At 42.7% G+C, this 428569-nt stretch overlaps 3 protein-coding genes, 3 long non-coding RNA genes and 1 pseudogene across 18 annotated transcripts; 5 read left to right on the top strand and 2 right to left on the bottom strand.

The window, feature by feature from the left end:
• Positions 1–825: 825 nt before the first annotated feature.
• On the bottom strand, positions 826–255021 carry PDS5B (PDS5 cohesin associated factor B). Of its 7 annotated transcripts, none has more exons than XM_039535254.1 (36): positions 254884–255010; positions 251347–251467; positions 217813–217939; positions 205841–206044; positions 184977–185063; positions 184790–184887; positions 183539–183665; positions 153126–153206; positions 144167–144307; positions 121692–121807; positions 119109–119203; positions 117599–117744; positions 108436–108587; positions 107535–107648; positions 105217–105298; positions 99035–99083; positions 97337–97476; positions 97142–97257; positions 82805–82910; positions 80278–80438; positions 74191–74314; positions 73236–73394; positions 72431–72499; positions 65595–65731; positions 55359–55482; positions 43627–43831; positions 34462–34576; positions 33639–33771; positions 31341–31460; positions 30959–31021; positions 28114–28259; positions 25386–25485; positions 14913–15364; positions 14697–14798; positions 11167–11308; positions 826–2435 (listed from the first exon to the last, which is right to left on the bottom strand). In XM_039535254.1, the coding sequence occupies exons 3-36, from the start codon at positions 217918–217920 to the stop codon at positions 2400–2402; spliced, it is 4350 nt and encodes a 1449-aa protein (XP_039391188.1). In that variant the 5' UTR covers positions 217921–217939; positions 251347–251467; positions 254884–255010; the 3' UTR covers positions 826–2399. The 7 variants fall into 7 exon arrangements, with proteins under 7 accessions (XP_039391188.1, XP_039391181.1, XP_039391177.1 ...); XM_039535247.1 differs by lacking the exon at positions 254884–255010 and adding an exon at positions 254225–254358; XM_039535243.1 differs by lacking the exon at positions 251347–251467 and having other exon boundaries at positions 254884–255020.
• LOC120403744 lies at positions 117289–124140 on the top strand. The gene is made up of 3 exons (XR_005597711.1): positions 117289–117347; positions 117811–117896; positions 123957–124140. It is a non-coding gene; the product is annotated as an uncharacterized LOC120403744 (long non-coding RNA).
• LOC120403742 lies at positions 208332–213841 on the top strand. Its single transcript, XR_005597707.1, has 3 exons — positions 208332–208433; positions 208765–208851; positions 213281–213841. It is a non-coding gene; the product is annotated as an uncharacterized LOC120403742 (long non-coding RNA).
• Positions 240205–242376, top strand: LOC120403597 (annotated as a pseudogene).
• A 23325-nt stretch (positions 255022–278346) lies between the features above and the next one.
• LOC120396072 lies at positions 278347–389012 on the top strand. 6 transcript variants are annotated; one of them, XR_005592960.1, is made up of 12 exons: positions 278348–278596; positions 282311–283746; positions 304325–304449; positions 317028–317116; positions 317518–317594; positions 325743–325886; positions 372590–374436; positions 377126–377211; positions 379580–379625; positions 382387–382585; positions 387030–387092; positions 388824–389012. XR_005592960.1 is itself a non-coding variant. In XM_039520969.1 (11 exons), the coding sequence occupies exons 2-10, from the start codon at positions 282311–282313 to the stop codon at positions 382575–382577; spliced, it is 3711 nt and encodes a 1236-aa protein (XP_039376903.1). In that variant the 5' UTR covers positions 278348–278596; the 3' UTR covers positions 382578–382585; positions 388824–389012. The 6 variants fall into 6 exon arrangements, 4 of the variants coding, with proteins under 4 accessions (XP_039376902.1, XP_039376903.1, XP_039376899.1 ...); XM_039520969.1 differs by lacking the exon at positions 387030–387092 and having other exon boundaries at positions 372590–374106; XM_039520965.1 differs by lacking the exon at positions 387030–387092.
• A 4069-nt stretch (positions 389013–393081) lies between these two features.
• Positions 393082–396639, bottom strand: LOC120396074. Its single transcript, XR_005592962.1, has 3 exons — positions 396184–396639; positions 394277–394528; positions 393082–393436 (listed from the first exon to the last, which is right to left on the bottom strand). It is a non-coding gene; the product is annotated as an uncharacterized LOC120396074 (long non-coding RNA).
• Positions 396640–396724: 85 nt separating this feature from the next.
• Positions 396725–423949, top strand: N4BP2L1 (NEDD4 binding protein 2 like 1). 2 transcript variants are annotated; one of them, XM_039520971.1, is made up of 6 exons: positions 396943–396990; positions 409049–409190; positions 412180–412307; positions 415202–415290; positions 416339–416415; positions 419369–423949. In XM_039520971.1, exons 2-6 carry the CDS (start codon positions 409114–409116, stop codon positions 419619–419621), a joined length of 624 nt encoding a protein of 207 aa, XP_039376905.1. In that variant the 5' UTR covers positions 396943–396990; positions 409049–409113; the 3' UTR covers positions 419622–423949. The 2 variants fall into 2 exon arrangements, with proteins under 2 accessions (XP_039376904.1, XP_039376905.1); XM_039520970.1 differs by lacking the exon at positions 409049–409190 and having other exon boundaries at positions 396725–396990.
• Positions 423950–428569: the final 4620 nt, after the last annotated feature.

Here is a 428569-nt window from a genome sequence, read left to right as displayed (position 1 = left end):
TCTACTGTAGCTACTGTATGCAGATCTCAGTATTAGTACATAAAATATTCATTTTACTTATATGTGGAAATGAGGATGAACCTAGAAGAGGTTTGAATATCAGAATGTCATATCTGCTGCACCTGTTTTCCATTGTAATAATGAATTACACGCTATAACCCAAAAAATAAACATTTAAATTGCAAAACTATAGTTTAAATTTACATTAATCATATTTTATGATCGGTTGTTGTACATCTATATTCAATGAAATTTGATCTAATCATGCTTATGGACATATAACCAACAGCCCGCAGCAGTTTCAACACCAGTTTTTCATATTTTGTATAAAATGGACTTAAAGACATATCTTCCATAAATGTTTTCAGTGCAATTCTGTCAATGAAGAAAATATAAAGTTAAGTTTAAAATTTTATTTTATAGGATAAAAAACTTGCATTTGCACTGCTGAAGTGTAAATAAGCTATTCAGGTTAGTTGTGCTAATGAAAATTTCAAAGTCAGTCACTTAAACCAACTTTAACTGCCCTTACAGGCAGCAGTTCCCCCGTATTCATGGGTATAACTGTAGAATAGCTGAATACTGTGTAAAACTTAAGTAGAAGCAGAATAATCTACTTTTTGAAAATAAAGTTTTCAATCAACAGAAATTTTAAATTGAAAAAGTCAAAAGAAAACAGTCAAATTTCTTATGATGTAGTCTTGAAATCAGTAAAACCATGTTTCAACACTATCATCCTCTCTCACATCCCTATGCTCTATGTGCTATCTTGCAATATAACTTAAGAACATGTGCTTTGATGGGTTATATGAAAATGCTCCATTATTCAATGAGATAAAGATTTAATAAGTTAGAAACTGATCTTTTTCACATCAACTGCAAGGAATCAGAGGGAGAAGTGCACCTGAAATTATAAAAATGTGCTTGGCTAAGCATAAAATAACAACCTATACATTTTGGTTCAAAGACAGTTTGTAAAACTGCACACAGGATACTGCCTTACATATTTCATCTCCGTTCTTTGTAGATTACACCCAACAAACAAAAATTCAACAACTCTAAGGTAGCACTAAATAAAAGCGAGCTTCATTCAAATCTTGAATACCTGACTGCAAAGACCTACAGCTGGTCATTCAATGACAATTTAGCTCTTCATACCAAAAAAAATTTGGCTCACAAAAAAATAAGTACAATAAAACTCTTGGTAGAAGGTGCTCTCATGAAGCAACCTACCATATACTACTGCTAGATACGAGTTTCCAAAAAAAATTACATCCCATTTTCAGCACATTTTTCATAAACATGCAACTCACTATAAAATACAAAACACTTGGCTCTCAAGAACAGCTTTATAAAGACACACTGCATCAATAAAATTTTTTTTCTTTGTGATTAACTTTACATTGTAATAAGAACTGTATTTTCATAATGTTTATATATCAGATTTCATATTATAATGTAGTAATAATTTGCTCTGTGTGAACATAATGTTCAGGAGGAAATATCTATACACATTAACATACTAGACTATTAAAAACTCATTCAGTTACAGAATTTTATTGATACAGTAGATTAATAAAAACTGATAGGGGAAGATAAAATGGATAGGGTATTCAGTACATTATTTAATAACACATTTTTAAAATTAAAATATTTTAAATCCTTTCTGAATTTTCAATGCCACTAGAAGTCCAGAAAAGCCTGGCATCAATACTGAGGTGTAAAGTGAACTAGACAACTTATTTCACAATTTGAATATGTTGTATTATTCTATCGGACATCGTTCACTGGTAAAAGAAAGTAATTTAGCACTTTGATGACAAGTAGGTGCTTAAAAGTAAGCTCTAGATTAGATACACAAAGGAAACAAAGATCATTCCTTTTCTCCCCCCCCCCCCAACAAATAGTGGCAAAAGAAAATGGCACTATTTATTCAACTGATTTTTTTTCCCACAGTTAAATGTCAAGGAGAGTACAAAGATGAACACTGACAGATATTGCTTGAGATCCATTCTAACAAACTTTTTTCTTTTTTTAAATCAACAGATCTAATAAACAGTTGGGCACTGTCAGTTTAAAGCCACTGATAAAAGCTATACAAGCACTTCAGAAGTCTGAAACATTAAAAAAGGGCTATTTACACGTTTCTTCTTTAGTTCATATGTCTACAAAGGCAGCGCACATTACACTTCACAAAAATCCACAGTTAATGATATCAACATGTGTGTGGCTAAAGCTTGTGACCTAGGGACTGCAAATGTAGGGGTAGTAAATGTAAAGTAAGTTTTTGTCTTCAGCAACCCCATTTTGTGCACTAACAGCTTCATTCAGTCTCAAGCTTCAAATTATGAACATTCTTCAAAGCTTTCACCTTGGAACGTGGATAATTACATGCTTACTCATCGCCTCTCTCTTTTGGAAGTTCTGCGACGTACCTGTTATTTGAAGAGAGAGTCAAGAGATTCATTTTATAAATTATTTTTTAAAATTTAATTAATTTATTTATTTTAAAGAAAAGCTGCACATACATTATTTTGAAAAAGTTCATGTGTAAATGTATTCCATTATGGGAAAAATGTTGAGACTGACAATGAATTTACACAGTCTTCATAAGCTATGAAATAATATATTTATAGGAGCTCCCTAGGCCATCTCCTTCTAGTATTACTAAAAAAAACACCTCTTTTTGGGAGATACCAGTTACCAAAAAACTGTAGATGGGCAGTTCTTGGAATTGGCCCAAATAGTAAACTACTAGTTAAATAGTTTTTGGGGCAAGACTTTGCATTTTTTGGTTTTGATTCTTATAAACTGTGCTTTTCTGCAATTACATCTGTTCTATAGTATGGAGGCATTGTTTGCAGCTCCCCAGTTTACACAGATTTGCAATTACATGAGAGATTAAATCCTGTGGTTAGATACAAAAATGCTAGTCTATCATTCCCAAATTTAAAACAAAAAACTTTCGTGCCTATCTTAAGAATCAGATAAAGACCGAATTTTCTGAAAATTAAAAGTAAATCTTCTAAAGTTTAAAGGAACTAAAAATACCTGTTTAAAATTTAAACTTGGTATCACATATGTTCCTTGGATCTGCCAAGCCTAAAATTCATAAAAGTAACAAGCCTTAAACTTGGCACAATTACAGATACTGGTAATATCTCAGAACTTAAATTATTGGAATTATCTGTCATAGAAGTTTCAATGTATGCTGTAGAAGCAAACTGAGAAAATATTACTAACCAGCAAGAAATACTATTTTCCACATCAACTTCTAAGGCCTGTAAGGACTCTTGCAGACTTTCTAAACTCAGCAGGCAGGTACTCAGGGATTGCTTAGCAGCTCTTTGACAAATGGGAACTAGAGGGGAAAAAACAGTTACCCACCTTTTTGTAACTGTTGTTCAAGATGTGTTGCTCAGGTCCATTCCATTGTAGGTGCACATACACCCATATTCGCGGGCATCGGAGATTTTTGCCTTAGCGGTATCCATAGGGCCGGCAGTGCCACCCCCTTGAGTGCCATGCTCATGCGCTGGTGTATTGGGCGCTGCTGGCCATATGCCCGCTCCGTTCCTTCTTGCCAACAACTCCAACAGAGAGGGACTGGAGGGCGGGTAATAGAATGGACATGAGCAACACCTCTCGAATAACAAGTTACGAAAAGGTGGGTAATCGTTTTTTCTTCTTTGAGTGCTTGCTCATGCCAATTCCACTGTAGGTGACTCAAGCAGAATCTTTGGAGTGGGCTCAGAGTTCACAGCTTCGCAGATTGTAGTACACCTCTGCTAAAGCCAGCATCGTCACGAGCTTGCTGGGTCAGTGCATAATGCGACACGAACATGTGGACGGAAGACCAGGTCGCGGCCTGACAGATTTCTTGCACCAGCACCTGTACAGGGAATGCTGCCCATGATGTCTCTGACCTAGTCTAGTGAGCCATTACAATTACCAACGAGGGTATCTTAGCCAGCTCATAGCAGTAATGGATGCAGGCCGTGATCCAGGACGAGATCCTCTGGGCGGACACAGGGTGACCTTTAATCCTATCCACCACCGTGACAAACAGCTGCATTGACTTAAGGAACAGTTTTGTTCTATGTAGAAAGCCAGTGCCCACCTGACGTCCAGGGTGTGAAGCCTTCATTCCTCATCTGATGCATGGGGCTTTGGGCAGTGGACAGGTAAAAATATATCCTGGCCAATATGAAACTGGGACACAACCCTGGGCAGGAAAGCCGGGTGAGGATGCAGCTTCACCGTGTTCTTGAAAAAAAAAAAAAAAAAAAAAAATCGCACGTATAGGGTGGTTTCAAAATGAGCACCCTGATCTCTGACACCCTATGGGCCGATGTTATAGCGACCAAAAAGGAGACCTTCCAGGACAGGAGGAGGAGAGATAAGGAAGCCACGGGTTTGAAGGGAGGACCCATGGGTCTGGAAAGCACAAGGTTCAGGTCCCAGGGCGGAAACCAGCTCCTGGACACGTGGGTAGAGGCACTCCATCCCTTTCAAGGAATGCACCATCATAGGATGGGCGAAGAGGGACCCGCCCTGGACCAGGGGGTGCAGTGCTGAGATGGCCGCCAGGTGGACCTTGACGGAGGAAAAGGACAACCCTTGAAGTTTCAAATGCAACAAGTCATCCAGGATTTCCTACAGCAAAGGCTTGCTCGGCCCAGACACGCCTCTCTGAGGCCCAGCATTCAAAGCTTTTCCACTTCGCCAGGTAGGTTGCCCTGATCGAGGGTTTTGTGCTGCCGAGCAACACCTGCTGAACGCGGGCCGAACAAGCTCTTTCCTCCACATTCAGCCACCCACAGTCAGGTGCAGCGCCACCAGGTTCGGATGCAGCAGGTTGCCGTGGTTCTGCGATGGCAGATCCGGTCGAAAAGGCAACAGGAAGAGGGCTACTGTTGACAGGTACATCAGCATGCTGAACCAGTGCTGACGGGGCCACAAGGATGACTCTTGCTCTCTCCTGTTTGATCTTCACCAGGACCCTATGGATCAATAGCATTGGTGGAAAAGCATACATGAGCACCCCCCATCCACGGAATGAGGAAGGCGTCCGAGAGGGAGCCCTTGTCCAGATCTTGGAAGGAGCAGAACTGGCGGCACTTCCTGTTCATCCTGGACATGAACAAATCCACCTGGGGAGTTCCCCACTGTTGGAAAAAATCAACCTGACCATCTCCGGATGGAGGGACCACTCGTGGTGAGACGAGAAGGTCATGTTGAGATGATCTGGAAGGATGTTCCTGGAGCCAGGCAGATGGGCAGCAATCAGATGAATGGCATGCCACACACAGAAGCCCATAGGCTAAACGCCTCCTGACAGAGGACTGAGGATCTGGCTCCTCCCTGCCTGTTGATGTAGTACATCGTAGCGGTATTGTCAGTCAGGACCCTGCATTGCCTTGCCTTTCAGGTGGGGCAAGAATGCCTGGCAGGCCAGGCGAACTGCTCTGAGTTCCCTGACATTGACATGGAGGGCCAGATCATCCAGCAGCCAGCGGCTCTAGGTGCTGAGTTCGCCCAGCTGGGCTCCCCAGCCCAGATCTGCGTCTGGACCCTGAAGCACCGACTTGGGGTCCAACCACCAACTGGGACGAAAGGATGTGGCTTGGTACTGTGACCACTCTGTCCAGAGTGGCCAGCCACACCTGCAGCAGACGCAGATGAAGTCGAGCATTGCTGACCACGTACGTGCTTGCAGCCATGTGCCCCACCAGATGCAGACAGGTGTTGAGAGACATGTTGAGGAAGCATAGGTCCAGGATGGATCTGAGGCCCCCTTTCGCTTTTGGGATTATGAAGTACTGGGAGTAGAATCCCTTTCCTTTCTTGTCCCGAGGAACCTCCTCCACAGAGTCCTCAGACACAGGAGGTTCTCGACCTCCTGAACAAGGAGTTGATCATGAGAAGGGTCCCTGAAGAGGGACGGGGAAGTGGTGGGGGTGGGACAGAGGGTCGGCCAAGCTGTAGGGGAACTGGTGGTTGAGGAAGGTAGTGGACCCAGGGAATTGGCTGGGGCATCGCTCTCAATCGTGCCATCAAAACAAGTGTTTCAGCCCTGCAGAATGCTTGGTCTGGCCGGCTTGTGCAGGCGAGCGGGAAGTAGAAGGGTGGCAATGACTAAAAGCAGTGCCCCATCCCTCCTAATTGCAGGTCCGGGGCAAGACCGCCAGGACCTTGACAGCAGGGGCGGCAGGAATGGCTTATGTGCCAACTGAATTGTGTGGATATCAACAAACTGAGGGTGTCCTTGGTGTCCTTCACCCTGTGCAGCCTCACACCAATCTGCTTGGAAAAGAGACCGTTCCCATCAAAGCGACCTGAAGCCAGGAGCTGTGCTTCATAACCGGCACGGATGCCGCCACCACCCCGGCTGCTGAGTTTGCCGCGACCCATGCCATCTGAAGAGCAGGGTGGGCTGCCAAGGTGCCCTCCTGCACCAGAGTAACAAACTCCTGGGCTCAGTCCTGTGGGAGGGAGTCCTTGAGTTTATGGAGAGAGTCCCATAAACTGAAGATATAGCCGCGCAGGAGGGCCTGGTGATTCACCACCCAAAATTGTAGACTTGCAGTGGAATAAATTTTTCTTCTGGACAAGTCAAATCTTTTTACCTCCTTATTTCATGGGGTGGAGTTGGTGTGCCCCTGCTTCTCTTTTTCATTGGCCGCAGAGACCACCAGCGAGCCAGGAGGAGTGAGGGTACATAGTTATTCAAAGCTTTTGGCCAGCACGAAGTACTTTTTCTCAGTCTGCTTTGAGGTGGGAGGTGTATATACAGCACCTCTCCCCTGTACAGTGTGTCAATACGTACAGTATTTACAGGGCATCTGCCTAATGCCTTTGGCAATTTTCAAGACCCCGTTGTGCACGGGTAGTGCAATACAGATGTGGTGAAGGCTGACAGCATGCTGAAAAGTGTCCTCTTCCTCAGCCATCTCCTCCACTTGCAGGCCCAGGTTGTCAGCCAGCTGCCAGAGCAAGGCCTGGTGGTCCTTGAAGTCGTCAGGAGGGCTGGCACTGGAGGGCCCACCAACTGCTTCGTCAGGGGACGACTAGGAGTACTGAACCCGTGGATGGGGGTTTGTTCCTCCTTCTCCGCTGGGGAGGATGAGTTAGGTGTAGGTGCAGCCTCCTGAACCTCGGACACCAGGTGCGTCTTCGGCCCCGGGCCCGGTGCCGATGATCGCTGCTACACGGCTTTGACCGACGAGTAAGCCGAGGGGGACAACACCATGACTGGACTCACCCAGGTATTCCAACATGGCCACTGAGCAGGCCACTGTCCTGTTTATCACTGTCCTGATGCCACCACTGGCTCGGATGCCCAGTCTCGCCACTGAGGTTGGGGCGGCGGGCTGAAACACCCCTCAGTTCTGGATGAACCACCCTCTGGAGACCACAGTAGGGCTGTCAAGGCCCGAGTTTGCCTTAAGACCACCGACACTGGAGACCAGTGTCCTGGGGATCGGTACCAACGGCACGGCGAGCAGGTGCAGTGCCGGGGAAATTGAAAGCAGGAGGGAGATCATTCCCATGGCGGTGGTGACCGGGAACAGCGTCAGGACGAGGACCTCTGGGACTGCGGCTGACTTCGATAATAGGGGGACTGGTGGCTTTCCCTTGGCGAATAACATCGCAACAGCGGCGACCACGACGCTGGAGACCGAAGAGAAGTTTGCTATGATCTAGACGATGGTACTGGTGTCCATCGGTGTGGAAGTGGACAGCGCGCCATTGTCTCAAGGAATCGGTAGTGCTCCACCACTCTTTGGGGAACCTTATCGACTGGCTTGAGGAGCTTTAGTTGAGGCCTGCAGCACTGGTTGTGCTGTCAGCATGGGCAGAGGTTTGAGCTCCTTCAGCACCTGAGTTCATGAAGGTGTCGGTGCCGGGAGGAAAGTTGGTCCTGTACCACTCGCTGAAGTCAGAGGAGGACCTTTCCCCAGGCTAACGGCCTCAGCAGGAGATGGTCAACTGTGGGGCTCCAGTGTGGATGGGCAACTTGGGGCAGGCTCTTTGTTCACTGCCACCTTCTTTGTCGGCGAGCTGTGTTTTTTAGCCCTCTTCTTAGGAACCAGCGATGAAGAATGGTGCCGGGTGGGCAATGTGCCGGTGGTGCACTTTGCGCTGATGTCAAGGTGCTAGTCAACTTATGCCGGGCGGATTCTATAAGGAGAGCCCTGAGCCTGATATTCCTCTCCTTCTGGGTGCAAGGCCAAAAGTTCTTACAAATCTTGCACCTTTCTTTAATGTGTGCTTCCCCCAGACACTTGAGGCAGCTGCCATCGGGATTGCTAACAGGCATAGGTGTGTCACAGGTATTGTAGGGCTTAAAGCCAGGGCTGTGTGTGTGTGTGCGCGGGGGGCAGGGGGGGTGGAATTTGCCCCAGGCCCTGCTGGGGCCCCGTGAGTCCTGGCCCAGTGGCGGTCCGGGTCTTCGGCGGCATTTCAGTGGCAGGGGGCCCTTCAGTGCTGCCAAAGACACGGACTGCCACCAGGTAAGTACAAGCACCGCAGCTCCCCTGCTTTGCCCCCAGCCCCCTGAATCCTCTGGGTGGCCTTGCTTAAAGCCCGGAGACTGGGACTTGCACCACTGGGGGTGAAGTCCCCACTGGAACCCAACTCTAACTACAACACTTAATAGGTACTTAACAGTAAAGATAACGATGTACAAGCCTAAAGGCACAAAGTCCAAGATATGGAAAATCGCAAGTCCTTGTTGAGCAAGGAAAGGCACTCCAACTGACCACCACAGGCAGTAAGAAAGAACTGAGAGTGCATAGGGCCAGCAGCGCTTGATATACCAGCGCATGAGTGCTACACTCAAGGGGGTGACACAGCCGGCCCTACAGATACCGCTAAGGTAAAAATCTCCGATGACTGCGCACGTGGGTGTGTGCACACCTACAATGAAATCAACATGAGCAAGCACTCAAAGAAGAACTTCTGTTCAATTTACTGAGCTCCTTAAAGTAGCTTATATGGTTTATACCATATAAATATAGCTACATTTTACCTACAAAGAACTTTACAATGGCTGGGCAGTTGACATGTTGAGACCACTGCCTATCATGTTGACCAGTAGCATCTTTGTTTCCTTATGCTCCTGCTATCTGTACCCACCTTATTCCTCTTGTCTTATATTTAGTTTGAAGCTCTTTGGGGCAGGGAGAATTTTTTTGTTATGACTTTTTACAGTGCCTAGCACAATGGGGCCATGACTCATAACTGGGACTTCTATATGCTACCGCCGTACAGATACTAAATTATACTTTGAGTTCAACAGGCTAAGTAGACCCCAGAAACCAAATCTCTGAAGACTCGATAAACTCCTCAGGATCCAGGGGTTGTTGGCTGCATCTCTCTTTCAATCACTTCTTCCGACCTATGAGGTTCCCAATTCTGGAGATGAATGCAGTCAACCATGTACTCAAGGACATTCAGGAGCTCCCCAATACCCTGGAATTTAGGGTCATTCCAGGACTTCACTGAGCTTCTTAATATTTTCTTCTTCTACAAGCTAACTTCATTCTTACTGAGATGGTTAAGTACTTCAGTATTTTTTGCTTAAAAGCTTTAGCATTTAAAATGGTAAGTACATAAAACTAAGCCATAAGTGTTAAATTATCTTAGTTTAAAGTCTGTTTGCTTGGCACATCATAGTAGATGACACTTTCCTAACATGCAGACTTCCTCAGCTTCACAGGACAAGGAAAATGAACGTTTTTCAGATGTAGTGGGGAAAGAGCTGCCAAATTCCTTTAAAGTTTAAAAGGCAACATAGAATGTAGGTGAGGAAGGAATGGGGCTTAAAAAAAAATAAAAGGAAATACACTGAGCCAGGGAGTGCCTCCTATCTCAATTTTTATTCTGGCCACTCATTGTCCACCTTCCATAATAAATTATACAGTCCTGAAAGACCTTTATTCCAGCTCAAAAACTATCAACTCCTCTCTTTCTAGAACTCCGGAATTTAACTTGAAAAACCTCCCCATCTCCTACTGAATTTAGGAGCTGGGCACTACACAAAACTTGATGTCCCCAGTATACCTAATCTTAACTATTAAGGCTCATTTTTTTTCCTGGCAGAAAACTAGGAAATATGATTTAAAAATTGTTAATAGAGATAAGGATGCCTAAATAATATAATCCTTATGCAAATATACATGCTTTAGTGTTACCATTAAAAAAACCGAAGTTAAAAATGACTATAGCTAAATTACACAAATATTTTATCACTCTTATATTTCAGACATTCAGCTACTGACATTGATCATGAAAAGACCACCTTAAAACATCCTCTTACACACAAGGCAAACAAGCACACCCACTTAAAAATATACATCACCAATATAGGTACATATTTGAATATTTATGATGTAGAGGTTTATATTGAAGGAGTTCATACATACAGCTAATTGAAAAACAAGATTTCCACTGTATGGGAAATTCTGAATTTCAACATTTGTCTTCATCCCAAATCTGGATGTAAAGTCAAAATGTTGAAATTTATAGTGAAACAAAAAACATTCTGAATATGTTTATTCAGAAATGTCAAAATGTTTCATTTCAGGGCATTAATCTGTATATGCCCGAGCCACTGCAATACTTCATGGGAGTTATTGGTCAGATCACGTCCCCAATTTTCCCAGGGGCTAGGTTCCGCAACTGAACCACATCCTCACAATCACAGGACTCCCAGGATGTCTGACAATCTTTCCTTCCCTCTGGCCCAGGTGCATCGTAGGAATTCCATGACTGTGATGCATCACGGGAGATGCAGTTTGGCTGGGGTGTCCTGCCCATGGAGAAGAACGGAGGTAAGAAGCACATGAATTCCAACCCCCATGAGGCATCACAGCAGCTCAGGCAAATGCTGAGATTAGTAAGGTCTTGAAACAAAATTTTTGGAAATTTACGGAAAATTGAAAGTGTCTGACAAAAATCGACAATTTTCCCATACAAAATTTCAATTCTGCAGAATTCCTATTTTTCACCAAAAAACTCATGGAAAATTCTCACCAGCTCTACTTATAAATATATCTTGAGAGCTAAAGTATACACTATCAGAAACTGAAAAGTGAGTTTTTGCTCATCAACATTAGGAATAGAAGTACCACATAGATCTACAGAACACATGTATCTTACACTGATTGTCGAAACTTCCCCTTCCTCCATTACTTCTTCTTGAGAAATGTCATCACTGATAGGAGAACTACCCTGAAATATATCCATCTCTTCACTAGATTCGTTTTCTTTACTTGCTGCTTGTTTGGTGCGCACAGCACGGCTAAAATTAAAAATCGTAATAAATTAATTTTACAGCACATGGGTCTTTAAGCACACAAACTCTGCAATGGAAAAAAACTTCCAGCTAGCCTTTTAAACAGTGGTTCTTAATTTGCTTCCTGTAAAACTTATACTGTAAGTGCCCACCTACTTTTATCTGTAACCAGAGGGTAGAGATTCTATTAGGCTGAGTGATTTTGCAACCAAAATTACTCCAGGATAAAATATCAGGAGTACAAGATATTTATGAGGACAGACCATTAATACGTTTAGGACTACTTATCTTGAGCTTAAATTGGATATATTTTTCTTCCCAACACCTTAAGTCAAATTGCAGGCCAAGGGGTGGTTTTTTTTTCATATCAATAACCCTTACGAAATGATAGCTGTAGCTCAGTTATATTGTTGGGTTTCATGGTTCTCAGGTACATTGGTTTTGTGATAAAATGAAAGACAAAAGCACCATCTCTCTCATGGGAGAACACTTTTCACAAAGCAATCACTCCATATCTGATCTTTCAATACTTGTCCTCAAGGGAAACCTGCACAACACCTTCAAAAGGTATGCTTAGGAACTTTGCTAGACACCAAAAAACATGGACTTAATCACTGGTTTTGTGGCTTATTACAACATTTTGTAATATACACCTCTACCCCGATATAACGCGATCCGATATAACACAAATTTGGATATAACACGGTAAAGCAGTGCGCGTGCGTGCTCCAGCGGATCAAAGCAAGTTCGATATAACATGGTTTCACCTATAATGCAGTAAGATATTTTGGCTTCCGAGGACAGCGTTATATTGGGGTAGAGGTGTACTACGTGGTCTGCTACCCTTAATTGCCCACTTCAAACCCTTTATGCATAACACTAACCCCCAATTGCCCACATCATTTCGAGTGGTCACCTCCAAAATGCATGAACCCTTCTGCTTAGCAATCTGATCTTTTCGTTCCTAAGTGAAGTACTTTGCACTTCTCTTTATTGAATTTCATATGAATTCTCCAATTTGTCCAAGTCACTTTGAATGCTAATCCTGTCCTCCAAAGTGCTTGCAACCCATCCCAGTTTGGGGTCATCCACACATGCATGCTCTCCACTCCATTATCCAAGTCATTTTTGAAAATACTGAATAGCATCAGACCTAGGACTCAGCCCTGCAGGTCCTCACTAGATACATCCTCCCAGTTTGACAGTGAACCATAACTACTCTTTGAGTATGGTCATTCACCCACCTTAAGTAATTTCATTTCCCTACATTTACTACATTTCCCTAGTTTGCTTATGAGACTGTCATGTGGGACTGTGTCAAAAACCTTACTAAAAATCAAGATATACCATGTTTACTGTTTCTCTCCTATCCAACAGGCCAGTAAGCCTGTCAAAAAGGTTGGCTTGGCATAATTTGTTCCTGACAAATCCATACTGGCTATTCCTCATAACACTATTATTCTCTAGGTGATTATAAACTGATTGTTTAATTATTTATTCCAGTATCTTCCCAGGTATCGAAGTCAAGCTCACTGGTCTATAATTCCATGTATGCTTTCTTCCCCTTTTTAAAGATGGGCATTATGTTCGCTGCCTGCTAAACCCAGGGTTGTGAGTTCAATCCTTGAGGGGGCCATTTAGGGATCTGGGGAAAAACAAAAACCAAAAAAAAAAACCCCGTCAGGGACAGTACTTGGTTCTGCTAGTGAAGGCAGGGGACTGGACTCAATGACCTTTCAAGGTCCCTTCCAGTTCTATATCTCCATATATTTATTTATTTATATATTAACCTTTTTAGTGAAGATTGAAGCAAAACAGCCATTCTTGATGTAAGCCTTCTTGATGTCATCAGTTATTAGATCTCCTTCCCTGGTGAGTAGAGGACCTACACTTTCCTTAGTGTCTCTTGCTCCCAATGTATTTAAAGAACTTGTTCTTACTTCCTTTTATGTCCCATGCTCAAGCCTTTCTGATTTTGCCCCTACAATCTTGTGCTATTCTTTTGTACTCCTCTTTGGCAATTCATCTGTTTCCACTTTTTGTAGGATTCTTTTCTGATTTTCAGGTAATTATAGAGCTATTTATGTAGCCATATTGGCCTCTTACTATTCTTCCTATCTTTCCTTCACACTGGGATAGTTTGCAGTTATGCCTTTAACACTTTAACCTGAGAAACTGCGGAGTCTCGTGAACTACTTCATCCCTTAGATTTTCTTCCTATGGGACCTTACATTCCAGTTTGCGCCCCTCCTTCCCCCCCCTTTTTTTTTAAAGGCCATTGTTTTTATTCTGCAGCTCTTCCTTCTTTCTTTCCTTACACTCATGAAATCTATCATTTCATGATCACTTTCACCCAAATTGCCTTCCTTCTTCAAATTCGCTACCAATTCCTCCCTGTTAGTCAGAATCAAGTCTAAAATGGCTGCCCTCCTGGTTATTTCCTCCATTTTCTGGAACAAAAAGTTTCCCCCAATACATCCCAAGAACTTACTAGAAATTTTGCATTTTGCCATACAACTTTTCCAACCAATGTCTGTGTAGTTAAAGATCCGCATTAATGAAAGGTCTTACATTCTGGCTATTTCTGTTATTTGTTCTAGAAATTGCCTTATCCACCCCTCCTTGTACTGATTTGGTGGTCTACAGTAGATTTCACACCGATCTTTGATCCCTTTTAATTTTACCAATCTCACCACCTTCTGGACCTCAGACAAGTGTATACATTCTTGTTGTATGATGCAACGTGCCATCCCTTAAAAACCTCTAAGGAAGGAGATTCCACCACCTCCCTGAGCCACATATGATAATCTTCAGAACTTCAAGAGCTGGGCACACCTGCCAGTGCTCAGGACTGTTAGCCGAGGCTTGGGGCTACCCCGCAGGGCTGAAGTCCCAAGCCCCACCACCTTGCTGCATGGCAGAAGCCCTGCCAGTCTGGTAGGTGAAGAATGGTGTGGGGGGGGGGGGAGGGCATGGTGGGCTCTGCGCACCTCACTTTAACTGTTAAAGAGGCACATGTGGATCATGAGCCATGGTTTGGCCATCCCTGCTCTATACTAATATACCAGTCATTAAACTTATCCCACCTAGTCTCTGTGATGCCAATTAAACAATAATTTAGCTTATGTACGAATATTTCCAGTTCTTCCTCTTTATTCACCATACTCCTGTCATATATATTGACTGAGCTTCAGATACCTACAGTTCTACAGGTAGCTACGGAGAAGTGAGGCAAACCACGTGCCTAAGACCTTCAAGAATAGTAACTCTCTGTAGACTGTAGCACATCTTTTATAAAAAATATTAACCACTGAGATGGTCTCCAAGTGGATAAAGCCTGACCTTTCAATAGGAAGGCTAGATGAAAATTCAGAAGGTTACATTCAGAACTTACCCCTTTTTTTGCTGTGATGGTGGTGTTTTTGGTGGCCTTCCTCGTCTTTTCTGTGGTGTAGACTGTGTTGATTCAACTGCACTAGTTTCAGATGGTTCTACTCTGTTTTGAGGGAGACCCAAATTGCAAAATATCAAATTATAGTTAATATCGAAGGTGTGTGTTTTTTTGTTTTGTTTGTTTTTTAAGAATGCACTTATAAGAAAAGAGACACACCTTTGTTGCGCTCTTCTTGGTGTCCTGTATTGCCTGCCTTTTGGCTTCTGTTCCACGTTTTCACTTTGCCCTTCCTCCTCCTCCTCCTCCTCCTCTTCCTCCACTACTGATGATACAGGCACTGCTTTTTTTCTGCCCCTTTTAGATGTCTTTGCTGCTGGTTCTTCCTTTGGTGTACCACCACTAGCTGCTTTAGGAGGTCGTCCTCTTCTTCCCTTCTTTGGTGGACTATTTTGTTCATCCTCACTTTCTAATACATCTTCCTTTAGCCTCTTTTCCTCTGGCCACTGTGGTTCATCAGATTCTGAAACAACTGCAGCTCTCTTCCTCCCCCGCTGACTCCCTCTAAGTTTCTGTTCTTGCCCCAATTTACTCAGGTCATCTAATCCCAACTTCTCTTCTGAGTCTGTAATGGTTGCTTTCTTTCTACCCCTGGGCTTCTCCATCTCTGACTGAAAAGACAGATTAGGTTACTTTTTTTAATGAAACATTTTAATGATCTTATTTGACCAAAGTGATTTTCAATCCATGAAGAAGAGTAATTTATGGCAATTTTTCATCCTCAACAAATAAAGCCTTAAAGTTAAGGTATTAGAGTAAGATCTTGCACCACACTTCAAATACCTTTGCAAGGGTATATAAATAAATAAATAAACAAAGAAACACACACACACGTTGACAAGATGACAGAAAATATTCTAAAGATGCTGGCTATTAAGGCCTACCAACATGTGGGGCCTTGCTCACTTGGATTCTCAGCTGTGAAAATATGCAAGTAACTGGGTAATTAAGCCATTGCAAAAATACCCATAATCCTATTCTTTAATGGTGGTAAAGGACCAAGATATAGTATCTTGTCTGGTTTTGTATAGGAGGAACTTGCAGAAAATAGGTTACTTAAAATAATATGTAAATTATGTTCTCCAAATACAGTATTCCCAGTTTCATACTTTTGGTGTTGGGCTCAGTATAGCTGAAAAATTATAACACTTGATCTCCCTGCCTATACACAAGACTATATTATATTTAGACCCACACACACACACAAAAGGGAGAGCATTCCAAAAGGAAATTTACATCATTACATCATTTTACACCAATAATACATTTAGTAAAGCAACATCATTATATTGCAATCCAAATATAATGCTTAAATGCATACTGACATCTGCTCTGTCCCCATTTGGTTGAAAGCAGATATGTTCACCAGTATCCCATTCAAATACAGATTGGACATTTCTCCTTTCAAACTACCCTGTGAAGACTTAAATTAGTAACCAGAGTTTATGCAGAGAAGTCTCTGCTCCGGTACCCCATCTTTGCTCAAGAAAAAGGTGGAAAGCCCAGTCAGTGAGAAAAAGTTGTGAGAAAGAACAGGGAGGCCTACAGGACGAGATATTAACTAGAAGAAAATGACCTGGTTACTGTTTTGTTTTTTTTAAAGTTACTAGCCTTTGTTTAATATGGGAATGTGAGCCAGAAAGGCCGCAGAAGCTGCCTGGGACCTAGTTGAATGACCTAATGCTCTAGCTGGAGGCATCACATTAGCATAAGTGAATACAACTGGAAATCCAAGGTGAGAGCCTTTGAGTGGATAGTGGGCAGCCTTTTATTCCATATGCAAACACAATGAACAATTATGTCAAAGACCTAAAAAGGCTTGGTACAGTCCAGATAAAAAGATAAAGCTCTTCTAACATCTAGATTATGAAGCCTCTCCTCACCTTATGGCCATGAGGCTTTGAGAAAAAGGTCAGCAAGAAGATTGCTTGGTTAAATGAAACTGGAAACCACCTTAGCAAGAAACCTTGGGTGAGGATGAAGATTCTCTGTGAAGAAAACTGTATCTGATACTAAATGTCCTCAGTTCCCCCACTCTGGTGGCTTTTGTATTAGCCTAAAATGCAATCTTTATAGAAAGGTTCAAAAGAGAGCAGGTCACTACAGGTGCAAAAGGAGGACCCACTGGCTTTACTAAGACTAGGTTAAAGCTCCGTGGGGGAACAGGATGCTGCACCTGTGGAAAAAGTCTGTCCAAGCCTTTCAGAAATTTAATGGACATCAGATTTGGAAAAAAAAAAAAGTGAGTGGTTATCAATAGGCAGGAGGAAGGCTGAGACAACTGTGAGGTGCACTTGCTAACCCTTGATGCTTTAGAGACAGAAGATAGTCCAAAACATGCTGAATAAAAGCAAGGCCTGGGAAAACTGTTTTCACTCTGAACCAGCTGGAGAACCTCTTTCATTTAGCTAAGTAAATACTACTATTTAGAAGCACTTCCAGGACCACTCTGTAGATGTTAGCCATGAAGCTTCCAGACTGTCAGATGAAGGGTCTGTAGACTGGATTGAAGGAGGCAGCTGTGATTAGGCAAAATCAACTCTGTGTGTAGCAGGAGTGACAATTGGGGGTGGGGGTTGATTGACAAGTCTAACAACTACAAGAACCAGTACTGATGGGGGCATACTGTGGCGATCAGGGCCGGCGCTTCCATTAGGCGACCCTAGGCAGCTGCCTAGGGCGCCAGGATTCGGGGGGGCGGCATTTTGTGCGCTCTCCACGGGGCTCACGGAAGCTTCTGGTTTCGCTCCGGTTGCGCCGCCAAAGAAGGACCTTCTGCCGACGTGCTGCGGAAAACAGCGGCAGGCAATTGAGCAGCTCAATGACTGCCGCTGTCGCCTGCAGCATTTCGGCAGAGGGTCCTTCTTCAGCAGTGCGATGGGAGTGGAACCAGAAGCTCCCGTGCGCCCCGTGGGGAGCGCACAAAATGCCGCCCCCCGAATTCTGCCTATGGTGTCAATGAGTAAAAGATTAGCCTTGCCCTGTTTGATTTTGCACAGAACTCTGGGCAGGCGAGGGATGGGAGGAAAAGGTTACAGAAGACTGTCTAACCACACCAGTAGAAAAGTCTGTTAGTAAACCAGGGCTGGGGCCCACTTGAGAGCAAAACAGTGGCACTTTCAGTTGTGTTTTACTGCAAATAGATCCACTTGGGGAGTTCCCCAGAACTAGAAAACAGAGATGCTATATCCAGACAAAGGGACCACTCATGGTGATTGATACACAATTTGCTTAGGTCAGGGGTCCCCAATGCGGTGCCCGCGGGCGCATCTAAATGTGCCTGCGTCCTGGCCAGCGGTCGAGCATCCGCCGAAATGCTGCTGAAATCCGGCAGCATTTTGGCGGTGATGCCTCTCGATGACGAAAAGGTTGGGGGATCACTGGCTTAGGTGGTCTGCCAGGGTTTTCTGGATCCCTGGAAGGAGAGCTGCTTTCAGAAGTATAGAGTTAGCAATGCAGAAGTCCCAAAGTAGAATCGCTTCCTGACAGCTGTGAAAATTGGGCTTCTCCTTGTTTACATGAAACACAGCCATTGTATTGTCAGTCAGAACCAACAAGCCCCTTCCCCTTGATGTGTGGAAGAAACGCCATGAAAGCTAACGGGGTAGCTCTCAATTCCCTGACATTTATATGTAGCCTTAGATCTTGGGAGACCAGAGACCTTGTAGCTGTATGAGACCCAAGTGAGCCCCCCAACCTAAGTCTGAGGCCCCCCATGACTAAAGTGAGAGATTGTTGAGGCAGGGCAAAGGGAACTCCCTTACAAAACTTTGGCAGGATCTGTCCACCAATCTAGGAAGGATAAGATTTGATTCAGAATCCAAATTGTCAGGGCCATATGGTGCTTCCTTGGTGAATACACCTCAGCAGCCCTCTCACTCTCTAAAATGTAGATATTGAACTAAGTAAGTACACACTATCATGTGCCTTAGCAGCCTCAAACAGCTTCTTATTGTGATGAGGGAATAGGTCTAAGTCTAAAACAATGCCTTGCCATCATGTGAAATCTTGCCAGTGGAAGGAAGACCTTGGCCCTCATGGACTCCAGGACTGCTCCAACAAATTCTATTTTCTGTACTGGAGACAGGACAGACATCTATGTTTATCAGCAAGCCCAACACATTAAATGTAGACTGGATAACTTCTACGCTGGACAACACCTGCAACCTAGAACAGCCTCTTATTAGCCAGTCATCCAGGTAAGGGAAGACATGGACTTCTGAGCTCCACAGTTATGCTGCTACCACTGTCATGCACTGTGAATACCGGGGCAACAGACTGCAAATGAAAAAAGGGCAGGACTGTGAAGCTTAGAAACTTTCTGTGCCTCTGATAAATTGCCACAGGGAAATAAGTGTCCTTTATATCAAGGACAGCATTCCAGTCCTCAGCTCCAAGGAAGGAGTAATGGAAGCTAGAGTGACCATCCGTAATTTTCATTGCATTAGGAACTCATTTAATGCTTTCAGATCTAAAATAGGCCTGACATACCCCCTTTGCTTTCAGGATCCTGAAGTATCATGAGTAAAACCCCTTTACCCTGAGCAGTGGAGAGACCACTTCTATAGTTCCTACAAGTAGTAGTAATTGAATGTCTCACAACAACACGGCTTCCAAGAAGAAGGAGTGCTAGGCAGAGACGGGCTCCACCTCACGAAGAGAGGGAAGAGCATCTTTGCAAGCAGGCTCGTTAACCTAGTGAGGAGGGCTTTAAACTAGGTTCACGGGGGGAAGAGACCAAAGCCCCGAGGTAAGTGGGGAAGTGGGATATCGGGAGAAAGCACAAGTAGGGGAGGGCTCCTGCCCCATACTGGGACACCAGGACGATCAGTGAGTTATCTTACATGCCTATACACGAATGCAAGAAGCCTGGGGAACAAGCAGGGAGAACTAGAAGTCCTGGCACAGTCAAGGAATTATGATGTAATTGGAATAACAGAGACTTGGTGGGATAACTCACATGATTGGAGTACTGTCATGGATGGATATAAACTGTTCAGGAAGGACAGGCAGGGCAGAAAAGGTGGGGGAGTTGCATTGTATGTAAGAGAGCAGTATGACTGCTCAGAGCTCCAGTATGAAACTGCAGAAAAACCTGAGTGTCTCTGGATTAAATTTAGAAGTATGAACAACAAGGGTAATGTTGTGGTGGGAGACTGCTACAGATCACCAGACCAGGGGGATGAGGCTTTCTTCCAGCAACTAACAGAAGTTGCTAGATCACAGGCCCTGGTTCTCATGGGTGACTTTAATCACCCCGATATCTGCTGGGAGAGCAATACAGCAGTGCACAGACAATCCAGAAAGTGTAGGGGACAATTTCCTGGTGCAAGTGCTGGAGGAACCAACTAGGGAAAAAGCTCTTCTTGACCTGCTGCTCACAAACAGGGAAGAAATAGTAGAGGAAGCAATAGTGGATGGGAACCTGGGAGGCAGTGACCATGAGAGGGTCGAGTTCAGGATCCTGACACAAGGAAGAAAGGAAAGCAGTAGAACAGAGACCCTGGACTTCAGAAAAGCAGACTTCGACTCCCTCAGAGAACTGATGGGCAAGGTCCCCTGGGAGAATAACATGACGGGGAAAGGAGTCGAGGAAAGCTGGCTGTATTTTAAAGAATCCTTATTGAGGTTGCAGGAACAAACCATCCCGATGTGTAGGAAGAAAAGTAAATATGGCAGGCGACCAGCTTGGCTTAACAGTGAAATCCTTGCTCGTCTTAAACACAAAAAAACAGCTTACAAGAAGTGGAAGATTGGACAAATAACCAGGGAGGAGTATAAAAGTATTGCTCAGGCACGCAGGAGTGAAATTAGGAAGGCCAAATCACACTTGGAGTTGCAGCTCGCCAGAGATGTTAGGAGTAACAAGAAGGGTTTCTTCAGGTATGTTAGCAACAAGTCAAGGAAAGTGTGGGCCCCTTGCTGAATGAGGGAGGGAACCTAGTGACAGAGGATGAGGAGAAAGCTAGTGTACTCAATGCTTTTTTTGCCTCTGTCTTCACAGACAAGGTCAGCTCCCAGACAGCTGCACTCTGCAGCACGGTATGGGGAGGAGGTGACCAGCTCTCTGTGGAGAAAGTAGTAGTTCAGGACTATTTAGAAAAGCTGGACGAGCACAAGTCCATGGGGCCGGATGCACTGCATCCGAGGGTGCTAAAGGAGTTGGCCGATGAGATTGCAGAGCCATTGGCCATTATCTTTGAAAAACCATGGCGATCGGGGGAGGTCCCAGATGACTGGAAAAAAGCTAATGTAGTGCCGCCCATCTTTAAAAAAGGGAAGAAGGAAGATCCAGGGAACTACAGGCCAGTCAGTCTCACCTCAGTCCCTGGAAAAATCATGGAACAGGTCCTCAAGGAATCAATCCTGAACCACTTAAAGGAGGGGAAAGTGATCAGGAACAGTCAGCATGGATTCACCAAGGGCAAGTCATGCCTGACTAACCTAATTGCCTTCTATGATGAGATAACCGGCTCTGTGGATGAGGGGAACGCAGTGGATGTGCTACTTCTTGACTTTAGCAAAGCTTTTGATACAGTCTCCCACAGTATTCTTGCCAGAAAGTTAAAGAAGTATGGGATGGATGAATGGATGGTAAGGTGGATAGAAAACTGGCTAGATGGGCTCAACGGGTAGTGATCAATGGTTCCATGTCTAGTTGGCAGCCGGTATCAAGTGGAGTGCCCCCAGGGTCGGTGCTGGGGCCGGTTTTGTTCAATATCTTCATTAACGATCTGGAGGATGGTGTGGACTGCACCCTTAGCAAGTTTGCAGATGACACTAAACTGGGAGGAGTGGTTGATACGCTGGAGGGTAGGGATAGGATACAGAGGGACCTAGACAAATTAGAGGATTGGGCCAAAAGAAATCTGATGAGGTTCAACAAGGACAAGTGCAGAGTCCTGCACTTAGGACGGAAGAATCCCATGCACTGCTACAGATTAGGGACTGAATGGCTGGGCAGCAGTTCTGCAGAAAAGGACCTAGGGGTTACGGTGGACAAAAAGCTGAATATGAATCAACAGTGTGCCCTTGTTGCCAAGAAGGCTAATGGCATTTTGGGTTGTATAAGTAGGGGCATTTCCAGCAGATCGAGGGACATGATCATTCCCCTCTACTCAGCACTGGTGAGGCCTCATTTGGAGTACTGTGTCCAGTTTTGGGCCCCACACTACAAGAAGGATGTGGAAAACTTGGAGAGAGTCCAGCGGAGGGCAACGAAAACGATTAGGGGGCTGGAGCACATGACTTATGAGGAGAGGCTGAGGGAACTGAGATTGTTTAGCCTGCAGAAGAGAAGAATGAGGGGGGATTTGATAGCTGCTTTCAACTACCTGAAAGGGGGTTCCAAAGAGGATGGATCTAGACTGTTCTCAGTGGTAGAAGATGACAGAACAAGGAGTAATGGTCTCAAGTTGCAGAGGGGGAGGTTTAGGTTGGACATTAGGAAAAACTTTTTCACTAGTAGGGTGGTGAAGAACTGGAATGGGTTACACCCAGGGAGGTGGTGGAATCTCATTCCTTAGAGGTTTTTAAGGTCAGGCTTGACAAAGCCCTGGCTGGGATGATTTAGTTGGGTTTGGTCCCGCTTTGAGCAGGGGGTTGGACTAGATGACCTCCTGAGGTCCCTTCCAACCCTGAGATTCTATGATGGGATTATGTCTGTTCAGATGGCATACGGAATTAGTTCTAGCTCTGACATTGTGAGATAAAGACTCAAACTGGGTTAGAATTCAAGGTAAACGGGAAAGGCAAGATGGTTACCAGAACGACACAATCTCAAGGTCCATTATCTTGAGAGTTACCACAAGGCTTAAAAACCACTATACTCATCTGGAAATGGAAATTCCCTTTTTTTTCAGTAGCATGGTGCATTAGTTTATTTTCCTGGTGGTTCACAAATACTATAACATAAAATGGTTACTAGTGCCTCAGACCAGGCAAAATATAGGCTATTTACCTGACAGAAGCTTTCAGCATTCCAAGCAACCTGGGGCAATCCACCCCAGCAGAAGAACAGCAGGAGATGCGGGTGAGATAAAAGTAGTGGAGGGTAGGGGGGGAGCACAAGGTGACAGTGGAACAGAAGAGGTAGTGACAAAAAATAATATCTCTTGGATGTACTGCTTTCAGAGAAGTGAATTACAGTAAATGTGGTGTTATTTGGATTATGTTTTAATTTTATATTTTACTACAATGACTGACAAACTGTCAGATATTGTTAAAAAACTAACTGAGGTAGAAGAATTCTTCATGGTGGAAACGCAGAGAATTATTTTTACTGTCACTGTGAAAATTTTACTGAGCTATTTGAACTATTTTATAAACAAAAGAAAAACAGTATAATTAGTATAAAAACTGTATAATCATTACTAATGGTAATGATTTTTTCCTGCATTAATTTTCTGTGCTATATGAAAGTAAGCCATCTTTAAACTGTGGTTAAATCAGAAAAGTGAAAGCAAATATATCGAGGTTCCATTTTTATCTTGTTTCTGATCTCTATATCCAACATGCTCAGTTCATAAATATGAAAGATGTTTTCAGATCTATTAGAAGACGTTAATACCACTGACCATAAGAATGTGTGTCACCTGCAGGATTTAGTACAGACAGGCTAATCTCCATCTCAGTTCTCAGAGAGCTTTGATAAATGACTGATCATCTATCCCCAAAAGCTCTCACAAATGGGGTCCCCTTTAGGGTAATAATGCCATTCCTACAGTAGAATGTGTATCCCAGCCTAATGGCAACACTACTCTACTGTATCCTGCATTTGGCAGTGATATCACAGAGAAGTTTCATTTATATGTTGAACAACAGGCAAAAGTCTTTATTCTGGACAAACACATCAAATCCCTTGGTGATAACACGTGTTCATCACCACTGACTGACTTCCATCTTCTAGATATGATTGGAATCACTGAAAGAAAGCAATGTTTTAGTTTCCCAAGCAACAGTTAATCATATTGAAAGCTGGTGAGAGATCCAGCATGACTAAAATGGCCAACTGACTTTGATCTACAAAATCAGTGGAAGATCGTGACTCAGGCTTGAGCAGCGTCCACACCAAAGTTGGACCAGAATGCAAACTTATGTACGCTGTATGTCGATGTTCAAGTGCACATGTAATTTAATAGCCACTGCTTTCTCCCTCACTTCTATAGTAAAAGGGGTGTTCTGAAACTTGGTGGTAGTTGACAAGCACCCTATCATCAAGGTATAATTATCTGCGGAGACAGCAGACGTACATGTTTTAGCTGGCAATCTCTCCACAAAACGCAAAGTTCTGAGAATGCATGTCAATGAAAACCACAGCTATCTAACTTTTCCTTAATCAACTTAGATAGCAACAGGCATTCTCAGAGACCCAACCAAAGACAAAGAATGGATGGCAGTCAATAAGGAGCACCCAGCTTTTGCACAAAATGCTCTGGGACACAAGCCTGAAATCCAGTTCTCTCCCCAACAAAGCAAGCTGAAAAATCAGTGATCAATTAAGAAAGCAAGGCAGTCTGGAGTAATCAGATTTCATACCACATGAAAGTGTTCAGGCAGATGACTACTTGTGCTGTGTAAGGATGAGACCAAATAATATTTCTTGGCCTCAGTCATACCTCTTCTGTGCAGCAGTACAAATTATCTATACAAAAGATAATCTGACTCTCGGTGGCTCTTCAGCCAGCTCTTCTCCATTCGCAAGGCTTAGCTGTTATAACTTCCAAAATTCTGTGTTAAGTTATGGTGCCCTTTGGGCACCTGAGACAGCCAGGACACAGCAGGTACTGGAGAGTCCTATCAACTCAGTCAGTTGATAGAAGCTGTTAGCTGGAAAGGGAGGCCTGATTTGCCTCATCACCAGTGAAGAGACAACCAAAATATACAATAATAAAACATTAAGACTGTAATAAAAATCAATACCAGGAACATGGATATGAAATATCCCGCTTATTTTTTTTTTTTTTTTAAATTCAGACAAGGGATGCATTTTCAAACTTCTCAGTAGGGTTTACCCAGTATCTCTGCCACCCAAAGCCAAGTCAAACATATGGTCAACCTTACGGGAGTTCTCCTTGATCTGCAAGGTAATCAAGCTTAATCTTCCATAGCTGGACTTGTGCAGTGCTAACAATAGCTAGGGTCACCTTTAAGCACAAATTAGAGCAAGCAACTGCTAGGGATGCTGAGCAAATCTGCAATTCACATACCTTCCCAATTTCTTTCCAGCACGTTCTGAGCACAAGGCATATCATGTACTAATTCTCACTAGTCTAGCTCCTCTAAAGCCTTCAGTCCCAACTCATTGGTAATCTGCAAATCTTACTGCTAGCCTTTATGGTTTGGTTAGTAACAGAAAGCAAAGACAACTCACACACACACAAAAGAAACAACTACATTAAGTAAGGAGGTGCTTTAAAAACAAACAAACGAAAAAAAACAGTTCTATTGCACATCATAACCACATTGACCATCATGGACATTAGCTCAACTCCATGTAAAAATGGGAGTTTACAAAACTACATTAGTTAATGCTTGTTATAAGGACTGTATACGATTATTTGTTCAATGTTTAGTTAATTAACTTTAAATTTAATTGAAATAGCTCAATACATCTAAGCAGCTCATGCTTACAAGATCAGAGTCATCCCTCTTGTCAGTTTTCTTTCCTGGTAAAGGTGAAGCCATTGTGAAATCTTCATTTTCACTGTGGTCCATCTCAGTACTGTCAAGCCTATCAACGCAGACGTTTATGATTACTTAATATCAGGAATGCAGTAACAATTTTAATGTTATTACTTGGATCTAAACTGTGAAATTGGCAGCAGCTTTGTCTACATAATAAATCTAAAAAACAAACAAGAACAAACTGAGCATACCTTTAGATATTTTTCAGATCACCTGTCACTAGCAATAGCATTAACAGGTGACTTATATAACATTTTTTATGGCTTTTCCTCAGCATTTTTGCAATTACTGAAGAAATCTGTTTTAATAAGAGTCAATCACCTAGGTCATCCTCTGTCTTTGATTCAGCAGCGAAGACATAATGCTCAGTTTATGACATCCCAATCAGGCTGATGTCAAATAAATTCAATACTTCTGTGACACGTCGCAGAAAAGATTAAGCATCGTGCAGGATAAATGACCCAAATCCAACCTTTAGGGACATATTGGTAGATAATGTTTGTGTTTTTACATACATATTGTTGAGGTTAACAATGTAACCAAACGGTTCCTGCCTGTGCTGTATTCTGTTAATTAAAAGATCAACTTTTTTCCCTACGTTTTCCTCATGTTAAATTCCTCTAAAACCACACATAAAAATTCAAATTCTGGAATAAGAATTTAGCTTAATAGCTGCATAATACATTAATCAACAAGACTAGAATTCAGAAGACGATTGAGCCCTAAGCCAGAAAAGGTTTGGCAAAGTCATTCAACTTCAGTTATTGGAGCTGACACATGGCAGTACGTCACATCATAGCACATCATAGCCAAAACAAAGATGTTGATGGCAAACTGGGGGGCACTGAAACAGTGATGAGAATTTTTAAAAATAATTTCAAGATTTAAAATTTTTAATCCTGCACCATCTAAATGATGGAATAGATAATTCATTTAGCTTCACAGATGATAAACATAATGAACTTGTTAAACAATTCAATAGTAAAATAGGACAGTTCATATATCATATTATTGTGCAAAGTGAAAGAGTGAGAGACCTAGAGACAGTATTTTTACAATTACTGTGTTTGGATACTTGTTACCTGACAGTAACTTTAAAGCTGTTTTACATAGATTCTCAAGTAAGTCTGTTAAGATTGTTCCCCAGTTAAGGTGGCAATTATTTTATTATTTACATATCAGATATTGGGGCAGATTGGCTAAATCATAGGACAGGATTCTGTACCTCTTTCAAAGTCCAAGCAAAACACATGTATACAGTCCTTTTTGCAAAAATACAAGTGATATAGTGTGTATATAACTACACGCCCACGCTTTTTTTTTTTTTTTTAAACTGTGTGTGTATGTACACTATGGCCTAGTTGACAGAGCACCAGAATGGGAGCAGGAGACTTGGGTTCTATTCTCAGCTTTGCCACTGGTCTGCTGGGTGATCTTAGGCAAGTCACTTCACTGCTCTGTGACTATTTCATAATGATACTTACCTTCTTTGTAAAGCACTTTTGGATTTACTAAAGTAAAGCACTATATAAGAGCTAAGTATTATTATAGTATATGGAGGACCATTTTGTTTCATCTACCTTGGGGCTGGAATGAGGCAGGCATTTTAAGACTGAAAACATTGCACAATTACTTAGGGAGAAGTAGTGAATACTATCTTATCTAATAGAGCAAATGGATAATTTAGCTATGTGGAATATAGTTATTCCTACTCCTAGAAAAAAGTGTCAATGAGATCTTTAATGGACAGGGGTGATCAAGAGCTCAGTTTTATATTTCATCTCAAAGACTATATATATATATACTGTGTTGCAATGTCCTGCCATCATGCTGGTAGATTGGTTCAGTACTGATCGCAAAGAGGAGTGATACCTATTGAGTCATTATCATCCTTTTGTGCAGTATTTTGTTTTTTCCTTGGGGGTCTCTATTCAAGTACTGACCAAGCTTGGTCCTGTTCAACTTGTAAGATCTGATGAGATTACAGCCCAGGCTATACATTTTGTAGCATTGCAACAATGAGAAGACTGCTCAACAATCTGAATCTAGCTATATTATTAGCCTAACAGACTGAGTTTACTCACTGGAGCAGGGAAGAAACTGGCCTCCAGTCTGTCTTCAGTGAATAACTATTTCCATATACTACTTGTATTCTTTCTTAATTATTGTTCAACATGGTGCTTCCAGCAGGTGCTCCAATGTATGCAATCAATCGCCTTCATCAACCACTCACAAATTCTTTAGTTACAAACCACTGGTCACATTAAAACTAGTATTACAAATTAAAAGGTGATATATTGTCAGGTGTCCAGAGGCAACCTAATTCACAACCACAGGATATTCTACCAAAAATCTTAGATCATGAGAGAACTCATGCTTTCTTAAAATCTCAGACTCAATGGGAGATGATGATGATGAAGAAGCTGGAATTACTGTTTACTACATATTTAGTTTGCTTTCACGTAATGTGTTTGGACTGGTTTTTAAAAAACTTAACTATTTTTATTGTGGCAGTGAGCCAAATTCTGGTTTTAGTTATACTAGTGTGCTGGTTATTCTGGATGTACACCAACAGAAGATAATAGAATTCAGTCTATCACTTTTAACCAATATTACAGAAACCCTTGCAGCTTAAAAATACTTGAGCATCAAAGCTGCACTGCTGTATACCCACCTCCCTTTGATCCTTCCTGGAGAGCTTGGATTTGAACTGCTGCTGGCATTGCTTACAGTTTCCATTCGTGAAGATTTGGATTGAGACTGCTTGCCTGCTGCCGAAAGAGGCTTATTAACTGCTCCAAGAACATTGGCTGCTTTGGGCTGAAATAAAAAAAAAAAAGTTTTTTTTTATTTTAATATATAGATATTTAGTATGTTACATACCTAGTCTGAAATAACATGTACTAAGCTTAAAATATTTGCATGCAACCTGCACACATTCTACAATCACCAGTGCCTTTTTTTTTATTAGAACACAATTTACTTAAAAAGCAAAAATAAAAAGACATAAAAGTTACAACTGAAGCCAAATGGAAGGTGGCAGAGACTACAATTTCCATGAGGAAAAAATAGGTTCAGAAGCAAAACATTTGGGATGAAGTCCTGACCCCATTAAAATCGATGGGATTTTTGCTACGGACTTCAATGAGATTAAGATTTCACCTGAGGAGCCAAAATTTCCAAACATGGTTGGATCTTAGGTTAGCACTTCAATAAAGAGTGGTCTGATTTTCAGAGGGGCAGAGTACCGTCAGCTCCCACTGACTTTAATGTAAGTTTAAGTGTTAAGTCACTCTCAGTATTAAGCCACATACCTAGATGCCTAACTAGAGAGACAAATTTGAAAAGCTGCTAGAGATAATACATATAAAAGAACATAACTATTCTTACTCTCTTATGGATGACAGTATAATCCATTATTTACTTTTTCATTACAGGACTGTTTAATATTAAACCACTCCCTGACTCTAGCTGACTACACTGAATGATGAAGCTGTATAACATGCAAGCTTTACCAAAGACAGTCAGAATCAGTGATTCTGTAGATAGAATGTGTGTCTTATGGAGGTGCTCATTGTGCCTCCAAAGTTAAGGTTGAACTCACTTTTACACTTACAGAAGGGATTCACTCTGTTGTGTATGAACATAAAATATCCTTCCCACAACTGAGTTATTCTCTGTATATAGTATTAATTTTTCTCAGAATGTACAAGTAAATCTGTTACTTTATTTAACATCAATCAACAAATAGGTCCTTTAAGAAATTTAGCACCACTTCAGACCCTCTTTTGTCCTGAATGATCCTAGTAATGAGAAAAACTCTTCAAACTTCTCAGAGTTAAAACTCATTTAAATCTAGTGTATAGGCTACTTTTGAAGACACATGGTTATAATTAAGCTAAATTAACAACAATTGTTGTATCTAAGATTTGATTATAGGCAGGGCAATGCAGACAGCTCAGATCATTCTTAATTTAGTTCAGACATTAGAGATAACACAATTAAACATTGTCATTCATCTGCACCCAATTTGCACGCAACAGTTCTATCTATTGTAATAAGAGAGACGGGACTGCTGTCAGAAGTTTTTACTGGTTGGTTACTTGGCCCCAACTGTCGCTTCTATGATCACTTGCTAGTTTGGGCATTGGTGTCTTGATTCCATTGTGCAAGATGCAGCACTGCCTGGGGAACTCAGGCAGAAACACAAAGGCAGACCTTAGAGCAAGGGAGCCTTACAGGGGCTGGACTGGGCTCCAATCCAAAACTGGACTATAGATTCCTACATTATAGAATCATAGAAATGTAGGGCTGGTAGGGACCTTGAGAGGTCATCTAGTTCAACCCCCTGCACTCACACAGGACCAAATATACCTAAGACCATTCCTCAGGGGTGAAAGTAAGCCTCTCCCAGCCAGATCTTCTGTGGTGCCCAACCCGCGTCGCCAGGGGTTCCGGCTATGATTTAAAATCACTGGGCCCCAGGGCAGCTGCTCCTTTTCCCCTCCCCCCACTGGGGACAGTGTGCTGCCCCGTACTGACGGCCACTTCTTACCGGTATGCCAGACCGGCCCATTTTCAGTTCTACCATTCCTGACCATTGTATAAAGGTCAGAAGGGATGACTGTGATCATCTACTCTGACCTCCTGCATAACACAGGACATAAAATGTCCCTGAATTAATTCTTGTTTGGACTAGGGCATATCTTTTAGAAAAAAAATCCCATCTTGATTTAAAAATTCCAATGATGGAGACTCCACTACAACCCTTTGTAAATTATTCCAACGGCTAATTACCATCACTTAAAAATGTACACCTTTTTCCAATGGGAATTTGACTAGCTTCAATGTTCTGCCACTGGATCTTGTTATACCTTGCCTGCTAGAATGAAAAGCCCATTATCAAACTTTTGTTTCCCATGTAGATATTTCTAGATTGTGATCAAATTATCCTTAAACCTTCTCTTTGTTAAACTACACTGAGATTCCAAAGTCCATCACTATAAAACATGTTTTCTAATCCTTTAGTCATACTCTGAACCCTCACCAATTTATCAACATCCTTCTGGTGGAGACCAGAAATGGATACAGTATTCCAGCTGCACCAATACCAAATACAGAAGTAATATAACCTCCTTACTCCAACTTGAGATTCCCCTGTATATTTTCTTAACATTGTTGTCCTTATTTCTAGTTCATATTTCATACAGTATTAGTCTACTATAAATTTTTTTAGAAATACAATATTATTTAAAAAAATCCGAACACATTTTACAAGTTTGCTGAACTTTGTATTATCAGGAGACAACCACCTTATTGTTACATGTTTTCTCCCCCCTCTCTCTCTCCCCAGCTTCTGTCCCTGTTTTGTGGGATTTGTTTTTGTTTTTTAAAGAGTTTAAGTCCTTTGGGGCAGGGGCCATGCCTCCTTTTGTGCCTGTGCAATGGTTAGCCTATTGGGAGAGTTTAGTTGAAAAAAAAAACAAAAACAGATAGGTAATAATAAAAAAACCCCGCACCTTTCCAGGAGTGAAAAAAGATTTCATTTCCGGAGGGAGATAATTTTTGGTGTTACTGAAATTCTGCAAGCAAGGGAATAAAGAAGGAAAGCAAGGTCAATCAATAAACAAATTATAAAAAATACGTTTATGAAGTGGAACAGGCAATTTAAAAAAAAACAGCTGAATTTTTTCATACCATTTGTTTTTTAAATGCTAAATCTGAACATTTAAGATACTACACGTGCATTGACTTGAGACATTATTGGGGTCATAAGTAAAAAGAAACTATGTAAATTACAAGAGCTCTATTGTAATAAAACAGATGAAAACAACCAGTCTATTTAAATCTTTAGTGCAATTTAATTTGAAAAAAAAATCCAACCAAAAACCTAAATGATACCTTGTCAGGCTGCGTGAAATATCGAGCTGGAAGTACTGGGTCTTTAGGGGATTCCAAACTGTATGTTGTACTCTTTGACATAATGATATTCATTGCTACATCACAAACTGTGTAGAGTTTCTGTTAAAAAAAACAACTCATTTTTATTTTGTAAAACAGACTTGTCATCACCCTTCATTTTGACAGTAATAAGTATAAGTTCATTTGAAACTTTTAGCTCTGATGTGCCACTTTACAGGCATACTGGAAAATATTCAAAGTCCAAAGGGTTCCTTTGCTACCTGAATGATCAAACTATCTGGTCAAACGGAGCTGGTTCTTGTGAGGTCTCTACATTAGAAAACTGTACATTTCAAGATTAAAACAGTACAGTTAAATGTAATTTCTGAAAATATTCAGTCTGTCTACACTAATTAGTCTGGCTTGTGTAAACCAGACCAGTGCAGACCAGTACTGTTAAGTGGAATCCACTTAACAGTACTCTGTTGATGCACCCATGCACTGTAGTAACCTGGGTGGATTTTTCATGAGAACAGCAAGAGGTACTTCCTTGATACTAGGGTGTCTCAGCCAAATTCCAAGTTTCCATTTCAAAGCACGAAGCCCTAGAGCTCTTCAGAGAAATGACTGAGGGGAAAAATGCTTAACCTTATTCTCAGAAAGGGCTGAACTATTTCCACTGGAACTTCAAAAAACTTCGTATCAAGCCCATATCAATCATGCGAAATTTATAAGCAACTAAAACAGGAGTTTTTAGCTGGAAGTGTTAGGCAACCTTAACTGTAAGAATCATTACTAACTCAGCCTATAATATGTCTACAATATATTTGGTGCTACTGTAATGCTAATAATAAACACAATAATCTGGGAGATGTATGTAGTTAGTATATAATACATATATTCCCACAAACAAAAACCATGTTATTGTAATAGTTGTGAAGTACAACCTCTGCCCCCAACAAAATTCCTTACAAGTAAAGAAATGTCCTGTTAAGTGAATTATCTTTAACATACCTTATTATCCACACATCACATTAACTACTCTGTGATAGGCTCCACCTCTCCAAATTCCGACAGAAACAATACATACCAAATTCCTGCATCTCTCACTCTAAACACAAAACCTTAATAGTAACCTCACACTTTTCCCATGTACATAACACATCACACACCTAACTAGGGCATGTCTAAGCTACATAAACAGGAATACTAAAGTTTTTGCATTGTAGAAGGGGTGTCAAACTTGTACTTTGGGGAGGATTAAATTCCATTTTCAATTATGGTCCATAGGGTGCATGGGAGACATATTTAGGACTGTATACCCACTCCTCAATCCACAGATGATCTCCCACTGTGTCAATGGGAAATATTTACAAAAACAAGGGTAGATGTTGGCTTTACGTTGTGCCTAATAAATGTGAAGTACAAAGTTTATTTGTTCAGTGACACACACTGACTACATGGGGTTCATTCCTACATCCTTCCTCAATCCATCCATTAAAATGATTAGAATTGTATAGTAATACTAAAATTTAAAATGTCATTATTAGGCAAGAGTGTTAATACCCCAAATGAGATTATGGGGGTGACTGGGAGTCTGCAACTCTCAATCACTGTTTCAGGCTATCTGCAGTAAAAGAAAGACACAATCAGTTTATACTCACTTCATTTGGAAGGTGAGGTGTTGTGTGGGGTGTTTTTGTGCAACCGTGAGAGTTAAAACTTATTTAGGGAGAAAAAAAAAGCTTACATTCTTCAGAATCTGAATATATCACGTGATTTACATAAACACATGAAGCAATTCAAATATCTGACATGTTTGTGTTATTAATGCAAGTTAGAGAAATTTGGTTTGTGCATATTTTTTAAATAAATGTTCAAGAAACTGCTTACTGGTACTACACTGCAATTTTTGAATATTGTTGCAAAGTAGAAAAGCCTCACATTACAGAACTTAACCCTAACTTGCCAGAACTTAAACTTATATACCAGATATTTTATGCATATTTAAAGAAAATGGTTTACTGAAACTAATTTTTAAAAGAAAGATAAAAGGCTCCTGACAATTCCAACTAGCTTCTGAAGAATATAGGCATTTACTGAAGCCAAGTAAAGTAACAGGACACCTAACCTAAAGTAAGTCCAGAGTTTTGATTCTTGTGTACAGAAGATTATTGTGTATTGCCTTCTATATATAATTCTATTGAGAAATATACATATTTTAAATAGGTGTCTAAAAATGTCTCAGTTTCAAGATATTGGAATAAACAAACAACTTTCACTAAAGGTAAAACATACTTCATTCATTTTTGGATCATCTGGTCCTTGAGCATCTTTTGTCTGCTTAATGTTTTCCACCATTTTTCTGATAAACGCATGACTATTATTTTCATTTTTAGACATCAATATTTCCAGTATGAACCACAGGCACCTAAGGGGGAAAATGGTTTTCCTTATTAAGTATAGTAAGAAAAACAGTCAAAGAAACCTTGCAAAGATCTAGTTTAAAAGAATACCGTTTACTTTAACATGAATTCATCCACTGATCAGTTTGGCTTTTGGGAATGAATTCATCTTCAAATTTTCTAAAGATACTGGGAAGGAATAATCAAATGCAAGAACAGGAAAAATGCATTACTGACATTGAACGGTCCCCAAATGCCTGACACCATTGAGTTAAACAGCCAATATGATTTAGGAATATTTATTATTTTTATACCAATTTAAGAAAATAATTACTCTTCATAATTATGTACTGGACAATTTATCATGGTATCTGTAACTTAAAAAGCTATCATGGAATTATCTCAGAAAGTGACAAGTTAGATCTTAGGCCATGTCTACACTTACAAGCTTCCAGCAGCACAGCTGTACCGATACAGCTGTGTCACTGTAAAATCGCTTGTGTAGCAGCGTTATGCCGACAGGAGGCCGTAGCTATGTAGCTCTCCTGCTGACACAGGACTGTGCACTCAAGCATGTATGCCGCAAAATTCATGTGACTCGGGGGGTTGCTTTTTTCCACATCCATAAGCGACAAAAGATTTGCTGGCACACGTGTTAGCATAGACATGGCCTTAGAAATCCTCGGGAAAAAGAATATTAAAGGAAATAGTCTTACTCTTTAATGTCCTTAAGTTGTTCAATATCCTGGACTTTCACATAATCTGGGTCATGTGCCAGAAGGTGGATAGTATATGGAACAACATATTCTGGTAGAAGTGACAATAGTTTTTCTGAAAATATAGAATAGAATTAAAAAAAAGGAACACAGTTGTGTTAGAAATCTGTATATTAGTTCAGGATTTTTTTGTTTGGCCTTTACATAAAATTCAAAAAGCACTATATAAAGTCAGTCAGCATTAATATATAGACTAGTGCTGGTTTGGTGGACATAAAGAACAGTTATTTATCCTATAGTAACTGTGGTTCTTTGAGATATTGTAGTCCGTACGGATCCTACAATAAGTGCACTTGCGCCTCATGCTCACAAGAACTGATTTTTTGACTGTCTACTGAGGACTCACATGTGCCTTTTGCCTCCCTTGTTCTACTGCATGAGGGCATAAAGGGCAGGACAGCTGTGACCCTCCTTAAGTTCTCTCTGAGTTCAAACCCCATGTTACTGAGGACTCTGAAAAGCAGCGACAGAGGGGAAAATTGTAGTATCTACAATAACTACATCTTGAGAAACCAGTTACTGTAAGGTAATTAACTGTTCTTTCTTCTTCAAGTATATCTTGGTGTGGATTCCAGCATAAGTGGCTGGGATGCAGTAACCTCCCTGGACGGTGGGAATGAGGAGTTTCAGTTGTATCAGTCAAATGGTGATTGCATTCTGCTCTCCTAAACAGGTGTCTGACCTGGCTGCCATGTCAAGGGCATAATATTGAACAAAAGTAAGCAGGTTGCTTCATGTACTGCTACCTTGACAGGTCTCAGAAAATACCATGTTTCTGAAGCAGGTTAATGATGCCACCTGAGCCCTGGTGGAATGTGCTTTGATGTTCAGTGGGAGAGGCTTGGCAGCCCAATTGATAGCAGGTGGAAATATAGTGCGTCACGCACTGAGTATCTGAGTTAGCTTGGCCTGATATGGCTACAAAGAGGCAGAGAGAGAACCTGAAAGGCTTGGTCTTGTTAAGGTAATAAAGCAAGGCTCTGGAGACATCCAAACTATGCAGCTTCTTCTCTCCTGGTGTTGAGTGTGGATTGGGATGGAGACTGGTAAGGTGATGGATTGGTTCAGGTAGAATTCTGAGACCATTTTCGGGATGAACTTGGGATGTGGTCATCATCATCACTTTGTTCCTGTGAAAACGTGCTTAAGGTGCCAGCTGCAATGGCTTGGCGTTTGCTGACTCTCCATGCCTAGGTAATGGCCATGACAGAGACATCCTGATAGTTCAGAGGGCATGAAAGAGGAATTTCCTCTTAAGGAATTTCGATACCAGAGGATATGAACTGGAGTGTGACATGCTGATACTGTGGCAAGGTGAACCTTAAGGGAGTTAAATGCTAGCCCAGTTTGTTTCAGAAGTATTATGTAATCCAAGATTTAAGTAGGTCTTTGTGGTGCAAGGTCTCCTCCTTCGCACAAGAATTTCCTGAACTTGTAGGGCACAACCTTTTACAATAGTGCTGTCAGTCAGTCACCATCCAAGCCATCAAGTACAATGACTGCAGGTGCAGCATCTGACTGTGTTTCTGAGATATTATATCTAGGTAAGACAGGTGGAGTATGGGAGGCTGCTTGGATATCTAGAACAAGTCCGACAACCAAAACCACCTGGGCTATATCATCAGTATGGGGCTACCATGATGATCAAGGTCCTGTCATCTGATTTTAGATATTATTCATGGTCTCGGGTGAAATCAGAGGAACTGGCAGTAAAGCATACAGGAGGCCCTGAGACCACAAAAAAGATGAAGGTATCTAGCAGGAAGCCAGGGCTCTCACCTTCTCTAGGGCAGAGATTTGGACACTTGATGTTGTTCACTGTGGCAAACAAGTCTGTGGTGGGAGTTTCTCACTGACAGAATATTGAGTCTAGGATAGAATTTCTGCAGTGACCACTCATGGCTGGTTACCACATTTCTATTCGGGAAATCTACTGTTGACCCCTGACAGGTGTACAGTTAGTGGGATCATGTCCCAGAACTTGAAGGCTTCCTGGCAAAAAAGAGATGATTGAGCATCTCCTTGTTAGTTATGTAGTGCCTTATCAATGTGGTGTTCATCAAGATTTGAACCGTGGAGTTGCACGGAATGGGCAAGATGCTGTATGCTATACAGGCTAATCTGACTACTCTCGGATCCAAGACATCCATGTGTAGTTTCAAATCATCTTGAGACCATGTGCCTTGCATCTGAAGGTGCTTCAAGTAAACATCTCAGTCGGCTCTGCAGCATCCATGAGAAGAGTTACTGTTGGGGAGAGGGACAGAAGGTGTCACCCTTTCCTCAAAGCAAGCTCTCACAGGACTTGAGGTAAGATTATGATCATCCTGTTCATGTGATGTGTGAAGGGGGGAATACATGGACCTCAGCCACAGTTATAAGTGTTGAAGGTAAAATCTGGCAAGTGGTGGGATGTACTTGTATGCTGATTTACGGCTTTAAGAGTCTCAGACACACAAACACAGTCATAATCTTGCCTGTAGGTCATATACTGGTGGACTGAAGAGATTGGAACCTGTCATCTGGCAGTTAGGCTTTTTCGGATCTAGAGATGATCATAGTTCCTATAAAATCTTTTCAGTGATGGTGTGAGATTATTTCTCAGAGTTCACAAGGAGTCCCAGTTGAGATAAAAGTAAAAGGACACAATCTGAGGCTATTTAAATCACATGCTGAGTCCTGTCCCTGATGAGTCAGTTGTCCGGATACATGCCTATTTCCTTAAATGTGCTACACGACCACCAGTGAAAACTCTCAGTGCAGTGGAGAGTCTGAAGGGCAGAACCTTGTATTGTAATGATTGGGCCCACCATGAAACTTAGGTACTTCCTGTGAGCTGAGTGGAGGCTATGTAAACGTACATATAAGAACGGCCATTCAGTAGAACCTCAGAGTTATAAAGACCAGAGTTATGAATTGGCCAGTCAACCACAGACCTCATTTGGAACTGGAAGTACACAATCAGGCAGCAGCAGAGATTTAAAAAAAGCAAATACATTACTGTACTGTGTTAAATGTAAACTATAAAAAATAGGAAGGCAGCATTTTTCTTCTGCATAGTAAAAAGTTTCAAAGCTGTATACAGTTAATGTTCAGTTGTAAACTTTTGAAAGAACCATAATGTTTTGTTCAGATTTACAAATATTTCAGAGTTATGAATACCCTCCATTCCTGAGGTGTTCATAACTCTGAGGTTCTACTGTACTGGGTCAGACCAAAGGTCCATATAGCCCAGTATCCTATCTTTCAACAGTGGTTAAAGCCAGTGCTTCAGAGGGAATGAACAGAACAGGTAATCATCAAGTGATTCATGCCTCGTCATCCATTCCCAGCTTCTGGCAACCAGAGGCTAAGGACACCATCCCTGCCCATCCTGGACCTATTCTCTATGAATTTATCTAGTTCTTTTTTGAACCCTGTTGTAGTCTTGGCCTTCACATCTTCTGGCAAAGAGTTCCACAGGTTGACTCTGCACTGTGTGAAGGAATACTTCCTCTTGTTTGTTTTAAAGCTGCTGCCTGTTAATTTCATGTGGTGACCCTTAGGTCTTGTGTTATGAGAAGCAGTACACAACAACACTTCTATAAAAATCATGAAAAATAAATAAGGATCTCTATCATATCCCCCCTTAGTCATGTCTTTTCCAAACTGAAAAGTCTCTGTCTTGTTAATCTTTCCTCATATGGAAGCTATTCCATACCCCTAATCATTTTTGTTGTTTTTTTCTGTATCTTTTCCAATTTTAATACATCTTTTTTGAGATGGGATGACCACATCTGCATGCAGTATTCAAGATGTGAGCGTACATTCATTTATATAGAGGCAATATCATACTTTGTCTTATTATCTATTCCTTTCCTAATGATTCTGTTAGCTTGTTTGATTGCTAATGCACCTTAGAATCTCATAGAATCTCAGGGTTGGAAGGGACCTCAGGAGATCATCTAGTCCAACCCCCTGCTCAAAGCGGGACCAAACCCAACTAAATCATCCCAGCCAGGGCTTTGTCAAGCCTGACCTTAAAAACCTCTAAGGAAGGAGATTCCACCACCTCCCTGGGTGTAACCCATTCCAGTTCTTCACCACCCTACTAGTGAAAAAGTTTTTCCTCATGTCCAACCTAAACCTCCCCCTCTGCAACTTGAGACCATTACTCCTTGTTCTGTCATCTTCTACCACTGAGAACAGTCTAGATCCATCCTCTTTGGAACCCCCTTTCAGGTAGTTGAAAGCAGCTATCAAATCCTCCCTCATTCTTCTCTTCTGCAGGCTAAACAATCTCAGTTCCCTCAGCCTCTCCTCATAAGTCATGTGCTCCAGCCCCCTAATCGTTTTTGTTGCCCTCCGCTGGACTCTCTCCAAGTTTTCCACATCCTTCTTGTAGTGTGGGGCCCAAAACTGGACACAGTACTCCAAATGAGGCCTCACCAGTGCTGAATAGAGGGGAATGATCACGTCCCTCGATCTGCTGGAAATGCCCCTACTTATACAACCCAAAATGCCATTAGCCTTCTTGGCAACAAGGGCACACTGTTGACTCATATTCAGCTTTTCGTCCACCTTAACCCCTAGTTCCTTTTCTGCAGAACTGCTGCCCAGCCATTCGGTCCCTAGTCTGTAGCAGTGCATGGGATTCTTCCGTCCTAAGTGCAGGACTCTGCACTTGTCCTTGTTGAACCTCATCAGATTTCTTTTGGCCCAATCCTCTAATGATTCTAGGTCCCTCTGTATCCTATCCCTACCCTCCAGCGTATCAACCACTCCTCCCAGTTTAGTGTCATCTGTAAACTTGCTAAGGGTGCAGTCCACACCATCCTCCAGATCGTTAATGAAGATATTGAACAAAACCGGCCCCAGCACCAACCCTTGGGGCACTCCACTTGATACCGGCTGCCAACTAGACATGGAACCATTGATCACTATGGATAGTTGAATGGATAGTTTCAGAAAACTATCCATAATGACTTCAAGAGCTCTTTCTTAAGTGGTAACAGCTAATTTAGACCCCATCATTTCATATGTATAGTTGGGATTATGTTTTCCAATGTGAATTACTTTGCATTATCAAAATTGAATTTCATCTGCCATTTTGTTGGCCTGTTATCCAGTTTTGTGAAATCCCTTTGTAACTCTTTGCAGTCTACTATGGACTTAACTATCTTGAGTAGCTTTTTCTCATCTGTAAATTTTGCCACCTCACTTTTTGCCCCCTTTTCCAGATCATTTATGAACATGTTGAAGAGTATTGGTCCCAGTACAGACCCCTGGGGAATACCACTATTGACCTCACTCCATTCTGAAAACTGACCATTTATTCCTACCCTTTGTTTCCTATCTTTTAACCAGTTACTGATCTGTGAGAGGCCCTTCTCTCCTATCCCATGATAGCTTACTTTGCTCAAGAGTCTTTGGTGAGGGACCTTGTTAAAGGCTTTCTAAAAATCTATATCCATGAGATCACCTTTGTCCACATGTTTGTTGAACCCTTGATTACTTCCTTGATGCCTGTGCAGACAAGTCCATTACTCCCAACAAGGCCATGACACACTGTATGAGTACAGATAACCCATGCTGTTGGCTGGACCAACAGCAGGCTTGGTGGGCCAGTGGTGGCTGAGGACTGCAGGTCTCTCAATGGCACTGACTGCACACCTGAGAGGGGAAGGGTCTCTGGTTGATGACATGGAAAATAATGTCTGCCCTGGTGAAGGCTCGGAGGAGTAAAATTCCTCTAGGGATGGCATCAACGTACAACGCACTAACTCTGTACTGGTGCTGACAGTCATCTTGGTGCCAACAATGGACCTGGGTTTGCACGAGTCTTATGCTCCCAGGCCGGCATCAATACGGAGGTCACTGCGGTAGAGTCTGCTGCACTGCAGTCTGCTCCTTGACGCCATCCCTTGATGCTGTGTGGGGCTTGGACAATTTTACTCTGAAGGTTTTGCTACGTCTGTCCCCACACAGGAGCTCATTGAGTTCCTTCTTGAGCTTCTGCCTTTGTGCTCAGACTGTCCGCTTTAAGCACTTGACTTCAACACCTGAGATGTTACTACCAGGTTCAGTGTCAAAAGCTGGGGTCAGTTTTGATATTGGTGCAGGGTCTTTTCTTGGTGCCTCTTCTTCATAGTAGTCTTAAGTGCCTAGAAGCTCATAGAGTAATAAGTAATAGCCAACATAGATTGGACTAGAACAAATCATGCCAAGCCCACCTTATTTTCTTCTTTCACATGGTTACTGGCCCAGTGGATGGCGGAAAGTAGTAGACATGATATATCTTATGTTCTTATCTTGATTTTATAAGGTTTTTGACACAGTGCCACATGACATGCTTATAAATAAAATAGGAAAATGTGGCCTAGATGAAATAACTGTGGAAGTAGAGAAATAACTGACAGGGATTTGTAGGGGATCTTAATGCATGACAGTCTCTGTTAGCCAGAGTCAGGCTAGCTGTAACCCTAATAACGCGAGATTTGTAGAAGCGAGGATTGTGACAGGCAAGTGGAAAAGAACTGTGTGAGAAGTTGTTTTTCGACCTTGTGTAGATAATACAAAACGTAGACTGGAGTCTCTTAAGTAAGAAAAACAAGATATCAGAATGACCTATGTATAAACAAAATGCAGCTGTTGCTTATTATTGTCTGTAACAAAAGTATAAATGCTTGCTATAATTGTTTACCTGTTGAAAGACCTGTCTAGGAAGGGGAAACCCTATGTCCTAGTGCACTCTATCCCTGGTGTAGCTGCTAAACAGAATAAAGTATCTTACTCTGCTGCACCCAAACAAAAAGCAAGAACTGAGTTTTTCTCCAACATAACTATCGTAGAAGAGAGCATTGGGCCTGGTGCAAGACCTGAGGCCAGGTCATGTATCAGACAATGAATTTGTAAGCATCTTAGGGCAGGTCTACACTAAGAGCGGGGGTCGAACTAGGGTACGCAAGTTCAGCTACGTGAATAGCGTAGCTGAATTCGAAGTACCCTAGTTCGAACTACTCACCCATCCAGACGCCGCGGAATTGAAGTCCGCGGCTCCAAGGTCGACTCCGCCACCGCCTTTTGCAGTGGTGGAGTACCGAAGTCGACCTCGGCGCTTCCGGAGTTCGAACTATCGCGTCCAGATTAGACGCGATAGTTCGAACTCCGAGAAGTCGAACTCACCGCGTCGACCCGGCTGGTAAGTGTAGACTAGCCCTGAGTCTCTTGCAGAGGGATTAGTCCATCGTAGGATCGACAGGCTTCAAGCCCACAGGTTTCAAATCCACCATTTAAAAAGCCCTGCGATAGGGAGGGTCAGATCAAACAAAGTTTGATCCAGAAAGCTGGTTATCAGTTCATGACAGTCAAAACAGGATCTCAAAAATGGTTCTAACGATTTGAAGAATATTTCAAAGAAGTTTAGCCTGATTTCAGAACCAGCAGATTGGACATTCATAGAATATCAGGGTTGGAAGAGACCTCAGGAGGTCATCTAGTTCAATCCCCTGCTCAAAGCAGGACCAATCCCCAACTAAATCATCCCAGCCAGGGCTTTGTCAAGCTGGGCCTTAAAAAACTTCTAAGGAAGGAGATTCCACCACCTCCCTAGGTAACCCATTCCAGTGGTTCACCACCCTCCTAATGAAAAAGTTTTTCCTAATATCTAGCCTAAACCACCCCCACTAGAGTTTCATCTCACTGCCCTGGGAGGGAAAAGGTAATTGAGGGATGGTGGTGGCTGTTCTGCCTTTTATGCTCTTGTACAGAAGCATGAAGTGGTACAGGGTGCACATTGACTTTGAGTGGTGTGTGGTGGAGATATTGGCCCAACAAATGCTGTTTGGTTGAGCTTGATATTGATTTACATACTAGTACATTTTTTAAAATTATAATCTTGTCTTTGCATTTTCTAATTTCTTAACGGATTAGCTTTCATTAACTACAGACTTATTTTAACATTTTCCTCTGACATTACCGATACATATTTTCATGGCCTTAAATATACTGGTCTTAGAAATTCTTTAGGTTTCTAAAGTTATGTTTATAAAACATTCCAATGATTGCTGTGGTGCAGGAATCCATTTGTTACTAATCCCCACCCTGAAGTCTACAAAACTCAAAGAGCATAATCTGCAACCCTTTGCCCAATATAGGGTTTACAATACCTACATAGGACTCATATTTTTCATGACCTCTGTATATAATAAATTATTCATCCACCAAATTTTCCTAAATTAGTCAAATATACCAGTTGCCACTGAAACACACAGAAAAATAGATTTAGCCAATCTTACGCCAAGCCAAAAAGATTTGGCTTGTCACAGGACAATCAAAGAAACAAAGGGAAACTTTTTAAAAAAAATCTAAAATTATCCAAGTTGCCTTAAAATTTCTAAAAAGGCCCTACATTGGAAACAGATTATTATGGCCATTTTCATGTGTGTTTGTTTAATTCTGGTGAAATTAGGCATATGGGCCAAAACTGGAATTATAATGGAAAACTAGCTACAACCTTAATTAGTCTCTCTCTGTAATGATTAATAAAACATATTAAGCACTAAACTGCCATGGTGTATGGGGGAAGGACCAGTCCCTGTAATTCCCTTAGTGCTGGAGACTTCAATTGTAGGACACACAGAGGATTAGAGGGGAGGCTCTGGAACACACCAGCACAAGGGCCAGACAAATTTGACACCATGTGCTTTTAAAACATTAATCTTGTTTCCTGTTAACCAATGAACTAAAATCTAAACTAAATCTGAACTAAAATGAACATTTTGTTCATAATGCTGTCGTATGTAACAATACCTTTACATTAGCTCTTGAATTTTAATTTACAGGTTTAACTTTGAGCAAACATCTCTCAATAAAAAGGTTGTAATACTTCATTTTGTAACAGTATACTCTATTTTAACAACTTGTGTTATGCAAAATTAGTTGTAAAATGTGCATAAAATTTCATTAGCTGAGATATTTCTTACATGAAATTTATTACAAATTTAGAGTTACTTTTTATTTACTGAAAAATCAATCAATATTTTTACAGCCTAGTCAGGGTCTGCATACAAGCTAGCAGACTTGTATTTGCATTTGCTGAGAATTACTTCTATTTTTTTTTCTTACCACTCACTGCTGCATGCTGCTTCAGATATTCTCTTCTCACATTTATGTTTTTCACAAGGCACTGCCTAGCATGTGCTCTTCTTTCCTTCACTGGGTCTTTTGCACACAGTGCACAAATGGCCATATATTCCAGAGGGAGCCGTAGTCTGGAAAGGCCTTTGTGGAGTTTCTGAGCAAATATTTGTCTAACTTGGTAACACTCATCCTGTAAAAAAAAAAAAAAACCAAAAAACCAAAAAAAAACAACCAAAAACACAACACTCAGCATTTTTACATATAATACAGACTTTTAGAAGTTACACACAAAAATGAATGATGGTATGTATGAAAAAAAAATCAATCCACCCCCTTGCAGCCATAAAATTCTTCCTATTCTGTAGAAAAGGAAGATCTCTTCATCCCCCCCCCAGGAACTCACTAGGATTCAACTGAATGTATTCTGAAGGACAGAAAATCCCCTATAGAACAAGAAGAACGTTAAAGTATAGGTTTAGGTCCAACCTTGAAGCCCTTTTAAGGCCCACTTGAGAAGCATGTGCCTAACTTTTAAGCACATGAGCATTCCCTCCCATTGACTTCAAAGGGACTGCTTGCAAACTTAAACTTAAGCACGTTTAAGTACCTTGCTGAATCAGGACCTAAAATAAAGACTTCCACTGAAGTAATAAAGCCTTTATTGATAGATAAAAACAAACAATAAAACAATGTGGAACTGTAAAGTGGTAAAATCAAAATAGATTTTCAGGCCACTGAAAAGCAACTGACAAACTCCATCTCTCTGCTTAACTTAAGCTTTCTACCTCTCCTGCTTAGTCAAGAGATGTCCAACAAAAGTTTACAAATATTTTTATAATGGCAAAAGATATCCTCCCCTTTAGTCCTGGTTCCTGAAAATTCACTATACGATAATGTAGTTCCAATTATTAGAACTATAACATGAAAAGTCATATATTATCTGTTAAACAGTGCAAAATTAATTCAGCAATAGACAACAAAAGGTGCGTAATTAGACCACCAAATGCAGAGAGCACACCAGTAATCTGAACAAGTTATTATAACATGGTACAGTTTCAAAATATACCCAACCAGCACAGGAGCACAGTGAGTGTCTGAAGTACTGCTAGGAGAAAGACCATAGATCAGAAAGTAGACCAAAACAAAAGGGGAAAAAATAATCTTTCCACTTTTAGAATATTCCCTGCAAAATAATCTATGAAACAACACTGGGCTTTGGCTTTGTCAGCTGGCATCCTAACCTGTGACCAGAATCAACTGATGCCACTAAGAAGAGGATGAGAAATAAAGAGGGCTGGGACTGAATGCCTAACATTAAGAAATGGGCTCCAATACCAAAGGGTTACTCTAAACATGTGTGTAGAAAGTCTGAACTGAAATATTTGACACCCAGGTATAGCTTTTTATTCCACCTAGGTGATACAGATTGCTGTTCCATTGAGCATCCATAGTAGGACCTCCTGGAAACACAAGTCATTGAACTATATTAGCTGCTCTAGCACCAGGCACAGAAAGAAAGGCTATTTACTTTACAGTAACTAGAGTTCTTCAAGATGTGTGGTACCTATCTGTATTAGACTGCAGGAATGCATGCTCCCCACATCTGACACCAGAAGATTCTTGCAAGCAGTGTCTGTTGGAGTGCACCTGTGCCCCTTATCCTCCCTATGCTCCAAACCAAGGGCATAAGAGACAGTGTGGACCAACCGACTGCCTCTCCAGTACCTTTCTACCATGAAAAACCTTAGACAATACTCTGCATCAGAGGGAAAAGAGGGCGTATAGTGGAAGGGACCACACACCTTACAGTAACTGGAGTTCTTAAAGACAAGCAACCTTTCTTTCTCTGAGTGAGGGCCCCTATGTGTATTACACCATGGGTGATTCACAAGCAGTATTCATAGAGGAAAAGCATGCAAGGACCTCTGCTCTACCACTAATTGGAGGACTGCTCTGCCAAAAGCTGCATCAGCTGTAGAAGTCTGCACGCACCAGGGCATAATGTCTTGTGAAAGTGTGAACAGAGCTCCATGTTGCCACTTTACAAATTTACAGGAAAGGAACCTCTTGGAGCAAGGCTACTGATATAGTCTGTGTTCTAGTCAAGTGGTCCCTTACTCCTCATGGGAGAGCGGTTGCCGTTAACTCATAACAGAGTACGATGCAATCTGAAATCCATTTGGATAGGCTTTGGGATGAATCACTCACAAGTTCCAAAAAGATATGAACAATCTAGGTGATTTCCTAAAAGACTTATTCCTTTTCAGGTAGAATGTCAAGGGTTGATGGACACCCAGAGTGATGCCACTTCTCCTCACTGGAGGCTTGCGGCTTTGGGAAGAACACCGGTAAAAAAATAATCTGATTTAGATGGAATTCTGAGATCATCTTGGGGGTGAAATTTGGGTGTAATCTCAGGGAGACACTGCCCCTATGGAAGACTCTGCAAGGCAGATCAGTCTTAAGGACCTCCAGCTCACCTACTCTTCTGGCTAAAATAATGGCCATCAGAAAGACAAGCTTTACTGATAGGTGGACAAAGGAGCATTTGGGTAAGGGTTCAAAGGAAGTCTTTGTTAACGCTGAGAAGACTCAACTGGGGTCCTAAATCAGGGTAAAATTTCAGTATCGTAAGAAAGGTTCTAATGATAAGTCCTTTAGAAAACGTACTATAACAGGATGGCTGAAGATTAAGTGGTTGTCAACTGCACAGTGACAGATGCTGATAGCAGTTAAGTGCATCCGTAGGGAGCTAAGAAATAGACCAATGACTTTAAGGAGAGGAGATATTCCAAGATGATAGGGATGTCAGAATCCTCTGGTGTTACCCAACAATGTTGACACCAGATACAAAATCTTTTCCATTTTGCCATGTAGCATTTTTTTGTGGACTCCTTCCCTACAACTGTTATGGCCAGAAGCAGTTCAATCAATCTATGTCTTTTCTAGGTTTGTTGCCCACACGAATGAATACCGGGCATTTAGGTGTATGGATGCAGGACTGGAATGACTGATCTTGCCTTTGTCTTGGATCAACAGGTCTGGGAAGAGCTGGATATGGATGCATGAATGTGCTGACATCTGGAGAATGATGGGAAACCAGAATTGTCTATGCCACCTGGGAACAAATTAGGGTCACCAATGCTCCCTCTTGCTTGTTCTCTCTTAGAATCTAAAGTAAAAGTGGAATAGGTGGGAAGGCTTATGTTAGTTGCCCTGACAATAGAACCAGACATGTGTCTCCTCTACAGCCCTGACCTTGAGATCCCCTGGAACAGAAGGCTGGACATTTCTTGTTCTCCTGAGATGCAAACAAGACCCAAGATGGGAACCTCCATTGTCCAAGTACATTCTGAACCACCAAATTGCGTATTTCCCATTCGTGGTCCCAGGCAAGTGCCTGCTGAGGCTGTCTGATAACTTATATATCCCTGTTAGATGCATTGCTGAGATGACCATCTGGTGATAAATATATCAGTTCGAAAGACTGACTGCTTGTAAACAAAGATGGGTGAACCTTGCTTCCCCTTGTTTGTTCATGTAGAACACTGTCGTCACATTGTTTGACTTGACTTGGATATTCAGGATTCAAATGAACAGAAGAAATCATCTGTAGGCCTTGTGAACTGCTATAGCTCCAGGAGATTTATGTACAATTGGGACTCTTGTGGGGGAGAGATTCATGTAACTTGGGCTACATGTTCATCTAGGTAGGCTTTCCATACTACTAAAGAAGCATCTATGATCAGTCTCTTTGCAGGTGGAGGAGGTACAAAGGGCTCCCACAAGCACACACAGCCTCCTTGTACTCTTGGGGGGAGCAAGACTAATTTGTCTAGAATGTGTTTGCTCAGCATACAGAATGCCCTTAACCAAGGCTGCAGACATCGATGGTGAAGTCTCATGAAGGATATCACATAAGTAACTGAAGCCATATGTCTTAGACAGATGAGGCACGTGCAAACTGATGTCTATGGACTCAGCTGAAGCTGAGTGACTAGATCCTTTATGGACTAGAGTCTGTCCTGAAGTAGGTAAATTTTGGCATTGAGAGTCCAGCATCATCCTGATAAAAATCTATATAGTCTATGTTGGAACTAAAATGGACTCTTCAATATTTACTTTAGGTCCCAATGAACACAGAAGATTAAGTATCATGTTGCTGAGACAGGGAAAAAGCTGATGAGTCCCGGTGGCAGAAGTGGGCTACCACTTTCAACAACACTTTTGTGAATAAACGTGCAACTGTCACAAAGCCAAAGGGGAGCACTCTGTATTGATTATGATCTACAGTGAATCTCAGGAGTCTTCTGTGTGCAAGATGGATGTAGGCATCCTTTAAATTGACAACTGAGAACTAACTGCCATTGTTCAGTGAGGGAGTTATTGAGGCCAGGGTGACCATCCTGAACTTCAATCGTTGGATGAAAACATTCAACCATATGAGATTTAAGGTGAGTTTCCATCCTCCTTTCTTTTTGGGGATGAGGAAGTATTTTGAGTAAAATACCTTCCCCCTGTGTTCAGGCCAGTTCTATTGTTCCCAGATGGTGCAGGGAGTGTTCTTCTAGACTGAGAATCCTCTCCTGAGACGAGTCCCTGAAGAGAGACGGGGAAGAAAGTTTGGAGGGGAAAAGGAAAAATTCTATAGTGTTGCCAATATAGATGATCTCCAGCACTCATTTGTCTGCCATTAAAAGATGCCAAGCTTAGCAAAAATGAGGTAGGCAGCTACCAAATTGGGTGCTGGAGTCCTGAACAGATAGATCTGGTAGATAGATTGATTTGAAGCTCTCAAAGATCTTGTCATAAGTGCTTTCTAATGGGAGGTTGGGGTTGGAAGGAGGGTGAAGTGGGAACATCATGCGTGCTCCACTGCACCCTCTGCCCCTTCCTGGGTGGCTTGTAACCCTTTTGATGGTAAAAGAGTTGAGGAGCTGGTCACTGCTTGTATGGTTCCAAACTGGTATGGTATTTCTCCATGGCTCTGGAGTGTAGTTAGCCAGTGAGTGACGGACTGCCCTTTAATCCTTTAGGGAATATAACAACTCATCTGTCTTTTCATTGAACAAACTGTTTCCCTCAAAGGGCAGATTTTCCATCATGGATTGGACTTCTTTGGGAAATCTGCAGGATAAGGCCACAATGCCCGAAAGATGACTATAAATATAGATGCCAGCCAGTGGGAGGCTGTATCCACTGTATTGCCTGAGGCCTGAAGAGAAGATCTAGCCAGCAGTTTGCCCTCTGTGATGAGCACTTTGAACTGCAGACTATCCTCCAGGGAAGTGCGTCAGTGAAGTCTCAAGCTTAGTATAATTAATGTGGTGATACTCTGACATTAGTGTCTGACAGGATTTTACTTCAACCAGCTTCCCATTCCACATAGACCTCTCGGAGAAAATTTGCTAACTGTTTAACTTTTCTACTAGGAGGAGTGGATCTCAGCTGACACTGCCTGCCTCTTTCAGTGAAGCTTGAATTACTAATGAATTTAGAGCAGGGTGCATAAATAAAATTCTGCTCCTGTAGCTGGCATGAAGTACCTCTCCATTTTTTCCCCCCAGGAGTAGAGTTACACACTGCCAGGGTGTTGCAGACAATCTTGGCCAGTTCTAAGACTGCTTCCTTAACGGGAAATGCCACCTTGCTGGGGCCAACACTTTGGGGAACATCCAGAAGTTTAAGAAGAGAGTGTCCAATACTTTCTCTACAGGGATCCGGAATGTGTTTGTGATCCTCCTTAGTAGGTCTTGAAATTCTCTTTAGTCATCAGCTGGCAAAGGCAAGACTGGTGCAACCACTTTGTCTGGGGATGATGACGATAACACCAACAGAGCTGGTGGTTTTCTTGGATCTAGTTCTTCCTCTTCCTCCATTAATTCCTGAGGCGGTTCAGGCTCCTCTCTGGGAGGGGCGAGTTGTCTGGATTCATGATAGGATCATAAAGACTTGCGATATAATGTGAATGGGTCTCACAAACCTCAAGGTCAGTGCAAGGGGTCAAAAGGAAATTGAGGTGGTCCCCAGGGACTAGTGTACCGCTAGTACTGAGGTGCATGATTTCTCCTATGCAACGAGGATGGTGTCCAAGAGGCCTAGATCAGGGTTGCCAACCTGTGGCTCTTGAGCCACATGCGGCTCTTCAGAAGTTAATATGCAGCTCCTTGTATAGGCACTGACTCCAGGACTGGAGCTACAGGCACTAACTTTCCAATGTGCCGGGGGTGTTCACTGTTCAACCCCTGGCTCCGTCATTGGCCCTGCCCCCACTCCACCCCTTCCTGAGCCTGACATGTCCTCACTCTCCCCCCGGAGCCTCCTGCATGCCACGAAACAGCTGATCAGGAGGTGTGGGGAGGGAGGGGGAGGCGCTGATCGGCAGGGCTGCTGGTGGGCAGGAGGCACTGGGAGCAGGGGGAGCAGCTGATGGGGGGCTGCTGACATATTAATGTGGCTCTCTGGCAATGTACATTTGTACATTTTGGCTCCTTCTCAGACTCAGGTTGGCCACCCCTGCTCTAGATCCTCTGTCTGGACTGATCCCATGACCCAGTGGGAGTGGACATGCTCTCTCACTAACACCTGACTTGCCAGAGAAAAAGGCACTTCTGACTCCAAGGGCAATGCTGTCAGTACCAGGGTATTGTTATGCCCCAGCTAGTAGAGGTTATCAGTGAGCAACTAACCCTTGCATGTATGCATTAGATAAATAGTATGGGGACTTCCCTTGTCATGATCAGTTCTGACAGGATTGGAGATTCCAGGTCCAAAAGGACAGCAATGCCCTTAGGGATGATGTAACTATCCCAGATGGAAGTGGGTGGAATGGACACCTTTATTTCCAAAGGACTGGCAGTATTGGCCTTGTGCCTGTCTTACCATGGTGTAATGGTACCACTGATGTAGGAGGCATCCACTTCTGTTTCTCTCTTACCGGTACCAAGGATGGTCCTGCTCCTGCAGTTAGTGAAGTTTCAGGCACTCTTGCTCTTCAGAACTGGGAGACTTGTACCATGTTCCTTGTGCACTCCTGACATGTCTGCACCAGGATGAGTCGTCTCATCCAACATGGAAGATGGCAGAGAAGAAGCCCTCTTCTTGGATGAGGACCTGGAGGGGGATTTCTCTCGTTTCTTGTGAAAGTGTTTCCTCTCTCTCATGCCATTGTTTGGAGAAGTCCTTACCTCTGCTCCCACTGACCTCAGAGTCTGATATCACCATGCTTGGAGATGTGCTTCTCGGTGCTTCTGCCCAATGTACAGGAGCATATGCCAGGCCAGAGATGGAACCATATAGCACAGTTCATCAAGAATTTCCAAAGCCTATATTCATCGGCTTGACAGGCTCAGCTTGGGAAGGGCTGACTAATAGTGCACTTCAAGGGGATGTGAGCTTCTCTGAGGCACCTGATGTGGGCGTCACTGACTGCGAAGGCCAGAAGGCAGGAAATGCAGTTCTTAAACCCTGGGATCTTGGACATACTAGTCATCCCATATGAGCCTGGCCAGGGGCATATCGGGGGAGAACCCCAAGACCCTATTTACTAAAAACTATGCTTATTTAACTATAAAAATTATCTAAAAAACTATTCAGAAATATTTACAGTTCAACACAGAAGAAGCTAGCAAACACTGCAGATACTGAAGAGGTTCTACCTCAGACCATGGGCTGTAGAAAGGAACTGAAGAGGCAGTTGGTGTAGGCCACCCCTTCTACTTTCAGTTTGGTGCATGAGTAGTGCAGGCACGAACCAACAAACTACCAGCAAGAATCTTCCAGTTTCTGGCATGTGGAACGCATGTGCACCCACAGTGGAGTTCATATAGGGACCATCAATCAAAAAAAGAATTGCTGTTAGATGTGCTGGGAGGAGAAGGAAAGCAGGAAGTGCCAAAAAGGGTGGAGGAAAATGACAAGGTAAAGCGTGGGGTTTATTTATTATTTTCAAACCTCAGAAGTAGATTAGATGCCTAAGGGGAAAAAATGAAAGCCACAGTCCTGCCTCAAAAGAGTTTACACTCTACAGGATACTATATGAGAAGGTCATGAACAGACAAAAAAGCAGGGGAGGAAAAGTGATAGAGGGGCCAAAAGTGACAAAAGAAAGACTGTTGTTACTAAGGAATTTTTCAATTTTGATGGTTCCATTAACTTTTAAATCCCACCCTCTTTTTTAAACTCGCATCTTGTCGGAAATGAAGTAGAATTGAGTTTTTAGGACAGATCTGAAAGCAAGGAATGTGACTTGGTTAACAAGTTTGCAGAACAATTCTATGCAAAGGGGAACATGCACAGAAGGCACAGTTTATTTAGTTGGGTGTTGGACTAGATGGCCTCCTGAGGTCCCTTCCAGCCCTGATATTCTATGATTCTATGACACAGAGGTGGGAATGTGAGAAAAATAAAGGTGACAGCAAGTGAGAGAATGGAAGTGGTGAGGTAAGAATGCAGAAGGCCTATCGCAGGGGTGGGCAAACTTTTTGGCCCGAGGGCCACATCTGGGAATAGAAATTGTATGGTATGTCATGAATGCTCATAAAATTGGGGTTGCGATGTGGGAGAGGGTGAGGGCTCTGGTTGGAAGTGTGTGCTCTGGGGTGGGGCCAGAAATGAGGAATTCAGGGTGCAGGAGTGGGCTCTGGGTGGGTTTGGGCTCTGGGGTGGGGATGGGGATGAGGAGTTTGGGGTGCAGGAGGGTGCTGTGGGCTGGGACCAAAGGGTTTGGAGGGTGGGAGGGGGATCAGGGCTGGGGCTTGGGGTGCGGGAAAGGGTGCAGGCTCCAGCTTGGGGTGCAGCTCTGGGATGGGGCTGGGAATGAGGGGTTTGGAGTGCAGGAGGGTGCTCCAGGCTAGGATCGAGGAGGATCAGGGCTGGGGCAGGAGGTTGGGACGTTGTGAGCGGGTGTGTGGCTCAGGGGTGCAGGCTCTGGGAAGCGCTTACCTCAAATGGCTCACAGAAATGGCGGCCATGTCCCCACTCTGGCTCCTACGCGGAACCACAGCCAGGCAGCTCTGCACGCTGCCCCGTCCGCAGGCACTGCCCCTGCAGCTCCCATTGGCTGCAGTTCCTGGCCAATGGGAGCTGCAGGGGCTGCATTTGGGGCAGGGGCAGCGTGGAGAGCAAAGTCCCGTCTGCCTCTACATGTAGGAGTGGGGCCATGCTGCTGCTTCCGGGAGCGGCCCCTGACCCTGCTGGAGCGATGGACTGGGGCCATGCCGCTGCATATCTAACCAAAAAAGTCTTCCCAAATCCCCTTCCTGAACAAGGTTTATAGCAATGAAGATCATGATGTATTTTTGTTTTATATACAACTTGGTTTTTTGTTCTATTTTTTAAAAATTAGAATATTAAACTTTAGTTAGGTCCTTAGTTGTGTATTCTTTGTTTGTTCTCATTCCAATTAGTGCCATTGCTACTTTCCTTTTAGTGCTTTAGTAGATTTTAAATATTAACTTTGCGCTGAGGACTCATACATACATCTCAACTTGCACACCTCTCATGGCTGTCTCTCTCATATAGATATATATAGATAGATATATAGATATTTCATCTTGGATTGTTTGCCACTCTCAGGCTCAGTATAGCCAAAACTAAGTGCATAATATTATGTCCCCGACTCTCTCCACTACCTCCATTCTGTGGCCTGACTATCCTCCCTGTTACACAGACTTAATGACCATGGGGTTGTGTGGGTGTGGATGTGTTTTTGACTCTCCTCTCCTCTTTTCCCTGTGTCTGTTATGTAACCAAAGCCTATCACTTTGCCCTCTACACATTTTGAAGTCCTCAAGACAGTGTTGAAAACAGGATACTGGACTTGATGCACCAGGATGGCTTTTCTCATGTTTCCCCCTTCCTTCCAGTGCCAGTTGCCAAAATTTATTTGTTCATGCCTTAATCATCTTCCTCCTTGACTAAAGTTCCTCCAGTCTTCTAGATACTCATTGTCCCCAATCTATCAAAACTCCTGGTTGTTGGTTTGACGCTCATTTCATTGTGTATACCTCCTTTTCCTTGCTTTTAAAATCCTACATCATTCACCACCTACCTCCTGATAGGTCGTGGTGGGCAAACTATGGCTCCACGGGCTGGATCTGGCCCACCAGCCATTTTAATCCAGCCCCTGAGCTCCCGCTGGGGAGCAGGGTCTGGGGCTTGCCCCACTCCGGAGCTCCAGCTGGGGAGCAGGAGCCGATGCTGCTCTACACAGCTCTAGGAATGCCATATTATGTCCAATTCAGACTATAAACTCACAGAGGCAGAAAGCACTACATTTTAACTGTGAAGAGCCATGAACATATACAGCACTCTATAAGTCAGGCCTGCACAACATGTGGCCCCTGGGCCACATGCAGCCCACATGGGCTCACTGTGCGGCCCACAGGCAAGCGGCAAAGTGGGGCTGCTGGGTTCGCCCCTGCCCGGGGGGGGGGGGGGCCCTCACAGCCCACTCCAACCGCCCTAACGGCCAGATCCGCACATGTCTCCGGCTCCCGCTCCCCCCGCCTGGACTAAAGCAGGTGCGTCACTTCTGGGGCCCGCCAAGGTGGGAAGCGTTGGGCACAAGGCAGAGCCATAAGTGCTGAGCGAGGGGAGGGGCGCCCGGCCTGGGCTTGAGCCGCAGCTCGGGGGAGGGGACTGGGCCAAGACCCCCCCCTTCCGTTGGGGGCAGGGCGGCCACTGCGCTGGTAGGTCCCAGGGTGGCCTCTGTAGTGATGGGGGCGGGGGGTTGAACTGTCTGTGGGCAGCCAGGAAATCCCCAGAGGAGGGAGGGAGGGAGCGAGCAAGGGAGGGAGGGAGGTGTGTGGGGGAGGAGGGCACCTGCCCTGCCCCAACTGTTGCCCCCTTCCCTGGTCCAGGGACCTTCCCCCTCCCCAGCCCCTATCACACTGCCCGCCCCCGGCTCCCTGCAGCCCCTGTGTTTGGGGTGGGTGGATGTTTCGGCGGGGCCAGGGGTTTTGACCCTCAGCTTTTTTTTTTTTTTTTTGGAGTAATATGGCCCTCGCCGCTTTACGAGTTGTGCAGGCCTGCTGTAAGTACTAGAAAACTAAAAGCAGGGGAGGTAGAGTTGAGAAATCATACGCTCTAGCTCGAGACTGAACGTTTACATTACAATTAAACAGCCCTGTAGCCTGAGTCCCATGAGCCCGAGTCAGCTGATGGAGGCCAGCAGCAGTTGTTTAACTGCAATGTACATATACCCTTAAGGTCTGCAGGGTGAGAGCTTTTTTCCGCAGACCTCAAAACAAGTCAATATCACAAAGTGAATTTTGCATGGCTCGTAAGAACCAAAGATCTCTCTAATAATCATCATACCCCAGTGTATCTTTCTACGTTACTACTTCAGCATTAAAATAAATTTGTTATCTAGCTGAAGTATGGCAAATAGATTCTAGAAGAATCTTTTAGTTGCAATGAATACCAATTTTCTAATGCTCGGTCCACTGCTCTTACTATTAGACTACACTCCTTTATTGCTTTTAGTTCCTAGTAGTATTCATCATTTCAACATAATAAAAAAAAATACTTGAATTTTCAGGATCATGAGACAAATTTAAAATTGAGGACAAGTTAGAATTGCAATCTGAATATTGAGAATGACTCTTCAAATGAATATTCTTAGTGATCTGAAGCCATAGATTATTAGCATACATATTAGCTGATACAGACACACACACACATACTCTTCTCTTCCCTCCACCCCATTTCCTTACATTAACGGCTAATGCACACAGCTGGTATTGTTCTAATGTGATGATTTCATGGTAACAAGGTTCCTGTGCCAGCTTCACAATAGCACTAGCAGCAGCCAGCCTCAGACGAGACATATCGGGTTTACTGAAAAACAAGCACAGAGGTAGATGGGTTAAATTAGTGCAAGATTATTTAAGTATCTGAGGCATGGAATCAAGTTCCTCAAGTCTGAAACAATTTTTCTCCATCATGCTGAAAAATGGCTCAGGTGGAACAGTGAGGAATTTGAATGGCCTTTGCTTTCTGTACACAATAATTATGTAAGTAACTGAAAAGTAAAATTAGAACCTTGTAAATTAATACTTCTCACAGAATCTCTACCCATCTAGAGGTTTGCATAGTACCTCTGCTATACCTTGTGTTATTTGCTGTATGAAAGGGATTAGTTTCCAGATTCAGGACAGCATAATCACAACCTACTTAGGGTACACCTATACACTTGGGCACATTTTCCCCCAAGGGAATTAATGTCCTTTGTGATTTCCTCAAAAAGTTTCACGAGGAAATGGTTCCAGTTTGCCTTATCATAATGCCTATGTATTAGCGAATGCTAGCACAATATGCATCATGTCCTTATGTATACTAGGGCTTATGAAATCTCAGTATAATGGCTAAAGCATTCCCTCTCCTATGAAGCCAGATAAAGGGATCTGGTGAGTCAAACCAATTATCTCTCAATGTTTTAGGAGTACCAGTAATTGGTTTACATGCTGCCCTAATCAGGCATTTGCTATTTTACAAATATGGTTGGATTTTTGGTACATTGAGTAATACTATATTGACAAAGAGATCATAAGAGTATAAAATAGTTTCCTCAACTTATTTCTGCAAATTGGTATTGACCCAGTCTGTATAAACTTAATCAGTTTATTGCTAGCCTTCAGGGACTTTCAAAACTGTCTCATTTTTGGGAAATTAGCATTTCTTTTGGCCTTCTGTGCATCTAAATTGTCAAAAAAAATAGATCTCAAAGAGTCCCATGTCTCACACAGGCTCTGGCTTGGGCCTGGGCTCTAGTGTTGACTGCAATAACAAGCAAAGCTTTTCCCCCGGCAACTTGTAGTAAAAAACCGATCTAATTAATGAGGGGATAAAATTACTGATATATGAAAGATGACAAATATTGAATGCCTTAATCTTTCTCTCAGGTATTTATGGAGCAACAGCTACCAGACTATTTTAAATCCATCTTTATCATAAAATATATATTTAAAAGTTGGGGTGATTAGGAAGGAAAAGATTGTAACTATACTTAATAAACAGAACATGACAGAATACTTGGAGATTTTGAACATACTCAAATTGTCTAGTCGTGTACCTTAAAGTTTTAAGGGGGTTAGCTAACAATTTTTTTTGAAGTCATGTAGAAATGGACTACTACTACAACAAAAAAAGCGCATGAAGAATGATCCTGGAATTTTCTAGTGCACAGTGGCTTCTAACTAAAATAGAACAGAAAAAAATTAGAAGAAAAAAACAAGTATGCTAATTGAGTCACATGCAATAAGTAGTATGGGTTTATAACAGGGGTTGGCAACCTGTGGCATGCGTGCCAAAACACGGCACGCGAGCCGATTTTGAGTGGCACGCAGCCGCCTGCCGCAGTCCTGGCCCCCAGCCCCACTCAGCACCCCCGCCCACCGCTCTCCCCTGCAGGGTCAGGAAGCAGAAGCTTGGTTCTGCGGCAACCAAGCTTCCTTCTCCCCTGCTTCTTCCCCAAGCATGGTGCTTTCCTGCCCCGCCCCCTCTCCTTCCCTGCGCCAATCAGCTGATGGCCCTTGTGAGGGGGAGGGGGGAAGAGCAGCAGTGTGCAGGCAGCTCCATAGAGGAGACAGAGAGAGGTAGGGAGGGGGCCTTGGAGAAGGGGGTGGAACAGGGCATATCCCCTTCCAGCCCCCTGCCCTGAGCCATTCAGGGCAGGGGGCTGGGAGCACCCCTACGAGCTGAGCACCCCAGCCCTCTGCCCTGATCCCCCCCCCCCCACACACACAGCATTCTGCCCTGCAGCCCCCAACCCTCCAGCCCTCTGCCCTGAATCCCCCCACCCCAACACACACCCAGCCTTCTGCCCTGCATTCCCACAGCCCCCATCCCTCTGCCCTGACCCCCCCACACAGCCCCATCCCTCTGCCCTGACCCTTGACCCCACACACACCCAGCCCTTTGCCCTACACTCCCCCTCATCCCTGAACCCCCTCCCCCAGCCCTCTGCTCTGACCCCTGAAACCTCCCCACCCAGGTCTGGGGTCCTGGCCGCAGGCCCTGCTCAGCCCGCTGCCGGCCTAGGTGAACAGAACCCCAGGCTGGCAGTGAGCTGAGCGGTCTGGCGGCATAAGATCAGCATTTTAATTTAGTTTTAAATGACGCTTCTTAAACATTTTGAAAACCTTGTTTACTTTACATACAATAGTTTAGTTATATAATATAGACTTCTAGAAAGAGACCTTCTAAAAATGTTAAAATGTATTACCGGCACGCAAAACCTTAAATTAGAGTGAATAAATGAAGACTTGGCACACCGCTGCTGAAAGGTTGCCGACCCCCGGTTTATAAAGAATAAACTAAGTGCGCTTTTCTTTGTGGTAGAAATTTGTTGGTGAAAAGAAAGGATAAGCTTAAAAGCTCTCAATTTTACTCGGCCATTTGACAGTATCACAAAATCTTATTTTCAAAATTAATTCAAGTCAGATTTTTACATGTAAACTGGCTAAATTATTACATAGTTCAAATTATTCATATTAAATATTATTTGTATTATAGCACTGCACAGAAGCCAGAATAAGATCAGGGCCTAACTGTGTTAGAGATTATACAAACACATAAGAGACAGTCCCAGCCCTTAAGCGTTTACAATCTGAATTAAAACAAGCCACAAGTGGTTGTAATAAGCAAATGAATTAAGAATGTGGTGGGGGGGAAGGCCAGAGGGATGAGGCTAACAGCAATCACACATGGTGTATTGTATAGCAGAAGGCATTGTAAACAGAAATATGAGGATTTAAGAAAGGGGTTATGATATAAGCCATATATTTGAAACTGCAGCAAAGTGAGACCAAACGGGTAGATAAATTGTGGGACTGGAGTACTCAGTCTTAATTTTGTGAAGTTCTGTTGTACATAATCTAAAGACATGTCTTGAAAGCACTTGTAAAAATCAATGGCTTATAAACTTCAATGTGAACTGACATTTTCTCTCACTCCACAGACTAATACTTAGGTATGTCGGAAAGAAATCCTCTTCTGAATGCACAGCATGTAAATGAAAGTTGTCTAACCCTCTAAATTTCTTCCAAGTTGCATGGAGCTAAAGGATTCCTCTGAACAAAACTAAACCTTTGGCAATATTGGGTATCAAGCTGGAGCCTGGAGGCAGCATTATGCCTGAATCTATAAAGCAATGGCAGCCACTGAAACGGTATATTTTTCTTTCATCCAACTCTTGGTTTTTCCCTGCTAGTTTCATTTTTCTGTAGGCCTTCATTCTAGATCAATGTGGAAGGCATGGCCCTTCAATATTCTTATTTCCAAAATGCAGTTTTATGAGGGATGACTTTTGGGACTTACTGCCAGTCAGTACTTCAGTGGGGCTGAAGATCTCTTCAAATATATTCTTGCCCTAGTATCCACGTTCTTGCCCTAGTATCAGAATTTTAACAGCTATTTGCAGCAGCTAGTGTCCTGTGATATTGCAGTATCCTAGTGCTCTTCTCACAAATACTTAAGCAATACTGTATTTTTACATTTAATGCTTTATTTAGGTCAAATAAAAAACAATATTAAAACAGCATGGTGTGGCAACTTTAACTTAAATTGTTTTAGTTTAGCCTATTTCAATTAAGTCTCAAGCTTTTCTAAAGTAGTATTTAAATTTAAAGGGTATTATCAAGGTGAATAAGCCAAAAATATTTCATCTGTACACGTGCTAACATTGTATGCATAAAGGAGTATAGTTGCTATGTAGAAGAATTACCTGGAAGCTAAAAAATAAAGCATTGAAGCCAACTATCCAAAGAAACTGTATCTCTGAGAAATATATTACCAGTTGCAGTCTACCAAGTTTCCTCAGCCATCTGCCCCATGGTTTAAATAGGAAGTGGCTAGTGTCAAAGTGTTTTCCATGTGGTGCTCAGACTGGAACCAAGTTCCTACCTACATATGACAAAGTCTGGACTTGGCGACTTTCAGAGCATGCTGCAAGGCCCATTTCCCTATACTGTCCGTAAAGAAGTGGGGCTGTATAAGTGTGTAAGTGAGAAGAGAGGGGTTAGAATCTTATTTATGGGGGATGGGAGATTCTCTTGCCAAGATAGGGACATTCTTGAGGAGGCGACTGAGGAAGAAACCGACCTTAGTCACAGAGTGTGTTCATATCCTGGATGGATACTGTGATAGCAGTGTTTGATACAGTTCAAGACCCATCTGGAGAGCCTTTAGACCTATTTGCAATGGAAAGAACAAACTTAGGAGATTTCCTAAAAGCCTTTATCCTGTCCAGGTAGAAGGCCAGAGCTCTCTTAACATCTAGCATGTGAAGTATGGCCTTTCTGTTATTGAGGTGAGGCTTAACATAAAATGTTTTGAGGTGAACTGGTTGGTTTATGTGAAAAGATGAGGTCACCTTGGACATGACCTTTGGGTGTGGCCTCAGAGTAACCTTGTTGTGAAAGAAGACTGTAAAAGGGTGGTGCATCCATAAGCTGGGTTATCTCCCCTATTCTCCTTGCCGAGGTGAGGGCAACTAGAAATGCAGTCTTCACTGATAGGTTTGTGGCCATAGGTTCAAAGGGCAGTCCAGGCTCTTTAACTGAGTTCAGGTCCCATGTTGAGATGGGATGTATGGATTGGGGAAAAGAGGTTCGCTATGCCCTTCAGGAACCTCATTGTTTGAAGTGTGAGAAAACTGAGTATCAATCTGTTTGTTGATGGAAAGTCACTAGGGCCGCCAGGTTTACTTTGAGTGAACTGAGAGAGAGCCCTGACTTATCGAGAGTCTGTATGTAGTCTAACACTGCAAGGAAAGTAGCAGATGCCAGGGTAATTTGCCTGGAATTGCACCAAACTTGAAACTTGGTCCACTTTTCTAGGTAATTACGACAGGGTAGCCGATTTCCTACTGTTTATTAACACTTCCTGTACCTCCAGAACAGGAGCTCTCTATGTGTTGGAACCATGAAGGAGCCAGGCTTTGAGCCGGAGTATCCACAGGTTCAGATGGAGAGTGCGTCATTTGTTCTGCAACAGAAGGTAAGGACTGAGTTCAAGAGGGATCGGTGGACAAGCCACCAGCTGTGACAGGTACGGATACCACGTCTGTTTTGACCAGGTGGGAGCAATCAGTATGTTGTTTGCTTTTTCTCTTTTTATTTTTAACAGGACCTTCAACAGCAGAGGGAACGGTCGAAGCCGTATAGAAAACCCTCATCCCATGGAAGGAAGAGAGCATCCCGTAACGAGTGCTGGCCAAGGCCTGTCCTGGAGCAGTAGCATGGGCATTTCTTGTTCAGGTCAGTGTCAAAGAAGTCTATCATCAGTGTCCCTCACTGACAGAATATGCTGTGAAATACTACTTGGCTCATTTCCCTCTCGTGGTCATATGAAAACTTGCACCCGAGACAGCCTACTGTTGTGTTCTGTGCTCCCGGTAGACAGGCCGCTGATATTACAAAATTGTGGGAAATGCACCAATTCCACAGCTTTAGTGCTTCTGCGCAGAGGGCAGATGATCTGGCATCCCACTGGAAGATTTATGCAGTACATGTACGCAATGTTGTCTGTCATGACTTTCATATGTGTACCTTTGACCGGTGGAAGAAAGTAAGCACAAGCATTCCTGACTGCTCTGAGTTCAAGGAGGTTGATGTGGAGAGTCGCCTGTGCAAGTGACCATTTGCTGTGAGTCATGAGGTTGTTGAGATGGGCACCCTCTGAGGGACATGTCCATAGTGAGAAGTGTCCGGGGGGGGGGGGGGGGGGGAGGATGGAGAAATGTGTGAACAGGAGCCCTGTGCAAATGTTTGCTGGGTCTTTCCACCAATCCAGGGAGTGTTTGACCCTAGAAGGCATCGAGTGAGGTGTGTGTAAACTGTCTTTGTTTGGCTTGAAAGACGAGCACCACGTCTACAGGCACCTCATGTGAAGTCTGACACGAGATATTACGAACACGTCAGCCACCATGTGCCCCAGAAGCTGGAGGTAATGTCTGGTCTGTGTTTGAGAGCTGGTTTGCACTGTCTTTAAAAGCAAGGACAGGCTGTGAAATCTGTGCTGTGGAAGGAGCGCCTTTGCTTGCAGTGAGTAGAGATCGGCCGCTACAAATTCCAAGCATTGTATTTAAGTTAGGGTCGATTTTTGGACATTGATTTGTAGACCCAGTTTCATAAATATGTCCATAGTTCCATGGGTGGCCTGTAGAGCTTCGAAGGCGTGGGCCCTGAGGAGACAGTTGTCTAAGTATGGGTAAATGATGATCCCAAGTATGTAGGTGGGACAGCATTACACAGAGGACCTTGGAGAATACTCTGGGAGCCAATGAGAGGCCAAAAGGGACTGATACAGCAGTCCGTTCCATCTTAAGTGCTGTCTGGAGCACTGTTTTGGCCACTAACTATCCCTCGTTGATAATGGCCCAGAATTGTTCCCACTGTGATTCCACTAGATGATCAATAAAGGCACTGAATTTAGCATAGTTCATGTTGTAGTATTTTGCTGTTAGGGCTTGGTAGTTTGCAATTCTGAATTGCAAAGTAGCAGAAGAGTAGGCCTTCCTCCCAAATAAATCAAGGCGCCTTCAATCCCAATCATAGGGAGTGGATTTGGAATGATGTTAGCAACCACAGAAATTCACTGCATCAATCACAATGGAATTAGGCAGAGGGTGGGAGAAAATAAATTCCGTATCCCAGGGGAGGGGAAGATAGTACTTTTTATCAGTCTGGCGGTGTGGCCGATGATGACATTTGCCATATGAGCTTAGCTGGATCCAAAAGGGCCTGGTTGATAGGGAGGGCTAGCCTCCAGGAGGAGGATGTATGTAAAATACCTTGCAGCTTATAGTGAGTGTATTACTTCCTCTAGAGGTATTTGTATGGTATTTGCCACCCTCTTCATAAGATCTTGGAAGAGCTTAAAATTGTCTGTCAGACGATGAAGGGGGCATAATCATCTCTTCTGGAGGGGAGGAAGAGATGCAAGAATGTGGTATAACATCCTCCTCTAGTCCCACTTCCTGCTCCTCCAGGATCTCCTCAGGAGGTTCCGAGGCTCTAGATGCAGTGGTTGTGGGAGAATGCCTCAGAGTCTTTCAGCATGTGACACCAGACACCCAACAAGGCATGATGCCTATAGGCCAACCATGGATCCCATTTGGTCACCCCTGGATCCCAGTAGGGCTACTGGGGCAATGGGAAAGGCATGGGAGGCTGAGCCCATGGCTGGTCATGGTAGGAAGTAGGAGCACAGTAGGAGTGATGAAAGAGAACCTCCTCCTGGTCACTGTCCAAATCTCCACTGAAAAGTGGTGGAGCTGACATGGAAACTGGAGGTGCACAGCTCGGTGCCAGTGGTGAGCCCTAGGCCTGAGATTTGCTCAGTACCAGGGCCCTGGTACCAAGTACAGGAGACTCTGGTGCCTCAGGTACCATAAGGTCCTTAGAAAATCTAAACTCCTGTGGTGCCGCAGTAATATCTACTGTCAGTGGCTGCTGGTGTTGAGTTGATGGTGCCGAATGGACTGGAGACCTTGGCCGCAGCAAACAGTCTGATGATGGCTGTCTCGCAGTTGCCTGTGCTGGGGGCTTCTGTACTGGAGCCATCTGCCCAGAGGTGGTACAGTCTACGCCCCTGTCCCTGACCGGCAGTACCGCTCCTTTGATGCCTGTGCCCACAGGGTCCTCAGGCTTACCAAGGGTGTCTATTGCACCCTATGCCACCCAATCTGTGAGTACTGTGTTTACACGCCTTTGATACCAAGGAGACTGAATGTGCTGGATGGCAGCTGGACTCCCAACGGGGAGCTGAGAGCCCAGGTTGCAGCCTGGCTCCCAGCAGGGAGCTCAGTGCTGAGCGAGAGCCCGGGCTCTCAGCCCCCCACACTGCCCTGTTAAGTCGATGCAAGCACTCCTAGTGAAGACACAGACAGAAGGAGGGTAGTGGGGACATGGAAAACCACAGTAATTACTGCAGTGGCTGTTTGTCGACTTAAGTCTACTTAAATTTGTAGTGTAGACGTGCCCTAAGAATAAAAGCACTAAAAATCAGCTAACACCACATTTCTAAAGAAATAAAGTATCTGTAAATGGACTGCTAATCACTCCATCTTTAGCCAGGGGCGGATGAAAAGGAACTGAGCGTGAGTCTCCCCTCAAGGCAGAGCACGAGGACGTGAGCATGCATGTGCAGGCCGAATGGACACTGCTACAAAGATTTCCGATCAGAAGCGCAAGAACGCACATACGCCTAAAGTGGAACTCCCATAGGGATACTACTTGAAGAATTATTACTAAATTCCTTCACAGACTTCTATATATGGGTCATATGATGGTATTTTAAATTTAAGAGTGTTATGATTATTTACAAGTTATACTGAAATGGAATTCTCAGCTTGAGTGCAGTGACTAAAGTTAATGTACAACTACAAAATGCTCTATTTTGCAATTCTCTACCCTCTGGACTGGTCTGGTGTTTGATTTGCATAATCATTGTACAGTCATTTAACTATATACCAAACATGCAAATCTCTTTATTTTGACTACTGTAATCCCTCTCTGCTCTCCATTGGTTTCTGTAAACAGAATTTTCAACGTTTGCCAAGAACAATGATGGTGAACTCGGCTCCTCATTTGTGCTTGAAGAAAGATTAAAAAGTTTACACAAAAATAAACATTAGCAGTCAAAGCAAATGGGCTAACAACCAGATGAAACAAATTGTTAAAAAGCTAATCTTCTTTACTTATGTCCCTCCTCCTCTTCATCCTTATCTCCCTTCCTAAAAGCAGAGTGCCTTCAACTACGCATAAAGTGCACCACAAGGTAAGATTTTTTTAATTTTGTTTAAAGTCAGTTTAGAAGGAGAAAAAGGAGAAATTGCGCAATTTTTCCTTCCGGTATGAAAAGTAGTTCAGAGTAGAAGGATGAGAGAAAAAGTAGAGGAAAAAAGCACAACAACTCTTTACTATGATTTTGGATTATATTTATAGTAGCAAAATAAATTTGAAGTTGACTGGACTTTTTATCTGGGAATTCAGCCTACAGTACCATTACCTCATAAAAAGGTAAATTTTATAAATAAAGTACACATCTCTACCCCAATATAACGTGACCCAATATAACACGGTAAAGCACAGCTCTGAGGGGTGGGCGTGGGGGCTTGCTGCTCAGAGCACACCGCTCTGAGCGGCGTGTTAAGGATCGTAGGCAAGTGGGCAAACGGGGTGAGGAGGCAAATGAGGAGGTGAGCAGCAGGCAAGAGGGGGATGAAGAGGCAGGCAGGCGGGAAGACGGCAAGCAGGAGAGTGGCGGTCAGGCGGACGCGGGGAGGTGCGCCAGACGGACGGTGAGGAGACTAGCAGGGAGGCGAGCGGCAGCTGGGAGCGCTGGGCGGACAGTGAGGAGACTAGAGGGGAGGCTGATTTGGGCCCCACGCCCCTCTAGGGACAGTTCCGACACGCTGCTCTGAGTGGCATGTTAAGGGTGCCAGGCTGGGGCTGAGGGGTTGGATAAGGGGCAGAGGGTCTCGGGGGGCAGTCAGGGGACAAGGAGCAGGAGGCTGGATGGGTCCGAGGTTATGAGGGGTCAGTCAGGGGGCGGGAAGCAGGTGGGGTTGGATAGGGGGCCGGGCCAGGCTGTTTGGGGAGGCACAGCCTTCCCTACCCGATACAACACGGTTTCACCTATAACGCAGTAAGATTTTTTGGCTCTGGAGGACCGCGTTATATCAGGGTAGAGGTGTATAACATGTATCCATACATCCCAAGTGCCTTTAAATTCTTCTACTCTATACAGTGCGCATTGCCCCTTCTAAGTACTTGGTCCTGCTAGTGAAGGCAGGGGGCTGGACTTGATGACCCTTCAGGGTCCCTTCCAGTTCTAGGAGATAGGTATATCTCCATTATTTAAAAAAAAAAAAAATTAAGTTACTGAAACTGTTGAGGAATTATATTGTCCAAATAGATGGTTTCACTTAATTGCCGATGGTATACCTAATTTTTCCCTGTTCTGTCAAGTCTCCATCACTGTGCAATATTGTTGTTAGCAATCTCAGAGTAGAGGTTCCTGATTTACTGTGGTTATTCTTCATTCCTAGCAACCATCGAACCATCATCTTAATGGCCTGGATCTGAAAGAAATGTTCACAAGTAGTATGTTAATTACGCTCTGCAAACAAAATTTTAAAATAATCTCTATAGTAGCCTAATCACTTAGCAATATAATCTTCTCAAACGCTTTAATTAGGTAGAGAACATATTCCTCACAAGCATGTGAAACACGCATTCATCATCATTGCAACATGCAGAGTTTCTAAATTTTCTTTTAATCTAGTTTAAAGCCCTCATCTCTAGGTTGGTGAGTCAGTGTGTGAAGATATTCTTCCCCTTCTTGGTCAGATGGACCCCATCTCTTCCCAGCAGTCGTCCTGTTCAGAACAGCATCCCATGGTTAAGGAAGCCAAAGCCCTTCTGTAGACAAGATCTGTGCAGCCATGCATTTATCTGCAGGATGCACGTGTCCCTGCCTTGGTCCTTACCCTCAACTGGGAGGATGGACTGGACTGCCACCTTTGCTCCAAACTCCTTCACCCTCACTCCCAGAGCCCTGTACTCACTGCTGATCTGCTCAGGGTCAGACACAGCAGTATAATCAGCACTCATGTGGGTGAACAGCACGGAGTAGTGATCAGAGGGACAGATGAACCTCAGCATCCTTTCTGTAACGTCTTCAATTAGGGCTCTAGGCAGACAGTACACCTCCCGGGATATCATGCTACTGTCTGAGATGGCAAGCAGACAGCCTCCTCCCTACAGAGCAGCCAGTTCTCCTCCTTCCTCCTGTGCTCCTGTAGTGACCTGTAGCTCGCTAGCATTCTCCATCTTGGATGTCTCCATGTGGATCCTGTCAATGAAGTCCTTATGCTCCTGATACATTTGCAGATGAGACACCTCCTCCTGCAGCTCTCTTACATGCTTCCTAAGGGGCTACACTAGTGGTTCTCAAACTTTTGTACTGGTGACCCCTTTCACACAGCAAGCCTCTGAGTGCGACCCCCCCCATATAAATAAAAAAAATGTTTTTATATATTTAACACCATTATAAATGCTGGATGCAAAGCAGGGTTTGAGGTGGAAACTAAAAGCTCATGACCCCCCATGTAACAACCTCACCTTTGAGAACCCCTGGGCTACACAAACAGATATCTCTCTCTGAAATAAATTTAAATAAACGGAGTGGAGTCTCTCATCCTCACTACTATTGTGAAGTTTTGGGTAAAATACAGATAGGTGGGCTGTTTGGTTCAAGTGAAATTGGAAAGAACCTTGGGAAGAAGCCTGGGATGTAATCTCAGGTAAACTGTCTCTGTGAGAGATCATATAAGGTGGGGGAACTATGAGGTCCCCAAGCTCACCCACTCTCCTGGCCAATGTACTAACAGTTAGGAAAGCTACCTTCACTGTTAAGTGTAAGAGGTAGCAGGAAGCCAAGGACTTGAATGGCAGGTTTATAAGTGCCAATAGCACAGAGTTCAGGTCCCATGCAGGCACAGGTTTTAATACCAGCAGGAATGTTCTGATAATGCCTTTTAGAAACTTTACTGTTGTGGGGTGGCTGAAAACTTAGCAGTTCTCCATGGGAAGATAAAAGATATTTATAGCTGTTAAATATACCTGTAGTGAACTGACAGATAGATCTGATGAGTTCAAGTAGAGTAGTTACTCCAGGATAAGAGGAATCCTGGATTCCTCCAGAATCCTGCTGACACCACAAAGAAAATCCCTTCCACTTGGCAGTATAGTATCTTCATGTAGATGATTTCCTGCTATAGAGAAAGACTGGCCCTCCTCTGACCAAGACTCCTCTAGGTCTGTTGCCCTTCCAAAAAGCAGGCCACCAGATGGATGGATACAGGGTTGGGGTGGCTGGTGCTGCCTCTGTTTTGCAACACTAAACCCAGAAATGGCTGTAGGTAAATGCAAGGGTCAGAGGCCATCCGCAGGATCATCATGAACCAGAACTGCCTCAGCCCCCATAGTGCTATTAGAATTACTGCTGCCTTGTTCTTCTTGATCTTCTGGAGGATGCAAAGGAGCAAGGGGGATAGGAGGGAAGGCATACAACAGTAGCTCTGACCGCTACACTATGAAAACATCCCCTCTGGAATTACGTCCTGGGCATCCCAAGTGCAGTAGCCCAGGTATTTCCTGTTTTTCTGGCTTTCAGAGAGAGATCCCAATATAGAAATCTGCATTGCCAAAATATGTGCTGGATCACTGAAATGTGGAGCTCTCACTTGTGATCCTTGTGAAAATGCCTGCTAAGGCTGTCTGCTAGGGAGTTCATTTCTCCCAGTAATTGCACATCAGAGAGGGCGATCAGATACTGGATGCACTGGTTCCAGATTTTGATCCCTTGAACCCTGAGCTGAATGGTCATCCAGGTGCATTCCCTATCCCAGTAATGGGGTATCTATCATAAGTGTCTTCCTAGGTGGGGCTGGAACAAAGGAAATGTCTACGCCAGGGGCGGGCAAACTTTTTGGCCTGAGGGCCGCATCGGGTTTCGTAAATTGTATGGAGGGCCGGTTAGGGGAGGGGGTCATGGCCCAGCCCCCACCTCCTATCTACCACCCCCCCCCCGGCCAGGACTCCTGCCCCATCCAACTGCCCCATTCCCTGATGGTCCCTCTGGGACCCCTGCCCCATCCACACACACCTGCTCCCTGTCCCCTGACTGCCCCTGCCGCCCCATCCAACCCCTCCTCTCATTCCTGACGGCCCTCCCGGGACCCCTGCCCCATCCACACCCCTTCTCCCTGTCCCCGACTACCCCCCGGGACCCCTGCCCCTCACTGCCCCCTGCCACCCCACCCAACCCCCCCCTTCCTGACTACCCCCCGGGACCCCTGCCCCATCCACCCACCCCTTCTCCCTGTCCCCGACTGCCCCCATAACCCATGCCCCTCACTGCCCCCTGCCACCCCATCCAACCCCCCTCCTTCCTGACTATCCCCCGGGACCCCTGCCCCCATTCAACCCCTGTTCCCCAACCCCTATCCACACCCCGCCCCTGACCACCACCCGGACTCTCCTGCCCTCTATCCAACCCACCCTGCTCCCTGCCTCCTTACCGTGCTGCCTGGAGCACCAGTGGCTGGCAGTGTTACAGCCGCGCCACCCGGCTGGAGCCGGGACATGCCACCACCGCCACCGCGCAGCTCAGAGCACTGGGTCAGGCCGGGCTCTGCAGCTGCACTGCCCAAGGAGCTCACAGCAGAGCCTTGTGCCGGCTCTGGCTGTGGTGCGAGCGAGCGAGCTGAGGCTGTGGGCGAGGGGGAACAGTGTGGGAGGGGCCGGGGCGGCGTCGGGCTAGAAGCTCGGGGCTCAGCAGGACGGTCCCGCGGGTCGGATGTGGCCTGCAGGCCGTAGTTTGCCCACCCCTGTTCTACACTCACTTGCTATCTTGCGTTTCTTCGGTGCTGCCATTTCTGGTGACTCGTGGTAACTATTTTTCTTTGCTTAATTTTGTTTAGTGGAGAAGCACCTTTTCTGTGACTGGCTCCATCTAGTGTTGAAACTGAGAAGTGCAACAGAGTTGAGCTCAAGCGCCATGTGCGGGCCATATTCAATTATATTTTCAGAATTTGCTGCGGGCCAATAAAAACTGACCCGCGGGCCGCAGTTGGCCCACGGGCCGTAGTTTGGACACCCCTGGTCTACGCAGACATTGGCATTTGTCTCCCAGCAGGTGAGTTTTGTCAGAACACCGTGAGGAAGTGAGAACCATTTGTCCAGGGAGTCTGTGCTCAGAGCTACACATTCCTCAGTCATGCCTGGAGGCACCGACAGGTGAAACCTTGTGAAGGGGGTCACATAGGTGCAAGAGGCCAGGGGGGCTAGCATGACCAGACTGTCATTGGGGCTATGTCTAAGCTAAGAAATTAAGACTCATCATGAGGAATCTGTCCTGAGATAACTATGCCCTGTCTGCAATCGAGTCCAGATTCATTCCAATAAATTATATCACTTTTGTGAGGGTTAAAGTGGACTATTCTTGATTTACATGAAGTCCCAAGGAATGACGCAGGTCAAGTAAGGAGGTGATGGCTGCCTGTACCTTCTGATACGACTGTCCCAAGAGCAGCCAGTATAAGTAGGGCAATATTAGTCTGCCCTGTAAGTGCAAGTAGACTGCTTACCACAGCCATCACTTTTGTAAAGGCCCTCTGGGGTGTCAAGAAGCCGAAGAGCACTCTCTATAGTGTGCGGCCCACCATAAAGGAAATGCTGTGTGAAAATACGTGAATCATATCAAGAACTACAAGCCACACTTTCACTGAGGGAGAGGATTACTTCAGCCAGGGTAATCATCCTGAATCTTCAATGGCGAATGAAGACATTCATCTGTCTGAGGTCCAGGATGGGTCTCCAGGACCTTTCTTTTGGGGGATTAGAAAGTATTTGGAGTAAAGACCCTTCTCCCTCTGTTGGAGAGGTATGGGCTTCTATTGTCTCTAGCTGGACCAGGGAATCCAGTTCTTGTCTGAGAATTCTCTTCTGAGAGGGGTCCCTGAACAGGGAGAGAAAAAGGGTGATTTGGAGAAGGGGCAGAAAGTACTCTGTGTAGCCACTTGAGATGATGTCTAGGACCCATTTGTCCGATATGACGTGCTGCCACATTGGGATGAAATGAGCAAGGTGGCCAATGAATGGGGTGGGGAAAACTGATTCTGGATGGACTGGTTGACAGCTCTTGACTGACCCATTAAAACGTCTACTTGGTAGATGACTGGGTCTGATGAAGACATTATATATATGGAGATATACCTATCTCATAGAACTGGAAGGGACCCCGAAAGGTCATCGAGTCCAGCCCCCTGCCTTCACTAGCAGGACCAAGTACTGATTTTGCCCCAGATCCCTAAGTGGCCCCCTCAAGGATTGAACTCACAACCCTGGGTTTAGCAGGCCAATGCTCAAACCACTGAGCAATCCCTCCCCCATAGTGGTGTTGCAGTGTGTCTGTCGTCCTGTATCCCCTGGCATCTCCTCGGAGGTTCACAGAAAGGCTAAGGGGTCAGTCAGCATCTATGAGACAGTGGCTTAGAAAATTTTCTCCAAGATGCTGGGGAGAACAAGTCCAAGGAGCAGAAGGTGTCACAAGAATTCTTGAGGGAATGAAGCAATTCATCAATCCTCAAGGCCTTCACTTCTATCTCCTTTATTTTAGGGGATGGGATGACAATCAGCAATGGAATAGTTAATGTTGGCATAGTAGTGTCATCACTGTCCCTTGGAGAGATCACACTCCAATGAGATTAAAAGGTAACAGGGGAGTTCACCTCTCCCAGTCATTGCTTCAGTTTGCCTGACAAACCTGACATTGGTTTACACTCAGTTCATGTTTGAAAGGTTCTATCTGTAGTTATGGGGCCTACAAATCTCATTTTTTAAAAATGAAAGCTTACATTCTGCACACATTTCAATTAGTCAGAAGAGCCATAGAAATATATCATGCAGGCCAGATATATCCTGTGAGACATGTTTGACACCTCTAGTGTAGAGGATGCAGCACAATACACTGAAACAGTGGGTTACATATGCACGTATATTTCACAAATAAGCATAGAAAGGACAAAAGATATAGCAGGTTATTTCTGAGAGGCAGTGTGGCTAAGTAGATGGGATTTTAACCTGCCATAGTAGAGAACTAGGTTCTATTCCCAGAATATGCAAACTGTCGCAACGAGGCATTGCTTAATAATAAAAGATGTGAAAAATGAGATGTCTTAAAATGTTAAAGGTTTTAGGTGAGCCGACATCATCAAGCAGGGAACCAGGAACACAAGCCACAGGAGTGAAATGGCACTAAAAAGCAAACAAAAATGTTAGGATACATAAGAAATGGCAAAGCAAATACTACTGAAGATATTAAAATACCATTATAAAAATGTATGTCCAGCTTAATAAAATGATTCCACCTCATAGTTAGTACTGCACTACAGCGTTGTGTAAAAATGCTTACAATTTGGTGGTTGCATTAATACTGTTTAGCTCAAGCATTCCCAAATTGCAGTATGTGTACCACTGGGGTACATGAGCTTGGTGGAATGGTATTCTGTAACAGGGTAGTCTGTCCCCTTTAAGGGGCAGTGGGGCCTGGGGCTAGTCAACTTTTATTCTATGACATGACCCATTTAGGGAAACAGGTATTCAAGACAATAGAAGACTAGTTGGGGAATAAGAGCCAGGGTGTTAATGAAGTAGCTACCTCCTTAACATGATAAACCCCAGCTGCTAAGTGACTCCCAGTACAGGAGATAGGGCAGACAGCCAGGAGAGCAGAACTCCAGAGAAGTATCAAGTCAGGAGAATAGGATGGGATGGGAACAAGAATCAGAAGGGAGACAGGTGAGCTAGGGAAGCCAGTCTGAATCACAGGCCTGCCTCAAGAAGGATGTATGTGGGGCCCCTGAACCAAGGTAAAAAGTGTGAAAAACCAAGAGATGTTTCATGGAGCAAGACTGGAACCTGGATACTGGTGGGCTGGGAAAGCCCGCCTGGATGGATCATGGCAGAGCCCCATGAACGAGACCTGTGGAATCCCAAGAGGAAAGAGTTGCGAGTCCAAGCCTATTCTGACAAAATCCTTATTTTACTTAAACCAGACATTTTTAGTTTTAGAAAGATCACGGGGCGGATAGATGTGAAGGAAACATACAGAAAAGAATGACAATTATTAATGGTAGCTTTAGGTATACAGACATTAATTCACAATTATTATGACAGTAAATATACACCAAGAAAAAGTTTTAAGAGCTACTTACTTTGACAAGCGTTTCAGGAGAAACTTCCTCATCTGGAACCCAAAGTTTAGTTGTCTTTTTCCCAGGAAGCTAAATCAAATTTTACATCTTGTTACGTTTAGTTTATTATTCTATTATTAATAGGATACTATACTATTAGTAAAGCCTACTATAATATTTGCTTCTGCTTGCTTTTAAAGACAAACAGCAGCATTCTTTGGTTAACTATTTTGGAACACTAGGACATGTATTCACTATTGAAACAGCCAGTTTAATCATACTGAAAAAGTGTTTTTTTTTTTAAACTTATTTCATTTTTCTATTTCCTAAGAGAAAGCAATTGCTTTAAAGTATAAGCGAAACTGAAGGTTAAATTCTTGTGTTTACAGATCTGCTAATTATTTCAAAATTGGAATAAAACCTTCTTAAAATGTCAAGTTGTTGGCCCAAGCACAATGGAGGAAATCCTGACCCAGCTTGAAATCAACCACAAAAATCCCATTGACTAAAATGGAGCTAGGATTTCACCAAGCGGGTTTAATATTTTTAAGAATTAGACAGTCACTTGCTGTGATCCATGAAAGGAAAAATGATTCTACAGTATATTTGGGGGGCGGGGGGGGGGAAGGAAGAGAGAGAAGAAAGCCCTCTTAGCCCTCATTACTGCATACATTTCCAGTCAAGTTAAAAAAATACATGCCAAAACACCAAAATATCTCACTAATTTTTATAACTAATTTTCTATTTCCTGAATATCTTACCAAAGGAAAAAGTCAATTTCTCAAAAAAGACACAAATAGTTAAAAAAAAAAAAAAAAGTACTTACCCTGTCATTCATTAGCAAATCTTTAACAATAAAGGTGGCTACCAAGGATTTCAAAGGGGCAGCAAATTGGTCTGGGGCCAGCATGGCTATATGACCAATAGAAACCAATGGTGTAATGAGATGTTCAAGGTTGCTTGGATCAAGGCTCTTATGCAGTGGCTAAAAGATAAATATAGGCAACAAATTCAGATCATACTAATCTAATCAGTTTAGCTATACTAGAATAGTACTTATTATTGAACACTAAATTCCATTCAATGAAAAGTTTCAGCTGCTACTTCAACAATGTGTTCTCTCTCTCCCTCCCTCCCTCATTCACACACAACTTCCCCCCCAACCCCAAGCCTTACAGGAATTATGAATTCATTAGATTAATAGATATATTTTTGTGTGTTAAATTGATGTCATATTCCAGCCCTCAAAATTATTTTTCAGTAGTGGACTAAGTGATTCTTCTTTGAAAAGTGATTTAAGATCCTTCGAGATGAAAGGTACTATAAATGTTAATTATAAAGGATGCTGAACACAAACTTCCATCAGTCCCATTTAATCCCATTTACCCTGAGCTTCCAATGAAAGCGAATGATATACACTGTTCCCTTTCCAAATACAAACTGAACCATCAAGGACTGCTTGCTCGAGCCAGTAATCTCTACAAGGTAAGCATAGATCCTCTACCAGAATCTAATCAACCAGCAAGATTGGAACCCTTTGATACGACCTCCACTGCACCAACAAGAACTATTGATTTGAGATTGAAGGAAGAAAGGAAAAAAGTTCATTTCCTAGTTCTCTGTCTTGGGTACTGGGGAAGGACTGATAGTGGTAACTAATCTTGAAACACAAGTTATTCTAACACTTTTTATTTTAACAAAATAATAAAAATACAGAGGCATAAATATGAATACGCAATATGAATATTAAAAGAAAAATAATTAAAACCTTTTCTTCTTACCTCAAATATCTGTGCAAACTGTGTTTCTTTGCTGGAAAATATTGCATGGATGCAGTGAATGGCATACTTGGCCTGACGAGGGGGGCCTTTTTTAGCTTTGTGATGCAAGACTGGGAGCAAAGCACTAAAAATAAAAAGTGAATACCTTTTAAAAATTGTAAGTTTGCTACTTTACGTGCTTTCACAATACAGCTATACAAAAGAACTTTCTTATCTGTACAAATGACAGGGGGACTCCTTGGGAAATTCAGTTTTTTCCCTGTCCTTCATCTGGCTCTACCAATGTTCTACAAATGTTAAATATGAAAGAACATCTTTCCAGCATTACAAAAGTGATTTAACTTAGGAAACAGGCTGTGGTAACTGAAGTACAGTAATATGGATTTAGTTTTCAGACATGCACACTATGTATCCATAGCCAGAGAATTTGAAAGTACACCTTTACCTCGATATAACGCTGTCCTTGGGAGCCAAAAAATCTTACCGTGTTATAGTGATCCCCCCCAGATCACTGCCTTACCGCATTATATCCAAATTTGTGTTATATCGAGTGGTGTTATATCGAGGTAGCAGTGTAGTAATGTCCGTTGGTCTGCACACGCACCCTTGGTTCACCTCATGGTTTTCTGAGGTGATAAAGAGATGGGCGGACCAACTGCCTCTCCAGTTCCTTCTCTACCACAAATCCAACAGATCCAAAGCAAAGGGGAAGGAAAGTGGGAAGTGGAATACAAATAGGCGCTATACATCTCAAAGAACCTCCAGTTACAGCCAAGTAACTTCCTCTTCTTTTTCAAGTGATTGTCCCCATTGTATACCACTGAGGGTGATTAACAAGCAGTACCTCAGCCGGAAGAGGGTGCAAGGATGAAGATGGAATGGTTAAGTGAAAGACAGATGTGCTGAAGGAAGAATCTGCCACTGCATCCTGCACCAAGGTGTAAATCGTAGCAAAGTTGTGTACTGAACTCCACAAGGCTGCTCTACATATGTCCCCAAGAGGCATGCCATTGAGGGAGGCCATGGTTGAAGCCTGGGCTCTCATGGAATGGACCCACACCCAAGGGTGTGGAGTAAGTCCTGATAACTGATAGAGCATACTGCACCCTGAAATCCACTTGGAGATCCTGTGTATGGAGACTGTCACAATAGCTGAAAGAGCTACAGGTCAGGCAAACAGTCTAGGAGATTTCCTGATCGGTCTTGTCCTCTGCAGGAAGAAGGCCAAGGCTCAGACAGAAGGAGTAGAGATGTAGTTCCTCTACTGAAGTGTGAGGGTTCAGAAAGAAAGCTGGTAAGAAAGTGAATGGGTTGATTAAGATGAAATTGAGAGACGACCTTTGGAAGAAGTGTAAGATGCAAGCACAGGAAGATTTTATCTTTATGGAAAGTGGTAAAAGGAGGAGCCGTCATCAAGGCCCCAAGTTCACTAACCCTTCTCACCGAAATGATAGCAACAAGGGGACTCTCACAGAAAGGAGGGACATAGAGCTCGCTGCCAGCAGTTTGAAAGGCAGTTTCATTAATGTGGACAGAACTAGGTTGAGGTCCCACTGGGGAGTGATGGGTTGAACAGGCGGGAAGGTTCTACAGGGTGTGTAAAGAGTGCCCTTCCACCGGGGGGAGGGAAGGGGAGGGAAGGAGTGGAAGGAGTCAATTGCTGCTAAGTGAACATTGAGAGAGTTGTCAGCAAGACCTGATGCCTTCAATGACAGGAGGAAGTCCAGAAGGAGAGGAATCCTCACCTTTTCTGGGGAAAGCCCCTTCCATTGGGCCCAGGAGTTGAAGTATTTCCACTTGGCCTGGTAGGAATGCCTAGTGGACTCTTTCCTGCTGCTGGAGAGGATGTTTTGCACCTCTGATGAACACTCCCATTCTAGAAATTATGCCCATAAAAAATGATGCCCATGCTTTGAGGTGAGGTGTTTGTAGACTGGGATGTCTGATCCTGCCATTGTGCTGCATCAGTAGAACAGGGAAAGAGGGGATGGGAATTAAGCGATGGAAGGACATACGGAGGAGGGTGGGAAACCATAACTGTCTGGGCCAGCAGGGGTGATTAGACTGACTGTTGCCCGATCTTGTGGAGTAATCGTGGCAGGAGTGGAAGAGGACAGAGGGCGTAGTTGAGCTGACCAGTGAAGTATGAGAGCATCGTCCCAAGAGTCAGGATCAAGATCCCCCTGAAGCAGTATGTGTTCCATTTGTCGATGGGGAAAGCAAAGAGGTCTCTGATCGGAGTCGCTCCACTGGTTGAAGATGTTGTGCACTATAGTGTAGTGTAGTTCCCACTTGTGGTCAAACACAAACCATCTGCCGAGCAAGTCTGCAATCACATTCTGAGTCCCCAGGAGATAGGCTGCACATAACACAGAGTAGCGACTTCGTGCCTTGTTTGTTGATGTAGTAAACGGTGGTACTGTTCAATATAAGAACATGATGGGAACGATGAACGGCAGAAATGCCCAGAGTTCCAGAATGTTGATGTGTATCCTAGATTACCAAGTATCAGGGGGTAGCCATGTTAGTCTGTATTCACAAAAACAACAAAGAGTCTGGTGGCACCTTAAAGACTAACAGATTTATTTGGGCATAAGCTTTCGTGCATGCAGATGCATGGCCATGCATCTGAAGAAGTGAGGTTTTTTTACCCATGAAAACTTATGCTCAAATAAATCTGTTAGTCTTTAAGGTGTCACCGGACTCCTTGTTGTTTTTCTAGATTCCCAAGGAATCCATGTTCCCTATGTCATGTGATATCACACATGCGCTCCCATCCTACAAGGGACGTGTCGGTGATGATTGTCCTGTCCAGGGAGGAGGGAAGAAAGGGAACCTCTATGCAAACCTGCCATGGGTTCATCCACCAGTGGAGGGAAAAGAGTACTGGGGGTCGGAGAGACTGTCAGCACAAGTTCCATGGTATGACATGTGGGTGAGTAAACTCTTTGGAGACATCCAGATGCAGCAAAGGTGGAGGCAAGCAAAGGTGGTAACATATGTGCAGGAGGCCATGTAGCCGAGAAGAAATAGGCAAGTTCTGGCCATGACAGAAGGACTGTTGACTATGGGGGCTATGAGTTCTTGCAGAGTCTGGAACCTGTTCCTTGGTAGGTATGCTCATGCTGTGACAATCTAGGGATTGTGTGGGGTCCAAAGCTGATTTTTCAATGTTGATGCTGACTCCAAGGCAGGAAAGGAGTCCGAGCAACATGGAGCTCGAAAGTTGAGCTTTGTATCTGAACCTCACCACCTAGGAGCGAATCGCCGAGATAGGGAAATACAAGGACCCCATAATGCCTGACGTAGGCTACCATGATGGAGAAAATCTTGGTGAAGTCCATGGCAACAGCGGTAAGTCCAAATGGAAGGACCCTGTACAGAAAATGGTGCAAGCCAACAGTGAACCTCAGGAACTGTCTGTGGATGGATGAATGTCTATGTGAAAATAAGGATCCTACATATCAAGAGCTGTAAACCACATGCCTTCTTCTAATACACATGTGGCCAGCATATGGCAAACTGTTCTAGCTGACTCAAAGATGGCATCATTGATTGGCAAAGCAACTCTAATTGGCACTGATGAGTGAACTAGGTCACACAGCTTATGCTGAGTGTCTTGGATCTCCTCCAGGGGAATGTGCAGCTCTCCTGCCACTCTACATAGGAGATCCTGGAATTGGAGATAGCCTCTTTCTATGATGGTATATCAGGTGCTGCCAGCCCTACACCTTCTCTGTTCCTTCTTGCCAACAACTCCAATTTTTTTCTCAGCCTGTTTCAAGATGGGCGAGATGGAGGAGGTGGTCTGCCACAGGACCTTGGCTATCTTGAAGACCCCCTCATACATGGGCAGGGCAACCCGAGCGGATGTAGCGGTTGAGAGAAGGTTGAAGAGGACGTCCTCCTGCTTCACCATCTCTTGCACTTCAAGCCACAAGTTCTAAGCCACACACAGGGGAAGGGCTTGATCCCAAAAGCCATCCGGTGGGCCAGCTCTAGAAGGTCCTGCGATTGCCCCATCTGGGGAAAAAAAGAGGAAGACTCAACCGCTGGTGGGGGTTCTGCAGTCTTGACCACTGTCATAGAAAGAGGCTTTGGGGTGGGCACAGGTTCCACCGCCCCGACCTCAGAACGGGCTTCTGGTACTAGGTCCGGAGCAGGTGGGGCCGCTGCCAGGTGTTCCGTCGTGGCAACTGAGGAGTGCTGTGAAGGAGGCATTGTCACAACCTGCACAGCCCTCCCGCTCCATTAAGGCCACTGTGCTGGCCACTGGCAGTGCAGTGATTGAGGTACCACTGAAGAGGGAGTGGGCTCCAGTGCCTAGTGATGCCGATGAGACCGTGGTGACGGGCTGAACCGGCCCTCCATACTGAAGGAACCCCCTTTTGGTGACCAAGGAGGAGCAGTCGACTCCTGGTCATGGCTACTGGTGAACATTGACCAGGAATAACTGAACGGTAACTGTAGCATGGAGGGGAGGACCGGTACTGGGAACATTCCCACCATGCTGGTGATCAGGACTGATCCCTAGACGACGATGGCTAAGAAAGCAAACAGTGCCAGGAATAGTAAGGGGAGTGTCGCCCCCGTGCCAGAGAGTAGCACCGTGGAGATCTCGGAGCTTGCCTGGGCAACCAACGATGCGATTGGGATCTGCCCTGGGATTCCCAACGCAGCAGCGAAGATCAATGCCTTTTCTCCAGCAACCAGCATTGTTCCCCTGTCTCCTGAGGGGGTCTTTAATGGCAGGCTTGCCCTCTTGGGGAGCCTTAGCTGGGTCCTGCGGCACTGGGGTCATCATCAGAGCAGGTGGAGATCTGTGCTCTCTCTGCACCATGGGAGCCTGGGATGATGAAGGTGCAAGCAGGAGTGTGGATCCCCTACTGCTCCCAAGAGTCGGTGGCAGACCTTTAAGGGGGCTGGGCGCCCCAGCCAGGGATGCACGATCGTGTGGCTCCGGAGCAGTCTGGTGGGCAGGCCTGCATCCCTTGATAGATGACCCCTGGGCGTTCTTGCTCGGCACCGTGGTGTGCTTCTTTCCCTTCTTCTTCAGCACCAGCCATGGCAAACAGTGCCAGGAGAAGTCGGGTGCAGGCAATGCGCTACACATGGAGGCCGAAGCACTTGGCACAAGCTGCCTGGATAGCTTGGAAGCTAGGCAGAGGGCAGACTCCATCAAGGGAGTCCTGAGGCCGATGTCCCACTCCTTCTGGGAGCGGGGCTGAAAGTTTTTGTAGATCTGGCACTGCTCCTTAACGTTACACGCCCCCAGACACTTAAGGCAGCTACTATGGCGGTCACTACTACGGAGGCATACACCTGCTGCAGTCAGAGCAGGGCTTGAACCCGGGAGACCGGGGCATGCCCGGCCTGGGGAAAAGTCCTGTTGAGACCCTAACCCTAACCAACTAACACTTAATTACTTAAGATCTACTTAACAACTACTTTAGACTAGTAAAGCGAACTATATACAACGGCCTTAAATCACGAAGTTCAGAATGGTAAACAACCACTAGCTCTTTCTAAGCAAGAAAGGCAATCCGACTGAGCACCATGGGCAATCAGAAGGAACTGTGAGGGCATAGGGCTGGTGGCACCTGACATACCATGGCATGAGCACAGCACTCCAGAGGGCGCCACAGATGGCCCTACGGTTACTGCTAAAGCTCTCCAACTGCCATGCACATGGGTGCATGCACACCTAGAATTCAATCGACATGAGCAAGCACTCAAAGAAGAACTAATGTACATTACTGCTTCCAAATTCTCCAATTCCAGACACATGGTGCGCATGCATAAACACTCAGTGGAATACAATAGGGACCATCACTCGAAGAAACATTGCTTTTCACATATTACTTGTACTTCTACCTTTCATCAGTTAATTCATTTAAGGTTATTTAAACCGCACTACTATTCTTATTAAAAGCCCGAGTGCTCCAAACTTTTCTTTGGAGTAACATTTTCCTTCAAAAAAAATGAAGGATGTTAAATATGGCACTTCCATATGAATAAAATATAGCACTTCTAGAATTCCATTTAATAAAGAACTTTACTCAAATAGAACAGTATAATCTAACTCACGATCTGATATGAGGAAAGTCCTCTTCAATTTTACTTCCTGTGTTTTTGAAAATTTGTAATGCAGCTTCTGCCACCTTTTCATCATCCATTTTCAGGCAAGCCAGAAGGGATTCAAAAGTTTCAGCTGAATGGAATGAGATAGGGTGTGTAAATGACAGGACCTGCAAAAAGAAAGTGACAAGTCACATGTTATCTAAAAAAAAACCCCACCCACACAATTGTTTAAATGATCAAATGTTATTATCTGCCATATTTTGAACCCTTAGAATACACTGCAGTTTTTGGAAAAGCAATCCTACCTCTCATCTCTCTGTTGAAGACCTTCTTTCCCTCCATTTCAGCTCACCCATCTCCCTCTGCCCATGGTCTTAATAATGGTTATTTGCTTTCCCCATCTTCAGCCTCCCTTCACAATCCTTTGATTATGTTTTTTTTTTCCTGTGTCCAACAGTGAGGTCTCCGAAAACATTTATCCCTAAAACCCTTTACACTGCCAATCCCATCCTATTCCATCCTGCCTTGCTACCTCCTTTTCTCTTTCCTGGCTCTTTCCCTTTTAGCTCAAAAAACAGACTATCCCCGACAGTAAAGAAACACACTACTTGATCCTACTTCATTCTCTAACGCCTCTTCTTCCCTTCATCGACTTGAGTAGGCTGTTGATTTTTCAGAGCTTCAACTTCATTCCCTTCACACCTGATTATGTCCTCTCCACTTTGCTAAAACGGTCTTCATGAAAAATCACTAATGACATCTTTTTCAAAACTGTGCTTTTTCTCCATACTTCATAATTTCTTTGCTGCGTTTCACATTGCTGACTATCCCTCTCTTCCTTGGGCTTCTGTGGACTCTATGCTTTTCTAGCTCTCCTTCAGCCTTGCTCACCACTTCATCAGCATTAATTTCAGTGGATTCTCTTCCTTCTCCCTCTCTTTGTTGATATTCACACAGTTCAATTCTGTCTTAGATCCATCTTTCTCCATTTTCTTCCTCAGCGACATCATGGCTCCTATGGTTTCTTACCACCTCTGACGACAAGTCAAACCTACCCTTTCACTCCTGACTTCTTCCAACTTTGTCCAGACATGGACAGATCTTCAACTAGGGATGTTAAACACCTACACTCACCCTTCTGCATCCTCAAATTCCCATATTGTTAAACCAGCTGGCCTCAAATCTCTGCATAATCTGGGCTGTATGTTCTGCAGATTTCGCATCTTTAACTGTTGGAAACCAACTGTCAATTTTTGGTGACCCAGACGACCTTCATAAACTTGAGACTGTACTCTACAGCATTAATGTATTTGATGCCATAAACATAAGAATAGTCATACTGGGTCAGACCAAAGATCCATCCAGCCCAGTATCCTGTCTGCTGACAGTGGCCAATGTCAGGTGCCCCAGAGGGAGTGAACCTAACAGATCAAGTGATCTCTCTCCTGCAATCCATCTCCACCCTCTGACAAACAGAGGCTAGGGACACCATTCCTTACCCATCACGGCTAATAGCCATTAATGGACTTAACCTCCATGAATTTATCTAGTTCTCTTTTAAACCCTGTTATAGTCCTAGCCTTCACAACCTCCTAGGGCAAGGAGTTCCACAGGTTGACTGTGCACTTTGTGAAGAAGAATTCCAGGAAATGCTACAAAGACACACTGAAAGCATGTCTTAATAAAACTGATGTGGACATCACAAGCTGGGAAGAGCAAGTGACCATCTGATCCCAATGGCACCATATCCTCTATCAGGCAGTGACCTGCTTTGAGAAGCGCCTTGCCCTCGAAGCTGAAAGGGGAGAGAGGAGGAAGGAAAAAGAAATAACTTCTTCCTAGCAGGCTGCTGGCCTGCCACAAAATGTCTGTAGCTACTGTGGGCGGATTTGTGGTTCCAGGATCAGACTCCTGAGTCATCTCAGGACACATATGTAAATCCATGGTAGAAATCATCCTCAAATTCAGGGATCGCCAATCCAGTCAGTCAGTCAACAGTACCCTGATCGCAAAGTTATGCAGCAACACAAGACAATACATATGATAAAGGTGAAAACGGTTACACTAGTGTGTGTGTACGTACAATGAACAGGACAAAGGAATAAGACCAAACGAAGAACTAAGTAAAGCAGAGGTCAGGGGTGGAAGTGCACGCAAATGCGCACTCCGATAGCTATAGCTCGGACTCAATCCTCCAAAAGAGAATACTTTCAATTTTAAAATAAAATTTAAAAGAATATATAGCATGGTATATAAATATCCTCGCTACCTTGTTATTTACATCGTGCATGAAAAAGGGACACAGTAATGTTTGAGAATAGCTGTGAAAATATATTGAGTTTGCAATTATAGTTTCCATTGCTCTATCACACTGATTAAATGTGAAGAGTACGGAAAACATTTTCTTCTGGATAACTGCTGAAAAGCCTATAGTAGTTTAAGATACTGAGAATTAATAATATATTTTAACAAAGTTACTTTAGAGAATTTTAACAAAGCTATCTTAATGTTCACTGAACAAGAGAATATTTACCTTAAGCAATTCAAGACCTGCTCTGATTGCTTGATCAGTAGGTACACCCTCATCTTCATCATCTGCTGTTCCATCTATAGACTTGTTTACTTGCTTGATAAGGGCACTGAGAAATGGAAAAACAATGTTGACTCAAATTTACAAATAACTGCAGATTTCAGCTAACATGTCCAGTTTTAAAACATTAAGTTCAAATCTATTAGGAAGGCACTGTTAATCAGCCTCACACAAATATCTGATTGCTCTTCCCTAATATATAATTTGATATGATGGCTCTTATGTAATATTTACGCTTACAAAAATGCCTTGTTTACAGTAATGAATAAATAAGCTGTAAATAAATTACTCTGTTGAAGGGGGACCAATGTGAAATAAGTGAATAGTTTAAGTGCTACTAGGAAATTAAGATAGTTAAAATATTTTTCCACTTGAGATTACTGGCTATCATGGTTTCTTAGAACTGATAAACTCAGAGGTTGCTCATTATTTAGTCTAAAGCGAGAATTTTAGGAGTTGAGTGGTGAAATAGAAAGAAAAAAGTATAGATTTTAAGTGTACGTTAAAGATGACAGATATTGTAAAGCTGGAGGTAAAGCTTGATTGCTCTTCCTTGTATTACACTCGAAGGGAAGCTGTGATTGTCAGACTAGATATGTTTGGCAATATTCCTGAAAAATATCTCCCGTAATCCCTGGGTTTGCTCTGGCAGAAATGGAGTGAAATTTTTTCAAAAAATTCAAAATTTTCCCAGGACAGAAATTCTGTTTCCTGACTGGGCCTAGTCAGAACACATTCACATACATTACTTCTGGTCGCTCTTAAAAACATGTTTGAATTGAAGATGGACCTGGCAGCAACTGCTATAGTTAAGCAGCAACAGCTTCACATTGCTAAGATGTAGCCATGGTGGTGTGCAAAATGGACTTCCATCTTGAACGATCCCTTGCAAATACTTCTTCCTTCAGCAAGAGTTAGTACGGAAGAGTTTAGGCTTAAATCCCTAATTGCATCTTCCAACATCATTTGTGGTTGGCTTTGTACTCTACTTCTGTCGAACTTAGCTCTAGAAACCTTCTGTAAAAGTGTACCTTCTTCTACGCGTTCGATGTGACCCCACCACTGCAGTTGTCTTTTTCTCAACTGGTTCAAGACAGCAACTTGTCGGCATCACCTAAGTATCTACTCGTTTATGATTAAATCGAACCAATGGATGTTAATCATAGAATCATAGGACTGGAAGGGACCTCGAGAGGTCATCTAGTCCACTCCTCTGCATTCATGGCAGGACTAAGTACATCTCTACCTCGATATAACACTGTCCTTGGGAGCCAAAAAATCTTACTGTGTTATAAGTGCGCAGCCCCCCCTCCCCCCGGAGCACTACTTTAGCGCGTTCTATTCAAATTTGTGTTATATCGGGTGGCGTTATAGTGAGGTAGCAGTGTATTATCTAGACCATCCCTGACAGGTGTTTGTCTAACTTGCTCATAAAAATCCCCAATGACGGAGATTCCACAACCTCTCTAGGCAATTTATTCTAGTGCTTAACCACCCGACAGGAAGTTTTTCCTGATGCCCGATCTAAACCTCCCTTGCTGTAATTTAAGCCCATTGCTTCTTGTCCTACCCTCAGAGGTTAAGAGCAATTCTTCTCCCTCCTCCTTGTAACCTTTTATGTACTTGAAAATTATGTCCCCTCTCAGTCTTCTCTTTTCCAGACTAAACAAACAAAATGTTTTCAATATCCCATCATAGGTCATGTTCTCTAACCTTGAATCATTTTTGTTGCTCTTCTCTGGACTTTCTCCAATTTGTCCATGTCTTTCCTGAAATGTGGCGCCCAGAACTGGACACAATACTCCAGTTGAGGCCTAATCAGCGTGGAGTAGAGCGTGGAGTAGAGCGGAAGAATTACTTCTCATGTCTTGCTTACAACAGTCCTGCTAATACACCCCAGAATGATGTTCTCTCTTTTTGCAACAGCGTTACAACTGTTGACTCATATTTAGCTGGTGATCCACTATGACCCCCAGATCCCTTTCCGTTGTGCTCCTTTCTAGGCAGTCATTTCCCATTCTGTACGTGTACAACTGATTGTTCCTTCTTAAGTGGAGTACTCTGCATTGGTGCCCATTGGATTTCATCCTATTTAATTCAGACCATTTCTCAAGTTTGTCCAGATCATTTTGAATTTTAATCCTATCCTACAAAGCACTTGCAACCCCTCCCAGCTTGGTATTGTCCGCCAACTTTATAAGTGTACTCTCTGTGCCATTATCTAAATCACTGATGAAGATATTGAACAAAACCGGACACAGAACTGATCGCTGCGGGGCCCCACTCATTATGCCCTTCCAACATGACTGTGAACCACTGATGACTAGCCTCTGGGAACGGTTTTCCAACCAGTTATGCACCCACCTTACAATAGCTCCATCTAGGTTGCATTTCCCTAGTTTGTTTATGAGAAGGTCATGCGAGACAGTATCAAAAGTTTTACTAAAGTCAAGATATACCACGTCTACTGCTTCCCCCCATCCACGAGGCTTGTTACGCTGTCAAAGAAAGCTGTCCGGTTGGTTTGTTCTTGAAAAATCCATGCTGACTGTTACTTATCACCTTATCTTCTAGATGTTTGAAAATTGTTTGAAAATTGATTGCTTAATTATTTGCTCCAGAAGTTAAGCTGACTGGTTTGTAATTCCCTGGGTTGTCCTTATTTCCCTTTGCATAGATTGACATTAAATTTGCCCTTTTCCAGTCTTCTGGAATCTCACCTGTCTTCCATGACTTTTCAAATATAATCGCTAATAGCTCAGATCTCTCTTCAGTCAGCTCCTTGAATATTCTAGGATGCAATTAATCAGGCCCCAGTGACTTGAAGACATCTAACTTGTCTAAGTAATTTTTAGCTTGTTCTTCCCCTATTTTTGCTTCTGATACTACCTCATTTTCATTGGCATTCACAATGTTAGATATCCAATCATCACCAACCTTCTTGATCAAAATCGAAACACGGAAGTCATTAAGCACCTCTACCATTTCCACATTTTGTGTTAGTTTCCCCCTCCCCCATTGAGTAATGGGCCTAACCTGTCCTTGAGCTTCCTCTTGTTTCTAACGTATTTGTAGATTCTTGCTACTCTTTATGTCTCTAGCTAGTTTGATCTCATTTTGTGCCTTGGTCTTTCTAATTTTGTCCCTACATACTTGTATTTGTTTATATTCAGCCTTTGTCATTTGACCTGTGCCCTGCTGTGTTATTTTCCCAACAGATGTCTGAGTAGTTTAAGTCCCCTATCATGACCAAGTCCTGTGCTTCGGATGATTTCTTTAGTTGTTTAAAAAAGCTTCCTCCACCTCTTTGTCCTGGTTAGGTAACCTGTAGTAGATGCCCAACATGAGATCACCCTTGCTTTTTACTCATTTTCTCTTTACCCAGAGACTTTAAACAAGTCTGTCTTCTATTTCCATCTCAACCTCAGTCCAAGCGTATACATTTTTAATATATAAGGCAACACCTCCCTTTTTTCCCTGCTTGTCCTTCCTGAGCAAGTTGTACCCTTTATACCAATAGTCATGCATATTATCCCACCAAGTCAATATGTGATGCTAACTATATCATAGTTTATTTACTAGCATTTTGAGTTCTTCCTGCTTATTCCCCATACTTCTCACATTAGTATACAGATATCTAAGATACTGATTTGATTCCCCCCCTGCCCAAGTTCTGTCTTGTCTCTCCCTTATCCCTGCTATAACAGCCCATGCTTCCCCCAAATTCCGAACCTTCTCTCAAGTATCCATATTTTTTACTTATCTATGGCCTTTGGTCACCTGACCCTTTTGAACCTAGTTTAAAACCCTCCTCAGGAGGTTAGCCAGCCTATATCCAAATATGCTCCTCCCCTTCCTCAATAGGTGGGCCCCATCTCTGCTTAGCAGTCCTTCCTGGAACAGCATTCCGCTGACAAGAAAGCTGAAGCCTTCCTAGTGACACCATCCTTGCAGCCAGGCATTCACCTCTAGGATGCATCTGTCTCCACCAGGGCCCCAACCCTTGACTGGAAAGATCAAAGAGATGACCACCTGCGCTCCCAACTCCTTCACCCTTACTCCCAGAGCCCTGTAGTCACCTCTGATCTGCTGAGGATCATACCTTGTAGTATCATTAGTGCCCACACGGATGAGTACCATGGGGTAGTAGTCAGAGGGCCGGATGATCCTCTACAATCCCTCCGTAAATGGCTCGGATATGGGTCCCTTGCAGGCAGTATACCTCCCACAACGCAATGTCAGGACTACAGATGAGTGCCTCCATCCCCCTCAGAAGAGAGTCACCAACCACCACTACCCGATGTTTCCTCCTGGGAGTGGTAGCCGCAATTCTCCCAGCCTTGGGGGTACATGGCTTCTCCTCCCGCACCTTTGGGGGCGATTCCTCATCACTCATTGCCACGGCAGCATACTGGTTTTCCATCACCATGGTGAGTGGGTTGAGAGTAGGGGGTGGAGCACTGCCTGCTGCCAGAAGTAACCAGCAGCCAGTGTCCTGTGACAAGAGCCATATCCTCCTCCCCTGGTGGTGTGACAGCAGTTCTCTGTAGCTGCATAGCTTCCTCAGCCTTGGATATCTCCATATGAATACTCTCCTCCTGTAGCATGTCCACCTGCTTCCTGAGAGATTCCACCAGCAGACACCTTTCACACTGGATGGTCCCCCCAGCCTGGCTCTCTGTCAGTGGGAAATGCAGGCCACAGTCTCTGCAAGTCCACACCAGGATCTAGGTAGAGGCATCCATGGTTAGATTGTCCATGTGGATACAGGCACAGGTGGAGGAGACAGGAGCAGGGTTGGCACTGGCGATGCAGTCCTTCCTAACCATAGCAATATTATGTCTTCCTCCCATAACTCCCTCTCAAACTTCCCAAACACTAACTTTTAACAAAGAAAACTTTTGAGTTTCCTCACCTCAGTTGTTTTTAACAGCCATGTTTCTGCTCCATATAACAGCTCTCAGCACTAACATGTTGAACACCTATATTTTAGTTGTCACCCAGACATCCCACAATCCAAATGGAAGCCTTTGAAGACACTGAAAGAGGAGGTTACTTCCTGTAATTGGAGGTTCTTTGAGCTGTGCACTCTCTATTTGGATTCCAAATGTGAGTGAGCATGTGCGCCATGCACCAGTGCTGCAACTGTTTGTAGTAGTGCCCGCTGACCCGCACATTCATCGTGAGTTGGCTGCGTGGTGCGTTGATGCTGCTCCAAGTCCCTTTTACCAGCAAGCAATAGGACCTGCAATAGAGGGGATGGAGGGTGGATATTGCAATCCAAATAGGGACCACACATCTTGAAGAACCTCCAATTATAGCAAGTAACCTCCTCTTTGTATTCGAGTGATGGTCCCTATTTGGATTCCAGACGTGGGTGAGTAGCGAGCAGTGCTCAGAATGGAGGTAGGTGCGAGGACTCGCAAGAAGTCATAGGTTGTAAGACAGTGCAGCTGTCACATCTGCCACCACTGCTGGGATGATGGCGTAGTGAACAGTAAAGGTGTGAATTGAGGACCACATGGCTGCTTTCCAAATGTCCTGACACAGCATCTCTGCGAGGAAGGCCAACATGGTGGCATTCACCCACTGCACGTGGGCCATGACTCCCATTGATCTCAAGTCTCACAGATTCTGCACTTTTTCACAACTCTTCCAGCATTAGCTGCAGTTGGTCAGTAGGCTCTCCAAATAAGGAAATATAATTTGCATACTCTAGATCCGCTAAAGATGAATTTTTAATTTCACACCTGCTACTTTGGCCTCAATCAGCTTTGCCATCACATGGTCTATCAGAACATTAAACAACAGTCAAAAACACATCCCCAAGGTGTACTCCTGGTTCTACTGAAAATCAGCCTAATACAAACACTTAGCTGTGTGAGGGTCAATGGATCACTATATAGTTTCTCCACTAGGGATAGTAAGTCCTCAGATACTCCATACTGGCGTAGCAGTATCCATGGTGCTGACTGATGCAGCAAAAGCGGCTGCAAAGTCTACAAATGTGATGCCAATTTCCTGTTGTCACTCTAGTTGTTTTTCAATTACATTCTGCAAAACATATATAGCATAGATTGTTGATTGACCTGTATGGAAACCACACTGGTTGTCCCTCATTTTTGGGTTAAGAGACTATTCCAGTCAGTTTAGTAGACACCTTCAGGGTATCGGAAGGGTATCAGAAGATGCATGTTGTTGGAAAGCGTAATGCTGGGTAAATGTGTGGGGTGTGGCCCACGTTGTGGCACTACAGATTTCCGTGATGGGAACATTGTTAAAAAACGCTATAGAGGCTGATAGGGCTCTGGTAAAATGACTGCAGATCCCCATAGGGGGTTGTTGGTCATGCCAGAGATAAAGTTTTATGTAGTCTGATATCCATTTGGATAGCCATTGTTTGGATATGCAGCAAAGAATCCTGTGGCACCTTATAGACTAACAGATGTTTTGCAGCATGAGCTTTTGATGACTTGAATACCCACTTCTTCAGTGCCACTGCTTGCCACTGCTGCATCCTATTCACCACATGCCATGCTGCTGCACATCATAAAATTCTCTTAGTCTAGATGCTCCACTTTATTGCTTTACAGAAGACTAACAAGACTACCCTCTGATGTTTGGATATGGTGTTTCCTTTTCATCGTTTGGTGATTGAGACGAACAATTTTGGAGACTTGCAAAAAGATTTTGTTCTATCAATGTAGAAGGCTATAGCCCTGCGGACATCCAAGAAGTGTAATCTGGACTGTAACCTATCCACATGTGGTTTGGAGAAAAAGTGTTAAGTGGATTGTTTGGTTAAGGTAAAGCATGAGGCAACTTTAAGTGGAAACTTGGGATGTAGTCTGAGGGATACTTTATCCTTGAAAAATATTATGTAAGGTGGGCCAGCCATAAGAGCTCCCAATTCTCCCACCCTCCTGGTGGATGTAATGGCCACTAGGAATGCAACCTTCATGGAAAGGTGTAGCAAGGAGCTTGTAGTCATGGGCTAAAATGGAGGGTGGTGACAGTACGGAGGATTCAGTTGAGGTCCCATGGTGGGTTAGGATTTCGAACTTCCAGGTAGGAATTAGAGAGGCCCTTAAGAAAGCATTTAGTAAGTGAGTGTGTAAAAAGTAGAGAACCCATCTACTTTGTGATTGAATGCTGTGACAGCTGATAGATGTACTCATATCGAACTCATGGAAAGGCCCATCTGCTTTAGTTCTAGCAAGTAGTCTAGAATGAGAGATAAGGGGGCTGACTTAAGTGTGGCCTGTTTGCATTGGCACCATGAGTTGAATCGCCTCCTCTTATGTATGTATGAGAGTCAGGTAGTTGTCCTCCATTTGTTTAACAAGATGTTTTGTAAATCTGTGGAACATGTCATTTCAGATCCCAAAAGCCATGCAGTAACCACGCTTTGAGATGGGAGTATTTGGGGATCCAGATGGGTGACATGTCTTGCGATGGCAGCCAAGGTAGAAGTGGGTGTGTACATGGTGGACAGACTTCCATGTGGAGAAGGTAAGAATATCATGTTTGTTGCAACCATGTGGGGGGCTACCAAGATCACTCTGGACCTGTCTTGTCTGATCTTGTGAAGCACATGGACTAGGAGGGGGATGGGAGGCAAGGCATCTAGGAGGTGAGTGTTCCACTTGATGAGGAAGGCATCACCCAGAGCATGTGGACAGAGTCTTGCCCTGGAGCAAAACTGGGGGCACTTGGTATTTTGTGCAGTTGCAAAAAGATCTATTGTTGGAAACCCCCAGTCCAGGGTTTAGGAGTACATGTACATTCAACTCCCACTTGTGGTCCTGACAGAAGTTCCTGCTCAGGGTATCCGCTGTGGTATTCTGGCAACCAGGTAGGTATGATGCTGTAATATGGACATTGTGCTTGATGCACCATTGCCAATGTTGCATGGCTTCCACACAGAGGGAGTGTGATTGCGCTCCTCCTTGTCTGCTTATGTAAAACATACACGCCAGATTCTCTGCGAAGATCTGCACTGTCTTGTCTTTGATTATTGGTAAGTGGGAGCAAGTGTTCCAAACCGCTCGCAGTTCTAGCAGGTTTATATGAAGATGGGACTCCTTTGCAGACCATTGGCCCTGTATGGAGTGTGGTTTCAGGTGTGCTCCCCAACCTAAAAGGGATACACAAAAGGGAGTCTTATTGCATCCAGCATAGTGAGACACTTTATACTATGCCCATGTGGGGCATAATATGTCTGGAGCCAGGCTTGTAGACACTGCATATGTAGTCTTGCAGGTCTGACGATGAAGGTCATGGCGGCCATGTGGCCTACAATTTGTAGGCAAGTTCTTGCAGACACTTGTGAGCTGTTTTGCGCCATGGAGATCAAGTTGGTTAAAGTCAGAAATTGTTTTGTTGGTAGGGAGCCAGCTGCCTTGAGAGAGTTGAGGTCTGTCCCAATAAATTCCAGGTGTAGAACTGGTGTCAGAGTAGATTTTTGTATGTTTACCTGAACACCTAACCTTGTAATTAGAGTATCGTGCGTTCGGTGGACTCTCTCAATGCCTGAAGTGTTGGTGCTTTCAGCAGACAATCATCCAAGTAGGGAAATAGCATGATTTTCTCCCTGTGTAGGTAGGCAACTACTACGTCTAGTACCTTTGAGTGTGCCTGAGGGGCAGTAGAAAGGCTCAAGGGTAGAACTTTGTATAGGCTGTTCCCTTGTCCTATTGCAAATCGTAGACATTTTCAATGTGAGGGATGGATGAATATATGAAAACATGTCCTGAAGGTTGAGGGCTAAAAATTAGTCAGCCCTTTCTAACACTGGGATTATGGTGCCTAGTGTGACCATTTTGAATCATTGTGTTTTCACAAATTTGTTGAGTCGCCATAGATAGAGGATGGGTCTCCAGCTTACTGTTTTTTTCTGAGAGAGAAAATAGCGGGAATAGAACCCCTTCCCTCTATACTCGGATGGTATGGGTTCTACTGCTCCTAAAGATAGGAGGTGGGTTACCTCTTCTCACAGTAAATGCTCGTGAGAGGGGTCCCTGAAGAAGGACAGGGAAGGGGAGTGGGTAGGGGGTTTGGGAGGTAAGGGGGATGGAGTAACCAGTTTTGATAATTTCTAATACCCATCTGTCTGTTGTAATACTCTATCAGATTGGGTAAAATGGAATCAGGTGATTTCCTAAGGTCTTGCAAGTGGTAGATGGTTCTAGCATTGAAAGAGATGGTGTTCTCGGGCCTTTGCCCAGGGATTCAAATTTGTTGTCTGGAAGTTGAGGGTGGAGATGTAGTATTCAAGGGAGCATATTGTCTTCTCCTCAAGGTTTTCTGTTTCTGCCCCGATGGCCATAGTATCTATGGTGTTGTGCATACAGAGGGGGGCAGGATGTTTGAGGGGCTTGATAACTTCCCTGTCTTCTTTTGATCTTATGTGTGTAAATTTCCAGAGATTGCAATGTTGCTCTCAAGTTCTTCAGTGTGTGTAAGGACTCATCTGTTTTGTCCACAAAGAGTTTGGATCCCTCGAATGGTAAGTCTCCTACAGTTACTGTACTGTCTTTGGAAATCTCAATATATGGAGCCAGGAAGCCCTCCACATAATGGCAGTTGCTATGGATCTCACTCCTGAATCTGCTGAGTCAAGAGCAGCCGTAATGTTGTTCTGGTTATGAACTGACCGTCTGTGATGCTAGATTGTACTGTTCTTTTTTGTCATCTAGAATAAGTTCAGAAAGACCTGCATAGTTAGAGTGGGCATACTTTCCCAGTAAGGCTTCATAGTTGGCTTTTCTTAATTGTAAGGTTGCAACCGAGTATGCTTTGCAGCCGGAAAGGTCAAGCCATTTCCAGTCTTTGTCATAAGGGGTGTTGCTGGGGTATTGCTGTCTACCTCGTTCATAGACTGTGTCAATCAGAAATGAGTTTGGTGTTGGACACGAAAAGAGAAATTCAGTGCCCTATGCAGACATGTAGTACTTTTTTTTTAATCAGACCTCTTACAGGTAGGTGGAATTGTTGCAGGGGTTTGCCAGAGTAACTTAACAGGGTCCATAATCACATCATGTATCGGAAGGGCAATTTTAGATGAGGTTGATGTGTGCAGTATATCTACTAATTTATGTCAAGACACCTGGACTTCTTCCAGTGAAATGTCCAGAGAAGTGACAACTCTCTCTATTGAGGTCTTGGACTTGTTTGAAATCATCACCTGTGTTGGAAGGTGGGGGAATAATAGTGTCGTCAGGTGAGGATGAAAAGAAGTGGACTTCAGGTGGATTGTCCTGGTCAGAGAATTCGTCCTCCTCTTCAGCCCCCTGTTCTGAGGTGTCAGGCGGTCCCTGTGGTGTTAATAAAGATGACTGATATGTGCCAGCTCTGGGAAGACTGGTAGATACACACAGCTGTTGTTGTGGATATGCTGCCCATGGGTTCCAAAATGACCACTGTGGCAGGAAGGGCGTGCCCGTACCAGGATTGGTTCAGAGAGTTTGCTGGGTAGCACTTGCATCGAGGAGCATGTATGATGGGAGGAATGTTGTAGAGAGTGCCCAACATCCTCGTCTCCATCTTCATCCTCACTCGAGAATTGTGGAGCAGAAAGAAGTGGAGAGCTCGTTTGACTAGATACCGCAAGGACTGAGGTACTCTGGGTGCAGAGGATGGGGGACTCTAGTACAGAAGAGACGATGAAGCCTTTTTGGTGCAGGAATTGCTGCGAAGCACATGGCATCATTACAGTCAGTGTGGTAGGAATCGGTACCATATGCTGAAACCTGCCTGTCGGTACCGGTGTGTGACTGTACACAATGTCCACAGTAGGTGGCATCATTAGCAAAAGGGGTGCCAAGGTGCTCAGTACTGAGTGTTTAGTCATGTCCGGCGATACCACGGCATGGGGTTTCATTTTCCCCTTGGTGCCTGTGTCTGAGCTCGATTGTTTGGCAGCTTTTGTTTTCTTGGTACTGACGGTGCCGGAAGGTCCCGCTGTTTTGGCGGCTGACGTGGCAGGTGTGGTCGGTACTATGAATGTTTGCCCATTAGCGGAGTGCCTTTTCTTGGCCAACTCCAAGGTCAGGGATGTGGTACCCTGTTTTTTTGCCGCCTTCTTGGCAGGCTGATTGGAAGCCCGGGCCATGGAAGAAGGGTCCTTGTCCGAGGCTACGTTTGGCAATTTCTGGCCAGGTGGGGTGTGTACCTCAGGCTCAGACGCTGGGCAGAGAGACTTCTCCATGAAGAGAAGTTTAAGTTGGAGATCTCATCTTTCTGGTGCTTTCAGATTGTGACAGTGTGAGCACTTCTGTGGTATATGTGTCTTGCCAAGACACCAGACATACTGAGAGTGCCCATCTGAGAGAGTGAGAGAGAGACAACCTGCAGCTACTGCAGCATTTGAACCCTGGAGAGCCAGACATGCCCCTCAAGGAGCGTACTCTCCCCGTAAGGAGGCAGGGTATAAATACTGTGCTGCAGTGGTGGAAAAAAACCGGAAGCTTACAGCCCTCCCTATGAGGAGAAAATAAAAAAAATTTGAACAACCAAAAGGATGGGGATAAAGTACTAACACTAACTATTCTAATTGAAAACTATGCCAGTTATTCTCACCAGGCTTTTATTGAAAGACCCTGAAAATCGATCAGAAGTTTCAGGAAATGAAGCACAGCAAAACAATGTATTTTCCCCCATATCAAAAAATTCTTACAACTGTGCAGTAAGATGAAGCCCTGAAACATAACCTCTTGTGTCAGAGGCCTAGTCTGAGGCCTGCAGCCTGAACCAAAGTACTTCCAGGCATTGCTAAGCAAAAGCTGGGCTGTGAGCCAGAGGCAGGCCTCACTCACAGAAGTGGCGAGAAGCGGAACTTGTGCCAAGATGACATCAGGACACTCCGCAGACATAACAAGGAACAGGCAGGTGCATCTTAAAGACAGGACAGCATAATGGATAGATCTGTTTGTCTGGAACAACACGATCAAAGGGGAGACAGCACCCTAATCAGCCAAGGGGCTGTACCTCAATACGTCAGTAGGGATGAGTAATCTGTCCTGTAACTGTATAAAAATAGGCCCCGGAGCGCACATCTTTGTCCAGCCTACGGGGCAGTGGAAAGTCCCGCCACTGACTGAGCTGTGTCCATTGCCAGGGGGCACATATTCGTAGTATGTCCTGTAGAGTCTATAGGAAACTATTACTGTGCTTTGATTGACAATAAACCTGGCTCGGGTTCCTTTGTACCTTACTAGAGTCTGTGGTCTTTGGGGATTCTCTTGGTGTTTGCTGTGTCAGCTATCTGCGCGGAGCCGGGGCAGCACACAGAGGGAACACGCACGCAGCCGACTGTTATCATCGAACAAAAGCAGAGCATCACACCGGTAGCTACTGACAACAAACAGTTTCTTTGAAAAAACTCTAGCCTGCATGTTTTGGAACAGGCAATCTGAAGTTTGGCAAGAGAGTCACTCTGGAGTCAGTGAACTGCTTTTATGCGGACTCTGAAAATTTGAAGAAACCCATCTAAGTCATAAGCCTCTGAGAACTGCCACTTCGACATGCTCAGAGGATTGCAGCTAAATTCTCTGAACATTCTGCAGGCACCAAGCATGCTTCACACCAGGGTTGCAGAGACTGCTAGGCTGGCCTACACTAAAGCTGTAAGTTGACCTAAGAGACACTACTTCAGTTACAAAAGTTACGTAACTGAAGTCAACGTAACTTAGGTTGACTTACAGCGGTGTCTACACTGCACTATGTTGACAGGAGACGCTCTCCCACCAACTTACCTTCTGCCTCCCGGGGACGTGGAGTACAGACGTTGATGGGAGAGCGCTCTGCCATCGACTTAGCTTGTCTTCACCAGACCCACTAAATTGACACCGCTGCATCGATCACAGCAGTGCTGATTTAGCCATAAGTATAGACAAGCCCTGAGAAAGGCTTTTCCTGCAATTACTTACCAAGCACCAACATTGACAGCAGGGCTCTCAATACCCTGTGCTAGCCCCCAGACAGCATGAAGGAGGAAGAGAAAGCAATCTGACTCAAATGAAGGGGGGTGGGGAGCAGAGAGAGAGGTTATGATGGAGAATGCACACTCCCCTGCAGAACCTAGATTAGAATCCAACACTTCCAAATCCAGGCTGTCTTGCAAATAGCTGTGCCTTCTGCTGACAAAGCCTATTACTGTGACCAGTTATTTCATTAGGACAAGTAGTAAAGGTCTGTGATGTGACTCTAAAGGCCTGCTAATGACCCACATATAGGTTAATATGGTTACCAATTCTAGAATTTCTGTTTTTTTCATGTTGCTTTCTAAAAAGTTAGGAAATTGCATACAAAAACCAACTACTTCAAAACACTGTTAAGGTTGAAAAGTCAAACACTGAAAAGTTAAGAATTGAGAGAATAGACACAGTCTGTATAATCTTAGTTCTGCATTTCTTTGTGCCTAGATTATGACAGATTTCAACTACATGATCATATACCGATATTTCCATGGGACCGACCCCTGTCTTATTAAGTGCACAAGATAGATGGTGATCAGGGAATGAATGAGGGTTGTGTAGTGACTGAGGCTGCAGGACTCCTACTTCCTTTGTTGCAGAAGTTGGAAAGTATGTACAGAATGAGGTAGGTGACTGTGGGAAAAGGAAAGCTGGTTTTGTGGCAAAGCTGTACACTTCTGCACTCTTATCACATATATACTTTTTTCCTTCCACCACTTAGAAGTATTTAATTGTATAGAGTTCAACTGATATGTCTACAGTGATATAAATATTACTGTTTGTAATGAACTACATGATTATTATTACAGTTAATTAAAATGTGAATGTTTTCTATTGCTTTTATGATTGCTCATACTTACAATATGACCAGTTTTTTTGGAATGGAGATACAATTAACTGGTTCTAATAATTAAAAAGAAAACAAGAAATCCAATCCAACTTTTCAATGTAGGTTAATTCATGTAGGTTTTCATATAGATTAATTTTAAAATAATATTTTCATGACCTGACCAGAGACTGAGATAAAACCATGTGGGGAACAAAGATTTTCGTGTAGATTTTTAAATGGAATAATCTCAGTGGTTCAGCTATTTTCTATGTTTAATGAAATGGGAAAAATAAGTAACAGTACAAATGTTGAAAAATTAAATTTAAAACTGTTTTAATCTATGATGTTACTAATAACAGATACAATAATACAACATCTAAAAATATTTTAATCTGATTGTGTTTTTTTGACACGCCACTATTTACATCTCAAAGCTTCCATTTAGTTTATCTGCAACCCAATCAAAATACATACCTGATTGATTCTGTATCAATGTGCACAGGGGCTATCCTCTCCAGAAGAAACTTAATCATTTCCAGGAAAGGGTTTGTAGGTTGTTTGGGATTGCCCAACTTCTTTGTAATTTCTCGCTGCAATATATATTTGAAATAGGTTAAAACCCAATTCAGTTACCAAAATATCATCAAATATTCTGAAAGCTATTCTTACCACACAGCCTTCAGCCTGTTTGCAAGAACATGATGGGCTAACAAGCATTTCTAACTGGTTTCTTATTTTCTCATCGTCTTCCAGAACTTGAGTGAACTTCTTCATGAAATCCTGAGCCTTACCAGGATCTGGCAAGTTTCCTTTAAATATTAAAAATCTTCAAATTAGTATCAATTTGGCAAATTTTAATTTTTAAGCAAAATGTTTACTTGCTTAATAAAAGCACTGAAGAGGAAAAACAGAATGAAGCCTCATATTTCATACTGCTGCAGATTTTAACTAACATGTCCATTTCTAAATCTCTTCCCCCTGTGCTCTCAGCCTCCTCTCTTTGCTTCCCCTGTAGAACCCAGGCCAGACAGCTCTCTCTCCTTGCTGCTGCCTGAGGCTCTCCTATTCTGCTGGCAATACAAAGAGCTAGGGCAGAAATGGTTATGGGCCAGCATTTGACCTATAAAAACTTTATTACTAGGGAGATGTAGATCAGAAACAACACAGCAAGGCTGATACTTACTAAACATACAAAATATGTTTACACAAACTGATCTTTATCCAATTTACATATCACTTGCATATAAACATGGAGCCTCTCACTGCCATTTTAACAAAATTACTTTTCCACTAGTCCTATACTTTGTGACGAGATCTATAATGTAAAAAAAGCTTGAGAAGCCCTTCCTTAAACAGTAAATAGAAGATTACTGAATTAAAAAAACAAACCAAAAAAAAAAAGTCTTTTAGCAATGGTAGCATTTAATGCTAATCAGCATACTTTTTCTGCTGGTACATTAAGAAATGGGGTGACGACGACAACACGCCTGTTAAAGCTAATGAAAAGCAATCTTTCTTCGACAATGTCATACCAAAATATTTATTTTGAAAATTATGTAGCCTAGAACTGAAGGAAACAAGACGTTAGAAGCTGACCATCCCTCCTACTATGGAGGGGAAAAAAGATTCAGGAGAAGGCTAAAGGCAAACAGGAACTTCTATCATGTGCTAAACTCTTCCACAAACGTCACACTTTATGTGAAGTCTTTGTTATTTGAACATGACTGGATAAAAATAATTCATGATTTTTAAGATAAATTAAAAAAATAATTTTAAACTAAGATTTTTATTTTTTAATGTTCTCCAGTTCTTTACTTTCTTATCATGTTTCTTTAATTAGTTTCTTGTTGGAAGAATTGAAGATTTTACATAAAGGTTCTCTCTCGTACGAAGTCTCACATTTAAAATGATCATCTACACCAAAAGACAAGTCCCTTGGGTTCATGAACATCTGTCACTGTGGGAACACACACTCAATACAAATCTTAAGCAAACAGCCTGTATTAAATCTGCAGCCAACATCACCTTCTAATATATTGTGTGCTACTGTAAATGCTGAAGGACAAGTTGTTTACTTGTGTCATCCATATTCATCTGACTATTTTACTGTAATCTCTAGAAATGCTGTCAAAGTGTGAGAAAGAATATCAGTACCATGAAACTAGTTCTGTGATTTGAGACTGTGGACTATTTTATAAGTAATAGTGTTTTTACAGTTGCCTTGATGATCCCCCGCATTAAAAGACAAAGTTAAACACAAAGTTTGCTGCAATACTTTACAGGCTAATGTACAAAATATTTGAAAAACAGTATTGAAATATGATACTTCCTAATTTTTAACAGCATAAAATATTTAATCAGACTTACTTGTAATGACCATCACTTTTGAGAATATAGCTTTACTGCTGGCATCTGTCTAAAAATCACAAAATAAGAAAAATCTGTTTAAAAGTGAAGACTTGACATTATATGCTAGCAAATGCATATAGTGTGAGCACAATTCTGTAAAGCTGTATAATCAGAACCAGACTTATTACTAACGCTGGGTAAAACCCAAGTACATTACATGCAAAAAAAAAATGACATCAGTATTAGATGTTTAATCACAAAGTCAAAGTTTAAAGTTTTCATTTACAGTACTACATCCTCATGGCGTATTATGGATATATTTAGACAATCATTTAATAGTTCAACTATTTAAAAATATTTTATGCACAATGAAGATGAGCTGTTTCTATGAGAAACATTGCATTTAATGACCTTTTGTATTTAAATCTAATCATAACACTGCATGCACAGTTTTTTGCATTTTATTATCTTAGGGATTTTGTTTGTTTTTAACTGCTTCTAAAAGTTAGTATATAAATAACCCCAGCTGACGTTTGTTTCTCACTACAATGAATGAAGCAAGTTCATACCATGGCTGTCACTACTGTTCAACTGAAGGGTTTTTTTGTTTTGTTTTGGGGGGGTTTTTTGTGCTTGTTTTTGAGAGACGGAGGAACAAGAGTGACTAACAGTACAGCAACACAACTATAAAAGCAACCATCAACACCTGCAATAGCAAGGAGCAGAAATGCATTTCTGGAGGACCATCCTATTTGTATTTTACTGAGACATTTACAATCTCCTTCATACTAAACATCCCAATAACTACAAATGAGTATGTCATACCTAGCACAAAAAAATGTGCATGTGATGTCAGAAAAGGAGAAGGCAGTTTTTTGTTCACTAATGACTCAAATGTTGGAGAAGGACTTTAAACTCCACATGCAGGTATTTCACACTAAGAACTAGGCTCCCTTTGCTAGGTATGAGGCGTGAGGGAGAGAAAGGAGAATGTTTCAGAAATTCAGAGCATATAAAGCTACCAGACAACTGCTATTAGTTATTCCAATAAGGACATTTTTCTTTTTCTGTAATTCTGATTTCCGGAACATTAAAAAATGTATCTATTGGCTTCTTCCTGTAGGTATCACTCCTGTAGGCAGTTAAACCAATTACTAAACCATCTCTTACAAGAAAAAATTCCCCAAACACTTAACTACAGGATGAGACAAAGGCCTCAGCCTTATCCTTAATAGGTTCTAGTCAAGAAATTATGTTTAAAAAGGTACTAAGGGAAAGACCAAGTTCCAGACCTGCATTTTTGGGGGATAGAAGGAGAACTGGAGGCAAAGGAGGAAAATCATGCCCAGGCAAATTTCACTTTTTTGCATTCTTTTAGGGGAAATCTTTCCTAATACCAAACAAAGCCAGGCAACCAAGCTATATAGGCCTTGGGATGACAAGATATCTACCTAATAGGGCAATTTTGACCATTGTGTGTCTATGGCAATCTAACTCCAGAAGGGAGTGACTTTGAACCTTTGAGTTCCCAGCACGTGTGTCATACTTTGGTGATTGACTAGGCCCTGTGACAGAAGGTATGGGAATCCTAAATTCTGAGTGAATGTCAGATTTTTGGAGCAGGACAGAAATATGAAAGTGAATAGTGTTGCATTAATGTTAACTTTAACATATATGGAAACACAGGCAGTAGCGTGAAATTATATATTGTCTGATAGAGAAGGCTTCCACAGAAAACATTCCTTTGTATAAATCTTTTGCACAATTTAACTACTTTCCTACTCAAATCAGAGAACAAACTGATCGTTTGGTATCTGCCCCAAGAATGCAGATTTCCTGAAACAATGAGTTCCCATTCCATGGGTGGGAATAAAGATTCTCTCAACTTGGACACTGAGGACTCTTGCTAGATAGATTACTCAGGTAGACTGAAAATACAGTTCTGCTTAGTGTAATAGAGCATCGGTGTCCACAACGGCTTTATTTTTCATCATCCTTTCCTATATTTACAGTAAATATGCTATTACTGAAGTACTGTCTGTTTGAATAATCTCTTGGTGATCAATCATCTCATTTTGAACATAAATTTGCCAGCCAGTAGGGATGCCATTTCTTTCCTCCTGGAAGTCTAATTTCTTTAGTCAATCAACTGTTCAGTGTGGCTATCCAGCTTTTCATGAGGACATCAGAGGCAACCAATACCCCACAACTGATGGCAATCCTCCTACCCCTGAAAGGAGGCTCAGAATTCTACAGGAAGATGACCAGGTAATGAGAAAAGCTGGAACCACTGATCTCAGTAAGAAATTAAGTGAAGCGGCAGACTCCTGGAACAGGCTCATGGAACAAGCTTAAATATTGAAGTCAGACTCAGAGCCTCCAGGACTTCCAGATTTCAGATGTGTTAAAAGATGAGATAGAGGACACAAGATCTGACTGGTTTGACCTTGCAGCACCGAACAGGGCTCTCATATGGGGCAATCTTTGGAATCAGAAAGCATTTTATCAGAAAATGCAGGCAGACTAAGGCATTGATAACTTGGGACACTATGTCTCAGGTAACCAGCTTAAAAGCCCAGATTTGAAATTACTCGAATCACAAGACTCCCTCACAGATACCACCACTACCAAAACTTTGTTTTGCCTATAACAGGCTGAAGGAAATCAAGACACTTACCTTTCTGGAAAGCTTACTGTAACATTCTATCTATTTAATCAAGTTTTGAATTCATCCTAGAGAAGCTGTATACTAGGAAGAATTGGGAATTAAACTATGGCTCTTCAGGGAAGCTATAAATGTTGTCAAAAACTGTGGAACACACATTCCGAATCCAGCTCATTTCAGGTCTACAAGATCCACTTTCTCCAAGTTCTCTCTATTTTTGCTTTTTGGCTTTTTTTTTTTTTTTTTGTTTCTTAGAGAAATTACTTCTTTTCTCTAATTCTTTGGATTCTTCCAAATGTCTGAGTACAGGCCTTATACAGACGAACAAATCATCAAATGGTACTTCGGTGTAATGTCTTTTTGCAAGGCAAGATCCAGACACTTTTTATGTGCCTGTCCAAACTAGGAGAAGAAAGGAGATTCACCACACAGAGGTATAGAATCAGTAACCTGAAGGACAGGTCAGCCTTTCATCCCCACATCCTTGCAGGAGACAGAACATTCTGAAGACATACTGACAGAAACAGATGGAGTCTGCTCATCTTCATGAGCAGGAGCCTAGGGCAAAGAAGAATAAAAGCTGATCTGCTAGAGGCAGGAGACCCTTCTCTGTTTAACTCTATAGTATCAAAGGTTCAACTGTCTGACCCGAGAGAGGAGAGGAACCCAAATCAAGGAGAATCACCTACTGGACCAGTACGGGAAAGGAAGAGAAGAAGCAGCAGCAAAGACCCTGCACCATGTTCCTGCTACAGATAACATGGTATCACCTGCAATGGGGGCATGATCACCCAAGGGAAATAAGCGCATCTATCTTGGAGCAAGGAAAAACTGAAGAGCCTCCTTAAGTACCACCACATGAGAAATCTCCATTTGAAAAAGTCAAAAGGTCTGGTGATCAGTTCACATGTCTTCAAGAGCAACACCTGCCAGGGACAGACCATTTATTTAGGCTTGAGAATGTAGATTAGCAGAAATTAACCCATTCTGAGATAAGCACTTATTGTTTAACATTTTAAACTCAAATACTTCACCAATTCAATGACACAACATCCCCCTTAAAGCAACTATCTACATCTGTTTCATGCCAAGACAATTTATTTTTGCTGATAATTTGGCTTCCTAATAGCTTTTAAAGAAAGGCTTTGTGATTTTTCTATATACCCTACTATTTTAGTGAAGGAATATGTCTAATGAGATCAACAGCACCTTCACAACAGCAACTTCTCCTTGCTACTGCAGACAAACACAAGTTAATGACACTATAGATTGTGATATCAAATTCCATATGGTGATAACTGAAAAGTTAAGTATGCAGAGAAGGGCAATCAGGGAATAGCCAATAAGGAGAAATACTTGATCATTAACAAAGAGAATTTATGAGTACTACTTGATAGTTGAATGGATTAAGAATTGCTTATTTGGAAGTTTTTCCTAGTATGAAATTCTTTTTCCAGCACTTTTTCCAGAGACTGACTAAGCCTACAGCACTCCAGTACTAAATATTTCTTACATCAGAAGAGTATGAAACTGATGAAAACACCACATATGAACACAAATATTTCAGCAGCATAACAAAACTATTTTTAAAATACAATATTCATGGAACCCTTGACTGAAACTTCAGTTTTAATATTATGGTGTTATGTCACACCAGTCTGATGCTAAAATTGATGACAAAGCACTCATTTTCAGGTAGATATAAATTTCCAAAATAACAGTCTTTCAACTGAAATTTCTCAGGCATTGAGGATATTTGAAAGTTTGACAAAATTCAGGTTATTTTTTAGAAAGATTACAATGAATAAAATAAATCATGTTTTTCACCAGTCAGGAAATTTTACAAAATTTCTTTTTGCATTCTACAAAATGATCCAAAACCAAAGTTTATTTTTCAAACTTGTAACGGTCTTATTTCAAAAAGTACTAGTCCTCAATGAAAAATAACTGAAAGATTAAGAAACAAGCATGCAAAAATTATAGTGTGCATGAATGTACTAATAAATAATTGAATTTACAACTGGAATGTAACTAATATTTTTTTTTTAAATAAAGCAACTTAAAATGGAGAATTTTTTTATATTTAACTGTACATACTATACAATTATTGCATCATAATCCTTTAATGCTGTGTTATGGTTGAGATATTAAATGCATTGAATTAGAATGATTCCCCCTGCAAATATAACTTGGCTCCTGCCACCTATAACATCATAGTTGTAAGAAACAGGAAAGACCTATTGGATCATAATGTTCATTTATTTGCAAGAGCAGGGCACAGCACTGCAAAGGACATATTAGATAATATACTGATACATGCAGAAATACATGAGCAACAGGGAAAGAATGCAATTATAGTTTCAGTGAAAATAGTAACTGGATCTCGTTATGTCTTCAGAATCTCAAACATAACACTGCATATTAACATTTTTGCTTTCAATTGTAGATACTATGTACACTTATTGCACTGTAATACCTAAATGTTGTAATCGCTCATGTTTCCTCAACACTACATACCATTTGTTTAAAAATTAATGGGAAACATAAGATTTACTTTGTGACACAGATGTCACCCCAAATCAGAAATATTTTCAAAGCTTTAACAGAAAAATCTTGTAACAAATTCACATATTTCAACATATGCTGGGACTGGACAACAGGGGATGAATCTTTAGATAACTGCCCTGTTCATACCCTCTGAAGCACCTGGCATTGACCCCTTCGGATGACAGGATACTGGGCTTCTATACACACACTCACACGTGTACGTGTGTGGGTGTGTAAAATTCTGCTATACTGTTAGGTGTCAAGCAAAACACTGATTTTACAGAATTTTACACTAAGTTGTAGAAATAATATTTATTATTCAATATTTATATGCAACACACTTACCTCCAAATAAATGTTTATTTTTTTCTATCATTGTCATATAAATTTTTAACTGTAACTAAATTCTCTGTGTTTGGAATAACCAAATGAATTTCTAACAACTTTCAGAAAGAAAACATAAAATGAACACTGTCAGGATAATTAATATACTTTTTTTTTAAACACACTGTTGTGGTGGAAAATAATTGAATTTATTGTTATATTAAATAATTTAATGATGAAAAATAAGTTTTCAATGTTTGTTTACTTCCTTGTACTTTACTCAGTTTGGCCATCAGAAATAGATTGGTCAGTTTCAATTTCTAATTCTCCAGCCCGAATACATTCCTGCAAGATGTGGCTTTTAAATACTAGTATTTAAATCCAAACAAAATCTCTCTTTAACCCTATTTCATATTTTTAAAAATTTTCCAAGTAGCTACAAAAAACACACCTCCTACCATAAACACACACACACTTTGCTATCTCATATATAGTCTGTCAGAATTTTATTTGGGTTTCCAAAAGATTTCACATCTGTCAGAGTAAGCATGGCAAATTTTAGCTCACAGGTAATAGGTTCTGGACATCAATTAATAGTGTGTCCCTTTAAGTAAAGCCATAAGGGATATACACACAAAATAATTCAAGAAGGAACTTAACTTACTTTGGGCTGTTTAATTAAGTCGACCAAGTCCTTTACCTGGTGTCGTAGCAGATTTTGACATTTCCACATCTCATTCAATGCTCTGAAGTGAAAAAAAAATTAACTGATAGAAGCTGCTACTTATTAACATGCCTGTAAACCTATAATATACCAAGTAACTTCAACTCCCATTGACTTCAATGAAATTTGAGGTGCTGAGCATTTTCCAGGGTTTGCTCAACTAGTCACAAGTTCAAAGTATAAATAAAATTGTTTCCCCTGTGGTATGACGTTTAATTGCTTGTCTTTTATTTTAAAGGTTCTGCTAGTATACCTGTACTATTACTATTATTAACAACTTCTGATTATTTCACCTTTAAAAACGGTGGTGCAAGTCATATGTCTCCTCTACAAAGAGTTCTTATTTGAACAAGTCTGAGCTCGGTGTCCTAAATACTTTGAAACATGGTATGTTACACCAGATAACACTTAACAGTCCATTGGTTTAAAGCAGTATCTTTCAACCAGCTGCCTTTTTTTATTTGCAGGAGCAGCAACTTGACAAAGAAGAGACCAGACTGGACTTGTAAGAATAATCTTAGGAACATTATATAAAGGAACAAAATCAAACCCCTCCCCCAAAGGCAAATAACTTACATTTTTAAAAATCCTCTAATCTCAGAATCATTTTGAAAAACAAAAATCACCAAATTTTACAGTCCATTGTTGATAAAAATGCGTTTTTTAAACTTTTAAAATGTATTAAGGTATAGTTTTTAAAATATGTATTGCTACAGCTTTATGAACCTTTACAGAAAAACAACAGTAGCAAAAGCAGAATGAAGATTTTTTTGTCATTTGTTATTTTGCCCAAAATAAATCCTGGAAAGGGAAAGCAATTCCTTCTACTCTTAAGATAGCTATTTATTTATTTCACTGCAACAGTTTTAAGGACATCTATGCCACAATTTTTCAACTTAAACCATGTAACAGTTCTTACAGTAATGCTAAAGAAATAACTTTTTTTTTTTTTTTAAAGCAGCAAAGAATCCTGTGGCACCTTATAGACTAACAGACGTTTTGCAGCATGAGCTTTCGTGGGTGAATACCCACTTCGTCAGATGCAAGTGGGTATTCACCCACTTCGTCTTGCATCCGATGAAGTGGGTATTCACCCACGAAAGCTCATGCTCCAAAACGTCTGTTAGTCTATAAGGTGCCAAAGGATTCTTTGCTGCTTTTACAGATCCAGACTAACACGGCTACCCCTCTGATACTTTTTTTTAAATTGTTCTTGACCAAGTTAAATACATGCTACAGCAATGCAGCACTATTAAAAGATCAAGACAAAATGGCATGTGTGGAGGCCTTAGGCAACAACTTACGCAGCACTTAAAAGCTTTCATTCGGAAATAATTATGTTTCTGTCCCTTAGAGTGGCTAAAATAATCTACCAAATGTAAACCAAATAGAATATATATTTTTCCTGAGTTTGCAGGCATAGAGCTCCACGGTTACTGTAATGCTCATAGCACTGTCAAATAGGAGCACAGTGAAATTAACAACACTCTTGGTCAGCTTCTGAACCCTGGAGGCAGCAGTAAAACTATCAATAATCAAGTCAAATTCATGCTTCTGCTTGGGAGAGCGATGAACAGCAGCAGACGCAAGCTCTGCAGTTACCAAAAACAGGTGCTATGGGGAAAGGGTTGAACAACAGACTACTTTCGTCGCTCTCCCCTTTGAGCAAGCCAGAATACTGAAGGTAGGGTAGAATAATGGAGACCAAGCTGCCAAATATGATCCAGAAACAGCACCCCTACTTCCCCATTTCCAGCAGCTATAAAAGGATATGGTGCTCTTGCTTCTCACCAGGGATTTGCTCCTGGGCACACCTTTCATATCTATTTATGATTAGTGGGTTTAGTCATCTGATTAGTAGGTGTTTGATAAATTTTTCAAGCCCTGAGTTAAAAGAGATTATATATAAACATTTTAGCACTGTATGTTTATTGATAATTTATTAAAAGGATTTGTCCACTATGGCCTGAACCATCTACAGTTTTTCCAACATTTATGCAAAGCAGTGCTAATACTTTGTACAAATACAGTACTTTACAAAGGAATATAATTTTTACAAATGAAGCAGCTCTGGCACAGAGATGTTAGATGACTTGCCTAAGATCACTTAGTTGGAGGCCCAAGACAGACCTATGCAGCTCCATCCAGGTTTATTAGGATCTCTACATTAAATATTCTCTATAAAGTAACCCTGTCAAACCTCTTAGTGCTGCAAAGGTAAAATATATTCAAATTCACAATTATTATACGAAACATACTTCACAGCATTTGAGTCCAGTGTTGCATAAAGGTAATATAAACATTTCATTCGTTCATTTGTTTCCAAATTGTGAGGGACCATATATTGAGCAAAGATGCGTTCAACAAGCAATCTGAAAGAGAATATTAAGAAGGAACATTAGCTATAAAGCAGCAAGGTGGTTCTAAATTCAAATTACTAAAACATTCATTTAAAAATTCTCAGACCAACAGAGTCTGTGGTAGGTTTACACAAGAAGATGGATGCTGCTGAGAAATCTGAAAGCAAGCCACTTAATTCCCATTAATGGTCTCAAGTAGAACTTGATCAGAACAGAGCTAAAAGTTATAATAATCCTACCACCAGAGTCTGACACAAAAAAGACTATGCTTACTAGACTCAAGCGTATTGGAATTTGGGTATGAATCAAAGTATGTAGAGATTATTTTAGATCAGAACACTGGAATTAGTAGGCTTTTTCCAAGTGAGGGAGTTTAGAGGATGGAAGCTTTTACCTCATGGGTAAGGGGTCATCTGACATTGCATGTGTTTGATTCTACTGTATTTATTCTTAAAGTTTATATGTCCCTACATATTTGCTGATATGTGCAATGCATAAATCAAAAGAATAAATTAATAAAGCAAACAACTTTTTGAACACTAACATGGGATGAGTGAAAAACACAGAAAAGAGAACTAGAGTAATTCTACTCCACTGAAGCAATACTTCTGAGTTTAAAAAAAAAATGGAACACAACTTGGCAGTGTCCAAGTAAGAACACAAGTTGACCTATATAAATATTATATTTATTTTTTCCTTTTATCATCATTTAACAATCAGAAAATAAATTCAAGTTAGAAAGCTAGGCAACCTCCATATAACAAGTCTCTAATCCTCAAAACCTAGTAAACTGACCTACCGGTCATCAATACTGTTTTGATAATATATATGCAGCAGTTTGTCCTTGATCCATGAAATTTGTTTTGCAGCTTCTTTTCCCGCCTCTGACTGTAATGAATATTTCTTGTATATCTGGGCAAGTCCCATCATAGCTTCTTTTCTCACTCTCCACTAAAAAATAATATCGCAGTTTTAAAACTCAAAACAAACAATTTTTAAAAAATATTTTAAAAGAAAATATCTCTTGGCAAAGAAATATTTGCTTTTTCCTTAAAAAACCAAAATAGTGATTCTAATTTGTTTAAAAAAAGTTTACTGCATTTTATTAAATTTACTAAAAAGTTTTATATTTATCATTATATCTGCAACTACCAACATTTTCATCACCATTCATAGCTAGCATGTGAATAAAACGAATATCTGAGTAAGCAACAAACCCTCTGGACTTTAATGGGTAATATTTCTAATATCAAAATATTTTTTTCCTTCAGGGAACTATGCTGAATACCTACCATTATTTTATGGCTGCATAAGGGGAAAGCATGTCATCAAATGAGAAAAATAAAATCAGAAAATGACAATGATTGGTAAAGTTTTCCCTCAGTTTGCTTGCTATTAATGTTATTTAGAATACATGAAAACAGTTTTAAAGTTTACTGAATAATGAAATATGGTTAACTGGAATTTAAAAAACGCACAAGTTTGGAAGTTAGTGAATTTGATCACAGTCTTCCAAGGTTCTAATTAAAAGTGAGCAACTTGACAAGCTGAGGATGATTGAATATTTTTCACTTTAATCCACAATAAATTTTGAATTCTGTGTTCCACATTTTTCAAAAAATATTTCAATATCTTGGAAGGATTTCATTTTTATTTACAAATACTAATATAACAAAGACAACAAATGATACAGAAAATACCATTAAAATAGTTATAAGACCTACACTGAACACAATCCACAGTACTACAATGCAAGACTATGGTTTGATTTTTGTTCTCTAGGTATGAGCTGACAGGGACAGAGCATTACAGAAACAGGATATTCAGGCCCTAGAGCAAGAGAATGCCTCAGTGTTTAGCAGTGACTATTCCATCTAAGTATAAAGGACCACCAATAATTTCTCCATATTAGAGAAGACAAAATATTAGACAGGGCACCAGGTGAAGATAGAATAACCGCAGAAATGCTAAAAGCCGACCTGAATACGAGTGCCGGGATTTTAAAGGAGCTATTCAACAAGGTGTGGGAAGAAGAGAAGGTACCTGAAGCATGGAAGAAAGGTATCATTGTGAAATTACCAAAGAAGGGTGATTTGTCTTTGTGTGGTAATTGGAGAGGTATAAACTTGCTATCAGTGCTCGGGAAGGTTTTCTGCAGAGTTCTGTTACAGAGAATAAGACAAGCAGTAGAATAGATCCTGAGGGAAGAACAAACAGGATTTAGGAGTGGGAGAGGATGCGTTGATCAGATATTTGCACTACGTAAGATAATGGAACAATCTCTTGAATGGAACTCGCCACTGTTTATTAATTACCTCGACTTTAAGAAGGCATTTGATAGCGTCCACCATCCATCTCTTTGGAATATCTTAAAAATATATGGATTCCCTCCGAAAGTGATTAACATCTTCAAAGATATGTATGCCGGCAATAAGTGTTGTGTTCGCCATGAAGGACAGCAGAGCGAGTAGTTCCATGTGAGAACGGGAGTTAGACAAGGGTGCGTTATTTCGCCCATCCTATTTCTTGTGGTCATAGATTGGGTGATGCGGAAAGCCACTGAAGATAGGCCAAGAGGGATCGCATGGGGACCCTCTGGTCATATTGAAGACTGTGACTTTGTGGATGATATCGCCCTGATTTCGAGCTCTCAGACGGACCGCCAATCTCCTTTTTGTTCACTTTTCACCCTTCTCCTTCCAGAGTAGGTAGAGTAGCAAGGTGCGTAGGACTTAATATCCATGCCGGTAAGAGCAAAATAATGAAAGTAAAAACAGCCAGCTCGACAAAGACAGTGTTATGTGATGTAGAATTGGAGGAGGTGAACGACTTCAAATATCTTGGTAGTTACATATCGGCTGATGGCAATATTCAGTAGGAGATATCTACCAGAATCGGTCTTGCAGCAAATGCATTCTATAGACTTCAGAATATTTGGAGGTCAACCATCTTGCAAATGAAAACCAAGGTAGAGATCTATAGGTCAAACGTCCGCTCTGTGTTGCTCTATGCGGCGGAAACATGGAGGACCAGAAAGAAAATAGAAAGTCAGCTTCGGGGCTTTGAAGGAAGTTGTCTTAGGCGAATTTTTAACATACATTGGCCGCAGCGTATCACCAATGTTGAAGTGAGCCGATTAACGGGCATCAACAATATAGTGGATGAAGCCAAACAACGAAGATGGAGGTGGCTGGGGCATGTATTGAGAATGGGTGCTGATAGACACCCTCGTATTGCCCTACGATGGACACCACAAGGAAGGAGGAGGAAAGGTAGACCATTGGGGACGTGGCGAAGGACCATTGAAGAGGAAATGAAAGGTATGGGAATAAAGTGGGATGAACTCTGCTGTCTCGCTCAAGAACAAAATGAATGGAGGAAAGTGGTTGGCGCCTTATGCTCCACAGGGAGCGAATAAGAAGAAGAAGAAGAAGAAGAATTTCTCCAAAGGGAATCCTGCCAAGTTTTCTTCAGCTGGAAGGATAATGATTACACAATGGTAACATGATATTTAAAATAGGACAGTTACCTGTTCCATAACTGGCATTCTTTGAGATGTGTTGCTCAGGTGTATTCCACAGTAGGTGTGCGTGCTCACCACGTGCACCGGTGCCGGAAGTTTTTCCCTTAGCAGTACCCGTAAGGGGGAGGACCGCTGTGACCCCAGGAGTGGTGCCTCTATATCACGTTATAAGGGGAAATGCGCACTCCCCTCACTATCGGTCCCTTCTTGCCAGACAACTCCAACAGAGGGGAAGGAGGGTGGGATGTGGAATACACCTTAAAGGTTTCCAGTAGGGAGTACCGCTCTACCAAACCCGGCGTCATCCTGTGCTTAGGAAACGATCGCATAGTGCGAGGAAAAAGTGTGGACAGAGGACCATGTGGCAGCGCTACATATGTCCTGGATAGGGACGTGGGCTACATAGGCGGCCGACGAGGCTTGAGCTCTCATAGAATGCGCCTTCATGATAGGCGGCGGGGGAACCCTTACCAAGTCGTAACACGTGTGCATGCACGAGGTGATCCAGCAGGAAAGCCGCTGGGTGGAAACTGGCTGTCCCCTCATACGCTTGGCCGACACAACGAACAGCTGTGAGGATTTCCTGAATGGCCTGGTTCGGTCCAAGTAAAAGGCCAGCGCTCTACGTACGTCTAGCATTGGAGAAATGGTGCTTAGGACTGAGTACTGGTAGGAAAATGTCCTGATCCATATGGAAGGTGGGGACCACCTTCAGGAGAAATGCAGGGTGTGGGCAAAGCTGGACATTATCCCTGTGGAAGACCGTATATGGGGGTTCCGATGTCAAGGCCCTAAGCTCCGAGACACGACAGGATGAGGTGAGAGCCACCAAAAATGCCACTTTCCATGACAGGTGGGACCAGGAACAATGGCCAAGGGTTCAAAAGGAGGACCCATTAGGCAGGATAGCACTAGATTTAGATCCCATTGCAGGACCGGGGCCCTGGCATGCGGGAATGCACAATCTAGGCCCTTTAAAAAGCGGGAGGTCATCTGATGGGAGAAAACCAAGTGACCCTGCACCGGAGGGTGGAAGGCTGAAATGGCCACTAAATGTACCCTGACGGAGGCAGGAGCTAGTCCTTAGGTCCTAAGGGACAGGAGATCATTGAGAATGAGCTGGAGGGATGTGGATGATGGGGAGGCGCCCCAATCCCCCACCCACCTAGAGAACCTAGACCATTTGGCAAGGTACATCCGTCACGTGGACGGCTTTCTGCTCTCCAGCAGAATTCGTCTGACATCCTCCAAAAACCTTCCCTCCTCCTTGTTTAACCATGGGGCAACCACACTGTCAGGTGAAGCGTGGCCAGGTTGGGGTGGAAAAGCATCCCCTCTTCTGAGAGAGGAGATCCGGGCGGAGCGGCAGCCTCCGCGGGGGGGCTGCTAGAAGTTGCAGGAGGGTCCCGTACCAACGTTGGCAGGCCCAATCCGGGGCTATGAGGATAACCCTCGACCTGTCTTGTCTGTCTTTACTTTTTGCAGGACCTTGCCTATCAGTGGGAACAGTGAAAAGGCATAGAACAGTTGGCCTGACCACCAGAGGAATGCAGCTGAGATCGCCCCCGTTTCTGCCCCTGCCCTGGAGCAGAACTGGGGACAGCATCAGTTCTCAGCAGTAGCAAAGAGGTCGACACAGGGAGCTCCCTACTCTCAGAAAAGCTGTCGGGCAACCTCCCAGTGGAGTGACCACTCGTATTGGTGGGAAAACACCCTGCTGAGGTGATTGGCTCACACATTGTGCGCGCCGGGTAAGTGGAAGGACTGCAAAACTCCCATAGGTCCAGGGCTTCCTGGCACAGGGCTGAGGAACGTGTGCCCCCCTGCCTGTTGATGTAATACACTGCAGCCATGTTGTTCGTGAGGACTCTGACCGCCTTCCCGCAAAGGTGCAAACTGAACGCTATACCTGCCAGGCATACTGCCCTGAACTCCCTGACGTTTATGTGGAGGGACAATTCCAAGGTCGACCATCTGCCTTGGGTTTGAATGTTCCCTATATGGGCTCCGCAGCCCAGATCTGAGGCATCCGACACCAGGTCTAGTGAGGGAGGGGCTTCTCGGAAGGGAATCCTGTTCAGCATATTGCTTGGGAGGGACCACCACTGCAGAGCGGCCGCTATGTTGGGTGGTATTGGGACAACCTTGTCTAGGCTGTCCCTGGACTGGGAATACTGGAAGGTTAACCAGAGCAGGAGGGGCCTCATTCTGAGTCGGGCATGCCGCACCATGGAAGTGCATGCTCCCATGTGACGTAGGATTTGAAGGCACACTCTTGCCGTGGTCACAGAGAAGGTCATGACCGACGCTATGAGACTTTTGAGTGTCTCAAACCTGTCCCAGGGAAGAGAGGCTGTGGCCTCTAGGGAGTGTAGCAGAGCCCCTATGAAGTGTATGCACTGGACTAGTACTAACATGGACATGGCCTCGTTCACCACTAGGCCCAGACCTGTGTATGTGGACAGCAAGTATTGCATCTGGGCCTGTACCTGAGACCGGGAGTTGCCCTTGAGGAGCCAATCATCTAAGTAAGGAAAATCTGCAGCCCATTCCTCCGGAGGTGGGCTGCCACCACTGCCATGTATTAGGTAAAAACCCTGGGGGCCGTGGAAAGGCCAAAAGGAAGGACCGTGAACTGGTAATGGTCCCGCCATACCAGGAAGCGGAGGAAGCACCTGTGATCCTCGAAAATATGGATGTGGAAATACGCATCCTGGAGGTCCAGGGACACAAACCAATCCCCCGGGTCTAGGGACGGAATGATGGATGTCAGGGATACCATGTGGAACTTGTAACGGACCATAAACCTGTTGAGATTCCATAGGTCCAGGATGGGCCAGAACCTGCCTTTTGCCTTCGGGATCATGAAATATCAGGAGTAAAACCCATTGCCCTGGAATTCTACCGGTACCCTCTCCACCGCGCCCGAGGACGTGTGCCACCTCCTGGCTTAGAAGGGGGGCATGTTCCGGTTCCCCGAGGTCCTCCCGGGGCGGAGGGTGGTGGAGTGGGGGTGAGGCGAACTGCAACATGTAGCCCCTGGAAATAGTGCTTAGGACCCACTGGTCTGACATTATATGGGACCACTTCACTCGGAATGCAGATAAATGGTTGCAGAATACAAACTTTAACAACTGGGAGGCTTCCGTGGCAACAGGCCCAGTTGCCCCCCGCAAAGAGTCAAAACTGACTCTTGCCATTCGCAGGGCCGAGCAGGACGACGCTGGGACCTGTATCTGCTCCCTCGGTCTCTTAGGCGGGGGCTCATATCTGCCCCTAGCGGGAGGCGCTGAGATCTGCGGCCTAGGTTTGTCCTTTGCTGGTGAGACATATAGACCCAGAGTTTGCAGGGTGGTGCGGGAATCTTTCATTCCATGCAGGCGGACGTTGGTTTGGTCCGCAAACAGCGCTTTCCCATCGAAGGGAAGATCCTGCATCAAGGACCGGGACGCTGCAGACAGACCAGACAGCAGAAGCCAGGACGCCCTACGCATAGATATGGCCGAGGCCATCGAATGGGGCTGCCATGTCAGCTGTGTCCAAGGAGGCCTGGAGGGCTGCTTTTGCTGCTGCTGCCCCTTCCTCAACCAGAGAGCCTTGAACTCTTCTGTCCCGCTCCAGGAGAAGAGGCTCGAACTTCAGTAGAGACCCCCATAAGTTAAAATCATAGTGGCTCAACAGGGCTTGGTGGTTGGCCACCCTGAGCTGGAAGCTCGAGGAAGAATAAACCTTCCTGCCAAAAGAAACCAGTCTCCTGGTGTCTTTGTCCTTGGGGGTAGGCACAGGCTGACCGTGGCATTCCCGGTGGTTGACTGACTCCATCATCACGGAGTTGGGTGCTGGGTGGGAGTACAGGTACTCGTGTCCCTTAGCCGGGACAAAGTATTTTCTCTCTGCTTTTTTGGAGATAAACCCCAGCTTCCCTGGCACCTGTCATAGAGCAGTCAATATGTTGGCTACTCCTTGGTGGAGAGGTAGGGCCACACGGCCTAGTGCCGAGGAGGACAGCACGTTGAAAAGGGTGTCTGCCGGCTCCTCAGCCTGGAGTTGGAGATTTGAGGCCACCCGCTTTAGGAGCTCTTGAAGAGCCTTAAAAGTCCTCCTGTAGAATGGGTGGAGGGGCCACTATGGTCTCCTCCGGCAAGGGGGCCGGTCTGGCTCCCAGGGCATCGGGAGGTGCCAGTGGTTCGATCCCCAAGACCAAATCCAGGCCCGGTACTGCCTGCTCGGTACCCATCGACTTTAGACTCTGTTGCAGCAGACACACCGAATGGGCGTGGGGTGCCCATTGATACCATTGCCCCTGCCACGGTGCCCCTTGCCACTGACCGGCTTGGGTACTGGGCAGTGCAAACTGCTCTTGAGGGGCAGTGCAGCTCGGGGACGGGCAGCTGGGTGCTGAAGCAGAAGTCACCATTGACCGCACGGTGTCGTAAGAGCGGCGGGAGCGTCTATGGTCGTGTCGGTGCTGACCTTGAGATCTGGACCTCGACGACGAGGAGCGGTACTTGTCGGAAGTGCTGCTCTCGTAGTCATCCCGCGCGGGCGAGTCAGCCAATCTGAGCAGAGTGGAGGGCGGACACGAGCTAAGTGAAGACCTCGTCGAACAGGGCAGCACGCGGTCCTCGGAACGGGGACTGTGTCCTGCCAGGGAGGGCTTGTGTGCTCCCAACAGCAGCTTCCCTCGGGGCCAGGTACCTGTCTCAAGCGGCACACCCGGCACCAGAAGGGAGAGGATGTCACATGTGGCCTGTGCAGCCTCCGGCCATGATGGCATTCTCACCGCGGGAGAGACATGCGCAGACAGGACCAGGCTACTCCACTCAGCGCGAGTCGGAGGTCTGGGTCCCCAAGGGGATTGTGGGCTGCCCAACTCCGGTCCAGCCTCACCCCTGTCTTTTTGTCAGCGCCGCTGAGTCTTTCCCTGTTTCTTAGCGGGTTAGCGGTGCCGGCTGGTGGAGGGAGCCTCACTCCGCACCAAGGACACGGTGCCCGGTGCCGTGTGCGGATGGCATGCCGGTGCCAGGGCCAACGCAGACTCCATTAGCAAGGCCTGGAGCCGGAAATCCCACTCTTGTTTAGTTCAAGGCTTGAACGATCTACAGATTTTACAGCGGTCTGTAACATGGGTCTTGCCCAAGCAGCGGAGACACTGAGTGTGCAAGTCGCTTCTTGGCATATAACTGCGACAGGAGTCAGATGAATTGAAGCCTGGGGCATGCCCTGCACCAGGCAACTAACTAAAGAAGTTATCCAACTACTGGAAAAGACAAGTACTACTTAGGCTAATAGGAGAGCTACAGCAAAGCTGGAGCGTAACATTCCGACTACCTTCACCAGCAGCAAGAAGGAACTGAGGGTGGGGAGAGTGCGCAGCTCCTGTTACAGCGCAATACAGAGGCGCCATTCTAGGGGTCGCAGCGGTGCTCCCCCCTACGGGTACTGCTAAGGGAAAAACTTCCGGCACCGGTGCACGTGGCAAGCACGCACACCTACTGTGGTGTGGAATACACATAAGCATTCACTTGAAGAAGGGATATTTCTCAGAGCTGAATGGGTGACACCCATTCTCCCATGCTCTAGGACAGGAGTGGCCAACCTGTGGCTCCGGAGCCACATGCAACTCTTCAGAAGTTAATATGCGGTACCTTGTTTAAGCACCAACTCCAGGGCCGGAGCTACAGGAACCAACTTTCCAATGTGCCAGGGTGTGCTCACTGCTCAACCCTTGGCTCTGCCACAGGCCCTGCCCCCACTCCACCCCTTCCCACTCCCCTCCCCTGAGCCTGCCATGCCCTTACTTCTCCCCCTCCCCAGAGCCTCCTGCATGCCACAAAACAGCTGATCGGGAGGTGCAGGGAAGGAGGGGGAGGTGCTGATCAGCAGGGCTGCTGGTGGGTGGGAGGCGCTGGGAGCGGGGGGAGCTGATATGGGGCTGATGACATATTACTGAGACTCTTTGGCAATGTACATTGGTAAATTCTGGCTCCTTCGCAGGTTCAGGTTGGCCACCCCTGCCCTAGGAGGAAGAGAAGAAAGTGGACTCAAGTGAACACTCTATTACTCTATGATGCAATACAACAAACAATGTAGTTTGTCGTCTACCTGTCTTTGACAAAGACACATGATGGTGTTACCAGATATTTCACCAATAATCTTTCAATGACAAGTTATTTTTCTCTTTAATGGTAAAAAATGTTAAAACCAGACTTCAAAATACTTTAAAAACTGGAAATTTGAGATGAATAACTTTAAACTATCAACAGCAAATGTTTTTGTATTATTTAATAGTTTTTATAATCTGTTCAAATTAAAGTTTTTAATTTGGGTGTTTTTAAAAAGGAAGGTTATTTCTTATCTAAAAACAAAACGCTAAATTTATTACAAGGTATTTGAGACGAACACGATTAATCACTATTAGAACTAATCTACGTCTTACCCGTTTGTCCAGTGTTCTCTCTCTTACAAAATTAAGTAGGTGATCATTGACAAGCAAAAGATCTTTTTTAGCAGCAGTAACTATGGATACAATAACATCATGCCTAATGGCTTCTTCAGGGTCATGTGACCTTACTTTAAGGTATTCTGAAAGAAAAATACTATAATTAAAATGAAATATTTATGCAGCGTTAACTGTGTTTAATTCCCTAGAGACTGATTAAAGAAATATGACTAAAGTCAGCCACATTTTACACTATTTCAAACATCAAGTATAAAGTCTCTGAATTCATCATAAGGTAAGATGAACTGCCACTTATTTAGCAAACTTTATTCCACTATTAATCTCTCAGCTCTCATCTATAATTAGAAGTTTTTTATTTTTGTTAATAGTTAATTCATTCAGATATAGAGATTAAGATTTTCTTTCCCAGACTACAGGGTATCCCTAACTGGTAACTATTTCCTCTGGTTGATCACCAATATTTAAAAAACAATACAGGGGGTGGGGGAGAAAGCTCAGAATCAGTAATAAAAATACATAACCTTTTTGCCAGTACAGTCATTTAATCAAATTTGTACAAAACTGATAGGTGACGAGAAGTCATTGCACCTTGATCATTGTTCAGTGATGAAAGAAAAATGAGTTGATCATCGCAAACAATAACTATTAATGCTACTGGCAGCAAGCCACAGTGCAACAGACAACATCCAGAAATAATGAAGTCCTGACTTGCATTTAAAGAGGCTTTGAAATTTGAAAGCTATTCCTACCAGAGTGTGTGTGTGGTTTTGCCCCCCCCCCCTTTTTTTTTTTTAAGTATAATTTGCCTAAAACAATAGAATTCACCTAGAGGACACAATAATGAAAACGGTTTTAAAGTTTACTGAATAATGACACAGTAGTCAAAAAAGTTCTGATCCATAGTTATAAAGGTTGGAACTTAAATATATTTTTCAATGACACAAACTTAATTCCAGGGGGAAAAAAGGCAATACAAATCCACTATTCTCCTCCATATCTCAAAGCGTTCCACAGTGTAATCCAGAAACTCTAGTATCAGACATGAAAGCAGGCAAAAGTCAACTCAACCACACTTCAAGGACAACAGAAGAAATACAATTAACCTTTTGTTTAGTAAAAGATTGAAAATAATGCCCTGAAAGTTTAGTTGAAAGATTTCCTCAGCTATGTCTGTGTTATTTTGCTCTGCTTATCTGAAACACTTCATACTATATTCTGTGAAGATCATGGAGGCAGTGGTGATTAGGTAGTTATTAATACTGAAAATACAAGAATAATCTGGTCTAAAATCTTAAATTCATCTTTGCTCATATTTATCAGCTTTTTCATATTTCATTCACTGTAAAAATCCACTTAACCAGCACATTTCAAAACCTCATTTTTCAGAAATGTTGCAAAGCCACAATAGTAACCAGATACCTAATTCTACTATTACCCCTGAGAACAAGATAAAAAATCTTGAAGAATATTAATAAAAAACAGGTACCTGTTAAATCTTTTGCTAGATCTGGATGGTTCATAAGGCAGTGGCTAGCAAATTTCACACATTCAAGCCGGATAGGTACATGGATATCATTAAACCTGTTTTAGGAACAAACACTGTATTTAATAAATCAAGATGTATGTGTAACAACATTTTATTTCATTTCCATCAAAGCACTGTGCCTATTTCTATATACAAAGCACTGAAATAGTGATAGTCCAAGATTCATCTTAAACTCTGAGAGAGACTCTTAAGTGAAAATGTGAGAGTGTAACACCTTCCCATTTCCTGTCCTTTTGTATCATGCAACCTTGTATACATACAATTAAGTTCTATGTCTTTGATTTGATTTCTAAGGGCTGCAGATTCAGTTGATAAACTGATAACTAGGATTAGACTAGAAAGTTTTGGGACATAGGGCAAAGTGCTCCAGGAACCACTATCTGCTTTTACATTTAGCTTAGGCAGCATGAAGCAATCTAACTTAAGTGAACACAAAATAGATGTAGCTGTTTTCTAGCCCTTTTTTCTTTTCCAACTGTGTCTATGCTTCTCATATATGGATGCATGAATAAAATGGACATCCTTAACTTTACACCGATAATTTGATTGGTCTTGCAAAGTCTTATTTAAAAAGGAAACTTGGAAATATTTCCTATATATGAAGTTAATTTATTTGCCCTTTACTAATGGAAATATCTTCCTCAATGAACACAAAAAACTCCCACAAACACAAATGACATTTACTTATGGGTAACAGACATTGGTTTAAAAAAATATATAGATGGTCCACTGTCCACCATTTCCATAAACATCAAGTATTTAAATAGTAATATGAAGAATCACATGGGTTTCACTAAAAAAATTAGTTTCCTAAATTGTCAATCCCAAACAAACTATTATTCTTTGAACTGAATAATGTAAGGCAACATTATTAGGCTTCTATATGCATCAAATGTAACCTAAAAGGAATCTGTTTAAAGATGGACCACTTTAAAAGTACAGATGCTACCCGAGTTACGTAAACCTGACATACGCAAATCCAAGCTTACAGGAAAAGTTCCGTAAGGTAGAAATAGGAGGAGGGGTTTTTTTTGTTTTTTTGGGTTTTTTTGGTGTAATGGTCGGAGATACGTTTCTGACTTACGCAAAATTCGAGTTATGCAAGGCGTTCCGGAACGGAATGCCTGTGTAAGTCGGGTAGCGTCTGTAGTTAAAACTTTCAAAACAGTCTCAGCAGAAGTGTATGGACATCTGAAAATACAAAATCTAGTCTCATGTTTGATTTTGATTGGAACTGTCCTATAGAACTATCCAACTCTAAATTATTTTGTAATATGATCAAATACAAATTTAATAAGATACTATACAAAAGGAAACCTTTTGAAAAAAATCAAATGCCTTTCAAAAAGGGAATTCTTTGGAAAAAATCAAATCTCTAAATTTTCAAAATCTCTAAACTACAATTATCTAAATTAAATAAATTTAAATGTCCAAATCTTTAAAAATATAAATTCAAGATTGTGACAACAGCTCTAATGTCATTTAACAGCATATATGAAAAACTTTTGGTACAATAAAGATGACATTTGAATGAAATAAAGCTATACAATAAAAAGATTTAGCACAATTTAGAAAATAGAAATCTACAATACACTATATTTTAATGGATTTATTGCAACGGATTTATTACAAAATGTAACTTTACTGGTTACTTATTTTTTCAAATGTTTAAAAGATGCTATAAAACAAATATTGAGTCTTCAAATTTGTAACCTTCTTAAAACAGCCTCTGTGATTAGTTGATGACAGAGAAATAAAACATCTTCATTACTATTTTATTTTACAATGAAGTATTTTTTGCTAGGCCCAATTAGCATCTAGTATTTTTTAAAATATAGTATGAAAACATGTTTGATAGTGTCTTCAAAGACAATTTCAGGCAAAACAACACTTCTATATTTAAATTTTCTAAAATTTTTATCTATAGAAAATTTCCCTTAATACTGATATTTTATCATTTTAATATGATGTAATATTATTTGCAGTATAAACTATTGCCCACTTGCATTAATCTACAGGGATTAGCACTGACCCAACATCAAGTACGCTTTCACTACAGTCTTTATACCAATATTTTTAAACACAGCAATTATTATTCAGTAAGATACATTGTATTTTAAGCATACAGTATATAAAGTCTCAGGATCTCTTAAAACTCTCAGATATTACCAATGCCATCTGATGTTATTTTAAAAGTTATAAACTCATTTCATAGTTTTATATATAATAAATATATAATATAATATTTACAATATTAAAATTATACATGTGTAATTATATACAATATATAATTTTAATATTGTAAATATAAGTAAAGGAACAGGCTGGTTTATAATTATTAGCTCTATAGAATCACAGATGTAATATCTTTAATATTATCTGTGTCATATTTCAGAGCAAGCAGCAGAATAAAATTCTTACTTATCCATAGATTATACTTATTTTAAATATAGGAAATTTGTAAAATGTTGAATTATACTTCATTGTTCATCCCTGTGGGAAGGGAACTAAAACAGTGTATACCTCCCCAAGTAGCACTGCCAAAGTGGTTTGTTTTGAGATGCCAACTCTGAATCCTTTGCCCCAAACATTTTTGCTAGTAGTTTTACAACCTGCAGACGTTCTTCATTGTCATTGCTCTGGAAAATGAACACATTTTTCAAAAATAAAAACTGTATAAATGACTTTTACATATTTATCTTACATTACATACATTTATCTTCAGACAAATTAAAATGCAGATTAAGATATACAGTTCTGGTATACAGCAATCTGTGTTTCAAAGAGATAAAATACTATTAATCATGGAGATGAAGAAATTAGTATGGAAATTAAGGAAGTTAAAATAAAGATGCAATGTAGAGTGCCCCAATAATACAAATCTGTTAAAAGAATACCAGGCTTATGTACATTATTTCAACCCTCATTAACAGTTTGCTAATATTTTTTTATCTGTATTTGTTAAAAACAGTAAAAGAGTTAGGCATACTTATACAACCAAACTTAGGCAGATAACGAATGAGATAAAACGCAACATTAAAACAATTTAGAATACGGTCCACAAGTATACTATAAAAATGCTCTGCATATCTCCTACTGTTGATATGAGAACCTCAGCAAGGAGTAAGGTTCACTGCCCCTACGATTTTATGGAGCTGTCACTGAAAGCTCTTCAGCATAAATTTTCAAAAGAAACTAGTGATAAGATGCCTCAAATTTTTGGGTGCCCAACTTTGGACATCTTGAGGCCTCATGTTCAGAAAGTGATGAACAACAAACTTTAAAAAAATCAGGCCGCTTTAAAATGATCTCAAAACTTGGGTCTCCCAACTGAGGCACCCAAACACACTGGTTACTTTTGAAAATGTAGGCTTTCATAATTCAGCACTTCCCAAAACTACAACACTTCCTAAAACTACGCTTTGAGCTGGAAATTAAATGTGCTCCTACACAGTTCAAAATGATATTCTAGCTAAATATTCTATTATTAATTTTCATTTCCACCTGCTTGAAGTACAGAACATATCCTTTCAGTTTAAAATATACTGTAGAGATGTTGTCACATTTGTTAGCTTTCCATACATTTACAATTCACCACACAATATGCGTTTATTTTTGCATAAACTAAGAAAACATGAAAAGGTTATCCCATGGCTACACTTGCAGTTAAATGCTGCTTCTTTGCCCCTCCACAGTCATTAGCTGGGCACTCCTGGCTCCTCCCACTCTCCAGTCTCCTTCCTGCTGGTATAATACAAGGGGAGTGTTGAGGCAGGAAGGTACTGTTCTACTATCATAGACATCCTTACCATATCGGTCCAACCGTTTGCCTCCTTTGGAGTTAGATTCTATCATCAAGAAATGAGGGCAAGGTGGTCTTCGTTAGCATTGCCTAATCTGACTTGGTGCCCTGCTGTGGCTGGTTCGATATATTCTACATACCAATGGTTATTGTGTGGGGAAAGCACAGAAAGTTGGGCTTGCCCCAAGTTGGATGGTGTCTCCTACTTCCAGCAATACCATTTTAAAGGAGTTCTGGCCACTACAAAATGTCCCAATCTGTAGGTAGGCACCACTACACTCTCCAGCAGTGGCCACTAATGTCACCCCCAGCTACTCAGGAACAGGTTGAAAATGTTTGCTGTACATTTTCACAGAATTTCCAAAATCTGAAAATATTTCACATATTTACAGTGAACATGCTCAGCTCTGCAATGTAACTGTAGTTCTAAGAAATAGCCATATCAAAAATATGTTGCTCATATAAATACTGGGAATTTCACATGAGAATGGAGACAACCCTTAGGCTTGAATACCGTATTTATTTGGTAACAGAATAATTAAATATATTTTACTTCTGAAATTAACAAATACATTCCCTGGTTATGACTCTGCTTTAGTATTAGCAAGAACTGGCAACAACAGTATGATTTTATTCTGTTACAACTGTGTATTTATCTGTCCATTTTTTCAGCTGAGTGTTCCAGTTCCAAATCTGCCATTCTATTATGTGGTAATAAGGGAGGTGCTGGCAATATTTTCAAAAACACTATTTTTCAGCTTTTGCTCTTTTAATCAGTTTATAGGATTATTTGTCTGTCATTGGCTTCAACAAGTTCCAAGACTACAGCATCTTTTCCAAACTCATGGCAAGAATTTGTCTACTTGTGCGATTTCCTGCCTAACCACCTGGATAAAACAAATAAAAATCCAAAGGTCTGCACAGACTAGCACTATGTGATACTTACAACCTATCTATTCTTATGTGTATATCTACTTTCCTTACAGGGAGAAAAGTCATGCATACCACCATACACGGAAGCATCACTCCTAATTATGTCATATAAATTTCAGAATCTGACTGACACTGGCAAGCCAGATGCCAGCTCGTACCAAGACTGGAGGCATTAGCTAAGAACTAACAAATTCATATCTAGAGACCAGACCAGTTCAGCTGTATGTTAGTTTTACTCAAAACAGGTATTAGTTTTATAAGAATGTACTTAGTGTTTAAACTATATGAAATGCCTATAAATTGCTACATGCTTCAGTCTCACGTTTAATGTCAGTATTCCATGCTATAAGAAAATATGCAAGTTTTGCCTTATAACTCTGAAAATGTTTGCTATTAACTTATAAACTCAGGTACAGGAATCATCTCTCTCCCCCACTTATCCAGAAGGGCTATCAAAATCAAATGGGCCATCAAGGAACATCATAATACAAAAGATTGATTAATGGCCCTATTGCACCTTGGAAATGCTACATGCAAGGAAGCAACTCCTGTGGGCTTGGAAGCTGAGTGAAGGAAATAAAACAAAGGCTATGGTTACAGTTGAGAACTTACAGTGGCACAGCTGTAACCAATACAGCTATGCCACTGTAAGGTCTCTAGTGTAGCTGCTCTAAGGCTTTTGTCACTTGTCAGTGTAACTTTGTCACTTTTGTCAGTGTAAAGAACGGTTACTCACCTTCTCGTAACTGTTGTTCTTCAAAATGTGTCGTTCACGTCCATTCCAATCAGGTGAGTATGCGCGCATGTGCACAGTAATCGGCCTAGGCGCCCCCTGGAGTCGCACCTTCATGGGGCCCAAATAGAGCCACCCCATCAGTTCCTTCTTGCCAGCTACTCTGACAGAGGGGTAGGAGGGTGGGTATTGCAATGGACATGAACACCACATCTCGAAGAACAGTTACAAGGTGAGTAACCATTCTTTCTTCGAGTGCTTGTTCATGTGGATTCCAATCAGGTGACTCACAAGCCCAAGTTCAAGAGGCGGGGTCAGAGTCGTCCAATGACTGGAGCACTGCTCGTTCAAAAGCCACATCATCTCTGGCCTGCTGAGTAATCGCATAGTGCATGGTGAAAGTGTGGCTAGAGGACCACGTCACTGCTCTACAGATTTCCTGAACCTGTGCCCGGAATACTGTTGACAAAGCCTGTGCCCCGGTGGACTGCGCAGCAAGCAGGAGTGCGAGAACCCCCTCCAGGTTGTAGCATTCCCAGATGCAAGATGTGATCCGTGACAAAATGCATTGTGATGACACAGGGGCAGACCTTTCATTCTGTCTGCAATTGCTACGAATAACTGGGCTGATTTTCTGACGGCTTTGTTCTCTCAATATAAAAGGCTAGCGCCCTGTGGACATCCACAGTGGAGTGTCTTCTCCCTGCCGCTGGAATGCAGCTTAGGTAGAATATCGGGAGAAAGATGTCCTGTTTGATGTGAAACTGCAACACCACCTTTGGAAGAAAAGCAGGATGAGGTCTAAGCTGCACCTTGTCCTTATAGAACACAGTATAAGGTGGCTCTGAGGTTAGGGCCCTGAATTCAGACACCCTCCTGGCCGAGGTTATCACCGCCAGGAACACCATCTTCTGAGAGAGAGAGAGGAGGGAGCACGTTGCCAAGGAGTCAAAGGGTGGTCCCATTAGTCTATAAAGGACCAGGTTGAGGTGCCAGGCTGGGGCAGGTTGTCAGACATGAGGATATAGCCTGTCGAGCCCTTTTAAAAACCAGCTGACCATAGGGTTAGCAAACATCGAGCGGCCCTCCTCACCCAGGTGAAAGGCCTACATGGTGGCTAAATGCACCCTTATTTATGACAATAAAAGCCCCTGCTGCTTCAGACGGAGAAGGTAGTCCAGAATAAGTGGCACCGGAGCCAGCGTCGGGGACGAATGGTGCTGCGCTGACCAGATTGAAAACGTCTTCCACTTGGCAACATAGGTGGCTCTCATGGAAGAGGACTGCCAAGGAGGACTTGTCTAGCCTGTTCTGAACAGGACAGCTCCATCAGGTTCACCCATGGAGCTTCCACGCCATGAGTTGAAGCAAACTGAGGTTCGGATGTTAAAGATGACCATGATCTTGCGTCAGAAGGTCCGGGAAGAGCGGCAGGGTGACTGGGGCTTCCACGGACATGTCTAGGACAAATGTGTACCGGTGAGGTTAGGGCCATGCTGGAGCTATCAATATAACCTAAGCTTGTTCCCTCCAGATCTTAAGGAGCACCTTGTGAACAAGTGACATGGGCAGAAAGACATATAGGAGACAATCTCCCCAGTAGAGGAGGAACGCGTCCGCTCTGGAGCCTGGGCTGTGGTTCTGGAAGGAGCAGAACTGTTGGCGCTTCCTGCTGTGTCGCGTGGCGAATAGGTCTATATGGGGAAAGCCCCACCTGTGGAAGATTGAATTCGTGACATCTGGACGAATGGACCACTCGTGGTCGTGAAATGACCCGCTGAGGTAACCCACCAGCTTGTTCTGTACCCCGGGGAGGTGCGACACTTGCAGGTGTATTGAATGTTCTACACAGAAGTCTCGCAGCACGAGGGCTTCCTCACACAGCAGAGAGGACTGTGCATCCCCCTTTGCTGATGTAGAACACAGCAGTGGTGTTGTCCATCATGACTGATACACATTGTCCCACTAAGTATGCCCAGAAGGCCTGGCACACCAGGTGCACCACTCTCAGCTCTCTGACAATGTGGAGAGCCAGATCTGGTGGCGGACTGGCGAAGGGAACCCCTGAGCATACCTCCTGAGGGTTGAGCCACCGCAGGAGGGAGTCGAGGACTGGGCAAGGTAGGGTCACTATCCTGTCCAGGCTGTCTCTGGCTGGGCCATATACTGATGCCAGCCAGGACTGAAGAGGTCGTAGTTTGAGCCCGGCATGCTGTACCGGATAGGTACAAGCCACCATGTGTCCCAGAAGCTTCAGGAAGTTTCTTGCTGTTGTGGTGGGAAACTTATCAGTGAGGGCCTGAAACCTCCCTTGTGGCAGGTATGCCTTGGCCTGGGTCAAGTCCAATATTGCCCCTATAAACTCTATCCTCTGGACGGAGGACAGAGTGCACTTTGCTTCATTTAAAAGGAGGCCCAGGTTGAAGAAGGTGGCTTTGATAAACTTGACTTGAGCCTCCACTTGGGTCTTCGAGCGAAGCCAGTTGTCAAGGTAAGGAAACATATGAACATGGTGCCTGCGCAGAAACATGGCAACAACTGCCATGCACTTGTGAAAACTCAAGGTGCTGCTGACAGGCCTAACAGGAGGACTGTGAATTGGTAGTGGGTGTTGTTCACCACGAACCTGAGGTACTTCCTGTGGGGATGAGTAATCACAATATGAAAGTACATGTCCTTCAAGTCAAGGGCGGCATACCAGTCTGCTGGATCCAATGAGGGAATGACGGAGGCCAGAGAGACCATGCAGAACTTGATTTTCTTTATAAACTTGTTGAGTTCCTGCAGGTCCAGGATGGGCCTGAGGCCGCCTTTGGCTTTTGGTATTAGGAAATACCGGGAATAAAAATCCTTGGCCCTGTGCTCCTGAGGAACCTCCTCCACTGCCCCTAAAGATAGGAACAACTGCACCTCTTGGATAAGGAGTTGCTTGTGAGAAGGGTACCTGAAAAGGGACAGGGAAGGGGGGTGGAAGGGCTGGAGAGCACAGAATTGGATGGAATATCCCCTCTCTACCATGTGGAGCAGCCATTAGTCCGAGGTTATACGGGACTATGCATGGTAGAAAGGGGATAGTCAGGATGAGAAAGTAAGGCGGGGTGGATCCATTGCCAGGTGTGGCACACTGTCTTTGACCATGCCTTCAAAAGGCATGCTTGGGGCCCAAAGACAGCTTCGGATTTCCCGAGCTCTGGCCAGAAGGTTGACGTGACCTTCTCCTGCCACTTCTGTTATGCCTTCTGAAGCCATCTTGGTGGTTCTGCTGACCGAACGTCTGGGTAGGCTGCGGGAAGATGTCTCTCTGCTGATTGGAGATACAGACCCTCCCCATGACCTGAGGGTGGCTCTGGAGTCCTTCAGACAATTTAGCCTTTTGTCTGTTTTCTCAGAAAATAGTGTCTCACACTCGAAAGGCAGGTCCTTTATCGTTTGTTGGACTTCAAAGGGGAGACCCGATACCTGGAGCCATGAGCCCCTTCTCATGGTTACACCCTGGAGATCAACCTCCCCTTCTCGAGAACTCGGCCCAGGAGTCCAAGGGGAGCAACTGCATAAACTTAGCCACTACTGAACAAGTATTGTAGGCCTACCTGCTAACGATGGCCTGTTGGTTGGAAATGCAGAGTTGTAGTCCCCCCGTGGAGCTGAACCTCTGCCCGAATAGCTCAAGCTTTTTTGCATCCCTGTTCTTGGGGGGAAGGGCCTTGGAAACCCTGCCTCTTTCTCTCCGGTTTGCAGCGTCCACCAGAGAGTCAGCTTGTGGGTTGGTGTATAAGTTTTCATAGCTCTTGGGGGGCACAATGTACCGCCACTCATTGCGCTTGGCAGTATTATAGGGAGACCAGGATCTGCCACAGGGTCTTGGTCATGTCCATGATGGTTTTAATTAGCGGTAAGGGACCAGAATAGCATCTGCATTGTCCATAACTTCTTCCGTCTTAATACCCAGACCCTGTGCAACCTGGCACAGCAACTGCCGCAACACCCTGGAGTCTTCCAGGGCTGGGGCAATGGTAGCACCCATGAGCGCCTCATCCGGGGAAGATGAGGATGAAGCCACTAAGGGAGGTGGTTGTTCTCTTCCGTCCGCACTAGAAGGATCATGTGAGCCAGTGGGGACAGTGATGGGCTGGGCGGCGCTGGTGTTGGTGCTGAGAAGAGCACTGGAATCAACGTCGCACCCCACGTTGGTGCTGGAGGCGCTCTCAGGTGGTGTGTCTGCACCGTGGTCATCGACTTCAGTGCAAGCAGTGTTGATGACGGCATCAGTGCTGGTGCCATCACAGGAGCCGGAGTTGGTGCCTAGGGCACCACTGGCACAATGATTTGAGCCACTTAGACCTTTGGTGCCGAGGGCACTGCCAAAGGGGACACTGCCGTTGGTACCGATGCCAGAGGTAGCTGCTCGGCAGCTGGACGTGGTGGAACAAAGGTAGCAGACACGACTGAAGCGGCACCTGAGCGAGAGCATTGGCTCCAACCCTGGGCTTGGTGGAAAGCCCATGGAGTCCAGAAGGGTCACTGAGCTGGGTTCTGCCATTGAAGGGCCCACTGCCTCGGTCAGCACCTCCTATGGTGCCTGAAGGATGGCCTTCTGCTCCTGCTATAATCAGAGTGGTACGAGTCCAACTCCAACTCGGAATACAAGGACTAAGGCAGCACTGCACCTCTTGATGTGGACAAATTAGATGTCTTTAAGTAACCAGGGCCTGATGAAATGCATGCTAGAATACACAAGAAGCTGACTGAGGAGATATCTGAGCCATTAGCATTTATCTTTGTAAAGTTATTGGAAAACGGGTAAGATTCCAGAAGACTGGAAAAGTGCAAATATAGTGCCAATCAATAAAAAGGGAAATAAAGACAACCTGGAGAATTACAGACCAGTCAGCTTAATTTCTGTACCCAGAAAGATAATAGAGCAAATAATTAAGCAATCAGTTTGCAGACACATAGAAGATAATAAGGTGATAAGTAACAGTCAACATGGATTTGTCAAGAATAAATCGTGTCAAACCAACCTGATAGCTGTCTTTGACAGGGTAACAAGCCTTGTAGATGGGGGGGAGGAAGTAGTACACATAGTATAGCTTGATTTTAGTAAAGCTTTTGATACTGTCTCGCATGACCACCTCAAACAAACTAGGGAAATGCAACCTAGATGGAGGTACTATAAGATGGGTGCAAAACTGGTTGAAAAATCATTCCCAGAGACTCACAGTCATGCTGGAAAAGCATAACGAGGGGTCCTACAGGGATCAGTTCTGGGTCTGGTTCTGCTCAATATCTTCATCAATGATTTAGATAATGGCAGAGAGTACACTTATAGTTCATAGAAAATACCAAGCTGGGAGGAGTTGCAAGTGCTTTGGAGAATAAGATTAAAATTCAAAATGACCTGGACAAACTGGAGAAATGGTCTGAAGAAAACAGCATGAAATTCAATAAGGACAAATGCAAAGTACTCCACTTAGGAAGGAGCAATCACTTGCACACATACAAAATGGGAAATGACTGCTTCGGAAGGGGTACTATGGAAAGGGATCTGGGGGTCATAGTGGACCACAAACTAAATATGAGTCAACAGTGTAGCACTGTTGCAAAAAAGCGATCATTATTCTGGGATGTATTAGCAGAAATGTTGCAAGCAAGTCATGAAAAGTATTTCTTCCGCTCTACTCCGCTCTGATTAGGCCTCAACTGGAGTACTGTGGCGAGTTCTGGGTGCCCATGCCACATTTAAGGAAAGATGTGGACAAATTAGAGGAAGAGCAACAAAAATTATTAAAAGGTCTAGAAAACATGACCTATGAGGGAAGATTGAAAAAATTGGGTATGTTTAGTCTGGGAAAGAGAAGACTGAGGAGACATGATAACAGTTTTCAAGTACATAAAAGGTTGTTATAATGAGTAGGGAAAAGAATTGTTCTTAACCTCTTAGGTTAAGACAAGAAGCAATGGGCTTAAATTGCAGCAAGGGACATTTAGGTTGGACATTAGGAATAACTTAACTGTCAGGGTGGTTAGGCACTAGAATAAATTGCCTACGGAGATTGTGGAATCCCCATCATTGGAGATTTTTATGAACAGGTTAGACAAACACCTGTTGGGGGTGGTGTAGAGAATACTTAGTCCTGCCTTGAATGCAGGGGACTGGACTAGATGACCTCTCAAGGTCACTTCCAGTGCTATGATTCTATGATGCTAACTGAGTCTGGCCCATCACTCTTGCTGAAGCACAAGGATTCCTAAAAAATATCAGAACAACCTGTGAAACAGACGCCAAACTGGAAGAAGAAAAACAACAAAAAAAACCTACTGATTAATAACTATCCCCACTACTAATGAAATTGTTAATGCTTCCTTCAGAGAAACATGCCTGCCAAAGTCATTGAAAAAAAGCAATAGCTCACCAGTCCTCAGAAAACCACGCTGTCCTTGACGCTAGCAAATTATGAAATCTCATTTGGGAGCAATTCCTCCACATTAGTGAGGAGTGTAGTCAGTGCTACAAGTGATTGGATGGAGTGCTTCATAATCAGTATAAGGGACCCTGGTACCCCCTCTGAGTCTTTCAGTGCCAAGCGTTTCTGAAGATGAACAAAAAGGCACAGATGTTGGCACTAGGTGCTTTATTGGTGGATACTTCAATGCTGATGGGAGATGAGTTGCTTGTGTAAGTGGCGCTGAGATTGTTCAAATATCAATTGGCACCAATCCGGCCCTGGAACTGCCTCCTGGCTTGGACCTACTCCGTGTCAGTGAGGGAGATCTACATCTTCCAATCACCCTGGGAAGAATGCTCTTTTCCCCCCTTTCATCTGACAACTGAGCAAAGAAGAATTTGGAGGCTCTTGCTGACTCCACAATTGAGTAGTAAGACTTTTTCACCAATCAGTGGCTGTGGAGCTTAGGGTGGACCTATGGCTTACCACCACTACCACCAACATTATCTGGTCCAGTCTCCTTCCCCTAGAGCTCAGGAGAGGCTCTCATCGATCTTTCCACAAGGAAGAATTTAAGAGCTGATTCCCTTGCTTTGTGTCCTCTTTTGAAACAAGTGGCATATTGAGCACTTGTCCAGCATATTTACTTCACAAAGGCAGAAGAGGCACTTAGTTTCCATAGTTAATGGGGACAGCTGTCTTGTAGGTTGGACAGGATTTAAATCCTGGAGACTTTGACTCTGCTGTATCAATTCTATATAGAGGTTTATATTGTACTCATCACCATAGTATCAGCACCTTCCAGTAGTACATTAAGCAATGTGACTTCACATCTGTCACATATTGTTTGTTCTCTCATCCTCTCCTCTCGACCTCTGGTTTATGACTCCGGTTGACCTTCCAAGTTCTGGCATTCAGCTTCTGTCTGTCCGGTACTGACCCTCAGCTCGTTTCCTGGACTCTACACATTGTGGCCCCAAACTCTAACGGATAGGCCAAATTCTCACTTTCCCCATTAGGCCTGACCATCAACAGCATGGACAGCAACAGGATAGTGGTGAGGTTTGTAATGGTTCTTAGTTCCTGAGAAAGATCATTCCCAGTCTCAACTTTCCCTGAGGGCAGTCTCTGTCTCACACACATACAAGCTATGCTCTTTATTGTTGAGCGTTCCATTCTATCAGAGGAGCATAGTTATTAACCACTTTCTTAGTCCCAGAGTTTTAAATGATCTTTTAGATAGTTACAGAGTGATTCAAAAATAAGGACTGAGACCTGAAATCCTATGGGAAGCCAGAGTAGAGAGCAGAGGACAATTCTGATATGTTTGTAGTAGACTGTGTTGCTGCACCATTTTGAACAAGTTGGTTTTTCCTAAGTGCTGAAGGCTTCATGCCTAGGTATACTATAATCCAGGCAAGAGGTGACAAAGGCATAAACAGAGACCAGATCCTCATCCACCAGAATGGGATGGAGATTCCTAGCCAAGCAAGCATGGTAGAAAGTGTTACATGGTGGGGGGAGGTCACCATCAGCAGGGAATACAAGAGTACCCTTAGATTATGGGTGTGTATCTTCAACCAATGGAGACTGCACCATCGCTGCAAGTTCTTCAAAAGTACCTTCCCCTCTATTCACCAACATCATCTCTGTCTTGCTTGGGTTCTCCTTCAGCCAGTTCTTCATACAAGATCAAATCTCATGCAAGCACTATAATTTATTCATATCATATGCAACATCAATTAGTATGCCACTACACAAACTATCTGCGATCACCACTGGTGAGGCACCAGCAATGATGGGCAGCACCAATGGATTCATCGTACTCTGCAAGAAAAATGAATCCTTTCCAAACTTTGTCTTATCATTGCATTATCCACCAGGAAGCTTTGTGCATCAAAGTTCTTTCTTTTCAACACATTATGAATGTCATTATTAAAATAATTAACTATTCGAGTGAAACCTTTGCAACACAGACCATTTAAGGCCCTGTTGGAAGATGATGATAAACAATCTGATCTTATCTTGCACACAGAAGTACGATGGCTGAGCAAAGGTAAAGTTCTTGCACGTTTTTTAAGCCTAACTGAAGAGATCAAATAATTTCTGAAGTCCACAAATCAGAACTTCGAGCAACTAGAAGACTCCAGCTGGTTAATGGACTTGGCTTTTCTTGCCGACATCACTGACAAATTGAACATTTTAAATCTTGAGTTCCAGGGAAAAGACAAACATGTGGCTCAAAAGACAAACATAGGTTCCGTAAAATCATTCAAAGCAAAACTGATCTTGTGGATGGCACATATGAAGACGAAGTCTCTCGTACATTTCCCAAGTATGTAGAAAATGGTATGTGAAAGTGATTTTAACCCATCACCATCTGTTATCCACATTCAAACAATTTGAAAAGAGATTTCAACAGTTCACAATCATTGAGCCTGTAGTTGCCTTTCCTGTGAATCCTTTTACTTGCGAAATAGAGGTAACAGAAATGGCTACATCAATTGCGAGTCTCATTCAAGAAAGAACAAAAGACATGGAACTAGAGATCTTGGACCTTCAAAATGATATCATTCTAAAATCCTGTGCAACAGATGAAAACTTTTGGAATGTGGCTGACCGAAATGTTTCCTGCCTTAAAAAATGTAGCATACAAAATAAAATCTTATTTCGGTTCCACTTATCTATGCAAAGTTCTGTTTTCAACAATGAACATCATAAAATCAAAATACAAATCTCAGCTTACAGATGCCCATCTTAACAATTGCTTATGAATGGGAATATCATCCTATTCTCCCAACTACGAAAAACTGGCTGAAGAAATGCAGTGCCAAAAATCACACTGACTTTATTAGAAAAACCATGTGAATTAATTATACCTATTTTCCAGTAAGTGCTGATGAGAGCATATGATTAACTTGTGTTTAACTTTTTTTCATATTTGTTTATTGAAATCCAGATACAAGTAACTATACAAAGAATATTTTTAATTAACCATAACTAGCTATCAATGTTAAAGTAAGAATAATATATATATTTGGACCAGCAGTTCAACGTTCTACTTTTTTAAATAAATAAGATGAAAACTGTTTATGATATTTATTTTGTAAAAACTCCTTAATTTTTCTTACAGGTAGATTAAAAAAAGCAAATTCACATGGTAAAGTGAAAGGGTCACTGCGAATAATTTAATTAATACCTTTTACATGCAAAATTACCATTTTTTATCTTATGGACTCATGTATTATGTAATGGTAAATATGATGGTTTTCATATTATTTAAATGTACAAATGCAAAATAAGTCTTGAAAAATTGTTGGCTCCCACCACACTTTTCTGAAAACATGAATGTGCTATTGGCCACAAAAAGGTTGGGGACCACTGACATAGCAACTATTCAATGCTATCAAAACAGTCAATTTCACAGTAATCAAACTGCACACTGGGGACCACTGTCGAACACCAACTATTTCCAGGTGACCCTCAGAGGTGCATCTATGAGTGTCTGTATCTGTCAAACAGTGAATCTACCTGCTAACTGTAGCCCAGTACAGTCACCTCAGCCTCCTTCATGACTTTCATGCCCTACTTTGTTGGGAGTTATTTTTAATGTAAATTCAGCCATGACCAAATTTGAAAATGACAGCAACACTGGAAACGTGCAAACATAGCAAAGGACAAAACCAATTTGCAAATTACCTTGGACAAATTAAAGCAGTATGGGCTGTAAACTAGGAAAGATGCAGTGATAATGAATACAAAGGAAAACACTCAGATACAAAATTGGGCACTAGAGAGGAGTAGGATGTAAGAGGAAAAAATCAAATGAACAAATATAAAATGGGGAATAACTGAGCAGGCAGTGGCACTACCTAAAAGGATCTGGGGTTATAGTGGATCATAAACCGAGTGAGTCAACAATGTGATGCTATTGCAAAAAAGACAAATGTCATTTCAGGATGTATTCACAGAAGAGTCATATGTAAAACCTGGGAGGCGATTGGTCTGCTCTACTTGATACTAACAAAGCTTCAGCTGGAGTACTGTCTCCAGTTTTGGGCACTACTCTAAGAAAGAAGTGACCAAATTAGAGAGGGGGCAAAGAGAGCAACAAACACGATAAAAGATTTAGAAAACCTGACCTATGAGGAAAAATTGAAATAACTGGGCATGTTTAGACTAGATAAGAGAAGATGGGGGACATTTCATAGTTTTTACATATTTAAATAGTTGTTATAAGGAGGATGGTTATCAATTGTTTTCCAAGGATAGGACAAGTAGGGAGATTTAGGCTAGATATTAGGAAAAGCTTTCTAACTACACCTCTACCCCAATAGAACGCGACCCGATATAACATGGGTTCACATACAATGCAGTAAAGCTCTGACATGCTGCTCTGAGCAGCGTGTTAAGGGTGCCGGGCCAGGCCGGGGTCGAGGGGTTCAATAAGGGGCAGAGGCTCTCGGGAGCAGTCAGGGGCTCCCCCCGCCCAGGGTCTGGGAGGCAGGAGCTGTGGGAGGGCACTTTTGGGGGCCCGCAGTCCCAGAGTGGCCCGGGGGGATTAGCGGGGGGCCGGGAGCAGCCCGCTCTGCTTCCTCCCTCCTTCCCTGCAATCACCAGTGGCAGAAGCGGAGCAGCCTGGCCCAGCCCGCTCCGCTCTGTCAGCTCCCAGCCGCAGCGCTCCGCTTCCCGCCACAGGTAGGTGCGGAGGGCATCCTTTCCCCAACCTCCCCACACTCACCGGCGGCAGGAAGCGGAGCAGCCCAGCCTCAGCCAGCTCCACTCTGCCAGCTCCCAGCCATGGTGCTCCACTTCCCGCCGCAGGTGAGTGCAGGATCTCCCCCCCTCCCCCCCCCCCAGCGACATGGCTGGGGCTGGGGCAAGGAAAGCAGAGTTGGCTGGGGCCACGTTGCTTTGCTTTCCGCCACAGGTGAAAGCGGGGGGCATCCGTTCCCCAACCTCCCCACACTCACCAACGGCGGGCAGCAGAGTGCTGCAGCTGGGAGCTGACAGAGCGGAGCAGGCTGGGCCAGGCTGCTCTGCTTCCCACCGCTGTGTGCCTGTCAGAGGGTGGGGGGGGTGGATAGGGGTCGGAGCAGTCAGGAGACAGGGGGGTTGGGTAGGGGATGGGTTCCTGGGGGTGATTAGGGATGGGGGTCCCTGGAGGCGGTGGTCAGGGAACAAGGAACAGGGGGGGCAAAGCAAGTTTTATATAATGCGGTCTCACCCATAACACGGTGAGATTTTTTGTCTCCCGAGGACCGTGTTATATCAGGGTAGAGGTGTATATGGACAGTTAAGCACTGGAACAGTTTACATGAGGAGGCTGTGGAATCCCCATCAATGGAGATTTTTAAGACCAGATTAGACAAAAACCTATGCTCTAGATTCTAGATATATTAAACCTGCCTCAGTGCTGGGAGGCTGACATGATGATCTCTTGAGGTCCCTTCTAACCCTACATTTCTATGATAAGTGAAGCAGCAACACATTGTACTGAAGCCAGTTTATTTACAGTTAGTTATTTGATGTTCATCTTATTTTCCTAATTTTTTCTTATATTACTTACTTTATTAAACATAACATTTACATTGTGGTAATACCCAAAGGTCCTAATCAAGATTAAGCCTCCATTCTGCTAGGTACTGTACAAATACTGATAGGAAGATGATTCTGGCCCTGTAGGGTTTACATAAGGCATAAAAGATGAAAAGCAGGATATAAAATACAACCAAATATAATGATGAGTTACCATTACTGTACTGTTGGGTTTGTTTTTATTTTTATATGGGGCAGGAATGCGGGCATTAGTAAGAATCATGAAGGAAATGTGATATGATATAGTGAGAGGAAGGAAAAGAAGAACAAGTCTCTGCTGTGTGGACAACTGTCCCATAAGCGACAACAACAACTGCCACACAGAAGGTAGGGAATCAAGATTGAGGAGAAATTGTTTATCTTAAGAAGTGGGCAATCATAAGAAAAATTTGAAATCTAATGCTTTAGAAAAGTGAATGGAAGAGTGCATATATCTTCAAAAACAGTGGATGAACCTGATATCAAGCATTCTAGTGTGCTTGCTCAATAAACATCAATATGTATGAACAAACCATCATAGTACAGATTTTGTATACTTTCTCTCTCTATATATATATAGCAAATTTGTTCAAAGATTTAGACACCTAAAGTTTTTGAAGTAATCATGTTAATCAAAATTTGACTGATTTTAAAATCAATCACCTAACAGTATCTCTTAAAATCAGTAATACAAACCAGTGTATAAGCACAACATACACAAACACCTCCACTTTCTTAAAAATCCTAGAGACTAACCAAACAACATTTAATGCTACAGAAAAAGTTTCAAGGGAATGTGAAGGCTTTTAGAAATTACATATCTGAATACAGATATTTACATGGGGGTGGTTTGCAGCGTTAGAGAAAAAAGCTAGAAAGAAGGGCCCATTAATAAATGAGGATGATGATTTATATGCAGCTAAGATATTTAACTCCCTTTCAAACAGAAAAAATTTTGCAAAATTGGTAAACCATGAAACCAAACCCCAAAATGATCTATGGACATATATTTTGGAGTCCTGAGCTCAATTTTCAGCTCCACCAAAAGCTTGTGTGTGACCACGTCATTCAGTGTATTAACATTCTCCATCAACAATGGGTCAAGTTCTTCCCAGCTGGGTTTCACCAGCCTGGAAAGACATATGTCCAAAGCACACAGTTTGTAGCTCAAAATATTTCCAATATCACTTAACACTCCTCACAAGGAGCAACACCGACTGAAGTAGAGAAGACAAAGGGCCGGAGTCTTCAGTCGACTAAGTTCACTTTTCTCCATGAAAGCAGTGCAAGGAGAACTTAAGCCAACCAGAACTCCCACAGAATTCTCCTGAGTAGAGGGAATCTCCGCTAGCATAAAGGTGGAATAAGTAGCATAGCCACCTGTACGCCAGCTGCCATCACCCATAACCACGGAGAGGAGTGGGTGCTGAAGGCAGGTGGTAATGTGAAGGAGGCACAGCCCACTACACACAGTTGTCCAAAGGTATAAGTTAGAGAAGGCCCCCTATTGCTCTGTCACCAGTGCTGGGCCTCTGACAGGAGCTGCAAATGGCTCCCTGTGGCTGCCCCTTCTCCACTACATCCAAGCACAGCCGCAGAAACAGTGAAGTCCAGATCTTTCTGATTTTATCTACAAGTGAACATGACATTTCCTCACAAAACGATGCAGAGGAGGGAAGTTGTATTACTTCAGTTTTTATTAACCACACTATCTACTAAATGAAACATACAGAAGTCTACATGAGACTTGTCTACATGAGAAAGTTGTATGGTCTAACCTAAGGTGTGATTTAAATTTACTTTAGTTACACTGGTATCAAAGGCTGCATGGCCACTTATTTCAGTTTAAACCAGACTTATGTCAATTTAGCTTAAGTTTACTGGGAACAGGTTTAAGCTAACCTGAAAACCACTCTTAAATCAAAATAAGTGTGTCCACACGGGGTTTACACCAGTATAATAAAATCAATTTTAAAAAAACATGAACTAAATGTTACAGTAATAGGTAAAAAAACATACATAGGTGATTTTTAAGTTGGTGTGCTTTTAAGTCTTAAAGAGGAATGCAACTTTTAAATTTTGTGTAGGTCGTCTGGGTGCACATCCATATGGTTAATTCATCTGGACTAATTCCTTCCTGGCCATACTTAAAGCATGGGACTTGTTGCTTTGTACACATCAATAACACTCCAAATTAGCCTTCTTAGGATCCATTCCAAGGCTCACTATATACTGGGTGATAAGGTACAAATAAAGTTTTATTTTAGAAGGCCTGATGATCTATGTAATTTCATCTTAAACTGAGGGTATGCCATTGCTTTCCTCCAGAGAATGAAAAGATCTTAGAAAAGAGAACTTCCTTCAATCTGTAAAACTGGATATTCAATTTTAGGAATAAACTCCACATTAATTAAAAGAACCACCTTCTACTTGCAAAGTATACAATGTTAAGGTTCAACAGATAATGCCCTTAGTTCAGATATCCTCCTTGACAATATGAGGACTAAAAAAAAATTATTTTCATTGACAATTCAGAGGTTCTAAATTGGTGCTTAGTGAGAGTATTCAGGAAAACGTTCACCTATGGCTGTGTTCTATGATTTGAGTAATAATTGGACATGCTCACTACACAATTTTCTGATACATGGGTGAAAGCCTGTTGACACACAAATGCTGAAATATAGCCTCCAGCTGAACTTAAATTTGGGGTTTTAAAATGCCTAGTGAGCCCATTTTGCAGAAATTAAAACAAGCGTTGACCTTGGCGCTTATAGGAAAAAATATCCTGGCCTTTACACCAAAATTTGAATTGAGACCAAGTTATAGAATATGTTGATGCATTCCTTGATACTAGTAATTTGGCAAGACTAACATGTTAATAGCCTCTATTTTTTAACTCTCTCCTTTTAAAATTGAAGCAGCTACATTTACGGTTGGTGTACACACAGACTAGCCCCCAAATCATGAAATGTCTCCTAAAACTGATTTATTTACTTGGGTACAAGTCTTTCTTTGACACATTTTGGAATATATGTGGATTAGCTAAATTGATTTTAGCTACTTTTATTCCAAATAAGTGTCCATGGACAAACTTGCACTGAAAATAATTAATCTGGTTTTAATTCACACCTTGTTATTTCAGTGCAAGTTTGTACACAGCCCCTTTGCATCTTGATGTAGAATGAGTCCACGTGACAACAGGTATTTTCTGCAATGGAAATAGACGAGCAGGCCAGCTGACATATTGCCTACATCACAGAAATGAGGTTGCCTTGAACAGGGAGGGGCAATTAGAAGCATAATTGATTTCTCCTTCCTGATCTTCTGAATCAGACTGGACTGACATAGCATTAACACAGACCGGGACACAAAACTGCCCATAAACTCTTCCTTGACACATGGGAGTCTGAATGGAAAATCTAAGCCCAGTCTTCTGGCCAACACTACAGGACCAAGACCTGGTGAGTGGATCCAAGCCACCTGGAGAGAACAGCAAAACAACCTCATCCTCAAAAATAATTAAATTTCTGAACTTTACATCAATAACTATGAGCCATAATTGTGCATGTTCTTGAGGGCTGCAAGGAATGGCAACAAAGGGAACTTCTTGAAGAGAAAATGAATTAATTTGCATCAGCATTTAGTGGTTGTTGCAATGGAGCACATGACCCTCTGCTCTGATCGATAATATAAACTCTTTAGCAAGGTTCTCCAACAAGTTAGGTTTGGCATAGTATGCCCATTCCTCTTGGATAACATTCTCTACAGACAGCTGTGGGACACGGGTGTTTTAGATGCAGATGAAAAATACTTTGAGTTGTCTGAGCATTTTATATTTTCCTCCTCTCATTTCTCTTCCTTTGTCAAACTGTTATGGGAAAAGATCTAGACTGGTAATTAACCATGTGAGTAGAGTTTTAAAAACATTTTTAACTGAAGATGTCTTACCCTCTCTCCTCCCAAGGTTTCTGCCCAGCATAAGATCACTGGCCTTCCAGAAGGAGAGGAAAGTATTCTTTCCCTTTTTAGGTCTCAATGACTTTTTCTTAGAATTTGATGACCTATAAAATTTCAGTTTTTGTCATTGGCTATTTAAATATGAAGAACAGGATAAGGGAGAAGCTCTGGTGTTTTCTTTTTGATCTGCAGAATACCACATTTCATCAATGTATCTGGGGGCTAGTTCCTCCTCTAATATGGAATTAAAACTAGAGGAAAAGATAACTAGTCTATAGTTTTAATGGAATCTTGGATATCTTTGCTTTTTCTCAAAAGCAGTCTTCCTGGTCTTGGATTTCTTTTTCTTCAAATCAGCATCTGCCTGCGGGTATGTCTACACTGTAATTAAAAAACACACAGCTGGCCCGTGCCAGCAGACTCAGACTTGCAGGGCCCAGGCTAAGGGGCTGTTGAACTGCAGTGTAGACTTTCAGGCTCAGGCTGGAGCCTGGGCTCTAGGACCCTCAGAGGTGGGAGGATCCCAGAGCTCAGGATACAGCCCGAGCCCAAATGACTACACCAGGGGTAGACAACCTATGGCACGGGTGCCAAAGGCAGCACGCAAGCTGCTTTTCAGTGGCACTCACACTGCCCGGGTCCTGGCCACCGGCCCAGGGGGCTCTACATTTTAATTTAATTTTAAATGACACTTAAACATTTTAAAAACCTTATTTACTTTACATACAATAGTTTAATTATATATTATAGAGACTTATAGAAAGAGACCTTCTAAAAACGTTAAAATGTATTGCTGGCATGCGAAATCTTAAAATTGGAGTGAATAAATGAAGACTCAGCACACCACTTCTGAACGGTTGCCGACCCCTGGACTACAGCGTAATTAAACAGTGGTATCGCACTCACCTCTCACAAGCGCCCCCTGTCCAAGTGTGTGTGCTTACACTTTGTTTGTGGTGGGTCCTCAGTGGCTCAGCCTTCCAGCCAGAGTTACACACTGTTCATATGTAAAATAGGGGAAACAGTCCAAAAGAGGGGCCTATCCGAGTACCTTCAGTTGGCCTTTATTTCCCTGTCACCCTCCCTGGGCTCCGGCCCTTAATTAGTCCAGCAGTCTTCAAAATGGCTTTGGCCCTGGCATTGAGCTATCCTCCAGGGCTCCCTCCCTAGAGACAATGTCCTCACCCCCTTTGGGCCTTTTGGGCTCAGCACTCCTGCTGGGCCACTAAAAGAGTTCAGTTCCCTTTTGGGGTGCACAGTTCAAGCCACTTTCCCAGTGCCTGGTGTGGGGAACCAAAGCCCACCCTCTACTCTGGGTCCCAGCCCAGGGGCCCTAAAGATAGCAGCTGTCCACCATGTCCCTTTAACTGAGATGCATTGCTACTATGATTCCCTCGGCCACTTCCCTGTGGCTCCAGTACTTTCTTCACCCTTATCTCAGGGCCTTGTCTTGGTTGAGTCCCAGCCGCCACCCAGAGCTCCTTCTCACTCCTCGAGGTCCCTGCCAGCACTGCTCTGTCCAAGGTCCTGTAGCTCCCTCAGCCAGCTAGGCACACCAGCTACACTCCAACTCCAGCAAGGAACTGATCTCACTCTGCCTCTGCAGCTCTTCTTATACTAGCCTGGTGGGCCCTGATTGGCAATATCACACACAACCACTCTAAGCAGCTTGAAGGATCCTCTCCACTGCCTTTTTCTGGGGCCTGCTCTGGCAAGGCCACAAGGCCTCCAGCATGGGGCCTCGGAGCCTGGTCCACCCCACTCACACAGCCCCTTAGCCAGAGTCAGCTGGCACAGCCTACCACAGCTGTCTAATTGCATTGTACACATATCGTCAAAGGTGACAAAGAAAGGGCTTTCCATATTTACTGGGGACAGAGGAGATTCCTTACGCTCACACTCTCAGTTTCATTTTTTTTGAAGGACACAAAGCGTGGTCTTTGGTGATCTAGCTCCTGGGAGATGAAAGTTCGTGATTCAGGAAGGCAGGGAAGGAATAGGCAATGACAAAAGGTCAACATAGCCGCCAGCTGTGGCTGGGAAGGCAAGTCCAATCATTTTCCTGCCCTTTGGGATATATCTTTGGCTAATGCTACTTTGGCAGGACTCCCTCTCAGTTAAGGTATATTACCACTAGCTTCCCCCATCAGTCTGAGTTTCTGGTCCAGGGTGGCTTCTTTCTTGTTTTGTCAGCTCATTGCTTTGAGGATGGGTGTGACTGTTCCTTTCAGACACTCCCATCAGAAGAGAAGAATAAGAATAGCAGCTTTAACCTTTGCTTCTCCATAAGCTCATCAGACATTACCAGGCTCTCATATTTAACACATTGCAATGGGAAGACCTGATTAGCCTACCTACAGCTGTGGATTGTGGGCTTGTCAGGGACAGAGACACTCCTATTCTGTTCTGGTCTGTTTCCTAAGCTAAGAATTGGTTGAAGACCCATTATTTAGGATCTGTGGACCCTATTATGCAGAAGAATAGAGAAAAGCACTGGTGAAAGACAAGATCAGAAATGGATAGGCAAGACACAGTATTATGAGAAGCAGCAAGGAAAAAAACATTATACCCCAAGCCCACAATGAGAGTGCCTTTTTATTCAGAGCTTAAACATTTCTTCCAGGACTTTCCCAATTCAAGCATGAGAAAGTAGAATGAGTAATACAGAACACTTGACCCATGGTAAAAAATACTGACCATAAGCCTCATTTTTAAAATTATAAGGCCTATTTTCCCCCCCATTCATGAGACATTTGACACATTTTTAAAATAAAATAAAACCTGAAAAAAGATGGGCTGCTTACTCAAGCAAGATTGGGGGAGAGTGGGACGAAGAGAGGGACGAACAGCTCGGCACCCACATCCCCTTCTAATATAAATTTCAGAAGACTGACAGTGAGGCAAAAAGTAACCCAGAGAGGGAGAGCATAATGCTCAGGGATGACCACACCAATGAAAATGCAGTAAAATGGACATTAATTCTTAATTTTCCAGAAAGTTACAGTAAAGAAGTTGCTGTTTTCCAACCACAAAGGATAACAAATGTTTCCCAAACTAGTCACAGCTATACAGTATTTTAATGTTGGCCAGACATATGCCCAGAAACTCCACCCTTCTCCACTCAAATTTTTTAATTACTACATACAAGGGCATAGTATGCCATTAAGTGGCATGTGATTTTCAATCTATTAAAATTTGTGAATCACTGCGTAAGCATTTAAATAAATAGTAGTTTGCAATGCCAATGACAAAAAACTGGAAATAAGTTATTTTTGTATGAAACATGTGAATCACACTTACAAATGTAGTATTTTCTAATTACTCTGTGAAATAACTTCTGAAAGTTGTAGAAAAAATGTAATTACAGATTAGACTTCTTATATATTTACTCTTATGCACTGGTTGTTTTGAGTTTTTTAGATGCGACCGTAATAAAAACATTTAATTCAAAATTAGACATGGTGAGCTTATCAAATATTACATAGCCCATATTCAGAGCAAAAAAATTCCATTTTAAGACTGTCTAAAACAAACGTAGTATGATATTTACCTTAAGTTTGAATTCAAGCTGTGGTAAAACAGAGAGCAAGAGATGACTGTCAATATTGTATAACTCCAGAATTAAGTCAAAGACATGCTCTGACAGATCACTGATAGAAGTTTTCCCAAGCATAAGCACCTGATTAAAGAACTGGAAAGGAAAACAAAGAACATTACATCAGTAACAGAATACAAGTAAAACAGTATACATCTGTGTCTTTTCTAAAATCCTAACTTCGCCTACCACGGAATCAGCTTATAATATCTTAACTAATTCTGAGTAAGGATACAAATTTCTACCTATTAAAATGATAAAAGTGGGGGGAAATGAGTTTATGGAAAGATAACCCTTAAGATACAATACTTTTTCCTCTCGATTTATATTCGTAAACCAGAGATGAAAAGCAACACTACAAAAAGGTGCTATGCAATGTTTAGTTTATCACAGCAAGTCTAGAAACAACTTTAACAGAAACAAATAATTCCTCTACCAGTTTCAATTATATCAGATCTTTTGTAGTGTGACTAAATTTAGAGTTATTTAACCACTAGCGACACCAAAAGCATTTCATCCTTTTGCCTAAATGGGACCAATATGGAGAAATAGCTAGGGAATTACCACACTACTGTAAAAAATAATTTATAAAGTGTAGTTGTAGTCGTGTTAGTCACAGGATATTAGAGAGAAGGTGGGTGAGATAATATCTTTCATTGGACCAACTTCTGTTCATGATATGAGAGAGAGATTTTGAGCCACACAGAGCTCTTCTTCAGATCACACAGCTTTGTGTGGCTCAAAAGCCTGTCTCTCATCATGAACAGAAGTTGGTCCAATGAAAGATATTACCTCACCCATCTTCTCTCTCTAATGCATAAAGCTATTAAATGGGAATTTAGACATACAAAGTTATTGTGAGTTCATAAGAATTTATATCCGCAAAGCTGCATTTTTGTACACTGCAGTTATAAAGCAAACATATTGACTTAGGTGGACATGACAATAAATCTGTACTTTCAACTATAAAAGAAGATCTGATAAAATTCTACATTAATATTAAATGTAAACAAATTAAACATTGCTTTACTTTTTAATCACTCTGTTATTTACTATGTACTGAAATATGTACTGTGTGGGAGGAAGGAAGGAAAATGATCATGCCTACCTCATTTTAGACCACAGAACTGTTTCTCAAACTCCTTTTTTAATCTACCGAAGAACCCCATGCCCAAAGTATGCAACACTGTTCATGCTACTCCAAAACCACCAAGTCCACTGATGGAGCACATTTAATTGGTGCTCACTGCTGTCTCTGCCTCGACTAGGGCACAGCATCAACCACAAAGCTTGTTACCCACTCTACCTGATGAACGTACATCAGATCAGAGCAAATACCAGGCACTAGATCTAAATTTTCAGAAGTATCCACTTTTAGGTACCCAACCTGAGAAATCTTGAGTCTGATTTTCATAAGTATTAAGCACCTACAACTCATCTGAAGTCAAGAGGAGCTCTAGGTGCTCAGTAACTCAGAAAATCAGGCACAATTGTTTTCAAATGGGCACCAAAAAGTTGAGGCACCCAAAAATCGATGGCTACCTTTGAAAATTTGACAACAAGTATTGTGTCAAACACTTGATATTGTGCCATGCAACAGGCAAGCCAGGATAGAGGAGACCCCTCTCCTTCCCAATAGTCAAAAGGAAAAAGAGCACCCTTAACAATAACTGAAAGGCTGTATTAACCTGATAGGGAATTTCTTTTTGGATCCTTTGAGAGAAACAGGTGTGATTTGAGGTGAGAGGAAGAACACAAATCTTATGTACTGCACCTTTTAGATGGGTAAAAATGAACTTGACTTCTTTGAAATAAAAAAAAAATTAACCAAATATGCCCTTTTCACCTTTGTCAAATTAATTTTTTCACCCGTATGTTTCTAAAACAACATATCATAGAACGCTTTTGTGCATCAGCATGATCAATTTGCAAGGAAATGTACAGACCTTGGTAAAGCATTTGAACGATTAACTACAAAGCCAGCAGAGGGAGTTCACATGTTCAATGTGCTATTGTAACATGAATCAAGCCAAATAGGAAAAAAGGGGGGCTTCTTTCATAAGGTGAGAAGCATAAAAAGAAAAATGAGAAACTATTAACTGACCAGGAAAGGATGCACCATATTTACAAACCAAAAAACTGTGTGCTACCCAAAAAACACTAAGTGTGTGAACTGGCCTCATGAGGGGTTTTGTTCCGCTGCTCCCCCTCCCCCCTTTAAAAAAAAAAACAAGCAGCTTCTACTGGAAGATGTACATTCCTGATTCAATAGTTGTGTGTCCTCTATTGTGTTTCTTTATTTACCCTACCAAAGAAAATAGTTCTTTAATGCTATAGAATGTACTGAGTGTATCATTCCCCACTTGTGGGGTGTATTTTCAGAACCAGAGAGCTGTGAATGCAAACATTTTTCCCCATGAGGGAGGATTTTTATTGCAGTAGCACCTAGAGGCCCCAGTCAGGATTCACGGATCCTCTGTGCTAGATGCTATATCTACCACAAACAGCTTACAATCTTTGCATGTGACAAAGATAGGTGGCTACAAACAGCAAATTGGAAGGTTGTGGAGAGAGAATCAGTGGGACATGGTAACAGTGAAATAATCACATTAAGTATAATAAGCAGCCACAGTACACCAACTGCCTTGCATCAAGACTAGGTTTGCCACATTTCCAAAAAACAAAAATTAAATCAAGGTCCATTCTTGTCTTTCCTTCCTATCTTCTTATCCATGTTAATTAACATGGATCGAGCGACCATGAATTATGGTGGAGTAGCAGCAACAACTGAGTTGAGCTTAAGCCCAAGTTTTGCTTAAGCAAGGATGTTAAACTTTAAAAGTTATCTGCTTTATTAACATCAATATGAATTGCTAGATGTCCTTTGCATAATTTTTACGCACACCCTTAACAACAACCTCTCCAATCTTAAGGTTGTAAAACACATTTAATATTATATCAGATGTAACGGTTTCTAGTTTCAAGAGTATGAGGTCAGAGTTGCAAAACCTTGTAAGTGTACGTTTGATAAAGTTGGAGTGCCTATTGCTTTAATCTGTCACAGCTGGAAGTAAATGCAGTGTGGTATTGAGAGCATTGAAGGCTACATGAAGGTGGTAAGGAATACTGAATATTTCCCCTAAGTTTATTTCCATGCTCTTAAGGTTTAGGGTGGTTGAGGTATGCCCTTCTGCAACCTTAAATGTAATAAACAAAATCTGTGTTACTTATAGCAGAACTCACATTTTTCTTATGCTGGATCATTCTTCCTTCTCATCTCTTATTTCTCTCCCTCATCATCCATCTCTTCTCTGAGGTCTTCCCTCTCTATTCAACTCTTAACTATTCTTTCCAATCCACCTATAGTTTTTCTTTGTCCTCCCATCCTTCCTGTCTATTCCTTCCTCTTTAACTCCCTGTCCCCCCTTCTTTCCCATGTGACAAGATAGGTAGTTACAAACAGCAAATTGAAAGGTTGTGGCATAAGACAGTGGTGTACGAAATCTATTCATGCTCCCGTAGTCCGATCACTTTCTCCATACTTGTAACAAACAGTAGTACATTGCCTACTTTCTTAAGTACTTTAGGCAGAGCAACACAGATGTAGAAAAATCAAACAGATATGGTAAGGACTGCATAAATACTGCTCTCAATTCTGTGAATCATGCCAAGAATTTAAGAAGCAGTTTAGAAATGGAGGAGAATGAAAAACATGCAGGTAACACCCCTTTTCAAGCCAAAAGCTTCAACAACATAAGCAATAGGCCTAGGTAATACAGATAGAAAATAATAATATATCCAGAATAGGGCTGTCAAGCAATTAAAACAAAGTAATAGTGCAGTTAAACAAATTAATACAATTTATTTAAATATTTTTGGATGTTTTCTACATTTTCAAATATATTGATTTCAATTATAATACAGAATACAAAGTATACGGTGCTCACATTATATTTATTTTTATTACAAATATTTGCACTGTAAAAATAACCAAAAGAAATAGTATTTTTCAATTCACCTAATACAAGTCCTGTAGTGCAATATCTACCATGAAAGTTGAACTTACAAATACAGAATTATGTACAAAAAAAACTACATTCAAAAATAAAACAAATGTAAAAGTTTAGATCCTGCAAGTCCACTCAGTCCTATTTCTTGTTCAGCCAATCACTCAGACAAACAAGCTTGTTTACATTTACAGGAGATAATGCTGACCGCTTCTTGTTCACAATGTAACCTGAAAGTAAGAACAGGTATTCGCATAGCACTGTTGTAGCTGGCGTCACAAGATATTTACATGCCAGATGCGATAAAGATTTATATGTCCCTTCATGCTTCAACCACCATTCCAGAAGACATGCGTCCATACTGATGACGGGTTCTGCTCAATAACAGTGCAGACCAATACATGTTTATTTTCATTATCTGAGTCAGATGCCACCAGCAGAAGGCTGACTTTCTTTTTTGGTGGTTTGGGTTCTGTAGTTTCCATATTGAAGTGTTGCTCTTTTAAGACTTCTGAAAGCATGCTCCACACCTCGTCCCTCTCAAATTTTGGAAGGCACTTCAGATTTTTTAACCTGAGTTCAAGTACTGTAGCTATCTTTAGAAATCTCACATTGGTATCTTCTTTGAGTTTTGTGAAATCTGCAGTGAAAGTATTCTTAAGAAGAACATGTGCTGGGTCATCATCCACAACTGCTGTTACATGAAATGTAAGGCAGAATGCGGGCAAAACAAAGCAGGAGACGTACAATTCTCCCCCAAGGTGTTCAGTCTCAAATTTAATTAACGCATTTATTTGTTTACTTACTTCCTGTGGCCACCAAACTCCCCTCACCCGCTTCCCTCCTCTCTCCTCTCCCGCAGCACGCCGCTCCCTGCTCCTCTGCCTACCTCCAGGTGCTTTCCAGGAGGGAAGGGAGAGGAGTGAGAAGTCGCGTGCTCAGAGGAGGAGGGGGAGAAGAGACGGGGCAGGGCAAGGATTTGGGGAAGGGGTTGGAATGGGGCAGGGAGGGGGGGGGAGAAGAGGCAGGGCAGGGGTTGGGACTCATGGAAGGGGTGGAGTGGGGGCAGGGCCTGGGGTGGGAGGGCTTCAACAGAAGTAATTCTAAAACTAAGTGTGTGTTTTGTCCTTTGAGTGAGGTGCATTATTGAGTGTATATATTTTATTAAAACAGCTCGGAAATGACTTAGTCGAAAAAAAGGAAACTCATGGAAGAGAAGAGGTTTTCAAAGACAAATGGGAGAATTTATTTTTTTCAACAGAGGTAAAAGATAAAATACAATGCCTTGTCAGCCAACAATTGCGGTTCCCAAGGAGCATAATGTGCGTCAGCACCACGACACGATGTACTGTGAAAAATATGATGCATTCACCGGAAAAATCTGAGAGGAAAAAGTTTGACAACTTAAAGCAGCATTTGCCAACCAAAGAAATTTCTTTTTGGAGACTAACAAGTCTAGCAAAGGTTCAGTAAGAGCAAGTTTTGTGATAATTGAAATGACAGCTAAAAATCATTGCGACCTTTTACAGAAGGCCTATTTGTAAAAGAATGTCTTGTGAAGCGAAATTATATCCTGATAGGAAGGAAGTTTTTGAAGGCATAAGCTTGTCTGCCAATACAGTTGCCTGCAGGATAACGGATTTAGCAGATAATGTGAAAAAACAATTGAGTCAAATGGCAAAAAAGACTTTGAAGCATTTTCAGTTGCTCTTGATGAGAGTAAGATGTATCAGATACTGCACAGTGTGCAGTGTTCATTAGAAGTATGGATTGCAATTTGAATATAACTGAAGAATTGCTAGACTTAATGCCACTGAAGGGTACCACAACGAGACGTAACATTTTTCAAGGACTGGAAGAGTGCATTGAAAAAGCTGTGCTGCCATGGAACAAACTCGTATCTTTGGCTACGGACGGTGCGTCATCAATGTGCTCTGAAAACGTTGGTGTGGTTGGATTATTGAAGACCGAACTGAACAGCCTCAATATACCAGGAATTAGCTTCACCAGTATACATTGCATTTTGCACCAAGAAGCACTGTGTAGTAAAAGTCTACAAATGAAGGAAGTTATGGATGTAGTTGTTAAAACGGTCAATTTTATACGTGCACGAGGGCTGAATCACAGACACTTCACTTCTTTTCTAGCAAGTATGGACAGCGAATACAGGGAACTCCTGTATCACACTCAAGTTAGATGGCTGAGTCATGGAAATGTTTTGAAGCATTTTTTTGTACTTAGAGAGGACATTGATTCCTTCATGAAAATGAAAAACAAGGAGGTTCCACAGCTTGCAGATTCCACTTTTATCTGCAACCTTGCTTTTCTAACAGATGTAACTGACCACCCGAATGCACTGAACTTGAAGCCTCAGGGTAGAAAACAGGTGATAACACAGGTGTATGACAGTGTTAAGTCACTTAAGCTTACTTTGTGGGGGAAACAGCTGACTGCTGGCAATTTGGTCCATTTCTCAACTCTGAACTCCTTCGGAAAAGTTGAACCCAAATCCTTGAAAGAATATGCAGATATCATTTCGAACTTATACAAACAGTCTGATGTGCGGTTTAAAGATTTCAAGGCACTTGAACCACATTTTCAACTTTTCCCCCCTACACCATTTGCTGTGGAAATTGACAATGTTGCAGAGGAAATGCAGGTGGAGTTAGTGGAGCTTCAGTGATATACCATTTTGAAGCAGAAGTATACAGATATTGGAATTCCAAATTCTACAGGTTTCTTTCACAAGAAAGATTTTCCATGTTATTCTCTGCTTCCGCAAGGATAATGGCAATGTGTGCATTTGAGATTATATATGTATATATAAACAGTTTTTCTCTTCCATGAAGGTAAACAAATCTGTGTTAAGGTCAAGGCTCACTGATGAACATTTGAAAGCAGCACAGGTTGGTTTAGTCTCAGGATATCAAACCTAATATTGATGCTCTGGTTAGTTAAGTGGCCAAAAATGGAATGGACTGTCAAAATTAGCACAGACTTTTCACATTACAGTATTAAAAAAAGTTAATAAATAGACTTTTAATAGCATATTACTAATTTTTTACTATACTTTTGTATCGTCGTATGAAAAGGTTTCAGTGATGTGGCCCTAGGGCCAATGTACTAGTCGTCATGTGGCCCTTGTGGTGATGAGTTTGAGATCCCTGGATTACCATATCTGGCACGTAAATAGCTTCCAGTGCCAACTACAAAAGTGCCATGCAAATGCCTGTTCTAACTTTCAGGTGACATTGTAAATAAGAAGAAGGCAGCATTATCTCCTGTAAATGTAAACAAACTTGTTTGTCTTAGCGATTGGCTGAACAAGAAGTAGGACTGAGTGGACTTGTAGGTTCTGAAGTTTTACATTGTTTTGGTTTTGAGTGTAGTTATGTAACCAAAAAAAAAAAAAATCTACATTTGTAAGTTGCACTTTCATGACAAAGATTGCGCTACAGTATTTGTCTGAGGTGAACTGAAAAATACTATTTCTTTTACTTATTTTTACAGTGTAAATATTTGTAATAAAAATAATATGCACTTCAATTACAATACAGAATACAATATATATGAAAATGTAGAAAAACATCTAAAATATACAATAAATGTCCATTGGTATTCTATTGTTTAAAAGAGCGATTAAAACTGTTGATTAATTGTTTTGAGTTAATCACGTGAGTTAAATTCGATTAATCAACAGCCCTAATCCAGAACCAATTTTTTTTTCCCCCTAGCAGGAGCTTCCTGGAATGTATTCAACTGAAAGGCCAGAGAGACTGGTCTGAAGATGCAATTTGCATACACCTACATGCCAGTGGTTGAGGGTGCACAAATGAGCAACTGAGAAAGAAGATGTTCAGTCCTATTAGGAACTGTATGCAGTACCACAACCTTTAGTCTTTCCAGAAATCAAGAGGGATCCAGGAAGTTTTCTAAGAGGAGCCTAAGTTATCATCTGACTGTCTCAGATGAAGGGACAGTTCCATTTTAATCATGATTATGGATCAGATTAGACCAGTGAAGAAATTATGCAAGAAGCTGCTATACTTGCTGACACTGACTACATATCAATGCTAGTTTGTTTAGATTTTATTTTCCCCATATCTTATGTTAATTACCATCCCCCCTGTTTGACAGGGATAAGTTCCTGACACCAGATCACTATAAAAAAACTTTCATTCCATTCTCTCTCTCTCTCACACACACACACACCCCTTCCTTTTATTTCCATTTTAGAACACTGAACCTAAAAGAAATACAGATCATCAACTCCCTAGTTACTGGTATTAGATCCTGTCTACACCAACTTGCAACTAAGTCCCACAGTATGATAGAACACCTCTCCAACAATGCAGTGTAATCTAATGGGCAAGACACCAGACTGGAAGTCAGAGACCTCGGTTCTATTCCCAGCTCTGCCACTGACCTGCGGTGCCACCTTGGGCATGTTACTTCATTTCTCTGGGCCTCTATTATCCCTCCCACACTTTGTCATGTCGAGTTAGATTGTTAGCTCTTTGTGACAGCGACTGTCTCTCACTACGTATCAGTACAGAACCTAACTGAATGTGACTAACATGAATGGAACCTCTAGGTGCTATCCTAATACAAAATGATGATGATAAACGCACACTTTGGTTTTGCAACCGGGTCAGGAAATTGTAACAGTACCTCAAATTTGGTAATGGCTTTGGTAATTTCCAAACAATTGAGTATTAGATTTTAAGGGCAATATGATATGGTATTTTTAATGCAGCAGATCTTCACCACCATATAACGGTTCCAAATTATTAATCGTAAAAACTACCTAACCTACAACAAAATTAATAACTACCAATAAATTACTCAGCTCTTTTAAAGATTTTATTTTCACCCACGGGTTTAATCACTTGCAAATCTTGACTTACGTTAGTAATGTACGGTTCAATAGCTTGAGCTGTCCTCTTTAGTAAAGCCTTTGCCAAGTCATATGCTTGCTTGTTTAAATTCTGAAAAACATAAATAGCAAACTTTGATCCACACAATCTTAAATATAGAATTTAAGAATCTTGACATTAACATGTACTAATAAATAATAAACCCTCTTGAATCCCTCGGTAGTTAAAGGGATGCTGTCAGATCAACGTTGGTCCAAAATTTAGGTTTTGTAAAACACAGCTTGGAAACTTAAGGCACCTAATAGACAGTGGTGAATGGGGCATTTTCCCAGAGAAATTCAGAAGCATGAACAATCAATTCTCACAGAAACTAAAATTTAATATTTTTAAATTAAGTTTATTGCCATTATGGTTGTGAAGATAACCTTCCAAATATGACCCAATGTAGATGGAATCAGTGCTGCCTGTCTTCCTGATCTGTAAACCAGCAGCCAAAGTGCCTGCATCTGCTGCTGTTCCTCACAGCTCTTTTGCTGCTTAGGGAAAGCTGTGTGCCACAACATACACTGGCACTGTAGTTAGTCTTGTGAGTGAGACCCAAAAATGGAAGCTGGTGAGAGGCAGAACAGCAGATACCGTCTACCCTTGCAGCCACCAGGCATCTATGTGGGAGGGGTATATAGCAAAGAGATCACAGCCTCACTCTCCTACAGATGCACAGTCTGGATGACTAGAGAGAAAATAAAACAAAACAAAATCTTTCTTCCCCTCTACAACCAGAAGAGGTTGGTGAATACAAACATTCCAAGAAGCACTTTGGTAGGGATCTTGGCACACTTTCCTCTTCTGTGATCCAAAAGTTGGGTTTTGTTTCTCACTATGGTATTGCCCATAAAAACATCAATGGTGGGCTTCCCCTGCCTTTCCCACCACTTATTTCTTGTATCAATCTCTAACTAGTACGTAAATTTTTCAATCCCTGTTGCAAAATTTTACAATAATTTCAGGAGCAGCAAACCAATTAAAACATTCTCCTGCAGCATTTGCAACACCAAAATTGCAGTAGTGTTTTAATGCAATGAATTTTTTTTAAATTACCCTTTAAGGTTAAGCAAACAAATATGAAACTGAAAACTTCAACTGTAAAAAAATCAAATGCTCAGTTCTGATAATCTAGTGTTATTTGTAATAAGAAAAAACTGAATAATTTTTAACCTGAAAGAATATAAGATAATATGCAGTTGTTTTTATACTCCATTTAAAAGAAAAAAATTGTTGCAAAGTATCATCTGTATAGAAATCATAGAACCATTGGGTAAGAATGGACCACAAAGGTCATCTAGTCTAAGCCCCTGCCAAGATACAGGATTTGTTGTTTCTCAACCATCCAAGACATAGCTATCCAGCCTCTTTTTGAAAACCTCTACTGAAGGAGATTCCATGATTTCCCTAGGTAGTTTGTGCAATATAGTAACATTGCAACATATGAAAGGATATTTTTCATTTTACTCTAAATGTTGTTTTCTGAATTATTCCTAAACAGCATGCATCATCAGAAACAACAAGAACTTACCTGAAAATGGTTTGCTTAATTTCTACGTGGCTATTTTAATGCACACAGGGAGAAATATATCCTTAAATTTGTAATACCAATCTACCCTTAAACTTTCCAACCCTAAAAATTAGTATATTTGACCAGAAGGTTCCAATCTCAGAGATGGGAGAAAAGAAAGACATTTTTAGTTGTAATGGCACAAGAAACACACACCATTGGTAAGTAAAAATATTAAAACAGTGAACACCAAGGAAAAATCTGAAGACTGAAATTTTTTTTATTTTTTGAGTCACTGCCTAAGTTCCCTCTAAGCTGTGTGGCCACGCAGCAGTCTATTAAGCGCCTCTACCCCAGCCCTGGACCTACCACAGCAGTGAGAGGTGCCCCTCCCCCAGCCCCAACCCAGCCCAGCCAGTACCAGGTTTATAATGGTGCCAGGCTCACAATCAGCAGGGGCCCTGCCAGCCTGGTGTTCCACCTTCACTTGCGCTATGTCCCAGCAGCCACTGCACTGGCTCCGTTCTCTCTGGCCCCTCCCTGGCGCTCCTCTAGGACCGCAGGCGTCACTCAATCTCCCTCCCCCCACTCTCCACTCGCTCCTGAGGGCTCCTCTCTCTGCCCTTCACTGCTGCCTACCAGTGACCCAGGGTGTCTGTGGGGAGAGGAGGAAGGAGAACAGGGACACAGCAGCCACAGAAAGGAGCCCACAGCTGCTGCTGCGCCGCCAGTGATGGACAGTCCACTGCTTTGGGTTCCATGGGGAGCCCAAAGCCAAGGACCAACGCCAGTGGTCCGGACCGCAAACAGACCTGCTGTGGCTGGGGGAGAGGAGCCCCTCCCCTTCCCCCAACCCAGCCCAGGACCTGCCCAGGCCAAGGGAGAAGCACCTATCCTGCGGCTCCAGCCGCAGAGCTGCCACAGCAGAGAGAGGCACCTCTCTCCATCCCAGCCCAGGTGCTGCTGCAGGGAGAGAGAGCTGGGAGGAATCCTCTCCCCCTCTGTAGCCATGGGGCAAACTGCACCCCAAGACCCTCATCTCCAGCCCCACCTCAGAGCCCCCTCCTGCACCCCAACCTTCTGCCCCAGCCCTGAGCCCCCTCCTACACTCCGAACCCCTTGGCTCCACCCCCACCACATTAATTTTCTTATGTGACCAATATGGAGGTGATGTGAGATACATCACCTCCATATTGGTCACATAACAAAATTAATTCTGCACGTGCGTGGGAAAAATTAGAGGGAACACTGGCCACTAGAAGCAAATAAAAATTCTCAACCTGAACAACTATTCGGTGTTTTCATAAAACCTGATCATGGAAAAGACTTGAAACAATAACTGATCTACAACTGTCTTCACTTTCTTTCCTTGAGAGATAGGGGCATAAAACTGAGCCACATTTAGCACCTGAAGCCAGTCAGCAAGGGGAAATATACTACATACAATGAACAAAATCAATCACTGGAGACACAAAGTCATAGTTAGCAAACAAAACCCAGAATGAGCAGATGAAGTCAAGATATGATGATTTAATATGCTCTTGAAGATTCTAAAACAATTAAAAAGAGTATAGTAACTCAATTCTCTTGTTTTTAAAGGAGGACTTGGGTAATTAAAAAAAATCAAGATTTTATTTTTAAAAAACCACCTACTGTTGTCAAACAGTTATCTCACTAATGTCACAATGAAGAGACAAGTCACTCCTCAAGAGATGTTCATTTAGCAGTAATGGGGAGGAAACTAAACTGTATTCAAGAATTGCAGGTCATACAATTTTCCACTTTCCAAAAACAAATTTATTAAAAAAACTTGACAAGTATTTTTTGAAAGACATAATAACTTGCATTTTTTATATTTAATGGACGTGAGATATAAAGAAAGCCATTAACCCCCCAAAGAGACATAGCAGTAATAATGGACAGCAAATTACATTATAGTCTGCAAAATGATGTGGAAGCAATTAAAGTAATAACAGTAGTAATACAAGACTGCAGGCAGCATACATAGAAACCTGACATCATGGAGCAAGTTACATCTTCTGTCCAGTGAAAACAAACATGGAACACTGCTTTCAAGCTCTGGACACCTTTACCCAAAACGATCAACACAAATAAGAGGGAGTTCAGGAAAAAAGCAACAAAAACAGCTAAATATGTATAGTTTGACAAAGCAAGTGTTTAATAGGGCTGTGCTAACTGACTATGAACATTTGAAAGGTATAAAACAAATAAAAGGAGAAATTATTTAGGGTGGTACAAGAAGGAACAGCCGTAAGTGACAGAAGGAAGTTAAGAAAGGAATGATAGTGAGATCATCAGGTTGTGGAAATAATGTCCCAAAAGGTAATGGAAATCCTACTACTTGAAGCATTTAAAACTAGACTTCACAAAGAGTAGCGCAAGTGTACTGTTGGGAGCAAGCATGCTCTAGCAACAGGACAGACTAACACTAATAAGGCCTTACGTTCTTAATTTCCATGATTTGATGCATGGTTCTAATATTATGAAAGTTATTTTACAGAATAATCTAAACACTCTGAAGTGGGTAATTATATCAATTTCTTCCCCATCTATAATGAAATGCAACAGAACTCTATAGTATGATCCTTTATGCACTACAGCAGAGATCGGCAACCTTTGGCCATACATTACAATGGTATTTACATGCCAGATGCGCTAAACATTTGTATGCCCCTTCATGCTTTGGCTACCATTCCAAAGGACATCCTTAAATTTGTGACTGAACTCCTTGAGCATAAAATCTTAGAAATCTTGCCATGTTCTTTTTCTGCAAGTGCTGAAAGAGAAAAACTGAAGCATGTCTACCACATAAAAGCACTTTTTTCTTGCATTGATTGATACAAGCCTAGTGGGAATGCTGTAGAATGGAGACAGTTCTCTCTGGAATTCTATAATTTAATATTAGTAGAAGATAAAATTGCACACTCTTATTCACACACTATTTCACTAAAGAGAACCAATACCTTATAGTACACTAAGGACTAGCATTTGAAGGCATTGTTCATGTCACATCTCTTAATTTCCCCTACAATTTTAGTGAAATTGTATCCATGAGAAACTTCTTCATAATCTATATGTTGCAAAAGCCACCAAGAGATTTAATAATTCAAAAGCTAGTGCGAAGATTAGGAGGCATACTAAAAATGCAGGAAAGCCACTAGATACCGAGAACATTGCTGACTCTGCCTGATCTGCTTTTTTAAACATATTAGTGAGCTTTAGATTTTCAGGAATCAGCTTACTTTCAAAATCCCTGACAAATATATCCTGAGAACTGACATTTCTGAAAACTGAGCACTTGATAAAAAAACAGTAGAATTTATTTTTAAAGATGTTTATCTTACTGAGCAGCTATTTGCCAGCTTTATGACCATCACTTGTCATGTCATGTTTAAATATGAACTGTGTTCTATGTGGGGCAGGGAAGAGGTTTACAATTTAGTGAGGCACTTAGCACATTGCTAGGTGTTTTAAAAGATTATGTATAAATAAATTTGTTTTCACCTCTTCTCCACTGCTTGGTCAGAAAAGATCATATGGTTGCCCCTCTCAATGATGTCTCGGACACACACACACAATTTTGTGCCACTTGTGGGTCCTCCTATGATTCTCCTTGATTTTCCCCACTTTGATTTCTCCCAAGATGAAATAAATTAGCTTTACCCCATTTAAGAGGTTTGTGTTGTTTTCCTGTAAAAACAGCTTTGCTCCTGGATGGGTGTTTGTACCAACTGACAAAATTACAGAACACAGCCAAATAGCTGCCTCTCACCCTGTACGGGTACATAATCTTAAAATACCAATTAATGCTAAAATACTAACAAAGGATTAAATCTGAAGCTAACTGAGTAACGTAAACTATTTACAACAGACTAAACAACCAGAGTTTAAAACAGAAATAAAGGATCACTAAAATATTCTGACTCTAGCCTAAGGTTATGGTTGAAGGAAGAACTGAGTGGCAGTTGGTTCACTATGCCCCTTTACGCCCTCGGGGGAGAGGGAGATGGCCTGAGAGCATGTGCAGACCATCAGGAGACTGCTAGCAAGAAGAAAGTTCCGATCTTCAGTGCTAGGAAGCATATAATATGATTGGAAGACAGACAACCACACGAAGAACTAAACTGCAGAGACAGTCAAAACAGGGCAATTAGCTCCCTTATTCTTTAGACTGAGGTACCATCTACCAAAAAAGCTTGCTTTAAAATGTGCCCCTAGACTAAAAATGAGACCAAACTTATTACAGACTTGCTATCTATGTGTACCTGTAATGGTTCTCACTCAGGGTTTGGTATGGAAGCATGGCCTAGTGGTCAAAGCTGCAACTTGTGACCAGCAGGGGGGTTGTGGGGAGGGGAGGCCTGGGCCCTCCCACTCCACTGAGCTCTGACCCAGGGCCCTCTGAGCTACCGGTAGTCTGGCAACCAGGGCCACAAAGGCTGCCCTCCCTGGGCCACTTCCTCTCTTCATCCCACCACCCAGGTCAGCTTAGTTCACCACTTTCTCCTGTTGGAGAAATCCAAATCAAACAAACGGGGATTACCCGTGTCCAGAGTCCACAGGCAGGGGGTACTTCTCTGATTGTTGCTGAGGTGGGTCCTTCCTTTCCTCAGGCAGGGCCCTTTTTGGGCAGCTGTGTCAGGGACTCTAAGCTTCCCTGGGCTCTATGCTGCTGGAGCTGTGGGCTGCCAGTCTGCTCCCTTTCAGCTCTGCCACCCAAATGAGCTGTTTAACTGTCTTAATTGCTCCATCAGATGGAGCATGTGCAGCAGGTGTAGTGGGGCTGGCTGGGCCCAAAATAATCCCTTAACCCCTTGTTGCCCACTGTGGGGTTTGTACACTCCAAACCCTTATGGAAATACCTGGTATCTCCACTTAGTCTTTGGGGGGAGCGGCGGGGGGAGGAAGCAAGGCTGGAAAAGAAATGGACATGAACCACAGATTTTTTTATGCCTACCCTAGCAGCCCATGAGCTTCCCCTGAACTAATTAGAGCACATGATCCATGGTCTCAATGATCCCAAAAGCCCTTGAAAGCTTTTTAAGTTATCAGGTGGGAAGGTTGCTACAGGAACCACATAATTATGTCTTATTTCCCCTCAAAGTGTATTCAAACAGGGACTGACAGGAGCAGGACAAACTTAAGTGAAGATATTGTGAAACTGACTGGTCAAATAGTGTCAACTGACCACCTATTATTTTACTGTGGTCAAATATCCCTGATGTAAGCACTAGCCTTCCTTTTTGATTGCATCATGATGCCACTGTTAACAAGGCTACTTAAATGTCTTTATCACAGACTTTACTACACACTAATGTCACCTGTTGGGAAAAAGGTGACCTAACTGAAAGTTGAGTATCTCAATTGGCTAGAATCTTCTAGAACAAACACTGTATGTATAATACATCTTTATTTGTATACCGAGCCATCAATTTACATCATGGTTCACAAAGCACATTAAACAAGTTAAAAGACATGATCCCTGCCCCTCAGAGCTTACAAAACTGGCAAAACAAACATACAGAAATTAACACAGAAGGGAACTAGAGAAAGGAGATGAGAGTTCAGTCATTAAACCTTCTCCCACAACACAAAGGGAACAGATTCACAGCTATTAACCCTCTCCCTTAAACAAAAGTATCACAGCTGTTCACCCCTCAACACTTCCCATTCTCAAAAACAACCCACATTAAATGCACATAAATAAGCTTCCACTTCTCCCTTCAACAAAAATCCCCTTCATAACTCCCACCTATTCCCAGTGAAACCTTGCAGATATGAAGTGTTCTATGCTAATGAGAGGGGTGACATCAAATGTCTGTAGAAGTCCTTCCCTTCATGCTCCATTTCCCCTTCTGCTGCTGAGCCCATTTTTCTGAATTAAAATAACTCAGCTCAATAACTTGTTTTTTTTTTTTAATTAGACATAAGTATCTAAGGCTAAGCCTAACCCTACTGGAGACCATAAATTCTTCACTTTTTTTGTCACTCTTGTTACTGTTCTGATAAATTAGTGGTTTAAAATATTTGACCATTTGTGACATTATTTGACTGGCCAATTGACTAATTATTTTTGGACCATCCTAACATATTCCCTCTCCCGCTGAGAAATCTAAAGGTGCAATGTAGGTCTTCTGTGAGATGGGTCCAAGTTCTCTCTCTAGAAAGTTATAGGTGAGGCCCATTCTAAAATAGCTCTTCTAACTCACGTTGATGCTGGAGAAGCTACAGAGATGCAGAAGACACCTCAATTTTGTCTTAATTTTTAAATAGCCTATCTGTAGCTCTACTGGAGAGAAAAAGCTCTCTAGGATAGCAACCAACCTATTCTTCATTGGCAAGACAAATCAGTACTGACCTTTGAATAAAAACATTCTACATGGAGCCAGCCAAAAATCTGGAGTCTTCTCTCATGTGAGCATTCCCCCTTACTTCCTCTGACCGCTTGAAATACTGAACATAAATACCAAAGCTTTTTATTATTATTATTTTAAGAAATATTTTTGCTGTCTCAATTTTCATTTCCCCCTTTATTTGCTCCTTCTTAGGATGAACTACCTGGCATTTTAAAACAGTTCAAAACACTTAGGGAGAAATAACCTGCTAAATACTTTGCCCTCCAATGATCAGGAGCAAATTCAGAACCTTCTCTTTTTGCAAATAACAAATAGAGGGCAAGCATTGATCTCTCTTTTTTTAATAAAATTGGATTTCTTTACTTTTGGGTGTTTAGAGAGAGATGTAAATAACTAAAATTAACTCTCTTACTGTCTACCTGGATCAAATATTCTTCCAAATAAAATAGTCTGATTTTCATTTTGGCCTTTTAGTTTCTAACTTTTGGAAGGAGCTGCAATTTTACTCTGATAATCAAGGATAGGGTCACCCCCCAACAGTGATAGCTCAGTGGTTTGCGCACTGGCCTGCTAAACCCAGGGTTGTGAGTTCAATCCTTGAGGGGGCCATTTAGGGATTTGGGGATGATTGGTCCTGCTTTAAGCAGGGGGTTGGACTAGATGATCTCGAGGTCCCTTCCAAACCTAATATTCTATTATTCTTATAATTACAAAGCACTAAGTTAAAATATTCCATAATCCTGTCTTATTGCAGACATTAAGAGCCTGCCTGATTTAAAAAAAAAAAAAAATCTTGCTAAGGTGCCTCCAAGGGAAGAGCTAATTATGAGTCAACTCCCGACAAAGAGCCAATTTAGGAATTTAAATAAATTGCCAACATTGCTGTCTTTTTGGAAGTAAATGTGCTTACGCTCTACAATATGAGATCCCAGTAATCACAGTTATTGCTGATGGAGACAAAATAATCTGGCAAGTGCTTGAGGAAATGAAGATATGATTGTTTAGGTTCTGCCCCTGCTCAGTCTGGCTAAAGACAAATATTACCTACAGGTAGGAATGGAAAACTCAGATGAGATTGAGAAAAGGGGTTTTTTTTATTATGCTTTTGCACTGCAGTGCCAGAAATGGGGCAGACCTGGTTTATGTTCTGGCTCCCATACAACAGAACCATCCTCTAAATTCCAATTGTACAATCATTCTAACTGATTGTGTCAGAGCAAGATAGAACAGATTAAATTTTAAATTCCAATCTGAGTTTTCAGTACTAGCAGTTTAAAAATGTTACTTACCCCAAAACTTTTATTTATTATGATAATGCCTATGAAGGAGTGTACTACCCTTTAACGGTTAACCAGGAGCTCACACCCTGGATATAATTAGACTCCCTGCTCCCTTTAAGACTGCCTTATTTAAACAGTAAGAGGTAGCTGGATGGGTTTGGGGAGGGAGACTGGAAGATCCACAGCTAGCATGGGGCGGTCATCTCTGACCAGCTACCTGAAGGCTGGCCTGACCAGACGAAGACTTTTGGTTTTGTATTCTTAAGTTTTGGAGTTCTGAACATGGGCCTTGTGGTAAGGGTCTGTTGAGATATCGGACTCTACAAATTTACCTTAATTCTAAAAACTGTAAAAAGTGAAAGTTAGTTCATAAACTGTCACAATGACCTGTTATATAAAATTGTTTAAGAACAGCTGTAAGGAGGAGACTGACAATTTAAATAGAAAGGGTTTTACTGATACCACTCATGGACTGTGTTAAAATTATGACTGGTAAACAAGAGAAGCAGAGGACCACAAATCAATGAACCAAAATTGGTGTGATGGAAATTAGGCCTATTGAGATATGTTTACACTGAAATTAAACACTGGAGGCTGGCCTGTCTCAGCTGACTCAGGCTCACTGGGCTCAGGCCACAGGTGTGTTTAACTGCAGTTTAGACATTCGGGCTTGGGCTGGAGCCCAAGCTGTGGGACACCACAAGAAGGGAGGATCCTAGAGCCTGGGCTCCAGCCAAAACCCAAACATCTGCACTGCAAGTAAACTCCCCCATAGCCCAAGCTCCGTGAGCCCTAGTCAGTTGATATGGGTCAGTCACGGGTGTTTAACTGCAGTGCAGACATACCCTCAGTGAACAATTAGAGGACTATTCCACTCAACTCTCTTTTTGGGTTCTTAACAGAAAAAGCAGCAGTTTGCCAACAACTACTGCAACAAGCTTCAGCATCATGGTTAGAGGCCTGCTTGGATACAAAACTTATCTGTGGATGTGGATATCCACGCAGCTGCAAGGAACTACAGTGGCGAAAGCAGCAGGATGTTGAGCCACCGCTCGTGGGAGCCAGTGCCCTACGCTGGCAGCTTCTCCAGCGTGGCTGTACCACGCCCAGGCCCACCCACTGGGGCAAGCACCAGGTCACCAGCAGCTATCCCTGGTCGCACTGCTGTGTGCAACAGGATGAGATGCACACCATTGCGTGGAAGGGACTCTAGTTCTAATCCCAAGAGATGTCCTTACCAGAGTGGACCAGAGAGAGGAATCCCCCCCATGAGCTAAATCCTGAACACTAATCGATATGTTTCAGAGTAGCAGCCGTGTTAGTCTGTATCCGCAAAAAGAACAGGAGTACTTGTGGCACCTTAGAGACTAACAAACATGAAACAATGGGTGTTACCATACACACTCTAACCAAACTGATCAGTTAAGGTGAGCTATTACCAGCGGGAGAGAAAAAAAACTTTTCGTAGTGGTAATCAAAATGGTCCATTTGCAGCAGTTGACAAGAAGATGTGAGGAACACGTACGTTGGCCAAACCGGACAGTCACTACGTAAAAGAATAAATGGACACAAATCAGACGTCAAGAATTATAACATTCAAAAACCAGTCAGAGAACACTTCAATCTTTTTGATTACCACTACAAAAAGCTTTTTTCCTCTCCTGCTGGTAATAGCTCACCTTAACTGATCACTCTCGTTAGAGTGTGTATGGTAACACCCATTGTTTCATGTTCTCTGTGGATATATCTATCTTCCTACTGTATTTTCCACTGCATGCATCCGATGAAGTGGGAAGTAGCCCACAAAAGCTTATGCTCAAATAAATGTTAGTCTTTAAGGTGCCACAAGTACTTCTGTTCTTTTTACCAATTGGTATGTGAGACTTCACTTCCCTCTCCCGCTCAGTGTCCTTTTCCTTCCTCAACTTATTTCTTTTCTTTCCCTCCCCCCTCTCTCCTCTTTTGCCTTCTGTTTAACAAGAGTCTGGCTTAACTAGCCATGACTGCCTATTTTGCAACAGTGCTGTGAATCAGTGACTAGGGTGTTAACCAAAAGCAATGTCCTAAACAGCCCATTTCTTGTACAAGTTTGCCAGGTCTCAGAGTGATAAGACCATGTGCTAAGCCTGGGTTTTTCCAGCAGTGAGGCTGCATGTCGAAGTCCACAACAAAGATAGAAGCTGAATTTTCTAACTTTGTTCTTCTTTTCTCTCCCCTTATGGCTGTGTTTGTCTTGTTTTGTCTTCTGAGGAAATGGGATCAGACTTAAACAGAAACAGCTCAATTAACCTGCCTCAATTAACTTCTTTTCCCCAAAATGATACAACTGTCAAAAAGGGGGGGTGTTGTCAAAAGAGTTTTTTTCTCCCTTCTAATAGCTTTTTCCAGATAAAGGGAAAGGGAACAAAGGATGCTGTTAAAACAAAAGCCTTATTTAATACTTATTTCAAATTCTCTGTTTTTTTTTTTTTTAATTCTTTTATGCATCTTCAAGCACATTTGTTGGCAACCAGTTGGGAAAAACAAGGCATAACCTCAATGCCACATCTGGCCACAAGGAGGCACAAGGGGTGGCCCAGTCATTTACAGGGCCTATGGGTCAACCAAGAACTAGGCCACAGCGACACATTGTGCTAGGTACTATATAAACATGGAATAAGTCATAACCCCTGTCCAGATGAGTTCACAATCAAAACAGACAAGACAAAGGGGTGGGGAATGTATAACATACAAGCAGAGTGAACCAGCATGATGTGTCAAATGTCATGTTAGCTCTTATGTATTTATTTCTTTAAATCCTTTCAATGGGATGTTAGGAGGAGATTAGCTAGATCATGGAAAGGAAGGGAGCGCAAGGGGATGGAGCACACAGCTAACCTGCAGTGAGGAAAACATTCATTGTGAAAATTGCAGAAAGTACTTGGACGACATCATCAGTTTCAATCCCTATGCCTGAACTACCTGAGGGCAGCTGCTCTACTGGCATCAAACATTCATTTTTTATAAGGCTAGAAGGGACCATTGTGATCATCTAGTCTGGCCTCCTGCATAACTCAGGCCACAGAATTTCTCTGAATTAATTCGTGTTTGAACTAAAGCACATCTTTTTGAAAGACAACCAGTCTTGATTTTAAATTTGCCAGTAATCGAGAATCCATGACCACCCTTTGTAAACTGTCTCAATGGTTAATTAATCTCACTTTTAAAAAAAATATATGCCTTATTTCTAGGGCTGTTGATTAATTGCAGTTAACTCACGTGATTAACTCAAAAAATTAATTGCAATTAATCGCAGTTTTAATCACACTACCAATTGAAATGTATTAAATACTTTTGGATGTTTTTCTACATTTTCACATCTATTGATTTCAATTACAACACAGAATACGAAGTGTACAGTGCTAACTTTTATTTTTTTAACAAATATTTGCACTGTAAAAATGATAAGCAGAAGAAATAGTATTTTTCAATTCACCTAATACAAGTCCTGTAATGCAATCTCTTTATCATGAAAGTGCAACTTAAAAATGTAGATTTTTTGTTGTTGTTACATAACTACACTCAAAAACAAACAATGCAAAACCTTACAGCCTACAAGTCCACTCAGTCCTATTTCTTGTTCAGCAAATCACTCAGACAAACAAGTTTGTTTACATTTGCAGGAGATAATGCTGACCACTTCTTGTTTACGTCTCCTGAAAGTGAGAACATATGTTTGCATGTTGTAAACATGCACTGTTGTAGCTGGCATCAAAATATTAACATGCCAGATGCACTAAAGATTCATATATCCCTTCATGCTTCAACCACCATTCCAGAGGCCATGCACCCATGCTGATGACAGATTCTGTTCGATAACTATCCAAAGCAGTGCAGACCGACACATGTCCATTTTCATCAGCTGAGTCAGATGCCACCAGCAGAAGGTTGATTTTCTTGTTTGGTGGTTTGAATATAGAATATATAGAATATAGAATATCAGGGTTGGAAGGGACCTCAGCAGGTCATCTAGTCCAACCCCCTGCTCAAAGCAGGACCAATTCCCAACTAAATCATCCCAGCCATGGCTTTGTCAAGCCTGACCTTAAAAACCTCTAAGGAAGGAGATTCCACCACCTCCCTAGGTAACCCATTCCAGTGCTTCACCACTCTGAGTGAAAAAGTTTTTCCTAATATCCAACCTAAACCTCCCCCACTGCAACTTGAGACCATTACTCCTTGTTCTGTCATCTGCTACCACTGAAAATAGTCTAGATCCATCGTCTTTGGAACCCCCTTTCAGGTAGTCGAAAGCAGCTATCAAATCCCCCCTCATCCTTCTCTTCTGCAGGCTAAACAATCTCAGTTCCCTCAGCCTCTCCTCATAAGTCATGTGCTCCAGCCCCCTAATCATTTTTGTTGCCCGCCCCTGGACTCTTTCCAATTTTTCCACATCCTTCTTGTAGTGTGGGGCCCAAAACTAGACACAGTACTCCAAATGAGGCCTCACCAGTGCTGAATAGAGGGGAATGGTCACGTCCCTCGATCTGCTGGAAATGCCCCTACTTATACAACCCAAAATGCCATTAGCCTTCTTGGCAACAAGGGCACACTGTTGACTCATATCCAGCTTCTCGTCCACTGTAACCCCTAGGTCCTTTTCTGCAAAACTGCTTCCTAGCCATTCGGTCCCTAGTCTTTAACAGTGCAGTTTGCGTTCTGTTGTTTCTGCATCAGAGTGTTGCTCTTTTAAGACTTCTGAAAGCATGCTCCACACCTCGTCCCTCTCAGATTTTGAAAGGCACTTCAGAATCTTGGGTCAAGTGCTGTAGCTATTTTTAGAAATCTCACACTGGTAGCTTCTTTGCATTTTGTCAAATCTGCAGTGAAAGTGTTCTTAAAATGAACAACATGCTAGGTCATCATCAGAGACTGCTATAACATGAAATATAAGGCAGAATGCAGGTAAAACAGAGCAAGGGACGTACAATTCTCCCTCAAGGAGTTTAGTCACAAATTTAATTAACACATTTTTTTAACAAGTGTCATCAGCATGGAAGCATGTCCTTTGGAATGGTAGCCAAAGCATGAAGGGGTATACAAATGTTTAGCGCATCTGGCATGTAAATACCTTATAAAGCAAGCAACAACAGTGCCATGTAAACACCCGTTCTCACTGTCAAGTGGCACTGTGAACAAGAAGAGGGCAGCATTATCTCCTGCAAAGGTAAACAAACTTGTTTCTCTGAGCGATTGTCTGAACAAGAAGTAGGACTGAGTGGACCTATAGGCTCTAAAGTTTTACATGGTTTTGTTTTTGAATGCCGTTATTTTGTACATAATTCTACATTTGTAAGTTCAACTTTCATGATAAAGAGATTGTACTACAGCAGTGGGTCTCAAACTCCCCCCCCCCCCCACTGGTGACCCCTTTCACACAGCAAGCCTCTGAGTGCAAACCTCCCCCAATAAATTAAACACACTTTTTAATATATTTAACACCATTATAAATGCTAGAGGCAAGCGGGGCTGGGGGGGAAGCTGACAGTTCGTGACCCCCCATGTAATAACCTCGTGACCCCAAGGGGGCCTGACCCCAGTTTGAGAACCCCGTACTACAGTACTTGCATTGGGCAAATTGAAAAAAACTATTTTGTTTTTTTACAGTGCAAATATTTGTAATAAAAAATAAATAAAGTGAGCACTGTATACTTTGTATTCTGTTATAATTGAAATCAATTTGAAAATGTAAAAAACATCCACAAATATTTAAATAGATGGTATTGTATTGTTTAATAGTGCAATTAATCACGCAATTGAGATTTTTTTAATCGCGTAATTGAGATTAATTTTTAATCACTTGACAGCCCTACTTACTTCCAGTCTTAATTTGTCTAGCTTCAACTTCCAGCCACTGGATCATGTTATACCTTCCTCTGCTACACTGAAGAATCTTCTATCAAAATATCATTCCCTGTGTGGGTATTTCTAGAGCTTGTCTCACACTATGAGGCATGTTTTCCAATCCTTTAATCATTTTCTTGCTTCTTGTCTGAACCCTTTCCAATTTAGCAACATCCTTCTTGAACTGTGGACATCAGACCTGAACACATTATTCTAACACTAGTCACACAAGTGCCAAACACAAAGGTAATATAATCTTTCTATGCCTACTCGAGAGTCCGCTGTTTATGCATCTAAGGATCCCACTAGCACTTCTGGTCAGACCATTGCACTGGAAGCTCATGTTAAACTGATTATAGACCATGATGTCCAAATCGTTTTCACAGTCACTGCTTCCCAGGGTAGAGGCCTCCATTCTGTAAGTAAGCCCAACATTCTTTGTTCCTAGATATGAGAGTTTATATTTGGCCATATTAAAACACACATTGTTTGCTTGCACCCAGCTTACAGAACAATCAGGATGACTTGGTAACAGTGAACTATCCTCTTCATTATCTATCATGTCCCCAACCTTTGGCTCTTCTGCAAACTTTATCAGTAGTTATTTTATATTTTCTTCCAGGTTACTGATGTATTGAATTTTATTGGGCCAAGAGCCAATCCCTGCAGGACCCCACAAGAAATAACTGCTCCATGAGTCCCTATTTAGTTATATTTTGAGACATATAAATTAATCAGTTTTTAATCCCGTCAGTCTCTGGCTGAGGACCTTATAGTTTCTTTGCCAAAATCCACATGGCTAGGTGGCCAGGTGGGAGGGAAGGAGCATGCCACATGGTCATAGTGCCCACAGAGGAGTGTTTCCATTGTACAGTTCTTGGGGTGCTGGGAGAGGGTAACCCCCAGCTAGGCTCCATTTTCCCCTAGTGCAGCAGAGCCTGTTTGCACCATTGTTTGCAGCTGCTGTGCCTGCTTTTAAGCTAAGCTGAGCAAGTAAATTCTGGATGTCACAGACACTGATGCTTGAGAAACTCCACTGTGCCATTGTACAGCGTCAGTTTCTCAGAGGCCAACAACCCTAATATGGTGGTGTGTGAACCTTCCTGACCTGGTGTTTCTTTCAGGTTTAAATTTTAGTTCTGCAAACATACTGTTAATGGTTATTAGTAGACATGAGCAGTAATAATATTTTCTGTTTTGCAAAACAATTAAGTTTTTGAAAAAAAATTATTCTGTAGAAGAACAACAATGAGAAATTTCTTATCTGAGAATTTTCTCTTTTATGTAGCTTCTCTCCAAATTCATTACTAATACGTTAATGCCCCCCCACCCTGCGGAATTGGGAGTGGTACAGTATTGTTGCTGCGGGATCTAAGACTAAGCTTCACCCTTCAGCTCAGGCCACCAGAAAAGTTTTCAATAGCAGTAGAAACACTCCAACTTATTAACATTAAGACAACGTGATATAATGTATTAAACATATATTGCCTTAAGGTTAATTTAAGTCTCACTCTAGAGAAAAATTTCAAATTTATATTCTCGTCATTTACCAGACTATCAGCATGGGCTGAATTTGGAGAGAAGCTACTGACAAAGTTATCAGGTAAGAAATTTCTGAATCTGTTGCACAGTTTCTATAATCATTCATTACTCATGGGAAGTAACTAGAAATGAATCCCAGAAGTAGCAGTGGAAAGGATAAGCAGAGTTTAATTATTACAGTAGAATAGGCAGGAACAGAAATTCCCCCTACGTAAAGCAAGAACTTTTTAAACTTATAAGTTTAAACTGCAGAGAGATGGCAACTTACTTTGCAAATCTTCCTCTAATGACGCTCATACACTTTTCCCCCCAAGTGCCTCCTGGGCCTTCTGTGAATATTTTCCCCATATGCCTGGCATGCCAACTCGTGCCAGATTTTTACATTTTGCCTGCAGCAACTTTGAGGCCCTGAGGCCTTGGCAGGTTGGATACAATAAGATGAACAGAGTAAAATTGGCATATATACTCAATAAGCTCAAGATGCATCTTCAGAGCTCTAGGAATGCCAATTAATGCCACAACCTTCCAAGGTTAGAAAAAACTGATGGGAGAATTATTTCCCAAGAACAGTGAAAAAAGAAACTTTGCTTGAACAGAAAGGTTTCTGGAGCTAGAAGAATAAGCTATTACTCATGATAAAAGCAGTGTAGTCCTTGTATGAACTAATTCCAAAACTTGCCTTTCGGAGGTCATGGCAAATAGAAAGGCCAGCCACAGGCTCATGTAAAAATCAATCATTCTGATTAAATTTCAGACTTGGAGAATGGAGAATACAATGTGCCTGTCTACAAAATACCGGTATGTTTGGTAACCACTTTTCTAAAGTACTTGTTTGCTGGACTCCAAACAAACCTTCTGGAGAAACTAGCATAGGTGAAATCACCAGAAAAAATAGCTACTGAACTATATAGTAACTGATGTTCTTAGACATTTTGTGTACACATACACTTACAGTGGAATGTATAAGTGCCCAATTCATTCAAGTCAGACTTTTGCCAGCAGTACCACTAGGTGGCAGATGCAACTCTGCCCTCTTTGTGAAAAGGGGCATGGCTACCTCCCTCTCTACTGCTTCATTCTGAAATCTAATACACAAAGTAGCAGGAAAGGTGGGAGGATTGTAGAATGTATATGTGAACAATACATCTAAAACACAATTATGTAGGTAAATAACCATTTTTTTTCCCATTGAGTGATTGGGCACATATACATTTCACTGTAGGTGACTCCCCAGCAGTCGGCTTACAAGTGACTTCTGATTACTTGAAAAGAGACTGCAGCATTGACTTGCCAAAATTGGCATCATCCCAGGAAGTTTGAGTGATAGCATAGCATCTGACAACCATTTTGCTGGCTTGCAAACATCCACTGTAAGTATATTACTCAAGAGAACTGATGAAGTGGTATGAGCCAGCCCTAGTAGAATGGACCATTATTTTCAGAGGAGAAACCTCTTCTAGATTATAGCAGATTTTGATACAGTCAGAAATTCAGTGAAATATATGCTGACTGCCCTTTATCCTTTCAGCAAAGGGTACAAAAGTCTAGCATACAATCTGAAAATTTTCATGTGGTCAAGGTAAAAGGAGAGAGCCTTCCGAATGTCCAAAGTTTGAAGCCTCTACATCTTTGCTAGAATGAGGTTTCAAAAATAATATTCGGAGATGAAAGGTCTGATTGAGGTAGAATGCAGATACAACGTTCAGCATACACTATGGGAAACCATGTCTTTGTTAAATGTCATAAAAGGGGGTCAGCTTATGGTGCCTGCAGCTCCACCACCCTTCTCGCTGAGTAATCGCACATGAAACAGTTTTTATTTACAGCAATGATAGGGAAATTATTGCTAAAGGCTCAAAGGCAGAATCAATTAAACCAGACAATACTTCAGGTCCTTGAGGATATGTATGAAAGACCATTTAAAAATCTATATCCAAGTTACCTGAAAAACTGAAAACTCATCTATGGTAGATGTAGCTTCCAATTCCAAGATACATGTTCCTAGAACTCAGCACTGGCTCAGCACCAGAGTCCAGATCGGGTGCTGTCCAATGAGGTGGCCAATCCCTTCTCTCAGAGGACATAGAATAAGAGCATCTTGAGTGGGGTCCCAGGATTGTAGGAAACCCCCACAGGTTCCAAAAGGGCTGCTGCATTGGCATAGGCCCAGTGACCACTAAGCCAAGCACTCGATGGCACTCCAGTGCCTGAATCAATGGCAAGGTAGGGATGACTGGAGGAGTGGTAGGACTGATTCCTCAGAGGAGAAGTCAGTCTGATGACCACGAAAAAGTAATTCCCACCAATGCCACATGTCGGTGCTGAGGCGTGGAAGCCTGCATCAGGGCCAACATGGTTGGTTTCCCCTTAGACAGTACCACAGAGCCCGGTACAGGACAATAACTGGTGGCCACACATTCTCTCCTGCCTGCTGGCACCGATACCACCAACTCCTGTACTGCGAGTGATAGCAGGTCCCAGGCAGCAGCAATGCCTCTGGTGTGGACAGCACCCCAAAAGCGCTGGTACTACACTGTCCCTCAGGCTAAGTTCCCTCTAAGCTGCATTGCCACAGTCGCACAGCAGCCTATTAAGTGCCATGCAGACACACAGGGCTGCGGCGGGGAGAGGAACCCCTCCCCTCAGCCCCAACCCAGCCCTGGCCTGCTGGGCCAAGGGAGAGTCGCCTATCCTGTGGCCCAACCCAGCCCTGGAGCTGCCATGGAGAAAAGAGGTGTCTCTCCCCTCCAGCCCAGGTGCTGTTGCAGGGGGAGAGCGCTGGGGGGAGTTCTCTCTCGCTGCTGTAGCCCCGAAAGCAGCCTGCACCCCAAACCCCTCATTCCCCAGTCCCACCCCAGAGCCCCTCAAACTCGGGCCCACCCCGGAGCCTGCACCCCCACCTGGAGTCCTTGCCCCCACGCACACTCCAACCCTCTGCCCCAGCCCTGAACTCCCTCCCACACTCTGAACCCCTCGGCCCCTCCCCCGCCACATTAATTTTGTTATGTGCACCAATATGGAGGTGATGTGTCATACATCACCTCCATATTTGTGCTCAAAACAAAATTCATTCCACACATGCATGAGAAAAATTAGAGGGAACGCTGCCCTCCGGTGCCAAAGATTCAGCCCGTGTCTCAACAGTGTCTGCATAGGGACTGGGGGTCAACAACACCAACTGCTGCGATGCTGGGGCAAAGGAATGGCCTGACTTAGGTTGCACTCCTCTCTGCTCCACTGGCCAGGCCTTCTTTGGTGTCAGGGCACAACCCTTCTTGGCCGGCTGTTTCTTATGCCTCTTCCCTCGGCACTGGGGATGGTGAACGATGCCATGACTCTCGCCCGGCGGGGGGAGTGCACCTCACAAATGCCGAGGTGCTTGGTGCCAAGTCCAACCAGCTCACCTCAGAGGAAGTTCTCAGTGCCGCTTCCATAAGTATCATCTTCAACCTGGCCTCCCAGTCCTTCTTCGTACGGGGTTTAAGGTCTCTGCAAATCTGACAATGATCCCCGATGTTAGTCTCATCCAAGCACTTGAGGCAACTAGAGTGCAGGTCACTCAGGGGCATAGCCTTGTTGCAGAAGACAGAGCTTGAAGCCAAGTAACTGAGGCATGCCTCAGTACCAGGTATGGACAAAACTCCACTAACGAATAGAGAAAAACAAACTATACTAATGAAGATTAACTATATACAACTATCAGAAAAACAAAGACCACAGAGAAAGCTTACCGTAGCAAGGAGAACAGTTTTAGAGACCATCACGTGCAGTAAAAAGGAACTGAGGGGACACGGGGTGGGCTGGGCCCTTTATATCAGTGCTATAAGCATGTGACACCAGAGGGCGCCTGAGCTGCTCTGATGGATTCCGCTGAGGGGGAGATTTCCGGCAACTGTACTCAAGGCGCCCACGCACCTACAGTGGAGTAGGCATGTACAAGCACTCAAAGAAAAACTAAGACAGAAATCACTATTTCTTTGTCCTCATGGGGAATGAGATATAAATAGGACATTTATCTCTTACAAGGCCCTTGCCTAAACAAAGTAGGTAACTTTTGTGCCTATTGGGGACAGGAAAAGCAGCCATGAATGTGACACACTGCTTACATCAAGGGAATTTCTACAAGCAAAAAAACCTTCAAACAACTATTAACTAACTAAACTATAACTATACTAAAGTGACCTATAACTATATACAAAGCAGAAACCAGTTTCTAAGCTAACTAAAGTTCAAGAGCAACAGGGAGCTCCAATTCCTGCCATGGGCAGAAAGAAGGAACTGAAATGGAGCAGATGGCCATGCCTGTTTTATTCTGTTAGCTCTGTGCAGGAGGAGCGCATAGGCACATGCACTGCCTAGTGGTACTACTGGCAAGTCTTCAACAAGAGGGCATTGAGTACATACACCTATAGCAGAAAGTATACATGCACAACCACCTGAAGGAGAATTTTGGATTATATTTGCATTACAATTACATCTAGAGGTTACAGCCCCATTGTGATGAGCTCTGCACAGACACAGAAGCAGTCCCTGCCCCATAGAGCGTTCTGTCTCCTCTTGAACTGTAATGTAGACAAATGAATGAAATATCCAAGTTATGTCTGGATGCCACATTTTATTGGACGTTAATCTAGAATCCATGCCCAACTACACTTTTCTTCCAATACCCAAACTTTTAACTGTACGTGTTCCAAAACTGAATGAAGAGGTCCCTGCTTCTAGAGGTCTGGTGTTTTGTGTAAATACAATGTGGGGTCATTGGCTATCTAGCAAGTCCAAAGTGCCTTCAGGTCCAGTGGAAGACTATGAAGAGGACTTCAACTCTCCTTTTTCTCTATCTTTTACGTGAACTGTCTTGAAGGTAGCAGATAGTGTCCTGGATAGACCAACTGTTTCCCATTGTCATAAAAAAGTTCTGCTCTCTGGTTACTCCCTGGTTTTGGAAAGGATATAAACACTCATGCCTCAATCATAAGTCAACCTCAAATGGTAGACAACTTCCTCTGAATACCATAATTGTTCATTGTGTGGCTTCTTGCACCTTCTACTGATGCTGCCGATACTGGTCACTGCCACAGACGGGGTACTGGAATCAACTGGCCACTGGTCCAATCCCATATGGCCACGTCCGTGGAGTCTGGGGGAAAAAACATCACCCCCCTACTAGAGATGTCAAAATGAACTAAAAGAATGCATTTTATGAGATTTCGGAAATCAACTCTCCATAAACAGTAAACAAGGGTCCAGAATGAAAGTTGGATTGACTTTCGGCTTCTTGTTTGTACTTACCTGCCCACTAAGGGGCAGTTGGATGCGATCTGAAACCACCACCTAATATTGCATTGCATCAAATGCATGGTTCTAGGTCCTCACCAGGAATTTCTGCAGGTGCATTGAGAAACCCACTCAAGGGATGAAACTAATGCATGGCACAAGCAATCCTAACCATTGAAGATAACTGACTATCCCTCAGGAAAAAAATTGATGCAATGAAGTTTGCATCTCTGCAAATCTCACCATTAGGGCAACAGCCATGTCTGTTTTGACCGCTGGGTGAGCAATTCTCTGCATTGCGATCAAAAGATGTTCTTTATTTTGAAGACTTGGTGGCTCTGAATCCTTTCCAGCTGTTGTCCATTTATGAACGGGTCTGTTTCAATGAACAGGGTACTGATTAGCATGCTGTCTATGAATGGGTATAGGGTGCATAACATGCAACTTGTGCCTTGCTGTGACTAATCACCAGTCACCTACGACTCTGGGTGCAGGGAGTGAGAAGAAGAAAGGGAGAGTCTTGTACAGGCTATACTGGGTCACACCAAAGGTCCATCTAGCTTGTATCCTGTCTCCCAACAGTGGCCAATTCCAGGTGCCCCAGAGGGAATGAACAGAACATGTAATCATCAAGTGATCCATCGCCTGTTGCCCATTCTCACCTTCTGGCAAACAGAGACTAGGAACACCATCCCTGCCCATCCTGGCTAATAGTCATTGATGGACCTATCCTCTGTGAATTTATCTAGTTCTTTTTTGAACCCCATTATAGTCTTGGCCTTCACAGCATCCTCTGGCAAGAAGTTTCACAGGTTGACTGTGTGTTGTGTGAAAAAATACTTCCTTTTGTTTTAAACCAGCTGCCTATTAATTTCATTTGCTGATCCCTAGTTCTTGTGTTATGAGAAGGAGTAAATAACACTTACTTATTTACTTTCTCCATACCAGTCATGATTTTATAGACCTCTATCATATCCTCCCTTAGTTGTCTCTTTTCCAAGCTGAAAAGTCCCAGTCTTATTAATCTCTCCTCATACGGAAGCCCTAATAATTTTGTTGCTTTTCTGAACCTTTTCCAGTTCCAATATATCTTTTTTGAGATGGGGCGACCACATCTGCACACAGTATTCAAAAGGTGAGCATACCATGGATTTATATAGAGGCAATATAATATTTTCTGCCTTATTTTCTATCCCTTCCTTAATGATTCCCAGCATGCTGTTCGCTTGTTTGACTGCCGCTGCACATTGAGTGGATGTTTTCAGAAAACTATCCACTATGACTCCAAGACTTCCTCCTTGAGTGGTAACAGCTAATTTAGACTGTGTCATTTGGGATTATGTTTTCCAATGTGCATTACTTTGCATTCATCAACCATGAATTTCATCTGCCATTTTGTTGCCAAGTCACCCAGTTTTGAGAGATCCTTTTGTAGCTCTTCGCAGCCTGCCCGGGACTTAACTATCTTGAGTAGTTTTGTTTCATCTGCAATTTTGCCACCTCACTGTTCACCCCTTTTTCCAGATCATTTATGAATATGTTGAATAGTACTGGTCCTGGTACAGACCCCTGGAGAATACCACTATTTCTCTCTCCATTCTGAAAACTGACCATTCATGCCTACCCTTTGTTTCTTATCTTTTAAACAGTTACCAATCCATGAGAGGACCTTCCCTCATATCCCATGACAGCTTACTTGCGCTTCAGGGCCTTTGTCAAAGTCTTTCTGAAAAATCTTGTCTATATGTTTGTTGACCCCCCTCAAAGAATTCTAGTAGATTGGTGAGGCGTGATTTCCCATTACAAAAGCCAAGTTGACACTTCCCCAACAAATTATATTAATCTATGATAGCCTGTCTTGGAAAGGTCCTGCATGTGGTTTGTTTTTGTGATGCATGTATGGTACTTCTTCCCCTTAAATGGGAGTGGTAGTATGCTATTCATCCTGGCATAGGGACCACACAACAGAGATGGGGTACTGGTACACATATCTTGATTGTGGAAACAGCTTGTTAAAATATCCTTAGAGAGCTTAACAGGCCACCTCTATCTGCACCCCAGGCTGCTTGGCACCCAAGTAAGTACTGTAGGAGCAATCAGAGCTCTACCTAGTAAATCAGGATTTACTGCACACAGGAAGAGATTTCTCACCCCTCTATAATCCATGGGTTGTACAGCTTTGTGGGGAGTGGAATCCTCATGTGCCTCTGTTCTGGTCACAGATTGCCTGAAGTGCTCCTGAGGCTTTAATGTGGAGTAAGCCTGTGGAACAGGGAAGGGGTGGTGAGCAAGACTCTTTCCCTAGCAGAGCAAAGGTTTATGGCTGATGATGATAAGTCACAACTCCATTCCACTCTTGCCTCAAACGTGACACTCTTTCCCTCGCAGAGAGGGGGTCCTTGAGTTGAAAGCCAGGCAGGAACAATTCCCTTTAGGCTGCAGCAGCCTGAGGCAGGACTGCACAGGAGGGAGAAGATTCTCTACATGCCCAGACATGCTGCAAGGTCGGGGAAGGATGGTGAGCATGATACAAAGGACTGCAAGACGTAATATACAGGAGAAAAACTCCAGCAAACACTCACTCAGGAGGAGAAGAGGTTTAACCTTTGATTTTCATCCTACTTGTTGATTAATATTAATCCCTACCTTGCAAAGGACACACCTGTTTTTGCTTTCTTGGGAGTTTGCAAGACTTATCCCTGAGACAGTCATGAAAATCTCTTAATTCACAATAGGAAGAAGGGGAGTTGCATAGAAGCCCTGATTCTTTTCCCAGGGAGCTGACAACCCACTTAAGCATATGAGGGACACTGGATCCTTTTGGAAACTTTCACCCCATCTCCCTACCTCCAACCTGGGTCTGTTGTAGGACTTACCCTTGAGCCAACCGGATAATTTCCTTCTCAACCTAAGACTCCCTCCTCGCCCCAAAAAAAGCTTAGAAGCTCCTAGTAAGGCTTTTCTGTGTTGCAGTCCTGGCTCCTCAGGGAATGGGGAAAGACCCAATAGGTCAGTCTGACTCTGAGCCCCATACCCTGGCAGTGCAAGAGTTGTCTGGCTGGGAACAGGCAGGGCATAATTCACATACTGTAGAGCCTGTAACTACCTCCTCACATATGAAACACTGTTTAAATTTAGATAGGTATTTGCAGGGCAGCTCTGCCATGGCTGAGTGGGGACAGAGTACTCCAATAGGCAGCAGCAGATGGTGGTAGAAACCAGAACACTACCATGTACCCAATCTGGGAGGGAGGAAGGGAGGGAGAAGGAAGACAACTAAGTCACAACTGCATGAAAACTATTAAATAAAATATTTTAAAACAAAATGGTTGGAAGAAACTGAACCACAAAATGTATTCCACTGCTAGAGGCAGAAAATCTGGTAGGTTGAGCTGAGGGCAGAGATTAGGCCTGAAGCCTCAGGCAGTCACATTGGACTGCCTCTGAATTCCACAAGTTGGAGGCAGTAGGCCATTTATAATGAATGGTGACAGAAGCTGTGCAACAGAAAGTCTCTGAATTTTTTTGTAAAACAGCTGCCAGGCCTCCGGAAGGACAGCCTGGGAAGCTGGCCAGGCAGGAAGTGGGCACCCAGAAAACTGCTCAGGAGCCTGGGACCCTAGAAGCCTGGTCTCCCAAGACATCCAGACTCTTGCTTCCCCATCAATCCGCCTGTTTTCCATGAGAATTTTATTGAAATCGGCACGTTATGAAGAATGTTTAATTCAGAGTCAGTATTTTCCAACAGGGGAAGAAAAAAAGTCAGAAAATTTCAAATTTCAGTTAATTTTCCCAGATAGGGAACATCTATAGTTCCCTCAGGAATGTTGTTCAGCAATCAGTAGGAAGAGAGATGATCTGTACAATCTTGAATAGAAAGGCTAAAAAAGCACTCACTCTCTATTATGAACAATTCTGACAACTCCTGCACTACTTCACTTAACTTTGTCTCATACACCCAAATAAACGCAGGACAGAAAGCTATGCTGTATATATATACAGAGAGAAAGGGAGAGAGAGAGATGGGGGGCGAGGGGGGGGAGAGAGAGAGAGAGAGATCACTAAACCCCTCCCCACCTCTAAAATAACTATCCTGTAAATTTGACACTACAGTGCTCTCCACCCTGCCCAGCTTGAGTAACACCCACCACTTGTAGTTCCTCCTAGCTGATGATAGACAATATAAAACAAAGAAATAAAGTGTGATTGTACTGACCCTCTTAAAAAAAAATTCTATAGTCAAGCTGATTAAAAGTACAATTCTAACTCTTTAAAGGAAACGGTAAGCATGTAAGCTATGTACATATGTAGGAGAAAAGGGTTGGGGGTTTTTTGTTTGTTTGTTTTTTTAAATATTATGTGGCCTATAACTAACCCTTTTTTCTTTCTGATGGCAGGCAAAAGCCCAGCCCAGGTAGACTCCTATATCATCAGAGGCAAGCACATCTGTCTGAAGAGACGTGAGGGACTGCTGCAGGCCCTAAGAGACATAAGAAGGTGGAGGCACCCCTGTAAACAATCTGTAGCAGTGGGGAGCTAATTTCCTCCCAATAGGAAGTGAGAGCTGGGAACTGTAAAGAGCAGATATTCTCACCATACTTACCAGGGGGAGGGGAGGGGAAGAGAATGTATATGCAATGTTACAGGGACCCACTTGCAACTGATAGGAGAAAAGAGATGAGAGAAACCACCTGTTTCCCCTCCAACACCTTTAGCAAGAATACAAGCGAGAAGGGCAGCATTCCACAATTTCCCCCATCCCATACTGAAGGAAGGGGCAATGTGGGGGAGGCATGGAAGATCACCTTGTTTGCACCCCAAAAAATGTAATACTCTGAGCAGATTTGGCAGGGAAGAACACCCCTCACTCAAAGATGAAGAGGAAGAAAACACTGTGGAGTACTCAATAGCCTAGTTACATTGATCCTGGCCCCAAGCACTAAGCCTCTGGCTCCTCCCACTGTTCCTGAAGAGCCACAAACTGACCCTTTTTAAGGGACTGTCTTCACTGTGGGCTAAATCAGCACTGCTGCAATCAATGCAGTGGTGTTGATTTAGTGGGTCTGGTGAAGATGCAGTAAGTTGAAGGGAGAGCGCTCTCCTTTTAACTTCAGTGCTCTACCTCACTGAGAGGCAGAAGCTATGTCGATAGGATAGAGTGTCCCGACTACATAGCGCGGTGCAGACACTGTGGTAATTCAATGTAAACTATGTCGACTTAAGTTACGTAACACAAGCTGCGTAACTTACATCGACCTACCTTGCAGTGTAGACACGGCCTAATTCTCCTAGTGGCCTTTTGATTTCTTCTAGAGGTATATGAGAGCTAGGTACCATTAACCTCTCATGGAGGGAGGTGGGCTTTTTGGAATAATGTGACCTCAAGTTTGCATTTCTTGGTTTTCTATCATTTGAGGAATTTTGCTTTTTTTTTTTTTTTTTTTTAAAGCAAACATTTTTGTAAAGTAATATACATTTAAACCATTGATATGCGCCTTCAATCTCAGGCTTCACCGTAACTAAGTTTTTGTGTTGAAATATAAATATAACTTGTATTCACTATGAAGCCTAAAATCTGTATAAATTTTTTTCACAATACTGGCTGAATAACCAAATGTAAAGTACAGACCTCATTAATGACTATACAAAGAGAAAGCCCCCAAAAAACCCAATTCTTGGATTCCTACTACTGAAAATTTGATAAAATAAACCTCAAAAAAACAAAATTAATAAACCCCAAAACACAGAAGACCTGTATATAATTAACATTAGTTTAGTTAAAAAGGCAACCTTTTATTAGCAAGAAGAGGAAGAAAAGCCAGAGTTGAAGTATTACACAATTTGGGGGTTTTCCTGCCACTACCTGTTTTTATCCACTATAAATTTTCAAAATGCCCATCTGAAATCCTACTATTCAAACCAGCCTGCACAGTGCTCAATACTACATCCAATCTTCCCTGAATATTTTAACTTTTATCCTATAATAAGAGTCAAACTACTGTACTTTTATTCAAAAGAAATTTAGAACGGTCATGGAAACACACATTGAATCATCTCACTAAAGATGCAGGAACAACTTTCCACAAAATGATAGAGAACAATTTGTAAAGTCTAAAGATCAATGTGCACAAAAACACCAAATAAAAGACAGATGTTCAAAAAACAGAAATTCCAAATTGAAGAAACTGTCTGTAGTCTTGCTTTTACATTTTTCATACCCTGAGGTCTCCTCTAATAAATCTGAAACTTGGGCTCATTTTTTTTTTTGTCACAGATAAGTACAAATTACATACAATATAGCTGTGTGTAAGAATGCAATCTGAATAAATTTTCAGGAAAAAGATCTTGGAGTCATCGTGGATAGTTCTCTGAAAATGTCCACGCAGTGTGCAGAGGCGGTCAAAAAAGCAAACAGGATGTTAGGAATCATTAAAAAGGGGATAGAGAATAAGACTAAGAATATATTATTGCCCTTATATAAATCCATGGTACGCCCACATCTCGAATACTGTGTACAGATGTGGTCTCCTCACCTCAAAAAAGATATTCTAGCACTAGAAAAGGTTCAGAAAAGGGCAACTAAAATGATTAGAGGTTTGGAGAGGGTCCCATACGAGGAAAGATTAAAGAGGCTAGGACTCTTCAGCTTGGAAAAGAGAAGACTAAGGGGGGACATGATAGAGGTATATAAAATCATGAGTGATGTTGAGAAAGTGGATAAGGAAAAGTTATTTACTTATTCCCATAATACAAGGACATGGGGTCACCAAATGAAATTAATAGGCAGCAGGTTTAAAACAAATAAAAGGAAGTTCTTCATGCAGCGCACAGTCAACTTGTGGAACTCCTTACCTGAGGAGGTTGTGAAGGCTAGGACTATAACAATGTTTAAAAGGGAACTGGATAAATTCATGGTGGCTAAGTCCATAAATGGCTATTAGCCAGGATGGGTAAGAATGGTGTCCCTAGCCTCTGTTCGTCAGAGGATGGAGATGGATGGCAGGAGAGAGATCACTTGATCATTGCCTGTTAGCTTCACTCCCTCTGGGGCACCTGGCATTGGCCACTGTCGGTAGACAGATACTGGGCTAGATGGACCTTTGGTCTGACCCGGTACAGCCATTCTTATGTTATGTAATATTTTTTTAAAAGACTGATAAAACAATTTAGGTACTCTCTCTATGTGCTTTGAATAGTAAGATTGTCAATAAAAAACAGAAGCTTTTCACCCAATTAAACTCTGCTTCCCATTAATCCCGGTAGCGCTCCGTCTACAAGGGGACCATATCCCTTTGAGGTTTGCCATGATGATAATAATGAAATTCTGCTCCTATTAATTAATTTTCTATGTTGAATACATAGAAGTAAGATGTACACAGAACATTGTACTACCTTGCTTTATTCTGTCAAAGAGCACCTCTTTCAAAAGTCTAACTACATTCCTTCCAGTGAACCATGCTCTCTTACATACTGTTCTGAAGTTGCTGCAATCAATTTACCCATAACAAAATATAAAATCACTTTTTACAAAAAAAAAATTTTGTTTAACCAAGCAGCATTGGGAAGTGACAATCAAAATCTTTCACATATCCATCTACTGTAGCCTGTCTGTAGCAGTATAACATTTAAAAAAAAACACTGAGGCCTCTTCTTGAATATATATAGTTTAGTTTCAATAGACTCTTCTCCACTGAGTACATCCAAAGCTGTCCAAAATTTAAGCAGTAACACTTCCAAAACTATCTTACAAAATTCAGTTCTCTCCATGTAACATATAACTTTGCATCATCTTATCTATGTTACATCTTGTATCCAAAGTTCCATGAGATAACATCCCGCATTTGTTTATACCTCAGAACAAATCAGGCTTTCCTCCTTTTTTTAAAAATTCAAGGATGATAATGTATACCAAAGATAATAGTCTAAAACAGTCATTTCCCAGTTTGCCTAGTAATAACTGCATGATTGCATGTAAGCTCTCAAAGTAAAGCATCCATCCTTTTAGTACTTCATGTTCCACCATTTTCCCAACGTTTTCATTAATGTCAAAATAATGTTGAGAATACATTATGATGCACGTAGTCACTGACAATTGTTAATTCAAGGACAAAAAAGTACGGTACTTGGGCCTGTTCACACATGTACAACTATAAAATCATAAACATAATTAAAAATAAAACTAACAGTATTAACCTTGGTTTCAAAGGAAACAATACACTTATGCAAGGTTCTTACTACCCACATACCACTTAAAAAAAGATGTCACTCACAATTAACTTTCAAATGAGTCACAATACAAATAACATTTACAAAGAAAAATATTTACATCAGGCTACTGTTAACTAAGATGAAACATTTTCACTTCATGACAACCCAATGAAAGCAATGAAATCTCCATGAGTTTTACATAAAATTGTGTCATGAAGGCTAGACCAAGCAAATTTAATGGATTAATTCATCTCACAATTTGCCCTGTTAATTGGATCAAGTTTCAACACAACCAAGCTGTAAAATTCAACAGCTATTGAGGCTTACCTTATGTGCTGGCACTAGATTAACTAAAACTGTATCCAAAAGCTCCTGAGACACAGTATCTCCTTCACAAATGATAGAGCTCATCAAATCCACCATGTGCATGTGTACTTTTTGATTATGACCATTGCTGAAAAAAAAAAAGTTCTCCTAGTGTTACAATATGAAAGTCTCATAACTGTGATGTCATTAGTTCAATGTTCAGCTTGAAATTCTAAATAAATATTATAAAAATATGGAACAAATCAACAAAAATGTTAAGTAATGCACATGTACCGGTGGCACAAAAATAAGCAAGGGAAAGTTCAGGTAAAATGTGTTCGTTTACACCAGTAGTGTGAACACTAGTGTAAGTAAACCAAACAGATCCTATCTAACCACAAAACTCAAATTTGGGAAAATGAAACGCATAAATAATACTGTCAACTCAGTGCAGACAGTAAATTCTTATTAACAGTAAAAAAATCTACATAAGTGACCACTGACCAAAAAAACAAGGTACTAAAATAGAGAAGAACAGAAAAATACAGAAAGACCAAGTCTGGGTCATGACTGGAGATGTGATATGAGAATACGTACTTCCAAAGTAGGGACTAAATGCATTTAATCTATTGTCTACATCCTTTTTTTAAAATTTTTATTTGAGTTAAGTTTCAAAGATAAGATGAATACAAACAAATAGGCAGTAAATACAAAAACAGTGCCTTTTTTAAAAAGGAACATTTCCTAAAGAAGTCGTTTTTAAATTTTGGGCTAGAAAGTTTGTTTCTGTTTCATTTGTTTTAAGGATATTATACAGACAAAAACCCAAAAAAGAGTAGAGCTAGAGTGAGCTCTCATTTTCTACACTCTCAGACACTATCTTGGAAATATTTCCCACACTTCTGACCTAAGATAATATCTAAATAAAACATGCAACTACATTTTTAAAGCTTTTGTATATTCACTAGTTATTCTCCAAACACTAATACATTTTGATATCAGCAAGATTTTTGGAAAGAGGAGGTGGGTAACTGAATCCTCCCACAAAGTATTATCTGAAAAACGAGGCAGAACATATACTTTTTTAATCCTAGGCAGAAACATAAGTATACTAAACGGAATTCTTAAAACAGAAATGTTAAGCTTTGATTACTACAATAGGAAGACTAAAAGCTTTAATGAGCAAGCAGAATATATACAGATCCAATGTTTAAATCAGAATAGTTTTCCTGAAATATATAATTAAAACTATATCAATCAGAATATACTTACTTTATTACGGAAAACAGCGTTCTGTACAACTGTGTGAAAATTTCATTGCTGTCTTCTAGCTCAAAGCATATATTATATGATTTGACCCAAGCAATATTCTATGTTGGGAGGGGAAAGAAAAGGGTACAGTAGTTATTACAAGAACTTGAAAAAGTAATAATAATAAATACTAATACTTTTAACTTACCTCAAGTAAATAAAAATATCTATTGAATTGTGGGCTTTTTGTATCTTCTAATCCTTTCAGTTGCCTTGTTATAAACATAAATATATCCTAGAAAGAACAAACAGAAAAGTAATTTGTTTAATCACATCACTTATGACTATTTAACTAAATTGTCTAAATATTCTTTTTGAACTGTTCACCACATTCCCCACTACAGAATTCCCACAAAAGCCAGAGAAACCAATCCTCACTGACCCTGGAAACTAGGACAATAAATAAATCTACACAGACTTATGTGAGCGATAGTAATCCTTAGAAAGTTTCACCTTGGTAACAAGGTCAGGAAGGAGTTAATGTTGGTTAAGTTTCACATGAAAACATTCAGCTTGATCGACAGAAGGAAGCCTAGAGAAAGTTCCATTCTGCACTTGGCAGACATGACCCATGGGGTCAATGGAAACATTATGCATCCTCTTGCAAGCTGGATTTTCATTTCACAGTGCAACAGTTTTATCTGTTTGATTTTGGGGAGAGAGGTAGCCTTTTTTTTAAAATAGAATTTTAACCTGTACACAGTGTTTGTCCATCTCTGTTAGCATTCAAAACTAGCATACTGAGCAATGTTCCCTCTAATTTTTTATATTCATATGCAGAATGAAGTTTGTGTGTACCAATATGGAGGTGACGTTTGGCGGGTGTTCCGAGGGGTTCAGAGTGTGGGAGGGGGTTTAGGGCTGGGGCAGAGGGTTGAGGTGTGGGAGGGGTTAGGGCTCTGGGATAGGGCCAGGGCTGAGGGATTCAGCGGTGGGGCGCTCAGGGCTGGGGCAGAGGGTTGGGGTGCAGGGCTGAGGGCTCCAGCTGGGGGGTGAGGGTTCTGGGGCAGGGCTGAGGAGTTTGGGGTGCAGGCTGCCCCGGGGCTGGGGCCAGAGGACTCTCCCCAGCCCTCTCCCCACCAGCAGCAGCTCCCGGGACCGAGGGATAGGTGCCTATCCCCGCAGCAGCCCTACACACCCCAACTTGCTCCCCTCCCCGCCTACCTCTCTCATCTCCCCAGACCCCTTTGGCTGCCTGCCTGCACAGCCCTTTATAGCCTGCTCCATGGTCGCGCAGCTTAGAGGGAACTTAGATATTGAGCCCTCCCTTGACAGACAAAAAGCAACCAACAAGAAAGGGTTATGGATGCCTCTCTCAAGCTTCAGTTTGTCAAATGAAATTTCCATAGCAACATCTCTTATGAAACAGAAAACTCAAATAGGTAACATTAAACTACAGCATCAGAAAAACAATTATGTACAGACTCTCTGGATTAGTAAGTGACAAACATAGTTATCTTTTAAAACTATTTCATGCACTCAAATCACCAATACATACAGGATAATTATCCCAATCAACTCAAAATTCAAAAGCAAGCGCAACCACCACATGAAGGCAACATCCACAAACTTGACAATTTCCAGACTTCAATGCCTAAAAAGAATCCAGGGATAACCAGTTTGCTACCTTGCGATTCTCTTCTAAGATTTTTCTCACTGAACAAGCCACGGCTCTGGTAGAATAAGAGCATAAGAACAGCCATACTGGGTCAGACCAAAGGTCCATCTAGCCCAGTATTCTGTCTGACAGTGGCCAATGCCAGGTGCCAGGGAATAAACAGAACAAGTTATGAACAAGTGATCCATGCCCTGTCATCTGGCAAATAGAGGCTAGGGATACCTCTAATAGCCATTGATGGGCCTGTCCTCCATGAATTTATCTAGCTTTTTTTTAGAACCATTATAGTCTTGGCCTTCACAACATTCTCTGGCAAAGGGTTCCACAAGTTGACTGTGCACAAGTTGAACGTGCTACCTATTAATTTCATTTGGTGACCCCTAGTTCCGGAAGGAGAAAATAATTCCTTATTTACTTCTTCCACTCCAAGCATGATTTTATAGACCTGTCACATTTCCCCACCCCCTAAGTTGTCTCTTTTCCAAGATGAGAAGTCCCAGTCTTATTAATCTCTCCTCATATGGAAGCTATTCTATACCCCTAAACATTTTTGTAGCCCTTTTCTGAAATGTCTCCAAATCCAATATATCTTTTTGAGATGGGGCAATCACATCTGCACGCAGTATTCAAGAGGTGAGCATACGATGGATTTATATAGAGACAATTTTATATTTTATGTCTTATCTATCCCTTTCTTAATGATTCCCAACATTTTTAGCCTTTTTGACTGCCACTGCACATTGAATGGATGTTTTCAGATCACTATCCACAATGACTCCAAGACATCGTTCTTGAGTGGGAAAAGCTAATTTAGACCCCATCATTTTATATGTGTAGTTGGGATTATGTTTTCCAATGTGCATTACTTTGCATTTATCAACCATGAATTTCATCTGCCATTTTGTTGCCTAGTCCCACAGTTTTGAGAGATCTTTTTGTAGTCCTTCGCAGTCTGCTTTGGACTTCACTATCTTGAGTAGTTTTGTATCATCTGCAAATCTGGCACCTCACCATTAACCCCTTTTTCCAGATCATTTATAAATATGCTGAAGGGATCTGTGATGGGGTTCACTCACCACTGTGGCTTTCCTGCGTGTTAGTGCGCCCCCCCTGGGGTGATGCCTCGCCGCCATCACTCCTGCTCTAGGACTCATGTCTCTCCAAGGACTGCAGCATCCTCTTCAGCAACACAGCCCTCCAGCCATGCCACAGACTGTGCTCTCCCCTTCCTGGGGACCTACAGTGCACTGTTCAGCCACTTACCTTAGTAGCTACTGCAGCAAATTCTCTGGCCACTTCCTTGTGGCCCCAGTAACCTCTTTGCCCTTGTTTCAGGGCCTCAGCCTGCAAAGCCCAGCAACCAGCTAGGAACTGTCTCTCATTCCCCCAGCCCTGCTAGCAGCACTTCTCTGTCCAGGGTGCTGGCAATTCTCTCAACCCTCCAGAGACACAGTCCTTCCTCCCTCAGTTTCTAGCAGAGAACTGCCCTCTTCTGCCCTGCAGCTCCCTTTTTATACGGCTATACCTGGAACCAGCTAGAGCGAATGGCCCAGGATAGAAGACTATGGAGATCTGTTGTTGGCGGCCCATACCCCGGTTGGGGTGACGGGCATGAATGAATGAATGATGAATGACTGGTTGCTCCCTTCAGCACTTTTCTGATTGGCTGCCTCCTGCGCAGTCTCCCAAGGGCTCTATTAACCCCTTAGAGCCCAGTGTGCAGGTGCCCCGTCACAGGATCCTTATTTTGTGTTGGGGAAACAATACACTTATCTTTTCAAAAATACCAACACAGAACCAAAGTCACCTACTGAAGATTTAGAAACCCTACAGTCCTCTTTGGACCCATAGAAAAAAAGATTTCCCATTTTTTAAAGAGGGACAAAAACTTTCCACCACCTTCAAGAAAGTGGTGGAAAGGGAAGAGTGTCAGGATGGGGCAGCCAACTTATTTCTTCTCAGAGGCTAAGGGCACAAAAATCCAACCCTAACAGACAGGCTGACGTATTTAAAATGGTTCAGGGTAAAGCCATGACAGAAGCCAATTCAGACTAAATAAAACTAGTCTCGTGGTAGAGGATGCAGAAGGAACACTCTTCATCATTCTCAAGGCAAATACCAAAGGGACATGGCCATCATGCAGATCAAATGGCATCCAAACTGACTTTTATCTAGGTCTTAAAATGGTCTGGCTGCATACTCCATCTGTCCATCACTCACTCACTATCTCATCGCACCATCAAAGCTTTTGATGACATGATCACCAACCACAAAGTAGCATACCTTGATAAACATGCTTTGTAATTTGTTGGTCTTCATTCCTAGCATATCCATATAGAGAAAGCTGCCAAAAATCAAACCAGTAAAAATGGAAACTGTTGCTGTGTTTGGCTATGAATATTCTCATTGCTGATCTCATCCTACTACATAATATGGAGCAGCTGACGAAGACGAGAATCAGAAAAAAGTCAATTTATCGCTCTTCAACCTTCCCCAGTGCTTCTTCCATATCTCACAGCTATACAATAGTGGTTCTATAGATCTGCAACTTCGTGGTAAGCTTTGATATTACAGTGTCTTCACAGAAGCCACTAAAGGGTTTGGAACTCAGAAATTGTTGCTGCAACAAGAACATCCACATCTTTTGAGCAGTATTGTCTATGATACTTACCTAGTATTTGACAGTTCCCATCTGCTCAATATACTATCCAAACAAGTCAAGAATGACCTGTTGTAATCTAGAATTAGAGGCTACTTGATAGTAACAGGCCAGGAACTTGGTTTCATCCAGACTGATAATCAGACCAGCACACTCTGCTTCTTACCCAATCAGACTGGTCCCCAGCTGCAATGATTCACCATAGTGAGTGAACAAGGCAACATCACTGGCACATTCAACGTCTCAAAGCAAAATGGTATGTTCAGCTAAACACCACTGACATCTGCCTCCTCAAGCTTATCCATTAATCAATGTTTATACTGAACAATGGAGAAAGGACACAGCCTCGCTAAACTCTTATAGGAAACCATGCTATGTATCTACCATTAACTGGAATGCAGCTTACTGTTCCATTATAGAGCTTTTTTATCATAGAATCATAGAATCTCAGGGTTGGAAGGGACCTCAGGAGGTCATCTAGTCCAACCCCCTGCTCAAAGCAGGACCAAACCCAACTAAATCATCCCAGCCAGGGCTTTGTCAAGCCTGACCTTAAAAACCTCTAAGGAAGGAGATTCCACTACCTCCCTAGGTAACCCATTCCAGTTCTTCACCACCCTACTAGTGAAAAAGTTTTTTCTAATGTCCAACCTAAACCTCCCCCTCTGCAACTTGAGACCATTACTCCTTGTTCTGTCATCTTCTACTACTGAGAACAGTCTAGATCCATCCTCTTGGGAACCCCCTTTCAGGTAGTTGAAAGCAGCTATCAAATCCCCCCTCATTCTTTTCTTCTGCAGACTAAACAATCCCAGTTCCCTCAGCCTCTCCTCATAAGTCATGTGCTCCAGCCCCCTAATCATTTTTGTTGCCCTCCGCTGGACTCTCTCCAATTTATCCACATCCTTCTTGTAGCGTGGGGCCCAAAACTGGACACAGTACTCCAAATGAGGCCTCACCAGTGCTGAATAGAGGGGAATGATCACATCCCTCGATCTGCTGGAAATGCCCCTACTTATACAACCCAAAATGCCATTAGCCTTCTTGGCAACAAGGGCACACTGTTGATTCATATTCAGCTTTTCGTCCACCATAACCCCTAGGTCCTTTTCTGCAGAACTGCTGCCCAGCCATTTGGTCCCTAGTCTGTAACAGTGCATGGGATTCTTCCGTCCTAAGTGCAGGACTCTGCACTTGTCCTTGTTGAACCTCATCATATTTCTTTTGGCCCAATCCTCTAATTTGTCTAGGTCCCTCTGTATCCTATCCCTACCCTACCTATCAATAACACTATTTTCCAAGAAGTGCCAAGTCACCTCACCGGAGAGCTTGCAATCTTGCTCAATGCACTGAATCATAGGCCCAATGGAAGTCTACAAGTGCTACACACAGTTTATTAAATTCAGTCATCTTGCCATAGCGGTCTCAAACTAAAAATCTCATCGACAGTGCAGCAACTTGGTCCTAAAGCCACAATGAATAGCCACATGAGTTTAGTCACAAAGTGCATCACTGATTTCTGACATTAATACAGAAGAAAAGATTTTCTCTGGGATCAAGAACATCATAGTACCTCCATAGTTGCTACACTTGGCCTTCTCAAGATCAAGAGCAGTGATGTGATCACAGTAATACCTACGTGCAGAACAAATATTTGATAATGGACTCTTCAATCTAACAGCCAAAGGCAGAAAATGATTTAAGGGTTGGAAGTTGAAGCTAGACAAATTCAGAATAGAAATGGGGCTCAAATTTTTAAACAGTAAAGCAAATTAGCAAGAGTTGCAGAGGATTCTCCATCACTGGCAATTTTTAAATCACAGAAATGTATGACTACAAAGGACCTCGATAGGTCATCTAGCCCAGTCTCCTGTACTGAGGCAGGACTAAATATTATCTAGACCAGTTCTGACAGGTGATTGTCTAACCTGTTCTTAAAAACCTCCAATGACGGAGATTCCACTACCTCCCTAGGTAATTTGTTCCAGTGCTTAGCTACACTTTCAGTTAGGAAGTTTTTCTTAACATCTAACCTAAATCTCCCTTGCTGCAATTTAGGCCCATTACTTCTCTTCCTGTCCTCAGTGGATGAGGAGAACAATTTTTCTCTCTCCTCTTTATAAGAAATGGTTACTTACCTTTCATAACTGTTGTTCTTCCAAGATATGCTGCTCATGTCCATTCCATATTAGGTGTGTGTATGCCCATGTGCACAGCTGCCACAGATTTTTCCCTTTGTGGTATCTGGAGGGCTGGCTCTGGTGCCCTCTGGAGTCCCGTACTCTGTGCATGGGTACATGGGGCACTACCAGCCCCGCACCCTCTCAGTTCCTTCTTGATATGAACTCCAACTGCAAGGAAGGAGGGCGGGTCATGGAATGGACATGAGCAACACATCTCAAAGAACCACCATTTCAAAAGGTAGGTAACCATTTTTTCTTGAGTGCTTGTTCATGTCGATTCCATGTGACTCACAAGCAGCATCCCTGGAGGTGAGCTCTGAGTTCACAGATGTGCTATTTGCAACACTGCTCTGCCGAAGCTGGCATTGTCCTGGGCTTGCTGGGTGATGGCATAACTGAACATGAAGGTATGGACTGAAGACCTGGTAGCAGCTCTGTAGGTGTCTTGGATCAGTACCTGTGCAAGTAAGGCTGCTGATGAAGCTTGTGCTCTGGTGAAATGGGCAGTCACGATAACTGGTGGTGACACCCCTGCCTGTTCATAGCAGAATTTGATGCATGTGGTTTTCCACAAAGAGATTCTCTGAGAGGAAACCAGTAGACCTTTCATCCCGTCCACCACTGCGACAGAGCTGTGTCGACTTAGGGAAGGGTTTGGTTCTCTCAGTGTAGAAGACTAAGGCCCACCTAACATCCAAAGAGGGTAAGCAACGCTCCTTGTTAGTCCTGTGAGGCTTTAGAAAAAAAGACCGGTAGGAAGATATCCTGATATTATGGAACTGTGACACCACCTATGGTAAGCTGTAGGGGCACAGCTGGACCTTTTCCTTATAGAACACCAATGTTCTTATGTCACAGGTTCCAATGTCAATGCTTCCATCCCGGAGATCCTTCAGGCTCAAGTTACTGCTACCAAGAAAGAGACCTTCCACAAGAGGAGCAGCAGGCGACAAATGGCTCCAAAAGAGCCGGGAGAGCTCGAGATAAGTCCCACAGAGGGATTGGGTCATGAACCTGGGGGTAAACTCTCTCCAACCCTTTCAGGAACCTGATCATCATTTCATGGTAGAAGGCTGATCTGCCCTGACTCAGAGGATGGGGAAGGCCCAGATAGCTGCCAAGTGCACCTTTATCGACAAAAGGGCCAGGCCTTGACGCTTGAGATGGAGCAGGTAGTCCAAGATAGAGTGTACTGAGGATTCCGTTCCAAGGCCCAACATGTAAACTGCCTCCTCTTAACCAAGTAAGCCACTCTGGTAGAAGGTTCTCTCTTACCCAACAAGATTTGCTGGACTTGCACAGAGCAGACTTGTTCCTCTATATTCAGCCATGCAGAAGCAACACTGTCAAGTGCAGGGACGGTTGGTTTGGATGAAGCAGCTAGCCCTGATTCTGCAAGAGCATGTCCGGACATAAACGGGACCTCCAATGGCGCCACAGACAAGAGATCCAGCAGCATGCTGAACCAGTGTTGGCACGGCCATGCAGGGACTACCAGGATGACCTTCGCATTGTCCTTCTTGACCTTTAGGAGGACCCTTGTGAACTAGGGATATCAGTAGGAAAGCATACAGTATCCTCCACATCCATGGAAGCAGGAAGGTGTCAGACAGGGAACTTCTGTTAAGCCCGCACATCAAGCGGAACTGCTTCCAGACAGAACAGAAAGTGCCAGCAAACAGGTCCACCTGGGGAGTCCCCCACCTCTGGAAGATGATACTGACCACCTCCGGGTGGAGTGACCACGTATTGCGAGAGAAGGACCCGCTGAGGCAATCTGCCAGTGCATTCCGGGCACCCAGGAGGTGCGACACGTCGAGGTGGATGACATGCTACATGCAGAAATCTCACAGACGAAGAGCCTTTTCAGCCTTCGAAAGTGGGTCCAGCCCTGCTTGCTGACGTAGAATATTGAGCTGTATTGTCTATCATGATCTTCACCACCTCACCCCTCAGTTAGGGCAGGAACACCTGGTAGGCCAAGCATATCACTATGAGTTCCTTCACATTTATACAAAGGGAGCAGTCCTCCTGGGACCAGAAGCCCTTAGTGCTGAGGTCGTCACAGTGGGCTCCCCACCCCAGATCCAAAATGTCAGTGACCAGTGTCACTGAAGAGTATGGGGCTATGAAAGGGATCCCATTCAACACCAACCATGGATCCATCCACCAGTCCAGGGATAAGACGTAGAACGGGACTGTGACAAACAGGTTCAAGTCATGCCTGCCGGGGGCGAAGACTGACAGCAATTACAGCTGCAGGTGTCTGAGGCACAGCCACGCATGCTGTACCACGTAAGTAAACACTACCTTGTGGTCTAGTAGCCTGAGGCATACTCTGGTGCTTGTGAGTGGGTGCACTGTGATATATACAATAAAGTTCCAACATTACTCGGGACCGGAAATCCGGTAGGAAGGCTCTGACCTGAGTGGAGTCAAGCACTGCCCCTATAAACTCTGTTCTCCAAAGTGACGTCAGAATTGATTTCTGTTCATTTATAAGCAGGCCCAGCTTTTAACAGGTGGCCCATAACAAACTGATGCTGTGCTGAACCTGGGATCACAAACGGCCCTTGATTAGCCAGTCATTGAGGTATGGATAGATCTGCACACCTGGACATTGCAGGTAAGTTGCCACGACTGCCATGCACTTTGAAAACTCTCAGAGCCGACGATAGACCAAAGGTCAATGCTGTGAATTGCTAAGAGTGTTGACCCACCACAAACCAGAAGAATCTCCTATGCCCACAGGAAATAGGTGTCTTAAGTTGAGGGCAGCGTACCACTCTCCCAGATCCAAGGAGGGGATGATGGAGGCCAGGGACACCATGCAGAATTTTAATTTTTTTAGATATTTGTTGAATCAACGCAGGTCCAAGATGGACCTGAGGCCCCCTTTCAGGATTAGGAAATATTGGGAATAAAACCTCTTTCCCCCTCAGCTCTCAAGGAAATTCCTCTACAGCCCCCACACGCAGGTGGGCTCCTCCTGGACAAGAAGTTGCTCATGAGAAGGGTCCCCGAAAAGGGATGAGGAAGGGGGGGTGGGAGCAAGGAGTGGAGGAGAACTGTAGGGTATATCCAATCGCTCCTGTGTTGAGCACCCAACAGTCCGAGGTAACATGGGACCATGCAGTAAGAAGGAGACAAACAGTCCAGAAACAGATAGGGGGGATGGATCCTGAGGCAAGTCCGGTACGCCATTCTCAGGTACACCCTGAAAATCCCTGACGCAAGCCACCAGGATGTCTTGCGGAGTCCGACTGGGAAGTCGGGGCAAACAGAGCGAGTTGATGACACTTATAATCTCTATCCCTTTTCTTATAGGGACCTTGGCGAGGTGGGCCCAAGAACCTAGGAGGAGGTGGTGCAGGCCCAAGGAGAACTGAGTGACTCAAATCTTTCAGTCCATGCAACCTGGAGTCAGTTTGTTCTGAGAACAGCCCTCAAAAAGAAGGTCCTGGAACAGCTGCTGCAGCTCGCAGGAGATTCCCAAGGATTGTAGCTACGAACTGTGCCACATAGACACTGCCAACCAAATTGGCCACGTCCAGGGCAGCCTGGAGAGAGGCTACTTCCTTGCCCTCTACCATAATGGCCAAGAACTCCAGTCTCACCTCCTGAGACAGGAAGTACTTAAATTTGGCCACTGAGTTCCAGATATTGAAGTCATAGCTCCTCAACAATGCTTGCTGGTGGGAGATATGCAGTTGCAGGCTAGCCGTCAAACCTTTCTCTCAAATAAGTCCAGATTTTTAACATCTTTATTTTTATGGAATTCGCTAGTTGGCCACTAACGAACAATACAGGCAGGGGCAAAGACCACTAGTGACCCTTGAGGGAGGGTGTGAGTACATGTACTCATAGCCCTTGGCAAGGACATAGTACTTCTCTGCCCTTTAGATGTTGGGGACAGAGAAAACGGGGTTTGCCACAGTGCCTTGACCAGCTTGAGTACCCCATCATACTGGGAGTGTCACCTCAGAGGGAACAGGCTGTTCACAGGTTCCTTAATCTCCTCAGCCTCCAACTCCAAGTTTGAAGCAACACATTTGAACAGCTCCTGTGTGGCACTGCTGGTGGGCTCAAAAAACATCCAGTGGCAGCAAGTTGGTGGGGCCCGTGACTGACTCATCCAGAGAGCATGAGGAAAAGGTCGTTACCACAGAAGGGGATGACTCCTCCTCCACAGTCAGGGCCAATGGCACCGGGGCTGTTGGGGTTTCGGTACTGGCTTCCAGATCCGAGTTCGTCTCCAGTGGTGGTAGCCGGGTTGGCACCTGAGTCCGCCTCTGGGAGACTAAATGGCAGGGAATATAGTCCCTGTATCAATGGGAACCCCCACGGGGTCCAATAAGGCCATTGCACTGGCCACTGCCCTGGCAGCCAAAACATCAACAGACCTGCAGCAGAGTCCGGTGTGTACGGCTGATGTCAGTGCCGCAATGTGGGAGAGGTAGCTTCCTCCTCAGACTCTAATGAGCACTCCTCCCTCAGTGACCAGGGAGGAGCTGTCGCTACCATCTCCTGCCAGCTGTGATGCAGAGAGCAGTGCCACACCTGGGACTCGTGGCAGGGAGCGATAACCACTGCCACAGTGCTGGAGAGGTATGACATGGCGATGGGGAGCAGTGCTGAGGGGCTGGTGACTGAGAAGCCAGTGATTGGTGCCGTGACACCAGAGATCAACGTCATGGATCTGGCGACCGGTGACAGTACAAGGACCTGCGCTGGGTCAAGGCCGACTGGGGCAGCCCCATCAAGGGCTTCTATCTTGAGGTGACCACCTTTGCTAATGGGTGACAGTCTCTAAGCATGGGCAGCACCAGGAGCGATAGGAGGTCTTTTGCCACCTGAAGAGCCTTGAGGGAGCTCGAAGATGTAGAGGTCCCTGACTGCTTTCAGGAGTCGGCAGTGGGTCCTGAACAGGGCTGAGTGTCCTAGGAGGCATATCTGCTGCCAACTGTAGATCTTGAAGAGATGAGCAACCTGGCATGGGTGTCACTTTGTTAGGAGTTCGCTGCCTGTCTCTCTTACAGCCCCTGGGAGCAGCCCGTTGCCACGCTGTTTTTTGTGCCCCTTCTTCAGCACGGGCGGGGAAGGAGAACGGTGCCGGGAAGAGCCCGGTGTCAACAGAGCGGCCCCAGTGCAGAGTGATGTGCTCACTGCTAAGTCAGCAGCACGGCTCCAAAGCCAGACCAACAGCAGCTTCCATTAACAGGCTCTTCAAAATAATGTCCCTGTCATTAAGAGGGTATGGCCTGAAGCCCTTGCAGATCCTTTTTGAACCTTGCTATAATTTTGGCCTTTGCAACATCCCCTGACAAAGAGTTCCAGAGCTTGACTGGGCATTATGTGAAGAAGTATTTCCTTGTGTTTGTTTTAAACCTGCTATTAATTTCACTGGGTGATGTGAAGGAGTAAACAACATTTCCTTATTCACTTTCGCTAAACCATTACTGATTTTTATAGACCACTATCACATCCCTTCTTACTTATCTCTTCTCCAAGCTGAAAAGTCCCAGTCTTATTAATCTCTCTTTGCATGGAAGCTGTTGCATACCCTTAATCATTTTTAATGCCCTTCTCTGTACCTTTTCCAATTCTAACATGTTTTTTTGAGACGCGGTGATCCAAACTGCACATAGTATTCAAGATGCGGGCATACCCTGGATTTATACAGCAGCATTATGATATTTTCTGTCATATTGATTCCTTTCTCAATGGTTCCTATCATGGTTAGCTTTTTTTGACTGCAGTTGCACACTGAGGAGATGTTTTCAGAGAACTATCCACTATGACTCCAAGATCTCTTTCTTGAGCAGTAACAGCTAATTTAAATCCCATCATTTTGTATGTATAGTTGGGATTATGTTTTCCGGTGTGCATTACTTTACATTCAACAACATTGAATTTCATCTGCCATTTCTGTTGCCTACTCACCCTTTGTAATTCTTCACAGTCTCCTTTGGACTTCACTACCTTGAATAATTTTCTATCATCTGCAAATTTTGCTACCTCACTGTTTACCTCTTTTTCCAGATCATTTATTAGTATGCTCAACAGTAGTGGTACAGATCCCTGGGGGATGCTGTTTTTCTCTTGCTTCATTCTTAAAACTGACCATTTACTCCTTTGTTTCCTATCCTTTAACCAGTTACTGATCTTTGAGAGGACCTTCCTTCTTATCCCATGACTGCTGACTTTGCTTAAGAGAGAACCTTCGATGAGGGATCTTGCCAAAGGCTTTCAGAAAGTCCAACGACATTATATCCATTGGATCACCTTTGTCCACATGTTGGTTGACTCCCCTCAAAGAATTCTAGTAGATTGGTGAGGCATGATTTCCCCTTACAAATGCCATGTTGACTCTTCCCCAACAGTCATGTTCATCTGTGTTTTGATAATTCTGTTCTTAACTATAGTTTCAACTCATTTGCCTGGTACTGAAGTTAGGCTTACTGGCTTGTAATTTCCAGAATCCTCTATAGAGCCTTTTTTTAAAAAGTGGTGTCATATTAGCTATTCTTCAGTCATCAGGTACAGAAGCTGATTTAAATTCTAGGTTACGTACCACAGTTAGTAGTACTGCAATTTCATATTTGAGTTCCTTCACAACTCTTGGGTGAATACCATCTGGTTCTGGTGACTTAGTACTATTAAATTTATCAGTTTGTTTCAAAACCTCCTTTATTGACACCTCAATCTGGGACCGTTCCTCAGATCGGACCCTAAGAAGAATGGCTCGGGTATGGTAATCTCTCTCATACTCTGCAGTGAAGACCGATGCAAGGAATTCATTTAGCTTCTCCTTATTCTCCATTTTATAAATGCAGTAGAACCTCAGAGTTACGAACACCAGAGTTACAAACTGACCAGTCAATCACACAGATGCATCTGACGAAGTGGGTATTCACCCACGAAAGCTTATGCTCCAATACGTCTTTTAGTCTATAAGGTGCCACAGGACTCTTTGTACCCTATTGTAGACAGTTACAGAACAACCTGTCCATAGAAGCGTCTTCATTAAGCCAGTCGGATTTCTGTATCCTATCTAACCTAAATATTCTCAGAATCCACATAACTTGATGTTCCCCCCATTTTACTGAGTTCTTGGGCTCGAATACAGCATCTCTCTTGTACACCTCTATTACACCCAGCACACTCCCCTCTATTTAGAAAAGAGATGAATAGTCACAAGTCTTTTCAATATATCTTCCTATGGGATTCTCTCCAGCAGAGCACACATTCTCGTTGATCCTGACACCCTGAACTAGTCATACACATTGCTGAGTTCTAAATTAATTATTTAGAAAACCTCTGGGCACCACTGTGGACAGTTCATTGAAAACTTCAGTGCAGTGTGTAGTGACAACCAAAAACACAAAACAAAAAACAAGTTTAGAGACTATATTACACAAACTATATTAAAACATTAAGGTTACAAAGAAAAGCATTCAAGAGTTAAGGTTCCACAGGCATTTCCTAACATATAACAGTAAATATGCATTATGATACGGTCTTTAATTATATGATCACGTTATATGTTTTCTACAGGCCGCTGATTCATTCAGTTCACAAGATGGACAGAACTCATTTAATGAGCTGCTACTCAGTTTTTTTTCCCCCTCATTGTTCAGTGCATGTACACAGACCTTGTTTACTACACCCTCTTCAAATCCTGCTCTGAAGACAAAACTATTAATTTCTTCACGGGCTTTTCTATGAAACTCATCACAATAATATTTGAATGCTTCACAAACAGTCACAACCTCCCTGTGAAGTGAAGCAGAAATATTACTCCCATTTCACAAACAGGGAGGTGAGGCACAGACAGAAGATCAAAAATATCCATTAACTTTGAGTGCCCAGTTTGAGACCTAGAATCTGATTTTTTCAGAGTACTTAGCATTGTATATGTTCAAGTCATATCTTCCATTGACTTCAGCTGCAGCTGAGTCCTCAGCACTTAAGCAAAATCAGACCCCAAAGTCTCAAGGGAAATGAGAAAAAACACAATTGCTGATGACCTCCAACAAATGGTAAATGACTTGCCCATCATCACACAGGAACAGAATTAAATTATCTTGAGCAGCATCCAACTAGCCTTAACCATAAGACCTTAACCTTCCACAATCCCTAGGCTCATTCATTATAGACCTTCCAACTTCTGCAACAAATGAGACAGGTCCCTACAGACAATAGCCTCCTTAACTACACAACCCTGATTCACCTCCAGAACTGGTCCATCCTGCATATTGAAGGAGTCCCATGGAAAAAAATAGTATATGATCATGTAATTAAGGACTATCATAATGCAGATGAACTGGCAATCTTAACTCTACCATTTCCTGATTTTGACTGCTCGACTTTGGAACCTCAGTAATGTTCTTTTAACGCAGAGAGAGAGAATGTAATTCACCAGACTTTAAAAAAGCTAACACATTCCATCATGTGGTACAGTAACTCCTCACTTAATGTTGTAGTTATGTCCCCTTCCCTCCCCTGCCTCCTGAACAATGAAAACCAGCTGATTGCCCTGGGCAGGAGGCATGGCAGGAGCCTACTTGCCAAGTCTTCACTCCTCCCTCCTGCCTGCACAGGGGGGAGACAGGGGAGCCTGCGTGTCAAGTCCTCGCTCCTCCCCCCTACCTTCTGCCCGCGGAAATCAGCTGGTTTGCAGCGTTCAGAAGGGAGGGGGGGAGGAGCCAAGATGCAGCATGTGAAGTGAGGGCCGAGGAGGTGGGGGGGGCAGAAGAGATGGGTCAAAGGTGGGGGCTTGGGGAAAGGGGTGGAGTGGATGGGCCGAAGGTTGAGCTCCCTGCCCCCGGCAAAGTCAGTGCCTGTGCTTGCAAGAAAAGCAAGAGGAGCAGCCGGACAATCCATCCTCTTCCACTCTGACTCCACCACCTCAACCAAGCTTCATACTCAGCAGTGATGATTGCAGTATTAAATTGTTTCTTTAAAATTGTTTAAAACTTATACCTGTATTAAACTGCTTGTTTAAAAAACATATATAATGCCTTTTGTCTGGCAAAAAAATAAATTCCCTGGAACCTAACCCCCCCTTATTTACATTAATTCTTATGGGGAAATTGGATTTGCTTAACATCGTTTCGCTTAAAGTCACGTTTTTCAGGAACATAACTACAATGTTAAGTGAGGAATTACTGTACTCAGTTCTGGCACCTAATCACCACGCCATTCTGCAGCAGCTGAGTAGCTATTACAGGTAAGCTCTGGGCTGGAGCATATTCAGTCACTATTATGTGCACGTGCACCATCTCTGAAAAGATCTGTGAGAAGACTAATGATATTCTCTCCCTCTGAGGGGATGACACATTTGCAGCCTCCACTAGCAATTGTGAGGGGATGGAGCATGGTCAGTGAAGACAATCTTTGGAGATTTTAGCTGCTGAACTCTATATCACTCTCTACTAAACAGGTAAGAATTGAGATTTTTCCAAGTCCTATCATTTAGCCAAATTAGGGCAGATTTTCACAGGAACAGCAAAGACAAAGGTCACCTGTCTGCCACATTTCAAGTCCCTGCTCCCAAGTATAGGGACACTAGAGCGTCTCAAAGAAAATGTCACCAGTATTTTTTAAAATGACAAAGCAATGTATTTTTCTCTAGCTTCATTCTCAGAAACAGCTGAACCATTTTGGATGGAGTTTTCACACAATAACTTCAGCCTGAGTCAGACACCCAGCATGGAAAATTTCAGACCAAATCATCAAAGTTCATCGAAATTATAAGGCTCTGAAAATAGTGATACTTACAATGGCAAGTATCAGACAATTTTAATAGGTGGATTACTGACTCCACCTATACCAAGGAATAGGATAGAAAATATTGATTTACATAATGGCATTATAATTCCAATTATATGCCCTAACTGTGCTCATATATTTTAAAGGCCAAAAAGAATCATAGGATTTTAATGCCAGAAGGCACAACTATTAACATTTAAGTCTGATTTTCTTATCTCAAAACACAGAATTTCACCAAGTGATTCTTAGATTGAACCCATAGCTTCTGGTTGAGCTAGAACATATCTGTTAGAAAGATGTTGAATTTTTATTTAATTTGGGGCCAGTCACGTTCTCAAAAAAACATATAGCAGAAACAGAGTTTCTGAGATGGGTGACAAAAAAGTTAGATTGGAGATCTAGATTTCAATTTTTGTTGCCTAACACGAGACAGTTTAAAATGGCCTAGTTTTTACAGTGCAGGGATCACTCCTCAGATCAATCTCCCCCTTCCTCAAGAGAAGTTGTGCACAACCTTCTAATTGCAGGATATTCTATGTGGATCCTGAGGACAACACTGTATTAATTGCACTATCAGATTATTTCATGGGAGACTCAAGGGAACAGAGCAACAAACCTTTGAGTGGGCCTTAGAGGCTGAAGCCCAACCTCAATTTCAGACTAAAACAATATATGCCTGATTAAAAAGCCAGAAAGATTTAGAAGGAAAATAGCAGAGTAAAATCTGGGAAAACAAAACACTGGCCCAGAAAGAGGCATTCTTCCTCTTACCTTTATTCCCACATGAATATGAAGAAATTATCGTCATTCTTTGTATCAAAAAGTCTTTAGTCCTGCAAACAGGACACCTGTGAACTCATTTCATGAATATAAACTGTCTCAGCGTGACACACTATACCCCATATTTACTATTTTTACAAGACTACAATAAATTTTGTACAAAGTATGCCTTGTGAGATACCATATGAAAACTCTATCTACTGAACATTACTGTCCTGGTAAAATGTGTATATCAACATTGCATATAAAGTTATAAGATTCTACATGCTCCAAGTTTAAGAAAACCAGGCACAAACTAGTTTTTCCAGAGACAAAGACACATGGGAGCCTCAGCCAGGTATCAGCATAATCAGACAAACTATTACAGACTATCACCTAGGCAAGTGACCATTCTTTGGCAAGAAGAAGGGTGTGAGGGAGAACTTTACATATTGACAGTGGAACACCTGGGAGTTTGTGTGTAAACAGATTGGTTGTCGCCTGAACCCCAGCTGGAGATAATCCTCAAAGAGAGGAGGAGAGCATAAGAAGGAGAAACAGTGGCCTCCAAATTACCTAGGCTCCTCCCCGCCCTGTCTCTACTGATGGCAGCTACAATGCTTGCAAAACAAAGGAAGCAACATTGAATTGAGGGAGGGATCCTGGCTGGGAGCCTTTTCAGTCACTACAGACTGCTGTAAGCATATTGTGAGATAAAAATCTTTGCTTTGAATCCATTTAGCTTGTTAAATTAAGTATTACCTTGCATATCATTTATTTGCTTCTTAACCAATTCTGCCTTTATGCCTCATTACTTGTAATCACTTACAAACTATCTTTCTGTAGTTAAAAAACTTGTTTTATCTAAACCTGTTTGTTTGGGTTGAAGAGTTGGGGAACCTTCACTTGAAATAACAAAGTTAGTGTGTATCCTATAATAGGGAGTTTGTACATATCTCGATAATACTTAGTCCTGCCATGAGTGCAGGAGACTGGACTAGATGACCTCTCAAGAACCCTTCACCAGCGCTGCAATTAGTAAGTGGCCAAACCTGCAGGGCACTTCCAGCGCTGCAACTCCCTGGCTGCAGCGCTGGCCGTACACCTCACTCAGCATGGGTAATAAGGATTCCAGCGCTGGTGCTGCAGCACTGGTCATCAAGTGTGGCCACACACCAGCGCTGTGATTGGCCTCCAGGGTATAAGGTGCATCCCAGAATGCTTTTATAAATTACTCTCTTTGTTTTGTTATGCAGCCTCTCTTTGTTTTGTTGTGAAGGAGCTCCGTTGCCTTGCAGTTGCCGCTTATCTAAAAAACAAACAGAACTCCTGTTTGCTGTGATCATCTGTACCTGGCTGTAAACAATCACATGAGATTGCAGGCAGGGAGGAAATGAAACAGCGGGGAGTCGTGTTGGCTGCAGGCTGTTTGCAATTAAGAGTTAAGACTAAGGGGTTGGAAACATGAAAAATCAGAACAAGTCAGGAAGCTAAACACACAGTGTTGGCTCCAAAAATCCCCTCTCTCTCTTCCCCCGCTCCCTGTCACACTAGACCCCACTCCACCCCCCTCTTTTGAAAAGCACGTTGTGGCCACTTGAATGCTGGGATAGCTGCCCATAATGCATCACTCCCAGCAGCGCTGCTAATGCTGCAAATGTGGCCACACACCAGCACTGGTAGCTGTGAGTGTGGCCACACACCAGCGCTGCTCCTACACAGCTGGATGACCAGCACTGCAAACTACCAGCGCTGCAAACCGTAAGTGTAGCCATACCCTAGGAGTGGTAGTTCTCACAGAAAAGCAAAGCAGTGTAAAAGGTACCCCAGGATTGGTAAATTGAGGGGACACGGATTTTCAACAGCTCAGACTGTACCCTGTGTAATGTCATACTCAGTCTGCTGCACCACTATTTTACAAGAAAGCGACTCCACTATTTGCCCTTTTTTTCACGTCTTTGATGCACTTACAAATTTCTCTCTGAAAGGCACAACTCTGAAACCTGCAGACAAAGAAAGACTAGAGAAGTGAAAGCCAAGGGCAAAGAGCAGGAGACAATGAACAAAAAGACACCACTATTTTTTAAATATTAATTTTCACTGCTATTAAAAAAAAAAGAGAGAGACAGAGACCAACCCATCACTCAAGATTCAGACAATGTAGTGAAAAGTTGTTTTTGGTGGGGGGTCGGAGAGGAAGGAAAGAAGGTAGGACTGGTGTTCAGTGTTCCCTATAATTTTTTGCGTGCATGTGCGGAATGAATTTTGTTATGTGCACCACTATGGAGGTGATGTGTGGCAGGGGTGGGGCCGAGGGGTTCAGAGTGTGGGAGGGGGCTGAGGGCTCTGGCTGGGGGTGTGGGTTCTGGGGTGGAGCCAGGGATGAGGGGTTTGGAGTGCGGGAGGAAGCTCAGGGCTGGGGCAGGGAGAGGGGGTTCCCCCCAGCCCTCCCTCTCTCCGCAGCATCTTGGGGACAGGCCATGGGAGAGGCACCTCTTCCTGGCCGCCTCTCTCCCCTGTGCTGTGGGAGGGCCACCTATTCCCAGCTGCCTCTCCTCACCTGCGCCACCCTTAATAGCTTGCTGCGCACCTTAGAAGGCATTTAGCTGGTATTGATTCCCCCCCACCACCCTCCATTACAAAAAGAGTAAAGCCATCTAAACTGCCATAACAGGAAAGTTTCTGTAACAAAAAGATACCTTTGCAGCTGCTTAAACTGTCATTTTCCCAATCAACCATCTCCATCTAGTTGGGCTATGGGTATTACACGTAATGTAGAGTAAGCGCACTCTTAAAACTGCAACTTTCAAATTCTCAGCAGAAATTATCACTGTCAGTTGGGTGGAGAGTAACACTATAATCTGAACTATTTTCAAACATATCTTTCTTCAATAAAATATTCTCTGCCCTCCAAGGGCATTTCTACACTACACACTAAACTTGGTCTCTGACTCTGGTTTGAGCCCAAGCCTCCCCATCAGTCCAGCTCAGTCAGCAAGCACTCAGGACCCAGGTACTAGAACCTAGATAGAGGAGTGGATCAGACTCAGAGTCCTGCTGCAGCTCAGGTCCAAGCCCTGTTACTTTGCAGTGTGGACACACTTCAAGTAATGGACAAGACTCAGAAGGTCTGCATAGTGCAGTGTAGACATGTTAGTACAGCTGAGACCTAGGTCCAGCAACTGTAAACTCAGGTTTACAATGCAGCAGGGCACACAAGTGCAGGCTTGGAAACACCATGTCAACAAGCATGGGTCCCACAGAGCCCAAGAGAAATACCCCAAAATGCTAACTGAAAGCACTAGTGATCACTACCTTAAAAGTACTGGCAGAGGATTTTGCTCCTCTCTCACAGAAGTATCCTGTGGAAGCTATAGACCTGCCAACACCACTAAAAGGACAGAGGGTAGATATTCTAGTTAATCTCATATTGAAAACAGATATAAAAGTTAATTCCAAAAGCCTTTAAATATTATATATGGAAACAGAGGCTGCCTGAGATATAAAGTGGGTGAGGTATTATCTTTTATTGAACCAACTTCCGCTGGTGGAAGGTACAAGCTTTCAAGATACACAGAGACTCAGCAGTTCAAAATCTTATAACTTCCACCAACAGAAGTGAGTTCAATAAAAGATATTACTTTACCTATCTTGCCTCTTTCATAGGTTGGGACCACAGTTACAACAGTTATGCTTCTCGTCAGTTATATTTGTTACATCTACAATATAACTGAGTGAGAAGATTTAATAACATGTTTGTCTCCCGACTTGTATAGCAGTTAAAATTTACAGTGCAGACAGAACCTGTGTCCCCATAACCAGGTTAAACCCTTGGATTTCTCAGGTAAGTTATTTATTTTGATTTACACAATAACTAGTAACCTGGTGGAACCAGAAATTGGTAAAATCATTCTGCTTGGGATGCAATGGGTAAAATATATTCGTTCTGCCTTACTCCCCCACCACCTTCTTTTTTTCCCCTTCATACATTTTCTGCATGCATGCTTACTTCAACTTACTTTCAGTTTATCTGGTGAGGTGTATGGAGCTTCAGGAGCATAAATTCTGAAAATATCAGCAAGGCAACATGCTACCAGCAAGCGCACATCTTTATCAGGGTGTTTGAGAAAAAAATCTGAAGCAAGATGTAATGCAAGATTTAGATACAGCTCCTTTTCTTCTTCCGAGTCCTGGTCCATATCCATGAATGTTTTCACAACCATCTACAAAAAAAATTAGATCAATATATAAGTGAAACTCTCTAGATAAACAGGTCTTCGTTCAAAATAAGACAAGAGCTCATGCAATTCTACCCTTTCTCCATCCTCCCAACACTCAGCTTTTGCACAGTTGCTGAAAGCCAAAATAACATTTAATATACCTCTAAAGCAGCAGTTCTCAAACTGTGGGTCTGGGGCCCAAAGTGAGTCCGGATTCTATTTTAATGGGGTTGCCAGAGCTGGCGGTGTATTTGCTGGGGCCTGAGGCCGAAGCTAAAGCCCAAGCCCCACTGCCTGGGGCTGAAGCTGAAGCATGAAGGCTTCAGCCTTGCTCCCCATCCGGGGCGGGGGGACTTGGGCTGTGGCCTTCCCGACCAGGGCAGTGGGGCTTGGGAGGGCTCAGTCTTCAGTCCCCCCCTCAGGAGGTTGGCTAGTAATTTTTGTTGTCAGAAGGGGAGCGCAGTGCAACTAAGTTTGAGAACCACTGCTCTAAAAAGACAATTCACTGATTCGACTGAGATAAGAGACTGTGTTTACCTTTGCATTAGCCATGCACAGGTAAACCCAGAAAACAAAAGCAGTCAACTTTTATTAGGAAGCTTAAAATATCTGCTTAAAACACTGTCACTCTAAAAGCTGACAAACCCCAATCTGAATCTTCCCTCCCTCCCCTTTATTTTCCTTTTGGTATTTTAAGTTTCTGTCCTCTAAAACAAAGGCTGAAACAAGCTTCTCACCAGGACAACCCACCAACCAAAGCAGAGTGCACTGGGTTTCAATGCAATCATACATTAACCAAGGATTTTATGCAAATTAATGCTATTTTTATTACAGTAGCACTAAGCAATCCCAATCAAAATCAGGGCCCAATTGGGCCAAGTCCTGTATAACCACAGAGTAAAAATGATCCATGCCCAGTCTAAATGGACAAGACAGACCGACAGAAAGAAAAACTAATAGCCCAGTAAAATATGTTGAAGATGACATTCAGTCACTAGCACAATTTAAATAAAATGCTTGTTTGAAGGGGATAAAAAGATTTATTATGTTTGGCCCTTTGATTATTTAGCATGAAATTCCAATACCCACTTTCCATATGATACAATTTACTTTATGGGCTATTTTTAAACTAAAGAATCTAAGTCATTATATAAGAATTTCTTATTTGAATCCCAGAGGTGTAACTATTTTAATTAGTGCAACTGCCATTGGATGTAGCAAAATGGCAATTAACGCTCAATCCTTCACCCACTGAAGTTAGTGGCAAAATTCCCATTGATTTGAGTGCTACAAGATTAAGGCTTTAAGATATAGAAGATTACTTGTTAAGTGGCTCACTTTGCACTTCCTGATAAAATACTTCAAAACAACTATGATATTTTATAATATTTTTAGACATGGCAAAATCAGAAGTCTCTTCTGGCTGGCCAGATACCAAATCAAACTCATTTATGGCAATTCTCCTGCATGTTTGAAGGACCTTCAGAGATGTTAAACTTCAAGCCACATTAGAAACAGAAGATTAGAATCACACAGCAGCCGAGCACTCCTGCTCCTCCGCACTTAACCATGCAGCAGCCAAGAAGTCAGGTGCAGTGCCTCCAGGTTCAGATGCAGAAGACTGCCAGATCCGGCCTGAGTGGTAGCTGCACTGGAGCAGCCACCCGAGAGGTTCAGAAGCATACAGAACCAGTGCTGGCACAGCCAAGCCATCACTACGAGGATCCCCGTCACCCTGTCCCGCTTGATCTTCATGAGAACCCTGTGAATCAATGGCACTGGGGGGAGAAGGTGTACGACAGAGCCCCAGACCACAGGAGCATAAAAGGAGCCCCTGTCAATCCCCCAAATCAAGAAGAAAACAGAGCATATCCTGTTCTGACTGGATGCAAACAGGTCCACCTGGGGAGTCCCCCACCTCTGGAGGATGAAGGTGACCACTTCTGGATGGAGAGACCATTAGTGGTGAGACAAGATGGTCCCTGTTGAGGTGATCTGCCAAAGCGTTCCTGGCTAGGAGAGGTGCCTGGCTAAGAGACAGATGTCGTGTTGGAGACAGAAGTCCCAGAGTCTGAGGGCTTCGCGGCAAAGGGCAGACAATCTGGCTCCGCCCTGCTTGTTGATATAGAACATAGCCGCTATAGTGTCTGTCAGGACCTGGACCACCCTCCTTTTTATGTGAGGTAGGAAGGCTTGGCAGGCCAGGCAAACCATTCTGAGCTTCCTGACGACGTTTAGGAAACGATTGTGACTCAATCAATGACCTTGCGTGCTGAGATCACCAAGGTGGGCTCCCCACCCTAGGTCCAAGGCATCGGACATGAGGGTCACTGACGGGGATGGAGCTGCAAAGGGAACTCCCTCCAACCTCAATGCAGGACTCTGCCACCAGGTGAGTGATGACAGTACATGGTTCGGGACCTTGACCTCCTGCTCCAATCTGCGTCTGTTGGAGACATAGACTGACACCAGCCAGACCTGCAGGGGTCTGTTGCGGAGCCACACATGCCAGACCATATAAGTACAGGCCGCCCACGTGGCCCAATAATTGCAGGCATGTGTGAGCAGTAAGAGGGTGGACTCGCATGCACAAGATGAGGTCTGCCATGACTTGGAACCGAACCTCAGGGAGGAAGGCTCTGGCTTGAGCAGAGTCAATGACTGCTCCAATTAACTCTATGCATTGAAGTAGAATTAAGGTCAACTTTCTCATTTATTAACAGCCCCAGGTCATGACAGGTGGAACAAACCATATCAAGATGCTGCCACAGATGATCCCGGGACTGGCCCTTTATTAGCCAGTCGTCAAGGTATGGGTAAATTTGAACACCGTGGCACCTCAGGTAAGCGTCCCCTTGTGCTATGCACTTTATGAACATTCTTGGGGACGAAGCGAGACCGAATGGCACTGCTGTGAACTGGAAACGGCACTGGCCCAGCATAAAACAAAGGAAGCACCTGTGCTCTGCAAAAATGGAAATGTGTGTCTTTCAAGGATAATTGGCGGCATGTGACTTCCAGAAGAGGAAAGAGTACCAGAAATGTCCATGTACCAGTAACACGGATACAGGTGAGCAACGGTTTTCATGTTCTCTCCGCAGGTACTAGTGCAGAGAGTGGAGTGGATGATACATCTGACGGAACAGAGCAGAAGAAGACTCCACTGATTGGAAGGCATGAGATGCACTGTCCTAGGGATGGGGTTCCACGACCACCACTCCCAAGAGGAGGAGGAGGAGGAGGGTGGTAGTGGTCGGGGACTCTCTCCTCAGGGGGACTGAGTCATCTATCTGCCGCCCTGACCGGGAAAACTGAGAGGTGTGCTGCTTGCCAGGGGCTAGGATTCACGATGTGACGGAGAGACTGCCGAGACTCATCAAGCGCTCGGATCGCTACCCCTTCCTGCTTCTCCACGTGGACACCAATGATACTGCCAAGAATGACCTTGAGCATATCACTGCAGACTACGTGGCTCTGGGAAGAAGGATAAAGGAGTTTGAGGCGCAAGTGGTGTTCTCGTCTATCCTCCCTGTGGCAGGAAAAGGCCAGGGTAGAGACCGTTGAATCGTGGAAATCAACGAATGGCTACGCAGATAGTGTCGGAGAGAAGGTTTTGGATTCTTTGACAATGGGATGGTCTTCCAAGAAGAAGGATTGCTAGGCAGAGACGGGCTCCACCTCACGAAGAGAGGGAAGAGCATCTTTGCAAACAGGCTGGCTAACCTAGTGAGGAGGGCTTTAAACTAGGTTCACCGGGGGAAGGAGACCAAAGCCCCAAGGTAAGTGGGGAAGTGGGATACCGGGAGGAAGCACAAGCAGAAGACTGCAAGAGGGGAGGACTCCTGTCTCAGACCGAGAAAGCGGGACAATCAGCGAGTTATCTTAAGTGCCTATACACAAATGCAAGAAGCCTGGGGAACAAGCAGGGAGAACTAGAAGTCCTGGCACAGTCAAGGAATTATGATGTAATTGGAATAACAGAGACTTGGTGGGATAACTCACATGATTGGAGTACTGTCATGGATGGATATAAACTGTTCAGGAAGGACAGGCAGGGCAGAAAAGGTGGGGGAGTTGCGTTGTATGTAAGAGAGCAGTATGACTGCTCAGAGCTCCAGTATGAAACTGCAGAAAAACCTGAGTGTCTCTGGATTAAATTTAGAAGTATGAACAACAAGGGTAATGTCGTGGTGGGTGTCTGCTACAGACCACCAGACCAGGGGGATGAGGTGGACGAGGCTTCCTTCCAGCAACTAACAGAAGTTGCTAGATCACAGGCCCTGGTTCTCATGGGTGACTTTAATCACCCCAATATCTGCTGGGAGAGCAATACAGCAGTGCACAGACAATCCAGAAAGTGTAGGGGACAGTTTCCTGGTGCAAGTGCTGGAGGAACCAACTAGCTCACAAACAGGGAAGAAATAGTAGAGGAAGCAATAGTGAATGGGAACCTGGGAGGCAGTGACCATGAGATGGCTGAGTTCAGGATCCTGACACAAGGAAAAAAGGAAAGCAGTAGAACAGAGACCCTGGACTTCAGAAAAGCAAAGCAGACTTCGACTCCCTCAGGGAACTGACGGGCAAGGTCCCCTGGGAGAATAACATGACGGGGAAAGGAGTCGAGGAAAGCTGGCTATATTTTAAAGCAACCTTATTGAGGTTGCAGGAACAAACCATCCCGATGTGTAGGAAGAAAAGTAAATATGGCAGGCGACCAGCTTGGCTTAACAGTGAAATCCTTGCTCGTCTTAAACACAAAAAAACAGCTTACAAGAAGTGGAAGATTGGACAAATAACCAGGGAGGAGTATAAAAGTATTGCTCAGGCATGCAGGTGTGAAATTAGGAAGGCCAAATCACACTTGGAGTTGCAACTAGCCGGAGATGTTAGGAGTAACAAGAAGGATTTCTTTAGGTATATTAGCAACAGGAAGAAAGTCAAGGAAAGTGTGGGCCCCTTGCTGAATGAGGGAGGGAACCTAGTGACAGAGGATGTGGAGAAAGCTAGTGTACTCAATGCTTTTTTTGCCTCTGTCTTCACAGACAAGGTCAGCTCCCAGACAGCTGCACTCTGCAGCACGGTATGGGGAGGAGGTGACCAGCTCTCTGTGGAGAAAGTAGTAGTTCAGGACTATTTAGAAAAGCTGGATAAGCACAGGTCCATGGGGCCGGATGCGCTGCATCCGAGGGTGCTAAAGGAGTTGGCCAATGAGATTGCAGAGCCATTGGCCATTATCTTTGAAAAATCATGGCTATCGGGGGAGGTCCCGGATGACTGGAAAAAAGCTAATGTAGTGCCCATCTTTAAAAAAGGGAAGAAGGAAGATCCAGGGAACTACAGGCCAGTCAGTCTCACCTCAGTCCCTGGAAAAATCATGGAACAGATCCTCAAGGAATCAATCCTGAACCACGTAAAGGAGGGGAAAGTGATCAGGAACAGTCAGCATGGATTCATCAAGGGCAAGTCATGCCTGACTAACCTAATTGCCTTCTATGATGAGATAACCGGCTCTGTGGATGAGGGGAAAGCAGTGGATGTGCTATTTCTGGACTTTAGCAAAGCTTTTGATACAGTCTCCCACAGTATTCTTGCCAGAAAGTTAAAGAAGTATGGGCTGGATGAATGGGACGGTAAGGTGGATAGAAAACTGGCTAGATAGTCGGGCTCAATGGGTAGTGATCAATGGTTCCATGTCTAGTTGGCAGCCGGTATCAAGTGGAGTGCCCCAAGGGTCGGTTTTATTCAATATCTTCATTAACGATCTGGAGGATGGTGTGGACTGCACCCTTAGCAAGTTTGCAGATGACACTAAACTGGGAGGAGTGGTTGATACGCTGGAGGGTAGGGATAGGATACAGAGGGACCTAGACAAATTAGAGGATTGGGCCAAAAGAAATATAATGAGGTTCAACAAGGACAAGTGCAGAGTCCTGCACTTAGGATGGAAGAATCCCATTCACTGCTACAGACTAGGGACCGAATGGCTGGGCAGCAGTTCTGCAGAAAAGGACCTAGGGGTTATGGTGGACAAAAAGCTAAATATGAGTCAACAGTGTGCCCTTGTTGCCAAGAAGGCTAATGGCATTTTGGGTTGTATAAGTAGGGGCATTTCCAGCAGATCGAGGGACGTGATCATTCCCCTCTACTCAGCACTGGTGAGGCCTCATTTGGAGTACTGTGTCCAGTTTTGGGCCCCACACTACAAGAAGGATGTGGAAAAATTGGAGAGAGTCCAGCGGAGGGCAACAAAAATGATTAGGGGGCTGGAGCACATGACTTATGAGGAGAGGCTGAGGCAACTGGGATTGTTTAGTCTGCAGAAGAGAAGAATGAGGGGGGATTTGATAGCTGCTTTCAACTACCTGAAAGGGAGTTCCCAAGAGGATGGATCTAGACTGTTCTCAGTGGTAGAAGATGACAGAACAAGGAGTAATGGTCTCAAGTTGCTGAGGGGGAGGTTTAGGTTGGACATTAGGAAAAACTTTTTCACTAGTAGGGTGGTGAAGAACTGGAATGGGTTACCTAGGGAGGTAGTGGAATCTCCTTCCTTAGAGGTTTAAGGTCAGGCTTGACAAAGCCCTGGCTTGGATGATTTAGTTGGGAATCGGTCCTGCTTTGAGCAGGGGGTTGGACTAGATGACCTCCTGAGGTCCCTTCCAACCCTGAGATTCTATGATTCTATGAAGTGGAAGATGGCGTACCAGTCTCTCGGATCCAGGGAGGAAATGATGGGAGGGTAAGGGAGACCATGTGAAACTTCAACTATTTGAGAGACTTATTGAAGCAATTCAGGTCCAAAATGGGTCTGAGGTCCCCTTTTGCTTTCAGGATTAGAAAGTGGCAGGAGTAGAACCCCTTTCCTTTCACATCCCAAGGGACTTCCTCCACTGCTCCCAGGTGCAGGAGGTTCTCTGCCTCTTAGACAAGGCATTGCTCATGAGAAGGGTCCCTAAAGAGGGATGGAGAAGAAGGGTGGGGCGGAGGATCGGCCACAAACAGCCAGGTGTAACCTGAGGATATTACTTTGAGCACCCTATGGTCCAAAGTTAGTCAAGACCAGGCCAATAGGAAGAGGCGGAGGCGGCCCAGGAAAGAGGGGGAGGGTGGATCCTGGGAAGTGAATGGGACATTGTCTGCTTCTGGTCTCTTTGGTTCCTGGAAAGGCCAGGCTGAGCAGACGAACAGGAAGATCACGGGTGTCACCGCTTAGGGTAGAAACAAGAGGTCTTTCTCCTGTAGGTGCTCAGCCGAAGAGTCCCCCAGGACCGAGACTGTGGAGGCGGAGGGCGGAACGGCTTCCTGGCCTATTGAGGAGTATGGAGGCCCAAGCAGCAGAGACTGGCACAGGAGTCTTTAAGGCTGTGGACTCAAGTCCATGAGCTCAGAGAAGAGCCCCACCCCCTCAAATGGGAGGTCCTGAAAAGTGGACTTCATCTCCTGGGACAGCCCAGAGGACTGCAACTAGGAGCTGTGCCTCATGGCCAGTGCAGAGGCGACCACAGTGGCCGCTGAATCAATAGTGTCCCAGGCCATCTGGAGGGCCCCCCTTGCCACAACTGTGCCTTCGTTGACTAGAGCAGCGAACTCCTGGGCTGCTCCTGAATTTGTTAAGGGAGTCCCGCAGGTTAAAACTGTACCTGTTTAACAGGGCCTGGTGGTTAGACACCCGAAATTGCAGGCTGGCCGTCGAATAATCATCCTGCCAAATAAGTCCAGTCTCTTGGTGTCTGTTTTTCAGCATGCCACTGACCTGGTCCTGCCTGCCCCTTTCATTAACAGCGGACATGACCAGTGATGCTGCTGGAGAGTGTGTATACAGCTATTCAAACCCTTTTACAGGGACATAATACTTCTTTTCTGACATCTTAGATGTAGGTGGAATGGAAGAGAGGGTCTGTCACAGCCATTTGGCAATCTTAAGGAACCCTGAGTGGACAGATAGTGCGACTCAGGCTGGGGTGGAGGAGGATATAACATTAAAGAGGTCATCAGTTTCCTCTGTGGCCTCCTCAATTTTTAAGTTCAAGTTGGTAGCCACCCTTTTAAGGAGAGCCTGGTGTTCTCCTTGAAGTCATCAGGGGACTGCCCGTGTGGACGGGACCTGCCACTGCTTTGTCTGGAGATTACAACAATGACTGCCCCGCCGGGGGAGGGGCAGGTTCCCCTTCCTTCTCTGGGGATGGCTCCTTAGGTGCTGGAGTCCAAGGCACTACCCCCGCGTCTGATTCGGCACCACGTTCCGACTCTAGTGCCGGCAATGCTGAGGACAGTTTGTCTGAGGCAGCCAGGGAGGACTGGTGGGAATATGGGACTGGTATTACAGGCACACCCCACAAGTTCCAGTATAGCCACTGAGCAGGCCACTGTCCCTGCTGCCACGCCGGAGTTGCAGATACCACCATCTGGTCCCAATCCAATTCCAATCATTGCCATTCCAGCATCCAGGGAAGAGCCGTAGAGGCCTGAGTTTGCCAACTTACCTTGGTCGGCAACCAGCAAGGATTGGTGCCTGCCCAATGAGCAGTACCAGGAAGATGGAGACCGGTGCCACGAAAGGGAGCGATCCTGCCCAGGTGGAGACCAACATCTGGGAGACAGTTTCGGCAAACGTGACCTAGGCCGTGACAATCTTTGCCAGGAAGCTCGCCTGTACTGGTGGCACGGGGACCGGTGCCTCAACTCCAGTGTCCCATGTCTTGTAGGGGAAGAGCGCAGTGTCAGGGACCTGGGTCTTCTGACTGAAGATGAGGTGCGGGGGTCCTAGACCACAGAGATGGGGATCTCCGCCTGCGGTCCAGGGACCGAGGATGCTCCATTGCCCTATGGGGCGGTCCCATGATCGGCTTGCCCTTAGGTGTTGGGGCCTTAGCCAAGTCTGGACCAGTATCTGCCGTGCGGTCGGCCTGCTTTTTCTTTGGCCAATAGGGCCCTCATTGCCCAAAGTTGCCTAAGAAAAGCCGGGCTCCCCTGCCACTCTCAAGAGCCACAGACAGGAGGCTGCAGTTCCTGGAGCGAGAGGGGCTGCAGGGCATGATGACAGTAGAGACACCACCAGATGAGGGCAGAGCCTGGCAAGAGCTAATTCCCAGAGCCACCAGGAGGCAGCGCCACGTGCCGTGAGTGGACCCCATGACACTGCCCTTAAAGCTTCAAGATGGCTAATAGGTATATCTCCATATATTATCTCACAGAGCTGTAAGGGACCCTGAAAGGTCACTGAGTCCAGCAGCCTACCTTCACTAGCAGGACCAAAGTACTGATTTTGCCCCAGATCCCTAAGTGGCCCCTCACTTCAATCCTAAATCCAAGATTGAATTCACAACCCTGGATTTAGCAGGCCAACGCTCAAACCACTGAGCTATCCCTCCCCCATGGATGAAGAGACACTGTTCGGATCTGAAGGGGAGATAACCCTAATTTTTTCCTAATGTTATACTGCACTAAGATTCTTGGATACAGGAGACTCCAAACAACTTTGACTGTATAAAGTCATCTTGAATTCTGAAGGATACATTAGATGTATGCAGTACACCCATGCTATAACACCTTTCACAATAATGAACCTTGGGCTGTAACAACCACCCCCCCTCCCCCTCCCCCCAAAAAAAACAACCCTCTGCAGATCTCTGTTATACAAACACCTCGTTATAACAAATAAATGGCTTGGATCCAGAGGGGTTTGTTATAGCGAGGGTAAACTGTACTTTTAAAGAATAAAGGAAAACTCTTCCCAACTCATGAAAGAATCTGAAGGATCCTATGTATGGATGTGCATATCAAGAAAAATGTTAGAAAAACAGGAACTGAACTAAATGCTCCATATTTGGAACTTGAAAAGGGACTACTCATTACTCAGGTTCCTGATCTTGAAAATCTGATACCTGTCAGCAGTCTATAAAAATTCAACTGCAATATAGAAACATGTACCTGTCTGCCATAAGATTTACTGTGTAGCAAAGTCTCTTGAGAACCTTTTCTAACAGCAGATCTCCATCAAATGGCATTCTAATGAAATGAGTTTTCAATACCATATTTTCCTTCTATAGATTGGACTAACTTGTTTTTTGGATGTCATTTGCCATCATACCTCCAAGACACTGACAAAGAACTCAAGGTGTGGTCAGTTAACCATTCTGCTGCCTTAGTCAAAGCAAATGTTTTATTTAAAACAAATGGATAGGAATTCACCCTTAGCTCTTGCCACTATAAAAATGATTCTGGAAATCAATCCAGCACACATTGGTGCCTGCACCCCAGTTTCTACTACTGTATCTCCAATGCCTGGTTTAAGGGCAACATCTGCTACTGACAGATCTTTAACGCCTGGAGTAACCTCGAACTGGAATGACATTTTCCTTCCCATGTTAGAAATGCTACTGAAATATTTGTTCTAATTCTAAAACTCAAGAGCATTATTACAACTTATCAGAGTTGTAGCCACCCAAGAAACTGTTGCCCATATGGTTTCTGTGATACAAGTTGAAACATCTTAGAAACATCTGGTTGAGATTTTCAGAGCAATCTAGAGTTTTTGGTAACAAATTTTAATGGAAACCATTTCTAAATCCCCTGTTCTTCTTCAAAAATTTCAACTATCTTTATCTAGGAACTCCTGATGCTGATCCACCAACTTTGTCGTATCATTATGGGCAGGGGAAACTTTGTGGAGCTTTGCACTTAGAAAAGTATTACATCTCCATCTGTTTTCCCTAGTTCCATAATATCTACTCATCTTGTTCAGAAAGGTTTTCATATCCAAACATGTCAAATGGTCCACTTTAAACATGTTATTCAAGACTAACCTCAACTAATAATTCTCACATTGCAGCCTGGCACAAACAGAAGTACTTATAGGAAGTAATTATCTCTTACTTGCAATCTGCTGTCCTCAGCCACATTAAGACAGTGCACTAGAATATAGCAACTAACAACTGGGATTAACCCTACAACATATTCATGAGATATCAGACAGCCTCCTACTGCAAGGGCACCAATCAAGCTAATCAAAAGGGACATCTTATTTCTCTCTCTCTTTCTAGATTTTATATGAAAATGAACCACAACATAACCGTTCTAAAGAGAAATTCAAAATAAAAAAAAACCAGGAGAAAAGATAAGGTATCAAATAAAAATTTTAATGCATTTCCATGTGCTGATCAAAAAACTTAACATACTAGTTCTGGACTGGCTCTGCTCTATGTGACACCTCAGCACCACTATAGTGGAAATATATCAACCACAGATTCCTAATAGAGCACAGAGAACCTACAGGAGAAGACAAATTATTTTTAAAAAGCAATCACACCTCTTTCCAGAATAAAGCACCTGGCACCACCACCCTCCTGAGATATGTGAAAGGGATACTGAAAGTGACAGAAAAAGATTTCATCCAAACTTCTCCCATAAAGATCTCACACACTCACCCAGGGCAATTCTATTTAAGGAGATCCTTCCATATACATAGCCTTGTTTTTAAAGAAGAAATAATTATTTTAAATAGTATGTCATAGAAATCATAATACGTCATTTATTTCCACTATTCATTGCCACTTTGTGCTTCCAATTTTATTCAAATATTTTTGGATGGACTAGTCTGAGGCAGTGGAAATACACAAACAGAAAGCAGCCAATAGTTATTCCGAGAGTTAACACGAGTAAAAAAACACAAATTTAATACGTATAATATATATTACGCAAAGTCTCATTTCATATTGAAAGTAATTTCAAGATACCCCAAATGAACCTCCAAACTTAGCAGGCTGTTTACTAACCTTTAATCGCCTCACCATCTCTTCTTTAGATATTTTATCAGAGATTTCTTTGACTCCTGGAGGATACGTAATTTTTCCATCATTGGCTCGTGTCTTTGAATGAGCCATGATTTCACTGTTTTAAAACCTGTAAAGAGAAAATTAGTTAATACTTTCACAAATAGTTTTTTAATCTATCTTGATATAACTTGCAATACAATAGACGGGGTGAATACATAAGCCATCTGCCCCACTGGGATATTATTTTATAGGTAGTGAGATAAATATGAAGGGCCCTAAATTTACCCTTCAAATAAACACTTGCAAGTCCAACTGAAGCCAATAGGAGTGATAACCTTATTATTGAGGGTAAAGTTGGCCTTGTTTGTCTTTCAGTAATCAACGGTGTGACTATACAGACCCTAAGGTTTCTTCTCACATAATGGCACCCTAAAGAAAGGAACCAAGAGCAACTGTTTTCTTGAGATATTTTAAGCCACCAAGACAGTCTAACTGAACAGGACCTCCAGAAGTAGAACATAAACAGCAATATAACAATCCCTCATACTTACTTATAATTTGACCATTATACTTAAGGTGCAGATAATGCTGCCTTTAGTTACCATGCTGACTTGATAAATCAAAACAATAACATGCTCCCTAGATCCTATGGGCTTCTAGGCTCTCACAGTAGAGCTCTCTTAAAAGGAACTAAAGAAACAGTCAGAAAAACAGAAGTAAACAAGTTAAAGATGTTGGGTAAAATTTTCCCAAGCACTCAAGTGATTTAGGAGACTAACTCACTTAGGTACTTTTTGAAAATTTTACTTTTAATTTGCCACTGATATGTAATAATCTCCTTCTCCCATCCTAGAAGAGATGTGGAAAAACTGAAATGTAGCAGGAGCATGGGTAGTAGCAATGGCAGGAGAAGGGAAGAGGAGCGGGCCTATTGGGAGCTTTCTCCCATGCCCCTGCTCCAAACTTTCAGGCAACAGGCCCAAGGTTCCCATTTAGCCCCCAGGAACATGTTGACTAGAACACTCCAGTAGCACTTCCAGGAAACCACCTATAAGAAGCCTAGGGAAAACAGGAGAGGGGCTACACATCAGCAGATTTTTACAATCTTTAATATCTGGAGGGAGGTGATGCTCATCTTTATTATTTGTATTGCCACAGCCCATAAAAGCTTTACTCATGGACCAGAACCCCACTGTGTTAGCCGCTGTACAAACACTGAACAAAAAAATCCCTGCCCCAAGGAGTTTACAATCTAAGCACATGCAAGAGACAACAGGAGGAGTTTAAGGAAACAATGAGACATTTGTTACAGGCAGTGGTCACAGCACATCGGCAGCCCAACCATCCTCAAGATTTTTGTAGACATCATAGCTAAGGAGTTTTGAGGAGGGATTTCAAGGAGAATGAGATAGTGGATGTTTACAGGGACTACCTCCCCAGCGTGACAGGCAGCATGGGAGGGGGAAAAAAAAAGATGCTTGTTTGAAAATGTAACAAGTGGGCAATGGAGACTAACCTCATGCGGGAACGAGAGGCAGGCATCAACAGCTTGATGCAAATGAGAGATGATAGGTAGGGTGGGGGAAGGGCCCTGAAAGTGAAGATAAGCATCTTATACTTGATGTAATAAACAAGGGGGAGCCACTGGAGGGTTGCAAAGAGAGGGATGACAAGGTCAAAGCAATGGGCTAGGGCAATTATCTTTGCAGCGGCACTCTGAATAATTATGAGCAAGGAAGACTGCCAAACTCCAAGACAAGTATATTGCAGTAATCAAAATGTAAGATGAAAGTGTCGTCAAGTTTTAATGTGCGGATGGGTAAGAAGGGCCATATCTTAAAGATGTTATGCAGGAAGAATCAGCAAGATTTAAACATAGCCTGGATATGAGGACCTAGATAGAGGTCCACGTAAAAGATGAGGGCCAGATTACAGATCTGAGTGACAGGCAGGATTGTGATGTTGTCCTCAGAGATCAAAAAAAGAGGTAGTGGGGAGGGCTTGAGGGGGAAGATTGGGAGCTCTGTTTTTAGTCATGTTTAGTTGGAGCTGACAGCAAGACATTTATAGGGAGCCGTCAGTGAAAGAGGCTGAGATTTCAGTCTGGACAGAAGGAGACAGGTATGGAGTAGAGAGGTAGATCTGAGAGTCATCAGCATAGAAATGGTAGCTGAATTTGTGTCTGCATATCAGATTATCCAGAGAGGGTATAGAGGAAGAAGAAAAGAGGACAAGGACAGAGACCTGAGTAGCATCTACTGAAAGCTGGAGATGTATGAGCAGAATCGTCTAAAGGATAACCATTCTCCCCACCACCACTGACAAGTGGTCTATGTGAATATCTATTTTCCCCTTTCTCCCCATACAAGGGTTCCCCTATCTCCACCCCACCAGGGGTTCTGTGTCCCACAACTCCAAGGTCTCCATTCTCTCTCCTCCCATGGCAGAGGATCTGTACAAGCTCATTCCATACTAGTGTCCCCCTTCCATTCTAGTGTCCCTCATTCTCTCCCTCTCCCCCCTTGCCAGAAGCTGTGTGCACACTCCCATCCCCCTTCTTACTCTCTTCCCCCCCAGCTCCCAATTATTCTTCTGTCTGGCTGTTACCTCATTCAGAAAGTCAATATGTTAACTCTATTGACAGGATAAGCAAGGATACTGTTATGCAGAAAGCATTAATGGATGCCATCAACCAACTGTTTGATCTATAGATAATTGTAGAGGTGCTTGAAGTCACTATGGCTATGTTAATCAGATGGAAGGGGCTCCATTGGTCCTGCATTTTTCTCCTTTGTTTTCCCAAGATCAAAAGAGTTCTGGTCAGTGGCCACTGATGCCTAGTACATTTCATGGAATGTTGGAATTATGGGATGCAGCATTCAAAAGTTAATGCATTAAGTGTGGAAAAAGGTTGTGGAGTTGACTGTAAGGCCTTCATAAGCGGCCAAAAATTTTCTATTGTCTGGAACCAGGTTACGCAAGAGCTCACCTCTTTCCCCAGGCCATGCTGTCACCCCTGAGATCAAAAGAAGCATTCATATTGGAGCCCCCTCGATATAAAGTGAGAATGAGCTGCTGAAAGGTATTCACCATTGGGGTCCTTGACATTGGAATTTGCTCTCACCACCATTGGTTCCACAGACCCCAGATGTTAACTTTCTTGACACACAGAAAAGCTCACCTCCTCCTCCACACACACACACACACACACACCCACCCCTCAGTCTTGAGAAGAGAATAAGCTAAGGGCTTGGCTACACTTACAAATTTGCAGCGCTGCAGCAGGGTGTGAAAACACACCCTCTCCAGCGCTGCAAATTGCGGCGCTGAAAAGCGCCAGTGTGGTCAAAGCCCCAGCGCTGGGAGCGCGGCTCCCAGCGCTGTCCGTTATTCCCCACAGGGAGGTGGAGTACGGACAGCGCTGGGAGAGCTCTCTCCCAGTGCTGGCGCTTTGACTACACTTAGCGCTTCAAAGCGCTGCTGCGGCAGCGCTACCGCGGCAGCGCTTTGAAGTGCTAAGTGTAGCCACAGCCTAAGAGTTGGAGGCGTTTGGTGGATATTTGTGTATGGGTCTTATAGAAGTGTTAGTCAGGATTCCACAGTTAAGGCTGAGTTTTTCACCTAAGCAGAGATTCTCTCTCACACACACACAGTATGAAACAAACAGTGTGTCCTCCCGAAAATTACAGCATTTTTGAATTTTTTAGAATGCACAAGTACATGTTAGCTGATGAATTAAGATAAATTTTAACTATATGGGAAGTTAAAATGTCCAACACTGACCCATAGTTAAAATTCGCTGAAACTTTGTAATCATAGGCTACATATTAATTGTTTTAGTGTTAACGGTGTTTTTTTGGTTGGGTTTTTTTTTTTTTTTTGCCGTTCTTCATAACAGAAGTTTCTTCTTTAGTAGAGGCTAAAGAATATTGTTCTACACCAGAGAATTCTACGACAGACTACCCTCTTTCATGGCTGACATTGGCTGCTATTTATCTAAATGGCAATGAGGCCACAGGCTAGGCTACTATAAACGAAGAAGGCCATTCCCTTCATTCACCTGCACCACACAGAGTACAGTCTAAGGGCTTGTCTACACTGGCACTTTACAGCGCTGCAACTCTCTCGTTCAGGGGTGGGGTGGGGGGAACACATCCCTGAGTGCTGCAAGCTTCAGTGCTGTAAAGTGACAGTGTAGACACTGCACCAGCACTTGTAGCTATTCCCTCATGGAGGTGGCTTTTTTTAAGAGCGCTGAGAGATCTCTCTCCCTACACAAGCCAAGTTAAAGCGCTGCCGGTGAAGACGTGCCCTAAAGCTTCAGTCCCACTGAAAACAATGAAGACAGAAGACATTTTTAAAGAGCAAATTTTTGCGAGTTTCTCTGAGAGAAGATTTTATACATCAGAACCTCCTGACGGATACATTTCCAGATATGAAAAAGCAAATGGCCAAAGACCACCACTCAATAGGAGGCCAGGAGGGAGGTAAAACAAGCAACATGTGTGGACTTACGGGGAATGTGGAGGATAGATGAAAGGGGAACATAGGGTATCCATCCTGGCTGATTTCCACTACTCTGCTGATACAAAGCAGCTCTAAACTCTAATGGCGTAAAACAGCCAGAGTATACCAGTGAATTGGGCTTTCAAAATTAAAATAGGATATGCACCCATAGCACAAGATATGCTCCTATTGATTTTTTTAAAAATAAATATGAAAAAAAAACAATGGTTCAGCCATGACTTAGGTGTATATCTTCATATATCTTCCCTCAAATCACCTACCCTATAATCCTAGATTAAAAATACAATTGCAAGTATGGCATACTTTTACATGTGTCAGAAACTTGGGATAGGTTCCATTTTTTTCAAGTTCATGAGCTCTTAAACTAGCCTAGAAAAATCATCATCTACATGGTAAATTAAAAGAATGAGGAGTACTTGTGGCACCTTAGAGACTAACAAATTTATTTGGGCATAAGCTTTCATTGGCTAAAGTCCACTTCATCAGATGTATGCAGCGGAAAATACAGTAGGAAGATTTTTTTTACACACACACACCATGAAAAAATGGGTGTTGCCATACCAACTCTAACGGACTAATCAGTTAAAGTGGACTATTAGCAGGAGAAAAAAAAAACTTTTGTAGTGATAATCAGGATGACCCATTTCAAACAGTTGATAAGAAGGTGTGAGTAACAGTAGGGGGGAAATTAGCATGGGGAAATAGTTTTTACTTTGTGTAATGACCCATCCACTCCCAGTCCTTATTCAAGCCTAATTTAATGGTGTCCAGTTTGCAAATTAATTCCAGTTCTGCAGTTTCTCATTGGAGTCTGTTTTTGAAGGCTTTTTGTTGAAGAATTACCACTTTTAGGTCTGTAATTGAGTGACCAGGGAGGTTGAAGTGTTCTCCAACTGGTTTTTGAATGTTATAATTCTTGACGTCTGATTTGTGTCCCTTTATTCTTTTGCATAGAATATCAGAGTTGGAAGGGACCTCAGAAGATCATCTAGTCCAACCCCCTGCTCAAAGCAGGCCCAATCCCCAGACACATTTTTGCCCCAATCCCTAAATGGCCCCCTCAAGGATTGAACTCACAACCCTGGGTTTAGCAGGCCAATGCTCAAACCACTGAGTTATCCCTTCCCCCCCCATAGAGACTGCCCAGTTTGGCCAATGTACATGGCAGAGGGGCATTGCTGGCACATGATGGCATATATTACATTGGCAGATGTGCAGGTGAACAAGCCTCTGATGGTGTGGCTGATGTGATTATCTATTCAGGGGACACTATCATAGGACCTAAACGCTCAAGACAGCAAAGTCAGCCCTGGCAAATTCAACATCAATTTAGATATGAATTATGTTACGGAGAGGGTGGAAGATGGGAAGAGGGTCCAGATGCTGTGTCTCTTCCCATGCAAGTCAAAGGCAGGTAGCACAGAGTCCTTGCTGTTTTAAATTGGAGGATATAGGGAACCAGATGTGAGCCTGTGGGTATATGAGAGAAAATTGGTAGGTATAGGTAGGTGAAGTATCCAAGAGAAGAAGAGATTAAAAAAAAAATAATAATATTTCAAAGTATGGTACAGACTTTGGGGGAAGAAATGGGAGAGACAGTAAACAGAGGAAAATGAGAAAAAAACAACAGTGTAGGAAAAGAGAAGGGAATTATAAAGAATGAAGAGAGGGAACACATCCAGAACAATGATAATATGAAGATAAAAGTGGAGTTAAGCCAGAGAGGATAGAAAACGTGAAAAGCAAGGAGAGAGTGTAAGCTACATTTTTAGTTTATTAAACAGAAGGTGATTAACACTGCTACAATTAAATACAGTACAAAGTACACAATTGTTTTATTCCTTTACATTGCAAAAGTGCAGCAGAGCAGGTATTTTTCACTTAAACTAGCAGACTGTATCATAATTACAAAGACCAGAGAGTCATCGAATTATGTTAAAAAAACCCACATGGCCATTTTAAAATAGCCAAGTTACCAAAAGGTAAAAGGTGCCTTACACATACACTATTTTTATGAAGATTTTTAGAATATTGTTCCTTGCTCTTACACATGTAAGAGTATAGAACACCGATTCTGCTGTGTGCTTAAGTGTAAATAAAGCACGGACTATGGGTCACATTACTAAATACTGACATGATAGATTTAATGGATTAGTAAGTACCATTACTGTATCTCAAGTCAGTGATCCATGGCCTACAGACAGGTCTTAAAACACAATTCAGTGAGATGCAGTTTATTATTTCTGTTTGGATGGCAATTTACATGGCTCAACATTCTTCACTTTAGTAAGTTTAAGACAGACCCATCACATGGTGCTTCAATTGTGATTGATATTGTGGCAATATTAAAAATAGGAACATCTCCCAATATATATGAAGCCAACTAATGAGAGCACTGTTTCAAAGATTCAGTACATATTTCACTGTAATATAAACCCTGAAGACAAATGAAGCTCTCCTCCCTTCTGCTATTCTTGTATGAAACTTTCCCAAGAGATAAAAGAAACTCAAACTTCAAAACAACAATGATCAATTTTATATTTCATGCAAGTTTATCTTTCTATTTCTGTTGACTGACTTTAAATCACGTATTATTTAAAATCCCAAATCTAAAAACTACCAATACAAAAAATTCACCCAATTAAAAAAAACACCTGTATTTTTACAACTATTTCACTTAAGATGTTTATAACGCACGGTATGGTTACCGCTCAACATTTTATAAGTTTATAAAGGAGAGTAATTTTAAGGGCTTGTCTACAAAGGGATATGATTTGTAAAGCGCTCTAATGTGCTGCTCTCACTACCTCATGCAGACCAGAATTTAGCACTCTAAAAAGGTACCTAGTTCATGTTCTTCAGTTAATAGTAAATTACTTGCAATGAATTTCCGATATGAAGCACATACAACCTTCTTTCTAACACTTACACTTCATCTTTACAACACAGATTGCTCAAACAAACCGGGCATGCAGTAGACAAGACTCTTGCCAAATGTTCTCTGCTGTCCATAAGTCAATAGCATATGCCATGGAAGTCTTCCCTCTTCAAAGCAAGCACTCTTAGGGACAGTGTCGGCTCCAGTTTTTTTGCCGCCCCAAGCGGCAAAAAAAAATAAACAAACAACAAACAACCCGATTGAGCTGCTGCCAAAGTGCCAGCGAAGAGGAAGATGGCTAGAGAAGGACTCGCCGCCGAATTGCCACCGATCCGGAGTGAGCCGATTGAGCTGCTGCCACCGAACCAGACGTGCAGCCCCGACAACAGACACACTGCCGCCCCTTTCTATTGGCTGACCCAGGCACCTGCTTCCTTTGCTGGTGCCAGACCTGCTTAAGGAGATGGCGGATACAGTTTAGAAGACAAGTCTTAAGAAAAATGGCCATACATTAGGGTTGGGCATTTGACTAATCCAAAAATGACTGGTCAACTGACTGGTCATATACCATCAAATAATGTCAAAAATGGTCAAATATTTTAAAGCATTAATTTATTATAACAGTAACAGTAACAAAATAGAATAAGACTTTATGGTCTCCAATAGGCTTACCCTTAAATACTGACAACTAATTACAAAAACAAATTTTTAGCTGAGTTATTTTAACTCAAAAAAAGGTGAAACAATTAAATGAAACTAACAAAAAAAATGACATCATGTAATTCAAAGGTGAGCAGCTGCCTACATCAAGGTATTTTTTCTGGAATATCTGACTGTGGACAAATAGGTGATCAACTCACCTGACATTATTTGACAGATCAATTGACCAGCTTGCCAAGCCTACCATAAACTACCCTGCTTCAACAAATGCTGGGAAAAAGCATATTCACTCCAACAAACTCTCTGAAGCATTCCTGGTCCATTCGAATGTGACTTCAATCCCCTCCGTAGCTGAAGACTATTCTATCATCCTTTACCTCACTGTTATGTTTAACAGTGTAGTTTTAAAAGACTTTGCTATCAGTAGTCTCTTTTTTGGACTCTTGAGGACAGGTGCACCTCAGACACTAGATCAATCATTAGAGCACAAGGTTCAACTCTCTTCCTGCTTTACTAATTCCATCCTTAAAAAGGGAGCTCAGAACTCATTTCTTCTGTGCTGCTTCCAATATGAAGTCCTCAACCAGTTGACCAACACTTTATGCCTTTCCTACTATCCACACAAACTGACAAAATAAGTTTCAGGGCTGTGGTTCTCAACCTTTACCATACATTACAACAGTTTTAAGCTCCTCCCTTAAAGAATGGAAAGGTAATTGCCATCTCCTCTGGGCTCTCTCACAACCCCTATGTTAACATGCTGATGGTCGAGGGAATACTCACTCTCAAGTGAACAAGTGATTTTAGTTCTTAGTTCTGCACTGAATATAAATTTCACTGGCTCAGGGGCTGCCACACTGAAGGGCAACAGAAGGCAGATTTTTAGTGATCACAACTCTGACTCAAGTTGCACAGGGAAGGCGCTATCTTTTGGACTTTGTCAGTGGAATCCAGAACCAGAAATAGCTTAAAATAATAATTAGAAAAAAAATTAAAAGAAGTTTAAGCATCATTGTATAGCATTCTTATTTACCAATATTTGAACAAGGGAGATGTGCTTAAATATACAAAGTACTTGCAGCACATAACTGTGCACATATGTTCAAAATGTATTAAGATTAGTAGTACATAGAACTGCAAATGCTGCATAAAAAAAAAGAAGCTATAAGACATGGGGGAGGAAAGAATGTCAGAACAGATTTGCATGTAATTCTCCAACCCAGGGTACGGATCAGTAGAGGGAGGCACTTTAAAGCTACTACTCCAGCCTTGGAGCTTCAGATAACCCTGGAACATTTATCTTCCCCAAAAGGGATAGGTGGTAGATCTGGAGATCCATTGGCCATGCTTCAATTTCTACAATGTGGTATGGGAAGCCACTGCAATCCACAGTACACAGGAGGTGCTGAATCTCTGACTGGGTTCTCCAAATCCTGATACCTCTATTTGCAAGACGACCACATGGGTTCCACAGTGGTTACCTATTGTGCCAACAGATGAAAAAGCAAGTATTTAGACCAAGAGAAAATTTTAGTTTCATTTCTGCTAGATGAATTTCACTTTCAGATTTGATTTGGAGTGTAGTAGAACCCTTATTTTACGAACTAATTGGGGACTTAGACATTAAAAAAATCATAAAATTGAACACCACATTACAAAAGATATGGTGCATAAGTTGCAGTATGGTCACTGCATCTTTTTTGTCTTGTCTTTTAGAGTATTGGAAATTGCTTTGCAATAAGGTTTGACGGCACTGGAACGTGAAGGGATGTCAATTTGTTTTTCATCAACATCACCTGCATTATGTGATTTTCCCCCACATACACCCACCCCCCCAAAAATCAGGAAAAATGGTTCATATAGCTGGTCATATATAAAACAATTTTTGTAAAATCAGGATTCTATTGTAGTTCAAAACAAAGGGTTTTACACACATTTATTTTGGTTTACCAATCCACCCCAAACAATTCATTGAATTGGTGACTGAGAAACTACAGAAATCCTCTTCCTCCTCTCCTTCCCCAAAATCATGTGGAACTATAAATCTCTCTTTAAAAATAATATCACTTGCTTTCTCATTTACTGTAATAATTTGAGGACTCTATGTACAATTTATTAATTCTGTTTTAGGTTGTGTTTTCCATGTTTAAGCCCTTATGACTATACAGCAGTCAGATCACTAGACAGAGAACTGGACCAAGACACCAGAGACCTGGGTTCAATTCCTGGCTCTGACAATGGTTACTGGGTGACCTTGGGCAAGTCACTTCCTTCCCTGCACCTCACTTTCCCAATCTGTAAAATGGGTATAATGATCCTTACCACCTTTGTAACGCACTCTAAGATCTACTGACAAAAACTGCTGTACAAGAGCTAGGTTTTATCATCTGCACCATATCCCTGCCTGAGTGTCTGTCTCTGAATAGGATGGTTGTAAAAGATCATCAAAACCTAAACCTGAATAGATTTTCCCAAACAAATGAGAAGGCTGAAACCTAAAAGAACCTAAACCTAGCTTGTCTGGAGGGAAGGAAAGGAGTAGTAGAACTTCTCCAGGATAGGAACAAAGACTGAGGTACAGCCCTTTAAAAACAGAGGCTGGGAACCAGAATGGATAAAAACCAGTATTTTTTTCTTTAAATTAAAAACTTAAATAGTTACTTTAAAAAAATGGTAATTGACTGCATATGTTAAGGCCAGAACTTGTTAAAATCATTTAAATTAAATACAAAAAATAGAAAGCAATACATGTTTGCTGCCAAGTTTTAAAGTCAAACCACTGAAAAGGTGGAAGTCATTGGCCAATCCCCTGTAACCTGAGTTTGCTGAAGTGCTATACCAGCTTTTGATAGCAGCCTCTTCTGCAGGTGCAGAAAGAATATTTTCTTAATTTCAGTGTATTCAGCTACTTCAACTCAATGACTGATTAATGCAAAGTTAAACTGGGAGTTGAAAAAAAGCAGGGAAGTTTTTTTTCCATTTCTAATCTATGATTGCAAACTATGAGCAAGGGGATGTGACCTACTAGTTTTAAAACACTGAAAGATATGGTCATCAGAAATCAGTTCCATTAACTACTAAATACTTCCTTTAATAAATGTTATAAATGCAAAACATGTTTTGATCAACTTTTTTTTTTCTTATGTAGCAAGCACATTTAAGGTAGTTTAATTTAATTAAAAAACGAAACGCTGTTCTGGTGAATTGAATTTCGATCCATATCTGGCACAATCTGACACAAATCACAAGTAAAAAATTAATCTAGTAAGTAAGAAATGCATCAATTATTTTCTAACATGACAAACAACAGTTAATCTGAATAAATATAAATTAAACTGAAGGAAGCAGATGATTTTGGAGGAGAAGGTCTGAGCTGAAGGAGTGTGCTCCAACAGAGGGGATTTGGAACCCTGAAAGGACACTGACCCAAATCCCAAAGAATGCTCAAGAGCGATGAGGAAACTGAGGAAGAAATGCTGTACAAGAGTTTCTTATTTTGCATGGATCTTTATCTCTTGTGCTGTCTAAAGTGAAGAAAAGTTATTTTAGAAATTATTTTCCAAAGCCTGTATCTATTTGCTTCAACTATCACATGTACATGAAGCTGTTATAAACCACAGTGCCCAGAAGGGTGGAGTTCTGGGAAAGGGTGTGCTTAAGCTACTGGGATGTCTTGGTAGGTGATCACTGATCTTGGATTCCCACTTCCAAAAGGGGTACCAGACAGAGTCCATGCCCAGAGAGCATGCTGGACAGGCCGGTGCCAAAGACAGACTGTCTACACTACGAGCCAGGGGTGTAATTCCCAGCTGACATACACATACTCATCTGAGCTAGCATGCTAAAAACAGTAGTATAGCTGCAGTAGCACAGGAAGCAACGACCCAGGCTCGCCACCCCGAGCACATACTTGCATAGTTCAGGTGGCTTTTTACTCAGGGCAGCCAGCCCATGCCACCGCTGCCTATTGTACCACAGCTACGCTACTATTTTTAGTGTGCTAGCTCAGATGAAAGCTAGTGCAGAATAGGACTATATAAGCCAGGAATCCCATCCCTAACTAGCAGCGTTGCTGTAGCCTCAGTGGCTGAAGCCTACCAGTGACTAAGAGGAGCTTAAAAGCCCACAGATCCGCTGTTTGGATGCAAATATAGCAGCCTGGTGAGTGTCCAGCAAGGGGACCTCAACCAAGTCCGTAACATTTATTATCCAGTTCCTTCTCAACCCCATATATTTTTCTGCCAGTCTCTTCTGCTACCTCAATCCAAAATTTCCTCCCTCCTTCTCTGATTCCCCATTCTTTTTATTTCCTCTTCTTCAAAGAATGCACAGCCCTTTGGCAACTTTATAGATGTGGGGAAGAGAGAGATGGACCATTCAGGTCCGAAGCAATATCATTAACCAAAGCCAAACAACTTTATAACTCAGTCTTTCAAGGAAATCTTACTTTGAGTCTGGTTAAACTCCTACTTGGTTTAGCTGGTGATCAACAGTGCTTAGGTCTGATATGGCTTAAAGTTTCCCACTAAAAGATGAAACTTTTTTTAAAAAAAATAAAAAAAAAAATCAAATCACTCCAGGTTGAAACTTGGCAGACAAGTTCCCAGATCTAGACCAATACAGAAAACTTTACAAAAGCTGAACCAGTATGATTTAGTGGGTAAATATAGATATGTTTCATATTGTTTCAGACAGAATATTTAGATAAAAGAGTGCATTTTCCTTCCTCATTAAAACGTCTTTAGATGTGACACTGCTTCAACTGAAGAACTGCTGTTCAAACAGTAAAGGTATATAGTATTATCCACAGCGGGCATCACCAAAAGAGGAACTATAAACCTTAAGGGGTTTTATCCTCCTCTCTCTGTAGGACAGCATTATACCCAGTAAGGATTGGTGTAAGTAGTATTTACAGAAACTGCTATCTGCTTAATCAATGATCTTCCTGAACTGAAGAATCTTTCCAGAAAGGCAAAATTAACACTTCACCACAGACAAGTGATATGAAAAGCAGTGGGCTTCACCACAGAAAGAGTCATTAATGGCAGTAATCCATTGAGAGTCACTGTGTCAGGCAACTAAATGTTTCTGCTTAAGTCAAGAAACCTCTTGTATCCTTTTAGCCTTGTATTACAAAATATGGGGGAGAGAGGAACTATGAAAAGTTGAAACAACGGGGAGTCCTTGTGGCACCTTAGAGACTAACAAATTAATTTCGGCATAAGCTTTCGTGGGCTAGAAGACACTTTATCAGATGCATAAGTGAAAAATATAGGAGCAGGTATACGTACATAAAAGGATGCGGGCTGCTTTACCAAGTGTGAGGTCAGTCTAACGAGATAAATCAATTAACAACAGGATACCAAGGGAGGAAAAATAACTTTTGAAGTGGTAAGAGAGTGGCTCATTACAGACAGTTGACAAGAAGGTGTTAGTAACAGTAGGGAGAAATTAGTATTGGGGAAATTAAATTTAGGTTTTGTAATGACCCAACCACTCCCAGTCTTTATTCAGGCTTCATCTGATGGTATTCAGTTTGCAAATTAATTCCCGTTCTCTAGCTTCACGTTGGAGTCTGTTTTTGAAGTTTTTTTGTTGAAGAATTGCCACTTTTAGGTCTGTTAATGAGTGACTAGAGAGATTCAAGTGATCTCCTACTGGTTTTTGAATGTTATGATTCCTGATCTCAGATTTGTGTCCATTTATTCTTCTGCATAGAGACGGTACAGTTTGGCCAATGTACATGACAGAGGGTCATTGCTGGCATATGATGGCATATATCACATTGATAGATGTGCAGATGAATGAGCCCCGGATGGTGTGGCTGATGTAGTTAGGTCCTAAGACGGTGTTGCTGTAAATTAATATCTCAATAAAACAAATTAAATAATTAAACATTCTGTGGAGAGTGTGAAGGCATAAGGGCAAGAACTAGACCAAAGTACAGATGTTTATATGGCGGACTGGATGCAGCTAGAGGAGAGAGACAGGCTTTTTTGTAGAACTTGTGGCTAAAGAAAACTTTCCAAAGACAAAGCAAATGTAATTGATTTACTGCTGTCTTCTTAAGTCTTCAGATGCACCACTCCAGTGCAGCTGCAACAGGTTCACAAGCTGCAATGAAGTGAAAACTAACTAAACTCTTGTCAGTTCTCAGTGGGCACAGTAAAAGTGACAAGAATGGAGTCACTTTCATTCATTTGCCACTTAGGAAAGCTAGCACCACCATTCAGTGGGGTGGGAAGAACTAAAAAATGAAGGCTGCGAGGAACTGGTATAGCAGCAGAAATACAACCACTACAGCAGTCAAAAACCTGAGGGAAGAAGAGTTCCTCTGAATGGTGGGGTCTCTGAAGCTTTCATATCCACCTGCAACTGATCTATCTAGTTCTGAATGCCTGATACCTACCTTCTTTAAAAAAGCACTCCGAGAACTACTGATGAAAACACAAATTAGTATTATTAGTAAACTGCATGAATGGAAATGGGCAGGAGTGACTAATTAATTTAAATAACTACAGTAGAAAGGTTAAAGGAGAAGAATAAAAGAAAATATGGGAAAGGAAAGGCTTGAGAACATAATGTAGAGAAAGATGAGAGGAAAAAAGAAAAAAAAGATTCACTTTTTAAAAAATCATGGTGCAAGGAAGTAGCAGATTTCTTCAGGAAGAAATAGAAAAAAAAGATGTCAAGATGAAACAGGTATGGTTCCTGAAACAACTCAAATGTTTTGTTTAATTTTACCAATTAATAATTATTTCTGTTAATACATTTTTGTGATATTTGATGAACTCATTAGCTTTATTAAGTGCTATATTAAATAGATTTTTCTTCTGACCTAGTAGTAAGTTAAATGTTTTAAAATATTTATTCATATATTCCAAGGCAAGAAGGGATCATTGTGATCACCTAGTCCGACCTCCTGCATAACACAGATCACGGAACCTCTCCAAAATAATTTCTAGAGCACATCTTTTAGAAAACAGGCAATGCTGGTTTGAAAGTTGCCAGTGAACATAAGAACGGCTGTACCGGGTCAGACCAAAGGTCCATCTAGCCCAGTATCTGTCTACCGACAGTGGCCAATGCCAGGTGCCCCAGAGGGAGTGAACCTAACAGGCAATGATCACGTGATCTCTCTACTGCCATCCATCTCCATCCTCTTGGCAAACAGAGGCTAGGGACACCATTCCTTACCGGTTCTGGCTAATAGCCATTTATGGACTTAACACCATGAATTTATCCAGTTCTCTTTTAAACACTGCAATAATCCTAGCCTTCACAATCTCCTCAGGTAAGGAGTTCCACAAGTTGACTGTGCGCTGCCTGAAGAAGAACTTCCTTTTATTTGTTTTAAACCTGCTGCCTATTAGTGACTGAGAATCCACCATGATCCTTTGTAAATTGTATACTGGTAAAAATGTACACCTCCTCTCCTCACTTCCCCTCATGCAGAAGATAATATTTATTGAACAGGTCTGCTTCTTTTGCATCAATACTGATTATTAATAAATGGAAATGGTAGAATTGACAAACTATTGTTAGAATTCTTTTTGTTCCTAATTCACAAACATTTTATTGTCCTTAACTCTGCTGGCCACAGATTTCTCCTTGTGTCCCTTTGCTTCCCTTATTTTTCTACAATTCCTAGCTTCTGATTTACATTCATTATTATCAACCTCCCCTTTCTTCAATTTCTTATATATATTTATTATATCTGCTTTCACAGTCCCCTAAAGAAAATATTTTTAAACTAATACAGCCTTCTCCCTTGATAGTGGGTTTGTGGCTTTTGGGGCATCTTGTAAAGTTCTTAAACAGTGCAATTGTTATTTACATTATTCTGATTAAATTCTTCCTCCCAACTGATCTGGCTCAATTGTTTTTCTGCTTTGTGAGACTGGCCCTTTTAAAGCACCGTTTTTTTATTTATTTATTTTTTCTAGTCTGGCCTTTATTCTTCTTGCACATTATAAAGTTGACCAAGTCATGAACATCTGTACCTAAGCTGCCATTAATTTTTAGTTGTGACAAGATCTGTCAAGACAAAGTCAAGATCATTTTCTTCTGAGTCAGTGACTCAGAAACAGGTAAATCCATTTTTGCCACTTAATTGTTTGGGCTGACATTTTCCCTGATGGGTGTCCACCTAAGAGTGAATTTTGTTGGAAGATTTCAGCCAGAATGATTCTGCCATTTTTGAGAATATGGCTATGGGGAAGAAGAAAAAAAAAAGAGACATCTTGCTCAGGTTAAATTACGGAGAGCTTTTCTTTGCACAGTTGTAGTGACCCTATGTTTTAGGGCAGAAACTTGAAATTTGGCAAGAGGTAGCATGTATGTCAGGGATGTACTTTTGGTTCTCTCTGAAAATCCACACAAATTTGGCCAAGATATACATCTTTGAAAAAGCTCAGTTTCAACATGCTTCAGAAAGATTGATTTTAACTGCCAAAATCACCAAAGATTTCATCCATACTAAGCCTCTCACAGCAACAACGGCTAACAAGACAGCACATGCACTATCCCCACGAAGCAAGTGAGCATACTCCGGCTCAGGGCTTCATGGATGAAGCTGGACTTTCTCTGTAAAAGCTGCTCCAGTTCAGGGTGAGGTCAGCACTGGAACTGAAAACAGGAATCTGCCTCTTCTGTCCTCTCAACGATACCCCTGCGGGCATTCAGGCAACATGGACAAAAGCCATCTGATCCAAATGCAGAAGGAACAAAACTGGACTATGAGGACAACCAAGAGTAGATTGGGACAAGGAGTCTGGTGAGATTGGGACTGAGGGAGTGGAGAGAAAACCTAGGATGGAGCCAGGTGGGAAAGGATACAGAGTCAGGAAGGGGGCACAGAGGAGGGGGCAGAGGAGACTGGGAGCCAGTGGGAGGAGAAGCAAGGACTTGTTGGGCAAGACGACAAACTAGATGTCTAGACAAACTAGGGGGAGGGGAATAATGAGACTGAACAAGGTACATGAGGAGGGGGTAAGCCAGGACAAAGAACCAGCGTGAGGGGAACGGAAATCAGAGGAGACTGACTGACAAGGAGCTGATATGCAGAAAATAACTGGACTGGCTGGAAAAAGAGACTGGAGCAAGGAGCTGGGGGACGAGCGTCAGCGCAGGGGAAGACTAGGACAAAGAATCAGTGTGATGGGGAAAAACGAGAGAGAGCTTGGACAAAGAGCTGGGAGAGAGAACTGGGGTTGACTGGGTATGGGTGTGGGGGGAGGCAGGGGTGGAGAGAGACTGGGCATGGGTTGGAATTTGGGAGCTGGACATCAAATCAGGGTGGATAAAAATCAATGATGTTTTTATTTAAAACTGATTTTTTTGATAAAGTTTTTTTCCTCAAAAAGCAATCTAGTTTTAATTAAGATACATTATAGCTCAGATATTTCATCATGGAATAGAGATTATGCATTCTAATTCTATAGTATGAGACAATATATTCATGTAATGTTTAAGAAAAGTTTTGTAAATGAGAACCAATAGCTCATGGATTAGGGACCTAATTTTCATAGAATTCCAGGGTTGGAAGGGATCTCAGGAGGCTTTGAACAGGGGGTTGGACTAGATGACCTCCTAAGGTCCCTTCCAACCCTGATATTCTATGATCTAGTCCAACCCCCTGCTCAAAACAGGACCAATCCCCAACTAAATCATCCCAGCCACGGCTTTGTCAAGCCTGACCTTAAAAACCTCTAAGGAAGGAGATTCCACCACCTCCCTAGGTATCCCATTCCAGTGCTTCACCACTCTCCTAGTAAAAAAGGTTTCCCTAATATTCAACCTAAGCCACCCGCACTGCAACTTGAGACCATTACTCCTTGTTTGGTCATCTGCTACCACTGAAAACAGTCTAGAACCATCCTCTTTGGAACCCCCTTTCAGGCAGTTGAAAGCAGCTATCAATTCCCCCCTCATTCTTCTCTTCTGCAGGCTAAACAATCCCAGTTCCCTCAGCCGCTACTCATAAGTCATGTACTCCAGCCCCCTAATCATTTTTGTTGCCCTCCGCTGGACTCTACAATTTTTCCACATCCTTCTTGTAGTGTGGGGCCCAAAACTGGACACAGTACTCCAGATGAGGCCTCACCAATGTCGAATAGAGGGGAATGATCACTCCCTCCATCTGCGAGCAATTCCCTACTTATGCAGCCCAAAATGCCATTAGCCTTCTTGGCAACAAAGGCACACTGTCGACTCATATCCAACTTCTCGTCCACTGTAACCCCTAGGTCCTTTTCTGCAAAACTGCTGCCTAGTCATTCGGTGCCTAGTCTGTAGCCGTGCCTGGGATTCTTCCATCCTAAGTGAAGGACTCTGCACTTGTCCTTGTTGAACCTCACCAGATTTCTTTTGGCCCAATCCTCTAATTTGTCTAGGTGCCTCTGCATGCTATCCCTACCCTCCAGCGTATCTACCAGTCCTCCCAGTTTAGTGTCATCGGCAAACTTGCTAGGGGTGCAATCCACGCCATCCTCCAGATCATTAATGAAGATATTGAACAAAACTGGCCCCAGGACCGACCCTTGGGGCACTCCGCTTGATACCGGCTGCCAACTAGACATGGAGCCACTGATCACTACCTGTTGAGCCCGATGATCTAGCCAGCTTTCTATCCACCTTATAGTCCATTCTTCTTTAACTTGCTGGCAAGAATACTGTGGGAGACCATATCAAACGCTTTGCTAAAGTCAAGGAATAACATCCACTGCTTCCCCTCATCCACAGAGCCAGATTTTATGGGGTCCCAGGGGCTTCTGTATAGCTTTAGGTTAATCTTTCTATCTTCCCAATGGGACTCAGTGCTCAGTCTAGAAGATACCAGGAGAGATGCTTAGTTTTGCAGTTCTCAAACTGTGGATTTGTGTCTCCACAGATAACATGCTTGTTAACAGCAAAAATATTTTTAAATAACTAAATATATAGAGGCGAGAAATAACAGGCCTCAACTCTATTGTCCCTCTGCAAATTTGTGTACACAGAGTCAATCCCTTACCTCTCTCTGAAAGTGCAAAGTTTCAAAAAGATCAATGGATAGAAGACTGTTAGGGGCGGAATAGATCTGGACAAGGAGAAGTAGTATGGAGATAAATGTACGAAGGGAGGGACAGGCAGTAGAAACAAAAGTGAAACTGTTTGAGCAGCATATTCCAAAAGTCTTGAGGGTCTTTCTGAGTGTAGCCTTCATTGAAGAAATAAATGTTTGCTGATGATGTTTTAAAGAAAGTCACACCACTGAACTGGAGCAAGTCATTTAAGCACTTGGATTCAGAGACTATTGAAGTGATAATCTCACTTTTAATAGCAGTAGCTTCTTCTGCCGGTGTAAAAAGAATATTTTCTTCCTTTGGACTAATTCATTCCAAATCATTTGGGACCTGAAAAAGCAGGAAACCTTGTTTTTCTTTTCCAGATTATGAACAAACAGGAAAATAAAGGTGAAGATGACTGAGTTAGATGCAGAAGCCAATATTTTACGTTTCTCATGTCAACCTGGCTGACACAGTCAATTTAATTTTTGTTTTTTTAAATATTTCATTTAACTATTTTAGTTAAACAATTTAACAATTGAAAAAAATCCAGAATACATAACGTTGTTGTTTTAGTTAAATAAAACAATTTAAATGTCTGTCTGGTGATGTTCTCCTCCTAATACAGCATAGCAAGAAAATCCTCCAAATATTAATGATTAACCTCCCAATGACTTCATAAATATCTGCTTCAATTACCTTTTGGGAAATTAAATAACCAAACAATCATTCATTTTCTGATTTAGCTGTAAACCTAATCTGAAAAGTTTTCAAAATAAATGACTTTAAAAATGTATAGTGTGTACCTTCTAAAAATGAAACCTACATCTATCTGAGTTGTGAAGAATATGTATTAAGGTTATAACAACCAACAAGAATGCACTTTTATGTAGAAATCCATGATTAAATTGAGTCTTCCTGACTAGTGATTTAAATCTATTTGATTTAAACCAAATCCACCCTGCATCAAACCTAGAGGGGGGGGACTACACCTGGCTGAAAAAGAAGCCTGATGAGAGGCAACTGGGACAGCAAAGAGACAGGGACCGGGGAAAAGGAGTCGGGGGTGAGGGGGAGAGTAGAAGAGAACTGGGACAGGGCAGAAGGGGTCAAACTTGGAGGCGAAGAGACAGAAAAGCAATCTCACAAATACACATTCCCCTCCAGAGTCTGGAATGAAATCCAAGATTTCTGAGTATCACCATTCCTCTACCGAGAGCAAATAACCATGAGACCCACTGACAGTGTCTCATATCACTCTGCTGCTGTCAACACAGCAGCAAAAGTCTGTGTTGTGGCTCTAAAGGTTCCAACCCTGCTGATGATCCATGTGGATGTCAATATGACTCCACATGGTGGAATGTCTACTTGTTAAGTTTGCCTTTTTTTTTTTTTTTTTTAAATTAGACTATTAGGTACATTAAGGTTGTGAAGTCAAACATTCAGAAGTTAGGAAATGCCAATACGATTCCTATGTGCATCTTTATTTTAGCTCCCTTGTGCATATGCATTATTACACAATCATATAGCATTTATTCTACAGGACCCCTGCCTCATTCCGTGCACAAAATGGATCATGCTCTGGGGATCAATCGGGGTTGTGTAGTAAAAGAGGCTGTTGCTTATAGGACCCCCTACCTCATTTGTTGCAGAAGTGAGAAGGTGTGTAATGAAGGAGGAAGGGGATCATAAAAGAGAAAGGATGGTCTCGTGGTTAAGGCAGCTGAATTCTGTCCTAGAAAAGTGGTGTCTGTCCCTGTCACTGCCACAAAATTGCTATGCAATGCTAGGAAAGTCATGTAAACCAAACTTTTCAGAGGTGGTCACTATGTGTTTCTCATTTTCTGGGTATCCAACTTGATACTCCAGGGTCTAACTTACATGAGTGCTGAGCACTCACAGCTGCAGCTGAAATCAATGGGAGCTCTGCCTGAATATATAAAAATGATATATAATGCCAAGTACTCTGAAAAATCTGGTCCTAGGTATCCAAATTGGGTACCCATAATCAGTGGAAACATTTGACCTTAACCTCTCTCAGCTCTCCACCTGTAAAATGCAGACAATATAGCAACCTCTCAATTCCTGGGGTGTTGTGAAGATAAATTAATTAATATTTGTGAAGCGATCAGATATTATAAACACCACAGAAAAGCCCATGATGAACTTAACCATCTCAGAGCAGGGGCTTCCTTAATTCTGGTATTTACTAATTTTTGAATGCTTGACTTTGCAGCTTTAACAATGTTTTTTAATGTAGTTTTGTGGGGGTAATGTATAGCATGTACAAATAAACCAACACAAATACTATGGCTCTGATGTTAGGAAGTATAGTGCATGGGCAGGCAGCTAACTCTCCATACTACATTTTCCAGGATTAGGCCTATAATTAATCTTTTTTATTGGATCAAATTTAAAAAAAAAAAAACACACACTAGAAATTGTTACAGAAGCCTTGTTGCATTAAATTATACTTTGAGATTTATTCCTTCAGCAGAACTTATTTTGTGATAACTATTTATTAGTCACATTAATGTATTACCGCATATACTCAATCATAAGCCGGTTCATTTATAAGCCCACGCGTGCGCGCAAACACACACACACACACACACCACCCCCAAGATGGGTAAGTAAAAAAATTTTTATGACCCATTCATAAGCCAACCCTATAATTCAGGGGCAGGCAAACTTTGGCTCCCAGGCCATCAGGATAAGCCGCTGGTGGGCCGAGACCGTTTGTTTACCTCAAGCATCTTCAGGCATAGAGGTTAACCTAAGTCAGCATTTCTCAAACTGTGCTCCACAGAACACTGGTGATGTGAATAGGTGTTCCGTGAAAGAATCGTAATTAAAAAAAGTCTTAATTTTTTTTAATTTTAAATTTGGCATATTTGTAGCATAATTTACAACTCTTTTTGAATGACTATAATTTAACATAAAACTTTTTCTGGTTATTGATAGATCTCGTATTGAATATCACGGCGTAAAGAGAACGAGGCACACAAGCATGTTGACGTCTACCCCTTTCGGGCACATTTTAGTTAGTGATGTCATACCCCTTCCACTTGAGGCTGCACAAACTGCAGCGGTATGCACACCATTCTCTTTATGCCATGTTGAATACAACATATTCACTCAATACATTCAAGCCTGCGGGTCTTTACCGTGTGTGTGATAAGCACAACTAAACTAGCTTCACTCGAAACAATATAAATATTTTGATAAACAACATTTGACAAAAATCAGTATTTCTAAATATTGTTACTAAACCTAATCACCATGGATTTGTGGCTAAAAGAAGCAACTTTGAAACGAAAAGCAAGCTCTTCTGGTACTCCAACTGTGGCTCAAATAAACAAGCAAAAATACTGTGACACTTCAAAGTGAGGATGAACAATCGCAGTCTTTTGTTGCCGAAAAAATCTGTTAGTACCAGCAAGTTATCTAAGGTGAAAGCATTTCCACCAAAGTATATCAAACAAACAAGAAGCAGCAGGTGTTAAAAGACCGAAATGAAAGTATGATTAAAGTTATTTGTCTTTTGGATTTACGTGTGTTGGAAATAAAGATGTTCCTGATGCACAGTGCGTCGTGCGCAACAAAATACTAGCAAACAGTTCATTGGCTCCTGCTAAACTTCGTAGGCATTTGGAAACCAAACATGCTGAATACAAAGACAAAGATATACGTTTTTTCAAGAGGCAGCGTGACTTACTTGGAAATTGTAAACTTTCGATGATTAAAATTGCTAAAACAGACAATGAAAGTGCAACAGAGGCATCTTACCGAGTAAGTTACCATATAGCCCTCGCCGGAGAAGCTCACACTATTGGAGAAACGCTTATCAAGCCTTACGCAAAAGATATTGTAACGTGCATGTTGAGAGAGCAGTCTTGTAAAAAAAATTGATGCTGTACAGTTGTCAAATAATACTGTTGCATGCTGTATTAAAGATCTTGTCGATGACATAGGGAAAAAAGAGCTAGTTTGCCGACTGAAAATTTGTCATGAGTATTCATTGCAGCTAGATGAGCCCACTGATGTTTCAGGACTCTCTGTATGTATAAATATCCCCTGTCTGTGTGTTCCATTCTATGCATCCGAAGAAGTGAGCTTTAGCTCACGAAAGCTCATGCTACAATAAATTTGTTAGTCTTTAAGGTGCCACAAGTACTCCTGTTTTTTTTTGCGGATACAGACTAACACGGCTGCTACTCTGAAATCTGTGCTACTAGTATTTGTCCAATACAGATTTAATAATATTATTGAAGAGTACCTACTCTTATGTGAATCTCTGCAAAGCAACATGATCGGAGAAGAAATATTCAACTGCATCAACAATTTTATCAGAAAGCATGAAATTAGTTGGGGGAAACGTATTGATGTATGTACTGACGGTGCTAGGGCAATGATCAGGAAGATGAAGGGAGCTGTAACCCAAATCATAAGTGTGGCACCAGAAAGCACTAAGAGCCATTGTGTTCGACACAGACAAGCACTCGCAGTTAAAAAAATACCAGCATATCTGAAAATTGTGCTTGATGAAGCAGTACAAATTACCAATTTTGTCAAATCTTGACCACTTCAGGTTACTTAGAATTGTGTGTGAGGAAATGGGTAGTCAGCACAAAAAGTTTTTTTTTACATACGGAAGTGAGGTGGCTATCCAGAGGAAAAGTGCCTCTGAGGCTTTTTGAGCTTTGTAGTGAACTACTGGTATTCTTCACTTCAGATAATTCAGGATGAAAATTTAATGACTGTCTGACAAATTCCGCGTGACTAATGAGACTTGCATATCTTGCACATATTTTTGCAAAATTAAAATGAAATTAATCTGTTGTTGCAAGGAAAGAATGTGACCATTTTTACTACAATGGATAAAATTTCGTCGTTAAAAAATAAACTGGAATTCTGGGCATCTTGTGTAGAACAGAATAACTTCGACTGCTTCCCTACAGTCTATGAATTTCTGACTGAAAAAATTCTACAGTCCATGAAGAAGTTTCTAGCACCATGTTACAGCACTTACTTGACTTGCAGGCCTCTTTATTAGAATATTTTCGTACAACTACTGATGATAATTCTTAGGTTCAAAATCCGTTTGTAATTACAGCCAAACCAGTCAGTTTTACTGCGCATGATTATGAAGGCCTAACTGACTTAATTTCTGACTCTGACTTGAAACAAAAGTTTAAGGATCTTCCACTGAATCATTTTTGGAGCAGCCTAGTAGAAGAGTACCCTAATGGGGCTAAGCATGCAGTTTGAGTGCTCCTTCCTTTTGTTACAACTTATTTGTGTGAGACGGGATTTTCGTATTATACTGCAACGAAAACCAAATATAGGAATAGACTTGATGCTGCGCCTGACATAAGGATTCAACTTTCCAGCATTATTCCTAATATTAAGCAAATTTGTGATAGAAAAATGCAGAAACACCAACCCCATTAAATCAAAATTTGTATTTCTGTTTATAAATAGATTTTCCTAGTAAAAATCTACTTTGGTGTCTGTGTATATATAAAAAACAGGATTTTTTAAGTAGAACACTGTTTTTAATTTTGACTCTTGCACTTGATTTTTGTACTACTTTATACATGCTTTCCCATTAGAAATTGTTAGTTCAAGTTATTTAAAATTTGTATTTTTTGCTTTGTTTTATAAAATATATTTGAGCATAAATAATGCATTTTTTTATTTGACAACCAAACAACTATAAAATAATATTATAAGTGTTCTTTAATAGGCTAAAAAGTGTTCCATGGCCAAAAAAGTTTGGGAAACGCTGACTTAAGTAAACTAAGTGTCCCGGCCCGACAGAGGCTTACCTTGACAGGCCAGGACAGCAACTCATCGGGAATTTTTTTTTGGGGGGGGGGGGGGGGGGGGGAAGAGTAGAGAAGAGAAGCTGGGGGGCAGGGGAATAACCCCTTTGACCACCCTCCACATGACCCCCATCCTAGCCTGGGGGCCCCCCATACTCTCCCCACCTCATCCCTTCCCATCTTAGCTGGTGTGGGCCAGGAAAGGATGTCTCTGGACTGGCCGCAGCCTGCTCCGGCGGGCCAGGGTGGGCAGAGCGGCTGCAGCCTGCCAGCCCCAGAGCTGCAGCTGCTTCGGAGGCTGGGGGGAGAGCAGCACGGCCAGAAGCAGAGAAACTCGGGCCCCACCTCTTCCCTTCTGGTTCTGCTGGCTGTGCTGCCTCTCCTTGCCCGCTCTGATGGGAGGAAGGGGCTGTGTCCCACCTCTCTCTCGATACCCGTTCATAAGCCGACCCCCTTCTCTGATGCTTCCCTTTTTTACTAAAAAAATTCAGCTTATGAACAAGTATATACGGTAATTACATTGCATTTTCCACCTTGGTATACGAGTAGTTTTATTTCTTCAAACTGCATTTGAAACAGGTCATGTACTTCTTTTTAATTACTAGGGTATAAAAACAGACAGACAGTGGTTCATTCAGTTTACGCATGCAAAATTTAAGGCTACAAGATCAAATTCCATCCACAGGTAATATTTTGCAGGATGTACTAAAGGCACCAGTAAAAATAAACATGTTCAAAGTTTTAAGAGTTTAAAATCTCAACTCTTAAATAAGAAACTTGCATCATCAAGATTGGAAGAGTGATGGTATTATGAGGAGTGCAAAATTCATAGTTTAATTAAAGGAAAAGTCAGATCAAAGAAGATTTTAAGTTGTTTGTCAAGGGAATTTAAGAGAAGATATACTTTTATGGTTTAAAACCATTTAAAAATTTACTCCACTACATGGGACTTACAAAGAACCAATTTGTAAAAATTCATGAAGGAATTATTTAGTAGCAAGCTGGCCGGAGGCAGAAACCATAATTTTTATTTAAAAAGTGTCAGATTTTGCTATAAGTACAGCCATGATAAATACATAGTTGTAATAGTCATCATGTATAGTATTCAACTTTCCTTCTTGGTCCTTGGAAGACAAATAAAACAAATCCTATTTCAATCCATAATGACTAAGCTTGGCAGGATTCAATATATTACAATTCAGTAACAACTGTAATGAAATCTAGATTCAATAACTTACTTCATCTGAGATACTTCAGCGATGCATTTGTTTTTATGAAGTCGCCTCTGCAGATCCCTACTGTATCACTAAAAGAATGATGAACTGTGCTTCCTGATCTCAGGACAATTCTATAGCAGTTTAAATTATTATGGATATATATGCTTCAAGCAGTGAACTGGGAGTTCCATTCAGTTATAAAGCCCAGGCCCCTAATAAATCTGTTTTCTTTTCATTTGTGAATGTGGTCTTAAAATAGTCTCTTTTACTGTATAATTTGTTTAGCTTTACATTTTTATTAATCAGTATGTTTAAGTAGTTTAAATGTAGATGTAAATTACAGCAGTAATAGCTGATAGCATTGGCCTGAAATGAGGGATTGGATAAGAGTGTTCTGGCTTTAGGCAATGTGATTAATAAGATTACGTACTGGTCTATGATGGGAATTTAAAGAGCTTGAAATGCCTGACAGGAAGGCATTTCCTTGTTCAGCTTTTATTCCCAGAGCAAGCAACACCTCATGTTTATACTTTTAGAGACAGAAGGCAAAGCAAACAAGGCTATTTCTAAAGGCTCAGAGTTTTGTATCTGAAACTGTCAAAAGAAATAGTTCCAGAAGCTCATTTTAACCACATAACGTCCTTGGTACCACTACCATCCTCTTCTCAAAAAGCTGCATTCCAAGGCCTCAAGATGCTGTGACAAATGTCTCCAAGAAGAATTCCAAGTTCATTAAACCAAAAGAGATGCTCACCTATTTGAATGTGCCCTGGCGCAATCTAACTTTTCTGATTAATAAAGACTCACTGATTAATATACTCAGTCCATCTCTTTGGCTGAAGGTGGAAATGGGTGGGAAGAGAAGGCCATTTGAATTCTGCAATGTCCTCTCCTGAAAAGTTCATCTGGGCAACACCTCAGAAATAATTACTCCTAAAACAGAGTCCAATAAAACTGCACCAGAATTCACCTCCTTTAAAAACTCTTCACTCCATAACCCTGTATCAGAGAGATTACAATTTTCAATAAAAGCAGAGAACTATCAGATCCAGAATGAATTTTCACGATATCAGATTCTAATCAGGTCAGGTGCCCACCTAAACACCTCAGCTAGCCTAACACAAATACTATCAAGCCAGACCACCCATCAGTATCCTAGAGACGAGGGCAGGAGAATACTACAAAAACTTCAAACCTTCCATGCTAGGGAATGAAAAGTCCTGATACTGTCAGACAATGCTACAGTTTTAGATGGGCAGCAAGCAAAGATTAGTACTAAACTTTTGGAACTTGATTCTGCAATAAGGATAACTACCTTAACCAACAGTCTCACACAGAAAAATTCACCCCATCTCTCAATCTTTCAGATTCTGGTAAAGCGGAGGGAAAAAAAATGGGGGATCACTATACATACTTCTGTGTCAACCAAAAACTTCGTAATCCAAATAGGCTACAGCCATAAACTTAAAACCAAAGACATAATCCTCCCTGTGCAGTCAGGAAACTATTTTGGGGTGCAGTGAGGAGTGGAGCACAACTGTTTGCCTCTTTTTCCAGCCTTGAAATATCATCCTTTTCTTTACATTGTCAACTGAAAATAGTGCATAATTATGTCATTTTAATGAGTTAAACACAAGCACAATCTTTGTTTCAATATACAAGTCTCAGACATATTTACATTATTCTGCATTTCACTTTTTTGAAGGTCGATCTTTGTAGTACTTATGTACACATTTAGCATTATAGACAACAGTAGTATCAAGTTTGAGACCACAGGAAAGGAAAGAAAAATCTCAAGGAACAAAGGACCAAATAAAATTGGGAAAAGAAAAATAGTGAGGGAAACAACTGAAGCAGAGAAGGTAACATACAAATAGAAAGGAGAAGATTGCCTAGTACTTGTGATCTACTGACAGCAGACCTTATCCTCTGAACTGTCCCTGGGGAGGAAGAGTGATGGTTAAGCAATTTTAACAGCCCAACCAGTTGACAAAGAACAGCAATGAAAAGGTACAAAAGGAAGCTGTGTGAAATCCCATCCTGGGTTGAAATTTTAAACTGTCTAAGGTGGACAATAGATGCCAGGATGGTTGTTTTAAATCTATAACATGAATTTTTTTTAAAGTAAAGCATAAAACAGAACCAAATGAATTTGTAAACTAAGTTTAGAAAAACTTATTAGGGGTTTTCAAGGCTTTGGATAATTTTTAAAAATAATTTGAGTAACAGACCAGAGGAAATGCAAGTAAATGCACTATCAAGGAATTTGTGCTGATTGGTTGAGTTTAAGACAACAAAGTTGCCTTCTCTTTGAGGGATTTTTTTTTCCTGGGGAGCATGGCAATTTACTCAATGTCACAGTGAACTGAGAGCTTTCTATGTTTTTACACTAACTTGCACAATAATAGCCTCTTGATACTACTATAAAATCAATAAATCTTCTCTCCTTGTGTGTGTACATCTTGACTGGTCTTTTAAGAAACAAACAGAATCTGTCTTTAACAACAGAACATAAGAACTGAGAGCTACCACCTAAAACTCCTCAACAATGACATTTAATACCATTTGAGAAACTCAAGAGTTTTCCCCCTTTAAAATCCCTATACAAATAAGAGGGAATAAAGGAGACAAGGTGGTTGAGGTAATAGCTTTCACTGGACCAGTATCTGTTTGTCTCTTTCACTAACTTTCAAGCTTACACAGAACTCTTCTTCAGATCTATGGAGTAAGGGAGATTATGTAAAATACAGGATTGAGTAAAAATTCATTTTAACGTTTTGTTTTTTCCTTCCTTCCTTCCTTGGTTCAGGACACACCAGTACAACCAAACCCTAAACACCAAGTTATTAGCAATAATGGTGTGTTAGTAAAGTTAATAAATAGGGTAGCAAAAATCAGAAAGTCTTAAAACTCCTATCCTAACACCATAGACACATACACTGGGATAGGATAGAAGGAAAGGAAAAAGGTAGATCCTAGAAACTCCTCCATCCTCCCACACATAAGGGAAGGTTAAATCTGCTTAAAAGTGATGAGAGAAAAGAAGTGCAAAAAAAAAAAAAAAAAAACCCAGGAGAGGTGGAGAAGAAAAAAAACTAAAAATTTTAAATTGCAGGACCCAGGATAGTGCCTGAATATTGATCTCTCCTCCAACTTCACAAACAAAAATCTAGGCTTTAGAAGTATTTACTTGAGTAATAAGGTACCACTGGAAAGGGCCCAGTTAAGTAGTTATATGTCCTCTGGCCATACAGCTGAGAGCATATAAAATTTTAATTGAATGTACAATTGAACACATCCAGATTAACACATCTGGGATGGTGGTGTGCATGGCTGGAGGTGTTTGGCAAAGATGGCAGCAGAGTCAAGGGATGTTGAAGATGACACTGTAATGCTTTAAAAAAAAATGACACTGATTAAAATATGCCACTCAGGTAAAACTAAACTGGTTCATATTATGCCTAAACTTTTACTTAAATTGTATGATGCCCAAAATACTTGTATTCCTATGCTTATTAAAATCTTGCACCTTCCTAAATTGTACAGTGGTTTTTTTTTCTATTTTTAACATGTACCATATACTACTATGTTTTCTAACTTAGGTATATTTGAAGAAAAATAATCAAGACACTTCTCAATTTTTATTAATAAACATTTATATATGAATACCTAAAGACCCCAGTTACTACAGTCCTTTTACTGGGCACTGTACAAATAGAACTGACTTACACAGATGGGGTGTATATTTAGCTTAATTTGCTAATTAAAATTTAAACAATTTTAGATTAAACCAATACAAGTTGTGTGCATATAGACAAAGACACAGAGGAAAGCACAATCCCTGTCCTGAAGACACGGACAAAAGGTTGACAAATGGAATATAACAAAAATCAATAAGGTGAACACTCAGCACAGATTTATCGGTTAAATGTTTTGTCGGTTTTTGTTTTAAATTTTTTTTAATGGGATGGGGAAAGGGGGGGGCGGTAGTTAGGGCAAGGAATGGGCAAGTTAGTAAGTGAAGAGGAAGGACAGACAATTTGTCACCTACTTAGCCATGATCAGCAGGTAGAGTTTTGTAGGCAAGCAGAGATGAGTCTTAAGGAGGTATATGAAACAGAATGAGGTAATGAACCAATGAGAATTACAAACTTAGTATAAAGGTGCTTTTATAAAACCATACAAGTTATATAATTATACATAGAACTTCCAAAAATTTCTCTGTTTAGGAAAAACACCTGTAAAATGTTTTGAATTCTCAAAACAGCCAAACAGAATTCTATCAAGCTTTAAAAAAGGGAAAAAAAGGGATGGATTGAGACTATACATGAACTTCAAGCAAACAGGTAATTTTTTCAGTAAGTTATATGAACATGAAAACATGGAACTTAAAATTATATCTTCAACCTTAGCTACAGAAACACTAATAGGATAGGTTTCAGAATAGTAGCCGTGTTTGTCTGTACCCGCAAAAAGAACGGGAGTACTGTGGCACCTTAGAGACTAACAAATTTATTTCAGCATGAGCTTTCGTGACTGTAGGATGCACATTGTCCCCACTGTATCAGGCAACCTGCACCTCATAAAGGACAATATACCTCTGACCTGCTGACTCTTTCAAATTAATTCCACCAAAACCCTGGTGGGATGCCATAGGGTTCCAGCTCAACTGGAGGTGAAAAGTTTGGGCTGGAGTAAAGAAGTGGTCATCTGGGGACCTCCAAATTCTCCCTTCTACCCCCAGCCAGTAATATAGCACCACATGTTAATAAATCTCACTTATCTTATATTAGTTCCCCAACACATTGTAGAACAGTGGTTCTCAAACTTCTGTACTGGTGACCCCTTTCACATAGCAAACCTTTGAGGGTGATCCTCTCCCTCCCCCTTAAATATATTTAAAGGTGTTTTTAATTTATAACACCATTATAAATGCTGGAGGCAAAGCAGGGTTTAGGGTGGAGGCTGACAGCTCGCAACCCCCAATGTAATAACCTCGTGACCCCCTGAGGGGTCCTGACCCCCAGTCTGAGAACTCCTGTTGTAAAAGCTGCCCAGATGTGAGGGAAGCCACAGAAAAACAGTACAAGTATCAGGCAGCAGGATGGAAAAAAGGGCAATCCATCCAAACGCCCTTTGCCTCTTCAGATTAAACAATGGGAGAACACAAATCACACTCCCTATAAAGAAATTCCACAAATTGATGCCAGCAAAATTTATTCTCTTTAGAATAGATTACTCCTATACGTAGGAAAACAGGGTCCCTAAATGCTTAGCCATAAGAAAGCTTCACACTCATCTCAACCAGTAAAATAGAATCATAGATTAGGGTTGGAAGGGACCTCAAGAGATCATCTAGTCCAACCCCCTGCTCAAAGCAGGACCAATCCTCAAATCCCTAAATGGCCCCCTCAAGGATTGAACTCACAACCCTGGGTTTAGCAGGCCAATGCTCAAAAATAATTACCAATGTCTTGCAGGGTGCTGAGTGCAAAATCATGTTTGTGTATCAGTGAATTAAAAAAAATGAATAAATAAAATTTTAAAAAAATGCTATTTTTTCAAGACAAAAAAAGGATTTTATTTAAATCAGATTTTTTTTTATTTAAGTTATAATATGGTTTTCTTTTAAAAAAATAAACCTGTTTAAAATTACATCTGAATATAATACAAAATAAGTTAAGGCCTAAATTTATTATAATCTGTCAAAACATTTAAATAAAAAATAAACATGCTTAATCCATGTGTCTATCACTTTTCTATATAAAGAAAGAATTGGGGGAAAAACATCTAACTTGTGAGGTCAAGCTTTATGAATATGGAACAGTAGGTCATGTAGTGTATTGTGGGCTTGTTTTGATTTAATAAAAATACATTTTATTTGCTGTTCTGTGTTTAATCAAATTCCAGCTACTATCCTAATGTAGCTTGACACAAATCATGAGCAAAAAGTTAATTATCTAGTAAATAAGCAATAAATCATTTTCTAACATACTACAAATATACAATTAATATGAAAATATTAAGCTAAAAAATTGCTTAAATAATTATATAGTGTATCCTCATAGGCAGAAAAAAAGACCTACCAGATCTAACGTAAAGGCTCTATTTAGTTGATTAATCAACGTTTTAATGGTTATGTCAACCAACGTAAATGCACCTTTCTTTAGAAAAAAACTGAAGTACAACAAGAAAAATTGATTATTTAAATTGGGGCTTTCCACTTGGTCATTCGAATCATTATTTAAATCACCTTGATTTAAATCAATCCACCCTAAGCCACTTAAAATCTTCACATTGTCACATAACAGATATGCTTAACATTAAAAAAAATCCAACAGCAGAAAAACTTCAGCTTGTTTGTTCACAATGTTTTAAGCATCCTGGTGAACTAAGTGTCTTCCACAAGGTGCACTTTTGCCCCATATTCTCAACTTACAACTTCTGTCCATTTTGTTTTTATCAAAACGGAGTTGTATGGGATACACTTTGCCAAATCTATGGAAAACAAAGTTCTTCATTTGCAATATCCACAAAAATATATACAGAAGCAGCTTAGAGACATTAAGGGCATGTCTACACTTACAGTGATGCAGCTGCACTGTAGTGAAGATGCTACCTACACTGACGGGAAAGCGTAGATCGATACAGCACTCTCTACTCCAGGAGGTAGGTCAGTATAACGGCATCACTAAGAGCGGTTTTCTTCACACCCTGAGCAACACATTATACTGATATAAGTTTGTAGTGTAGACCAGGGCTAAGAAAAGTGAAGCAAATAGGTTAAATTCAAAGGGGTTTTAGAACTGGATATGGAAAGTTTGTGTATTTAAAGAGATGTTTGGACACTTCCTACAAATTACAGTACTTGCATCCACTGAGTGCCACAAGAGTTGAAATGTCTCAATTTTGGAACAATTAAGTGTCAATTTTTTTCTTTTCTAGTTTAACTTCTCTCAGAAATTGATATTAGGCTTAACTGTATTATACTCATCTCCCATGTGAATAAACTGGGTTTGACGGACAGAGAAGCAAAGGCTGGGACTGCTTTGAAAGCAACAGACTACACTAACTCTTACTACAATGGGAGAGGAGCCCCATTCAATAGTTGCCCTTCCAAAGCCAGTGATACCCTAGGCCTTTAGTTCACAAGTGAGAGCCTAGTCCTCTTTACATGGAAAGATATAAGTGATAATTTAGGCAACCAGAGCATTGGGGGATTAAGAGAAGGATGATCTGGGTTCTGGACTTAAAGGACACTTGTGTTTAGTTTTTCATTAAAAAGTGCATCAGCAGATGTGGCACAAGTGTAAGAAAATGGCACTCGAGGAAAATCTGCAGTAGGACTCAAGAGTTTCTCCAAGCAGTTGACTACTTACTTCTAAATTCTAAAGATGGGTCATCAGATTCTTACATCTGCACAGAGTGGCACATATCCAACCCTTCCGTGCCCCTCCCCACCAACTACCGCCCAAGTGACAGCTGCATATCTTATGAGACCTGCAATTAAAAGGGAGAAGAGGAGAGTATAAATTAAAACAAAGTTGAGAGCAACACACACTAAATTTATATTTTCCTGCTTGAAGGACTCAATTTCATTTACAAATTCTGATAGAAGGAACGGGAACCCAGGAGGTTTTATTCTTCACTTCCATTTCACACTTTCTATTAAAGTTAGTAAGAACACCAAACTTTAGTGGTAAACGCTGACATTACCAAAAAAAACGTCTGTGTGGGATAGATATGTATAATTTCTGTGACAATAAAATGCAATTTACTGTAAAAAAAATCTGTACTCTATGCCTCAATCTCTGTCACACATAGTATTTACAATGGTATAAGACATTAAACTACTTAGTGAACCAGTGTCAGCTCTTGGAATGGACAGTTTTTTTCTGTTTATTTAATCCACAAACACAAAAAGACTGCATTCTCAGGTACTGCTTACAGCCCCAATTCTGTATTGGTTATGTTAAAACTGACCCATGTCTGTCAATAGTCCTAGTGATCCCAATGGAAGATCACTCTGATTCAGAAGTCTGCATTAGAGGATCCTGAGGGAGGATAAGGGCCTAACTTAGAAAATCTCAGATAAAATAAAAACATTTAACACCAACATAACCCATCTAATTTTGATGGGGAGTCGCTGTTTTATCATCTCTCACCATGAAGGTGAACAAAGAAGAGATTATGAATTTTCTCTCATTTTTCCAACTATACTTTTCCTGTACCTAAAAATCACCTTCCTAATCTCCCACTTCGGATCCTCCTTCCATTCATTTTCATGCCTTCTTCCAAGTTGTTCCTTTGAAAATACTCCTTCTGTGCAACAAGTGGAGTATGCTGACTCCTCCAAATCCAACCTTAGAAAACACTTCCTCCAAGAAACTTTTCAGTGATTATCACAACTAGACTTAACACTTTCACATTATAATCATTTTACGTGTATGAATTGTGCGCTCTGTCTGAATGAAGCTATTTTTTTTCATATGCTTGTACAGCATGAAGTACAATATCAGTGCTCAACAAATAAAAATAGGACACAGAAAGGGAGACCAGAGAAAGGAGAAAAACAAAGATAAAACGAGAGAGACAGAAACTACATCTCACCAGAAAAACCTATCAGTCAGACATGCAGCACTGCCTCTAGAAAATATGTACACATGAGAGAGACAAGAGTAAAGAATTACACCTTTCCTTTTCAAAACATTAAATTTCAGCAATTGTCACTTATCTAAACCTTAATGATTTCACTTAACTGTCCAACTTAAATCTCTACTTTGAATCAGACTGATTTTTTCAAAATGTGTTTTAGCATGCGAACTTGCTACATAAGTAACATTCACATTTCTACAACTTTAGTTTTTCCAGCTTCTTCTCAGACAAGACACACAGAACTACTTTGGTATACCAACCAACTGGTATAATAGTAAAATGTGCAAATGAAGTATTACCTATTACCATTGACCTATAAGAATAAGAAACATGGGCACAAGGGAAAACAGATTGAATACATAGGCATAAGGTGTTGGGCTAACGATTGTTTTCTCTTGTACATGCTTTCAGATGTAGGTGGTGAGCACGTGTCACATTTCAGTCAAAAAAAGAGAGCATAATTTCTTGATTCTCTAACAATAGCATATTTTTCTTAGGTGTTTCGTGCATAATATATATTCAAATGTTTCACAGAATCAGAGAAGATTAGGGTTGGAAGAAACCTCAGGAGGTCATCTAGGCCAACCATCTGCTCAAAGCAGGACCAGCCCCAACTAAATCATCCCAGCCAAGGCTTTGTCAAGCTGGGTCTTAAAAACCTCTAAGGATGGAGATTCCACCACCTCCCTAGGTAACCCATTCCAGTGCTTCACCACCCTCCTAGTGAAAGAGATTTTCCTAATTCTACTTTGAATCCTAATTCTACCTTGATTAAACTAATCACATTTAGTGCTGTTCAAAAAAAAAATTAAAAAGGTTTTTCACCTGTTCTCCACAGTAATTTAAAATAGAATACACAGAACTTGCATATTATTTGACACATGAAATGCACTATACCAACTTTGATCAAATAAATTATAACCTACTGTTGTTTTCGAGAAGATAACTACAACTTAATTTGTTTTGAGGGAGGGAATGTGAAAATGTATGTCACTACATACCCCTCCTGAAGTCAAAGATTTGAGATGTATTCCACTTTAAATATCCTCACTGTTTAGAATTTCTACCTTGTTTGTTATCTATGTCACTGTTAATGAAGAGATGCTGAACATGGCTAAAGTGCCTCCCCATCACTTCATAAAGTCTTGAAATCAAATAAAAGATTGAGTGGCATTCAATAACTGCGTTAAACCAAACTTAGTACAACACAATTGACAAGAAATAGTTATCAATAGGTAACCATTTAAAAATCAAAACTCACACAACTTGGAATCTCATTATTTCTTTTAGAGTAAAATCCTGTCCTGCAAGAGCTCAGCTACTGCAGTTGAATTTTCAGGTTTATACACCATCATTTACTGTTGATTTGTTTTGAAGAACAGATAGCGACTTATTTGCAGCAGCATGAAGTTACAGAGCTAGATTCCTCCACCAGAGACTCAAACAATACATATTCTACACACAAAATGTCCTTCACCTGGTAATTCAAGTGTAAAATTTCAAATTTATTAACCTAACATCCATATTCTCCCCCCCCCCCAACAGAACGTGGTAAAAAAAGACAACATGGGGGAAACGAGCTTGCTGCAAACAGTGACCCACCAAATCCAGGTCCTCCTCAGTCACCACCTCCCCCTAGCTAAGCAGCCTCCGATCACTGGATAGTGGAGAGTGTTGAAGGGAGCGAGCTGGGGTCTTCCCCCGCCCTTCTCGACCCCGAGCAGCAGCACGACGGGGCTGCGGAAGCCCGGGGTGCCGCTAAGCGGGGGCTAGGCCAGCTGCCCGAGGCAGCAGCCAGCGCCAGGAGAATCACAATCGTTAACCCCCTCGGCACGGCTCCGCCACAAGGAGCCACCAGCCAGCCGCACGTTGAGGGAGCGACGCCGCCCGCCAGGGGAACAGCAAGAGCCCAGGCCACCCGGGGAAGGGGAGGGGGGCGACCCACAGCACCAGCTTCCAACTCTGGGCGAGGGGAGCAAAGCCCCGCCAAGGTCACCCCCTGGCCACGGCCCCCGCGCTGCGACCCCCCCCCCCGAGCCAGGAAGGGGAGGGGGCGCCAAGTTTAGTGTGTAGAGGCTGGAGATCGCGAAGGGGCGGCGGCGGGGGGATGGGGCGCGGACTCGACTCCGGCCCGGGCGCCCCCACACACTGGCCGTGCAGCATGGTCCGGGCTGGCGCCGCTCCGGCCCGGCTGCAGCGGGGGAGAAAGGGAAATGAAACAGCGCGGGGGGCGGTGGGGGGCGCCCGGCCGCGCTCCTTACCTCCCCTGCAGCCGCCGCCTTTCCTTGCTGCCAGGCGGGTCCGCTCCGCGCTGCCGCTGCTCTGGGCTCGGAAAGGAGCCGCCGCCGTAGCCGCAACCAATCGCCTCTAGCCCCCTCCCCTTCCGCAGCTCGCCCCGCTCTGCCTGTCGGCTTCAAAATGGCGCCAAGTTGTCTCCGGCTGTTCCAATGGAACCGCCGAGAGAGGCGAGCAGGCAGCAGGGCGGAGCAGCAGCGCCCCCTGCCGGCCGGCGCGGGCAGGCGGCGCGAGAGCGAGCCAGACTCGCACAGAAACAACTTCCACAGCCGAGCAGTTACCCCCTCGTGGGGCGAGACCCCGCACCTCGCTCTGCAAGCCCGGACCGGCGGCTGCAGACTCAGAGCAACTCAGCCACAAAGGCTGCGGCACGGAGCGGAGCCGGCTCGGATTCCCCCCACCTAAGCAACGTACAGAAAACTAAACTCCTGCTGCCATCACAGCAAACCCTGCTTCCCCTGCCAAGCACAAGAGGGCCAAAAAGTAAACCCGAACGAAAGCGTGATCCATCTCTATAATACGTATTCATTGCCTGGGCGCAATAACGCTAACTTCCCGCAAGGGAAGCAAAACACCCACCCCCTAACGAAAAAGCAATGGAGATGGTAGCCCAACAGCCAGGACACCAATCACTAGGAAAAACAACAAGTGAAACTGATCCTAGCATGGAATTTTTGAACTAGCAGAATACCTCACTATAGTGACTTGGATGCTCACCAAATACAGAAAGCAAGGACCATAAGCAAGAGGTGGAAACAGAGGGACAATGCACAATCCAAATGCAGAGAGAACTGTGCAATCAATGTGACAAATTAGAGAGAGCGATACAGTCTATTTCACCGTGCAAAAGAAATATTTCCTATTATTAGCTGGAATTATAAACTACTTCTAGTAGAGCAATCATGAATAAATGTGTTTAACCTTGGGAGAGGGCGAAAAGGAGAGCTGAGCAGCTCCAATAAATGCATCATTTTATTGGGATGAAAGTGAGCACAAATGTGATTTATTTTCATCTCCCCAGGTAAACACTATGGAAGAGGGGAGCCAGGATATCAGAAGACAAAACTAAGCAGTTTAAACTGCAGTTATGTTTTTTAAAAAGTGATGACACTTGATTCAACAAGTCTGCTAATACAAGGGGCTTTGTCTAGACTAAAAATAACGAGGTTTTTTTCCATTAGTTAACATGTTACCCTAGTGTAGACAGGTTTCCTAGGACTCTCCTCAGCTATATGTGTGATCTTCACTCAAGTTTTAAAATATTTTAAAATATGCTAGCTAACAAAAACATCTTTTATTATAGTCTAGATAAAGCCTTGAAGAGTAAACTGGATCCTTCATTGCCAGAATTGTTAGTTTAATCTAGTTGCCAGGGCCAGGCCAAATCCTGGCCTTTTTTACATCTTTGCAACTCTGTCTGCCCTGGGTTATGCCTGTTCCACCATTCTTGAAAACAAAAGCATCACTGCACAAGTATAAAAGAGGGCAACATTTTGCCTGACAAATCTTTATTGCGGGCGATAATCTACCAAAAATAAAGAACCCAGCTCAACTTTCAGGGCTCAGAGGAAATTTGTTGCACTGGCAGTTCAGGGAAACATTTTTACTTGCAAGCTGAACACATATGATATGTCAATAATAATTAAAATAAATTTCCCATGTGACCATGTAAGATTATTTTCCTTTTCTGCCCCTTTCCCAGTCCTCTTCCTATTGTGGTGGTCTTTCATTCATTCATTCATTCATGCCCGTCACCCCAACCGGGGTATGGGCCGCCAACCACAGATCTCCATAGTCTTCTATCCTGGGCCATTCGCTCTAGCTGGTTCCAGGTATAGCCCATTTTTTTTCTATCAACCTGAAGGTCGCGTCACCAGGTATTTCTTGGGCGGCCTCTTTTCCGCTTGCCTTGGGGGTTCCACTGCAGTGCCTGTCTGGTGATGTTGGTTGGCTGCTTGCGTAGTGTATGTCCTATCCAGCCCCACCTTCTCCTTCTAATTTCTTCCTCTGCTGGGAGTTGATGGGTCCTCTCCAAGAGGTGGATGTTACTGATGGTGTCTGGCCAGCGGATCTGGAGAATCCTTCTGAGGCAGCTATTAATGAAGGTCTGGATCTTCCTGGTGGTCGTCTCTGTCCAGCTTGCGTCCATCTTGTCTTGCTAATGCCTAGTAGGGTCAGGTTGTTGCTCCTCATCTCTGCTGCAACCTGCGCCGTCTTTCCTGACTCGTACATGGTCCTCACGTTCCATGTGCCGATGGTAATCCTCCTGGCTGCAAGAAGGGTGATCGGCTTAGTGGCTTCCTCACGGCTTTCACCACCCAGCGTCATGCATCTTCGAGTTGAAGACCCTTCTTTTTCTAGGCTAAAAGTCTCTGTTAACTCTATTGTTGGCGTTTCTGTAGCAAGCTGATTTTTACAGGGTGGAGTTGCTAGCCCCACGCCCAACCCTCCTCCTTTACCCTGACTTGGGACAGGCAGATGGCCCCAAAGGACCTCTCTGGTGGAGTTGTGGTGGTCTTTACCTAGATTATAAGATTTTATGGTCAGGGAGTCTGTCTTTATCTTTATTTGGTGTGTGAAGTGCTAGACACATATATAAATCTCTATACGTATCTCTTGCTCCTCATTCCTGGGACAGGGAAGGGTACTTATCCCCTCCATCTGATGTCAGGATGCCTGTCAGCTATGGACAGACATTTGGAGACTGAAAAATGGTGAGGTGGATGCTGTGAGGAAGCCTAAGACTTGATTCCAAGTCACCAGAAGGTCTTCATAAATGCCCACACATTTGAATGTATCTGCACTTAGTCATTCAGTCATTTCAGAAGTTAACGCTTTTAAAGAAATCCCTTTATTTTTTCTCCCCTCCTCTACCAGTGTTAATTTTCTTGTAGGGGTTAACACACAAACAAAATAAAACACCCACCACTAGTTTACAAACTATAGTACTTCGCTACTTCTTACTGCTTGATAACTCAACAGTAGTACCTTTCATGTTCCTCCAGAGGGGGCCCTTACAGCACCTCTTTTCATGAGGGTTAGCTGCTGTTTCCTCCTCAACTGTCACAGAGGGGTGATAGAACTTGGGTGCTAGGAGTGTGGCTGCACCTCCAGGCTTAAAATAATAATAGCAGCTGAATGCACGGCTTTCAACACATTCAGGGTTTACAATTCTGTTCAATGGCTTTCAGCATCCCCTCTATACAAATTGTTCCAGTGCCCCTGCTGTTATTCCCAACTGCCAGAGATCGTTCCGATTCTAACATCCCCTCTTCTTCTTGTAAAGGGACATGACTCAAAACATTCAAACACTGAAGTTTGAAAAGAGGAAAATAATCACTCCATACACACACACCCTACTGTACATGCATCAATTTTTCTGCTCCCTTTGCTCCAGCACCACCCCTGGAGTTAACTTATGGCAGAAAACAGCTCCTGATGCTACAACTTCAGAGAAACGGACGAGTAAACTACTGTAAATTGGATACTTGCCCTGGGTGATGATAATCAGCAGTACTGCCCTGCCCACATAAGCTGCAGGAGGCAGCAAGGAGCTGCTGTTACCCAAACACCAGACAAATCCAGGTGCATACTGACTGAGGCCAGTGATGAGGCTTTGCAGAACACTCTCATATGTTGCATTAAATTTCTATTAAAATTACGGGGTTATGCTGCTATAGTCCCTGTAGTATAAGCATGAGTTGTGTCTCAGCTCTCCATCTGTAAAAATGAGATTATAGTACTTTCCTACCTCACAGGACTACTCTGAGAATAAATACTTTAAAGACTGCAAGGTTTTCATATACTATGGCAATGATCCTATATAAGTACCTTAGATAGAGAGAGGCACATGAAGAAACAGAATTCAGTACACATTCCCTTGTTCTGGCTTTTCAGTGCAAATAAGAGTAAAAAGCAGTAATAATGGCCATAGGCAAAATTGGCCCCTTTTCCTACTTACTGTAAAAGATAACAGTATCCCAGAGAAAACCTGGAAGAACACTGATTCAATTTTTCCACATCATTCTCCAGACTCTTTCCTCACTGAAATAACCCTGAACTCAGAGGACAAAGTTGTGTGTGTATATACAGCTGGAAAAAGTTTTCAGGTGAATAGTTTATTCCCTCCAAAAAATGCAGTTTTAGTCAACCTGAAACTGTTATGAATTGATCTAATTAGTTTCAGGTGAGAAAAAGATTTTCAGGGCCATCTTCAGAAAAGAAAGTAAGTGTGAGTGTGTCTGGCCATCTGATAACACTAGCCTAATGGTTAGGGCTCTCGCCCGGGATATTAGAGACATAGGCAAGAATGAATCCCCATTCTATAGCAGGGATATCCCTCTGCTAACCACCAAGCTATAGGCTATTCTATTCTCAGTCACTCCTGTTTAAGTTGTTCCACTTTGTATAAATACATAAATATTAATTGGGCCAAAGAGATAGAGAGAGCAAGAGAATGAGAATGACTCCATAGCCTGGTGATTAAGACATTCACCTCAGAGGTAGGAGATGTGGATTCAAATCTTCTCTCTCTGATTTAGGGGAGGGATCTGAATCCACATCTCCTACCTCTCTCTTTGGGCCAATTAAATAAGTATATATACAAAGTGGAATAGCTTCTCTAGGAGATGCTGAGAGCAACCCACCTCAAAATAGCTGATAGCCTGATGATGAGGATGATTACCTGAGGGAGGGAGATATACATACAACCTGAAACATACTTCTCTGATTTTCTGACAGATTCCAAATATTTTGTGAACTGAACCTAATATTTTTTCTGATTTTTCAGTTTGCTGGCTGAACTGAGAAATCAATTATTTCCCCCAGCTCTATGTATATTGATCTCCTTACCATCTTCTCCTTGAAGGCCCTACTATTCTCATTCTCTGATTTAGTTCCTGGCCTCCGAAGTCTCCTTCACTACACCCATGGTGACAATCTCACCATTCTATTTGTTTCCCTCTCCCACCTTCATGACTTCTTCAAAGTTGTCCCTTACATAAAATGACACCCCAACTTCAATACAGCAGACCCTACAGTCTCCTCATTTCAAATCACTTCTAAAAACTCATTTTGTTTTATCTTATCCAGCATTCAGGGCATAGATTATTATTCTTTCTATAAATCCAACACATTACCAACATTGATTATACATAATACATATGTGGTCATAGTATCTATGAAATAATTATTTTATTTCTGCTACCATGAAGTAAACTGCATTTATTCTGGACCTTCTGCACTCTGTCCTTTGATTCATATTCAATAGGGTAAGGGCTAGCCTTATTTGTAGGGCCCTAACTTGCTGGAGGGACGTAACAGGCTATGAAATGCCCCATTCTCTAGTTCAGTGGTTTTCAACCTATGGTCTATGGTCTAAAATTTCCAAAGGGGTCTGCACCTCCATCTGAAATGTATTAGGGATCTGCAAATGAAAAAAGGTTGAAAACCACTGCTCTAGTTCCACAACCAGATGAAGAGAAAGGGCCAGTCTGAGAGTATAGAATTGGAACAAAACAGAAGCTTAAGCAGCCAATTGCTTTGCTTGTGCTTGAAAGCACCCCAGTCCAAATTACTTGCTTCCAAAAGTCCAAACCTCTATCATTCCAGAACAAAATGTTTAATAGAACCTACCAAGTATGTTTTCCTCTCTCTATGGATCAGGTAATTACTCAACAGGTTACTAACAGTAATTACTCATCTGTACATTTGATTGAAAATGTTAAAAAGGGAGAAGTGTAAAAATTATTTATTTGCATTTTTGCCCTAGAATCGAGACATTGGAAATTGACTGCTCATTCTGATACTATACTATGGGCAAGAGTGGTCACATTTGTTTTAATTGATGCAATGTGGTATTTAGTACAGGTGAGAGAACAGTGGAGGGAAAATTTTGCAAATAGTTGTTTTAATTATAAATAATATTTTGATTTGATCATGTTTTTTTAATATCCAGCAGACACTTTAAAAAAATTTCACATTTATGTACAAAAGTAACCATACAACATTAGTTTTTACTTTTTTAGGGAGGAAATACTCCAGCATGTAAAATATAGTATCAGTGCTAAAATAAATCACCAGTTAACAATAAAAATATTTAACAATTATGTCACAATGGAGGCAAGTTAGCTTAGGGAACCAGAAAAGTAGGATTCCTGAGTTCTATTCCCAGTTCATAAACTAGCTTGTTTTGTGACTCTGGGCACATCACTTAGACTCTTTGTGCTTCATTTTCTCTGTCTGGAGAAGCTAATATCTTCTCATCTTTGTAAAGCATTTTGAGATCCTTGAGATACTATAGAAGAGGAATACAACATTTATTTGTAAATGTTTATTAATGCATGTTTCAATAGATGGGTTGTCGGCCTGAGAAACTGCTTTAGTCCAGATATGCATACTGTTTTACATAGAATAGTGTGCATATGAATAGATGTTCCAAAGTATTAATCTAAACAAAATCTGTATTTTCATTTCTCATTAATGATAATCATATTAAGGAAGATAAACTAACATGTTAACTGCAAATACCCTTTATCTCCGGATGACGTATGATTCATGATTTATCTCCTTAAATGTAGAAAATCATTCAATATTGTAAACGTGCCCAGAGGCTTGGGCAATGGGAATATGTGGTGGTTTTTTTTTATAAATCTAAATAAATTAGCACAGCAGCAACATTTGTGCCAGGCAGAAAAATTGCTTCTACTGTGCTGGGAGACCCAGACATCATTATTTGGTTCTGTTTGTATATATATTGGGACTTCTAGTTCCTAGTTTGGGTTACCTCTTACACCTTTGACCTATGTTAATATTTGTTATATTTTGCAGTACTGTAGTTGTGCATAAAAGGAACATATAAAAAGACAGATCCCTATTCAGTGAATTTACCATCTAACAGTATGTCTATATTTCAAATGAAGTTTACTCATGAGGGCATTCCACGCCAAAAAATTTAAAATTCTGCATACAATATTTTTAAATTCTGCAAAATTCTGCACGTTTTATTTGTCAATAAATAAATGCAGAGGCTCCAGCATTGCAGTGGGGAGCATAGTCCACTGGCTGCACAAAGGTGGGAGATCTCCCTGCAGACCCCCCATCCCCACCCTTGGGACACGATTTAGTGGTGAGGCTGCACCTGACCCTAACACAGCACAAGGCCTGGACCTGCCCCTCTGCGCCAGGCGCACTAGGTGTGTGGCAGGCAGGCTCAACCAGGCAGGATCCAAATGTGAAGGGGCTTAGTGTGGGGGGATACAGGTGTGGGGTGAGAGGGTTCTGTGTGGGACAATCTAGGTGCAGGCAGTTCATTGGTGGGCCTAGGTGTGGGGGAATCTGGATGCACAGAGGCTTGTTCAGGGGGGTCCAGGTGCAGGGGCAATGGGACTCTGCAGGGACTTCCAGGTGAAGGTGGTTGGGGCTCAGCAGAGGGATCTGGGTGCTGGGGGAGTGGGGATTGGTGAGGTGGAGGTCTGGGTACAGCTAGTTGGGGGTCAGTGGTGTGGGTATGGGGGCTCAGGGTGGTGTGGGAGGGATGGGAATCATCAGGGTTGGGGTTTGAGTGCAGGGAGCTCAGTGGGGGGAGGTCTGTCGTGCAGGGGTGGGGGTCCAGAGTCAGAAGGTCTGTGTGCAGGGGGGCTGCAGATGCAGGAGTTGAGATTCAGTCAGGTGGGGTTCAGGTATGGAGTGCCAGGGGGGTTCTGGGTGTACAGAGTGAGGCTTGGCAGGGGTGTCTGGGTATGAAAGGTCTGGATGGATGGGGGTTGGGAAGATGGGGGAGCAGCTCCCCACACAATGACCCTTCCCCCCTAGAACTGAAGAGTGATGGAGGCAGGAAGGGAAGGGGAGGATGCTGAGCTTCCTGCAGGTGTGGGACGTTTCTGGATGAGTGTCTGACACAGCCCCAGCCACTCCTTGCAGGGGAAGAGGAGGTCCCATCCTCTCCTGCCTCCAGCCCAGCCGGGACTAGCAGCTGATCCCAGATCAGGGTAGGAGCAGCTGGCTTAGTTGTCCCCAGCCCCGCGGTGATTTACCTGTCTGCCAGCTGTTCCAGATGCCTGAAATGATGTACTTGTGCTGCTAGGGAGTGGTGCGTGACTGCTCTTGTAGCTTCCCTTTGCTTCCCTGTCAGAAAGTCATTTTTCTGTGGGGAAGCAAAGAAATCTGCAGGGGACATAAATTCTGCACATGTGCAGTGGCGCAGAATTCCCCCAGGAGTAGGAATTCCCCCAGAAAGTTAGACATACCCATGCTAACTTGAATCTAGCTAGCACAGTTAACATTAGTGAAGATGCAGCAGCACAGGCTTCAGCATAGGTTAGCTGTCTCCATACAAGCCCAGCAGGTGGGTACTTGGGTTGCTGGCCCTTACTGGCCACTGAGTCTTCACTACTATTATTATCCACACTAGTTAGATTAAAGTTAGTGTTGCTATATCTGTGTGCTACAATTACACCTTAATTTGCAGCGCAGACATACCTGAAGACCTCAGTCCTGTTAAGCCTTACAAATATATTAACCAGGGGCAACCCTGCCCCCCTGCCTGCTGGAACCCCGAGCATTCCCCCCCATGGCCAAAGGAGCCTCTGCCCACCTGCCCCTGCCAGCCCCCCCAGCACCGGGCCAAGCTGCCAGCCCCCCGCCCTTCCCAGTGCCAGACTGCACCGCTGGGCCAACTCCCTCCCTCTGCTGGCCCCAGCACTGCCCCAGGCCACTGGTGGGCCCAAACTTGGGGCCGTCAGCTGGAGCTGAGCCCCTGGTGCCCTGAAAGCTTCAGGTAGAGAGGGAGAGTGGGGCCTCAGAGTGCAACATGAGCAGGGCCACATCCTGCGTCAGGTAGGGTTGCCAATTTTCTAATCACACAATACTGAATACCCCTTCCCTGCCCCTTCTCTGAGGCCCCGCCCATCCCCTGCTCCTTCTCCAAGGCCCCACTCCCTAGATCCCTCCTCCCTCTGTCGCTTGCTCTTCCCCACCCTCACTCACTCTCACCGGGCTAGGGCAGGGGGTTGCGGTGCGGGAGGGAATGTGGGCTCTGGCTGGGGGTGTGGGCTCTGGGGTAGGGCTGGGAATGAGGAATTTGGGCTGTGGGAGGGAGGTCCAGGCTGGGGCAGGTGGTTGAGGTGCGGCGGGGTGAGGGTTTCATCTGATGATGGGGCTGGGGGATGAGGGCTTTGGAGTGAAGGAGGGGAATCCGGGCTGGGACCAAGGGGTTCAGAGTGTGGGAGGGTTGGGGGGCTCTGGCTGTGTGCTCTGGGGTGGGGCCAAGGATGAGGGGTTTGGAGTGTGGGAGGGGACTATGGGCTGGGGCAGGGGGTTGGAGTGTGGCGGAGGGTTGAGAGCTCTGGGTGGGGGTGGGGCCAGGGAGGAGGGGTGCAGGAGGGGGCTCTGGGCTGGTCCAGGGGGTTGGGGTGCAGGCTCCAGCTGTGGGTGTGAGTTCTGGGGTGGGGCCAGGGATGAGTGGTTTGGGTTGCAGAAGGGGGATCTGGGCTGGGCTAGGAGGTTAGGTGCAGGGGGTGGGGTGAAAGCTCTGGCTGGGGGTGCAGGCTCTGGGTGGGGCCGGGAATGAGGGGCTTGGGGCATAGGAGGGGGCTCCAGGCTGGGCCGGGAGATGGGGGAGTGTGCAGGCTCCGGTTGTGGATGCAGATTCTGGCTGGAGGTGTGGGCTCTGGGTTGGGGTGAGGGATGAGGGATTTGGGGTGCAGGAGGGGACTCCAGGCTGGGCCAGGGGGTTGGGGTGTGGAAGGGGGTGCAGAGTCCCAACAGTTCTTATTGCGGCTCCGAGGAAGCAGCTGCCAAGTCCCTGCAGCCTCTAGGCACATGGGTGTCCAGGTGGCTCTGTGTGGTGCATGCTGCCTTTGTGCCTGCAGGCACCACCCCATGCAGATCCCATTGGTCATGGTTCCCAGCCAATGGGAGCTGCAAAATCGGCACTTGGGCAAGGGCAGCACGCGGAGCCTCCCAGACAGGGGCGGCTCCAGGCACCAGCACGCCAAGCGCGTGCCTGGGGCGGCAAGCCACGGGGGGCGCTCTGCCGGTCACCGCAAGGGCGGCAGGCAGGCTGCCTTCGGCGGCATGCCTGCGGAGGGTCCGCTGGTCCTGTGGCTTCGGTGAACCTCCCGCAGGCGTGCTGCCGAATCCACGGGACCGGGGACCTCCCTCAGGCAAGCCGCCGAAGGCAGCCTGCCTGCTGTGCTTGGGGCGGCAAAATACCTAGAGCTGCCCCTGCTCCCAGACCCCAGCCACCCCAGCACCTAGGGCTGTGGGGACCTGGTGGCCACTTCTGGGAGCCACACAGAGCTAGGGTAGGCAGGGAACCTGCCTTAGCCTAGCGCCTCTGCTGCATCATCAACCAGACTTTTAACGGCCTGGTCGGCAGTGCCAACAAGAGCCACCAGGGTCCCTTTTTGACTGGGCGTTCCAGTCAAAAACCAGACGCCTGGCAACCCTAAGGTCAGGGGAGGTTTAGCCTGCCCTGGCCTATGACACCCGCTATCCATGATATTAATTTTATGCATTGTAAGTAGTCTCATTACAGTACATGCAAAAGTCTTTGCAGGATCAAGATCTTAGTAAACTTTGAAAAGTATTTTAATTTGTAACTTTTCAGGGTTTTACAGAAGAACTACTAGCACAGTGTTTCCCAAGCTGGGGGGTGGGGCAAGACTTGGGGTAAATGACAAGAGCAGCAAGGGCCAGGGAAAGTTGGCTGATTCCAGATTTAACCTTGCACAGTTGCACTCCTTCTCTTCTCCTCTCCTTTCCTTCCCCAATTCCCCTATTGCAAACATGCTTCTAGCCACCTACCAACTTACCCACCCACTGTGCTCCTACAGGAGCTTCTAATGCAGCTGGGAGAGAGCTTGGAGATAAGTTCATTCTACTATGGCTTGGGGAGGCATATTCCAGGAAGACTATTTTTATCTATATAATAACCAGATACAGCAGTTTCCCATGTGGGAGCTGTAGCAACTGTAGTCATATCATCAGGGAAAATGTATTTTATCACCTTAATTGAGGTTAAAAAAATTAACATTGGGGTATTGTCAATTTTACAGTTATGTGGTTTATTTAATCAGGTACACGAATACTGAGAGAATTCCCAAAATGAAATATATCGGAAACAGGAAATGATTGTTGTTATAACAAGAGGCACTTGAGATTTTTCATCTCCAGATACTGACTGCAAAAGACACAAATGAGGAAGCAAAATACAGTATATTGTTTTCCTATCTAAAAGGTTAATTTTGATGTTTCATGATTTACCTTGTCTAGGGACCTGAGCAGCGATGATTTAGGATAGGATATCTTGAGCGGGGGTGGGGAGGTCTTTAGGAGCAAATAATCAACAGTACCAGTATTCTAAGGGGATTTTTTTTGCCATCAGAATCAGGAACACCTTGTGCCCAAAATCTTCTTACATTTGAAAAATCAGGAGCAACTCCAATGATTTCAGTAGACTTAAACTAGTGAAAAGCTGATGTGAGTGAAAAGAAATGGATTTGTCTCCATTTTGAAAATGGACATTCTAATGCCCTTTTCAAGTTAAAGTAATAGTCCTGCTTTCGTGCATAATAAATAAATGAGTTTGTATCACTCTCCCAGCATCCAGCCCTCTTGTTTTAGTTTTTCCACTGGAAAAGGACAATTCTTTAAACCATTTCTATTTTCCTTCTCAGGAGAGTTCCTGTACGTTTAAATTATACAAGCTTCTTTAAACATTCTTTTGCTGTGGGCTCCGAAAAATTATTAGAGCAGTCAGATTTCATGTCTCCAGGCAGTGATGTTATTGAAGAAAACACTGTTCCAGCCCAGGCAATTGGAAGAGGTCCCGCCCTATTTCCTGGCCTGGAGTGCAGTGGAGACTGTGCCAGCTCTGCTCCCTTGGAAGAAGCTATACACTGGTATCTCAGAGTATATCTACACTGGCAGAGTTAAATCACCGGCAGTTACATAGCCACTCAGAGAGCGCTGAAGGGAAACCGCTGTTGTGTGTTCACACTGTCAGCTCCCTGAGCAATAGCGTGTTCACACTTGCAGCACTTGCATCGGTATTCAGAGCGGTGCACTCTGGGCAGCAATCCCTAAGAGCATTTCTTCCTCTTCTGCCGCTAAGGGTTGTGGGAAGGTGGAGGGGGTCACAGGGCATCCTGGGTCCTGTCCCAATGCCCCATGATGCATTGCTTCGCATCCCAGCAATCCCTGTGCTTCCGTCCACATTTGGCGCAATCTTTCAATGGTTTGTGTACTCTGTGCTCTGTCTCTTCGATCTGCAGGAATGGAACCCGTACTGTTGACCAATATGCTGCTCACTGTCACTAACATGTCTCATGAGTGGCAGTGGAGTTGTTCCTTAAACTGCAAAGGCAAGAGGACCACGCCATGCATAGTAGCTATGACATGAGATTGCTTTTGGCATTCACGCAGGTGCTGACCACAGTGGCACGCTTCTTTGGGTCTCGGGAAACAAACACTGAGTTGTGGGATCACATCATCATGCACGTCTGGGATGACGAGCAGTGGCTGCAGAACTTTTGGATGAGGAAAGCTACATTCATGAGACTGTGTGATGAGCTCACCCCAGCCCTGCAGCGCAAGGACATGAGAATTAGAACTGCCCTGTTATTGGAGAAGTGCGTGGCAATTGCACTGTGGAAGCTGGCTAGTCTAGACTGCTACTGATTGGTTACTGACCAGTTTTGAAGTGGGACAGTTGACCATTGGACTTGGGTTGATAGAAGTGTGTAGGGCTATTAATCGCATCCAGCTCTGAAAGACTGTGACTCTAGACAACATGCGTGACATTGTGGATGGCTTTGAACAAATGGGCTTCCCTAACTGTGGAGGGGTGATAGATGGCATGCGTATTCCAATTCTGGCACTAGACCACCTAACCACTGAGTTCATTAATCGAAAGATGTATTTCTCTATGGTTCTCCAGGTGCTTGTGGATCACCAGGAGCATTTCATGGACATTAACGCAGGCTGGTCCAGAAAGGTGCATGACTCATGCATCTTTTGGAACACTGCCCTGTTCAGGAAGCTGCGAGCAGAGACTTTCTTCCTGGACCAGAAGATCACAGTAGGGGAAGTCAAAATGCTCATTGTGATCCTGGGAGACCCTGCCTACCCCTTAATGCCATGGCTTATGAAGCCATACACAGGAAACCTTGACAGCAGCAAGGAGCACTTCAACAACAGACTGAGCAAGTGAAAAATGACTGTTGAATGTGCTTTGAGCCATTGAAAGGTCCGCTGGTGCTGCCTATATGGGAGACTGGACCTGGCTGATGACAGTATTCCTATGCTTATAGCCATGTGCTTTACTCTCCATAATATTTGTGAAGGGAAGGCTGAAAGCTTCACTCAGGGCTGGACCGCTGGGGCTCAGCACCTGGAGGCTGAATTTCACCAGCCAGCGACCAGAGCTATTAGAGGGGTGCAGCATAGGGCCATAAGGATCAGGGATGCCTTGAGGCACCAATTTGAAGCTGAAAACCACTAATATTTGTTGCTATATTTGGTAATGCAGTGCTTGTAATGCTAGGAGGTGATTGTGATTGGTGCAGACAATATACTATGAAGGTTTAAGAAAATTGCCTGTTGCTTTGCAGGGCTCTGTTTGCTTTCAATTAATGGAATAAAGATTGCTTTCAAACCAAAACAATTCTTTTATTAAAAAACAACAACCAGAGGAGAGAGACAAACAAAAAACCACATCAGCACTGTGCGGGATGGGAGAAGGAAGAGTCCCAGGAGGAGGTGGAGTCCTGGGATGGTTAAAGATTTGTGTATGTCCAGGTATCATATGCAACTGTGTCCTTTGGAGTACAGTGCAGCGGGTACTGTTCTTCAGCAGGCCTAAAGAGCAGAGGGATGGGTATTGAGTGCAGTGGGTATTGGGAGTCCGCAAGGCTGGACTGTGACAGGGCCGGAGTGGAATCCAGTGGGTACAGACTGGAGCCAGGAGTCTGATAAGAGTGTGTTGGCAGTGTCTCGGGGGGCGCATGGGAAAGAGTTTTGCGACAGTGGCTGCAGGGAAGGGTGGGTGTGGAGCTGCTCAGTTTGCAATGATAGTAGCGCCTAGAGCATGTCTGCTTTGCGCTCCATAATATTTAAGAACTGCTCCGTGGCTTTGTTCTGGTGTGCCACATTCTCCTTTCGGTCCCTCTTCTCGCTGTCCTGCCACTCCTTCAATTCTTGTTTTTTAGCCACAGAGTGCATCATGACATCATGCAGAAAGTCCTCTTTAGTTTTTCATGGCCACTTTCTAATTCTGCGCAGCTGTTCAGCCGGCGATAACAAAGAGGGAGGCGGGGCTCCTAAGGCCATATCTGTAAAGCCAAAATGCAACATTTTACAGAAGCAGTATTGTTTGCAACACACAGACCACTGATTCAATGATTTAAAACACAGCCACTATTCACATACCTGTCACTAACTGGCTGACCCCAGGCAAGCACACATGAGCCACAAGACCCCCAAAATGGTGAGTAACCACAGGGGAAATCGGTGTTCCAGGACCGTCCTGTACACTGGGCACATGGCTCCTGGGGAAAACCAGCACTGTATGGGGGGCCTTATAATCATTACTGTCCACACATTTTCCACAGGCTGTGTTCATTATGGAAGATATCTCACTGCTTAGGGTGAGCAGGGAATCAAGGGAGGGTCTTCTCCAAAACTGTGGCTTCAGCCCTGGCCCGTATGCAGCTCAACTCTGTGCAGCAATGCCCCCTCCCCCCCATGATGGCAGAGTGGTGGAGGAAAGTTACCCTTAATGGGGCAAGAAACAAAGCAGCTCTGTGTACGCGGGCGGTACTCACCCCTGCCGCACCCCCTGCTGGTTGGCCGCAGAATGTCCCTCGGTCCAGCCCTGGAGCACCCTCAGCAGGCTGGTGACCCGCCTGTTCTCTGGCCCCGGCGTCCCTCCCTGGACCCGGTGCCCCCTATTATCTGGGTCTCCCCCCCCCCCCACACCCCCCACTACTACCCTTGCCTCAGTAGTGGCTACTGACAGTCATGGTCTAGCCCCACACCCTGGGGCAGACTGCAGTATCAGCCTACTCATCACAGGCAATAGGGGGTTTGGACCTGCTGCCTTGTCCTACCCCTGGGCTGCCTCCCCCTCCCCCCCCCCCAGTTAGCCAAAAGCAAAGCCGCCTGGGGCTTTCCAGCTGGGCTTCCCAGCTCCTCCTCAGCCTGTTCCCAGCCCTGCTTCCCCCAGATACTCTAGCCTCAGCCTCTAGGCAGCCAGCCCCATCTCTCTCTGGCTCCAGAGAGAGACTCTCTGTGCTCCTAGCTTCCCTGCCTTTTATAAGGCCCTGCTCCTCAGTTTGGGGCGTGGCTCCCAGCTGCAGCCACTTCCCTAATCAGCTCAGCTCTGTCAGGCCACATTTTAAACCCCTTAAAACCCCGGAGCAGGGTCCACCCTGCTACACTCTGCCAAAGAATCTACGGCAGCGGATTGCCCAGTATCTCCATAAGAGTTTTGTAGAGATCTCTGAGGCAAATTCCCATGAAGTGAGGAAGTCAATCAACACCCTGTGCCGCTGCCCAGACTAGGCATGTGGTGGTACGTGCATCATACAGACAAAAGCCTGCTTTCTGCAACCCTCCTGCCCCCAAGAACTCGTTTCAGTGATTCTCAAAATCAAAGCTGCTTACCAGGGCCTCTTCTGTTTGCGCTTCGCCAAGCTCCGACTGCTGTGACTGGCTAGACTCCTCCGGGGTAGAGAAGAGCTCCTGGCTGCATGCATCTCTGACCTCCAAGTCATCCTCTGCCTCTGGATCTCCCTCCCCTTCATATCCTCCTTCTGGCTTGGTCCACTCTTGACTGGCACATGAGCCATCGAAGTATCCACAGTGGCCTTCGCAGTGGAGGTGGGGTCGCCACCGAGTATCGTGTCCAGCTCTTTGTAGAACCAGCAGCTTGTGGGTGCAGCACATAGCGGTGCTTTGCCTCCTGCACCTTGTAGTAGGCGTTCTGCAGCGCCTTCACTTTGACTCTGCACTGCAGTGTGTCCCAGTCATGGCTCCTTTCTGTCATGCATCGTGAAATCTGTCCATAGGTATAATTCCTACGGCTGGAGCACAGCTGGGACTGGACAGCTCCCTCCCCAAATGCTGATGAGGTCCAGCAGGTCGGCATTGTTCCAAGAGGGGATCGCCTGGTGTGTGGAGCAGGTGTGGTCACCTGGAAAGTTGCGCTGAGACCACTGCACACATCACTGAACAAACAGGAAGGGGACTTTCAAAATTCCCCAGGAATTTAAGGGGTAGGGCTCATGGTTGGTCACCTGAGGGCAGGGTGACCAGATGTCCTGATTTTAAAGGGACAGTCCCAATTTTTGGGTCTTTTTCTTATATAGGTTCCTATTACCCCCCACCCCCATCCCGATTTTTTACATTTGCTGTCTGGTCACCCTACCTGAAGGCAATAGAGTTCAAACTGATGACCAGAGAGGTAAGAACAGGCATTGTGGGACAACTCCCAGAGGCCAATTCCAGTGCTGTAATCAACCAGGGTGTCTACACTGGCAGCACAGTGTTGTAACCCTGGCGCAGAAAGCTGTATGCCTCTCGTCGGGGTGTTTTTTTACAGTGCTGCAACTGCGCAGTTTCTGTGCACTACGTGGCTTGGCAGTACACCTTGGGAGTTACACCGCAGAAAGCTGCTTTACTGCGCAGAAACTTGCCAGTGTAGACGAGGCCTCAGGCTTGGTTGTAGTGAAGAGGAAAGTTAGCCATGGAAGATAACACACAGCAACCACACCCGAGTTGTCTCCATTAGAGCAATGCTACCATGACATAAGAGGTAAAGCTATACCCTGCTCACTGGGACTAATATATAAATAGGGAATGACTGGCATAGAAGTAACAAACACTGTGAAGTGCTTGCTGCATATACTAACTGAACTGGTGTCATTGAGACCTTTTTCCCGTCTTACAAATGACCATTTATGCAACAGAGTGATATGAAAGTTTAAATGTTTGTTTTTTTAATACAAGTGGTTTTAATACAGTGGTTCTTGTAAGTAATTTGCCAGTATTAATTTTACATAATTTTACATGGTCTTGTATAAAAGACCATGCTAGAGAAGAGTACAAAAGAACACTTTTTGGGGGCAGGATAGCTCAGTGGTTTGTGCATTGGCCTACTAAACCCAGGGTTGTGAGTTCAAGCCTTGAGGGGGCCACTCAAGGATCTGGGGCAAAATCAGTACTTGGTCCTGCTAGTGAAGGCAGGGGGCTGGACTTAATGACCTTTCAAGGTCCCGTCCAGCTCTATGAGATAGGTATATCTCCATATATTATATTATTATTAACACCACAGGCATGTAGGGACTAAATCAGAAAGGCAGGAAGGATGGGCTCCACCTAAATCAAAACAGAACCAGATTGCTGGCATGTAAAATTAAAAAGGTCCTAGAGGAGTTTTTAAACTAAGGGCTGGAGGAAAGCCAACAGGTATGGAGGAGCACACTGTTCAGACAGAGACATCCACTAGGTGAGGATCTATTAATGGGGAGTCTCTGTAAGCTAGTGTAGGCCTTGCTGGTGCCCTAAGCATAAGTAACAGTATGAATCAAAGGCTGTGAACCAGACTAAGCCTGGCTTTGTCAAAATAGTGATGTACCAAGGTGTCAGCTAACCGAGTAAGCGCATTCCTGACTGGAGAAGATGGTTCAAAAACACACATATCTCTCAAGTAACCAGGGGCGGCTCTACGTTTTTGGCCGCCCCAAGCAGTCATGCGCGGGAGGCGCCCCGGAGCCGCGGGAGCAGCGGACCTCCCGCGGGCATGACTGCAGAGGGTCCGCTGGTCCCGCGTGGCTCGGCTGGACCTCCCACGGCTGCGGACGGTTCACGGGTCCGGCGGTTCCGCTTGAGCTGCTGCAGTCATGCCTGCGGGAGGTCCAGCCGAGCCGCGGGACGAGCGCCCCCTCCGCAGTCATGCCTGCGGCAGGTCCGGTCGTCCCGGGGCTCAGGTGGACCTCCCGCAGGCATGACTGCGGCAGGTCCACCGGCCCAGCCTGCCGCCCCCCACCCGGCTGCAGGGGACGGGCCGCTCCTCGCCTCGCAGCGGCAGGATGAGCTGGGGCCCAGCCTTTTGCCACCCCCTAGATTTCGCTGCCCTAGGCACCAGCTTGTTTTGCTGGTGCCTAGAGCCGCCCCTGCAAGTAACTGTAAACAGGTTCTGAAGAGATACAATGTTCATTCCCTCCGAAGCATCTGGCATTGGTCACTGTCGACACGATACTGGGTTAGATGGACCACTGGATTGACCCAGTATGGCTGTTCTTATCTTAAAATCCGTGAATGCTTTTTTCTTATATCTAAAGGAAAATTAATAAAGGGGACCAGTTTCTTGGAAGTAGTGTGGCTGCTTTGTTCCACATCCCTAGTAGCATCCGGCCACAGGAGTACCATCCACAGGAGTAGGGTATTCTCTGGTATATTTGGGACTGGACCACCACACAGCCAGCCCAAAATCAGGGGAGTGCAAAGGTGAGCTTTACATCCCGCTCTCCCAATGCTGCATATAGTGTGCTCCTTAAAGGCAGTTGAGAATGTGGCCAATTACCCTTTTTCCTTAAAAGATTGCTAACTATTATTGTTTAAATGACCTTGATGCTAAGCAAGCTTTTTCACAGATTCACAGAGTTTAAGACCAGAAAGGACCATTAAATGATCTAGTCTGACCTCCTGTCTATCACAGGCCATTACATCTCACCCAGTTACTGCTGTATTGTGCCCAATAACTTATGTTTGACTAAAGCATGTGGAAGTAGAGCAAGAACTGACAGGGATTTGAAGGGGATTTCAATGCAGTCTCTTCTGCGAGTAAGAGTCAGGCTAGCTGTTAGCCTAATAATGCGAGATTTGTAGAAGTGAGGATCGTGTGAGGAGAATGGGAAAGAACTGTGTGAGACATTGTTGCAACCTTGTGTAGACAGAGCCGGCTTTAGGAAGTGTGGGGCCCAATTCGAACATTTTCGGCGGGGCCCCGGCAGGGATGACTTAAAAAAAAAAGCCTTTAATTTCTTAGCAACCAGTTCCCTATAAAAAGTTCTGATTTAAGGGATGTGCCACAGTATGTATTTTTTGTACCAATAGAGTTACCATACGTCCGTATTTTTCTCCCGGATGGCGATTTAAGAACCAAAAAGCCTGACATGTCTGGGAAAATACGGATGTATGTTAACCCTACCTAAAGTTCTTTTTTAAAAAGATGGGCCTGAACTAGAAATGAGCTCCATTTTACATGTGTGGGTCCCCGCCACTCCCTGGGGGTGTGCTAGAGTGACCAGATGTCCCAATTTTATAGGGACAGTCCCGATTTTTGGGTCTTTTTCTTATATAGGATCCTATTACCCCCCACCCCCTGTCCTGATTTTTCACACTTGCTGTCTGGTCACGCTAAGTGTGCACATGTGTAGGTCCCAGCTGCTCCCTGCCCCCCACATTGAAGCAGGTGTGCAGGGTTACTGCCCTGGGAACTGTAGGACACCAGTGGACATGGGGCTGGCTGGAGGCAGGGCAGGGGCTGACTGGAGGTAGGGTCTGGCTGCAGGCAGGGCAAGGGGTGCAGGGCTGGCTGGAGACAGGGGTGTGTGGGGTGGGCTGGCTGGCTTTAGGCAGGGCCGCAGGGGGTGTGGCATGGGTTGGCAGGGCTGGAGACAGAGGAGTGTGGGATTGGCTGGCTTCAGGCAGGGGGATGCGGCAGGGGTTGGCGGGAGACAGGGCAGGGGGTGCGGAGCTGGTGCGGGCAGTGGGTGCGGGGCTGGCTGCAGACAGGAGCTGGCGCAAGCAGGGCAGGGGGTGCGGGGATGGTGCGGGCAGGGAGTGCAGCAGGGGCTGGCTGCGGGCAGGAGGTGCAACTACAGGGGGTACAGCCCACCCTGTACGGTGAGTGCCCCGTCCTCTCTCCCCCACCAGGGTAGCAGCAGCAGCCCGGGGTTTGGGGGCTATTAAAAGGGCCCGGGGCTCCCCTGCTTCTACTGCCCTGGCCCTTTAAATAGCTGCGGGAGCTCAGGGGAAGTGGTGGGGCTCCAGGGGCTATTTAAAGGACCGAGGCGGCAGAGGCAGCTGGAGCCCCCTGCTACCCTAGGGCTCTGGGGGCTATTAAAAGGGCTCGGGGCTCCCCTGCTTCCACCGCCCTGGCCCTTTAAATAGCCATGGGAGCCCTGGGCTTTAGAAGCAATGGGAGCCCCGGACTTTTTAAATAGCTCCCAGACAGGGCCGGCTCTACATATTCGGCCGCCCCAAGCAGTCATGTGCGGGAGACGCCCCGGAGCCCCGGGAGCAGCGGACCTCCCGCTGGCTTGACTGGTGAGGGTCCGCTAGTCGCGCGGCTCGGCTGGACCTCCCGCAGCTGCGGACGGTTGGCTGGTCCGGCGGCTCCGGTTGAGCTGCCGCAGTCATGCCTGCGGGAGGTCCAGCCGAGCCGCGCGACCAGCGAACTGTCCGCAGTCATGCCTGCGGCAGGTCCGGTCGTCCCGGGGCTCCGGTGGACCTCCCGCAGGCATGACTGCGGCAGGTCCGCCGGCCCAATTTGCCGCCCCTGACGACAACTGCCGCCCCACGCGCGTGCTTGTCGCGCTGGGGTCTGGAGCTGGCCCTGCTCCCAGAGCCCCGCAGCCCTACCCCAGGGCTCCAGCAGTGGGGCTCTGGTGGCAATTTAAAGGGTCTGGGGCTCCAGCCCCTGCTGGGAGCCCCAGGCCCTTTAAATTGCCCCCTAGGGAAGCCGGGCCACCCCGGTACAGTGCACCGGCTCTTGCCGGTACGCCGTACTGGGGCTTGGGCGCATGGCCCTCTTAGGGGCAGGGCCCGATTCAGGGGAATTGGTTGAATTGGCCTAAAGCCGGCCCTGTGTGTAGATAAGTATGGAATGTAGACTAGAGTCTAAATAGATGTGAAAAATAAGGTATCAGGATGAGCTATGTATGAACAAAATGCAGCTGTTGCTCATTATTGTATGTAACAAAAGGTATAAATGCTTGCTGTAATTGTTTACCTGTAGAGAGACCTGCCTAGAAGGGGGAAACTCTGTGTCCTAGTGCACTCTCTCCCTCTATGCAAGTGCTGGAGAATAAAGTATCTGATCTTGCTTCACTCAACAAGAGAGTGAGAACTCTGTTTTTCTCCAACAAGTGTATCTTCCAGAAAGGCAACGACTCTTGATAGGAAGACATTCAGATATGGAGAATCCAATGCTTACCTTCGTAATTTGTCCCACTCATTAATCATCCTCATTGTTAAAAATGTGTGCCTTCTTTAAATTTACCTGGCTTCATTTTCGTCAGCGGTTATGCCTTTCTCCACTAGCTTAAAGAGTCCTGGAGTACCAGTATTATCTCCCCTTATCAACTGTAATCAGTGTATATGACTATGTGTTATGACAGTTATTATTTTTGCCATTATCAGTAAAGCATTGCTCTTGTGTGTTTGACTTTCCCAGTCCCTATGATCCAAAATGATCTGTTCTCAGGAGAAATTCTGCTGTCAGCTATGCTGATGTAAATCTGGAATCACTGAATCTCTGGAAAGCTTGCTTCTTGGTTAGGTAAAAAAAGAGCTTCTGTTTCTATAAATGTATCTTTCATCATATCTGCATCTTTAAAATGGATATATGGAATCCTTTCTACTTTAGTGCCAAATCTAAGTCCTCTGAAATTAATAGCAAGACTCCAGTTTAAGTAAATGGGACCAGTATTTGGTCAGTAATTTTTATAAACTCATTATTTATAATTGTTTAGTTGACCCTTATTTATTTCAACTGGCTTAACACAATAGAAATTATCTACACATTTTGCTGAAAATTTAAAATAAATGTCTGAATTAAAAAATTAACCCATGTTTAGGACTTGGATAAACCTGGGGTTTAGTAATACAATTTGTCACCTTTCACAGCCAAGTTAGCAGTTAAAATCCAACCTAGGTTGGCAATGACCACAATTTGCTATATTTAATAGTTTAATAATTTGGTGATTCATTTCTTAGAAGAGTCAGTTTTAGGATTTTTGGGTGGGTCAGAACAGTATTTTTGGTCACATATTCAAATATAACTGTCACCATGCTCAAATCATTATGAACAGTAAGCCTGAGGATTTGAGGGAGGTATGCTACATCCCATTACTTATCAAAATAGTTTATTTGTAGAGATGATCTTTGTGTTTCCTACTGCTGCAGAAGTGAATCCCAGCTGTATGTGCTGGGATCTGTACGTAGCTGTGAACATTTTAAAAAAAATGCATGCAGCTTTTGCTCAGATGAGCTGGAGATATGGGATGGCTGTACATTTATTGAAAAAGAAGTGTTGATCATTCTAGTAACTGACCTCTAGTAACCCATTGTTAGGGAACAGTGAGAGACTAGAAGACTTGTTACAGACTGGTTGTTCTAAAAATTTTAGGAGTGTGGCAAGAGACTAGAATCAGAAAATCAGTCTTTTCATGAACAGTTGGGGAAAGAGGAACAATTCTGAAAAATATGTAAGAGGCAATATACTGTAATCTGTTTTAGTACAAGACAAATGCAAGCCAAAGAAAAACGATTTCTCTACATCTCAGAACTCTCTACAAAAGAAAATTGATTATGTCGTTTCTTTGCATAGTAAAAGGAAGTTAGTCTGCTGAGATACAAACAGCCATGGGGGATGGGGGAAGAGAATTATACTGTATTCAAATTCATATTGACAGAGCAGTTACTAGCCAGGATCTACCACTGTAGTTATTTTTAAGAAAAATAATCCACTATTAAAGAGTTCTAGGAAGTAAAACCAAACTGCAGCAACCACAAATCGGAAACGGGTTTCAAAATGTGATTGTAGGTCTAGTTTGCAACCTTCAGCAAGTGGCCACTGAGAAGAAACCACAAACCATCAGTCATGCCCCATGTTTTCAACAGCATCCGAAGAGGTTTTCTTTGTCTTTTAAAGCTTTAATACTTATAATTTAAAGAGATCACACTTTTTACGTCTGCAGTCCCACTCTGTAAAACTAACACTGAAGTTCTCCCCTCATTCCCCAGCACTCAGGGAGAGGGGGCAAGAAACTGTAACACATGCAGACCCCCCACAAACAGATCATTCACAGAGAGGGAGACTGGAAACAGGGGACCTAAAAACCAAGCCCCAAACAGGAAATATCCCATCCCCTCCGGAACAAGGGGAGCTGTCAGCCTCCCAGTTAAGGACTCCCCCAAAAGGGGGTCCGGACCCTAGTAATAATGTCCCTTGCATATTCCCGCCTGTCATGTCATCCCCAATGCAGGGGTCTCCTTGTGACTCATCAACGTACAAGGAATCACCACGTAAGAGTCACCCCACCCCACGAGAGACCTTCTCCCCAGCCTGCCCTGGTTCCCCACGTTCAAGCAGCCTTTGCCTGCGCTTCTCTACAGACCTTCCCCTGCCCTGAGCAGCCCCGCGCCTAAGCTGTGGCGGAAGGGCTGCCCGCGGGGCATTCTGGGAGTTGTAGTTCTAAGGCCGAGCCAGGCTGCACTACAAGCCCCACAACAGGCCGCGTTCGCCCCGGCGCGGATGCTGAGGTTGCTAACGCCATCTTGAGAGCGAAGAGCCGCAGGAACTCCCCTCCCCCAACCGCTCGGGACTGCGCTGCTGCGAGCCGGAGGCCAGGCTAGGCCGCGGAAGGCTGTTGCTGTCTCTGCCCGGAGGTTGGTCCCTTCATCCAGCTGCGGTTGTGATGAGAGGGGGGCGGGCGGTGCCGGGCGCCTCTCCCGCGTGTGAGAGGGCGCTCGAAGGGGGAGGGGGGTCCCCCGAGAGTCCTGCCGGGTGGGGAGTGGGAGCGGAGTGGGCCGCGCAGTGCTGGCCGGGGCCCAGTGTGAGAGAAACCGAGTCAGCAGCAACACCCCCCACCCAGAGAGAGCCTGCTGACACACACACACACACACAGCACCACCCCCCCCCCGCCCAGAGAGAGCCTGCTGACACACTCACACAGCAACCCCCCCCGGCCCAGAGAGAGCCTGCTGACACACTCACACACACAGCAACACCCTCCTGCCCAGAGAGAGCCTGCTGTCACACACACACAGCAACACCCCCCCGCCCAGAGAGAGCCTGCTGTCACACTCTCACACACAGCAACACCCCCCCGGCCAGAGGGAGCCTGCTGTCACACTCACACACACACAGCAACACCCCCCCGCCCAGAGAGAGCCTGCTGTCATGCTGTCTTACACACACACACACACACAGCAACACCCCCAGCCCAGAGAGAGCCTGCTGTCACACTCACACAGCAACACCCACCGCCCAGAGAGAGCCTGCTGTCACACACACACACACAGAGCAACACCCCCAGCCCAGACAGAGCCTGCTGACACAGACACACACACACACACACACAGCAACACCCCTAGCCCAGACAGAGCCTGCTCACACACACACACACAGCAACACCCCTAGCCCAGAGAGAGCCTGCTGTCACACACACACACAGCAACACCCCCTGCCCAGAGAGAGTCTGCTGTCACACACACACACAGCAACACCCCCAGCCCAGACAGAGCCTGCTGACACACACACACACAGCAACACCTCTAGCCCAGACAGAGCGTGCTGACACACACACACACACCCCAACACCCCCAGCCTAGAGAGAGCTTGTGTGACACACGCACACACAGCAACACCCCCAGCTTAGAGAGAGCCTGTTGTTGCGCGCGTACACACACACACACACAGAGCAACACCCCCAGCCCAGACAGAGCCTGCTGTCTGTCTGTCTGTCTCTCTCTCTCACATACACCCCCAGCCCAGAGAGAGCCTGCTGTCACACGCACAGCAACACGCCCAGCCTGGAGAGAGCTTGCTGTCACACATGCACACACAGCAACACCCCCAGCCTGGAGAGAGCTTGCTGTCGCACATGCACACCAACACCTCCAGCCCAGACGGAGCCTGCTGTCACACACACACACACACAGCAACACCCCTACAGCCCAGACAGAGCCTGCTGTCACATGCACAGAAACAACCCCCCCATCCCTGAGAGAGGTTGTCACTTGGACAGCAACATCTGCCCAGCCCAGAAAGGTTGTCTCACACACAGCAACACCCCAGACCAGAGGTAGTCTGTCACAGTCATGCATACACAGCTACACCCCCCAGACCAGAGGGAGAGTCTGTCACGCACACACAGCAACTCCCCCAGACCAGAGGGAGACAGACACATATAGCAACACCCTCCTGACCAGAGAGAGGTTGTCTCACACACAACATCTCCCCCAACCCAGAGAGAGTCTGTCTTTCACACACAGGAACACCCCTCCAGCCCAGAGAGTGTCACACGCACAGCAACACCTTTCAGCCCAGAGGAAGAGAGACAGTCACACACACACAACACCCCTAACTCTCAGAGAGAGCATGTGATGGACACACACAACAACATGCATACCTTTACAGAGGGAGAGACTGTGTCACACAAACAGCAACACCCCCTACAACCCAGCCCAGAGAGAGGGGAGAGACTGCAACACACGTCATTATCCCCAACTCACTGCAGAGAGAGAAACCCTCTGGTGTGCACAGCAGCACTTCCCACCCCAGAGAGAGGGGCAAGACTGACACCAACACACAGTAACACTTCCCACCCAGTCCTGCCCGGAGAGAGGGGAGAGACTGATACACACAGCAACACCCCCCAACCACTTCAGATAGATGGGAGAGACTGTGACACACACACAGCAATAGCCTGCACTCTATCCTGGAGGGAGTAACATCCTCCACTCTAGTCCTAGAGACAAGGGGAGGTAGTTTATAACACATAGCAACATTCCCCATATCATTCTTGAAGTTGAGGGTTGCGGCCCGGATGACAGTTGGGGAGACAAAGGTGTGTGTGTGTGTATATATATACACACACACACACGCCTATATACATATACACACTAACAATATCTGCATCCCAAGAGAGGAAAGACATTTCTTCCCTTCCTAGTCCAGTCTTATCCCCAGAGTAACTCACAACACAGAAAACAGCAAAGTTCTCTTCCCACCCCTTGAGATGGAAGAGATTAATATGTGCATAGCAAAATTATTCTTGTTTCCATATTGGGGCGGGAGGGTAGAGGCTAACCTTCCTCACATAAAGCAAAACTTTTTTCTGTAAATGGAAGAAGGGAATCTCACTCTCACTGCAAATTGGAGAGTTCTCTTTTAATTTTATTATAGTTCAGTTATTGGATGCCTGTCACTTTCCAGAGTTCAGAAGTTTAATAGGTTACAGACACTAGTAGAATTAACCCTCTAGTAGGAACTTTAAACTGGAAATTGTCTGTTATCAACCATCTTGTCTGATGCATTTCTCACATTATTTCATGCCAAAAAATATCATATGTCTTGTCTTTTGAAAGGCAGTTGATATTGCATTCCATCTACTTTATACACGTCTCTGGAATGCCATGAAAGACCATGTATTTTTGAGTTAGGTAACTTAATATGTAGGTGACTGGATGACACTCGGAGAAGTGATAATGGTGGCATTTGGAAACTACTGCCTGTCATGCTGACCAATATTATGTCACTGTTTCCTTATACCCTTCCATCTGTTTGTATCCATATGTTGTCTCTTGTCTTGTACTTAGACTGTAAGCTCTTTGAGGAAGGGTCAATCTTTTTGTTCTCCATTTGTACAGTGGCCTTTTACAGTGAGGTCCTGATCCTTGGCTGGGGCTCGTAGGTGCTATGGTAATACAACTAATAATAGATCACAGCTTTAATTTTTAAATCTGATCTAGTTTATTATTGATTAATAACTGGCATCTAACAGGTGTTCGGTGGGCTATGAGTTGGATTAGTCCAGTGCATATAGAAATTACATCACAGTGGCTCTAGGTAACATTTTGTTGGCAGTCTGAGTAGAAAGGTCAAGCATTAACTGAGCACAGACATTTGGTTATCTAATTCTTAGGGGTGATCCCAGTAGAAAAAAGATTGAAGCTTGTTGGCAATGATGTAAGTAATTGCATTGCTAATGCCCATACTGAACCTGTACGGTGGATAACTAGAGAATTCCAGTGTTCAGGCTACTGATCTAATTTATTTCTGAAGCACTAAATTCACTTTTAAAAAATAATTTAGCACAGATAGTAAATTGCTAATATTGTCACTGAAATACGAGAAAAGCTCTGCACCAAAATAGTTTTTATTATAAACCTACTGAAATAGGTAACTTTTATTTAAAACCAAAACTACATTAGCCTATAGTGGATGCTGTCTTTGATTAAATGAATAACTAACTTATTTTAGTTGTGAATGTAGATAAACTCTGATGTTACAAATTATAGCTTAGAATAACTTCTAATTTTTCATAATGTATTCTAAAAGTGTATGTATTGTTAATATTCTTGCTTTTTTTCTTGAAGATGCTTCATGCTGAATGTAAAGTAAGGCCTTTGGAATGTGAAGATGAAATAACAATTGAACCGTGTTCTAAAAAAATTAAATCAACAGAAGAAGCTCATGATAAATCCTGTGATGATGGTTTCCAGGGATCTTTTATGAAAACAGACACTGAGAGAATAAACAAAGAATGGATACCTTTATACATCTCTGATGACCAAGGAAAACAGGAAGTGCAGCAGAAAGAGAATGAAAATACAGATGTCTTGGAAACATCCAATGAAGAATTCCCTGGTAATAGGCCAGGGATTATTGAGTCTACTCGTTCAACGATCATGCAGAGTGTAAATCTTCCAATAAAAGACACTGAGGTTACAGAAAATAAATGCCCATTCATTACTGAAAAAGTAGATGAAGCTAATATTAAAGAAATTAGCAATAAATCGTTCACAGTAAATGGAGGTGAAGTAGAGGCTGAAGAACATAGTACAAGCAAAGTATTTATTGGGCCTGTTTACAGACCTGTGGAGGAGAACAAACAGGATGAAACCAGGAATTTTACTAAATTTAGCACAGGCAAAGAGAAACAAAATACTGTACTTGACAACAAAATTGACAAAGAGGAAGCAAAGAAAATACAGACTCTCTCTTGTGATGTATCAGAAATAGATGATGAATTGTGCCAATTTTATAAAGAAATTCAGCAGCTTGAAAGCGATAAAGATGAGTTAGAAGGTCACCTACAGGAAAAAGAAACTGAATCATCTCAGGAACGATTTATACCATCTCATGAGGATGAACAAGATACCTGTTACAGTAGAACACAATCATATTACGACCATGAACAATGTTTCTATAATGAACCAAGTGGCCAGAAGACAGGCAGTGAACCAAAATGTTTTGACAGTGAAACAAATGGCTGGAGAAGTGAGAATCATTTTAATTGGCAAGTGGATTCTAAATTCTGGAACCATTCAGTCCCTCAGTTTAGGCCTGGATGGCAGCCAACACAATCTTTCATAATACCTCAGGGTCCTCTTCCTCCTAGGTTCAACCATCATTTAGATGTTCAAACTCTTAATTCCACACCACATCAACCAAATACTCTCCATTCTCAGAATGATGGACTTCCTCACAAGAATTATGCAGGTTACCATGGAAATAGTGGCAGTACTAATAGGAGCTGTCCATTGTTTGATCAGAATAATAGTCATGCTGGTCATAGTGGTATCCATAGTATGCAAGTCTCCAGAAATGGATATAGCAACCAGGATGGATGCATGAATAATGGTTTCTGTGAAACCAGAGAAGTGTGTTGGAAAGATCCTAGAACTTACCAGATAGAGGGAATACACAATTTTAACTTTCAGCAGTTTTCAGAAGACAAGTTATGTAGGTCACAGAAATTACTTCTAATTTTAAGAGGTCTGCCTGGCTCAGGAAAAACAACACTGTCTCAGTAAGTATATGTTGAAATAATTAAAAAAAAAAAAAGTCTGCTAGATTGTTCTTGTTGTCCTGATCCTGTAAAGATTTACACAAGTAGTATTCTTGAAGTCAATGGGACTACTCATATGTATAAGTCTTTGCAGAATTGAGGTCCTAATTGTTACATAGTGAAGGAGTATAGTAGTGAATATTGGAAATATTAGTCACTTCATTGTTAGCTGTTCTTTTGGTCTTTTTCAGTAAGAATGCTGATGATCACAGAAACCTGTTTTATATTTGTTTTAAAAATATTTTTTTTCTTCTATCCAGTGGCTCATGCATTCTGCCATGCTGACTCCTGAAACTCCAAATGCTTCTAATATGAAAGTTAGCCACTCTCTGGTCTTTCAAATTCCTTCCTTAAAATGTCTTCTTCCAAGTCTACTAACATTAATTCATCTAAATTAAAGTGCTCTTATATGCCATTAAAATAAACTTTAATGGGACATTATCAACTTGAAAAATCTCATATGAATGTTTTATATTTTCTATTATTTAATTTTACAAATAACACTTAAAATTATTAGAAGTGAAAGAGACTAGAGAGAGAGAGAGTGCCTCTTGTTTTTGGTATGTTTCATTTGTGCATAATTAATTTAATAAAACTTTGTTTATAGTCACTTCCACTGTTTATCCAGTGTAGTCAGTTGTTGTCAGAGTGGTACCGGTATGGTGCTCTGCTTTCTCCTTGTTGATATCACTCGGCTGCTTGCGTGAGTTCCCTCTGTTTGCTGCCCCAGCTCTGCGCAGATAGCTGACACAGCAGACCCGACGAGAACCCCCAATAACCACAGAGTCCAGTAAGATGCAAAGCCACGTCGGCTAGGTTTATTGCGACCTCGGACACCCGTGCAGGGTCCCTGTAGATTACTTAGTCTACCGGGCGTACTGCGAGAGAGTGCCTCTTGGCAATGGACCCGGCTCAGTGGCGGGACTTTCCACTCCCCCTTCGGCCGGACAAAGACACCGCCCCAAGGATGCATTCTTATACACAGATACAAACAAGTTACACATCACACCTGACGTATTGAGGTGCAACCCCTCTACGTAGCAAGGTACAATCCCTCTACGTATTAAGGTGCCGCCTTCTACCTTGTACATGTTGGTTCGATCAAAACAACTCTATCCATCATTTTACCCTTTTGCCCCTGTCATTGGGATTGGCCAGCCTGTTCTTTGTTATCTGTGTGGAATGTGCAAGTATGTGAATGTTCTGATATCTAGTGTTCAGTACCTTTTTAGGTACGTATCTTCTTGCAGCATCAGCCCTTTCCTTGCCAGCTTTTGTGAGCAGGGCCTGCCTCTGGCTCACAGCTTAACTTTGCTTTATGTTAGCAAAGTCTTGATCATTACTTTAGTTTAGGCCTCAGGCCTCATACCAGGCCTCTGATACCAAGGTTTATATCTTAGGGCCTCCTCTTACTACATCAGTCAGTTTCCACATTTGTTGGTGAAGACCTTTCCCACAACAAAAGGGGATAGAAAAGTTTTTTAAAGGAAGATATGCTAGTTAAACTATAGAAATTCTCAGGGACTCAAGTCTGGTAGGAACTGACTCCACTTTAAATTTTTTAAAAATTATTTTAATTGACTAGTTTTCAAGTTCATAGTGTCTTACAACATTCTGTGACAATGTGCCTATCATCACGGAGCATAGTTTATGTATCTGTCACATCTTAAAAACCTACATTAAGAGAACTTTGAGTCAGTAGTTTCACTCAATTTAATAAAATCACTAGAAACAACACTTCCCAGATGATTTAAAGGTGCTTACCCTGTTAAGTAGAGAGATCTGATGATCATATTACTGCATATTATTTCTCGGAACAAAAAAACGGTCACTGTTGTTGTAATTAGTTTTTTATTTTGATTTGTAAATCTGCTAAAACTTCCTTAAAAAAGAAAAAGTTATTAAAGGGGAGAAGAATATTAAGCATGCTAAGTCAAGCACTCAAAAGTTAGGAAATGCCAGAATTAAGTTTGTCTTAATTTGAGCCCCCTTGTACATATGCATTATGATATGGCCTTTATTTATGTGTTGAAATATTGTTTTTTCCACAGGACCTTGCCTTATTCAGGGCATAGAATAGACAGTCCTCACTTAATGAGCAGCTATTTGATATTTTGTTTCCTATGCTTTTCTTACTGTATTTTATTCAAACCTGCTCCAAAGACAGAATTGTTAATTTCTTAATACAGGTCTGTCTCATCTTACGCTGGGGTTACGTTCCGCAGTCAGCGCGTAAAGCGAAAATCGCGTATAGTCAAACTTACATTGAGTGTAATGGCGGGCGGAATCGCCCACACTACAGAAACAGTATTTAAATTGTTGTTTTTCTCGTTTTTTTTCTTGTTTTTGCCGACCGCGTAAAGCTGAAATCGCACATGTTAAATGCGCCTAAGATGCGACAGACCTGTAGGCTTTTTATGGAATTTGATGCTGTAGTATATGATGCTTCACAAACATTAATTTGTTTTCACAACACCTCTATTACATGATCTGGTTTTATTATCCCAATGTTACATATGAGGAGCTGAGACACAGACGCTCTAAAGTCAAAAGTATCCACTAGCTTTGGGTGCCCAACTTGAGACACCTAGGACCTGATTATTTCAGAGCACTTAACTTATATATAACTTTGTATGTTTGAAAGACAGCTCCCAGTGATTTCATTTGCAGTTGGGAGTGCTCCGTACTTCTGTAAATTAGACCCCAGGGTCTCAAGTCAGGCATCTATAAAATGGACACTCAATTAGTGACCACCTGTAAAAAAGTTTGGTTTATGTGATGCTTGGCAAATCACATAGGAACTTGTTGGCAGAGGCAGGGATAGAATCCAGTTCTCCAAGGCAGCATTCAGCTGCCTTAACTATGCTACAGTTCTTTCTCTTCTTGCAGTTCCGTCTCATTCACTACACACCTTTCAATTTCTGCAACAGAGTTAGGGCAGACAACAGCTCTTTTAGTTCACAACCTTAATTCATTCCCAGAACAAGTCCATCCTGTGCGCTGAAAGGGGCATGGAAAAAATAGTCTGTGATCATGTAATTAAAGACTGAATCCTTAATAACATTTTAAATGTAGATTTTTGTGTGTAATTTCCTAGCTTTTTTGAAAAACAAAGTGAACAAACCAAAATTCTATCGTGACATCATATTAACAGCCACCTGATTCATCAGCAGGGATGGAACCTTTAGATCTACTACACAGATCTATGCCACTTGAGCTAATGGAGTAACTGGTAGAAATAGTAGGTTGTCATCTTCTTTGAAGACCAGCACTATAGGGCACTGAGACACACACTTTGCCCAGGGGATTTCATAGATATGTACTGCCATCAGAGAAATGTCTGGAGGGGAATGTGGTCTAGTAGGCAAGGACTTTTCTGCTCATTCCCTCAAAGTTTGACCCCTTCTGGCTCATCCCCTTCAAGCTGACCCAGGCCTATCTATTTCCCACCCCATTCCCCTCATCCAAGTCCCAGTCTCTACTCCTCAATCTCTAATCCCAAGCCAAGTTTCCTTGTCCAGCCAGTCCTGGTCACCACCTCCTGACTCCCTATCCCAATTTTCCCCTCCTAGTCTCTTTGTCCACCCATTTCCAGTTCCCTCAAGCCCCTTCAGCTCCTTGTTGCCAGTTTCCTTGCCTGGCCATTCCCATTCCTCTTCCTTCCCCTCTACTCCTTGTTTGATATGTCTTCCTCCCCACCCACTTTTCCCATCTCCACTGGGTCCCGGTCCCAGTTTACCTCCCCGGTCTCCTTATCCAATCTAATTTCCCACCCCCTGCTTCTGGCTCTTTGCCCAACCAGTCCCAATTCTCTCCCCATGCCCTGTCTCCTCATCAAATCTTTCCCCTGGACCTCCTTTTGCCCTTTCTAATGGTTCCAAGTCATGTTGCCCAGCTAGTCCCAATTCCTGCGCCTCACTTCCTGCCTGGTCCACATCTAATTTAAGTTTTCTCCCCTACCCCCCTGTAAACTGGCTCCCAGACCCAACCCCACATTTCCCACCTTGGCTCCCATTCCTAAGCCCTTTGCCCAGCCAGTCTCTTCCCCTCCTTCCTGCTACTTGTCCCAGTTTTCTCCCTAATCCCCCCCCCCTCAACTCTTGTCCCCTCTGCATCTGAATCAGGCAGCTTCCTCTTCTATGCTGCCTGGGACCAAAAGCACAGGATTGACATGCTTCCTTCTCTTGCTGGCAGCAGCTCAGAGAATTTTCAGAGATTTTAGCTTTGCTAGCAAGTATCTGCTGAATATATGTGAACTGACATTTTTTTCAAAGGTTTATAACTTGGCCAAATTTGGGTTTTTATGGGGATGGCCTATGGCCCACCTTTGGCATTAAGGTTACCCCCTGCCAAATTTTAAGTCCCCGCTTCAAAGCGTGGGGGCACTAGAACTTCTCAGAGAAAAGGTTGCCAGAATTGAACATGTGCAAAATGCTGTATTTTTCCGTAGCGTAGTTCTCAGAATTTAGCATGACAGACACCTCTCATAGAAAATTTCTGCTCAAAGTTATAAGCAACTGAAAACAAGGTTTTATAGGTCATGTAGATAGTCTGGTGAAACGCAATTGAACTGTGGTCTCATGAGTCGAAGGCTAGCATCCTAACCACTGATCAGTCCTTCTTTTATAGATTCATAGATTTTAAATCCAGAAGGGGCCATTAGGTAATCTACTCTGACCTGTATAACAAAGGCCATAGAACTTCACCCAGTTGCTCTTGCATTGTACTGTTAGTTTCATCTGTTAATGTGAGTCTTCAACATAGCAGCAACAGGGGGAGAAAGAGACATTTTTTAAAATAGGAAAATGTAGATTTTTTTTGATAAATTTGTAAACAAGGGATTAGGAGTCAGGCCACCTAGGTTCTAGTTACAGCTGTTCTGCTGACATGATATATGATCTTCTCTGTCTTCCATGGGTATTCCATGGATGTAATCTTTGTAAAGAGCTTTGAGAGTTTTGAATGAATTATTAACCATTAACGTCCAATTCCTCCAGGACTTGCTCTGTGGAAGTATATGTTCAAATAATGTGTTTTATAAAGAATATCCATTATATTGTGACATGGATCTATGTATAAATCCAAGAATTTAATATATATCTATGAAAAATTACTTTTCCAATGACCTGGACCTTCAATTCTTAATAACATATGAATACAAGAGTGCATATACAAACTGTCAAAATTAGTCCTGTTACTCTTTAAAGGTACTAAATGTCAAGACAGATGTCATGAGGTTAAATTTGGCTTAATCTAGATTTTGTGAAAACAAGCTTTTACAAATCATTTGAACTGTTTAAATGCATTTTTAATTGTAGTTTAAAGATGTTTTTGTTGTTTATAAGGTGCTGTGAGAATGAAAAATGTTACATCTGGATAGGCAACCTATGGCCCGGGTGCCGAAGGTGGCACGCAAGCTGATTTTCAGTGGCACTCACACTGCCTGGGTCCTGGCCACCAGTCCGGAGGGCTCTGCATTTTAATTTAATTTTAAATGAAGCTTCTTAAACTTTTAAAAAGCCTTATTTACTTTACATACAACAATAGTTTAATTCTATATTATAGACTTACAGAAAGAGACCTTCTAAAAATGTTAAAATGTATTACCGGCACGCAAAACCGTAAATTAGAGTGAATAAATGAAGATTCGGCACACCACTTCTGAAAGGTTGCCGATCCCTGTGTTACATAAATGCTAAATGTTATTAATATATTTAGATATTTAGTAGTGTTTGCAACCCAAACAGTGCAACCTTTTATTCCTTCATGAGATCCTGCAGGTGGAATTGACTAGAAACTATGAAGTTTTATGAGCAAGTTTAATTAGCAGGGAAATTTAGGATGCAGATTCTGACCTGAAACCTTTCTTGGGGACCATCCTTTTTTTAAAGTGAGGTCTCTGGGTCCCCCAAGTGTAATATGGAGCTGAGTGTTTTGCCTATAAAAGGTCTCAGTTATTCCTCAGAGATGGTGGAAACCTATTTAAGTCAAACTGCATATTTAACTCCATGGGCTACTGACACTGGTGGCATCTTCAGATATCTAGACTGAAGCCTTGTTTCTGCACTGCAGGATTTTGTGAACACAAGTTATGCAGATGATCAAAAACTGCTATAATTACATTGTTTTTGCATGTTGACACAACGCTCTTTCTGTCGGCAGAGCACATCCAAAGTTGATGCTCTAGCATCGACAGTGAGAGCAGTGCTGTGGGGTAGCTATCTCACTGTGCTACTCACCACATTCTGCAGCTAGGAGTTGTGGGAATGTGGAGTGGATCACAGTGCATCATGAGAGTGGGGTCAGTGTCCCATGATGCAGTTTTTTCTGTCCCATCATTCCATGAGCTTCCGACTGCATTTTGCATCATTTTTCAACAGTCCCTGTTTACTGCGCAACTGCCATCTCTGCCTGAAAGGATGGATCCTGCACTGCTCTCTTCTGTTGTGGTTACAGTTAATGAAAACATCACGGCTAGTTATGCAGTATATCATGAGTTTCCAATCCGAATAGGAATCCTGATCTGACCTGCTATATGTCGTGAAAAGAAACAATGCCAGATTACTTTTGGCGTTCATGGGGCAGATGCATACAGTGGACCATCACTATGGGGCTCAGGAAACAAGCACTGAGTGGTGTGATCACATCATTATATAGGTCTGGAATGACGAGCAGTGGCTGCAGAACTTTTGGATGTGGAAAGACACCTTCCTGGAACTGTGTGCGGTGCTCACCCCAGCACTGTGACGCAAGGACACCAAAATGAGAGCTGTTCTCTGAATGAAAATGCACGTGGCAATTGCTGTGTGGAAGTTGGCAACTCCAGACTGCTACCAGTCAGTCACAAATCAGTTTGAAGTCGGGAAGCCCACTGTTGGGGCTGTGTTAAGACAAGTGTGTAGGGCCATTGATTGCATCCTTCTAAGAAGGACTGTGACTTTTGGAAATGGGCATGAAATAGTGAATGGCTTTGCGACAATGGGATTCCCTAGCTGAGGTTGGGTGATAGAACATAAGAATGGCCATATTGGATTGGACCAATGGTCCATCTAGCCCAGTATCCTGTCTTCTGACAGTGGCCAATGCCAGGTGCTTCAGAGGGAATGAACAGAACAGGTAATCATGAAGTGATCCCATACCCTTTTGCCCATTCCCAGCTTCTAGCAATCAGAGGCTAGGGTTTTGCATCCCTGCCCGTCCTGGCTAATAGGTGAGTGACCCCTAGTTCTTGTGTTATGAGAAGGAGTAAATAACACTTCCTTATTTACTTTCTCCATCTCCATCATTTACTTTCTCCATCTCCATCATTTACTAGTCATGATTTTATAGACCTCTATTGTATCCCCCCTTAGTCGTCTCTTTTTCAAGTGGAGAAGTCCCAATCTTATTCATCCTGATACGGATGCCATTCGATACCTCTAATAATTTTTGTTGCCCTTTTCTGAACCTTTTCCAAGTCCAATATATCTTTTTTGAGATGGGGCGACCACATCTGCACACAATATTCAAGATACGGATGTGCCATGGATTTATATAGAGGCAATATGATATTTTCTGTCTTATTAGCTATCCCTTTCTTAATGATTCCCAACATTCTGGTCACTTTTTTGACTGCCACTTTATATTGAGTGGATGTTTTCAGAGAACTATCCACAATAACTCCAAGATCTCTTTCTTGAGTGGTAACAGCTAATTTAGACCCCATCATTTTATATGTATAGTTGGGATTATGTTTTCAGTGTGCATTACTTTGTATTTATCAGCCATAAACTTCATCTGCCATTTTGTTGCCCAGTCACCCAGTGAAGGGCAGTCTCCTGATGTAGGTTCTTACAGTTGTGTGTAACTCCAGATGTCATTTTGGAAGCTGTCCGAATGGGTAGAGTGAATGCAGTACTGTGATGGGCCAGGAAGATGCAAGGAATGTGTGAGAGGAGTTTGGGCAGGGCATGGAAAGCAGTTCTGTATGGGCTGTAGGGGTGGGGCTGAACACTCATGTATTCTGCCTGCAGTGCGATTAGGGACTTCAATATTTCCGTTTGCTCCTCCACCACTTTTATCATCTGCTTCTGGCCCACTAAAATTCGTTCCTGGCTCTCCTTCCTCTCCTACCTATCTATTTTATTATTTTAATTTACAGTCTCTCTCCATGCCCTGTGTTCTTGTTTTTTGGCATCTGAGGATTGGAGCACCTCTTGGAACATGTCTTCCTTGCTCCACCTTGGTTGTTTCCTTATCTGGCAGAGGCATTTCACTGATGTGTAGGGGGTTCCCCTGAAAGCCACATCTGCAGAAGCACAAGAAACAGTAAATTATAGCATGATTGTTAGTGCATTTAGAGCATCAAATCATTATAATAAAATATACCTCTTTCTCGCTGTCCTTTGGCAAGCATGCAGCTTGGCGAAAGCCCTAAAGATGGTGAGTTTGGCCTAGGGTGTGTGTGCACAAGATGGGGAAAAGGGTCTTGGTGGTTTTCTAAGGGGATCACTGCAAGTGACTAGAGACAAAACTGTAAATTAAGCTACCGTTTTCCACAGGCATGGGTCATTGAAGCCGATATCTCACTCTGAGGGTATGCTAGAGATGCACCCTTGCATTCTTGCTCGTGTGCGGCCTCTGACTGGGTCCCTCTGCTGCTCATCTGTGTGCTGCTTGGGTCCCTGTACAAGTGATTAGTGATAAACGTGGGAAAGTTTCCTACAATGGGGGAAAGAACAAAGCAGTTCTGCCAAGGAGCCTTCAGCAAAGGATTGGCGAGTACCTCCAGGAAAGTTTCCTAGAGATCTCTCTGGAGGATTCCTGTGAAATCTCAGCATGCATTAACACACCATTCCGCCCCACAGCATAGCTGCACAGGGGAATGTGAAGCATACGCAAACACAGCTAGTCTTCTACATTTCTATCCCTTAACCCACTTCTAGCATATAACAAAGCAAAGGACAGTTCTACTTCATATGAGCAAGCAACATCAACTCAAAAAGATCACTCTCCTGTGTCTTGTGTGCCAGAGAGAGAGTGCTGGACTGGCTTGAACCCTCCTGGGTTGAGAAGAGGTCCTGGCTCACCACGTACTGGATGACCCTGTCGTCTGTCCCATCTTATCCTCCAACTCAACCTTTTCGTCCACCACTTCATCCTCGGGGTTCATTCCATTGTCCACTGTCTCCACCCTACCCCTGAAGTATCCACAGGGCTCTTGGTGGTGGAGATGGGGTCACTGCCAAGGATAGCGTCCAGCTCCTTATGGAATTGGCAGGTCTTCGGCGCAGCGACAGTTTGATCCCTTGTCTACTGGTATGCCTGCTTCAGCTCCTTTATATTCGCACAGCATTGATGCGTGTCCCATTTGTACCCCCTATCCAACATGCCACAAGAAATCTGACCATAGGTTTCAAAGCTCCTACAGGTGGAGCGGAGCTGGGACTGCACAGCCTCCTTTTTCAACAGAGCCAGCAGATCCAACAACTCAGGTGTGTGCCAAGCAGGGGAGCATTTGCTGCATAGAGCTGCCATGGTCAGCTGGGAAGATGCGATGTGACTCTCCATGCCAAGCAAATGGGAAGTGGAATTTCAAAAATTCCTGGGCCTTTAAAGGGGGAGGGTCTGATGCCTGGTCTGGTGCAGGGAAGCAGAGTTCTAACTGCTCCTGGAGGTTTATTTACAGCGACATAACCAAGCACAGTGTCTACAATGACACTTTGTCAATCTGCCGCAAAAAGCTCTACGTCTCTCGCCAAGGTAGTTTTATTTTGTCAGCAAAGCAGGAGAGTTTTGTCAGCAGAAGGAGCATTGTAGTATGTACACCTCCACTGTTTTCCTGACGAAAGCTGACTTTTGTCAACAGAAGTCTGTAGTGTAGACAATTCCTGAGAGTAGCAGTAAGATAATGAAAGGATAAGAATGAGGGACAAGGAAGTAGCTAAAATTTGTAGCTCAATTTTAAGTACATTTTGTTTTGCTTCTGTTTCTATTTAAGCGTTGGCTCTTTAATATTTGTTTTGTTGTTTCATGCCTGTTGCAAGTTACATATTTCTATTTTTATATCCCTTTACTTACCTTAGTAATAGTTTAGTTTATTACTAAATGTTATCTTTAATCCCACACCTGAGCCATTCTTTTTAGGTGACACAGCTGAGGAACTGTCCCAGATTGAGGTGTCAGTTGAGGAGTTTTTGGAACAAATTGATAAATTAAACAGTAATAAGTCACCAGGATCAGATGGTATTCACCAAGAGTTTTGAAGGAACTCAGATGTGAAATCGCAGGACTATTAACTGTGGTATGAAACCTACATTTAAAACATCTTCTGTACCTGATGACTGGAGGATAGCTAATGTGATGCCAATTTTTAAAAAAAAAGGCTCCAGAGTCGATCCTGGGATTACAGATCAGTAACCCTAATTTCAGAACTAGGCAAATTAGTTGAAACTTTACTAAAGAACAGAATTATTAGACACATAGATGAACACAGATTGTTGGCAAAGAGTCAACATGGCCTTTGTAAAGGGGAAATCATGCTTCATCAGTCTACTAGAATTCTTTGAGGGGGTTAAGAAGCATGTGGACACTGGTGACCCAGTGGATATAGTGTACTTAGACTCTCAGAAACCGTTTGATAAGGTCCCTCACCAAAGGCTCTTAAGCAAAGTAAGCTGTCATGGCATAAGAGAGAAGGTGGTCTCATGGATCACTAACTGGTTAAAAGATAGGGAACAAAGGGCAGAAATAAATGGTCAGTTTTCAGAATTGGGAGAGGTAAAAAGTGGTGTCCCCCAGGGGTCTGTACTGAGAGCAGTGCTATTCAACATATTAATAAATTATCTGAAAAAAAGGATAAACCATGAGATGGAGAAATTTGCAGATGAAACAAAATTACTTAAGATCATTAAGTCCAAACAGACTGAAAAGTAATGTATATTGGAAAACATAATCCCAACTATACATACAAAATGATGGGGTCAAAATTAGCCCTTAACACTCAAAAAAGAGATGTTGGAGTCATTGTGGATAGTTCTCTGAAAACATCTGCTCAATGTGGAACGGCAGTCAAAAAAGCCAACAGAACGTTAGGAACCATTAGGAAATGGATAGAAAATAAGACAGAAAATATCATAGTTCCTCTGTAAGAAACCATGATATGCCCACATCTTGAATACTGCGTGCAGAAGTGGTCACTCCATCTCAAAAAAGATATATGGGAATTGGAAAAGGTACAGAAAAGGGCCACAAAAATTATTAGGGGGTATGGAACAGCTTCCATATGAGGAAAGATTAAAAAGATTGGGACTTTTCAGCTTGGAAAAAAGATGAGTAAGAGGGGATATGATAGAGGTTTATAAAATATTGATTGGTGTGGAGAAAATGAATAAGGAAATATTTACTCCTTCACATAACACAAGAACTAGGGGTCACCCAATGAAATTAATAGGCAGCAGGTATAAAACTAACATAATGAAGTTGATGTTCGTCCATCGTTGTCGATGAAGACCTCAACAACTCATTCGTTCGATGACCGGACTCTGTGCGTCCGAAGATGACTGATCAGTCCGATTCGGGCATGGAACATCCTGTCACACGTCGGGCAGACGTGATGGCACTGTCAATGATGTGTGGGCAGCTCTGGACTTGCGCAGCTCACGCTTTCTTTCAGCCTCAGCAGTACGCCTCGCCTCAGAGGTATTACTGCCTGTGTGAATGAGGCTGCGCCATGCTGCACGGTTCAGTGCGAGGGTTTCCCATGTGGCGGTGTTAATCTCAAGGAAGAATGTATAGCCTCCGCCTGACTCGGACAGCTTCATTAGCAAGGCGAGTTTCGCTAAGGGCTGCAATGTCAATGTTGTAGCGTGCGAGCTCTCTGGTGACAAGTGCTGTTCTTCTCTCTGGTCTGTCTGCTGTGATGTTGTTCAGTAGCGTGCGCACATTCCATGTGCCAATGGTGATCGGTGTCACTCTAAGTTTTGTTTTTGTTCGACCGCTTTTATGGGATCCCCGCCAGCCGCGGTATGCTGGCCAGGGTAAGGTGAATCAGGCAATGTTTAGGGCACCTTTTCTAGCCCCCTCCTCGTTCTACGGAGGTGAGCAGTGCAATCCTGAATAGGACTGCTCAGTCGCTCAAGAAGATGCCGAGCTCCACCGCTGCTTCGGTCAGTGAGGAATGACCATTATACCTGAGCCGCCTGTGTGCAGGTCTGCGGCTACAGCTCCCAGTGTAGCCACACCTGCTGCTTCGTCGCTCGCCCATCGCCACAGGACTTGATATGATGTGATATGATATGATGTCGAGACTTGTGCGTGAATTGGATTAAAGTGAGGGAGAGTTGCGCAACGTCAACCTCACTCTCTCTTCCCAATTCCTATCTGTATCCAGTGGCAGGACAAGAGTCGAGACTGCTGGAGATAGGGCAGGGCGCAGTGGATGACCAGGACGCCTATGTGTCTTGTCGCGCTCTTGAGCGTTCCACAACACTTGCTGTCACCACCTTCCTGACCATTGAACCAGGTTTCCTCAGTCAGCCGGATCCAGCCTTCGCATGCATTGGGTAGACAGGCCCTAACTCACCGAGGGTCTTAGACTCATCGGCTACCCTCACCTGGTTTAGCCCGCCAGTCGAGACAGTTTCCGGGGTGTGGCCGCTGTCGCATGCTGACAGCTGCTTGGAGCCATAGGTGAGAGCTGGGTGTCAAGTGGGGACCAAAGTGGATGAGCTACTCCTAGGAGTACGACTGCTCCCCTGTCAGAGGTACTACCCCTCCCTGACAACCCCATACACCCCAACATAATGAAGTATTTCTTCACACAACACACAGTCGACATGTGGAACTCATTGCCAGGGAATGTTATGAAGGCCAAAACTATAACGGTAAAAAAACAACCTGGATAAATTCATGGAGGATAGGTTCATAAGTGGCTATTAGCTAAGATGGTCAGGGATTCAACTCCATACTCTAGATGTCCCTAGCCCCTGATTGCTAGAAACTGGGAATGGATGACAGGAGATGGATCACTTGATGATAACCTGTTCTGCTCATTCACTCTGAAGTACCTGGCATTGGCCATTGTCAGGACAGGATACTGGGGTAGATGGACCATTGATTAGATCCAGTATAGCCATTCTGATGTTCTTAGGTCTCCAAGGTTATGTAAGTCAGTCCCCTTGCAAATGCATCTTTCAGTATTTTAAACCTACTTTAATATTATACAAAGTTTTAATTAAATATTTTAATTAGGGCTGTGAAGTGATTAATCGCACGATTAAAAAAATTGCGCTGTTAAACAGTAATAATATACCATTTATTTAAATATTTTTTGATGTTTTCTACATTTTCAAATATTGATTTCTATTTACAACACAGAATACAAAGTGTATAATGCTCACCTTATTTTTATTACAAATATTTGCACTGTAAAAAACAAAAGAAATAGTATTTTTCAGTTCACCTAATACAAGTCCTGTAGTGCAGTCTCTTTATCATGAAAGTTGAACTTGCAAATGTAGAAAAAAATACATTAAAAATAAAACAATGTAAAATTTTAGAGCCTACAAGTCCTATCAGTCCTACTTCTTGTTCAGCCAATTGCTCAGACAAACAAGTTTGTTTACATTTGCAGAAGATAATGTCTCCTACTTCTTGTTTACAATGTCACCTGAAATTGAGAACAGGTATTTGCATGGCACTGTTGTAGATGGTGTCACAAGATATTTACGTGCCAGATATTTACGTGCTAAAGATTTCTATGTTCCTTCATGCTTCAACCACCTTTCCAGAGGACTTGCATCCATGCTGATGATGGGTTCTGCTCGATAACAACGATCCAAAGCAGTGTGGACTGAAGCATATTCATTTTCATCATTTGAATCAGATGCCATCAGCAGACGATTGATTTTCTTTTTTGGTGGTTTGGGTTCTGTAGTTTCCACATCAGAATGTTGATCTTTTAAGACTTCTGAAAGCATGTTCCACACCTCATTTCTCTCAGATTCTTTTCTTAAATTTCACACTAGTACCTTCTTTGTAGTCTGTCAGATTTGCAGTGAAAGTGTTCTTAAAATGAGCAACATGTGCTGGGTCATCATCCGAGACTGGTGTAACATGAAATATATGGCAGAATGCGGGTAAAACAGAGCAGGCGACATAAGTTCAATCATAGATGTAATTAACACATTGTTTTTTTTAACAAGCATCATTAGCATGGAAGCATGTCCTCTGGAAAGGTGGCCGAAGCATGAAGAGGCATATGAATGTTTAGTGCACCTTGCATGTAAAGACCTTGCGATGCTGGCTACAACAATGCTATGCGAACGCCTGTTTTCACTTTCAGGTGACATTGCAATTAAGAAGTGGGCAGCATTATCTCTCATAAATGTAAGAAAACTTGTTTCTCTTAGCGATTGGCTGAACAAGAAGTAGGACTGAGTGGACTTGTAGGCTGTAAAGTTTTACATTGTTTTGTTTTTTAGTGCAATTATGTAAAAAAAAAATCTACATTTGTAGTTGCACTTTCATGACAAAGATATCGCACTACAGTACTTGTATGAGGTGAATTGAAAATTGACCAGGACAGTGATATTGACAATGAAATTCTAAGGGAGATTAGAGAGGCTATCAAAATAAATAACTCAATAATATTGGAGGATTTCAGTTATCCCCATATTGACTGGGTATATGTCACCTCAGGATGAAATGCAGAGACAACATTTCTTGACACTTTAAATGACTGCTTCTTGGAGCAGCTGGTACAGATTCCACAAAGGGAGAGGCAATTCTCAATTTAGTCCTGAGTGGAGCGCAGTATCTGGTCCAAGAGATAACTATAACAGGACCGCTTGGAAATAGTGACCATAATATAACAACATTTAATATCCTGTGGTGGGAGGAACATCTCAACAGACCAACACTGGCATTAATTTCAGAAAGGGGGAACTATGCAAAAATGAGGAGATTAGCTAAACAGAAATTAAAAGGTACAGTGACTAGAGTGAAATCCCTGCAAGCTGCATGGACACTTTTCAAAGACACCATAATAGAGGCCTAACTTCAATGTGTACCCCAAATTAAAAAACACAGTAAAAGAACTAAAAAAGAGCCACCGTGTCTTAACAACTGTGTAAAAGAAGCAGTGAGAGATAAAAAGGCATCTTTTAAAAAGTAACACCAATATTTAAAAAGGGCTCTAGAGGTGATCCCGGCAGTTACAGACCGGTAAGTTTAACATCAGTAGCGGGCAAATTAGTTGAAACTGTAGTAAAGAGTAAAATTGTCTGACACCTAGAAGAACCTAAATTGTTGGGCAAAGGTCAACATGGTTTCTGTAAAGGGAAATCATGTCTAATCTATTAGAGTTCTTTGAAGGGGTCAACAATCATGGACAAGGGGGATCCAGTGGACATAGTATACTTAGATTTCCAGAAAGCCTTTGACAAGGTCCCTCACCAAAGGCTCTTACATAAATTCAGTTGTCATGGGATAAGATCCTTTCATGGATTGAGAACTGGTTAAAAGACAGGGAACAAAGAGTAGGAATAAATGGTAAATTTTCAGAATGGAGAGGGGGAAGCTAGTGGTGTTCCCCAAGGGTCAGTCCTAAGACCAATCCTATTAAACTTATTCATAAATTATCTGGAGAAAGGGGTAAACAGTGAGGTGGCAAAGTGTGCAGATGATACTAAATGGCTCAAGATAGTTAAGACCAAAGTAGACTATGAAGAACTTCAAAAAGATCTCGCAAAACTAAGTGATTGGGCAACAAAATGGCAAATGAAATTTAATGTGGATAAATGTAAAGTAATGCACGTTGGAAAAAATAACCCCAACTATACATACAATATGATGGGGGCTAATTTAGCTACAACTAATCTGGAAAGAGATCTTGGAGTCATCGTGAATAGTTCTCTGAAGACGTCCACACAGTGTGCAGCGGCAGTCAAAAAAGCAAACAGGATGTTAGGAATCATTAAAAAAGGGATAGAGAATAAGACTGAGAATATCTTATTGTCCTTATATGAATCCATGGTACGCCCACATCTTGAATACTGCGTACAGATGTGGTCTCCTCATCTCAAAAAAGATATACTGGCATTGGAAAAGGTTCAGAGAAGGGCAACTAAAATGATTAGGGGTTGTTTAACAGTGCGATTAAAACTGCGATTAATCACAATTAATTTTTTTGAGTTAATTGCATGAGTTACCTGTAATTAATCAACAGCCCTAATTTTAATCTTTTTGTTATGACAGTTTTAATTGTGCTGTAGTCAGAGTTTTGGCTGGGGGTAACCAATATATGGAAAATAAAATAATTTTATTGTGTTTCTGAGATTGCAGGACTTTCGTGCCATTGTCAGTGTTGACTTTAGCAAATAGGAGAACACAGTAGAATTTGCTCGATATGTGCCAGTACAACATAAAATGCTATGTCAATTGTACATAACGACACTGTAAAATTTAAAATAAAAATGAAGGTCCCACATTTAGCCTTGCAGAGAGACTTGTTGAAGTCACTGGGGCTCCACAGAGGTGCATGAATATGGGTGTATGCAGCCAGTTGGTGGATTGTGGCCTAGCTATCTACTAGCTGTTTCATTAAGGTAGGTACTTTCTCTTAAGATAGGAGATATTTTTGTTTATAAAAATCTACTGAATTATCAGTTATTGCTTGGGGATAATAGCTACACCTGAAGTATATGTGTTTTATACAGTAAGTAAATAATATGGAAGCCAGATTTCATTTCCAAATGCAGAATTATCTTCAGCTGAATAAGAAGATCAGCTGCTTGTCTGAAATCATGGCTTCCTGACTTGGAATGTAGTATCTATAAAAGAAATGTTTTGTGGGGGGGGGAATGAAGTGTTGTCAGGCATGGGCAAAACTCACGATTTACCTCAAAGTTGTTAAAAAGGCATCAGTACTATGAGCTTTATTTGTCCAGGAGGAAACTTGTGTTCAAATTCTTATGTTATATCCCAAACCAGCCCAACAAATCTTTTGCTAAAGGAAAAAAATATTCCACTCAGTTTACTGTTGAACAATTTGAACAAAAAGTATATGTAATTATACATTTAAAATGTAATGTCATAAATTGTATTACATATGTTGATTAAGATGTTTATGTAACCCTATCTCTAGGGGTGGGGGAAGAAAAAAATTGTTCTTAGCACAATCTTGATCGTACTACTTGGAACTTGGATCATTAGTAAATTTTGGACTTCATTATTCTTAATGCCATTATAAATTGCTGAGTTAGGACACTATAAATGCATAGGTAATATAAATTATACACAGATTAGGTACTGTGTTATGAGCTTTATCTTCATGATTGATCTGGCAGAGTAGGGTGTCAGATTCCTTCTGTTGAATTTTTAATTAAGATGTGTGGCTTTGTGACTGGTCTACAATGTTAGTTTATATACTACTTATGATCCATAACGAGTCTCTTGCCAGTGGGTTGTGTGCACAAAGTTAGAGAACAGAATTGTGTAATAACAAAACTTTTAACTGGTAAAGTTATTGCAAATTTTTATGGACAGGTATGGTAATTGAAAGTGCAAATGAACACACTTATGCTTCTACGATATTTGTGATTTGGCCTGTTCTCCTCCTTTCCTGATCTCTAAGCTGTAGGACATCCCAGAGTACAAGGCCACACATGCTGCTCTATTTCTTCTCCTCTGGCTATTCAGTCTCCTTTTGAGGCAATATAGCATAGCTGCCTAGATTTCCCAGAATGCACTGATACAGATATCAGTGTGATAGTTGTGGACATGTGTTGGTAGTGGCAGAAAGACTGTTGTGTACATACAAATTTAACCATGTTTTCTTGAAACCTGTTAAAGTAATAGTGGGTCTAAGAATTGGCAGATAAATATGAATATATTAAGAAGTCTCATTCTGCCCAGGGGTTGAGATTTTGATTGTGCTGGTGAGCTAGCAGATAATTCTGTTCCTGTAACTGAGCTGTAATAAATCAACCTTGCTCGTTCACAAATATGTTTTGGCATGACTAGGCAATATTTAAATGAATTTTGGATAAAACAAAAGTTTGTTAACTTTAGTTCTATTCAGAATTTAAAAATTGAAAAGAATAAAATCATTCATATAAAAATTGAGACCGCTTCTGTAATGGCTTATTTATCATGCTAGTTGATGACAACATTAGATTAAAAATACAGAATTATAAAAATGTGTGTATAGTAGATTTTGGTGACACTGAGTGATATGTTTTCCCAAGACAGAACTGCTTTTGCGTTACTGATTTGTATATTTGAGATTGCAGTAGCATTGCCAGTGAAAAATAAAATGCATATTCATGATGGTCCCATTCCCTTAAAAAGAACTGCACAGACAGACCTCCTATGGCTTCAGTGGGACTACATAGTGTTACATTGGCAGATTGTGGCCTTAATTATGTACATAGTGTTCTTCTGATGGGTCCTACAGGAGTTGCAGAGAGCACTTGATGGATTTGTTTTGGGGATGATATGGCTTTTATAAAAATAATAATTTCCTGGCTCTGTAAATTTGAAATCTAAAAACACTTGATTGGTTAAATAAGTAATAATTGTTAGGATGTCTGAATGAAAAATTAGTAGTATTAAATGGATCCAATCCATGATATAATACCAAACTGGCATTGACAAATTTTAAAAGAAAATGTTTAAAGTGGAGAGGTAGGTGAGGTGGTTTAGGAGAATAGATTAGTAAGAGAAAAGGTAAAGAAAGGAAGAGCAACAAAAGGAGAATTATTTATGTTATATGAATTTCTGCCCTTTTCTCTTTTTCTTCACCATTTCTTTAATGCTTTTTAAGAAACTATTGTCAACCAAGATTGTTTAATGCATAGATGTGTTGGCAAAGGTTTTATTTTAAATTAAAAAATACTGTGCATCAAATAATTATGAAATGTAAATGCTTAAAATTAAAATTAAGATATTTAATTTTTTGGCATTAGGGAGTGATAGTGTGGTGATTAGATTTAGTATTACATTGATGGAGGAATGACTGCTTTTTTTTTTTTTCTTTTCCCCCTGGTTGAGCTAAGAGTGCATGTAATGACACTAAAACAGTGTTTTCCACTGAAAATTTAGGAAAGATGGAGGGTAGAAGGAATCATTAAATGATTTCTCTGTGTGACCAAAAGTGGGAGAAGTTAAATTGGGTGGGGAGAATCAAATTGCTCGTCTTATTTTAAATTAAGTTAAAAGTGAGGGTTGCTTTTAGGGAAAGGCATATGCTCTGTTGCAGTTCTGACTTTCCTCAAAAGAACAGCCCTGCAGGATTATTACATTGGTGCTGCTGCCACTGCCTGTTTTTCTTTCGTGTGTAGCAGCAATAGAGTAATTGACGTGTAAGTCTTGTTAGTTTTATTGTGCTGCTCCAGCTAGGCATGTACAGTACTATGTGCTAGAGCAAGGGTTCTCAGGACAAATTTTTTAGTGGCCTCAGAGTATGGCTACCAACTTTTGCTGGTGGCTGCTTTCACACTTTTCCCTAAAATACTTTAGGAAAAAACAAATAAATATGCACATAGACAGGTCCAAAACATTGTTATTTATTTATTGCTAGCCAGAAAGTCTGTTGTGAAAAGTGATATTAACAAACATGCCAGTATCACTTTTCACTGCAGACTTACTCACAGCCCGGCCCTGCCAAGCTCTGGATGGGAGGCTGGAACAGGCAGTGTGGGGCTGGAGCCTGAAGCCTTGGTGCCTGGGGTCTACTGCTTCATAGCCAGAGCCCGGGGCTGGAGTCCAAAGTTCCTCAGCCAGAACCTGCCACCCCAGGGCTAAAAGCCAAAGCCTGTGCCCCACTGCCCTGGGAAGGTGGGGAACTCACTGGCTGCCTGATCCTCCAGTGTTGTGCCTCAGGTGTCTCCAGAGGGGGGCAGAGCCCAACTGCTGCTGGCAGCCCCAGCAATCAACACTATCATGGTGCATCCAGGAGCAACAGGGAGGGGGAGAGGCTGCTATTTTGCCACTTACCGCCACCCCATCACAGCGCAGGAGGGTGTGGCCACTAGAAAAGCCCCTGGCAGCTGCATGCGTCCATGGTGGCCACATTTGAGAAACGCTGTGCTAGAGTTGCACAGGTTCAAATGAGAGAAAGGATGGTCTAGTGGTTAGGGCACTGTTCTCTGACTCAGGAGACCCAATTCAGTTCTGAACCCTGCCACAAACACCTTGTGTGATTGTATCCCATACTACCCACCTGCAAGATGGGAATAATACTTCCCAGGAGTGTTGTGAAAATATATACATTAAAAGATTTGGAATGTGCTAAGTTGCTACTGTCATGGAAAGTAGGCACAAATGTGCCTCCTGTGAGGAAGGGAGAAAAAACAGCAAATAAGGAAAAAGCGGAGAGAAAAGAAAATGCTTAATTTTGGGTTGGAAATTGTTGGGTTTCTTTTAGCGACAAAACTGAAGGTATCGAAGATCAAAAATAGTACAACATTAAACTTCCCTATGTCACTTTATTGTTTACCCTTTAAAGAATAAGATTTGGCTAATTTGTAATGGTTTTGCTTTTTCCTTTGTTTGACAGTATTCTACTCGGTCAAAATCGTGATGGCGTGGTGTTCAGCACCGATGATTATTTTCGTCAGCAAGATGGATATACATATAACGTTGCTCAGCTTGGTGATGCTCATGACTGGAACCAGAAGAGAGGTGTGAACACAGTAGAGGAATTCTTTTAGATCTCGAATGGTTAGAATATGCATGTATATACAAGTGTCAGTGGTCAGTTTACATGGAATTCACAAATGCATAACTTCTGTACCCTTCTTTAAAACTAAAGATTCAGATGTGAGAAGACCATAGACAAAAATCCTTTTTCTTCTTTGTGCAAAATCCACAGATCTATTACAGTGGGTACTTCAGCCTGCTTGCAGATTCAGGGCAGAACCAGATCTGTTAGTCACTGGTAGCAGGGGAACACCTGTGTCCTGAAGTTCCCTCCAGTGACCAGCATCTCTGCCACCCCTCCCTGCCACAGAACTTTTCTGTGGGAAATTCCTGACTTTTATTTCAAAATTTTAGACTAACACCTGGCTTCATTTATGTTTCTGTCTAATTCCAAGTCATGTCCCATGGCCGCACTTGCTTTTGGGGGCAATTGTCCCCTCAGCTCTCATTCCCTTTCTGAGGTGTTTGCAGTGGATGGTGCCTCTGCAGGCTTCAGGGTCCAAGCTAGGTCAAGAAAAGCTAGAGGCAAAAGGAAGGCCCTTTTGTCTTCTGCTCCCCCACTTACTTAGTGTCTCACTGGGTATCTCAGCTGGCTCTGCAAGCAGCAGGGCCGGCTCCAGACCCCAGTGCGCCAAGCGCGCGCTTGGGGCGGCATTTTGCCGGGAGGGCGGCAGGCGGCTCCGGTGGACCTCCCACAGGCATGACTGCGGAGTGTCCGCTGGTCCCGCGGCTCCGGTGGACCTCCCGCAGGCATGTCTGCAAGAGGTCCCCCAGAGCCGCGGGACCGGCAACCGCCAGCGCGCCCCCCGTGGCGTGACACCGTGCTTGGGGCGGCGGAATTCCTAGAGCCGCCCCTGGCAGGCAGGACACAGTTTCCCTCTCAGCCCAGGCATGGCAGGGTTGGCTTGTTCCCTCATCCGTTCCTGGGAAGAAAAGGAACCAGACAGTATTGGGGAAGCCAGCTTTGCTGGGCAAGATGCAGCTCAGGCTTGGTGACATTGCTTCAGACCCTCTTTGTCCAGTAGGAAAGGAGTCAGGTAGGATTGGAATGAAACTGGCTCTAGGGCAGGCAGCTGCTCCCTTTTCCCTTCCCATGAGGGGAGTGAAGCCAGAAGAGCAGCACACTAGATGGAAGATTACAGCTGAGTTCCTATAGCCTGCACCAGCAGCTGTGCCTCTGACTGAGGAGCTCAACTGCCTCCTCCCTGTTCCCTTCCACTTTTCTGTAGGTCACAACTGGAGGGAATTGGACACAGCATGGATGCTGCCAATACCACAGTCAGTGGTAAAGGGCCTTAGGACCCAGCTCCCTCCCCATCCTCTCATCTCTAGAATTGCCTCCTCTAAGAGTCCCGAGTCCCTACTCCTATTCCAGGCTGAGTCCTTCAGGGAAACACTGACCTATCTGGACCATGTGGATCCCAGGCAGTAGAGAGGGGTGGAGCTTCTGGGGAAGCCCATCTTTGAGCACCAGGACAGGGCCTTCCTGAACCCGAAAGGAAAACAAATACATCCAGCCTCATTGATGACAGAGATATCGGTAGTCACTTGGAATATTTCTGGAGCAATTTGGGACCAGTTTCACTCCCCCTTCTGAAGCAGGATTATGAGGACAAACTCCCAAAGAGGGAATAAATGAATATTAAAATTGGCGCTGTTTCCCCTGCTGACCTTCACAAAGTGCAGCAGGGCAGATAATCCTCAGTGAGAGTTCCTCTGCTCATCTTCAAAGTGCAGCAGGGCAGATCAGTGCAGAAAAGACTAGGCCATAGATATGTGTGGATTCCTCTAGGCGTGCACCTCCTCCCACTTAACACACATGCAAAGGGAATTCTTCCTGCTTGCAGGAGGAAGGCCAGCAGATGAAATCAGAGTTAAAAAATCAAATATAAAATACATTTAAACAAATAACACAGCAGAGGATAGACACTGTTAGACAATAGAGTACTGAGTATTGTGAAACAACATATAGGAGGTCTGAAGCTTCTTACCCAAGAAAGGTTGTAGCCATATACTTTTCCTTATGCACTCTGGGAAGATGTACTAAAGCAGGGGTAGGCAACCTATGGCACGCGTGCCGAAGGCGGCACGTGAAATGATTTTCAGTGGCACTCACACTGCCCAGGTCCTGGCCACTGGTCCAGAGGGTTCTGCATTTTAATTTAATTTGAAATGAAGCTTCTTAAACATTTTAAAACCCTTATTTACTTTACATACAACAATAGTTTAGTTATATATTATAGACATAAAAAGAGACCTTGTAAAAATGTTAAAATGTATTACTGGCACGCGAAACCTTAAATTAGAGTGAATAAATGAAGACTCAGCACGCCACTTCTGAAAGATTGCCGACTCCTGTACTAAAGGGATAGGGATTTCTGGCCACACCAAAAAGCCTGGGAGAGTATCATGCTGTCATTCCCAGCTGCTATTGTGCATCACCATGCCCTAATATCCAGGTTATTGTTTCCAACCTCTGTTGCCGGTTGCCATGTTTCTCGTCATCACTTCCATCCCTTCCCATCAGACAAATGGTTATGGGGTAATGAAAGAGACAGCGGCAGTGTGGGGCCTCTTGACTCACCATTTATTTATTTCTGCACTGGCCTCCATTTTATAAGGGCAAAAGATTCCTCCGTGTTCACTAGTCAATATTTAACATGGGATTGGTGTCATAGATAAATGTGGCTGTTTTCCCTTGTGGTCAGTGATTCAGTGTTTTGAACTCAGGGAGATTTTTACTTGAAAGAATGGCCTCTTCATTGTACAGACCCTTTACAGCCAGCCAAGTTCAGTCATGCATCATCTCATTGCAGCCTTCTCCTTTGGGCATGGAAACTTTTAGGTGGCATCAGATGAACAAAAATAAACAAATATGAACTTTCATCTGACATGCTGAGGGTCTCCCCATGCTTTCACAGCAGCACTAACATAAGTGGAGATTATTGCAGCCTAAAGATTGCATGACCTAAGGACATCTCCCTGGAAAGAAGAAAAAGGGTGAGAAAAGGCATTTGTTTCATGCATGTATATGGGGCTTTGGACCTTGGGATTAAATGCTCAGACAAATCAGTTCCCAGCTATTTTAGTGATACAATGGGAAACTTTATAGAAAGCTGAGGCTGCTCATGATCAACAGAAGAGTCTTTACAGTCCTGAGTCCTGCCAGACATCATCAAAAAGAATACAGGTCGTATAGCAAATTGAAGCAGTTTGTGAAGTGTAGCCGACAAAAATACATCTTTACAAGTGGTAGCTAGAACAAGTGCCAAGTCAGTAACTGTCCTCTGTTGCCTCAGAGGTATCTGCGGGTCTCACAACCAGCCCTAACTGGAGGTAGACACCTAATTGGTGACAGGCTCTCTTATTTTGGGGACAGAAGGTCTTACCTGTAACTTTGGTCAAATGGAGTCACTGGACATTGTCCAGAGTGGATTACCTATGGAGTTTTGGAAGAATTTCAGAAATATCTTTGTCCCATTCCCAGTCCCAGCTACTCACAATCATAGCATTGTACTGCTCCTATTTCTAGACACACAAAATTGGGGTCAGGCAGAGCAATGTCCTGTCTGAAACATCTAAATAAATTCCTAATGGAGGCTTGTCATCAAAGCCTTCCCATTTTACCATCATCAGGCAATTCTTATGTTTTCTAATTTCTCTCTTTACTGTATGATCTTACGTGTGCTCCAAGGGTCTCTCACCACGATCGGGGTAGCAATAATATTCTCTTTAGGGGAGAAGGAAATTCACTCATCTCTTGTCCAACTATTTGTCTTATTGGGTTTCTGTACAGATAGAAAGCTGAATCATAGAATCTCAGGTTGGAAGGGACCTCAGGAGGTCATCTAGTCCAACCTCCTGCTCAAAGCAGGACCAAACCCAACTAAATCATCCCAGCCAGGGCTTTGTCAAGCCTGACCTTAAAAACCTCTAAGGAGGGAGATTCCACCACCTCCCTAGGTAACCTATTCCAGTTCTTCACCACCCTACTAGTGAAAAAGTTTTTCCTAATGTCCAACCTAAACCTCCCCCTCTGCAACTTGAGACCATTACTCCTTGTTCTGTCATCTTCTACCACTGAGAACAGTCTAGATCCATCCTCTTTGGAACCCCCTTTCAGGTAGTTGAAAGCAGCTATCAAATCCCCCCTCATTCTTCTCTTCTGCAGGCTAAACAATCCCAGTTCCCTCAGCCTCTCCTCATAAGTCATGTGCTCCACCCCCCTAATCATTTTTGTTGCCCTCCGCTGGACTCCCTCCAATTTATCCACATCCTTCTTGTAGTGTGGGGCCCAAAACTGGACACAGTACTCCAAATGAGGCCTCACCAGTGCTGAGTAGAGGGGAATGATCACATCCCTCGATCTGCTGGAAATGCCCCTACTTATACAACCCAAAATGCCATTAGCCTTCTTGGCAACAAGGGCACACTGTTGACTCATATTCAGCTTTTCATCCACCGTAACCCCTAGGTCCTTTTCTGCAGAACTGCTGCCCAGCCATTCGGTCCCTGGTCTGTAGCAGTGCATGGGATTCTTCCGTCCTAAGTGCAGGACTCTGCACTTGTCCTTGTTGAACCTCATCATATTTCTTTTGGCCCAATCCTCTAATTTGTCTAGGTCTCTCTGTATCCTATCCCTACCCTCCAGCGTATCAACCACTCCTCCCAGTTTAGTGTCATCTGCAAACTTGCTAAGGGTGCAGTCCACACCATCCTCCAGATCGTTAATGAAGATATTGAACAAAAACGCAACCACACCCAGAGTGATGCAGTTCCTGGAGTTCCTTTGGATTCAGGACAAACACAGTTCCAAGGAATTCAGTCATAGGCCTGTGACGAGAATTAATACCATTAGGTACAAAGGAACATTCATCTCAGAAAAATGTTAACAGAAGATGAAGATGGCCATAAGGGAAAACAAGTGATGTTACAGAAATAAAAATCCAATTCTTTTTGGAGCCTTTTAGGAATTCTGATATCGTACACAGGCATGTTTCAATGATCTAGAGTTAATACGATACTTATACAGTAGATTTGGGTATCCCCTCCGTATCTTGCCCTGTCTTACCTGTTGACAGAGAACAAGCTCCATGTTCTGTGCTCCTATAACTGGTGTATGTAGAAAATCAGATATTTTGAAGGGTTCCTCCAGATCAGGGTACCAAAAAAGGGAGATCATAGCATCCACTAGCTAGAACACAATGAATTGAACTGAGAGATCAGAGCATTGCTCCTTTTATGGATAACAGATCTGTTTGGATCATGATAGTCAATGTGACTGACAGGTTTTCATAATATGTGGGAAGAAGACGATCTGCTCTATCCCAGAGAGAAATTCTGTCTTGGGTGGAGCAGAGTTTCCTCTCTCTGTGTGCACTGCCCATCAAGGAGGCGATGGACATCAGGATTTACACGTGGCAAAAGTCAGATGAGCAGAGTGACTTCTACACCCAGAAATAACTTGTTAATTTTAAATCAATTTGGTCGGGTGATGATTGACCTCTTTGCATCTGAAAACAGTAAATAAGTGCTCTGAGGCCTCTTTGTGTGTAAGGACCCAGGAAGTAAGGTGGTGAGTGACATTTTGCTAAGTTGTGCAGGGTCCCTCCTATATGTCTTCCCACCTTTTCCACTGTTCCCCAGAACAATACAAAATATAGGAATGAGAAAATAGTAAAATATCATATAAGCCTTTCTGGAAGAAGGTGCTGTGGTTCTCAGGTCTGGTTAACACAGCAATGGATCTTTAGATGTCCCTATCTCACAGAAGAGATCTGCTATTGCAAAACCAATCTTTCCTCTGCGACCGGACAGGTTTAAAATGAATATTTGGATGAGATGACTTATTGCTGTCATGGACTCCAGAAGAGAAGGAAACGAATAGAACTTAAACTGTGGACTGTGCACCAGCCAGTAGAATAACTACCATGTTAAATCAGTGAAACATATCCTTGAGTGGCCATAGCCTGGAGCGCATTATTGAGAGTGTGTGAGTGTCCCAGCAAAAAGGTCAAGGGTCTGTAGTATAATGTTCTCAGCATATTCAATAAAACACAGTTTTTTACACATCCCAACATTAAATATCTCTTTAGGGCATCAATCTTACCTAACCTCATGTAGTCAGAGTACAACCTTGGCATGTTGTCTGTCCTGCTCCTTACAGCATTGCCTGGATTGAAACCTTGCAGGAAGGGTTGTTATACTTCCTGTCCATTAGGGTAGACCTCCAGATAGCTACTATCTTCAATCAGATGAGTTTCTTGTTTTTTTGTTTTTAAATAAATTGAGAGCTTTTTAACTGAGATTTAGTATTGTACTTTTAATTCAGACAGCTGTCATAGCATCCATTCTTTAAATAAATTCAAGAAATATTCCTCCTTCAGTTAAGCATCAAAGTCCAGTCCTTAGGGGCATTGACAATGTCAGGACAGAGTAGTCATGTCTCTGCTATTGAGATCTGCTAGACTTCACTATATTCTGAATATTTGCTCATCCAGTCTTAGAAAATGCCATTTCCTTTCTTTGGGCAGAAATTTTATCCACACGTTAGCACCCAAGGAAAGATGGAGGCAATATTTATATAATTTACCTTGTTTTGGATGTCCATTTTAAAAGCATATTCCTGCTTCCCATTGTGGTAGGACACTGTTATGAAAATCCCATTGTAATGGATCTGTGGATCTATGCACCAAAAATAAGAAAATTTATCTATGCTTACTTGAAATTTTTCTTTCTTTAAGTAATAAAGTCCGCAGATCTGGCCCACCATGGAGACAAATGGATCATAAAGAATAGAGATGGAAATTGACATCCAAGGATTTGGGTTTGTTGCTGTTAGTTAGAATTTACCTTGCTTTGCAGTAGGAGAAATAGTAGTGTTTTTCCTCAAAGTGTATTTAGCACAATCTGTACATTTAAGTAGATGTGAATTATCCTAGCTGTGGAAGTTATCTGAACTGGAGGGAACTTCAGGAAGTGGGGCATTCCCAGGCTGCTAATGATTGATAGGTCTGGTTCTACCCCCAAGCAGGCTGAAGTACCCATTGTAAAGGATCTGTGGATCTTATTTAAAAAAAGGAAATTTTCAAGTAAGCACAGATACATTTTCGTATTCTATCGAAATAGTGGAACAGCAACAGTGTAGGCTTCATCCATTGCTTCTCAATAGAGTTATAGAGGGACCAGCTTCAGGAGTAGAGAGTAGGTTAATTGATTCATTGGCCGTTTGTTTAAAACTGCCAACTATGGTAATTGTGGTGGATTTTCTCATATAGACACTTGTTCACTTGGAATGAGACTGTAACTCATTTGGTGGCTAATCTCTTCCTGGTAATGGACAATAGTTTGATTATTCGGATCCTTTTAAATCTGTCAGCAATTTTTGATAGTGAGGTTTTGTTAACCTACCTGTGGCCACTAGTTGAAAGTTTTCTCTCCAAGGCTTTGTATAGAGTAAGGGAAAAGGTGCTTATTTTCAATCAAATTAACTCAACTCAATTTAAAACCTAATTTAGCACCAGTATAGACTTAGTTTTATATCCTTTGCTAATTTTTAGTATGCCAAGGCTATAATTCACCTGGTAAAATTGAGCTAATGTTGTTAATTCCATTTAGCACCAATATACATAGTTAAACTCAATTTGAAAATAAGCACCTTTTTCCTTCTCTAGACAAGGCCCAAGAGGTATTGGAGAGTGGTTCTGAACAATTGCTTATCTGCTCTGAAGAACCTCTTATAAATGGCGTGAAATTTTGGGTCATCATTATGCTCTATCAGACCTGGATGATGTGTCTGTGCTTTCTCAGCACCTGGCCAAGACTGGGACTTGGATGAGAATGATCTTTCTGTGTAAACCAGACAAAATAGAAGTGGCTGATGGGTTAAAGGAAACAATTATTTCTACTCCTTTTATTTGCTCGTCTTTTGTCCAAGGAATTTAAACGTGGGAATGCTCTTGGACCCCTGTAAACCTGGGTGGTGGTCATGGACGTGGTGAAGAGAGGATTTTGTTTTGTTTGTGGTTTTTTTTACATCTGTCCGGCAAGTTTAAAAAAGAACTAGATAAATTCATGGAGAATAGGCCAATCAATGGCTATTAGCCAGGATGGGCAGGGATGGTGTCCTAGCCTCTGTTTGCCAGAAGCTGGGAATGGGCGACAGGGGATGGTTCACTTTATGATTACCTGTTCTGTTCATTCCCTTTGGGGCGCCAGCCATTGGCCACTGTCAGAAGACAGGATACTGGGCTAGATGAACCTTTGGTCTGACCCAATATGGCAGTTGTTATGTTCTTAAGTTATTTACAACATTTTCTTACACATACAGACCTCATCACAGTTATCCATGCCACTGTGTTTTCTGGATGTGATTACTGCAAAATGCTCTGATTTGGGCCACACTGAAGAAGTCTTGGGTACTCCAACTATTGCAAAATATGGTTTCCTGCATGCAGGAAATGTATTACAGAAGTCTTCATAGTTTTCCAGTTAATTTCTCGATATAGAACAGAGCTTGACTTTAATCTTGAAAAGCTTTACTTGTTCTAGATCTTAGCTATAGAAAAGACCACTTTTCTCCCAGTGAGCCAGCATGGTGAATCAGGTCAGCTGAAGTGCTTGAGTGAATAGATTCTAGATTTAAATGTTCAGTAACAGAATAATCTCAGTTCAAATTTTTTTTCCTGTGTTGGTCAGCAATAATCTGGTATGTTGACCTTATGACACAGTGTTTGATAAGAGATTGTTTTGGAAGGGAATTTTGTTTTGGAGAACTGTAATTTTTTTCTTCTTCTGGTAGAGGGCAAAAAATGTACATTCTTAAGTGTTTTTTGTCCCTGAGACATGTTAGAGGGCATTTTATAAATAAAGGCCAACAAACAATCATTTCATAATGATTTGTAGTCATTTGATAATGATTTGTAGTCATTTCTGATCTGAGACTAGCTCAAACTAGTGACCTAGAGGTGAAAAGCTCTATATCTCCTTATCCATTTATCTAAGTTATCCAATATTTCTGTATTTCAATATTTAATAGGAACATTGTTCCTATTTTTTGAAGCTGGGGTGTGTCTGTGCAGTACCAGAACAGTTGATATAGCTTCAGTTTTAGCTTGCAATGAATGCCTTTGTACAGCTTTGGGTGCAAGCAGCTATTAATTACATCATTATGTATGTGGTGGGGAGGTGCATACATTTATTCATAGACTTGCTAAAGTGCTTGAAGACCTACACATGTATATAAGCCTTGAATACTACTTATACGAGGATCATGGTGAAGAAAGCAAAAATGAAAGTACACTTCCCAAATGAGGAAATTAGTCAGTCAATGATAATTTATGAAATTTTTGTAAAGCTGGAAAGGTAATTTGTTATCCATGTCAGAACACTTGAGAGTTACCTGATACCTATTTTACAAAACTACTGATTAGATTTTAGCTCAGAGTGAAATTTTAGACTCCAAAATATTAATTTGAAAATTAAATGTACAGATTGTAACTGATACTAAAGCAATTTGTATATTATTATATATTGCATTTAAAAAACTGTTAAAAAAAAGTAAGGTTGCAAAGTCTAATAGTCAAACATTAGGAAATACCAGAATTATGGTTGCTTGTGCAACTTTAATTTGAACTCCTTGTGCATATGCATTATGCTACTGTCTTTAATTACATGATCACTATCACAGTTACAGGGTGACCTGTACCTGAGTCCCTCTAGTTCACCCTTCCAGTGATAGACTTCACTACTACAACTTAAATAGTAAAATGCCCTCTTCTCTAATAAGGTACTGCTTACCCAAAATGCTTTTCGTGGTGTTTTCAACCTGAATGGCTGAGACCTTCCTTTCATGAGACCAAAGGTCTGCTGTCACCTTGTCTCCAAGATGAAGGATGCCAGGGTATCTCTGATATATATTGATATATTAGACCAGTCCTTTATTCTTCACCTGTAAATAGGGTTTTCTTCTCTCCTCCCCCTACCCCCATGCTGTTCACATCTTCCTCTTGATTTTTTCTCCTGAAGTTCCCACAATCTCTTCATTGGTATTTGACTCAGTATGCAAATAGATTTCCATTGTAAGATATACAATACACAATGGTCAGCCAAGGAGATAAATGTCTCCTACCTCATATCTGATGTAACCTTTCTTAAGGTATGTCACCTCCAGGTGATCTGTCTTTAACTTCAAGGCATAATTCACAGTTACTTATATAGTACATAGCTCCTTACATATTATTCACACATACATTTCACAAAGATTATGATGATCGGTGTGACACAGGCTTTCAGTAGAAACCTGGGATGACAGTCTTTGGTGAATGTAAATACCAGAACCAGGGGATCCTGTAATGCTTATGCACCCCTGTGTTCTCTGCCAGTTGGCATCAAGAGGTCCTTGGGTCACACACAGTTAGTGGCAGCGTCTGAAAAGTTTCATTTAAAATCTTACATAGTATCACATAGGAACTTTGTGGGAGAAGCAGTGATAGAATCCAGTTCTCCAAGACGACATTCAAGTGCTTTTAAGTATGAGATTATCCTCTTTCCCTGCAATCTCCGGCTTTAATAACTATATACCTTCCAACTTCTGAATCAAGTTGGGGATGCATGGTTCTTATAGACAGTAGTCTCATTCATTACACACTGTGATTCATCCCCAGAGCAGGCCTAGCCTGCTCACTAAATGAGGTTTAGAAGTTTATATGGAAAAAAATAGTGTATGATCATATAATTAAAGGCTGTATCTTAATGCATATGCACAAGGGGAATTGAATTAAGGTTGCACAGGCAACCTTAGTTCTGTCATTACCTAATTTTGTGCACTTGACTTTGCAGATTTGACACACTTAACATAGGTTGTTTGGGCTTTTTGCTTTTAACTTCTTCAGGTTTTAAAAACATTAAACTGAAACCCACCCACATTCCATCATGTGGAACCCTGCTGACTCTTGCGTGGGTCATCAGCAGGATTTAGATCTTAAACCTATCAGAAACGCTTCTACAACTTGACCTAAACAGATAACTGGTATCTGTCTTGCCCTCCATTACTCTAATATATGATTGCCTTACAATCTTTTTATCTGGAAACCTGGGCCCAATTCCAGCTTCTGAAGGGAAATGTGCTCTAGAGATTATAGGCCCTTTTGTCCCTGCCTCTCTCTGCTCCTACTCCTTTCCCCCAACTACTTCTCCCATTTCTCTGTTTCTGTTCAGCACCACACCATATTCTGGGCCATTTACTCTTATCCCTGCTTCCACTCAGTCATTACCAGTCTACTCCTTCCAATTTCCTTCTTACCCCTTTTTTGCATTTGAGTCAGTCTTGCCTCCTCCTTACCACCTCATGTTGCCTAGTGGCTAGTCCTTCCTGGAATACTGCATTCCGCTTTGGTTTCCACATTTAAAAATGGACTTTGACAAATTGGAAAGGATTTAGAAAAGAGCTACCAGAATGATTTGAGGTCTTACAGTGAGACTAAAACTCCATTCAGCAAAGAAAGTTGACTGGTGATACTTGATCCGTCTATAAGTATCTATATGGGGAAAATATTTCTGGTGGTAGAGGCCTTTTCAGTTTAATACACAAAGCCATAAAAAGATGGAGTGACTAGAACAAAGGTTCTCAAACTTTTGTATTGGTGACCTCTTTCACACAGCCAGCCTCTGAGTGTGACCCGCCCTTATAAATTAGAAACTCTTTTTTACATTTAACACTATTATAAATGCTGGAAGTGAGTGGAGTTTGAGGGTGGAGGCTGACAGCTCATGACCTCTCATGTAATAATCTTACGACCCTCTGAGGGGTCACGATCCCCAGTTTGAGAACCCCTGAGCCAGAAGGTGAAGCTAGAATAAATTAAGATCAGAAACAGGGTGCAGATTTTTTTACAGAAAGGTTAATTAGCTATTAGAACAATTTACCTAGAAATGTGGTGGTTGAAGTCTTTAAATCAAGATTGAAGGTCTTTCTAAAAGATATGCTCTAGCTCAGCCAAAAGTTCTGGGCTTGATAGTTTGCAGTTATTCATATGGGATTTTATGAGTGGAAATATTAGTTTCTTAAAGCAATAAAGTATCTTAAGCATAAGTTTTTCTAGAAGCATTTTCATGCCATCTCTGTCACAATAAATGTGTATTCCATGTAATGTGGCCCTTGTAATTATTATTCTAGGAATTAACTGTAAAAGTAATTATAAACGTTGTTTAGCCAACAACTCTTCTTGTCTTGTTCCCCACAACAAATGCCTCCATAGCTTCTTATTAGGAATCAAGAAGGCAATAGGCAGTTTTCTCTGTTAACTATATAGCTCTGTTAGCACTTGTCTCTGTCAAGTAGATTACTGTTTGTTGGTTTACCCTGAAGCTGTGGCCTTCTTATTTAAGTGGAATCTAATTAAATAGAAATCCAGTTTAGATTGCTTAATTAATCACATGACATACTAATGCAAACCCCTTATAGAACAAAAATGCTTGTCATCATTTTACTTGAAGTAGAATTTCATTCCAATTTTTCACTCATATATTGAGGGTTGTATTGTAATCTTTATTTACTGCAGCAAAACAAGCAATGGATCAGGGAAGATCTCCAATTATAATAGACAACACTAATACTCAAGCCTGGGAAATGAAGCCGTATGTGGAAATGGTAAATATAACTACTGTGTAATTAAATCCATTGTTGTTATACTGCGGTGTGTTTTTTGGGTTTTTTTTGCAAATCTACCTTCACAAAGCACGAATGCAACACTTTGTCTAGTAATGGGTCTTCCTTGTTGACATTCCTTTCTCTCCTGGAACAGGATATTTCTTTGACATAGCCACTAATAGGTAGTCTAGTTTGAATTGACTTGACCTAATGTTTTTAGCCTAAGATGAAACCTAGAGGTTGTGGGGTAAGTGATCTAAATTTCAGTGGGCTAAGACTGCTTCGTATTTAATTTTAATAACAATCTGGTTTTCATTAATATTTTTTCTATTTGTTGCAGCATAAACTAGTATAATAATGTTACACCTATCATGCATACTGTATTTCTTTGTTTGCTGTAGGCTCTAGGGAAAGGCTACAGAGTGGAATTCCATGAGCCAGACACATGGTGGAAGTTTGATCCAGAGGAGTTAGAAAAGTAAGACTTGTGTTATAGTAGCCATCATAGTTATTTTCTTTTTTCGTTTGTATTGTGGTTTAATTTAAATTTTTCTCAGTACTTCATCAGTTGCTTAAGTGCTTTACTGCTAACATTTGTTTCCTAGTATGTACTGACTTCTGTTAATATTTATGTAAATACACTGCTTACATAAATATCAGCTCAGGAATACACAGAGGACCCTGCGTCCTGGTCCCTTTGATATCAACAGCAAAATTTCTATGGACTTAAGTGGAAAAATAATCAGGCCCATAGGACTCACTTCCTTACAGAGTGGATGATTAAATTAACCTGGGAAGTCATTGCTACAAGATGTGACTGAGGCCATGAGCATTTATGTAGATTAGACATTTATATAGATAAGAACACCCACAGTTTAATTAGGTAAGATAAAAGATTTTATAAGGAATATAAATCCTCATGCCTAAGGGTGTAACTCCACTCTTAATAGTGTGGATTAGGAAGAAAATTCCCATATAAGCAGGCTATTCCATAATTGTCCATCACAAATCATCTGGTATTAAGTACTGTTGGAAATGTGATACTGGATTAGATAGACATTTGATCTGATCTGTTATGGCGGTGCCCATTTAATTTTGTTTGTTAATTCCTGATGTTTGTCATCCACTCTAGATCCTTTTGAAATTATGGGATGACAGTGCATGCCAGGCAAACTTGGGAGAAGTCAAATGTATAAAGATTTTTACTGTTTCTTCCCCGTCTCTTGTTGATATGGTATCATTCTAAGGTTACCGACAAAGTGATTGGGTTGAGTTAGCCTTGCAATGGTATGTTAACAGGGGATAAGGAAATAATAGTAAGAACATTCATCTTCTAACTAGATAGTCAAAAGAGCATTGTTTTGGTAACTAAAAATATTAAAATAGTGTATATAAAAAGAAAAATAATTACTAAACACTAAGAAATTGCATGAATAATCTCACTCAAATTAAACTAAACTCTTTATGACCAAGTATCTGAACTCTTTCAAAATGTAGGTTATAATGAAAACTTACATAAAGAAGTGTAATGGCTCTAATATAATACTGGAGCGAAACAAAAGTAGGCATACCAATTCAGTATCTCATCAGCTCTTAATAACTAAGCAGGGGAAGGTCTAATTAGTACTTGTGTAGAAGGTCATCAAGGAAAATGCAGGATTGCTTAGGAAGTGGTGTTTGGTGGTTCAGTAAGACATTCTGTCCTCAAAGTCAGTATTGAACAGGTGTTGCACATGTCAGAGACACTGCTGTGAGAATCAATATCGTACCAATTAGTTCTGACCACATGTAATTATGAAATAGTCCATGAAATTATTTTGCAAGAGTTAGGGAAGTTAACACTGGTGACCTGGCCAGATTCCTCTCTTGGTAATTGCATTTTACATTTCTCCTGCAATTGGGTATAGTATTGGTGTGGAGTGTTGCTCTCCTCTGTTAAACAGTTGCTGTTTCTTCCTCCATAGAGGCATTCATTCATCTATATAGGTCTAAAGTGAATTGTCTGTGGAGGTACAAAACTGCACTTCCTTGTGCTGGAGAGGTTCATTGTGCTTTGGGAGAATTTACAATAGAGTAATGGCAAGTGGTGGTTCTACTATCCCGCTTCTTCAGGTTTTATGCCATTGGAGAGCAGCCTTACGTGGGGATGTACTGAATGAATGCATTAGTAACTGTGGCCATGCCCCCTCCACTGTCACCACTGTGCACCTTTGTGGCCTTAATGGCTCTCTGCAGATGCCTTCCTCAGTGCAAATTCTTTGCATCTGCCTGTGTCACTGGACATTGCCCTTCCTCCCCACATCCCTTACCAATTCATACAAAGGAAGACTTAAAATAGGAGTGACCACATACTAATTCTGTGCTAAGGGCTGAATTATGGCATTGAGAATCAGTGAGTTGGGAGTAGAAGATTGACAGGCAAAATCAGAAATGTCAGCCTCCATTGTCAACAAAAGTGGTCTAGATGGACAAGGTTTGGAGCAGAAATGAAAGCCTCTTTTAGCTGATTGAATACATGTTGAATCTCTGCAGACCAGACAAACCAGGCTGCCTTTTTGAGAAGGGCCATTGGGGGGCTACTGGGTATCGAAATCTCACATGAAACACTGGTAGAAGTTAGCAAACCCTAAGAATCATTATATGCCCCAGACATCCCTCGGAGCAGCCCACTCTGGGATGGTAGAGACCTTATGTGGGCCCACAGCCCCTCTGGGGAGACAGTGTAACCCAGAAGCTCAACTATGTTCCAATCAAATTCATGTTTTTCTAATTTAGTGTATAAGTCATCTGACGTATTCTTTCTAGAACATGGTGTACATGCTGGTCATTCTGGTTCTTGTTTTCAGAGAAGATCAGGATGTCATCTAAATAAATTACTACAAAATGGTCCAACATATTTTTGAAAATGTCATTTATAAAATGTTGAAAAGTAGCAGGGGCATTGTGTAGTCAGAACAGCATCACAGTGTATTCAAAATGTCTATAACAGGTGCAGAATGTAATAGTCAACCCACAGGTGTAGGAAACCATCCTTCTTGGAGACAAATAAAATTGGAGCCCTGGCCGAGGACTTGGAGGGACAGATGAATCCCTTGCACAGACTCTCTTGTAGGTAGCTTCTAAGGGCCTGCAGCTTGGGTTTTGAAAGGGAATAAATATGCCCAAAAGGGATTTCCACTCCAGCCTGGATATGTATAGAGCAATTATAGGGCTGATGAGGCAGCAAAATATTGGTCCTCCCTTTGTCAAAAATATCAAACAGGTCCTGGTACTTTGCAGTTATAGCCATAGTAGTTGGGGGCTGGCTGTATCTAGTGTGGCCCCTCCTAACTTGCCTTAGCCTGGCTTGGAGAGAGACAGCTTCAACAAGTATAAGATGGGAGCTGCCTCTTTCCCTGACTGAGGTTGAGAAGGCAGATCTGACATCATTGCAGAGAGGTGAACTTGAACATGCTAGAGCTCCAGCAGTTGTGGGGGTCATGGGTGGTTTGCCAGGTGATGCCAGAAATAACTACGAAGGGGGGAAACAGATTAGGCCAAACTGTAAGGTCTCCTGGTGGTCCTGGATAGTGGCGACTTCTGAAGGAACTGTTTCTCATGTAACTGGGCTGAAGGAAAATAGAGATCCATTGACCACTTCAGCGAGGTCTGGGATGGAATTGACTCATGTTGATATCTGGTGGTGTGAGATGCTCCTGTGTCCAAGAGGGTTTCCAGGTGGATGTCTGCCATGGCCAAATGTCTTAAGCACAGTGGGAGCTGAAGGTGAGTAAGGTGGAGCACCGCCACTAACAGGGAACCTGTGAAGTGGTACTGGTATATCAAGCTAGATCCAGGGGAATTACACCATCCCCAACCAGGATTCTCATAGAAGGTTGAGGCCTGGTATTTTCTTGTTGGGAGACGGACCGACCTTTAGCTGGGCAACTTGAGCCGTAATGTCTAGTTCTGCCACAGTAAAGGCATAGGCCTTCCAAGTGGCACTGGTTCTTTTCACCATCAGAAAGGCAGGACCAGACAGTGCCAAGTTGCATAGGCTCTGGTTGCGGCAGAAGGTGAGTGGGGAGCTGAGTCTGGCCATGAGTGACTGAGACTAGTGTATGGTCAGGGCACGTTGCCTTTTCCTGGCAACGTTCCAATAGCCATCTATCAATTCTTAACGTTCAGGTTGATCAGAGGTGCCAGTCTGGCCAAGATTTCTGCCCAGGCCACTTCGTCCTTCTCTTCATCATTCAGACCATGACAGAAGTGGTGGTGCTGTATGGCCTTGCTCCATTCCGTGTCAGCTGCGAGGCAGCAGAATTTTGTGGCATAGCTAGTGACCAGCTTGTGGCCTTGTCTCAGGACTTGAAGTGCTGATTCTGCCGTATGTGTCCGGTTCGGGTAATTGAAATATGTTGTCATGGCCTAGATAAAGTTCTTGAACTCCCCCAAGAAGGGACTGGCTTACTCCAGAGAGAGGGAAGCCCAGGCAAGCACCTTCCAATCAGGAGACTGATGATGAGCCCCACCTTGGCTCTACTGGTGAATAGGTCTGTGGTCTTGTGTGGAACAGGAGTGGCATTGGTTCAGAAACCCATGAGAAGCCATGTGATCCCCATTGAACTTGTCTGGGTGGGGAATCATAGGACTGGAAGGGACCTCGAGAGGTCATCTAGTCCAGTCCCCTGCACTTATGGCAGGATTAAGTATTACCTAGTCCATTCCTGGCAGGTGTTTGTCTAACCTGCTCTTAAAAATCTCCAATGATGGAGATTCCACAACCTCCCTAGGCAATTTATTCCAGTGCTTAACCACCCTCACAGAAAGTTTTTCCTAATGTCCAACCTAAACCGCCTTTGCTGCAATTTAAGCCCATTGCTTCTTGTCCTATCCTCAAAGGTTAAGAACAACAATTTTTCTCCCTCCTCCTTGTAACAACCTTTTATGTGCTTGAAAACTGTTATCATGTCCCCTCTCAGTCTTCTCTTTTCCAGACTAAACAAATCCACTTTTTTCAGTCTTCCCTCATAGGTCATGTTTTCTAGACCTTTAATCATTTTTGTTGCTCTTCTCTAGACTTTCTCCAATTTGCCCACATCTTTCCTGAAATGTGGCGCCCAGAACTGGACACAATACTCCAACTAAAGCCTAATCAGCGCAGAGTAGAGCGGAAGAATTACTTTTGGTGTCTTGCTTACAGTGTTCCTGCTAATACATCCCAGAACAGGGGTGGGCAAACTACAGGCTGCATCTGGCCCGTCAGAACTTTTAATCCAGCCCTCGAAGTCCCGCCGAGGAGTAGGATTGGGGGCTTTCCATGCAGCTCCCAGAATCAGTGGCATGTCCCCCTTCTGGTTCCTACATGTAGGGGCAGCCAGGGGGTTCCACATGCTGCCCCCTTCTCCTCCCGCAGCTTCTACTGTCCAGGAACTGTGGCCAATGGGAGCTGTCTGTGGATGGGACAGTGTGCAGAGCCGCCTGGCCAGCACTGCGCCTCTGCATAGGAGCCAGAGGGAGGATGTGCTGCTGCTTCCGGGAGCTGCTTTAGGTAAGCGCCACCCAGGCCTGCACCTCTGAGCCCCTTGCGGCCCAACCTCCTGCCCCAGCCATGATCCCCCTCCTGCCCTCAGAACCCCTTGGTCCCAGCCTGGAGCACTCTACTGCACCCCAAACCCCTCATCCCCAGCCCCACCCCTGAGCCTGCACCCCCCAGCTGGAGCCCTCACCCCCCCCTCACATCCCAACCCTGTGCCCTAGCCTAGAGGCCCCCCCACACGCTAAACTCCTCATTTCTGGGCCTACCCCAGAGCCCGCATTCTCAGCAGGAGCCCTCACCCCAACCCCCAAGTTTGTGAGCATTCATGGCCCGCCATACAATTTCTATACCCAGATTTGGCCCTCAGGCCAAAAAGTTTGCCCACCCTGTCCCAGAATGGGATTTGCTTTTTTTGCAACACTGTTACACTGTTGACTCATATTAAGCTTGTGGTCCACTGTGACCCCCAGATCTCTTTCTGCAGTACTCCTTCTTAGGCAGTCATCTCCCATTTTGTGTGTGCAACTGATTGTTCCGTCCTAAATGAAGTACTTTGCATTTATCCTTATTGAATTTCATCCTATTCATGCTGACCATTTCTCCAGTCTGTCCTGATCATTTTGAATTTTAATCCTATTCTCCAAAGCACTTTGAACCCTTCCCAGTTTAGTATCATCTGCAGACTTTATAACTGTACTCTCTATGCCATTATCTAAATCATTGATGAAGATATTGAATAGAACCGGACCAAAAACTGATCCCTGTGGGACCCCACTCATTATGCCCTTCCAGCATGACTGTGAACCATTGATTACTCTATGGGAATGGTCATGTGAGACAGTAAAAAAAGCTTTGATACTGTCAATAGGAATTAAAAGGAATCTTTGGTTCTGTTACTGTATACTTCACCTGCAGAGTGCTATTCTGCGCCTCTGTAGGGAACCCAGAGGTCAGCTAAGGAAGGACTCCCTGTGCAGAATCCATCCCTATCAGTGTCTCTTTTCACTGCCCCTCTTTGAGCCTTCTCAGAGTTTTGTGGGCTGCTCAAACTATAATGAACAAGCCATGGGCAGCCTTGCCTATTGGTCAGGGTGGGAGGCTGGCTTAATGGTTGGAACAGAGGTAACTAGGCTTAGTGGCCAGATTTGGAGCCAAATTATCACGTTTGGGGGGCTAGCTGAGAGCCAGAGACCAGGAGCCAGGGGCAGAACAGTGATCATAAACTGAATGTTAAGTCCAGGGAGTGAGCCAGGAGCTACGGGTCAGAGCTGTGGTCAGAAGATGAATACCAAGTCCAGCAAGCAAGTTGGAGCCAGGAATTAGGAGTCAAGGGTCAGAGCCAGATTGTAGGCTGGAGCCAAGAGCAGGGGCTAGGAACTGAAAACCAGGATTAGGAATCCAGGAACAGAACCAGAGACAAGGAACAGGAAGCAGGAGTGGGGATTCAGAGTAAGGACTAGGAGCAAAAAGGGAGCTGAGAGCAGGACCAAAAATGCAGCTGTGGAATGCTGTGGAGCAGCCAGGAACCCAGGGCTGCTGCAGTGTGTGTTTGAGACTGAGAGTGCTGAAGTCTTCAGCCAATCTGGGTTCATTAGCTGAGTCAGCCAAGTGCAATGAGCAGGGTCTGTGTTCAACTGGGGTCCCTGATATGGCCCCCATCACGGTTGTATCTAACAGCACCATAGTATCTGATAGGTAAATAGAAAGAAGAGTCATCTTAGAACACCGTACACATATTATTCATATTAACAGTGTGTATGATTGTGTTCTATTCCATGAGGGAGGATTACCACAGCTCCTCTGGGAATTAAAAACAGTGGGTGGTGACCAGGGCCGGCTCCAGACCCCAGCGCGCCAAGCGCGCGCTTGGGGCGGCATTTTGCCGGCAGGGCGGCAGGCGGCTCCGGTGGACCTTCCGCAGTCATGCCTGCAGGAGGTCCACCGGAGCCGCGGGACCAGCGCGCCCTCCGCAGGCACGTCTGCAAGAGGTCCCCCGGAGCCGTGGGACCGGCGACCGGCAGCGCGCCCCCCGCGGCGTGCTGCCCTGCTTGGGGCGGCCAAATTCCTAGAGCCGCCCCTGGTGGTGACTAAGGTAAATCAGCCTGGTTGTAACCTTCCCAGAGAGGTACCACTTCCCGGAGAGGCTCACATGCACTATTTCTAAGCAGATTCTCCAAAGACCAATAGACAAAGAAAGGACTTTTGGATAAATAGCCTGAGTTTAAACTGACTCAGGGTCTTGTTCCTGGTCTAGCAAACGGACAGGAGCTGCTGTCCAAGGGAGGCCCTATCCCTTGCAGAAGAATTGGAAGGACTTTGGCCTACTGGGGCCCCATAAGACTAATGGGTGACTTCTGGTAGGCTGTTTGTTTTTACGTGTTTGTTTACCTGATGAACAAATGTGCTTGCTTAGAAAAAGCTGTGTGGTAACCTGTAACTGCTGGCATTCACACTACTCATAGCCCTTGGAGAGAAAGCAAAGCACAGGTCTTGTTTTTTTTAGGCAGACTGGTTTGCTGCTGTTATTGCAGAAGAAGACAGGGAGCTGTGCAGCCTTAAAACCGCTGGTTGGGGGGAGTGAGATGCAGGTCTCTGCCCAAGAGAGGTGATGACTGGGAGCCAGAAACCTTGAATTGGGTGCCCTCAAGGGACCACAGAGGGGGAAATACAGGTGCAGTTGTGCTGAAACTGTGACAAACAGTACCACATTTCTGTATAAAGGAAAATACTTTTGTTTTATATTTTTGAATGTATCGTATATACAATGAATTGTGTTAAAAAGATGTAATACAATTTGGATATTATAAGATGGTAAATATTGGGTAATTAAATCTGAACTTCCAGCCACTACAGCATATTGTTTTTCAGAAGTATGTAGTCAGTTGTAGTGAATTCATCTACTTCAACTATATTTAAGCTTACTGTTTTGTAGTGTTGGAAAAGCCTATTTGATTCTGGATTTTGAAAGTGGGCAGAAGATTAGATGATGGCATTTGACAGTCTGGATAGATGGAGAAGATAAAACACAAGATACTCTTTAAAAGTTTAAGAAAGACTGAAAACATATAAAAAGTACCAAACAGTTTATTTAAATTATTATTTTTGTAGGAGGAATAAACATGGGGTCCCTCGTGAGAAGATTGCTCAGATGTTGGAACGATATGAATATCAAATGTCCATCTCTGTTGTAATGAATTCAGTGGACCCTCCTCACAAAAACACACAAAGGCCACCTCCACAGCGAAGACAGAGGTGGGGAAGCTGTATAGACTCTTGGAATTCTTTCAGTGTTTCAAATAACCGATAACTCAGGTTATATTCAACTAACACCAGCTTTTTGATCACTCTTTTTAAAATATTGAACAGTGGACTTTCTCCTGAGGTTTAAATAGGCTTAATGCAATTAAAGGACCATTCTCTCTTGGAGATTGTTCCATTAAACAAAGTTTTGGAGGCTTAAATGTAAATAAAATTTAATATAAAAATGTACGTTAAATGTTTTTACAATCTCTATTTATTACATTTGTACTAACTTTGGTTTTGGATAGTGTGACGTAAACAAGTTTTCCTTTATAGTTGGGTCTCAAATAATGTTGTCTACAGAGGATACCGTTGAACAGTTTTTTGTTTTTGTTCTTTTTTTGAGGAAGTCCTAACAAAACTGTTTTTTAAATAGAACTCAGAAAAGCCTTGAGGAATAGGATATGTGTGTGGTTATTGCATTTTAACTATTTCCTCTGCTTTTTAATATTATTCAACTTTTACCAGGTTTTTATACTGAACAATTATGTTTTCTATTTCTTGCTGGATGCTTGTTCATTTTAATTGGTATCCAAAATGTTGTCACACTTATAGCCCAGATTCCCTTCTCTCTTCCCTTTGTTTCCATCTTCATTTTTGGCCCAGAGTCTCATCTGGCAGCTAAACCAATGTGCTGCAATTGCAGTGTTCACCAGCTTGAAATTACAAACCGTGATTTGTCTTGAATTTGTTTGCTATCTACTGAAATACCAAATGTAATTGTGCCTAGAAACTATCTAAATTTATTTTTTGAGATTTTTATTGGCATGAAAATGTACATCTGCGTTTAAGTTTACAGCATTAAGATGCTTAATTAGAACTGAGTCTTTTGGGGCTGTGTGTTCTAACTGGGCAAAGAAAGCAGAATACTTAAAATATTAGTCTCTTAGGGCCCATCTGCAGTTGGAGTGTGTGCAATTCCACCAAGTACCGGTAGGTACAAGTGGACAGTGGTCTCAGTTCTGTAAAACCACATTACATTCTTTTCAGGATTTGGCACAGGTAATATTCTCTTCTTAGCAGATACCTAAAACTGAGCCAGCATGGAGATTGATCATTTTATTGCCATAGATCCTTTTTACCTTAGGCTTAAACACTGGTATGGTAGTAAGTTTTAAATTTAATGCTTGCATTTGTCCTGGTCCCTGGACTAATAAAGTATCTCTCTGTCTATTATTGCTGCCATTGTTTTAGTAGTCCAATGTAAGTCTGACAAAATTAATATTTTGTTCTTATGTTTTATGGTTTTATATTAATGATATTACTTAAACAGCAGTTGATATAGTGCATCTTTGGACTCTTCCAGATTGGATTTTCTGTTGTGTGTTAAGAAATGTGGGGGAGATCTTGATGGCAAATTTGTTCAGGAATATTTGTCCATTGCATAAATAGATCTTCATTTAATATTTAATTCTGTTCTTCAAAGACAATTGTAAAGAACTTGGTTGTGTGCGGTACTATCAGCATAAGATAGCAATTATATTGCAGACACCAAGATGCATTTTTTACTTTTGTGCAATGAATGGATACGTTTATTATGCCTCATTGAACATGTTTATACTGTAGTGATACAATGGCAGAAAAAAGAATCAGCATATTTACAATGGTTGCTCAAGTAAACTGCCTAAAGCAAACCTCATTAATTTCAAAGAATGTAATATGGTATCAATTTGTATCTCTACAATAAGGGGGTATTCATACAAGAGATCTACAGGGAATGGGATGAATTTAGTGATCTTTAGATACTTGTAAGGTGAGAACAAAGGTCATTGGCTGTCTATATGCTGTCTGACTGATGAGAACCACAAAACAAGTTTTTAAATCTGAGGCTCTTACTTGAAAAGTGGTTGATGCAATTAAGACTTCTGTAATTGTGTAGGAAACTATAACAAAACAACTCCAATAACAATAAAAAGTATTTATATGAAAATTTGCATTTAAGACATACCTCAGTCTTCCATTTTTACGGGTTAGGTATGAAATTACAGTGTATTAAGTCTGCTATAATAGATCTTGAAAGGGGGAAATGAGACTTTAAATAGGTATGTACTGTTAAAATACACATCCTATGGGTTCCTGTTATGTTTTGTATGGTGTAATCATGATATTTGAAAGTTGGCCCTAGTTCATTTTTAAATACTGGAAAGTCTTATGGTCAGTATGCTTTGTTGTATTAAATAAAAATATGAAAATAAAAATGTCAGCAATCACTGGGTAGAACTCTAAAAGGTGGAGCCCTTTTGCTCTATAGGATTTATAATGTATAAACATTTAATCACATTTTCTTATTATATGTTTAAACCTGATTACATGATTAAAGGGACACTCGGGTTAAAAATGACAATTTAAAAAACAATAAGTTCCCCTGTGTGGGTTATGAGTAAATTTGATGATTAAAGCTGAAATACTTTGATAAATTTAATTTTTTTTTTAATTTTTGTATTTCCTTTACTTGGAGGATAAAACTAGATTGTTCAGTCATTGTTCATGGTCAGTTTTCATATTGATCAAACACTGCAGGAGGATGTTTAAAAATCAAATGAAGTTTTTATTAACACTTAAAAGGGAAAAAAATCATTTACATTTTCTATTCTATTAACAAGGAGGGTTTTTTCAATTTTTAAATAAAATCTAAATCTTGGGTCTAAAAGTACCTGACTTTGTCCTTCCATGGCACAAAGTGTATTTGTCCAAGTCACCATTGGGAGTCCAGATATGCAATGCAAACTTTTAGGACTTTATACCGCTGTCATTCTAGTATTCTAAGAGTATATGATCAGGCCCCATTATAGTGGTTTTGAAGGGGAACATTTGAACCTGTAATGGGGTCAGATTGAATAAACCATAAAATCATTATTTCGTTTTTGAGAAAGGGAAGAACAGAAAAGTTATGGGGAAGTTGTAGATGCCTTTGAAGGATGGCTTCATATAAAAATACATGTCATATCACTAGGCCTCTCGATTAATCACAGTTAACTCATGCAATTAACTAAAACAATTTAATCAAGATTTAAAATATTAATCGTGATTAATCACAGTTTTAATTGCATTGTTAAACAATAGAATACTAATTGACATTTATTAAATATTTTTGGATGCTTTTCTACATTTTCAAATATACTGATTTCAGTTACAACACAGAATACAAAGTGTACACTGCTCACTTAATATTACTTTTTACTGCAAATATTTTCACTGTCAAAATGATAAACAAAAGAAACAGTATTTTTCAGTTCACTTCATACAAGTACTGCAGTGCAGTCTCTTTATTGTGAAAGTGCAACTTACAAATGTAGATTTTTTTTTGTTACATAACTGCACTCAAAAACAAAACAATGGAAAATATTAGAGCCTGAAAGTCCACTCAGTCCTACTTCTCGTTCAGCCAGTTGCTAAGACAAACAAGTTTGTTTACATTTACGGGAGATAATGCTGCCCACTTATTTACAATGTCACCTGAAAGTGAGAACAGGTGTTGGCATGGGACTTTTGTAGCCCTTGCAAGGTATTTATGTGCCAGATATGCTAAATATTCGTATACCCCTTCATGCTTTGGCCACCATTCCAGAGGACATGCTTCAATGCTGATGATGCTTGTTTAAAAAAAAAATGCATTAATTAAATTTAGACTGAACTCCTTGGGAGAGAATAGTATGTCTCCAGCTGTATTTTAGCCGCATTCTCTCATATATTTCATATTATAGCAGTCTCAGATGATGACTCACTACATGTTCATTTTAAGAACACTGTAGCTGCAAATTTGACAAAACGCAAAGAATGTACCATTATGAGATTTCTAAAGATAGCTACAGCTAAACCAAGGTTTAAGAATCTGAAGTGCCTTCCAAAATCTGAGCAAGATGAGGCATGGAGCATGCTTTCAGAAGTCTTAAAAGAGCAACAATCTGTTGCAGAAACTACACCAAAAAAGAAAATCAGCCTTCTGCTGATGGCATCTGACTCAGATGATGAAAATGAGCATGCGTTGGTCTGCACTGCTTTGGATTGTTATCGAGCGGAACCCATCATCAGCATGGATGCATGTCCCCTGGAATGGTGGTCGATGCATGAAGGGACATATGAATCTTTAGCACATCTGGCATGTAAATATCTTGTGACGCCAGCTACAAAGTGCCATGAGAACACCTGTTCTCACTTTCAGGTGACATTGTGAACAAGAAGCGGGCAGCATTATCTCCTGCAAATGTAAACAAACTTGTTTGTCTGAGCGATTGGCTGAACAAGAAGTAGGACTGAGTGGACTTTCAGGCTCTAAAATTTTCCATTGTTTTATTTTTGAATGCAGGTTTTTTGTACATAATTCTATATTTGTAAGTTCAACTTTCATGATAAAGAGATTGCACTACAGTACTTGGTATTAGGTGAATTGAAAAACATTATTTCTTTTTTTAAAGTGCGAATATTTGTAATAAAAATAAATATAAAGTGAGCGCTGTACACTCTGTAGTCTGTATTGTAATTGAAATCAATATATTTGAAAATGTAGAAAACATCCAAAAATATTTAAATAAATGGTATTCTATTATTGTTTAACAGTGTGATTAATCACGATTAATTTTTTTAATTGCTTGACAGCCCTACATAGAACTAGAGAGTAACAATGTCCATTGCACAACATAGTAGAGCAGTGATTTAAGATATTGGTTTTAAAAGAATCATCTGCATTTAAAAAAAAATCAGGATTTGGTAGTTAAGAAAAAATGTTTGAAATTTGCTAAGATTTTTAAGATGGTTTTTCATATAAACATATTAGGCAATAAATAGAAATATTTGATGTTGAACTAATGTTTGAAATACACTTTTTGGTTTAGTGGGGTTTAGTTTTGAAGACTTGCGTCAGCATGCTTTTGTTTTATTATGAAGCAATTGTGAAAACAGTATTTTAAATTAGAGTCTGAGACACATCAAGGTTGAAATTCCAGACATTTAATGCAGTCTCTTTCTGTGGTTCTGTACACCTATTGTGCAATTTTAAATTTGTACAATGTGATGTATATCTAACATAGTGTTTTGATAAGAAATTTTATTAAAACTAAAAGTTGACATACTATTTTGTTTTCTTTTTAGTAATGGTTTTAATCATTTGCAAGTTATTGTATAGTGTATTTCATAAGTTAACATGCTATTAAATACATCCCCTTATTGTATCTTATTCACAGCCACTTGTATTACTTTTTCTTCAGTTTTCATGTCATTTCAACATAAATATACTTAAAGAAGACATGGAAATCATAGGAAAAAGTTTCAATTATTTTCTGTATCCCAAATCTTTGTACATTTAAACATAAAAATACATTACTACTTTAAGAAAAAAAAAAGTTTTTGGAAGCCTCATTTCACTTACCATTGTGATTCTGTCAGTTTCTCTAGCCCATAATTAGGTTAGTAAATTGCTTGGTTTGGTCTTCAGTTTACATCAAGATATTATAGAAAAAATAGCCAATGACTGGAATCTGATGCATTTTTGTAAGGATTTTGCAATAACGTAACCTTCAGCTTTTAAAGGAAGTTTGGAAGTTGACACTGAGTTTTAGTTTTCACTTGAAAATTTTTGTTTTAAATTGTGAGGTTTAATTCTTGTCTAAAAGGTTAAAAAACAATGTACAGGCATCTTTTATGTTTTTGGCCTGTCTAGAATTATAATTCATGAGTTGTGGTTATGTTTTTGGTATAAAAAGCACACAGATGAAAGTAGGCTAGTATGTATGAAGAATATATTACTTTTTACAACTTGGCATGTTACCAGCATTTTCTGTAAACCTGTATTCTATCTCATTTGTAAATCTGTATTCTAGGGTAAGTGCAAAGGTGTGGTAAGTGTAAACAAAATGAAAATGCTCTGCTGATTGTATAGTATGTGTCCTTTAATTTATTTTACTATGTTTTATTTCCTTGTGTTTTTTATATCTGTACCTGCTGGGGGTATGAAAAGTCATTGTAATGAGCACTAATTTATAAATAATATCAGAATGTTAAGCCCTTCATGGCAGAAACTTTGCCCCCCCTCCTTTTTTTTTTTTGAGTCTATGTCCTTAGGGGTGCTTCACCATAGGATGTACATGTGCCTGTGTGCTCTCAGTCGGAGACTGCAAGTTAATGTCCTTAGACCTGCACAGAGTAGCACCTCGTGTGCTAAACAAGGGCATATAGGGAGGCATGAGCCCACCGCCACTCAGTTCCTTCTCATCTGCCTGCAGCTCAAGATAGAGAGTTCTGCTGTCTTCTGTATTCACTTCCCGCCTTCACTTTGTGAATTCTTTATTTTGTTTATTTGTTTTAATAGTTTCTTTTCATTATCTATTTTCATTTGATATCTTTATTTTATTTAGTACTCTTGTATTGGTTGAGAGGTAGGGGGCTCTTTCCTCTTCTTTTTTTTGGTCTTTTGTTTATGTCAGAGCACAATTTGTTATGCCCAAGACCCCACAGCTTAGGACCTGAGAGACTTTTCACATGTCATTTCCCCATAGTGAGGAACACTCTAGCTACCTGTGGTGTTTGGGGACCCCTCACAACACTTCTAAATGCAAGGGCTGTCTGGCTTTGAAAGGAAGATGCAAGAAAGTCAAGGAGAATAGACTTAACTCCTATTAATAGAATGTGCTCTAGTTCTGGAGGGGTCCGCTTCCCCTCCCTGTACATTGGCCTCTACATCTCAAGCTGCCTCAGTCTCAGTTGCTGCCTTGTCTGCAGCCATGGACAATAAGACTCTGAAAAGAAAACATAGGTCTCAAAGCAAGGAAATGGAGAAAAGGGGCAGGTCACCCCATGAGACTTGCTGTCGGAAGACCTCTCATTCCTCTAAGGATACAGGAGATGCTCTGACTGAGTCTAATACCAAAGCAGAAACCCAGTTTTGACATACCTACCATCAGAGCAACTACCATGGCAGCACCATCTGATACACAGGACTATTAGCCGTGCCCTGGTATCGGTATTTCACTGTGCCTCTGAAAGGGGAGATGACTCTACAGTTTACCTCAGTACCACAATAGCTTCCATCTCACCAGCCAGTAACAATCCAAACTTTATGTGAAAGCCCTCCATCTCCTTCCAGGTTCCTTTCTTTAGAGGATCTCAGTATCTCTGATGCACCTGTGTCGCCAATGCTAGCAAGATCTACCAGTACCACTACCTTGGTACCACTGCAAAAGCAGCAGATTGAGACTTGTTTATGTCTCAAGGCTTCAGTACTGGTTAGAACACCAGAGTGCAGCTCCCTCCTCCTTAGTTCAGGGGAAGTTTCCTCTGATTCAGAGATCTTGGTACAGGGATACATACCAGTACTGTATTACCCTACCCTCATGAGTCCCTTTCATGAAGAGGATCCTAGAGAACCTACCAGACATCATAGACTCAGAGATTATGATTATCATTGAAGTCTCTTCTCTTATCCCTTTCCCCACTGGGGTTACTGGGAGCCATGGTGTACTACAGCAACCAACTCCATCAGGTGCCTAAGAGAAAGCACTGGCACCCATCAGTACCCTACCAGCCACTGGCACCTACAAATCATCCTATAGTAGTGTGTGCATCTGTACCACACACCTCAGTACCACACAATTCTCCAGTGTCGGACAATATACAGGAAGAGCAAGAATAGCAGGCTGAGGAGATCTCCCCTTTATTTCCAGACAAGGCAGTAATGCTACCACCTCAATCTTACACTGATGATTTTAAGATCTTCCAGGACCTCCTGAAAAGACTAGTGGACTTACTTCAGATCCCACTAGAGAAAGCTCAAGAGTCAAAACATTACTTGATGGACATCCTGAACATTAGTCCCCAGAGAAAGGTTGCCCTACCCATCAATGAGGCTTTATTATCTGCTGCACGTACCCTTTGGGAAATACTTACCACAATCCCACCAACCTGTAAGTGGACAGATAAGAAATACTACATCCTACCAAAAGCAGTGAAGTACTACTTCCACTCTAACCACATTTTCCTTGTAGTGGATGCAACCAGTGTAAGGAACTGTCAAGCTTACTGTAGATTCCCTGTCAGATGGAGAGGCCTAAACAGCTGGACTTGCCAGGAAGGAAGAGCTACTCATCAGCCACTCTCCAGTGTTATATTACCAGCTACTAGGCCTTGGCAGAATATGATTTTTAACACACACTACAAATTTACTCATTATATTGAGCACGTGCCACAAGACCAGAAAGATCAATTTTAGTCTGTCATCACTGAAGGGAAGTTGGTTGCAAAAGCCTCCCTGTAAGATGATGTAGATGCTGCTGACACAGCTTCCAGGTCCATGGCCATGGCAGTAGTTATGAGAAGAGTATTCTGGTTCCAGTCTTCAGGCGTTGCAAGGGATGTACAAAACGCAATGAAAAATGTCTCACTTGAAGGGCCCATGTTCTTCAGTGAACATACAGACTCCTTGTCACGTTATTGATTTGAACTGAGACCATATAGATCATTGTTGCAACCAAGGTCCTGTAGTGGCACCAAATCTGGTATAAAGGACGTCTAATAAGGTGTCTAAGACAAGGTTATGGTTTGCTGGTTATGATTATGCTGTCTATATGTGTGTATCATTTTTGTAGTTGAAGTTATGAATATTGGCTCTATACTGTCTGTATTTCAAACTTATGCTATGCTTCTGGGTGACACCCCAGACAAGTTGGTGTCAGCTCTGCCTAGCCTGCTTGATGGCCCATTAAGGACCATCAGCTATACAGTTGACCCATTGAGAGAAGGCAGATATGCTTTGAGACTCAGCAAAGTATGCAAGGACTTGCCCATGTGACTCCAGACTCCATTTTGCTGTAATTTTCCACAGTAAGAACAAAGAGGTGTTCTTACACCTGAAAAAGACTATAAAAGGCTGATGCCTCATCTCCATCTTGTCTTCAATCCTGCTTCTTACCTCTGGAGGGACTTTGCTACGAATGGAAGCTCTACATGAAGGACTAATGACCCATCCCAGCGGGGGATGTACTCCAGAGACTTGATTTGAACCCGCAGTTTATTCTATCACTGCTACAAGCCTGAACCAAGAACTTTGCCATTACTGTATGTAATTGACTCCATTTAACCAATTCTGGCTCTCATCTATATTTCTTCCTTTTATGAATAAACCTTTAGATTTTAAATTCTAAAGGATTAGCAACAGCGTGATTTGTGGGTAAGATCTGATTTGTATATTGAACTGGGCCTGAGGCTTGGTCCTTTGGGATTGAGAGAACCTTTTTTATTTTACTGGGGCGTTGGTTTTCATAACCATTCGTCCCCATAACGAATGGCACTGGTGGTGATACTGGGAAACTGGAGAGTCTAAGGGAATTGCTTGTGTGACTTGTGGTTAGCCAGTGGGGTGAGACCAAAGTCCTCTTTGTCTGGCTGGTTTGGTTTGCCTTAGAGGTGGAAAAACCCCAGCCTTGGGCTGTAACTGCCCTGCTTTAAGCAATTTGTCCTGAATTGGCACTCTCAGTTGGGTCCTGCCAGAACCAGCATCGTTACACTCCTCTCTTCACATGCTCAGGGATTCCAGAGCAATGTTGCAGTCATTGGAAATGTATGTGCCTGCAACAAAAAGGCCTTTAAGTAGATTCCAAACCACTCAAAGATCAAAACCATTCCAGTACCATCAGCACACTTTCCCTAAGCCTCAGGAGCCCTTCAGGAGAAAGGCCAGGATACAGAAACTGGGGCATCCAATCCCTACTTCTGCCCAATCAGCCCCTCCCTCTAAGAAGCACTTTTGACACCTTGGTCTAGAGCATCAACCAATTCAGTCCACTGGATCAGATGATGTGTGGCTATCCCTCCTTGGGAGATTATCACGCTACCTACTTGTCTGGAGTACCTTATCTCAGATAAATGGATAGTGGAGGTTGTCAAAATGGGCTACTCTATACAGTGGGTTCTTTTCCTCCTTTCTACCCCCTTTCCATCCCTCTTCAGGGATTCTTCTCATGAGCAACTCTTAAAAGAAGAATTTCATTCTCACCTCCTCCTAGAAGCAGTAGAACCAGTCCAACTAGGGTTCATCGGAAGATGCTTCTATTCCAGTTACTTGTTCCCAAGAAAGGTGAACAGTGGACACCAATCCTTGACCTCGGGAACTTTGAACAGCACTTGAGAATGGTGTCATAATTCCATCCCTAAGCCTATAGGATGCCTACTTTCATATAGCCATCCACCTCTTCCCACAAGCATTTCCTAAGATTTGTGATGGGGCACACTGTCAATACTGAGTTCTCCCCTTCAGACTCTCCATGTCCCCAACAGTGTTCACAAACATTCTCTCAGTGGTAGCGGCTCACAATGTTCCCATATTTGGATGACTTGCTTCTCAGAGGCCGGTCACCACAAGATGTCCAGTCAGCAATGTCCAGAGCAAGAACACTATTCCAATTTCTGGGCCTCCACATCAACCACAAAAAATCCATATTAACTCAAGTACAGAAGATACTCTGGACTCTGCAATAGCAAGAGCTACTTCCCCAAGGAGAGATTCTTCACCCTGTCCAACCTAATCTCAACATTACAATGCAGCCCGAAAACTGTGATGACTTGTCTGCAGGCCTTGGGCCACATGTCGGCCTCCACATATGTGACTCCTCACAAGGATGCCTCCAGACATGGATAAGAACAGTGCATACCCCAAACCCAACCTCTCCAAATGTGTTACAGTGCCTCAGAAGGTGTTGGACTCTCCTACTTGGTGAAAGGACTCAAGGAAGGTCTGTGTAGGAACCGCAGTCTTAAATCAAGCACCTTCGAAGACCCTCACAACATGCATCTGTTAGGATGGGGGAGTTCAGCATAGGGAGACCGCAAAGGCAAATGGTTGTCACAGGAATTGGTGTTCCATATCAATATCTTGGAGCTAAGACTGGTACATTATTCTTGCCAACACTTCCTTCATGCCATATGAGGTCACTTAGTCAGAGTAATGCTGGACAATAGGGCAGTGATGTATTACATCAACCTCCAGGGCAGAGCAAGATCCCAGTCCTTATGTGCAGAGTCGTTAAGGCTGTGCAACTGGTGTATCTACCAGCAGATAGAGATATCAGCAGTCTGTCTACCAGGGCTCCAGAAAACAGTCACACAATCCCTGAGTAAACACTTATAGTAAGATCAGAAATGGGAGCTCAAAGACTTTTTTCCGCAGCATCTACTACACATAATGTAGTCTGTTCTACTCCAAGGGAGGTTACAGCCACAACACTCTGGGGGATGTATTGACAACACCATGCTCCCATACCCTTCTTTGTACTTACACCTATACCATTATTCACAAGACTGTTCTCAAGCTGCCCCAAGAAGGAGCGAGAGCTATCCTCATAACACCTGCTTGTCTGAGACAGATGAGGCACTCAAACTTCATCCACCTCTCAGAGGTAATACCCCTCAGACTTCCTGTGTTTTATTGACACAGAACTCAGAGTCCCTCATGCATCCCAACCCCTCCTCCCTGAATTTGAGAACAGGGCTCCTCAATGGCATTCAAGCATGGAAATGACCATTTTGGATAGAGATCAGTCAGTTCTCTTATCTGGCAGAAAGCCTGGTACTTACAAGACTTACCTCCAAAAGTGGAAGCACTTCCAATCCTGGGGCTCCCTTCCATCTTCTCAAGCTTCTGAAGTTCCACTTTCCAAGATTCTGGACTACCTGTTAGAATGGAAAGCACAGGATCTCTCAGTGAGTTCTGTCATAGTCAGAGTCTGACAACCTTCCACTCATCTATCAAGGCATCTCAGTCTTTGCCCACCATACAGCAGCCAGATTTCTTAAAAGCCTATACAACTTGTTTCCTGCCATTCAACAACTGGCCCCCCAATGGGACCTCAGTCTGGTTTTAAACACTCTAAGGAAACCCCACCTTCAAACTAATGGTGACCTGCTCCTTCCTCCACCTTTTCCTCAAAATTGTGTTCCTAATTGCCATCACTTCAGCAAGGAGAATGGGGGAGCTAGGAGTGCTCATGATGGACCCAGCATACACCACCTTCTACAAATAGTTATATTGCATCCCCATCCTTGCTTCCTCCCAAAGATCTAATCCTAACATCACATTAACCAAGAAATTCCCCAAGTTTTCTAACTGGAACCTCATACCTCCAGAGAAGAATCAAGCCTTCTGTCAGGACGGCCCTTGCATTCTATCTGGACAGGACTAAACTATTCTGGGCCTCTTCCAGGCTGTTTGTATAGGATGAAGGGCCAACTGATTTCCACACACAAATTAAGTGGATTTTTGGTTACATCTTGAGCTGCTATGAAAATGCCGGGGTGCAGTCCCCTCACAGAGTAACAGCACATTCCATTAGAGCTCAATCCACAGCTATAGCTCTGCTGAAAAACATTCCCATAGCAGAAATCTGCAGGACTGCTACTTTTCTTCTGTTTATACTTTTACCAAACATTACCCCATCTTACCAAAAGAGACAACCTTTGGTGATGCACCTTTGAACTGTCCTGGACTTACCTCTTCAGCACCCACCTCCCCATTGAGTTACTGCTTGGGAGTCATCTCTGGTAGTGCACCCACAGGAACATATACTTGAAGAAGGAGAGGTTACTTACTTGACAGTAACTTGAGTTATTTGAGATGTTTTGTCCCTATGGGTGCTGCTCCACCTCCCACCCTCCTCCTCCTCTGCTTTGGAGTTTGGCTTCACAGTTGAGAAGGAAACAAGTGGCAACCAGCTTGCACTTCCCTATATGCCCTTGTTGAGAGCACAAGGCTCTTCTCTGTGCAGGTGCAGTCCCGCAGATGTTACTTTGCAGTCTCCGATCAAGAGCATTGGGCGCGCACACATCCTGTGGTGAAGCACCCATAGGGATAAAATATTTTGAAGAACTCAAGTGACTGTAAAGTATATAACCTCCCCTTCTTGCCTATTTGAAGATCATATAGCACACTGAGTGCTATATAAATAACAAGAGGTAATGAGTAATAATAGAGGAAGTGAAACTGAAGGGAATTTCAGGGGAATTTCCCTTTGTATCCTTAAAAGTAAGGAAAACCACCAATTTTGTCAACAAGGAATACTCCTTGAGGAACAGACTCAAGTGTGGGGCCTAATCCTTTTAATGCTGTCAAGCATAGTGTTTAATACTGTGAATAGTCTTTTTTTTTCTCAATGCAGTAAACTCTATGTCCAATAGTACCGTATATACTCATTCATCAGCCTAATTTCTTTAGTAAAAAAGGGAAGCACCAGAGAAGGGGGTTGGCTTATGAACGGGTATAGAGAGGGGGAGGTGGGACATAGTCCCTCCCCCAATAGAGGGAGCAAGGAGAGGCAGCACAGCCAGCGGAGCCAGAAGGGATGAGGCGGGGCCAGAGTCTCTCCGCTTCTGACCACGCTGCTCTCCTCCCAGCCTCCGCAGCAGCTGCAGCTTCGGGGCTGGCAGGCTGCAGCCTTGCCACTCGGCCCCGCCCCCCAGAGCAGGCTGCGGCCGTGCTGCCCAGCCTGCCGGAGTAGCTCCAGCCAGGCCAGAGACATCCTCCCCTGACCCTCCCCAAATAAGGTGGAAAGGGATGGGATGGGGAGAGTGTGGGTGTCCTGGGCTACGGTTGGGGTCATGTGGAGGGTGGTCCCCGGGGTTACTCCCCTGACTCCCAGCTTCTCCCCCCAAAAAATTTCCCCACCAGTTGCTGTCCTGGCCTATCAGGGTAAGCAGCTGACGTGCCGGGACTCTTTGTTTACTTAGGTTTACCTCCATGCCCGCGGACGCTCGAGGTAAACAAAACATCTTGGCCCACCAGCGGCTTATCCTAATGGCCTGGGAGCCAAAGTTTGCTGACCCCTGAATTACAGGGTTGGCTTATGAATGGGTCATAAAAAAATTCCGTTTTTACTTATCCATCTTGGGGGTTCGGCTTATAAACGAACCGGCTTATGATTGAGTATATACGATATATATATCCAGAATCAGGACCTCTTTGAATATTTAAGTAACCAACTTGTAAAGTAAACTGCCAGTTCCTTGTATTTTATGAATTAGTGGAACAAGAATTTGCTTTCTCAGTAGTTAATATACAGAATTTCTCAGTTTTCTAACCTAAATAATAGTCATCAAAGTAGGAATACTCTTTAATGCTAATATAATGGCATACAACAGAACTTTGCTAATCTACATTTTGCTAATACTTTTCATAATCTACCCAAAACTATCCATATTATCCTTACCTCTCAGCAAAGATTTAATAAGTGCTATTGTATGATATTACAAGAAGTTCTTGGAATGTATTGGAGAAAAAATTTTATTTCAGAAGATGGAGAAAGCTACTAGGAAAGAGGTTGTTCTAGATTTGATTTTGACAAATAGGGAGGAACTGAGAATTTAACAGTGAAAGTCAGTTTGGGTGAAAGTGATCATGAAATGATAGAGTTCATGATTCTAAGGAATAGTAGGTGGGGGGAACAGCACAATAAAGATAATGGATTTCAAGAAGGCAGACTCTAGCAAATTCAGGGAGTTGGTAGGTAAGATACCGTGGGTGGGAAGTCTAAGGAGAAAAACAGTCCAAGAGACTTGGCACTTTTTCAAAGAGACATTAAGTGCACAAGAGTAAACTATCCCACTGTGTAGGAAAGACAGGAAGTACAGCAGGAGACCACCCTGGCTTAACCAGGAGCTCTTCAGTGATCTGAAACTAAAAAAAGAGTCCTACAAAAATTACAAAGGATTAGTATAAATAAATAACACAAGTATGTAGGGACAAAATTAGAAAGGCCAAGGCACAAAACGATATTAACTAGAGACATAAAGGGTCACAAAAACACATTCTATAAATACATTAGAAGTAAGAGGAAGACCAAGGACAGGGTAGGCCCATTATTCAAAAAGGGGGGAAACAACAGAAAATTTAGAAATGGCAGAAATGCTAAATGACTTTTTTTGTTTCCGTTTTTACCAAAAAGTTGAGTAGCAATTGGACATCTAATTTAATGAATGCCAGTGAAAATAAGGTAGGATCGGAGGCTAAAGTAGGTAAAGAACAAGTTAAAAATTATTTCAACAAATTAGATGTCTTCAAATCACCAGAGCCTGATGAAATACATACTAGAATATCAAGGAGCTGAGAGAGAAGATATCTGAGCCATTAGCACTTATCTTCAAAAAGTCATGGAAGATGGGAGAGATTCCGGAGGACTGGAAAGGGGCAATTATAGTGCCCATCTATAAAAAGAGCAATAAGGACAACCCAGGGAATTACAGACCAGTCAGCTTAACTTTCAATACCTAGAAAGATAGTGGAGCAAATAATTAAGCAATCAGTTTGCAGACTCCTAGAAGATAATAAGGTGATAAGTAACAGTCAACATGGATTTGTCAAGAACAAATCGTGTCAAAGCAACCTAATAGCTTTCTTTGACAGGGTAACAAGCCGTGTGGATGGAGGGAAGCGGTAGATGTGGTATATCTTGACTTTAGTAAGGCTTTTGATACTATCTCACATGACCTTCTCACAAACAAAGTAGGGAAATACAACCTAGATGGAGCTACTATAAGGTGGGTTCATAACTGGTTGGAAAGCCATTCCCAGAGAGTACAGTAGAACCTGAGATACGAACACCTCGGCAGTGGAGGTTGTTCATAACTCTGTAATGTTCGTAACTGTGAACAAAATGTTATGGTTGTTCTTTCAAAAGTTTACAACTGAATATTGATTGAATGCCGCTTTGAAACTTTACTATGCCAAAGAAAAATGCTGGTTTCCCTTTATTTTTTGTAGTAGTTTACATTTAACACAGTACTGTACTGTATTTGTTTGGGGTGGGGGCAAGGGGGTGTGTCTGCTGCTGCCTGACTGTACTTCCAGTTCCAAATGAGGGGTTATGTTGACTCATCAATTCGTCACTCAGAAGTTCTACTGTAGTTATTAGTGATTCATAGTCAAGCTGGAAGGGCATATCAAATGGGATCCTACAGGGATCTGTCCTGGCTCTGGTTCTGTTCAATATCTTCATCAATGATTTAGATAATGGTATAGAGAGTACACTTATGAAGTTTGCGGATGATACCAAGCTGGGAAGGGTTGCAAGTGCTTTGGAGGATAGGATTAAAATTCAAAATGATCTGGAGAAATGGTCTGAAGTAAGTAGGATGAAATTCAATAAGGACAAATGCAGAGTACGCCACTTAGGAAGGGATGTTGCACACATACAAAATGGGAAATGATTGCCTAGGAAGGACAACTGCGGAAAGAGATCTGAGGGTCATAGTGGATCACAGGATAAATGAGAGTCAACAATGTTGCAAAAAAAAGTAAATCTCATTCTAGGATGTATTAGCAGGAGTGTTGTAAACAAGACATGAGAAGTAGTTCTTGTGCTTTGTTCTGTGCTGATTAGGCCTCAATGGGAGTATTGTTTAAAGGTCTAGAAAACATGATTTATGAGGGGAGATTGAAAAAAATTAGGGGGGACATAACATAACATAAAAGGTTGTTAAAAGGAGGAGGGAGAAAAATTGTTCTCTTTAACCTCTGAGAATAGGACAAGAAGCAATGGGCTTAAATTGCAGCAAGGGTGGTTTAGGTTGGACATTAGGAAAACCTTTCTAACTGTCATGGTAGTTAAGCACTGGAATAAATTGCCTAGGGAGGTTGTGGAATCTCTGTCATTGGAGATTTTTAAGAGCAGGTTAGACCACTGCCTGTCAACCTTTCCAGACTGCTTACTCCTGGGGGAATTCTGCACTACTGCGTACATGTATAATTAATGAGATGCACAGATTTTTAATTTTTTGCACAGAAAAAGCTTCTGCCAAAATGTTGCTGCAGTTCCGCCTTTTGCGCACCAGACAGTGCTGTGTTAATAGCCTCTTTGTGGCCATGTCTGGGGATTAGCTCCATTTAGATCTGACACCCCGGCTCTTATGATGGATTGCTCACACCACATCTCTCCTTGCTCTCCAGGACTTGCAATGCTTCCGTTTTATGGCTCAGTCCTCCAGCCAGGTCACTGTGTAGACTCCCCTTCCTGGGTATCAAAGTCCCACTGGGTCAGCTGTCTGCATGCCGTTCCAGTCTTCTGCTTCAAGGCTGGGTCTTATGCCACTTCCCCCTGTGGTTGGCTGGGGAATCCAGGCCCACCCACTACTCTGAGTTCCAGTCCAGGGACCCTGTGTCTAGCAACTATGCTCTACTTGCTCCCAGACTCTGTAGCTATTTGCCTGGACTCCTTCCTACATCCTTGCTCTGTCTTCTGCCCCCTTCTTCCCTGGGGTTACTAGCCCAAATTCCCTCCTTTCCCTTTGTGCCTTGGCCTTTTTAATTTCAGGGAGTACCTATAGGCCACTTCCCTCCTGGACTTCTTGCCAGATTCTGTAGCCCTAAACACCCCTCTCTTTTCCCAGGGAGTGACTCCAGATTACTTCCTCTGTGGCTCCCTGTTCTCAGCTTCCTAGCTTTCTACAAGCTCAGCTGAACTTCAGTATCAATTAGCCTTTCAGTTGTGGCTCTCCCCCAGGTGCAACGTACCAGGTTAATTGGCCTGATAACCTGCTCTGCCTTGTGTGGGAAAGCACACTCTCCACCCTATCACAGAAATACTTTATTTTGGGTTGTTTCATCCCAAATGGGAATACTATGTTTTTTTAACTGACCAGGAACATTTCATTTCAAATGAGTTTTTAAAAAAAATTTAAACTGTATTTACATTTGGTGCATTGCTGTAGGGGTATTGTAGTTATTATTAATTTGTATTACCAAATCATCTAGGAGCCCTACTTAGGGACTAGGATCCCACAGTGCTAGGTGCTGTCCAAACACAACAAAAAGAAGGTCTTTGCCCCAAAGTTCCAGCCTCCTGTTCCTGTCTATGCGCTAGGTTTCCTGGAAGACTACATTACATAATGCAGTACATTCCCCATAATGCTTGTCCTCTGTATGGTATCAGAGGGGTAGCCGTGTTAGTCTGGATCTGTAAAAGCAGCAAAGAATCCTGTGGCACCTTATAGATTAACAGACGCTCCTGTGGCAATGCTCCAAAACGTCTGTTAGTCTGTAAGGTGCCACAGGATTCTTTGCTGCTTCCTCTGTATGATGCATCATGGCTGTCACATGAGTCTGGTGCATTATGGAAGATCTGTTTTGGCCAAGAAGCCTAGCCCATAGGAAAGAATGGGGGTCTGAACTACAACTCTCATAAGGGAATAGGGAAATGCAGTTTAATGTTTAATGCAGTTCAACAAACTGAGACATTTCTATTTAGGGAATATTTTGATAAAAAATGTCAAAATAAGTAGTTTAGACATTTCTGAATCAAAATATCTTTGAATTTGTCAATTCTGCAAAAAAATTTGAACCTTCAACTTTTTGTCCTATTTCAGGAAGAAAACAGATTTTGAAATATCAGAATTTGTCATGAAATAGAAATTAATTTTGCTTGGCTCTCGTTAAATATTAGTACCTTATTTCTCTTTTTAATTTGTCAGGTTTAAACTACTAGACATTTGATTCTTGTTATGCCTTTCTCCACTGGATTAAAGAGCCCTGTAGTACCTGGTATTTTCTCCCCAGGAAGAGACTTACTGTATATACTCGTTCATAAGCTGAATATTTTTGGTAAAAAAGTGACGCATCAAAGAGCAGGGATCGGCTTATAAACGGATCTACACCAAAATTTGATGATTTTAAACTCTATAGAATCATTGAATTGAATATCTAATACATTGTCATTTTGTTTACCTGGAGCATCTCCAGGCATGGAGCCCCTCAGCTCCCTGGGGCCATGGTTCACCATTCCCAGCCAATGGCGTGCCACTTCCCACACCTCCCATTGGCTGGGAACGGCAAACCGCGGCCACTGAGAGCTGAGGGGCTCCATGCCTGTGAATGCTCCAGGTAAACAAAACGTCCAGGCCCGCTAGAGGCTTACCCTAATGGGCTGGGAGTCAGAGTTTGCCAATCCCTGAAATATAGTGTCGGCTTATGAAAAGGTCATACAATTTTTGCTATTTTTACCTAACCGTCTTGGGGAGTTGGCTTATAAATGAACGGGCTAATGAACGAGTATATATGGCACTCATCAAGTCATCTCTTGCTCTTCCTTTTTGATAATCTAAACAGATTGAGCTTTTTCAAGTCTTTCACTGTAAAGCATTTTCTCCAGCCTTTGAATAGTTTTTTGGTTCTTCTCTGCACCTTCTCTAATTTTTCAACATCCTTTTAAAAATGTGGACACCAGAACTGGATGTAGTATTCTGAAATTGGTTTCTCCAGTATTGTATACAGAGGTAAAATCACCTCCCTACATCTATTTGCTTTTTATACATTCAAGAATTGCACTGGATGCACATGTTAAGTTGTTTGTACACTGTGACCCCTAAATTCTTTTCAGAGTCAATTTTTGAGAATACAATCCCTCATTCTGTAGGTGTGGTCTGCATTGTTTGTTCCTACATTTATGATTTTGCATTTGACTGTATTAAAATGCTTTTTGTTTGAATGGGCCCAGCTTATCAAGTGATCCAGATCTCTCAGTATAAATGCCCTAACTTCTTCATTATTTACCATTCTGCCAATCTTTGTGTCATCTGCAAATTTTATCAGCAGTGATTATCTGTTTACTTCCTGATCATTGATGAAAACATTGACTAGCAGTGGGCCTAGATCCAACCCCTGAAGCACCCCACTTGAAACACCCCTATTTGATGATGATTTGATAACTACTTTTTGAGATCTGTCAACCAGTTCTTAATCCATTTAACATGTACTTTATCAATATTGTGTAGTGCTAATTTTGTAATCAGAATGACAGTTATTACTAAATTAAAATACGCAGTTAGCTTTATCAACCAAACTTCATCAATCTCATAAAAAACAAAGTCAGGTTTGATTGGCATTAATTGTATTCCCATTCTTTTAATTCTTTATAAATAGAATTCTGCATCAGCTTTTCCATTATTTTGTCTGAAACTGATGTCAGGCTAACTGGTCTATAATTACCTGGGTCATGCTGCTTGTGCTTTTTGAATATTAGCACATAAATACTCTTCTAATCTCCTGGAATTTTCTATTACCCCTCTACCCCGATAGAACGCTGTCCTCGGGAGCCAAAAAATCTTACCGCATTATAGGTGAAACCACGTTATATCGAACTTGGTTTGATCTGCTGGAGTGTGCAGCCCAGTCCCCCCTGAGCACTGCTTGACCGCATTATATCCGAATTCATGTTATATTGGGTCACGTTATATCGGGGTAGAGGTGTATTAACAATTAACATCAGTGAGCCAGAGATCTCCTGAGCCAACTCTTTTATGACTCATAACCTGGGTGCATATTACCTGAGCCTGCTGAAAATATTTATCCCTAGTAGATGCACTATAACGTAGAATCATAGAATATTAGGGTTGGAAGAGACCTCAGGAGGTCATCTAGTCCAATCCCCTGCTCAAAGCAGGACCAACACCAACTAAATCATCCCAGCCAAGGCTTATTTACTAATAGACTAAAAAGTTCTTCATCGTCTTCCTGTGATCTGAGTACATCATTCTTCTTTCCAAATAAAGAACAGAAATATTTATTGAATACTTCTGCCTCTTCTTATTTATTATTAGAAATTTGACCATCTCCATTTAGTAATGGCCGTATATCATTGTTAGGTTTTCTGTTCCTGATAGATTTTAAAAACTATTGTCCTTAGCGCAGCAAACCATGGATTTTTTCCTTGATGCCTTTAGATTCCCATATCAGTTTTCTACACCACATGACTTTCATTTTTGTACTGTATATTAGTTATAGTGTGCCTTTGTTTTTAAGTGAGTTAACTATGTGAAAAGTTTGAATGAGTATTAGGGTGTTTTACAGCTAACGAGGCACAAATGTTTGAAAAGTAAATTTTGAATCAGGCTAATTTTACTTACATTTAACTCAAACTTTGACCAAATTTTCTTCACACTTTACAGAAAAATTCTATCCAGCCTTTAGATTAAACCTGGCAATTTTTAGGACAAACCAGTTTTACTATTCAAAGATATAAAGGGACTAAATATAGGACTGCTTAAGAACCTTGTTGTAGCCTTTATTGTGAAGAGCTATATTCTCTCAATAATAGATGACTGAACTGCTTTCAGACAGGGATGACTTTTTTTCCCTACCACCTGATCTGGAATCAGATTGCTGGCCTAGAGTGGGAAAGCTCTGTGGTATTGTCTGCACTAGCCTTTTTTTTCTGGAGACTTTCTCATTACTGCTAACACTAGTGCAGTTTCACCGGATTGGAGTGCTAGTGTAAACAAGGCTCCAGGCTGTTGGCATTTTAACTACTGTCGCTTTTAAACTTTCTCAAAACAGGTCTACACAAGATGGAGGTTAAAACACCCATAGCCCCCTGGAGCTTTGTCCAGATTAGCACTGAGCAGAACTGATGATAGAGTTAATGTGGAATTTTTTCAGAAAATAGATTAGCACAGACAGGACACTATAGCTTGAAAATCTTCACTTTCTAATGCTGCAAAGGTACAATTAACAGGGCCTGGGTCTAGTAGTCACTGAATGGCTAGTTCTCCCACTGACTCTGTGCATCTCATCTGGGCCTCAGTTGCCCTTTTCTGTAAAATGATAAAATATTTACTTTTTAGAGGATGACAGATGAAAACACTAAGTGCTTATTATTATTAATTTTCTTCAACATAATTATTATATGGAGAAGTGAAGATCCTATTAAGCATTAGCGTATCATCTCCACAAGAAAAGAGAAACTTTTCCCTTTAAATCAAAAATGATGGAAAGTAAAACATCTGGAATTGGGTAAGTCAGAAGGTCCTAAAAATCCTAACCTTCTGTACTTTAGATTACTTTAGACTTTAGTAAATGCTTACTCTGGACCTGATTTAGGTTCAATTTACAGATTATATAGCAGATTACTGCCTGGTATATGCTCAGAATATTCAGATAAGTATGAAGAAATTCCAGATTTTTTTTTTTTAATCTCATGATGACTACAGTTAGAAGAGGGTTTGCTTTTGGCCACATAGGAAAAGTTTAAAAAAAAAATATTTTGTTCCATTTTAATATTCTCATTCATCTTCCACTTTCAAAAAAAAAAGGGCGGGGAGTTCCGATTTTCAGCATCTTAAAGTTTAAATGATGAGACTATCTTTCACCAAAAGTATGAGGGGAAAAACCCTTTCTGTTTATTTTTCTGGATTTTCACCAAGGAATTACTTATAAAACACATTCAATGAGAGATTGAATAGACAAAACATAAAGAGCTAGGGGCTAGGAGACAAAAAGTAGAGGAAAAATGTTCAAATATTGGGAAAAGTAGAAGGAAAGAGACTTTTTACTGTAAAACTATTTTAAACATAATTCTAGAAGCTCCATTTCATGTAATATGCAGGCCCAAAAGTTACTTGATTTTGTTTTTCAGCAATCCATACTAAGCATACCAGTTTCTGACACTATGTTCAGGTTACTCCACTAGAATGTATCTATAATGTTGTCTTTGGACACTGCAAATTAAGGGCAAGATCATGAGGAAATGATCTCCCATGAACAAAGGCAATGCTCCCTCCTGGTTCCCCGCTGCCCTGAGAGGGAGCAAATAGGATGCAGGATGGTCCTGTGGGTAGGGCACTAGTCCAGGGCTTGAAAGTCCTGAGTTAATTCCCTGTTCCACCACAGATTTCCTGTGTGACCTTGGCAAATATCTTGCCTTTCTGTGCCTCAGTCCCCTCTGTGTAAAATAGGGATTATACCTGTGAGGATAAATACATGAAAAATTGTGAGGAGCTCAGATGTTTTGGTGATACGAGGTCTACACCGTGGGGATCTACACCCCCAGTTGTGGGGAGACAAGGCTTTCCCCATTCCTCACGCCATTCCACCCCCTCCCACCCACTTGTTCCAGATGAGGGGGAAGTAGCAGCTCTGTAGAGCCTGCTTTCACACTCATGCTATGATTTGTGAGGTGCCCCCTTTTTGCCCACTTGCAGCTGTGTTAGCTAGGCCATAATTGGGACCATAGTAAGTGCAAGAGTTGCACCGTCCTCAGGTTTCATTTTCAGAAATCAGGACTACATTCTCTAATAGAATAATACTTTATACTTAAAATACTGTACAGAAGTGAGCACTATGAAGTTAATTTATAGATGAAGTAATTAAAGTTGTATCAAGTCAACAGCAGCATTGGATAAAGCTGCCAGATCCAATTCCTGGCTCTGTTCTCTAATTATCAGACAATAGCTGCCCCCCTCTAACCTTAGGTTATTGTAAGGACAGATTTCCCAGTTCACTTTTCTTCCTGTATAAGTGCTACAGTAAATTTTTCCTCTCAGTAGACAGGTAAAATATCTTTCCACAGTCTTAGTCCCTTTATTCCTCTTCCTTGGCATAGCTGTCTTGGAAAAATGATCTTCCCATTTGAATTGTTGCCATTTAACTAACAAAAGTAGCATTTTCTAATCTTCATAGGAAACCTAAATACATGTATTAGTAGAGCCCTACAAATTCACAGATATCCACTTTATATCTGCAGACCATTTTTGCAGATCACGGATCCGATGTGGATAGAAATTTTGTATTCTAGGTTTTAGTATCTATCTGTTCTGTTAGAGGAAAGTGATTAATTGAAAGGTGTACTTCTCCTGACTGACTCCAGAAACTACCCATCCATGCCCAAAGTGTTACATTTGGAAAGAGAAATTTGGGCTCCTACATAAAAGGTAACTTCAGCCTCATAGTTTTTCTTTGTATAACTTCTTCTCTCCCCTTTATACTTTGGTTTCTTTTTAATGGTGCTTAAGCATTGGTGAAAGGTATTGAATTGACAGATGTTACCTGAGGTCCTTTATCTAGCCACAGAATTGGAATAATGGGTATGTATGCTTCTTCATGCAGTGCATGTTCCTTTGTTTCAAACGTGTCTTGGAGGGACCTCATCAAAAAGTAAAACGGCAGCTGACCACATGCCCATTGAGTCTTTGGTGCCTCCGCTGAGAGCACCAACAAGGATGCTGAGGAGCAGTATTGAGACAATCAAATGATTTACATATAGGCCTCAGATGTTAAGAATTTGAAATCATTATCAGATCTGCTACAAGAATTTACAGGGCATCAGAAGTAGGCGGGGTGAAAGTAATTTAAAGGATTTACCGGTACACCGGAGTCCTCAGTGGGGCGTGGCCTCAACCGGAAAAGGCGTGGCCATTCAAGATTTAAAAGCTCTGGGGCTCCGGCTGTGGCTGGGAGCTCCAGGGCCTTTAAATCACCCCAGAGCTACTAGCTGCAGAGGCGGCTAGGAGCCTCGGGGTTCAGGCTACGGTTGGGGTAGCGGCGGCAGGGCTCCGGAGGCGATTTAAAGGGCCCGGGACTCCAGCCACTGTGGGGAGCCCCAGGCCCTTTAAATCCCCTCTAGAGCCCGGCTCCCTTGAAATTGCTGCCGGACCCCTGCCACCGCTGGGGTAGCGGCGGCAGGGCCCCAGCGGTGATTTAACGGGCCAGAGGCTCCGGCTGTTGCGGGGAGCCCCGGGCCCTTTAAAGTGCCACTGGAGCTGTGGCAGCGGGGCTTTAAAGGGCCCGGGGCTCCCTGCAGGGGCCGGAGCTCCAGGATCTTTAAATCCCCGCTCGAACCCAGCTGCCGGAGCTCTGGTGGTGATTTAAAGGGCCCAGGGCTCCCTGCAGCAGCTGGAGCCCTGGGCCCTTTAAATCACTGCCAAAGAAGCCAGTCTAGTCCGGCACCATACTGGATGGTACCGGCTTACTTTCACCTCTGGAAGTAGGGTTCTACTGGTGCACTTTGCGCCCTCACCCTGGTGAGAAACCTATTGTCTCATGGTTCTACCTCCTCTCCCAGAGCAGCAGCTGAAGGCACCAGCCACACCTTCTGCTGCATTTACTTGAACTGATTATTCTGTTCTTCAGATGCATTCATGAAATGCCATCAACCCAAGCACAACTACCTTGGCTGATCTCTCTTTTCCATCAAAGAGTGGCCATGACTATACAATCTTGTGTCAGATTCATAGTTGTCACCTAGACATGCAAAACTTCTGTATTCTATTACTTATACCTTAAATAGTTCTGATTCTAAATTCACTGACAACAGTGTCTGTTGATGACCATCAAATTACCGGATGGGGACATACATGATTGTATGGCAACATAAAACAATTCTATATCCAAACCACTTAATTTTATCAGAATAAAAAAGTAGTACCTATAGTTGTACATTTCTCCAGACAATAAGAAGAGTATGCAACAGTTCTTTGAGTGCATGCTCGTGTCCATTCCATATTAGGGGTGTGTGTGTGTGCTTGCCACATGCACCGGTGCTGGACATTTTTCCCTCACCGGTATCTATAGGGGACCAGCTCTGGCGCTTTCTGGAGTGGCGCCTGCTTGACTCAGTATAAGGGGGTGCCGCTGGCTCCCCTCACCCTCAGTTCCTTCTTGCCATCAGTGATGGTGCTGGAATGTCTGCTGTGTCAGCTAGCATTGATTCCTTCTCGGTTCTTGCAAACTTTAAAATCCTGTAAAATAGTTAGTAGTTTTCTTAGCTACCCTTAGTAGTAGTTCTCAAACTCTCCATTAGTCCCGAACAGGCATGCCCTGGTCCCCAGGCTTTAAACCCTGTGATCACTGCAAACGGCCTATGCCTGTCAGCAAAGGGCACATAAGAGAGAAGTGCGGTATCTGCAAGTCCTTCAAACCTAGGACAAAGAAGGAGCGCTCCTAATGGAGTTGGCACTCACTCCGGAACTGGAGCAGCGGTTTGACTCCACACTGAGCACCATGGCCTCCACGTGCAGTGCTCCCCTAGCACCGTCCATGAGCCGGCACTGGTCTACCTCCATGGCTCCGGTCAAGAAGCCAAAAAAGACTGTGAGGAGAAGATCTCCTACCTCCCATAAGGGAAAGGAGAGGGCAGAGGGTTAGTCAAGACCCATGTCGGGCAGCTCAACGTCCCCCTCAGGAAGTCCGTCCCCAGCTCAAGTTGAGCAGTGCAGCCTATCCCATGCTTTGCCTGCGACTCCAGATAGCAGTGCAGGCCTCAGCCAGCTTCAGGTGCCGTTGACTCCCAAAGCCCTTCAAGCAGCTCAGGAGATCCTGACACTCCTGGTGCCACCCTCACCGGCTCCCACGGTACCCCGGTCTCGGGGAAAACCCGCGTCGGGACCTATGCATGTGTCCCCGCCTCAGCAGTACCATTCCCCAACGTCCCACCAGCGTTCACCCACCTGCAGCCGTCTCTCCCATCCTGAGGTGTGGCAGGCTCAGCGGAGCCCTCTTTGGTCCCCGCACCGGGGGCATCGATTGAGGGACGTGAGGCATACCTTGCCAGTAGATTGGTGCAGACCCTCTGAGGCACATAGCACCCAGCGAGAACTCTGGGACTGGCCCCGTCCATCTTCAAGGGCCCGGGACCAATCAGGCACCAGAGACGACCGATTGCCGGGCCGTCATCGCTGTCTCCAAAAGGAAGGTCACCCTACTCAGGACGATCCTCCTGGCATCCGGCTCGTAGTAACTCCTGTCCCATTTGAAGTCCCGGTACTGGTCGAGTAGTATGAGGCATGGTTCACTGGGTATCTGATGCAGATCAGCCGAACACCGTCAGTCCCCAAGAGCCCAACCAAGACACTCCTGCTCGGACAGGTCGGCTTCAGGACGCAGCAGCCAGTACCGGTCGAAGAAGAGCCACCGCTCAGCCTGATCCTGCTCGTCTGGCACTGACTGCTCCGCTGGTAGCTCTGGCTTGGAGTGAGGTTCCCTGACTGTGGGACAAGCCCCAGTACCGACGGTGCCAACTACATTATCAGCCCTGAAACCTGTTCCATGGCCCCAAGCGCGGTACAGGTGGAACCCTTGGGGGTTCACCCAACCTTCCCAGGCTGCCTGATTGGTGTCGGGAGCCTCGGTATCCCATCCCCCTCCGGTACAGGAGACCTCGGGGGGTAAGACCCCGGAGGTCAAGGAGGAACCAGGAGCGCAAGCTGCTAGACCACCAGTGGACGTGGAGGTCCCCATGGCATTGTCCTTGTCATCACCAGACAAGGCTATCTCAGAGCCCTCTCACCCAGTTCCTCAGGATGATGCCAAGGTGCATCAGGAACTTTTGAAGAGAGTCGCTTCTAACCTGGGCCTTCAGGCAGAGGAATTGGAAGAGCCCTTGGACTCTCTATTTGACATCCTCTGCTCCTGCCAGGGTGGCTTTACCCCTTCATGAAGCCCCCAATTCCTTCATGGTAGAGGTAGTTAACCACAAGGAGAGGCAAGGACAACCTGGGGGCACCCTCAAAAATAAAGACTTGAGGAGACTGGATCTTTTTGGATGTAAGGTTTATTCATCTTCCAGTCTTCAGCTGAGAGTGGCCAACCACCAGGGCCTCTTTGGCCGATATGACTTCAATATGTGGCAAGCCATGGCAAGTTTGAAGGGTTGCTCCCTCAGGCTTCCAAGAAGGAGTTCTGAGCAATTCTCGATGAGGGCACGACTGCGGCCAGGGCGGCCCTCCAGGTGGAATCAGATGCTGCGGACGCTGCTGCCCATACCATGGCTTCTGTTATCTCCATGTGGCGAGCCTCTTGGCTGCTCCCCTCTGGGTTGTCCACCAAGGCTCAGAAGTCAATGCAGGATCTGCCCTTCGATGCCTGGGCCCTATTTGCAGAGCAAACAGACAGCAATTGCATGGTCTGCACCATCCTAAAAACCCTGGGTGTCTGTGTCCCAGCACTGGCATGTAAGCTGTTCAAACCACAGCAACCGCAGGGCCAAGGGTGTCAGCCTCGGCAGGACCAGCTCTACAAGCAAGCCAGGTGCTACAAGTGCTGCCTGAGCCACCTGCTTCCACCCTCTGCCTAGTCAGGCTCGACCCGTAATAAGCAGGGGTCCAAACAGTCATTTTGAGGGTGCACCTGAGGGCGACCTACCAGACTATTCCCTGGATCCATCCTTCCCTGTGTTCTCCAACCACCTCTCGCTCTTTCTCCCTGCCTGGAGGGCTATAACCTCAGACTGATGGGTCCTCAGCACAGTGAAACAGGGTTATACCCTCCAGTTCCTTTCTTCCCCCCCCCCTTTCCCACCCGCCTTCTCCATCCATCTTCAGGGACCTCTCTCACGAGAGTCTCCTCACGCAGGAGGTAAAGGTGTTGCTACAGCTGGGTGTGATCTGCCACGCCAGGCTCCGAATATGGCCCCTGCAACAATGGCTGGGGATGGTCTTTTCCCAGTCCAGAGACCCACTGGAAAAGAACGTTACAATTCCCCAGGCGATACTTACCTCACTGCGATGGTGGACTGACTGCAAGACAGTCCTGGAGTGGGTTCCATTCAACAACCCCCCTCACTCCATCGAATTGGTGTCGGACGCCTCGGACTTCATCTGGGGTGCACATCTCAGTGACCTCCAGACACGGGATGTGGTCCCTGGCAGAGGTGATGTTGCACAGAAACATCAAAGAGCTCGGAGAAGTCCGGCTGGTGTGCGGAGTCTTCTTGACACACCTGTTGGATAAGGTGGTATGAGTCCTATGGACAACACAGCCTTGATGTTCTACATCAACAGGCAAGGGGGAGCGCGCTCTTCAACTCTCTGTCAAGAGGCACTCCGTCTATGGGACTTCTGCATCAACCATTAAATCCACCTGGAAGCTTGTCACCTTCCCGGTGTCAAGAATATGCTGGTGGACTAGCTCAGCCTGGACTTCTCTCACCATGAGTGGTTGCTCCATCCAGAGGCAGCCACTATGATCTTCCAAAGGTGGGGAACTCCCCGAGTGGACCTGTTTGCTACCAGACAGAACAGGAAATGCTCCGGTTTTGCTCTCGGCAAGGTCCGAGAAAGGGCTCCCTCTCCAATTCCTTCCTGCTGTCATGATCAGAGAGCCTGATGTATGTGTTCACTCTGATTCCACTCATTGGCAGGGTCCTGGCAAAGATCAAGAGAGACAAAGCGCCGGTTGTCATGATTGCCCTGACATGGCCTCACCAACATTGGTTCGGCACGCTTATGAACTTGTCAGAGGCCCCTCCCTGGCGCCGACAAACCGCCTGGACTTGCTGTCACAGGACCACGGCCAGCTCCTACACCCCAACCTTGAGTCCCTCCACCTCTTGGCGTGGATGCTGTGTGGCTGAACCCGGAGGTTCAGAAGGAGTCCAGCAGGTCCTCTTGGGGAGTAGGAAGCCCTCAACCAGACTGACTTACCTGGCCAAGTGGACGAGGTTTTCCCGCTGGGTGTCCGAGTGTGGCACCTGTCCCTCACATTCCTCCATGCAAGCTGTCCTGGAGTACCTGCTCCATTTGAGGAACCAGGGCCTGGCACACTCTTCCATTGGAGTGCATCTAGTAGCCATCTCCACTTTTCACCTCTGATCCAAGGACAAGAAGGTGTTTTCTCGTGACATGACCATCAGATCTTGAGAGGGCTCGAGAGACTCTTCCCACAGGTACGGACTTGTGTCTCGCAGTGGGATCTTAATTTGGTCCTCTGTAGGGTCACCAGCCCGTCCTTTGAGCTGCTGGGCTCCTGCTCCCTTTCCCATCTGTCATGGAAGGTCACGTTCCTGGTGGTGGCGATGTTGGCAAGACAGGTCTCTGAAATTAAAGCCTTGACCTCAGAACCTCTGTACACGGTCTTCCACAAAGATAAGGTTCAGTTGCGGACCCACTTGGCCTTCCTGCCAGAGGTGGTCTCTGCCTTCCATATGAGCCAGCACATCTTCCTCCTGGTGTTCTGTCCCAAACCGCACAAGACCAGTGAGGAGAGGCATCTTCACACCCTGGATGTCCAGAGGGCCTTGGTTTTCTACCAAGCCTTTCTGAAAATCAAGTCAACTCTTCATCATTACAGCAGATAGTATGAAGGGTCACCTGGTGTCCTCGCAGAGGATTTCCAATTGATTATTTTGTGCACAAGGAATGTTACAACCTAGCAGGGGTTTTGTCACCACCAGTTGTCAGAGCCCACTCAACGAGAGCACAGGTGTCTTCGGCCTTCCTGGCACACTTCCCTATCCAGGACATCTGTAGAGCTGCAAAGTGGTCCTCTGTCCACACGTTTATGGCTCATTATGGCTCATACCACTCATTATGCCATCACTCAGCAGGCCAGAGACGATGCTGGGTTTGGCGCTGTGTTGCAATCTACATGTCTGTGAACTCCTACCCGCCTCCAGGGGTACTGCTTGAGAGTCACCTAATATGGAAGGGATATGAGCAAGCACTCAAAGAAGAAAAGACAGTTATCTTTTCTGTAACTAGTGTTCTTTGAAATGTGTTGCTTATGTCTATTCCACAACCCACCCTCCTTCCCCACTGTTGGAGTTTCCGTGCCATGTGGGTGCCACTCCGGAGGGCACCAGAGCCAGTCCCCTACAGATACTGCTGAGGGAAAAACTTCCAGCACCGGTGAATGTGGATAGCACACACACCTAATATGGAATGGACATGAGCAACGCATCTCGAAGAACACCAGTTACTGAAAAGGTAACTCTCTTTTTCTTAATCACCAAAGGTATTTTTGCTTCATTAGGCTTTAAGAAAGTAAATCCTTTTTAAATTATCTTCTTTGATCCTAGAGTTAAATCGTACAGCAGAAAGATTGTGATGCTGAAGTGAAGTTAGGTTGTAAAGGAGAACATTTTTGTTCAAACATACATTTGGAATAATAGAAGGGAGGATTATTCAAGTAAATATCTTTTTATATAAATATTGCTCTTATTTGAGTCAAGTGACAATAAAATAATTTCTCTAAATAGTATATATCCTAGTGTTGTGCCAAATTCATGGGCCCAGAGTTATCTTTGATTTAACAATTCATTTACATTCTATTTCAGGAACAAGTACAGCCATTCTCAGATATTATAATCAAGAAATGTTAGCTTTTGGGATGTGGTAAACTTGAGGCTTCTAAAGTTGCAAAGCTGTCTTTGGTTAAACTGACTGTTTTGAATCTGGCATATTTCAGAGAGATCTGCCATACTTTTTCTGTCTATTTTTCTCTCTGTACTGTACTTCAGTCAGAAGTGCATTTGGTGTTCCAGTGGACAGCCTATGTTGAACATAAATTGTCAATCAAGCTGGACATTAATTATTTTGGGCATTAGTGCATACCACAAAATCATAAGTATCAGAGTAACTGCTCTAAAACCAAGTCAGTGATATTTCATGCTTCTTTATCAGTGGTAGAACAAAAGGATGCAAAATATCAGCAAATAAGCAATAAGACTCTTATATCATAAAGACAAGTGTCACCTTTCAGGTTTACTTATGAAGAAACATTGTTTTTATATTTACTGTACAGCAATATTTAAATAACAAAACTGAAACAACAACTTGGTTTATTTTCTTGGTATTCTTTGGGTTTTTTGTTTTTTTTTTACACAGCCCTACTAAAAAACTCCACTTTGTAAACAACTATCTCCATGTATCAGAGGGGTAGCCGTGTTAGTATGGATCTGTAAAAGCAGCAAAGAGTCCTGTGGCACCTTATAGACTAACAGACGTATTGGAGCATGAGCTTTCGTGGGTGAATTCCCACTTCGTTGGATGTAACTATCTCCATGCTGGTTCTCAAATTTCCTCAGTGTTTCAATGTACCTTATTATGTGTGTGGTTTTATCATACGGAAAACTCTCCATCATGGATTTAGGAGTGGTCAAAAAGAGAATGAAAGAAGCAAATGTTTCTACTCATTTTCTTTTATTTTTATTAAATTCTAAAATCTTAATATATGGTATAGAATACACACCAGGCAGAAATATCATTCCTAGTGTTGCTAGCACAATGAAACATTGACAAATACATGCCTTATCAACCTGACTTAGGATAGAATCTGTTGCATGAAGTGCATCTGTCTGGGCAAAGGAGAGGTCAAGAATGAGGTCAGATGTTTGATCTAGAGTGTAGCACCAATGCTTGTTTTTTTTTTCACCCAGAGTTTTTTGCTAAACTGGCTGAATGTGTCTCGTCCTACTAATACTTCTCTTCTTCCAAACCAAAAGTCATTCACGTGGTCTTATGAACGTGGAATGATATAGCTTCATCTTTGCTAAATCCATCAGTCCAGATTGATGGGTTGCACTTCGTACTGAGTTTGACAGGCAGCAATTTCAATGAAATAATAGCTGTTGGTTCCACTGGATCCTTCAGATTCCTGTTTCCACAGTCTCTGGTGCCAGTAGTTGCTCCAACTGTGAAAATACAGTTAATGGATATAGAATCATAGAAATGTAGGGCTGGAAGGGATCTCAAGAAGTCATCAAGTCTAGCCCCCTGCTCTGAGGCAGGACCAAGTAAACATAGATCATCCAATGATGGGGATTCCATAACCTCTTTTGGAAGCCTATTCCAGTAGTTTAACTACCCCTATCATGGGCGGTGAGTATCATAGACTGGGGGAGGCTATTCCTCCCCAAACACCCTAGCGTGGTCCCGCCCCCAGGGCCAGGTCCCCCTCCTGCAGTTCCCCCCAGCACTCTGCCCTGGCCCAGGATGGCTGGGGCTGACTGGCCGGTCTCTTGCAGGGACTCAGGGCGGTTGGCGCTGAGGTCATGCTGCCCACCCAGTGCTCGGACCGTGCCACTTAGTGCTCTGGGACTGGCCGCCCAGTGCACCAGGGCTGGGGGTGCTGCGGCCACGCCACCCAGTGCACCGGGGCTGGCGCCTCAACCCCCATCCACCCAGCACTGGGGTGAGGGCCACAGTGAGGGTGCTCTGGACTTCTGTGGGGAAGGGAGGGCAGAAGGGGAGGGTGAGGGGCGTGGCCCCGGGTACAAGGGGAGGGGGTGAGGTTTAGCCTCCCCCACTGGCCATGTCACTGTCCGCCCATGATCTTTATAGTAAGAAAGTTTTTTCTACTATCTTACCTAAATCTCCCTTGCTGCAGATTAAGCCTATTACTTCTTGTCCTACCTTCTGTGGACATGGAGAACAATTGATCACAGTCCTTTTTATAACATCCCTTAACATATTTGAAGACTGTTAGCCGGTCCCCCCTCAGCCTTCTTTTCTCAAGGCTAATCATGCACAGTTTTTTTAACCTTCCCTCAAAGGTCATAACCTTTCCCCATGTACTTCTGCTCTTCTTGTCCTGCAAGTTGAATCCTGTCAGGATGTTTTTCTGCTACCTATTTCAAAATGATAATTGGGGAAGGGAGGAAGACTAACTGTGTTCATCTTGTGAGTTTTTCCTTGCACTTTTGTAAACCTCTACAATACTTTAGGAAACCACCCTCCATTGTAGGCCACAAGAGAGCTGGGCTCTCATGTGGAATGGATTGAGAGAAGTGGCCCAGTATATCAGGACGAGGTGATTGAGTACTCCAATTTTTGTCTGATTTTTTTTAAGCCCATGGGGAAGGTACAGAGAACCTGCTTTAATCAGTACTTGTAATGTTCCCTTCACTTGGGCCTCAGCAGGCTGCAAAGTCACATCTGGGAGAGGAGAATGGTAACAAGGGATAGGGCTAACCCAGCAACCATAAGAGAAGTAAATGATGACTCTATACCTTTGCCTCTGGATTTCAATTATGCCTATTCCTGCTAACAACATTGGTAATATGTCTGTCAGATCTCTCTAGTTGTTCAAGCACGTTTGTACTGTAATAGCGTAATACTTTGGTTCCTTGCTATTACAAAAGAACTGTTACTGCAGATACACAAGGCAGCTCCTTTTGTGAAGTTGGGACATCTCTGTCTTTGTCTCATTGCAAGAGACCTTTAAGGAAGAAGTTTGCATCAGTTCTAGAGAAGTCTTCTAGCATCCCTGTAAATCTTCCATATAGAAATGTATGGCTGGAAGGGATCTTGAGAAGTCATCTAGTCCAACCCCCTGTGCTGTGGCAGGACCAAGTAAACCAGCCATCTCTGACAGATGTTTGTCCAACCTGTTCTTAAAAATGTCCAATGTTGGGGATTCCACAACCTCCCTTGGAAGCCTATTCCAGTACTTAACTATCCTTATAATTAGAAAGTTGTTCCTACTATTTTACTTAATCTCCCTTGCTTTAGATTAGGCCCATTTCTTCTTGTCATACCTTCAGTGAATATGGAGAGCATTTGATAACCATCCTCTATAACAGCCCTTGACATATTTGAAGACTGTTATTAGGTCTCCCTTCAGTCTTACTTTCGCAAGACTAAACATGCCCAGTTTTTTTTAACCTTTCCTCATAGGTCATGTTTTCTAAACCATTTATCATTTTTGTTGCTCTCCTCTGGACTCACTTCCATTTATCCACATTTTTCCTGGACACAGTATTCCAGCTGAGGCCTCACCAGTGCTGAGTAGAGTAGGATAATTACCTCCTGTGTCTTACATACTAAACTGCTGTTAATACCCTCCTGAATGATATTAGCTTTATTCTCAACTGCATCACATTTATGACTTACATTTGATTTGTGGTCCATTATAACCCCCAGATCCTTTTCAGCAGTATTACCATGCAGTCTGTTGTTTACCTGTTTTGAAGTTGTGCATTTGATTTTTCCTTCCAAAGTGAAGTATGTTTATAGATTCACAGATTCTAAGGAGCTGAAGGGACCATTGTAATTATCTAGTCTGCTCTGCTGTATAACACAGGCCATAAAACTTCCCCAAAATAAGTCCTAGAGCATATATTTTAGAAAAACATCCAATCTTGATTTTAAGACTGTCAGTGATGGAGAAGTCGCCATGACCATTGGTAAATTGTTCCAGTGATTAATTACTCTCACTGTTTAAAAAAAAATTACACCTTATTTCCAGTCTGAATTTGTCTAGCTTCAACTTCCGCCAATTGGTTCATGTTATACCTTTCTCTGTTAGGTTGAAGAGCAAATTATTAAACATTTGTTCCCATGTAGATAGATTATAATCAAGTCACCCCTTAACCTTCCCTTTAGACTCAAAGAGTTCAATCTAGTTAGCTTATCACTATAAGGCATGTTTTCTAACTCTTTAATGATTCCTGTGACTCTTCCACCCTCTACAATTTATCAACATCTTTCTTGAATTGTGGGCACCAGAACTAGACACAGTATCCTGCTTCCCGGGATAGAGTCCCCCATCCTGTAAATATGGCCTACATGCTTTGTTTCTAGATGTATATAACACCAACAGACCCTGGTCAGCAGCGGGCGGTATTGAACCTGGGACCTCTGAAGCTTACTGCATGAGCCAAAAGCCAACTGCCGGCTAGCTAAGGCTGTAGAGCAGACTCAGTCATCTCTCTCTCTGTCTTAAGTGGTCTTGGTGCCACTAGTTGGGACAGAACACCACACCCAGCAAGTGTATGTGTTACATATACATTTAGCCATATTAAAACACAAATTGTTTGCTTGTGCCCAGTTTACCAAAGGATCCAGATCACAGTGAATCAGTGACCTGTGCTCTTCATTATTTACCATTCCTCCAATTTTTGTGTCTTCTACAAACTTTATCTGTGATGATTTTTTGTTTTTCCCAGGTCATTGATAAAAATATTAAATAGCATAGGGCCAAGAACTGATCACTGTGAAACACTAGAAACACAGTCACTTGATGACGATTCCCCATTAACAGTTATATTTTGAAACTTATCAGTTAGCCAGTTTTTAAACCATTTAATGTGTGCCATGTTAATTCTATATTGTTTTAGTGTTTTCATCAAAATGTCCTGCGGTACCAAGTTAAACGTCTTATAGAAGTCTAAATATATTATGTCAATACTATCTTTTTCAACCAAACTTTTAATCTCATTTAAAAAATAGTTTAGTTTGACAGTTTCTATTTTCTGTAAACCAATGCTGATTTGAATTAAATAATGAAAGGAGGGTAATGTAATTATTAATCAAGTCCCATATCAGCCACTCCATTATCTTGCCTGGGATCAATGTCAGATGATAAGCCTATAATTATTCAGGTCATCCTGTATACCGTTTTTAAAAATTCTGACAACACTAGCCTTCTTCCAGTCTCCTGGAAGTTCCCCAGTGCTTCAGGGCTTATTGAAAATCAGACTCATGATCTAGTAAGATCCTTAGCCAGTACTTTTAAAACTCTTGGATGGAAGTTATGTGGACCTCATTTTAAAATGTCCAACATTAATAGCTTCTGTTTATCATCATCCAGAGATACTAGAGGAATGGAAAGAGTTATCGTCACAAAATGATTAGACTATATCTTTTTCCCCTTTCAAATAGAGAACAGAAATATTTATTGAACACTTCTGCCTTTTTTAAATTATTATTGATAATATTACCATTTCCATCTAGTAATAGACCAATATCATTGTCAGGATTCTTTTTATTCTGAATAGATTAAAAAAACCTCCTTATTGTCCTGAACTCTACTAACCATAAATTTCTCCTAGTGTCCCTTTGCTTCTCTTATCAATTTTATACAGTTCCTAACTTCTGATTTATATTCATTACTATCTAATTTCCTTTTCTTCCATTTGATATCTGTTGTTTTTATAGCTGCCTTCACTTCCCTTCCTCTGTAAACTTTTCACTTGAATTACATCTTGTTGATTTCAGACCAATTCTCTAATTTATCAAAGTCATTTTCAATTCTAGTACTGTCTCCAAAGTGATTGCAACCCTTCCCAACTCGGCGTAATCCACAAATTTTATAAGCATTCTTTCCACTCTATTATCTAAGTCATTCATGAAAATATTGAATAGTACCAGACCCAGGCTGACCCTTGTTGGACTCTGGTAGATACGCCCTTCCTATTTGACAGTGAACAGTGATAGTGAACCACTGATAACAACTCTTTGAGTATGGTCTTTCAACCAGTTCTGCACTCACTTTATAGTAGTTTATCCAGGCCACATTTCTGTAGTTTGCTTATGAGAATTTTGGATATCTGAAGAGGAAGAATTAATCAGCTCTGTATCAGGGTAAAAGGGATTTATTCTGTTTTTCCTACATACTTACCCTAGAAATTTTTTTTCCTCTCTCTCTCTATAGATATATATATCAAACTTTCTACCCAACTGCTAAAGCAAGGTGAATAATTTTTATATCAGAGTGTTGTCAAAGTGTTAAATATGGCCCACTCATCTTTAAAATTCATTTCAACACCCTATGTCTTTAATTTATTGTAAATTTCATTCATAGTTAGATCTAAAAGATGCCATATTTTTAATAGGGAGTAGTTGAATGCAGACACTCAGGCTATGTACACACTACAGCTTATGTTGGTATGAGTTATGTCACTTAAGGGTATGAATAAGCCACTTCCTTGAGCAACATAAGTTACACCAACCTAAGTGCCAGTGTGGACAGCGCTATGTCAGTGGGAGAGTTCTCCCGCTGTTACAGCTACTGCTGCTCCCAGGGGCTGGAGTAATTCAGTTGAGGGGAGAGCTCTCTCCCGTTAGCATAGAGTATCTGCACTAGCAGCGCTACAGTGGTGCAGCTGCATTGGTACAGCTGCACCACTGTAAGCTCTGTAGTGTAGCTATAGCCTCAGCTACTACAACATTGTGCATAATATAAATGCTCAGCTATGTAAATGGGGTGGCATAGGTGATCTCTCTCAAAAAATTGTGTCTCCGTTTAATGTGTTCAGGTTTATTATTACCAGGAAAGCTTTTTGACCCTTTGGAAAAGTAGAGCCATATCCTGAACTTTGAGGATACTTCTGTAACAATGTACTTCAAGAAATAGGAAAGGATGGGTTGGAGGAGGAGAGTCAGTTTCCTTTTACCTAAGTGGAGGCATCCCCTTGCCTTAAGAGCCTGCCGTCTATTAAGGAAGACTAATCTCTTAGTAGAATTCCTCAGCTGGCTGTCAGTTCAGGGGAAGCTAATGTGCACCCAAGCATGTTTGATCTCAGACGCCAATGAGAACTCCCAAGACCTTTTTTGCTGCTTTGAGTAATACTGAGCTGTCCACTTCTGCAGCTGTTGTCAGATAACATGGCGATTTTCATCGTCACTTTTTTCCACTATTGCCGTGGTTCCAGAATTTTATGGCATATCATTCATGCTCCAAAATAATTCAGAAAAATGGAACATCAGGCAGAAGACCCCAACATATCTTAGTAGTTCTTGTCGTGGACACTTGGGCTCTGATTTGTCAATATGGTTCCCTCATTCTGTTTTGAATTCTTAACTGCTTATCTGTCCCCTCAAATACTCATGGATTGATCTGTGAGAGTGTGCATCTTCAGAGACACCTGTGCACCATTAGGTTATCAAAGGTGAGTCAAAAGTGACTGGTTACTTTTAGCGAGAGTTCCCTTTTTGAACAGTTGTTCATCCTTGGAGCCTTAATGTGCTTAATTAAACTGTTGTCTTTGGCCACTCATGTTCTTGAGCATTAAGTGTTCTTTTAGGCCTGTTGTACATTACAAAAAATAGCATTCATTTTAATACAATTGCCAGCATTGGTAAGACTGCAGTGATGGTAGTAATCAGATACGTGCTAATGTAGAACAGCCTCAGGCATTTTTACTAGTGTTATTCTAGTAACTGAGCACAGGTACAGCTGCCCTGTTGTTGTGGGCTGCTGTAACACTTTTTCTAGTGTGTGCACATACATTGGTGACCACGGAGTGACAACCTGGCAAATTGTCTTGTATTCTAGTTTTTGTTTTATATAAGGAAAGTCTTTTGTGTTTAGGACCATTTTCTACTTCCTTTTTCTGTTTATCTCAAGGTTTATTTTGAATTAAAAATGCACTTTTTTGTCCCATTCTATATCCAACAAAGAGCACTTTTTGGTGCTTCTTTAATTGAGGAGTCTTCTGTGATCATCTGGAAAGAATTCGGCATGTTTCTGCTAATGGAGGGTCTCAAGTATGTTCACAGCTTAGATACCAGGTTAATTGATGCCTTTTTTAAAAACTGTAATATAAAAGGGAATCAACACTTTCAAATCCACTATAGCTTGATGAATTTGTCTGAGACCTACCTAGAAGACTGAGACCTATCTTTAGCTGAGACCTACCTACCATGTCCACTGAGAGTCAAGGTGCCTCTTCTTTGATTGATGGTCCCAATGTGTATTCCATTCAAGGTGTGCATGCGCTCCATGCATCTGAGACCAGAAGATTTTTGCTAGCAGTGTCAGTTGGTCCACACCAGTGCCCTTCTGCTCCTTATACTCTGAAGTGAGGGCATAAAGGGTGGTCTAGACCAATGGCCTCTCCAGTTCCTTTCTACCACCTATGGTCTGAGATGGACTTCTCTAGTGTCCGTAGCTTTAGCTAGCATTCCTGTTTAAAAATAAATAAATTAGATACTGTTAATAGTTTTACCAGTTTAGATAGTGTCATTTCAGTAGTTCAGGAGTACAAGGGGCACCCTCACCCTGATACCCGCCTATGCAGATGCCTAGGATGCCCAAGTCACACAGATCTTGAATCTCAGGGGCTTGTCCCCAGGCTTTCCCAGTCAGTGACAACACTGATACATGCCTCTATTGCCTTGGGAAAGCTCATATCCTCTCTCAGTACAGTGTCCTCTCTAAGTACAGTGTTGGTCCTCTCCTCACCAAACTAATCAACCCTGTGAGTTCAGGCTTAGAAGATTCCTGATGGATCATTCTGTGAGACCTCATCCAGTTCTGGACCATCAGACACTCCTGTACATCAGAGAGAGGCACTGAGAAGCTCCCCCTTGAGCATAGTGGTCTCTGGCTCTGAGACTGTTCAAAGTGGAGTTAAAGACTCTTCCAAACAGAGACAACAGGAGGGTAAAAGCAAACACTCTCATAAGAAAAGTGAGACATCTCCCTCCAAGACCTCATCCAAAAGAGGACTTCCTCTCAGACACCCTTTAAGTCAGGTGTCACTTTGCACATATGGGTGTGGTATGGAGCTCACAAGGACCACAGTATTGATTCCTCAGCACTGAGAACCAAGAGTGCCCCAAAACTGTTGACAGCCGCAGGGCTGGAAACATCCTCAGTACTGATGAGGGAAAGAAGACAGTGGACGCCTCCTACACCGATGATACTGATGTGCAGAGAAAAGGAATTGTCGGTACCAAAAACTGCTGTCCATCTGAAGCTGGCACCGCCAAGGTACAGGAGCCTGATCCACTGTCCAGCAGCTGGGGCTGCCACTAGATACGCTATACTGGAGGACCTTATGATCTGTGCAGACCCAGAATCACCCATATTTTCAGATCCAGTCCTAACCAAGCAGGTTCCTACACCAACAGTTTGCCACTTTCCAGTATTGTCAACCAGCTGAATCATAATGAGACCATGGGTACTGACAGCATCTCCTATTGTCACAGAGACCTCATTCTCCTCCAATAAGTCTGGAATGAGTGGGAGAGCTTCACCACCCTTATCAAAGTGGGAAGTGAGCCCGAAGAGAGGCTCCAGGATCTCCAGGGTACCTTCCAAATCTCACAGGAAGGAATACCCAACTTGGAACCAATGGTGTCTTCCTCCATGGGGACCACCCTGTTACCCCTATGATTAAGGTTAAGATTTTATCATGGTTATTTTTAGTAAAAGTCATGGACAAGTCACAGGCAATAAACAAAAATCCACAGAAACCCGGGACCTGTTGATGACTTTTACTAAAACTACTTTTTTTTGGTGGAGGGAGAGAGACTACAGGGGGAGACTAAAGGACTAAAGCCTGAGTTCCATGGTGGGGGGGACACTGACAGCTCCAGTCCCCACCACTGGCTGAAGCCAAAGAAATCATGGAGGTTTGTTGGAGTCATGGAATTCCATGATTAAATCATATCCTTACCTATGATCCCTCACACTGGCCTTATTGGGGTCTCTGGAATCCACATATGAGGCATACCAAATAGGCAAGGTTTCAAGGGGAGTCGAGACAGGCTTCCCCCATCTGGGGAAGAGCCTTAACCTGCTCAGGGACACTGAGAAAGAGGAGCAACCTGAACAGGTGGAACCACTTGTTGCTGAAGAATTATCAACATCCTCACCGGATGAAGCAGTCATAGCAGCCTCGCCATCACCACCTGATAACTACAAGCAATTCCAGGGCCTCCTGAAGAGAATTGCAGACACACACCAGATCCCACTGGAGGAAGTATATGACACCCCTCATAAGATACTGGATATCCTCCAGAGCGCTAGTCCCAGTATAGTGGCACTGCCTGTTAATGAGGCTATTTTAGAACTGGCCAAAATAGCTGACATATTCCAGCCACTTACACTCCCACTCCCAAATGAATGGAGAAGAAATACTTTGTATCGTTAAAGGGTGCAGAAAAGTTACTTTCACACTGTGCTCCAAACTCTTTAGTGGTGCAGGCAGTCACCAGAAGGAACAAGCAACAGCCAAGCTGGATCTACACACACAAACAAGAAGACCAAATGTGTAGCCCTCTTTGGAAGAATGAATTTCACATCAACAAGTTTGTAGTTCTACATAGTAAACTACCAAGCATTGATTACACTAAACTGGGAGGAGTGGTTGATATGCTGGAGGGTAGGGATAGGATACAGAGGGACCTAGACAAATTAGAGGATTGGGCCAAAAGAAATCTGATGAGGTTCAACAAGGACAAGTGCAGAGTCCTGCACTTAGGATGGAAGAATCCCATGCACTGCTACAGACTAGGGACTGAATGGCTTGGCAGCAGTTCTGCAGAAAAGGACCTAGGGGTTACGGTGGACAAGAAGCTGGATATAAGTCAACAGTGTGCCCTTGTTGCCAAGACAGCTAATGGCATTTTGACCTCTATAAGTAGGGGCATTGCCAGCAGATCAAGAGACGAGATCATTCCCCTCTATTCAACATTGGTGAGGCCTCATCTGGAGTACTGTGTCCAGTTTTAGGCCCCACACTACAAGAAGGATGTGGAAAACTTGTAGAGTCCAGCGGAGGGCAACAAAAATGATTAGGGGGCTGGAGCACATGACTTATGAGGAGAGGCTCTGGGAGCTGTGATTGTTTAGTCTGCAGAAGAGAAGAATGAGGAGGGATTTGATAGCTGCTTTCAACTACCTGAAAGGGGGTTCCAAAGACGATGGATCTAGACTGTTTTCAGTGGTAGCAGATGACAGAACAAGGAGTAATGGTCTCAAGTTGCAGTGCGGGAAGTTTAGGTTGGATATTAGGGAAAACTTTTTCACTAGGAGAATGGTTAAGCACTGGAATGGATAACCTAGGGAGGTGGTGGAATCTCTTTCCTTAGAGGTTTTTAAGGTCAGGCTTGACAAAGCCCTGGCTGGTATGATTTAGTTGGGGATTGGTCTTGCTTTGAGCAGGGGGTTGGACTAGATGACCTCCTGAGGTCCCTTCCAACTCTGATATTCTATGATGTCTAAGTAAGTACGATTTTATTAATTACAGTAAGCTCTCTGAATTCACTAACAAACTACCTCAAAAGGATCGATTTCAGTTCCAAGCAATCACTGATGAAGGTAAATTGCTAGCTAGACTGGCCCTTCCTGGCTTCGGTGGACGCAGCAGGTACAGCCTCCCTGCTCGATGGAAACATCTCATAGTTATGAGATGAGCTTTGTGATACCAGTCCTCCAGATTTTCAAAATAAGTTCAGTCCACTACAGAGGATCTGCCTTTCATGGGAAATAATGTATTCAGTGAGAAAACAGAGGAATTGTTACATATCCTCAAAGACTCAAGAGCAACTCTTTGTATTCTGGGTACCTGCACTCCAGCACCAAGGAGGATATATATCCTAAGGCATAATCTTACATGCAATAACCATCTCCTCAGTCATTACCATCAAAGAGCTTTCAAACCTTGTAGAAAACACCAAAGAATGCAGTATAGTAAACAGAATGTTCCTTCTTCATTATCCTTCTAGCCCCAGCCTCCCACCAAGAAATCTTTTTGATGGGACTTTTGCGTCCCCCTACCACATCAACACATACAGAGATTCTATACCCCAGTCCAAAGAGTGTATTCCAACAGTGGGGATTCCCATTGTGGGATCTCTTTGCATCCCAAGAAAACAAGAAAAGCTGGCATATTGCTCCAGAGTGGCTCGGGCCTCAACTCCAGAGGGGATATGTTTCTAGTACAATGGCCAGAAACACTGATGTATGCATTCCCACTCATCCCTCTCTTACGTTGAATCTTGAATAAAATCATACAGGACAAAGCATTGGTGATCTTAGTTTTTCCTCAGTGGTCGAGATAGTTTTAGTTCACCAGCCTTCTCCAGGTGGCCTCACACCTGTTTTTCTGTATTCAGCTCTTCCCAGACCTTTTGACCTAGGACAAAGGCAAGATCCTCCACCCCAACTCAGCATCTCTCCCTTTAACAGGTTATTATGATGGATGGCAAACATAGAATGATCATGCTCAGAGATAGTACAATCCATTCTTAGCTACAGCCGAAAAGACTCCATGAGAAAATGCTATACAGCTAAATGAAAAAGATTTTCTACCCTGTGCCAGAATCATCATAGACCATCAGAGGATGCTGAGATTCCTACTATTCTGGACTACTTCCTCTCCTCTCTAAAAACATGGAGATTATCCATCATCTCCTTGCAAGTGTTCTTGAGAGTAACTTGTGCCTTTCACTCTCCAGTGGACTGACATTTGGTCTTTGCCCATCCTTCTACAGAACAGTTTCTGAAGGGACTTGTCAGAAACTTTCTTCTGGTATTGAAAACTACCCCAGTATGGGATCTCAGTTTAGCCCTAATAGCATTAATGAATGTTCCATTTGAACCATTAGCTCCATTTCCTTTGCTTATCTAGCTATGAAGGTTACCTTTCTGGTTGCAATTACCTCAGCAAGAAAAGTAGGTGAGCAATGGGTCATTATGGTGTACCTGCCTTATATGGTCTTCCAGAAGGACAAGGTTTCCTTGAGGTTATAGCCTAAATTCCTCCCCAGAGTAATCTCAGAATTCCATCTGAACAAGGTCATCCACTCACCTGTCTTGTGTGTGAAGCCACATGCCACCAGACTTCAAAAGCAGCTACACTCTCTGGATGTTTGTTGAGTCTTGACATTACACCTACAAAAGGACAAAACCCTTCAGGAAATCCCCTAAACCAGTGGCTCCCAAAATTTTGTACTGGTGACTCCTTTCACATAGCAAACCTCTGAGTACAACCCCCCCTTGTAAATTAAAAACACTTGTTTATATATTTAACACCATTATAAATGCTGGAGGCAAAGCACGGTTTGGGATGGAGGGTGACAGCTTGTGATCCCCCATGTAAAAATCTCATGAACTCTGAGGGGTCCCGACCCCCAGTTTGAGAACCTCTGCCCCAAACTGTTTGTCCCCTTTGCCAAATGCACAAGTTGGGAGGCAGTCTCCTCACAGAAACTTTGCAAAGGGATTTCAGGCTGAATCTTGCTTTGCGATGAACTAACTGTGACCTCTCCCCCACAAGTGTGAGGGCCCACTTGAGCAGAACCCAGGCTATGTCAGTAGTTTTGCTTTGGAGTGTCCCTCTTGTGGAAATCTGTAAAGCAGCAAGGTGGGACCCTGTGCACACCTTTGTGAGACATTACACGCTAGTACAAGCCTCTACAGCAGATGCAGCCTTTGGCAGAGCAGTCTTCCAATCTGTGGTAGAGGAAGGTTCCTCACCCCCCTCCCCTTCTCAATGAATACTGCATGTAAGCCACCTCAAGTGGAATGCACATAGGGACCATCACTCCAAGAAAGTACGGTTACTTCTATTGTGCAGTTACTGGAGTTATTTGAGATGTGTAGTCCCTATGTATATTCCACTACCCACCCTCCTCCTGTGGATCCTTCTGGTAATTCACTATAGAGAAAGAACTGGAGAAGTTGTCAGTGTACAGTGCCACTGATGCACTCAGTTCAGAACACAAGGAGGAGAAGGGTGCAGGCATGGATCAGTGGAGAAGGGGGTTGGACTAGATGACCTCCTGAGGTCCCTTCAAACCTTGATATTCTATGATACTGCTAACAAAAATCTTTTGGTCTCAGACACATGGAATACGTGCACATCTCAAGTGGAATCCACATAGGGACCAAACATCTTGAAGAATTCCAGTTACTGTACAATATAAATAACAATACTTTTTCCAGTAAAGAAATGGAAAATGACATTTGTAAGATGACAGTCATCCTTGCACTCGTTTACCGGGTATTACTGGGAGGAAACAAATCTCTGTGATCTCCCATGTAAGGTATGGATGTGGTACTCTACTGGTGGTGTCAACTTTTCCCTTATTTTTCATTTCTATAGAATCACTTCTCAAATTGTATCAGTCTGTTCTGGTGTAGATGAAGGTACAAAAATAAATCTATTTTACCTTTATAGGTCATCAACCTCTTAGATTTGTTTATTTGGAATTACCTTCCCTTCATTGTTTTGCTCTATAAATAAAAGTATATCTATAGACTATATTAAATTCCTGTAATAGGTTTCCCTAGTTATCTTTATTTTCTTTATTTGGGGCTTAGTTTGGTTAGAAACCTGTAATTGGGAAGTGTGATGCCAAAAAGTTTAGTTGCCATTTTTATTTGTACTGCTGCCTGTTAATCTTGATGAGAAGTGTAGCCCAACAATTCATATTTATAGACCTGAGATTCATAAGTAATCTTACACAATTGCCTACTACTAAATTAATTTGTCTCTAGTAGACTTAGGTCATTGGATTGAGGTTCACTTGCTCAACAGATGGGTCTAACAAATATTTATTAAGGCAAAACACTCAGCAAGTAGTGATCAGTTACTTATAAGTAGGAAGCTCATTAGAACAATCTCATCACAGTCACCTCCAGCACCAGACTCTACAGCTTTAACCTCCCTTTGTTACACAAACATATATATTATTCTCATTTCCATGTTAACACTCCTTCCCCATCACTTTGGGTTTAGTATTAGTTCAAACTAATCTTTTCTAGCTTTTTAATTAGTTTAGCTCTTCTTGTTCTCACAAACATGATTACTCTGCAATTTCTTACGCATGTGCAGCAATAAACATAATTATTCTGCAATTTGTTACACATACAGTTCTACTTAAGCTTAAACTATTGAACATTATCAGAACAGACTCTTAAAATCCACAGCAGGCTTCGGGAAAGCCGAAATATGCCTTCCCTTCTGACAGTCATGAGGTACCACTTTGTTCCAAATTAAATAAGTAGAGGTACTATACTCCCCTGATAAACTGTATGTGTACACATGCTAAACATGGTACCTTGAGCGGTAGGTCTGAGGGAATGGTAATAATTATTAAACTTGTATGTCAATCAGGATTTTTTGTAGTTAGTATCTTCTGAATTATTGAGTCCATCTAATCTATTTTGTCCAATAGAAGAACACTCTGATATCAGTGGGATATTCTAACAGAAGGAAAACAGATCATGTTACTCTCCACCCATTTTCCGCCATTCTGAATATTGCACAAGGTGGAACTTCACAAAATTACAGAACATGGGCAAACCCTAGATGCTGAACAACTAGTGGGGATCAATCATTCATAATTTTGAAAGATGCCTGAAAATGCTGCTTTACCTACTGCTTTGTTTTAAGTTGGAAGTTCTTGAAATGAGATTCAAACTAAAATTCAGTGTGTGTATGTTAAACAGTTAAAGATGCTTTGTGAATGGTAAGATACATTTACATCATGTTTTTGAAATACAGAAATGGTACTTTTTAAATGAAGTATCAGGATTTAAAAAAACAAAAAATTCAGTTGTGAAGGGATCAAAACTTGATTACCCAAGTAGCTAAATAAATATTTTTTCCTAAAGCTGCATATTATGAGTAGGTTATTACTGCTATGGATTTTCTTTCATATTTAGTTTTTTATTCTACATTTAGGGTAACAGACATTAAGAAGAAACCTGGGCACAGACTGAGCAAAGCTAAACAGAGGAAAAAGAGAAAAAGAAACAGAAAAATGAAGCATGATCATGTTAAAATCACAGAGAAAAAATCAGATGGAGCCCCTTGTCATCTAATTCCTGATGACCAGGAAACATCAGACAGTGAAGAGGAAGATTCAGAAGAAGAAAACAGAAAATCAGTATTTACATTTAATGGAGATCCAGGAGACGAAGGTTGTGAAGATCGTTCCAATGGTGATTGTAATGAAAGCCCCAAATCTACAAAGCATCAAACAGAAAGTTTACCTATTGCTGTGTCTGAGACTTCAGCAACATTAGCTAGTCCAGTGAAAAGTGACTTGTTTACAGAAGATGATGGTCCATTTCTAATAAATTTGACATCTGCTCCTAATAAAAACTTAACTGAATTTAAACACACACTTGATGATCAGGAGGTTGATCATAACCAAAATAAAAACCTTATGGTAAATGAGAGCAATTCCTTAGATACAAATGATCACAGTTTTGTTCTAGACACAGAATATAACAGTAAAGAAAATAGTTCTATGATGTTAAACAATCAAGATGAACTTACATTAGATCAAATTGCAAGTGAACCTGACCTAAAAAGTAAATTGTTAAATGTAAGTAATGGAAAAAAAGAAACCCTGTCTCTCCAGCATGATTTGAAAACATCTGAAATTTGTGTTGTCTTGCCTGATAAAACCACGAAAGACAGACAGACATCAAAAAGGAATGAGAGAAATCCTTGGGCTTTTTTTTCAATTGATTTAACTGATATACAATTCCAGCTTGTCTCTGATAGGTTGGGTTCTTGTTCTTGGCCTGAGGGTGCCCATAAATTCATATGTGAGCAAAGACCAAAAAGAGGGAGGCGGCCTAAACAGACCTATCCTGACAGCACAGTAGAACAAACTCATGAATCTAATGAAGAATTAGAAAAAGAAACCAGTCTGCAAACATTAACTGAAGAGGGTGGCAGTGTAACACATGGTGGTCTACAGTCATCGCTGATTGACAAAGTACATAATATTTCATTTATAGAGTCAGGAGTCACTGTCACAAACTGCTTAGCTGAAGCCAATGTTCCAAGCAATGTAGGTACACCAGTTCCATCGAAGAAAAAAGGAAGATGCAAAAGGATTTTCAACTTGGCACCAAACTTTCATCTACCAAGGCAGATTGCTGTTAGTACAAAGGAGGGACAGAAGGATGTTCTTTTGATGGATGATAACCTATCAGAAAATGTTTTGAAAACAGAAAAAGAGAGAATTTCAAATAAGGACAATGGAAAGAAGAGTGAACAAAACCTTGAATTTCAAGAATATCTAACACCTTCTAATAATGATGTGACAGATTCTTCACTTAACCATGGTGTGGGATCTCTCTTACATAGTAGTCAGTGGGGACAATCTCTGTGTCTTTCAAAGAAAGCTGTTTTTTCTTCAGCTCAGAAGTTTCCCTCTAGTTTTTGTACAGTTTCTTCAACAAGTAAGGAACAAATTACAACTTTTAAACAAGAAAAAATACTTGATAAAAAAGAGGGTGAGAGAGAACAGTTCTCTTCAGAGCTTACAAATAGTCAACCAGATATTTTGTGTTCTGTTAAAGTAACATCTGACAGTCCTACATACCCTAATGTATTTGAAAGCAGTGGTGAAGATATGCACAAAGCAGATGAAAGTAAGCCATCACAGTCCTCACAAATTGAAGCTAATCAAGATACTTTAAATACTAAATCCAATTTTTTGGGTCTTCCCTTATCATTGGAATTTGCATTTCAACTTGTAGACCTTTTTGGTTCTCCTGGATTTCCACTGGGTAATATTTATTATTATTTATTTTTAACAGTGCCTAATGATATGTCTGTTTCTTATTGCAACTAGCAATTATACAAATGTGATAATATACTGTAGCTGATCACTGCTTGCCAATATAGATACTTTTGATGGCATTCACTTAGTGTCTTGCAAATGGTACTTTGCACCAAGATTTTGCTTTTCAGCTCTGTAGATTATCTATTATGCAATGATCATTGTTTTCTTTTGTTAGCAGTTTACCCTCATTGCATGATCTTGAGTAATGCTGGTATTTACTAACTTTAAATCCAAGGAATGATGTCCTTGTAGCTGTGTTGCAATTTCAGCTGCACAAATGCATCATACTGAGTGAATTTTTAACCTGTCATTTAGGAAACTGCATGAAAACACGTGCTATTTGGATTTGTATTTCTTTGCTGGTAAATGTTTGTTTCACCTTTGTAATACAGTAGTATCCCTTTACTAATAATGTAAAGTTATAGGGTAAAATTTTCAAAAGTACTTACATTACATTTTCAAATGTGCCATAGGCATTTTGGAGTCTTAATCCCACTGACTTTCAAACAGACATACTCTCTTAAATCACTTCAGCAATATGAAAATTTTACCCCAATCAAATTTAATTTGAAATTGAAATAAAAAAACATAAAGTATATTTTCTAGTACTGAACATATTCTTTTAATCATGCAGTCCACACCTTCAGATGTCATGGTTAGACGGTAAATGAACAGAGCTTGAATTTTCACATTCTAGTGTCATTAAATGTATACTAAGTCATGTAGTGTAAACCCTTTCAGAAAGATCAAAAAAGAATGAACTGCTTAAGCCATAATTCTTCAGACTTAGGCACATGATTAATTTTACAATGGGACTATTCACTTGTATATATTTGAGTGTGCATAAATCTTTAGAGCCCTGCGCAGATTCAAAATATATATTCTCATCGAATCCACGATCAGAAAAAATGGTCTGTGGACATAAAGCAGATATCCACAGATTTGCAGGGCTCTACAAATCTTCACAGAATTGATGTCACTTAGGCTCCTGTTCAGCAAGGAACTTGTGAACCTTCTAATTCTCTAATTGTAGTCTCTCCTTAATGAAAACATTAACAATTGCACCAGTGCAGCTACGCTGCTATAAGTTCTCTGTGTAGCTGTTCTAACCCGATGGGAGAGAGCTCTCCTGTCGGCTTAATTACTCCAGTCCCCACGACAGGGGGCAGCGGAACCTTCCGAAAAGTGTGTGGGGGGGTGGCCCTGCCCCTTCTGCCCAAGGCCCCATCCCTGGACAAGCCAGAAGTTGGAGCAGGCCAGGAGCCGCAGGTCCTCCACCTACCTGGTGCGGGGGGGCCAAGAGAAGGTCCCGGCCGTGTCCGTGTCTTGCAGGCCCCCCATCCAGGCCAGGAGGGTCTGCAGCTCCCCACAGCTGCCCGTGCAGTTTTTACCCTGACCTGACTCTGGCCAGGGGATGGGGACTTCGAGTCACAGCCCAGCCATGGTAAGAACCATGCACCCTCCATCTGACCTGGGTGGGGGACTTAGTGGGGGTGGGGACACGGGATGGAGGCTGCTCTCCGCCCCTCAGCTGCTGGAGGGTCTGGCTGGGGCCTCAGGTAGAAGAGGAGGGGTAGGGGTGGGGCCTATGGCAAAAGAAGTAGGAGAACCATGGCCTCTAGGCCCCCCTATTCCAGTGCCCCAACCCCACGAGTGGCGGTAGCTATGTTGGGGAGAAAAGCTCTTCTGCCAACATAGTGCTGTCCACACCGGTGCTTAAGTCGGCATAAGTTATGTTGCTCAGGAGAGCAACTGGCCACTTGTGATCATTAAAGAACCCATAGCATTTTTCTCAGAATTATAGGTGTTAATTCCACTTTCCTAGCCATATTCTGATTTGAGTATCAATATTATTTCTTTTGAAATGTCTGCTGCAATTTCAGTCATACATATTTTTCCCCATTGCCTGTCCTAAACTGTTATGTACTGCTGCGTATGTTAAGGCAACTGCAATGAATTTGTGGGTGAATGGTTTCATAAAGCATTTAGGAATATTCCTAAATGAAAGGTACTATAAATGTTGTTAGTTGTTCTATGGGAAGGTAAATAGCTTTTTAGTTAACAAATTTATTTGTCACTTATTTACAGTTAACTCATAGAACATATATTCCATAAACATTTTACACTGTTATTCTACAAAGCATTTCTTTTCAACTTTAATTATTGAGGAACTCTATCAGGTTAAAATATGACATATTTATAGAACAATTTCCATATACTATGTTAAAATATCCTCTTATAAATTGTTAAAACTGGTAAAATTTTAAAAACTAAATTTACTTTTCATTTAAGATGTTTGTTTACTTTTTGCATTTTACTCAATTTAGAGAATGAAGTTTCACTTTTGTTTTTAGTGATTTTCCTAGTAAATTTCACTTTCCAGTTCCCATGCACTTGGACAAAGCAACAATTTTGGGTGTGTAAATACTGCAGGAAAATCTTTGGTTTAAAAAATTTTTTACATTGGCACTAAACAAAAATATAGAATTTTTCTTAATGGGCCTTAGGTTCTGTAGAAACGTATTTGTATAAAACCTAAATTCTGGGCTTTGTTTGAGCTGGCAGTATCTCCTTCAGATATGCATGAAACCTGACAAAATATAATGCCATGAAAATGTCTTGTTCTTTTTCAGAGTCTTTATTGCCAGATGATTACATAGTTCCTCTTGATTGGAAAACATCAAAGAAGATCCATTTACTATGGAAGACATCTGTGGAGGTATGGGCTTTAGTTCTCTGCAAGGCTTTCCTGTATTTTAGGAATAAAGAGGCACCATTTACTCTAGGGTGCAACCAGAATTTTCCGAAGTAGTGGGCCCAGGTCACCTGCCACGTCCTCACTGAGCCATCATCTCTCCTTCCAGAGACCGACCATGAGTGGAAGAGACGGTGTGAGGAGATGGCATCCTGGGGTTCTGGGAAGCAGGGAGCTGGGTCAAGGGGGTGCTGGGAGCCAGAGCCACAGGAGAAGCTGCCACCCCATGTCCCTGCCCTCCCCTCCCACAGGACCAGCTGGGACCTCCCCTTCTCTTGGAGAGACCAGGGGAGACTGTGAATTTGTGTTAGCATCTATGCCCCTCCTGTTACACCCCCCCCATCATTGTGCTTCTGTATTCAGTTCATTTGGAGAAAGAGTATTTCTTGCTGATAGATCCATGTTTTATGTAAGTGAACTCAAACAGTGAAGGAAGAGACATTATATAGATCCTGTCCTGCAAGCCCTGTGCAAGGGAGAGCTCTAACCTTATAGCAGGATTGAGGGTTTAGGTGGACAGAGCAGAAAAATATATGAACCAGTCAACAAAAATAAAACCTCTCCCCATTGCTCAGGGTCCTTCTTTTTACCCTGCAGATACTGTCCTCCACCTTCCTTTTCCTCCTCCTGTTCTTCTACCACCCTCTAAGCAGACTCAGCCCTCTGGTATCTGCAGTTCCTTACCCATCAATTCTAGCAAAAATGCTCTGAGTATGTGCTGAGAGGCTGACTGGGACTTAGCTTACTTTGTCTGGTCAGAAACGGTAACTGTTTTACACTCTGTCAATGCACTCTATTCTGAGACCCAGCTCAGTGCCACTCCCCTCTGTTGGTGAAGAGAAAAAAAGGAGCCTTTCTCCAAACCTTGTGGGGATAGATAAGAAGAAATCACCCTAAGTGTGTTGAGGGGAGGAGGTGAATGAGCTTAGAATCATAGAAATGTAGGCTGGAAGGGACCTCAAGGAGGCAGAACCAAGTGAACCTAGATCTAGCTTATATGTCTGATGAGGGCATGTATCTTATGTGTGTATGTATATATATATAATATGTATCTTATGACTTTAAAAACAAACTTTGTATTTGTGGATAATCTAAGCACTATATCCAGATGTACAGACACTCTTTTCTCAACCTATGTATTATATAATTTTATTAACATTAGCTTTAATAAAATGTAAGTGCTTGGAAGGTATATAAGGGAGAATTCGATTGATGGGATAATGTATAAGGTGTGTCTGAATGGTGGAGGAATGAATTAAGGGAGACAAAGGAAATCAGAAAAATTATACTCTAAAAATAAGTTTAAGGGGAAAACAGAAGAAAAAAGAAAAGTTATACCAAGATAGATAGGCAATGGAAAGGAAAAAGTAGGGAAGGGAAAAGAGAATGGACAGGGAACACAGTACATTTTTAAAAAGTTTAATGCCAGTGTTATTTTAAATAATTTTAAAATGGGATAGACTAGCTGGATGGGTTGGGGAAAGTAGTGCACAAATTGAAATTTCCTTAGAGGAGCAAATTGCCTAGGGATGTGTCAGATCTCCGTGCATACTTAGAACCCCTCTCATTTAAACAGGAGTTTGGGTGAAGACGACTTTTATATACCGTTTCCAAACTTTCAGAAAATAGCCTCTGCATGCATGGATATCTATATCCATACATCGAGTATTTCACTGGCACTTACAGTTGATAGAATTTACATATGCAAAACCCATCACTTGCATGCACAAGTGATAGACTATGTCACATGTGCCTTCACATATGTGTGATTCAATAATATGCATGCAAAACAGAGGCTGGGTTTGGCCCTCTTAGAATATTTGTCCCACTATATACATATACATATCTGAATATGCAGGCGTTCTCTACTGGTTGAGGGTACAGTATAATTTCACATGTTAGGAAATATCCCATTATTGACAAAGTAGGACAATGCAGAGCTGTAAGTAGATATTCTAAAGCTCTGAATATAAGCATAGTTTCATATTTCATTATTACATATTTATATACTATTTATACCAGAGTAGTTTAGTCAATAGTTGGACTGACTCATATTTCTGAAATAATTTTTATATTTCTTAACCTTTTTTTTGTCACTTCTCAATGAAAGGACAACCTATTACTAGGGCTGTTGTTTTATGATGGCAGTTTTTAGGAGATAGTACAGGATAGTGTGGTGAAAAGGACAAAAGCCTTGTAAATACAGTTTAAAAACTTATGTAATGTAATATGGACTTTGTTCTGTACACCGATTACCCAACCTCCAGACCATCATATATATTTCCTTTTTCTTCTTCTCTCCTTTATTATTGCTTATTTTATTTGTTTTTAGAGGAAACAGAAAAAGAATGGATTAGAAAATGGGAGTTCTTTGGCTGGTAAGCATAACTTTGTAAAACAAAATGAATGTAAATGTTATTTATTCAGTGCAACAATCAGTTAATGTAGAAGTAAGTAAGTTGAAAGTTACTGTGTCCATAGTATCTGTAACTACTTCTTGTGCAAGTGTATGGTATTAAATGTATGCCTCCATATACAGTATACATACAATGTGGCAGAGTTACAGCTGCTGTGGAACACAATTTTGAATTTCCTGACTTGTGATTTGAAATTCTCAACCTTAACAATTTTTATTAAATGAATCAAATAATTTTACTTTGCGTTTACTTGAATCCAATTCAGATGGAGCTTAAAGTTGTAGTGTATAGGCTTGCCTTTACTATATTCACTGCATTGCCTTAATTATATTTAGCTGCTTTCATTATATTCAGCTCTAATGGAAGAAGCCTACCGTATCCTATATCTTGTAAGACATTAACTGAAGCATAAGCTTGCATAAGTGTGGTTAAGTAGGCTGTAACTCTTGGCATAGATCAACGGTTACCTTTAGATTTTAGGAACTAAGAATAGCTTGCTCAGTGGTAGGAGGTAGAATGTTCCAGTAAGTGCTACCACAAGGAATATGGAAGTAATAACCCCAAATCTGCTTAAGCAAGCGATGGCAGATATGATCATGAGTTGAAATTGTAGTTACATGTATCACTATACTAACCTAAAGAAAGAGGGGACACCTCAACATTAGTAGGATGAGGAAATACACATAAGGAAAAGGGGAAAACCCCCTACTGACTATGCATTAGATATAGTGGCATCAGCGTAATGTATTATAGAAGTTGCATGCCAGTCTTTGGGCAATAGGAGAGAGAGAGCAGTAGCCCTTGGAAGGGACCAGAATGATGGCCACTGGTGGTGAGGAGGAAGGTGATGGTGATGAGGAAGATAATGGCTAACATTTCAGGTCATCCTGCAAGAGATGGTGTGAGTATATGGGTGCTCAGATGTACATTCCGTAGTCTCTCTATCTGAGAGTTAGAGTGTTTGTGACTTTGCTAAATGTATTAATAAACTATTTGGAAACATAGAAGAATTCTGATACTGTGAGTGTTGCAGTTGTGCATGTTGGGGTTCCCAACTATATAGTAATTTTAATGATACTGGGCCTGATCTTGGACAAGAACCTGTCAACCCTCAAAGTGATAATTGGGAATTCTTAAGTAAACAATAGAATTAATACATAATCTATAGATTGGGCTACAAAGTTAAAAAACATGTTGTCTTAGATTTTATCTGTGAAGTGTTGAGGGTCATCAACTCTCACTGAATTCAGTGGGTATTGAAAGTTATCAACACCTCAATGGATCAGGCTCCTAAGCAGCAGAGGAAAGAGGCTTGATGAGAAACATCAAGAGCCTGGTGTTAGGCAAAGGAATCCTGTAGTGTTCAGGTGGCAGGAGCATGTTTCCAGTTGCCTCACATTCTGATTTTCACTTCTTAGGATGGGTGGGTCACCACTGGCTTCCACTCAATGTCTTACTACTTTGGGGATTGGGAGCATCAAAAGCATCCATCCCACAATTCTGCTGTCTTCAGTGGGAGAGCTAGCTTCCAGCAGCCTCTCTCTGTAATCACCAACTGCATCTATCCTCTCACTCTAGCCCATAAGGTCTCTGAAGCCACCTGGAGAATACCCTGCTGGCAGCCTTTTTCTAAAGGTATCTGCTGCAGCTGTCTGGTAATGCACGGTACTTCATATACTGTATATGTGTGTTCTAAAATACTATACCATAGGAGAATAATCACATCGAAGGAACAGCTTTTGGTGTTTAATATAATTGCACAAGTTGGCATAAGGCCTTCTAAAATTGTTGGAAATGCATGATATAATTGTTCCCTGGAGAATGACAGACAAGTTGGTGTCTGAAGTTGGGGACAGATCCTGTGGGAAAGACTGAGGGTATGTCTACACTGCAGTTAAACACCCGAATCTGGCCTGTGTCAGCTGATTTGGGCTCACAGGGCTCGGTATAAGGGGCTGTGTAGACATTTGGGCTCAGGCTCTGCAATCTTCCCCCCCTCATGGGATCCCAGAGCCTGAATTCCAGCCTGAGGCCAAACGTCTACACCTCAGTTAAACAGCCCCTTAGCCCGAGCTCTTTGAACCCAATTCAGCTGACACACGCCAGCCACAGGTGTTTAATTGCAGTATAGACATACCCTGTAGCTCAGTGGTCCCCAGCGCAGTGCCCGTGGGCACCATGGCATCCGCCCGGGCATTTATGTGCACCCGCGTACTGTCTGGTGGCCAAGCATCTGCCAAAATGCCGCCGAGAAGCAGCGTCATCCAGAGGCGTTGCTGCCGAAATGCCACTGATTTTCGGCAGCATTTCGGCGGTGATGCCTCTGGATGATGCTGCTTCTCAGCGGCATTTCGGTGGCGACACCTATTGACATTGCTGCTTCTCGGCGGCATTTTGGCGGATGCTCGTCTGCCAGCCACGGTCCTTGGTGGCTCGTCATCTGGCACCCACCAGACGAAAAAGGTTGGGGACCACTGCTCTAGCTCTTGGCCTGGAGAGCCAAGAGAGATTCAGACCAGTAGGGAATGTGTGTAATTGTCAGGGCACAGCTGAAAAAATCCAACAAAATAGATTAAATATTTTGTGTATAAAATTGGTAAAATTTGTAGTTTTCTAGGGCAATAATCTTGTTCTGTAAATAATCTTGATATAAATGCAAATGACAAACTATATAAATTATACTTTGGGTGTCATTTGGCAAATTACAATCATGTTTTTTTAGTTGGTGCCAACATTGTGGAGGATACAAATAAAGATTGCCAAAAGAGTCAAGAATCTTATGAAACACTTCCGGAAACAAACCTATATCAAGATGTACTAGAAGAGAACTCTGTGACTTATCCAGACAACAAGCACTTGTATAATGTATCAACCAATCTTGAATGTCATCTTAAACAGAAAAAGTCAACATGAAGATAAAGGTAACATTTTATAAAACTATCATTCTTACGGATAATGCTGGTCTAAACAGCTGAAAAACAAAGATAATTGCATTCATTTTTAATAAAATGATTTAAAAATACTAACAGCTCATCCTGTCTGTAAGCACCTATGACTTCACTATAAGTAAATATTTAATTATTTAATTATTTAATTTTATTATTTAAATATTTAATTATTACAAAGTGGAACAGCTCCAACAGTAGAGACTGAGAGAGACCCATCCCAAAATAGCTATAGCCTGGTGGTTAGGGCACTCACCTGGGTTATGGGAGACGCAGGTTAAAGTTCTTTCCAGGCAGAGCAGAGGATCTCACACATTTCAGGTGAATGCTCTAACCACCAGCCTATTGGCTATTTTGGGTGGGGAATCTCACTTTCTCCTTTTGACCAGATATTCCATCCTGGACTTGAGAAACCTTCCTGATAAATGTTGAATTGAAACTCATATGTTTCAACATATTTTCTGATGAAAAATGTTTTGTCAAAAAAAATCCCAACAACCTCTATCTACCATTAACTGGTGCTAACGAACAGTACATACTGTGTCTCGTGATCCAGATGTTAGGAACTTCATTTCTCCAATCCTTTTAATTCTAACTATTCCAAGTAATTATTTGATATTTTCCTGGATGATATTTCTCAAACCCATGTTTTGTAGGACAGGACACTTGCTGATATCTTAACCATTAAATTTGTTTGTGTTACTTATTTGTGTATTTTGTATGTACAAGTATGTCTGTGTTTATGAAGGAATGTGTGAACATTATGAGCCTGGGGAGAAAAAACTTTCCAAGCTCCAAAAAATTTTTTGGTTTAAATAGAAGTCCTAAAATGTAATGGATGTCATTATAACGACAGAGTAAATTTGGGGTGTGATATTCCAAATGTAACTAAGGTGGTGGTGATTTACAATTCAGTGCCTTTCTTGTAATGTTGTACATCCTACCCATCAGACTGTATGTGGATGGATGTTCAGTAAGTTCATAGTTGAAATACCTTCACATTTACTCAGAATGGAGTAAACATTGTTTAATCAACCTCTCTGGGGGTTTTTTAAATTATGCATAGATAAATATAGACAGTGACAAATCCAACACATAATCATGTCATCAAATGGTGAAAGAAGGAGTCTAATAACATTTGAGGTGTTGGTGATTGGGTTATTTTTCATTCTGTCATTTTGAACTCAATAGTGCGAAAGATCTGCTTTTAAGAATGCATAATCAGGTATAATTACTTATAAGTTAAATTATAAGTACTTATACATGTGAGAGTATTGAATATGTGTGAGATATGCAGGGATGTGTGAGAGAACTAGCTCTGAGGGGCTCACTTGAACCTGTTGCTAAAATTTTGCCATCAGTTTGAAGGGAGGTTGGGGTAATCTCTCTCCCTCTCAAGAAATCACCCATTTCCCACCTCCCCAATGGATGCTAATAAAGTAACCCAGTCAGAAGTGATATTCCAGAGGCTTTTAAAAAATACTCTAAAGACCAAATATAAAAATCTTGAAATCGACCAGATTTCAGCAAATGTCAGGATTTTAAAAATAAATTTCACAGAAGAGAAGACTCCTGGTAATTTCCACTGTAACCTCTTTAAATTACACAAGTTGAATGCAGTGCTAATGCTATCATCATAGTCAGTATATTTTTGAGAAACAAGTTATATATATTTCTAGCAAAGTTCAATTTAATATAAATCTGTTTGCCAAGTGGTGGTGCTTCCTTCCTTTAATAGCTTGTGTATTTTTGTCTAAATGAAAAATGAATACATTTGTGTCTCTCTGCTCCTCTTTGCACACACATGCCCCCCAGAACAGGGCTTCTTTCTGGTTAAGAGGCAACATTTTTGTAAGAATTCCTCATCAAAACATTGACAACAAATCAGTGGTTGAATAACTTGTTCTGGGGAATAGGCAAAATAGACTATGATCAAAACTGCTACTGAAATAAGCATCTGTATATCAGTGGAAACAAGTGTTTTTATTTATTAATTTGTATTACCATAGCAGCTAGAAGCTGTAATCAGGGACCAGGACCCTATTGTGCTAGGTGCTGTACAAACACTGACAAAAATGTTCCCTGCCCCAAAGAGCTTGCAGTCTAAGACAAGAAAGAACAGACAGGTGAATACAAGGAAACAATAAGACAGTATTGGTCAGGATGATAGGCAGTGGTCTTAGCACACCAGCAACCTAACCATTGTCCAAATTTTTTGCAGGCATTATAGAAAAAGAGAGGTTTAAGCAGAGTTGAATGATGATAATGAGTTAATTTTCTGGATGTTTATGGGCAGCCCCTCCCAAGTGTGAGGGGCAGCATAGAAGAAAGCACAAAAGTGCTTATTTGAAAATTTAACAAGTGGGCAAAGAGGCCAGGATCATACTCCAATCAGCAGCAGGGTACAACATCTTGATTGTGAATGAAAGAAGATAAGTAGGGAAGGGAAAGAACGTGAAGATCCTTAAAAGTGAAGACCAAGTAGCTTATGGAAATGTGGACAAGTTGCTAAGGATTGAATACAAAAGAACAGAGCAAACATGTAGAGACAAAATCATAAATGCTAAAGCACAAAATGAGTTACATCTAGCAAGGGACATAGAAGCCAAAAAAAGAGGCTATACAAATATATTAGGAGCAAGAAAAAGACAAAAATATAGGTCCACTACTTAGCGGGGAAGAAGCTAATAACAGATGACATCAAGAAGGCTGAGGTGTTTAATACCTATTTTGTTTCAGTCTTCACTGAAACAATTAATTGTGACCAGATGCTTAGCACAAATAATATTAAGGGGAAGGGGGAAGGAACACAAGCCAGGGGAAGAACAGGTAGAAGAATATTTAGGTAAGTTAGAGGTATTCAAGTTGGCAAAGACTGATGAAATTTACCCTAGGGTACTTAAGGAACTAGCTGAAGCAATCTGAGAACCATTAGCAATGGCCTTTGATAACTCATGAAGGACAGATGAGGTCCCTGAGGACTGAAGAAGGGCAAACATAGCATCTGTTTTAGAAAGGGGCAGAAGGAGGACCTGGGGAATTATAGACCAGTTAGCCTAACTTTGATAACTGGAAAGATACTGGGAACAAATTATTAAACAATCAATTTGTAAGCATCTAGACTAAAGGATAATAGTGTAATAGCCAACATGGATTTGTAAAGAATAAATCATGTCTAACCAATCTAATTTCCTTCTTTGACAGGGTAACTGGTCTAATGGTTGGGGGGAAAACAATAGATGTGATATATCTTGATTTTAGTAAGGCTTTTGACACAGTGCCACATGATATAATCATAAGCAAACTATTGAAATATGATCTAGATGAAATCACTATAAGGTGGGTGCACAACTGGTTGAAAGACCATACTCAAAGCATATTTATCAATGGTTCACTATCAAAATGGGAAGACATACCAAGTGGGTTTCCACAGGGGTCTGTCTTGTGTTTGGTAGCATTCACCATTTTCATTAATTACTAGGCTGATGGAGTGGAGAGTTTGCTTATAAAATGTGTGGATGACACCAAGATGGGAGGAGGTGCTTTGGGAGACAGGATTAGAATTCAAAACGACCTTGATAAATTGGAGAATTGGTCTGAAATCAGCAAGAATAAATTCAATAAACGCAAGTTCAAAGTACTACATTTAGGAAGTTAAAATTAAATGTACAAGTACTGTAGAAAATGGGGAATAACTTGTTAGTGAGAAGTACTGCTGAAAAGGATCAGGGGGTTATAGTGGATCAAAGTTTGAATATGAGCCAACAATGTGATGCAGCTGCAAAAAAGGCTAATATTATTTTGGGATGTATTAATGGAGTATCATATGTAAGGCACAGGAGGTAATTGTCCCATTCTACTTGGCACTAGTGAGTACTGTATCCAATTTTGGATGCCACGCTAAGAAAGATGTGGACAAATTGGAGAGAGTCCAGAGGAGAGCAATAAAAAAAGATAAAAGGTTTAGAAAACTTGACTTGTGAGGAAAGGTTAAATAAACTGGGCATGTTTAGTCCTGAGAGAAGACGACTGAAGGGAGACCTGGTAATAGTCTTCACATACGTTAAGAGCTGTTATAAAGAGCATGGTGATCAATTGTTCTCCATGTCCACAGAAGGTAGGACAAGAATTAAAGGGCTTAATCTGCAGCAAGGGAAATTTAGGTTAGATATTAGAACAAAAGTTTCCAACTATAAAGATAGTTAAGTATCAAGGGAGGTTGTGAAATCACTGTTGCTGGAAGTTTTTAACGACAGATGAGACAAATACCTCTCAGGGATGGTCTAATTTGCAGAGCTGTAGTAGTGGTGTTGGCCACAGGATATTAAGAGACCGGGTGGGTGAGATAATATCTTTTATTGGACCAACTTCTGTTGATGAGAGAGACAAACTTTCGATCTTACACAGAGCTCTTCTTCAGGTCTGGCCCCAGCTCACATTTTATCACAATGATAATGAAAACTTAATGGGTTTCTTTGGACAGGTGAGTAACATATTAAGTGCCCAGTTCTCTAACTTTAGTGGGAAATATAATCTATTAAATATATATAGTAAAAGCTATTTTATCTGGCACTTCACCAGCCAGAAAGCTCTATAAACTGGCATTTCTGATCTTCATTGAAATTCTGGTTTATAGTCCAGTTGGCGTAGGACTGGCAGGGGGCTGGGATGCAGGAGGGAGTGCGGGGTGCTGGATACGGAGGGCACTCATCTTGGGTGGCTCCCTGCAAGCGGTGACCTGTCCCAGCTGCTCCTATGTGGAGGTGTGGCTGGCGGCTCCGTGCGCTGCCCTGTCCCAAGTACTAGCTCCGCAGCTCCCATTGGCGGGGAACTGCAGCCAATGGGAGCTGCAGGGGCAGTGCCCGTGAGTGGAGGCAGCACACAGAGCTGCCTGCAGTGCCTCCGCCTAGGAACTACTGGAACAGGTCGCCACTTGCAGGGAGCCACCCAAGGTGAGCGCCCCCTGGATCCAGTAGCCTGCACTCTCTCCTGTGCCCCAACCCACTGCTCTGAGTCCCCTCCCGCACCCAAACTCCCTCCCTCTTAGTTAACTGGCATTTTTCACTTACTGGCATCCCCCATTTCCCCAATATGCTGGATAAAACAGCTTTTACTGTATTACTTTGTAAGAACTGTGTGATGTAGTGAGTATACAGATATCCACAAATTATATTTCTAGTTTACTGAATCTTTCCCATGTTGGTATAATGTTTAATTTACACTCTATTATTATTCAGCATAAGATAAAATTGTAACAGAATGCAGAGAAAGGTATGCTAATACCATAGACACATGGATAGTCAGGGCCTTTATGAGCACAGAGAGCTATCCATAAACAGTCTCTTCTCATCATTAAATGCAAAACCTCTACACAAAACAAAATAGATCTTTAGAGTATTAGACATTTTATGCTAGGACTAAAGCTCAAATGAAGGAGAATACTACCCCCTTTGTTAAAATAAAATTATTTGTTTAAATATAGGCAGAGATAGACAAATGTGGAGCAAGAACTCCCTTGTACAATGTTTACCAATAGAGCCCAGCCTCACATTTGACTTCAAAAAGAGAGGGAATAATTGATAGGAGACACAAGAGTTATATAGAATAGGCTTGTATCTACTTAGAAGAGCTTAAGAAATTGTAGATCAAATTGTGCTGATATCTTCCACAGAATTCCTCAGATTTTTATAGAGGATAATCAGGTTCCATATAAATTGTACAGAGAAAAAAAGATAACTCTGTACTTTTAAATCAGTTTCTGAAGCCTAGCTATGATTTAAGTAATATTGGTGGAATTTTAAGTTCATTTTAAATATTGTTATTCTTTATTCCTTTTCTTATTTTTGATTCTTCATGATGTCTAGCTCCTTGCCTTTCTCCATCTCTGACATCGTCTTCCTATCTTCCCTTCCTCAATAATCTTTTCAGTCTTCCCACCTTTTATACTCTCTACTTTGTTTCTTTTCTAAGCCTTCAAAATCCCTCTTTGTACCTCCTTCAAAAGGAGGAATGAAAATCAAACTGCTAAAACTGAGAAGGAAATAGATCCCCTTATCAGGGACTGGAGGTGAAAAATTATCCTTTAATACTTTCTTTTAGTCATAGGGTGGGATGGGGCAATATTGAAACAATGTTTACAACAGTCAGTATTTTTTAAATCTGCATTGACTGGTGGTTATGATACTTCAGCAGACTCTCTTCTTTTATATTACAGAAATTTGTCAATCTTGGCACCATCATGAAGGACCTCAGTTTACAATCAAGTGTTATAAATGTAAGGAATAACCTGGAAGAAGTATTCAGTGTAGAATTTGGTACTGAACCATGATCCTCAATAATCCTTAGGCTTTATATCCACATAGCCACCCATTCTGGTTTTGAAATAAAAAAAATTGTAATAATTTTTGATTGTCAAATGGCCACTTTCAGAAGTCACTTGATATCCATGCTTACTTTACTCATCCTTCTATGTCACAGAGAGACTGAAAATAAAGGAGATGGCTTTGGCCAGTGTTTAGTCAGAAGCAAAAATAGCAAAAAGATTTCCACATTGAAGGATTTCTGTGTTTACAAATCAAAGGAATGGGAGGGGGTCTGTTGTCTACATAAACTGTGAGCTTCAGACTCCTGGATCTTGTTCACTACTGGAATGCAGAAATATTTGCTACATGCATAAAAAGGTAATGGCTTGATGGTAACAATATGTTTGCAGAGTGAGGTATCTGACTTCACTGCTGGTGTCCCTTTATAAGTCCTGTGTTTGTGGCAAGTTAGATGATTTATTCTTTCTACTTCTGCCTACTTCTGTTTTCTCCTATTCCTGTTACTAATTGTTTTCATCCCTTGCCGCCTCGTGATACTAAATGGAGCAAGTCTTCATCAGTCTCTTCTCACTATTCCACAAATACTTAACCTTTTCTTGTTCATATTTACTCTGTCTTGAACCCATGCTTGCTGTCTCCCTTAGGCTACACTGATATAGACATTTCTGACTATAGAAGTAAGTAGAAGTCATCTTTGGTTTTTCGTTATTGGGGCTGATCTAAAGCCCATTGAAGTCAATGGAAACAGACCCCTTAACTTCAATTGGCTTTTGATTTTGGGCCTCTACAAACTTTGATATTTAGTTATTTATATTACCATCAATGATGCTCCTTTTGCCTCTATTGTCTAAAGAACCTCATGGTGACTCATGGAAAACTTTGAAAATAACCTAATTAAAAATAATTATTTTCCTGATATAAAACATTTTTGTGTTTTACTTTCCTAGTTTTAATTGCTGGGTTTTTCCTTCAGAATTAATTAGCTGTTGCTTATTCCTCACGTGAAGCCATAGTCTTGTTGGTAGCATCTCTATTTGTTGCTGTGGAAATTATCATAATAGCACTAACAGAAGATTGATTTCATGTGGGGACTGAGCAACAAAAGCAGATTAACAATTCTCATGTTTTTTAAATAGAATTTCAGTTTTCTTTGAGGCATTAATGGGTTTCATAAGTTTGTCTGTTCTTTGGAGGGTATAGGAACAGTGATGCTCAGCAGTGCTTTAGGACTTCCATGGGCAAGTATCAAATTGCTCTGCTGCCAGTAGTGTTGTGGTGCACAGCTCACAATCATGCCATTCCTTAAACTGGCGCTCAGTTACTTAGTGTCTCTGAGAGGCAGAGGTGGGGAGTGGAGCCTGTTTCAGAGGTGTTGCAGGAGTCAAGTAGCACTGAATGACCAACACTCATAGATAAATGGTGTCAGAACAAGTGTGGGAGGAGTGAGGAGCCCAGAAGGGAATGAATGCGGTGTGGTGAACTAGAAAGGGAGGGGGAAAGCAAGAGGACATATGTAACAGGGAGGGGAGTGGAAAGAGAGGATAAAGTATGAAGAGGGAGTGGTTTTGGCTATAAAAAGGAGTAACAACACACAGAAGGAGAGGAGGAAATTAAAAGCAGTAAAGGTGAAGACTAACAGTGGAAAAGGGAGTGGGGGAAGGTGAAAGGACAAATTGATAGTTTGTGGCATAGTCAGATGGCACTGCAAAATAGTTACATATAAAGAAAACAGTAGGGAAGAGAGAAAATTCTACTTACCACTAGCACAACTTTTGTCAGTCACAGGAGTGGATGAAAGCTTCTCTGTGATGTGTTGGAATGAATAGAGAAGGACAAAAATTACCTTGACACATGGCAGGAGAAGTGGAAAAAATAGAAGAACAAGGGGTGGAAGAGTGGTGAGGCTATCACATTAGAAAGCTTAGATTGAATATGTTTGTCAAACAAACAAACCAATGATCCGGATTAGGTTACCACCGTCCTTCCCCCCGCTCCCCACACATACACACATGCTTCAGATTAAAAAACAATTTAATACAGTTTCTCTGACTTGGGCATCTCTCATCTTCTGCCCTCCCCCACCTTTCCCCCTTGCCAGTATTTTATTATGTATCAGCTCCTGACCAGAACGCCTGCTAAAGGATTGCTCCTTTGTGATCTAAACTACCTGAAATTTTCCCCCAGGCTCCAATGTAAAACCAGTAAACAAAATTGAATAAGCAGCTCTAGCACATCAGTATTTCTAAAATTATTACTGCACCATTGGCAAAACTGATACTTTCATTTTGCTTAATATTGTTTTCCCTTGGGAGAAAATGTACTGTACTTCTGCCAACATGAACACTATATAAAATAATAAGGGGGTTGATATTTCACATGGGTTGCAACATTTATGCATAATTTTGCATAAAATACTAGTGACATTAGAACAGGCCACATTTAATTTAAAGATTCACCCAAACATGTAATAGAAATGTGATTTTTTGCCTATTTATGTTTATTTGACAAAGAATAGGAAACTGAGTACATTTACTGTCCATGAAATCGAATATTGTTAACTGAGTATTGAACTTCCAGAACACTTGAAATAAAAAAGAAATGTCAAAATCTCTCAGTATCTTTTTTTATGAAAAAGAAAAGGTTTTGAGGTTTGACTCTTAAAGGAATACTGTCAGTTTAAAAATTAAATTTAAAAATCAATTTGTAAGCACCTAGAGGATAATAAAATTATAAAGAATAGCCAGCAAGGGTTTGTCAAGAACAAATCATGCCAACCATTATAATTTCCTTCTTTGCCAGGGTTACTGACCTGTTGGATGGGGGGAAGAAGTAGACATGATCTATCTGTGGCTTTTGTCACAGTTCCACATGACATTCTCATAAGCAAACTACTGAAATACTGTCTAGATGAAATAACTGTAAGATGGGTGCACAACTGGTTGAAAGACTGTACTCAAAGAATATTTATCAATTGTTTGCTGTCAAACTGGGAGGGTGGGGCCAGCAGAGTCCCACAGATCCAGTACTGGATCCAGTACTATTCAATATTTTCATTAATGACTTGGATACAGAGTGGAGCATATGTTTATAAAATTTGTGGATGACACCAAGAAGAGAGGGGTTGCAAGCACTTTGGAGGACAGGATTAGAATTCAAAATGACCTTGACAAATTAGAGAATTGGTTTGAAATGAACAAGATAAAATTGAAAAATCAAATGCACAACTAAAAAATTGGAGCATAACTGGCTCGGTGTTAGTACTGCTGAAATAGATGTGGGAGTTATAGTAAATCACAGATTGAATGAGAATCAACAGTATGTTGCAGCTGTGAAAAAGGCTAATATTCTGGGATGTATCAACGGGTGTCGTACATAGGACACGGGAGGTAATTGTCTCACTCTACTCGGCATTAGTGAGGCCTAAGCTGGAGTTGTGTGTCCAATTCTGGACACCACACTTTAGGAAACATGTGGACAAACTGGAGAGAATCCAGAGGAGAGCAACAAAAATTATAAAAGAACCTGATCTAGGAGGAAAGGTGGGAATGTTTAGTCTTGAGAAAAGGAGACTGAGGGGGACCTGTTAACATTCTTCCAATCAGGGCCAGCTCTAGACCCCAGCGTGCCAAGCGCGCGCTTGGGGCGGCATGCTGCCGGGAGGGCGGCAGGCGGCTCTGGTGGACCTCCTGCAGGCGTGCCTGTGGAGGGTCCGGTCGTCCAGCGGTTCCGGTGGACCTGCCACAGGCATGCCTGCGGAGGGTCCGCTGCTCCCGCAGCTTGGGTGGACCTCCCACAAGCATGCCTGCGGACGCTCCACCGGAGCCGCGGGACCAGCGGACCCTCCGCAGGCACGTCTGCAGGAGGTCCACCGGAGCTGCGGGACTGGCGACCGCCAGAGCGCCCCCCGCGGCGTGCCGCCCTGGTGGGGCGGCGCAATTGCTAGAGCCGCCCCTGCTTCCAATATGTTAAAAGCTGTTACAAAGAGAACTGTGAACAATTGTTCTGCATGTTCATGGAAGGTAGGAGAAAAACTAATGGGCTTAATCTGCAGTAAGAGAGATTTGGGGTAGATATTAGGGAAAACTAACTATAAGAGTAGTTAAAATCTGGAATAGGTTTCCAAGGAGGTTTTGGAATCTCCATCATTGAAGGTTTCTAAGAACAGGTTGGACAAATATATGTCAGGGATGGTCTAGCTTTACTTGGTCCTGCCTTAGTGCAGGGGGCTGGAGTCGGTGACTTCTTCAGGTCTGTTCCAGCCTTACATTTCTATCATTCTCTGATTCTATAATGTCATAATATGTAGCAAATATTCCTGGCTTCTTCAGATCTTCATAAGAATATCAGCATCCTCCTCCTTTTCAAAACATTTCTCAGTGTTGTCAACAAAACCACCTCTCAGCAAACATGGATAGTCTTGCATTGATCACCCACTGATGTCACAGAGCTATCTTCAGCAGATATGTTTATAACATTTCTCCTTCTTGAGGGTTGATTAGCTCAGCTGTAAGGGAATAAACACAGAGTGACCTGTCAAGTGGCTTGCCTACAACAAAAACATCCTTTACAGCTTCGGAAACAAATATAGAACATATCTAGTAACTGCCACACCTGATTTTTGGATGTTTCTGGGTCAGGTAATGGTAGGGTTGCCAGGTGTCTGGTTTTTGACCCTGGCAGCTCCAGACAGCACTGCTGACCAGGTCGTTAAAAGTCTGGTTGACAGTACAGCGGGGCTAAGGCAGACTCCCTGCCTGCTCCCCTGGCACCATGTGGCTCCTAGAAGCAGTGACATCCTTTGGCTCCTAGGCGCAGGGGCTGCCACAGGGGCTCCATGCGCTGCCCATGCCCCGAGCCCTGGCTCCGCAGCTCCCATTGATCGGGAACTGCAGCCAATGAAAGCTGTGGGGGCCGCACCTGTGGGCAAGGGCAGCACGCAGACCTTCCTTGGCAGCCCCTGCACCTAGGAGTCGTAGGACATGTCGCATCATCCTGGGGCCGCCTCAGGTAAGCGCCACCTGGAGCCTATCCCAAACCCACTCCCTCACCCCAACCCTGAGCCTCCTCTCTCACCTAAACTCCCTCCCAGAGCCCACATCCCCTCCCCATCCCAACCTCCTGCCCTAGACCTGAGCCCCCAGTTGCACTCTGAACCCCTTGTCCCCAGCCAGGAGCCGCCTCCACACCCCACCCCAGAGCCTGCACCCTCAGTTGGAGCCCTCAACCCCACCCCCACCCCAAATCTGAGAGGGATGAGGTGTGGAGCATGCTTTCAGAAGTCTTAAAAGAGCAATACTCCTATGTGGATACTACAGAACCCGAACCACCAAAAAAGAAAACCAACCTTCTGTTGGTGGCATCTGACTCAATGAAAATGAACATGCGTCGCTCCGCACTGCTTCGGATCGTTATCAAGCAGAACCCATCATCAGCATGGATGCATGTCCTCTGGAAGGGTGGTTGAAGCATGAAGGGACATATGAATCTTTAGAGCATCCGGCATGTAAATATCTCGTGATGCTGGCTACAACTGTGCCATGCAAACATCTGTTGTCACTTTAAAGTAACATTGTAAAGAAGCGGGCAGCATTATCTCCTGCAAATGTAAACAAACTTGTTTCAGCGATTGGTTGAATAAGAAGTTGGACTGAGTGGACATACAGGCTCTTAAATTTTCCATTCTTTTATTTTTGAGTGCAGTTATTTTTTTGTACGTAATTCTACATTTGTAAGTTCAACTTTCATAATAAAGAGATTGCACTACATTATTTGTACTAGGTGAATTGAAAAATACTATTTCTTTTGTTTTTTACTGTGCAAATATTTGTAATAAAAATAATAGACACTGAGTACTGTACACTGTATTCTGTGTGGTAACTGAAATCAATATATTTGAAAATGTAGAAAACATCCAAAAATATTTAAATAAATGGTATTCTAGTCTTAACAGTGCAATTAATTGCACAATTAATCACAATTTTTAATCACAAACCATTTCTTGTAATTTTGTCAGGTCAATATTTACACCTGTGAAATACTGCCAAGGCTTTTCTACAGGAAAAGTTAAGATGAGTGCTCCATTACTTCACACCACCTTTTTGGACTTAAAAAAATCAGATGTGGGTTACACCTGGCCTGTACAAAATTTTTAAAATGTTGAAGACAAGTCAAAGATCTGATGATTAATAGAAGGTTTGGGAGTCAGTCCTGCAATCGTCCAGGGTTGCCCTGACTGCCATTGTCAAAACTAAGGGCAATTTATTTTTCAATGGAATCATCCACATGGGTTTAAGGCACTGTAATGTATGTACATTAATGTCACACCTTTACTGTCACATGATCTAGACAAGCCCTTAATAAGGGAAGTAATGCGGGAAATTGAGCGGGAGAGGGAAGCCTCTATTAATTCCTTTCCTTTAAAATGCTTTAACAGGTTTTGTATGACACCAATTAGGGTAGGGTGACCAGATAGCAAATGTGAAAAATCGGGACAGGGGATAGCGGAGTAATAGGAGCCTATATAAGAAAAAGACCCCAAAATTGGGCTTGTTCCCATAAAATCGAGACATCGGCTCACCCTAAATTAGGGTGACCAGATGTCCTGATGTTATAGGACAGTCCCTATATTCTGAGCTTTGTCTTATATAGGCGCCTATTACCCCCCTTCCTGATTTTTCATACTTGCTATCTGGTCACCCTATTGCCAATCTATCTTGCGGTTGTGTACCTATCTTGAATAAAAATTACAGTAGACATTTATGTTTGAGAGGGATTTAATACATAAGAGTATAGTGCTGCTTAGAGCCAGATTTTTCAACGTATTTAGGCAACTAGTCGGCTTTTCAAAAGCTGCTAGATGCTTTTGACTTTTTAAAATGTGGCCTGTGGTGAACCATGTTCTACACACAAGTGGGGACATGAAAAAGGACAAGGGTACAGGATAGAGGCAAAAATAACCATTGACAAAGGTGGAATCCCCTTTGGTGGATTAAAGTATCAGAGGGGTAGCCTCCAGCAAAAAAACTTTAGGACCAGACTCCAGAGAGAAACTGCTGAGCTCCAGTTCATATGCAAATTTAACACCATCAGTTTAGGACTAAACAAAGACTGTGAATGGCTTGCCAATTACAGAACCAGTTTCTCCTCCCTTGGTTTTCACACCTCAGCTGCTGGAACAGGGCCCCATCCTCCCTGATTGATCTAACCTCGTTATCTCTAGCTTGCTTCTTGCTTGCTTATATATATACACACCTGCCCCTGGAAATTTCCACTGCTTGCATCCGAAGAAGTGGGTATTCACCCACGAAAGCTCATGCTGCAAAACATCTGTTAGTCTATAAGGTGCCACAGGATTCTTTGGTGGATTAAAGGAACCCAGAGTTTTGCCATCAACCCAGGAAATCAGCCACCCTGACATCATATGAGCCCCCAAAATAAAAGTGTGTAGAAAAAAATCCATGTACGTGGCTGGCCAGGCAAGGGCCGCCCACAAGGCGAACTGTTCACCTGCTGTGAGGCTTCGCACACTGCTCGGTCAAGCACTGACCGTTGGAACTGGGGGGGGGGAGGCTGGAAACGTGTCACAGACTCGCCGCTCCTTTAGCGACTCTCCGCGTCAGAGCAGCTGGGGCCGTGGACAGACACTGGGCTCCGGCACGGTGCCTTGGCGGACACAGCCCCGGGAACCTGGCGCGACGAGCCACCGCCCCCTCCCCTCCCGCTTTCTTTGCGGGCACTGCAGCCGGCTCAGCGCACCTGGGGTAACGGTCACCGCTCCCCAACCCCGAGCTGGGCCCCGCCCCTCGTCCTGCCCCCGCCGTCAGCTCGGCCCCGCGCGCCCCGGAGCACGTGGCTATGCCCGGCTGGGCTGTTAGCGCGCAGGCTCAGTGCCCGCCGAGCCGCTGGCCGCCCCGCGCCCATGGAGGGGAGCCTGGTCCGCGCCTTCGGGGCCCTGAGCCTGCAGCCCCCGGCCCGGGCGCCGCCCCGCAGGCGCCGCTTCAGCAAACGCCTCTACCTGCTGCGCGGCCTGCCCGGCTCCGGGAAAACCACGCGGGCCAGGTAACGGGGGGGCGCCGGGGGGCGTGGCCCCGCTGGGGCAAGGGGCGCCCCGCCCTGCTCCGGGGCGGCCGCGGCAGGTGCCGGGCCGGAGCCTGGCCTGGGGGGGCAAGAGCCCGCCTCGCGGCCTCCCCGGCCGAGGCGTCCGTCACGGGCGCAGGCTGAGGGGAGCGGCCCCGCCGCGCGGACCAGTCGGTGGCTGCTGCCAGTGTCGGGGGGCGGGGCCTTTGCCCGGAAGTGGCTCCCAAACGATCCGCACAGCAGCGGCGGTAGCGCCCCTCCCCCTTCTCCGGAGCTGGGGGAGGAAGTGCCGGCTCCTGTCACCGGGCTACGGGACCCGCGGTCACGTGTCTGGCGCGCTGCTGGGTGGGGTTGGTACAAGGTGGCAGCAGTAGGGTCACGCTGGGGGGCAAACCTGCCTCCCTCCCCCTTTGTGGAAGGAAGATAATGTAGAAACTAATTGTCGCTGTTTCCTTTTTGTTAATAAAGTTTCACTGAACCGACGTACAATAAGCAGTGATTGGACCACATAGAAGCTGTGACTTTTCTTCTTTTAGTGTATTCTTTGGCTTTGTATACTGTGCCCGTCAACACTTCCTAGCCACTTTACATACACAGACCAATTTTCATCTCTGCAATTTTCTTCCTCCTGTTGTGCACTCTCCACGGCTCATTTTTCCAATCTGGTGCTTAGACAAAACAAAAATTTTTGCTTTAGTTTAACTCAAAGCTAAAACAAAGGCCACTTTACTTCCAAATGAGCTTAGCCATTTTTAGAAATCTCACATCGGTACCGGCTTTGTGTTCTGTCAGCTCTGCTGTGAAAATGTTCTTAAAATGAACATCATGTTTTGGGTCATAAGCCAAGACTGCTATAACATGAAATATATGGCAGAATGTAGGTAAAACAGAGCAGGAGACATACAATTCTCCTTCAAGGAATAGAGGTCACAAATTTAATTGATGTATTGTTTTTGTTAACATGCATCATCAGCATGGAGGAATGTGTTGAATTCATATGGTTAACTACTTTGGCTTAATTTCCCATGCAGCGAGCCCTCATTGAAGAAAAAACCTTGGATTACACAGCACAGTATACAAGCACCTTACATATACCATGGGCGAGATTCTGTGCTGCATCTTCTATGTAGCACGGGGGACTTTAAGGCACTTTTCTCCCCTTGACCAAGGAGTTGGAGAGGCCCCCAGCATACCATACACAGTCCTGGGGGCCTCTAAATTATGGCAGCCTCTCCCAGTTTCCCTGTAGGCTGCAGTGTTATGGCATTTTAAGGTCCCTTTATGCTGCTCTGGTCCTTTTTTTCAGCCTAAAGGGGCTGGAATGGGCTTGAGGATCTCTCCCAATTACTGTAGCCTCACAATACGCTTATCAGGTAGGGAAGTATTATCTCATTGTTATGCATGAGGAATTGGGAGATTGACTATCCCACATCCCAGAGGAAGTCTGTGGCAAAGTCAGAAATAAACCCAGCTTTTCCATGATATATGCCACTGCCTAAAGTATAAAACCATCCTTTTTTCCTCTGAAATATCTGTGCCAAAGTGCAAATCTGATAAAAACCCTCATCACACTGTTAGAGGTTACTGTAGTACATCAAGCATCGTCTTCTAATGGGAGTTGAGGATGGGGGCACATCTATATCAACTATTAGAAGAAAAAAGCTCATGTGTAAATTTACCTTGCACTAGCCTGCTGTACATTAACTATCCGTGTGGACCCTGCTGCCCTGCACTTCACCTTCTGTAATGCACTTTGATCTACTCCCGTTTCAAGGTAGAGCAGATCAGTGTGCTAGGGAACTTTTACTGCTTGGTCACAGGGTCCATATGGCCTTGTGACAGGCTAGCACAAGGTAGAATTACAGCCTTGCTTGCCATGTGCTAACAGTTTGTATAGCTTTTTTTTCCCCTCTTGTCCATGTACATTTCATATTCAGCTTTATGTACTACCATTCTGTGAATAAGAGAATCTCCTCTCCCATTTTTCTGCTGTTTCTGTGTGATGTCAGTTAACAGGCAAGTTAAATGTGTACACAAGTTTATGTCTGAACCGAGGAGAACAACTGGCATAGAAGAGCAAAGGCACCAGTGTGATTGATTTCACAAAGACTGTTGCATGTAGCGATGATTAGTTGCGTGTGTGTGTTGTGGTTAAGTCACTTGTGCGTCTTAATCATGCCCCATTAGGAGGGAGGAGTAACACAAGAGAAATTGATTCACAATGGTAAAAAGTTAGGTTTCAGCCCCATGAGGAAAGTAGCTTGCAAAAACCTTAAGCAAGCAAAACAATCTGCTTTTTCTTCAGAACTGATGCAACAAATTGAGTTTATCAATCTAGCCTTAGAAATAATTTCCTCTAATCACATCTGTAGCACTGTAACTGTATATGCTGCTGTTCAGAGAAAGGTCAGTGCCAAACTGGTGCTGTTCTTAAGAAGGGCTAATAAGCTAAAGGCACGGATAAATATGTTGCATCCACAAAGTATAGCAGAGGAAGGATGGCTCTGTGCTTAAGGCACTAGACTGGAACTCATGTGTTCTGGGTTCTTTCCTGGCACTGCAACAGACTTCTTGTGTGAACTCATTAAACCACTTACTCTCTCTGCTTATTATATTTATAATTTGTGTTACCATAAGCCTAGAGCTACCAAGAGGACTTAAATTCAGCAATGCAATGCCTAACTGGCATCCACAACCCTCAGACACCCAGGCTCCCTATGCAATGTCTGGGGGAGGGTAGGATGCCTAAGAATGGTATTCACAAAAGCCAGGAGGCTGAATGGGGAGCCACCTAAACTGGACAGTAGGAAGAGCTGAGGAGAGGGGTGTGGATGCCCCTCAGAGATAAATGTCTAGTGAGAGGCACCAGCCTCTGCTTGGGATCACAGCTCTGAACCAACAGTTAGGCACCTAAACCAGGTCAGTCCTTTCTCAAAAAAAAGTAAGGAGGAGGTGGTGCAGCACTTGCTCAAGATGTGGGAGACCAGGGTTCAAATACACAGTGTGTGAGATGTAGAACAGGGACTTGAAGCCAGGTCTCCCTCCTAGGTGAGTGCCCTAATCACTTGGCAAAAGGTACTCTACGGCAGCTATTTCCCACTTTCCTGTTGAAGTTGTTCCACTTTATATAAAATACTTAAATATTCAGTGGGTAAGAAAGACTGATTCTATAGCTCAGTGATTAGGGAACTCACTTGGGATATGGGACACCTTGCTTCAAGTCGCTGTTCCACATGAGACAGAGTGGGCATTTGAACCTGGAGCTCCCACATCGTTGGTGAGTGCACTAACCCCTGGGTTATTGGAGTATAAACTAGGGTAGTACCACCACCTGTGTGTTGTGCTGACCCAGACCTAGTAGGCGTGCTCCGACAACATCTCCCAGATAGAGCAAGATAGGTGTGGGGAAGATAGTTTGAGGATCCAGCTGGGTCTTCTGTATAAGCTAGGCCCTGGGCCTCAGGACTGAAGCAGCATTGTACATGTCCACTAGCAGAAATGTGGGCACCTCCAGTTAGGTGGCCACTGAGCGGGCTTTTGAGGACCTATGCTTTGGATTTAAGCACCTAAAGTGACAGGTGGGCACCTAAATCCCTTTGTAAATCTAACTCATAGTGCTTAGGAATCATAGCCATGGACCGGGAACCCCACTGTTCCAGGAGTTGCACAGACAGAACAGAAAAACAGTTTTTGCCCCACAGACCTTGCAATCTAAGTACTGATCTACATTAGAAAATTAACACGCAGACTGAGTGAAAAATCCACACCCCTAAGCAACACAGTTAAACCAACCTCACCTTTGGTGTGGCTAAGACTAGGTTGAGGTGAGAATTCTCCCCTCGACCTAGATGCTGCCTCTTGGGGAGGTGGATTACCTGCACTGACAGGAGGAGCCTTCCCATTGGTGTAGGTAGTGTCTTCACTGAAACACTACAGCGCAGCTGCAGTAGTTTCTGTGAAGACAAGGCCTTAATGTAAGACAAGAGTCAGATGGGTATAGATGGGGTGGGTACAAAAGACAATGAGACAATTACTGATTAGAACATTGGCTCTAATTCAAGTAAACCACTTCTTACGGAGGCAGAGAAAGTGATATACAATGCTGTGGGGCACTTTAATTGCTCTGACTCTATGACCCCCCCATAAGGAAGGAGACTGGTATCTTCCCGTGTCCACGCACCAAAGTTTTCTGGGCAATAGTCATGCAATGATCCTTGAGTGTACACCATACTAAATGCCCTTCTAGATGTTCCAGTGATCCCTTGCTTTGTGAGGCGTGAACAGAATGGGTGCGTGGAACTAGTGTTAGATGCATCAGAACCCTAAGCCATTAAATAGGCAACAAATAAAAATCCTGGAACTGGAACTGTACCAGTTGTTGGATATGGGTAACCTATGATGCCTTTCCCAAGCTGAATGATAGGAATATCTATTTCAGTATGCTTTCTAGGATTCAGTGTCTTTCAAATTCTGATATTAAAAATACCTGAAAGCTCTGATTATTTCCCCAGCAATGTTATCCGTGAACCTGGAGGCCTCTCCCCAGCTGCTTACTTGCATTTCAACACCCACGCAAAATGAAGTTGAAAATTAGCTATTTGTTTTCATGGACAGAAACAGGCATATAGTTAAATCAGAAATGATTATATGGAAGCCTTGAAGAGTTAATATGCAGTGCTGTCAGCAAAAAAGGACTTGAATTTTATCCTTATTGTTGTAAAACACCAAGAATGTAGAATGATATGTGAACTTTAAAAATAATAATTAGCATGATTACAATGCTTCCCAACTCATGTAGTTATTTCATATAAACAGTGGACAGGAGGGGTGATAAGACAGAACCCTGCAGATTACATCTGAGTGCCTTTGGAGTGGACAACAGTTGGCCAGCATGACCTTGTGGGATCTCTCCAAGAAGAAGGAACAAAGCTACTGGAGAGCTGTTTGTCCATTCCAAAAGAGCCCACAATACCTTGTGTCAGCGACATCAATAACTTGAAAAATCCAGCAGAACCAGATGTTGGTACTCTTTTTGTATTGTTTTTCTTTCCTTGATATATTAAATTTCAAAAATTTTTAAAGTGGACCTTCCATGGGCATATACAAGGACTTCCCTAGAAACCCATAAGCAACATATGCCATCATGGACTATGTTCTCCTGCATTATATACACTTACAACAGTTTGCAGTTATTTTATCAGAGAAGTTATCTGGGACGTCTCCTTTCTACAGTGCCTGTACTGTTCAGGTTTTTTTTCTCTACGTACTGTATTTTTTTATTGCTATATTATTATTACTACTCTTATTACAAGTAGAGATACAGTTCCTAGCCGGAAGGGAGTAAATCAGTACACAGAGGATGAGAACTCGCCGCTCTAACTGTGGGGAGGGTATCTGGTGGCTTTACGCTACTTTTGCCCCCTCCCAGTCTTGGAGTATTCTGGAGGGTGGAGAGGTCTCCAGCATAAGTTGGACAACCCTGGGGCTGTCTACATTACAACAACCTGCCCAGGCTGCCCTACAAGCCACAGCAGTGCCTGGAATTGCACTGCTGTGTGCTCCCGTCCCACCACTGACACATCCCCCTACACCAGGGCTTGTCATAGGATCCTTGACCAGCAGCCTCACAGCTCTCGTCCACTGCACCCGCGCTGCGGGAAATCCTCCTCCTCAGCCAAATACAGGCTTTTTGGTCCCCTTTATGCTGCTCTGGCCCTTTTACCTAGCATAAAGTGGCTGGAGCAGGAGTGAGGATCTCATACAGAATAGTTTAGTCTCAAGAAACACCCCCAATTCAGCTTTCTAAGCAGCAAATAATTGCCTCTTGCAGTTAAAGCCCATTGGAAAGTTGGTGTTAGAGTTCAAGCAGAACAGGAGAGGGGAAGGAGAAAGATATCATGGTTTATGTGCTGGCAGATACCCAAAATACCTGAATGACAAGAATTTCATTACAAATAGAGGAAATACTGTTTTCCTAAAGCAGTCTTATTCTGTCCATTCTAATGACAAAATTATTGTTTAGCAAGATACAAAATATTTAAACAATTTATTGTAAATAAAAGTTATATATTTTATAATCACACTAAGACAATAGAGTGTATGTTTTTAGGCAATAAAATGGCCCAACCCATGTGAATTCATATTAACAGTTAGACAAATGTTCCCTATCACATTTTAGTACTTAAAGTCCAATGACATTGTTTAATAAAAAAACAGAGATGATAAGGTTCAGTTACAACCATCCTTTGATCTTGCTACCGGCCATGTTTTCTGTCTTTTCTTTCTCTATATGGTTTTGTGTGTACTAATCTAACTAATATGTGGGTTTTTCTTTTTACAGTTCTGCTCAAAATCTACTACTAAATTTGTATTAGTCACAAAATTTCCCATTTTCAATGCCTGGTGTAGATATTGATAAAACGTAGGCATTGTGTTGTTCAGGGTAGTATTGATGGTGATACTATTGATAATGGTACTATATAACTTCAACTTCAGTCAAAAATCAACATGTACTTAATATGGGTAGACTGACACGGGTGATTTTTAGGAGTACTGTGTGCACTTTAAGTAATAAAGGTCAAAAGAGAAAACTTCTGACAATTAGCCTTTTACATCGACAGTAAAAGAGTTTACTGAAAACATGAGAACCTTTTACTTACAGTGTTTCAGTTTGGTTACTTTACAAAGCCAAATGTAAACATCTCCTTTCAATTAATGTAAGCTTATGCTATTGTCAATAGGCATTTACATATATGTTTCTAAAAACAGAAAATATCAAATGTGCTAATGATTCATAATTTGTAATGTACATTATGTAATATAATTTTCTTTTTGAAGCACAAATATATTGGAAGCTGTTAGCCCTAAATACCAATGGGATGAAACTGGTAGTGCTAGTTTTGAGTTTACAAACACCCTGCAGATGCAGTCTAGATAGCTATGAGGATGAATATCAAAGCCACCATGTGAAACATGTGATCTGTGTCTGGGGTGACATAAGGCACACATCAAGGAATAACAATTAACTTGTCCTGATTAAGCAGCTTATTTTCTCAAATTGTGAATGTTACTAAAAGATGCTTATCTGTTTTCTTGCTCAAGGAACTTTGAAGTAGCAATTCAGAGGGGACAATATTATTCCTCTCAAGATGCCCACCTCTTCCTCTGACAATCAAAGAAAGAAGGGGCTATGTTTACACTATCTAAACTATTTTTTTTACAGTAAAGGTCATGATTTGGAGGCTAAGATTGAGACAGAGGGCAAGACAGTGTTTTGCAACATCAGAGTTAAGACACAAGGTCAGTTTAAGTTTATCAACATACAGAAATACCGGCTTCATTGCCACGGTGACAGCACGTTGGCAGAAAGTTAGTGTTCCTTTTTAAACACATACACCACCATATTTTTTCATTTTGCAGCAGTTGGAGTTAAACTTTCCTGCAAACTTTCCAGTAGACATATAGGCACATTCATGCAGAATGTAACTTCTGGACAGAACTCAAGATCTTGCTCCAAGATCTCAGGGACAGTGTGATGGTGGTTGTTTAATTTGGTTCTCATGCTTATTTTGCTAAGAAAGGGCTGTAGTTCGCCAGTATTGAGAGTGTGAAACACCCAAACAATTGGAGTTCTTTGCACAGAACAAGGGCAGAATCAGGTCTGAAGCAAGATGAAAAAGTAACTGTTTGCAAAAGTACCAAGAGCATTTTGTTTAGACATCTGTGTTTAAAAGCAGTTACGTGAACATGACTTCTTTTCAGAGGTTGGAAGGCCTAGATTATGTAGCTTTTTGACTTTTGCAATGTAGTGTAGTAGCAAGAACAGGACCACAAGCCAAAATTCTTGGGCTACTCTTCTATCTCTGCAGTTTACTTGGTCTGTGATCTTGGGCGAGTCACAAACTCTATGGCTCAGTTTCTCCATCTGTAAATTGGAGACAATACAGTAGAGCCTCAAAGATACGAACACCATAGTTACGGTCTGACCGGTCAACTGGACACCATGTGAAACCGGAAGTAACCAATCAGGCAGCAGCAGAGATTAAATTTTTTTTTTTTAAAAAGCATGTACTGTACTGTGTCTGTATTGCATTTTAAAGGTAGGCACATCTGGGCTGCCGTCTTCTGTGCCCACCCCGACTCGTGGGGCAGCCACTTAAGCAAGATGGTGGGGCTGCCAGCCCAAGACAGCCAGAGACAGCAGACCAGGAGCAATGCTGGGGTCTGTGCAGCTTTCACCCCACCCCCTGCTGGGAGGGGGATGTGCTGTTCTTACCCCCTTCCCTTGTGTTTACACACAAACACACACATAAGAACAGCCATACTCGGTCAAACCAAAGGTCCATCTAGCCCAGTATCCTGTCTTCCAACAGTGCCAATGCCAGGTGCCATAGAGGGAATGAACAGAACAGGTAATCATCAAGTGATGATCCTGTCACCGATTCCCAGCTTATTTACTTTCGCCACACCAGTCATGATTTTATAGACTTCAATCATATCCCCCCTTAGTTGTCTCTTTTCCAAGCTGAAAAGTCCCAGTCTTATTAATCTCTCCTCATACAGAAGTCTTTCCGTATCCCTAATCATTTTTGTTACCCTTTTCTGAATCTTTTCCAATTCCCAATATCTCTTTTTTGAGATGGGGCAACCATATCTGCACACAGTATTCAAGATGTGGGCATACCATGGATTTATATAGAGGCAGTATGATATTTTCTGTATTATTTTCTAGCCCTTTCTTAAAGATTGCCAACATTCTGTTCGCTTTTTTGACTGCCGCTGCACATTGAGTGGATGTTTTCAGAGAACTATCCACAATGACTCCAAGATCTCTTTCTTGAGTGGTAACAGCTAATTTAGACTGTGTCATTTTATATGTATAGTTGGGATTATATTTTCCAATGTGCATTACTTTGCATTTATCAACATTGAATTTTATCTGCCATTTTCTTGCTCAGTCACAGATTTTTGAGATAGCCTCTTGTTGCTCTTTGCAGTCTTCTTGGAAAGTAACTATCTTAAGTACTTTTGTATCATCTGCAAATGTTGCCATCTCACTGTTCACCTCTTTTTCCAGATCATTTATGAATATGTTGAATAATACTGGTCCCAGTACAGACCCCTGGGAGACACCACTATTTTCCTCTCTCCATTCTGAAAACTGACCATTTATTCCTACCTTTTAACCAGTTACCAGTCCATGAGAGATCCTTCCCTCTTATCCCATGACAGCTTACTTTGCTTAAGAGCCTTTGGTGAGGGACCTTGTCAAAGGCTTTCTGAAAATCTAAATACACTATATCCACTGGACCCCCTGAAAGAATTCTAGTAGAATGTTTTAATTTTAAAGGCATTTGAAGAAAAAATAATTAAATTTGAGTTTTGTGATTATGAGCCCAATATTCACTTGGACTGGCAATAGAAAGAAACTTAGGAATATCACTAACATTTTATAATTTTTCCTTCCTTTCTTCCCCATTTGAAATTGGAGGTTGGAGGTCTGACAAAATTAAATTCATTCCTTTCACTGAGAGTAATGGTTTATTACTGCAGGTGATTTTAATATGTAGTTGAAGTCTCAAGCACAGAACTTGCACTAGAGTTCTGAAAGACATGAACTGCTCTTCTTTTCTCTGTCTAACATTAGGGTCATACATAGGCTGTATCATATGCCACAATGAACTTTGGCTCTGCCACATCAGACTGCCTTCACAAAATGTCTGTAGGTTATTTCAGTTTACTTTGTATGAATCTAACTTGAGAGAATTCAGGATTTTTGTCGTGAGACTCAGTCATGCAACATCTTTGTTCTCAAACCAACTTCCAGATGGTAACACACAGGTACCATAGCTTTTTCTCACTGCCATCATTGGACATTTATCTATGAAATTACTTCAGCAAATACAATACAGAAGCATTTAATTGAAAATTAACCTATTGGGATGTTTTGGCCAGAATTTTCAAATTGAGTGTCCTAAATTGGGCACCTAAATCAGTGGCCTTATTTTCACAGATCCTGAACACCCCATGCTCCTACACCCTTAGCTGTAATGTCAGTGGGAGATAGTGGTGCACAGCACCCTTGGAAATAAGGCCACTGCTTTAGGTGTTTAAATGTGCATTTAGGTGTCAAACTTTAGGAACTCATATTGGAAGATTTTGTCAGTATCTCCACAACCTCAGTGTTACTCAGAACTGAAATAATTGCAAATATTGGTCCTGCATTGGGGTTTTATAGGAAATAGGTGTTACATTGAACTCAAATAAACTAAAAGATCTTAAAGCCTGAATGCTTTTAATAACCACACTTAGTAATATAGAAAGCAGAAATAGGAGGTATTGGATGTATTAGTCACAGGACAGTCTGGAAAAGGCAAGTTAGAAACATGAGATGCAAGCATAGAATACACTAGAGGAATGTACCATTCTAACCGCTCTAACTCATTAAAACACTTGCAATACACCTCAAACTCACACAAGCTCCAACCTGTTTTCTTGCATTTTTAAGAACTATTTAGATTAGAATAGCTTTCAGCAGGTCTAAACCAATTTAGTGCCAATGTGGACAGCATGAAGATGCTTAAGATAGGCCTCCTACTACTGCCCCACAGGGGACTGATGGCCTTTCCAGGTCTTCCTGCTTCTGGTAGCTATACCAGGAACTGGAGGATAGATACCCAAAGGCAATGCAAATTAAACGGTTGAAACAATGTCAGTATGGACAAGAGCAAGATAGTGTGGATTGATATATTGGCAGGCTCTAATACAAATAGTCAGTTACAAACAGCTGAATTCTTCACTGCAGATACAGCTTTTGGATGGTGCAATCTATGGAACTTTTATAATACAGAGGCTAGTTCTGGCCATCAGCCAGTAACTACTGAGTCACAGCTGTGTGTGGCAGTAGCTACCATAAAATAGCACTCATTTAACTGGCAGATAAAAGACACAATGGAAAAAAGGCGCAAACTCAACAGCTGAACCCTACTGATATGAATTTATGTTGAATAATTGCACAGTCTGAAGCACTATACAACATAATTTACAAGTGAGGAACTTCTAACAGCAGGCAGATTAAGGTAAACAAGTACACAGACAGACAGCAGACAGAGATGACAGAATTAATCTTTGTCTGTCTGCCTCTGTTTATTTGTAGATAACCCAAAGCAGTTCCTTCCCTGCTATTGCTCAACTCGATAATACATTGAGAAAGAGTTTTGCAGCTTAAGAATTATGGATCTGGTAGTTTAACCCTTCTTTGAGAGCACCCTGCACTCTTGAGATGGATGGGGGACGGGTGCCCCCTGCTCTTCACAACCATATTCTGACACTGTTGCTGGCATCTATCTTTTTTCTCTCTCCTGTGAGTCTGCTTTTCTGTCTCTTCTTGACTTTTTCCCTTTGTTCTTTCTTTTTTCTTGCTCTATTACCTGGCTCTACTCCTCTCTTCCACTCTTTCTGTGATAGTTTTGACCCTTTCTCATCTCCATTCACCAGAAGACTCCATGATGTCTGGGGTGCATGATATCCACTGATGGCACCCAAGGCTGACTTGAGTGCTAAAGGAATGGAGAAAAGAACTTGGGCTGGTGGGCAGCTGCCTGAGGCTGAAGTCTTCTATATAAGAGCTGCTCCCCCTGTTAGCTATGTGGGAGGCCACAGTGGGTACAGGGAGGGAAGGTGGGTGGCTTTCAGTGCACCACCTGACATTTTATCTGCAGACACAGCAACGTAGGAGGAAGGTGGGAGATTTCACCTGCAACTTTCCCACCCATGTTATCTTCTGTTGTGCCCTGTAGCTCCTAACTTGCCTGATCCCTGCTCGCGCCCCCACCACCACTGGGAAATATTTCTTTAGAAGATGAACAATCTACAGTGAAATTATTCAGTAAAGAAATTTAATGTCCTTTTCAAGACTGCATATAGCCAGTGTTGTCTTTTGCACCTGTGTGGGGCTACAAATGAAAGTTACCTTAAAATACTTAACAGTGAGGTTTCAATTACAAAGTTTTCAATAATAATAATAATAATTATTACTTAGTTGGAGGTGAGAGAGAACTGAGTGGAAAATAAATATGAGAAAAAAAGAAGTAGAGCAGGAACACGATGAAAACACACCAAGCAGCAATGCTCAGGAAAACCAAGAGGAGAAAAAAATGGGGCTCAACAGTCAAAGCAGAGAGGTAAAAATGGTAGCAGGACTGTAAAATTGTGTCTGAAAAAGGGTTGGAAAAATAAAAAGTTTAGTGCAGAGGACATTAGACCATTGGCTAAAAAAAATAAAAGTGAGGGCAACATCAAACAAAAGGATAATGGGTAAGACTGTGAGCTTCAAATGTGGGAGGTGGGAGAGATCCGTGGCCAAAAAAAGAAAAAGACAAAGGCATATATGGAGCACAAGAGCTAAAAGAGGCAAGACGATAAAAATAAATCTGCTTGGCTAATCCACAAGACAATTTTCTAGAAGTGCCCTGTAGCTGACTGTACAAAGTGACACTATCTCACCACAAACATCAATACACCAACCATGTAATATAACCACCACGTAATTTGATCTTGGGATACAGCATAGTCAGAGCTGTTAATGCTTCCCTTACCCATGGGTCTGCACACATGAACTGAACCAAAAGAAAAACAAATACTGGAGCTTCCCTCATTTAGAGTGGCTGGCTGTTTTAAGGTCGTAACTAGTAACTGGCCAATTTGAAATTCATTCTAATCCAAATAACAATAACATGTATGAGTAGAAAAAAATCACAGCAAAAAATATGAAATTGAACAACCTATTCACGTATCTGTTGTTACTGATTAATGGCAGTCATGTCTTGCCCTCCACTAACAACTCCTGTTGTTCAGTCTCAGTTCTTAAAATGGTCTGAAAAAAAAGGGGAGGGGGAAGCTACAGAAATGAACTTGCTATCACATCTGCCTGACCCTCCATCAACTCTGCCCCCACATCTGTCTTCCTACCCCCCCCCACCCCTCAGGTCTTCCCACAGTTCCAGATGATCATCACCTCCCACTTTCCCAGGTCTGGGAGGCTGCAGCAAGGTCCCGTTCTCCCTTTTCCCAGGAGGGGTGTTGAAGAGAGGTTGGGGGGGGGGGAGCAGCAGAGAAACTGGCCAGTTGGGCACAGAAAGGTGGGGAAGAGGAAGGGAGCATAGCTGCACTAAGCTGGTGGGCTATTTAGCTCCCTGCTCCCCTCCTGTGAGATTATTGCTGGGTAGCTGAGGAGAGGGCACGCTGCCTGCTTCCTGCAACAGCCCTGATTGGCTGCTGACACTCAGGAGGGAAGGGCAGTGGGAAAAGCAGCCAATCAGAAGGGAGTTTCCCCCAAGCTGACCAGAAGTGCACCCCTCAACAATCCAGCTGGAGTTGTAGAAATGTTATTTGTGGGGTCAGTTCCCCCTTTCGACCAGGCACACTTTAAGCATTGCTTATAGCAGTTCTTCAATGGTCTAAGCATAGCAGATAGATTATTGATCCCTTCCATGCAGAAGGGCGGCCCAGGCTTAGCTGCCTCATTGGAACCATCCCTGAGCAGCAGAGTTGCTAGAGAATCAGGTTGATGGCGAGCTGGGAAGGGGGTCACTCGGAGCCAGAACATGTGTGGTGGTACAGGACCTCTGTATAGATGGCCCAAGCCTCCCTGGGATCCATCACGTTTTTGGGAAGGCCCAGTATCCTCTTCTGTGGGTGGGCAAACCCCATGCCCCTGATGGATGCTTAGAGGAAATTTCCATATTGGATTCTTTGCATATTTCCACACAGGAAGGCCCCCCTCCTATAGCTTTTAAATCAGGAGTGGACAATCTTGTAATGGAAACAAAGGACTCTGTGTCCAAGTATTAGAGGGGTAGCCGTGTTAGTCTGGATCTGTAAAAGCAACAAAGAATCCTGTGGCACCTTATAGACTAACAGACGTCTGTTAGTCTATAAGGTGCCACAGGATTCTTTGTTGCTCTGTGTCCAAGCACATTAATGGGAAAACAATAGTATTTTTTCATTGTGTTTTATGTTATTCTCCAACCATTGGGGTTTGTAACAGGATGGAAAGTATGGTTAGGTCTGTACTTCAAATATGAGTCAATAGGAAAGGAACATCCTTACTTCCCACTGCTGATTAATGGGATATTTGAAAGGTTGGACTTCTCCTATCTAGAAGAAAACATAAGTGTCCATACTACAAACAACTGTCTAAATTCTCACTGGTAATCTCCAGCCTGAAGGGTTATGGAAACTGAACTATTGGTCACTCCCGCAGATGCATTAACCATGAAGCATATAGGGAAGAATTTGCAGTGTGCCTCTGCCCATAGTGGACCTATTTTATGTTAAGGGACTTTAGCATCAGTAGATTTAAACATATTCACTTAGAAAAAATGTTTAAAATTATAAAATGAAATAAAAGTTACAAACTTTAGAGGAAAAGGGATAAGTATGAATTACACATACAGCTAACAAGCCTAAATAAATCAACAAAAACTCAATGGTAGACAAAAATTATTGTGATAAAACTCTTTGTATTACATTAAAAGAGCAGGAAAATCTTGATTACTCATGCTAACATTTATTTGCAAATATGACAATGCAGATGTGTGTGCTATGCAGCTAAAAAAGCAAAAAATGAAGAGATAAGATAGAAGAAAAAAATATGAAACGTGGTAGAACAGAACTGAAAATCACATTTTCCTTACTTGGCATCGAATCATGCCCCTTACCCACTCCACCTGTTTTTCCCAACAGTCTTTGAAAAACTGATGGTTTTTTATGTACAAAGAGTTTTTCCTAAAGGAAAAACTCACATGATCAGCTTCTCTCAGTTTCCTCCAAAAAGACAGATTAGCTTGAGGTTATTGATAGCTTTTTGGAAATTTACAAGCATGCCTCCTTCAGCTAACTCAGAAAGACAACAGGATTTGTCAACATGATTTATGGCTTAGACTCACATGTTGGACACTCATTGTTGATCTCTCTTATAGATTAAAGGAAGGGATCAAAAACATGCCCTTCAACGCCATTCCTTTCTGCCTATCTTCCAAGAGATTGAGGAAATAATTTTTAAATGAAAGCATTATGCAATTCACAGTCAGTCATGCAAATTTTTATTTGGAAGTTATATAGTAAAGGAATAGGTTTATGTGCATTAATTCTTCTCTCACCATTTTTCAGACAACTGAAACGTGAATTTCCTGGTGCTGTGATTCTTAGCACTGATGACTTTTTCTTCACAGAAGATGGCACCTATGTGTTCAGACATGATTGTCTAGAAGAAGCACACTTATGGAACCAAAAGAGAGGTGATTGAAATCATTTCCCAGTTTCTTCAGTCTTAATAGATTCACTCACATCAATCTTTCTAGGTACTTACACAGCCTTCAAAACCATAGCATTTCAGCTTAGTATCCTTGCATTATAGTGAAACCCTAGGATGAAGTTCATGGCTTGTCAAAAACCATATGATTTACAGTCTCCAACTTTGTTCTCTAGAATGTTAAAGAAATAAATTCAATATTACATGAACAAACTTTGATAAACTCATGGCTAATTTTGTTTTTAAAAAACTTTTTAAGCAGTACACACTCACTATAGAAGTGCATATGTTGTGAAATTTAGATATTGACATGTGGTGTACAAACACCAGCTGCCATTGTTCAGAATATAGCAGCTTAACCATCTACAATGACTGATTTGTAGCTTTTATACTAAGTATTTGTTGTGTCAAAGAGGTGGTTTACAGAGTTTATTAGAAAGATTTTTACTAGGTTTGGGAGCTGAATAACAGTAACATTTTAGGGAGAAAATTGTGACAGTCTTTTAAAGAGATTGATGAGTGTGAACTTGTGTATATCAATATTACAACATTATATTTACTCCTGGAAGGCTTCTGTGCCAAAAAATTAAAAATTCGGAACCAAACAGTTAAAAATTCTGCAAAATTCTGCATATTTTATTTGTCAAAATAATGCAATATAATCACACCAGTTTCAATTGTTTTGGTAATTTATTTAAACTACAATACAGAAAAAAGTCACAATAACTATTCAGCATTTCCTAAGCACATGAAAGTTAAGTTACAAATACTTGTATCAGAGGGGTAGCCGTGTTAGTCTGGATCTGTAAAAGCAGCAAAGAGTCCTGTGGCACCTTTTAGACTAACAGACGTTTTGGAGCATGAGCTTTCATGGGTGAATACCCACTTCGTCAGATGCATCCGACAAAGTGGGTATTCACCCACAAAAGCTCATGCTCCAAAACGTCTCTTAGTCTATAAGGTGCCTCAGGACTCTTTGCTGCTTTTACAAATACTTGTAACTAATATCCTGCATTCCAGTTATAATCCTGGATTTTCATTTAAATTATATTATGCCAAACGGGGGGAAAAAGTAGAATGTCATTTTAAATTGCTCAGATTTTCACACATGAAAGACATACAGTTTTGTTAATCATTGTCCTGGACTTGGCTGGGTACTTTGGGAAGTGCTTGTTTCTGACTGTCCTGACATTTTATTGACATCTTGGTAAATGTTTTATTTGCCCTCAAAATCTTTTTTTTTTAAATGGATAAGTAATAAAATCCTGAGCTGTAATCTAACTCCATTGTGCCACTTTGGCACAGGAAAAAAGTGTAAAAGCACATAGATCTTCCTAGCTGATTCCTTACTGTCATTTATAAGGCTTTACATCACTCTTGCAACATAGCAGCCTTAAAATTGTTTGCAAGTTTTATGCTCCTGGGGGAATTGACTGAGAATGGGAACAGTTAACTAACAATAGAAACATTAACAATGTTACTAGGCAGGCAGGCTGCTACATTTCTGCCTCGGGGACAGAGCCTTCCTCGTGCATAATAAAAAACCCTACCCCTCCATGCCAGGGTCTCTCGCTTGTTGGCAGGCATGCATGTCCAGCCTCGTCCCCTGACAGTGATCAATGTCTCCCGTGCAGGCGTGCACACCCAACCCCCAACCCCCTGCAGCGATTTGCGTCTCTGAGGCTTCTCCAAGCATGCTGGAACAGTTGCGCTGCTTGGGCTGCTGGGGAAGAGGCATGTGTCCCCCCCCCCCCCGCAGATTTCTTTTGCATTTTTCTGTGCGGGGGCAAAGTTCTGCCAGAAGTATATATTGTACCAAAGTGTATTTATATCTGCTGGCAATCACCCTTTATAAATTTTTCATTTACATTGCTACTGCTTATATAAATCCAAGTATGTTCTAAAACTAAATATAAATATTTAGAATATATTATTTTTAATTCAAGGTTTACTGCTGAGCACATCCATTGGCTACTTAACATCTTCTATCAACTTTTAAAGCATTAGCTGATTACAGTCCATTACTATTTATTTTCATTATGATGGGCACAGGCACTGACTTCCCCTCTGCCCCATGAGTGCTCGAACCCCCCCACCCCTGCACCACTCTCACCCTGCCTCAATTCCACTCCCTTCCCCCCAAGTCCCCACTCCACCTCTTTATTACATCCCCCCTGAACGCACTGCATCCCCACTCCTTCCCCTCCCTCCTGGGAAGTCCTAAGCACCGCCAAACAGCTGTTAGGTGGTGGGCGGGAAGTGATGGGAGGGAGAGGAGCAGGGACATGGACCACTCAGGGGAGGAGGGGGTGGGGGGACCTTGGCTGCTAGTGGGGGGGAGCACCTGCTAATTTTTCGCCATGGGTGCTCCAGCCCCATAGCACCTGTGGAGTCGGCACCTATGATGATGGGCCCTCAAAGTCCAAGTCAGGAATGGGATCCCACTTTGCTGGGGGCTATACAAATAGAGCAACAGTTCTCAAAGTGTGGGTTGGGACCCCAAAGTGGGTAATGACCCCATTTTAATGGGGTCACTAGGTCTTGCATTAGACTTGCTGGAGCCCAGGCTGAAGCCAAAGCCAGAGGGCTTCAGCCCTGGGTGGAGGGGCTCAGGCTTCAGTCCTGGGCAGCAGGGCTCAGGTTACAAGCCCCCTGCCTGGGGCTGAAGCCATTGGGCTTTGGCTATATCCCCCTCCTCCCTCTCCCAGGAAGCAAGGCTCAGGTTTTGGTCACCCCCTCCTGGGGTTGTGTAGTAATTTTTGTTGCCAGAAGGGGATCATGGTCCAATAAATTTTGAGTACCTCTCAAACAGAGAATGTTTTCAGTCTGGATCCATCGGTTGTCTGGTGTTTTTGAGCTTTATTTAATGTTATGTTACAGCACATACAGCAATGAAGAATGGGAAATCCCCGGTTATTATTGATAATACCAACATCCACGCTTGGGAAATGAAGCCATATGTGATTATGGTAGGGAAAACTCTGATCGACTATCATTCTAAATGCTTAGCTATGAAATTTAAGAGGTGACTGATTGAAAAAAAAAGAAAATATTAAAAAAAATAGTATTTCAATTTTTCTTTTGATCTTCAGTTATATTTATCAATAGTTGAGTCTTTGCAGAAATGGTGAAGAGTTTTGCCTGTGTACATGCTAATAAACCCTTTAGTTAAGTAAGAGCAAAAATCACATGAAAATATTACCCGATAATTATTGAGAGATCAACCTGTAATTTCCCTTCCCCCAATAGTAGTCTTAGATTTAACAGTTTCCATATTGTTTATCTGACAAACATATAAAGTCCTGATTTATGGCCTTAGTTTACAGCTCGCTGTGTGGAGATCACACAAAGAGTCTAGAGGCTGCATTTGTATCAGCCTTTAATGGTTGGCAGAGATGGAGCTTTATTTGCAGTCTTCCTAATATGACAGTGAGGTCAGTTAGTGCTAATGATTCAGTTATGCTTGAGTACAGCTACCTTAGACTGCGATCTTGTCAGAGTTTAAAAGGCTGAGACCTCCAAGATACAGGAAATAATGGCAGTGGCTGTGACCTCTCAGTTGCTATCAAACTAGTGCTTGTGTGTAATTTTTCCAATGAAAATCAAGGTCGTGACCACTTGTGGATAAATGCATAGTAACAGCAATCTAGATCAGAGGTTCCCAAAGATCACAATCTTGTGGCTGGTCACGTGGTGCCGGCTCTCCCTCTCCTTTCCAGCTACTAAATTGGATTCTTTTAGAAAAGATAAAAATATTTTAAATACTTTTTTTCTAATCTCACTTTTCCATCTAAGCAATTGCTGTAGTTGCCACAGACATGTTATGTAATTGTGAATGGGAAAGAAGATGATCTGTGTGATTAGGAATGGGAAGAATGGTCCACCCTCAAAAGTTTGAGAATTCCTCGGGTAGGTGACTAGGCACATAGTGAATGTTAAGTGCTAGCATAAATCTTCAAGAGATGTAAAAGATCTAGATGGTAACTGCTTTAAAATTTGTGCACTTTTTCAAATCAGGCACGTGAGAATAATTATGAAGTTATATTCCAAGAACCTGACACACACTGGAAATTCAATGTTCGAGAGTTAGCAAGGTACATCTTTTTTCCTTAATTCATCAGCTTGCATCTCAATTACTATCACATTTGTGCTAGAAGAAAGAGAAAGACTGTAAGATGCTCCTTCCTCCTTGACCATTGACTAGAAATAGTCTAGCAAATGACTAGTGGAAGACGGTTGAGGAATAGTTTTGTTACTTAGCTCTCAGTGTGGACAAAATTAACATCCAACAACTCTAGTCATGCTGAAGGGTATGAATCAACAGGAAGCGGCTCCTTAGATTTTAAGATCCTTAGAGGCAGGGATCATGTTTTTGTTCTGCACCTAGAACAATAGGATCTTGGTTCATGTCTTGGGCACCTAGGTGCTACGATAATACAAATAAATGAATAAATATAATAATACCAACATTTTGTGACTTATGCACTTAAAATATAACCATAATATTTCTTTAATATAGTTTGGGGAGGAGTGGATGCTACATTAATAATATGCAATAAATCAGTCTCTGAGGATCCTTCTTTAGATCTTGACTGACATCTATAAAAGGGACAAAATATTGTTGGGCTCAAAAATATGGCACTGTTTGCCTTATCCATGTTGCTTTTAGCTGATTATGATGATGATTCTTTATTAATGTTATGGTACTAGGTGTGAACCCATCAAAGATCAGTGAGTTTCCCCATTTTGTACTGCACAAATATGAAAGATGATGGCCCCTACCCAGAAAGCTCACAGTCTAGGTGTCAGGATGGAAATGTGGGCAAAGTGATAAGTGGTTTGGGGATGGGGATGAGGTAATAAAATGAACAGTTTAGCAGCACAATAAAAGTCTTGGATGGTTAGCAATTTGTAAGCATCACAGCAGAAGTAGGTTTTAAGGATTATTATTATGTATTTGTAGTAAGAAGAGGACCTGAAACATAAGGCCTTGTATCAGAGGCCTAAAGTAAAGTAGAGGTTAAAATTTTGCTGATATGAGGCAAAGTCAGGTTGTGAGCAAGAGGCAGGCCCTGCTCACAAAATTTGGCAAGCACAGGGCTGATATTGCAGAAACACATATTCCCAAGAGGTGCTGGGCACAGAGCACTCACACAAGCACATTCCAGAGGGTGGTACCAGTACACCTTGATACTAGCACATTCCCCAAAGAGAACAGGAACACACTGACCCATACTAAAGATAAGGTCAGGATATCAGCATAATAAATAAAAATGTTTTAATCAAACCAACATGTACAAGACAATGGGTGGCACCCTAATACATCAGGAGCAATACTTAACTTGTTTGTATTGGTGTATAAAGATGTATCTCAGAAGGAATGTCTTTGATGAGCCTGGGGGCAGTGGAAAGTCCCACTACTGACAGCTGCATCCATTGTGACAAGCATACGTCTTAATACCCTCGTAGAGTCTGCCAGGTACTATTACCATCTTTTATCAACAAACCTGGCCAGGTGCCTTTGCTAAAAACCGAGTCTGTAGATTTATTGGGCAGTTTAATTGAGGTCTGCTATCTCTGCAAAGCTGGAACAGCACACAGAATGAACACACATGCAGTCAACATCTGACCATAGTATTAATTTTAGGGCCAGCTACCTAAGATTTATATTTTATTCTATTAATCAGTGGTGTGAATGTCAAAATTTCATCCAGATGTCAGGCAAGTGGATATCTAAACCAAATCTTTCAAATACGCAATTTTAGGCAACACATTGGAAAGTGATTCCGGTAAAGACTGAGGGTGAATATCAATGAAATATTCAGTCAGTACACACTGAAAAAGTGTCCTGATTTTGAAATGCTTCCCTATCCCTTACCCTGATACTAAGAGTTGGGGTCTCAAGATACAATGGGTTACCTTCGATGACAGGTGTTATGGCCCTGTCTAACTACCATCTCTTTGTGGATGGTCACTAGACTGCTGTATTAGATCCAAACATTGGATCTCATATATTTCCAAATCTACTGAGTCTGAGAAGTGTCCAGAGACTGTCTAAGACTAGCCTTTCAAGTACACTCCTGGGGTACAGACTCCAATGCTGGTACCCTGTCTTGGGATGTGGGGCCCTTCAGCCTAGTTGCCCCTAAGCCCCAAGACCAGTGCAGACCTCCCAAGCCTAACTCAGTAGCTCATGCACACTCTCTAGGGTTCTACCAACATGGTTTACTACTTAGCTCTTTGAGGGCTACATGACAGTTAAAGCAAGGGACACCCACACTTTGCAAACTCAGACAAAGCACAAGAGATATACAGATGTATAGAAAAACAACCACATGCAAGACCCTGCCTCAGTTTCCTCACCACTCTGAAAGCCATTTGGGTCTTAATATTCTTCAGAAGATCCAGAGTCCTTTTGCACCCCCTCTCCTCCTGTCAAGTCTTCCCTTTTGGTTTTGCTCTGGACTCCCCTTGCTAGAGAGTATCCCTTTTTGACAGCAGATTCTAGTACCCTTGTCTCTTGGCTCTTCCCTTGGGGGTTTTCCATTCTCCGGTCCTCAATGTTTGTTACAGCAGATCAGAGGCCTTACCAAGTCTTTGGTAGTCTCCATTGTACTGGTAGGACCCTGAGTCTGCCTTAGGCGGAGGGTGCTGTGCTCCACTTGGACTTGAACAACAAAAGATCTTGATACCTGTGTTGTTTGGTTATCAATGAGTGGGCATCTAATGCCATTGTCTGCCTTTCTGAAGATGTGAACTCTCTCAGGACTCAGTTGACTTTCTGCACCCATGTCTCTGACATCATTAGTAATCAAACAGAGCTACATATAAGATAATATTTGGGTTACATTTTGCAGTGAAGTGGCCAAAAATAGCTTTGAAAATTAGGTTAGCTGAGATATAGCAAAAATGTTAAAGCCTGACCCAGAGGGAAAAGAATTAGTGCATTACTAAACACAGCAGGAGACTCTGCAAATGTAAGAAACTCCATTTGATACATGTAGAGAGCTAAATACTTACATTTTTCTGTTAATTTTAATTCTATAGAAGAAACAGTCATGGTGTCCCGAGAGAAAAGATACAGCGCATGAAAGACCAGTATGAGCATGACATTACCTTTCATATCGTGCTTCACTCTGAAACACCAAGCAGAGATGGCAGACATTCCAGTGGACCCAATGCCGCTCACAACACTGTGGCTTATTCCAGTATGTGTCCTACATTCCCAAACAGAAGAATGCACAGCCGCTACACAAATGAAAGATCATTTAATAGAGGTGGATTCCAGAATGTATTTTAGTATTGCATAAGGGTTTAAAAGACTAAAAAAATTTAACTTTTTACTCTCAATTTTTGTATTTTTCTACTAAATCTAAATCAGGAGTTATTTCTGTTAATTTACAAGGCTTAAAATATTACTGTAATGTTGTTTTGTCAATTACACAATCTGAGATCACTGAAACCAATATAAACTGTACACACCATCTCTGTCCCAGTACACCCAGTGTTGGCCAATTTTCCTTGTTCAGTCATGTCTTAACCTTCAATTATAAATTTATAAATGTGGTTTGTCTCTTGCCTGTACACGATCATGAACATTTCTGGTGCAGTGTAATTATTTCTTCCTGTCTTCCAGGCCCATTCTCTCTCCTTCTCCCCTCATATACAGTCTCTCGCTAATGCCAATCACTTCTTTCTCCCTAATAGTTCCAAAATCCACCCTTTCTTCTTGGTCTCTGTTGCTAAGACACTTGTCCATGTTGTAGTCTTTTTTAGCTTCTCTACTTTCTCCTGCCTGGCCTGAGTGCTTCTCACCTCTTCCCACCTCAGCTTGACCAATGTAAACTTTCAATTCTTCCATTGGTTTCCTGTCTTCTTACAGGAAATTCACCTTACAAGACTCTACATAACGGTCTTTCTATCTGCATCACTGCTTTTATTACTCATGCTCTTCTCAGTCCTTTCACTTTGCTCCCCACTTTCCCCAAACTGTTTCACGCAGTCTCTCTTGCTGCCCTTCTACACCTACTCTCTCTATCCTTATCTGCCAAACACCACCTCTCTCCTCATTCAAACGCCTTTTTCAGCAATCCCTCTTCCCTTCATTAATAATCACCCCCTTCCTGCCCTTTTCCTGAACTGTTGTTCTGTATTTGTCTTATACTGTAAGCTCTTTAGGACAGGGAACATATTTTGAAGTGCAATGTAAATTAATGGCATCATATAAAAATTTAAAATAAAATAATAACAACAGAAAGAAATAACAAAGACCTAAATGCTATACTTCCATATCGGGGACATCAAAAAACCACCAGAGATCTAGAACAATTTACTAAAGACAACTGAGTCAATTGTCTTGCAACCTTACCTTGAGAAACGACCAAAAATGTTTGTAGTTATTCCTTTGCACATCGTGTTGGTTTTTAAAAGACATTTTATCACAGCACTAAGACAATTCAAAGTATGTTGACATTAAATTATGACACCTAGATAGTGTGAAGATGCACAGCTTGATTTTCAGAGCAGCTAATATTATTGTCTTGTCCTCTTCTAACTCCATTTTTGTCTGTTTCATCCCTGTTGCATCTAGTCCAGCGGTTCTCAAACTTTAGCAACCTGAAGATCCTCATTTTGATTTAAAAATTTTCATCCTCATTTTGATTTAAAAATTTTCACGGACCCCCAAAACAGCTTCTAATTTTCCCCAGGGGTGCTCAACCACGGCTCAGCCCCAGGCCCCGCGCCTACTCCACCCTTTCCCCCAATGCCCCACCCCTGCCCCATTTGCAGACCCCCGTTTGAGAACCACTGACCTAGTCAATATCCTAAACTGTGAGTTCTCTCAAGCAAGGGCAATTTATTGTTTGTTTGTACAGCTCTTAGCACAATGGGCCCTGATCCTTGATTCGGGCCCTTAGGCGCTACTGTAATAATAAAACTAATAATTAAATGGGGAATGTGGAGACTTGCCTCTGAAAGTTAGGCTGCAGGGCCATATTTTTAAATTTGGGTGTCTAAAGTTGACACCTAAATATGGATTTAGAAACAACATTTTAGGCATACAAGTTCGAACCTGAGCAGTTTGCCTTGGGCCTCATGGTTAGCCTTGTCATATTAGACCATATGAAATCTTTTCGTTCCTTATCACTCCAGGATGGACAGTTCACGTACACTGCACTAGTTATGGAGTTATCCGGCATTTGACATTGTGTATCACACAGTATCCATGAGGAACACAACATCCTTTGTACAATATTACTTATAAGAATTTGTGTACAGATAATTGGGCTTTTTCTTGGTGCTTGGGTACTACACTACACTCTGGTTCCTGCTTTGTGGCACATCTCTTTAGACTTGTTATTGTGTAAAACTTGATTTCTCTAGTAATCTAACTGGAAATGCACATTCTCTGTTCATTTGTTGTAGTATCTATAGACATGAAATCTCTGCCTTGGCCTTTGAAAAAGGGTCACAAAAACATTAAAGTAGCCTAAGAATAGTGGGCTTATTTACAACAGAAAAAAAGTATAAACAGGAAAAACAAAAAATTGTTAATGTCATGGTTGGCTTGGCTTGCAAGTTATATTGCTTTTCACTGTGCAAACTACTGGCCAAGCAGAGGGATGGCTTCCCTGTTAGGTAATCAGGAGACAACTCTGGCTTTATAATCAAAATAGATTGTGAACAGAAGAGGATGAAAATATACACAATATTTTCATATTTATAATAATGCAAACAAACAAAACCCCACACATTAAAATGCATTGTTTTTCAAGTCATTTAGGAGGCCTCATGTGCTGAGACTCAGGGAGGTTTGGGTGAAGAGGGAGAATTTTGTCCTGATATTTCAAAAACAGAAAGTTAGTCAAAAGGTAGTCAAGCAGAAGAAATCTAAAAAACTTTATAAGTATTTGAATGTATGGAAGTTTTCTCTGTCTAAACTATGTCAAATAAAAAGATAAAATTGGACCTTTTATTTTCCTTTTTTAAGTGTGAAAAAATAATCTACCTTAAAAACATGCATGACCACCACCAAAAAAATAAAGAATATATGAGAGTGGTTTGTGTATTATAAAGTTTGGGTATTAAGGCATGTGAGCTGAGGAAGCCTTTGCCGAACCACATCTCTGTGTCTGTTTACCCATTTATAAAAATGGAGATAATGTTTACCGACCTAACTCACACGGGAGTTGTGAGCATTCACTAGATAATGTCTCTATAGTGCTTTGAGCACACAGAATGTCAAAGAACTCTAAGTATGTCATTATGGTGTGGATGAGCACGTTGGTTTAGCTGGTGATGTGCCTGATTTCTAGTGATTGCTTTATTAGGAAAGTGGAATTTATTATCTGATAATTTTCTTTCTGCTAACAGCTTCTCTCCTCATTCATCTCTAATGAGTCAATGTGCCACACCTGTGGAATTCAGAGATGACCCAGTGTTGTTGCTGGAAGCCCCAGGACTAAGCCCCGCCCTTCAGCTCAGGTCACCAGGAGAGTTCTTCCAAAGCTGTAGAAATACTCCAGGAACCGATTATTACCATTAAGACAACAGGCTTGATACATCAATGAACCCTAAGGCAAAGAGATTCTTTTCCAGTTGTTTATCAGGATGGATTGAGGAGCTGCTAGCAGAAAGAAAACCATCAAGTAATAACTTTCTGGTTATGCAGCACAGTTTCTCTTCTCATTCATCAATAACAGCTGGTAGCAAGCAGCAAATCATAGAGGGGGGAGGATTGGGAAGAAGGAGCAGAGTTTTAAGCATTATTATAGTAGAACAATAGGTAGAAATGAAAAAGTGTTACTCCATATAAAGCCAGAGTTTTGTAATTTAAACAATTATTTGAGGATAAACCCAATAGCACCTTCTTACCTTAGAACAGTACTACAGAGAAATGGAAAGCTACTTTGAAATCTTTATTATGTGAAGCTCATACACTTTCCCCCCACAATACCACTAGGGTCCTTGTAGAGAAACTCTTGATTCCTTCTCCATAAATAGTTTCCTAGATGTTTAGCATGCCAGCTGGGGCAGGATTTTGACATCTTGCTGCAGCAAATTGCGGCCTTAAGGCCCTGACATTTTGGATGGAATGATCTGAGCAGAGTACAATTGGTGTGTGTTTTCCATATGTTTGAGATATACTTTAATCATTTTCCGAAGGGTGCTAAGGATTAAAACAAACAATGGGAGAACTATTTCTCAGGAATTGTGGAAAGAAGAATTTACCTTGAACAAAAAGATTTCTGGAACGAAGAGTAACTTTTTCCTCCTGACACCACCTATGTCAGTGTGCCTGACGTAGATCAAGGAACTAATTCCATAACCTGTCTGTATTCCACTTAGGGTTATGCGCATGTGCCATGTGCCTCTAGCCAAAGCTTTTTCGAAGTAGTAATGTCTGTTGGTCTGTGCATGCGCCCTTGCACTGCATTGTGATTTTGCCCAAGGTGATAAAGGGCAGGGCAGACCGACTGTATCTTTGATTCCTTCCCCACCACAGATGGAAATATGTATCTAATATGCAAATTAGATACAATTAACACTCGCCTAAACAGAGACTGGGAATGGTTGGGTCATTACACTAATTGAATCTATTTCCCTATGTTAAGTTCTCCTCACACCTTCTATGGGCCATCTTAATTATCACTTCAAAAAGTTTTTTTTCCTCCTGCTGATGATAGCTCATCTCAATTGATTAGACTTTTCCTGTTGTTATGCATACTTCCACCTTTTCATGTTCTCTGTATGTATAAATATCTCCTGTCTGTATGTTCCATTCTATGCATCCGAAGAAGTGAGCTGTAGCTCACGAAAGCTCATGCTAAAATAAATGTGTTAGTCTTTAAGGTGCCACAAGTACTCCTGTTCTTTTTACAGATGAGAAAGTTACTCACCTTGCAGTAACTGAGGTTCTTCGAGATGTGTGTCCCTGTGGGTGCTCCACTCTAGGTGACAGTGCATCCCGGGGCCGTTGATCGGAGATTTTTGGTAGCAGTGCCTGGTTGGGGCACACGCACCCAGATGGTATCTCCCATCTAGTTGGAATCTTCCTGAGTGTGTGCGCCTCACACCCTCCTCAGTTCTTCTTCGAGTGATTGCTCATATCCATTCCACGTAGGTGTGTGCGCGCCGCGTGCACGTTCGTCGGAAGACTTTTACCCTAGCAACTCAGTGGGTCGGCTGGGCGCCCCCTGGAGTGGCGCCACCATGGCGCCAGATATATACACCAGCCGACCCACCCACTCCTCAGTTCCTTCTTGCCAGCTACTCCGATAGTGGGGAAGGAGGATGGGTTTGGAATGGATATGAGCAACACATCTCGAAGAACAACAGTTACAAAGGTAAGTAACCATTTTTCTTCTTCGAGTGATTGCTCATATCCATTCCATGTAGGTGATTCCCAAGCCTTACGTAGGCGGTGGGGTCGGAGTGAGATGTTGCAGAATGCAAACTGCTGAGCCAAAGGCTGCATCATCTCTAGACAGATAGACCAAAGAGGCAAAGGTCCGGATAGTCGGTGTAGATCTAGTATAGGCCTCCATCCTCCAGTCTTTTTCTGAGTTAGAAAGTAACGGGAGTAGAAACCTGTCCCTTGATTTTGCGGTGGCACAGGTTCCTCTGTACCTAGTTGTAGAAGATGCGCCACTTCTGTGCGAAGTAAGTGGTCGTGAGAAGGGTCCCTGAGGAGGGACGGGGAAGGGTAGGAGGGTAGGAGAAAGTTTGTCCTTATCAAAAGGGAGCTCCTCCACTTTGGTCTGCAGTTCTTTGGGGATGCCAGATGCAGAGAGCCATGAGGATCTGCGCATAACCACAGCAGTTGCAGTTGTACGGACTGCTGTGTCTGCCATGTCTAGAGATGCCTGTAGGGCCGTTCTAGAAATCAGTTGGTTCTCAGTCAGGATTGATTTGAAGTCTGCTCTCCTATCCTCTGGAATGTAGGAGGCAAATTCAAAAGTTTATTGTAAATATCAAAGTCGTAACTGAAGAGGGGTGCAGAATAGTTTGCAATTCTGAATTGTAGTGTGGAGGATGTATAAACCTTGCAGCCCAAGACGTCAAGGCATCTAAGGTCCTTGTCTTGCGGGGTGGGTTAATATTATGACTGTTTCGTCCTCTGTGCAACTGCATCCATGACCAGGGAGTTGGGTGGTGGATGAGGAATAGGAAGTCAGCGTCTTTAGCAGGGACATAGTATTTACGTTCGGCCTTTTTGCAAGTTGGTACTAAAGACGGTGGGGTTTGCCCGAAGTGTCAGCCGGCTCCAGGAGTGCTTCGTTTATAGGGAGCGCGATTTTTGAGGGTGCAGACTGTTGAAGGATTCTGAGGAGTCTGTGTTGCATCTCCTGAACCTCTTGAAAGGAGATACCTTAATTGAGTGCCACCCTCCTGAAAAGTTCTTGAAATTGTTTACAGTTGTCCACGGCCCATGGAGATGGAGGGAGGAGGGCTCCGTCCAGGGCTAATGGAGAGTTAGGAGTCGCGTAACTTGCATACACTCAGGAGGGGGCTCAGGCACCTTAGAAGTGGATGGAGCAGGAGATTGAGGCACAGAAGGAGGAGGATTGGTAGGAGGATGTTGCCAAGGGTACCACTGAGGCCAAGGCATAACGTAGGAGAACCCAAGTGTTGCCCCTGGGGGGGTGAAATGGGGAAACTGAGGCTGGTGGCCTTGAACCGTGACCTGAGGTGGCAGAGGTGCCTGTGGAGGAGAAGCAGGAGTGGAGAACTCCACTTGCTGCTGTAAATCAAGTTCATGGTCAGTGAAAACCAGTTCAGTTTGAGAGAACGGCAGTTCAAAAAAAATATATTAGCCCTATGTATCTAGGAGCGGAGAGTGAGGCTCAGGTGGCACTGAAAGCTCACATTAAGTGAGAAACTGTTGCTACTGCTCCCTGGGCTGAGTTGAGCCTGCTCTCTGCTCTAGCTCCTTAGCAGGAGAGTGAAAGTGACAATAGTGCTGCAGACTGCTTGGAGGTGTCCTGCAGGGGGTCTGCTACTGGAGTCCAGGTGGAAGATAGGCTCGTGCCAACATTCTTCTCCCTGCAGGGGAGGATTGCGCTGCTGGCACCGCGGCCGTTTGTGGTGCCCAGGAGAGGCGCGCAGCCGGTACCGCGGCCGTGCGCGGTGCCCAGGAGGCATGCGCAGCCGTCGCCGTGGCCGTGCCCAGGAGGCGCGCACAGCTGGTGCCTCAGCCACGCGCGGTGTCCAGGAGAGGTGCGCAGCCGGTGCTGAGGAGAGGCGCGCAGCCGGCGCCGTGGCGGTTTGCGGCGGTTTGCCAGCAGTTTGCCGGCGCCGCGGCCGTTTGCGGTGCCCGGGAGCAGCGCGCCGCCGGCGCCGCGGCCGTTTGCGGTGCCCGGGAGCAGCGCGCTGCCGGCGCCGCGGCCGTTTGCGGTGCCGAGGGGACCGGAGCCACAAGGACCTTCCTGACACAGGAGGTCAGGTCCCTGCCTCTGCGCTCTGTCCGAGCCGCGGCTGAGGCATTAGAAAAGCTGAGGCACCTGCCTTTGGTGCTGTCAGCACAGAGGGTAGGGATCTCGTGGGAGACCCCCTACCCTTGTTAAAGTCTCTCCTGTGAGACTGTTCTGCTTCTTGCCTCCGCTCCAGGGAGGGTGAAGCAATGCTGCCCACCGGTTCCGATCTGGCTGGGGAGCGTGTCGGAGCGGGTTTAACCTTTCCCGTCTCCGAAAGCGGCTGTAAGGATTTTTCCATCATCAGTATTTTGAGCCGCAGGTCCCTGTCACGACGAGCTCTTAATGAGGCTCGCACAATGGAGGCACTTCACAGGGACGTGGGTGTCCCCGAGGCACCTCACACAGTATGAGTGCCCATCTGTCCATGGCATGGAGTCCTGGCAGGAGATGCATCTTTTGAATCCTGAAGCTCCTGGCATTATGAATTAGAGATGGCCGAGGAGAGCGACTCAACAGGAGACAAGCCTGAAGGATTTTTATTTTTATTTTTTTTAAACTAAGTAACTAACTATGTAACTACACTAAAGGAAGGAAAACAACTGGGATGTAACTAATAATTATTTCTATGTTCTTTGTTACTGTTTCCTATAGATACCAGGGAAGAGAAGGCAGCACTGCCCCGGGATCCGTCTTCGGCCGAGGACGGTTGAGAAGGAACTGAGGAGGGTGTGGGGCGCAGGCACTCAGGAAGATTCCAACTAGACGGGAGATACCATCTGGGTGCGTGCGCCCCAACCAGGCACTGCTACCGAAAATCTCCAATCAACGGCGCCGGGACGCACCGTCACCTAGAGTAGAGCACCCACAGGGACAGCACTCGAAGAAGAACTACCAGATCCACAGCAGAGGGGAAGGAGGGTGAAATACAGATAGGGACCACACATCTTAAAGAACTTACAGTTACAGGTAAATAACCTCCCCTTCTTCGAGTGAGGGTCTCTATTGTATTCCACTGAGGGTGATTAACAAGCAGTGCCTAGATAGGCGGGGGGTATAAGGAAGATGACAGAACTGTGGAATGGAGGATCACTGCGCTGAATGAGGTGTCCACCACAGAACCATGCACTAGACTAGAAGAAAAGGTGTGTACTGTACTCGGCTTGGCTGCCTTACATATGTCTGCTAGGGGCATGTCGTGGACCGTGGCAGTAGTTGATACTTGCACTCTCATGGGATGGGTCCAATTTGGGATGCAGGCGCAGTGAAACTTTGTCCTTATGGAACGTGGTGAAACGGGAATTTGCCATTATGGTCCCAGTTTGTCAACTCTTCTTACAACCAGAAAGACGACCTTCATGGAAACGAGTGAAAGAGAGCAGGAAGCCAGAGGTTCAAAGGGAAAGTTCATTAATGATGTAAGGACTAGGTTGAGGTCCCATGGGCGGGTATTTACGTACAAGCCCCTTCCAGAATCAGACAGTCAAAAGATGGGTAAAAAACTAATGTCCCTCCACTGGAGGGTGGAAAACAGTAATATCCACTGTGTGCACCCTGATGGAGTGGAGAACAAGCCCTTGAGATTTTCAGATGGAACATTGGGATGCCCACAGCCTCAGGGGCAAGACCTCTGTTGGGGCCAAGAAGTGAAACGTTCCTATTTGAATAGGTAGGATTGTCTTGTGGAGTCCTTCCTTCTGTTGAAGAGGACACATCCTACTGCCAAGAAACACTCCAGTGCTAGTGGAGGTGTCCATCCAAAAACCAAGCTGTTAGGTGAAGTGTCCGTGGATCAGGGTGCTGGAGTCTGCTGTTGTGTGAGCAGTTCTGGAAA

Source organism: Mauremys reevesii, linkage group 1 (assembly GCF_016161935.1).
Source record: "Mauremys reevesii isolate NIE-2019 linkage group 1, ASM1616193v1, whole genome shotgun sequence".
Lineage (NCBI taxonomy): Eukaryota > Metazoa > Chordata > Testudines > Geoemydidae > Mauremys > Mauremys reevesii.
Note: the sequence above shows the minus strand (reverse complement) of the source record. Positions and strands in the feature narration are given on the sequence as shown.

What these genes read in the sequence shown, in the direction of transcription:
- PDS5B (XM_039535243.1), bottom strand. Translation starts at nt 217,920, where the DNA reads ATGGCTCATTCAAAGACACGAGCCAATGATGGAAAAATTACGTATCCT. An exon ending in ACGCTGTTTTCCGTAATAAA is followed by an intron (nt 183,666 to 184,789) that starts GTAAGTATATTC and finishes TTTTTTTTTCAG; the next exon opens with CAATGGTCATAATCAAAAAG. An exon ending in CTCCTGAAACGCTTGTCAAA is followed by an intron (nt 65,732 to 72,430) that starts GTAAGTAGCTCT and finishes CATTTCTTTCAG; the next exon opens with ATCCAGGCCATTAAGATGAT.
- LOC120396072 (XM_039520965.1), top strand. Translation starts at nt 282,311, where the DNA reads ATGCTTCATGCTGAATGTAAAGTAAGGCCTTTGGAATGTGAAGATGAA. An exon ending in CCTCCACAGCGAAGACAGAG is followed by an intron (nt 325,887 to 372,589) that starts GTGGGGAAGCTG and finishes TTCTACATTTAG; the next exon opens with GGTAACAGACATTAAGAAGA. An exon ending in TTCTCCTGGATTTCCACTGG is followed by an intron (nt 374,437 to 377,125) that starts GTAATATTTATT and finishes GTTCTTTTTCAG; the next exon opens with AGTCTTTATTGCCAGATGAT.
- N4BP2L1 (XM_039520970.1), top strand. Translation starts at nt 396,851, where the DNA reads ATGGAGGGGAGCCTGGTCCGCGCCTTCGGGGCCCTGAGCCTGCAGCCC. An exon ending in TGAAGCCATATGTGATTATG is followed by an intron (nt 415,291 to 416,338) that starts GTAGGGAAAACT and finishes TTTTCAAATCAG; the next exon opens with GCACGTGAGAATAATTATGA. An exon ending in AATGTTCGAGAGTTAGCAAG is followed by an intron (nt 416,416 to 419,368) that starts GTACATCTTTTT and finishes TTAATTCTATAG; the next exon opens with AAGAAACAGTCATGGTGTCC.